This window comes from Dasypus novemcinctus, chromosome 26, assembly GCF_030445035.2.
Source record: "Dasypus novemcinctus isolate mDasNov1 chromosome 26, mDasNov1.1.hap2, whole genome shotgun sequence".
NCBI classification, from domain to species: domain Eukaryota; kingdom Metazoa; phylum Chordata; class Mammalia; order Cingulata; family Dasypodidae; genus Dasypus; species Dasypus novemcinctus.
In genome coordinates this window covers 6,112,832-6,627,862 of record NC_080698.1, presented here as the reverse complement: position 1 = coordinate 6,627,862, position 515,031 = coordinate 6,112,832, and the positions used below count along the sequence as shown (strand labels likewise).

Genomic DNA, 515,031 nt, shown 5'->3' with positions numbered 1-515,031 from the left:
CGGGGGAGATAAACGTCCTCCTGCCCCGTCAGGTTCTGTGCTCGCAGCCCGGGGGTCGCAGCCCCGTGGCAGGGTTTGTGATTTGACTTCTACTCTTCTCAGAGGTGGGATGTGGCAATAAACAAGACAGTGACACCAGGCAGGGGCGAGCCACACGCAGAGGATCCGAGCAGCGCGTGCCGGGAGCTCCCCGCGCCGGGGGTCAGGGCAGGGCTCGCCGCAGGGGGGGACCCTCGAGACACGCCTGAGGACACGTTCCCGGAGACGTGAAGCCCGGGCTGGACGTTCCCAGCAGAGGGACGCGTGGGCAGGAATGAACTTTATGGGTCCAGGATGAGGGGGAGCCACGTGCGGGGCCGGAAGGCGTGGGGGCGGCCGGGGAAGGCGGGGAAGGCGAAGAGGCCAACTGAGTCAACGGCCGGTGGCCCGGGCAGGCTGCAAAGCCGCTGAAGGGCGAAGGCCCCCGCTTGCCCTCCGCACAGGTCACGGGGGGCTGTGCAGAGAATCACCTCTCCCTCAAGCGAGCAGCAGGGGGGAGCTGAGGTGGCTTCTCGTGGACAGCAGCCGTGGGCAGCACAGGCCGGGCGCAGGGCGGGCACTCCCGGGCGGCCGAGCGCATGGGGCTGGTCCAGCTCCCGGGGGCAGCGGGGTGCAGACTGAGGTCGCCAGGGCACGCCCCGGAGACCCCCGCCCGCCGCCGTGGGTGCGCAGAGGTGTTGGCAGGGGCCGTGGGCGCCTCGCCGAGCCGGGAGCTTTGGAAAGGAGATCGTGCCGGGAACATTCCTTCCTTGGGAAGCCATCGCCGTGGACGTCCCCACACCGCCCACCTGCGGCTGCCGGCCCGGGGCTCTGCCTCTGCACCGGCTCGTGACCCGGCCACGGTGCCCCCGGCCAGCGACGGCACAACCTTCTGTTTCCCAGAAGCCACTGCAGGGGTCTGGAAAGGGACATTCAAGCTCGGACAGGCCGCCACTGGGCGGCTTCATACCTGCTCCGGAGGGGCACAAGGGGTCCCCGTCAATGGCAGCGCCTGTCCCTGCTGCTGTCCCTCCAGAGGGGCCAGTCTGCAAGCCACGGTCCCCGGGAAGCCTGAGACTAGCTCAAGGCCCTTTCAGATCCATCAGGGTGCGCGGAGCAATCTACAGACCGAATATTTGTTTCTAAAGTATAGACTCCCACATATTTTCAAAAGTGTGTAGCAGTCACTATGTTTTAAAATTGCTACCAAAGTTGCAAACACGCTTTGTCATTGTGCATCACCTCCATCAGTGAGTAATACCCCTGCCGGGGGATCTCAGGATGTTCTGCGATTAGCCACAGTCCTCTCTTTCTAAACCCTCCCACTCGCTCTCTTGAATCGACCCCGCACTCCCAGTGTCTCAGGCACACGCAGCCTGCCTCGGAATCTCTTGGGGAGTTTGGTGATGGAATCTCTTGGGGAGTTCGGTGAACGGCACACACCCAGCACCACACCCAAAAGTTCTGACTCATAACAGGGCCCCTGAACCAGCATTTGGCCAAGAGCCCCGTGATTTTCTGGGGCAAATGGCTCTCTTGGAGAAACGCAGCCCTGAAACTTAGCAGAAAACAGCAAAGCCTTGCTGCTTCTCAGAGGCTCTCTCAGCCCAAGCTTCCCCGTGGCCAGAACTGAGGGTCTGGGCTGGAGCCGGGCTGCCCAGGCCCTCCTCTCCGCCCGCCGCTGCCCCCAGGCTAGACTTCGGCCTACACGGAGGCAGTGGGGAGAAGGCAGGGTGAGTACATGCTCTGGCCCGTGCCATCTCCGGCCCGGCCCAGAGCTGCACGGGGAGCAGTTTGCAGTGAGGATGATAATCGTAAGGCAGGACAGGGCGACAGGCTTTTACAACGTAGGGGCATTTTGACGATCCTAAAAATCAGACCTCTCAACTTCTGGCTCTCCTCCTCGATAAGAAACATAAATTAAAAAATGACCCCGCCCCAGAGCTCCGCCTGCCCCAGCTCTCTCCAGGCTGCTGACACTTCACCCCAGCCTGACCCCCGTGGTGCCCTGAGACTGGACCATTTCTTTCAAAAGCTGAAAGTTCAATGGTTGGTTTATTTTAAAGTTGGGAAATTTCCACAGCATCAAAACAGTTGTGACAAAATGTCCCCAGTTTCAAAAATGGCCACATCAAAGCCGCCACATTAGAACGTCACGTGGCTCGAATGAAGGCCCAGTGGAGAGGCTGTTTGGTGGGGGGCAGTTGGCGTGACGCTGTCCCCGTTAGCGCTCACTTTCCACGGCTCATGGGCACCTGCAGAGCTCCTCCTTGCCGGGCACCTGGCTGGAAGCTCGCCTTAAGACCCGTCGCAGGCTTCAGATGGCTCCCGGGCTCCTGTCTTAGGAATAATACCCTGATTTTCACTATTAACCCCATTTGGGGAAAACGTGCTAACCCAACAACCTCTAGCTCCCTTCTGCAACCGAGTTCTGCAGCCCCAGATGTGCTGACAGGTATTTCGCCAAGGGCGAGATGTCTCTATCAAATATGCGAGGCAGCATTTTGAAAGTTCCGAGAAGTTACGGGAAAGAAGCCTGTTGAATGTTTTTCAAACTTGCGGTTAATTTTTCAGTAGAGTCGAGGATGAGGAGCTAGGAATGAACCCCGTCCTTTTCCCTCCGATGCGACAGCAGGGACAGAGCAAGAGGAGAGCTGAAATTACCCAGCCCGCCGGAACAGTGCTAAAACTCCCCCGTAAGTTCCTCTCCAGCAGCCCGCCGGGGCCAGGCCTGGACCCTGGAACAGCCTGCAGTTGCTGGAAGGTCATCTCCGAAGAGAGAAATGGCGATGGCCCTGGTTCCACCTCGGCTGCCCCGTGTCCAGGGCGCTTTGGCGCGAGGCAGGGCAGGGCGGCCCCAGCACGTCTCCCTCCACTCCTGCCGCTGCCCACCGGGGCCAATCCATCTGCCTTCCTGTTGGCCTCGAAGATTTAGCCCATTTTGCTCCCCGGTGTAAGACTTCTAAGACCTACCCAGATTTTCCTTAACTTTCCTCCAACCCAAACCCACCCCGCAGGAATGCACAAGGAAGAGAGAGTCCAGGCTCTGGATTTGGCAGAATATTGCAGGGACCTCGGCTTTGGGCCAATAGACCTGCCACCTCCTCATGTGGCTCTGGACAGGCGACTTGCCTTATCTGTAGCGCGTTGGTGATAATACCACCCTCACCCACGGCTGCGCGCTTAAAACGCTCTGTGCGAGGCCAGGCCCGGCCGCCCTAAATTCTCGGGGAGGCGTACTTTCTGTTAGCGCGGCGGTCGTGGTGGCAGGATCACATCCGGCATCCGTCCAGCTCTCCACTGACAGGTTAGCCTTCATCTCAGAGCCTCAGCGTCCTCTTTCGTAAAACACACACTGTGTTCGACGTCCTTGGGGTGCTGTCTGAGAGTCTGGCATTCCACGGGGGCCAAGCAACAATGCTGGTGCTTGTTTCGTGAAAAAGATGACATTTCCAAACACTGTAGGGAAATTCCATAAAGGACCAAGGCAGGAACGTCGTTCAGATTCAACCAAATTAACAGGTGGGCCTCACCAACTCACCCAGTTCCTGTTTCTGAAGGCCCTTCTTCTTCTTCATTTAAAAAAAAATTTTTTTATTAGAGCAGTTGTAAGTTTAGGGAAAAATCGCGCAGGAAGTAGAGTTCCCATTTACTCCTGCCCTCTACCCCACAGTGTTCTTTATTATTAACATTTTCCATTAGTGTGGTACATTTGTTACAACTGATGAAACAATACTACTTCATTATGAACTATAGTCCATAGTTTACATTAGGGTTCATTTTTTTTGTGTTGCACAGTTCTATGGGATTTTTATAAAATATTTTTATTCTGGTTACATATATACAGCATAAAACGTCCCATTTTGACTATTTTAAAGTATGCAGTTCAGTGGTGGTAATTACATTTAAAATGTTATGCCATTGCCACCATCCATTACCAAACGCCACACCACTTGAGCATTAACTCCCATTTCCCTACCCCCACCTCTGTCCCCAGTAACCCATATTCTAATTCCTGACTTCTATGAATTTGCATACTCTGTTTCATATACGTGAGATCATACAATAATTGTCCTTTATTGTGTGGCTTATTTCATTCAACATGATGTCTTCAAGGTTCATCCATGTTGTTGCATGTGTCAGAACTTCACTCCTGATTACAGCTGATTAATTTACCATGATAAGATGGATTGGTTTGGAACTGTGTGTGCCCCAGAAAAACATGTTTTTAAACTTAATCCATTCCTGTGGGTGTGAACCTTTAGAAGAGGTTGCTTCAGTTAAGGTGTGGCCCATTTCAATAGGACAGGTCCTAATTCTATTACTGAAGTCCTTTTTTTGTTGTTGTTGTTGTTGTTAAAGTCTTTTTTTTAAAATTTTTTATTGATTTTGTAAAAATATTACATTAAAAAAAATTATGAGGTCCCATTCAACCCCACCACCCCCACCCCACCACTCCCCCCCCCCCCCCCCCCCGCCAGCAACACTCACTCCCTTCATCATGACACATCCATTGCACTTGGTAAGTACATCTCTGGGCATCTCTGCACCTCATGGTCAATGGTCCACATCATGGCCCATACTCTCCCACATTCCATCCAGTGGTAAGCAGAATAAAATTCAGAGAGAGAGACCGCTATGGGAAGCAAGAAACCAAAGGTCAATGGAACCCGGAAAAGAAGGGAGAAGCCAGGAGGTGCGGCCATGTGCAGTGCCATGTGACAGAGGAGCCCAGGGCCAAGGGTTATGGGCAGCCAGTCCCAGGACGCCAGTCTTCTGGAAGAGAGCATCGCCTTAATGATGCCATGATTTGGACTTTTTCCTAACCTCAAAACTGTGAGCCAATAAATTCCCATTGTTTAAGAGAACCCATTGCATGGTGCTCGCTTGAGCTGCCAAGAAAACTTAAAACATGTGTCTATGCCACATTTTGCCTATCCATTCATCTGTTGATGGACACTAGGGTTGCTTCTGCCTTTTGGCAATTGTGAATGATGCTGCTGTGAACACTGGTGTGCAACTATCTGTTGAGTCCTTGCTTTCTATATGCCTGGAAATGGGATTGTTTCCACAGTGGCTGTACCATTTTACATTCCCAGCAAGAGAGTACAATGGTTTCCATTTCTCCACGTCTTCACCAACAGTGATTTTCCCTTTTTCAAATAGTAGCCATTCTAGTGACTGTGAAGCGGTATCTCATTGTGGTCTTGTTTATTTTATTTTTTGTTGGTTCGTGTTTTATTTATTTTCATTGTGGTTTTGATTTGCACTTCCCTAATAGCTAATGGTGTTGAGCATCTTTTCAAGTGTTTGTCATTTGTTTATCTTCTTCAGAGAAATGTCTATTCAAGTCTTTTGCTCATCGTAGTGTTTGTAACTAGCAGAGCTATTACATGGGTAGAACAGTGAGTAAAAGGGAAAGTCTAAGTTCATGTATATTACTAGAAGGAAAGCTGAAAAATATAACATGTAACATAGTGAAAGCTTCATGTGAGATGGGAATATGGAGAATATTCCATGTATAAGACCGTTTTTACAAAATGTAAATACAAATAAGCCAGAGAGATGGAAACAATAGTTTTGGTTCTTCCATTGAGGTCTTTGGTCCACTCTGAGTTCATCTTTGCATATGGCGGGAGGTAGCAACCCACTTTGGCTCTTTGGCATGTGGATACCCAGTTTGCCCAGCACCTTTTAAGGCCTTTCCTCTTAAGGGGTTTCTCAGGGGTCTCTCTGTGCTCCTGGGGCAAGGAACCTCAGGTTTCCTCCTAATTGTTGTCCATTCCCTTCTCCAGTGAAGGGGAAAATAAATGAAGGTCTTGAGCACTTAGCTTGTGCCAGGGGTTTACAAACATTATTTCATTTAGATCCCGTATAAACTCTAAAAGATAGAGTATGTCCGTTTTAAAGACTGGAAAATGAAGTCTTTGAGGGACGAGTTGAATTTCCTTAGATCACACAGTAAATGGCAGCTGCGACTCAAATCCAAGGGTGACTAATTTCAAAGGCCATAATTGTTTCTCTTCCTCTTCTTGCCTATAATTTACATCCTCCAAGGAGACACTTTGCTCCACAAATTCAGCCATTTTACTTTAGGGTGTTTCTTTACCCAGACAGCTGAAAAGTGGGAGAAAAAAGAAGCCCTCTTCTCCAGAGCACACTAAAAGCAACAAACAGCCCTGGTAAAAGAGCTTACAATTTCAAACTAATTTTCCCGTGTGTTTAATCTTCACAACCACGTGAGGTAGATATTGTATTTTTTTATGGATGATGAAATTGAAGCTCTGAAAATTCAAGGGATTTGTCCAAGGTAACTAAGCTCCTAACTGGTGAAGAAAGTGACTCCAGGCCTACTTAAAGACTCTGCTTTTCTTCTATTATATCAGTTGTCAGATTCCTCTGCCCCCACCCCCACCCCCAATATGTAGCAACACATTAAGCCTTCGCAAATGATGGGTCCATCCATTCATTCATTTACTAAAAACTGGTTTAATACCTACTATAGCCAGACACTCTTCCAGGTGGTGAGAATACAGCCAGTAAAACAGGCAAGAGGCATACCTTGATAGAGCTCACGTTCATGTGGGGAGAAAAAGGCAATAAAAAGAAAACAGAGGAGCAGATGTGGCTCAAGCAGTTGAGCGCCTGCTTCCCACATAGGAGGTCCCAGTTTCAGTTCCTGGTGCCTCCTAAAAAAACCAAAAAACAAAAGAAAACAACAACAAGCAAATCAAACCCTCAATGATATATCATTTCTCACCCACTAGAATGGCTACTATTTTAAAAATGGAAAAGTACAAGTGTTAGGGAGGATGTGGAGAAATAGGAACACTCATTCATTGCTGGTGGGAGTGTAAAATGGTGCAGCCACTGTGGAAGGCAGTTGGGCGGCTCCTCAGAAAGTTCAGTATAGAATTATCATATGACCCAGCGACCCCACTTCTAGATATATACCCAAAACAAGGGAAAGCAGGGATTCACGCAGTTGTCTGCACACCAATGCAGTATTATTCCCAATTGCCAATAGATGGAAGCAGCCCAAACGTCCATTAGCCTAGAACCAAGAATTAAAATGTGGTATATGCATACAATGGAATGTTATTCAGCAGTGAGAAGGAATGCAGTTCTGATACATGAGACAACACGGATGGACCTTGAAGACATCGTGTTGAGTGAAATAAGCCAGACACAAAAGGACAAATACTGTATGATTTCACTGATATGAAACAATTAGAACAAGCAAACTCCTGGACTCAGAAACTAAAATATGGGTTCCCAGGCGCTGGTAATAGGAATAGGAAATGGGGGATAGGAAATGGGGCTTAATGCTTAAATTGCACAGTTTCTATTTGGGTTGATGGGGAAATTCTGGCAACGGATGGTGGTGATGGTAGCATAATATTGTGAAAGTAATTAAGAGCACTGAATTACGGCTGTGAATGTGATTAAAAGGGGAAATTTTAGGTTGTATGTTACCAGAATAAAAAATTTTTTTAAAAACATAGGACTATACATTACAGTCGACCCTATTGTAAATTATGGAGTGTATAGTTACTGGTGCAATTATAAAAATGCTATTTCATGAGTTATAACAAATGTACCTCACTACTGCAAGGTGTTAATAATAGGGTGGTATACGGGAACTCTGTATTTTACGCATGGTTTTCTGTAAACCTCTAACTTCTCTAATAAAAAAAATGTGCTGAGAACAAAAGGGAAGTTGAATATTGAAGGCATTAATGTCATTTAAGCCCAAATAAAAGTATTAAAATGCTCACAGAAAAATGAAAGGGGTTGTTCTTATTTTAACTTAGGGAAGGATTAAAGGGAGTGGGGACAGGAAGTTTCCAGAGAAGAGGGAATTCATGGAATATCCGTTACAGTGAGCTTTCGGGGGGGAAATAGGGGGTGGGGGGTGTTTATGAGCAAGATGCTGTTAGAAAAAAGAAGACAGAAACTCCAGGAGAAACAAAAAGCTGTCTAAGAAATGCTAGGTAGTAAGAGCTCACTCTGTGGCTCTGCAGTGAACAACTCTTACATGATCATAATAATGTAACATTGCTTATTAATATTAATAAAATACTAAAGATGACGTATTGGGAGGATGGAAAGGTGAGGCAGGCGTAGGAATAAAATTGTTCATATTAGAATGAGGGTCTAAAACTGATGACCATAACACAAGCTGAAAGAATGATTTAAAACCCTGTGACACAAAGGACAGGTACAGACCAACATCGCCTCACCTGGGAGCTGGTTCCAAAGGCAGAATCCCAGGTCCTGCTCAGGCCTCTGGCCTAAGAATCTGCATTTAGCAGGATCCCCAGATGAGTCCTGTGCACAGCGAGGCTTGCGAGGCACTGAGAAGCCAGCCTTGGGACGAGGACTGAGTGGGGAAAGCGAAATGAGGAACAGGTTTTCTTGTCTTGAGCCCTTGGGCTTAAGTATTATTTGCTCTTTTTGGCCCATGTGCACGTTACTTATTACTTTGATTTTTCACGTTTTTTATTGCTTGGAAAATAAACCCCTGGAGAGAACGTGGTCTCTCGCGCGTGCTCTCTCTCTCTGGTGCGCAGATTCTTATCATCACTGGGCTCACCCTAATCCTTGCCCTGCCCCTCCACTTTGACGAGAGGGGTCCATCAGCATTGCAGCCCCACAGCTGCGGGCTCCCGTCACCCCTGCCATCTGTGAACCCTGCCCTAGCAGCATTTCTCAGTGTTTTCTCTGACTCCTTGCAGTCCCCTCCCCAAAGCAACCTCGGCCTAGAGCAGCCACAAACCGTCTACAAAACCTCCCCGCTTCTCTCTTCTCCCCAGCTCAAGGCTCCTCTGCAGCTTATCTCCACGCCAGTGGTTCTAAAGTGCGCGCCCCGGGCCGGCCGCGTCAGCACCACCCAGCCGCCCTGCTGGGGGTTGGGTGCCCCCTCCACGCGCCTCTGTGCTCCCTGTCCTTTGGCTGGTGTCCTCGCTACAGCTCAGCTGGCCCGCCTCGGGGACAGCTGCGGCCCCCCGGCCACTCTCACAGATGATGGAAGCACAACCTACCCCAAAGCTGTTTCCTAAAAGGGGCTGGAGCTCCTCCCTAGCAAATGTTTTTAAACGATTTTGAGGGGGCTGCTGGTGTTTATTTAAAAGGAGCTCCTCCGGTAAATACAAAAGCAAATCAGGAACAGAAAGTACAAAAGCGTTGGAATGGGCAAGTTGGAAGCGCAGGAACCCTTTAGCCGAAAGGACTCGCAGAGTTAACGCCTCTAGCGGAGCCTACCAGAACACAGAACCCCCTAGGCTTTCCCCCACTTTTTAAAATCTGCCTCCATCCCTGTGTTAGTCGGAAGTGGCGGTCCCAACGGGACCGAAGGACCACAGATGTTTTATTTTCATGCATAAAACACAGGCTACTGCACCCCACATATCCACACCACGTGCCATGCGTGGAGTTTCTCCTTCCACACACACGGCTCAGAACCCACTCCAGAGAGGCTGGATCTCCTGCACTCTTCCTCCTCGGCCCTCCGCACCCCGAAAGTGCCGCATTCCCTCAAGCACCCAGACCTCAGCGTTTACCGTGGAAGATACCCTGTGCTGATAAGCTGTGTGCGGTTGAGGGTGAGTCAGTGAGCCTGGCCCCCCGCTCCTTGCCACTCTCGGTTGCTCTTCTGTGCCTGTCAGTACCAGGGAGATGAGCCCCCAGATAACCCAGACGAGGGCACAGACTTACATTGTCACTTTCTTAGATGGACAGCTGATAAGCACCGTCCAAATCCCAGCCCAGCCAGAGAACGTGTTTCCATGGGACAAAGGAGGCCCAGGAATTGCAAGCAAAGCCTTTCTCCAGGATAAGGAAGCCAGACTTCAGCCGGGACCTGAAAATTTCCCTTCTTGTAATTAAGCATCTGGAACAACTGCCTCGTTTGTATTTGTCTTTCATCTTTGCCGTTAGACTCGTTTGGGGGGCTTCGCTCTGTTTGCTAAAGATGTGTGGGTGTTAAAGTCACGCTATGGAAAACCATGCACATGCGCACGCCACATGCGTTTTTTCTCCATTGCGGTGCAAGCAGATGTTCTTGTGACTTTCTGAAATGAAGAAAAATGTCATGTACATTACTTCTTGATTTTTGCAATTCTTGTAGAAAAGAAGTTCTGTTCCTACAAACCAGAAAGAAAAAAAGATGAATAATCCAACTTTTAAAAGCTCCCCTTTTCAGATGAGGGAGGACAAACATCTGAAAAGATGCTCAAATTAGTAATCAGAGAAATGCACATTAAACAATGACATATCTTTGCCCTTCAAATAGGCAAATCTTTATGCTGAGGTGTTTGTGTGCATTGGTTCAGCCACATTGGGAGAGGATTATGGCACATCTGGTAAAATATGAAATCTTTTGTATCCCAGCAATTCCATTCTGGCATCCCTGTTAGAGAAATATTCACACATGCTCTAACGTAGGCATGGCAGTACCCATCACGGTGGCTTGGCTTCTGTTGGTGACAATGGAAAACAACCAAAATGTCACCAATATGACGATTACATAAAATATGATAAGTCCATCCTATGGCATACTATACAGCCGTTAAAAAGAATGAGGTTGGTCTGTGTGCACTAACATGGAAAGATCTCCAAGATCTGTTTGTGAATGAACAAAGAAAACCACAGGTATGTTCATCACAAAGGCATTTCTGATAAAAACAAACAAAACACCAAAACATTATCTATTTGTCTAGGGACTTATACATGTTTGTAGTTGCAGAGAAAAGTTTTGGAAGGATTTTTACCCAAATGGCCAGAGTGTTTACATCTGGGAAGAAGTCTGCAGTTGGTGGGAGGTGGCCAGGGAGGAGTCAAACTTTGCCTGTGATCACTGAATATGTTACTGTGATGATGTATTCAGGCATAAACCGCATACTTGTATATTTAACATGAAATATTTTGAGATTCTCAGTGTTTCCATTTGTTAAATTACAAAAAATCTGTAATATGCCTTGAATAATAAGTAGTTTGTTTACACAAATAAATGATGACTTCTTTTTAGAAAGTTTTAAAGAAATGATCCAATTTGTTGTTTCTCTGATAGTTAAGAACAAAGAGAACAAAGATAGGTTCTGTGTTCAACCACACACACACCACACACACACACCCCGACTCATCCCGGGCATAGCAGTTTCCACCCCATGCCACACTGCACTAACTTTCAGGATGTCTAAACCACATGCAAGTGGGCCTTTCTGATGAGCCGATAACTTCGTTTCCAGGCTTCCGTGCCATGTGATTGTCAACTCTTAATTTCACAGCTGCCAAAATGAGGAGATGTCTGACTCGGTGGTGGTGCCTGGGTCTGTGGGTGTAGCCTGACAGCTGGGCACCTGGTTTCCTGACCCCCAACCACACAGCTTCCGGCGTGGCCGCCTGAGCATCCGTGTGAGGTACTGCCCTGTCCCTCCCTCCACCAGGGCTGAGCTCAGAGCAGCCCTGGGAGATGGGGGGCGGGGACGGTGGATACTCTGGCAGAATCTTCTCAAGGAACTTACTCATTGCAGCTTCCTCATTTCTTCCTTATTTTATAGGGCAACGTTGTATCATGAAAAGACATGGAGCTTGGGAGGCAAACACAAAACCAAACGGCATGGGGACCCTAGCATTTTTGCTGGCAGGAGCATGGTCTTTTTCCTTGGGAAGACCCAATGGAGACACCAAATTACACTCAGAAATCTTCTCAAGGAAACAGTTTTAGACAAGAGACAGTGGCCACGGGAGTTGCCGAGGGCAGGGAGAGGGAAAAAGAGGTGTGATGTGGGGGCGTTTTTGGGACTTGGAGTTGTCCTAGATGATATTGCAGGGACAGATGCTGGACATTATATATCCTGCCCTAACCCACTGGGTGGGCTGGGGGAGAGTGTAAACCACAACGTAAACTATAATCCATGTGGTGCAGCAGGGCTCCAAAATGTATTCACCAAATGCAATGAATGTGCCACAGTGATGAAAGAGGGTGTGGATGTGGGAGGCGTTGGGGGGGTATATGGGAACTTCTTATATTTTTTAATGTAACATTTTTTGTGATCTATGTATCTTTTTTTAAAAGAAGACAATTTAAACAATTTTGCTAAAAAAAAAAAAGATGATGTAAATGTCATCTTGCATTCTCCCAGACTTTAAGGTAATTTCACCTCTCTGGAAGAGGCAGTGCCAGAATTCCTTGTTATTCCAATGAGATTGGGGTTTTTAGGGCACCAAAAAGGCAGAGAACAGGGCTTTCTCAGAACCTTAATTTCATAGCAACGCAGTGCCGAGGCAGCTCCAGACTTGACCCACTGCTTCCAGGCTCCTTCCAGATAAAAGGGGTTCACCAACGATAGGAGCAGTTGTAGGCTCAGAGTCGGCCGTACGCCCTTGAAAACTGGAGGTGCACCTTCTGATGTCTGTGCCCCGTCCCAGGCAGCGCCCAGGTGACATCTGGCCACTTACTTGATTTGCGACATTGACCGTGTTCTCCAAGAGAAACACATGAAAGAGCCAGCAAGCTTATTTGTCAACAGACAAGAGCTTTAGGGGGAACCGTGGCAGGCACGGCATTTCTAGGGAGGTCCGGGTTACCATCTTCTCCCCTCAAACATCAGAACCCAGACCACCCCCCCCCCCCGCCCCCGGGCCATGCTGGGCGGTGCCGCCAGTGCTAGCTGCTGGGACGCTCCTTCCTCCATTCCTCCCTGCCCAGCCCCTGTTCCACACGCGTCCTTCAGCTCTTGTCTGCTCACACTGGCTCTTCGCAGGAGCTCTGCGTACCTCTGCGTGGCCATTGCGTGTGAGCTGGGCTGCTGGCTTGCGCTCAGGCAGTGCTCCTCAAATTTAAATGTGCACACCAATCACCTGGAGAGCTTGTTAAAATGCAGGGGGCTGGTCTGGGTGGAGCCTGAGAGTCTGCATTTCCACCAGGCTTGCAGATAGTGCCAGTGTCCCTGGCCGGGACCGTACTTGGAGTAGCAAGATGGTAGAGGACAGTCTTACTCTGCCTCGTGCTAGCCCCCCAGCAAGGGGCCAGAGCAGGCCACGTACCTGAAGGCCTGGACAACTGGCCGGCAGGGAAAATAGTGGCTGCTATTAAAACTGTAATTATGTGAATTTTATACTTTGGAATCAGAGAGAAGTGGGTTTATCCCTCTCACCGCTTGTTAACTGGGGATTAGAACAAGACACTTAATCGCCTTAAGCCTCAGTTTCCTTAGCAATAAAATGGGAGGCGATCCTTTAAATGAAGATATCTTTACAGATATTGTTAGCCAATACACATGTACGTATTCAACTTCTCTTTGTTAATCTAAATGAACCAAAGTTTTAACTGGGTGTTTGAGTGTTTAGCTTGCTAAACATTCCTGCAAAGAATTTGAAACCAGAACTTGGCTAAAAGTCCATTCCAAAATCATGAAATTAAACAGCTCTGGCAAGAGTCATCTGGTTTTCTAAGGTTTACAAAACTTCTTAGGAAACCCAGAATGATTTATGGTTAGCTACCACAACTCTGCGAAGCTAGTGGTTTCAACCAAGTTTCACTTACTCAACCCTGAAATAATGCAGCACAGAACTGGTGGAAAATTCACTTGAAAGAAAATGAACCCTGAACCCCAGCACCCAGAGTCCATCCTTTGCCACCTTCATCATCGGCTGAATATTCTTACAAGGCTCGGAACACTAATGACCGTAGAAGTCCATGAGAAACTACCCTTCTAACAGATGCTGCAAGCCAGGCTGATTCCCTGGCAGATCCCAAGAAAAAACTGTGACCTGAGAGTTTAGAGGGAGCCACGGACAATTGTAACATGAGACTGGCCTGGAAATACCCATTATTACAAGTTTACTTTCTGCCTAGCCTTACCACATGTGCTGCTTCGGCACGCGCTCCTCAGCACTTACAACCACCGGGACAGATAGATGCTGCTATCGCTCCCATTTTACAAACAAAAAAAGGAGACTGAATTAACCAATGAATTTTAAAGATGGAAAATTTAACTACCTTATTTTTATCTGCAATGTAAAACTAAGTTCTTTCCCTATTTGATTGCTTTGGAATTGTCACCATCTTCTGTGAGAGATGTAAAGATTTATGCCCAAGCTGGTTATCACAGCTCTTTTGAATATATTGAAAGACTGTTATTAGCACAAGTCTAAAATTAATTATTACTGTGCATCCAGACAATGTGATGGTGTGCAACCATTAATATCACGTTTTTGAGGCATTTTTACCAACATAGAAAAATTATGCTATAATATAAAATGAAAAGGGTAGGTTATGTACACATCCATTTATTTATGCAAAAATAGTTATTCACACACACCTGCTTTTCCAGGAATAGAGCTGGAAAATCAGGCAGCAGGGGTCCCCAGCCTGTAGAGCTTATTGTCTGGTGCACATGAAAATTTTTTGAAGAAAAAGCCTCGAAGTGTTGCCTTGTAAAGGGAGTAAGGGTGATTTTTTTCCTCCTCTTCATTCTTAGGTTATTTCCAAATGTACTGTATTAATCGCGTAGTGCTTTCTTCCGCTTTATCGAGGTATGATTGGCACTCAGTGAACTGCACATGATTAAAGCACATGCTTCCATAAACTCTGCTTTGGGGTACACCAGGGAAGCCATCGCCACCCTCGAGGTAACGTCCTCGTGCCCGCTGGTGATCCCTCTACCCACCCTTCCCACCCCCAGCCCACCCCAGCACAGACCTGCTGTGTCACTAGACCTCGGTTTGCATTTTATATACTTCCATAGAAATGGGAAGGGTTACAGTCTATGCTGTTTGGTTTTTTCATTTTGTTTTGTTGGGGTTCTTTTGTTTTCTATTTTGGTCTGGTTTCTTTTACTCAGCATCACTAGTCTGAGATTCACCCAAGCTGCTGGGTGCATCAGGGTGCTCCTGTCATCGTTGACCAAGCCTTCCGTGAGCTGGCCATCCCTCCTCCTGTTACCCCCCCACCCCCCCATGGGCGTTGGGGGTGTTTCCACCTTTTGACTATAACCCACTTGCTGCTGTGAACATCTGTGCACGTCCACGTACGTCCTTGGTGTGGGAATACCCTGGGGTGGGAGGGCTGGGCCACATGGAGACTCGATGGTTACCTGTTCACGGGAGGCTGCGCTGTCTTAGTTTCTACCAGGAGTGTGCGGGAATCCATCTTTCCTTATTCTGCAGCTGACAGGAGAACTAGACGAGTACCTGCTTGTCGGGAAAAGAAAAGCCAACGCTTCGGAAACACAGAGAGCGACAAGTTAAAGCCTCCTTTTCTTCCACCCCTTTCCTGGCCCCTCAGACATATTTGCTGTTAAAAGCCCGGGGTGTATTCGTTCCCCCAAGCCAAGCGTGTGCATGTGTGTGTACACGTGCGTGTGTGCGTGCACGCGTGTGCAGAAGCCCGTGGGCCGTGGCACTAGCTCCAGCTGCCCGGCAGAGCCAGGACACAGCACCGCTTCCTCGGCCGTGGCGCTCTGCCTCCGTCTTCAGCAGCGGGGCGCCGGCGCAGGGCGTGGGGACGTGGCCCGGCCTTCACTGACCCGGCCCGGGGGGCGGGCAGCTCCCGGGTCCCTCGGCTTCGGTCCAGGCCGCCCCAGCGCCCGGCCGCTGGCCCACTCGTGTCCTGGCAGGGGTGGCCGCTCCGGGCCCCTGGCGACGCCCGCCCAGCCACGGGGACACTGTCGCACCCCAGTCATTCCGAGAAGGGCAAAAGGGCTTCAACTCTTCAACTTTCAGCTTTGGGGATGAGTAAACTGAGTAGTTTCAGAAAAGTTCAGAAAAGTTACCACATCTGCCCGCAGTGGCGAGAGACCCGCTTTAAAACCGGCGCTGAAAGAGTCCCTATTTGGCCAGCTCTACAGTTTGCTACCGTCCCCAACGTGGGTTTTCTCTCTTTAACAGTCACGGTGCTGGCAGGGCCACATGCAGTGTCACGTCTGCATCCCTGTCCCCGAGCTCATCTGGGGACAAAATCATTGACACTTGTATCTTAGATGAAGCTTTTTTTCAATTAAAAAAAAAAATACAGATTCATTGTTGCAAACCTGGAAAATAGATAGGTATAAAGAAGAGCGAAATCAGCTAGAAGACCACGGACCAAACACAAGAATTATGAATGTGGTTACATTTGGACTGTGGAACTATAGATGGTTTTTATGCAACATATAATTGAATAAAGGTTACTTTTAAAAATCGTCATTTGTGATCAGTGGAATTAGGTTCTGGTGATAATACTAAAATTAAGATAGCAGATCCTGAAGATTTGTGCTTCTCTTCCTATGACAACACTCTTCTACATTATTCTGAAGTAAATACAGTATGCTACTCTTTTTCATGCTTCACTCTCAGACTTCAATCTTCAGGAAATGTCACATAGAACTGTTACTCATTATTGGATAGCTATTTACAATCACACGTTAATTGCTAGTCTCACAGAAGTGTGGGTGTCTGAAAACTCCTCTTATGTTCAGCCGTTCCACAAGGGGGCCAGAAGGTCACTTCCAGGTGGGTGTCATCTGTGAAGATTCCAGTTTGGGAAATGTTCTCCCCTCCACACTTGGAATAAAAGAGGCAGCCAATTTAAATTTGGCAAACCGCACAGTTGCCCCTGGAAATTAATCATGCCTCTTGACAAGGCTTTATATCTCTGTGAGAATCAGCAACTGTTTTCTACAAGAGAAATAGGCTAACCTGTCAAAATCTGTAAGGGGAAAAAAAAAAACTGCTAGATTTATAGAATACAAAAAAATAGCAGAGAATAGTATGTCTTAAAGGTTTGAAGGCACTTTATTTTTTATGAGAAATATTTTTATTAAGGTGAGCATCACATGACATACAATTAACCATTTTAGAGTGTACAGTCCAAAGGGATTTAGTGTATTTGCAATGTTGGGCAACCACCACCTCTCCAGTTTCAAAACTTCTTTGTCACCCCATAAAAACAATGTAATCACTCTTCATTTTCCCCTTTCCCCATCCCATGGGAACTTCGAATCTGCTTTCTGACCCTATGGATCTGCCCATTTTGGAAACTTCATATAAAATGAATCATACTATATATGACTGGTCTTTTGCACTTAGCATGTTTTCAAAGTTTATCCAAGTTGTAGCATGTATTAGTTCTTCATTCCTTTTTATGGCTGAGTAATACTCCACTGAATGTATATACCACAATTTATTTATCCATTCATCCACTGATGGATATTCGGGTTGTTTCCACCTTTCGGCTATTATGAATAATGCTGCTATAAACAGTCAATTTCAAGTTTCTGTGTAGACATGTTTTCACTTCTCAGATATATACATAGCAATGAAATTGCTGGGTTACAGGTTATTCTATGCTTAACTTTTTTTTTTTTTTTTTTTTTTTTTTTTTTTTTTAATTTTTTTATTTTTTATTGACTTTGTAATAATATTACATTAAAAATATATATGTGAGGTCCCATTCAACCCCACCCCCCCGCCCCCCCTCTCCCCCCCCCCAACAACACTCGTTCCCATCATCATGACACATCCATTGGATTTGGTAAGTACATCTTTGGGCACCTCTGCACCTCATATACATTGGTTCACATCATGGCCCATACTCTCCTCTATTCCATCATGTAGGCCCTGTGAGGATTTACAATGTCTGGTGATTACCTCTGAAGCACCATCCAGGGCTATGCTTAACTTTTTGAGGAACTGTTTTTCATAGTGACTACACCATTTTACATTCCCATCAGCAATGTATCAGATTTCCTATTTCTCTATATCCCTGCCAATACTTACTTTTTTTTTTTTTTAATTAAAGCAATTCTAGTGGGTGTGAAGTATCTCACTGTGGTTTTGATACATGTTTCTTTGATGACCCACTGATGTTAGGCATCTTTCTATGTCCATAATGGGGATTTCTAAATTTTCTTTGGAGAAATGTCTAGTCAAGCCCTTTGCCAAGTTTTTAATTGAGTTGTTTGTCTTTTTGTTGTTGAGTTGTATAGCTCTTTATATTTTCTGGATATTAAACCCTTATCAGATATATGATTTGCAAATACTGTCTCCCATTCAGTAGGCTGTCTTTTCACATTCTTAATAATGTCCTTTGTACAACAGTTTTTAGTTTTGTTTTAAATTTGACAATGTTCAATTTATTTTTTTCTTTTGTTGTTTGTGCTTTGGGTGTCAAATCTAAGAATCCATTGCCAAATCCAAGGTCATGAAGATTTACCTATATGTTTTCTTCTAATAATCATTTTATAATTTTAGCTATTATATTTAGGTCACTGGTCCATTTTGAGTTAATTTTTGCATAAGGATTGAGGCAGGGGTCCAACTTCATTCTTTTGCATGTGGTTATCCAGTTGTCTCAGCACGATTTGTTGAAGAGATCATGAGGTATTTTTAAATTATTTAGTTAAATAAACTAGAGATATTATGACATAACCCCCCAAATACTTCAAAATACATTTCTGCAAAAATAAGAACACTTTCCTACATAGCAAAAAAATTAACACTATTACAACTAAAATTAATAAGCATTCTTTAACACAATCTAATGGCCACTATATATTCAAATGTCCTTAAAATGTCTTTATAGCTGCTTTTTCCAAGGCAAGAACCAATTCCAGACCATGCATTGTACCTGGTTGTTATGTCCCATTGGCGTCTTTTTAAAAACATTTTAATTTTTATTTATTTATTTTTTCATGAGCAGCTTCTTTTAATCTAGGTTTGTTTTCTTTTTCCTGGGTCTCTTCTTATTGCAGGGACTGGGCCAGTTTCCTTTAGAGACCCTAACTTGCTTTTGTTTTTCTTGCCCCTCTACTTCCTGAAAGTTATTCTATAGACTTGATTAGACTCCAGCTAAGCAGCTTTGGCTAGCCTGCATCAGAGGTGATTCTGTACATCAGGATGCATGCCACCAGGAGATGTGTGCTATCCAGTTGTCCCACCACTGAGTTTGCTAAGATAGATTGTTAGATTAGGGTTGTGGAGTCTGAGCCATCTACTGGACAATTACGGTTTTCTCCTGATGACCAGGACTGCACCACGGCCCTGGGACTTTGGCACCACCTGGATATCCAGATTCTCATCAACCATCCCCCTGGCATCTTTGGCACCATTTGATAGCCCTTGCTTGGATCTGCATTCTCATTAGGAGTTGCCAGCATATGGTTTTCTAATTCTAGCATCCTGCTACATGTAGTTGACATTCTTCCATAAAGCAGAGCTTGATCTTGTCAGCTGAAGCTATTTGGTTCCTCCTGCAAAGAAGTTAAATGTAAGGAGTTGGTATTAGCTGCCTCACATGAGTTTCTTCTATTTCCTCTTTTCTGAGAATCATTATGGATTCTCGCATTTTCATCTATTTAATGGGTATGGTTTGACTAAATGAATCTTAGGTCCCATGCTAACACAGTTCTCATCGGAACCCAAAAGAGTCAAAACCGAGTTTAATTTAAAACGGGTTCTGAATACAACCTCCAGGTCTTCTGGAAAGAGGAAGCTCTAACTTTCAAAGAGAACACTGACAAGATAATCTAACCAAGTATTAATATCATTATTATTCGTAATTCAAGTTATGGAAGAATTCAAAATATGCGTCTAAAGGGAGGCTGCAAGCCTGTGCTGCTTCTCCCCACTGATTGTCAGGCGTGTAGTGTTACCACGGCGGCACTCGCAAGCTCAGAGTCCATGTCGAAAGCCAGGCGACCGACGTGTTATATTAGGGTGCTTCCAAGGAACAAAAGCTACGTAAATTTTTTTTTTAATTTTTACTTGCAGCAAGAACCCAGTCCAGCTTTTCCGCCCCACATAGTGTATTTCAGAGACCAGAGAATCAGAGCCCATCCTCAGATGGTCCCTCAGTGAATCATTGCTTCCCCACCGTGGTTTTGCAGCAGAAGCTCTGAGGAGACCGAGCTTTGCTATGGTGGCGGTTGTTGCTAAAACACCTACTGAGGAAAGCGTCTGTGTGGGATGCTCTCTCCTCCACGCCCTCTGTGGTCCCGCAGGTCTGTGTTTTCACTGTGCCCCGTGGAGCTCCAGGAAGCCACCCCATCCCAGCACCTCATCTTTTGTGTGACCAAGATTTGGGCCCCCTGGGCCAGGGCCGAGGCTGGTCTACAATCCCCAGCTCTTCCAAATGAAGGGTGCAGAGGTGAAAAGCGATTTCTAAGTTTCTTCAGTTAAAGTCTAAAATTGTTTTCTGAGCAGAGCACGGAGAGCTGATCCACACAGCTTTGAGACTCACTTTACCTCATGAGAGCAGAGACGTCTATTTTCCTCACACGGTGACCCCAGAGTCTAAGATGGTGCCACCACATATCCGGTGCTCACTATACGTTGGATGAACGAATTATGAACTTGACCACCAAAAGTCCATAGCTGGCCAGACGTAATTTCCATTTTCTCAGGGAAAATGAGCTCCATAATGCTAATCATCATAACACCCGAGACAAGGAATAAAATGCTTTGACACTGGCTGGCCGCGGTAGGCCAGCCACTTGGCTTTTTTCAACCGGAGTTTCCCCCAGGACAGGTTTGTAATAAATGATATGAAGGTCCCTCAGAGCTTTCAGTTTCCATAAATAAACACCTTTTTTAGCTGAGGGAGTGAGTAAATTCTTCCAGTTAGTTACACTGAGAAATGTAATTAGCGATGCCTAAAAGAGTGGTTAACCCTCAAATTCGTTACATACTTGAACTTGAAGGAAAATGCCGACAGGGCTGGGCTATGGCATCACCCACGTCTGGGATTTTGCCCCTTGTATCTGCAAACAGGCAGGTGCACACACACGCACACGCACACACACCCCTTTGCAAACACAGTTCACTCACAGAGTCAGCCTACTCAGGGGACTTTTTAAAAATGTGCCACCTCCCTTACCCCTCAAAGTGTACCTGCACTAAATGTAAATGGCTTTTATCTTAGGGCAGCAGCCAGTTAGAAAACTCATTTAGGAAAAAGGCAGATGTGTTTGGTTGGCCTCCAGCTCAGAAAAACAAACAAACAGTGCTTCTGACTTCCTGAACTTTTGCACTTTAATCAGTGTTCTCGATTTTACTCACTCTCAATCTTCTCTTTTAACATTAAAAATAAATCTCCCCCTTGAACTTTTGCCCTACTTTTGATCCTTGAGGGGTTTTTTTCCTTTCTTTCTTTCTGCTCCTTTGTATTCTTTCAAAATAACTACATGGCCACAAGGGGTAACTGCACTGAGATTGGGCAGGTTAGGAAGAAATGCTACCCTGGGGCTGCATCTGATTTCCCAGAAACAATCCCTGCCTCTCCACCAAAGCACGGTTGTACACGGCCAGTGTAGTTGGAGCCTATGCTAAATATAGAGTGGCATTTTTTATCTTATCTCTAAAAATATTTTAAAAAGAGATGCAAGAAAAATAGGACCAGATGAGAGTTCAACAGAAAAATGGACCAGAAATCAGTGGGAAGACTTAAATGGAAAAACTATCCTATCTGCAGGGAAAAAAAAAATGTGATTTTAAAAATTAAGGTAGGCAAAAGCGGAAAGCGATTCCTACATTAGAACTAAGTCCACTACTCCATATTTATTTCCTGAACCCCTCGAGCTGTGCCAGCTGCTTCTAAGACCAGGTGCAAGTGGGACCTTTTCCCCCACTCCAGAGGGACACGTGGCCTTGCCCATTTTCGGACGACCTTGCATCTCCCACGTGCTTTGAAAGGAGGGCAGGGGCCTTTCACTGAAACACATCAGCCTGGCCTAATTATTTTGACAAAATCTAAAATAATAAACCCTATTATGAGAACTGTGGACTATTCATGTTTGCCGGCATTATTCTTTTCATCATCTACAAAAACCATTTATTAGGAAAGACTCAGACTAAATGCCCACCCCCTGCCGCCGAATTGCCTCAGGATGCCCAAGTCCTTTCCTGTCCACTTCTACTCCTTCCACTAACACACACACATACACACACACCCCTACACACACACATACATATACTGACACATACACAGGCCTACACATACCTATAGTCACACCTACACACCTATGTACATATGCATGCACACAATTACACACACTCATGCACACTCATGTATGGACCTGCCCGTGCCCACTCACACATATACCCATAAACACGGTCACTCATGCTCACACAATACACACATATACACGCATAGATGCACATGCAAATATATACACACACTTTTTTCATCCTCTTGGCATAATTTCTTGATTAAATTATTACTTGCAGGTGCAAATCTTAAAATCAACATCACACATTTTTTCTCAGACTAACAGTGGCTAGTCACCATACTGTGATCATTAGACAATATTAGAGCCACGGTCTATGACGAATATATAATTAATGTTATTCCAACTCAAGTTCCTTAAATTCTTATTTTTTAAAAATGAAGTGCATTTTATTTCATGTCTGTACCCTATTTAATAATTATTCTATTAATTGTTCTCTGAGAAAAACCTGTATTATTCATTTACTGATTTTTGCCATTTGAAAATGAGAAGCCTAGTCCATTGCTGGGGTTTTGCGGGTGAAGATAAAAGCATCAAGGTAAATTAGAGGCCGGGGAGGATTAGATAGGCTTCTGATAGGTGTTATTGGAGTAGAATATTTAAGCCAGTTTTAGGTTATTTATAGGATACAAAAATTATCTCTGCATAGCACATTTTAAAAAATACAGGAATAGATCATTTCCCGTTTCAGATCCACATCTTTTATCATCAACCACCACTGTCCAGGAGAGTAGAGATTCTGCATTTTGGTCTTAGGTTAAATTGTCAAAGCTATATTTTTTACCTGTAAAATAATTTTCCCAAGGAGCAATCCCTCCAACTGTATTTCTCTGAGAACTTCCTAGAGGCTAAAAAGTTCTGCCGCAGCCTAATCACAGAGTTGGTGTTGAACAGCCTCTGAAAACTCCGTTTACATCTTTAAGTGAGGAAATGCTGATTTCTACGGTAAACATCCCATAACAAACATTAGCAACCTCAAGTGCCAAATAAACAATTCTTAGAATTTTCTTTTTTTAATTATGGCATTACAGGAAAACTCTTTGCTCTTTTTAGAAAAACAGATTCAGCTTTTTGGTGACAAGATACAGGGCCTGTTTAAAGAACATCTTTGGTCACTGGGGTGTCAGGGCTCATTAGTTTTTTCGTTTGCATTTAAATGGAGGCACTTGCAAAGGAGTCGTGTCTAGAGCTTCTCATTCTCTCAAAATCTTTATTTTTTTTTAAATAATTGAGGTTACTTATTTTTATTTTGTTTTTTATACTACATAAGTAGAGTTTACAAAATATGATACAAGGTTTTAACTTTAATGAATGCTGAGAAAAAGATGTTAGGGGTATTAATCAATTATTTCTATTTCATTAAGCAGACATAAAAGCAAATGTGTTATTTAGTTCAATAGCTGGCACTTTGAATGCTTCTCTGTCACCGTGGCACACCCCTGGTGTACTCTGTATTAGAGACCCTCAAATCGCCTTGGAGACGACATTGAAGGTGTAATTCCCATTTTGGCTGCAGTACTTGTAAACCTCATGGGATCTTTCAGATTAAAGAGAAGTAACACAAAATAATTTTGTTCTGAGACATTAAATATTTTCTCTTGACAGTAGTTGAAAAGAGCCAAGTATTATTTTTAATCTACTATTCACGTACCTGTTTACAGTTCTTAAAACTGGGTATATTCCAGCCAGTGTTTCCTTCCTGAAAACTGAGTATGTAAAAGTATGAGATCTCTGGAAAGATTTTTTTTGTAAAAGAAAAACAAAAAACAAAAAAACTATGTTCCATTGATTTAATATAGTTCAAAAGAAAAACGCAAGCTTAGCAGGTACTTCCTTTCTGACTTGATCATTACGGTAATGAAAAATCATAAAACACTTTTTATTTTTACACATCAATATAAAAACTAAAAGCAAATGGTCTTTCAGTCTATTTGCCCAATAACTTCTCTAGCAAGTTTATTTTCGGCTCTTTTCTTTAAATAATTAAAACAAGTTTAGCCCATTAGGCGATTGTGTCACTGTGATTAACTTCCAGATCAGTATAATTTATATACCTCTCAGTCCACAAAATTGGGGTGCAAGAACCATCACGTTGATATTTCAAGATGCAACTTAATTTTTATTTTGAACTCTCATTTCATGGGGAAGGTAGAAAATATCCAATATTTCTACCATCCACTCACCTTCCATGAAGTTGGTCTAAATTCCTGTAGAAGAAAACTCTTTAAATTGATGAGTGGTTTAAACATATCAGAATTACATTGTGGTTGTTATTAATCCAGTTAAGAGGAATGGGATCAGGGGAATAGCTATCAGAAGGAAGAAGAGGGGGGTGATTTAGAGTTATTTCAGGAAGTGTAATCCCAAGTTGTGCTGGAAGCAGCAGGAGAGAAAGGAAGACCAAAAGAGAACTCAGCCTTCTCATGGGTGGATGGTGAAAGAAGCATTGGTGGTGGAATGGGAACAAGAAAGAACGCCGGGTTGTGAGTCTCTTTGGATGTGTTGAGTGTAAGAAGCTTTGGGGATATCCAGTTGGAGAAGACCTATAAACCACTGGAAATAGAAATTGGGAACACAAGTGAGAGGCACGGATCAATGGTGCAGATTTAATTCTCATGTATGACAGTTGAAACCCTGGGAATGGATGAAATTACAAGGACAAGGTGGGTACCGGGGAAAAGAAAGCAGCTGAGGAGCGACTTCTAGGGAAGACCAATTTTCAGGGGCAGGCAGAAGAGGGCCACCGTGGAGAGCCCAAAGCGACAGAAAGGAGAGAGCAGGGTGTTCGGAGGCAGGGAGTGAGAAAGTGAAAGGAGGTGCTGGTTCAGTGTGATGCGCTGCAGGACTGACTGAGACAAGGCGCTAGATTTGGCACCTAGAAGGTCGGCCAGGGGATTTTTGCAAAATCCGTTTCGATAGGGAGGAGGAGAAAGGAGCCCGACTGTGGAGGCTACTTTCTCAAGGAGTTTGGCAATAAAAAGGAGGAATGAGTTGGGACAGCAGAACATAAGAAAGGTTTAGACAAAGGAAGAGTTGGTTGGGTTTTTGTTTGTCATCGTTTTGTTTCATTTTTAATGTGGAAGAGACTTTAGTGTGACTTTAAGCTGAGGAGGTATCAAAGAAAGAGGAAGAGAATGAAGGCACAGATGCTAAAAAAACCCAAATAACGTAAGGGATAGTTGATGGAGAGTCCCAGTACCAGTAGAAAGGATTAGTTGGAGTCGTGAGAACTGTATCAGAGTTAGTCTTGGGCCAGAGTTCCTCCTGAGCATCAGTAGGGCAGGAAGAACAGTCAGAACATGGGTATTCCTTCTAGACGGAAACTTAGATTCTCTTTGCTTGGTGTTTCCTAATAACTTTTTACCTCTGTGTTTGGAAAAGCCTGGCAATAATAAACTGTGGTTGACAATCATTGTTCTCGAGTAATTCACACCCAAACTGATGTGCACCTATCCCAAACAAGCTATTCCCACAGTGCACCTCAGAAAGTGAGCCCAGTGCCTGCATGTCCCTGTATGATATGTCTTTATGTCCAAAAATATATACCAGCTTCCTGTTTCGTTTTGCTATTAAATATCTAAGGGGGACCTGCCCACTGAAGCTGATTCAAGTAAGACAAAACAATTTTGACAGGACCTCACAAAAGCCAAGCACTTCTGCCCAAAGAGAGGTCTTGAAAGGGATTGTGAAACACCCGACCAGCACGGGTAAAGGCCCCTGGCCTGCTCCACGCACCCAGCCCCAGCGGGGAGGGCCTGGGTCTGCTCAGCCAGTTGGAGAAAAAAGGAAGGAGAAAGCAAACAACAGCAGGCTGTGACCAAAGTGGGAAAAAAAAATCCCAATGCTGGCAGGAGTACTGCGAGTGAAGAATAAAGGGGGAAGGGTTGGTCCTCTGGGTGCGCTCTAGGCCTCGGGGTGCCCTGAAATTTCGGCCTCATTTCTCATTTGAAGGGAAGAGAAACCAGGCCTGGTCCTTAGGAGGAGGGGCCCTGCGAGTGGGGAGCCCCAAAACGCGGTGGCCAATGGAACAAAGGGTGTTTTTTGATCTGCTTTTGTTTTATTTTCTCTTTATCTTGTTAAAGTATAAAAGGGATGGCTGCCTCATCACTAAATTCAAACAACTGCAGAAGTAGAAAGCAGTGCTCCACCCCGCACCCCCGCGCCTCCCCCATTGCGGCTCCTTCTCCCCTCCCCAGCTGTGGGAATGGGGGGTTAATGTTTTGCCTTTGTGAATTTGTATGTGTGTTTCAGAAAAAATAGGACCTAGCTAGGACTGCTCTTTTCCAGCTTGATCTTTTCACTTTATCATTACATACATTCGGGGGCTCTTTCCCGGTCAGTACATATGGATTCTTCCTTCTTCGTTTTGACCGTTGCAGAAAATTCCCCTTGGTCGTACCACCATTTATTTAGTCATTCCCTCAGAAGAGGAATATTTAAACTGTCTTGAGATTTTTCACCACATCAAACAAAGCTGCAGGAAACATCTCTGTACACATATCTTTGCACTGTTGTTTTCTTAAATTCTTAGAAGTGAAGGTAAATTTGTTGGGTCAAAGGGCGTGTGCATTTTCTGTTTTGATAACTATTTCCAAATGGCCGTCCAAAAAAAGTCCTCCTGCTTCATCCTCCTGCCAACCGTTTTCAAGAGGGCCATCCCCCCCACCCCCCTTACCCGACACCGAGCACTGGTGATCTTCAAGCACTCGCTCATCATGGATGAAGAGGCTCGCTGTGAGCAGAGCTGCAGGGGCTCTGAGGGCGCTTGCCCTTCCAGACAAGGAGGAGGGGCCTCACCTGATGGGAATGCAGGGCGCGGTGGGCGCTTGAGGACTGGGATGCTTCACGAGCCAGGCCCTCCCAGGGAGCCGAACAGGAGCTGGTCCTGTGTAATTGTGCAGTTTGGAAGCCCAGAGGAAATTGTAAAACTCCTCAAGTTTTTACAAAGCTAATACAGGTAGTTGTGTGACTTTTCTAGTTTGGGAGAAGGAGCAAAACTTGAGAAGGCTGGATGGATCTAAGGTTCAGGCCAATCAAGCTGGTGTCGTAATAGAGGGGAGAGGCAGACACTTGCCATGGCAAGAGGACCCGCCTGGAGACCAAGCAAGGCAGGGAGACCGGAAGAAAATCGACGGTTCAAAGGTTCGCCATCAAGTAAGAGGCAGGGCTTAAGGGGAGGAAGGGAGCTGGAGCCGTGTTCCCAGCCTCGGCACGGGTCTGAGTTTAAGGTTTCAGCACCGCCACGGAGCAGCTCCTGGCTGTGATGGGGAGTGGGGAGCAGAGCAGGTGCCGACGCAAAGGGGACCTAAAGGTTGCTTGTCTCCTACCTTGACAAGGGGTATTAGATGAGTTGCCTGATGGGAGGCAAGGCAGGGTGGAGCCAGGGGGCTGGTCACAGAGCCTCAGCAGGTGTGCTGATTGAGGGAATGATCCGGATGTTGGCTGAAGGTGGTTGAGGGAGGTCAGGCAGCTGCAGGGTAACTATTAATAGAAACCAGAGCTTTGTTGGGGAGGGCTGGCGGAGGGGAGCTTTGCACGAGGGTCAGTGAGTGACTGTGAAAGAGGCACAGACGACCAGCCCCACCGCGGGGTGTGCGTTGAGGAGGGGTGATGGGAAGAAGCTTTCTGGGAGGAGTGTTCAAGGACAACTGCGGAGGCTCTCAGGGTACTAGAATGTGAATTGCACAACAGAAAGCAAAGGCCGGCGGGGGACGTGCTGATTAGGATCGCTCACAAGCCACACTGGGACACTGTAATGATAGAGCGTGGCCCCAGGGCCCTGAGAACCTGACATCAGGGATGGGTGGCAGGCTGGAGTGGTCCATGTGGTGCTTCCAGGAGAAGGTGGGCTGGTATCTCACCTTAGCTATGCCGCCAGGTGGGGGTGAGTTGGGTGATTGAGCTCATCCAGGCTGCAGGGGCTGGGAGAGGGTGCATTTGGCTGCTGGCTTCCGCATCCTCATCATGCCCAGCCCTCCATCAACCAGCCACGCGACCTTGGAGAAGTTGCTAGACACACTAGGCTTTCATAGAGTGATCATAGTACTTCTCTCAGGAGGTTGTTTGAAGAATTCAATTAAATATTGCATGTTAAACACGAACATAATTCCTGGAATAGTAGGTCTGCAGCAAATGATGGTTATGATCGTTCACATTGCAGGGATTTTAAAAAATATATGTCCATTTTGAAGGAGGAAGTCTGTACAATATTGCTAATTATGAGTAAAGAAATATGTCTCTCAAGACACAGAGCCTTCTTAAATTGATACAAACGAAACAAAATTGGCTCTATGATTTTAATGATATTACTCACACAAAACCAAGTACAGAAATTCATACCTTACTTTAAATCTCTTAAAATGCAGTATCATTTCTGTCCTATATATGCAGATAGTAAGCTTGTGTTGTCTTCTGTTTTATAACCAGGTCTCATTATTTTTAAAAAAGACTAATTTCTATCAGATAAGAGCAATTGAGAGCCATTTATCTTCAATTCTAAACACTAACAGTATTGATTCTATTTATGGTAGTTGTTCAGATTTATTCTCCAGGCTTGTTTGTAGATGATTTAGTAAAGATATCCCTGCCATGTTTCTGCCCCTCCTACACTTGCCCATGCTTTGCAGGCAGACCAAGGGAAGGTCAGTGGTGGTCCGTCCACTCCTGGAAAGTCATCCTACCCTTGGGGTAACCGCAGGGCTTTCAGTGCATGTCTGAGCCTGGATGGTGGCAGCCAAGCACGTGTATCTTTATAACACCTTGGTTTTTACTGTGTAGGGTAATTTTTTTACCCCGTAAAGGTAGTTTGTTTTCTTTATTCCCAGATACAGTTAGGAAAGCAATGACTTTTTTTAAAAGATTTATTTATTTCTCCCCCCTCCCTCCATTGTCTGTGTTCATCCACTCTGTGTTCTTCTGTGTCTGCTTGTATTCTCATTAGGCAGCTCCAGGAACTGATCTTGGGACCTTCCAGAGTGGGAAGAGGTAATCATTCTCTTGTGCCACCTCAGCTCCTCGGTCTGTTGCATATCTTATTGTCTCTCCTCTGTGTCTCTTTTTGTTGTGTCATCTTACTGTGTCAGCTCTTCGCGTGGGCCAGCACTCCTGCGAGGGGCAGCATTCCTTGTGCGGGGCAGCACTCTGTGTGGGCCAGCTCGCCACATGGGCCAGCTTGCTGTCACCAGGAGGCCCTGGGTATTGAACCCTGGACCTCCTCTATGGTAGATGGGAGCCCAATTACTTGAGCCACATCCACTTCCCGACATGACCTTTTAATGGGTCCTTCTCCCACAAGACATTTAGAAGCCTCAAGAGCTTGGACCTCAGGGAGCGGGTGTAGCTCAAGTGGTTGAGTGCCTGCTTCCCATGTACAATGTACTGGCTTCAATCCCCAGTACCTCCTGAAAAGAAAAAAAGAGCAGGGACCTTGTTTCAGTCTTTTTGTTCTCCCAACCCACAAATAGGCCCTTTAGACACAGAGCCTAAGGCCTATAAAAATTGTTGAGATCTGAAATGTAAATGTATATTTATATGAAATATGACTTAAAGTCACAAAATATAAATTAGTAATTGTTTACTTCAAAATACAACATGAAGGTAACTGATCCACTGAAACACATTCATAGTTTTACAAAAACATGAAGTTTAAATCACAAGAACTAAATAATTCATTCTCAAAAACTCATAAATGTTATATAGACACTCCCAGGAAGATGGAGGATAAGAGAGGCAGAAGGATCACTGGTCTCTCAGAAAAAAATAGCTAGAGGACAGGGGAGTCTGTCTGGAGGGCTGCTCTGGGGCTCAGGACACTGGGGGAAGGCAAGACACCAAGCAGGAGAGAGCAGGCGAAGGAAAGGACCTCAGCTGGGTAGACAATTCTTGTGAGTAGAGCTGCAGCAGCAGCAGCTGGCGCCTATCCCCACACCCTCAGAGCAAGCAGCAGATTGCAGACTACAGTGGCTGGGGACTGCAGTGCCTGAGGACTGAGGGGTTGCAGGAGTCCTCTTCCCCAAGAAAGGGGAAAGGGAAAGACACATCCTACAGCAAATTCGGATTTTGGCCAGCGAACTTGGTCTAGTGCATTGGAGGGGCCACAAACTTTCAGGCAGGTTGGGCTGCAACTTTGTTTGCACTGTGAGCTGGCAAGGAGCTAAAGACAATTTGCCTCCTCAAACACCCTTCCTACTACCCTGGGCTGGTTGCTGAAGAGGCAGAGGGAGGGAGGGTGCAGCCAGCCAAGGCAGGGGAGCAGCTTCTGAGAAAGTCTGTTTATAAGGCCAGTTCTAGGGACATTGCTTCTGCATCCACTGCCAGCCAAGGAGTTACACTGAATGCATTCCCCCCCAGAACCTGGGGTCTGAGCTGAGAGGTCTAATGCATCCCCCCGGCACCTGGGGTCTGAGATGAGAAGTCTTCCAAAGAGTGCCACCTGCTGGCAGATCAGAAAAAGTGCACAAAAAGGGAAAAATAAAGAAAAGAGGCAATCAGGTGACTTCACTGCTCCCTTTCCAAGGACCTTGGCAACTGGCCTGTGCCCCATAACTGGGTCCTTAGCCCTGGTTTGAGCAGTTAAACAGAGGTAATCCTAAATATCTAGAACAGGTTGGATCAACAAAGAACAGTGGTAGCACACAGCAAGTTAACCGAACTTCCCAGGCAAGAGAAGGAAAATGAACAGAGTAAACTCAGCATCATAATCAGATGCCTAGACATCAGCAAAAATTACAAACTATACTAAGAAAAAGGAAGACATGACTCAGGCAAAGGAACAAACCAAGGCTCCTGATGAGACACAGGACTTGAGACAACTAATTAATGATGTTCATACAAATGTCCTAAATTAAATCATGGAATTGAAGGACAACATGGCTAAAGAAATAAAAGACATTAAGAAGACACTGAAGGGAGTGGGTATAGCTCAGTGTTTGAGTGCCTGCCTCCCATATACAAAGTTCCAGCTTCAATCCCTAGTACCTCCTTAAAAAAAAAAAGACACTGGGTGAGCACAAAGAAAATAGAAACCTTAAATAGAAATATAATAGACCTTATGGGAATGAAAGACACAATAAATGAGATTAAAAATACAATAGAGGCACATAATATCAGTTCTGAAATCACGGAAGAAAGAGTCAGTGATGCAGAGGACAGGATAGCTGGGATTGAAAAGAGAAGAACAGAGAGAGAAAAGAATGGAAAAAATTGAGCAGGAGCTCAGGGAGTTGAGTGAAACATGCAGCACACCAACATACATGTTATGGGAGCTCCAGAAGGCGAAGAGAAAGGAAAAGGTGCAGAAAGAGTATTCGAAGAAATAATGACCAAATTTTTTTCAACTCTCATAAAAGACATGAATATACATGACCAGGAAGCATGGTGAACTTCAATTAGAATAAATCCAAATAGACCTACCCCAAGACACATACAGAATGCCAAATGACAAAGATTAAGAGAAAATTTTGAAAGCAGCAAGGGAGAAGTGAAATATCACATACAAAGGATATCCAATAAGATTTAGTGCAGATTTCTCATCAGAAACCATGAATGCAAGAAGGCAGTGGTATGATATAATGAAGGTACTAAAAGTGAAAAATTGCCAACCAAGAATTCTTTATTGGCAAAACTGTCCTTCAAATATGATAGTGAGTTTTAAATATTCACAGATAATCAGAAACTAGGAGATTTCATAAAGACAAATCCAGCTCGGCGGCGGACTTGGCCCAGTGGTTAGGGCGTCCATCTACCACATGGGAGGTCCGCGGTTCAAACCCCGGACCTCCTCAACCTGTGTGGAGCTGGCCCATGCGCAGTGCTGATGCATGCAAGGAGTGCCGCACCATGCAGGGGTGTCCCCCGTGTAGGGGAGCCCCACGCGCAAGGAGTGCGCCCGTGAGGAGAGCTGCCCAGCGCGAAAGAGAGTGCAGCCTGCCCAGGAATGGCGCCGCCCACACTTCCCGTGCCGCTGATGACAACAGAAGTGGACAAAGAAACAAGATGCAGCAAAAATAGACACAGAGAACAGACAACCGGGGGAAGAGGGGGAATTAAATAAATAAATAAATCTTAAAAAAAAAAAAAAAAGAGACAAATCCAGCTCTATGGGAAACACTAAAGGGAGTTCTATAGCCAGAAAAGAAAAGATGAAAGAGAGACTTGGAGAAGAGTGTTGAAGTAAAGATTATCAGAAAGGGTAGTCAAAAGCCATAAAAAGATGGACAAAAATAAGATATAATATATGAAAGCCAAAAGATAACATGGTTGAAGTAATGCCTTTATAGTAATAACATTGAATGTTAATGGATTAAATTCCTCAATCAAAAGACATAGGCTGGGAAGTGGCTGTGGCTCAATCAGTTGGGCTCCCGTCTAGCATATGGGAGGCTCTGGGTTCGTATCCTGGGGCCTCCTTGTGAAGGCAGGCTTGCCCACATGCCACAGAGAGCCACTGGCCTGCAAGTGCCACAGAGTGCCGCCCAGCCCACAAGCACTGCAGAGAGCCGACTCAGCTAGGTATGCAAGAAAAAAAAGGGAGACAAGTAAAAACACAGAAGTGTGCACAGCGAATGGACACAGAGAACAGGTAACAAGCAAGCTGCAAGGGGGGGAATAAATAAAAAATAAATACAGACAAACAGAAGAATGCACAGCAAATGGACACAGAGAGCAAACAGCAAGCAAGCCACAAGGGGTGGGAGAATAAAATAAAATAAAGACATAAGTTAACAGAATGGATAAGAAAACATAAGCCATCCATATGCTATCTGCAGGAGACTCACCTTGGACCCAAGGATGCAAATAAACTGAAAGTGAAAGGTTAGAAAAAGATGTTTCACACAAATAGTAACCAAAAGAGAGAAGGGGAAGCTAAATTGGTGTCAAGAAAAACAGACTTTAAATGCAAAAAAGTGAGGAGATACAGGAAAGAGTTAACAGTCATAAATATCTCTGTATAACCATTGTGCCTCAAAATACATGAGGCAAACTCTGGCAAAGCTTAAAGGAGAAATAGACATCTCTACAATAATAGCTGGAAATTTCAACATGTCACTCAAATCAAGACATAGAACAACTAGGCAAAAGATCAACAAGGGATCAGAGAATTTGAACAGTATGATAAATGAGCTGGACCTAACATACATATACAGAATTTTGCACCCCAAATCAGTAGGTTATATATTCTTCTCAAGTGTTCATGGATCTTTCTCCAGGATAGACCATATGTTGGGCCATGTATTAGTTTGCCAAAGGATGCTGATGCAAAGTACCAGAAATCTGTTGGCTTTTATAAAGGGTATTTATTTGGGGTAAAAGCTTACAGTTCCAAGGCCATGGAAAGTCCAACTTGAGGTAAAATAAGAGGTGCTTTCTCACCAATGGCAGCTGCCATATGTTGAAGCAAGATGGCAAGCCATCTCTGCCTGGTCTCTCAGGGCTTCCTATATCAGTCTGTAGCATAGGACTCATTTCTTTCTTGGCCTTCTCAGCTACTCAGCTGCTCTGTTCTCTCCAGCTCCAAATTTATATCTCCCAGGGCCCCAGGATCAAACATGACAAAGCTCTGTCTTCTCCTGCCTTCTTGAGTGAATGCCCATTTATATCAGCCCACCAAGGGGGCAGGGACTCAAACTGACCACACTCTACTGACATGGTTGAATGAAAAGGCCTAAATTGATTTTATCAAGTAAACTTAAAACCTTTTATTTTAATACAATCAGAGTATCACACCCAGAGGAAGAGATTAGTTTACAAACATAATCTTTCTCTTTTTGAGATTCATAAATAATCTCAACCTGCCATAGGCCACAACACAGCTCTTGATAAATTTAAGAAGATTGAAATTATACAAAGCACCTTCTCTGATCATAATGGAATGAAGCTGGAAATCAATAATAGGCAGGAAAGGAGAAATTTTGCAAATACATGGAGGCTAAATAACACACTCCTAAACAGTCAGTGGGTCAAAGAAGAAATTTCAAGAGAAATTAGTAGATATCTTGAGACAAATGAAAATGAAAATACAACTTATCAAAACTTGGGATACAGGAAAGGCAGTGCTGAGAGGGAAATTTTTAGCCCTAAATGCCTATATTAAAAAAGAAGAAAGCTAAAATCAAAGACCTAACTGAATGTATTACTCTGCCAAAGGAGTGCCAATGCAAAGTACCAGAAATTTGTTGGCTTTTATAAAAGGTATTTATTTGGAGTAAAAGCTTACAGTTTTAAGGCAATGGATATTCCAATTCAAGGCACTCTAAGAGATGCTTCTCACCAAAGTCAACTACCACGTGTTGAAGCAAGATGGTCGGTAATCTCTGCCTGGTCTCTCCTTCCCTACAGGCTTCCTCTTGCTCTTGAGCTCAGTGGGCCCAAACTCTAGAGGCTTCCTGCTTAAGTGATCCTGTCATCCTCTCTCTCCTGGCATAGGGCTTGTTTCTTTCTGGACATTCTATATCAGTCTCAGCTGTTCTGCTGTCTTCCCAAAGTCAGTTGTTAACCATAAGGCAAATGGCTCATCTCTCCCTGGGGCCTCAGCTATTTGAGCCTTCTCCTTTCTGTCATATGGCAGGATCAAAAATGACAGAGCTCTCTCTTCCATGCATCACTCCGTGGGAGTCCATTTATATCAAACCCAGGAAGGGGGTAGGGACTCACCTTGAGTCACGCCGAATTGATATAGTTGAATCAAAATCCCTAATCTTAACAGGTAATCTAATCAAAGGCCCCTCAACAGAATTAAATGCAATCAAATTCACCCAGATGAATAGTTTAGAAACATAATCTTTCTCTTTTGGAATTCATGAAATAATCTCAAACTGCCACACTGAACAACTGGAGAACTAGAAAAAGAACAGCAAACCAATCCCAAAGCCAGCAGAAAGAAAGAAAAGCAAAAATTAGAGCAGAAATAAATGAAATTGAGAACAAAAAATATACAATAGAGAAAATCAACAAAGCCGAAAGCTGGTTCTTTGAGAAGATCAATAAAATTAACAAACCCTTAGCAAGACTAACAAAGAAAAAACAAGAGAAGATGCAAATAAATAAAATCAGGAGTGAAAGTGGGGCATTACAAAGACCTCACAGAAATAAAAAGGATCATAAGAGAATATTATGAGAAACTGTATGCCAACAGATTAGACGACCTAGATGAAATGGACAAATTCCTAAAAATTGACAAACAACCTACACTGACTCTGCAAGAAATACAAGAAACTCAACAAACCAATCACAAGTAAGAGATTGAATCAATCATCAAAAATCTCCCATCAAAGAAAAGTCCAGGATCAGATGTCTTCACAGGTGAATTCTACCAAACATTCTGAGAGGAATCAATACCAATCCTGTTAAGCTCTTCCAAAAAATTGAAAAGGAAGAAAAATTACCCATTTTATGCAGCCAATATCATCCTAATACCAAAACCAGATAAAGATATTACAAGAAGAAAAAATTACAGACTAGTCTCTCTAATGAACATAGATACAAAAATTCTCAACAAAATACCCGCAAATAGAATCCAACAGCATATTAAAAGAATTATATACCATGATCAAGTGGGTTTCTTGGTATGAATGGATGCTTCAATAAGACGACTAGTTAACATAAACCACATTAACAAATCTAAAGGAAAAAAAAAACCTGATCATCTCAATTGATGTAGAAAAGGCATTTGACAAAATCCAACATCCTTTCTTGATATAAACACTTCAAAGTATAGGTATAAAATGTATGCTATAGACCATATTTAGTGGTAATAGTCTGATATTATCTCATAATCTGTAACATATATTCCACCATGGCGTGGTGTGTTGGTGGAGGTGTGTTGAATGGGAATTCCACATGTACATGATGATTTTGTAACTTCACAACTTCTCTAATAAATATATATATAATATATTTTAAAAAACAGGTATAAAAAATCACATTATTCTCTCAATCAATGTAGAAAAGACACTCCACACTATCAGCATCCTTTCTTAATGAAAACACTTTGAAAGATAGGAATAGAAGGAAAATTCCTCACAGGGCATATAGGAAAATCCCACAGCCAACAACATACTCAACGGGGAGAGGTTGAAAGCTTTTCCTATAAGATCAGGAGCAAGACAAGGATGTCCACTGTCACCACTGTTCTTAACATTGTGTTAGAAGTTCTAGCTAGAACAATTGGGGGGGGAAAAAAGTAAAAGACATCCAAATTGGAAAAGAGGAAGTAAAACTCTCACTACACATAGATGACACAGTCCTATATTTAGAAAATCCCAAAATATCTACAACAAAGCTATTAGAGCTAATAAATGAGTTCCTCAAAGAGGCAGGATACAAGATCAACATACAAAAATCAGTAGCATTTCTATACACTAGCAATGAGCAAGCTGAGGAGGAAATCAAGGAAAAAATTCCATTTACAATAGCAACAAAATGACTCAAATATCTAGGAATTAATTTAACCAGGAATGTAAAGGATCTGTACTCAGAAAACAACAAAACACTGCTAAAAGAAATCAAAGAAGACATAAACAAATGGAAGGTATTCCATGTTCATGGACTGGAAGACTAAACATTGCAAATTTGTCAATTCTACCCTAATTGATTTAGATTTAATGTAATACCAATCAAAATTCCAACAGCCTATTTTACAGAAATAGAAAATTACCAAATTTATTTGGAAGGGAAAGGTTTCCCAAATAGCAAAAACATCCTTAAAAAGAAGAGCAAAGTCAGAAGACTCATGCTTCCTGGCCTTGAAGTGTATCATAATGCTACAGCAGGCAAAACAGCATGGTATTGGCATAAAGACAGATGCACGCATCAATGGAATCAAATTGAGTATTCAGAAATAGACCCTCACTGATTCTTTTTTTTTGTCTTTATTTTTTAAATGTTACATTAAAAAAATATGAGGTCCCCATATACCCCCCACCCTCCTCACCCCACTCCTTCCCCCATAACAACAACCTCCTCCATCATCATGAGAAATTCATTGCATTTGGTGAATACAAGTCTGAGCACCGCTGCACCTCATGGTCAATGGTCCACACCATAGCCCACACTCTCCCATAGTCCACCCAGTGGGCCATGGGAGGACATACAATGTCTGGAAAATGTCCCTGCAGCACCACCCAGGACAATTCCAACCCCCCAAAATGCCCCCAGATAACATCTCTTCCTCCCACTCCCTACCCCCAACAGCCACCATGGCCACTTTCTCCACACCAATGCCACATTTTTTTTGATTACTAATCACAATAGTTCATAAATAGTATATCAGTAAGTCCACTCTAATCCATACTCTATTCCTCCATCCTTAGAATGGTTATGTCCACTCTACATCTATATCAAGAGGGGGCTTAGATTCCACATGGATGCTGGATGCAATTCTCCTGCTTCCAGGTGTAGGCACTCTTGGCTCCCTAGTGTGGTGGTTGACCTTCTTCACCTCCATGTTAGCTGAGTGGGGTAAGTCCAATAAACCAGAGTGTAGGGGTTGCAAGTCTGTTGAGGCTCAGAGCCTGGCTATCACATGGTCAGTCCAGAGATTAAGGTCCCCTGGGTATACATTAAACCCCAGCACCAACTACAGTTCCGGTAAAAGTAACAGGAGAGGCTTGTGGGCAAAGATCACATCTGAGTCCAGCTCCATCACACAGAAACACAAACTCCAAAGTGGGGCCAACTGACATGGCACTGAACTCCATCTGCCATGACCTGTGGGTCTCTGTATCCCTCAGAAGAACCAATACCTGGGGTTGTATATACTTGATCTGTCTTTAGCACTCTGCTCAGGTGTACATAAGGGCAACCCCTCTGATAATCTCCCGGCTTTTTGGAGACTCATAGCCATATAAACTCATTTGTCCTTTCCATTTCCTCCTTCTATTCAGGTCAAAAAGCATTTTTAACTCCTAGTATTATATGTAGACTGAGATATTCTGCTGGTCTGAGTTGACCCTTTTATTCAAGGTCATTTTCTAGTTACATCATCAGCTGTACTTGGTAGTAATCCCTCGGCGCCAGGGAGGCTCATCCCTGGGAGTCATGTCCCATGCTGGAGGCCTCACTGATTCTTGATAAACCTACCAGTCCACTTTTCTGGGACAGAATAGTCTTTTCAATAAATGGTGCTGCGAGAACTGGATATCTATAACCAAGAGAATGAGAGAGGAATCCTGTTTCATTCCCTATACAAGAATCAACTCAAAATGGATCAAAGACCTAAACATAAGAGCCAGGACCCTAAAACTCCTAGAAGACAATGTAGGGAAATGGCTATAAGACATTATAGGAGGTGGGGATCCTTTAAACCTTACACTCAAAGCACGAGCTACACAAGACAACTCAAGGGACTTTGGACTTTGTGAAGAGGGTAAAAAGGCAGCCTACTCAATGTGAGAAAATACGTGGAAACCATACATCCAACAAGGGTCTAATATCCATGATATATTAAAAAATCCTACAGCTCAACAATAAAAAGAGAAATGACCCAAATGAAAAAATAGGAAAAATACCTGAATAGATATTTTTCTAAAGAAGAAATACAAATAACAAAGAAACACATGAAAATTGTTCAACCTCACTGGCTATTAGGGAAATGAGATCAAATCAAATCAAAACTATAATGAGATATCATTTCATACCTACTAGAATGGCCACTATTAAGAAAACAGAAAACTACAAGTGTTGAAGAGGATATGGAGAGAAAGGTCCGCTTATTCACTGTCGGAGGGCATGCAGAATGGTACAGCCACTATGGAGGACTATTTGGCAGTTTCTGAAGAAGTTAAATATAGATCTACCATGTGACCCAGCAATACCACTGCTAGGTATATAGCCAGAAGAACTGACGGCAGTGACATGAACAGACATCTGCACACCGATGTTCATAATGACATTATTCACAATTACCAAAAGATAAAAACAACCCAGGTACCCACCAACAAATGCATAAACAAACTATGGTGTAGACACACGATGGAATATTATTCAGCTGCAAGAAAAAATGAAGTCATGAAACATGACAATATTGATGATCCTAGAGGACATTATGTTGAGTGAAATAGGCCAGGCACCAAAGGACAAATATTTTATGATTTCACTATTATGAACTACATATAATGAGTAAAATCATAGAGTTCATAGCTAGAATATAGGTCACCAGAGAATAAAATGTGATTAGAGAATGGAGAGCTGAAGTGTAATCTATGAAGAACTGGTAAAAAGGTTGTTTGGAAGTGTTTGGAAATGAATAGAAATGGTGAAAGCACATTATAGGATTGTAATTAGTAGCACTGACATATGGGTATGATAATGGTTTGGTTTTTGTTTCTGTTTTTTCTTCCCTTTTTTTGGAGTAATGAAAATGCTATAATATTGATTGAAGTGATGAACGCACAACTCTGTGATTATACCAAATGCCACTGATTGTATACTTTAGGTAAATTATGTGGTTTATGAACAAAAAAAATAATACAGTGGTTTGGGGGAAAATACACCAAATGTAAGATACGAATATTAGTAGTAATACTTGGAAAATGCTCTTTCACAATTTGTTACAAATGTTTCACAACAACGCAAGGTATTGGTGGTGGGGCCATGTTTGGTATTTTGCATGTTTGTTCTGCAAGTTTACAAGTTTTACCATATACTTATTGTTTATGTATGTTCCAGTATAAATGATAAACTTCAATAAAGTTTTTAAAGAAAAAATATAAATGGACAGAAGAGCACAAAAATAAATGAATATATTTGTTGTTGTTTTTTAAGTTACATAAACCATCTCAAAATTATATTGAGCATGGGACATAGGGACAGCTGAATATGGGTGATGTGATGGGAGATGGGCTTCCAGAGAAAGGATGGCCAGGGCCAAAAGCAACCCACAGACACAGTGTCTCCCCAGCAGGAACACTTGTGTTTGTCAGGATGGTCCTGATTATCTCAACACGTTTCTGGAAGCATCACCTAGCGCTTACCACGGTCTAGTCCTTGCTGGGGTCTCGGATTGATTAGATCATGAAGATTCGTTCCTTCAAGGAACCTGAAATGCTGTAGCAGCTATAACATCACCACTGGTGAAGAATGATGTTTCCTTTCACCTCCATTTTCTGGGTATTCGTACATCCCATTTAGAAAAATTCCATTCATGAACTCTGTTTGCACTGGGTCGTTCCTACCTTTCAAAGGCACTACACAGGCACAACTTTGTAGGTAAAACATTCCCAGCAAATTTGTCTGTTTTTTTACTTCCTGAAGTAGGATGCAATTAGTGCACACATTTACATTGCCAGTAATGCAGGTAAATATTTAGGGGAGATCACAGCCCTAAGAAGGCCACGTACCTGAATAAGGCAGCCTTCTTACGTACAGGCCATGAGTAAATCTCTTATTGCAATATGACTTTTGGAATAATAATAAATCTCAAGGTACATTCCTGGATCCTTCTACAGCACCTGATGAAAATTCTGGTTCTTTGTTCAAGATAACCCTTTTTCCTCCATTATAATCACACCCACCCACAACACTTCCACCCCCCTTCGAAAGCCTAGCCCCACTTCTACTGCCTTCTGGAAGACTTTTCTGAACCTTTTGTCTCCATCCTCAACAGAGGGTCCTTTCCCTTCTCTGAACCTCCCTTCCAGCTTACTGTCTGCCTTGAGAATTTTTTGCAAGCTTGCACTTGCCCTTGACTTGATTATGAGGCCATTTTTGAAAGGGGCCAATCCTGTCTAGCTCACCCGACCTCCCCAGTGTCTTCAAGTCTAGGGGCTGAACTCCTAAGCAGGGGCTGAACTCCTAAGCTCATGGGTCCAACTCAAATGAATGCGTGTAGATGGGGCTGTGCAAGAGGGCATCAACGCACGTTATCAACACCTCCACAGTCACTTTTTCCTGAACCCCACAAGAAAGTATTCCCCACAACCAATTCCTAACATTTTTTTGAGGGAGATTTAACTTTTGGGCGGTTTTCATGTTTGTTTCTTTTGGGGCGCTGTTAGGGTATGGAGATTTATCAGTGAAACTGATCTATTATCTGGGCTAAGTAACTGCCGTTATCCACACAATCTTGAAGAGAGTTGTAATAGTTTATGGTGAACCACTTCCTTGCCTGACCTCTTTAAATGTATGTGATGGTGATTCTGCTAATCAAATTTGTCAGCACTCCCCCAGTGCGCTGCCGGTCACTAGAACGTTTTGAAAACAGAGGAAGAAAACAACAGAAGAATCTAAAACAGCCCCATGCCCACTAGAGACCTACTCACAGACCCCAGCTAATCCTCGGCTCGGCCCTTCTTTAAAGCCTTGGCTACTTTTTCAGTTGTAACTGGACAGAGCGGGGAAGCTGCAGGGGACCCTCATCGAATGCCACGGCAGAAGCAGTTCTCTCTCCAAAGACTGCCTTCTTCAAGGGAATCCCCCCAAATGATCTTCCCCGAATCACTCCCCACCTACTTACCAGCTCAGTGTCTCTCAAACTTTGCTCTTCCCGTCTTGCCTTTTCTGTGTATTACCTGGACTTCTTTTAAATGAATCACATTCTTTATTACTTACTTTTTAACTTAAGCCTCACCTTAGCTCCCCTCTTACACTTCACCCTGCAACTCCTGCTCAGCCCGAAGGCCAACAGCGTATGGGCAGCTGGAGTCTCCTGAGGCCCTCCAGCTCTTCTTCTGTTAGAGACTCAACTTTGTGGCCACAAAGTTGTAATGATACAAAAGTTGTCATAAAATAAAAAGACACTGTTTATTTTGGTTTTGTGTTGAACTATGGTAAAAGGTACATTATAATGGCCTTGTTTGTATGCCTCCCATTCCTCCAAATTTACACACACACACTTTGAAAATCGTCACAGCCATTTAAAAAGTACAGTAAGTCTAAGAGGCTCGTGTTGCGCCTAGGAAAGAGCCCTTTGCCCTCACAGTTTGAATTGTTTGCGTTGGTGGTCAACCCAGCTAGTAAACAACCTGAAGTACAAGTTCAGCCTTTTCATGAGCCAAATTTGTCCACTTAAGACAGAAAATACATGTTCTTAATTGCTGACACTATTTTGGCAGCTTATGTAACAATGTTCAATTCTGTTGGGTAAATTGGCTCACAGTGATATTACAATCTCCTTGGTACAGGAGATTTTAGATTAAAATAGAATTTTAAATTAAAATTATTAGCTGATACAGCTCTGCAGAACAACTTAAAAAATCCCCAAACCACAAACATCCTCACAAATACAATATTTGCATTATCCACCCACTCCTTCAGTTGTCCTGCATGAACAACTCCCAGCAAGCATAGGAGTTCGCCTGTGAGAAAACACACTTAACTTGCCTCAGAAATGCAAACTGATGAATAATCTTGTTTACTTAAATGTCATAAAAGCGTTTATGAAATTCCTCCTTTGCCTTATATCCACAATATCTAATAAAGACATACGCACACTCTGCGAACTCAATGAATAATCTACTGAAGAAAAAAAAGAACCAAAGGTTGTGAGGAGCAACTACTGGAATGGAAGTGTCTGCCGGCAGCAGACACTAAATAAATGGCAACTATTATTATTAATTTCTACAAACACTCATTCAACAGAAGAGTGAGAAGCAGCATGGTAGAGGGGAGATTTAACTGAATTGGAAGGGCTTGTTCTGGGGCTGGGAGAACCTGTCCACGTAGAGCTTGGTGGGAGACAGCAATTCCTTCAGATGCTCTGGGGGGCCAAAGGCAGGGAGCCACGCCAAAGGCCAGGTCGGGCACAGCCAAGTCAGTCCCTCCAGAAAGTCTTCCTCTGCCCAAGAGGGCTCCAGGTTACCCGAGAGGCATTCTTCTTATGCTCCAAGCTTGAGAGCCTTCCATAGGCAATTTTCTGCACATTAGCCCTGACCATTCAAGCAAAGAACTTCTAACCGTGCCCCCAAGACTTTACCAAGCCCCCTCCAAATTGGCAAACTGTTCCTATCCCCACCACTGCTTTTCAACAATCCTGGGACACTTGTAAACTCCCCTAAACGGGGGCGAGGGGGGGCCTTACTTCCAGAGGGGTAGTATTAAGTTGTGGAAGGAGAGCCCTGTCACCTATACTTGGATGGGACCTAATGGTCAAGAAACTTGCCAGTAATCATGAGATCTGGATTCCAGACCTGGCTCGGCTGCCTCCTTTCTCAGCAAGATGCTTTACTTTTCTGCACTGCCTCTCCTCATCCAAAAATACTGTTTCCTTCCAGCACATACCTTGTCTGAATTGAAAATTATCTGTTTTAATTCTTTCTGTTTTACTGTAGTAACCATTTAACTAACAAACGTGTTTCCATCACTGCATCTCTTCTAAAGAAATCATCCCTTCATAAGTTAGCTTTGTTCTAAAAATCTTGTCTGGCACTACTTTGTTCTGGCAAGGAAAGTCTCAAGCTTACTTTTAAAAGAGTGTTGGGCTCAGTTCTTGGGAGAACTTCTAACCTTTGTACTTAACTTGGTGTGTCATTTATGTTGGGGAAAAAACGAATGTGGCAAGATATGAAAAGAAAAATGAAATTCTTGAAACCAGAAGCTGATTTAACACCACCCACTGACCCAGAATAGTTCACACCTGCCTTCTGGTTTTGCTCTTGAAAACATATTTGTATTAGTTTCATCACAGACTCAAGCCTCAGATGCCCCATTCAGCCTTGGACATGTAACCTGGGCTCCCTGTCTCTTCATCTTAAGTTAAGCAGATGGAACCAAGGTGGTCTCTAAAATCCTTTCTCAATCTAAAAATCATACTATTGCGATCAATTTTAAATTACACTTTGTAGTGGCCCAAATCAACATAAACCCATAAAGCATGATCTTATCTTTTCATGATTCAGTGCTAATGTCAAATTTCCTTTCCTCTATTTTAAAGTTCCTAGATTCTCTCAGAAAACTATTAGCTTCCCGCACTGCGCTCCTTATTTCAGTGACTACAGCAGTGAGCCCAACTTTTTAGCTTATTCATGCCTTCCCCAAGGACTGAGTCTGGTTCCTGTTTCTGCCTAAGCCTGCTGAAATGCCCACTCAATAGCCTTCATCTATCCAGCCTCAAGCCCCTGATATTTGCAATAATCTATCTCATCCTTACACCTTTGCCTCTTCTAGTGTTGCTTCTTAAAGAAGGGCCCGTGACCACTCCGGGAGGGTCCGTAAAAAATTGCAGGTTCCAAGGACACCACGTTAGACTTCATGAGTCGGAAATTCTTAGGAGGCCAGGAAAGCTATTTGTTCAAAGAGCTTCCCTGGCGATTCTGGGCCTAAGTGTGAAAACCACTGTTTTTTTTTAGAAAAATTAACTCCATTTGCATTTTTACGGGAAAGGTGCTAATTTACAGATCTTGCTAACAGGAATATAAAAGAAAAAATGCTGGGCGCGGACAGGTTGGGACGTGAAGGGAGGGTCGTTCAAGGCTCAGGCTTCTGTCCAGAAATCGGCAGCGCTACGGACATCGGCCAGACTCGGCAACCAGGGAGGGCGTCGGGGGCGCGCCCTGCGTCTCCTGAGGTGAAAAGGTCTGAAATCAGCCCTCGAGGCCACGGCCCTGGCGGAAGCCAGGCTGCGAACAGCTTGGGAACAGGCCCTTAGGGGGAGCTCAGGCCAGGCCCCCGGCCACACCTCCCCTCCCGTTACCCGTGACAACGGCGGCCCGCTCTCCAAGCTAGCGTGGCGCGAAAAGGCGGGACTTCCCGGCTCTGGCAGAGAATGCGCATGCGGCTGTCTGCCTGTCACGTTGCACTTCCTGTCCGTGATCTCGAAGACCAATGAGAACGCAGAACACCAAGACCACGTGCCTCCGTTCCCCCTAGCAACGCGAGGCTTACAAACAGGCGGCCCTCCCCGCGCGTCTTCCGCGGCGCGGCCACTCTCGGCGGTCCCGGGCTCGCCGACCTCTCCCACTCTTCTCGCCCGCCGCCCGCCGCCATGGTGAGTAGCCGGCTCGCCGGGGCTCCGCCGCGCGGAGGAGAGGACTGCGGCCGCCACGGAAGCGCCGCACGGGTGGGCCCGCGGCGATGGCGTGGCCTGCGGCGGGGCCGCGAGGCGCGCTCCTGGGCCTGCCTGAGGAGGGGAGGCCGCGCTGGGCCCCCGGGTCAGTGAACCTCGGCCGAACCCCTTAGGGATAATCCCGGCGGAAGCCCTCTCCCAGCAGCCTTGCTTCGGCCTGCCCCTAGGTTCGCCGCTCCTGCCTGGGGGTGTCCGTGCTGGGTTGCACTTCGCAGGGAGCGAGCGGGTGACGAGAATCCGGGGGAACTGCTGTCACCAGAAGGCGCTGGGCGGGTTCACATTCTATTCCAGGATCCTCTAATTTTCCGCGCGCGCACACCCCTTTGGCGACTTAAACCCCATGTTTATGAGCGGAGGAGGGAGAACGTGAGTGAAGTTAATATTCAGATTTGGGAGCGACTTTGACTCCAAGTCCCTCCTTTTATAGCTGAGGAAACATCGTTTACGTTTCCTTTGCCTTAACCCGTTCAAAAAAGACCAAGTTTTCCTCTATGCTAAAGCATTCCCCACTAATGCCTCCAGGGGATGTAGCAGGCCAACTTAAATAGTAACCATAGAAGTATTCAGAAAAAGAGATGAATACCAAGCTTTGGAGCACCGCTTAGATGAGCTACCAGAATCTCTCGTAAGCAACCAGAGTACCTACTGCGCCCACACTATGTTCCAAGCACTCTCAGAGCTCAGGGTACAGCTGGGAGCAAAACAGACCATTCCCTGCCCTTCTTGCCTGTCTGACTCATGCTCTTGATTCTCCTAAAATATCACAAGAACAAGTTGAAAAAATAATGGTGCTGTCACAAAAAAAATGTACATCTGCTCCTGTCATTCCTTTCTATCCATTTGGTTAACAACCGTGGCTTTCCAGCTGTTCAATAGTAAACCTCAGATAATTATACTAAGGTTGTTAACATGAGAAATGAGATAATGCATATAAAACAAATAGCATACTACACGTTAAAATATTAAGCACTTCACTGAAGTATACAGTTAAAATGGCAAATTTTATTTATAAATATATATAGTCACAAATATATTAGGCACTAAGTATATATGATAGAATTTAGTATGTTATGTTCACTTTTATTATTATAGTTTCATCTCTGTCCTTCTCTTAGTTAAATTGTATGTGGATTGGTGGGCATGGTCAGGAACAGGAATCACTTCTAGGCATGATTTCAAGACCCTTGCTTGGAAATGTTCTGGTAGGTTTTCTTTATGTTTTCAGCTCTTTTATTACTTTATTATTTTAATAGAGTATTTTTGCAATGAATTCTTTTTTAAAAATCTGATATCCCCCTTAGACACCTCCCATTGTTTCTAAACTTTTAGAGCTGGTCATATGTACCTCTCTCATTTAACATATGTAAACTGGTCGGTGAGGTTAACACTGACTCAGTAACAATCACACAGATAGTTGTGGAGCTAGACTTAAAACTAGCTTTTAATTCAGTGCCTTGTCTATTTATACCACACATCAGCCTATTCCTTTTCCTCTTTAATGATTTGACCCATGTACGTAGAGTGTGCATTTGTGCATATGTGGGAAAGCAGAGGTTTGTGAATCGCCATTTCCTGGTCTGATGTTATTTTTCCTACTGAACGCACCTGTCCATTTCTGCTCCCTTCCCTTGCTTCCATTCAGGTTGGAGTAACTTTTCTGTCCGTTGACCTAGAGTTGATCCTTCTCAGTTTGATTTATCTTTTCTTCTTGGTCCTATAACAGTCTTAATTCTCTTTGGCAGAAAAAATAATTAACAGATATGCATTGTCTACCTACTCTGCTGTATTAGTCAGCCAAAGAGGTACTGATGCAAAGTACCAGAAATCTGTTGGTTTTTATAAAGGGTATTTATTTGGGGTAGAAGTTTACATCTCCCAGACCATAAAGCACAAGTTACTTCCCTCACCAAAGTCTCTTGCCTTGTGCTGGAGCAAGATGGCTGCCAACATTCAGCCTTCTTCCTCTTAAGGCATCCTCTTCCCAGCTTCTTCCAATATCAGCTGTAGGTCATCAGGCTCTCTAGGCTTTGTCTCTCTCCTCACAAGCTCAGGCTTGCTACTCTCCACAAGGTCAGCTGTAGACTATCAGTCAAATGGCTCTGTCTCTTTTCCCAGGGCCTTCTCTCCTTCGTCACATATCTGCCTCTCCTGCGTGTTTACTTCCTGGGCCCCAGGATCAAAACTCACTTGTGTCCTCCTTCATGTCTGTACTTCCCCAGCTCCACATCAAAAGCTTACACTTGCAAGGCCCTAAAGAGTCCAACTCAAGGTACTATAAGAGGTACTTGCTCGTCCACAGTCTTTGCCACGTGCTGAAGCAAGATGGTGGGTGATGTCTATGAGGGTTCAGCCTGTCTTCTTCTTCTTAAGGGTCTGGGGTCCCAGCTTCCATCTCAGCTGTAGGCTGGCATAAGGCTTCTCTCTCTCCCTGGGGCTTGTTTCTTTCCAGGCTCAGCTGCTCTACTCTCTCCACAGGGTCACCTGTAGACTATCGGGCTCATCTCTCTTTCCCAGGCCTCTGCCATCTCTAGCAGAGCCTTCTCTCTTTCCTCACATATCTCCTTCTCTGTGTACCTACTTCCATGTGTTCTTGATTGAGCTTCCATTTATATAACCTACCAAGGAGGGGAGGGACTTAACCCTGCATGCCCAAATGATGTGGTTGAATCGAAGCCCTAATCTTAACAGTGTAATCAAAGGCATCTCAGCTGAATATAATACAATGAAGGGGTATCACACCCAGAGGAACAGACCAGTTTACAAACATAATCAGTATCTCCTTTTTGGAATTCATAAGTAATATCAAACTGTCACACTGTCCAAAAGGTATTATTTTCATTTTTAAAATTAAAGTATAGCCTTGCTTTTGGGTGTGAAGTGGTGCCTCATTGTGTTTTTTGTTTGCATTTCCCTAATAGCTAATGATGTTGAACAGGGTTTCGTGTGCTTATTGGTCATTTGTATATATTCTTTAGAGAAATGTCTAGTCAACTTGTTGGCCCATTTTTAAATTGGGGTGTTTTTTGGTCATTGTATTGTAAATGTTCTTTATATTTTCTGGATATTAAACGCTTATCAGATATATGCTGAGGTAGTTTGAAGCTGTATGTACCCCAGAAGAACAAGTTCTCAAACTTAATCCATTCCTGTGGGTGTGAACCCATTATAATAGGCTCTTTTGAAGGGGTCACTTCAGATTAGGTGTGTAATAGTTAGGGTTCTCTATGAAAACAGAACCAACAGGAGAGATCTGTAAATAGTATGAGATTTATAAAATTCTCTCATGAGACCATTGGTATGCACAAGTCCAGATTCCACAAGCAGGCTGCAAACCAGGGGCTCCAATGAAGGTATATTGATGAGCTCCCAGGAGATGTTGGTTGTCCAAAGATGAGCTGAGAAGTTCTCTCTGAATGCTGTAATCACTTAAATGTCCGTCATTGCTGACATTGCAATCTCCCTGGTTGACTGTAGATGTAATCAGCCATCTATGCAGTAAACTCACTGGTGACTAAAGTCCATAAATGTTCTTGTATTACAGTTAGCCCAGTGCTTGCTTGACCAAACAACTGGGCACAATTACCTGGCTAAGATGACACATTAGCCTAACCATCACACCTTCCCTCCCTCCAATCCCCTTCAAGAACCAGTTGTTAAATATTTACCAGCACACCACTGGGTAGGATTCAGATTCTTGAATAGGAATGGAAAGACATTTTTAGACAAGAATCAGAGTAACATGAGTGAAAGTAGTGAGGCAAGAAATTTTAAGTCATGTTTCAGGACTGATAAACTAGTCTAGCTAAAGTTAAGTATTCATATAGCAGAATCCTGTGGAACAGAGTTAGAGAAAGTTTTGGGGTTTTTGAGGGTGTACACTTAAAGATGTAGACAGTAAGGAATGATTGAGAATTTGTAGTTTATTTTTCTCAAGTTCTAACATTGTTTTGAACTATTTCCAAATTGTGGCTAGCCATGCTGATGATAAGAAATAACCATGTCTCATATATAGTAGATTTCAGTTTGTTTGTTTTTTAAATGCCTAGTGGAAATCTTATTGTTATTTATGACTCAGCTGCTTATATAACTATGCCATGTACATGTTCTTTTATTTATTTATTTACATTCTGCCATAACCCAAAAAGTATTGAGAAACAGCAAGGTAGAATGTGGGCTCTAGAGTTCGATTGCCTCATTCAAATCTAGTGCTCAACCACTTAACCATTTCAATAGTTTGGGACAAGTTTCTTCATCTATAAAGTGGCACTAATATTATATTTTTTCAATCTTCATTATTTCTCTCCTTTGGCTTGGTTTGGGATTAGTTTGCTGTTCTTTTTCTAGTTCCTTCAGGTGTACAGTTAGGTCTTCAATTTTAGCTCTTCCTTCTTTTTAAATGTAAGCATTGAGAGCTATAAATTTCTCTCTTAGCACTGCCTTTGCAGTATCCTATAGGTTTTGGTATATTGTATTCTTGGTTTCTTTCATCCCAAGGTATTTACTAAATTCTCTTGCAATTTCTTCTTTGACCCACTGAATATTTAAGAGTATGTTGTTTAATCTCCATATATTTATGAATTTTCCCTTTTTCCTGTCCATTATTGATTTCCAACTCCATTCTGTTAAGATCAGAGAAAGTGTTTTGTATAATTTCAGTCTTTTTAAATTTATTGAGACCTGTCTTGTGCCCCAACATGTGGTCTGTCCCGGAGAAGGATCCATGAGCACTTGAAAAGAATGTGTATCCTATTGTTTGGGGGTGTAATGCTCTATAAATGCCTGTTAGGTATAGTTCATTTATCATATTATTCAAGTTCTTTGTTTCTTTATTTATCCTCTGTCGGAGTCACGGACCCGAAGGGTATCGGGAATGAAAGACAGAGAGATTGGTATCAGGGGATCTGAGAGCATTGAAGCCTCAAGCTCATCAGACAAGTTTATTAATCTCAGGGGTTTCTTTATATACTCCAAGCAATCGTGAGAACCAGCAACTATCCTAGCTAACTATTCCCATTACCTCAACCTGTGTAACACAATGGATCAAAATCTGCGATTATAATTCAAAGTGTAAAATTTCAATGTTCTATTATATTGTTGAGAAAGCATACCCATAAATCTTGTTGCCCAGGTTGCCCCGTTCTACCTAGTCCTCGTTCCACCTGAATGTACACATCTCCTTGCTAGATTTATGACCTGCACATATAGCTATGGAGACAGCATGACTCGGTGGTCAAGGAAGTAACTTGCTTCCATGGAAACAACATGCCTTTGTTTCCCACAGTCCTCTATTCAGATGTTCTATCCATCTGAGAGTGGTGTGTTAACTTCTCCAACTATTATTGTAGAGACATCTGTTTCTCCCATCAGTTTTGCCAGTGTGTGCCTCATGTATCTTGGGGTACCCCAGTTAGGTGCATAAATATTTATTGCAGTTATTTTTTCTTGATGAATTGCCTTTTTTATTAATATTTAATGACTTTCTTCATCCCTTATAATAGTTTTGCATATAAAATCTATTTTGTCTGATATCAGTATCACTACTCCAGATCCTTTTTGGTTACTATTTGTGTGGAATATTTTATTCTAACCTTTCTCTTTCAACCTAGTTGTGTCCTTATGTCTAAGGTGAGTCTTGTGTAGACACCATACAGATGGCTCATATTTTTTAACCTATTCTGACAGTCTCTGTCCTGATTAAGGAGATCAAACCATTAATATTAAATGTTATTACTATAAAGGCATTACTTATTTCATCCATTTTATCCTTTGGCTTTTTGTTATCATATCTCCCTATTGTCAGTCTTTTTACCCTTTAATTTATCCTTCCTGATAATCTTCATTGCTACACACTTCTCCAAGTCTCTTGCCCTTGTCTTTTCCTTTCAGGCTGCAGCACTCACTTTAGTATCTCTTGTAAATCTGGTCTTTTGGTAACGTACTCCACAAGTTTTTGTTTGTGAAGACTCAAAATGCACCCTCACTTTTGAAGGACAGTTTTGCCAGACACAGAATTCATGGTTGGCAGTTTTTCTATTTCAGTACCTTAAATACATCATACCACAGGCTTCTCACTTCTATGGTTTCTGATAAGAGGTTGGCACTTAATTTTATTGAGCTTCCCTTTTATATGATACTTTGCTTCTCTCTTGCTTTCACAATCCTCTCTTTATCACTGATATTTGTCATCCTGAATAGTAGGTGTTTTGGAGTGGGTTTATTCACATTTATTCTGTTTGGGGTATGTTGTCCTTCTTGGATATTGATATTTATATTTTTCATAAGGCTTAGGAAGTTTTTGGTCATTATTTCCTCAGATATTCTTTCTGCCCCTTTTCCATTCATTTCTCCTCTGGGACACTGATAACTTGTATGTTTGTGCATTTCACATTGTCATTCAATTCCCTGGCTCCCCGTTCCATTAATTTCAATTCTTTTGTCTTTCTGTTCTCCTGCCTTTTCAAATTAAGATGTTCTGTCCTTGGTATCACTAATTCCATCCTCCATCAATTCAAATCAGCTGTTGTGTGCCTCCAATGTATTTTTTATCTCATCCTCTGTGTCTTTTATTCCCGTAAGCACTTAGTTTTCTTTGTAGACTTTCAAATTGTTCTTTATACTCACCCACTGTCTTCTTAATATCCTTTAGTCATATTTTCTTTCAGTTCTTTCAATTGAGTAAGGAGATATGTGTGATTATCATTGATTAGTTGTCTTAAATCTTATATCTCATCAGAATATTTGGTTTGTTCCTTTGGCCGGACCATCTCTTCCTGTTTCCTAGTATGGTTTGTAATTTTTGACTGAATGTCTAGAATATCTAGGCATCTGAATATGCCAGTGACTTTACTCTGATGATCAATTTCTCCTTTTTGCCTAGTGGTGTTTTTTTTTTTCATGGCTCATCTTTGATTCAGCTTATTCTGAGTCTTTAAAATGGCCCAGCTTAAGTTGTCAAAGTCAGGACAGGGACTCTCTGATGGGGCAGAGATTTTCTCCCAGGAGCTCAGGCTAAGAGAAACCTAAAAGCAGTTTTTTTCCTTGCACTTTCCCAGTAACCCAGTAGATGGCACTCACTGGCAAACCTTTCCACAGAGGTGTTTTTTGTCTGAACGGAGCCAAGATTCAAAGTGGGCTTTGCTGGCCAAATTCTCTGAAGAGAAAACTCTGTGCCACACCCTCCAACTTGCCAGAGAGGAAGACGTCTGTTTCCCTCTTAGTCAGCTGCAGTGGGCTGGGAGTTTTATCCAGGCTAAATGCCGGTGGGGATGGGTGCCCTTCCCAGCAGCTGCAAGGATTTAGTAGTACATGGTTGTTGTTTTGGGTTCTTTTGTCTCTCTGTCCCTAACCCTCCTGGGGCTTGTGCAGCACTGATCTGGTCTCCTGACCCCCAAACCACATCCCTTGGACAGCTTTTGGCCCTTTCTTCATTGTTTTTGTGAGAGACTTGAGCCCTGCGTGTCTTTTCTGACGCCATCTTCCCGGAACTCCTTCCTTTACTCCATAGGATTGTGATGAGGGTTAAATGAGATATGCCTGGCACATTGTAGGCTCTGAATGAATTTTAGCCCTTATCATCATTGTTATTATCATTCCTACTATTATTTTCAATGTTCAACTTTAGTTCAAGGAGTTGTTTAATAACCAGTTATAAACCAAAACCTAAGAAAATTCTTCCTTCTTCCCACTCATATATTCTAGTCCTAAAACAAAATCCTAATTACCAGATTAATCAAGTAAGATAGAGTTATATACCACAAGTGTGTTGCTTTATATTGGGAAAAATACCTTAGATAGTTGTGGAACATAAGCCTAAGGGAATGAGTAAACGTTAGAGAGCATCATGATGTCTTGGGTTATTCTTAAATTATTAAACTTCAACATCTTGAATTGCAGAGTCCAGGATAAGACAGGGGCCCAGTAAAACAGGGAAAGCTTTGCACAGTGTGTTCACCGTGGGCCAACCTTCCTGATAGAGGGCAGAAGCTCAAGAAAATCTGTCTTATCACCAGCTGGTGACAAAGCCAGGAAACAGACATACCAGGGAGTAAATCCCAGAGTTAACATTTTAAATATTAAAATGTACAATGTGCAACAAAAGAGCACAAGACAAAGAAACAGGAAACGATGACCCATCCAAAAGAACAGGATAAAAATACAGAAAACACCAATGAGATGAGAAATATAGACATACTGAACAAAGCCTTTAAAAAAATAATCTTTAAAATGCTTAAGAAAAAAAAAAGGGCTTCAGGAGATGAAGGAAAGTACAGAGAAAGGAACTACATTACATGATATCAGGAAAATAATGAATGATCAATATGGGAGTCTAAATAAAGAGATAGAAAATTTTAAAAGGAACCAAACAGAATTACTGGAGTTGAAGACCACAATAATAAATGAAAAGTGCCAAGGAGGTTTTCAAGGGCAGATTGGACCTGGCAAAAGAAAAAAAAATCCGTGAACTTTAAGATGAGACACTTGAAATGGGTGTCTCCTTTTTCTGAGGAGCAGAAAGAAAAAAGAAATATTGAAAGTGAAAATAGCCTAAGACACCATCAAGCACACAAATATACTCATTGTGGGAGTCCCAGAAGGAGAAGAAAGAGAGAAAAGGGCAGAAAGAATAGTCAAAGAAATAATGGCAAAGAACTTTCCAAACTTAAGAAAAGATATGAATATGCACATCCAGGATGCTCAGAAAACACAAACAGGATAAACAAGAAGAAAAACATACCCTGTCATAATGATTACGCTATCAGCTGCAAAGGACAAGGAGAGAGTTCTGAAAGCTGTGAGAGAATAGTGACATATTGTATACAAGGGAGTCCAATAAGATAGAGCACCTATTTTTTATCAGAAACTATAGAGGCAAGAAGGCAGTGGGTTGAAATACTTGAAGTGCTGAAGGAAAACAATTGCCAGCCAAGAATTTTATATTCAGTAAGACACTTTGAAAATGAGAGCGAGAGTAAGGCATATCCAGATAAACAAAGGCTGAAGGAGTACATCACCATTAGGCCTACCCTACAGGCAATGCTAAAGGGAGTTCTTCAGACTGAAACAAAAGGACACTAGACAGTGATTCAAAGCAGCAAAAAGAAATAAAGACCTGTGCTAAAGGTAACCATTTGGGTAATTATAAATTCCAGGATTATTGTATTGTCTTCAGTATTTAACTCCACCTCTTCCTGTAGGTGCTAAAATGCAAATGCATAAAAAGTAATGATAGGGAAGTAGATGTGGCTCAAGTGATAAGGCCTCTGCCTACCATGTGGGAGGACCCAGGTTCAACCCCTAGGGCCTCCTGGTGAAGGAGAAGAGGAGAAAGCATGTCTGCACAGTAAGCCAGTACCCATGCGGTGAGCCAAGTGCCCACGCGAATGCCTACGTGGTGAGCCAAGTGCCCATGTAAGTGTCCGCATGGTGGCCAGTGCCCGTGCTGTGAGCCAGTGCCCACACAGGTGGGTCATGCAGCAAGATGATGATGCAACAGAAGAGAGACGAAGGGGAGAGTCAAGGTGAGGTCCAGCAGAGACCAGGAACTGAGGTGACGCAGTTGACAAGGAAACTCTCTCCACATCGGAGTTCCCCAGGATCGAACCCCTGTGGGTCCTAGAGGAGAAAGATGAGGAGAGAAGACAAAAAAAGAGAAATAGATACAGAAGATCACACAGAGAACAAACAGACAGCAAGGACAGCAGGGCAGGGGCGAGGGAGGGAAAAAAATAAAAATCTTTAAAAAAAAGTAATGATAAATCTAGGTTTTTAGATCTGTACAAAGATATAAGTGGTTAACAAATATGAAAAAATAGGTATATAAAAAGTATATGCTCATGCTATTGAAGTTAATTTGATATCAAACCACATGTAATTGTTACATATTTAGGTTATTAAATTTTAACCCTATGGTAACCACAAGTAAAACAGATGAAAAATATATCCAGGTAAAAAGGAGAAGGCACTCAATATGGTACAACACAAGAAAGGAAATAAATCTAAAAGCAGGCTTTAACAAGAGTGAATAACAAAAGAGGCATGAGAGTTAAAAAAGGCAAAGTGGCAGGAAAAAAAGACCTGTGTTATCAGTAGTGACTTTAAATATAAATAGATTAAATTCTCCAGTCAAAAGCAGAGATGACAGAATGTATAAAAAGCATGACCCAACTATATGTTGTCTGCAAGAGACTCACCTTAAGGTCAAAGATACAAGTAGGTTGAGGGTAAAAGGATAGGAAAAATGTACTATGCAAGTAGTAAACAAAAGAGCTGGGCTGGCTTTATTAATATCAGATAAAATAGACTTTAAGTCAAAAACAGTTACAAGGGACAAAGATGGCCATTACATACTGATTAAGTGGATAATTCAACAGGAAGATATAACAATTATAAATATATATACACCTAACAGCAGAGCCCCAAAAATATATGAAGCAAATACTGACAGATTTGAAGGAATAACTTGATGATTCTAGTTAATAGTAGGAGACTTTAACACTTGACTCTCAATAATGGATTGAGCATCTAGTCAGAAGATCAGTAAGGAAGTAGAGGACTTGAATGATACACTAAACCAACTAGACCTAACAGACATATAGAGAGAACACTGTACCAACGAAAACAGAATACAGATTTTTATCAAATGCACATGGATCATTCTCCAGGATAGACAGTATGTTGGGCCACAAAATAAATCTCAATAAATTCAAAAATACTGAAATCATACTAAGTGTTTCTCCAGCAACAATGGAATGAAGCTAGGAATCATTAACAGAGGGAGAGGGAAAATTCACAAATATGTAGAAATTAAAGAACATATTCTTAAACAACCAGTGTTTATTTAACCAAATACATTAAAAAAGAAATCAGAAGTAAAATTAGCAAGTATCTTGAGGTGAATGAAAATGAAAATACAACATACCAAAACTTATGGAATGCAGGGAAGACAGTACTGAGAAGGAAATTCATAGCTTTAAATGCTTGTGTTAAAAAAGAAGAGCATTCTGGAAGGATGGCATCAGAGTAGGCAGGCAGGGCGAAGGATGGACATTCTATATATTTTCATTGTTGCTGCTTTTATCACATCATCAAGACTAACAGTTAAATTACTTCTCTCTTTTTCAGGCAGAGTTGGGCCTAAATGACCATCATCAAAATGAAGTTATTAATTATATGCGTTTTGCTCGCTCAAAAAGAGGCTTGAGACTCAAAACTGTAGATTCCTGTTTCCAGGACCTCAAGGAGAGCAGGTATCAGAGAACTCAAGGAGACCCAGTAGGAACACCGGTCCTTCCATTAGCCAGCCCGGGGGATACTGTGGCGGAGGCCACAACAAACCGTTTTGGGAAGATCCCAATTAAGTATTCACTGAGAGCTGTACCACCAAGCCTCATAGTCTGTGAAACGCAAGAAACTGGATTGTGGGTGGGACAATGAATCTATTATTAGATGATGATGTGAATGATAATTATGGGATTGCAAAGTTCTGGAAGTTACAAAGTATTTGTGGATTAACAGATCCAGAATTTTACTTCCGTTATTAACAGAAAGATTAGAGCCATAAGACATGACAATTAGCAAAAAAAAAAATACATATACAGTTCATATTGAAGAATTAGGAGAGGAAAAAACAGCAGGAAACCATGAAAGGCTTGCTGGCTAGTAATGAAATTGTTACTTCATGTGTAGTAAGAGATGATAATTAGTCTGACTTGACCAATAATTAAAGATAATTAAAATCAAATATAATTTTTAAAAATTTATATTTGATTTGGAGGATAAATAGGTGAACCAAAAAAAAGGGCTGAATAGTAATAAAAAAAAGAGACTGATTACTTGGGATCAGACTTTGGCAAGTAAGACATAAGTGAGAAGGCCTCATGTCATAAATCTATGACCTTTGCTCTGTAGGGGAGGCCATTGGCCTTAGATTGTTATCTAGTCAGCTCTTTAATCTGATCTGGTAATCTGGTTTCCTGACCCCCGGCAGATGAAAGTACTTTGTTAGTCACTTTATGTATCAGAGAACCTTAATTGCTATTTATAATAATGACCTTTAGTCATTAAAAAAAAAGGTTTAAGCAGGTTTGGTATGTTCTGTTCAATAACACGGGAAGATTCTTAATCTATTTAATAAATATTTTCATCAAAGGAAGCATAGAATTTGGGTTTATTTAGAGTGGTTAAATTCTGTCTCGGTGAAACATTGAAGGACCGTAACTCAAACAGTGAATCACTTGCGTGTGTGCTGCTCTCATATCTGCTTTGATAAGACTTTGGTGTGACTGAATGTGCTGTCATGGTGCCTTTTGACCGTGGTTCTTCATCAGCTGGGGGTCTGAGGATGAGGAGGGCTCCAGCCTTGGAAGGGTGGGTGCCAGAGAGGAGGGGACTGGCTGCGTTGCTGACAGTCGGGCCATGCACAGTGCTTCCCCGAACACTTGGCGGCTCAGCATGTTGCTGAGGTTGCGGGAGACAACTGTGGGCTGGGGTCACCCACAGCGGTGCCTCGGGCAAATCACCTCCGTCCTCTGAGCCCGCGTTCCTGTCCGTAAGTGAGGCTGGAGGAACACGGCTGTGAAGTTCCCTCCATCCCACACACACTCTGCGTGAGAGTGGAGTTTTTGATGATACTCATTTTTGGAGAGTGGTCAGTGGAGCTTGAACTAAGATAAGTTAGTTGTCTTTTTCTTTTCTGGAAGAATCCTAAGAGAAGCAATTTATAATTGCCATTGATTTTCTTTCATACTATAGACAGTTACAATTATGAAACACTAGAGAAACAATAAAAAGAAAAGAAGAAACTGTGCCAATTATTAAATGTGATGAGATTAATGTTAGTGGAGATTGAAGTGAAAAAAAACCCGAACATTGAGAACTAAAAACTGTTAAATAAAAGTAGGTGATGGTTTGGGGAATGTTTCTGAGAGTGCATTGTATTAAAGGGTGTGCACATGGAAGAACTAGCCACAATCTAATCGTTTGAGTAGACATCAAAAATTAATTGACCTTAAGTTATTTTCAGTCTTATTGATAAAGAAGGAAGTCCCCAGAGATTTTGCGTGTTACGCCTTTCCTCCCCGGGCTGATGCGAGTGTGGCTTTCTGCGTTTCCTTGTGCTCGGCTCCTGGCGTTTGCCGCGTGCAGGCTGGTGGAGGAGACCTTCACTGTGGACGAGGTCTGGGAGGTCCTGAGCGGGCTGCAGGCCGTGGTCCGCGGCGAGGTGGAGTCGGAGCTCATCAACACCGCCCACACCAACGTGCTGCTGCTGCGGCAGCTGTTTTCACAGGCCGAGAAGTGGTACCTCAAGCTGCAGACAGACATTTCTGAACTGGAAAACAGGTATCACATTTGTACCTTCATTTTCGGCAGCAGAAGCGCAAGCACAATCCGTAAACTTCCTGGGTGAGAAAAGTTGGGTAGGGTGGCAGAAAAATGCATCCAGCCACGGCGTAACCTCTTAGGGCCCTCCTGGTTCTCTTTAAAATTCTGTTTCCATTACTCCTCCTTTCCTGCAAGGGCCTTTGAGGCTGATGAAATTGCTTTTCAGGCTAACTTTACATGGTCTTTACAGCACCTTTGTTAGCTTGTTCAGCAGTACCACCATTCGCTAGAGCTAGGTCAACTAAGAAAAACAGCTTAGGAAACAGCTGAGAAATGAATTCAAAATTAAGTGACATCAATTCAACCATTAGTTTCAGTAGTTTATTTCTAAATACTTGCACTTAAATTTTTTTTTAATATTATTTTATTTTATTTTTTTGTTTTTTTTTTCTTCATTTTTTAAAAAATATTACATTAAAAAAATATGAAGTCCCATTCAACCCCACCGCCCCCACCCCCCACTTCCCCCACAGCAACACTCTCTCCCATCATCATGACACATCCATTGCACCTGGTAAGTACATCTCTGGGCATCGCTGCACCCCATAGTCAATAGTCCACATCATAGCCCACACTCTCCCACGTTCCATCCAGTGGGCCCTGGGGGGATCTACAGTGTCCCGTAGTTGTCCCTGAAGCACCACCCAGGACAACTCCAAGTCCCGAAAACACCTCCCCATCTCATCTCTTCCTCCCATTCCCCGCACCCAGCAGCCACCATGGCCACCCTTCCCACACCAGTGCCACATTTTCTCTGTGGACATTGGATTGGTTGCTTACACTTAAATTTACACGTATCATTACCTTTACATAGAAACTTGTGTTTTTGAATCTGAACAATATTAAGTTAAAGCAAACATGGTAAAATCGGTGAAGTTGAAACTCCTCCTAAGAAAAGGCATCCCAGAAATCAGGAGAGCCAAGCCCTGGAACTCGTGCCCTGGCCTCTAAGCACAGGCAGGGTCTGTGCGCTGGGCAGGAAAGCCCCCGGACTTGAGGGTCTCAGGCCTAACTGGAGAGAGCCTTTGAAACGTTGACCTGTGTCAAAACAAAACCAAAACCAAAAAAGCCCAGACAGAACTGGAAATAAGGATTGAGAAGAGTGATTACTGCCATTCACTCTGTAGGTGTTTGTACAGATAGCTCTCTTTTACCTTTGCAAGTAAAAGGAAATAATCTGTCTTGGGACTATTTCAGTAAATATTATGGCTTAATCCCATTTTTCTGAGGCTACTGTATAAAAATCACTTTGTATTTCTTAATCATTTACTAGCCAACAATGGGTACTATGCAATAGAGCAATCTAGAGTACCTTAAAAATAGAATTGGGGGAAACGGACTTGGCCCAGTGGTTAGGGCGTCCGTCTACCACATGGGAGGTCCGCGGTTCAAACCCCGGGCCTCCTTGACCCGTGTGGAGCTGGCCCATGCGCAGTGCTGATGCGCGCAAGGAGTGCCCTGCCACGCAGGGGTGTCCCCCGCGTAGGGGAGCCCCACGCTCAAGGAGTGCGCCCCTAAGGAGAGCCGCCCAGCGCGAAAGAAAGTGCAGCCTGCCCAGGCATGGCGCCGCCCACACTTCCCGTGCCGCTGACGACAACAGAAGCGGACAAAGAAACAAGACGCAGCAAATAGACACAGAAAACAGACAACCGGGGGAGGGGGGGATTAAATAAATAAATAAATCTTAAAAAAAAAAAAAGAATTGGTTAACTATAGCAATATATATATTGTACACCCAGTTGGTACAAAATACTAGGTGCTGTGGAGGATTCAAATTTGAGTATGTGGTTTGGATTCTCAATCATTTTTAACGGTCATTTTTGATGTCAAATTGTATCGTCTTGGGCTGTTCTCTCTGCCAAGGAATAGGTTGCTACCCATGATTTTATTCTTTTTGTATGTGATATAAATATTTTTAAATGAATATTTTTCATATTTGCTTTTATCTTCAAGAGAATTATTAGAACAAGTTGCAGAATTTGAAAAAGCAGAATTTACATCTTCAAATAAAAAGGTAAGTTTTGGTCATTTAAGTCCATATAGTAACGTCCAATGTGGAAAAGCCTTAAGCCACTCAGAGCTTTCAGAAGTCAAAGTGAAAACGCTCAAAGAAAAGCCTCTGACTTGAGAGAAGAATTCAAAAACTGCCCCTCAGATTTTCAGGCAAAAGAAAAAAAGTTTTGGAAGTAACCGAAAGCCTATTTTTGTCTCTCGTGACACCCACCTCCCCACTCTTCTCTGCACCCCCAATCCCTGCAGCCCCTTTGGACTCCCAGCCACAGAAAACTCCCCTCGATGATTCAGCGCAGAAGCATTGGCCAAACCCGGGCCCATCATGACTCCGCCACGCCACTCCCTGGCTGTGTGACCTTGAGCAGCGGGGGAGGCAGCTGCGGCTCCTTGGCCTGGTCTGCCGAGCAGCCACAATCCTAGTAGTTACCTGCTTCCTCTCTCTCTAATCGTTCTCCTCAGTTGCAGTTGGCACTCAACATTCCATTATATGGCTGCACCGTAATTATTCCCTGTTGGTCCAAGTAGGAACAGTGCCGAGATGAATCCATGTACATCCACACGCACGGCAACTTTCCAGTCATTCTTTTGGGGCATATGGCTAATTCTAGGTCACAGGCATAGAGTCTTTTGCTTTCCATCTGTATTGCTAAACTGCCAGAATATTTGTGCCAAGATATACTTTACCTGTGTAGTTTTCTAAACTCTCACCAATCTTACAGAGTTTCATGTACGTTTTTTCATGGAGTCTGAGATTCAGGCAGAAATCTGTTTGCATTCCCCAGGTTCAAATCTCTGTCCCTGCCTCTCTATTCAGGTTGGCTCTGAGCTCCTTCCCTCCCTCCTTCCTTCCTTCTCCCCTCCCTGGCCGTGCACGAATATTCTAAAGTGTGTGTGGAAAGGATTGGTCTCATATTTATCTCTAACTTGTGTGGCCAGGGGCTGCCCTCGGCCCCGGGACCTGAACCCACGAACGTGCCTCTGCTCGCAGAGCTGACATCCCAGTGTATATATTTATACGGTGTCTTCCACTCGGAAAGTGCCCTTAGAAAGTGCAGGTGTCTGATGATATTAATGCTCTACTCTGTGGTGGCTTCAGTTTGGTTTCTTGTGTTGTTTTAGCCTGTCATAGATATCATAAAGCCAAAACTCGCTCCACTTAACGAAGGCGGAACAGCAGAACTTCTAAACCAGGTAACGCCCTTGTCACGTGGAAACACGGCAAGCCCTCGCCCTCTCTCCTCTCGTTGCTTGCACACCTCTAGGGTAGAAAAACAGACATGGAAGGAGGTTGGTTCAGTCTTTAGTCCAACTGAGGGCAACTAGTCCATTGCACTAGTTTTACACAGTGGCACACATTGTGCCCAAAGGGGACCTTCCAGAGAGGCTGAAGCAGCTCTTGGGTGCATCTTACCATGGTAAAGTAAAGAGCATGGGATTTTGGGCAGTGTTTGTTGGTGAGCATTTGAAGTTTATGATCTGTGATAACAAGGTTTTTTTATTAAGAGGTTTGTAAAAATTATCAATATACAAATAAGTATTTTAGTACCTCTTGTATTCTCCACATTATTCTAGGTATTATTAGAAATAAGATGCAGTGTAATACCTAGTCCCTTGCCCTCAAAAACTTACAGTTTCATTGGGAAAGTAGAACTAATATTCCTGAAACAAAGATGCCCCGTGTCACAGGGCAGCACAGAAGACATGGCTCTGTGCGGACAAGAGTAGTAAGGACAGGCTCTTGGGTAGGTGGGGCCTGAGATGGACCTTGAAGTATGAAGGCAGATTAAATCGTCAGAGGGGAGAGAAGGGGCACGCCAGGCAGAAGAACAGAAAGGGCAGGGATCAGAGGCTGAAAGAAGGCTGGGAGCAGTCCGTGCTTTCTGACGGGATTGTGTGAATGTTGGGCACAGAGAGAGAGAAGACGGCCCTGGCAGGTGACGGTCATGACTGAGCTGCCTGAGGGCCGGGCATTTGGCCCAGGCTCGGTCAGAACCATCTGGGGGCTGGGGCTGGCTGCTGCGATGGTGAAGGTTGTGTCTGGGAGAAGCCAGCAGTGCACAGTGCAGGCCGAGGATGGACTCAAGTCCTGGGGTCAGCTGGGGGGAGACGGGGCACAGGAGCTGAAGAAAAGCTGAGAACAGAGAAGGAACTGGGAGTCTTAGTACCAAAGGCAACTCACAGGCGTTGAGGCTGGTGGGCTCGGGGAAGCTGGGATATTACCAATAACCAGGGCATGTGGGTTTTTGAGCTTTTATGTAATTTATAAAAGCAATCAAGTAATGGTTTCAAGCATTAAAAATGTTTTGGTTAAAATAACAAAACAATTTACTCACTAAGGAAATTTTAAGACTTCAGGAAGAGAATGAGAAGTTGAAGTCAAGGCTAAAGACTGTAGAAATACAGGTAACTGAGAAATTTTAATAAAATTATTGAAAGAGTTACCCACCGATTAAGTACTGAATGTGTTTTGTTTAAATTTGTTGATAGGCTACAAATGCATTGGATGAGAAAGCAAACCTAGAAAGAGCACTGCGAGATTTACAGCTTGATCAAGGAGATCAGAAGGTAAAAAAGTTTAAGTATTTTTTCACATTTTCTAAATAGAATAAATTTCTCAACTGAAGTTGTCTTAGTTGCTGTTCATTAGGTGCCACCCCTGCCACGCACCAGACAGATGTCACTGTTGTCCTGCCCTGGGACATCCGTGCCCAGGAAAGGCCAGGCAAGAGCTGATGCCCTTCTCTCCCCGCCCCCCAAGGCCTGTCCGCCCCGCAGGGACGGGGCAGAGGCACAGCTGGCGTGCCTCACGGGTCCTGGGACAGCACTGGCGCTGACTGGCATTAAGGTGGTCTTAAATATTTCACCTTGACATTCCAATTGCAATGGGATTAAAAGGAATAGAAGAAAGGAGAAGTTTCAGTTATTTGGATTTGTATTTGAGTTTTACTGTATTGAGTAATGACTATAACATACTATTTTAGTTTGCCACAGGGCTGCCAAGGCAAAGTACCAGAAATGGGTTGGCTTTTATAAAGGGGATTTATGTGGGGTAAAAGCTCACGTTTCCAAGGCCATGAAATGTCCAAATTAAGGCACCATAAGAGGTGCTTTCTCACCAGTCAGCCGCTACGTGGTGAAGCAAGATGGCCGCCAAGCAAGAGGGCGGCCCGGCCCGGCGCAGGGCTTGTCTCGTCCCAGGCCGCCTCTGTCTCGGCTGCTGCCCGTTCTTCCGCGTTCAGCTGCAAGCTCTCAGGCATGTCACTTGTCTCTCCCTTGGCCTCAGCTCTTTGAGCCTCTGGGGGCTTCTCTCCTTGCAGCTCAGCCGTGGGCAAAACTGGAGTTGAGTTTTTCTCTCACATGGCAGGATCAGTGTGGCACCTTCCTTTCCTGTGTCTGTCGCTGTGTCTCCCAGCAAGAGGGCAGAGGCTCACCCTGAGTCATGCCTCACGGACGTCGCCCGGCTGAAAGGGACTCACATCCACAGGAATGGATTAGCACACAAACAATCTTCACTCATTTTGGGATTCAGAAAATAATTTCCAACTGACAAACTTTAAGTTTTTAATGTAAATTGTATTGATTTTATTAATTTTTCCATCTGCTTTCATTCAGAATTCTTCTGGAGTTGTAGCTCAAGTGGTTGAGCATCTGCTTCTCATACACGAGGTCCCAGGTTCGATCCCTGGTACCTCCTAAAAACAAAAACAAAAAAAACTCTTTAAAAAAAAAAAGTAAAATTCTTCACCCGGATTTTTTTCAATTTGATTTTATAAAATGAAACCTATTTTCCATGCCAACTCTAGAACACACATTTAGGATCTCATTTCACTCCCTCTGCTCTTTGACTGGAATTTCAGCAGTTCATAAATCATTGTATATATTTGGAATTCAGTTACCCATTGGGTGTCTGCTGGGTGCAAGACCCCATGCGCTGAGATGGACAGGGTGAGGTAATCACCCCAGAGGAGTCAGTGCTTGCCTGGCCTGGCGGGGGCCCAGTACACATGCCCAGCACATGGCCCAATTTGTTTTCATCTCCTGTGTGCCAAATCAGTATTCTAACACATGTTGACATGAAGCGATGCGTTTTTTAAAAACCTGAGTCATCCTTTTTTTAAAAAAAAAAATTTATTTCTGCCCCCCCTCTCGTTGTTTACACTTGATGTCTGTTGGTTGTGTGCTCTCTGTCTGCTCATCTTTTTTTCTTTTTTAGGAGGCACCAGGGCCCGCCTCATGGGAGGGAGGTGCCCTATCACTTGAGCCATATCCACTCCCTGCTTGTTGGGTTTCCTCATTCTGTCATCTCTTGGCATCATCTTGTTGTGTCATTTTGTTGCATCATCTTGCTGCGCCAGGCCATTGCGTCAGCTCACTGTCTTGCTCATCTTCTTTGGGAGGCACTGGTAACCCAGGACCTCCCATGTGGTATGTGGGCACCCAACCGCTTGAGCCACATCTGCTTCCCAGTGCATCTTTATTTTTCATAGGATTTTATAAAGGCCGAAGACTTAAGTGACTTGGAAAATACAGTTGCTGCTTTGAAGAGTGAGTTTCAGAAGACACTAAATGACAAGACAGAAAACCAGAAGTCCCTGGAGGAGAATCTAGCAACGGCCAAGCATGACCTCCTCAGGGTGCAGGAGCAGCTGAGCCTGGCTGAAAAGGTCAGGAGATTGTGTTCTTGTCCAGTTATCTGATAAATGCGGTTTTGAGGGACAAGTATAACTGAGGGAAACAAACATTAGACTATTGCAGATTCAGGTTATTTTTTCTCAAGGTATTAGCCAATATATGTTCTAAAGATTTCTCATCTCTGGGCACTGTGATTCTTCTGTCCTTGGCGTGGAAATATCTGTGATACGAGCAGTCTCTTCTCCCTTCTGGGGTACCGTGCAATGCTCGCCCACAGCAGCTCCACCCCCCACCCTGCACTCCTGGTTTCCTTCCTGCTGCTGCTTCGTGGGGCCGGGCAGAAGTTGGGTTTTCAGGAACGTCTCCCTTTGTCATAATTTATATGTTATGTAGAAGAGAGCCAGGTTCTTCTCTTGAGGGATTAGACTCCTCTTGCCTTTTAAGAATATGGGCGCTGGAATTTCACTAAATTCAAATCCCTGCTCCTAAACTACCAGCACTAGCTTGGGATTGGAAAATAGATCATGTTTATTTTACCTAAAAACTAGTTTACTATTTGAAATATTCAAATATTTCAGATTCATTTAATACTTCCAATCCCTAAGGTATAGCATGTTTATTTGTTAATATTGTATTTAGAAAAAATGTTATTTTTTTCTTACTATTTGAAAGAATGTATTTTTAAAGATTAGATGGTCTGAATTTTTAAAAATGATTATAAATCTAGTGCAATTAGAGCAAGAAATAAGCATTTTCATTAGATTTGTTATTATTTCTTACCTTAACCATCCTTGGTAATGGACTGACATTTTTCACTAAGCAGGAATTAGAGAAGAAATTCCAGCAAACCGCAGCTTACCGTAACATGAAAGAGATTCTTACCAAGAAGAATGACCAAATCAAAGACCTAAGGAAACGACTGGCAAAGTACGTCTCCCAGCTCTCGGATGCACCTCTCCACTGGTTGATTTTGTTCTCCATTAAACTAAGCTTGTGTCCATAGAAGCCAGGTCAGTGGAGGGAGGGCCTGTCACTGAGTCCAAAAGCTCGTTTGAGGAACGCGCAGGAGCTTTGGCGTGCCCCGGCCTGTAGTACCCTGTGGCTTCTCTGTGGGTTCAGCCTCCAGGAGGCTGCTCCCTCGGCACGACGGAGGACGGGAGGCACAGCAAGCTGGCAGGGCGGCACTGGGTGTTTCTTTTCTGGGGTGTCCTCTCAGCAGTCCAAGAAATAGGCTATCTTTGAAAAATACTTTATGTTTTTATTTCTATATATATATATATTACTAGAGAAGTTGTAGGTTTACAGAAAAATCATTCAGAAAGTACACAAGCCTCCCCCCCCCGCCCCCATTATTAACACCTTGCATTACTGTGGTACATTTGTTACAGGTTGTTGTTTTTTTTAAGATTTTTATTTATTTTTATTAATTTTTAAAAAATTTATTTCTCTCCTCCCGCCCCCCACCCCCTCCCCCAGTTGTCTGCTCTCGGTGTCCATTCACTGTGTGTTCTTCTGTGGAAATCTGTGCTCATTTTTTGTTGCGTCATCTTGCTGCGTCAGCTCTCTGTGTATGCAGCACCACTCCTGGGCAGGCTGCGCTTTTTTTCATTCAAGGCGGCTCTCCTTGCAGGTTGCACTCCTTGAGCGTGGGGCTCCCTATGCGGGGACACCCCTGCGTGGCACAGCACTCCTTGCGTGCATCAGCACTGCACGTGGGCCAGCTCCACACGGGTCAAGGAGGCCCGGGGTTTGAACCGCGGACCTCCCATGTGGTAGGCGGACGTTTTCTCAGTTGAGCCCAATCTGCTTCCCTGTTACAGGTTTTTAAAGCATATTATTATAATTGTACTGTTAACTATAATCAGTAGTTTACATTAGGTTTCACTGTTTATGTTGTCTAGGACTATAGGTTTTTTGGTTTTTGTGTTTTAGATTTATTTATTTCTCTCCCCTTCTCTGCACCCCCTCCCCCCATCTGCTCTCTGTGTCCATTCACTGTGTATTCTTCTGTGTCTGCTTGTATTCTTGGCGGCACCAGGAATCTGAATCTCTTTTGTTGTGTCATCTTACTGCCCAGCTCTCCGTGTATGCGATGACACTCCTGGGTGGGCTGTGCCTCTTTTGCGTGGGGCGGCTCTCCTTGCAGGGCGCGCTCTGTGCGTGGGCCTCCCCTACATGGGTACCCCTGTGTGGCATGGCACTCCTTATGTGTGGCAGCACTGCACGTGGGCCAGCTCACCGCACAGGCCCGGAGGCCCTGGGTTTGAACCCTGGACCTCCTATATGGTAGGCGGATGTTCTATCAGTTGAGCCACATCCACTTTCCCCTATTCTAGTAACATGTATACCACTTAAATGTCCCCTTTTAACCACATCCAAATGAGCTCCTCATGTTGTGCTTCAAGGGACAGCTCCAGTGTGGGAAGATGAGCTCAGGCAGGCGAGCGCCTCAGCCAGCCTGGTTTGGAAGTCCATGCCCCACCTAGGCCTCATGTCTCGTGCAGCGGCCACAGCCCAGTTAGGACACGTGCAGTTACAGGTCTCACTGCACCGAGGGAAGGCCCGAGCCGCTGTGCTGTCTCATTCAGTGTTGTACGAGCCGGCTGTCTTCTACCAGTCAGGGTCATTTTGCCCTCCGTGATGCTGCCTGGTAACTCAGATGTTTTCCACTGCTCAGTGTCCCAGGGTATGTTAGATTCCTGTGGCTGCCGTAGCAAATGACCACAGACTTGGTGGCTTAGAACAGTGGACTGTCTTCCCTTACAGTCCTGGAGCCTGATGTCCGGAGCCCAGGTGCCGGGAGGGCTCCGAGGACCCCTCATGCCTCCCAGCTCCTGCTGCCTCAGCGTCGTGGTTGTGGCTGGGTCATTCAGACCCTGTCCCTTCTCACACTGCCTTCTCCTCTGCCTCTAAGAGACACCTGCCATTGGATTCAGGGCATGACTTTTGGGGGGCCACCAGTCAGCCCACCCACAGGGGAAAAGAACTGAAAGTGAATCCAACATCAGATTCATCCTTAGAGAAGGAGGTTGGCTAATGCTTTACTCACATGGCCATATCAGTTGTTTGTGTCCATCTGACAATTTAAATAGTTCCTGAGTTTCAACTCTCCTAAGCTGTGGTGGGTTTCCTTTAGAGACTTAGAACCTGAAGGTATCGTCACAGTCTCCAGCCCATCCTTCCAGCCCATGCAGGAGTCCCCTCTGAGTCACTGTAATGCCTCGAGTGTATCTGACTTCTACCAATAGCAGATTGGGAGACAACTGGAAAATACAGCTTCACTAGCTTGTCACTGGAGATGATTCAAGTAAACTCATTGGGCACCAAGAATAAAAAAATAAAAAGTATCATGACATCTTAATTTCTCTCTCTTTCCAGATATGAACCTGATGATTAAAAACTGAGAAAGTTTCTTCTGGAAACTGCCACAACATGAAATTTTAAGCAGTTATCACCTCAGGCATGTATTTTGAAGCATTTTGTTATATTCCTTCCCTTTATTTTTCTAATATTTAGACTTTGCTGTTACTTCACCCCCACCAAAGAACTCCTATTTTCCTTTCCTAATGGTGAAGAGAGAAACCCCACTGGTTCTGGCTGGTCATCCCGAAACGCCTCTCTGCTGAGTGCTCCAGAGTCTTACTTTGAATTGTGAGACTTCTTTACAGGAAAGGAGATTTTTGGAGTGGGAAGAAGAGTCATATCCTCTTGCACTCCTAGAAAGGATATATACCTTTTTAATAAATGTTAAAGAAGCTAACAGTGTTTATGCTTGTACATTCCCCAGGGTTAAAATAGTGTTATTAAAGACAATTTCTACAAATAAACCTTGTTTTTATTTCTAAAAATAAAATCTAATTCATTTTCTCTATTTGATCATCAAAAAATGTATGAATTCTTTGAAAATGTAAATACCATCTATTATAGGCACCATTTTTACCAGTTAAAATGAAAATTAACAACAGTGAAGAGAGGATTCAGTTAACTTCTTTGATTTCTTTACCTAAATGCTGCGTTTATCAGAGGAGGTTGGGCCATTTTTTGCAGCACAACTCACCGTGAGTCTGCATTACTGATGGAAAATCAGGCCCCATAGATGGTTTGGAAAGCATCTGGACTCAGAATAAATGTAATCTTTCTGTTTCTCCAGAATATTCTTTTAAGTTACATGCTAAATAAGAATACTTTTAAAAAGGCATATTACATATAAAAATCATCAATCCTCAGAACTGAATCTTTGGTTGAAATTTATTTACTAATATGTACTTACAGTAACTACATTTTCAAGAGGTTTTAATTGTATTTCCATTTCTTCTTCTTCTTGGGTAATTTTGGATCAATCATTGAAAATTGGGCATCGTACTGGCACTTGGCAATGCAACAGTTTATTATAATATGTATAAACATAAATAAAAGTCCATAAATCACTAATGCCTCAAAAAGGCATTAAGTCCACTCTGTCTCCTGTTTCTGATTCCTCAAGGTTGTGGCTGGTCACAATTCCTTTTAAGAGTGAATAAAAAAAAGAAAAGTCAGCAGGGCAAGCTGCAGCCCTCACTCTAGCAGCTGATCCTGAAGCCGTAATGAACCTTCGTCTCCCTCCTCTGCTCCCTGTTCTGCGTGGGAATCACCTTCCCTTCTGCTCTCAGCCTTGCTTCCCAGGGGGGTGGCCCAGGCCTTCCTCCTCGAGGGCTCTGGGCCCATGATGGTTTTTCAATCCTTGTCATTGCTGTAGCGGCTGAAATGTCCCATTTATTGTTATCACCAGGCAGAGAGTGACACAGACCATGGCACTGTGACTCCTGAGCCGCAGACATGCTCCTTGCTGCCCCAGCATGTCGCAACAGCCCCAGCTCCTCACGAGTCAGGCTCAGTCACCCTCCCTAGGATAGTAGCTTTCTCTGCCTACTGCTTTCCTGGCCTGAAGTGCCCCAAAATGACCAGGCAGCGTCCACAACTAGACTGAGCAGAGGCGTCTAAACCTCTGCGCGTGACCTGGGCTGTGACTTTGGGAGGCATCAGCGGGTGGACAGCTTTAAACAAAACCCATAGGAGACAGCACCCAGGAGGTGAGCGCCCGTGAGAAACCCTGGGGTGTGCCGACATTACAAGATGGGCAGAAGTCTTCTGCGAAGGAGCCGTTTCCAGGAGGCAGCGCCGTTCCAGAAGCTGGCTGGGACCAGCACAGTAAGAGGAATGATGACTGGGTCAGATCTGCTGAGAGGCGGAGGCCGAGGACGTGTGGAGCTGACTGTGAGGTGTGGCCAGGTGGGGGGCATCATGACCTGGAGCCGCAGCTTTGGAGGGATGGTGGAGGTAGTGGCAGGAGAGGCAATAAGGATAAACACTCCTTGGTGAGCTGGGCTATAAAACAGAAAAGCCAGGGCAGGATCTGCTGGGGGAAGTGGGAGCCAGAGGAGCTGCCGTCTTCAGGTGGGAGAAGCCACAGCTCGCACCTGCCTCTCCCTCTAGGACTGCTGCTCCACGAGGGCTGGGACCTGGGGTGGTCTCGGCCCTCCTGCACCCCCAGTGGCTAGACAGTGCCCAGCGTGTAGGGGCACTCAGTAATCCTCTCTTTACTAGGTAAATGGATTGGACACGATAATAGGAAAGACATGATGTGCTGAATAAGAGTAAGTGTCCAGGAGAGAGACAGAAGCAGGAAGGAGGATATAACGCGTGGGTGGAGACGGTGGCGTTCTAGAGAGGGCTCCCGGTAAGGCCTCTGGGAGCAAAGGTCTGTAGGAAATGAGGAAGCCAGCCACGGAGGGGCCTGGGGAAGGGGCGGGAGTGCAGAGGCAGGCGCAGGCCCAGGCTGGAGGACTGGAGGAGCGGCAGGCAGGGTGTTGATGCAGGGCAAGGGCCGGGGCTGGGGGAGTTTGATCAAGGGAAAGCAGCAGGAGCCCAGGCCCCAGGCCCCGTAGGGGAGGAGAAGCCATGGGGTGGCTTTGCATAGAGTGACCTGATACTAACCGAATTCACTCTCCACTCTTAATGGCTGTTCATTGGAATTCACTCTCCACCTTAAGGGCTGTTCATTGTCGTGTGCTTACCCTTTGATCTCAGCATCACAGTAAGGTCACCTGCCACCCGCACTTCTAGTCAACCTTGTTCTGGAGGTGAGGAGGAAAGAAATACCGCAAAGGAAGAAACAAAATTGTCATATTCTCAGAGGGTATGAGTTTATACACAGGAGAATATACAAAAATATGCAAAATATTCAAAGATAATTTTTTAAAGATTTATTTATGGCCCCCCCTTGTTGTTTGCACTTGCTGTCTGCTCTCTGTGTCTGTTCATTGGGTGCTTGTCTTCTTTTTAGGAGGCACTAGGAACCAAACCCGGGACCTCCCATGTGGGAGGGAGGGAAGTGACCACTGGACTGAGCCACATCTGCTCCTGCTTGTTGTGTCTCTCATTGTGTCTCCTGATTATGTCTCTTCATCACATCATCTCATGTCATCTTGTAAAGTCAGCTCACCGCACTAGCCCGTTGCATCAGCTTGTCTTTTGTTGTCTTTAGGAGGCATGGAAACCGAACCCAGGACTTCTTGAGGCACATCTGCTTCCAAAAAGAGAGAGAATTTAGCACTGCTAGAGATAAACAGGTCACTACATCCTATAAAAGTTATAATCCTCCAGGACAATGTAACAATTTAAAGCTGATCGGCCTTTCTTTAATAGCTTTAAATTCCATAAAGAGACACAATTAAAGGAGAGCTAGGCAGAGCCACATCATAGTGGGAGATTTGACCACTTTTCCTCTCAGGTTGATAATACAAGCAGAACAAAAAAGAATGTCAGATATAGAAGACAGGGATAATAAAAGAGCAAATTTGGCCTATTAGATAAATAAGCCCCGCCCCCAAAGTGCAGAACCCTCCACCTCTTTAAGAAGCACCTGCAGTTTATGAAAATTGGCCAACACTCTACCCCAAGGCAAGTCTCAACAAAGTTCAGTAGACCAAATCACAAAAGGTGTGTCCAACTGAAGATGCCTCTGTGTTTGTAAGCAAAAAAAAAACCCACAAATTACAGCTGCACACAAGGATGTGTCATGCAAACAGGACATTAACCAAAAGACGTAAAACGTGAAAAAGATAGTATGATTACATAAAGTTCAAAGCCAGATAGAACTAAGCTACATTTTTTTCAGGGTACCTGGATCAGTAGTAAAATGATAAAAGTGAAGAAATATTTACCACAACTGTTAGGCTAGTGGCCACACCCGGGGGGGCGGCGGGAGAGGCTGCGGAGCTGGAGGGGGCGGGGGCCGGTGTGTCCAGAGCTGGCACTGGTTTGATTTCTTCACTAGCTTTATAATCATGCTACACTAAACCCGTATCTGCCCTTTTCTATATGTATGCCATATGTCGTTGTAAAAAAAAGTACTAAATAAATGAACACAAAACATGGCAGAGGATGATGAGTAATTAGGGGTTGGTTACATGTTACAGAATGGAAACAAAGTCAGAGGAAGCTTTGGAAGCCAAGTGTTAGAGGGAATCTACTCAGCAGGTGCTCCCGAAGGGTTCTTGAGCTATTTTCAGGCCAAGAGGCACCCTGGCAAGCAGAGATGGGATTTTGGAGTCCTGAAGCTTATGAAAAGAATTCTTACAAGTATATAAGCCCAAATTCCCTTTAAGACCTTTTTCTGTTGATTCTGAACGTATTTTAGAGAAAGAACTTTAAAGGTAGAAAAAAAGAGCAGGCATCGGGAAGGGGGCAATGGAAAGTGGAAAAGGGAGGTGGGATTCCATGTGCGGAGAAGACCTGGAAATGGCCATAAAGTGAGCGGCAGAGCTTGGGTGCTGAGACCCCCCCCTCACCTTTGCGCCAGCCGGCATAGCAACTACTCAAAGCCACACGTTCAAGAGGCTCCCTGGCCAAGGACGTTTTTTTCTCAAGGACTCAGTATTCTGATAGGCAGCCACGTTTAAAAACCGGGTAGGGAGGGGGTGGATGCAGCTCAAACGGTTGAGAGCCTGCTTCCCATGTACAAGGTCCTGGGTTCAATTCCTGGTACCTCCTAAAAAGAAAACAAACCATGTCAATAAAAACTGAGTAGGTGCTCCTGTGGCTCTGACGTGCCTATAGAATCCCCAGGCGTCTTGTCAGCGCACACCAGCCCCCGAGGGTCTGCATCTCTCACAAGCTCTCCTCGCCATGGTCCACAGACCATATTTTTAATAGCAAGGCGTGTGAGAAATCCAGTATAACTCAAACTCCTGAGCCTGTAAGATGAAGCCCATGTGTTTTCTGGCAGAGACGGGTCACGCCGCTTCTCCTGCTTTGAAATGAAGGCACAAGCACAAAGCAGCCCAGCAGGACACACAGTCCTCGGGGGGTCACTCACCGGGACTGCGTACCCCAGGAACACTCTGACCCTCGAAAATATTTTCACAGGACGCCGTCTGTTTTCCTCCACCAGACTGTGCCTTCTACTGGGTCTTGATTGCTTGTTCCCAGCAAAAGTATCTGAGGTGAAGAAGCGAAGTCAGCCAAAACCAACCCCAGCGCAGAAGGGTTCCGCACGCTCGCGGCCCCGTGTTTTGACAGCACGTGGCTGGGTCTTGGCATGGGGGGTCAGCTGCATGGACGTGGTGAGAAGCCTCAGGGGGCCAAACGAGCTCCTCTCTGCATCTGTTCTCTCCGACCCACAAGCAACCTGTTTGGCCATCCGGGCCTCTCCAATGCCCACTTACTGTTATTCACTCCGATGCGTCGTTGCGGATATCCGATGCATCTGTTTACGGGAAATCCACTCCGGTCACTCTACTGAAAGAGTGGGCATGTGGACAAAAGGACACGGTATATTCAAGTCATTTTATTTTAGCCTTCCTCTGAGTTTCAGGAACCCCTGAGTACCTACCTGAGAATTCATCAAGCATTTGTTTTAGCATGTCCCTATTTTGTTTTCTATACAGCCTTCCTTGCTTTAAAGCCTTAGACTTCTTTCCATTTTCTTTCCTCTTGTTTTTAAAGCTGTGAGTAAAGTCGTTTGTGTCCCGTTGGTTTTTTTCAAATCTTACACACACAGAAGCAGGCCTGGGAACAGAGCTGTGAGCGCAGCTGCGGCCCCAGACCCCAGATCGGTGTGGCCAACTGCCTGACAACCAATTCCTCACAGTCCTGGGGCTACTGTTTCCTGTTAGAGCTTCCAGGTAGTCTAAAATACTGGGAAGTGTTCGGGAAAGAAAGTGCCCCCTCCCCATTTTGCACATGAAAAATGTAAACTTAGAAAGGTTATATACTCATCTTTTCTAAAGTCCATAAATAAGAACTACAGTCAATTGCCTAAGTGCATACACAATGCTATTTTTTAAAAAAGTATATATAATATAAAGACTAAATTTAATACATTCTCCTCAAGTTACAGGGAAAAGAGTTGGTATTTAATGACACCAAAGGGAACAATCAAACAAACCCTGAATGTAGGACATTTTGCAGTTCAACCCATTAGCCTGGTCTCTCCAGAAAGTCAATGTCATTAAAATAAAAAGATGGAAAAACTGTTCTAAATTAAAGCAATTCTGTTCATAACAATCAAATGTAATGTATGAATTCTGTTTAGGTCCTAGGTAGCTATTAATACAAAAGGCATTTTGGGACAATCCCTTGAAATTTTCACTTGGCAAACTTCACAAAGTATAACGTTATTCACCTCCTTGGAACATTTTTACTCATGTCACTCTCCTAACTCACATGCTGTTCCACCTGCCCAAGATTTAAGCTCTGCCTTCTCCCAAACTGAACATTTCTCTGCCTCACTATGATGTTCTGGGGAATGAATATGGTGATCTTGATGTGTGTTTCTTTCTTTCTAATCCTTCATAAGATTCATGGGGCTTCATGAATCTATGGGTAGAAAATGCTTAGCTTTCTGTCCTTTAAATATTACCTCTCTCTTCTTCTTTCTTCTATAATTCTAGGTAAACATATATTAGGTTTTACTGCCCTTCAAATCCTATTTATCTTAACTCTTTTTCATATTTTTCACCTCATTATCTCTCTGTGCCATGTTCTGGATAATTTCTTCTGACATATCTTTCAGTTCATCGAATCTCTCCTCAGCTGTGTTTAAGCACTTTTAAACATATTCAATTTTTAATTTTGATTATTGTATTTTTCATTTCCAGGAGTTCCATTTGGTTCTTGTTCTAATAGTCTCAATTATTGTTTTGAAATTTCCTGGCCTTTTTATTTCCTGCTTTGTTTATCAATAATAGAGAGGAGTGCAGAAATCTCCATCATGGCAGTAGATGTATCACTATCTCCTTGTAGTTCCATCAATTTTGGCTTTTTGTTTGTTTGAGCTATTAAGCATTCAAGTTTGAAAATGTTACATATATTTCTGATAATATATGTTCTATCACTAATAATACTTGTTGCTTTAAAGTCTGGTTTGTCTGATATAATCCAGCTATCCCTAGTTTTCTTTTGATTAGCATTTGCTGGTATATCCTTTCCAACATTTTACTGTAATTTTTCTGTAATTTTATGTTTTGATATGTCTCTTATATATGGTTTATACCTATGTAGGTGAGTTTTTTATCCCAGAATGACAGTTTCTATCTTTCATTTGATCCATTTAATCCATTTACATTTATTGCAACTACTGATATACTTGGAATTATTCATTCTATCTTACTTTGTGCTTTCTGTTGGTCCTGATTTTTAAAACTGACTCTTTTTTTTTTCCTTTTTTGCCTTCATCAGCCATGCAAGAATATAAGCAGCTAAAACTCTCATGCTGCCATGGAAGTAATAATACAGCCATATGAATTGATGCAACCACTTTGGGAATCATCTGCCAAAGTGGAAGATACATATACACACTGTTCCGGCAAGTCTACCCATAGAAAAGCTTGAACATGTGTACCAGGACACATGTACAAGAATATTCATAATAGCTCAACTGGAAATAATAGTAAAATGGATAAATACATTGTGATTATAATCATGAGGAATGCAACAGAATGTCAAAAAAGAAAGAATCAACAATAACTACACATACCAACTTGGATGAAACTTAAAAAAATATAATGTGAGACTAAAGAAGTCAGACACCAAAGAACAGCCATTCTCTTATTCCATAGTATAAAGTTCCAACACATATAAAACTGAAGTAGAGTGCTTAGGTATACATGCTTAGGTGATAAAATCTAAAAGTAAGAAAAGCAAGGAAGGGGCTGTCAGCATAGTAGCTAATTTTTCAGGGATCTGAAGGGCATGAGGCAGGATAGGTGGGGGGGATTTCTGGGTGCTGGAAATGTTATTTCCTTGACTTGAGTAAGATGATAATCTGTTGAGCTATACATTTGTATGCATGCAATTTTCTTATGTATCTATTTCATTATGAAAATTTAAAAAAATTAAATGGAATATAGTTCATATGTGTCTTTTTCTACTTGTTAGCATCATTTCCAAATTTCCCCATTCACTAACAATACTCATATCCTTAGTGTATTAGCCAACCAAAGGGCTGCTGATGCAAAATACCAGAAACCAGTTGGTTTTTATAAAGATATTTATTTGGGGCAGGAGCTTACAGATATCAGATCAGAAAGCATAGGTTACCTCCCTCACCAAAGTCTATTTCCACGTGTTGGAGCAAGATGGCTGCCAACGCCCGCCAGGGTGCAGGCTTCCTGGGCTCCTCTCTTCCCAGGTCTTTCTGCTCTTTGGGTCCAGGCTTCCTCTCTTTCAGAATCTTGCTTCTTTCCAGGCTCAGGGTTCCTTCCTTCCTGGGGCGTGCTTCTCTTTCCTCTGTGAGCTTACTTCCCAGGGCTCCAGCTTTAGACTTCAGCATCAAACTCCAACATCCAAACTCCAACATCAAAAACCTTCCAACTCTGTCTTTTGCCATGTCTTTTATCCTACTACTGTGGCCCAGTCAAAGCCCTAATCATAATTTAATCATGCCCAGGTACAGACCAGATTACAAACGTAATCCAATATCTAACTATACCGAATTGCTACACTTAGGTTAACACATTTAGTCTTTAGTTAAAAGATTACTGTATACTATTATCAGCCTGGGTACTTGAGGGCACAGAGGAAGCTGAAGGCATACCTAGTGCTGGCCCTGGAGGAGGCTTAGCTAGGAGGAGGGGCCCTCCTCTATCCCCTCCACTGTAAAAACACAAGAATCATGATGTGTTTCTAGTTACATTTGACAGGTGGATTCATTATAATTTAGATCTAGGGGCCACATGACTCCCTTACAAGAGGTAAGGGAGTAAATGGTATGATGAGAAAGAATCAAGGCAAGGAAAGTAACACATTTGGATACAGACCGGTGGTAAACAAATCTAGAAGGTTTTGAAAGATGCGCTTACAGAAACCTGAGAATGTTTTTAGGCAAGTGAAAAGGGGTATATAAAGGAAAAGCTATCAGTGATATATAGAGAGCAGGGATAATTGGTGGGGAGAGATGCCAAAGCCCCAGAAGGAAGTAGAAGCCACAGTCAGGGAGACTGGCAGGGAGAGAGAATTTCAGAGAGAGGCCCAGCCTGGAGGGAGTCTCCTCTGGTTGTCCATGTGGTTCTCACCAGTTCTGTTAAGGCATCCGTAGGATGAAGGGGACGGGAAGAAAGGTCTGAGGTTCAGGAAGGAGGTCTGGAGCCCTGCCCCAGGGCCCACAGGCAGGACCTTAGCCCAGGGGTATTTCAAAGGAACGGGCATCGGCAAGGTCCTGCTGAGGTCTCAGGCAGCAGGTCCAGTCCCAGCTTTGTGGGATTTTTCCAGAAGCCTCTCACAGTAGTCTGGAGAGCCCAGGAATGCCCAAGTTGGGTGGCACAGGGCTGAGAAACAGAGAAAGGACCAAGGGGTGAAGGATGGTGGAAGAGAAACCCATGAAAATGCCCACGAGATCCAGGCCAGAGAAGGAAGCACTGGGAAAATTATCAATTTATCTTAAAATGCATTAGAAAAACACCAGCTTGACATTTAGGTTAGGGGTATAAAGTTTCATTTTTAAACGTATTTAAGTGGAAAAAGTGAATGAATTTAATGGAAAATGTAAATACGGCAAACATGACGAGTCTGGGAGGTACGATAGGTCTGATTTGGGGACGGAGGGCCTTGGACCAGCAGCATCGGATCCCCTGGAGCTGTTAGAAATGGAGAATCACAGGCACCGTCTCTGTCCTGGTTATATCAGACCCAGCAAGAGGGCAGAGAGTCAACCTGAGTCACTCTTCACCGACGAGGTTTAATCAAAAGGGTCTCACACCCACAGGAATGGATTAGTTCAAAACCACAATCGTTTTCTTTTGGGGATTCATAAAAGAACTTCAAACTCCCACACGCCACCCTCTGAATTCCAAAAAGGCACGTTCTTCCCATATGCAAAATACCTTCACTACATCTCAACATTTCAAAAAGCCTGAAATCATTTCAGCAACAATGCTAAGTATAAAACTTAATAAAGATCCGTTATTGTCATGCAGTTTGTCTTGGAATAATGTTCCCCTCTGGCTGTAGACCTGTGAAACTTAAAAAAAAAAAGTTATCTGCTTCCAATGTACAAAGAAGGGACAGTCACAGGACAAACATTTACATTCCCGTAGGGAGGACCTGGGAGGAAAACAGGTGTCATGGGTGCCAAACAGCTCTGAAAACCTGCAGGCGTTAGATTTCAAAGTCTGCTTCTGCTCGGGGCCTCACGTGGGCCCCTCCTCCCATGGTCCTCCTGGCAGCCATCTTCTTGGTTCCACCCTCATCAAGTACCTGGGTGGCCGCCAAGCTCTAGACCTCACCCTCCAAGAACAATGCGGCGACAGCCACACTTCGTTAGTCTCTGGGGTAGAGTCACAACCCTTAGGACAGTGGGGTGGTGCCAACATTCTCCCTAATCTCTGGCACACAGGCCCAACCCCCTCAGAGCAGCCTAACTCTCTCTAATCTTCTAATGCTCCACTCTCTCTCTAGCCTGCAGAGGCCAAACTCTTCCTGAAAAATGGGCTGGAAGATCCACCCTCTTCAGATGCCAGGGCAAACTTGCCCTATCCACACACATGGGTGGGGTCCCTCTCCTGGCCAGAGAAGATGTCCCAAGTCCACACCTCAGTTTCCATGACTTTCCTCTTGAAGCTGTTTTCCCTTCCATATATCCCCTCCTTGTCCCTTTGAGTCCAGGCTGACAGTGGTTTCCTTCATACAGATCTTGAAAAAAAACCCAACTTGTTAGTTTAGCATTCAGGAAACAGGGGTCCAAGCCATCAGACAATAAGACTTTCCACAAGTCCTTCCTGGATAGCTGCATTTCCAGTCCTGACCCGCAAGGAAATGGCTGCTTATTTCCACGTGCAGTTAAGTCCTCACATGGGGGTGCTTACTTTCTGGAATCTCAGAGTTTCCCAAACCATCCATTTCTGGTTTCTTTATGCCCAGGAGTTCAGTTCTCAGTTTATCCCTTTCCTCTTGCATTTTGCTAGAAGCTGCAAGTACAAGCCAGGCCATATTTTCCAGATATAATTTGGAAATCTCCTCAGCTAAATGTCCATGCTCATCATCATTGCATGCAGAGACATGGGAACAGTCCCTTCCAAGCAATCTAGGCCTTTCTATCAAGCATCTCACAAGTCCTCCAAAAAATACCCCTTACCCATTTGTAAAGCCATTCCAGCATTTTTGGTAATTGCAAGCAGCACGACCACACTCTTCTGGTACCAATTTCTGTCTTTGTTTGCTGCAGGGCTGCCAAGGCAAAGTACCAGAAATGGGTTCGCTTTTCTAAAGGGGATTTATTTGGGGTAAAAGCTTACAATTCCAAGGCCATGAAATGTCCACTTCAAGGCACCGTGAGAGACGCTTGCTCACCAAAGTCAGCCTCTGTTGATCCTGGTGTCCTGCCACGTGATGCCCAGGCACGTGGCAGGCTCATCTCTTCCACCTTGAGCTGCTCCTCAGGTCCAGCACCTTGAGGGTTGCTTCCGGGCCTCTGTGCTCAGCCAGTTCCAGGCTCTGGGACCCCCCTCCACCTCTGGGACTTGTCTGTTTCCCTGCAGTCCTCTCTCTCACCCGGCAGGATCAATACAGTGGCTGCCTTTCTCTGGGTCTCTCTTCTGTATCTCTGTTTATACAGGCCACAGCCAGAGGGCCAGGACTCCACCTGAGTCACCCTCCCTGACGAGGTCTCGTCAAAAGGGTCTCATTCCCACAGGAACGGATTAGTTCAAAAACATATTTTTCTTTTGGGGATTCATAAAAGAGCTTCAAACTGCCAGAGTCCTCCATCAACTGAATTCGAATCTGCACTTTAACAGGATCCCAGGGGATTTGTGGGCACACTGATATTGGGGTGCTGCTCGAAGGGCCTTTTCAGCTCTGAGGTTCCAGGGTCCTGAGGCCAGAAGCGCCACGTGCAGCCAAGAGAGCCCCAGGTTTCAGAGGAAAGGGATGGGAGGCTCCCTAAGCGCACGGGAGCCCCAGCGCAGGGGCTCACCTGGGCTCCTGGGAGGAGCCTGCCCCCTCCACACCTGAGCTGGCCAGTCCCCACCCCGGCAGTCCTGGCTTTTCCTCTGCAGAGCCGCCTCCCGTAGCCCCATTTCTACACCCCTGCTTGCATGCTGTGCGTCTTGTGCTCCCTTTGGGAGAGCAAGCAGGTGCCTTGGGCATCAGGGAGGTGAGAGGAGAGCCATGTCCCGAAATTTCACCTTGAGTTCCAGAACCTCACAGACTCTGGGCACACAGTAGGCATGCAATAGAATCTGACAGTGTTAAGAAATGTTCTGAAATGCAGACCTCTCCGTGCTGCTGATGGCATGACCAGGATGTTTGTACTTGAGCGCTTAGCTCCTGCAGTAGCTTTTTTTTTGCTCAGCTAATTTTTATGGGGACTCACCATGTACCTGCTTTTAGGGAAAAAAGAACGAGTAAGGGGCGAGGCCTGCCCGAGCGCAGTGGGGGCTTTCTGTGACAACATGGCACTGTGACCTTAGAAACTAAACCCATGCCAGAGCTTGGGGGCAGAGAAGAGGGTCAAGAAGAATAGGCAGGATTTTCCTGGGTGGAGAATGGAGAGGATGTTCCTGACCAAAGGAACCACCGAGAGCTATAAAAACAAACGCACAGCATTTTCCGGAAGGGGCAGTCTGCCTTCTCCTGGCACCTAGGTGAGCAAGGGTCAAACTCCTCGGGGCCTTACAAGTCAGGCGAGGGAGTTTGGACTTTATCTTGTCGGGAACAGGGAGCCACTGACGGCCACCAAGGAGCAATGGACCCACTCGGGCAAGCGAACCACGGAGAGCCGCGTGGCCGTGGTCACCGGTGAGCTAAGCACCTAGAATCCTGCCTGTGCCCACGCACGCAGCTGAGTCAGGGCAGCCCCTCTTCCTCCGCCTTCAGACATCAGATAACTCAGGTACAACGACCTTCTGTTCCTCGGGAAATTATGTCCTGACAACAATATATTGTCTGGCCCAGCGAGACGGGACAGGCCAGTCCATGGGAAGGCTTCTTCCTTTGGGTGGCAGCGGAGGCACTGCGCAGCACTCGGGGTGGGGCTCAGGTGGGCTGAAAACCTGGGGCACGAGGGACCCCCTGACCACTGCCCGGCTCCCCTTGCCTCGGCCGCATGGAAGCGCCTTCCCCAGCCCCCAGCCCCTGGTGGGGTGCTTGAGTCAGCGCCCCCAGGCTCCTGAGAGCCAACTGCTGCAGAGTCACGAAGTCTGCGAGCCCGTTACTGAACACAGCCGTTATTGAAAATTAAGTTACATAAACTTACAATCAAATAAACGGGAGAAAGTGGAGGTGGTAAATACTCAAAGCTTGTCACTTCCTAACTGCACCGTCCACGCTCTTGGGGCCGTTTCTGCGAGCCGTGACGGGGGGAATACTTCCCGGCGGCGGGCCACTGCGCAACTCTCCCCAGCTCTGCAGCCGGGACGCCCCCTCTGTCACGGAAGGTGGCCGCGGTGGGAGCGGGCACACCTGGAAACTGGCAAGCACTGCAAATCGGAGCTGCCCCTGCTCGAGCTGGTTGTTAAACCCCCAGCTCTGCCTGCGCCCCATGGAGCCCTCTGCCTCCTCCAGGCCTGTCCTCTCCACCAGCAGCCCCAGGGGTCCCGTCAGACGACAGCCACTGAGGGGCTTCAGGACGGCGCAGTGAGGGGACCAGGAGCCCTGAGTGTCTGCCCACCTGCCCTGACTTAGTCCTACTGTGCGGCTTTGCAGGAGCTGAGCCCGCAGAGCCTCACGCCCTGGAGGGCTGGCGGTGGGGGGGCGGGGAGCAGGGGGGGGGCCTCATCCTTGGGGTGTGGAATCCAAGAGCGGCCCCTACCCACGTCAAACCAGCAAACTCCCAGCAGCCTCGAGCGGGCCCTGGAGCAAAGGGGATGCGCAGCTGCCCATCAGCACGTGGAGAGGAGCACGGCCACTGCAGTCGTTGGGCCAATAAAACTAACAGCCACGGCGACCCGTCCCTGCACACCCACAAGACCGGGTAAAACGTGGAAAACAGAATGACAAGTGCTGGTGAGGCAGGGCCACCGAAACCCAGGGCGTGGAAACTGGTGCCACTGCCCGGGCAAACAGTGTGGCAACCGGCAGGGAGGCCAGACACACACCTACCCTGTGCCCCGGCGACTCCCAGCCGAGTGCGCGCTTCCGCCGAGGAGCGCTGCCCAGGACGTTCCTTCCCCCCTTTTCCACGGTGGTCGCCGACCCGGGACACCGCCAGCCCCCATCCTTGGCAGGCCTGGAGTGGCGGCGAGAGAGAACCATCTGCAGCCGCACAGTAGAGCACGGATGGGTCTCAGATGTGTACAAACGAGGCCAGGTGCAAACGAGCACAGGAAAGCGGTCAGGACTAACCTGCAGTGTACAAGAGCGGGGGTTCCTCCGGGGAGAAGGGAAGCAGGTAAGAAAAACTGGATCTGAAGTCTGAAGTTTCAGTCTCCCCTGTGCGGCAGGCTTCCTCCTGCCTGGCCTTTGGGAAGGAGAAAGCGGGAGATCCGGGAAGGCGTTGGCAGGGGCACACACCTTCTCCTCTGCAGCGGCCTCTAAGATGCCACGAGCTTCTCTGCTCGTTATTCCTTCCAGAGGTTTGCTGGATGTAACAAGCACTTTCTTAGCTCTTACCGTGTGCCAGACCTTGTTAAAAGAGTGCCGTTAATACTAACTTATTTAATGAGTTACCCATTCGTCCAGCCCACTGGGGACTTGGAATCATCGCGGCCCCTTTCTTGAACTCTCGCTGTGTGCCAGCTACTGGGCTAATTCTCAGCTCTCCAAACGCCCTTCAAGGGAGGTTTGCTCATTCCTATTACAGATGAGGAAACAGAGGTTCAGAAGGCTCCAGTGACCTGCTCAAGATCACCCAGCCAAGCCCGGGCAGAGGGAGCAGCCAAAGCCAGGCCCCGCCCCGCTCCAGAGCCGCAGGCTGGCTCTAGCCCAGACGCACCTTCACCAAGTCTCCGCGTGGAACCAGGGGGACGCGCAGGCGCCCTCCGGGCCTAAGGTCTGAGGGTCTCTGGCCCCCACCTGGCCTGAGCGTGAGAATCCCGCCCAGCGACTGTGAATGTCCCCCCTCGCCCAGGGCCACCCACTGTGCCCAGTGCCGGGCTGTGCAGTGGATGAGGGAAATGCCGGCCAGGGCTGCGGGGATGGAGGGGCTTCCACCTGGCAGGAGGACTCTGGCCGGCGCCCCCTCCTCGGAGAAGTCCTCTCCTACCAGGCCAAGCTGGGTCTGCCTTAGTTGTCTTCTTTGAACCCTGCGAAGTAGCCCTTTTTTCATCAGGTCCAACCTAAGCGTCCCTGCACCAGGATGCCAGCCCAGGAGGCCGGGGTGTCCACGGCGGCGGTGGCAGGGGCCCCACATGAAGCCTGGCGCGCAGGCGGCGCTGCCGGGGACGTGACGGCTCCCGGGCCCGGCAATCTCGGCGCCTCCCGGGCCGCGGTGGCCCGGCGGGTGGGGCTGGCAGCGGGCCATCCGCCCGCCTCGCCCCTCCGCTGAGCGTTAATGAGATTAGCAATTAAAAGGCCGGCGAGCGGCCGGGCCAGCCCAGGCGGAGCCCGGGCGGAACGCGCGCCTAGTCCGCGCCCCGCGGCCGCCGCGCACCGAGGCCACCGCGCACCGACCCGCCGCGCACCCGGGCCACCGCGCCGGGCGCGAGCCGCGGGCCATGGAGAAGGCGCGGCCGCTCTGGGCCAGCCCGCTGCAGTTCGTGTTCGCCTGCGTCTCCTACGCCGTGGGCCTGGGCAACGTGTGGCGCTTCCCCTACCTGTGCCAGCTGTACGGCGGCGGTGAGTGCCGCCCGCGCGGGGCTGCGGGGCTGCGGGGCGCGCTCGGGGCGGGACTGCGCTCGCTCGGGCCTGGCGCGCTCCGGCCCATTTTGCAGGCAAGTAAACTGAGGCTCGGGGAGCAAGGGATCTGCCCAAAGTTACGGAGCGGCGTTTCAGATCCAGGTCACCTCACCCCAGAGCCTGAGCTCTTACGCGGAGGCGCCCCCCGGAGCCCCCTGAAGTCCCCCGAAGCGCCCCCCGGAGCCCCCTGCAGTCCCCCGAAGCCCCTTGCAGCTCCCGTCCCATCCCGGGCAGCCAAGCCCCCGCCCACACTCTTGTCCGCCCGGCTGCCTTCTGTAAGTGTGGGGCGGGGCCAGCGCCGCGGACACTGTTACCCCGGAAAGGAGAAGGGGTGGCAGTGGCCGACTCGGGCCAGCAAACCTGGCACTTAGGTGTAAGAAAGTGAGGGGACACTCCTGACCAGCTTCGGCTCTGCAGCTCAGGCCCCGCAGCCCTGCTGGAAGGCAGGTAAATGGATCTTGAGCCAATTCTTTAAACTTTTTCATCAACGTTTGGTTTGGCTTCAGAATCAGAGAAGGCAGGACAGGCAAGTGCACTCGGTTTCTGCTTTTTACACATCATCCCGCTGACACGTCCCTGCCCCGGCAGGCGCTGGACACCCGCTCGCTTACACACAGCGGGGGGGTGCCTGCCGCGCGGTGCTGCCCCGCTGGAGCCCAGGGGACTTCCTGGAAGGCAGCCAGGCCAAAGATTCAAGTCCCAGCATTAAGGGCTTTTTTGTTTTTGGTTTCCTTGTTCTGGAATTCTATCTCAAGGAAATAATGATTCAGATTCAGAGAGATGCCGCAAAATAGGACGGTGGCTCTGACCGCCAACCAGAGCACAGCCCTGGGAGCAAACCTAAACCCTTAGCCTCTGGGACCTGGCACAGTAGCTGACGGGACACCCGTGCCACGGGACATTTCTTAACCAGGAAAATGGTGCTTTCGAAAGAATGCATGAGTATTTTCACGTATCGTTACAGATGAAGTGGGAGGGGAAGCTGGATTCAAAGCTGTATAAAACAATGAGCTCGGTTATGTTTAAAAGGTGCAGAGAACAGACAAGGCAAGAACGTACACCAGTGCTGCAGCACAAGTTACCGCTGGGTAACTTTATCTGCTACCTTTTACTCTGTGCGTTGTCTTCTGTAAAACCAACACAACTGACTTTTTTCAGATGACAAAAGATGTTAGACCAAAGTCTCGACAAAATTTAACTCATTTAAGCAGACCAAAACCTAAGACACTGCTCCCTCCCACCAGCTCAGAGACAACTCAACATAAGGTTAACCCAGTTTCAAAAGATAGGCATTTTAATTCTCTCCTTATAACTTGGAGTCATAAATACATCGTGATTGTGTGAAGGGCACCTGTTCCATGTGCTCTTACCAGCTTCACGACCGACTTTAGAAAGACCTCTCGGTCAGGCTGAGGTGTCCTTTTCCTTCCGGGCTCAGCACAACCAGCCACAATTCCTTTTCCCTGCATTCGTGTTTCCCAAACCTAGGGCCAGGTGAGACTCCTGTCCCGTCATTATTTAATTCCTTTTTTATAACAACACATTGCCCGAGCAGTGTGCAGAAGGACACAGGTGGGGCTGTGTACTTCTGAAGTGGGGCACCATCGAGGAGTTGCTGGCGAAACCCCAACCTTCAGGGCCCAGGAAAAAGAAGGAGAGTGCTTGGGCCTGGGTTCGAGCATGCTTGGCGGGTTGGGTAGATACAATGAGTATGGGGAGAGGTGGAGCTGGAGAGATGAGAGCTGGACGCGTCGAGCAGGCAGAGTGCGGTGGAAGGTGCTGACCACGGGCCGCGGGTGACTTGGCAGGTGGGGGGATGGAGGGGGGAGGACCACACCTTCTCAGGCTCAGTGTCTGCAGAGTCCAGACGCTCGTCCTGGCACGCAGGCCCCAACTGCCCAGCACCTGCTCACAATTCCCTCATCTCCTGCCCCTCGTCTTCGGCGTGCCCCGACGCCCACTCCTGCCCACGGACGCCTGCTTCCCTGCCTCCGCACCTGAGCTCCGGGGCTGCGCACCCGGCAGTGGTGCTGAGCCTGGAGCACCTGCTCCTCCCTCCAGGCCAGTACCTTCTCCAGGTTGCCCCTCCCTGCCAAGCCAGATGAGCAGGTGGTGGGAAGGCCTGCCCGTCGCTCCAGGTGCCTCTGGCTCCCCACCTGCCGGATTTCTGGGAAGTGGCAGGTGAGGGGAGGCACCCCATAAATACTTGTTGAATAGATGAGCCAGGTCTGTTGCGAAAAGCCACAGAGGTGAGGCTGCGGGTGGCTTTCCCAGGCTGTTAATAAGGGTTGCCCTGCTCGTTCCGTGATTTACGTGGCCCAATACTCGCGCAGCTCAAACCCATTCTTTACCTAAGGCTGAGAGGCCCCACCAACTCGGTCAGGCACGGCTCCAGCGGAGTGGCTGCCACTTCCTGCTCAGCAGGGCTGTCACCCGCCACCCCCGGCACACAAAGAATTCACTTATGATCTGCAGGGCCGGGGCAAACTGAAAGCCCGCCAGAGTAAGACGGCTTAGGCTGTGCTCCTTGCCGTGCCCGGGGGGCCGGTCTCCTTCCCCGCTCCAGAGGGGCCCAGCCCGAGGAATGTTAATCTGAGGATTCCGTGCCAGGTTCCAAACGCCGCAGCGCAGCGCCCGCCGCCTGCCCTGGGAGGGAGTCAGAGGCGCCTGCGGCCAGCGCGCCGGGTCTTTTTGACCAAGGCAGCAGGCCTTGGGCAGCCCATGTCAAAGTCTAAGGCTCTGGTGGCTCAGGATGCAGGCAGGATGCAAATGTGCTCTGCACTGGTGTGCACAAAAAGTTGCTTTTATGTGTCAGGCCTCTGTAAGTTTTATATAAATTTATTTTTAGGTCAGCATGCTGAAATAGTGGAAGAGAGTAGAGAAATGACAACATTGTGTGGCTGGTGGGAGGATGCACCTCCCTTCCTTCATTTTTGGATGTTGAAGGGGGAGCAGTCAGAGCACCCCGATGGTGACCCTCTCCACCTGCCTGCTCCCCTCCCCCCCCAGAGCCCCCTCGCTGTGCTCGGGGACAGGAAGCCAGAGCTAGAGCATCTCACGCCCAGGCTCCCTGAGGGTCTGCGTGAACTGCAGATTGATGGATCCCACCCCGGAGACACTGGGGACAGGGCGAGGGTCCGCACTGCCGACAAGCCCCGCGGCCGTCCTGGCACTCCGGGAATTGGCTCGGGAGATGCTGGCACCTCCGTGCCCTGGACATCCGTGTCCAGACCCACCTGGAGACCCGCCGGCTCCGAGGGAGGGTCAGAGCTGCCCCTGCGCCGCCCGGGCCGCCAGCTGCTGGCTCTCGGGGAGGGGGCGACCTCGCTGGTAGCCTTGGCCAGTTACGGGGGTGCAGACACCCCCCGCTGTGGCCCATTTCAGGCTCCCGGGTGTGGCTGAAGGTGGGGTTGGGAAGAGATGTGCACGCTCGCCTCCTCTGAGCCGGCCCCGCACGCTGCTGGAGCCGGGGGCTGCGGTGCGCACAGCAGGCCTGTCCATGGGTGGAGGGCAGACCGCCCGAGCGCCTCTCACTAGTCGGGAGTGCGCGTGAGTGTGCGTGAGCGTGCGGTGTCGGGTCGGTCCCTGGCTCCGGTGTTTCTCCGGCACTGCTGGGCGGGAGCCGAGCTTCAGAGGCTGGAAAGTATCGAGCGCACATCCTTCCCCGAGCCAGCTCCGGGTCCCTGGAGGAGCCACGTCTTGCTCGTCCAGACTGGGTTAGTCCTGGAAACAGCCGCCAGCTTAGTCTTCCCGACGCTCCCGGGGTGAGTCCTGCCACCCCTGTCTCCAGGTGGGAAATTCAAGTGCAGAGAAGGAAGGAGGGTCACCCCGCATGAGCCATTCTGGGCGCAGAGCCCTCTGCGGCTTCTGTGTTGAACCTGACGCAGGCAGGACAGCAGGGGCGGGCCCAGGTGTGCAGGCCCAGGTGTGCAGGCCCAGGTGTGCAGGCCCAGTTGTGTAGATTCAGGTGTGCAGGCCCAGGTGTGTAGATTCAGGTGTGCAGGCACAGGTGTGCAGGCTCAGGTGTGCAGACTCAGGTGTGCAGGCCCAGGTGTGTAGACTCAGGTGTGCAGGCCCAGGTGTGTAGACTCAGGTGTGCAGGCACAGGTGTGCAGGCCCAGGTGTGCAGGCCTTCTCCTAGGCCCACGGTGAGGAGCAGCTCCCCTTGAGCTTCACCTTGACGTTGAAGGGGGCCTGTGTGCCTGGGAGGTCCAGCTGTGGGTGTCCCTGTCCCTGCTGGTCCAGCCTCTGCTGCGCCTCTGGCCCCCCCTGGGTACACCCCATGCTGCCTGGTGTCCTGCCTCTGCTGAGTATACCCCGAGCTCCTCACCTGTCCAGGAACAAAGGTAATCTCTTCCATGCAGCCCTCCTTGGATCCCTAGGCTAAAGCTGTCCCTCCACTCAGCACCCCCATCACATTCGCTGAGAATCTCCTACATGCCAGGGACTGCGTGGGGGGGGGGGGCGGCCTTCATGGGGGGGCGGGGGCAGGGCAGGAAGAGCTTCAACAGAGGGCTGTTCAGAAAAGCCCCTGAAACATCTCCAGCGGGACCAACTGCCCGAGCGAATCCAGGGGCTTCCCGCAGCGGGAACTCTGAAGGCGGGTCTCGAGGCGGGGCGAAGCTCATGGGTGGAGCTGGGGTGAAGCAGTGCAGGCCGAGGACATTGTGTGTGCCAAGGCAGGGAAGGTGTGCTCTGGGGACCGGCCCGGACTCGATGTGGCCGTGCCACCTGGGCTGGCGTGAGGCTGGAGGGCCCCGTGTGAGGCTCAGAGGACAGACTGGCTCCGAGAGCAGCGCCAGGCTCCGGGCAGGGGAAGGGCGAGCGCAGCAGGGGTCCCAGTTGCGGAGGTGGAGGCCAGGAGGTGGGTGGGGCTGGGGAGGCGAAGACAGACGCTCCCTGCAGGGACGGGGTGGAGCGGAGGGAGCAGACCCGAGAGGATTCCAGGAGTTTTAGACCAGTTAAGTCTAGGCATCCGGGAGTGAGGATGACCTCCGTTTTTCTCCCTGTCTCTGTTTCCCACATGTTGGCTGTCTGTGGCTCCAAAGAGCAAGGCCTTTGAGAAGCCAGCCTGGAAGGCTGTGGACGAGGCCAGCACGGCGCCAGGGTGGGCTGTCACACGGGGCAGGCGGCGGTGCGTGGAGCGGGCTGAAATTAAACACACACGCCCCAAAAAGACCTCGGAAATCCGTGCCGTGGTCTTTGTAGAGGACAAAGGTGTCTCATTGGAAGGAGAGGGAGAGTGTGGAAGCCAGAGTAAACGCCCCCTGAAGGCAGCAGATTCCAGATTTCAGACAGAAAGCCGTTTCTCTTCCAGGGAGGTTTGCAGACAGGTAAGGTTCTGGCTAAGGTAATTAGAAGAACACCATGCTCTCGAGCAGCATATTGTGTGTGTTTTTGGGTTGTAAATTTATTTGAAGTTCATGGTAGGAAATTTGAAAAATACAGAAATGTTCAAAGGATAAAGTATGAAATTATCCTAAATGCGACCACGGAGAGATAATAACTGTTAACATTTTTTTTGCTTAAGAACAATTAGAGCTATATTTTATATGTAATTTGGTGACTAGCTTTTTAAAATATTTAGCCTATTATAAGCATTTCCAAAGTAATTTAATATTCTCTGGAAATACAAACTTAAGTAGCTCCATAATCAAGCTCTGGAGACAACACAACTTATTTAACCATTCTCTAATAGTGAAACTGTTGTTTACAGTTTTATACTGTTATAACCCAAAGCATCATTACCTGTTAGTAGAGGAGTTTGATTCATTTATAGTATCAGGTTGTATGTGCTAGTATTTTTCATTGTCTTGTCCCTTCTTGCTGTTTCCTTTTTTTGTTGTTGTTGGCTCTTGATCTTTTACAATGCAAAGTATATTTTCTTTGCTTTTTCTTGAGTGATTTAGAAGACATAAATTCTATTTTTATTCTACTAGTAGTTAATTTAAAGTTTTGAATAAAAATGGAAGGTATTTTCTTTAATTATCACTGTCAAGGTATCTATTGATATCCCTCTATGAAAGCTGAAAAATGTAGCAACTTTTGCTTCTTGCTCCCTTCCTTTTTCCCATTCTACCTGTCAATTTTTGTTAATATAATTTGAGATTTCAGACATTTGATGCTGATTGTTTTACAATTAATATTAAGTTCTGTCACGTTCAGTAATTGCATTATTCATTTGTGTAGTTTTATAATAGACTGACAATATTCTTAGATTTAGTTCTGTTTAGTTAGATTATCATTAGTTTTTCAGAAGCACCACCCCATATTTTAATTCTTTTTTTTTTTAATCTAACACTGAGCTGGTTGGGGTCCATCAGCATTAATTTTTACTTTTTAGAAGTAGTAAATAGGTGGTTCCTTTTTAAACATGTCTTAAAATATCTTTTTTTTTTCTTTTTTTACCCTTACTTGAATGGATTACAATTTTTCTTACTCAAAACTCTGTAGATGCTTTTTCTATTGTTTACAGACTTTAAATTTTGTGGTGGAGAATCTAGAAAGATTTCTTTTTAAATTGTCCTTGTGGTATCACAGACACTTAAGATACTTATGTGAATTTATATGATATGTGAATTTTTATCCCAAAGGTTCACAGGTTATATGTCTAGATAGCAAATCCTTTGAATGTACACACCCAGGAAAATGCCTTGTAGATTTATTGTTGTATGTTCCAGCTGCTGTGCCTGCAGTGTTTTCTCCTCCTGTAGTTCTTACTACAGATTGAGTAAATGTCAGCGTTGTGGTGCACATCCCACCCTGCCATCCTTTTCTCTAGGCTGCAGGATAATTTCTTAAGATTGAGCTTTTTACTTCATTTATTGCTTCCATTGGGCGTTAGATTTAACTATCATATTTTTTCGTCTTCGTAAAATCTTTTTTCTTCTTAGATTATCCCCTCTTCATCATAATTACAGTGTCCCCTTGGCTCTTAGAGGCCAAGAACTAGAGCTTTTCTGAAACTGTTCCCCACAGGAAATCCACCTCGGAGGAACCCCCTTGCTCTGAGGCTGTGGAGTGGCCCTCCTCTGTTATCTGCAGTATCATTATCATAGAGGCAAAGATTTCTTTCTGATTGTTCATCCTTTCTGAGGGAGGTACAGGCCAACATAGATCAGCCCCAATTCATCTTGCCTAATAGAGGCATAAAGTCAAGGTTTAAATTAGTTTTATAAGAAAATGTTAAGGGAAACAGACATGGCTCAACTTATAGAGCATCCGCCTACCACATGGAGGGTCCATGGTTTGGTACCCAGGGACTCCTGACCCATGTGGTGATCTGGCCCACGCACAGTGCTGCCGCACACAAGGAGTGCCACGCCACGCAGGGGTGCCCCTGCGTAGGGGAGCCCTACACGCATAGGAGTGCGCCCCGCAAGGAGAGCCGCCCGCGTGAACAAAGTACAGCCTGCCCTGGAGTGGCGCTGCACACACGGAGAGCTGATGGAGCAAGATGATGCAACAAAAAAAGCAACACAGTTTCCCAGTGCCACATGACAAGAATGGAAGTGGACACACACTGAATGGACATAGAGAACAGACAACGGGGGGCGAGGGGGAGCCGGGGGAGAGAGAAATAAATAAAATAAATCTTAAAAAAAAAAAAAGAAAATGTTAAAATACATACTCTTTTTAGCAACATGATGAACTTTTCCAGGCCTCTGCATCATCTCTCCCTGCTAAGAGCCTCATGACCTGCCCACCCAACAGGTAGAACCAGTTACCACCAGGAAGTCATTCAGCACTGAGCACCTACTGTTTGCCAGGACTTGTGTTAGGAACTGGCTATTCACCCGTGAGCCAGGCAGACCCCATCCCTGCCCTAAAGGAGCTTCTGATTTTGGGGTGGGAGGCAGAGCGAGAGACCCTCAGTGTGGCGGCAAGCACCTTCACAACAAGGGCTGTGAGGCTGGAGGGGGGCCCAGCTTAGTTCTGGGTGATCTGGGTGGGTGTCCTGGATAAAGTGATGTGTTTGGAAGGTACAGTGAGACTCAAGGAGACTCCTTCCTTCATCCCTTCAACAAATATCCACTGTCTTCTGCTGTCTGCCCAGCACTGTTCTCAGCAAAGCAGAGAATGAGAGCTGACGTGCTAGTTGGGAAAAAGCAGTAAAGTAAAATGAAATGATAGCAGAGTTTCTCATGGGTAATTAATTGCTCTAAAGGAAAATCAAGCAGGTGAGAAGTGAGAGGGGGATCTGGGGCAGGGGCTGTTTCAGCCGGGGGGAACTGAGAGGGCCCTTGTGAGAGGCCCAGCTCGGGCAGGGAACTGCACGAAGGGAGAAAGGACTCTGGCGGACGTAGCAGCGGGTGCACGTTCCTGGGGCTGGAAGAGCAGGCAGGGCAGCGCCTGCGATGGAGTGAGCCAGCAGCTGGGAAAGGAAGCCCAGAGCCCCGTGCTGGAGAGCCCCCGAGGCCGAGCAGGGAGGGAGTGTGGCTTGACTGGAGGTGTAAGGGGAAGCTGGAAGAGGGTTTTGACCACCGGGAAGGGGAGTGTGGTAGAGCTGTGAAGGCAGATGCTGGAGAGATGGTGAGGAGCAAGACTTAACAGAGCGACAGACTGGCTTTACACCTTCCGAATCCTTCTGTGACCGTCAACATCTGCTTCACACAGGGCTGGATGTGGGCATCGGTTATCCATTTCCACCTGTCAGCCCACACCAAGGCTTAGAGACCAGGAGGGAGGGAATTAGAAAGCCACCATTTGGCAACCACCCCAATAATCATGGTTTCCAGCCAGAATCATCAATGGCGCTCGAACTAGTGAGCAAAGTATGATGAGAAATAGACTAGTTAGCTGGTCTCAAGAGAGTTCCCTAAAAGGTACTGAATAATTTCGAAGGGGGAAATAGTAACTTACAGCAGAGAAAACTGGCAGACACGACCTTTACCAAGTGAGCAAAATTAACATCACCCAGAATGGAACAAATTGAGGGACTTCTGGGAAGATGGCGTTAGAGTAGGCAGACAGGGCTCGACTCTCTCTCAAAAAGAATGGGGAAGGAGAAGCGGATTTGGCTTAATGGATAGAGCATCCGCCTACCACATGGGAGGTCCAGGGTTCAAACCCAGGGCCTCCTGACCCATGGGATGAGCTGGCCCACGCACAGTGCTGATGCACGCAAAGAGTGCTGGGCCATGCAGGGGTGTCCCCCGCGTAGGGAGCCCCATGCGCAAGGAGTGCACCCCATGGGCAAGGAGAGCTGCCCAGCGCAAAAAAAGTGCAGCCTGCCCAGGAGTGGTGCTGCACACATGGAGAGCTGACGCAGCAAGATGATGCAACAAAAAGAGACACAGATTCCTGGTGCCGCTGACAAGAATACAAGCAGACAGAAAAACACACAGTGAATGAACACAGAGAGCAGACAACTGGGAGGTGGGACAGGGAAGGGAAGAGAAATAATCTTTTAAAAAAAGTGGGGGAAGGTCAAAAAGCTGTCTGAGGTTGCTGCTCTGGGGACCAGGAGAGGGCTGCGCATCCTCCAGGAGGGAATGGGACAGAGAGACAAAGAAGCCAAGGTGAAAACTGAGGTAATGGGAACAGCACCCATCCCCCACCCTCAAGGCACACAGCCTGGATAAAACCGGCGCTTACTGCAGCCAACTGAGAGGGGAACAGACATCGTCCTTGGTGGAGAGCGGTTTCTCTTCAGTTAGTTTGGCCAGCAGAGCCCACTTTGAATCTCAGCTCTGGGCAGACCAGAATCATGGGCAAGTGGAGGATGAAAGAGATGCCTCCATGGAAAGGTTCGCCAACGAGCGCCATCTCCTGGCTGGCTGGGAAACTGCAAGGAAAAAAATCATTTTTAGGAGTCTCTCTTCCCAGACCCCTTGGAATGGATCTGTGACCCATTAGTGAGTTCCTGGCCCTAGTTTTATAACTTAACTTAGGCAATTTTAAAGACATAGAATAAGTTGAACAAAAAAATGAAAGAAGAGTAGCGTAAGAAAATCATTAGGCAAGAGAGATAAATTGGCCATCCGAGTAAATTCACCAACATAATCAGACGCCTAGGATCAGCAAAAAAATGACAAGCCATACTAGGAAACAGAAAGAGATGGCCCAGCAAAAAGAACAAACCAAAACTCCTGATGAGACACAGGATATAAGACAACTAATCAATGATAGTAATCATACGAATCTCCTAAATCAATTCAAGGAGTTAAAGGAAAATACGACTAAACAGATAAAGGATATTAAGAAGACACTGGGTGGGCAGAAACAACAATTTGAAAGCCTGTGAAGTAACAGAGCTTATGGGAATGAAAGACGCAATGGATGAGTTTAAAAATGCCTTATAGGGGGGAAACAGATGTGGCTCAAGCAATTGGGCTCCCATCTACCATATGGGAGGCCCCGGGTTCTATTTCCAGTGCCTCCTGGTGAAGGCAAGCTGGCTGGCACCACAGAGAGCTGACAGCCCACACCACGGAGAACTGACGGTCCATGCTGTGAAAAGATTGCACAGCAAGATGATGCAACAAAAGGGAGATGCAGAGGAGAGACAGTGAGAGAAGCAGCAGACCTGGGAGATGAGGGGGCACTGAGTGCCTCCCTCCCTCACCAGAGGTCCCGGGATTGGTTCCTGGTGCCTCCTAAAATAACAGACGAGAAGAAAAGGCAAGCAGACATGGAAAGAACACGTAGTGAATGGACACAGAAAGCAGACAGTGAGTGCCAACAACAAAAGGGGGGAATGTAAAAAAAATACATTAGAGGGGAGTAGATGTGGCTCAAGCAATTGAGCGCCTGCCTCCCACATGGGAGATCCTGAGTTTGGTTCCCAGTGCCTCCTAAAGAAGATGAGTCGCAATGAGCTGCAACAAGCCACAACGAGCTGCAACAAATTGCAAGTGGAAGTGGCTCAAGCAGCTGGACACTTGCCTCCCACATGGGAGGTCCCAGGTTCAGTTCCCGGTGCCTCCTGATGAAGACAAGCAGACAACAAACAGACAGACAAGGAAGCCATCTTGGGGGTGGATAAAAATGTTTTTCAAAACATTAGAATCATATAAGAGCAGATTTGAACTGATGGAAGACAGAATTAGTGACTTAGTGGACCAAGCATCTGAACTTGAAAAGACAGAACAGAAAAGAAAAGAAAGGAAAAATAGAACAGGGTCTCAGGGAATTGAATGACAACATGAAACTCACAAACATATGCATTCTTGGTATCCCAGAAGAAGAGAACAGGAAAAGGAGCAGAAAGAATATTTGAAGAAATAATGACTGAAAACTTCATAGCCCTTATGAAAGACATGAATATCAAATATCCAAGAAGAACAGTGCACCCCGAACAGAATAAATTTGAATAGACCTTCGAGGTACTATTCAGAAAGACAAATACCAGAGATAAAGAAAGGATAAGTGCTGATCTCTCATCAGAAACCTTGGAGGTGAGAAGAAAGTGGTATGATGTATTTAAGGTACTGAAAAGGAAAATCTGCCAGTTAAGAATTCTTTATCTGGCAAAACCATCCTTCAAAAATGAGGGCGAGTTTAAAATCTTCACAAACAAAAATTCAGAGAATATGTTACCAAAGACCAGATTTACAAGAGGTAATAAAAGGAGTGCTACAACCTAAAAGGAAAAAACAAAGGTGAGAGACTTGGAGAAGAATGTAGAAAGAATGGAGCAAATCAACATCACATGCCTCCTGAAAGGGACACAGGATCACTTCAGTGGTACTCTTGCTAAAACCGCAAATGAGGAGCATTCTAAAAAAGAATTGGCTTATACCTGCCAGAGTTTCAGGTTCAGGAAAGATAGAAAGACTGAGGAGCTGTCCCAGATTAAAGCAAGGCAAGTTAGTATAGGGAAAGGGAAGAGTTGGGTCACAGCTGAGGCCCAGCAAACAACATGGCTGGTGGACCACATGGCTGACGGACAAAATGGCTGACACAACATGGCTGACAGACCACATGGCCATGAGACCTCTCCTGGAAACCTCCTGAGAGCTCCTGCAAAACCACAACCATGAGAATCCCATTTAGAATGAGAATCCTGTAAGGAGTCAAGGGGAAGCCCTGGATACCTTCAAAAGACCCTACCTTTGGCCCCCGAGAAGTGACAGGCAGGGCAACCAATCAGAACAGCAAATAGCTGGGGCTCCTCCCCCAAAATTATGGAGGGGGGAGGGAGGAAAGACTTGAAAAGGGCCTAACCTGGGGCCCCATGCATGTGTCTCCCTCTGCAGCCCACAGCCTTGCCTCAGACTGTGCACTTTTCTCATTTTCTTGTTTCTTAATAAACCCTTTACTCCCTTGCCTGCCCTATGACATGTCCTTAAATTCTTATATGCAATGTGAGCCAAGAACCTAGAAACCCAGAATACAGAGTCTCCCTGAACATTATTTGGTGCACCAAGCCTGGAGACAGAAGCAAGTAATGCAAATAACACTCCCTGACCCCACCAAGGACTGGTGAGTCTAAGCTTTTCATTAAAGCCTGTCTGTGCCCTCTTTTGTTTTATTAGCAGGGCAGGCCCTGGGTCTCTTACCCTGGGCCGTTTTGGGGGGTTTGTTCCTTTCTCAGCTCCCAGGAGGACCTGAAGTTCCTCTTAATCCATTCCTCCCAGGGCCCCTGAGGCTGTTTGCCTGTAAGGTGCGGAGCAGTCTGCATTTTAACATGCCTCTTTTTTTTTTTTTTTTTTTGAGATTCTATTTTATTTTTTAGTTTCTTTTTAAACAGGTTTTATTTTTTTTTGCCTTTATTTATTTTTAAAATGTTACATTAAAAAAAATGAGGTCCCTATATACCCCCCACCCCCCTCACCCCACTCCTCCTCCATAACAACCTCCTCCATCATCATGAGACATTCATTGCATTTGGTGAATATATCTCTGAGCACCGCTGCACCTCATGGTCAATGGTCCACACCATAGCCCACACTCTCCCACAGTCCACCCAGTGGGCTATGGGAGGACATACAATGTCCAGTAACTGTCCCTGCAGCACCACCCAGGACAGCTCCAAGTCCCGAAAATGCCCCCACATCACATCTCTTCCTCCCACTCCCTACCCCCAACAGCCACCATGGCCACTTTCTCCACACCAATGCCACATTTTCTTCAATTACTAATCACAATAGTTCATGAATAGAATATCAGTAAGTCCACTCTAATCCATACTCTATTCCTCCATCCTGTGGACCTTAGAATGGTTGTGTCCACTCCACATCTATATCAAGAGGGGGCTTAGATTCTACATGGATGCTGGATGCAATTCTCCTGCTTGCAGTTATAGGCACTCTTGGCTCCCTGGTGTGGTGGTTGACTTTCTTCACCTCCATGTTAGCTGAGTGGGGTAAGTCCAATAAACCAGAGTGTAGGGGTTGCAAGTCTGTTGAGGCTCAGGGCCTGGCTATCACATAGTCAGTCCAGAGATTCAGGTCCCCTGGGTATACATTAAACTCCAGCACCAACTACAGTTCCAGTAAAAGTAACAGGAGAGACTTGTGGGCAAAGATCACATCTGAGTCCAGCTCCATCACACAGAAACACAAACTCCAAAGTAGGGCCAACTGACATGGCACTGAACTCATCTGCCATGATCATAGAACCTGTGGGTCTCTGTAGCCCTCAGGAGAACCAATAACTGGGGTTGTATCTACTTTATCTGTCTCTGGGACTGTGCTGAGGTGTGCATAAGGGCGACCCCTCTGATAACTTCCTGGCTCCTTTTTGGAGACTCATAGCCATATATACTCATTTGTCCTTTCCATTTCCCCCTTTAATTCAGGTCAAAAAGCATTTTTAAATCCTGGTATTATATGTAGATTGAGATATTCTGCTGGTCCGAGTTGACCCTTTTATTCAGGGTCATTTTCTAGTTACATCATCAGCTGGTACTTGGTAGTAATGCCTCGGTGCCAGGGACGCTCATTCCCAGGTGTCATGTCTCACGCTGGGGGGAAGGCAACACATTTACATGCTGAGTTTGGCTTTGAGACTGGCCACATCTGAGCAACCCAGAGGCTCTCAGGAGGTAACTCTTAAGCACCCTGCAGCTCTAGGCCTTGTTCTTATTTCAGGTGCACAGGCTCACAAGCATAGTCATTAGTATCAAGGGCTCATTGTTGGATCTTCCTTCTTTTTTGGTCTTTGCCCTTGCACTTAGGGGATTGTTGCTGTTCCTTTAGGGACTGTGATAGATAACGTCAAGTTTCACCATGGAACTTGGTCCCTGGGAGTGGCCATGAGATGAGCTCGCTCATGGCTATCACCTTAGACCTCTGCAAAGTAGGCAAAAGAAAGGTCTCTAGGCAGGCCCTTTCCTAGGGTCTGGGAGCTGGACCCAGAACTATCCCCAAGACCTCTAAGTCTCTGGGGATGTCCAGAGAATAGAGACTCCCAATTCCCAGAAAAGCAGGGTCGGTGAGTAGGGCTCCCAGTCTCCAGGATGCTGGCTTGGCAAATAATCCATTGAACCAGGAGGAGCACTGAGAGGCCCCCACCCACGACTGATGGGCGTGTTTATCCCTCCTTAGCGCAATGTGCGGCTTCTCATTGGGACCACCTGCCTGCTGATGGTCTAAAAAGGAAGAGGCTCATCTTTTCCTGCCAAGTGGCTGCAGTACAGCCAATAATGGGCTCTCTATGGGACCCTGAATTCCAGTGAAACCTGTGTAAGAGAGAAGGAGAGGACAGGCAGAGCTGAGGACCAGAGACCACGTGGTGGCATCTCCTTAAAGGGATGAGGAAATGCTCTACTAAACCAGTTGTTTAGAAGCTCAGGGAAATTTACTCAGAGACAGAACTTAAAAACCCAGCCTTAGGTTCATGGAAAACTGGTGGAGGCAATAAGAACCCTCCTGGAGAGCCTAACTCTAGACAAGAGAGACTGCTAGGAACTCCCGTCTGCCCCGGATAGCTGTAGAAGGCTGCAGGAACTTTGCCTGGCCCCAAACGTCCATGAACTCCCTTTTAGAAACGGCCTTGGCAGTTTTCAGCAATCAAGACCAAGCCCCTGGGAAACGGGCTTGGCCCAGTGGTTAGGGCGTCCGTCTACCACATGGGAGGTCCACGTTTCAAACCCCGGGCCTCCTTGACCCGTGTGGAGCTGGCCCATGCTCAGTGCTGATGTGCGCAAGGAGTGCCCTGCCACGCAGGGGTGTCCCCCGCGTAGGGGAGCCCCACACGCAAGGAGTGCAGCCGTAAGGAGAGCCGCCCAGTGCGAAAGAAAGTGCAGCCTGCCCAGGAATGGCACCGCCCACACTTCCCGTGCCGCTGACGACAACAGAAGTGGACAAAGAAACAAGACACAGCAAATAGACACAGAGAACAGACCACACGGGTCAAGGAGGCCCGGGGTTTGAACCATGGACCTCCCATGTGGTGGGTGGATGCTCTGTCCGTTGAGCCAAGTCCGCTTCCCTCCATCGGTGTTAATAACCGTGCTCTCTCTCATGGTTATCCACATGTGGATTAGATTGCTGCCTGGTGGAATTCTCAGCCCTCAAGGTTGGATGTCCACTCTTCCAGTCCAGCAGCCACCGGAGTCCTGTTGTCGCTGAGGACTGGGGAGTGGGGGCCTCCCACCTCCAGTGTTGATGTTCCTAAAAGCAGCAAGTCATGAGAGAAACCAGGTGTCCCTGCAACTTCAGTGACCTCAGGGAGTATATGCTGGAATTAGTGTTGCTCCTCCAAGGTCTGCCAAAGTCAGAATGGGAAATAAGAAAGCTCTGCAGTAAAGGGAAATGTTGTAGACTGTATTTTAAAGCATTGGGGACAATTTGGTTATAAACCAATAATTAAAAGGAACAAAATTCTTATGCAAAACAGCATGGTCACAGTGCAGATTAATTAGAAATAGTCTTCAAAGAGATCTTTTAAGTGTTATTTTACAGTTAAATTTATTTTGTAAGAGAATGAAAATTATAAGAAACATTAGTGAGTTGTGTATGTGTGTCTAACTGTCTGTCTGTTTGTTCAGTATATCTTCATACATTGGGATGATAATATCAAAATAACAAATGAAAATTCTTAAAGAAACCTTATTCAAATTGTTAAAAATTAAGCAAGCAGGGAGCAGATGTGGTTCAAGCAGTTGAGTGCCTGCTTCCCACACAGGAGGTCCTGGTTCAGTTCCGGGTGCCTCCTGAAAAAAAAACTAACCACAAGCAAATCAAAGGAAAAACCAACTTGGAAGCCCCTGTGGCTCAGTGGTTGAGCACCAGCTTCCCACATACAAGGTCCCAGGGTCAATCTCCTGCCCCCAGTACCTTAAAAAAAAGTACAGTTACATATGTGAATGAATATTCCTGGAACCCAAATTATGCTAAGCATGATGGAAAAGTGATATAGAAATCTGAATATAGAAACTATTGGGAAAAGGAAAAGGTTTTCCTTAGCTCTTTGACCTGCCCAACCCCCAGGACCTCCTCTTTGCAAGAGCTATGAGGGAGGGGCTAGGTGTGGCAGATTAAAACTGTGTTTTTGAAAAAGAATGTATTGCAACAACAACAACAACAAAAAGAATAAATTACACTTCTCATATCCCTATGGCCATTGCCGAGGAAAATAAAGGTGTTAATCTTGAAATATTATGCATATGTGAAAAATTCTGAAGTTATTCTTAATACTTAAGAATATAAAAAATATTAAGAATGTAAGGTCTATGAGATTTGGCATTTTTGTGTTTGTTTACTGCTGTATTCCCAGTACCCAGAAGAGTTTCAGGCAATACATGGACCTTAGAACACTTCAATCACCCCTTATGGCTTACATACTGTTGTTATACATTATTTTAGTTATTAATAACAAATTTGACATCATCATCCATACGATAAATTTTGTTTATACTTACATTAAACAAACAAAAAAAAAAAAACCTCTATCTTCTAGGTCAGGGAATTAGGAATCAGTTTGCCCTGCATTACACATTGCATTGGAAGTGCTTAGAAAGTGAATAAAAATTTAAGAGATTTTCAATATTGTCAAAGTCTCTTGTCCATTCATACCTGGCCCAAATACTCTGCATGGTGCCTCTCCATTTGCGTTATCTTCTAGGGTGGTCACTACAACCTCTAAAAACAATAAAAGTATCTGCTACATCTCCAAACATGTTCCTGAAGTAGATGGAGAGTACGTTGCAGTTTCAGACTCCTGCAGCGGCCAGCAATGGCTTGATGTGGCCAGATGTACCATGGACGTGGCCTCCAGACTGGCTCTGTTTCATAGTGCTGAAGGGCGCTTTGCACCAGGCCGGAGAAACCCAGGAGCCTGTTCTCCAAGTTTCTCTCTAAAATCAATGAACCAGGGCTGCTCTGGGGCCAGAATAGTGAGAAATGATTATTGCTGTTTGAAGCCACTGCCTTTTTTTTTTTTAACTTCTCAATACTTCATCACGTATTTCATAAAGGACATTCTCTTACATAATTCCAGTACAACTAGCAAAATCAGGAAATTAATATCACTCTATGACTATTTTATATACCATATTAAAATTTTACCAGTTGTCCCACTAATGTCCTTTTTTCCGGATCTAGGCTCACAATCGCACGTTGCATCCAGCGATCTAGTTGATTCCGTGGTGTGGCTGGACAGGTCCTCCGCTGGTCCCCCCAGTAGGCTCGTGGGGCTGCCTTCGCTGCAGAGTCCCAGGAGGCCCCACCGCCGCCTGGCAGCTGGTGCTGGCAGCTGGCCAGGCCTGGCTTCTCCCGCACATGGCTCTCAGCCCCCGCAGCCTGTGCCGGCCTCCTTACGCAGAGGCCCCCGGCATGCGAAGGCGGGAGCGGCAAGGCCGCTGGAGGTCCGAGCTCTGCCACCCACACGGCATCGGCATCCTTTCACCGCATGCTGTTGGTCGGAGCACACCACAGGCCAGCCCAGCTCCCGGGGCTGCGGAAGTAGCCCCCAGCTCTGGGTGGATGGAGTGGCAAAGAATGCGTGTCCGTAGTTAATCTGCCACAATATGCCCGTCAGGATACGTGGGTACAAATGCATCCCTTTTCAGGTCCCATTGTTAGCTGGAAAATGTGCCTATTTTAAAATTGTATTTTCTTAAGCAGCTCCGAAAAATTCAAATACCTTCCCCAGATCTACTTGACCTGGTTTTCTTTTCTCTTTTTTTTAAGATTTATTTATTTATTTTCCTCCCTTCTCCTCCTCCTAACCTGCGGTTTTTGCTGTCGGTGTCCATTCGCTGTGTGATCTTCTGTATCTAGTTCTCTTTTTGTCTTCTCTTCTCATCTTTCTCCTCTAGGATTCACCAGGATTCATTCCTAGGGACCTCTGATGGGGAGAGAGTTTCTGTCAATTGAGCCACCTCAGTTCCTGGTTTCTGTTGCACTTCACCTTGACTCTCCCCTTCGTCTCTCTTTTGTTGCGTCATCATCTTGCTGCGTGACTCACTTGTGCAGGCACCAGCTCGCCATGCGGGCACTTGCACTCACCACACAGGCACTCACACGGGCACTGGCTTGCCGCGCAGGCACGCTTTCTCTTCTTCTTTTTCACCAGGAGGCCCCAGGGTTCAAACCCGGGTCCTCCCATATGGTAGGTAGAAGCCCAGTCACTTGAGCCACATCCGCTTCCCTGAACTGGTTTTCTATGAACCTAATCTTAGTAGTTTACTCTTGGTTCTTAGTTCCTAGAAAGACAATAATCAGAACTTCCCAGCTCTGCTCCCAGAAAAGTCAGAAATAAGATAACTTCTCATTTGGAGCTCCTTAGAGTCCAGGAAATCTGCAACTTCCCTGAGAGAAGAGGGGTGAACCAGACATCAGACAGGAGTTTTGCATTCAGGCGATAACACAGGGTTAATAAATTTGCTACATCCAGTCAGGAGACCCTGTAAAAAAATTTTGAGTCACCTCCACCTGGCAGGTCCACCTCGGTCCTCCCTTGATGCTCAGCCCCTGTTCCCCCTATAAAAACCCGAGCCCCTTCTCACTTTGAACTGGTTTTGGGGGAGATTCCCCCAGTTCCTTGCTTGTGCGCTTGCAATAAACCACCTTCTCACGGAGAGACGTGTTTCTCCTTTGCAGCGCCGGATCGGGCAGGCCCTTCTCCTGGAAATAACAGAGCTTATGGGAAACATGCAGTAAAACTCATTCGTTTTGGTGTTTGGTTCTGAGTTTTAACAAATGCATATAATTGTGTTCCAACCACCACAATCAAAATCCCTCATGCTCTTTTGTAGCCAGGCTCACCCCACTTCCCAGCAACCAGAGGTCTGTTTCCTGTCCCTAGAATTTTGCCTTTTCCAGAATGTCATCTAAGTGACACCTTTCACTTGGCACAATGCCTTTGAGCTGCAGCCACGTTGTTGCAAGGATCAGTAACTTGTTCTTTTTCTTGAATGAGTAGCATTCCATTGTGGGTGTGCAGCTTTGTTCCTCTCCTCACCCACTGAAGGGCAACTGGGTTGTTTCCAGTTGTAGGCAGCTACGAACTGCTATAAACATTCATGCAGAGGTTTTTGTGTGAACCTGTTTTCATTTCTCTGAAGTAAATACCTAGGAGTACAGTTGCTTAGTCACATGGTAAGTGCAGGGTTTTTTGGTGGTTTTTTTGAGTTGTTTTTTTTTTAAGATATTTATTTTCCCCCTTCCCCTCCTCCCACCCTGCTGGGTTTTTTTGCTGTCAGTGCTGTCTTCTCTTCTCATTTTCTCTCCTCTAGGAGTCACTGGGATTCGATCCTGGGGGCCCTCTGATGTGGAGAGAGGTTCCCTGTCAATTGCGTCACCTCAGCTCCTGGTTTCTGCTGTGCTTCACCTTGACTCTCCCCTTGTCTCTCTATTGATGCATCATCATTTTGCTGCATGACTCACTTGTGTGGGGCACTGGCTTACCATGTGGGCACTGGTTAGCCATGCAGGCACGCTTTCTGTTTTTCTTTTTTACCACGAGGTCCCAGGGATCAAACCCAGGTCCTCCCATATGGTAGGCGGAAGCTCTATCACCTGAGCCACATCCGCTTCCCACGTGTAGGTTTAACTTTCTAAGAAATTGCCAGGCTGTTTTCCCAAGTGGCTGTGCCATTTTACATTCCACCAGAGGGACCCAGCCCTCAGTGTGATCGGTCTGTTTTTATTTTAGCCATTCTAACAGGAACTAGTGGCATCTCACTGTGGTTTGAATTTGCATTTCCCTAATGACCACTGACGTCAAGCATCTTTCCACGTGCTTGTTTGCCATTTTTATATCTTCTTTGGTATAACCTCAGTTCAAACCTTTTGTAAATCTTTAAGGGGTTCTTTGTTTTCTTTCTATTGAATTCTGAGGGCCTTTTCTATATCCTCGACCTGAAGTCTTTGTCAGATGTGTGTTTTTGCAAATATCTTCTCCGAGTCTATAGCTTATCTTTTTATTCTTTTAACAGTGTCTTTTGCAGAGCGGAAGTTTTTAATGAAGGCCAACTTATCAATAGTCTCTCTTATGGATAGTGCTTTTGATGACGTATCTAAGAAATCTTTGCTTAACCCGAGGTCGTAAAGATTTTCCCGTTTTCTTCTAAAAGTTTTATTGTTTTATAGTTTTAGGTCTGTGGTCCATTTAGAGTTTGTTTGTTTTTTGTGTCAAATGTGTGTAAGAGTCAAGGTTCATTTCTTTGCCCGTGGATGGCCGATGGGCCCAGCCCCATGTGTCGAAAAGACGGCTGCAGAGCACAGCGCCTGGGTCGTGTGGCTTTGCATGAGTGGGGAGCGGCGTGGTGGAACTTCCCGAGGACGGGGCAGAGGTCCCCTGTGCCACCTGGGCCCCAGCCGCTGGGCTTCCCACCCTCCACGGGCAGCGGGGTCAGGAGCCGCAGGCCCTGCCGGAGGGACGGCCCTTCCCCAGGCCTGGCGGTTCCCGGTGACCGCCGAGGTGAGTCCGCGATGGCCCGCGGCACCGAGGGCTGGAGGCAGGAGCCTGCTCTTCCACGGTGGGAGCCACGAGGCCCCTCGGACTCCTGCGACGCCCGAGGGGGTCTGGCAAGTGGCCGACACGAGCCCCCGCCCCAGGGGAGCCCAGCCCGGCAGGGTCCTCCACGCGGAGGCCGGGAGCAAGGGCGCAGGACTTTGTTCTAGGCCCGTACGTGAGCCTGGGAGGACAGAGCGCTCCTCACCAGAGCCCGCAGGTGCCCAGTCAGCCGCGTCAAGACGCCGGGGCGGGGGCGGCTCCTCCACACTGCCCGTGCTAGGGGGTCACCCGTGCCAGGGGTCACGAGAGAGGATGGCCGGGGGCCGGCACCCTCCTCTCACGGCGTGCTTGCTCCGGGCTCGGCCTTTGTCCCAGCAGTCCTGCCTCCGGGATCTCTGTCCCAAGGAAGTAACCAAGCAGGTGAACCAGACTTTGTCCCCCAGTTTTGTGATGGCAGAGCCCTGGAATTACTGCCTCAGTGCCCAAGGAGCAAGGAAATTAATTCTGGGTCCGTCTCCGTAACGCAGCCCCTTGAGGGTGATGCATTGCGTGATGGCAGGGAGGGGTGTTTGTGCAAAGGTGTGTGGCAAGAGAAGTGGGCTAGAGGATGACCTGCCTGTACAAAGGAGGCATTCTGGGACTATTAGGTATTTCTGTAAGTACATCTACTGTTTACCTGAACTCCTCTATAGCCAGCTCTTAACCCCTGCCACTGTAGGGCCAGGGTTTCATTTTCATTGGAAGTCCTGTCCTCCTCTGTCACCAGATCTTCTTTCATGTCCACTGCCAAGGGGCTGGGGACTGGGGGAGCGGTGGCTGAGGGGCTGCCAGGAGGAGGGGCAGGGCCAGCGGGGGAGCAGCGGGTCAGAGGTGGGCGGGTGGCCCTGCCACAGGGCCTGCCACTGCCCTCTTGCCTGGCACTGGTGGGGGTTCCCGTAGCTCCGCTCACGCTCCCTGGCTGGTCCCCGGCTCTCCACCACCACCGAGGGCACTTGCCCGCAGATGGCGTGGAAGTCCTATTAGTCATAGTACCCTCTATTAAATGAAATTCAGGCTGAAGGCCCCCGGGTCGAGCAGATAGAAACTGAAGTGCTCCAACAGCGGAGGCGGGCCTGCATCCCCGTCCACTGGAGACTCGTGGCCTCCCCCACACGCACACCCAGTCCCTGACTCGTGTCTGAAGACACCAGGCCTGACAATTACCAGGCAGCTGAAATTCCTCGGCCCACACGGCCCATCGAGGCAGGAGGCAGGGCTGCTACTGTCCCCCCCCACACCCAGCTCGGGGCCTGGACCAGAGGACATGCTCGGCAAAACGGCTGTTGAGGACCCCAGCTCCTTGTGGGGCATCGTCGGGGCTGAGGACCAAGTCCAGTGGCAGTGTGTGGAGTGGACAGCCGGGAGGAGGGATGCAGGGCTGATACTCGACATATTTACCAGCTCAGGGGCCCTGACTCTGACCAACCATTCATTGCTGAAATACAGGATGAAATGGGAGTTCCTGGTGGAGGGGCTGGGGCAACTGAGGCATCAAGGAAAGCCAACCCCAGGGGCTTGAAAGAGAGGCAGTTTAGGGAAGCAGACCTGGCCCAGTGGTTAGGGCATCCGTCTACCACATGGGAGGTCCGCGCTTCAAACCCTGGACCTCCTTGACCCGTGTGGAACTGGCCCATGTGCAGTGCTGATGTGCATAAGGAGTGCCCTGCCACACAGGGGTGTCCCCTGTGTAGGGGAGCCCCACGCACAAGGAGTGCACCCCATAAGGAGAGCTGCCCAGCGCGAAAGAAAGTGCAGCCTGCCCAGGAATGGCGCCGCACACACGGAGAGCTGATGCAGCAAGATGATGCAACAAAAAGAAACACAGATTCCCGTGCTGCTGACAACAGAAGTGGACAAAGAAGAACATGCAGCAAATAGACACAGAGAACAGATGACTGGGGGGGGGGCGGGGGAAGGGGAGAGAAATTAAAAAAAAAAAAAAGAGAGAGAGAGGCAGTTTACCACCAGGAGGGAAGTATTTAACTATTATAACAGTTGGCATGATTGCATATAATCCATGGATGGATGGATAGACAAACGGATGGATGTGTGGAAAGTTAAAAGGATAAGATGGATGGATGGATGGATGGATGGATAGATGGATGAGAAAAACAGAAGGCTTGAAAATGGATGATGAGTGAATGGAATACTGGATAGATGCATGAGAGGAAGGACAGAAGAGTGACTAAGGAAGGTGGAAGGATGGAGGGTGAGTAAAAGAAAGGAGAATGGATATAAAAAGAGAAAAAGAAAAGGATGGATGGAAGGCAGGATGCTGGAAAGATGGATGGATGATGGATGGATGAACAGAGAGTTGGATGAATGAATGAGTGGGAAGATAAATGGAGGGATGAATGGTAGATGGATGAGAGGAAAGAAGGTTGGATGAATGAGAAGGGGAAGAGTGAGGAGAAGGGTTGAGAATGAGTAGAAGGAAAGGAGGGTGGATGGATGGGAAGGTGGAAGGATGGATGGGGAAGTAGAAGATGGCGGGGGAGGCGGAAGGAAGGAAGGGGAGGCAGAAGGATGACAGGGAAGGTGGAAGGATGGATGGGGAGGCAGAGGATAGATGGGGAGGCGGAAGGGTGGAAGGGGAGGCGGAAGGATGGATGGGGAGGCGGAAAGCCTGAAGGGTGGAGGGGCGCTGGGCGGAAGGACGTCTGCCCAGGGGTTGTGTGGGGGCAGAGTCAAGCTCATGGTGTGTCCCGGCTCCCGCCCCGGCCGCCCGCAGGTAGCTTCCTGGTCCCCTACCTCGTCATGCTCGTGGTGGAGGGAATGCCGCTGCTGTACCTGGAGCTGGTGGTGGGACAGCGCATGCGGCAGGGCAGCATCGGCGCCTGGAGGACCATCAGCCCCTACCTCGGTGGTGTCGGTACGTGAGGCCCTCTAGGGCCCCCTCACCCGGGGACCCCCACTCTCTGTCCTGGCAGCGCAGGCCCGGGGTGGGCAGGGGCTCCATGGGCGGGGGCACTGAAGGTGGCCGCGAGGGCCTGGCAGGGCCTGGCGTCCCCTCCCGAGGCAGGGCAGAGGGAGGCTGCGTGCCGCCCGGAACAGAGGCTCTGGGCCTCAGTTTCCTCACCTGTGGAGGGGGAAGGGCTGAACTCAGAAACCCGGCCAGCAGCCTCCCCGGGAGCCCAGGCCTGTTCCCCACTTCCCCGCAGAACCAGCCCCTCTCAGAGCACCGCCTGCGGGCCGGGTCCTAGCCCACGGGGTAAGGGCGCAGATGTCACGGAGGCCGAATGGTACTGCCAAGAGGCTGCGCGCAGAGCGACACGGCGTCACCTCATACCCGGCCTCCCCCGAGGGCCCCCAGCCAGTGTCCAGGGCGCCTCGGGAGACGGTTCACCCGCCCCAGAGCCCTGCCACCCAGGGCTGCCCGTGCAAGCAGGAGGGACTTTGACCCGCACTGTCCAGGGGAGAAGGCTGGCAGGAGGGCAGAGGGCGGTCCCAGAGCGAGAAGGTGCAAACCGGCACGCGACCTGGTCTCGGACACGGGAGAAACGTGACCTGTGGCCTGGCAGACCATCGCAGACCCAAATTGCCTCTCACCCTGAGGCTAGAAATGTTATCACGGAGGTGTGCGGTCTTACAGTCTGCCAGGGAAGCAGTCACAGAGGGCTTCTCGGAGGCAGCGCTCATGCCCGCCCTCAGGGAGCTGAGTGTTGCACGACCAGCTTCTCTGGGCACAGTGAGGCTGGGGAAGGAACCCTGGCTTGTGCCATGTACCGATAGCCATGGCACTGCGGCTTCCACCACGGCTGACTCCAGACTGTGCCAAGCAGACGCAGCGCATGGCGCTGGGCGGAGGTGTGCTGGTCCATCTCTCTGCCCCGGCCCTGCCCCGGGTTCCACACTGGCCTGACCAGGGGGACAGCCCTGGTCCCCTCCTGTCCGGTCATACCTCCTCACACCCATAACCCAGCCACTGTGGGGCAGGGTTGGCCCAAAGGCCCAACGTCAGGTGGGCCAAGGGGGCAGCTGTGTTGCCTGGCATCAGGGGCACTTGGCAGCAAGCTGCTCGCTAGGCTTGAGTCTCGAGGCTCGGCTGGTGCCTCGGTTTTCTGCTCTGTGAAATGGGGGTAATAGTACCTGCCTCGCGATATTGTTATGAGGTCCAAAGGCACAGGAAGGGCTTGGCACGGCGCCTGGCCCTGGGCGTGCAGCGTCACCAGCCTCCTGCCCGGGAGGCCAGCCTCCGGCCACCCCCACGGCGGGCGCGCAGGTGCCTGCCGCGTGGCGGGCGCATGGAAGCCTGGTGAAGTTTCCTCGACAGACTCGGCGGAGGGGAGGGCCGGGGCGGCCGCGGCAGGTGCATCTGGGCGCGCCCGGCTGTGGCCGAGGGCGGGGCGGGTCCTGAGCGCCCTCTGCCCGCAGGCGTGGCCAGCGTGGTGGTCTCCTTCTTCCTCTCCACGTACTACAACGTCATCAACGCCTGGGCCTTCTGGTACCTCTTCCACTCCTTCCAGGTGAGCGGGGCCCGCGCCGGGCGGGGATGGGGTGCTGGGGGGACAGGAAGTGGCGAGAAGGGCTGGGGGAGCTGGGCACCCCAGACCGAGCGGAGGCCTCCTGAACCTGGGATCCACAGACCCCCCGAAGTGGCACGCGGGCTGCGCACCGGGGGGCGTGCGTGGCGCCCCTGGGGGGCAGGCCCAGGGCTTTCCCGGGGCTCTCCGAAAAATACGACCCCAAAGTATGGATCCTGTAGCGGGCCCCGGGGAAGCCCGTGCAGCGGCCGCGGGGGAAGCCCGCCTCCCGGCAGGCCGCGCCGTCCTCCTCCCCCGCCTGTCCCTGTCCCCCTGCCGCTGTCCCCCGTCTTTCCAGGCCTCTGACCCTGTCTCCAGGCTAAGCCCCTCCTGTCCCTGCAGACCCCAAGGTTCTCCTGAGGGCCTCTGCCACCCTCTGACCCAGCAGGGGCTTCTCCTAAAGACAAACGTTTTAAACAATGTGTTGTAAGGATAAGCAAAGGTGAAGCTCGCGGCAGAAAACGGGGACCAGGCTGAAATTGCAAGACAGGGCGCCCTCCTTCCACCCCGGGGGAGAGGCGTGCGCCCCTCTGCGCCCACACCCGGCTCCCCTTGCCGCTCTCAGGGGCTCCCCACAACCTCCTGCAGCCACCACCCGCCCCCCCCATCCCGGGTGGGAAGACAGGGCAGGAGACAGGCACTAAGCGGGCCCCCCGCCTGGGACCCCCGGCGGGGCCCTCGAGCCGTGAGTCGGGAACCTCGGGTGAATAAGGCCGGTTGTCCTGACTCGACATTGACGCTTGGAAGCTAAGGCATCCACGCCCCAACCGGGCCCCCCGGCTAACCCCACCCGGTCATGCCAAGTGGAAAACTGCCACGCCGCCCCCCTACTCTCCCCGGCTCCCCCCAGCTCTCCCCAGCCTCTGGGTGCAGACAGGAAACCCCCTTGTCCCCCCGCCGGTGCCCGGGGCCCTCCCTCTGCAGCGCTGCCACCCACGGCCGGGCAGGGCAAGCCCCAGCCCGGGGTCCCCATGCCCGCTCGTGGGTGGTGGGGCTCTGCACACGAAGGCCGACGTCCACAGGTGGGAGTCACGAGTCGGGTCGGACATCAGCTACTCCGGCCATCTCCCAAAGGCGAAAGCCAGGGGTCTCCCAGCGGGGGCCACCTGTCCCCGTCCCCACAGGCACGGGAGCCCGGGCTCCCCGAGCCTCCCCTGGCCCCCACCCTGGCCCCTGACAGAGCAGTGGCGGCACGGCAGGCACGCTCGCCTCCACTCACCCTCGCACTGCGCAGGCCTCGGCCGGGCACCTTAGAAGGATTCGCTTATTTCATCCCCCAGCAGCCCTCGGGGCTGAGAGGAAGCGAAGCCGCGGTGGGAGGTGGCCGCAGCCCCTGTCCGTCCCTGCGTCCTGACCAGGCCTCGCGGCCACGCGTCAGGGGCCATCCCAGCAGGGGCCTGGCTGCCCCACACGGCCAGCAGAGCTGCAGGCCTGCTCCCCCCTGCTGGACCCGGGCAGGAAGTGGGCTGGGAGGGTTCACCCCCACAAGCCCTTCCACGCCTCAAGCCTCCGGGCCGGGTGCTCGTTGGAATCGGTTAGGGGGGCTCTAAAAACTCCCAATGCCAGGCCCCACCCCAGACCCCTGAAATCACGACGATGGGGGTGTGGCCTGGGCATCGCGCCAAGTGATTTGACCTGGGCCCGGCGAATGGACGGCACAGGCCAGGCGGCCCGGGCTCCGGTTAGGCTGGGGGACGTGGTGCCGTCGGCGCCCGTCCCCATGGCAGCAGCGCTCGCCCGAGGGTCAGCCGCGAGGGGGGCTTGGGGGGGCTGGGAGGCTCGCCGAGCAGAGGTTCCAGCACAGCCACGCCTGGTGGCTCCATCGAGTGGGGTCTGGACGGGTCACCCCACCAGGCGCCGGAGCCCTGCTACCCAGGATGCCAGGGAGCAATGGGAGAAGGCATTATTGAGCACCAGCTGTATGCCAGGCACTGAGCTGGGCGTGTCTATGTACCCGAGTCACCCTCCAAGCCCACGAAAGAGAGATGATGTCCTCATTTTGCACACGAGGACGCCGGCTCGGGGAGTCCAGGACGCGTCAAGCGAGCGCAGTCTGAGCGGCAGGGCTGGGATTTGCACCCAGGCCGGTCCGGCTCCCAGGCCCGTTCTCATTCCAAAGGCAGCGGGGGCCCCCAGCGTCCCCTCCTGCCAGCTTCTCGCCCTCCGGCTGATTAGTGGACGACGCTGGGCCCGCGTGTTGAGAAGGATTCCGAGGAGGCTGCGATTGCGATCAAGATGCCAGGTGCAGTAAATGACCTGCCACAGGCTCGGGGGTCCTCTCTGCCGTGCCCACTGGGGTGTGCTGGCCCACGCGATGCGTTCCCGCGGTGGGCAAGCGTTGAGGACAGCCTTGCCCCGTGCGGCTTCCAGAACCCACCAGCCCGAGGCATCGGCTGGAAGACGGCCCGCCACATGGGCAGAGAGCTGGAAATCCAGGGCGTCGGCGCCCTGCTCTGACGTAGCACGGCCTCCAGCCGGGCTCAGAGGGGCCACTCTGGCTGCGCCCGTCCAGTGGGCCAGATGGAGCTGGTCTCTGCCCCTCCAGGGGTGGCTGGAGGGGGCTTGGTGCTGGCTGCCGCCGTGGCACCTTGGTTCTCCACGTGGCCTCTCATCCTCGTGGACTCTCAGGGGCCAGGAGTCTAACGGGAATGTCTTGACACAGCCCAGGTTTCCAGCCCAGGGCAGGAAGGGCAGCTACAGGCCCTCGAGGCCTGGCAGGCCACCCAGCGCACTCCTGCCATGCTGTGCTGGCCACAGCAAGCCCCAGGCCAGCCCGGGGGCGAGGGGAGGCAGGCCACCTCTGGACGGGGCCGTGGGTGGTGGCATCTCCCTGACCAGCCTGTCTTCCCCAGACCTCCAGGTCGTAGCTGGAAACCCCCACATTCCAGGGGGCAGGCATGGCTCGAGGGCCGGGGGCCCCAGCAGCGCAGGCCCTGAGCCCTGCCTCGGCGCACAGGCGCGGGCTCCGGGCGGGGGTGGCGCTGCTGGGCTCAGTTAGGCTTTCTGTGTGTGACACACTGCGATGGAAGCCAGGAGCAGGGTGGTCAGGCTTCCTTCTTTTTTATTTCCTCTTCCTTTTATTATTTTGTATTTTCCAAATAGTCTGTAAACACATGGTTTTCTTTAGATCCAGAAAACAATTGTTATAAAGATAAAAGGAAAAGAAATAAAAACTACTTGGGGGTCCTGGGAGACAGGCCTCGGAGAGACCACATCAAGGCGACTGTCGCCCTTTAATTGTATTTCCCTGATGATGTGGCCTTTTTACTAGGAAAATACTGCACACACAGAACCGTCTTCTGCTTGGTGACTATTTGCATCCAGGGCTCTGCCGTAGAAAGACGAGCCATTCAGAGCTTTAATACCTGTAAGAGCAAGTGGAGCATCACATTTTTATTATTGCAGTAGATTTCATCCTGGCACTTAAAAGTTTGCCTGTAGGATGTTCCAACAGTCTCTGGGACTGAAGGATTAATGATGATTTACAGTTGGGAAGTCCATTACAGCTTCTCTTGTGATTAATTTATCTTCTTCATCTGAATTTCTCTTAAAATTTACTATTTTATTAATTTCTTTGGTACTAGTTGAGGGAAACGTACTGTCTCGTATGCTTAGTTGTACTATGCTGTTTGTATCTGAACTGCTACCATTTTCCATGCCGAATGAACACACTGCTCAGAGAGCTTCCAAAAAACTTTTTCCTCATTGACTATATGTCCCCTGTGCAGAAAATTCAACAGAAAAATTGCACCTGTGTTTTGGCATTTTGGGGTTCAAACAGGCACAAAAAAAATAGATAATAGCAACAACCGCAAGAGTTGAGTAATTGAATTTGATAATCTCACAGCCACGTCAGTGTGTCTGTTACCTGCAAGGCCAAATTCATAATTGATCGTGAGTCATTTGTAAGGATCGCAGACTTGTGGGCTAACGATAAATCGTACTCAGGATCTGATCAAAAAAAAGAAAAAAAGGTGAACTTACCATTTGCCCATAAGGGAGAGCTGTGCAGGTGCACGTCAGGTGCAGGCGCAGGTGCAGGTACAGGTCAGGTGCAGGCACAGGTAAGGTGCAGTCTTCCAGAACAAAGCCACATCAGGTCTCACGTGAGGTCTGGGCAGGAGAGTGTTAGGGATTGGCTGACATTCAGTAGCAAGGGCGTCTAGGGATCGAGGGATGTAAGCTGCGTCCCCATCTTTTTTCTCTTAGTGCCATGCTTTTTGTCAAACGAAACCTGAGTTTACAGAACCCAGATCCCACAAAACTCATCGCCGGGGGCTGGTCCTGGCCTAGCACTTGCCCACCAGCCAGAATGAATTTCCACTCCCAGCCCACGCCTCTATTGAGCACTTGGTTCTTGCACCTGCACCATTTTAGGCTCGTTGTTCATACATAACAGAGATTCCATTCCAAACGGGGTTAAGTGTGAAGAATTGCATCGGGGGTAGCTGGACTCACACTCAGAAGGAGCCGCTAGTACCAGGTTCAGTCTCTCTCCAATGGGCAAAATTCCTCGTGGTGACGAGACAGCTGCCGTGGAGCCAGCCTCCTCTCCCTCTAGTTTCCAAGCCCAGTGTCCGTCGTGGGACACGTCCGTCTCCTCCACCGGCTCGTGCGGGCAGGAGCCTGGCCAGGAGCCAGCCTTCCAGCTCCAGGACTTGCTGGGATGTGTGGCAACATGGGCCCCCCGAGTGAGAGGCCATCTCCTCAGAGCTTGCGGGGGAGTCGGCCCCTCACTTGATTTGGGACGGAATTAGAGGCAGGGGGAGGCGTGGGAGAGCTTCAGAGGGAAGAGGGGCCCCAGGGGCGCCCTCGTCAGAGGCGGTGGGCCTGGGGGGCTGGAGGCGGGCTAGCTGGAGGCGGGCATTTTCTCGGCTTGGTGTGGGGGGACACGTGGCTTTCTCTGGCTGGGGGCGTTGGAAGCCGAGGTGACCACATCTGGACTGCTCTGGGCTGGTGGCTGCAGAGCTTTGAGTTCCCTTGTCGTAGGTGGCCTGGCCAGAGTCAGTCCAGACAGTCAGTGTCTCCCAGTTGAGCTCAACAAACACACCCGTGGAACTGTAGTGTGCAGCCCCCTCCCGCCGCTGTCCCCTTCCCAAGTCCCCTCTGTCCCGCTGACCAATCCCCATCTGCCTTCAGGAGCTCCAGCCCCCCTACCCTGAGGACCAGAGCCCTTTCCTTCCAGAAGGTTCCTCCCAGGGCCACCTCCCTTTGGCCTCAGCCCCCACCTCTCTGTGTAACGCTTGTCTTGGCCCCCAAGGACCCCCTGCCCTGGTCGGTGTGCCCCGTGAACGGGAACCGCAGCGGCTACGAGGAGGAATGCGAGAAGGCCTCCTCGACGCAGTACTTCTGGTACCGAAAGACCCTCAACATCTCGCCGTCCATCGAGGAGAGCGGGCGCCTGCAGTGGGAGCCGGCGCTCTGCCTGCTCCTGGCCTGGCTCGTGGTCTACCTGTGCATCCTGAGGGGCACCGAGTCAACCGGCAAGGTGGGACGGCGAAGCAGCGGGGGCCGGGGCGCCTGGGGGCGGGCAGGGGTGGCGGGCACGGAGGGCAGGGCTGGCGCGAGTGACCCTCGAGCTGACCAGAGGGCGGCCGGCGTGGTTGACGTCGCACCTCGGCCTGAGAAGACGAGCACGTCTGTCCCAGGCCAGTCCCCAAATCCCTGTGGCCCAGGGGGCACCAAGGAACTAGTTTTCCCTTCTTTAAAACCTTTGAAGGGAGCTGTCCCAACCCCTGGCTCTCAAACCTAGCCGGGCCTCAGCATCGCCTGAGGAACCTTAAAATGTACTGAGCCTCATCAGCCTGGGGTGCAACCTGAGCATGGAGGTATCTAGAAGCTCCCCAGGTAATTCTAAGGTGAGGCCAGTTTCAAGAACCTTTGCTGCAAGCTGCCTCAGTGACCCTGCGGAGCTGCCAGGGCTGAGCTCCATCCACCTGCTGCCCTCGGCGCAGCCCCAGGTTTACGCTGCTTGAACTGCATCGGTCCTTTAACTCGAATCTGCCCCAGGTGGAAGGTTTGCTTTGAGTGTTTCCATCATCTGCTGCCTTTCTCAAGCCACTATGACTGCCCCCGGACCCCCAGTGTGGCCCGTCTCAAACCCAGGGTCCCCTCAGGCGGAGCCACCCTGGCTGGGTGGTCTCCATCTCGTAGCAGCCCTTCCCGCTTTTCAGGGACATCTCCTGAGGCCAGAGAGGTAAAGTCACCTGCCCAGGTGAGGCACCAGCGAGTGAGGGTAGGACCAGGGACTGAAGCCACCTCCGCCCCGGACACCTCCCCTGGCCCTGGAGGGGTGCGTCGCCCGCTGTTTGCTTCTCCTTGCCTTTTGTGACCTCCTTAGTGGCAACTTTTCCTGCTGAGAAGCTGGGGGGCTCTCGCCCTCTTGACCACCTGAGCCACTTCCTCCAATCCCTCGCGATTCCTGGCGGCATCTAGACCAGAACCCCCATGGCGCTCCAGGGGCCCTGTGCCACCCCGCTCTCGTGGCCGGGGCCCTGTGCCACCCCGCTCTCGTGGCTGGCTGGCCGTTTTCTTCGGGCTTCCAGGGCTCTGTGCTGGCCCCCGTTTAGCGCCCCGGCACACTGTCCATGGCCCAGCTTAGGGGCTAGCGAGACAGGTCCTCCCCCCGGGACAGTGCGGAGCCTGTGGCAACTCCCTCCGTCCCACCATGAAGCTCGGTGATGCTTTTATGCTCATAAAAATATTTTGTAATTTATCTTTGCCGGGTATTATGAACATGATCCAAAAGATCTTAGGCTACATCTGAAAACTGGAGATTTCACGAGGTGATTTATAAATGTGTCAAATGAGGCCACAAATACATGCTTATTCCACTGTCTATTTCCTGTGCTTAAAGCCCCACTCCTCTCCATGACAGAACTGCCCCCCAACATCTCCATTTAGAGAGGATTCATTTTGCCAAAGGCTTTGTGCCATCCCCCAGCCCCCTCCTTTGGAGTCCCCTCTTTTCCCCCCAGGGATTTTGCTAGGCTGGTCAGCATGGGTTCTCCCACAGTTCGGCTTGAGCCGGCGCCTGGCCCTCCGGCTGGCTGCCCTGATGGGGAGAAGTGGGCTGCTGGTGGTGCTTGCAGAGCTTCCGAGAAACTTGCTCATCCGAGGCTTGGCAGGCCAGGACCTGGCCCCAAGCGTCCTCTTGGCGTTCCCCAGCCGTGTGCGCGGGGCACCCCTTACCCGGTCGGCCCTCGCGGCCCTCGGCTCACTGCCCAGGTGCCCCGCCCCTCCTGCTCACTCATTCCATCTCGCACCTGGTTTATTTTCTTGTGATCTCGGGGGGATTTGCTCTTCCCAAGTTACAGTGACACCAACTAAAAAACAATTACAAAAGAAGCACCCCAAGTCTCCCTGCTGTTCCCAAGGTGAGTGGGCACCGAGCGTCACTACGGGTGCCTAGGAAATTCATGGGAAGGTGGCACCTGCCTCGCAGGCACGGAGAGCCAGGGGCAGCCTCAGCCCATCGGCGGGGTCCCACCCACAAGGCAATCCTGCAAAACCATTCTTTGCTTTACGGAAGGGGCTCCGGTGTGCATGGAGGTCTCTACAGAAAAGACTCCAGCGCTAGATGAGTGATTGAGGACGTGCACGTTATGGCCTCTGTTGTGGGGTTTTGTTAAAGTCAGAATTACTCAGAGTATGAGAGAGCCTGCCAGAGCTACCACAAACGCCTAAGATGACACCACGGAACTCGCGATGCTTGTTAGTGGGAAAGAGAACTTGACTGACAAAAAAGTCTATTTATGTGCGATTTAAAAACCCATTGAAGTGAAGCCTTCAATGAGGTTTGCCATTAAAAAAACCACAGATCATTGAACTTATTGTATGTATTCTAGCAACATTGTACCCTACACTACAGCTCACAGCTTGTCCTTCAGGCACGCTCACAGCCAAGCTTCTCTAGCTCCCTGTCCTTGGGTAAGCTCTCCTTCCTCCAAGCCCTGAACACTTTTTTAGGGACACTATAAATCCTGCTAGTGGTTGTGCTTCCTACTTTGCGTAGGCCACTGGGAAGCTCAGAGCTGACTTTGGCTCACCTCTGCAGGCTGGGTAGAGCCCCACAGAGTCTATGGGCTATCCTTTTCTTTGGGCTTATCTTACTGAACTGCCCACATTTTCCTTTTGCTCCGATTCCTTTATCTAGCAATTTAGAAATGTTGGGGTGATGGGTGTATTTTTGTGGGAAGCGTGGAGGGTAGAGGCACCGACGCCTCTTTCTCTCTTCTCTAAGAGATTTCCTGGCGGTTACAGCTGTGGGCAGCCACATCCCACCACCCGCAGCCCCCGCCCAAGCCCGGGACCCAGGCCTGGGAACCTCCATGCCCTGTAGAGACACCGAGCTCTTCTGTGGGCACCGAGGGGCTGTGGTGGGCCCCGGGCCCTGTGGTCGCCTGTCTCCAGGAGGCTGACGCTGCCCTCTGCTGGCCACAGGTGGTGTACTTCACGGCGTTGCTGCCCTACTGCGTGCTCACCATCTACCTGGTCAGGGGCCTCACGCTGCACGGGGCCACCAACGGCCTCCTCTACATGTTCACTCCCAAGGTACGGGCGGGGGCCCGAGCACGGGGGGAGGGGCAGGAGGGGGAAGCTGTGGGCCCCCGGGAGGCTGGGCTGAGCCCGCCGGGTGTGGGGAGCCTGCGGGTCGCCTGGGGGCTCGGGCCCACTCCCCCCAGGGGCCCCCAAGCCCTGGAATTCGGAGCCTTAAGCCCAGCCCCCCTTCCGTTCCTCCCCCAGTCGTGCTGCTCGCCTCCTGCCTGGCCACCCTGCCCCAAGGCTTACCCCGACCCCCCAGACCACAACTGCCCTCCCGTCATCTCAGCCCCTGGGGCGGGATTTTCTGTGGTCCCTCCCCAACCCCCCACTCTGCAGGAGCCCCGGTCAGTGTCCCTCAGTGGAGGGGGTGGTGGGCCACGGGGCAGGGGGGTTCTGCCTTTAGCCAGTCTGGCCCCGGAAACAGAAAGACCGTAGCATCCCCCCAAAATGCACCCCACCCCATTTCCAAATGCCCGACCTAGCCCTCCACTACTGGGCCACAGCACCCAGCTCTGCAGGGTCCCTCCACCCAGCTCTGTGGGGTCCCTCCACCCAGCTCTGTGGGGCCCCTCCACCCCAGCTCTGCCAGGCTACAGCACCCCAGCTCTGTGGGGCTCCTGCACCCAGCTCTGTGGGACTCCTGTACCTCAGCTCTGCTGGGTCCCTCCACCCCAGCCCTGTGGGGCCCCTCCACTCAGCTCTGCCGGGCTACAGCACCCCAGCTCTGTGGGGCCCCTGCACCCAGCTCTGGATACCCAGGGCCTCACAGCTCCCTGGCACAGATAGGGACTCACTGGGTTTGGGGTGATTTTAACCTACACTTTTCAAACAAGCGTCTCCTCTGGGGAGGTGACACGAGGAAGGCCCGTGTGTGTCCCCTGCTGGGGGTGGCCGTGCCCAGGCTGGCCTCTGGCCGCCGCTGACGCCCCAGGCCTGTGCGCTCCTGGGCTCCCAGGCCGCTGCTGGAGCGTCGAGGCCTGGCCAGCGCCGCCCGCGCCTGCCGCCCTCCAGGTCGAGCAGCTGGTCAACCCCAAGGCCTGGATCAACGCGGCCACCCAGATCTTCTTCTCGCTCGGCCTGGGCTTCGGCAGCCTCATCGCCTTCGCCAGCTACAACGAGCCCTCCACCGACTGCCAGAAGCACGCCGTCATCGTGTCCCTGCTCAACAGCTGTACCTCCGTGTTTGCCAGCGTCGTCACCTTCTCCATCTACGGCTTCAAGGCCACCTTCAACTACGAAAGCTGCGTAAACAAGTAAGCCTGGGCGGCCCGCCGGGCCCCGCCCTAGGCGGAGGGGCGAGCCCCGCACCGGGGGCCAGAGGCGCGGCGGCCAGAGGCCGATGCCGCCAAGTTGCGGCATGTGGGACAGAGACTCGGCATCCGGCAAGTCCAAGCATGCCGTGAGGGACGAGGGTGGGGTTAGCAAGTCCAAGGCCCTCAGCAGAAGGCATTTGACAAACTTTAGCTCCTTCTGCCCCATCACCCCCATCTCAAATGTCACCACGAGCTCTTTTTATTACTTTTTAAAAATTTTTTATGTCTTTATTTATTTTTTAATGTTACATTAAAAAAATATGGGTCCCCATATACCCCCCACCCCTCTCACCCCACTCCTCCCCCCATAACAACAACCTCCTCCATCATCATGAGACATTCATTGCATTTGGTGAATACATCTCTGAGCACCGCTGCACCTCATGGTCTATGGTCCACACCATAGCCCACACTCTCCCACAGTCCACCCAATGGACCATGGGAGGACATACAATGTCCGGTAACTGTCCCTGCAGTACCACCCAGGACAACTCCAAGTCCCGAAAATGCCCCCACATCACATCTCTTCCTCCCACTCCCTACCCCCAGCAGCCACCATGGCCACTTTCTCCACACCAATGCCACATTTTCTTCTATTACTAATCACAATAGTTCATGAATAGAATATCAGTAAGTCCACTCTAATCCATACTCTATTCCTCCATCCTGTGGACCTTAGGATGGTTGTGTCCACTCCACATCTGTATCAAGAGGGGGCTTAGATTCCACATGGATGCTGGATGCAATTCTCCTGCTTGCAGTTGTAGGCACTCTTGGCTCCCTGGTGTGGTGGCTGACCTTCTTCACCTCCATGTTAGCTGAGTGGGGTAAGTCCAATAAACCAGAGTGTAGGGGTTGCAAGGCTGAGGCTCAGGGCCTGGCTATCACATGTTCAATCCAGAGATTCAGGCCCCCTGGGTGTACATTAAACCCCAGCCCCAACTACAGTTCTGATAAAAGTAACAGGAGAGGCTTGTGGGCAAAGATCACATCTGAGTCCAGCTCCATCACACAGAAACACAAACTACAATGTAGGGCCAACTGACATGGCACTGAACTCCATCTGCCATGACCATAGAACCTGTGGATCTCTGTAGCCCTCAGAAGAACCAATACCTGGGGTTGTATCTACTTTATCTGTCTCCAGGACTCTGCTCAGGTGTGCATAAGGGCAACCCCTCTGATAACCTCCCAGCTCTTTTTGGAGACTCATAGCCATATATACGCATTTGTCCTTCCCATTTTCCCCTTTTATTCAGGTCAAAAAGCATTTTTAACTCCTGGTATTATATGTAGATTGAGATATTCTGCTGGTCCGAGTTGACCCTTTTATTCAAGGTCATTTTCTAGTTACATCATCAGCTGGTACTTGGTAGTATTCCCTCGGCGCCAGAGAGGCTCATTCCCGGGAGTCATGTCCCATGCTGGGGGAAAGGCCACACATTTACATGCTGAGTTTGGCTTCAAGACTGGCCACATTTGAGCAACACGGAGGCTCTCAGGAGGTAACTCTTAGGCACCCTGCAGCTCTAGGCCTTGTTCTTCTTTCAGGTGCACAGGCTCACAAGCAGAGTCATTAGTATCAAGAACTCATTGTTGGACCTTCCTTCTTTTTTGGTCTTTGCCCTTGCACTTGGGGCATTGTTGCTGTTCCTTTAGGGACTGTGATAGAACTCCCCTGGCTAGGAACTCAGCACTCCCTCAGTTGTTGTTTTTAATTGTAACCACTATGAAAATATCCAAACATTTTTATGTACCCTGGATATATGCCCTGTAGGACTCCCTGCCAACCATGTGTCCCCTGTCAATAACATCCCACACCAGTATTCCTCCCCTGCCATTGTTGAACCTCTCTGTGATCCAAAACTTCTTCAAAAGTGAAACCCAATATATTGCCAGGTTCCATTAATAGTAAAATGGAATATAGTGATGAGTTTAAAGGTTAGATATAGAATACATGTTAATTTAGAAAAATTAAGGTAAAAATAAATTGGGGTATCAAAAAATTTAAAAATGCAAAAGCTTTGTTTTTGATATTTTGCCTTCCATCACTGCAATAAGTGTTGCCCTGTATGCAAATTGGCAAAGCAACTACTTCCGTCTTTTCCTCAGTGTCTATGTCCTATTTTTTTCCCTAATTATTAAGCTTATCGTCACAAAAGTTTTAGATCACAGTAATTCATATATACAGTACTCCCATATATCCAGCATAAAACCCTTTTCCTTTTCACAGCAATAATCTTTTTACATATTCATACTATATTTACTGAAACTGATATTGAGACAATAGCTTTCAAACAAGGTAACATTTGGGTTTACATTGTGGTTTATATTTTAGACTATACAATTTTCTAAATTTTTAGTTATCTTATGTTTTACATTATGATGTACATTTTAGCCTATCAGCCCCTATATATTTTTGGTGTAATTTAACATGTCTTATATCCATCCTTGTGCAAACTTGTGGAACACTTCTATTGCCCACACAGTTACATTGGTTCCATCTATTCAATACCTCTTTCCCCCTCCCCTTAGGGCCCACAGTGACAGTCAGTCTTCACTGCTTGAAGGACTATGTTCAGAGATACTTGCAACAGTGTTGAGGACTTGACATGCTCAACTGCCCTAATGCACTGGGAGCCACCATTTCTCTTGAGAGATACAATTCCCTCTATTTGAGAACATTATTATTATTTTTTAAAGTTATTTCTCTCCCCTCCCCACCCCCCCATTGTCTGCTCTCCGTGTCCACTTGCTGTGTGTTCTTCTGTGTCTGCTTGGATTCTTAGCAGCAGCACCGGGAATCTGTGTCTCTTTTTGTTACGTCATCTTGCTGCATCAGCTCTCCATGTGTGCGGCGCCATTCCTGGGCAGGCTACTCTTTTCTTGCGTGCTGGGCGGCTCTCCTTATGGGACGCACTCCTTGTGTGTGGGGCTCCCCTACACGGGGGATACCCCTGCATGGCACAGCACTCTGTGCACATCAGCACTGCGCATGGGCCAGCTCACCACATGGGTCAGGAGGCCCTGGGTTTGAACCCTGGACCTCCCATGTGGTAGACGGACGCTCTCTCTGTCTGGCCAAATCTGCTTCCCTAACCATGAGCTCTTTAGCTGAGCCACTCTAAATTATAGATGACAGAATTTACTTTCTGTGGCCCATTATCTAAATACGCAAGAAACATTCCACTACAGAGCCAGGAAAAAAAGAGCCCCATGTTTTCTGTAACCAAGAGTGAATGGGGGATACAGGAAGTTCCTGAGCACATGGGGGCGGGGGGAGATTATTTTTGCAACTCAGAAATAACTTTGCAAACAGTAAAGATCCTGTTTTAAAACGAATTTACACATATATACATATACCCATCTATAATACACAAGAATCATCCACATTTTATGCCATCCCCTATGGTAGCCACAAGAGGCTACTCATAAGCTTAATTTAAATGAGACAAAATAAAAAGCTCAGTGCCTCGGTCACACCAGCTACATTCGAGCGCATGGGGCATGCAGCCATCCTGCTGGATGGCACAGAGGACGTGTCCACCACTGCAGGGCTAGAAGCCGCGAAGGCTGAGCTGCGCAGCTTTGTTTCCTCTTGTTAGCGCTGGCCAAATCATGCGGGACCACCTGCCCTTGGAAAGGGCCTCACCTGCCTGGGCCAGAGGGCAGAGGTGTCAAAGGTGGCCTCACCTAAGAGAAAGGGAGAGGCTCCGGGCCGGGCAGCCTGGGCACCTGCCCTCATTAAGAGCAGTGAAGAGCGCTGGTGTCCGCCCCACCCCAGGGTGATCCTGCTGCTGACCAATGCCTTTGACCTTGAAGATGGCTTTCTGACCGCCGACAACCTGGAGCAGGTGAAGGCCTACCTGTCGTCCGCCCACCCGGGGAAGTACGGCGAGGTGCTCCCCCAGATGAGAAACTGCAGCTTGAAGTCGGAGCTGGACACGGTAAGGGGCCCTGGAGCAGCCCGTGAGCAGGCGCGCCTGGGGCCTGTCTGTCCCCCGAACGGTGCTCCCTGTTGGTGCGGCCGTGCAGCTCGGGGTCCGCCATGCCCTTTCTTCTGCCTGTCTTTCCTCTTTCTAAGTTTAAAAGTTACAGCAAAATCTAGAAAATAATATAACAGACACCTAGTGTCCACCACCCAGAATGAGCCATTATAACATTTATCATCTGGGGTTTGTATTTTTTTATACAAAAGTAAAGATTCCAGGCACAAAGTTGAAGTTCCCTTGGTTACCAGCCCCAAACCATTTCTCAAGACCCTTCCTTTTTCCTTTCCATTATCCAGAGGGAGCCTTACATCCTAGTGTTTTTAAATGTAAATAAGAGGTCCCGGGAGTTCCTTCCTCATGTTAACATATTTCTTTCTGAGACCTGACCGTAACGATACAGACGGCATCTCATTCGAGTGCTGCCTTTTATTCCATCACAGAAATGTGTCAATTTATTTCTTCATTCCCTTTAATAGACATTGGGATTGTCTCCAGATTTTGCTACCAAAACCACCCTTATATATTCTTTATTTTATTTTTTATTTTTTTAAAGATTTATTATTTATTTATTTCTCTCCCCTTCCCCCCCATTGTCTGGACTCTGTGTCCATTCGCTGTGTGTTCTTCTGCGTCCGCTTGTATTATCAGATGGCACTAGGAAACTGCATCTCTTTTTTTGTTGCGTCATCTTGCTGCATCAGCTCTCTGTGTGTGTGGCGCCACTCCTGGGGGGGCTGCGCTTTTTTTTTTCGCACGGGGTGGCTCTCCTTGTGGGGGGCACTCCTCGCACGTGGGGCTCCTCTACGCGGGGGACACCCCTACATGGCAGGGCACTCCTTGCGCGCATCAGCACTGCGCATGGGCCAGCTCCACATGGGTCAAGGAGGCCCGGGGTTTGAACCTTGGACCTCCCATATGGTAGACGGACGCCCTATCCATTGGGCCAAATCCGTTTCCCTACATGTATTTTAAAGAATTATCTTTGCCATGTTAGGACCTTTATTTTTTTCCCATAAATTTTAGATTGCTTTGACAAGTTTCATTGGGAAAAAAATCCCTTTAGGAATTTTTATTAGAATTAGAATTTTACCACCAATACTGCTTAGAGTTGCTGGCTCGTGAGTGCAGGCAGATGGGCTTTCGTAGGTTTCATTACTGTGATACATCTCTATTGTCCAGCTGGGCAGTGTCCCCCGCCCCCGGCGTGCCCTTGCCTGACAGCCCAGCGCCTGCTGCCTCGGGAGGGGCTCTCTAAAGGGGGGGTGCCTTGGATCTGTGAACTCTTCCCCAGAGCGGCCTTCTGTCTTGTGGGTTTGTAAATCTCGTGAGCTCACTGACTTTAATCTCTGGGAGTCCCGCAGGCCTAAATTAGGGACACTGTTCCCTGGAGTGGGTCTGCCTCTGCTGGAAGCCAGAAGGTCTCCCCAAACCCTGCTCCCTCCTGCCCCCTTAAGGGGTTCTTCTTTAGGCACGAGCTCCAGGCTCAGTTTCCCCGCCTCACAGTTCCCCGGTCCGAGATCCCACGACAGCAGTACCTGGGGAACACAGCCACGGAGCACCCCTGCCCGCTGGTGGCCCGGCCAGCCCCCAATCCCCCCCTCTGCCCCCGGCCATCGGGGTTCCAAACCGCTACGCAGTCCTGACCCTGCAAGCCGAGCTTAGCCCAACACCGCTGTAATTCCACCCAGAATTTATGTGCGTTGGGGAGGCAGAGGGCAACTTGGTGTCCGAAGCCAATGGACACCCCGGCCGGCCGCCTGAGCCTGGAGGGCCGGAGGGCAAGCCTCGGAGCGCGGTTCTCGGGGGCGCGGAAGTGGGAAGCCGGGTCCGAGGCCGGGTTGGTTGGCGGTGTGTGGCGTGGGGAGCCCGCGCGCCCCCGCGCGTGCAGTGACCCTTCCTGCCGTGGCCTGGGGAGCCTGTGCACGTGCAATGACCCTTCCTGCCGCAGCCGGGGAGCCGCGTGCCCCCGCGCATACAGTGACCCTTCCCGCCGTGGCCCGGGGAGCCCCGCGCCCCCCGCGCGTGCAGTGACCCTCCCCACCGAGGCCCGCGGAGCCCCGCGCCCCTGCATGTAGAGTGACCCTTCCCGCCGCGGCCCCGCACATGCAGTGACCCTTCCCGCCGTGGCCCGGGGAGCCCTGCGCCCCCGCGCGTGCAGTGACCCTCCCCACCGAGGCCCGCGGAGCCCCGCGCCCCTGCATGTAGAGTGACCCTTCCCGCCGCGGCCCCGCACATGCAGTGACCCTTCCCGCCGTGGCCCGGGGAGCCCTGCGCCCCCGCGCGTGCAGTGACCCTCCCCACCGAGGCCCGCGGAGCCCCGCGCCCCTGCATGTACAGTGACCCTTCCCGCCGCGGCCCCGCACATGCAGTGACCCTTCCCGCCGTGGCCCGGGGAGCCCGTGCACCCCCGCGCGTGCGGTGACCCTCCCCGCCAAGGCCCGCGGAGCCCCGTGCCCCTGCGCCTGCAGTGACCCTCCCCACCGAGGCCCACGGAGCCCCACGCCCCCGCATGTACAGTGACCCTTCCCGCCGCGGCCCCGCATGTGCAGTGACCCTTCCCGCCGCGGCAGGCGGTGCAGGGCACGGGCCTGGCCTTCATCGTCTACACCGAGGCCATCAAGAACATGGAGGTGTCGCAGCTGTGGTCGCTGCTCTACTTCTGCATGCTGCTGCTGCTCGGCGTCGGGAGCATGCTGGGCAACACGGCCGCCATCCTCACGCCGCTGACCGACAGCGCGGCCGTGTCCAGGCGCCTGCCCAAGGAGGCCATCGCAGGTCAGCGGGCGGCGGGGCGGGCCGGCGGGCGCTCCGGGTCGCGGGGGGAGAGGCCGGCGGGGCTCGCAGCGCTCACCGCCCGGCACGGCGCCTGCCTCTGAGCTGGCTCTTTTTTTTTTTTTAGATTTCTTTCTAGATAGTTATGTTATTTCACTTTATCGTTTTGTTTGTTTTTGAAGATACATAGATCACAAAAAATGTTACATTAAAAAATATAAGAGGGTCCCATATACCCCCCCCCCCACTCCTCCCACATCAACAACTTCCTTGGAGACCCACAGGCTCTACGGTGGAGGCAGATGGCTCTGGAGTTCAGGGCCGTGTCAGTGGGCCTTGCTTTGGGGTCTGTGCTCCTGAGTGTGATGGAGTGATCTCAGATGTGACCTCTCTACACAGGCCTCTCCTGTCACTTTTACTGGGCCTGTGGTTGGCGCTGGGGTTGGTGTACACTCAGGAGGCTTGAATCTCTGGACTGTCCATGTGCCAGCTGGGCCCCGAGCCTCAGCAGAGTTGCAGCTCCTACTCTCGGGTTCATTGAGTTGGTTTCAATCGATGTACGATTGTAAAGTGCATCTTGCCCGAGGCACGGCCCGAGGAATTTGACATCTGAACCACCCAGACAGCCACCCAAGAGGTCCAGACACAGAGCATTTCCTGCACCCCAGAATGCTCCTCCATGCCCCTTCCCGGTCCGCACGCACCCCCTCCCAGGACCTCTTGGACGAGCTCTCCCTGCTCTCGGCTGCACACATGTGACTATGGGAACGTCCTCTTCCCGTCGTCCTTCTCTCGAAACCTGAGGTGGCGGCGGCAGCACCCGCTGTGCGGAAGCAGTGGGCCCCTTCCCACCGTGAGGCCACACCCCACAGGTCACTCCTCCATTCCGGTGATGGACACCCGGGTTCTCAGGGCAAGGGCTGCTCTTCAGCCACACCTCGCACGTGGCGCACCACCGTCTGCTCCGTTCCAACCGGGCAGGGTCCGCGGGCCCTGTGGTCACCCCTCGGCTGTTGATGACCGATCCCTCCATGTCCAGGCTGCCCCCTGCCCCGCCTCCAGTCCTGCGCTCATCCCCTCCCCCTGAGGTCCTTGCCACACGGCAGGGCTCCCCGCTTTTCCTTGGAGCCCCCCCAGCACCCAGCCACCTCCCTGGACTGGCCTCAGCCGCCAGCTGCGTGCTGAAGGCCCCCGGCCGCATGGCCGTTTCGCCGGGCGTGTGCCCCCCCGTCCCGCCCTTCCCAAGGCTGGTGGCATGTGGGTGGCCGTGGAGAGGGCAGGTGGGAGCTTCAGAGTCAGACACTCCCAAGAGCCCAAAGGCTTCCGCCCAGGACGGGGACGGGACCCCAGCTGTGGGGGCGCATGGCCTGTGTCTGAATCCCACCCTGCCTGCTGCAGGATCTTGGGTGGGTCACTTTGCACTGCTGGGTCTCGGCTCCCACCGTAAAAGGAGGTGCCTGGTGCCACCCCAGAGGAGTAGGGAGCCCGTGCGTGCCGAGAGCCTGGGGCGCCGTGGAGCGGCTTCCCCTGCCTGCCCTGCCCTTCCCTTGCAAACGGGTCCTCCCTAGGAAGTCCTGGGGGGTGCCCCGTGGCTCAGGCCTCCTCTCCCCCTTCCCCTGCCACGAGGTGCCAGGCTAAGCACCAGCCCCAGGCCCTGCAGCCCGGATGCGATTCTGCAGCTGGGGCTCCCCTGTTGAGTCTGACGGCCCCGTGCAGGGCAGTGCTGTAAATGACTGGCCATCCCTCTGGCTGACCCTCCTTGGCGCACCTTTGCCCTGTCCCCTGCCTCATATATACCTTCAGAGAAGCAAAACCACAGCAGCCCTTCCCACCCACACAGATGAGCCCAGAGGCCAACTCCGTGCCCCTGGGAGTCTCTGGCCCCTGCTGGAAATGCACAGCATGGGCGGGTGGGGGCTTCCTGGGCCCCCAGGTCAGCAGGGCATGAGCAGGGGGTGAGCCGGTGTGAGCCGGGTGTGAGCAAGGGTGAGCAGGGGGTGAGCAGGGTGTGAGCAGGGTGTGAGCTGGGTGTGAGCAGGGGTGAGCAGGGCACGAGCAGGAGTGAGCAGGGTGTGAGCCGGGTGTGAGCCGGGGGTGAGCAGGCATGAGCAGGGGTGAGCCGGGTGTGAGCAGGAGTGAGCAGATGTGAGCTGGGTGTGAGCAGGGGTGAGCAGGCATGAGCAGGGGTGAGCCGGGTGTGAGCAGGCGTGAGCAGGGGTGAGCAGGCGTGAGCAGGAGTGAGCCGGGGGTGAGCAGGCATGAGCAGGGGTGAGCAGGTGTGAGCCGGGTGTGAGCAGGGGTGAGCCAGGCATGAGCAGGGGGTGAGCAGGGGTGAGCAGATGTGAGCTGGGTGTGAGCAGGCGTGAGCAGGGGTGAGCAGGGCGTGAGCAGGCGTGAGCAGGTGTGAGCCGGGTGTGAGCAAGGGGTGAGCTGGGTGTGAGCAGGGGTGAGCAGGAGTGAGCAGGAGTGAGCTGGGTGTAAGCAGGGGTGAGCAGGAGTGAGCAGGGCGTGAGCCGAGTGTGAGCAGGGCGTGAGCAGGGGTGAGCAGGGCGTGAGCCGAGTGTGAGCAGGGGTGAGCCAGGCATGAGCAGGGCGTGAGCAGGCGTGAGCAGGGGTGAGCAGGGCATGAGCCGAGTGTGAGCAGGGGTGAGCCAGGCATGAGCAGGGTGTGAGCAGGGCATGAGCAGGAGTGAGCTGGGTGTAAGCAGGCGTGAGCAGGTGTGAGCCGAGTGTGAGCAGGGGTGAGCAGGGGTGAGCCAGGCATGAGCAGGCGTGAGCAGGGGTGAGCAGGGGTGAGCTGGGTGTAAGCAGGCGTGAGCAGGGGTGAGCAGGGCGTGAGCTGGGCGTGAGCAGGGGTGAGCAGGGGTGAGCCGGGGGTGAGCAGGCGTGAGCAGGCGTGAGCAGGGGTGAGCAGGGCGTGAGCCGGGCGTGAGCAGGGGTGAGCAGGGGTGAGCCGGGGGTGAGCAGGCGTGAGCAGGGGTGAGCAGGGCGTGAGCTGGGCGTGAGCAGGGGTGAGCAGGGGTGAGCCGGGGGTGAGCAGGCGTGAGCAGGGGTGAGCAGGGCGTGAGCTGGGCATGAGCAGGGCGTGAGCAGGGGTGAGCAGGGGTGAGCAGGAGTGAGCTGGGTGTAAGCAGGCGTGAGCAGGGGTGAGCAGGGGTGAGCTGGGTGTAAGCAGGCGTGAGCAGGGGTGAGCAGGGCGTGAGCTGGGCGTGAGCAGGGGTGAGCAGGGGTGAGCAGGAGTGAGCTGGGTGTAAGCAGGCGTGAGCAGGAGTGAGCAGGGCGTGAGCCGGGCGTGAGCAGGGGTGAGCAGGGGTGAGCCGGGGGTGAGCAGGCGTGAGCAGGCGGTCTCCGGCCCGCAGGTCTCGTGTGCCTGGTGCACTGCGCCGTCGGCCTGCTGTTCACCATGGAGGCCGGCAACTACTGGTTCGACATCTTCAACGACTACGCGGCCACGCTGCCGCTGCTGCTCATCGTGCTGGTGGAGACGCTGGCCGTGTGCTACGTGTACGGGCTGCGCAGGTGAGGCCCGCGGGCTGCGCGGATTCTTTCTCGCCAGGCCGCCGCCCCTCCCCGCCCCAGCCCGGCTGGCCTCCAGCCCCTGCGCGCTCCGCCGCCTCCGCCTTCCCTCGGCTGCAGGTTCGCTGCGGCCCCGGCGGCCAGCTCTGGTGTTTCTCAGGAGCCCTGGCCAAAAAGTCCGGGCGACAACCGACGCCCCGGCAGCGCTGGCGGATCCGGGGTGCAGCCCGGCTGTCAGCCCGGGAGGGCGCTCGGCTCCCAGGGTGGGCAGCGCAGGGCTGGGCCCCGGCCGGCGCGCTCAGGCTTGAGGCCCTGACCCGGCAGGCCTGGGCGCTCGAGGTCCCCGAGAGCCCCCACACCTGGGGAGCCAAGGAGACCCCTGCCACCCCCAGGCCAGCACCCCAGGGACCTCGGCAGAAAGGCAGGCTCCGGCCCGCCCAGGGCCTCGGACCCGGCCTGCCCTTGAGGAGCCCAGCCGGGGCCTGCACCCTGCCCTCGGGTGCTGCCCACACAGGACCCCCGGAGGGGAAGACTGGGCCCTGGCTTCCCGTCCCGCTCCCCAGTCTCTTATGCCCCCTGACCCTGGTGGGGAGAGGCGCAGCCTTCTGGGGAGAGTCTCAAGGGGCGGCCCATTGCCCAGGTTCTCGCTGTGCCTCAGGCTGTAAGAGAAAGCCAGTCACCTTCTTTCCTGCAGGACTTCTCAGGGCTTTGAAGAGTCCTGTGGCTCTCAGAGGAGGCTGCAGTCTGCAGCATTTCCAACACTTAGGCTTTTTAAATCCCCCCACGCCACGCCCCGCAACGAAGGCCTTGGGGACGTGGGTATTAGGTGACTGTCTCCATTGCTGGGACCGAGGGGTGGGATTTTCACTGCAAAAACCGGGAAGGTTCCAGCAATGCCAGTCTAGCGGGCGAGAGATCGGTCACCCGAGGAGGTGGGAGTTCCTGGGTAGAGAGGAAGTCGGGACAGAGAGGACACGGCCCAGGGCCTGTTGAACGCCACTGGAGAAGGGACACGAATCCTTCCCAGGGGCTGGGGGTGAGCGACGGGGTGAGGGGAGGGGGAGGGCAGCCCTGCAGGTCTGAGCTGCCGCGGGCATGTCCTGCAGGCGTGGGGGCGCGGCGCCATCTGGCGGCCGCCTGGCGACAGTGCCCGCCACCTTCTCTACTTCGTCCTCCGCAGGCGGTGGGGGCCGGGCAGGGCGTGAGGGGCCTGGAGCCCCTGACCCCTCCTGGCCCGCGCAGCCTGGCCACCCCAGGTGGTCACGTTGTGAACGCCCCAGCCGAGGTCGGCGGCAGCAGGGACAGGTCCCCAAGCCGGGTCATGCGTGGGCACTGGACGAGGAGCAAGGGCAGTGCCGCAGGTGGCCACAGCCCCTCCCGGGGGTGCGGCCTGAGGGCCCCACACCGGGGGCAGGAGTCCAGCCCAGGCCCGGCCAGCCAGGTGCCCTCGAGGTCACATCACAAGTCCCCGCCGAGATTGGCCCCGGGCCGGCGTTCCCAAAGCGCCAGAGCTACTACTCAGGCCGTGTGCATCCGAACACTGCTTCCTCGCCTGTCCCACCCACGATAAGGCTGAGTCTAGTTACAAGTCAGCTTAAAGAGAAAAAGACCAGGGAAGCGGACTTGGCCCAGTGGTTAGGGCATCCGTCTACCACATGGGAGGTCTGCAGTTCAAACCCCGGGCCTCCTTGACCCGTGTGGAGCTGGCCCATGCGCAGTGCTGATGCGCGCAAGGAGTGCCTTGCCACGCAAGGGTGTCCCCTGCGTAGGGGAGCCCCACGCGCAAGGAGTGTGCCCGTAAGGAGAGCCGCCCAGCACAAAAAAAAAGTGCAGCCTGCCCAGGAATGGTGCCACACACACGGAGAGCTGACACAAGGTGATGCAACAAAAAGAAACAGATTCCCATGCCGCTGACAACAGAAGCAGACAAAGGAGACGCAGCAAATAGACACACAGAACAGATAACTGGGGGGTGGGGAGAGAAATAAATAAATCTTTAAAAAAAAAGAGAGAGGAAAAAAAGACTAGCCAAGACCGTCTGCGGACAGGACAGACCAGGCCAGTGGCTGACGGGTGACTCATCCGGGAAGCGCGGCTCCCGCTCGCCTCGGACCTGCTCCGAGAGGCCGTGCTCCTTTCAGGCCAAGGTTTGCCGGCCCATCTGCCCAGAAGGCCTGCTCTGGTTTCAAGGGGGACACTTCCAACGGGCAGTGGAGACGCTGACAGGCCGAGGCAGCAGGGACGGGGGGTGGGCGAAGCTGCCCGTGGCCGTCCCTCCTCGAGGACTCCGGGAGCTGCCCCCGGCTGCGCCAAGCAGCCTTCCCCAACACCAGAAGGTGCCCTCTGATGTCCCTTTACCTGCGGTGGCCTCGGCCCTTTACCCCTCCTCTTCCCGGGTGCCACCGAGGGCCAGGGGCTCCTGGGCCAACGGGGATGTGCAAGCTGGACCCCTCCCCTCTGACAGCGGGGTGACCCAGCCTGTCCCTCCCCATCTCCAAATAGGTTTGAGAGCGACTTCAAGGCCATGAGCGGCCGCGGCCTGAGCTGGTACTGGAAGGTGATGTGGGCGGGCGTGAGCCCCCTGCTCATCGTCGGCCTCTTTGTCTTCTACCTGAGCGACTACATCCTCACGGGGACGCTGCAGTACCAGGCCTGGGACGCCACCCAGGTACGTCCAGGACGGGGCCTGGCCGAGGGCGCTCGGGCGCGCAGGCCTCTGGTTTTCCGGGGCCCGGGAAGGCGCACCTTTCAGGCGTGTGTAGTGGGTCCCACCCCAGAAGCACCCGAGGGCTGGAAGAGGCCACCCCGGACAGCGGGGCTGAGCGGTGGAGGGTAAGGGCCGTGTGGCCTCAGGGCTCCTCCCGGCGCCGAGGCCTCCCCTGTGAGGTGGCCTGCGCCCCGGAGAGGCCAAGCAAGCAGGGGGCAGGCCTCGACCCCGGGGCCCTGCTGGGCTCAGCAGACACAGAGGGGCTGGGGCCCGGGGGCCTGGGCGCCCTGGCCTGCCCGGGACAGAGTGAGCTCCCTCGGGCCCCAGCCTGAAGGGCGGCTGCCAGGGCCCGTCACCTGCGAATGAGCCCAGCCCGTCCTCACGGGGCGTTTCCACGGAGAACTGTTGGAGGAAAGTCCTATTCCCGGCCGGCTCGGATTCCTTTTCCTGTGGGTGGAAGAGAGTGTGCAGAGACGGGCTGCGGGCTGCGCGCCCCGGCTCCGGGGCTCCAGCGCCCCGGGGGGCTGCAGAGTGTGGGGCTTGCCCCGAGCAGCGGTGAAGAGCGAGGCCGCCCCAGCAGGCCGCTCCTTCCTCAGGACGCGTGCAGTAAGTTACGTGAGGAGACTGCAAAGAGACACGAAAATGCAAGCGCCATTGTCTTTATTAGCCGCAGCAGAGAGCGGGGACTGTCACCTGCTCAGTACGTTCTGCAGGCTGACGCTCGACCTCTGTGCTTAGCACAGACCAGAGTGTCAGCCGAGGAACAGGAAGTCTGAGGCCCGGCCCCACCCCACGCTGTGGACGGCGTTTTGGTTTAGAGCAGACACCTCCCCTCAACGTCGCTGTTCTGGGGTCCTTCAAGAAAAGGGGATTTGGCGAGGTCAGCTTTTATTGGCTTTTTGGCCTCGCTGAGGTTTCTCCTCAGTCTTACAGCATTTGCCTCCAGGGAAACACCATTCCGCCAAGCAAGGCCCAGCATCCATCAGGGCTGGGGACCAGCGCTGGGCCGTGCAGCCCAGCAGCCCCGAGCCAGCGTGCCTTAAATTTAATTAGCATTACCTGAGCCTCAAACTTCAGTTCTTGAGTCACACTGGCCACACCCAAGCGCTCAGTAGCCTGGTGACCACTGGGCTCTGAATGGACGGTGCGGGCTGGAATGGTCCATCACCGCGGGACGTTCCATGGGACAGCGCCAGGCTAAGGGACGTCCCCGCACTCAGGGGGTGCCCAGGCACCACTGTGGGCAGCTCTGAGCACCCTAGTTGAAAGGCCTACTATTATTCCTAGTTTGTGGGAGAGAGAAGAGGGTGCTGACGGCTGACACAACGCGCTTGCTGGTGGGCTGCAGGGCCCCTGGCCCCCTGCCGCCCGTGACGCTGCACGTCTCCTTCCAGGGCCAGCTGGTGACCAAGGATTACCCCGCGCACGCCCTGGCCGTCATCGGGCTGCTCGTGGGCTCCTCCACCCTGTGCATCCCCCTCGTGGCCCTGGGCACCTTTGTCGTGCGCCGCGTGCGCCGCCTCCGCAGGGGAGACCCCGCCCCGGTGGCCTGAAGGGCGGGCTCCCAGAGATGCGCTGGTGCGCGCGTGCCCGCCGCTCTGCAGGTGCGGCCTCCTGGGCTGCTTTTGAAGATGCTGAGCCGCCAGGACTCGCCACCTGCTTCCCGAGCTCGAGAGCGGCCACGGCCCCGAGGCGGCTCCCTCGAGAGGCCCCTCGTGCCCGCCAAGGCCGGGCCGTGCTGCCCCTTGGCCATCTGGGGAGGCGGCGTTTCCAAGACCAGGCTTGAAGATAATTGTGAAAGTTCCAGATCTAAGGCCCACTGTGAGCTGAAATTCGACTACAATTTTTATGGAATCAAATTTCAGTCTTTTTTTTTTTTTTGCCAAAGAGACCCCAAAATATTAGAGGGCACTCATTTCTAGAACAATCTGAGGCATTTTTAAGTGCCTGAGATGACATGTATGAATGTCATTGGTGCAAAATGAGTTTTTTGGGGTCACAGTGAATGTGCAATCTCAGTGCTCTTCTCCCACGCTTCTGATGCTAACAGGATTGGCCAGCCCTAAAGACAGACTTGGGGCCCCCAAAGGGGTCACCTTTTTCTAATCTGGATCCAGCTAGCCCTTTCTACAAAAATTGCCCCAATATAGTTTGCAACCCCAATCCACCTCTGGCGTGGTTACGGGAGGTCATGCAAGGTTAGCCAGGCCCTGCCCAAGCGCGTCTCAGAGCTTTTCAAAAGGTGCCCGAAGCCACGAGGAGGGGAGAGAATCTGACTTTCCCTTTAGGTTTAAACCTAATGACCAAGTCTTTGTAGGAAGGACCACAAATATCGCCACACTCAATTTTCATTTACCTGTACATAGTTCTCTAAAATGTATGTAATTCACACAAAGCATCTTGTAACCGAACACACGCCGTATTTATGACACAGAATTAGCCCCCATGCGAACCTGTCTGCTATTTTTATGGCGGTAAGACAGGTTGCCCGAGTCATCTAGGGTCCCTCCCCACCAGGACAGTCTGTTCTTCCGGGCACTCATGGAACGCAGAGGTTTTCTTTGGATACATTTGTTCAGGTGTCTTTGAGAAAACACACACTCGGGATGGTGATGTCCATTTTGTTTTTGTTTGAATTTTTTCATGTTATAAATTTCCATGTAACAAAAGGGGAAATTCTAAGGAAAGGTCTACTGCTGTCTTGAGCTGCTCTCTTATCAACACTTCCAGGTTCAGCTGATGTCCCGTAATAAAACCATCAGCTAGCCTGAACTAGCATTTATTTATCCCAAATATTCAGTCCTCTGATTTCTCACCAGATAGTTCTTGAGTGTCAAGAAACCTCAGATGTCCAGCTTGCGTTGCAGACTGAGCACGCTCAGCCATAACCGCATGGCAGAGGCTGCTCTCGAATGGCCAGGCTGCCCGTCCTCTCAACAGCCCCCGAGGTCAGCTTCCCAACAGGCCCCGCGACTGGGGAGGGCACTTAGGCCCTGAGTGCCTGGCGGCCTACGAGCGGCCCTCAGTCGTCACTCCTTGGCTGCTCGAGGCAGTGCTTCTCCACGCGGGCTGCCCTACAGAGGGCCCCAGAGCCATCCACCAGCTCCTCCACGAGGGAGACCAGGCCTCAGTATATACATATATATATATTTTAACTCCCCAGGTAATTCCAATGTCCAACCAAATTTGAGAATCAGTGCCCAATGTGAGAAATAAGGAAAATGTGTGGTACACGTAGGAATATTTACATTAAACATGACTTTTAAAAGTTTTTTTTCCTTTTAGCATTTCCAATTGTATGGAAAAGTCACTTCTATGGAATAATCTTTGCTGACTAAAGTCAGATAAATGAAATGCCACCATTACAGAATAATGGGCCCCAAATGGAAATATCTCAAGTTTCAGTTCAGTTCTACTCTGGTTTCTGTGACTATCTTGAAAACCAGAACACTTATGGATAGTTGTGTTGAGCTAGTAACATGTCCTGTCCCCAAAATTCTTTGTTGACTATCTTCTGGGTATGGTACCAAAGTGGTCATTTTGACAGCTGCCCTCCCAAAAAACTGGAGAGAAAAACGGGCATTTCATCCCCATAAATGTAAATATCACATTATGGCCAGAGTGGGACTCTAGACAGCTTTCTATTTATACTGGACACTTAGGATCCATGACTTAGGTCCAAGAAATCAAGTAGGGAAATACTTTTTTTTTTTTTTTAACAATTGTCACCACAAATAAAATCCTAAGCAAGTATATCTATATTTTCTGTCAAATTTATTGGTTGCAGTTTTAAGACCACTCTCAACACAAGTTTGCCTCTCATGATGTAAGCACACAAGCTAATTTCGAAAAACATGGAAAATAATAAAGAGAAAAATCCAACTCTTTTCTCGATCACCTTTTTCCATGTTTACAGTGAAACCACATCAATGCAGTGTGTGGAAACTACCACACAAGAAGATCCCGTAAGGGATAGATTCACAAGGGTTAGTTTCCCTAAGAAAATTAGGAAAAATCCATTTGATGAGTTTAAGACAGAACGCATGCCCACGACCTGCTGCAGAACTAGGCAACCCTTCCGAGGGTCTTGAGCAGTGGGCAGGGAAATGCACCCTAAGGCAGCAGGAGACGACATCTTATACCTACTCTACTGGCTTAGACGAAATTAGGTCTGGTAACAAGCGACAGTGTGGAGCTGGTAGGAAAGCAAATCCATGTTACCACTGTCATTTCAGGCTCATAAGTCTCCCTCTGGATGTAGGCCAGAGAAACAGTTGTGCTGAGCGCCAGCAGGCCGCAAGACGCCCCACCGACGCACTGAGGGTGAGGACTGAGGTGGTGTCAGGAACGCAGACAGGTGTCAGCAAGCAGGGCAGGGGGGGGCGAGACCACCACACCCAGGGAACACGAGTATGTACCTGAGGACGCTGAACAAAGGAGAAAAGGGGCCTGGTCTGTACTCAGACAAGAAGAGCCCCTGCAGTCACCGGCCAGGCCAGAACCAACTCCTCCCCGGGCTTTACCAAGGGACCCATGCCTGCGAAGTCAAGTGGGGACACCCCACTGCTGGCTGCCCCCTTCCTCAGCAAGCCCCTGGAGGAAAGTGTGGCAGGGAGAGCTGATGGCTCCCCCAGCACAATCCGCTGACAACGTTCCAGCTTCCCTGGAGGAGGCGGGACCCGTGAGGCGGACGCATCCGTCTCTAAGGTGGCCGCCGCGTGCAGGAGAGCCGCACCAGAGGCGCGCCAGGCAGTACAAGGCCGTTCTACGTGGGTGACGAGGACGCAGTCAGTCCCCACATCCCTTCCGAGGAATTCCGTCTCCCCACGTGCCCGAGCCCTCTCAGCAGCCCGATGCTCCCGTCACCACCTCCTTCACGCTCCCTGAGGCCTTCCTGGAGCCTTGCCAGGGGCTGAACTGTGTCCCCCCAAAAGTTCTTAAGACCCAATCCCCAGTACCGCAAATGGGACCTTACATGGAGGAGGGTGGGCCTTGATCCAACAGGCCTGGTGCCTTTGTAAGGGCACACAGAAACGGGGAAGGTCAGGTGACAGTGGACAGTGGCGGGGACGCGGGAGCCGAGGGCTGCTGGCAAACCAGCAGCAGCGGAAAAGGCCAGCAGGGACTTCACCTACAGCCTTCAGCTTCGAGCCGCCAGAGCTGGAGACGAGCCACTTCTCCTCTCGTACAGCAGCCCGGGGACCTCAGACAGCCTGAGAGAACACCTTCTAATGAGCAATATTTCCCCCACCTAGTAGTCGAGCCCATATTGTTTTGAGAACAAATTAAAATTTAGAGGTGGGGTAACTTTTTATAACTCAGTAAATATTTCTATAATACTTACATAGTATTTTACTAATTTTTTGCCTGGGTTATAACCAAAACATAATTACAAGGATATATATGATTTTTAAATTACGATCATAATTAGGAATTAGATTTCAGAAGTTTTTTATTTTCTTGCTTATACTAGTTTTTCTATAATGATCATGCGTTACTTGATATCTCAACTTTTATAATTCTACAGTAAAAAAGATCACCACCTCTCAAGATAAAGCACAGGAATAACACCAGCAGTAGTTAGAAAAGAATATGACATTTTATTTTCACTTATGGATGTAGAGTACATGAAATGAGAAATAAAATCATTGCAGGGTTCTGAAGTATTGATACCGTAAGATCTAACACACCAGTATGAGTCCATTCACTGCAAAGCAGGCACGTTAGCAGTTCTGATTTGGTCTTCGTTGTAGCTGCTGAAGTAAATTCTTAATGTGAAATGCCCAGTACCATTTGTATAATATATTACAATAGACATGAACTAAGTTTCAATATTCCAGGTATCTTTGGAACAAATTATACTTATTTACATATAAAGAATAGGTAGTTCTATTTTCTTACCTATTGTAAGTTTTAATGAGTGGTTTTAAGCTATAGAGGATTTTCCAGCTATTATTTCCTTTAGAGTTTCTAAAAGCAACAACCCTTATAAAAAAGATAATGTTGAAAAGAAAATAATGTTGAAATAAAGGTGCTTTTAGAAATATTTAAGGACAACGTAAGGTTTTACTTCTGGAAAAAAACTGTACATATTTTCAAGCACAACAATAAAATATAGCAGTGTTTAATTGAACGGTTTTAAAATGGTGGCAATTCTACTACCTTACATACTCTTCTAATATTTAAATCTCATAATTACAATTTGAATATACATTCCCACTTATCATTAGAACTATGCACAGCTTCTAAAGCATATTTTTCACATATAAAGTTGAAGTTGGTCCTTGATTAGGAGAACTACAGCTATCTGGAAGCACTAAATTTGAGACACACTTATTGATCATGCGTGAAAAGCTGCTGCTGCTCCCAAATGTAATGTCAAAACAAATACAAGACCCTTTCATGGGTCTGCACGTCTCAACAGGTGTTCCCCAAAGAAACCAAAACGTGCAGGAGAAGTAGCTGCTGGCCAAGGGTGTTTTCCACACTGGGGCAATCCTTAAAACAGAGGCGGCTTTGGACATTTAGCATTAGGGACAGACTTTACATTCTTTGATTCCGTTTACACCTTTTAAAAAAGAGACAATATATCTGAACTTCTTCATCCCATGTAAACTGCTGGTTCAACTGCAGCAATTCAAGCTGACAACGCAGAAGGCAGCTCCTCCAGAACGTCCAGAGAGTAGCAGACCCCATCTTCCCTTCTCTACCAGGAAGGCGCAGGCTATTTCATCACACCACTTAGTGCATGAGAAAGACTATTTTATAAGCATAGCAGAGTCAGCTTAATATTAAACCTTTAAGAAAAGCCCAAAGAAGTGTGGAAAAGCTTGCTGGCTAGCAAGCAACTGCTTTTATAATGACAATAATGAAACTCAGCTAAAAAAATAATAATTTTACTGTTTTAAATAATGAAAGAAGCTAGATTTTTAATATAGTTCTTATTCTGCAACAGGTGATTTAAATCAACAATGAGTAGATTCCCTCCATTTTTCTAAGCTGAATTGAGGTTACATTTTAATTATAGAATAACTTCAAATTACACATGTAACCATCCCAATAATAAAGAGATCATCAAGGCAGTAATATCAGATCAATAACAAATCGTCCCACCGTGAAAAGCACTGATGTGCTTTCTGATAAAGGCTTTAAAAAGACCTCAGGCTGACGTGGAAAGCAGGTCAGTAAAGACTCCAGTTCTGCATAATGGAATCTTCCAAGCCAAGCCGCTTTCCACAGACACAAATTCAGTCTATCTTTTCTTTCTGGACCAATCTGGGAGCATCAACAAAATCTTTGCCATTGTAAATGATAATAAGAAATGTTCCAATACTTGCAACTCCCCAGAAGAGCACATAGGCCAGTGTTTCTGTCCACGTGTCACCTGTTGATATTTAAAAAACAAAGAGTTGACAAAAATCTCATTACCAGATCCAACTTTCCACTGTTTAGCACATCTTGATGGCATGAAAGTTTATTATGTCATCCACAGGAAAAATATAAGAACCTCTTAAATAAGGCTTAAGCAAGTGGCTGTCGATCTTTGGCTGCATCAGAATCCCCTGGAAAGCCTGGTAGACACGGACTGCTGGGTGCCAGCCCACAGTTTCTGATTCAGCAGGTCTGGGGTGGGACCCATGAATCTGCATTGCAAATAAGTTCCCAGATGATGCTGATGCCAGTGACAAGATAAACAAGTACACAAATTATTACAGCACAGAAAAATACACTCTGGGTATTTCTGGGACAGCAAAGAAGTTTACAACCTCTGAAAAATAAATGTGCAGGTGTTTATGAGGTTAAAAGAGGAACACCCTCTAAGAGAGGCAGAAAGTGCTGTGGAAATCCAGAAATGGGGAGATGACTTCTGCATGGGAGAACAAAGCAACACCAGTGAGAGAAGAGCACCCAGTGTCCTGAAGGACGGATGGGGTGGGATTCAGACAAGCACAGAAAGAGGAGCCCAAGGAATTCGGGCCAGAGGACAAAGACGGAAGGTGCCTCTTTTACCTGAGGACCTACGGTTGAATATGTAATTTACAATACAACCAAGTCACAGATCCAAACCCCCAAAGCACTGGATATTACTTAATGGAGAACGCACTCTTTTCACTTTAATCATAAATGCTTATGAAATTAGTAATACAGGAAAATAGTGAGGAAAAAAACCCAAAACAATAAAGACCTTGTTGGCTCAGGTTCTTAGACAATTTTATAATCAATCTATTAAAATTTATTGATAAGCTGCTTGGTCAAACTATACATCCAGAACTGGAATACTCTGCAGTCATTAAAAATGAGTTAGAATATGTAATTACATGGGAAAACGTTTATATTGCTCAGTGAAAAGGGAAGATTACCAAAAAAAAGTATGCATATTATGATCTCACTTTTGGAAAAAAAAATCACAGACATTCATAAAGATGAAAACATCAAAATGTTAAGAATGGCTAGCTGGGAGATGTGGCTCAAGTAGTTGAGCACCTACTTCCCACATACGAGGCCCCAGGTTTGACCCCTAATACCTCCTAAAAACAAAACAAACAACAAACAAATGAAAAAGCCAACTCAGGGGGGAGCCCACGTAGCTCAGTGGTTGAACACTGGCTTCCCACATAGGAATATGAGGTCCCGGGTTCAATCCTCAGTCACAGTACTTCAAAAAACAAAAGAACAAAACAAAAAGAAGAGTTAGCTTATCCCCAGAAGGCAGGGTGATGAACAACTTTTTCTTTTTTTTGCCTAACTGTATTTTCCATAATTATAATGTATTATACCTTGGTAATAAGAAAAAAAATGTTCTGAAATTTTTAAGTAAAAAAAAAATACCACTTATCAAACTATTGGGTATATATTTTTCTTCTCGTCACATCTAAGGACCAATCTAATACAAAACATCAAGTGTTAAATGGACTCAAACAATGTACAAGAAAGTTCAACATTTTAATTAAGATATGAATGCGACAATGTGAAATAAGAAGCAACTTACCCGCCATAAGCAAACAGATAATGCACATTGAAAACGCAACAACCATGATAATAGGCAACTGGAAAAGAAAATGGAGAAAGAGAAACCATCATGTAAAAATGCTGTCATCAATGGCCAAAAAATCAGTTGTGTTTGCTTTACATGAAAAAGAATAAAACTCCCCTGCAATCTAATAGACAGTATCACTTTTTGACAAAACACCATTATTTAGGGGTTCAATAAAGTTGTAAGATCTGCTCCAAACCAAGGAGTGCTAAGTGGAAGGAGGATGCCCGGGTGGAAAACTGGGACACTAGGGCTTCTTTCCACTCCAGGGCACTTTCCACTGGAATGAGACCCAAGTGAGAGCATGCAAAGTCCAGTGACCTGAGAACGAGTCAAGAAGCAGAGAAGAGCCAAAAGCTCTTATCCAGAAATTTTAAGTTGTATATAAGTTACTATACTCATACACACACACAAACCCACAGAACTCCACATTACAGAGCGTGAACCCTAAGGTGAACAGTGGGTTAAAGTTAAACAACATCGTTTTAATAGTTTCACGAATTGTAACAAAGGTACAACTAATGCAAAATATTAATAGGGAAAACTGTGTGTATAAGCAGGGTATATGGGAACTCTGTATTTTCTCCATGTTTCTGCAAACTTATAACTACTCTAAGAAAAAAACACATAAAAGCATATTTTGCCTTACATGTTACAAGCTTGCCTCTGCAATCCCTGAACATACAAGGACTAGATATTTTCTAAAGAGAGAAATCTTTCACATTTTCTTTGGTTATGTGTACTCAATAAAAAGGATGTAAGAAAGAGAATGAGGAAAAGAAAACAAATGCTCTAAAGTTATTTTTCTCCTCTCCCTGCCCTTCTCTTTGGGGAAGTATTTATATTCCACACAGAACAATGTATGTTTTAAGTCAAGGGGAGTTGTGGCACACTCTGTATCTTCAGACACAATGCTTTTAAAAATTTGAAAAATATGGTTTCTTACCGCCAGGAATTTCCAATCCCTTGGAACACTTAAAGGACTGTGAGATTCTAATTCATCCACTGAATAATTGCCAAGAAATAAGTCTATGGAATCCTGGAACAGAAAGAAGGAAATTAGTAACTGCTCACACCAATGTGCTTACATTATATAACCGAGGACAACACAAAAGTACAAGCACCTAATGGCCAAGAAAGCACCCAATTTAAACTTACCTGTCGAAAGCCATCGGAAAAGTTGTTCTTGTAGTAACGTTTAAGTGAGTTCCAGCCATCCATTATAAGTCCCAACCGAGTTCTCTTCCCAGTTCTGGGTAAAACAGGATAAGTTCTAAAGTTACTGATTTATATATTGAATTTTTTTTTTTGAGGTACTGGGGCCAGGGATTGAACCTGGGACCTCATATGTGGGAAGCCAGTGCTCAACCACCTGAGCCACACAGGTTCCCCTTAATTGGTTTTTTCATTTGTTTGCTTGTTTTTTTTTTGTTCTTTAGGAGGCACCAGGAACCAAACCTGGGACCTCCCATGTGGGAAGCAGGTGCTCAACTGCTTGAGCCACATCTGCTCCCCTATACTGAATTCTAACAGTTTTATGGCCAGAAAGTATGTGTTATGAAATAACTGAATTACAAAGATTTTAAAAACCATCCCTATAAAGCTACTTTACAAAAGAAACCTCTAGCAAATTCAAGAAATAGGAATTCTCTTTCTAAAATACTACCAAAGGAAGACATAAAGAGGAAAAACACTCAGTTCCAATCGCAGAAACAAGAAACAGGAAGAGAAACATACATTCTGGATTACTATGAAACAGCAAACAGACTACAAACGCTATTTTGCTCCCAGGAAAATCTCGTAGCAGATAAAGACCCAACTGCATTTGTAACAAATTCAAAACACCCTAACTCCTCACTGCTCAGACTGTGGCCTGAGAGCAGCGGCAGCCCCCAGGATGCTTTCCAACAAGCGGCAGCTTGGGCGCGCCCCGGCAGGCTGAGCCAGGGCTGCGTTTTCAGGGAGCCCCGGTGAGCCCTGTGCACAGGCAGGTCTGAGCAGCACTGAGGAGCGGCAGTGCTCAAGTTCACTGTGCAGGCCCGCAGGGAGGCTGAGCACCCCAGCAGGCGCCATGAGCCCGGTCCCAGGGAGGCCCAGGCGCCGGGCTCTGCCGCTGCTGCCTGAGAGCTGCCGGGGGATGCCATCGGGCACCGGGACCGCAGTGCTATTTTAAAACAGGGCTTGCCTGGTGAAATCGGTCTTCAAGGCACCAGTTCCCGCGTACTGTTTGGCACAAGCATTAGCATTGTCAGCCCAGGCTGTGAAAAAAAAATTTAAAAAGGACAGCTGATGATTAAAATGATACCAGAGTCCTAAATCCAAATGTTACTTTCTTCAAAATTTGCCTCCATTAAAGAAACCACTTACCATTTTTATAAATCTTCTCAAATTCATACTGTTCTTCGAGCTTTTGTCCCACATGCAAAACTCCTAGTCTCTGGAATAAGAGCCACAGCCGTACTTATGAGCAATGGATTTCAGCAAGTGCAATTCAGGAAGGGTCAGCAGGCAGGCCCCACCTCGCGGTGCACGGTTCCCAGCGGCTGGGGACAGGTCTGTGTTCTCGACACAGGGCCCGGGCTCACTGCAGCCCTCTCCCACCCAGAGCAGAGAGCGAAACCTCCCCCGAGGGCTCCTCTCCCCAGCAGCCCTCACTCCCCCTCAAGTCCCAGCACAGCCTGTACTCAGGAAGAGGCAGAAGGGAAAGGAAAAGAAGAAAGTGAGGGCTGCTGCGGGGTCCTTCCCTCCATCTCTCGCCCTTCCGCTCACAATTCACCACTCCTCAGCCCTGGGACAGTCCCCGTCTTATGCCATCCCAGGGAAGCCCCTGAGAACCCAGTGCACTCTAGCTGTCCACCTGCTCACCCACTGCACATACTCACAGCCTCTGCACGTAATCTCAGGGGGCTCCTGGGCTCCCTGGAGCCCCATTATGGACTCCCCTTTGGGGTTTGCCACCCACAGATTAGGAATCCCAACCTTGGCCTTTATCTTAGACCCTCAACTCTCAGAACAACCATCTCATTTCTCACTACACGACACCTCAGTAACTCCACCTCAGAAACTGTCCCCATTTTCACCCCATTTCCATTTCAGACAGTGCAGGAGTCATCACTTCAATGAGGTTTAGCTGGGGAAAACTCTGCCCTCACTGAGGGGGGAGGCACACACTGCAGAGCCCCCGCATCAGCCGGCAATGCTGCTAGAGGAGCTCCTGCCCAAAGCCGCTGAAGCTTCATCAGGCTTGATTTTCTATTTTACATGTAAAATGGTTAAATATGGATTATTCAACTTAAATTAAAAAGGGTTTTGTTAATCTGTTTGGAACCAAATCATTCCTAACAATGTTTCTACTGAAAAAAATACACTAAAGTCCATCCAACAGATTGAAAAGGATGGATGGATATGTGTGTTTATGACAAGTCCCAAACTGGAGACAACCCAAACAGGGGAATCACTCCTGTGGCATACAGCATGTTTTTCACTTTAGAGTTCAAGAACAATTCATTCTAAAGTTGGCATCTTACCTCCATAACTTCCTTCTCAGTGTCATAAAACTGTCCATAAAGTTGAATGCTTACTAATTATCACAGCAGGAAATCTTTGGGATGCATTTTGTTTGTCACTCTCAACAAATGCCAGTGTAATGTGGAAGTTTGAACTCCACATATTTTAAATTCCAAATATAAACAGAAGAATTTATACCTATTTTTCTCAACAGCAATCTTAGTGGTAAAGCTAAGCTGTGTCAAAAAACTTTTTACCTGGGATGAATATCTCTTGCCAGTATTAGAGATATAAAAGAAAACAGCTTTGAAGTAGTACTTTATATGACTAAAATAAAAAACAAGTTTTAAAAAATCTAATACTGGCTAGAGTTCAGTGAAGCAGATTTACTTATTTATTGTTTGTGTCAACTAGTAGGACCCACAAGAAGAGTACTTTCTTTATTCTCTTTGGCCAGTAATTCCACTTCTAGGAATTAACCCTAAGGAAGTAATTCAACTTAATAATAATATATATATATACAGTTATGTTCTCTACAGTGTTATTTATTAGTCAAAAATATAGCACCTTAAATGGCATAGAATGAAACTATTCAAAACTATGATGACATATAATGCTAAAAGAAAATGGGAAAGTTAGAGAGAGAGAAAGAGGGAAGGAGGGAGGGAGAGAGGGAGAATGAACATACTGAGACCACAGTATGGGAAAATGTGCAAACACACAGATGGCAAGACACAAAGGCAAAAAAGAATTGCTTTAGGGTACAGCGACGCGAATGTTTCTTATTAATTGGTTTTTAAAGATGAAGTTCCTTTCGTTTTATTGCTATACTGTCTTTTTAATAAAAGAAAAAGAAAATTGCACCTGAAGCTGGGCCTGAAGTGAACGACGAGCTAACAAACTCTGGACCACGTTGGTTCTATCGAGACAATCCATGCAGTTGCTGCGGAACACACCTTCCTGGTTTGTCACCACCTTGCCAGCAGAGTCCACTAAAAAATAACTACAACATATTTGTATAAACACTCTCATACCAAAGACAGTCAAGTCTACAAAACACGGGATTTTGTATCAGTGATATTATTAGAACCTGAAAAATTAAAAAGACAGGAATGATGTATGTATATTTGATTACCCTAGACTAAAAAGAGTTTGAATGGCTGAGACAAGACAGCCCTTTATCCAAAAAACGATGACAGCATTAGAGGTCATCTCACCTAAGAGACGTGAAAAAGCAGAGGTGGAACATTATAAAGTTTGCTATGAACATCAAACATATTTTCCCAAGGTCCGAGGAGGGTTTCAGGTAAAACAATCATTCCAATTTTATCCCTGTGTATCAGGGTTTCTCTAAGATTCGTCCCCATACTATCCCTATCAGAATACCCTTGGTTGAAAATCAAGGTTCTTGGTCTTGAGAGCAACTGAATCAGAATCTCTGAAGCAAAGGTTGGATACTATGCACGAAAAACATTTTAACCCTTTTTAAAAATGGGTAATACATGCAAACAGTAAAGAATTTATAAAGTACAATAGAATATTATATGAAAAATCAGCTTCCCTTCCTGCCCTTAACCACCCACATGTCTGCATTGGAGCCAACCATGGTTACCAGTTTCTGTATATTCTTCCTTTTTCAAAAGCTCCTCAGATAATTCTATGAACTTGAACATCTGACGCACAGAGTGTGACAGTAAAGGGCAAGCATAGTCTTGGACAGCAAACAAGCAGTCTCAGCTCCCTGAGCAACTTTCTAGCTATATAACGCTAAACAATTAACTGAATCTCTTAGAGCCTAAGGTTTTTTCATCCATAATATGCAGGTGACTGCCTCCCTTAAGCTGCTTTAAAGTCTGAATGAGATAATGCACAATGCACGTAAAGGGCTTAGCAGAGTGCACAGGACACAGCATATTACGAATAACCAATTATATTAATTTTATTGAAATTATTTTCCAAAATCCAAAAGGATTGGGGAAATACAATAGAATGACCAAGGGCTATAAGAATGAGTAGAGAGAACTAATAACAATCATGACCTTGAGAATAAGGGCTTAGCAGGTGCACAGATTAAAAATCTAGTGTGACTCATTCAGGACTGCTAAGGTTCACTTGGAGGTGCTACGTGGACAGGCGTGTACTTGAGCACGTGTGTGTGTGGTGGCAGCCTACCAGTCCATGTAAGGTAAGTACTACACAGTGTCCCTGGGTCACACGACTAATAAGAGGTAAACTGATTTCACACCAAGATGTGTCAGACTCCAAACCCAAATTCTTTCTGCTGCCCCAAAAACGCTTGCGTAAAATATGTGCAAAGGGGTCAACTCAAAGTCATTGGTGAAAACTCTGCTGTCCCTGTGAAGCACAGGGAGTGGCACTCGACACAAATTTTGGTGTCAATCCTGCCTTCTTTCTTACCCCCATGTGTGGCAGCGATTAATGGGTGAAGTCGAGGAAATGCTGCTCTATGTGCCAGGCCCAGTCAATGTTTGCTCTAGGAGTCCAATAATGATACAGCCAATCTCCCTTCACCAGCTGTGCTCACGACAAGATCTCACAGAAAATACAGATTAAGTAACTGCAGCTGAAAACTTCATAGGTATAAAAATACTTATATTTAAAAACTGAGCAAATGTCTACTAGAAAGGTTTTACTATCTTACCTATATAACTAAAGTAACCAAGGTGTATTTGGGTTGCCACAGAGCGGCAAGGTAAAATGACAAAATAGAGTCCTTCTTCGACTTTAAAATAGGTAAAGACAACATTCAACCACCACACCAAGGAACTGAGAGAATCTACAACTGCAAGCAGGAGAATCCCATCCTTCAGTCATGTGGGGTCTAAGTCCCCTCTCAATTTAGAGGTGGAATGGGTATCACCATCCCAGGGTCCTCAGGGTAGAGGAATAAAATATGGTTTAGGGTTGGGTGGGAGCAGGAAGACAACATACAGCATAGAGGATAGTAAACCTGTGAGGCAAAACCATTTTAGAAAACAATACAATAAATACAAAGAGAAAGTACCATAAGGATATTCAAACCCTCTGATCCACTGATCCTACTCTCAAGAATTTAAGAAAAAAAATTTTAACCTAAGTAAAATCATATCTATTTATTTAACAATGAGTGATTTTCACTATAGCATTATCTTTCTTGGTAGGAAAAGAAAAGGAAAGAAACTAGATGTTCAGTGTGAAGGAGAGTATTTAATTCAAACTGTTAGGGCACAATGAAATATTAAAAAGCCATTATCATTGCTGTTACTATGTTGGTGAATGAAAAAAATGCCTGTGATAGACTATTTAGTGAAAACAACAAAATGTTTCCTATTTCAACTATGAAAAAAGTATATAAATGTGTGGAAGATAATTGATAACAATATGAAAATATCTGGGCTTGAGTCATTTTTAAGAATTTTAAAATATTCTTTAAGTTTCCAAGACTATCCTTCCAACAAAAAATAAATAAAAAATAAAATACTATGGACAAGCCCTGTCATCAGTAAACTGTAAGTCTGCTCAATAAGGTATAAAAAATGACCGATGTATATATATATACACATGTATATACACACACTCTTCTTGCCCTCCACCTCCACATGAAGTAACACAGCTTACCTTAATTCATCTTGCATATCTGCTACTTGATCCAATAAAATACTTAGTCGATCCCATCTCATTTTTCCACATTCCTTATGGAAGTCAAAGGCAATATATCTACCAAAACCAAAAAGATACTCAGAAACTGACCAAAGATTAGTCACTTCCCTTCTACTAATAGCACCTTCCTAAGCTGATTCTCCTCTCTATGCCAGACTATACATATTTTTTGGTAACAGTGAAGCCCCCTCTTCTCTCGGTTTCTGACCACCTATACATATACACACACACTTACCCTACCTTCTCACTATTGTATATATGGGAGAAGGGAGGAAAATACATATATACAAATATCTATAAACACACACACGTCATCTACATACATATACAAACAAAAACCTACTTCTATCTTCATATGTTCTTCTAGGGGGCCTCAAGTGGGAGTAGAGAAGTACAGCTAGATGTTAGAGAAGTGGGCTCAGGCACAGCAATCAGGCAAATACTGTAAAGAAGCCTTGCCTGATTGAACACCTGTATATATTTTTTTCTCAATTCCCTAAGGAGATAATAGGGTTCCCCTGCTTTTTTCCCCTTCCAAATTGATTAAAACATTCCAAATGGTCCCACTCCATCGGGCCAGGGAGGGTCAGACAGCATATCTGCCGTGCACCAGGGTTGTGAGAAGCACAGAGGGAGGGTAGTTCCCACTCATTGGTTACTGTCCATCCTAACAAAACAGCACTTTCCTTTTTTTGGTATCTATACATGGCACATACAAGTGGTAGAGATCATCTTGACTGCCAATCTGTAATGAGCTGTTCTCTATATTTAAGAGGCACTATTCTAAACGTTACAAGACACCTGACAGTGCAGATGTCCTACCACATGCTGAAGAAGTTGTCTCTTGGAAAGGGAAAAACTTCTGAACATCAAGGGAGGAGGGACGAGTGCAGAGAACTCAAGCCCCGTAGATTCGTGACTTGTTCACGGATCAAGACTAATCGTAAAAGAGGGGACTGCAAGGACATTTCGCTCTCATCTGCAGAGCGAAGGCTCAGCTTCGGCACCTGCTCTCACACGACTGCCTCGGCTGCACCAGCTGGAGGGGCATCGGCCAGTGTGGGCTTCTGAGCAGTGCAGAGAGGGATTCCCACAGCCTCAGCGGTTATGGCAGGTGAGAATGGTATCCTTGGAAATCAGTACAAAACAGAGGTTGCCTGACAACCTGGGGTCGTCTGGGGCTGGGAGGAAGGTATCTTCAAAAACAACTCCAATAAAAGTACGGTGCGAGTTAATTTTAGAGTGCTCTGACCAGAAAATAGCTCTAGCTGTGTTTAAATAATTTAAGTAGCTCACTAGCACCTAGGTGCACTTGGATTCTTAAGCTAATATCCTTTTATTAAAATTATATTTGTATCATGTAAGAAAGTCAAAATTTTTTATAATAAATGATTTTAAGTATATTATTTTGTTTCTGAATTCTATACTCAAGCAATTCTACTTCCTTTCACAGTTCTACAAAGAAAGCCCTGGAGACATACCACCTGGCAAATCGCACTTTTCCACTCAACTTTCTATTGCTAATGTGTCCCATAACTTCACAGAAGTACAGAAAAATGACTTTCTTCTTTCTGGTCATTCACCAATACATCAACTTAATTCACCTAATTTACTCACAGTAACAACTGGTTAAAAAACCAAAGAATGAATCAGCCCAAAAGTCACCTCACAGACAACAACAGATCTACCATTTGATTTCAGCCTTCTACCAACAGACTGGTATTTTCCCCTTCCAGAATACATACTAACTAAAAAACACTCAAAATGCTCTCTTTCTCCTATGCTCCTCTGTCTGCTGGTCCTTAGAACTCAGAGAAAGGAAATAATAATAGCTCCGATGTGTTTGCTCTTTGGCAGCAGGAGTCCTTCAGGTCCCTGGGACACCAGGGCTTCCCTTGGGATGCTATGATTGATGTTAAGTTCCCAAAGTTAGCTGCTACTACAAACTCTAAATTCCTTAAGAACACTCTGTCTTAGCCAGGGCTGTTAGACAGGAGCCAGTGGATGAGCTTCCTCCAGTATGTACATGCCACCCTCCAGCTCCAGAGTTCTCTTTTACAAGCTGAGCTATATTCTGAGCAAGCACCTCTGAGGATTCCGAGGCACGCTCCATGAGGAATCCCTTCTCTGAGCTGTTCAAAGTGTGTCTGCGAAGGTTCTATGTGAAAAGGTGTAAGAGTGGCTGGAGTGAGGGACCAGGGAAATGGCTAAAAGTCTGCACTGGACACAAAAAGACTTTTTTCCCAAAGGTTCATTCTATTTTTCCATTTTTTGTGTATGTTTGAAATTCCCCATAGGTTAAAATAATTTCTCCCCAAAGAATCCAATTTCTTTGAAAAGTTTTCCCCCAACTGCCAGTGCCTACCTCCTATCACACTATGCACCCCACCTTCCAACGGGAGAAAGCTCCAAAAAGGATTACTTGCTATCTTGCACAGGGCAGCTGGGATGCTTTAGGGCTCCCACTTTTGGACAAGGCTACCCAGAGTTCATGCCTGCTGACTGCTGGCTGGAGACAGCTTACGGGACAGACAAACAAGGCAGCCACATAGGCGGTGAACTGTGCAGGCTCGTGTGTGGTCAGGACCACCGAAGCCACACCTAGCCACCACAAGAAGCTGAAATTTGTGACCCTGATGGCCACAGCAACATAAAGCCTTGATGAGGGGATTTTGATTAGGGATTCAACTTTTAGTAAACTCATATTCAAACTCAACTTTTAAGAAGTTATTTTGCAACATAAAAAAATATGCCAGGGAAAATTTCAAGACAACAAAATCATGCCTGGATCTATTATGAAAAAACTGCAAGATGAAATATGTCTAAAAAGACCCGAGTGTACAACTTTGTGTGCACAGAAAGCAATCCAAAAGACCCACAACTGATTTCTAGTTGAGGTACCTGATCATTCCATTTCCTAAGGAAGACACCATTGTTGCAAACGTCTGTTCAAGTGGTTTTTCCGAGCCCTTCTGGTTAACCTATAAAAAATTAAAAACACCAATAGCTTTCCTGCAAGTTTATTTAAAAGAAGATGTTAAGGGGTTTTGTTTTAAGAAACATGTAAGAAACATACCAGATTGAGTATGATTTGTTTTCCATAAGTAATTACTTGAGAATCAAAATGCCTTTGGAAACCATCCATCTGCAGGGAGAAAACAGAAGTTATATACTTTTGACAAGATTACATTTCAGGAATATGTATAAGATTTTTACAAGGACCTTCTTAAATGTCCTGTATTCAAGGGAATGTGGTTACTATGGCTTCTAGATATTCTAAATACCATATAGTAAAGAGTCACTGTAAGCCACTTTATTCTGAGCTGCAGTATTATTTTAATTCTGATTACAATGTCAAATAGAAGTCATGAAGTTCTCTACACAGCATAAAATTGCAAATCTTACTGAGATCTCTAAACTCTAAATTTGCCTAACCTTTTAGCCAGAGTTTGCTTCCCCCCATTTGTGACATGCCATTTACACAGACTTCTGATTTAGAGGTTCACTGTATGCCAAAACCAAGAAGGTCTAAAAAATGTTGAATTCTGACATATGGGGGACACATATACCTTCCATATGCAAACTATAATGCCACTGAGCTTTTATTCTTAGCCAAGGAAAAAAGCCTGGAAGATACACACGTGATTTGCTACTTTGTTGATTTGTGGCCGTGGTTTGTACTTGAGGTTTGGTCTTTGGGACCAAAAAACTGGTATTGATCCCCGAGTCTAAAAGGAAGGAGAGAAATGTGAAAACACACCCACATACACATACCCACACTTATTTTGCTTTGCTTTTTGCCAGGGGTGCATATATAGATGTCTTTGCAAAGCAAAAACTCATACAACCTAGCAACCATGAAAGAAGTTCACACATACTTGCTCTTAAAGTTCCTATTTTGTGGGAATACATTTGGAAAAGGCTTTTTCTCCTTCTGACTTTACATATATGGTGCTTGTATAGTAAGACAGCTCTGGGTCTCCCCTAAATTCTAAAATAAATCAATTTCTCCATGGGTAAAAATTAACAAGTTATATCTGCTATATAATTTGGTATTATGAAAAACTTAGAAAATTACTTCATTCCTTCTCAAATGAGTATGTTCTTGAATATGTTTAGCGACTCCAGCTCTAGAGTGGTAAGTAAGCCACAAAACCTTAAGGAGGAAACAAAGTGGTATGTCTCACAACAAGGGGCAAGGCAGGAAAGGTCCATCGTGAACCAGCAGTTTGTCCCCCCATCACCGTCCTGAACGAGTCTACAGGGTTAGGCAGAAAGGGGGCTCCATGTCCCTAACCCTTGCACCCCCTTTTCTCTCCTTCAGGAACTTAATTTTAAGGGCAGGAAATGTCAGCAGGTAACTGCCATTTTAATGGAATAACCTTGTTTTGGGTGAACTTTGGTTCACAGTGTAGACAAGGATATTACTAAAAAAAAAAGAAGAAAGGAAAAGGAAAAGAGAAGGGAAGTGAAGCAATACCGTGGTATTTCAACAACATGACAGAGAATTATGATCCAAGCAGTAAGGCCAATGGCTGCCTGCCTGACTTTGCCTAACAGACACATTAACTTGCCTGGACAAAGGAAGCCCTGCTCCCATTGTAGTGCACAATTTGTTCTGTTTCTACAAAGTTAGCTGCATGGCCTTCAGAATCAATTCCTAGATTGAAAAACATTGAAAGTTAGCAGTATTTATTACATAAGAAACACATCAACCTCACTAGTTCAGGTTAACTTGGAGAGAAGTAAGTCTAGACTGTTCAAATTAGTGAGAAATTACATATAAAAATAAGTTTCAAGGGGAAGAGGTATAGTATAGTGGTTGAGTGCCTGCCTCTTACATATGAGATCCTGGGTTCAATCCCTCATACCGCCAAACAAATAAATGTCTCAAATAAATGCATAGCACATGATCACAAAGTTAAGAGATGCTCACTTATTTAAACAGGCTTAAAGAGGAGCATCAAGGACCCATATGAAGTTGGTTGCTGTTTAATATATAAATTGTTATACATACACAATTCCTCTAAAAGTTTCTCAAATCTGAGGCATCTTTTAAATTAAAAAAAATTTAAAAATTCTCAAGGAACAACAAAAGTAGGTCCATAGACCCCGGTTTGAAAATGACAATTTTAAAATGAAAACCATCAAATCTGGTGATATTTAATAATGACAGTATTAAATGTAAGGGCCATATTATTAACAGTAATGTTCTAATGAGGCAAATGGTTCAGCAGATGCTTACATTAATTTTAATTTTCAAAATGAAAACAGAAAAATTCTATCTAATGACAGAACTTCTAAAACCCATGTATACATTATATAAAACCCGGTTTGGAAAGCACTGCTTTTAAGTGCAGTCTTGATACTGTTTGCACTTTAAACATTTGAGGCTTTCCTTTACAATCTAGTTCACATGAGTCATTCTACTAAGAAAGAGCTTGCTAAGCAATGGCAACTTTCAAACTAACACCTGGGCCAAATTACTTAATCACCAGAAAGAAATCAATATAGTTTTAACTGTCCCAAATAATTCTTAACATTCTTTCTACCTCGCATCTCTCTCAAACATAGTATTTTGAGGTGTTTGTGAGATACCAGCATTTTTGTTAATACACCATGGCAAGAAAGTATCGGAAGAGAACAAAATTATTAATTCAAATCAGAAATGAAATAATTTCTCAATACGCTCTAAAATATACCTGTCAGAAGCATGGGCCATGCTTGTTTCCTTCCATAACTGCCATTAAGAATTAACATGCAGTAATTTTTAAAAGAAAGTGAGAGAGATCTTTATGAAGATTTCTAAGATACATCAACTTAAAAAAAAGAAAAAGAAAAATCAAGATGGAGAAAAGCATTCATATTACAGAATCACTGTGCACAAAAGAAGAGTGAAAACAACACATAACAGTTGACTAGCTGGTGGTGGGGAGAACTGAGCAGATGGGATCAGGAATAGGCAAGTTTTTCTCACTCCATGTTTTTGTAAACTTTTTGATATTTGAACTACGTAAATGTGGTACCTACACAAAAGACTAAATTAAAAGATAGGTTTCCTGCAAGAAAATCTAGTTATAAGAATGCTCCGGAGGGGCGGGGGGCAGGGGCAGGGAAGAAAAAAATAAAGAACACTGCTAATTCTAACTCTGCTTCTGTGATCTCAGCCAGGTCACTCAATGTCTTTCTTCCTCTGCTCTATCACTTACAATGAGGAAGATTAACCAAATAACCTCTACAATCTCCTGGCTATTTAATGGCCCACTGGATTTTATTCTGATATAATCCAATAAAAAGTAAAAACAGAAAGGGCTGGAGAAACTCCTTTTCATAATGAAAATAACTTTTAACACTTAAAAGGTTAATCTGAGAAAATTAGCATGTAGCCAGTAAAACCTAAAGAGTATATGCACAAATGTAAATGTTTACAAAAATTGCAGGCATATAGTCAAATATTGAGCTTTATGCATGCAAAAAAACAAGAAAACATATCTAAGAAAACCTTTGGATATCAATTTTAAGTTACTAAAAGCTACAACTAAATTCAACTGTGCTTTCAGATCTCCAGCAAACAATGTAACGGGTTCCTCTTTAAGCAGAAAGCAGCAGCCTACAATGTCACATTACCATTTGCAATGTACTTAAAGAATTAAAGTAACTGTAGAAGAGAATGCTAAGAAGATCTATCGAATTATTATATATGAAACATGAGATATAATATTTAGTGAGGCTATCAAATGATGAAAACAAATAAAATACAAAAGTTTACATGTCACCATAAGACAAAAGGTTAGTGATAGATACAACCCAATATTGAATTGTGCTGGAAAAATTAATCTCACCTCTTACATAATACCGCACGCCAGCTCTGAAACAACTCCTCCTTGAGATGAGAATCCAATCAAAGTATTTTCCATTAATAGAACATGAGTGCATAGTAATAACTTAACTACATTAAGAAAAAATTTAACATACAAAGAAATCATATGTATTATTTTCATATTCAATGTGAACTTATTAACCCTAGTATGAATGAGTTTGTTTTTAAGAGGAAAAAAGGGTAGAGAATAAGCAAATCTCTTTGCTTCTTCATGAATATTCACTCTCTTTTGTATTACAATATTCAATTGTGAAGTTTTGTCAAGTCAGTTAACTCTATAATGTATACACAGCATGTTTAAGTGGATTACTATAGTGTTTCCATTTACATATGAGTTCCATTCCGATATCTACAACCACTTTATAAAAATAATTAAATACTAATAAGCACATCATCTAAAAACCTACTCTGAATGAAAAACATGCAAATTTAAAATAGATTAACTTTCAAATAAGAAACGAAAAAGGGGGGAGAGGGGAAAAACTAGGCTACTACAGTTAAAAAACAGGCACACACAAACCAACACCTTGACAGACGCCTAATTATAAACGTAACTTAGCTATACCTGGTAGACATATGAAGATTTACAGCTCAAACTGTGAATGACAGCACGCGGCCTGTCCTTCCAGCTTGCTGGCTTTGGGCCCCTCACTTCAAATGTCCTTGGTCCTCACAGGGGCCTCCAGTCTACAGTTCTAACATACTCCACAATCCAGAACCCCAGGCCATCTTTTCTCTTTCTCCAGACCTTTTCTCTTCTCTATATACACTCCTTCCCTTTAGGATCTCATCCAGGTTCATGACTTTAAGTGTGAGTTAGACTTGGATAACTCTAAAACTTATGAATTCAACACAGACTTCCCCCCTAAATATGAGACCCACTGACATCTTTGTCGATATCTCTCCCTAAGTATCTACAGAAATCTCAAACTCAACAGTCCAAAATGGAACTTCAGCTACCCCTCTGCCTCCTTCCCACCTCCAGACACTTCCTCGCCTCTGTGGATAGCATCTTTGCACTTACTCCGGCCTAGATTCTTAGGGGCCGTACTAAATTCCTGTCCTTACCTCCACATACAGTTTGTCAGCAAATCCAGGCAGCACTACCTTCTACTAGACCCTGATCATTTCTCACCACCATCACTGCTACCAGCCTGGTCCTAGCCACTGTCACCTCTCACCTACCGCCTCTGCCCTAGGCTCTATATCCCTGCCAGAGCCAGGCTGACTTACCAGGCCAACCCTCTACTCACATCCCCAGCAGCTTCTCAGACAGTAAAGTAAAAGCCGAGGCCTGTACTGTGGCTTGTGCGGCCTGCGTCCTCTGCCCAGCTGCTTCTGGGCACCCAGGGACCACTCCTCCCACTCTGGGTCTCTCCACCTGTCAGGCTCCTGCTCTGGGCCTCTACTTGCTGTGCCCTCTGCATGGACGTCAAACATAAGGCTACACGTGTAGTCAAGAAACCATATTAAACACAATTTAAGGCTAACAGGGTACACTGTTTCTAAAGGCACTTAGGAAAATAAGTTCCATAATATCACTTGATGTTATCTATTTACAATCTCATTTTGAAATAAATCCAATTTGGCCAAATCCCTTAAAGTACCACCTAAAAACTTTCTTCTTGTTTTATCCTTAGGAGAACTTGGAAAACTCCAGGGAGAAAATGGAGGGAAAAAAAGAAAAAAAACAGGATGAATGAGTTTTCATCCTGAGATTTTCTGGTTTTTATTCCCCACAACTGTGGAAAATGTTTCCTCCATTACTTTACTGTTTTCCTTTAAGTGTAATAAGTTTAACAACTTGAGGAAATCATGTTAACATAATGAACAAATATTTCAAATTCATTATATCTAATGGATAAATTTTAGAATTCTGCATCATATGTAATAATACGAAAATACACTGGGGGAGAATTGTGGAAAGGTGGTGGAAAAGGAAGCTCTAAGAGTCAGTCCCCCTACCAAAATAACGACTGCCCTCATACGAACTGTCTGAATTGACTGTTCTGGAACTCTGGAGTCTAGTGAAACACTGGGCAGCATCCAGGAAAGAGCTGGAAGCAGAGGCTGGTAAAGTGCAATAAATGCTGGTGGATTTCACCGTCCCTGCAGCAGCTACCACCCCACGTCCCAACCACGCGGCAGGCTACGAAGGACACTACTCCTGGGTCCTAGTGCAGCTTGCTGGGCCAGGGTGTGAGGCAAAGCCCTGGCCCTCCACAGTCTGGGGTGTGTGCTACTTCAGGAGGCGATGGGGCTGGCTCTGAGGGAGGCCACTTGTGCAACTACCTTCAGGGGAAAATGGCAGAAGATTCCTCAAGAGGCACCTTCTTTAAACAAACAAACAAACAAAATCCTCCTCTTGACACTTTCACTCTATGTTTGGGAGGAAAATGAGTTTGGAAAACTCACAAATCACAATCTCCAGCCCTAAACAACCACAACCACCACCAGCAAAACAAAAGACAAAACAAAAAAAGACCTTGCAATATCTGATCTCAGAGGAGTGGGTGAACTAGGTTTCCAGAATTACAAGAGAATGTCCCGTCTTAACAAAAAATTACAAAACACACAAAGAAGTGCGAGATCATGGCCCAGTCGCAGGAAAAATAATTTTCTAGGAACCATCCCTGAGGAAGCTCAAACATTGGAATTATTAGTCAAAGACTTTAAATCATTCATCATAAATATCTTCGATAAGCTTAAGGAATCCATTTTCAAAGAATGAAATTAGAAAAGCGTTATCTGAACAAAAAAGGTACAAATTATAAAAAGGAATCAAACAAATTTTGAGCATAGTAAATGAAATGAAAAACTCATTAGACCGTTTCAACAGTGGGTTTTAATAGGCAGAAGAAATAGCAAACTTTAAGGACGGGAAGTGAATTTGGGCCAACGGATAGGGCGTCCGCCTCTCACATGGGAGGCCCAAAGTTCAAACCCAGGGCCTCCTGACCCGTGTGGTGAGCTGGCTCACGTGCAGTGGTGATGTGCGAAAGGAGTGCCGAGCCACACAGGGGTGTCCCCCGCGTAGGGGAGTCCCCCGCGCAAGGAGTGCACCCTGGAAGGAGAGCCGCCCCACACGAAAAAAAGTGCAGCCTGCCCAGGAGTGGGGCCGCACACCCAGAAAGCTGATGCAGCAAGATGACGCAACAGAAAAAGACACAGATTCTGGGTGCTGCTGACAAGAATACAAGCAGACACAGAAGAATACACAGCGAATGGACACAGAGAGCAGACAACTGTGGGGCGGGGGGGGCGGGGCGGGGAAGGGGCGAGAAATAAATAAAAAATAAATCTTTAAAAAACAAACAAAAAACTTCAAGGTAAGATAATAAAAATTATCCAGTGTGAAAAGAAGAGAGAAAAAATAATAAAAATGAACAGAGCCTGAGCGACATGTGGAATACCATCAAGCATACCAACATATGCTGCACTGAGTCCCAGAAGGGCAAAAAAGAGAAAAGAATAAAGAAGTATTTGAAGAAGTAATGGCCACAAATTTCCCTTATCTGATGAAAGACATGAATATACACACCCAGGAAACTCAATAACTCCAAGCAGGACAGACTCTAAGAGATCTACACCAGGACACAACAAAGAGACACCGTCAAAATCCAGGGGAGCAGATCTTGCTCAAGCAGTTGAAGACCTGCTTTTACCAGAAGGTCTTGGGTTTGATTCCCAGTGACTCCTAAAACCAGTAAGACAAACAACAAACAAACAAATGAAAAAGCCAACACAGGGGAGTCAATATGGCTCTGTAGCTGATCACCAGCTTCCTGCCTGTGAGGCCCTGGATTCAATCCCCTGCCTTGGTACCTTGAGGAAAAAAAAGCCCAAAGACAAGAGGATGTGAAAGCAGAATGCAGTGACCTGTCACATATGAAAGATCCCCAGTAAGATTAACAGCAGGTTTCCCATCAGAAACCATGGAGGTAAGAAGACAGTGGGATAGGATATTCAAAGTCCATAATAAAAAACGTCTGTCAGCCAAGCAGTCTGTATCCAGCAAAATTATCTTTCAAAAATGAAGGAGAAATGAAGATATCTGCAGATAAACAAAGCTGAAAGGGCTCATTACCAGAAGATCTGCCCTGTAAGAAAGGTTAAAGGGAGTTCTTCACTGTGCAATAAAAGGACACTGGATGGTAACTCGAAGCCAGGAAAGAAATAATGTTGATAAAGGTAGCTACATAAACAAACAGAAAATTTTGTATTATTGTGCTTATGGTTTGTAACTGCTTTCTCCTCCCAAATGACTTGGGCGAATGTAAAAAATATTATAAATCTACGTTGATGAGCAGACTAGCAAAAAGATATAATCTGAGACAATAGTAATATAATGGGAGAGGAACAGAGATACATAGGAGAGTTTGTATCTACCAAAACTAGATTGATACTACAACCAGGTTATTAATTTACGATGTTCACTGTATTGACAAAGATAACCACTGAGAAAAATAACTAAAAAATATAGAAAAAAGGAAAGAAGGGAGCCGATATGGCTCAAGCAGCGGAGCACCAGCTTCCCACACACAAGGTCCCAGGATTGATCCTCTGCCCTGGTACATTAAAAAAAAAAAAAAAGAATAGAACTAAAATGGTACACACAAAAAAAACAACTAAATATCAAAAGAAAGGCAGTATTATTCACAATAGCCAAAAGGTGAAAGCAACCCAAGTGTCCATCAACAGATGAATGGATAAACAAATGAGATATAGCCATACAATGGAGTAGTATTTAGCCATAAAAAGGAGTACTGGAACAGATGTAACATAGATGAACACTGAACACCTCATGAGCCAGATACAAAAGGACAAATTTTGTATGATTTCTCTTTTATGAGAGACTTGGAGTAAGTAAAGTTAGAGAGACAGAAAACAGAATAATGGTTACTAGGTGGCAGTGGTGGGAGATACACAGTATTGTGAATGTACTTAATGTCAAAGAATTGCCTACCTAAAATGGATTAAATGAAAAAACAAAGGAAAAAAAAAAAAGATACACTGGTGAATTAAGCACAATACGGAAACCTGGGATTACGTCAATGCTTATAACTAAGCAGTCCTCTCTCTCTTTACTGGGTAAGATTTACCTTCCCAGGCATTGCCATCTCTAAATATATCCTCAAAATGTTCTCAAATTCCCTCTAAAAACAAATCAGACCATCGTGTTTGTAAGTTTCTTGGGGGCGCGCAGTTCTGTGGGGGCAGAGCCCTGTGCTATCACCAGCACACCTTGTGTCGTTCTCCACAATCATTTCTTTTTATCATTTCTATGATAAAGACTTTTTAAAATGAACTTATAATTAATCACTACTCATCTTGCATTTATACTATATTACCCCTAGGCATTATTCTTTGCACTCCATCTATTTTCATTTTTCCATGGCTATTTCAAATGACAAATGTCATTTTTAATTGCAATTCTCCTCTCTAAAGTAGATCACCCTAGCTTGAGTCTAACTTTTTTATTTACTGAGGAAAGTGTTCATTTCAACAGATTCAAATTACTTTTACTTAAGATAACATAAAAAATCTAATAAAGGCCAAATACAGTATATTAAATTATTTCTCTTTATACCATCAGCCCCATTACTCTTGAGTAGAGAGAAAATAATTTTACCTTAAGCATTCGCTCTTTAAAAAAGAATGGGCTCTCCTGCAAAGAAGCGGCCGAGTGGGGTTGGAGTCTCACTGGAGTGGGCTGTTTTGGGGGCTTGCAAGGCAGGAGGTGTATGGACGTCGATTTGGAGAGACAGTTACAGAAGCAGTGCTTGCTAAAGGTGCAATTGCGGGTTACAAGGACAGAGGTTGGAAGCTGAGGGCAGGCAGGGCCCATCCCCTAGGGCTGGAGGCCGCAGTGTTCCCTGAAAACTGTCGGTTGTGTGGCAGCATTTGTGGACCCCGTGATCCCCAGATGCGTGGTCCCCAGGTCCGTGTCCCCTAAGCCCCCGTAGCCCGCATTCCACAAACCTACATACCCTGAGTCTACAGTGCCCCAGACTTCCCTTTCCCGAGTCTAGCGCTCCCGGAGGTCCAGGATTGCCCTAGCCCTCTGGTTGTGGACTGACTCTGTGAGTGGAAGGGATTCGGTGGGAGGTGCAGTAGAGGGGTCAGGCGAGTACGGGTTCAATTTTCTGGTCCCCCACCCACCCTTTTTTGTGCTTGGAGGAGCATACCAGCTGGCTTAGGGAGAGCCTGGGAAGAAAGGAGTGGTGAATTTGCTAAGCCCAATTCACCTAAATACCCTGGGATAGGAAACTTGGTCTGGAAGAAGGTGGAGTCAGAAAATCAACTAGCCCTCTGGTAGCACACCTAAAGGAGAGGGACTGTAGGAGGTGCTTATCAAGGTTCCAATAGCATACTTGGGGTTCCTGGCGCGGTGTGGGTGCTCTCTCTGGAAATTAAGAGGCATTGTTTGCTGTGCGGAGCCGGTTCAACAAGGACGCACTTGAATCTCCAACCAGACCTCTCAGGCAGCTTTCCTGCTGCCCTGGGTGCTGCATTCAGCTCACAATAGGTTGGCTCGAAGGGAAGGCAACGCAGAAATAAAGGTAGAGGCACAAGAGGGGAGACAAACCTGGGACCAGGGGACTCACAGCTTCTGGAACTGAGAGCCTCAACCCTAGTTTGCCCATTGCATTTATTGGGAAACTACCAAGAAGCTGTTTGCTATCTGAACTGCGACATCATTTACAATAACAGGGAACAACTGCAACATTTAACAGGTGTAACATTTACAATAACAAACAGGTAAGCCAGATTCCCACAACATTTCCTCCTTTTAGCTTTACAAAGTCTATGCAAATAACGTTTTACTGATTAATAAAGCTTTGACAACAAACAATAAGACTTCCAACTAGCAGAATAGACTTTCATTTTTCATGGGCTTAAAATTTCCAACCGTCATGGCTATATAAGCCAGTACTCTGATATTAATGCTGGCCATATCTAATTTACAGGCTAAATTAATAGAAACTCATACCCAGCACAGCATTTAATAATTTGATAGAGTAGCAGGGACCTTACAGTTTGTCCCAATTGTTTGCCTATTCGATGGCCTTAAGATACCACTGTCTCTGATGTTTCTTAGTAGGGTCACTGCCACAGGTTTCTTCTATTCAGCCAGATTCATTGCCATCAGGCCAGGGCAGAAAGCCTTGAGGAACCGCAAAAGTCCTTTGTTGACCTTTTCACACAGTTTTTGCACATTTTGTATCTATTCAGGCTTGTTTTGCTTTTACAAAATATATGAACTCACTGAATGCTACTGCAATACTTGCACAGCTGGTATGTGCATACTAGTTCTGTCCTGCATACCTCCATATTAACCATCCTATTTTAGGACAAAATACACCTTATTAAATTTCAGTTAGCATTCCCCCAAACTTTTTACCTTTTTCAATATTTACTTAACTTTTACATCTTTCCTTTTATCCTATGAAGCAATTTAAGCAAGAATTCTATTAATTAAGAAACTTAAATAATATAAGTGCTTACTTAATTTTTTGGCCAATTGAATAGCGCTTTCAGATCACATTATATCAAAATATAACAAAACCCATTACTACACACATTGAAAAATTACAACACTCACTGACATTGACTTTCCCATATATACTAGCACACACACTAACATTGCACAAACACCCTTTTGGGCCTCTTGGAACCCTGGGCTCTCACCCTGTTGGGGCACCTGCCCTTTTTTTCACTCACACTAACACTGCACAACCATACAAACACAAAAGCAGTTTCTAACCTAATCTAAAATTTATCAAAATATAACAAAAACCATTACTACACACACTGAAAAATTACAACACACACTGACACTGAACAAACACCTTTCTGGGCACCCACCCTCTTGGGGCACCTGCCCTTTTTTTTTTCTTTCCCCACACACACTAACATTACTAACATTGCACAACCATACAAATACAAAAGCAGTTTCTAATCTACTAATCTAGAATTGCTTCAACATTTCTTTTCCAGTTCTCCTACTCTCAATTCCTTTCTTACTCTCTTTCTGTCCCCAAGTCATACTTGCTTTATGACGCGATGCTTGAACAAGTTCTGCAGTTAACATACTTTGATGTCTTCGGAATGAGACCCAGCCGGTCAGTTTCCAGCGTCCGTCTCTTCATCGGCATGACGGGAGGTTCTGGGTCCCACAGGAACTACTGTCTTCTCTTGGCGTTCATGGTATGGTTTTATCCAACAAGCTGGTACCTACACAGGATGTTCTTTCATTTCTCAAAACAGCTCGGGAAGTCCTTGTCATAGCGTCCCTGCGCAGGAATGCTCCCGAGCTGCGGCATGCACGCCTGGTGGCCCCGCAGCCTGCACGCAGCCACTGGTCTGGAAAGATTGTTCCCACAGTCCCGCAGCCGCTGCCACCGGCCCGGAAGGTATAGATTCCGCTCTCTGTCTCTTGGGGAAATACAAGAAACCCTCGAGGACTTCGAAGGCTTTCCAAACCACTCAGGGCTCTGGGCTTTTACACCAACTTTAGTTTTGCTCGAGGCAATCCTTCTTCTCTTTGTGTCCCTGGTCAACACCAGTTGCTGGGAGCCTCATGCCCCACGCTGGGTGCCACTTGCTGCACTCAGCTCACAATAAGTTGGCTCGAAGGGAAGGCAACGCAGAAATAAAGGTAGAGGCACAAGAGGGGAGACAAACCTGGGACCAGGGGACTCACAGCTTCTGGAACTGAGAGCCTCAACCCTAGTTTTCCCATTGCATTTACTGGGAAACTACCAAGCAGCTGTTTGCTATCTGAACTGCAACATCATTTACATAATAGGGAACAACTGCAACATTTAACAAGTGTAACATTTACAATAACAAACAGGTAAGCCAGTTTCCCACAACACTGGAAAAGAGGGAAGTGAGGAAGGGAGAAAGGGGGAACATCAGATCCCTAGGCATTTTATTTAACTGCAAAGAGGATTCCATGCTTGAAACTTTGGTATTTTGTTGGTTTGTCTTCTTGTTTTTCCTTCCTCTTTATTCCCTCCAAGGCCCCCTTTTCTTTTTCTTGCTTGCTTCCCCCATCCCTTTTGTACCCCCCTTTTTTTCCTTTCTTTCTCTTCTTTTTTATTCTTTTTATATTAGGTGCTACAGGAAGCGCTTCACATTTGCTGTAGTTCCTCATCCTCCATTTCCACTTTTCTGTGTGTATTGATTTTGGCCACCAACACTATCCCCTTTCCTCTACATCTTTCTAATCTTTCTATCCTCCATCATTGATTGTTTCTCTTACATTAGTTGCCCCCCTATTTTTCTGATTTTTATTTCCAATACCTTTGGTTCTGTTTCCTGTATTATATTCACTCTTTATATTATTGTCCTTTCTTTTCTCTTTCCCTCTCTCCTAAACACACTGGCCTTTTAATTCACCCTATATTCCTCCCCATATTCAGTTTACTGTCTCGTTATATGGACTCTACTTTTCTTACTGTTATAATACTACATACGTTACATGAGTCTAATATCCATTCTCCTAGATCTCACATGGTTCCCCTGTTAATATTTACTATCAATACTATTCTATTCATTTTCTTTTCTTACTCCTTTTGTTTTCTCTGGCCCTAATATTTTCCTTCAAGTGAACTTAGCCAACAACAAGGAAATAGAAAAAGAAGAACAAAGTGACAAATGGAAGACTTAACAAGCACACAAAACAACAACTATATTAAACTCCAAACTAGACAAAGAAGCTAAGCAACTGATTAAACCCATCAAGATAAAATGATGACCAGACAGCAACAAAAAACTACAAACCAAACCAATAAGCGAACTAAAAACCAGGAAGAGGAGCAGAACATTGAAAAATAATTAAAGCTCTGAAAACATGTATTACGGACCAATTTGGTCAAGTTAAGGAAAAGATTAAGAATAATGAAGAAAACACTTGGAGAGAATACAGAAGAAATTGCAATCATACAAAAAAGATAATGGATATGATGGTGATGAACAGCACAATTCAAAAAATTAAAAATATACTCTCAGCAAGTAACAGCAGACTCAAAGAGGCAGAGGAAAGAATTAGTGATGTGGTAGACAGTACATCTGAAATCAAACATAGTAGAACTGATCAATAAAAAGATAGAAAAAATCCAGCAGGGACTTAGGGACCTGAATGACAATGCGAAACACACAAACATACACATTATAGGCATCCCAGAAGGAGAGGAGAAGGGAAAGGGGACAGAAGGGGTGTTGAAGGAAATAATGCTGAAAACTTCCCAAACCTATTGAGGGAGATGCATGTACATGTCCAGGAAGCACAACACACCCCCAGCAGCATAAATCCCAACAGACCTACCCCAAGACATATACTTGTCAAATTATCCAATGCCCAACATAAAGAGAAAATACTAAAAGCAGCAAGAGAAAAGAGAACCATCACATACAAAGGAGGCTCCATAAGATTAAGTGCTGATTTCTCATCTGACACCACAGCGGCAAGAAGGCAGTAGTATGGCATAGTCAAGGTACTAAAAGAAAAAAATTTCCAACCAAGAATACTCTATCCAGCAAAGTTAGCATTCAAAACTGATGGAGAGTTCAAAATATTCACAGATAAACAGAAACTAAGAGAGTATGCCAACAAGAATGCTGCCCTTCAAGAAACACTAAAGGGAGTTCTGCAGGAAGAAAGAAAAAAACAAGAGACAGAGTTGGAGGAGAGTGTAAGAGCAACTAAAAAGACAAAAACAGAAAAAGAAAATCAAACAAAATATGACAAACACAAATCCAAAGAAAATATGGCTAATACAAGTAATTCCTTGAAAGTAATAACACTGAACGTCAATGGATTAAACTCACCTGTCAAGAGACTCAGACTGGAAGACCGGATAAGGAAATACGACCCATCTATATGCTGCCTACAAGAAATACATCTTAGACCCAGGGATTCAAGGAGGTTGAAAGTGAATGGCTGGAAAACAATCTTACAAGCAAATGATAACCAAAAAGGGGCAGGAGTAGCTATATTATCAGACAAAATAGACTTTAAGTGCAAAACAATTGTGAGAGACAAAGATGGACACTACATATTAGTGAAAGGGATAATCTTTCAAGAAGAAAGAACAATAATAAACATTTATGCTCCTAACAAGGGTGGCTCCAAATACATGAGGCAAACACTGGAAAAACTAAGTGAAGGAATAGATGCCTCTACAATTATACTGGGGGACTTTAATACACCACTATCAACTTTGGACAGAACATCGCAAAAGAGAATCAATAAAGAAACAAAGACTTTGAACAATATATTAGAGAAGCTGGACCTAACAGACATATACAGAACATTACAACCAAATACAGCAGGATATACATTCTTCTCAAGAGTACATGGATCATTCTCCAAGATAGACCACATGCTAGGCCACAGAAAAAGTCTCAATGAATTCAGAAAGATCGAAATCATACACAATAATTTCTCTGACCACAGTGGAATGCAGCTGGAAATTTACAAGGGCCAGAGACCCAGATTTGCATCAAGATTTGGAAGTTAAACAACACACTCTTAGAAAAACAGTGGGTCAAGGAGGTAATCTCAAAACCTTGAAACTAACGAAAATGATAACACAACATATCCAAACTTATGGGATGCAGCAAAAGCAGTACTGAGAGGGAAATTTATAGTCATAAATTCATACATCAAAAAAGAAGAGCTAATATTGAATAACTAACTGCACATTTGGAGGAATTAACAAAAAAAACAAAAACAAAAAAACAACAAACTAACCCCAAAGGAAGAAGAAAGAAAGAAATAACAAAGATCAGAGCAGAACTAAATGAAATAGAAAATAAGAAAGCACTTGAAAAAATAAACAAAACAAAGAGCTGGTTCTTTGAGAAGATCAATAAAATTGATGAACCCTTAGCTAGACTAACAAAGAAAAAAAGAGAGAAGATGCAAATACACAAAATACGAAATGAGAAAGGAGATCTCACCACCGACCCCACAGAAATAAAGACTATCATAAGAGGATACTTTGAAAAACTATATTCCAACAAGGACAATTTAGAGGAAATGGACAAATTCCTAGAAACACATAAGCAGCCTACATTGATGAAAGAAGAAACTGACGATCTGAACAAACCAATCACAAGTAAAGAAATAGAATCAGTCATTAAAAACCTCCCAACTAAGAAGAGCCCTGGGCTAGATGGCTTTACAGGTGAATGCTACCAAATATTCTGGAAAGAACTAACACCAATCTTGCTTAAACTCTTCCAAAAAATCAAAACAGAAGGAACTATGCCTAACTCATTCTATGATGCCAACATTACTCTAGTACCAAAGCCAAACAAAGACACCACAAGAAAGGAAAATTACAGACCAATCTCTCTAATGAACAAAGACGTGAAAATCCTCAACAAAATACTTGCTAATCGTATTCAACAACACATTAAACAAATTATATATCATGACCAAATGGGATTGATTCCTGGTATGCAAGTATGGTTCAACATAAGAAAATCAATTAATGTAATACACCATATAAACAGACTGAAGGAAAAAAAATCACATGATCATATCCACAGATGTAGAAAAAGCAACTGACAAAATACAGCACCCTTTCTTGATAAAAACACTGCAAAAGATCGGAATAGAAGGAAACTTTCTGAACATGATAAAGAGTATATACGAAAAACCCACAGCTAACATCGTTTACAATGGTGAAATCCTAAAATCTTTCCCTCTAAGATCAGGAACAAGACAAGGATGCCCACTATCACCCCTTCTATTTAATACAGTCTTGGAAGTACTTGCTCGAGCACTGAGGCAATAACCAGACATAAATGGCATCCAAATTGGAAAGGAAGAAGTCAAACTTTCACAATTTGCAGATGATGTGATCCTATATATAGAAAACCCTGAGAAGTCTACAAGAAAGCTTCTAGAACTTATAAATGAGCTCAGTAAAGTCACAGGTTACAAGATCAATGCATTTCTGTACACCAATAATGTGCAATCTGAGGAGGAAATCAGGAATCAAATACCATTTACAATAGTAAATAAAAAAATCAAATACCTAGGAATAAATTTAAAGATGTAAAAGACTTATACACAGAAAACCACACAACACTGTTCAAGGAAATCAAAGAAGACCTAAATAAATGGAAGAATATTCCCTGTTCATAGGTAGAAAACTAATTATTATTAAGATGTCTATCCTACCAAAAATGATCTACAGATTCAATGCAATCCCAGTAAAAATCAACACAGCATTCTTTAATGAACTAGAGAAAACTAACTATGAAATTTATTTGGAAAGGAAAGAGGCCCCAGATAGACAAAGACATATAGAAAAAGAAAAATGAAATTGGAGGAATCATACTACCTGACTTTAAAACATACGACAAAGCTACACACTGACGAATGGAACCAAATTGAGAGTTCTGATATAGATCCTCTTATATACAGCCATATGGTATTTGACAAGGCCACCAAACCCTCTCGACTGGGAGAGAATGGCCTCTTTAACAAATGGTGCCTGGAGAACTGGATATACATATGGAAAAGAATGAAAGAGGATTACCAACTCACACCTTATACAAAAATCAACTCAAGATGGATCAAAAACCTAAATATAAGAGCCAAGACCACAAAGACCTTCGAAAGCAATGCAGGGAAGCATCTACAGGATCTTGTAATAGGAAACAGCTTCATGAACTTCACACCAAAAGCACGAGCAGCAAAAGAACAAATAGATAAATGGGACTTCCTCAAAATTAAAGCCTTCTGCACCTCAAAGGAGTTTGTCAAGAAAGTGAAAAGAGAGCCTACACAATGGGAGAAAATATCTGGTAACAATATATCTGATAAGAGACTTATATCTTGCATATATAAAGAACTCCTATATCTCGAAAATAAAAAGACAAACAGCCCACTTAAAAAATAGGAAAAAGATTTGAACAGACACTTCTCTGAAGAAGATATACAATGGCCAAAAAAATACATTAAAAAAATGCTCAAAATCACTAGCTCTTAGGGAAATGCAAATCAAAACAAAAATGAAATACCATTTTACTCCTATAAGACTGGCACCTATCAAAAAATCAGAAGACTACAAATGCCGGAGAGGATGTGGAGGAATGGGAACATTCATCCACTGCTGGTGGGAATGCAGAAGAATCCAGCCATTCTGGAGGACAGTTTGGTGGTTTCTCAAAAAACTAGCTATAGATTTGCCATATGACCCAGCAATTCCACTGCTGGGTATATACCCAGTAGAACTGAAAACAAACTGATATATGCACACCAATGTTCAAAGCAGCATTATTCACTATTGCCAAAAGTTGGAATCAACCCAAATGCCCATCAAAAGATGAATGGATAAATAAAATGTGGTATATACATACAATGGAATACTACTCAGCTGTCAGAACAAATACAGTACAAACACATGTGATGACTGGTGTGGGGTGTTACTGATAGGGGCACATGGTTGGGAGGGAGTTCTCCAGGGCATGTATACAGGGTATATAAAAAGGTTTGGATATTTTCATAGTGGTTTCAGTTAAAAATGACAACTGAGAGTGCGCTGAGTTCCTAACCAGGGGTGCTCTATCACATTCCCCAATGGAACAGCAACAATACCCCAAGTGCAATGGCAAAGACCAATAAAAATGGATGGTCCAACAATGAGCCCTTGATACTGATGGCTCCAATTATGAGTCTGTGTGCCTGAAATATGAACTAGGCCTAGAGCTGCAGGGTGCCTAAGAGTTACCTCCTGAGAGCCTCCATGTTGCTCAAATGTGGCCGGTCTCTAAGCCGAACTCAGCATGTAAATGCATTTCCTTCCCCCTAGCGTGGGACATGACTTGCAGGGATAAGCCTCCCTGGCACCAAGGGATTACTACTAAGAACCAGCTGATGATGTAACTAGAAAAACACCTTGAATAAAAGGGTCAACTCAGACCAGCAGAATATCTCAACCTACATGTAATATCAGGTGTTAAAACTGCTTTTTGACTTCGGATAAAAGGAGGAAATGAAAAGGACAAATGAGTTTATATGGCTATGAGTCTCCAAAAAAGAGTTAGGAGGTCATCAGAAGGGTAATGCTTATGCACACCTCAGCAGGGTACCAGAGACAGCCAAAGGAGACAGTACCTGGGTTTCTGTCTACTCAGGAGAACCTGAGGGCTACAGAGACCCACAGGTTCTATGGTCATGGCAGATGGCTCTGGAGTTCAGGGCCATGTCAGTTGGCCCTACTTTGGAGTTTGTGTTCCTGAGTGTGATGGAGTTGGGACTCAGATATGACCTTTCTACACATGCCTCTTCTGTTACTTTTAACAGATCTGTGGTTGGTGTTTGGGTTGGTGTATACTCAGGAGACCTGAATCTCTGGACTGTCCATGTGACAGCCAGGCTCTAAGCCTCAGCAGACTTGCAACTCCTACCCTCTGGTTTATTGGACTTACCCTGGCTAGCTAACAGGAGGTGAAGAAGGTCAACCACCACACCAGGGAGCCAAGAGTGCCTACAACTGCAAGTAGGAGAATTGTATCCATCATCCATGTGGAATCTAAGCCCCCTCTTGATGTAGAGGGGGACTGGACATAACTATCCCAGGGTCCACCGGATGGAGGAGTAGAGTATGGATTAGAGTAGACTTACTGGTGTTCTGCTGGGGAACTATCATGATTAGTAAGGGAAGAAACTGTAGCATTGATGTGGAGAAAGTGGCCAAGGTAGCTGCTGATGGTAGGGAGAGGGAAGAAGAGATATGATGTGGGGGCATTTTCAGGATTTGGAGCTGTCCTGGGTGGTGCTGCAGGGACAGATACTGGACATTGTGTGTCCTTTCATGGCCCCTGGGTGGACTAGGGGGGTGGAGAGCATAGACTATAATGTAGACCACTGTCCATGTGGTGCAGCAGTGCTCCAAAATGTATTCACCAGGTGCAGTGAATGTGTCATGATGATTAAAGAGGTTGTTGATGTGGGAGGAGTGGGGTGGGGGGGTGGGAGGTATATGTGAACCTCATATTTTTAAATGTAACATTTAAAAGAAAATAAAGAAGAAAAAAATTAAAAAACAAAAAACAATGGCACCTTACAATTAGTATCCTATGATTTACATTAATGAGTTTGATTTTCTAATCATTGGCAATTTCTACTAATTCTGAAATGTTTTCCTTATGCAAAATCTGAGAATGTTTCTAGGTCAGCCTAATAAAACTTAAATCAAGACTGCTAGAAAACTAAAGAGCAACATTATGTAAGGATACAGCCATGCAGCACTGGAAGAGCAAACCGATGGACCTGAAATGAAGATACATAGTACAACATTGAGGAATACTTAAAAACTAAATAACAAGCACTACATAAAAATTATTTACACATGGGGAGGTAATATCCAAATATTATACAGTAGTAGACTTACGAATAACTTTTAATTTTAAAATAAATTCTCTAACACAAAATTCGCTTTTTAATTTTATAAAACTTAAATATATATTACAAGTGTTTGGGCTTGAAAGTTCAGACTTTGGAACACCAATAAAACCAGATGAAGTTGCAGGAGGTTTCCCACCCTCCTTTTCAGTCTTTCCCTGCAACAACTCCTCCTCCTCCATGGAAAAGATACACCTGAGCTTTGCTATTTCCAGCTCAAAACACTTTTCCAAAATAAACAAAGCAAACGACAAGAAATAAAGCATTAGGCAAACCTAGTTACCTAGGTTCACTATCTTATATTTCCCCAACTGTGCCTCCTTGCTTGCACCTCGTGCATGTAAGCAAAGGACAGAGGAAGCTGGTGCAACAAGGCACTCCAGGCGGCTGAAGGGAGAGTGCCTACGGAGACAAGTGCAGAGCTCCCAGCTTGGCCTGGGGACTGGGCTCTGGCCCCTCTTTTCTCCATTATTCATCCACTCAGAGCCACTCTCTCTCTTACAGAATTTATGCATTTTTACTTAAATTTTCTTTAGGAAATCAGATTAAAATAATCTGACTTATTCGACTTACAACAATGTGAAGGGAGACCTGATCAAAGTTTATATGTCATAATCATACATATATGAATAATATGTATTCAACTAAAACTTAATTGCAATAAGTAAGCGGATTTTATTGAGTGTATATTATATTACCTCTGGCTGAGCAGAAAGTTCTCTTAGAAGATGACCATTCCATACAAACCGCTGGTCTGCCTAAGACAGAAAATTTAAAATTAATAATATCTCTCCTGCTAAGTTAATTTTCTACAGAAAGGAAAATATAACAATCAACAATAACGTCACCTCTTGGCTAAAGGCAGATCTCTTTGACCTGCTCCAAACAGAACTCATCTTCTGGAATCTGTCCCTTCTCTGGGTAGTCCTGTCTTACTACCTGAGGCCAGGACTGCTGCCCAAATCGAAACCTGGGATTTCTCCCAAGGCTTTCTTTCCTCTTTCCCTCGTGTTTAGTCACCGTCAAGTCCTAATCTCCTTCAAAATCTATTCTCTTTTCTACAGTCCTACCCCCACCACCCTTGGCCAACGCTGAACTCCAGCCTAATAATTAAAACAGCTTTCCTTGCCCAGGGCTTGGCCCTCCCACCGCCCCTTCACTAGTGCCTGGAGGCGTTCTCTAACAGGTCCTTGTCTCCTACCTGCTCTAAATCCTTCAGTGGTTCTCAGTCACCTACAGAACGAAATCTTTACCTGTCCTAAGCAATTCTGGGATTTGGCAGCCCTGACTTAACTCTCTGATCTCATCTCTAGTCACCTTGACTTCCAAAGTATAAATACAGAAGAAGTTTCCTCAATTAGCTTCTTTTTAACAGACTCAGTAGATTAACCAGTTCCCTCCATTTCCTCTGTAAAAATTACCTTCCTTTGTAAACTATCCCTGACTCCCCCAAGAAGAGTGAAGCCCACCTTCCTCCAACCTCCCCCCACACTTTTGGTATATGCCTCTGTTATAGATATGTTTGGGGATTGCTTGGACTTCTGCTTCTCCAGCAGACAGTCGGCTCCCACAAGGCAGGGCCTGTGTTTTTTCATTCTGTGGCCCCAGTGGCTAGTAACGTGCCTGGTATATAGCAGGCATTTGAGAGACATTTCATTAACCAAAGGAGAATTCAGCAAATCCTTTTAAAAGCAACAGTTTCTTAGTAGTTAAAAGTCAAATTTCTTAATTCCTTAGCCAAATTTACATCTAAGCCTATGTAGAATTTTACTAGATTAGAGTATAATATCTTACCCAAAAGAGCCAATCAACTAAAATATTGACTTAGGTTAAACCAAATCAAATTATTGGTTTTATTGGTTGATATGGTCAATTCCTGACAATTTTACATGGTCTAACCTAATAAGATAACTGAGAGCAACTTTTTAAATTCCATATGCTGCTAAAACACACATAAGGTTTGTCAACTTAAAAAAATCAAGGCAGCAACCACCCAGGGTCCTGACCAGCAGACATTTTAAGGTGCTATCATGTGAGGCCAGATACCCTCACCTTAAAAAAAAACAAAACAAAAAAGCATACAAGGATATTTTTCAAGTTCGGTAATCAAAGAATTGTTACTTTTCTAATTACAAAAATTATAAATAACATCACTGCAGAAAGAGCACCACTCTCTGTAACATTAACTTTATAAGCCTAATTTACTGATAATGGACTGTTACACTACACAACACTGAGAGTTAACAAAGTACAATGAATGCAATGCTGTTTTGACCAATTTGATACATGCGCGCTACTGCTTGACTGCCCAGTAATATTTATGTAAAAATAGTATACAAATTCAAAAAGTTCTTCCTCCAATTAGCAATATACATCTTTAGACTAGATTTCTGAATACAAACACCAGACGTTCTCAATCCTGATTGTGTAATTTAAATTTGGGATTGTGAAGCATATTTAAAACATGGTATGTTTTAGAGCTCCACAAATAATCCTGATATAGCCACAGTTGAGAATAATAGATATAACTTTTTATAGCTGAAACAAAGACATGCCCCCCTTTAAAAAAGCAAAAAACAAAACTAAACTAAAAATAAAATTAACTGAAAAGCAACCTTACTCTTTCCAAGAGACTCATTTCTTGAAATTCTGGACTAGTGTTGGACAGTCGCTGCAAAGTATGGGTCAGATCATACGTAGGTGAAAAGTAAAATCCATCCACACTTAAGACATGGTTTAACATCGCTAGGAAAGTTTTATTATCTTGTAACTGTAAACAAAGGGAAAGAAAAATCAGGTATGACAAACCTGAAAAGGAATTTTTCAGAGTAAGAAAAGAATGAAAATAAAAACCCATCAGTTCAGCAGCAGTAAATACTACTGGCATAAGGACAGGGCTCAGGGAGGGTCACAGGACATCTGCCTTCATTTCCCAGGACTGAGAACAGAGCTTGATACACAAAAGATGCTCAATAAACATCTAGGGCACTATTATATTAATTGATTAGATAGAACTTCTTTCCTTTGGAATCTAAACCTTTGCAATTTTCACTCTAAAAGGCACAATAGTTGTTTTAATAAAACATCATCAATGGGAAGTGCATGTGGCTCAATCAGTTGGGTGCCCGCCTACCACAAGGGATGTACCAGGTTCAGGTCCTAGGGCCTACTAAAAGAAGAGCAAACAGTGAGCTGACACTGCCCCAGCTGCAAGGAGCAGATGCTGCAAGCCAACAGTCACTGCAGCTCATGGGGAGTGGATAGGCTCAGGTGGTTGGGCACTCGCCCCCCATGTGGGAGGTCCTGGGGTTGGTTCCCGGTGCCTCCTGGAGAAGGCGAGCAATGAGCAGACATACAAGACAACTGTCTTGGGGTAGGGTGGAGGGAGGTGATAAACAAAGAAAAATAAATCTTAAAAAAAAAATCATCCTAGGTTATGACCTACTATGTGCCAGACATTTTAAGTAGATTCTTCAATCTACATAACAACCCTACACAACAAATGAAAAGCATATATTTGTGAGGGACCCAGCAACAAATTGGGTAAATAAAAAGAATATCATCCTCATTCTTAAGAAACTTTACTGGTTTAGGTTGGATGGAAGTAAAACGGAATTCTTTTTATTCAAAACAAAGATTAAAAGGAAAAGTAGAGTAAAAGCAATATTTATCTTTGAAACATTTTCTCATAATCATTTTAACTGGTTTTCCCAACAAATATCAAGATTGATTACGTTTTTATCCTTGTTTTAAAAATTAATTGTTAATGTTTGGTAAGGTTTAATATAATTAACACGTACTCCAAAATTTTAAATTTGGGTTTGGACATTTTCTTCAAAAAAAAAAAAAAGGCATAAGCAAACAATATTTTAGTAAACAATGCTAGTCTACTACATGATATAAAAACAGTACAGAAATCAAAAAGAAATTGTTCAAGTAAATATTACTGGGCTTAAATGAACACAGTCATTTTATCTCTTTAAAATACAGTTTTTCATAGAGAATATAAATTCCTAATTTTTCATGGATATAAATAGTAAGAAATAAACTTTAAGTTTAAACTAAAATATAAAAATTATATCCTATAATCTTACTTAGTCAATAAGCAGTGCTAAGGATTTTTTTTATTGTTTATCATAGGTAACTTATACATACTTTAAGTACAATAATTTTTCTTTTAGAAACATTTTCATTATCTTGGGAGTAAAAATATTACTTAAAATTTTAAAAAAGCAAGCTTTTTAACTAAAAATGCATTTAGAAAACAAACTTGTCAAAAGATGTAAATCTCTCAACAGTGTCGATTTTTTTAAAGTTTCATGAAAGCTTTACCTAACATCTCAAGCAAGGAGAGATGCTGCTTGAATGTGGATACAGGCAATCTTCACTTCTCATGGGGACTGTATGAATGACTGTGAGAGCTTTGGTAAGAATCAAAGGGAAAAGAAATGATTGTTCCATGACCTTAAAAATTTTTGTCTAAACTTGAATCATAAATATATAGGGAAATGAAAAAATAGTAAAACCAATTTTTTAATTAGTACACTATAATTTAAAACATTGGAAACAGCGGGGTTTTTGTCAAAAACTTATCAAGAGTAGTCTGAATACATACATACAAACATACATATGAAAGGGAGAGAGAGAGAGGGAGGGAGGGAAGGAAAGGGGGGAGAGAGATTCAAATCCAATAAAAGAGGGTAGCTGTATGAAATCCATTTGAAGATATAAAAGGGCCCTGTTGGTGGAATTATACGACCTTGTCCACACCTTACAATTTTACTAGGGTTATGCAGTTAACAGTTGGAGCAGGATTCATCCACTTATAATGCTTCTCATTTAAAATGTCACCATCAGTGACTTTTATTATTATTATTATTTTAGAATAAAACTTTATTTTCATTCATATTCCATTTAACATAATTTCAAGTTAGGTCTTTGCTTGAAGAGGAGCATAACAGATATCCTAAATCTCATAAGACACTGTTTTCACCGTTCAACTGAGTGGCGCATGGGGTTTCAGGGCCCCCAACTTTGACATATCATCTCACCCCTTGAGATTTTACCTCTAGATACAGAAAAAACATCAATATACAAGAATCAAATTGCATGACAGTATAATATCAATTAGCTCTTGTGTTACATACTTGCCAACTTATTAGGGTTGTCATGATGATGATTTGTCTTCCTCCCACAAAGTTCCATGTCAGTTTTTGGTTTGATTTATAGTAAAATGTCAGAACATATAAATATGCTACACTTATTTAATTCAATACATTAAAAATACTGGGAGTTTGGTTGGGGATTTTTAATTCTTCCTTACGAGTCCAAGCTGAGGTATGACTATTACTGATGGGGTCCATGGAGCACACTAATTCCAAGTTTGGCAACCATCAGCAAACTGACTCCTGCGATTAAGCCTGCAGGCATAAATTCATCAGTGACTTTTAAAGTTGAAATAAAGGACTCAGAACTATGGTGGGTTTATTTATGTAGGGTCTTAGCTATAGGTCATTTTAGGGACTGATGTTATAAGGAAGTAATTCTAGAATCACTGGAGGACATTCAGCTCTGAACTACTATTTTTTTTCAGTTTGGAAGCCAATTCTTGGCTAATTATCAGGGGCACGAAAAAGCTTCCGTATCCTTGTCTATAGGTTTTAAAATCATAAAGTGCTAACCAGGCATAATTTTTTGTGCTGCCTTTTTGGCATAAAAGTCAATAAATGTATTTTCTTTATGCTCCACAGTGTCTCTTTATAAGTGAGCTTTTAATCTGATAATAGCTACCTCCCTCAGATATTTTTTTGCCTTAGATGTTGTAGCAGTTTGACATGATTATGAATTCCAAAAATAGATATTGGATATTTGTAATCTGATCTGTAACCTGGGCATGACTGAGCTTTGATTAGGGCGCTGAGTTTCCACCCCTTGGTGGGTGGGGACTCACAGATAAAAGGTATGGTAAAGAACAGAGTTGTGGTTTCTGGTGTTGGAATTTGATGCTGAAGACTTAAACTGCAGCCCCGGGAAGTAAGTCAGCACGCAGAAGAAAGAGAAGCCAGCCCCAGGAAGGAAGGAACCTTGAACCCAGAGAAAAGCAAGTCCCAGGAACGTAGGAACCCAGGAAGCCCGAACCCTCGCAGACATCGGCAGCCATCTTGCTTCAAATAGACTTTGGTGAGGGAAGCACCTTATGCTTTATGGCCTGATACCTGTAAGCTCCCACCCCAAATTAATACCCTTAAAAAAAAAAAAAAAAGGAGTACTTTGAACAACCTGCCTTCCTCTTAAAGTTAAAATTACCCTTAAGTAGCATAATATAGCTGTTTTTAAAAAATGAGCCTTATCTGACTGCTTGCCAGACAATAGCGACGTATTCTGTACCTTACTCTATGGGTTGCTAAAATAATTAGGTTTAAAAGAAATCCATCAAACATTCTTTGTATTTTCTATTCCCTTGCTATACTCTCTTTGGGTTTTGCAATTAGTAACTGCCTCCAGATCTTACCTGAATATCAGTTAAGTGCAACATTGTCTTCTTATAAGAAAGGACATCAAAATCTGTTGCTTTCCAGATTACATGATTGAAAAATTCACCTATTTTTGTTCTTTTGGTAATGACAATAAGGTAATTACCTGCAAAAAAACAAAGCCAAATACACATAAATATAAAAGAGTCAAGTCTAAAGCTAAAAATAGCCATCCTTATTGTTTAAACTTTAAAGGCTGGCAGAATGACACTGTATGGGGCTACAAAGATACAGGGCTCATGCTTTTTCTTTTTAAATATTTTATTTCTTATTAGAAAGACAAACATACTTAGAAAAATCCCTATTGCAAGATGAAAGTTTTTCTCAAAAAGAACAAAGCTGTTGCTAACCAAACCAGCCATCTTAACAGATGGGAAGTAGAGATAAAGTCACTTCTTTCTCTCCCACCAAGGCAAATGGGCATCTGCTACCCAGCCTGTAGCTCAAGGCACCACAGGTCACAAAACCCTGGCAGGAGAGGGCAATACTCTACCTGAATCAGTCCTCCGTCCCTCACGCCTGGCAAGTAGATGGTAGAGAACTGTGCGAGGGCAGTAGTACAACTACTGCTCATTGCACCATGTACAATACATATATCAACCTGACCCTGGCAACCTCCTCTCCACCACAGCCAAATGGAACAGGTTCACTCCTTCCCACCAGACATTTTTCTTAAGTCTGTTCAAGGCTCTAGAGGAGCATCCTCCCTGGAAGCATTCCTATGCATGTCACTCTCCTAGAACTTGTTACCACCTACAAACCTCACTAGCTGCTCTCACAAGATCATGAACTACAAGACAAAGGGGACTCTTGTCTTCGATAATGCAGCATCTAGTACAGTGCCTGATACTTAAGAGGAACTTTTAAAAGTTCAATGAAATGAAATTTAGATAAACAAAATCACTTCACTAGTAACTCAGAGCCAAATTTAATTTTTGTAAAAATTTAATTTTAAAAAATTTATCATTTTTTTTAAAGTAGAGCCTTAGGCTGATCATTTAACTATTTGGGAAGTATTCCTTTTAGAAGTTAATGAAAATACCTAAGATATTTTGTCTAAAGCATGATAAGAAGTATGCCTTCATCTTACATTGCTAACTTAATTATCTTTTTTGCCCTCCTTAGCTTATTTTTTCTTACCTGCCACAAGATGGATTGTGCCCAATATACCAAATACTGGTCTTGTGACAGCTGAAGGAGGAACATCTTTCTTGACTTGAAAAGAAAAAGAAAAATCACAGAAAAAAAGCTCACCAACAGAAACTGAAATTTAGTTTGATTTGATTAGTTACTTCAATTAAATCAATCTGCAAGATTCATTCTATTTGTTCTAGGAAAGCAGTATTTCTTCTTCATTAGTGCTAGACTCTCAATTTGGCAGAACATAAAATAAAGACATCAATGTTAAGGAAAAAGACCTTTGCTTGTCTAGAATATGGTGCCCAAAGTAATATGGTTCATTATTCTCATATGGTAAATTGTGGGCTTTTCTAATGTCAATTTTCAACCAAATTTAATTGAGCCTCTGGCCAGAAACTCAGTATCTATCCCTTTAGGAGAAACAGCAAGCGGACGTGGGGTTTGGGACAAGACAAGATTTTAATCTCAACAGGCAACTAAAACATACAAAAAAGAAAACAACAACAACAAAAGTCTGTGCAACCAAGTCTAAGCATGTGGGAATGGAGGTAAAGCTCGAAGGGAGGAGGAGGGAAAAGCCTCCTCCTCCCGTATGACAGCAATTTATACCGCCAGCAGAGAGGGGCACCAGTAACCCTGGCTACCAATCATGTTCCTATTAATAAATGAGTATCGCAGAGTGTAGGGTGCATCTCACAGTCCTTAACTATAAGCCAGTGTGTTTGCAAAGCATTATTTTATAGAACTCTATGTTTGGAAAAAAATACCCCCCAAAAGAGAGTACAGTGCACCTTGGGAGAATAAAGGCTTTGACAAGGCCTAGAGCCCATCATCATCAGGCTGGAGCCCGTATTAGAAAAACTGCTAAATCCAAGCTCCCGGTCTTAAAGGCAGTCATTACAGCAGGTGGTCTAAAGTTCATTCTGTTTCTCTCAATTCAATTTATCAACTATGCTATGCTACAATTAACTAAAATGAGAATTAAGTGTGCCAGTGCAGTGAAAATGCTAGAAAATATCCTCACTATTTTAAGATTGTAGCAGTTTGAGATTATTTTATGAATCCCAGAAGGGGAAATGTTATATTTGTAAACTAACCCATTCCCCTGGGTGTGATACCCTTTGGCTGCATCAATTCAGCTGCAGGGCCTTTAATTAGCTTACTTGATAAGATCGCCTTAGGGCTTAGAGAGGGGGGGAGGAGGGGAAGAGAAAAAAATTTACACACGTTTAATGTTGAAACAACTTTCTCACACTCAAATACCTAAAAAGCCTAAAAGTTAGAAAAAGAGCTTAGATACCAACAGAACAAATAAAGCCAGTCTGAGTGCAGATAAGGGCACAAATACAGAAATGATGATGCTTGTAAATGATCGGAGTAGCAAAATGCTACTTAGGTTTTTCAAAATCTAAACTAAAAAGGAGGGAAGCAGATGTGGCTCAGGCAGTTGGGTTGCCTGCCTACCATACGGGAGGTCCTCAGTTTGGTTCCCAGGACCTTCTAAAAGAAGAAGAACTGACACAATGGGCTGGCACAACAACTGACGCAACAAGATGACACAATGAGGAAACACAATGAGAGACACAACAATCAGAGAGCAGAGGTGGCTGATCCCTCCAACATGGGAGGTCCCAGGTTCAGTTCCCACTGCCTCCTGAAAAAAAAAGAAGACAAGCAACACACAGAGCATACAACAACAATGAGCACAGAGCGAGCACAAACAACAAGGGGGGGGAGAGAAAAATAAATAAATCTTGGTCAGCGGATTTGGCCCAGTGGTTGGGGCGTCCGTCTACCACATGGGAGGTCCGCGGTTCAAACCCTGGGCCTCCTTGACCCGTGTGGAGCTGGCCCATGCGCAGTGCTGATGCGTGCAAGGAGTGCCGTGCCACACAGGGGTGTCTCCCGCGTAGGGGGAGCCCCACACGCAAGGAGTGTGCCCTGTAAGGAGGGCCGCTCAGCGTGAAAGAAAGTGCAGCCTGCCCAGGAATGGCGCCGCGCACACGAAAAGCTGACACAACAAGGCGACGCAACAAAAAGAAACACAGATTCCTGTGCCGCTGACAACAACAGAAGTGGACAAAGAAGACACAGCAAATAGACACAGAGAACAGACAACCGGGGTGGGGGGCAGGAAGGGGAGAGAAATAAATAAATCTTAAAAAAAAAAAAAGAACTCTTTAAAAAAATAAGAAATAAACTAAAGAGGAAACAGCATAATTAATGCACAAAAATTACATGAGAGAGCAAGAATTAAATTTTTATGCAGGCCCTCAGAGAACCACAAACTGACACGCCTCTGAGTTATGCATTGGAATTATTGCAAATTGTGTAAAGTCTTTCTCAGACATTCTATCAAAATACCTGACAGGGTAACCTCTGTGGACACGCGGTCAATGGTAAGCACATCATCTGTTCCATCATCACAAGCTTCTACATAAAACTTTTCAGGTGTGATATGCCTAAGAAGAAATTAAAAATAAACAATTAAACCAAATGAAACAGATTTCTAAAACACTACTTATTATAAGTGTTTGATTTTGACATCATTTTCCCAGCTTTCTGCTGTCCCTGTGTGTTTGCCAACTCTTTACACTTACGTATTTAATGCTGACAAGGTTTTTTTTTAAATAAAATTTTATTGAAATTTACCATTCATACATGAACATACTTACACAGTAAATGTATGGTGAAAGTTGTGAGTTTACAAAACAAACATGCTTATCATCATACAGGGGCCCCATACATCTCCCTGCCACCACCACCTTGCATTGCTATGAAACATCGTTACAAACTGAAAGAACATCATAAAAACACTACTACTATCTACAGCAATAGATCTTACATTTGCTGTATTATTCCCCCAAACCACCTGATTATGAACACCATATATTTGTATTACGTATTTTAGTTCATGACAGAACCTTCTCATACATGTCCTGTTAACCACAGTCCATCATCCACCACTGAATTCCCTGTGTTATAAGGTCCCATGATTTGTACAGTCCATTCAAAGTGTACACTCAGTGGCTCTCATTTTCATCAGTGTTGTACTGTCATCACCTCAGGTAATTTTAGAATGTTTTCATTACTCCAAAAGGAAAAATCCAGACCCTCTTATACCTGCCTATCGTTGTCTTAGAAGTGATATAATATCTTCTTTGCCATTTGCTGCAAAAATAATACAATATTACTGTTATCATCCATAAATTACATTAGTTGTAATTTTCCTGTGTATCACCATATTCTTAGCATTTTGTAAGAAGAGTGTTCTTGTATTTATACTATTAATCACACTCTTCATCTACCACTGAAATAACGATGTTATACATTTCCTAAATTATTCTCTAGTTTCCTTTCAATTGACATTTACAGCTGACAAAGTTTTAATTTGCTGAAAAGCCATTAATTTGACTTTCACAAGAAAATCATAATCAACTCCAATAACAATACATTCCATCAGGGGTGGAAGGCAATGTAGCACAACAGTTAGAAGAATAAGCGATAGAACTAGACTTTCTGTGCTGCGTGGTCATGAGCAATTTAATCATCTCTGTTTCTCTGTTTCCTTATTGGTCAAATAAAGATAGTGCTAGACTCACCACATCAGATTAAATGACCTAATCTTTGATAAGTACTCAGAACAACCCCTGACACACAGTAAGCAAGATGTAGATATTAGCTAAAAATATGCAGAAACACACTTTTAATAAAACATTCCCAGTAAATGTTTAAAATAAATTACATTAACATTGAGGTTTATTTGTTAGAAGGCCACATACATGTTCCTGAATAAACTTTTCATTCTACAAAATATAAAATTAATTTAAACGGGGTAAAAATAGGGATGGAACAGACCACAATTTTATGCAACTTAGTAAATGGAGTCTAACAAAAAGTAACAGCTGGTTCTCAAGAGACAAGGTGGAGAGTTCCAAGCAGCTCAGTGTCGTTTAAAGACTGCCTCAGGGGAGGCACATGTGGCTCAGGTGATCCCGCTCCCATCTACCACAGGGGAGGCCCTGGGTTCGATTCCAGGGGCCTCCTGGTGAAGGCAGGCTGGCCCGCGCTGCCGTGGAGAGCGGACAGCAGAGAGCACAAATAACAAGGGGGGGGCAATAAATAAAATGAAGTCAAATAAAGAAGTCTTTAAAAAGACTGCCTCAGGAAGTGTTAAAAATGATCAGAAACGAGTGGAAATGCAGCTGAAGGAGAACCATAAGCTATTGATTGAGGCAGCTGTTAAGGTGGACACACGAGAAAACACAAGCGTCCAGGACCTGGGCAAGGCTACAGAGGAAGCACTGGGTTCAGGAGTCAGAAAATTTTTTTTCAGGAACTAATTATGAATATTCTTAAACTAGACTTGAAAGAATTTCTGTCTATGCAACAATCTGAGGACTTGTTCCTTTTCTATTTAATGCTAGCCCCACTATTCTATTCTGGTTCCCCTTGCTTATGAAAAGTCTTCTACTAACCCACTCCAACCACCATTAACATTGTTTCCTACTTACCAATAATGTATAAGCTATTTGGTGTTCTAGAAACATGTCCTGTAGCAGAACAGACTATATTTGCCATTTTTGACTGGAAGTTCTCTGAATAATCATCAGTTCTTAATTATCCATATATAACTTAACTCCTTTTGTGGTTCAACTGTGACTAACTTCTTAACATTAGGATAGTTTCCTCCAGGGGGCCAGAGTGGGGTGGTTATGCTCAGGGAATGAAAATAAATTTTAGTAATTTTAGTATAAATCTGCTTCAAATATGGCTTCTTCTGTTCAAAGTAAATATAGGGGAGTAGATGTGGCTCAAGTGGTTAAGCACCTACTTCCCACATGGGAAGTCCTGCGTTCAGTTCCTGGTGCCTCCTTTAAACAACCCCCCTCCCCAAAAATAAACAAGCAGCAAACAAATGGAAAAACCCATGCAAGGGAGAGGATGTGGCTCAGTAGTTGAATGCCAGCTTCCCACAAACAAGATCCTGGGTTCAATCCCCAGCCTGGGTGAGACAGGTTAGATTAGGAATCAGTAGATGAATCTGGAACCGGCAGAAAAACTGCCGCTATTAAACACGTGGCCATCAGTATCCCCAAGATGGGTGCTGGAAGAATTTGCGAGAACTCCACCTGGAACGAGATTTCATCCGGAAGCCAGGAGAAGCCCCAGATATTCTCCAGGGGCCTTACCAATGGGGAAACAGCAAACAGCTGGGACTCCTCCCCTGTCATTAGCAAAGGGGCGGAATAATTAATGGTTCAAAAAGCAAGCGCACAGAAGCGGAGTTGGCCCAATGGATAGGGAACTGCCTACCACATGGGAAGTCCAGGGTTCAAACCCAGGGTCTCCTGACCCATCTGGAGCTGGCCCACGTGTAGTGCTGATGCACCAAGGAATGCTGTGCCATGCAGGGGTGTCCCCCGCGAAGGGAAGCCCAGTGTGCAAGGAGTGAGCCCCATAAGGAGAGCCGCCCAGCACGAAAGAAAGTGCAGCCTGCCCAAGAGTGGTGCCGCACACACGGAGAGCTGAAGCAGCAAGATGATGCAACAAAAAGAGACAAAGATTCCAGGTGCTGCTGACAAGAATACAAGCGAACACAGAAGAACACACAGGGAAGGGACACAGAGAGCAGACAACTGGGGTGGGAAGGGCGGGAAGGGGAGAGAAATAAATAAAAAATCTTAAGGAAAAAAAAACCAAGTGCAAAGGCCAAATGGCCGCCCTGTTCTTGCCTTCTTCCCCCCGCCCCCCCACCACCACCACCCGGATCAGCATGCACATAAACCTGGGGATTTGTAACCTATAATGGGGAATCGTAGACTGAAAATCAGCCCTCTATCACTTTCCAGCCCCTTCCTCTCTACCTGGGACCCTTAATCTGATATTTTCTCCCATTTCTCCTCTCCATTTCTTAATAAATTACTGGCCTAACTAACCTGGCTTGCTCTTTAAATTTATTTCTTGTAGTTAAGCCAAGAACCTAGAGAAAACCCGGCAACACCAGTATCTCAAAAAAGAAAAAAAGTTCTTTCCTTTTTATTGCTTAGTAATATTTCATTGTCGGGCTATATCACAATTTGATTATCTGGTTTACTTGTTTATAGACATCTTGCTTGTTTCCAGTTTGGGTCCACTGTGAATAAAGATTCTAGAACATTCTCACAGTCGTACGGTGGATATATGGGGCAGTTTCATATTATTTATGAATTCCAAAAGAAATATAGATTATGTTTATAAACTGGTCTGTTCCTCCGGTGTGATAACCCTTTGACTATTAGATTCTGAGATGTCTGATTAAATTATGTTGCAATTAGGGCTTTGATCCAACCAAGTCATTAGAGTACGACTCAGAGTCAAGTGCCAGTCCCCTTGGTCTCTCGCAGGAGGGATACAGAGAAGCATATCAGCAGGACGAGAGTGCTCCACAGACACAGCCCTGGGAAGACAGATGAGCCTGAGAGTCTACAGCTGACCTTGTGGAGAGAATAGAGCAGCTGAGCCCAGAAAAAAATGAGGCCCAGAGAGAGAGACGAACCTTAAACCAGGCTATAGCTCAGAAAGGGAGAAGCTGGGTCCACGGAGCCCTAAGAGGAAGAAAGGAAGGCTAAACCCTCGCAGACATCACTCGCCATCTTGCTTCAACACGTGGCAACAGACTTTGTTGAGGAAGTACCTCTTATGGTACTTCCATGAGTTGTAGTCTTTAAGGCCTGGTAACTATAAGCTTCTACCCCAAATAAATACCCTTTATAAAAACCAACAGATTTTCAGTAGTTTGCATGAGCACCCCTTTGGCTGACTAAAACAACTCCTATCCAAAATATTAAAGCTACATAATAGAGCTGATTTACCAAAAACAAATGTTCCAGAATAACAAAAAATTTTATTAAAAATTATGAATACCTTTTTTTGATTTATGAAAGATATGAATCTATAAAAAGAAAAAAGTCTTTAGTACAGAAGACTCACTAGCATAGATCAGCTCAGAAAAGACACGCACACCAAACAAAACAGCAGGCAACGTGGGCTCTATATGTTTACTCTGCAGAGAGAAAAGTCTGAACAATTAAACTGCAGGCAATATGCAGGAAACTTAAGAGTTTCATTGTCAAAATGATTTCAGTATGCAGAATTACAGATGTTCTCCCCCAAGAGTCCCACCTTGAGTGTTTAATCTAGGTACTGCCCCACAGGTGGGGCTAAGGCTCTTCATCTGCTGGCCTTAGAACAGTGATATTATCCTGGTTTACAGGGGAGTAGGTCCAATATAACCACAGGAGCCCTCAACAGAGCAGTACATAAAGGAGGCAGAGAGATACAGCAAAGAGGCAGATAGAGTCCAAGCCTGAGGATTTGACAACCTGCTGACTCCTAAAATGGAGCGGCTGCCTGCAATGACTGGCAGTATCTAGGAAGGCTCTAGACAAGAACCACAAGCACAGTGATTCAACCTGAATGCACTAGCAAGCAGATTCTTCTGCAAAGCCTCCAGTAAGGAGCACTCCCGACACCCTGACTTAGCCCAGTGAGACACGTGTTAGACCTGCGACCCACAGACACTGTAAGCTAATAAATGTGTATTGTCTTAAGCCTCTGAATTTAGGGTAATCTGTTACAGCAGCAGCAGAAATGAATGCAGCGGTCACATCTGCAGAACCTGTGCCCACAGCAAGAAACAGCATCTGCATTAATCCCTGGCCACAGCGCACCACATACTGGCACACTTCCTCTTCCTGCAGCAGGAAACGAGAGCCTCCCCACAACTGAATTTTTAAATATCTGGTATTTGGCTTTGAGTGATAAAACGTTTTTAAAAACTGTTTTTAATGGAAAGCCTTTGCTTTAAATTTTATTATGCCAAGGTTTATCTTTATTTCTTATGTTAAGTATAAGAAAAAACATTTTAATGAAGGATTTATTTTGAGCATCAATTTCTATACCATCCTCTCAAAAGATGTCTTCAAAATCTAGTAATAAAATATGGTGTAATAAAAATTTACAGATTTTAGACTCTTAAAACCTGGTTTGAATCTCAACTTGATTCCTTACCATCAGTGAGTCCCTGGACAAACAACTGAATTTCTGGGCTTAGACTTTTTTTTTAATGTTTAGATACATTAAACTTTCAAAAAAAATTTTTTAATTAGAGAAATTGTAGGTTTACAGAATCATACATAAAATAGAGGATTTCCATATACCACCCCATTAATACCTTGCATTGTTGTGATACATTTGTAACAACTGATGAAAGCCCATTTTTATACTGTAAACTACAGATCATGGTTTGACTTAGGGCTCACTGTGTTGTGTAGTTCCATGATTTAAAAAATTTTTTTTATCCCAGTAATAGATATTCAACCTAAAATTTCCCCTTTTCACCATATTCAAATATACATTTCAGTGTTGTCAATTACTTCCAAAACCATTGGTTGTGGATTACCACCATCCCTTAGCAAAACTTTCCATCTTCCCCAAGAGAAACTACATTTTAAGCCTTAGGTCCCAACTCCTTATCTTTCTCTCCAGTTATGAAGAGATAAAAGACAGATAAGGAGATAAAGATGAACTAGACAACACACATGACATGTGACAATACACATGACAAGCCCAGAAATAAGGAAGAGACTCCATGACATGGTGGCATTATTATGATGTAAAAAATGGCCTCTGATAACTGGGTTTTAATGTTCTGCTTTGTTTTGTTTTACTCTTCCACTGTCTTTGGACCAAGCCTTCCACTGTCTTTAGTCTCTGAATCAAGCCTTCACCATTGCTTTAGTTTTACATCTAGTACACAGTTAACAGGCTTCAGATACAGTCTGAGGAGAGCTACACAGTTTTAACCACAGAATAAAGTCCATGGGTTTTGTTTATTACAACATTTTCCTCATGTAGCTCAGAAATCTGTGTTCTTTCAAGTTGACAGCTATGTTCTGGGGTACAGTTACCATAATTTACTTCTCTAGATAAACAGTGTGTTACTTCTTTTATATTAATATTATTCTTCATATAAAAAGATAATTACTCAACACACAATCTCGAAAACGAAATTCCTCTACTTTTTTATATAAAGCACAGAAACACAAAGTTTGTATCTAAATGAACAGCCAGTAAAGAAATGCATATTGCTTCCCTTCAATAGTTCACCCTTCTTACACCTTGACAATGTGTATCTATTTAAATGCTTCTTATCTGCAAGACTTCTACAATGGAAGTAAATGATCTGAATGAAATCCATGAGTTGAAGAGTCACACTTGTTTCCACCTACAAATTTTGGTGTGTAACCTAATAGATAGCTTTCAGTCAGTAATTAAGAATTTATTGTCAGGGAAGCAGACTTGGCTCAACAGACAGAGCATCCGCCTACCACATGGGAGGTCCAGGGTTCAAACCCAGGGTCTCCTGACCCGTGTGGTAAAGTGGCCCATGCACAGTGCCGATGTGCGCAAGGAGTGCCGTGCCACGCAGGGATGTCCCCCATGTAGGGGAGCCCCATGCAAAAGAAGCGCACCTCGTAAGGAGAGCCGCCCCGCGCGAAAGAAAGTCCAGCCTGCCCAAGATTGGCACTGCACACACAGAGAGCAAGATGCAGCAAGATGATGCAACAAAAAAGACACAGATTCCAGGTGCTGCTGACAAGAATACAAGTGGACACAGAAGAACACACAGCGAATGGACACAGAGCAGACAACGGGGGCGGTGGGGGGTGGGGGGGTGGGGAGAAGGGAGAGAAATAAATTAAAAAAATAATTTGTCAAATCATATGTGTTTATATAAGCAGAAAAGTCTCCTAATAAAATATATATACATATATATATTTTTAGAATCCCCAAACTATCCCCATTACAAGCAATTAAAAAGTTTTTTCCCCAATTTGGTATATAAATTTAAAACTGATCTGGGTGGATGTGGGAACACTGATAAAATACATCTTGGATTAAATGTTTAAATCATGTACAAAAATATACAGCTATAGAAGTAAGCCTTTATTAATTGTTAAATTCCTAACAAAGTTAAACTAATAACTTCACTAAGGCTCAGAGTCTTTAAAATTACAAAGTTAGAAATTGAACTTCCTTTTTAAAAGAAGACAAAACTTACACTAAATAAAACATCTCCAGTCTGGGTAGACACATTTAAAATGGGAAGATCAACAAATAAAAGTTTCGATTAAAGCTGAACAAAAACAATTTTCATGAGTGAAAACCCTTCACAGAAAAAGCCTCGATCTTCTTTCAGGTGGGAGCACCAAAAGGTGGGCACAGACTGGGGCAGATACAAGCCTTTCAAATGCAGGTTTGGAGAGGGATAACACTAATTGCTGAGAGGTGAGAACCAACAAAGTAAGCAAATGCCAGCACAGAACACTGAAAAGCCTCCAGAACCACTGGAAGAAGGTACTAATTCTGAAGAAGATTTAATGTTTACAGAGACTCAAGGAGAGAAACGACTCTAGATGCCAGGCAGGGCCGAGGGCCAGGGAAAGAGGGACACTGAAGCCAGAGGTACAGGAGGGTGTGCTTAGTGACTGGTCAAGTCACCCAGCCCTCCTCCTCTGCTGGGCACCCCTAACCCCCAAAGGAGCTGGGAAGACTGTCTCTAAAAGAACTAGCCCAAGAGAAAAGAACCTCAAATGCTGACATTTAGGGGTCCCCAATGAAAGAGTTACGTCCCTCCACAATCATTCTACAGTGAGGGCCACCAGTTGACAAGTCTTGCTCTACAAACAGAGCCTCCAATCAGCTTTTGAATGCCTCGTTCTGAAACATGAATTGACAACAAAGGATCACCAGATATTTGAGAAAAGCCTCCATGAGAGAAGACACAGACCAAAACAAACAGAAAAATAACTGGGTAAACAGACCATGATGACAGTCGAATAAAATTTCAAAAATTATTTAAAATTGATAGCTTCAGAAAGAAGATAATATATCAATGGCATGAGAACTGGATGCTAAAAAAGAGAAACACTGAGAGAGCAAGTACATGTTCGTGGACTGCTGCCTAAATAACTTTAAAATTCAACAAAGAGGAGCGGATGTGGCTCAAGGAATTGAGCACCTGCTTCCCACATGGGAGGTCCTGGATTCGGTTCCCAGTGCCTCCTAAAGAAAAAACAGACAATGCGCACACAACAAGCAAACACAACAAGCATAAAACACGAGGGAGCCATGGGTGAAGGGAGGGAATTCATTAGAAGGTTTGGAAGAATTGAGGAACTCTCCCCGAGAATAGAATAAAATGAGGAAAGAAGGAAGGGAGGGATGGAGGGATGGAGGGAGGGAGGGAGGGAGGGAGGGAGAGAAGGAAGAATGAGAAACTCAACCCAAAATACTCAATGTCCACTTAACAGGAGTTCCAAAAGAACACGAGAAAAAAGGAAAGAAATTATCAAAGAAACAATTGGCGGGGAAATCCTCAGGCTGAATGATGAGTTTCCAGACTGAAAATGCCTACCAAATAAATATATGGAAAACATGCACGCAGGCATATACAGCATACAATTTCAGAGCACCATATACAGACAATCCTAAAGTTTCCCAGAAGAAAAAAAATCAAGAAAAAGAAGCACTGAAGATACCAATGGCCATAGGACTGGACTATGCAACAGCAAGGTCTTAAAAATTTTAAAGACCAATAATTTCTAATTTGAGAATTCTATTGCTAGCCACACTATCAAACAAGTGTGAGAGCAGAATGAAACATTTTTAGGTATCACTGTGCTTCAAAAAGATACCTCTTTGCACTCTTTCTTAGAACAAAAGGTGTGTTCTACCAACATGAGGGAATAAACCAACAAAGAATTACACTTGGAATCGAAAACAGGAGAAAGGTGAAAGGAATTCTCATGGTCCCAGGACAAGAGCTGTGCAACAGGTCTAGAGAATAACCAAGATTAAAAGCTGAGAGATAGAGGGCTCCCAGAGGAAATGTCAGAAAAGAAAATGAATAGTTTCCTGATAGGTGCCAGAGGAGTTTTATTGCTGTCAGAGAAATGGAAGATTAATTAGTGACAGGAACTTTTTTTTTTTTTTAATCAAGCAAATAAAGAGAACCAAGACACTTTTTAACTCTGGGGGAAAAAATTTTTCTGAGGAATTGTGATTATAATATACTGCATGGCTTCCCTTGAACCGTATTTACAGAACCAAAACAATGTAAATCTGAAAATTTTCTGTGATTTGAGAGGAGAGGAAGGGAAAGAATTAGAAAAACTAAATCCTTATCTTCCAAAAGGAGTAAGTCATCAGATGACGTAAACCTTAAAAAACAAGAGGAAACAGCAGTATAAATGGTGAATTATTCAGTAGTATGGAGTAAACACCAGAAGATCTGCTTAAAAATTTGAAAGTAAATGGCTCTAGGGCAGTGGCAACTGGGAGTGCAGAAAGGAACTCTCTTTCATTGTACGGTTCATTGTACGGTTTTCTTTTTTTTAAATCCCCTCCTCCCCCACCCCCCTGCGGCTTTTTTTTTTTTGCTTGCTGTCTGCTCTCTGTGCCCATTCTCTGTGCGTTCTTCTCTGTCTGTATTTATTTTTATTTATTCCCCCCTCCCCTTGCGGCTTGCTTGCTGTCTGTTCTCTGTGTCCATTCGCTGCCGCTCTCCGGCATTTTTGCTTGTCTCACTTTTCTGTTGCATCACCTAGCTGAGTCGGCTCTCCTCGGAGTGTCCAGGGAAGCAGCACTCTGCCGCACCCAGGCCGGTGGCGCTCCACAGCACGTGGGAGAGCCTGCCTTCACCAGGAGGCCCCGGCACGCAAACCCAGGGCCCCCCATATGGCAGATGGGAGCCCAACTGATTGAGCCACGGCTGCTTCCCCACTGTTTACTTTTAAACCACACATATATATTACATTAAAATAAAAGGCTAAGTTTTAAAAATGTATTAAAATAACACATTACAAAAATAAGAGTGATTATGGATCAAGGGGGAGAATTCTAGCCCAAGGACTCTGGGCCTTTGCTTGACCTTACCCCTTGGAGAGGTGCTGCCTCCAGGTGAATTCATGGACCATCCCTGCAAACGGTTCCTCCAGGCTTGAAGACGTGAACTGGGGCAGCACTCATCAACTGTTCCCAGGGCAGTAACTGTAAGCACCGCACTCAGGACCTCACTCAGAACAAGCTGCAGTGTGTCTCCCCAACGCACAGGCACTCACTAGCCCTTCAGTGTCCTCTTCTCCCTTCCCTCCTTCCACTTACCACCTCTTTTTAAGTGGCCTTGATACTGACCTGAAGTATATTTGGTTTGTATTATATTTTATTCTATTAGTTTTATGCTCTCCAAGCCTCACTTCAAGAGCAGGGATAATTACCTTCAACTCTCTAACATTTAGAAACACTCAGGGGACACTGGAGTAAATACCCAGTGGTGTAATTTTAGCTGTGTGTTGCTGTTTTTGTTTTTAAATCTCGAGCAGACAGACAACAAAGTTTCCACATAAAAGGACTCTGCACTTAATCCATTCTTTTTGGCATTTCCCACAACAGAAGATAGCAAAAGCTCAACCAATTTTGTTAGGGACTATGTTTAAGCAAACACAGTAACTTGTTTGTGTATGGTTCTTAACTAATGTTTTCTTTGGCTCACTAAAACAGTATTCAGAATTTTAAAAATTGTTTTCCTCTCTCCTAGCCAAGGAAAGACCTTGACAAGTCAAGTTTTAAACTGGATTTATGTTTATGCTGTAACTAATAAAAGAGTTTAGAGGAAACAGTATGTTCTTTGATTCGAAAGTCCACAAAGTTTTACCCAAGTCAGGTACTGCCTGGAGATTTTAAAAATTAACCAGTCCATATGGCTATCTTGAGTTCTCAATGTAATAAATGCATGGAAACCGATGAACTTCATGGAAACCAAGACAGAAGACTAAATGATAATCAAAAAGAACAATTTTCTATCTAGGGAAAAAATCCTCTATTGTAAAAAGAATGGCTCTCAAACCCTGTGATGTCCCCCATTTCCATAAAAACCCTACCACATTACTTATTTTGTAAAACAGATTTTAGAAATTAAGGAGATTCCATCCAAGATTATTTGGTCATTAACTATGCTATTGATAGCAGAAATCCATGGTTCAAAGTAATACTGTACTATGTAATAAAAGGGACTTCTGATCCTACATAAACTATTTGCTGAAGTGATCAGAATCCAAAAGGCATCAACTGTTAACTAAACGAACAAGAAACTACTAAGCTTCTTCAAAGACCAAGAGATTCAAAAATCAATCCAGAATTCTGGTTTCTATTAAGATGACACTTAATTTGGGGAATATACAAAATAGCATAATACTTAACAATTCCTTCCTATACTGTCTACCTTAAGTTGACCATTTTGCTTTTTAAAAGGGATTACTGCTGCCAAAGTCTGGGTTATGAAAGAAAAAAAAATCATAGGTAAGAATAAAAATTAAATTCAACAAAGGCAATTCTGGGCATTATACTTAATTAAAGGCATTTAAACTTTTAATCACCTGGTATAACTCCTTAGCATGCTTTTAAAATAAACTGCCCATGTTAAATACCAAAAAAAGCAAAGTAATACAACATAATATAAATATCTGACACTGCTTTTATCTTCATTCACTATCAACAGTATGATTTTCTAATTTTCTAGTAGCTAAAAATGTGGGGTTTTTTGCTCATGGAACATTCACAACATTTTTTTTCTTTACTTCTTTAAATTAAAGGTAATAGATCACAACGAACATTACATTAAAAAACATGAGGTTCCCATATAACCCACTCTTGACTCTCCCACACCCATCATGTTTGCAAATTGTATTTTTTGAAGATATATACACCACAAAAAATGTTAGATTAAAGCACATAAGAGGTTCCCGCGCCCCCCACCACCCCACCTCACTCCTGCCACACAAACAACCTCCCCCATCATTGTGGTACACTCACCACACTCGGTGAACACATTTTGGGGCACTGCTGCACCGGATAATAATTTACCCTGTAGTTCACACTCTCCCCCAGTACATTCAGTAGGTTAAGGTAGGATATATAAAGTCCAACATCTGATCCTGCAATATCATTTAGGACAACTCAAAGTCCCAAAAATGCCCCCACATCACATCTCTTCTTCCCTCTGTCTGCCCTCAGCAACTACTGTGGTCACTTTCTCCACCTCAATGCTACAATTTCTTCTATTACTAGTCATAATAGTTTTATAGTAGAATATCAGTAAGTCCACTCTAATCCATATTTTATTCCTCCACCCTGTGGACCCCGGGATGGTGGTGTCCTCTCCACCTCTAGATCAAGAGGGGGCTTAGATTCCACATGGATGATGGATGCAATTCCTCTGCTTGCAGTTGTAGGCACTCTTGATTCCCTGGTGTGGTGGATGACCATCTTCACCTCCCTGTTAGCTGACCTGGGTAAGTCCAACGAGCCAGAGAGGAGTTACAACTCTGCTGAGGCTCGGGGCCCAGCTGGCACATGGGCAGTCCAGAGATTCAAGTCTCCTGAGTATGCACCAACCCTAGCGCCAACCACAGGTTCAGTAAAAGTGACAGAAGAAGCTTGTGTAGAAAGGTGACATCTGAGTCCAGCTCCACCACACTCAGGAGTACAAATTTCAAAGAAGGGCCCTCTACACGGCACAGAACTCCAAATCCATCTGCCATGACCGTATACCCTGTGGGTCTCCATAGCCTTCGGTGAACCAGTACCTAGGGTTGTATCTACTTTGGTTTTTTCTGGGGTCCTGGTGAGGCGTGCGTAAGCGCGACCTCTGATGACTTCCCAACTCTTTTTTGAAGACTCTTAGCCATATAAACTCATTTGTCTTTGCCATTTCCCCCTTTTATTCAAGGTCAAAAAGCAGTTTTTAACACATGATCCTACATGTAGGCTGAGATATTCTGCTGGTCTGAGTTGAACCTTTTACTCAAGGTCTCTTTCTAGTTGCATCACCCATTAGTAATGCTGGTAGTAATTGGGAGTAATCCCTTGGGACCAGGGAGGCTCATCCCTGGGAGTCATGTCCCACACTGGGGGGAAGGTAATGCATTTATATGCTGAGTTTGGCTTAGAGAGTGGCCACATTTGAGCAACATGGAGGCTCTCAGGACGTAACTCTTAGGCACTCTGCAGCTCTAAGCCGAGTGCATATTGTAGGCACATAGGCTCATAGATAGTTATCAGTATCAAGGGCTCATTATTGGACCATCCTTCCTTGTTGGTCTTTGCCATTGCACTTGGGGGATTATTGCTGTTCCATTGGGGAATGTGACAGAGCTTCCCTGGGTAGGAACTCAGCACTCCGTCAGTTGACATTTGTAACTCACAACATATTTTAACCCATCTCAAAAAGATGGGTAAGCACTGTGACAGTCAAATCAGAAAGTTATAATAAGAATATATTTCCTCAAAAATCTTACATAAAAAGTTAAATGAAGGTCTTAATGATAAAAATTAATATATATCTCTGGCTGAAAACATCCAAGCATACAATTTTACTAGGTTTTACAAGAAAAAAGAAAAAACTCAAGGGTCCTGGGAGGCTTGACACTGTTCCCAGGGCCACTCTTACCCTGCCTCCCGTAGCCTCTCACTCCGAGGGTCTTCCAGGGGCCTCCCCTCCAGCCCTCAGGTTCAGCAGAAACACCCAGGCCCACCCCAACAACATCAGCTGGTATATATGGTTTGTATTAAATTTTAGTATTTTTGGTATAATTGGTGTTTCTAGAAAGCCAATGGACTTCTATTCACTTCCTCAAAACCCCAAGGTCCCACCCACTTCTCCCTCCCTGTATACCCTAAGACCCATTCTCCCCAATAACACCAGGTCCAAATTTTACCTCATCTGACACTAACTTACAGCACAATGTTCAATATTTCCCCCCTCCCCCCAAAGAATGCTCTGGTCCTCACTCAGTTGCTCCCACCCCTAAAACACCCTACAGGGTGCAAAGACTTCCACTGGAAGGTGGGACTCTGGAACCTGCATTTAAAAGGAACACACCAATCATGTGCAGATTTCTGATGCAGCTCAGCACTGCACCCAGCCCTCACCCAGCCTCCAGCACACCTTAATGCTCTCCATATAAATCCCAAATTCATGAGGATAACCTTAGGTTCCCGACACCCTTTGCTCCACATGTACTGGAGAGACTACACATGCCTTAACAGAGCCTGGCTTACACCTCTTCTGTGGATTACATCACATCTGCCCTCACTGACCTCAAAGCTATGACAATCTTTTCAAGAAAGACAAGTTCCAAAGGAGGTATATCTTCAGAGGCACACTGTAGCCTGATGCAATATCTAAAGGATTCCCTGCTTCACACCTGGTTTCAGCTAATCTTCTGAAGGAAAGGAAAAAAAAACTGCTTTAAATTTTCACAAAATAGGTGTTTCTGTTCCAATTATTTTGTGATTTCAAATTTATCATCGTCTGACATTATCCATGCTTACACGAATGATTTAAAAAGCAAAAAGGGGTCTCAAAATAGGATATTTACAAGTGGCTATTATAATTAAAATCCACAGTTCACATGGATATGTCAACTGTTTTCAGTTATAAGTCATTCACTTATACACCTGACAAGTCTAAGGACTCGGGTGAACGCAACATGATAAGAGAAAAGAAGGTAAGTGGAATAATGCGGTGTAATGGAAAGATGGCCAGCCTCCAGGTCAGTTGTGTTCCAAGGCCAGCTCTGCCATGACTTGTTGTGGCCAAGGGCAATTATTTGCCCATCTTCAACAATGATGGAAAATATATATTGACCCACAACCTCACAGAGGTATCAGGAAAACAATAATACCCATGAAATGGCTTAAGCTGCCACTGCTTCAAAATAATACATTCTAAATTACCCCAGGCTGTTCTCTTAGAAGTGTTTGGGCAGGTGTCCTATACTGGAAAGTTCTTTTCATTTACTCAAGTGATTCACTGAGGAGCTACTTTGCACAAGGCTTTATGGTAGGTACTGAGGCAGACTAGAGAAGACATAAATATTAAGGTGTTTCTAATGTGTTCCAGAAATTTGTAATCTAGTTGGAGAAATAAAGTATACACAATGATGTCATCATTTCTCAGTAGCAAAATGAGTGGTTAAAAAAGTGCTACAGACGGATCATTCTAGTTTTCAGTCCTCTTATCCAGGAGACAGTAAATACACTGTAAATCAGTCCTAAGAGATAGAACGTATAAATCATGTTGACATTTGGTGTAGAAGTCTCTGTGGCAATATTTTTCACTTTGAATTAAACTCTGGCTTTCAAAAAGACTAGGGGCGGGGCTCAGGAAAGGGAGAGATGTGGGAAGAAAAAAAAGGCTTCTCAAAAGGCGGGCCTCTGTGAAGGTACACTCTCCCTTCAACCCTTACAAAAATCCTGAGATTATGAACATTCCCACTTTACAGGTGAAAAAGACACTGAAAGGTTAAGGAACATGCCCAAGGTTAGAAAGCAAGGACCAAGGTCAGGGTTTGAATACAAGTCTGTCCTAACTAAAAAACCTGAGCTATCACAGCTCCACCATAAATGTAGATGCTGAATACTGAGGGGAGAAAAGAAGGCATTCAGGGTAAAAGCATCTTAAAATAAGCCCGAACTCGAAGATGGAAGAGGGAGAGCCAAATCTGATGAAGAGAGAAACAAAAAAAAAAATTAGACAGTCTTCGCAAATAATCTTAGGGGCTGGATTATGAAAAGGTTAGAACACAGATGCCTAAGAAATGTGGGCTTGATCCTATAGGTCAACATGATGGAACTGGAGACCAAGCAGGGAAGGAAGAGGATAAACCAGGGCATTATAAAGGTGAAATTCGGAGGAGGGCAGAGATGGACTGGCAGAAAAGTATGGCAAAAAGGGGAACAATTTATTATTTAAAATCCCAAGCACTTCATTTAAATAAACCCAGCAGCAATACTTTTGTAAATAATCGAACTATCTCCTTTGTGTGGATATTTCTTAAAACATATCTCTAGGCATGTATTTAAAAATGGTTATGCCTTTTGTCTAATTCTTATATAAAGGTCAGAATACACTTCCACCTCCAAAGGCAACCAAAAAAGAACACTCTGTGGTTCGGAGTCCCTATCTAAAACCTTGAACCACATGCCTCAGAATAGAAAGCGCTGAAGAACAAATTAATGGGCAAACCCCTTGGTAAAGAAAAACAAAGTTGCAAAAAAGTTGTATCTTCACATTTACAGAAGCACTCAAAAAAGTTGAGGTAAAGAAAGTTAAGGACTGAAAATTAAGGAATGGCTTTCATGTAACCCTAGTTTTTGTTTGCTTTTCACCAACACAGATTCACAGTTTCCACTTCTCATAAAAATCAATACAAAAGTATCATCACTTAAGAGAGAAATTTCCTTTTCCTCTTTTACGGATACAAAACATTTTTTTTCTTCCTTTCTTCCTATTTTTTTATTTTTTTTTTCTTTTGGAGGTTTGGAATGATATTTCATGCCCTGGCAGCTTGAAAACAATAAGCATTACTCTCAAGTTCTCCATCCCATTCAGTCTTTGCCACAAGAAAATTCAGCTGTTTTCTGTAACCTAACACTGAGCTGCCTGAAGCCAAGGCTCCATATTCCTTAAACACATTTGAGACGTGGTGTAGGATCACATTAACTCCCCTTCTGTGACTATCACATCTACAACAATATCCCAGTTACCCAGCAGAGCACACATGACATTGTCCTGGCCAGTACTCTCCTCAAAGAATGAGCTTCAACTCATTCACCACCAAGGTTATTACTTTGCAAAGGGGAACTGAGAGAGAAAAAGCAAACAAGGGGAGGAAAATGTGCAGGAACTGTGCCACTGGGATTCTCAAAGAGCATGACAGTGAACAGAAGTGAGAGAGGGAGGGGGCTGAAGAAAAAGTAATCATCTACAAAAGAGTCCATGTCAAGTAGGTGACCTCACTTCCAATTTTACACCCCTAACTTTACAAGGAAACTTCCAGAAAGTTACTAGTGAGTTGTCTGGGGAGCATAAGAAAGTGCCCAAGCCACATTTTGATGGCCTCATTTCTTTGCAAAGAAAACGTGATATTTTCATACCAAGAGATATTTTGGACACGTTTCTCAAAAATTGTGTTCGTTTCTGCTGCCAGAGACATTCCCAGGCTATGGCCAATGGATTTTCCAGCAGCCTAGAGGTAAAACATTAAACACGAAAGAAGTAAATAAAACAGCTATTCCAAGGATATGCTTAAAGCAGAGGCATGAAAAGTGCGAGGGCTGGTGGTAACGGTACGGGAAATATATGTTTTTGTTTATCCAGGGCAAGCCAAAAGCCTTACAAATGCCTATTTCTCAACTCTTAACAACCAGAGACTATTTCTCAAAGCCTCAAGAACTTGGCTTCACCGAAAAATAAACCTACAGTGCCAAGATCCTCAAGATCGGCCTCGGGCTGTCCACTCGGATTCCAGAACCTGCTTTGTGCCGCAGCTGGACAAAACTTAAGGCAAAGTAAATACCCTGAGGGCCTCGGGATGCCCGCGCTCTCGATGCAGACCTCCGCGCGCACAGCCTGCGACCTGGAAAAGGCGTGTCCCTCCTCACTCCACGCACTGCTACGCGTCCATTTAAAACAAGAGGAAACTCTCTTCCGGGTGCGTCTACTAGCAAAAGAAACTCTGTTTCCCAGGTGAGCCCTAGAGGAGAGCCGCCCAGGCAGGAAGGAAAGCGGGGCGGCGCGCCCCGCACGGCCGCGGCGGAAGGCGGCCCCGCGCGCTGCGGAGGCTGCGCCCTGGCCCGCGCCCTCGCCCGCCGCGGGAGCCCAGGCCCGAGGCGCGGGGGAGGCCCGGCGAGCCCCTCCCGCCCGCACCCCGGGTGCCCCGGGCCCGCCTCGGGGCGCCCGCGCCGGGCACGCGAGCCGGGCGCGGGGCTCCCGCCGCGCCCCCCGCCCAGGCCGCGCGCCCTCCCCGGCGCCGGCGGCGCGCCCCCGTCGCTCCTCGGGCCCCGCCAACAGCCTCGGGCCCGCGGCACTCACAGCTTCAGCTGCTCGTAGGCCGTGGCCGCCGCCATCCCGCGCCGCCGCCGCCGCCGCCGCCGCCGCCGCCGCCGCCTTCCTCCTCGCCCGCCGGCCCCGCCCCGCCGCCACCTCGCCGGCCGCACTCCCGGTCACCCTGGCCCGGCGGCCGCAGCGCCGGCCTCGCCCCGCCCCTCGCCCCGCCCCTCCGGGCTGCGGACGACGGCAGGCGGCCGCGGACAAACTTGGTGCGCGCCCGGCGACCGCGAGGGGACGCTGTTGGACGCCGGGGTGGGAGACGCCGCGGCGCGCCGTGCGGCCGCCGGTGCGGACTCGGGAGTGTGTGTGTTGGAGAAGGCGGACGGGGAGCGTGCAGGGAGGCCGGGCGGGAAGCCGGGCGCGGAACGAGGCTCTCGGCGCCAGGGCAGGAGCGGAGCGGGCGCCGGCGGGGATCGAGCCTGCCGGGGACGTGATGGGCCGGCGCTGGGAGGTCACGAACAGTGCGGGGGCCAGTGGCGCAATGGATAACGCGTCTGACTACGGATCAGAAGATTCTAGGTTCGACTCCTGGCTGGCTCGAGCGGCGCACTTTTTGCCACAGCTCCTGTTGCAGGAGCGGCCGGAAGATTAAATCCCTTCAAGTAGAATGCTCGAGTGCCCGAAGGGCCGTCCAGCGTGCTGGTGGGAACTCGGAGTTGTCTGAGGCGCTGTGGGCACCCCACTCTTAACGACGCACGCAGGCGTCGCTGTAAACGGGGTGCGTTTGGGAAAGCACATCTGCGAAGGTGGACGTTTGGAGTTGGGGAGTGGTGTGGCCGGAGATTAGCTCCCCGGTGACACAAAAACGCAGGTAGCATTGCCCCCCCCCCTTTTTTTTTCCTTTGTGGTGCAAAGGTTCCTCCACTTCCAACTGATGAAAAAGGCCGCTGCCTCAGTTTACCAAAATGAGACGGTTCCGGCTCTGATCCGCGGCAGGGCAGGAAACGCTGCGGGGCGCTCCCGCGCTTTCCCGCGCTTTCCGCGACGTGCTGGGAATCCGCAGGCCTGGCCCGTGGCGCGCTCTGGCCACCAGATTCCTTAGGGAAACCTTTAAAATGGGGGGGTCGGGGTGTTACAGTAAGGAGGCCCCAGGTAACCGAATGTTACCCCTCATCTTACAGGGGCGGCTCCGAGGCCAGAGGGCCCAGAGGGCCCAAAGCGCCTGCGGCCTCGAACCAGGGGAGTGGCTTGTGTCCCCCACCACTGTCCACTAAACACTGAATTGATAAAACTAAGTTCTCTAATACAAAGTGCTTTCCTCCTAATTAGTTACAATTTGGAAAATACAGAATTTTATTGGCAACTTTTAAAACCTGAATATCCATTGCGAGATAATTACTATTAACATGGTTTATTTCCTTCCAGACTTTTTTTTTCCTTCCCCACTTATTAATGTGGATATACCTAACTACACATGTATTTTTCCAAATTTAAGGGTGTACTGGAAATGACTTGGTGTTCTAACTTTGCCCCCTTAGCTTTTTGTCAAGATCATTATATATTCTTGGAAGATATCCCATCAGAGAACTAGATGACTGATATTTTAAGCATTTCCTTTGTGTTGGGAATTTGGCTTGTTGCCAATTTAACACTAAATGGTGTGTTGAATTATTTATGGTGTATCTTATAGGTTTCTGGATATGGAATGATCAGGTATAAAGGCATGGACATTTTTAAGATTTACTACTTATTTTCAGATTGTCTGCTTCCACTAACTGCATCTGTTTCTTTGCAGGCTAACCAACACTGGTTATTATAATTTAAGAATAATTTCCTTGCTATTTTCATAACTGTAAAATAGACCTTTTACTTATAATTATTACTGGTGAATGATAGCAGTTTCTTCTTGATGTATTCCTTTTTTTCTTAGAGATTTGTTGGCTTGTTAATACATTAAGGATAGTAGTGACTCTCTGACTCTCAGTTGCAGTCACATTGTAATGGGGAGATCAGCCCAGATTATCCAAGGGGCGAAGTGTAATCACCAGGGTCCTTATAAGAGGGAGACAAGAGGTGTGACAATAGCAGCAGAGGTCAGAGTGCGGCAGCCTCTAGGAGCTGAAGGCAAAAAGTAGAATCTGCCCTAGAGCTGCCAGAAGGAATGCGGCTCTACTGACACCTGTGATCCAGCCCTATAAGACCCGTGTCACACTTCCATCTCCACAGCTATGAGGTGGTGAGTTTGTGGTCATTCGTTACAGCGGCGATACAAAACTAGTGCACATTCTGACAGAGAGCAGCGACGAGCTCCTCACAGCCTCATGATACTAGGCTATGTAGCTACTGAAACTGGCCATGGTGAGTGTTTACCTCATAGAAACTGGCCAACACTGCAAAGGAGGGCTTTTTATTTTTTCCCCAGAAAACTAGTTTACCAGCACCCCACGGCTCCAGACCATTTCCCTGATTAAACTTTCATTGCTTGAAGCACCAGGGTTCTAGACAAAGAGCAGCCCGTGTGTGTAAAATCAGAATAGGCGTTCCTTCAGCGATTGAAAAGCTATACTTTCAGCTTCAGGCACCACGATCATCGGCACCTTTACTCTCTGCTTTTCCTTGTCCTTGGCAAACCTGGCTGGCAGCCACAGAACTCAATCGAAGTCCAAAACAAGGCTCAGGAGCCGGAAATGGCAAGTAGCTGCGCCCTCTCCACCAACCACACACTCAGCCCCATCGTATCTCTGCAAGTCCTGCCTTCCTGCATGTGGCTGCCTCAAAGCTGGAGGGACACTCGCTTCTGAGAAATTCATTTTTAGGTAATAGCCTCAGAAGAAAAAAACAGTAGCACAGACAAAAAGGGAAGGAAATAAAATGGCCACGACTTCGGCACAGCTCTGAAAGACGCTGCTGAAGAACCTGCTGCCTGCTCCAATGATGCTCCCAGCTGCCCTTGTGTTCCTCCACATCCTGCGTCACAGGTGCTGACTGCCTGAGTGCCAGACTCTCTACTCAAGGATGTCCGTGTATCGAGGGGTCTTGAAGGATAGAAATTGTGTCTCTCTGGAACAAAGGCAGGCTTACTGCCCGTTATAAAAGGTTGGGGTTTCCTAAGTTTGGGGCTCCTCTTATCACGCAGCCCACTACATGCTGGCATCACTGGCCCTCTTCGAGGGGTCCCTGTAGGAACTGGGGCCAGGAGCACCCACACAGATGGTGAGACTCTGGCTACTGCTGTTGTAAGCAATAAACTGTCCTTTGTCTCTGACCAAGCAGCTCATAACTTGCCAAGATCCATGAAACCACAGCAGGCCAACCTGACATGTCCTGACCGGTAAGGTAAGATCTCAGCCTGCAACAGTTCTCCATACCCATATGTTCCTTTTGAAGAATCTAGAGCTCTAAAAGACGACCAAATCCAGTTAGCAAAAAGCACCATCTGCTTACTAGGCACACACAAAAGAAGACCCAGTAAACATCATTATGTTAGAGAGCACTTTAATAGTCTACCAACTTTGCAGCTTTATTGTCAAGATATTTTTAAAATTTTATAGTAACAGTAAAATTTTCAATAATCTCATGATAATGCTATTTTGAATAATTTTATAGTAAAACTAGAAATACAGAAGAAAATGGTTTCCCTGCACAGTGAAATTCTCATACACTATTTGGAAATTCCCCACCTCTGTCCAGTTCTGGCTCAGAACAATAGGTAGCTAATATTTCTTATTCATTTTTTTTCTATTACTTTAAAAAGTTACTTCAGATAGTAGTAGTATTCAGATAGTAATTAGAACTTAATCCTGGCAGAGAATTTGGTTTCTCGGCTGAGCTGTAAGAAGAACACTAAGTAGGGCCGACCTAGGCTGGCAGCTCTCCCACTCGCACTCACGTGGGACATGGCGCACAAAGGGCGCTTCCCAGGGCTGCAAGGGACGCTGGATCCCCAGCAGTTCTCTCACGTCCTAACGTTTCTGCTTTTCATTTTGGAAGTGTGCTGTGTCCATGGACACAAGGTGACAATGGCTCTTGAAGGTCACCACACCCCTTGGTTATCCTATCGGGCACCCAGGACTCTCCCGAGTCACCTCAGTGGACTTTGCAGCACCCACACCAGAGGAACAGATGACCTAAATAGGACCAAGTGCCTTTGTGTGGTAACAGATGAAAAAAAGCACTATTTACCCAACAACAGATGGGGAAGTAACACCAGCTTGTCGGAGAGAATGGTACAGCAGGCCAAATGGATGGCTGGCTTTTCTCAGACCACCCAAGCAGGTTTGGAATGTCTCAAAGCGAGGGTGGGTGGGGACGGGAAAAAAGCCAACTGGCCAAATGAGGCAAAGGAGAAGCTGGCTTTAAAGTCTGGAATCACGCTGCAGTTGACCTCCTCTTCTCCAAAGGCCAGCAGTTGGCTTGGGAACTCAAGGAGGCCTATGTGCTCCAACTTTAAAAGCAAGCATTAACTCTGATTGACCAGGTCCTCATGTTTGTTTTCTTTCTAGGTACGCATAAATACAACCCATTGTAGTTCCAATGGGCTAATATTTTGTAGAATGTTTAAAATATGAGGTGGACGTCTCTTCATGGTTTTGACACAAGGTCTGAGAAGGAGTGGCGTGCTTATGCAAGAAACAAAACTGGTGCCAGAATCCTCCCCATGCGCCCTCTCCAGGGAAGCTGGCAAGGAGAGAAAGCTGCTTCTAGGATTTCTAGGACACTTGGAAGTTCTTATTGTTCCTCCTCACTGCTATACAGTGGCATGTTTGCCAAGATACCTGAAGCACTTCAGTCAAGGCCACTTTAAAAAATTCATTTCCTAAATGAAAAGCAAATTTTTTTACTGATTACCCAATTTGCAAACAAATCTCTATTACTCCTATGGCTCCAAGACAATCTGCTTGACTTGAAAGCAGAACAAAGGTCTGCCAACAAGCCAGAGACATTCCTAGGTTGGGGGAAACAAGATAAGATACAGCTGCTGGCTTCCTGTCGCCGCCAGCCCGGTGGGAAGACAGGCGCATGGCAGGGCCCACCTGCGCTTCCTGGTTTCCTGGTTTCACAAGCCTGAGCCTGGGAAGAGGAACCGAGGAAAGCCCAGAGCCGGGGCCAAAGTGACATCCATCCAAAGAATTCCAACAGAATGCATGCAGTAAAGTGTAATGAAGTGGAAAAACAATCCATGGGCCAGGAGTGGGCCTCCTAAGGGCAGCTGCTACCAAATGAGTCAAGTGTGGCCTAGAAGTGGAACCAAGCCCAGGAAAGTCTGAGTCCACATGTGCCCGTGTGCAGCGCGGCCCCAGCTGCCCAGGCCTCGTGCTCATGCCAGGTGAGGTGGCCCCGGGCACCTGGCCTGGCCGACAATGGCAAATAGGTCCCCAGCCTTCTGCCACCTGCTCACGGGCCCCTCTGCAAAGCAGGCAAACAGCAGTCAGCTTTTTTTTTAATGCTACTTCTAATTGAAATGCCAAGGGACACTGACTTCTGGCCGCAGGAGTGCACCTTGCAGGGCAAACTTTGCCTCCTCTGTGCAGAGGCGGCCTTGAAACCTGGCCAGTGTGTGGCGCTCCCTTCAGCCCTTGCCACCCTGGGGAGCGAAGACGATGAAATGCACAGGGCAGCAGCTCCCGGCTGACCTCTCGGGAAGTGCCCAAGGTCCCGACACACAGGAGTGTCTCCTGAGCGAAGCCGGCATTTCCCAACACTCCTGAGAAGGCACCCAAGCCCGAACTGACTGCCGGGTCCCTCCTCAGCCTGCGATGGGTGAAGCTCTAAGGTGAGGTATCTGTGTGTGTGAAGACCGAAGGTGGAGGGAAACACAGACAGACAGAAGCAGTGTACCTTTTACCGGTCTCTTAAACGTGACGCCTGTGCCGAGAACTGGGCGAGAGAGAAGCGGGTGGAATGAGCAAGATCATCGATCCCGAGACCCCTCCTCCCCTGCTGGCTTGGAGATCTCACACACACACACTCTCCTCAGTGAGGGGGGGCTCTGGCGCTTCCAAAGAGGCCTTCCAGAAGGCCCATTATTAAATAAGTTACAGGAGCCGCGCGTGTTCCCCACGTGGGCCGCAGGGACACGCCAACGCTGCAGGCTTAAGAGCTCCGGGGTGGAGAAAAGCACACACCGGTGGGCAGGGGGGCCTGGCGCCCGCACCAGGTCCTCCCACAGCAAGCCTGCTCACAACAGGGCCCCCACCGCCCTCGAGGAAGTGAAGAGCTGCGGGGACACGCACGAGAGGAGGACACCCTGCCTGGCTTCTTTCAAGCTTGGCTCCGTCCAGTTCACCAAGTAAATTCCTCCCAGGAGACAAGTCCCGGGCAAGAGCCGCCCTCTTGCCATAATGCAACTCCAACAGCGCAGCCGTGCTACAGGAGAACGGCCGCTCTGGGGCCGAAGGGGTCCTCAGTCACGCCCTGGGCGTGGATGTGTGACGGCATGGGGGTGACGGTAGGGACGGGGGGTGTTTGAGTACAAGTGTTTTCCAAAACGGGGAATGGAAGGGTTGCATCCACTGGCAGCAGAATTCTCTCTTCAGGGGATATTGCAAAATACACCCCACTTCTCCCTTCGAAGCACAGCTATTCCCAAAGGGGACCGGGAGGTGCATGCGGTCTCCTGCTGCCTGCTCGCTGTCACGTGCTGTGGGCTTGCCCAGCGTCTTCCTGAGTAATCTGATGACGGTGTGGCAGCGGAGAAGGCAGGAGGAAGACACGCGTCCCAGCCAGGGAGGGGTTCGCCTCCCTGCTTAAAGGAGCGGCACCCGACTCACCCACCCACCCCCTCCCCCTTCCACGTCCACCCCAGGGCAACCAGACACGCGCTGGCAGATTTCTCACGGCGAAGCCCCCGCTTCCTGCCTGCCGACAGGTCCGTGAGAGGCTCTGGCTAGAAGCGGTGCTGGTGAGGGGCCACTGACAAGGGGCCTTTCTCCAGCCTCTTGACATGGCAGGAGTGACAGAACAGGTGGTCCTCCAGCGGGTAGCAGCGGTGGCCGTCCTCGTCATTGAGCTCCAGGCCGCAGTCCTGGGGGGGGGGGGGGCAGAAACGTCCAGAGAAAACAAAACCAAACAGGCTGCAGGATGGAGGCCGGGGCCACGGGCCCCCAAACAGCCCCGTCCCGAGCCTGCGCCCCGCATCCAGCAAGCCCTGGAGACGTGGCTCATAGCAGCTGAGCTGTGCTCTCCGTGTAACACGCCGGACTTAGAAGACAGGCCAAAACAGGATGTAAAATGCCCCAACATCTTTTTTTTTATCTGATTACTTGTTGGTCATATTTTGGCTATATTGTGTTCAATAAAATATTATCTTAAGAATTAATCCCACCTGTTCCTTTTTACTTTTTTAAGTGGCGACTAGGAAACTTAAAATTACCCCTGTGGTCAGGAATGTGTGGCTAGAACTGTTGAGCAAACAGCTTCACCTTTTCCCCCAGGCACCTGGTGCCACTGACAACGACCCCGCCTAATTCCTCAGTGCTGGCAGGGGGTCACGCTGTGTCCCCCACACCCCGTCCTGCCCACCCACAGGGTCACGAAATGAGGCTAATTCCCCTTCCACGGGTGAATCCACTTAATTCCGGCTGACACTCCACAGGGCTCGTGGGGCGGCCCCCGGCGCTCAGCCCGGGACGTGACAGGACGGGCAGGCGGGCCCGGCCACCTTCCCACCACTCCGCCACATGCTTTTTCTGGGGGTGGGGGAGCTCTTCACGGTTCCTGGGGCTCCTGGCAGAGGGGACAGCCTGCAAGCCGGAGGGGAGGGCGTCTTCCCGAACCATGTCGCCTGCCCGGCAAGCTGACCCCCAAACAGGCCCTGCAACCCATGGCTCCGCGGACCCTCGGAGCGCTGCAGCTGCAGGGAAGAGCTACTGTGACAGTGTCGGGGCTTGACAACGGCTCCACGGACCCTCGGAGCGCTGCAGCTGCAGGGAAGAGCTGCTGTGACAATGTCGGGGCTTGACAATTCCAAACAGGAGAACGTAATAAAGACCTTTATACCCGGAACACCAGCATCCTCTCCTGCCCCAGCCCCCTCTGGGCCACCCCCGTTTTCTACGTAGCTCTGGAGGGCCTTGACCATCTCATGCCCTGTCAACCAGGGAGCCCTCCCCTGGGCCGGCAGGGACCTACCTCGCAGTGGTAACACTCCACGTGGAAGTCTCTGTCCATGGAGACGACGCGGACCGTCTCATCAGAGCCCTGGGGCCAGAGGAAAGCAACAGCACAGAGGGCCGGTCAGGGGCTCCACGGGCGAGGGGTGGGGGCGGGATGGTCAGGGAGCAGGGATGGAGCCTTAGAAGAGGGTAACTCAGCAGGGGACCCCAACCCTTGTCGGAGAAAGAGCCAATTTAGCTGATGGAACAGGAAGGGGAAGTGACACTAGTTCTAACTTTTGGAATGTCAGAGAACAGGGAAAACCCAGAAGCCTATGAGGGCATTTATTTTTAAAACAACCAAAGCACCAAATGTAAGATAAGGAATATAGTTGGCAGTAACATTGTGACGATGCTTGCACAGTTTGTAACAAATGTTTCACACCAATGCAAAGAGTTGGTGGAGGGGTGACGTATGAGACCCTGTATGTTTATTTTGTAAGTTCACAATCTTTACTATACTTATTGTTTATGTGTATACATGTATGAATAATATACTTCAATAAAAATTAAAATAAAGTAAAAAAACAAAAACAAAACACAAGCTCTCCAGCTCATCTTCTCACCTAGCAACTCAAGAGGAGAGTTTGACCACAGGGACAAAGAGGGTACAAGGTGGGCACTGGTCCGGGGCAGTCAGCCAAGAGAAAGGACCTGCTTGGTGAGGATTTATCTCAGGGGTAAGATTCTGGAAGGATCTTTAAAAGGTGTAAGGAAGGACAACGAGCTTATCAATGACCCCAGGGAGATCCTCGAGTCTTAGAGGATGCCAGGAGCAGGTGTGGGAAAGCAACTTACCTCCGGGGGAAGGATGGGGAGCCCACAGGCTGCACACTTGGGGGCCAAGACCCTGGAGGGAGGAAGCAGAGAAGCAGGGACCTGCCTGTGGGGGTGTCTCTGGGAGGCAGCCCCCGGCCCCGGCCTCCGCCCACGCTCCCCCCGCATTCCTCCAGCCCTCCCCTCACCACTGGGCCTGGCTCCCTCTCTGCGCCGGCCTTCAGAATTGCTCTGGATTTGTTCCCGGTTACAGCGTCTGGCTCCCCCCAACTCTGCTGAAGGCAGAGACCGGCCTGTGTTGGCTCCTCCAGGCAAGGTCCAATCAGAGCCCGCAGGAGGCGGGGAAGCCGGGCCTGGGGCTTGGTTTCTGTTTTGCCTCTAAATGGGGTTCTAGAGCCAGGCCCTGTGTGCACTGTCACTGCTCAACCTCCCGAGGCCCCTGCTGCACCCTCCAAACGATGGGGCCCTCGCCCGCCTGTGGCCGGCGGCGCGGGCAGCTTGTGCCTGCTGCGCTCAAGGGGCGCTGCCCGCGGGGCTGCCTTACTTGTGGTAATCCCGCACGCAGTAGATCTTGTTCTCCGAGTCCACGGTGAAGGGCACGCCGTCCAAGCACTCGTTACAGATGACGCAGCGGAAGCAGCCAGGGTGGTAGGACTTCCCCAGGGCCTGCAAGATCTGGAGGCAAAAAGTCGAGAGGCCGGGGCTCAGCAGGGATCCCCGGGTGCGAAGGCACGTGGCAGGGCCCGGGCCACGTGAGCAGCCACGCGCACGGGATCCTCGCCTCACGGGGTGGCAAAGACCCATCCATCTGGATGCGTAAACAGGAAGAGCAAATAGGGACCCTTCTCCCCCACGTGAGAAACCTCTCACAGGGTCCCGAGGGCGGGAGGGAATCTAGAGGGCTCCCTGCCAATCCCTCTTTCAGGGCAGGAAGTTCTGCTTTGGTTCCTTCCTTTAAAAAAGCTGAGCTATGGTGGGCTGGGGTCACTCCCAGAGCCCAAACCCATTAAGAAGAGGCAGCAAATAACGCAAAGCAGGACCACAATGGATCACTACCAGATTTGGGAAGAAGCAGCAAGGACATGGAAAAATGAGATGAAATTCCTCGTGGAAATGGCAGAGCTGGTGGGGGGAGAGGCACACAACTCTAAACACCTGCCTCCTGGGTGCCTCCTGCCCAGCCTCGACTCGGTAGCATTATCACCTAGAAGGCACAACCCAGCCCCTGTGTAATTTCAAATCCAAGTGATGCAAAGCCTCTGTGTGATTGTTTTCCTACACAATGAAGAGAAAGGCCCACAAACCTCCCTCCTCTCAGCGTCGCTGATCTGGATGTGACCCCCGGAACTGCTGCAGCCATCCCGAAACTGGAGTAGAGCCGAGACACGGAGGGTGGCAGAGCGGAGGGACAGAAAGAACGCCCTTGGTGATCTCAGTCGGCAGCTGAGTTCACGCACCGTGGAACCGGCTACCTCCAAACTCTGGTAAAGCCAGAGAAAATATTTCCCTCCTGAAGCAGCTGGTTCTCAAACCGCAGCCCCCACCTGCAGCCTGGGAGCGTGACGGAAATGCACGTGCTCAGGCTCCCCGGCCTGTGGACTCGGCGTTTAACCAGCCCCCGGGTGATCCAGATGCGCACGAGGGTGGAGAACGAGAGGTTCCCAGGACGACAAGCAGGGTTTCTATGACCTGCAGGTGAAAGCATCTGCACTGGCTCAAGAGGAGAGCCACCCGAGCCACAACCTGTGCCAGGCACCTCGGTGCAGACAACGGCGCCACAGCCAGCACGACAAGGACGTGCCCAAACGCCCGTCTACGAAGAGGAGGCAGGGGCATCGGCGCCCGCACGGGGCCACAAGGAGTCCCTCCAACAAGGAGGACACTCGCCAGATGCTGGGAGAGCCGTGGGGCAGTTCCCTGCTGCTGGCACCTCTGCTGGCCGGGTGTTGCCGGGGGGCTGATCGCACCCTGCACCCCCCCGAGGAGGCGGGAGGAGGACTCTGCTCTCCTAGCTCCCCGAAAACGGCAGTGACCTGGCTCGGCTGTCAAGCGTCCTTGTTCCCTGGGGGTTGCGGCAGCCTTCGAGGCCCCTCCTCTTTGCAGTAAGCTGCCAACACGGGGAGACGCGGCCGGCCTTCCCGAGCGCATCTGCTCACCTGCACCTCGGAATGCAGGCGCCCTTCCCCCGCCGATGCCCTTCTTGCCAGAAAGAGGCCCTGAACGTTCACTGACCCTCCACTGTGCCTACGGCAAGGGGAACCAAGAGGCCACTTTGCTGCATTCTGACTAGTAGCTGTAGTCAGTTTTTTAATATGGGAAAATGTCCAGTTCCAACCTAGAGCTGGAAAACTCCAGCTCTAATAGCTGCTCCATTAGCAAAGTGAACACACAAGGACAATTTAGAGAGAGCTGGTCAGTCGGGGCTTCTGCAGAGCCAAGTGCGGTATCTGACGGTATCTTTCTCTGCATTATTAAAATTCCTGTCTTTAAAACAGGATGTCACTTCCAGACAGACATTTTCTAAAAGTTTTCAAGTCTTAGAGAAGAGCTGTGAAACACGGGCTCCCAGCAAGTCCTGCCCTCCCTGCACACACACACTGATCTGCACAGAGGTCCCCTTCCCTTGAAACTGAGTTGGCCTTGTGGCCTTCTATGTCAGTGGAACGAGGAGGAAATGATGTGAGACTTCTGAGAGCAGGACTCAAGAAGACTGGTAGTTTCCATGACCTCTCTCTTGGTGAAGGAAGTCCAGGCTAGACCCCTGAATGACTGGAGGCCATGGGGAGAGGGGCCCGACAGTGAGAGGACCTCTGGGACATTCCAGTTCAAGTGTGCCACCAGCTGAGCGCAGCCGAGTAGGCCACCCCTGCCAAGGCCACGGGGAGCAGGACAACTGCCCCGCTGAGCCCTGGCCTAATTCCTGACCCACGTAATCGTGATAAATGATAAATCACTGTTGTTTTAAACCACTAAGTTCTGGGGTGGTTTGTCAGGCAGGAACAGATAAATGAAACACACAGAAGCCCAAAGAAGTCTTAGGACATCCGGAACAAAGAATAGAGTATAATCATGCTCATCAAGTTTGGGACCTCACGTGCAGTGGTCTGTGAGAAGGACTCTCAAAACAAGAACAAATTCTGCTAAAGAAACGGAGCTCCAGGGAGTCTGGCAGGTGCTCAGCCAAGGTGGTGGTGAGTGGCATGGCTCCTGCCCGCTTCCTGCTGTGCGAGTGGAGGACAGCCACGCTCCAGGGGAGGCCACGGCTACTAACGAGGACACAGCTCTGCTCATGAGCCAAGCTTTGCTGTGAGCTGGCCAAGACTAGACAGCAACAAGTCCTCTTCACGAAGAAGCAGGGCCATGGGTCACTGTTGTTTTATAAATGTTAGAAAATAACCAACAGAAATGAGTGTTTCTGTCCACCAAAGAAATGCACAAGAACGTTCACAGCAACTTATTCATACCAGCCCTCAACTGGAAACCAACCAAATCCCCATCAGCACTGGATAAGTAAACTGTGGTATAGCCACACAATGGGATTTTGCTTAGCTATGACAAGAAATGTACTCCTGATAAGATTACAACATGGATGAATTCTCAAAAACTTAACTCAGAGAAAAGACACCAAAGAGCCCACACTGCTCCAGAGTATGATGATGGAGCTCCAACGCCAGCCAACGCATCTGTGGCGAGAGAGGTCAGGCAAGAAGGAACTCTCCAGGGTGTGGGAAATGTTCTACCCCTTGATCTGAGTGGTGGTTACATGGTTATGTGCATAGGTAAAAAATCCACCCAGTCATTTCTCGATAAAAAGGTAAAAGGAAAAAATTTGCAAGGATTTAAATAGCATCTAATGGGGAGAAGGGAAGAAACTGGTCAGCTTAGAAAGGGAATTAATTCATTAAAAAAAAAAAGAATGTCATATAATAATTTTGTTGACCAGTATATTGAAGGCATTCTTAAAAGCCAGTCTCTGATGTAACCATGTGATTCCTAAATCAGGATACAACTCTATATTCATTAACTTCACAAACACATAAGGAGGCCAGGAAGGAAAACGCTCTCTATTGAAGACATAAAGATACTGGGGCCCGAGATGACCTCAGAGAGCAAGTGGCTAAGTGAGAATGGAATGTATAAAACCAGCTCCTTGTTCCTCTGTTTCAGAACTAAATGACAGGCCCTAGAGCAAGGGTTCTTAGTCAGGGGTCTGTGAGCGTGAATTGAAATTCAAAAATACATTATTCTTCTGGGGATGTGTTGGTGCGGGTGTGATATACTTATTAAATAATACACAGCATAGTGTGAACTTAGTAAAGAGTCCATGGTTTTTACCTGACTGGCAAAGGGGTCCGTGAAACAAAAAGGTCAAGAGTCCCTCCCCTAGAGACTCATCTGAGGACTGGCTTGAGCCAGGCAACACAGCGGGAGGGGAGGGCAGGGGCAGAACAACTGTGCTCTGAGTCTGGCCCCTGACTCCAGGGTAGCTGAGATTTCTGCAGTAAAAACTGGCTCCATTTGGCATCTCACTTGGAACCCTACCAGGATCACAGAGAAATCAGAGAGGAGGTCGCATGATCCAAACAGACCAAAGGAGGCGGCGCATTATCAGAAACACGACATCAGGCAGTCTGGAGAGGCAAGATGCCAACGTGATAAAGGCCAACAACGTGGGCTCCGCTAAGGGCCAACGAGCGGCACGCACAGGGGTCTCCTTTCAATAAAACCAAATGAAGATAAGAAACACTGTTCTCCGTCCTTAATTTCTTCACTGGAATGCATCCCTCTCCTGTTATGCTTTTGTCTTGTTCGGCTGGCTCTACTCACCATATCCATTATCAGATGGCCACACAGAAAACACCTGTCAGCAGACTGCTGGAAGCCAGAGTACTGCGGAGGAAAGAGAGAAGACAATTAAACCCAGCAAGGAGGTGATCCAGCCACTTCCCCGCCACTCAGGAGGCTAACAAGGAACTTCTCAGGAAGGGATATTCCGTGCAGGAATATGTCGTCTCCCCAAGGACAACGCTGCTGTGTGATGAGCCACGGAGTAGCTCCTGTCCTCACAAGAGCCATGCAGATGCTAACATCACTCACCGTCACAACTGTGCCTGGCCACCCACCAGGACACAGCGCTTTCATCTCTACCCCAGGGGCTCTCAAAGAGGGGTTCCCCGGCATCATCTGGGAACTTGTAAGAAATGCAAATTCTGGGACCCACCCCTGCCAGGAACTCCAGGGGTGGGGGTCCTGAGTTGGTTAAGTTCATGTGTCCCCTTGGCCAGGTCTGGTGTCCAGCTGTTTGGTCAAGCAAGCCCTGGCCTGATAGTTATTGTGGGTGTTTCGTAGACTTAAGTGATCAGTCAATTGATTGCATCTATGGCTGACTCCACCTACAATCAACTGAGGAGTTTGCTTCAACAAAGAGAATTCTCCCATAAGATGAAGGCCTTAAAAGGAGAAGTGACGATTTTAGCATTCAGAAGGGAGAATTTCCATCTCTACTTCACCCAGCCAGCTTCTCCTGAGGAATTCACTGAAAACCTTCATTGGTCTCGCCTATGAAATTTGGGTTTTCCTATCTCCAAAGTCACATGAAACTATTCCTATTTTTAAAACTCATAAAAATGTACATCAATATGTATAAAGATACAGTTCTGTATCATCAGTTCTGTTTCCATAGCAAACCCTGACTAATACAGGCCCATAATCTCTATTTTCACAAGCCCTCTAGGTGATTCTGTGGTACCTCAAGTTTAAAAGCCAGTTTTGCGAGATATATATTACTATCTCCTTTCCTCAAATGGCAGCAAAGAAAAGCTGTCACACAGCTGAAAAGGGGGTAGCCCAGGATTCAAATTCAAATTCACTTCTGGTCCCAACCTCAATGACTTTTTTTTAAAGCTTTATTAATTTTATTTTTATTTCTCTCCCCTTCCCTGCCCCTGCCCCCCAGTTGTCTGCTTTCTGTGTCCATTCGCTGTGTGTTCTGTGTCCACCTATATTCTTGTCAGCAGCACTGGGAATCTGTGTCTCTTTCTGTTGCGTCATCTTGCTGTGTCAGCTCTCCTTGCATGTGGTGCCACTCCTAGGCAGGCTGTACTTTCTTTGCGCTGGGCAGCTCTCCTTACGGGGCGCACTCCTTGTGCGTGGGGTTCCCCTATGCGGGGGACACCCCTGGGCGGCACGGCACTCCTTGTGCACATCAGCACTGAGCATGGGCTAGCTCACCACACGGGTCAGGAGGCCTGGGGTTTGAACCCTGGACCTCCCATGTGGTAGGCGGTTCAGTTCAGCCAAATCCACTTCCCTCAATGACTTTTATAGTTGCTTCAAAGAAACTTGAGAAATACTATCTATCTACCTTACCACAACACACACACAAAATACGTATAGCTGGAGTTTTGAAAAAACAAAAATGGTTAACTCTCTTCAGAGAATATTCAACACTACCCGATGGAAGATACCAGAAGCTAAAGAGTTGCAAACCTAACAGGGACAACATAATGGAAAGGGAGGTGGGGGAAAAAGAAAAGGGACCCTTGTGCAACTCTGCACTGTTTTGTAGGATTCTACTGCCCCGCATCTACCCCCCATTCTGGGGAAACAGATCTTTCCATTTGGGATCCAGCCACCACACCCTCTACCTCGGGATTCCCATGGTTCCGATGGGGCTGACTCCATGCCAGTTTCTAGGGGGGTCATGTGACTCACACAGGCCAATCAGAGCACCCCATTCCTCCAGCAGCAATGATCTGTCCAGGGACAGACACATGATCCAATAAGAGCCAATGAGATTTCAGACTTTTGCTGAGGCTTCAGAAAGTGAGACAGGTACTCTTGCCCATTGGCTTTGAAACTGAGTGTAGCAGTTTGATACGGTTATGAATTCCAGAAATAGCTATTGGATTATGTTTGTAATCCAGTCTATATCTGGGCATGATTAAGTTATGATTAGGGCTTTGAAAGGGCCATGTCATTAGGGCATTGAGTCCCCACCCCTTGGTCGGTGAGGACTCACAGATAAAAGACATGGCAAAGGACAGAGTTGGAGGGTTTTTGATGTTGGAGTTTGATGCTGAAGTCTTAAGCTGGAGCCCAGGGAAGTAAGCTCACAGAGGAAAGAGAAGGAAGCCCCAGGAAGAGAGGAACCCTGAGCCCAGAGAGAAGCAAGACCCTGGAAGGGAGGAACCCAGGAAGCCTAAACTCTTGCAGACGTCAGCAGACATCTCACTCCAACACGTGAAATTAGACTTTGGTGAGGGAAGTAACTTATGCTTTATGGCCTGGTATTTGTAAGCTCCTACCCCAAATAAACACCCTTTATAAAAACCAACCAACTTCTGGTATTTTGCATCAGCACCCCTTTGGATGACTAATACAGAATTTGGTACCAAGGACTGGGGGAGTGTTTTTGTAATTTCTGAAATGCTGCAACAGTTTTAAAAATGGGTAAGGGGTATTTTTTGGAGCAATTGTGAAATGCTTGATGGAAAAGGCCTAAATTGCTTTGCAGAGACTGTTGGTAGCAATAAAGAGCCTAAAGTTATTTTTGATAAGGACTTAGAAGGAAATAATTGTGAGATGGATGCTAAAGAGACTTTTTATGATGCTTTAGAAGTTAGTGATGAAAATATTATTGGAAACTGGAGGAAAGGCAATCCGTGTTTTAAAGTTGCAGAGAACTTAGCAAGATTAACTCGTGGCATTGTATGGAAGGCAGAATTTGAAAATGGCAAGCCTGGGCATTTAGCTGAAGAAATTTCCAAAGTAAACCCTGAGAATGTGGCTTGGCTTCTGCTTGTAGCTTATAGCAAAATGCTAGATGAGAGAGATATGCTGAGGACTGAACTGTCAGGCACAAAGAAAACAGAAACTGATTCTGGAAATTCCAAACCTCTGGAAATCAAGATCCCAGATGAAAGTGCCCTATGGGAGGACTTAACTAAACTTGGAACTTGTAAATCAGGATTGAAGATGCAGTTATGTCGGAAAGACTTGTGGAAAGTCTTAATGTCTGATGGCATGGACCCCTGCTTCCTGCATGCTAAATCAACAGACTTTTTGAGAGAGCTGTATAAACAAAACCACTGTCAGCTTTAACTAAAAGGGACATGGAAAGGAGAGATTGAAGGAGAAACAGCTTTAAGAGGAAAACCATGGAAGCTGAGATCCATGGAATTAAGACATCACTTTGGGCCAAGAGAGGAACCCCACCCATGTATACAGAGAGGGTGAGTTTGCCCCAGCAATTGAAGAGGGTGGATGTTCCTGCCCAATGTTCTGGGAGCATTTTGCTGCCCCAGGGTACAGGGAGGTTGGAGCACATTCCCCGAGGATTAGGGCAGTTAAGGAAAATACCCCACAGATCTGAGAGGGGTGGATCTGTCCCCCAAAGATCAGGGAAGGCCACATGGTCAGCTTGTTGCTCTGAGAGGGTTGAGTCTGTATCCCAAAGGTTAGGGGGAATGTTGTCTTCACAACACTGTACTAGGGGGGTTAAGACTCTAACCTAAAGATTGGGTGAGGTGTGGCAATCACCCCCAACACTCTTGGAAGGAGAGGTGTGGAGTTTGGGCAAGCTTGTGGAAAGGGTGGGTTTCCATAAGGCACCAAGGAGAAGAAACCATCATTTTAAGAATACCTTTGGGTGGGGCTTTGTGGGCTTGAGGGGGGCTAGGGATGGGAGGATGGGTAATATTGCCCAAGAAATTGGGGGGAGGGTGGGGCAGCATACGAACATAGGAGATTGTCAGGTATTTGGTTGAGAGTATAATGCTAAGAAAACTTTTTCAAAAATAAAATAAGGAAGGTTACCTGTTTAAGATGCTTAAAGGGGATAATCTGACGCAGGACAGGCTCCTAGGGAGTATGTGAGTGCTCATTTTGCCATAGTAGGTTACATCATTGGATAGAGACTGATATAATGAGAGTGAAGGTATACCCACATCCTGGGGAGGACTGATGTTCTCAAATAGAGGGAATTGTATCTCTTGAGAGAAATGGCAGCTCCCAGTGCATTAGGGCAGTTGACCATGTCAAGCCCTCAACACTGTGTTGCAAGTATCTCTGAACATGGCCCTTCAAGCAATGAAGATTGACTGTCACTGTGGGCCCTAAGGGGACAGGGAAAGAGGGAAAGAGGTATTGAATAGATGGAACCAATGTAACTGTGTGGGCAACAGAAGTGTTCTACAAGAGCACGCAAGGATGGATATAAGACATGTTAAATTACACCAAAAATATATAGAGGCTGATAGGCTAAAATGTAAATCATAATGTAGAACATAAGATAACTAAAAATTTAGAAAATTGTATAGTCTAAAATATAAACCACAATGTCAACCCGAATGCTACCTTGTTTGAAAGCTATTGTCTTCTCAATATCTGTACCTCAGTTTCAGTAAATATAGTATATGTAAAAAGATTATTGCTGTGGAAAGGAAAAGGGTTTTATGTTGGATATGTGGGAGTACTGTATATTGTATATATGAATTACTGTAATCTAAAACTTTTGTGAAGACAAGCTTAATAATTAGGAACAAAGAAAAAAGAAAAAGATAGGACGTAGACACTGAGGAAAAGACGGAAATAGTTGCCTTGCCAATTTGCATACAGGGCAACACTTATTGCAGTGATGGAAGGCAAAATATCAAAAACAAAGCTTTTTCATTTTTAAATTTTTTGATACCCCAATTTATTTTTACCTTAATTTTTCTAAATTAATATGTATTCTATATCTAACCTTTAAACTCATCACTATATTCCATTTTACTATTAATGGAACCTGGTACTATATTGGGCTTCACTTTTGAAGAAGTTTTGGATTACAGAGAGGTTCAACAATGGCAGGGGAAGAATACTGGTGTGGGATATTATTGACAGGGGACACATGGTTGGCAAGGAGTTCTACAGGGCATATATCCAGGGTACATAAAAATGTTTGGATATTTTCATAGTAGTTACAATTAAAAACAACAACTGAGGGAGTGCTGAGTTCCTAGCCATGGGAGCGCTATCACAGTCCCTAAAGGAACAGCAACAATCCCCCAAGTGCAAGGGCAAAGACCAAAAAAGAAGGAAGGTCCAACAATGAGCCCTTGATACTAATGACTATGCTTGTGAACCTGTGCACCTGAAATAAGAACAAGGCCTAGAGCTGCAGGGTGCCTAAGAGTTACCTCCTGAGAGCCTCCATGTTGCTCAAATGTGGCCAGTCTCAAAGTCAAACTCAGCATGTAAATGTGTTGCCTCTCCCCCAACGTGGGACATGACTCCCGGGGATGAGCCTCCCTGGCGCCAAGGGATTACTACCAAGTACCAGCTGATGATGTAACTAGAAAATGACCTTGGGGAAACGGACTTGGCCCAGTGGTTAGGGCGTCTGTCTACCACATGGGAGATCCGCGGTTCAAACCCCGGGCCTCCTTGACCCGTGTAGAGCTGGCCCATGCGCAGTGCCGATGCGCACACGGAGTGCCCTGCCACGTAGGGGTGTCCCCCAGGTAGGGGAGCCCCACGCGCAAGGAGTGCGCCCCGTAAGGAGAGCCGCCCAGCATGAAACAAGTGCAGCCTGCCCAGGAATGGCGCCGCCCACACTTCCCATGCCGCTGACGACAACAGAAGTGGACAAAGAAACAAGACGCAGCAAAACAGACACAGAGAACAGACAACCGGGGGGGGGGGGCAGGATTAAATAAATAAATCTTAAAAATATATATATATATATATATATATATATATATATATACACAACATCTCTAGTATGAGATAATAAGCATTAAAAAAAAAAAAAAAAGAAGAAAATGACCTTGAATAAAAGGGTCAACTTGGACCAGCAGAATATCTCAATCTACATATAATACCAGGAGTTAAAAATGCTTTTTGACCTGAATAAAAGGGGGAAATGGAAAGGACAGATGAGTTTACATGGCTATGAGTCTCCAAAAAGAGCCAGGAGGTTATCAGAGGGGTTGCCCTTATGCACACCCCAGCAGAGTTCCAGAGACAAATAAAGTAGATACAACCCCAGGTACTGGTTCTTTTGAGGCCTACAGAGACCCACAGGTTCTATGGTCATGGCAGATGGAGTTCAGTGCCATGTCAGTTGGCCCTACTTTGGAGTTTGTGTTTCTGTATGATGGAGCTGGACTCAGATGTGATCTTTGTCCACAAGTCTCTCCTGTTACTTTTACCGGAACTGTAGTTGGTGCTGGGGTTTAATGTATACCCAGGGGACCTGAATCTCTGGACTGACCATGTGACAGCCAGGCCCCGACCCTCAACAGACTTTCAACTCCTACACTCTGGTTTATTGGACTTACCCCACTCAGCTAACATGGAGGTGAAGAAAGTCAACCACCACACCAGGAAGCCAAGAGTGCCTACAAACGCAAGCAGGAGAATTGCATCCAGCATCCATGTGGAATCTAAGCCCCCTCTTGATAAAGATGTGGAGTGGACACAACCATTCTAAGGTCCACAGGATGGAGGAATAGAGTATGGATTACAGTGGACTTACTGATATTCTATTCATGAACTATCGTGATTAGTAATTGAAGAAAATGTGGCATTGGTGTGGAGAAAGTGGCCGTGGTGGCTGTTGGGGGTAGGGAGTGGGAGGAAGAGATGTGATGTGGGGGCATTTTCGGGACTTGGAGCTGTCCTGGGTGGTGCTGCAGGGACAGGTACCGGACATTGTACGTCCTCCCATGGCCCACTGGGTGGCACGGGGATAGTGTGGGCTATGATGTGGACCATTGACCATGAGGTGCAGCGGTGCTCAGAGATGTATTCACCAAATGCAATGAATGTCTCATGATGATGGAGGAGGTTGTTGTTATGGGGGGAGGAGTGGGATGAGGGGGGTGGTGGGTGTATGTAACATTAAAAAAATAAATTAAAAAAACTTTTTTAAAAAAATGACTCTCAGACTTGAAATCGAATGGAGGATGCCTTGCAGGTCTACTGAAGTGTAAAGGACACGTGACTCATGTTTCCCTCCCAATTTCTCCTTACTGTAATGAAAATGTTTATCCTTTGTCTGTCCATTTGTATATTGGAAACAGACAAATTGTTTTGTGAGTTTCAGAGGTCTAGAGCAGGCAGGACTGTGCCCCAAAACAAACTGTATTTCCTTAAATTTATTGTGATACAATTTAATATTTGCACTGTTACTGATTTAAGGTATTTTTGAATATTGTAATGTCTTTTTGGAATTCAGAGGATAGAGTGTCGCAGTTTGATATGGTTATCAATTCCAAAAATAGATAATGGATTATGTTTGTAATCTGATCTGTACTTGGGTGTGATTAACTTATGATTAGAGCTTTGACTAGGCCACATCTTTAGGGAGATAAAAGGCATGACAAAGGACAGAATTGAGGGTTTTTGATGTTGGAGTTTTGATGCTGGAGTTTGATGCTGAAGCCTTAAGCTGGAGCCCCAGAAAGTCAGCACACACTGGAAAGAGAAGCCAGCCCCAGGAAGAGAGAAACCCTGAGCCCAGGAAGAAGCAAGCCCTGGGAGGAAAGGAACCCTGAACCCAGAGAGAAGCAAGACCCCGGAAGGGAGGAACCCAGGAAGCCTGAACCCTCGCAGATGCTGGCAGTCATCTTGCTCCAATATATGAAAATAGACTTTGGTGAGGGAAGTAACTTAAGTTTTATGGCCTGGTATCTGTAAGCTCCTACCCCAAACAAATACCTTTTATAAAAACCAACCAATTTCTGGTATTTTGCATCAGCACCCCTTTGGCTGACTAATACACTGAGAATATAAACCTGGAGTGCTGCCCCATCTGGCCATCATTTGGTGCTGAGGCTGGTGCCACCACCATGGGAAGAAGCATGAGAGCTGAAGAGATGGAGTCCCGATGGCACTGCTGCAATGAGCTTCCTTTTTGTGTAAGTGAGTTTGGGTTTGGAGTTATAACGCATCAGTCCTTAGCTGGAAAACCAGAGAGACCTTTCCTCCCAGGGAGCGCGGGGAGGAGAGGGCGGGGAAGGCACACCACGACGCTGGCCCTCCCCTGGGCCGCGCGCCCCTCCTCCATGAGCAGGTCGGCACGGCGCTCACGGGGCGGCTAACTACCGCCCACGGAGTGCCCACCCCTGCCTGGCATCCTACGAGGATGTGACGACGCAGGAGTGAAGAAGCATGTTCTTCCCACTTAGGAGCTTGGACTCGAGTGGGGGAGAGAGACTCGTAAGCGGAGTGGCAGCAGCACGCCCACCGCTCTGCCAGGGCGAGCCCTGGCACGGTGGCCGCGCAGAGGAGAGGCACTGCACCGTGCAGGCAGGAGGGACGGGAGGCAGGAGGGAGTTATCCGGGCAGACAATGGGGTGAAGACGTTCCAAGCAGGGGTGACAGCACAGGGAAAGCCACGAAGGCCAAGGGGCCATGTGGGGGGCGCAGAGCATGGCGCACCGCAGAGAGGGCGTCAGGGTCAGACCGCAGCGTGCCCCCGAGCAGGCCAGAGCCGCCATGCGAAGGGTCTCCTGGCGCAGGCAGTGTGGACCAGGCCGCCATGCCCGCCAGGCTGAGCCGCGGAGAAGTGGAGATGGGCAGACACACAGAGGACCCGGCGGCACGGGTGGGCCGGCACTCAGGGAGAGGCGCAGGAGGGGGGTTGCGGGAAACCCAGGTTTCTGGCAAGGGGGGACCCTAGGAGCGGAGGTCCATCTCCAAGCGAAGGACACAGGCAGGAAGAGGTGGTGTTTCCTGCTTCAGACAAGTGGAGCGTGAGGCTGGGGCACGGCCCAGGGACACGTCTGGGCAGCGAGATGTCCGCAGCTGGCTCTCGGAGGTGCCGGCAGGGGGCGGTGCTCAGATCTGGGAGTCACTGGCACGTGGGAGGACTTCCGGTTCATGAGCGAGGCCGGATTCCAGGGAGAGCAGGCAGGACGAGAGGAGAGGGCAGGGGGGGGGGGAGGGACGAGGGACGCCAGAGGCCAGGAGATGGGCGGGGGCGGTGGAACTGGGGAAAGCGGCGAGGGGACAGGCTCAGTGGCCCTCGTCCCTTCAGACGGCGGAGCTCTGCAGCCCGCCATTCGCCTCAGGCGCTGCCCACCCCACGCGTCCACGGAGGGAAAGCCATGGACCCCTCGGGCAGCGCGACCCCCGAAGGCCGCTGGCACGTGCGGAGGCCACTCCCCTCTGCTGGGACCTGTTCTCTCCTCATCCCCCTTCCTTTTTTTTTAAAGATTTATTTTTTTAAATTTATTTCTTGCCCCCGCCGTTGTCTGCTCTCTGTGTCCATTCACTGTGTGTTCTTCTGTGTCTGCTTGGATTCTTGTCAGTGGCACCAGGAATCCGTGTCTCTTTTTGTTGCGTCATCTTGCTGCATCAGCTCTCTGTGTGGGCGGCACCACTCCTGGGCAGGCTGTGTTTTTTTCATGCTGGGCGGCTCTCCTTACAGGTGCACTCCTTGCACGTAGGGATCCCCTATGCGGGGGCCACCCCTGCGCGGCAGGGCACTCCTTGCGCGCATCAGCACTGCGCATGGGCCGGCTGCACATGGGTAAGGAGGCCCGGGGTTTGAACCCTGCACCTCCCATGTGGTAGACGGACGCCCTATCCGTTGAGCCACATCTGCTTCCCATCCGCTTCCTTTTGACTCTGGTCAGGACTGGGGGCAAGGGAGGCACGGCTGGCATACTCACCAGGAAGTCTTCCTCACAAAACACTTTGCCGTTGACAAAATAAAAGGCTTTCCCCCTCAACTTCCGGCCTGAGGAAAAAACACAAAGGCAAGATAAAAAGAAAATGTTAGCATGCAGGGAAAAAACACCTAGAAGAAGGGTGTTGGGGAGTGACTGAGGGCCCCCACCAAGGCACGTTCAGGCCCACGCCCCATCCTGAGGAGTGGACCCTGTGTAAAGAGGACTCTGAAGACGCCACTGGTGAGGGTGTGTCAAGGTGAAGGAGGGCGGGCCCTAAGCCATGTGGCGCAAGTCCTCATGAGCAAAGGAGAGCGGACACAGAGAGAAGCCCCGGGAGTCAGCGGAACCCAGGAAAGGAAGGAGGCGACCTTGTCATGCGACGGAGAAGCCAAGAAACCCCAGGATGGCTGGACGGCTGGAAAGCTTTGAGTCAATACTTTCCTTTTGTTAAGCCAACCCATTGTATGGTATTTGTTTTAGCAGCTAGGAAACTGATACAAAAGGGCAAATATTTTTAAGTACTAACAGGCAAATAAATACCAGCTCCAATAATAGCTTCTGTGGCCCTCAGTGATAGGCTGAGGCCAGAGGAAGGGTTCCCTGGCAGGTGCTATTTAGCAGAAGACCAGAGACTTGGAAATCATCCTATGCCTACCTGCTAGTACCTTCTCTTTGCTTAGAAAGAAGGATTTGGCGACTGGACCGCAGAGCCACACACGAGAGGGGGTGCCCGGCAAACAGACTCTTGCGACGCTGCTGGTTTCCACAGGTATTTGGGAGAGCCACCTCTGACATGTCCTCCAGAGGACAATTGTTGCAGTCCACCAGGGAAGTCCTACACATTGGGTAACTCTGATTTTCCCTAATTTCATTTTTTTTTTTTAATCTATAGAAAATATAGATCATTAGAAGGTTAGTGATTTTTCTTGTTTTCTCTTGATCTAAATTGGGGAGGCAGGATTGGGAAAACTCAAAGCACTGACTCCTTAGATGTAACTTCAGGTCCCATAAAGCACAGACACTGACAAAAACAACATACTTGATCAATTCCCTTAAACTCCTATGAAAAACCCAACGGGGGCCAAGGGGTTCAAGGTGACCCCACTCAAGGTCAGCAGGAGCATCGTTAGGGAGCCCCTGGACCGACTCGGTGGCATTCACAGATCTCAGCACCCTCCCACTGCCAGGTGCCAAACTCCAGGGGAGTTTCACCAAGAGTGGATTCTAAGTGGGCGGTACCACCAGAGCGGATTCTAAACATGGGTGGTACCACCAGAACGGATTCTAAATGCTGGTGGAACCACCATAATGGATTCTAAACCTGGCGGTACCACCATAATGAACTCTAAACGCGGGTGGTGGCACCAATACACCATCAGTACTCGAGATGCAGAGAAATCCACTAGGCAAATACCGACTGCCCCTCCTCACGCTGCCCCAAATCAGGGAAAGCAGCACAGGGCAGATGGAAGGAGGGACAGTCATGAAATTCATCTGATCTCAGAGTAGACGTTGACGGCCTTTACTGTAGGGGAAGAAGCCATTAAAAAAAAAAAAAGAGGTAATATGAAAACTTCCAGATGGATGAAAGACCCAAGTGTGAAAAACAATAGAAAACTATCTTTGACTTTGGAAAAGTATTTCTTAGGGAAGACGTAAAAAGTACATCTTATAAGGATAAAGCTTGAGTGATGTGACATCAAACATTTAAACTTTCGTACAACAAAAGACACTGTAAAGGGAAGTGGATGTGGCTCAAGCATTTGGGTGCCCGCCTACCACATGAGAGGTCCCAAGTTTGGTTCCCGGTGCCTTCTAGAGAAGACGGGCAAGGCAACAGGTTAACCTGGAGGGCTGACCCGAGAAGCTGGTGTCACAAGCTGACACAACTGGGAGGCACAAGGAGGAATACAATGAGAGACACAAAGAATGGGGAGTGGAGGTGGCTCAGGTGATTGAGCGCCTCTCTTCCATGTGGGAGGTCCCAGGTTCGGTTCCCAGTGCCTCCTAAAGAGAAAACAAGCAGACACTGAGAGAACACGGCAAATGGACATGGAGCGCGGACAGTGGGCACAGACAATGAGGGAGAGGGAGAAAGAAAATATATTTTTAAAAAATATTATTTTTGAAAAAATAAAGTTTAAAAGAAAAACCGGTTTAAAAGTCCAAAACTGTCCCTCAGAAAGGTAACGGTCCACTCTGCAGTAGGATGATGGGGTCCGAGGCCAGTGTGGAAAGAGCACAGAGCACTGCAGATGGGGGGCAGGAGCAGCCCTGAACTGGCCAGGGCTGCGCAGACAGGAGCTGGAGAGGCAAGACGGGGGCCGCACCCCACTCTCCTCCTTAGGTAACGAGGGCAGCCCCCGCTCTCCTCTGTAACAAGGGGCAGCCCCCGCTCTCCTCCTCTAGGTAACAAGGGGCAGCCCCCGCTCTCCTCCTCTAGGTAACGAGGGCAGCCCCCCGCTCTCCTCCTCTAGGTAAGAAGGAGTAGCCCCCCACTCTCCTCTTCTAGGTAACGAGGGCAGCCCCCGCTCTCCTCCTCTAGGTAACGAGGGGCAGCCCCCGCTCTCCTCCCCTAGATAATGAGGGCAGCCCCCCGCTCTCCTCCTCTAGGTAAGAAGGAGTAGCCCCCCACTCTCCTCTTCTAGATAACGAGGGCAGCCCCCGCTCTCCTCTTCTAGATAACGAGGGCAGCCCCCGCTCTCCGCCTGTCTCTGGGCCTCTGGCCCGTCCTGGCCCTGCGGGCTCACGTCCCCACCTCCCCGCTGGTTAAGCTCCTCTGCTGCGGTGCCTGCTCCCACCTGATCCGCTGCTGTCTTGATACTTCCCCGACCCTCCTACAGGTTCTCGCAGAATGTTCTAATCCTCTGAGTGTAGGCTCCTCTTCTTGAGACACAAACGCAATTTCAACTCAGCTTCCTGAGACAAGGATTCGGCCACGGTGTGCAATAAATGTGGAGCTGAGGGGGAAGGAAAGGGGAGGCACCCGCAGGTCAGCAGATGCCGACGAGACCGGAACGAGGTGCTAGTGTCTAACACAGATGGAGCGCCGACAAATCGTGTGGAAAAGGCAAGGAGCCCAATGGAAAAGCCGAGCAAAGGCCAGGAAGGGGAGGTGCACGGAGGAGACAACCTGCCAGCGGCTGCACGATGGCCATCTCAGCACGCCCCACCCCACCAGCCATCGGGGCCGTGGAAGCTAAGAGCACGGAGGGGCTGTCTCCTTCCCACGGGTGGGCAAACATTACCCAGCCTGACGAGCGTATCTTGATAAGGTGTGGGGCAAGAGGAGCCCTTTCGCCCTGCTGCTGGGGTGTAAACTGGCATGAAGGCGGAGAAGAATTTGGCAGGAGTGGAGAGGGCTGAGAAGGGGCAGATGCCAGAAGGTGACACTTCTTTAGCTCTCCAAGCCTTCTTCCCCGTTCTCCTCTAGAAAGTTCCCTTCTGGAATCCTTGCACATGTTTCCAGACTCTTCTCAGCTGGGGTAACAAGAAGGCTGGTTGACAGCAAAATGATTTTAGGGTTCACCAACAGAACCCCCAAGACGCTCATTTTATTTTATTTACTTCTAACTTTTTGGAAAGGAGAATGAGAATTAACAGCTTTCCACCTCTGGCCCCCACCGGGCACCTGCATGAGCTGATCTGCTGCCCCGGTCCTTCCTCAAGAGCCAGGAAGACAAGGACACCAACCGCCCGCTCCCAGCAGAGCTGCACGACCAGGAAAGAAGACACAACAAGGTCCACTCCAGCCCCCTGTGCGGAGCTCCCTGTGTCCTTCTTGGGATTGCCACAGGACAAACCGTTGTCCTGGAGGAAAACGAAGCTGCAGCTGCAGCTGTGGCCTCTAGGGGGAGCGAGGAGGCCGCGTGGAAAACACTGGAGCCCACTGGACCCTGGTTCCAGGAGCGGGGCCAGAGCTGCTCTAAGAATGGGACCTGGATCCGTTTTTTTGTTTTAATAAATTACCTCTGTCCCCAAAATCATAGAGAAGGATCATTAAACATGCAAAGACATTTTAACCCTCTAGTAGCCTAAGAAACCTGCGTTACAGCAAGAGCTTTTTCACGGATGACAATAAAGATTTTTTTAGATGTTTGTGACTCACTGTCACTGCAGATTTCTGAAAGCTACAGACAGGAGTGTAAAATGATAAACTCTTGCCCGAGGGGGAACTTTAAAAGGTTTATTCTCTGACCCAGTCGTGCTGTCTGGAACTTTGTTTAGGGAAAGAATCAGAAATGTGGATTAAATATTTACTTAGATCCCAAATGGCAGCGTTCGAGGAATGGCTGCACTCAACAGGCTCATCTAGACGACGGACTATTATGTGGCCGTTTAAAATACCATCCCAGTAAGTGTTTTAATGATATTGGAAAATGCTTATACAGTAGAAGGATACCCAAAACTTATCAGCAATTGGGAAAAAAACACGCTGGACAACAGTATGTATAGTATACTCCATTTCAGTAATTTACATACACATACATCACTGATAAGCAAAAGGGAAAAAACAAAGATTGTACGCTAAAACTAATAGTGGTTAGCACTGCTAGACAGTATTACAGAGAAATTTCACTTTCTATTGTATATATTTCTTTGTAAAATTTGTCTAGTACTGTATTATATAGCACTGGTAGGTTATATTAGAGAGAAATTTCACAGTCCACTTTATATACTTCAATCTTTAAAATTTTTTTCAAATATTAGGTACACTGGTAGACAGTATAAAAATGAAATTTCACTTTTTACTTCATATATTTCTATATTAAACTGTCCTAGAAATATGTGTACTGTGATCTGGAAAGAGTTAAAATGTCTATATTTCTTAAAGGAACCCCTTTTCAGAAAGTGAAAAGTTAAAAAAAAAAGGCAAGATATATGAATTGTATGTGCAGTATGATCTCATTATGTAAAGAAGAAACTCAAAATTTAAAGAGAGTAGAAAGGAAATCATCTGCCCCAAAGTTCAGCACCGAGTGGACACAGTGCTATTCGCATAATGGGGGTTGGTGGGAGGTGGTCTGCTTGCTAGATGTTTCTTTCTTTACACTTTCTTACCTTTCCCCAACCTTTTAACATTGAGCAGGTACTCCTCTGATCACCATTTTAAAACTGCCCAGCGGGCAAACCCCTCTCGCCTCCCACCCTCCGAGCTGTGGTCCCATATGTCCCCAGCAGTGGCCAGGGGCTCAACGGCTGCAGCGGCTTCTCTCTTACTCCAAAAATAAAAAATCGAGAACTTCCCCCCAGACCCCAGAGGACGAGACCTCAGCCTGCCCTGAAGGACTCAACTCCAGGGTTCACTTCAGTTTAAACACACCCAAATTTATTAGCCTGTATTTAGTCAAGAGTGAGAGGCAAAAAATTACACCTATTGATTGCTTCTGTTTTGGACACTGTATTTAGAGTGTTCATAAAAAAACTTTTTTTTTTAATTTAAAGCATTGCTACATGCTACCAGCACTATTTAAATGCTTGCTGAACACACAGCTTAATGCTTGAGTGGAACCCAGTTTTTCTCCCTCCTTGTCATTTTCAAGTAATGAGTACTTAAATTATTATTATTTTTTTAAAGATTTATTTTTTATTTACTGCTCTCCCTTCCCCCCTGTTGTCTGCTCTGTGTCCATTTGCTGTGTGTTTTTCTGCGTCCACTTGCATTGTCAGGCAGCACTGGGAAACTGCATCTCTTTTTTGTTGCATCACCTTGCTGTGTCAGCTCTCCGTGTGTGCAGCGCCACTCCTGCGCAGGCTGCACTTTTTTCATGCAGGGCAGCTCTCCTTACGGGACTCACTCCTTGCATGTGGGGCTCCCCTACGCGGGGACACCCCTGCGTGCCACAGCACTCCTTGTGTGCATCAGCACTGTGCGTGGGCCAGCTCACCACACAGGCCAGGAGGCCCTGGGTTTGAACCCTGGACCTCCCTGGTGGTAGGCGGACATGCTATCCATTGAGCCAAACCCGCTTCCCCTATGGGTACTTAAATTAAATCCCACTTAATCGTCATGATAATTCTACAAAAATCCTTTGTGATGACACGAATTTGGATACACCTTGATTGGCAATTGGCTCTCATCTTCCAATGAGAGGTAGGCCAAGATCTGTGCCTCTGTTAATGTTGGGCAGAGGGTGAGGCCAGGCAGGTGACCAGCAAACAGCCAGGAGGAGTCACTTCAGAGCTGGCCGGTGACAGGCACCAGCTAGTCTGGAACTTCCTGGAGTCACTGCGGCTGGCATCAGAGTTCCCATCGCAACAGGAGCCAGAATCGTCCTCAATTTAGGCTGGAACAGCCAACCCCCCAGCAGGTGGCACCAAACCACAACAGGTCTGGGACAGATGGGGCACAACAACCCAAAGCCCGAGTGAAGGAGAGGGTGGCTCAGGACAGATAGGAACTCGACAACCAGAGCTCGGTGACAGCCGAGGGTGGCTCAGGGCAGATGGGGACACGACAACCCAGAGCTTGGGTGACGGAGAGGGTGGCTCAGGACAGATGGGGACATGACAACCCAGAGCTCAGTGATGGCCGAGGGTGGCTCAGGACAGATGGGGACACAACAACCCAGAGCTTGGTTGACAGGTGAGGGTGGCACAGGACAGAATGGGACACGACAACCCAGAGCTCAGCTGACATCGAGTGTGGCTTGGGTCAGTCCATTAGTCTTGTAATAACGTGAATCTGCACTTGAGGTAGTTGAATATCATTTAGCGCATGATGCAGGAGTTTTGCTGCATCTTTATTTTACAGATGGGGAAACAAAAGCAGAGCAAGCCACGAACTTGCCCATGGAGCTAAGAGAAGAAGAGCTGAGATGAAAACCCAGCTCGCAGGTCCCAAGTCAGCACCGCTCCCTGCACCACACGGTCCTCCTCTCTGAATCGCTTCCTGAAGGCAGAGCTCTCAGACCAGGGGCCTGGGGGGATTCCTGGGCCCTCCCCACTCTACTGCCCGAGTCGGATCAACCTCATCACCCTACTTGGGAGACGCGGCAGCCAGGAGCCAGCTGCGCCCCGGCAGAGCGAACATGAAGAGAAGACGGTATGGGGTGGTTGAGCGGAGAACTCCTAAAAATTAGGCTCCTGCAGCAGGACCACAGACAGATTTGTTAAGACCCAGACTGCTGGGCGGCCATCCCCTCCCGGAGGTCCTGAGTTAGGGGGTCTGGGAAGGGGCCTGATGGTTTCACTTCCGATAAATTCTCAGATGCTGCTGCTGCAGCTGGTCCAGGGACCCCACTTTGAGAACCACGGAGTTGGGCTACACCTTGGGCTTGTCTCGGGACCACATTTCCACCAGATACCGGTCATCGTGGTCAAGCAGAAGTGCCCAGACCGACACCCTCCCTGGACGGTAGGCTTCAGGCCGCACAGAGTTGGCAGGGGAGGGCGAGTGTCGGTGAGAGGGAAAATTCTAGTTCTGGAATCATCCTGCTTCTGGCAGAAGAGTCACCTCCACCAGGAAATAGCTGGTGATGTGTACATTACACACACCAGAGAAATCGTTTTTCCAGGGCGGACATTTGTCTCACCAAGTTTTAAAACACAGGAGTCAAAGTCACTCTTTATTTGCCTCCTACAACAATAGTTTATAAAATATTGACTAATAAATGCACATATTGACTCAGCAAAAAGCCACACCAAAGACACACTTTCCCCAGATGCAGTGAATGAATATTTTACGTTTGCCTTCAGGGGCACCTTCAGTTGAAGAGAGAAAAATGAATTTGCTAAGCCAGAGTAGCTGGATGAAGAAACAGCAGCTGCCGGTGTCTCAGAGAGAGATTGGCCATTTAATGTGACAAATCTAAGTATCCAATACTCACCAACACCTCTTCTCACCAGAAATAGAAATGACTTATAATCTATTTTGGAAAAGTAAATGGCCCTTAGCTGTTAAGACTTGATCACGAATGACAGTTCCAAAATATCTCCCTGTAAAGTAAAAACTGCCATGTTTCCCTGACAATGAGCATAGTTCCAGGGAAAAGAAAGGGGGGAAATGGCAATCATTTAAGTTGTGTTTTTATTGTGCTTCCCAATTAGTAACTCCATTCCACCTATGCCATTTAAATACGTGAATTTAAATTACTTAAACAACTTAAAGATTCGGTTCCTCAGTCACAGTTGCTGCATTTCTGTACCTGTGGGCCCCCTGTGGTGGGTGAACCACCTACAGGTGCTGGACGTGCAGGAGCAGAATTTCCACAGCATCGCAAGAAAGCTCTGCCCCGTCTACTCCTTCACACAGCTTTTCCAGAGGAGGTCATCTTTAAGAGTATTATCAGGAAGCGGAAATGGCTCAACTGATAGAGCACCCGCCCACCACATGGAGAGTCCAGGGACCGCTACCCAGGGCCCCCTGGCCCATGTGGTGAGCTGGCCCATGCGCAGAGCTGCCACACGCAAGGAGGGCCGTGCCACGCAGGGGTGTCCCCCACGCCGGGGAGCCCCACGCACAAGGGGTGCTCCCCGCAAGGAGAGCTGCCCAGCATGAAAAAAGCACAGCCTGCCCAGGAGTGGCACCGCACGCATGGAGAGCTGATGCAGCAAGATGACGCAACAAAGAAGAGATGCAGTTTCCCAGTGCCGCCTGACAATGCAGGCGGATGCAGAAGAACACACAGCGAATGGACACAGAGGGTAGACAAGGGCGGGGGAAGGAGAAATAAATAAAATAAAGTATTACCAAGAACAAAACAACAAAGTATTACCAAGAACAAAACAACCACTCGAATTGTCTCAGCTCCAATGTAAAGGCGTCCAGGCACCGTCAGCCTCGGTGAGTCCCTGGGCCACGCCACCCGGGAGCCCACGGCAGGAAGCAGAAGTGCGCGTGGCCTGCGGCCCAACCTTGGCTTTGGCCCCCTAACCCCTGGGGGGTAGCTATGGAGAGAGAGAGTCATGCAGAGGACACAGTCAGGGCTGGCAGTGAGGAGCCCAGCAGAGTGCCAGCTGATACTGGGTATTTGGCATGAGGTACCTCACCAGGATCCCCTCAACGATCACCAGGGTCTTCAAGTGAAACCTCCCCGAGCTGCAGATCACATCCGCTGCTACCCCCACATCCAGCACCACCTCTCAAACCTTTCAGGCCACTACTGCCTTTTCAGGAGTAAAGTGCCAGGTTTGGGGGGGTTTGTTTTTCATTTCCACCTGCCAAAGAGTTCTGTTTTTATAAAAGAATAAAATATTATTAGAAAAAGGAAACACATAAAGCCCAAGCCCCAGCGGTAGCTGTGAACCAGGTCAGCTGACCCCGGGTTGGTCTGCCGGGCTGTGACGGAAGGTCCAGAGCATCTTCATCTCTGTCCTTGCCTCAGGGGACCCGGCACGAAGCAGAGTCCCAGCACACCTTGGGGAGCAAGGTCCCACACTCCCACTCTCTTCCCACTGGCCACTCCCAAGACTTCTTTTCTTGCAGCTTTAAAAATTCATTCCCCTTTTGCTGTCCATATCTGCTACTCGAGGCCATTATCGTCCGGATGAGAAGGGAATGCCACACAGAGAAAACCTGGGAGACCTCGGGGACACCAACCAAGGCAGGGGGAATCATCCGGAAAGATTCCGGAGAACGTGCCTGGTGCTCACACGGGCCTGGAGACGGTGCACATTCCCACCGCTGTTCTGGGGAAACGCACGATCTACAAGGTACTGAGTAGAGGACTCAAGAAGATTTGCCCTGGCAGTGAGGAATAATTAGTCCTAGGCTGAGCTCTGCTCTGAACTTGCTTAACGAAGCCTAAAAGCAAGACTGGAAAGGATCACCGTTTCCAAATAACCATATCCCAGAACAAAGCTCAAAAAGAGTTACAGGAATACAAAAATATCCAGGCTCCAATCGATAAAATTCACGAGGCCCGCCAAGAGGCTGGCAAGCATGGCCCATAACGAAGGAAATAACCAACCTAGGGAAATCCACCCGGTCCTGACACAGACGTCGGCATTAGCAGAGAAGTACATTACAAATTACTGTTTCTGTATTCCACATGTCCAAAACAGTTAAGTAGTGACATGGAAGGTATAAAAAGACCCATACTGAACTTCTAGAAATGAAAAGTAAAAGGTCTGAGATGAAAAGTACACTGGATGGGATCAGCAGCAGATTACACACCACAGGGGGAAAAGTGAATTTAAAGGCAAAGCAGTAGAAACCATCCAAAATGAAACAAAGAAAGAAAAAGAGGTTTTAAAAAACAATAAACAGAAAATAAGTGAGCTGAGGAGCTGCTTCAAGGTGCCTGCCATCAGGAGTCCCTGAAGGAGAAAAGAAAGTGTGGCAGAAAATATTTGCGAGAAATAATGGCCAAAAGCCTCCCACACTTGATCGAAACCAAAAACGCAAAGACCCAAGAAGCTCAGCAAATGTCAAGCACAAGAAACATGAAAACTACACAAAGGGGCATCCGAACCAAACTGGTCAACATCAGCGATAAAGAGAAAACCTGAAGAGCAGCCGGAGGGGGCCACCTAAAAAGACAGGCCCATCCAGAGAAGCAAAACAAAGGCGACACCAGGTTTCTCATGGAAAACAAATGCAGGTGAGAAAACAGTGGGAAACCACCTTGCAAATCCTGGAGATGGCGCTCTGGATTAGTGGGGGCCATGGACGGGGCAGTGGTGATGGTGGGAAGGCTTCAAGTCAGTAACGTGCCAGGAGCTGGCACAGCAGATGGTTATTAAGACTAGGGCACACTCAGGGAAAGGGGTGCGACATCACCGCGAGTGGGGACGCAGGGCATAGGCGTGCACTGCCCTCAGCACGACCTGGCAACGATGTCCACACCAGCAGAGAACACATTGTTTTGTGTTGATATTGGTTACAGGTAATTTCGTCCTCTCCTTTTTTTTTTTTTGGCAATGTGACTATATTGTCTTTGTCATATGCACAGTACTGAAAATGGTAAATGTTGCTCATAGTGTGCTGTTGTTGAGGTACCAGGAGGCAGGGATTGAACCCGGGACCTCGTGTGTGGGCAGGTGGTGCTCGACCACCGAGCCACATTGGCTCCCCTGAGCTGGTTTTCTGGTTTGTTTTGCTTGTTCTTTGTTTTCGTTTTTTTTTTTTAGGAGGAACTGGGAACTGAACCCGGAACCTCCCATGTGGGAAGTGGGAGCTCAACTGCTTGAGCCACATCTGCTCCCCTCATAGTTTCTTTTTTTTTAAAGATTTATTTAGGGAAGCAGACTTGGCCCAATGGATAGGGCGTCTGTCTGCCATATGGGAGGTCCGCGGTTCAAACCCCGGGCCTCCTTGACCCGTGTGGAGCTGGCCATGCGCAGTGCTGATGCGCGCAAGGAGTGCCGTGCCAGGCAGGGGTGTCCCCCGCGTAGGGGAGCCCCACGCGCAAGGAGTGCGCCCCATAGGGAGAGCCGCCCAGCGCAAAAGAAGGTGCAGCCTGCCCAGGAATGGTGTCACACATATGGAGAGCTGACACAACAAGATGACGCAACAAAAAGAAACTCAGATTCTCGGTGCCGCTGATAAGGATAGAAGCGGTCGCAGATGAATGCGCAGCAAATGGACGCAGAGAACAGACAACTGGTGGGGGGGGGAGAGAAATAAATACATGAATAAATCTTAAAAAAAAAAAAGATATATTTATTTCTCCCCCTACCATCTGCTCTCTGTGTCCATTTGCTGTGTGTTCTTCTGTCTGCTTCTATTCTCACTAGGCAACTCTGGGAACCGATCCTGGGATTTTCTGGAGTGGGAGAGAGGTGATCAATCTCTTGTACCACCTCAGCTCCCTCATAGTTTCTTATTAATAAGTGAACTCTGGCTAGAAAATGCTTGGGAAAGGGAAGCTTTACCTGCACTGTCCGATACAGTGGCCCCTAACCACACGTGGCTATTTAAGTACCAATTAGCCACAATTAAATAAACTTAATAACTCAGTTCCTAAGTCACAGTAATCACATTTCAAGTGCTCAACAGTGACCACGTGGCCAGCAGCCGTCCTGGACCACGCAGGCCTGCGTTTCAGGAAAGCGGCCGGAGAGCTGGACGTCCACACGCAGGTAGAGAGGGGCGGGTGGCGGGCCGAACACCCAGCCAAGGGCCTGGCTGGCTGCCTCGGACCCCGGGGATGCCCACCAAGCAGGTGCATCCCAGGGCCTCGTCCCTACCATGCGACAGGCCAGGAGCTCTGCAGGTGGAGCCGGGAATCTGCATTCTAACAGGCTGCTAACGACGAGACTGTGATGGAAGGTGAGGGCCGCCGACGGGGGCACACACAGGCTACGGGGACACCCGGGCCTGAGGGTGACATCCACTGCCCCCCTCGCCAGCTGCTCCACCTGCTCTTGTGTAAAAGGAAGGTGGCAGGAGGAGTGGATGAGGGGCATGAGCAGAGCGCCTGGTATGCAGCAGGTGCTCTATAAGTGGAACATCTCCTATCACGATGGGTGTGAGGGGCACAGAATTGCCACTGAAAACCGGAGAAGCAAATGAAATCGTCAGTGAAAGGAGAAAAGAGTACAAAGAGGGAAGGGAACGTAAAAGACAAGGGAGACGGAGGAGGTCAGAGCTGGGGACAGAATGTAAGAGAACAATTGAGAGAGAAGAGATACTCAGAGTGAGGTCAGAGAGCAGAGGAGGCCCAAGCGGTGCCGTGACACCGGAACAGAGTTCGGATCTCTGTAAAAGGACAACCCCTGACTCTGGCTCTGACTCTGTGCCGAGGCGCCCCAGCACGACGTCCGCGAGCCGGTTAGGGTGTCGTGCCGCGGGCCCTTCAGGCAGAAGTTCACCCTCTGAGTTGACACCAGTGGCCTATCAGGCACGACCAGGCACCCCCCTTGGTCTGCGATGACTGATGGAAAAGGTGCAAATGTCCCGAAATCCCTTTCGGTAGGGATCTTGCGTGCAGGATGTGGACACGGCTGTAGCGCCCAGTTACCCTCCACGATGCCGCCTGCAAAGCCCGACCCTATTCACGTCACTGGCACGGAGAACCTGAAGGTCTCCCCCGACTGGGGACGACGCAGCCTCTGACCAGGTCAGCAGGTCCAGGCTGGGACACCAGGGCTGGTCCCAACTCACGCACACCCAGCTGGAGACGGGTGCCCGGTGACGCCAGGCCGGTCGCCCCAGCCCTCGTCTGGCCCTCGCCCGGATGCAGCCTTGTCAGTTCCGGCCTGCAGACTCCCTGTGCTGTCTGCCCACTCCTGCTTTCCCACACCCTGGGCTCCTCCGCGTCCAGCTGACTCCCTCTGCTCATACGTAATGCCGACTCTGATGAGAAATACCACGGTGACTCAGAGGCTCAGAAACCCAGGATCGAAGGCCTGGAAAGCAAAAAGCCCTGAGTCCATTTCTGTCCTACGGGTGCATCTCCTGTTGAAATTCTCCCTCCCAGACCCCTCTTCTGCACCCACGGGAGTGTAGCCAAGCTCCCAAGACCCCCTCAAGCCTCTGCTGTCAGGCAACCAGCAGAGCAGCGGCTGGACGCGAGAAGTCAAGGCGAGCTCCCGCATACAGACGGGGGAAGAGCCCGCGCCCCTCCTTAGCCACACAGTCCTCCCGAGCAGAGGCCACAGACACGTGGCCTGGGCAGGGCTGTGCAGCCCCCACGGTCCTTGGCTCAAGTGCCACCTCCACTACGACCAAAGAAAACAAAACACTTCAAGCCTGTTTATCTGTAAGTCGAGGTGCTGCTGGCCTCACTGGACTGCACCGAGAATTCCATGAGCTCCTGTGGGTGGAGAACTTAGCAGGGTGGAGGGCCCACGGAAAGTTCCAGAGAGCTTCCCTATAAAATCACCCTGATGACTGTTTTAATGAAGCAACCCTGGGAAGCGGGTTTGGTTCAACTGATAGCGCGTCCGTCTACCACAGGGGGATCCAGGGTTCAAACACAGGGCCTCCTGACCCATGTGGAGTTGGCCCACATGCAGTGCTGATGCGTGCAAGGAATGGGAACCACGCATATGTCCCACGTGCAAGGAGTGCACCCCGTAAGGAGAGCCGCCCCGCGTGAGAAAAGTGCAGCCTGCCCAGGAATGGCACCGCACACATGGAGAGCTGACACAACAAGATGACGCAACGAAAAGAAACACAGATTACGGGTGCCTCTGACAAGAATAGAAGCAGACACAGAAGAACACACAGCGAATGGACAGAGAGAGCAGACAACGGGGTGGGGGGAAGGGGGGAGGGAAAAAAAAAAGCAGCGGCCCTGCTGCGAATTAAAGAAAGACCTCCCTCATCCAGGCTCGACTGACCCCGACCCTGTGGGCGTTCTCAAAGGCGGGGCTGAAGGGGCGCCCACAGAGTCCACAGCACAAGCACATGGGATTAGGGCTGGTCATGTCTGGACCTTGCAGGAAGAGCAGAAGAGCTGACACGAATCCGCCCACGCATCCGACGTGAACTCCCTGAGAGCTGACCCTCCATCCCGTGTGTATTCATCTCTCACCTGTTCCCTAACTCTGGTTTTAGTTCTACTGGTTTTATTTACCTGGAAGTGATGAAACGGCATTTTTCTCGTGTTCCTGGTGCAGCCTCATCACTAACTTGGGCGAACTTTCCCCCGACTGGGCCCAAACGACTAGAGATGCCACTATACATCCACTCGCGGCCTTACCAGGCGGGACGTCTGGCTTTGGAAAGGGGAGATGGGCAAAGGCGTTTTTCTTCACTGTTACTGATTTTTTTTTCACTCTCCCTAAGGTCTGATTAGCAGATCTCAGTGCACCGCCTACATCGGGAACGTAACCACCAGGCGAAAATCCTGAACGAGCCGTGGTGGCTGCGGCGTGCTCATCCCGGCACGGAACCCTGAAAGCGCAGACCAAAGCCTCGGCGCCGTCCCCTGAGCGCAGGCCGGCGCCTGCCCAGAATTCCCCTCGGCCTCCCCGACTACCACCCCAGCACACGGGACCCTCCCGTCCTCACAGCCGGAAACTAACAGACCCAGGAACAGCAACAGCAAGCAGGCCCCAGCTGGCAACGCTCTGCCATGATGGACTTTGCTTAGTCTTTCAAAAAGGAACAAAATCTTCCTTTTCAGGCCCAAAACTGCCCGGCGTGAGCACACAGCGGCCTTGCCTTCTCTTTCCATCACAGTCTGTCCTGGAAGGTGCCAAGGAGGGCCCCGCTTGACCCCGTAAGTCTAGCACACGTTTTCTTCCTCTCCATCCCGCCGCCCACTCCAGCCACAGCCGGCGCCAGGCTCTCCCCACACAGACCACTTGACACTCGGTGTCCCGACGCAGAGTGCGCGTGGCCGCCGGCCAAGGCCGCGCCTGCCCACTCCGCTGACCCTCCTTCCCGTCCAGGGTGTGCCAACAGCTTCCTGAGTGCACCCAGGCGGCGGCCCGGGCGCCTCCGGCGGGGGCACGGGGGGAAGGGGGCCCACGGTGCACATCTCCGTGACAACCACGTGCCGCCGCTGCCGGCACACGTCAGGAAAGAAGGGGACTTGAGCAAGCCACAAAAGCGCCCACACACTGGGCGCCGAACGCGTATTCTGGGAAGGAACGCCAAGGAAACCATTCAGCAGAAGAGAGAGAGAATGTGCACAGACCTCAGCCAGGGCCGGGGGTAATGGCCAGCAGGCCAGAACGAGCCAAATGCCGTAAACTGTGGTCCAGCTCGGCCACAACCCGAGACTGTGACAGCTACAAAGAAAACATGAACCGACTGTCAATATAACGTCCAGTCAAAAAGGATACAGCACAAAGGGAGGAGAGTGTAAACTATAATGTGGACCATTGACCATGAGGTGCAGCAGTGCTCACAGATGTATTCACCAAGTGCAATGAAGGTCGCATGATGATGGAGGAGGTTGTTGTTATGGGGGGAGTGGGGTGAGGGGGGTGGGGGGTATATGGGGACCTCATTTTTTTTAATGTAACATTAAAAAAATAAAGACCAAAAAAAAGGATACAGCACAGGGAAGCGGATGTGGCTCAAGCAATTGGGCTCCCGCCTACCACATGGGAGGTCACTGGTTCAGTTCCCGGTGCCTCCTAAAGAAGACAGTGAGTTGGCGTGATACGCATGCACAGCAAGTTGATGCGACAAGAGACACAAGAGGAAAAACATGAGAAACACAACAAAGCAGGGAACAGAGGTTCCCAGTGCCTCCTAAAGAAGACGAGTAAGACAGCAAGCTGATGCGACGGGCAGATGGCAAGCTGGCACAACAAGATGAGGCAACAGGAGACACAAGGAGAAAACCATAAGGACAGAACAATGAAGCAGGGAATGGAGGTGGCTCAAGCAATCAGGCACCTCCCTCCCACATCAGAGGTCCTGGGTTGGGTTCCCAATGCCTCCTAAGGAAATAGGAAAGACAAGCAGACACAGCAAGTGCAAACAACAAGGGAGTGAGGAGAAATAAACAAATAAAACAAATCTTTAAAATAAAAAAAAAAAAGGATATGGCATAGTTTATACCCTGTGACCCCAACCCTTAAAAATGTGTGTAAATGTGGACAAGAACTGGGAGGGAAAATACGCAAGTGAAAATAACTGTGGTGGGATGATAAAATAACAGATCTCTGCCCTTAGACGTTTCTTCATGGTTGTCATTAGTTTTCACAATTAGAAATGAGCTTATTAACACTGCTTCCCGTGTCCGCAGGGCGAGGGGAAGCAGCTTGCGTGCAGGGGGTCCCGCCAGGGACAGCAGTGCGTGGCTCTGCATGTGTCCACGGCAGCGAGGGCTCCGGCTCTCAGCGGAAGGCCCTGCGATCCTCCCGAAACCCGAGAGGAAGCGGGGCCTGTGGGGAGCGGCTGGGCCGCCAGCGCCCGCTCGCCCCCCGCTGCCGCCCGCACCTCACCTCCGCCCAGGATCCGAGGAGGCAGGGGGCGTTCCGCGCCCCCTCAGAACAGAGCTGCGGAGGAGAAACCGCTGCTGCAGCCAGAACTGGTCCTCAGCGGAGTGGAACCCCACAGGTGAGTTCGGTCGCCCTGCCCCTGCGGCTTCGGGGCCATCCCCCCCGGTGTGTGGGAACAGGCCCCAGGGAGCTGGCACCGCTGGCGTAGCCTTCTAACTGTCAGCGTAAGAAACGGGACCTCACGGCGGCTCGTGGTGCTTCACCACCTGAATCGGCCAGCCTGGCTCGCCGGGTCTTCTGCGTGTGAGCCTGGCGGGACCTGAACCCTACGCACTAGGGCAGTTATCGATAAAACCCAAGAAAGGCAGGCGTGTGTGTGAATAGACATGGTTTTCTAAGCTGCATTATTTTCATAAATGACACAGGAAAACAAAGGACACAACTATATACTCACAAACACACACACTAACCAGGCTCTCTCTCTCCACAACCGAACCATGATTGAGAGCCGTGTGATCTCTTATGTAACACGGAAATCAAACCCTTGGCGGATATGTGGTTTCCAAAGATTTTCTCCCATTGAGTAGGCTGCCTTTTCATCTTCTTAACAAAATCATTTGAAACACAAGATGTTTAATTTTGAGGAAGTCCCGTTTATCTGTTTTTCCTTTCATTGCTCGTGCTTTGGGTGGAAGGGCCAAGAAACCACCAACTACAACAAGATCTTGAAGATATTTCCCTCCCTTTTCTTCCAGGACTTTTATGGTTCTAGTTTTTATATTTAGGTCCTTGATCCATTTTATGTTAATTTTTGTATACGACGTGAAATAAGGGTCCCCTTCCTTTCTTTCAGCTAAGGAGATCAAGTTCTCCCAGGGCCATCTGTTGAACAGACTGCTCTGACCCAGCTGGGTGGGTTTGACAGTCTTGCCAAAAAAATTCCCTTGGCCACAGATGTGAGGGTCTACTTCTGAGTTTTTAATTCAGTCCCTTGGTCAACCTACCTCGATGCCAGCACTGGGCTGTTTTTGCCGCTGTGTATAAACAGTATGCTTTAAATTAGGGAAGTGGGAGTCCTCCAACTTCCATGTTACATAAAGAGATCACAAAACTTAATGACAAAACAACAAGCGACCCAATTAAACTTCAAGTGCTGGGAGCGGCTACTGAGGAGCCGGAACATTCCCTCACCGTGGTGGGACTGTAAAATGGCCTCTGTGGAAGAGTCTGGCAGTTCCTCAGAAAGCTAAATATAGAACTGCCCTATGATCCGGCAATCACACCACCAGGAATATATTCAGAGCAACTGAAGGCAAGGACGAGAGCAGATATTTGCGCACTTGTGCACAGCAGCTTTATTCACAATCACTAAGCAATGGAATCAACCCAAGGGCCAATCAACTGATGAACGGCTCAACAAAACGTGGAGGATACATACCTGGAATCTTACACTGCTGTAGGAAGCACATGACAACACGGATGCATCCTGAGACATCACGTGGAGTGAAAAAAGCCAGGCACAAAAAGACGAATATTGTATGGTCTCATCGATATGAATTAAATATGATGAGTAGACGCATGGAGTTAAGCTACAGAGTACAGGTTAGTAGGAAACAGAAAGTGGGTTGAGAAGGGGGGAGTGGATGCTGAATGTATGTGAAATGTTTAATAAAGTCGATTGTAAATATGTGGTAATGAGATGAGATATGGGGGCATTTTCAGGACTTGGAGCTGTCCTGGGTGGTGCTGGAGGGACAGTTACCGGACATTATATGTCCTCCCATGGCCCACTGGGTAGACTGTGGGAGAGTGTGGGCTATGGTGTGGACCATTGACCATGAGGTGCAGCGGTGCTCAGAGATGTACTCACCAAATGCAATGAATGTCTCATGATGATGGAGGAGATTGTTGCTATGGGGCGAGGAGTGGGGTGAGGGGGGTGGGGGATATGGGGACCTCATATTTTTTTAAGGTAACATTAAAAAAATAAAGACAAAAAAAATATGTGGTAATGGATGGAGTTGATGATATAATGAGTATAACAAACACTGCTGATTTATAAACGTGACTGTGGCTGACAGGGGTGGTCTAGGGGGGTTAATGTTAATTGAAAGACAGTAGAGGGTAATCTAGGGACTGTATAACAGTGATTTTGATGGTAGATGAGAATTGTGGTTAATAATATAAACATAAGAGTGTTCTACTACAAGGCATTAAGAATATGGTGATATATGGGAAAAATACAACTAATGTAACATATAGTTAACAATAATATTGTAATATTTTTGTAGCAAAGGCAAGAAAGTTACCATATCAACGCTAAAGGTCAAAAAAAAAGAATATGGGAAACGGACTTTGGCCCAGTGGTGAGGGCGTCCGTCTACCACATGGGAGGTCCGCGGTTCAAACCCCGGGCCTCCTTGACCCGTGTGGAGCTGGCCCATGTGCAGTGCTGATGCGCGCAAGGAGTGCCACGCCCCGCAGGGGTGTCCCCCACGTAGGGGAGCCCCACGCGCAAGGAGTGCACCCATAAGGAGAGCCGCCCAGCGCGAAGGAGGAAGCAGCCTGCCGAGGAATGGCGCTGCCCACACTTCCCGTGCCGCTGACAGCAACAGAAGCGGACAAAGAAACAAGACGCAGCAAAAAGACACAGAAAACAGACAACTGGGGGAGGGGAGGGGAATTAAATAAAAATAAATAAATCTTTAAAAAAAATAAAAATAAAAAAAGAATATGGGCAGCAGACTTGACCCAGTGGTTAGGGCGTCCGTCTACCACATGGGAGGTCCGCAGTTCAAACCCCGCGCCTCCTTGACCCGTGTGCAGCTGGCCCATGCGCAGTGCTGATGCGCGCAAGGAGTGCCCTGCCCCGCAGGGGTGTTCCCCACGTAGGGGAGACCCACGCGCAAGGAGTGCGCCCCCTAAGGAAAGCCGCCCAGTGCGAAAGAAAGTGCAGCCTGCCCAGGAATAATGCCGCACACAAGGAGAGCTGACACAAGATGACACAACCAAAAGAAACACAGATTCCCATGCCGCTGACAACAGAAGCGGACAAAGAAGATGCAGCAAATAGACACAGAGAACAGACAACCGGGGTGGGGAGAGGGAAGGGGAGAGAAATAAATAAATAAATAAATCTAAAAAAAAAAAAAAGAATATGGATTTAGTATTATGAGATATGAATATGATTTAGCATTTTTTTCTTCTTTTTCTTCATTTAACAAGGAGACTTTGGTCATGTCATTTAACTAATCTGTCCTCATTTATTCATCTTTCTGAACAAACAGTGGAGAAACAACAGAGTTTGTTTTTAGCATTAAATGAGGTAGATGTGCCTGGAAAGAATTTATTTTAGAGTAATGATTCTCCATTTGTTAAGCTGCCTTTTGACTATTATTTTATCTACTGAAATTGAAATAAAGTTTACTTAAAAAGAAAATGATGGAGGGAGTGGAGGTGGCTCAAGCCATGGGGCACCTCCCTCCCACATGGGAGGTTCCGGGTTTGATTCCCGGTGCCTCCTAAAAAATGATGCGCAAAAAGATGCCCACACAATGAACAGACACAGAGAACAGACAGTGAGCGCAAATGACGAGTGGGGGAGAAATAAATAGATAAAACAAATTTAAAAAACGAAAGGATGATGAACAAAGCAAACACCTCTCTAGCTCAGCAAGGGGGAAGTAAATCAGAGAGAACCGGAAAACTGGGAAATTTCCAGCATAGTCTAGACTCCGGAGGCCTGGATTCCGGTGCCAGCTCCACTGCTAGGCCTCTGCTCTCTCCTATAAAGGGGTGGCCTGGAGGAGCCCCCAACCCAGGGACACAGCAGAGCCAAGACAGACCCCAGGGCCTTCTCCTGCCAAAAGCCACGTCAAAGGGGCAGCAAGCGGTCAACGGAACAAAGGCGAACGACCTGGAGCATTCGAGAAAAGCCACTCAGCCACTGGCCAGGGTCTCCCACCACCCCAACTGCCTCCTGCGCCTGCAGAGGCTGCGGCGTGCTCGTGAGACCCGGCACGCGCTCGCGCTCACGCTGGCGGAGTCCCGGGCCTGAGCGACACCGCGCCAGCGCCTGGTTGGCTGGCTCCAGACACCCGGCGTGGGGTGCACCTGAGATCAACCGGAAGGAAGGGCGCGCCCAGTTCAGGAGCAGGGGTTCCTTCCAGCAGGGAGCAGGGCAGGCTTCCTGTAGGAGGCCCTGAGCGGGGCCTTCAGGGATGGACAGAGGGAGGGACGTGGCCGGGCCAGGAGAGAACCCGGAGGACTGTGGCCAGGCAGGAAGGGAGCAGCAGGGGCCAGCCCACCTGCTCGGCCGGGCACCACCCCATGAGCTCAGGCTTCCTGCAGTGGCTGTGCTTGTCAGCAGGGCAGCAGGGTTAACCCAACACCTGGGGGCAGGTGAGTGCTCCCACAGCTGCAGACGGAGCACCTGGTTCACTGACAGGTTTGCTTCTTACCCCCACAGCTTTCCTAGCTCAAGTGGCAATTCTTGATATGGAAAAAGACTCTACCACTTATTTCCTTTTTCCTGGGAAACAGAGCCAACACTGAGAAACAGCTGAAGGAGTCAAAGGTGTTAACAGATGATTTTAAAAAGAGGGTAGAATCACAAATCTCCTACAGATGCAGCACAAACATGTCAAAGATTTTATTTAACTCCTTAATTAAGGAGGAAACCAGTAAGAGGGTGCCCTGGGAGAACTCAAAGGGCCACACGTAGGCCATCAGGAACGCTGAAATAATTTTTCTTAACAGATGCAAAGTCAGTATGCACTGGGCAATAATCAGCTGCGTTTCCAGGCACTGCTTACAGGGCTACGGACACAAATCATCTCACTGCCATCAGCAACCACCAAAGAGGATGAAAGGCCCGGAGACCCCACAGATTCAGAGCCCACGACTCCTAGTTTTCCACTGAGGACACACGGTACACTTTTGATCCACCTCAAAGTCTTTCATCATACTTCCCACCTTTTCACGAAGGTGAATGCTGAGCAGTGTGTACAGTCAACTCAGGCACGAGTGTCAAGGGCGACTGCAGCACCGACAAAAGGGCACGGTTAAGGGCGCATACGCCCAGGCTGTGAGGCTTGGCGGGCGGGGGGCAGGTCCAGGCCCGCCCTGGGAATAAGGAGGCTGTGCCCGTGCCAGCTGGGGGCTGGTCCCTCTCTTCTCAGGAAATCTTCTAAAATGAGGAGCCTGCATGAAATCAGGTGCTTGGCCCCAGCTACACACCCAAGTAACCTGGAGGGCTCTGAAAAAGTCCACACGGCCCACTCTAGAAACCCCCCTCCCCGGGAGGTCCTGAGGCCACAGGGCAGGGTGGGGCCAGGGCATCCCTGGTTTTCAAAATCTCCCCAGAGCCTCCGAGGAGCAGCAGGCTTGAGAGCCGCTGGGCCAGGGGGGCCAGTAAGGGCTCTTTCACCCCGACACTCTGTGGCTCTGTTAGGCTTTCTTTTCTTTCAGGGAGAGCACGAACGCAGACACCCACTACCTCGAAGGAAGCAGCCGACTTTCCCACACCTGGGGAACTCGCAGGGCTCAGCACGTCGGAGTGCAGCCGACGAGCCTCGCCCTGGGAAGGGCCCCTTCCTGGTCCTGCTACCTCCCCGGCCAGGTTAGTACTGTTACGCTTTTTAAACATTGACATCTGCTTGTCTTCATAGAGCATTTGGGAACATCGACAGGATATTTTCCAAAAAGGCTGCCCAAAGTTAAGCTGTGGTCGAGGCCAGAGAATGAAGCGCAGTCCTCGGCTGGGCCAGCCTTGGCCATGCGCCTTGCCCTGCGGGCAGCGGCCATCGGCCATCGGCCCACGAGCACTTTGCCGCGCTGCGCCCAGGCCCATCTCCCAACGTGCTGTGAAGCCCTAACGCTCGTCCCGAGCAGATGCCCAGGCGTGGCCACGGGCAGGGACGCGCGTGCAGCACCTCTCACGGGCACCCCCAACTCGCGCTGGGCTGTGCTGGGCGAACCGTCCCCGGGGGGCCGGGCCCTAGGGTGGGACAGACGCCGGGGACCCCGGCGTGCTCCCTGCCACCCGGCCGGAGCCTCTGGGGTGCCACGTAAGCCCGATGTCATCAGGGACAGCTCCAAACCCCGCTCCAACCTATCCCCAAACGGTCCCGGCAGACTTTGTTACTCAGAGAGGAGTCGCCTGGCCCTGGCGGGCCTCACGCCCGGGGCAGGAACTGCTCCGGAACCCCGTCCTGCCTTCCGTGGGGCTGGGGAGGCTGTGGCCAGGGGTCCGTGCGGGAAGGATGAGGCCAGCCCCCCGCGCCCCCCGCCCCAGCCCCGCACTTACTGCAGGCTGCGCAGGTGAAGCACGCGTCGTGGTAGAGGTTCCCCATGGCCTGGCAGGCCTGGCCGGTCCCGAAGACCCCCTTGCTGCATTTCACACAGGCTCCTGCGAGGGCGAGAACACAGCACTGCGTCAGGCGGGCGAGACAGGAAAAGGGGTGCAGACAGGTGCCCGCAGCGCCCCGGGCGGCCCCTCCCCGCGTCCCACCGCATTACTCCTTGGAAACGTCTTCCTCTCACTCCCCCTCTCCCCCACCCTCTCAACCATCAGTCCTTCCCGCTGCAGAGCACGCCCCGGGCTGGACCTCAGCCTCGGGACCCCAGGCTCTCCTCCGCCTCGTGCCGCCCACCCCCGGGATGGCTGCGCTCATCAGCTCCCCTCCTGCCCGGGGCGCTCGGGCTCCCACTGTCCACAGGACACAGCCCAAAAGCCTGCAGAGTGACCGTCGTGAGCCGAGCCATCTCGGCCACACCGTCCCAGTTAGGCCTCAGTGGACGCACCTCTTCACACGGAAGGCCACGGGCGCCAACCTCCAGCCCCGCTGCCGTCCAGCCGGGCCCTTCCTCCACGCCCTGGGCTCCCCGGGGCCACCAGGCTGCGCCCCCGTCCCTCCCCACACCAGCCCACACGAGCGCGGGTCCCAGAGCTCTTGGCCTCCGGTGCTGGGGCCTCTACAGGATCGAACATGCTATGTCTGGGGTCCCTACAATTCCCAGGCGACAAATGGCATCGCCTTTCAAGGAAAGCACATCCCCCCTGGGCGCCCCCCGCCAGCCGGGCGAGGAGCAGGTGAGGCGACCGGCACTTGGCACCTGAGCAGCTGGCGCCCGGGGCAGTTCTGGGGAGCACAAGCATCGGTTCCCGGCAGTTCTTCGGCGTCAACACTTTATTACGAAAAACGTCAAACGTGCAGAAAAGCTGAAGGAGTGATCCAGTGAGCAAGCGTAAACCCACCGCCTCAATTCTGCAACTGAAGGTTAGGAACCAGTAAATAATTACGATTACTGAAATATTACACAGATGCTTTTTAAGTGCGCCAAAAGGGTTAAGATCTGAAATTACTGAAGCTGGCGGGGCTGACTTCACCCTTCGTATGTGGCCATTTCCAACTGCTCGGGCCACTAAGGAGGGATCCAGCGCTGACCCTGGTGTACGGGCATTTCTGTTGGAAAGGTGACCACTCCAGCTTCCCGTTTGACATCCACATGAAAAACTTTCCAGCGGACCTCCTCTCGGCGTAAGGTATCCTCTCTCCCAGATGCCTGGATCTCCACAATTGTTGTAACTTTGTAACTCACCCCCCCATACCCACCCCCATCCTGGCTCAGCCCCTTAATGATTATTAAGGAAAGAACCTGTGCAAACTTCAGCCTAATTACTAATTAGCATCCTGACGTTATAAAACACTAGAATTTCTGCAGATCCGAGAGGCCGTTTCTGGCCATGAGACCACTGTGCTCCACTGCTTGCACAACCAAAAAAACTCTTTCTCTCTTTGAAACCCTCGGGTCTCAGGAATTGGCTTTAAAGATGCATGGGGAGAGAAGAAGCTGCTTTTGCTCAGATCAAGTCTCCAGCTGTTAGCACTGCCATCCATCCCTCTCACAGTCCAACCATCCATCTTAATTTTGAAGCTTTTCAAAGTAAGTGGTGGACCTCAGTCCACTTCACGCCAAACAATTCCGGTGGATCTCATTAAGATTTGTTTACTGTTCAAGATTTGTTTACTGTTCTTTTTTTAATGTACAATTTACAAACAGTGAAACGCATAAATCCTAAGTCTACCACTCAATGACTTTTAACAAAGGACCTATGTAACACAAACTCAAATCAAAATATAAAATATTCCCAACACCCCAGGACGTCCTCCCATGCCCCTCCTCTCCCTTCTTTTTAATGGCTATGAAACTCTGTGTGTGTGGGTGTGTGCGTGTAGGATGAACAAAAGAACAGCTGGTGCTTCTGGACCTAGCAAGCAGCAAAAGTAACAGAGGGCACCATTGCTATGAAATTGAAACTACCCCGGCAGTCAGAGGCATCAGAACTCCTTTTTGTTTAATTATTTCATGTACAATTCTAGGTTGCTCTCAAGCCAAGAAACACATCAGTTCTGGGCAAACTGCATTCCTTTCCTGGCAGGCTCAGCACTGTTGGCGCCCATTAGGAGAGACGCATGAAGGTGGCAGGGTTCTGCAATCACTACTTGTCTCTAAGGCTCATGTAAGAAACCAGCCAGTGGTGCTGCTCCTGGGAGCCAGGCGACAGCAGCCACGGAACTGGGCAGGGCCAGGCGGGGCGTCTTGCCCCTGGAAGCATGTGGGTGTGGAAGTGACGGCATTGGTGTGTTCGCCCCCGGGCATGAATGTGCCATGCTATGGCAGCACTGGTCATCTGGGCTTTGGTTGCCTCTGCTGGTGACACGAAGTGCCTTCAGAGTAGCGGCCATAGCCTAGCCTTGGCCTGTCGAGCTGAATCGCATTCCTACGTAGCCCCTGCACAGTGCTTCCCTGCTTCTCTCCTAGGTGGCACTCACTCCTTTACGCCCTGGGCACGCAAGTCCATCTTTCCCGGAAGCTCCTTTTACAAAAGTTCAGAGACTTATTCAGATCTGGACATCGTCAGCCACTGACAAAGTGGATTCCGTGCGCCCTCAACACACATATACCAAAAAAGAGAACTGAATGCCACGGAGGGCTGTTGAGCCCTGGGCTAAGGCACAACCCAAATGTGATGACGGGCAAGAATGCATACTGAAAGACGCTGAGTCAAGCAATGGCAAGGAGTTAGCTGCACTATTTGTTGATGCCAAGACTTCTAGGCCACCCCTTCCTTAGTCCCCTGGTTGGCCTGACTCTAAACCAGGCTTACCACCTTAGCAACAAAGGCTACTTTGCTGAAGGAGTGACCAAAAAGTGCACTCAGGCCAGACGGGATGTCATGTCCAAGCAGTGTGCTCATACACGCAATTCTGCTCTAAGAACATGCAACCAAATCACCCCCAAATTCAACATCATCTTGCGGCAGGTTAGTATAGGAAGCGGGGGTGGGGGCACAGCCACGAGACCTTGCCCGGAACCCGCCAAGGGAAGGCAGCTGAGAACAAAGCCACAGCCCTTAGGTGGACAATCTCGCCAGGACCCAGGTGACAAGGTCCCACTTGGGCTCAAAAGAAGCCCCAGATAACTCCACACAGAAAGGCGCCCCACTGGCTCCTTGAAAGCTGACAGGTGAAGGCAGAAGGCAGGCAATCAGGGCAGCAGGCCGTTGAGAGCCCGCCTTCATATGGGGGGAAGAGGAAGGGCCTTAAAAAGATCTACCTCGGGGCCCCACACAAGTGGCTCACCCTATAGCACAGCCTGCACCCATGTCTCAGGTGTGTACTTTTTTCTTTTTCTTGTTTTTTTTTTTTGGTTGTAGTTTTTTTAAAGATTTATTTTATTTACCCCCCCACTCCCATTGTTTGTGCTCACTGTCTGCTCTCTGTGTCTGTTCATTGTGTGCTCATCTTCTTTTCAGGAGGCATCGAGAACCAAACCTGGGACCTTCCATGTGGGAGGGAGGTGCCCAAGGGCTTGAGCCACCTCTGGTGCCACTTGTTGTATCTCTCATTGTGTTTCCTTGTTGTGTCTCTTTGCTGCATCACCTTGTTGCGTCAGCTCACCACGCCAGCCCTGTCATGTCAGTTCGCTGTCTTGCTCGTCTTCTTTAGGAGGCACCAGGAACCAAACCCAGGACCTCCCATGTGGTAGGCGGGTGCCCAACTGCTTAAGCCACATTTGCTTCCCTTTTCGCATTTTCTAATAAACTCTTTTTATTGGCCTCTAAACGGGCACATCTCTGAATTCATTCTGGCAATAAAGCCAAGAACCTAGAAACCTAGAACCCGGAGCGTTTTGCTAACATATTTGGCGAGCCAGCCAGGAGGCACCAAGGCCAGTGACACTCCCCGACATCTGACGAAGACTGGGGAGTCTAGGCTTTGAATCCGAGCCTGTCTGTGTCCTCTTTTGTCTTATTAGCGAGGCACCCCCCAGACTCCCACCCTTGGATGCCCAGATGTTTGTTCCTTCCTCAATTCTCAGGAGGCCCTGAGATACTTGTTAATCCGTTACCATTACCTTCGGGGTCCCCAAGGCTGTCTCCTTGCAGCCACAGAACCATCAGTCTCTAGCCTCTTAATGTGCTTGTTAATGTCTCGTTTAGCTGTAAACCTCAGCCCAGCAGTAGCCATCAGATGAGCTGTCTCTCACAGCCACTTCCTAAGACCTCTGCAAAAGTCAGCTGAAAGAAGGCACTCTACCCAGTCCCTCTCCCATCGAGGAAGTCCAGCTTGGAGGCTTAGGTCTGGGAACAGTACCCCAACATCTCCCAAGACCTCAAAGGCCGTGGGGACACCCAGTGAGCAGCTCCCGATCCCCAGAACATTGGAACAGTAAATGGGGCCCCTGAACCCCAGGATGCTAGGCGGTGAGCAGGGCCTGAACCCCAGGACGCTGGGGCAGTGGGTGGGGCCTGAACCCCAGGACGCTGGGCGGAGAGCAGGCCCTGAATCCCAGGACGCTGGGTGGTGAGCGGGGCCTGAACCCCAGGACGCTGGGCGGTGAGCGGGGCCTGAACCCCAGGATGCTGGGTGGTGAGTGGGGCCTGAACCCCAGGACGCTGGGTGGTGAGCAGGGCCTGAACCCCAGGACGCTGGGTGGTGAGCGGGGCCTGAACCCCAGGACGCTGGGCGGAGAGCAAGGCCTGAACACCAGGACGCTGGGCGGTGAGCGGGACCCTGAACCCCAGGATGCTGGGCGGAGAGCGGGGCCTGAACCCCAGGACGCTGGGCGGTGAGCGGGGCCTGAACCCCAGGACGCTGGGCGGAGAGCGGGGCCTGAACCCCAGGACGCTGGGTGGTGAGCGGGGCCTGAACCCCAGGACGCTGGGCGGTGAGCGGTGCCTGAACCCCAGGACGCTGGGCGGTGAGCAATTTCCTCTCAGCCAGGTCCAGGAGTGGGACACCCCCAAGACTGATGGACGCGTCCATCCTCCCCCAGGATAACGGGTGCTTCCCCAGCATTCCTGCACACTCCCTGCTGGGCTGTCCCCTCAGGAAGTGGGACAACCGACCTACTGATGGTCTAAAAAGGAAGAGGCGACACCTTTACCTGCCGCACCAAGTAGCCACAGTACAAACCAGGAGACGGCCAAGAGTGGCCTCTGAATGGGACCCTGAATTCCAGTTAAACCTCCTGTGTAAGAGGGAAGGAGGGGACAGGCAGCTCCGAGGGCCAGAGGCCACGTGGTCACTCCTCAAAGGAAGTGCTCTACCAACCGGCCAGTCAGAACAAGCTCAGGGAGATCACCAAGAGGCAGGACCTAAACCCAACCCTCATTCCGAGGAAGGCCGGTAGGGGACATACAAAAACACCCTCTGATAGCGCCTGCTCCAGGGAAGGAGTGCTCCTCCACGGGACTTGCTCTCTTAGCCAGTCTGCCTCGGACATCCGCAGGAAGCTGCAGGAACTTTGCCTGGCCCCCAACTTCCATTAACTCCCTTTAGAAACAGCCTTGGCAGTTTTCAACACTCAAGACCGAGCCACTGAGGGAAGCAGATGTGGCTCAGTGGACAGAGCATCCGCCTACCACATGGGAGGTCCGTGGTTCGACCCAGGGCTTCCTGACACATGTGGTGGGCTGGCCCACGCGCTCTGCTGATGGGTGCAAGGAGTGCCCTGCCACGCAGGGGTGTCCATTGCATAGGGGAGCCCCACGCGCAAGGAGTGCACCCCACAAGGAGAGCCACCCCACGTGAAAAGTGCAGCCTGCCCAGGAGTGGCACCGCACACACAGAGAGCTGATGCAGCAAGATGATGCAACAAAAAGAAACACAGATTCCCAGTGCTGCTGACAAGTATAGAAGCGGACACAGAAAAACACACAGAGAATGGACAGAGAGAGCAGACAACAGGGGTGGGGGGGGGAAGGGGAGAGAAATAAGAAATTTTTAAAAAGTATATATTATTTTAAAAAAAGACAGAGGCACTGAGGAGCAGGTGAGGAGGGGCAGGCGCAGGGCCCGCCAGCAGGCTCACCTGTTCACTGCGCTGTTAAAGGACCCTTGTTACCTGTGGGCCTCCTGACTTCATGCTCCGGCATCAGCAGGAACCTGCAAGCACGGAGAGGCAGGCCCTGGGCCCCGAGCTGCCCCACCACACAGGTGCGCTGACCCCCGGCCCCAGGCATGGCCCAAGGGGCCTGAAGCCAGGTGTGAACCATCAGCCAGGAGGCGCCTTGGTGACCCTTGACACGCAGTGGAGCCACTTATTCAGTACTGACCTGCCACTCGGGACCTCTAGCCTTGTGTCTAAAGGGGAGTGGATGGGGAACCAAGAGCTGGGCTTTTATTAAACCTCTCCCCAGTAGAACAGGCCATCTGAAGCAGTACCCCCTCAAGGAGGAAGCTGTTAAAAGCCTCTGGCCCGTCATAAAAAAGTTCCTGGAGAAAGGCCTCCCAGTTCCTTGCCAATCCCCTTGCAACTCGCCAATCCTTCCAGAGAAAAGCCCACAGGACTTTACCCCTTGCGCAAGGTAACTGGTGGGGATGCAGCCCCAGAGCAGCCCCGACTCGTGTCCCGCCGGCGCGGGGCTTCCCCGGACCCTCAGGTCCCAGCCTAGCAGCTGCCTGGGGATTCTCCTGGAGGAATGGAGCTGGAGGGTTCCAGGCGAGGGTTCTGCTGCGAGTGGACACTTTGTATGAAGGTGATTCTAAAGTTGGGTCTTTCCCTATACTAAGCAAGCATGTAAAGATTCTTCCTTCTGTTCTAACCTGAACTTGCTTTATTCCCTTTTTTTTAATACCTTTTTTTTAAAGATTTATTTAATTCTCCCCCCCCCCCCCCCAGTTGTCTGTTCTCTGTGTCTATTTGCTGCGTCTTATTTCTTTGTCCGCTTCTGTTGTCGTCAGCGGCACAGGAAGTGTGGGCGGCGCCATTCCTGGGCAGGCTGCTCTTTCTTTCGCACTGGGCGGCTCTCCCTACGAGGCGCACTCCTTGCACGTGGGGCTCCCCTACGTGGGGGACACCCCTGCATGGCAGGGCACTCCTTGCGCGCATCAGCACTGCGCATGGGCCAGCTCCACACGGGTCAAGGAGGCCTGGGGTTTGAACCGCTGACCTCCCATGTGGTAGACAGACGCCCTAACCACTGGGCCAAGTCCGTTTCCCTTTTTAAATATTTATTTCTCTCTCCTCCCCCCTCCCATCTGCTCTGTGTCCATTCACTGTGTGTTCTTCTGTGTTCGCTTGTATTCTCGACAGCACCGGGAATCTGTCTCTCTTTGTTGCGTCATCTTGCTGCATCAGCTCTCTGTGTGTGCAGCGCCACTCCTGGGTGGGCTGCACTTTTTTCACACAGGGCGGCTCTCCTTGCGGGGCACAATCCTTGCATATGGAGCACCCCTACGCAGGGGCGCCCCTGCATGGCACGGCACTCCTTGCGCACATCAGCACTGCATGTGGGCCAGCTCACCACACAGGACAGGAGGCCCTGGGTTTGAACCTTGAACCTCCCATGTAATAGGCGGACACTCTATCAGTTTAGCCACATCCGCTTCCCTGAACTTGCATTAATTTTGTCAGTATCCTGGTGCCTAACAGCTTGTAAATCAAATTTGCCGTTCGCCTGTTACAAACTGGGTAACAAGAGAAGGTAACCTAAAGATGAGTCTTCAAATCTCAATACTATCTTGCAACCTGATTTGATGTATGAAAGAAATCCCAAATGGAATTAGCTCAACTGCTGGAAAAGTGGAAAAACTTAGCAAAATTAATATTACTAACAAAACCGTTTTTGTTCTTAGTTAATAAACAGAAGTGATGTAGCAGTTTGGTATTGTTTATGAATTCCAAAAATAGATACTAGACTGTGTTTGTAAACCGGTCTGTTCCTCTGGGTATATTAGATCATATATATATATATATATTTTTTTTTAATTCCCTCCCCCCTTCCCAGTTGTCTGTTCTCTGTGTCTATTTGCTGCGTCTTGTTTCTTTGTCCGCTTCTGTTGTCAGCTGCACGGGAAGTGTGGGCGGCGCCATTCCTGGGCAGGCTGCACTTTCTTTCACGCTGGGCGGCTCTCCTTACGGGGCGCACTCCTTGCGCGTGGGGCTCCCCTACGCGGGGGACACCCCTGCGTGGCAGGGCACTCCTTGCACACATCAGCACTGCGCGTGGGCCAGCTCCACACGGGTCAAGGAGGCCCGGGGTTTGAACCGCGGACCTCCCATATGGTAGACGGATGCCCTAACCACTGGGCCAAGTCCGCTTCCCTATTAGATCATATTAAATTCAGAGGTTTCACTTTTACTTGATTAAATTATGATGAGGGTGTTGATTTGGCCATGTCAGTAGGATGTTGAGTCCCCATCCACTTGGTGGGTGGGGACTCAAAGAGAAAACAGAGGCGAGAGTTTGAGTTTTGATGCTGGAGTCCCGAGAAATAAATACACAGAGAAGCAGATAAGTGAGGAAAGAGAGAAGGTTCCACTAGACATAGCAGAGGCTCTGGGAAGAAGGATGAGCTGTTCACAGCTGGCCTTGTGGAGAGAGCAGAGCAGCTGAGCCTGGAGAGAAATGAGCCCTGGGGAGAGAGACGAGCTTTATGCCAGCCCACAGCTAGAGACTGGAGAAAGCTGGTACCACGGAGCCTTGGGAGGAAGGAGGGAGGCTGAACCCTTGCAGGCCTTGCCCGCCAATTTGCTTCGACATGTGGCAACAGACTTTGGGTGAGACAGTACCTCTTATGGTACCTTAAGTTGGACTCTTTAGGGCCTGGTAAGCTTCTACCCCAAATAAATACCCTTTATAAAAACCAACAGAGTGCTGGTACTTTGCATCAAAAGTACCAAACGTAGTCAGTACTGGCTAATATAGTGCCCAGTTTGTTTTGAGGTAATAACTTATTAGAAACTGTAACATTTAAGACAAGATCATTATATAGATACCTTTATATTATAAAACAGCAAAAGGATAATATCTAAAATTGCTGAAACTGACTGAATTTAGCCTATACTTACTGTGATGGTAATCCTAAACTGAACTCACCTTTGCATATGGTTATTTTGAGACTAGCTTCTCCCCTAGACCTACTATTGTAATGGCAATTCTAGACTAAGTCACCTTTGTTTATGGTTATTTCAAGTCAAGCCTTATCCTCCTCAGTGCTTGCTACTGTGATGGTAATTCCAACCTGAGTTTGCCTTTGCTTTTCGGTTGTTTCAGGACTGGCCTTAGGATTGTAATGGTAGCTACTCTACCATTTGAATCCATGGAAACTTCTGTTCTCCGTGGCTCAGGGGAAGGCAAATTTGAGACACCCCTGTCTCTGGTCCTTCCACTGGCCTTAATAAAGCTACTTTCTCTCATGGCTACCTGGGTGGGACCCCATGACCCGGGTGGGACCCCATGACCTTTGAGAGAATCACCACCTGGAGGAATCCTTGGCCCTTGGAGTTGGATGTCCACTCGACCAGTCCAGTGGCTGCTGGAGTCCTGTTACCTCCAAGGGCTGGAAAGTGGGGAACCTCCCATACTGAGCACCAAGGATCCTGAAAACAGCAGGTCGTGAGAGAATCCAGTTTTCCCTGAGACTTGGATGACCTCAGTGAGTATATACTGGAGTCAGTGTTGCTCATCCAAGGTCTGTCAAAGTCAGAATGAGAAATAAGAAAGCTCTGAAGTAAAGGGAAATGATGCAGACTGTATTTTAAAGCATTGGGAACATTGTGGTTATAAGCCGATGACTAAAAAGAACAAAATTCTTGTGCAAAACTGCATGGTCACAGTGCCGATTAGAATAATCAGAAATGGACTTCAAGGAGATCTTTTGCATATGTTATTTTACGGGTAAACTTATTTTGTAAGAGAATCAAAATTATAAGTAACATCAGTGGTTATGTGTTTTTGTCTTACTCTCCATTTGTGTCTGCCTATTTGCTCGGTACATATTTTCATACCTTGGGATGGTAATATCAAATTAACAAATGAAAATTCTTAGAGCAGTTCTGATCAAATAGTTAAGTTAAATGAGCACTTAGGAATATTCCTGGATCCCTAAATTAGAGAAGCTAAGCAGGATGAAAAGGTCATTTAGAAATTTGGTTCCCTAAATTAGAGAAGCTAAGCAGGATGAAAAGGTCATTTAGAAATTTGAATATAGAAACTATTGGGGGGAAGCAGACTTGGCCCAATGGATAGGGCATCCACCTACCACATGGGAGGTCCAAGGTTCAAACCCCAGACCTCCTTGACCCACGTGGAGCTGGCCCATGCGCAGTGCTGATGCGCACAAGGAGTGCCGTGCCACGCAGGGGTGTCCCCCGTGTAGGTGAGACGCAGGGGTGTCCCCACGCGTAAGGAGTACGCCCCGTAAGGAGAGCCGCCCAGTGCGAAAGAAATTGCAGCCTGCCCAGGAATGGCGCCGCACACAAGGAGAGCTGACACAGCAAGATGACGCAACAAAAAGAGAGACAGATTCCCAGTGCGGCTGATAAGGATAGAAGCGGTCACAGAAGAACACACAGCGAATGGACACAGAGAGCAGACAACTGGGGGGGAGGGGCAAGGGGCGAGAAATAAATAAATAAATAAATCTTTAAAAAAAAAAAAAAAAGAAAGAAACTATTGGCAGAGGTAAGAAGTTTTTCCTAATTTCCTTGATGTACCTAGCCCTCCAGGGCCTCCTTCTCTTTGTAAGAGCTATGGGGGAAGGGCTTGGTGTGACAAGATAGGGAAATACAAGCTCTACTTAAAATTCTATATACTAGGCCAGGGAATTAAGAAACATAGTTTGTCCTGTAATTCCCCAATTGAAACCTTTTAACAGCCTTAAAATGAGGGTAATTAATACTCTAACAAATTGCGGTAAGTGAAGAAAAAGTCCTTGAAAGCTATGGAAAGATTTTTCTAAATAACGATTAAAATAAATTAAACAATTATAATATATTCCAGAACCTGACAGTCAGTATAGTTTTAAGGTTATTCACAATTTTAGACTTTTATGAAAGAAAAAAAGAGGTTTTAGCCTCCTATGGAGGAAAAGAAAGGACATTTCTTGCATAAACTATAATTGTTCCAATTTTATTTAGCTTGGATGTAATTTTCCTAGCTTATAGGATACTAATAATATAAATTAAGATTATATGTATTAAATCTTTCAATTAAGATTATATGTATTAAATCTTTCAGATGATTAAAATTATAAATCCAAGTTTAATGAGATTAACTTAAAGAAGAAAATATAGCTCTGTCCTAAAGCAAAATGACTAGTATTCACAAAACAGAATGAGGAATGTAAGACAAAACTTAAATGGATAAAGTAAATTTCATTGATTGCTACTGTAATTTAAAAAGCTTATTTAAAGGTAAAAGTAGTCTATGTGGTTATGGTAGGTTGTAGGAAGTTTGCAAAAGCATTTTCTAAAATGAAATATTTAAATGGCTAATTCCAGGAAGCCATTATAAATTAGATACCAAAAGTGATATTAATAACAAAAAGTAACTTCATAAAAGAGAAACCTGTCAGAGGCCACCTCAATCTGTATATTAAAGTGGTGCTAGCAGAAAGATAATCTTGATTCCATTGGGAATCTCAGGTTTTCATAAAATGAAGAAAGTAGTTTTTTTCCTGTACTGCAAAATTAAAATAACTTTTAATTAATGTACTCATGGTAAAGGTATAAAAGTAAAAAGGAAAGTACTAAAAATAGTTAAGTTCATTCAATATGTTATAAACTGAATTGGAAGTATTTAGAAAGTGTATAAAAATCAAAAGGGATAGATTTCAGAGTTGTCAAACTCTCTCGTGCATTCAAACCAGCCCCAGTTCCTGCATGGTGCCTCTCCATTTCAGTTACTGGCTACGCTGGTCACCATGATCCCTAAAACAATAGAAGTATCTACCACATCTCTGGACATGCTCCTGAAGTGGATGGAAAGTACACTGCTGTTTCGGTCTCCTGCAGCAGATGATGGTTCACTACGGCCAGATTCACAAAGGACTTTACCTCCAGACTGGCTCTGGTGCTGCAGCATGCTGGCTGTGTGAAGGATACACCAAATGGAGCAATACCAGAGTAAAGTGAGTAGAACCTGAACAGACACAATTGGCATTATGGCCTGCTCCCATAGAGAGACAACCTGTATGGTACTGCAAATCTGGAGCTTAGATCTATTACCTGCAGCTCAAAGAGAAACTTGTGCATTGATTAGTGCATTGATTAGTACTAAGCGCTGTTATCTATATATCTGATGAACACTGTCATATCTCTTCTATTCTAGATCATATGCAGAGCGATATTGAACATGTTAAAAAGTCCTGGTTTTTAAGAGAGTCTTGGGTCTTTTAAGCATGGCTTTTATTTTGCCTGCCACATCCTCATCTCACTGTTGCCTATACTGTCTTGTGAGTTTATGTCTAGTGCCTCTCCTCTTAGCTCTCCTAGCTGTCCTACGCTTAACTTCCACTGTGGGAAGTGGGGTTGGTAGTTTATACCAAACTACCACGATCTCTCCCTAGAATTAACCAACAGCATAGAAGAAACTAGCTGCACTTCAGAAGCTCTTCGACAGTGCTGCAAAGTCGCAGAGCCCCAAATACGCTAAAGTGGCACAGGGAGGAACCTGCCTGTTGCTCAAGGAAGAATTGCTCTGGGACAGCCCTAGACATTATTCAAAACTACAAGATGAGGGGAATTCTGGGAAGATGGCAGACCAGGAAGACACGGGACTCTCTTCTCCTCCAAAAATGGCTAGAGGACAGGCTGAAATAGCCTAGATAAAGATCTAGGGTTTAGGACACCAGGCGAGGGCTGGACACCTCCCAGAGGAGAGAGGGACAGAGGGAGGAATCACGACTACAGAACTGAGAGCTGAAGCCAGCGGCTGCTGCTGCCGGCTCCCTCCCACACACTGAAGACACTTCAGAGTTCTCGGGCCTCTGGGCCTGCGGCTACAGACAAAGGGGCTCCAGGGATACAGCACCCCAGGAAAGAGGAGAGAGAGGAACACAGCCTAAGGCGGACTCAGCTTCTGACTCACAAATCTGCTCTGCTGTGTCCCAGGAGCCCCTGCAGGCCGGGTGGGGCTGCACCACTGTTTGTCTTGGGAAGCCTGCAAGGGGCTAAAGATACAGGACCCTCCCACTCTCCTTCTCTGCCAACTAGGACTGAATGTTGAGGACTCAGAGGGGACTGGAAATAGTACCTAGCCAGGAAAAGGGAGGGGGCTGACCAAGAAGGCTGGAGAACTATCTCAGATAAAGTTCGAATTACAAGGCTCCCAGCCTCCAGGCAGGAAGCTCTATCACATCGACCCAGTCTGTGTTGCAACAAATACACTCCGACCAGGCATTGAACTGAGAGCTGACAAAGAGCGCTGTCTGCTGGCAGACCGAGGAAGTGCATGCAAGAAAATTTAAAATACCTAGGACAGGCTCTTTCTGGCCTCTATAGCCTCTCTCTTCAAGGCCCCAGGAAGCAAGTCTACAATCAATTACTGGGACCAGTGCCCAATTTGAGCAACTGGCAGGACAATCTTAATAATCCAGGTTGAGTCAAGAATCAAAAAGCAGTGGTAACACACAGCCTCCTGCCACTAAATCCTTAAAAAAGAGAAAAAACTGAGCACCTGAGTAAACTACATCCTAATCAGATGCCTAGATATCAGCAAAAAATTATGAGCCATACTAAAAAAAATGGAAACATGGCCCAAGAAAAGGAATATATCAAAACCCCAGAAGAGGCACAGGATTTGAGAGAACTAATCAGCGAGGTGCACACCAATTTCCAAAATCAAATCAATGAGTTGAAAGATGATACGGTTAAAGAGGTAAGTGACATCAAGAAGACACTGACTGAGTGCAAAGAAGAATTGAATTCCTTAAGAGAAAAGTGACAGAGCTCATGAGAATGAAAGACACAATAGGTGAGATATAAAAACACATTAGAGGTATACAACAGTAGACTCAAAATGATAGAAGAAAGAATAAGTGATACAGAAGATAAAACAGCTGAAGTTGAGATAAAAGAATGGGAAAAACTGAACTGCTGAGATCAGCTCAGTAATAGGTTGGCTCAAAGGGAAGGCAACGCAGACCTTTATGAAATAAAGGACAGAGAGAGAGACACAAGAGTGGAGATAAAGATGGGACCAGGGGACTCAGCTTCTGGAACTGAGAGCCTCGACCCTAGTTTCTACATAGTATTTATTGGGAACTACTGTGGAGCTGTTTGCTATCAGAACTGCAACATCATCTATGATATAAAGAACAATTGCAACATCTACAGTAAGGAACAACTGCAACATCTACAATAGAACAAGTGTAACATTTACAATAAGGAGCAGTTAATTATTTTCCCACAACAAGAAAAGAATGGAAAATATTGAACAGGGGCTCAGAGAGTTGAATGACAACATGAAACACAACAACATATAGCTCATGGGAGTTCCAGAAGGAGCAGAGAAGGGAAAGGGGGCAGAAAGAGTTATTTGAGGAAATAATACCTGAAAATTTCCCAACTTTCATGAAAGAAATGAGTTTACATGTCCAAGAAGCACACCGTACCCCAATTGGAATAAACCCGAGTAGACCTACTCCAAGATACATGCTACTGAGAATGTCAAATGTCAAAGATAAAAAAAGAAAATTCTCAGAGCTGGAAGGGAGAAGCAAACCATCACATACAAGGGACACCCAGTAAGACTAAGCATGGATTTCTCTCCAGAAATCATGGAGGCAAGAAGATAGTGGTATGAGACAATTAGGATACTGAAAGAGAAAACTTGCCAAGAATTCTTACTCCAGCAAAATTGTCCTTCAAATATGAAGGTAAGTATAAAATATTCACAAGCAGAAACTAAGAGAGCTTGAAAAAAAGAACGTACCTTTGCAGGAAATACTAAAAGAAACCTTAGAACCTGAACTAAAAAGACAGGACAGAGAGGTTTGGAGGAGAGTACAGAAGAAAGAATAGCAGAAAGGATAACTAAAAGAATAAAAATACAGGCAAAAATATGATACATCATTTGAAAACCAAAGAATAAAATGGCAGAAGTAAATAGTGCATTTACAGTAAGATCACTGAATGTGAATGGATTAAACTCCCCAGTCAAAAGATACAGGCTGACAGAATGGATGAAAAAAACATGAGTCATCCATATGCTGCTTACAAGAAACTTACCTTGGACCCAGGGATACAAACTGGCTGAAAGGGAAAGGTTGGAAAAAGATACCCTTGCAAATAGTAACCAAAAAAGAGCAGGAATAGCTATACTAATATCAGATAAAACAGACTTTAAATGCTAAAAAGTTATAAAAGATACAGAAGGTCAATATATATTAATAAAAAGGACAATCCACCAGGAAGACAGAACAGTCATAAATATCTATGCACCTAATCAGGGTGAACCAAATACACAAGACAAACTCTGGCAAAATGGAAGGGAGAAATAGACATCTGTACAATAATTGTTGGAGACTTCAACACCCCACTTGCATAATTAGATAGAACAACTAGACAGGAGATCAACAAGGAAGCAGAGAACTTGAACAATATGATAAATGAATTAGACCTAACAGACATATACAGAACACAGTGTCCAAACTCAGCAGGTCATACATTCTTCTCAAGTGCCTATGGATCTTTCTCAAGGATAGACCACATGTTAGGGCACAATGTAGCTCTCCGTAAATATAAAAAGATTGAAATTATACAAAGCACCTCCTCCGATCATAATGGAATGAAACTGGAAATCAATAATAGATAGGAAAAAAGTAAATTCACAAATGTGTGGAGCCTGAACAACACACTCCTAAATAATCAGTGGGTCAAAGAAGAAATTGTAAGTGAAATCAGTAAATATACTGAGACAAATGAAAACGAGAACAGAACTTATCAAAACATATGGGATACAGTGAAGGCAGTCCTGAGAGGGGAATTTATAGCTCTAAATGCCTATATTAAAAGAGAAGAGCTAAACTCAAAGATTTAAATGGACAACTACAGAAACTAGAAAAAGAACAGCAAACCAATCCCAAAGCAAGCAGAAGGAAAGGAATAATAAAAATTAGAGCAGAAATAAGTGAAATTGAGAACAACAGCAACAACAAAAAATAGAGAAAATCAACAAAACCAAAAGTTGGTTCTTTGAGAAGATCAATAAAATTGACAAACCCTTAGCTAGACTAACAAAGGAAAAACGAGACAAAGCAAATAAATACAAACAGAAATGAAAGTGGGGAAGTTACAACTGACCCCACAGAAATAAAAAGAATCATAAGAGTATATTATGAGAAACTGTATGCAAACAAACTAGACAACCTAGATGAAATGGACAAATTCCTAGAAATGCACAAACCATCCACATAGATAAGAAATACAAGAACTTAACAAACCAATCACATTGAAAGAGATTGCATCTGTCATCAAAAATCTCCCAGCAGGGAAGCGGCTGTGGGTCTATCAGTTGGGCTCCCATCCACCATACGGGAGGCCCTGGGTTCACGTCCCGGGGCCTCCTTGTGAAGGCAGGCTCGCCCACACCCACAGAGAGCTGACGGCCTGCACCCATGGAGAGCTGGTGCACCAAGATGATGCAACAGAGGGAGACAAGCAGGCACAGGAGAACACACAGTGAATGAACACAGAGAGCAGACAGCAAGCATTACACAAATAAATAAAATAAATCTTAAAAAAAAAAAAAATCTCCCAGCAAAGAAAAGTCCAGGACCAGGTGGCTTCACAGGTAAATTCTACCAAGCATTTAGAAAAGAATTAACACCAATCCTGCTTAAACGCTTCCACAAAATTGAAGAGGAGGGAAAATAACGCAACACATTTTATGAAGCCAACATCACCCCAAAACCAAAGCCAGATAAAGATACTACAAAAAAGGAAAATTGTAGACCAATCTCTCTAATGAACGCAGATGCAAAAATCCTCAACAAAATACCTGCAAATAGAATCTAACAGCATATTAAAAGACTTACACATCACAGCCAAGTGGGATTTATTTCTGGTAGGCAAGGCTGGTTCAATGTAAGAAAATCAATCAACATAATACACCACATTAAGAAACTGAAGGGAAAAAACCAAAACCTACAAAATGAAGCTCTTCAACCTCGGGAGGACGCAGCCCGAGGCCCCTGCCTGTCTCGCTCCCGCGGGCGAGCATGCCACGGCTGGCCCCCTTTTCAGGCCACTTACCACCACCTTCTTTAACCTTTTAGTAGGACCTCGTATCTTTGAAATTCTAACTACGTTTATTTCTTCCAGGATCAACGCCTTCCAGAACCAGGCACTGGTCACGTGGGGATTTCATCCAGTTCCAACCACAGTGCCAGGCACAGTCCCTCAACCTCAGAAGAGCCAGAGAGTTCCACACCCATCAGGCGTGGACCGCCGCCCCTGGCCAGCAGGGAGCAGCTGCGGAAGAACGGCCACCGCCCTCCAGCTCCCCCTCAGTAAGGTGTGAACAAGCTGAGGGGCAGTCGAGGCTGGTTAGGAGACAGGGAAGGCGGCTGGCAGAGCAAGGCCGAAACGGCTGGGACCCCGCGGGGCTGAACGTGGCCACGAGACCCCGCCTGGAGACCTGGGAGGGAAGGCCGCTGCTTGAGAACACGGCTCCAACCGCTACAGCCCGGAAACCTGCCAGACCCGGTCACCAGGTCCCGTTTGAAGCTCCCAGGCTCAAAAGCAGCCCCGGACAACTCCAAACAGAAAGGCCTCCCCACTGGTTCCCTGCAATTAGAAACACAAGGTAGAAATGGAAGGTAGAAAGGCAGCCAATCAGGGCAGCAGACGCTGGGAGCCCACCTTAATAAGGGGGAAGGGAGGTGAGGAAAGGCCCACCCCGGGACCCCCACATGCATCTCATCCTGTTCCACCCATGTCTCGGATGTGTACTTTTCCTCTTCTTTGTTTTTATTTTTGGTGTTTTTTTTTAAAGATTATTTATTTATTTCTCTCCCCTTCCCCCGCCCCCAGTTGTCTGTTCTCTGTGTCCATTTGCTGCGTGTTCTTTAGTCTGATTCTGTTGTTGTCAGCAGCACGGGAATCTGTGTTTCTTTTTGTTGTGTCATCTTGCTGTGTCAGCTCTCCATGTGTGTGTCACCACTCCTGGGCAGGCTGCACTCTCTTTCACACTGGGCGGCTCTCCTTTCAGGGCACACTCCTTGCATGTGGGGCTCCCCTATGCGGGCGACACCCCTGTGTGGCGCGGCCCTCCTTGCGCACATCAGCACTGTGCATGGGCCAGCTCCACACAGGTCAAGGAGGCCCGGGGTTTAAACCTTGGATCTCCCATGTGGTAGACGGACGCCCTAACCACTGGGCCGAGTGCGCTTCCCTTCCTTGTTTTTTAATAAACTCTTTTTAGTGACCTCTAAACTGAATCCGTTCTGGCACTGAAGCCCAGAACCTAAGAGCCCAGAACCCAGAGCGTTGTGCTAACAATTCCTCTAAGCCTTGCGGCCTCTTAACAACCCGCTGTGGAGATGCTGGCTGCGCAGCGCAGACGAGGGCGAGGCCCGACAGGTCAGCACGGTGTGGTCGCGCTCCCCACCCACCCACAGGACGGACTCGAGGAGAGGGCCGGCCCTCAGCACGGCTCGTGGGAAAGGAGCGGCCGAATAACCTCCACGAGTCGACGGGACGCTACCGCTCAGAACGAAGACACCAGCTCATCCTGTTCAGATTCAGGGAATAAAACCCGACAGCCTCCCCTGACTCCTGCTCATAAAGCAAACGGAAAGACGGCTAGCATCTTCAGGTGGACGCACCGGCCTCCACCAGCAGCCCGGGCCTCTGGGCTTCCTGCGGCTTTATCTGTCGGCACAGGCTTTCCTGCCCGCTCTCCGTGCCCAGGACGGCGGCACGCTCTCCCGGTGTCCCTCCTCCTGAGGGCCGTGACCCACAGACCTCGGCCTCCCCCCACTCTCCTCATCCTGGCGGCTCGCCTCCTCGGGCCGCTGGCACCCTGTCCCCCCACGCCGACCCACTAGCACAGACACAAAGTGAGGAAGGAAGCTCCTTATGTCCTCACGGAGCGAGCACCATCCCGTGCAAAGCCAAGGAAGGAGGGAAATATTTCGTCCTTGGGGTTTGTGGTAAATGGACTGAAAGGTCTTTCATGGGCAGGAAATAGATCCATTCTTCCTTGGGTAGAAGAAAAAAAGTAAATTTCATATTCTAGGAAATTGTACGCTTGTCCTCCTGTGCTAGGAGTTTTCAGTCAGTCCAGGGGCTGCTGCCGCCCCTTTCCTAAAACCCAAGGTGGAGAAAGGTCCTGTAACCTGCCGGCGGTCAAACGGCTGGTAGGTTGAGAGAAGGGGCCTACGCCAGGCTGTGACTCACAGGTCAGGCTACCTGTTTGCTGGCTCTGGTGGCATCCCTCCTGCACACATGGGGGCCCCAAAAGAGAGAGAAGACCCCTCCTCGCCCCCAACATACCGCCTCCTCAGGGATCCAGACCTAAGACCAGCTCTGCCCCAGATCTGCGACGGCCCACCCGGCCCGCTCTGACCGACCCCGCGCCCACAAGGCCGTCGCCTTGCCCGTGACCTTGACCACAGGCTCCTCTGCCCCCCCCACCACAGCGAAGGCGACCCCTCGCTCCACCTGCCCTTCGCCCAGGAAGACGGCCGCTGAGCGCCTGCCGGCTGACCGCCGAGGGGTCGGGAGGCGATGCCCTCGGCCCACAGCCTCGCCTCGGTCACCCGCTCGAGGCCAGGGTCCTCCCTGACGCGGCGGCCGGGCGGTGGGCGGGCGGCCTTCCATCACTGACGCGCCTCAGGAGCCACCAGGCGGGAGCTGCCACGCGGGCAGCCGAGGCGAGCAGCCTCACCCGGGGCCTGCTCCATGGCTGCACAGAGAGGCCGGGGCCGAGGAGGGCTCAGGCTCGCCCGGGCGACAACGAGGACAGGGCCGTTAGCCGCCCCCTGCCCGCACGCAGCCCCCTGGGCTCCAGGAGTCTGAAGAAGGAGGAAAGCAAGCAAATGGAGTCGCCTGTCAATAAAAGGCCCCAAGCTCAAAAGCCAGGAGGAGAGCGAGAGGAGGGAGGAATTAAACGTGAAGGAGAAGAGAGCAAGCATTCCCCCTCCAGGCGACTCAGGGCTGTAGCTCATGCTCCAAACTGGAGCCGCAGCCATCCTTTCTTCAACTGACTTTGTGGCAGTATGTGACATAAGCAAGCACACACAGTTAAAGAGGGCGATGAGTAAGCCTGACGTCTGCGTACGCCGTGAGACCACCGCCTCGCCAGCGTCCCAAGAGGGCGAGCACCCCTTCGCCCAGGAGCTGTCTCACACTGAGGTGGGCCACGGGTGGGGGAGCTGTTCGTCTCTTCATGGATAACCTGAGCTGCGCGCGCCCTGAGCTGCGCGCGCCCTGAGCTGCGCGCGCCCTGAGCTGCGCCGCGCCCTGAGCTGCGCGCGCCCTGAGCTGCGCCGTGCCGAGCTGCGCCATGCCCTGAGCTGCGCGCGCCCTGAGCTGCGCCGTGCCCTGAGCTGCGCGCGCCCTGAGCTGCGCCGTGCCCTGAGCTGCGCGCGCCCTGAGCTGCGCCGTGCCCTGAGCTGCGCGCGCCCTGAGCTGTGCAGTGGGACAGTGAGAACTGCAGCCCTGCCCTTGGTAACCATGACGACAACGCCAGTCCTGGAGAAACAGTGTAGCAATGCCAACTCTATAAACTTTTAAGTATTCAGGGAAAATGCAAACCGAATGTGCTAAAGCTTTCCTAGAATGTATGAAGTCCATGCTAAAAGCTTACCTAGGATGTGGAAAATATATGTTAATTCAAACTTACTGAGCACTGAAACAAAAAACCATTTGGCCCTTCCTCTGTATAAAAAGAACTCAAAAATCTTGTTCGGGGCTCAGATCTTGAATAAAAAGCTCCAAGCCTGGCCGGTTGTAAATAAATCCTTTTTCCTTCCCAAAATGATTCCGGAGTCCCGGCCTTTCTATACGCAAATAATTAAACCTCTCTCAACTTCTCCAACAACGCACTCGGACCTTTTGTCTTCTGTCCCCCTTCGCCCCCTCCCAGGTAACTGTGTCTCTTTCTCTTCACAGATTGGCCTGCATTTTCTTGAGTATTATATAAACAGAATCGAGAGCACTCTTTTTCACCTGGCTTCCTTCACTCAGAGTAATTTTTCGGGATTCACAGATGCTGCAGGTAGAGTGTTAGCCCTTTCATTGCCAAGGAGTCTTGCACTGCGCGGAGGGGCCGTCCCCTGGTAGCGGGCACCGGGACGATGCCAGCTCTTGGCTGTTATGACCCAAGCTGCTGTCAGCAGCAGCGACACGGGCCCGGGCAGAGCAGCTGCTCGGCTCCACTCTCCGCTCGCTCCCTGGGCTCCACCTGGCTTCCCTCTTCCTGCAGCAGGGCCTGGAAACGCTGAGCTTGAACAATCTGGGCAACCGTGGGCTCCTCCCATATGCTTCCTGCCCCTTAAGGATTGCTGGTCTTCATTGCCCGATGGCCACTGTCTTCAAAAATCATTCTTTTATTTTTTCAGGTTGTTTTTTTTGGTCGCTGTTTCGGGTGAGGGAGTAAATCCGGTCTGTGACTCCATCTTCACGATGGGCCTTTATTTTTTTAAAGATTCATTTATTTATTTATTGTCCCCCTTCCCGTCCTCCCACACTGCTGTTTGCTGTCTGTGTTGTCTTCTCTCCTAGGATTCACTGCAATTCAATCCTGGGGACCCCCTGATGTGGAGAGAGGTTCCCTGTCAATTGTACCACCTCAGTTCCTGGTCTCTGCTGCATTCACTTTGACTCTCCCCTTGTCTCTCTTCTGATGCGTCATCATCTTGCTGCGTGACTCACTTGTGCGGGCACTGGCTCACTATGTGGGCACTCACGAGGGCATTGGCTCACCATGCGGGCACTTGTATGGGCACTGGTTTGCTACATGGGCAAGCTTTCTCTTCTTTTTCACCAGGAGGTCCCAGGAATCGAACCCAGGTCCTCCGATGTGGTAGGCAGAAGCTCTATCACTTGAGCCACATCTGCTTCCCAGAATGGGCATTTATTAAGCATCATTATGTGCCAAGCACTATTGTAGACAATTTAGTGTGTTTCTTCATTTAAAAACCATCCTACAGGGGAGCGGCTGTGGCTCAATCAGTTGGGCTCCCATCTACCATCTGGGAGGCCCTGTCCGTGTGAAGGCAAGCTGGCCCGCGCCCGCGGAGAGCTGCTGGCCCGCGCCCGCGGAGAGCTGATGGCCTGCGCCCACGGAGAGCTGGCACAACAAGATGATGCAACAAAGGGAGACAAGCAAGCACAGGAGAATACACAGCAAATGGACCCAGAGAGCAGACAGCAAGCAAGTGGCGGGGGGCGGGGGATAAATAAATAAATGAATCTTAAAAAAAAAAATCCTACAAAACAGGTATTATCAACATTTTACAGCTGCAGAAACTGAGGTTCAAATTTCCGTAGAACACCCACGGTCTGGCTGAGTCTACGCCAGCGCCCTTTCCAGCCCCCCCACTGCATCTGTAAGAGGAAGCAGAGGAGCAGGCGTCGCTCCGTGGTCGAGCACCGCTTCCCACGGATGAGGTCCTGGGCTTGAACCCCAGTACCTCCCAGAAAACAAACAAAAAACAAAGAAACCAACTCTCATCGGGGAGTGGATGCAGTTCAGAGGTTGAGCACCTGCTTCCCACGCATGGCTGGATTCAATCCCTGGTGCCTCCTCAAAAAAAAAAAGAAGGTCTACGGGCTCTGCTCATGCCCCCCACAGGGTCCCCATGTTTTCTGGCACCAGCAGTTCCACGGACACCACCTCGCCAGCAGGAGCAGACCCCCAAGAGGGCGGCCCCCCACACACTGCTCCCTGGGGGTGGAGGGGCCCTGCAGAGAGCGAGTGCGCACCCAGGGCCTCCGCCTCCCACGATGGGAGGGATGACAAGGTGCCTGGGGGGCTGCGGTGGGTTTTTGAAACCGCATCAACTGTCAACAGACTGGGGTGAGGAGCCTTTTAAAAGTCCCAGCGTTCTCAAGGGACAGGGCACCGACCAGGGCGGCTTCAAACGGGGGACGAGAGGCCACCGGGGCCCTCGAGGCCCACACCCGCCTCTCCTTTGGGGTGACGGCCCCCTGCCCGGCAGGGCCGGCGGGCACGTCTCCTCTTCTGAGCCTGAGCTGCGGAGGGCGGCCGGGCCGCACTTTCGCGGGAAGACGGCCGCGGCGGCAGCGAGCCAGCGGCATGGCAGGGACGAGGGACTGGACGCAAGGGAGCTGGGGAGGGGCCACGGGGACACTGGAGGGGATGGGAAGCGGCCCTGAGAGCCTCGGCCTGAGTGGGGGGCTTGGGGAAGAGGGCACGGGGCCGCTGGACGGGAGGCAGGGCTGGGAGGGGAGGGCTGCGGTTTGCACGCGGCCCTGCGCAGCTCCCAGCGGAACCTCCTGGAAGGTGGGCCCCTCCACTCCATCTACCCCTCCCAGAACCCTGGAGCGATGCGGAACTCTGAGATCAGTCTCCATTGACGTGTTCTCATCCGGGAGGCTGCAGCTGAGTGGACCGAGGCCTCGGGCACTGTCTGGAACTTTCTGTACAGCTTTCCCAGTGATAGAGAAGAAAAACAGGGCAATAACTGCAAGCGCCGCTGACCTGTAAGAGGCCAAAGTGACATCGAAGGCCGTACCGAGGGTGTGCCGGTCCACGGGAGGTAAACTCAAAGCTTCACCACTAAGGGGTTTGCATTTTAACGTCCTTGTTATTTCCACCCCAAATTAAAGGTGTGGGCGAAATATAAATCAGGGCAGTCCGACTCTTTGTGCACAACAGGTTTTCAAACTGTCTAAAGGGGCAGGAACTTCCCTCAAATCCCAATATATGTAAGAGACAAGAGGGGAGCAGGGGTGGCTAGAGCAACTGGGTGCCTCCCTCCCACTTGGGAGGTCCCAGGTTCAGTTCCTGGTGCCCCCTAAAAAGAAGACGAGCACACAACGAACAGATGCAGAAAGCAAGCACAAACAAGGAATGGGTAGAAATTAAACACTGGGAAGCGAATGTGGCTCAAGCAGTTGAGCTCCCGCCTACCACGGGGGGGGGGGGGGGCCCTGCAGTTCAGTTTCTGGTGCCTCCTTGAAAAAAAAAAAAAAAAGAACGTGCACACAAGGAGCACAAACACGATGGAGGCAGGGGAATAAATAAATACATCTTTAAAAAAGATGTAAGAGGCGGCCAGTCTGGTTTTGGGTGGGGCAGAGCCCACTCTGTTCCTAGTCCCCACCCTGGCGTCAGCGCCAGGGAAATTATTAGAAAACCAATAACACAGCGCAACTGATCAAATGCAGACACCATCCGGTCTGGCCTGGGCGGCGTTCCATGTGAAATAAATTATCCCAATTTGGAGGTAAATTATCTCCCGCATACCCAAAGCCAAAAAGCAAATTTGGTGTCGGCCACGGCACCGTGCCCCGCTCTCATGAAGCGGAGTTTACAAGCCGGGGGCAGCCAAGCCGCCTCCGCGGGAGGTTTGGCTGGCGCAGAATTCCTGCCCCTGCCCGCGGGCCGCGGCGGGGGCCCCGGGGGCCCCGGTAACTGAACCCGCACGGCCCGGCGACGCCCCAGCCAGCTTCTCCTGCTGTCAGGAAAAGGCCCCGGGGGCCCGCCAGCGGGCTGTGGACCCTCGGCCCAGCTCACGCCGCAGCTTGGCCCGGAGGCGGCTGCCCCTCTCTGGAGGCGAAAGGGGGGGTCTCGGGGGCTGCCCCCTCCCCCCGGACACTGCAGAGCATCCCCTTCGGCGCTGCGTGTTTGCAGCACGTCATGTGGGGCCACGCAGCCACGGGCACCACGATGCGCGGGGACCGAGCGAGCACGGCTCGCGGGGAGGCTGGGAGGGGGCAGGTTTGCATGGAGCGTCCACACGCGTGAGTCCACGCGAGGCTCTTCTCAGCCCGAGGGGGCACCCCGCGGCCACACAGCTCTGGGCGCCCACGGGCCCTGGAGTCCAGAGGAGCCAAGCGCTGGGGGCACAGCTGGGCAGTGGACCCCAGGAACAACCCTCGCAGCCACGGCCGAAGCTCTCCGCCTCCCCGGGGTGGCCGGCGCCGGCTCCCTGCTGGTGTGCAGCTCCTACTTCTCCACCTGGCCGGAAGGAACCCAGGTGAGGCAGCAAGCACGACCTGTGGTGCCAGCCCCGGGCTGGGCCACAGCCCCCCACTGTCCCGTTTCCCAGGCTGCTCAAGCAAATCCCAAGCAGTGGTTCAGCGTCAGCAACGGGCATTTATTCATTCCCGGCCCAAGGCCGCGAAAACGTCCAGACCCAGGCGTGGTCAAGGCGATGCCTTCTTCCCGCAGACCAGCTGCCGGGGACCCTGGGCTCCTCGTCACACGGCAAGGCGCGTGGCGGTGCCCGCCGGGCTCTCCCTTCTCTCCCGGGTTCTGCTCCTGCTTCTTTTTCTGGAGCCTTCTCTCTCTCTGTCTGAATTTCCTTCTCTTAGAAAGGGCTCCGGGAACAGGTTAAGCCGCAGCCCGACGGGCCCCACTTAATGAAGGAACCTCATCTCAAGTCCCGCACACCTACCGGAGCAGACCAAGTTTACAAACTTGTTTTTCCGGGGTACGTACAGCTTGAGACCACGCCACGGACCCCGCTGTGCAGCCCAGGTCAAGAACCCCAGCTGGGGTGAATCAGAGACGGCGCCTTCCCTGGCTGCGGGCTTCCCGGCCTCTGCGCTCCCCTACACGCTGCAGGTCCTGGGTCGACGGGTGCAACTCCACCGAAGCCAAAAGGAAGGGCTTGCGGCCACCCTGCCCCGCGGGGTAAGGGCCCCAGCCTCCTTTCTTCACTCTGAAGCTGCCTCCAACCCCGCAAGGCCTTACTCTAGTGGAAAAGGAAGTTTCTAACCCGGTAGCCCAATCACGGAGCGCGTGCGGCTCGGTGGCTGAGCACCTGCTTCGCACGCACAAGGTCCTGGGTTCTTTCCCAAGTACCTCCTTTAAAAAAAAAAAATTCCCAATTCCCACCCGCTGTAAGAAGCCGGAGCTTCCCTGTGACTCCCTGCAGGTTCACCGCGGCCCCAGGGTGCTACCCTTCCCTGGCCTGAAAAGCCATTCCCTGCCCCCTGCTCCCCAGAGGGCGAGGAGCCCTGCAGCCCACCCCCTCCTCGCCACCAGGGCGCCCGCCCCGCAGCTGCTGGGCACCCTGTCCTCCGCCCCGCAGCTGCTGGGCACCCCGTCCTCCGGGCCCCCGCCCCGCTCTCCTCAGGAGCTCGCCACTTCCCTCCTCACAGGTGCCCCTGGCCTTCTCAACCCTCCCTGAAACAGGAAAGTCCGGCGGGCACACGAAAGGACGGTCCAGGGTACAAAGTGCTGCCACTCATCACCAACCCAAAGGCAAAGATGGGAAATAACAGGAAGAGAAAATAAAGATGATAATAACTGAGGAGGAGAGAAAGGAGCTCTCGTACACTCTTAGGGGAAGGATAAACACAGTGACTTTCTAGAGGGCAGGTTGGCAAAATGTTTCAAAAGCCTTTAAAAACCTACACATCCTTTGATCCATTTAATGGAATTTTTTTAGGGGAAACATCAGAGGTGTCCCCAAAACCCACGTCCACAGAGACCAAAAGTCACGCAGCGGCTGCCTTGGGCTGGGGAAGGGGCCGAAGGGGGCCCTGCCAGGGGGCACAGGGCTTCCTCTGGGGGGGTGAAGATGTCCTGGGCTTAGTGGTGATGCTTACGTGACTCTGTGACTATAGCAAACACCCTTGAATTGCACACCTTAAGGGCAAATTTCATGATACGTGAATTATATCTCCATAAGCTGACCTTTTAAAAAAAGAATATGCACAAATACTCATCAAAATACTATTAAGACACTTAAATAGGGAAAATTGGAAACTATTAATGTCCCCCTACAAGGGTAAAGTTAAATAAACCATGGTCTGCCACACAATGAAACACCATACAACTTAAAAAGTCATACTCTGGAGCAGTGTTGTCCATACAGCCCGTTCTATGATGACGAAAGCGTCCTCCCCCGCGCCGCCCAACGTGGCAGCCGCCAGCCATGCGCCCTGGAGATGACGCTGGCACTAGTGAGGAAGAGAATGTTTTTATTTCACTTTAATTTAAATTAAATTTTAAACAGCCGCATGTGTCGGACAGCAAAGTTCTAGATTACTTGACGACCTGAAGAATGTTCCTAATACAATGTTCAATGAAGAAAACAGGGGACCACCCAGCGTAGGTACCACGCTGCTCTCTCTTTGCTCTGTTTTGTTTGCAAGCACAGTTATACCTCAAGAAATGCACACCAAGGACGGACACTAATCATTCTCCACAGTTACTGCTGAGAAGTAGGGCTATGGATGGATTTGCCTCTATTCCTTAAACTCTTCTGCATTTTTCAAATATTCTACAATAAAGAGGAATGACTCTGTAATCAGAAACAAGTTTATGTGTTTTAAGATTTAAAGAATGTTTTAAATGCAGTGCAAACCGGCCACACTGCACTCCTCAGAAATCCTCACCTCCTCTCCAGTGCCTACAGGAACAGTTCACACGCCTTAGGGTGTGTCCTCAGGCCTCGCGACCAGCCCCCCAGCAATGGGCAGCGGGCTGCAGCTGCACCCCCAGCCCACCGTAGCTCCTTCACCTTTCAGGGTCTTTCCAGGTAATTTCACCCTCACAATAAATGCGTCAACATAGTACACAGAGTTCCTGTATGCCCCATCCAGATTTCCCCAGTGCTGACGTCTTGCATGACCACAGCACAATTATAAAAAATCAGGAAGTTAACATTGACATACTATTAACTAATAATCTACGGACCCGATTTCAAAGTTCAGTAATGTCCTTTTATCCAAGCCAGGATCCAATCCAGGAACTAAACGCTCTGCAGTTAGCTGTCACATCCCCTTGGTGGACACTTTTGAAGAGTACTGGCCGCTTATCTTGCAGACGGTCCCTCATGGGGGGCGTGCCTGCTGTCTCATGATTAGACCGAGGCTGTGCATCTTGGGCAGGAAGTCCCCGGAAGGGACACGGTGCCCTCTCTCTGCAGTGCATCGTAACAGGGGACGTGATGTCGACACTCTCCTTACATATCTGGGGCACTGCGTGTACCCCAGAAAAGCATGTCCTTAAAGCTAGTCTACTCCTGTGGGTGTGAGCAGGCCCTTTGGATGGGGCGACTTCAGTTAAGGAGGGGGCTTAATCCTCTCACTGGAGTCCTTTATAAATGGAAAGAAGAGAGAGAGAGAAAGCCATGGAAGCAAGAAGGTGAAAGCAACGAAACCCAGAAGAGAAGGGAGAGGCCAGCGGGTGCCGCCACGTGCCCTGCCACACGGCAGAGGGGTCAAGGAAGAAGGCGGCCGGCAGCTGGCCTTCGGGACACAAGGGTGGTCTGGACGATGCCATAGTCTGGACATTTTTCTCAGCCTCAAAACTGTAAGCTAAAAACTTCCCTTTGTTAAGTCAACCCATTTCATGGTCTCTGCTTTCAGCAGCCCAGCAAACAAAAATGGATTTTGGTACCAGAAGAGTGGGGTGCTGCTTTTACAAATACCAAAAATGTGGCAATGGCTTTGGAATTGAGCAGTGGGCAGTGGCTGGAAGAACTGAGGTGCTTGGGTTGCTTGAAGAGACCGTTGTTTCTGTCACTTTTACTGAACCTGAGGTTGGCGCTGGGGTTGGTGTATGCTTGGCAGACTTGAACCTCTGGACTGCCCATGTGCCAGCTGGGCCCTGAGCCTCAGCAGGGTTGCAGCACCTATTCTGGTTCAATGGACTCATCCAGGCCAGCTAACAGGGAGGTGAAAATGGTCAACCACCACACCAGGGAACCGAGAGTGCCTACAACTGCAAGCAGGAGAATTGCATCCATCAGCCATGTGAGATCTAAGCCCCCTCTTGATATAGAGGTGGAGTGGACATCACCATCCCAGGGTCCACAGGATGGAGGAATAAAATATGGATTAGAGTGGACTTAACTGGTATTCTACTATAGAACTATTGTGACTAGTAATGGAAGAAATTGTAGCATTGAGGTGGACAAAGTGGCCACAGTAGTTGCTGAGGGCAGGGAAAGGGAAGAAGAGATGTGATGTGGGGGCATTTTTGGGACTTGGAGTTGTCCTAAATGATACTGCAGGGACAGATGCTGGACATTATATATCCTGCCATAACCCACTGAAGGTACTGGGGGAGAGTGTAAGCTACAACGTAAACTATAATCCATGTGGTGCAGCAGTGCTCCAAAATGCAATGAATGTGCCACAATGATGAAAGAGGTTGCTGATGTGGGAGGAGTGGGGGTGGGGTGGGGGGTGGGGTATGTGGGAACCTCTTATATTTTTTAATGTAACATTTTTTTGTGATCTATGTATCTTCAAAAAAATGTAATTAAAAAAAATGACGGGTAGGGTGGTGGGGAGTGGGGTACATGGGACCCTCATGTTTTTTAATGTAACGTTTTGTGTGATCTATTAACTTTTTAAAAAAGATAATTAAAAAATAAAGTAAAATAACTTAAAAAATTAAAAATTTTAAGAATTTTAAAAAATAAAAAAAGAAATATGGATGCCAAAGGTAATTCTGATGAGGCCTTAGACAGAAGGGATAACTACGGTGTCAGGTCACCTGGTTAAGATGGTATCTGCCAGGTCTCTTTTTAAATTACTCTTTTTCTCTTTGTTATGAAAGAGGAGGAGATGCTTTGAGAATAAATACTCATACTTCTGCCTGCGAAGTTCGAGAATAAATTCCTCATACTTCTGCCTGCGAAGTGTAGCATCCATTGAGGATTCTTGCCTAACAGTTATTACAGTGGTCTTTCCAAATAGTAACTTTTCCCCATCATGCTTTCTACATGTTATTATTGGAATTCTCTATATGAAAGAGTTTTCCCTTCTCCCCACTTATTTATTTATATCAGCAAGGACTCATGGGTATTAATTTTATTCTATGGGTTCTAATCCATTTTGATTTTTATTTTCTTACACAAATTGCTCCAAATTTTAAAGCCAGTTTCTCAAGTTAGCTCACTTCTAACATTTCTTTTCCTTGCGTGAGGCTCAAAATTGTTCTTGTTTCTCAGGATCTTTGCATTAACATAAACTGGAATGAAGGTCAAAACCAACCAAATGAGCCTTGAACCCATTTTGCAAGCTGAGTGATCTAACATTTATGTCTGTCAGATTATTCCACCTAATTCCCTCTTTTCTTGTTGAGGATTGAACCTGGAACCTGTATTTGGGAAGCCAGCATCGAACCACTGAGCCACATCGGCGTCCCTGAGTTGTTTTTTTCGTTTGTTTTGCTTGTTGTTTGTTTTCAGGAAGCACCAGGAACCAAACTCAGGACTTCCCATGTGGGAGGTAGGTGCTCAACTGCTTGAGCCACACCCACCCCCACCCCCAATCCCCTCTTGACCTTGGTCCCACGTCCTTCCAGCACTTCACAAGACCCCAGACCAACGTCCTGCCCCCAACTTGCTTCTCTCCTGGATTATTTTATTCCATCTGGTCTCAGCATTCTCTGATATCTCAATTAAGGCCCCGCTGCACTTCTCACTTCTTACAGCTCTCAGTTGCCATATAAAATACATGACACCCGGCTAAATTTGAATTTCAGATAAACAACAAGTAACTTTTAAGTGTAAGTATGTCCCAATGACTTCATGAGACACACTTAAACTAAAAATGATCCACTGTTTATCTGAAGTTCAAATTTAACTTGGCATCCCGTGTTTTTATTTGTTGACTCTGGCAGCCCTAGCTCAAACCTAAAAGAAGAGCTGGCATTCACTGTCACCCAACTGGTGACCACGTTATGTGAGGAGATAATTTTACAATTTCTAAAAACATTACCCCAGCATCCTTCTGAGGCATTTTGTTTTTTTAAAAACATTTTTACTGGAGTATAAGATACTAAGGCCAAAAATCCTAAGTGTACAGCTCACTGATTACTCAGTGCCATGAAAGCAACAAAGAGAACAAGAACTAGAGCGTCACACCCCGAAATGCAGCTGAGCACAGCCCAGCAGCCTTGGGTTCCATGTGGGAAGACCCTCACCCCACCTACATCCTCCCTCCTGAGAGGAACTGCAGGGGGCTGGGCCTGCTCAGTTCAAATCCCACCTCAGGCATTACCCTAGTTTCCTCCCCCACGTGCAGTCACTGCAGATTAAATGAGACCATGTACTGCCACACTAAACAGTGCCGCAGGCAGGGGGCTCCTGAGGGCTCTGGGGACACCTGGACACTAGAGGCAGGGAGGTCAACCCCAGGAATTCCGCTCCTGCCAGTAGACCTCCCTTGGAATATATAACTTATCCCCCCAATGTATTGGAGTTGGACTCACAATTTTCCTACACATGGCTCTTCTGTCCCTTTTATTTGAGCCTATAATCAGCACTACACCCAGATGGGTCCCAGAGACTTACACCCAGATGGGTCCCAGAGACTTAACTCCTCCAGCTGTCGATGTGCCAGCGGGGCCCTGAATCTCAGCAGAGTGGCAGCACCTCCTCTCCAGTTCATCGGACTCGCCCAGGACAATGAGCAAAAGGATGATGATGGATAACGCCCATCCCAAAAAACAGAGAGTATCCACAACAGCAAGTGAGAAGACGCCATCCACCTGTGCCACGGACCCAAGTCCCCTCTCAATGGGAAGCAGACGGGCATCCCCACCCCAAAATCCTCAAGACTGAGAAGTGAACAATAGAAGGCGGTAATGCAGCTATAGGTCGAAGTAAACTGACTATTATTCTAGCAATGGAAGAACGTGTATCATTGATACAAGGCAGCAGTCACCGGAGGTTCTAAGGGGGGGGAGAGAATTAGTGCAACACGGGGCATTTTGGGGACACTGGAATTGTCCTGCAGGAATCTGCACTCAATCACAGATACAGGTCATTATACATTTTGTCAAAACCTATAAAAAGGTGTGGTGCAAAGTGTGACCCATAATGTAAATTATGGTTAGCAGCAATGCTTCAGCATGTGTTCACCGCCCGGAACAAATATACCAGGCTGATGAAAGCTGTTCATGGGCAAAGTGTGGGAGGGCGAGGGGGTGGGGTATATGGGAACCCCCATATTTTTGATGTAACGTTTACATCATCTAAAGCTCATTTAAAAAATAGTAATAATTTAAAAAATGACATCCCATAACATGCCCCAAATTGTGCCTGGCACACAAGAGATCCGCAATACAAGTCCACTCCGTGTCACTTCTACCAATCAGGTCTCAGAACTGTGAATTATGGAAAGATAAACTGTCTCCTGAGGGACCCCCACACGCCCCACCCCACAAGCCGGCCCTGGGGCGCCTTCTCTCGGGGTTCCATGCCAGTGCTCCCCCTCCAGGCTCCACACCTCCCCTCCACCCTTGGGATACCCCCCCACCCCGTGCCTGTCTCCCCGCAGGCGGTGAGCGCCCTGGGGACCTGCTCCCCTGCGAGCGCCCTGGGGACCTGCACAGCACGTGGCTGGGGAGCAGCTCAGCACCCCCGTGTCCCCCTCCAGCACTTTCTCCACCGCCCGCTCGCCCTCCCCTCGGCCCCGCGCCATCACAGAAAGCACCCGTCCTCGGGCAGGCGCCACACCCCGTCCACCTGCGACGGCGACGACCTGTGGGTGGGACGAGGACCTGTGGGTGGGACGAGGACCTGTGCGCAGGACGGCTCTGGTGTAAGTGACCCGGGTCAGTGCGACGCCCCGCCTCAGCCTCTGCGCAGGCCATGGCTGGCCATAACCAGAAAGGACCCAGGATGACAACCCATTTTCCCAGGAAAAGAAGCAAAATCCAGGATTTCCCTCAGAAGTAACCCAAGGCTGATTTGAGAGGAGCCACCGAGGAGGAAGACAGGGTGGAAAGCTGCTGGGAGAACCTCACGGCCGAGGAGGACGTCTGCGCCCTCTCCAATCTCCAAGCAGGCGGCCCGCTCTGCCCTCCTCCCACCCCAAGGGGTCAGAAGCGGGACCCAGCGGCCACCCGGTTCCCTGCAGCCTGGGGAGGCCCAGCCCAGAAGGGCCCCACCCACAGCCTTGCCCTTAGGACAAACAGCACTTCCCGCCAACAGCCGTGTCCAGTTCTGCTGCTGCCCCATGGGGCAGCCTTGGACAAGCAACTTGCTGCTCCTTGCCTTAGTTTCCCCACCCACCAAACGGGGGACCTAATCATCGGTCCTCGGCAGGACTGGGAGATGATGGAGCACGGAGCGCGCCTGGCTCATAGTGCCTGCTGGGTGGCCTTGAGCTTGCCCGGGGAGGCGGGGCTGGGCAGGGCTCAGGGCCCAGCACAGAAGCTTCCAGCCCAGCTCTGTGCGGCACGGGGCACACCGCTCACCCGCTGTCCGCGAAAGGGCAAGGACACTGCTCTTCCAGACTCTCATCCAGAAGCGGCTCCAGATGCGCTCTCTGCAACGTGCACACACACGCGACTTCCCTGGGATCTCAAAGAGCCAGGACATCCTTCAGGGAGGGGCCTGGACAACTGACCAACTGTCCAGGGGAGAGAAAAGAGAAGGATCCAGAACCGAGCATGCAAGCTGTCGTGCATGTGCGAGGGGGCGGAGGGGGCAAGTCCAGCCAGGTCTCCAAACAGGGCCCTGGCTGCTGTTCCAGCACGCGAGGAATGAGGAGGGGGAGGGCACAGAGGGAGGCCCGCCCAGGAGGGACTGCGCCCGGTTTTGTTGCAACAGGGTCAACCTGCTGCTCGGGTCGGAGTCTTAGCAAGACTCTTGGTTGGACAGAGGAAAAACTTTCCAGCAATCAGAACTGGCCGAGAAGAATGCGCTCCCCGTGACCGCCTGTGCTCAAAAAGGAGCAGCAGTCTGTCAGGAAGATGCTGGAGAAGAGATTCCTGTTGCAGGAGGCAGGGAATAGAACAGCCCGAAGAGTTATTGATATTCTACTATGGAACTATTGTGACTAGTAACGGAAGAAACTGTAGCATTGATGTGGAGACAGTGGCCACGGTGGCTGCTAAGGGTAGGGAGAGGGAAGAAGAGATAGGATGTGGGGTATTTTCAGGACCTGGAGTTGTCCTAAGTGATATCGCAGGACAGATACTGGACATTGTGTGTCCTGCCATGGCGCACTGGGTGGACTGGGGGAGAGTGTAGACTACAGTGTAAACCACTGCCCATGCAGTGCAGCAGGGCTCCAGGATGTAGTCACCAAATGCAACAAACGTGCCATGATGATGAAAGAGGGTGTGGATGTGGGAGGAGTGGGGGAGGAGGATGGGGGGTTATGGGGACCTCGTATTTTTTTAATGTAACATTAAAAAAAAAATAAAGAGGGAAAAACAATTAAAAAATTAAATCTGTACATCCCTGCAGAAACTGGGTGACAGGAAGTCTCCCAGGAAGTTCCAGAAACCAAATGCAAGTGGCATTTTCAGCAAGTGACTACAAGGGAAAATGCTTTATTCACTGGCTTCTCAACTCCAGGGTTTTGCCATCGTTTTCACTTACATCTCCAATTCTTTAACTCAAATTCTTAAAAATTAAATGTCTAAGTGCTTAAAAAGCCTAACAGTGCTTGTCCCCAGGGTAGGGCAGGGGGTGACACTACTCCTTTGGCTTGTCTCTGCTTCTGACTCTCCTACGGTTAACTGCGAAAAAGTTAGACAAACAGCAGGAGAAAGCACACAAGTCTTCTGTAGGACAGAACGCTGGTACAAAAAATTAAACCCTTTAGCGAACACAGGAGCGACATGTTGGAAACTTTCTGACAGTTGCTTAGAAGGTAAACACACGCCCACGCGATGATGCAGCAGTTCTCCTCCTAGGTATTTACCCAGGAGAAACGAAAGCCTCTGCGCACACACACACCCTCACAGCAGGCTCCGTCACCCTGTCCACAGCCGAAAGACTCAAACGCTGCGCCCAGAGGCACGGCAAGCCCAGCTGTGGCCGATTCCTGGGATGGGACACCACCGGCAGTGAAGGACGACCGACGGGTGCCACAGGGAAGAGCGTCTGCCGGGCAGGGGGTGAGCGCAGACCGGCGGCACAAGGGGACTGACTGTCCCGTATCTTGACAGGGGCTACGTGATGTGTGCATTTGTTCAAACTCCTCCGACTCTTTCACCGGATGCCAACGTACGCTTGAAAACCATGGCCACGAGTTCTCTGACAGTCCTCCCATCAACAGGTGGGGGTCTAAGACCCTTCCCCTTGGAGGTACAAGGACCACGACTGCATCCACCAACAGATTATGGTGGGGGGGACCCAAGTAACTTCCCAGACTCGGCCAGAAAAGGCATCGGGCCTGCCCCCACTATCTCATGCAGATTTAAAACCCTGCAAGCAAAACCCTGTACAGAGAAGCAGATGTGGCTCAATGGATAGAGCGTCTGCCTACCACATGGGAGGTCCAGGGTTCAAACCCCGGGCCTCCTGACCCGTGTGGAGCTGGCCCACAGGCAGTGCTGATGCGCGCAAGGAGTGCCGTGCCACACAGGGGTGTCCCCTGCATAGGGGAGCCCCACACGCAAGGAGTGCACCCCATAAGGAGAGTCACCCCACGCAAAAAAAAGTGCAGCCTGCCCAGGAACGGCGCCGCACACATGGAGAGCTGACACAGCAAGATGACACAACAACAAAAAAAAAGAGACACAGATTCCTGGTGCCGTTGGGAACACAGCGGACACAGAAGCAAACACAGCAAAGGGACACAGAGAGCAGACAGCGGGGGAGGGGGAGGGGAAGAGAAATAGATAAAAATAAATCTTTTAAAAATAAAACAAAACCGCTGTACAGCTGGGCAGAGGCCCGCTGGTTTTCGCCGCCCTGCCCCTCTTCCTCCAGCCCCCCTCCTCACTTCCTCTCTCTCTGGGCAGAACCGCCCCCTCCCACGCCCACACAGCCTCGCGTCCACTGCCAGGCGTGGGTCTCCCAGGGAGGGGGCAGCCGCGGGCCACGGGCAGAGCAGGGGCTGCAGCTCAGCTCCAGGCCTCCCTAAAACCGGCCTTGGGTGCAGCCAGGTTTAAGCGCCCCCACCCACCTGAGCCGGGGCCCACGGTGACATCCGGCCCAGCTCCAGACAATCAGGCCGCTGGAGCAGCCTGGGGGGCCACCTTCCAGCCTGCCCCCTCTCGGGGGGCCCCCCTGCAAGGGCCTCAGGCGGCCAGCGGGTCCCCGATGAGGCAAACAGAAAGAACCTTCCTTCCGCTTCCCTCGGCAGGAAGCACTGATTTTCACTTCTGCTCGAGCTCCGGCCAGGCTGGTGGGCAGCCTCTTCGCACGCTCTGCCCACCCCTAAACGGGAGGGCGTTTCTGAGGTCCCGGAAAGCGGGCCCGGCTACAAGCGCGGCAGCCCCACAGGGCGGCCACCGAGGACCTTCTCCTGCTGGTCCCAGGCGGGTCCTGCCCTGCCCTGGGCCTTGGGGGCTCGCCTGGGGCCCACAATCCCGTGACCAGACTCCTCGGGCAGATCACCACCTCCTGGTTCAAGCGTTTGCGGGTCTGAACAAATCAGCGGGCTTTTTCCAGTGGGACAGGGAAGGCGTCCTTTAGACACAGTAAGAGCAAGCCCTGCTCTAAGCGCTTCAGCTACAGCCACCCCAACAGCACACGCCACGCGCGCTGGTGGACATTACCTGGGATAGCAGTCGTGCTGGAAAAGCAAAAGGAACAGGCACAAATAATTTTAATGATATATTTTACTTGGCCCAGTATACCCAAAATATTATCGCTTCAACATACACGCAACATAAAAAGCATTCAGCTATTTGGCATTCTTTTCCCCACACTGAGTACTGAAAATCCAGGGTGTATGGGCCACGTAAGGGCCAGCTCAATGGAGAGCAGCCACGTCTCAGGTGCCTGACCCTTGAATGTGACCCCTGGGACACAAGTGGACAGCACAGATAGATACAAAGTGACCACAACAACCTGGTCGGAAAACGGTGCCCAGCGTCTCACTCCTCGTGGCAGATCCAGAGCCCACGGCGCACGCGGCTTTTCACGCCCCCAAGCAGCTCCAATCCCGATTCCGGCGCAACCTCAAACGTCTTCTCGGGCAGGAACGCGCGTGCCTGCAGGCCGTTCCCTGCCTCCCCTGGACTTCGGTGAGCTGGCCCCTGGAGCTCCGTAAGCACTTCCACCCAGAGTTGGCACCCCAAGCCCTTCTGCCCCTCGAGCCTTCCGCTACCCACGACAGCCCCCACGGCGTGGGCGAGCTCAGCGGAGCGACCCCGGGCAGGCTGCGCGGTGTGGACGGCGAGCCTGGCAGGGGGGCGCGGGCAGGAGGGCCCTGGCGCGTGTGCACGTCTCCAGGCAGAGCGCAGGCATTCAGGGGGCATCGGGGAGGAGCTTCCTCTACTCCGCCCGGGCGTTGACCTGTCTGTCCCCAAGCATTGACTGAGCATTTGCCGTGAGCTAGGCCCCGCCCTGGGCCCTGAGGCTTCGACAGTGCAAAAAACGAAGCCCCGCTGGAGGGGGCGCAGGCGCCAGCAGGGCGCTGGGCAGGAGGTCTGCACAAGAGAAGCCTGCTAAGCCCCGCGCAGCCTCTTGTCGGCGGCGGGCCCTCGGTAACGCCGTGGAGGGGCTACGTCACTGCAGATGAAACATTCATTTCTGGATGGGATGACGAACAGAGTTGAGTAAAGGGCCCCAAACAGGACTGGGGAAGGGGCAGGCAAAGTCATGGAACTCATCAGAAGCCAGTGACCCCCGCGGGGCTCACGCCCAGGCCCCCCTGCTTCAGGACTCCACCTGCCAAGCAAAGCAGGGAACCATCTGGAGACCCCCTGGTTACGTGCCATCTGCCGGAAACCCCTTCACCTCGTCTCTTAAGCTGACCCCAGGAAGAGGTCAGCTCAGGCTCAGTCCTCGCCCAAAAGCTCATCCGTCAACCCCGACGTAGAGGCACGGCCTGACAGACCACGGCACAGGGTGCTGCGGCCACCACGGCTCCAAGACGGAGAAACTGTGTCTCTATTTTCTCAGCTTGATTGCTGAGCAAACAGGGGCACTGAACCAAAGCATTGTGCTTTTTTATTCAGGTTGCATGACTAGTATCCAATCAACAGGATTCATTCATTCAACAGATGAATGTACAGAACAAGCCACTTCCATACACCAGGTTCTGTGCTTTGTATTTTGAATCTTATCACTAATTCAGTGTTTGGTTTTTGTGGGCTTTTTAAATTTCTTTCAATTTTTAAAAGAGCAGTTGTATGCAGTAAGTACAGAGTTTCCATATACCCCCTCGCAGTATTCTCTCTTTTTAACATTCTGCATTTGGGTGGTATATTTGTTACAAATGGTGAAAGAATATCATTATAATTATACTATTTATTATAGTCCATAGTTTGTTAGAGTTCACTCTGTGTCATGCCGTTCAATGGGGGCTTTTCAATTTTCATTCTTGCAATGTAAATACAACCTAAAACTTCCCATTTTATCCACGTCCAGAGGTACAACCCTGTGGTGTCATTTACACGCACGACGTTGCGTCTCCCTGCCTGGCTTCACCGCCTCACTTTATCATGCAGCTGAATTTATTTCCCCAAAAGAATGCAGTTCCCCGTGCACGAGGGAGGCCCGTGAGGGCCGAGCGACGACGGCGGCAGAGGTGCGCTTAGGTCATCTTGCCGGGACACGAAGAGCCGAGGGGGCCTGTAGCCACACTCAAGGAGGGCCGGCTGCCAGCGTGCGTCCGTTCAGCACGTGGGAACTGCGGAGCGCAGAGGGCACCCGCGCCCCAGGGCCGGCGCGCAGTGGGCTGGGCTCAGTCTAAATGAAGTCCACCTTCGCTGGACAACAGGCGGCTTGGGGGGCGCTGGGGAGCGCTCGGGAGGGGGGCCACCCATGACCCACCCACCGGTCCAGGCCCTCCTGCCCGGAAGCTCACCGGCCACAGCCAGGCCCCCTTCGGGCTCTGGCTTCTACTGCAAATCCAGATCTGCCCGGCAGGGGTGCACGAGAAACCGAGGCCCACTCGGCCCAGAGGCTCAGAGACACTAACTACCCGTGGGGCACAGTGAAGGGACTTCAAGTCCTTAAAAATCCTCAGCAGCAGCGCCGAGCAGCCAGCCCACCCCGAGTGGCCAGGTCGGCGCTCGCCCCTGCACCCTGCACAGCAGCTACAGCCTTGCTCAGAGCCACAGGAGAAGGCACCTGCAGACAGGAGGAGGTAGGGGTTCCTGGGCCTGGGCAACTCGGGGTGCAGCTTACATGCAAGAGCTCTCACGGGGGAAGTGGATGTGGCTGAACAGTTGGGCTCCCGTCTATCATATGGGAGGTCCAGGGTTCAATTCCTGGGGCCCCCTGGTGAAGGAGAGCTGGCCCACGCAGAGAGCTGGTCTAAGCGGAGAGCTGGTGCAGCAAGATGACACAACAAAGAGAGACACAGAGGAGAGACAATAAGAGGTGCCATCAGACCAGGAGCTGAGGTGGCACAAGAGACTGAGTACCTCTCTCCACTCCAGAATGTCCCAGGAGCAGTTCCCAGTGCTGCCTAAAGAGAAGACAAGCAGACACAGAAGAACACACAGCGAATGGACACAGAGAGCCGACAGCAAGTACAAAACAACAAGGGGTGGGGGGGAGAAAGAAATAAATAGAATAACTCCTAAAAAAAAAAAATAAGGAAATGCGCCTGGAGCTAACCTAGGCGAGGGCAGTGCAGGCCTCATGTGCTTCCAAAGCACGCTTCGCTATGTCACACGCACTTCCACGCCGCCCCCCCCACCCCACCCCAGGTTCTCTGTGCGAACAAGGGAAAGCTTCCAGGTTTGAGGGACACACATGGGCCACAAGGCGTCTGACAGCAGGTCTGGCGTCACCCTTAGAGCCAAACGTCTCCTCCTGGCCTGCAGCCCGGAATCCCAAGCTGGCTCTGCAGGCCCGTGGCACGGGAGAGGAGAGAGCTATAATAAGCAGGGGACAGCCAGGCCCGGAAGAGGAGGAGCCCGCAGACCAGGGGGAGCTGCGCCCCAGCGCACAGCACCGCGGAGGGGCTCATCAGGCCGCATGCCCGCGCCTCTGCCAGTGCGTTCCGCGTGCCCACACCTGTCGGCTGACCCCCGGGGCCCTGGCACAGCCGTCAGCTGGGCTGCCCCAGAGCGTCTCTTCTAAACCCACTGCTTCACTGCGTGAACAGGGAGCAGCGCGAGCTGAGGCCGGGGAGGAGGAGGGACTCGGCAGACGGGAAGCCTGCCCGACCTGTGGGCAAAGAGCTCGACTCGGTCCCACCCCGACGCGAGGAGGGCCCCGAGCCCGGCTGGCGGCCAGGCGCAGCGCAGGGAAGCTGCCGCGCTGGGCCCGGGGCGGCAGGCAGCGGGGGCCTCACCGACGCCGAGACGGCCACGGCGGCGCCCGCCGCAAGGCCGCGCTGTGAGACGGGAGCCTCTTCCGCTGGGCCCTCTCCACACCCCGGTCACTACGAGTCCCCAAGCGGGCACAGGGCAGACCCACGCGAAACTCAAGTCCCCTCGTCCAAGGACAGGGTCACGGCAGGCTTCCGGAACTTTCTATAGGTACAAACGCGTGCTTGGAGAGAGCGAGGCGGAGGCCCCTGATGTGCTCCAAGCCAACTCTCAGCGGCTGAGAGAAACCTGTCCTCCCTCTGCTGGGACAGAGAGACGAGGTACAACCCAAGAAAGGGGAGGACGGCGCTCGGCCACCACGAAACACCCAGCGCGTGAGACTTAAAAACACCCCGCCTGTGGGTCCTGAAGGGCTCCCATCGGCAGCCCCCGCCTTCCAGCACCACCCTGAGAGCCGACCCCGGGCAGGTCTCCCCGCAAGGGGAAAATGAGCAAGCACGAGCAGGAGTAAACACTCGCCGCAGGCGCGCCCCGCCGCTGGCGGCCCTGGAAAGCCCGGCAGCCTGTTTTGTTTTAGGATAAGTTCTGCCCGTTTTCCCCGGTGGACCCAGGGCACAGTTCACCCAACGTTTGGTTCCAGGCACCTCCGCACACAGCCTGGGGCTGACAGGCCGCTCGGTCCAGGGCTCGCCCCGGCCTTGCCCACAGCACTTGGGGGTGTCCCACCCCCAATCCACACCCTTCCGAGGAACATAAGAGGTCGAAGGTGGAGGGGTGGGGCAGCCAGGGCCACCAGCGGCCTGTGTGCCTCCGCCTCGAGGTCGTCCCTGCCCTGCGAGGGACGGGTCCGGCGCGGGCCTCGGGGCCTCGGGGCAGCCGGGTGGGCGCCCGCTCGGGCACCCCCGGGCCCTGCCTTCCCCGCTGCTCCCGGCTCGGCCCTGGCTCCGCCAGAGGAGGAGGGGCCCCGTGCCCTGGCCGGACCCTGTGAAGGTCCCCGTCTGCCACCACGTGTCCAAGAGCGGAGCGGGAGCACAGCAAGCGGGCAAGACCTTCCGGGGCTCGGTCCAGCAAGGCGGCTTGGCAGATGGACAGGCCGGGTCACGCGGCCTCGGGGTACCTGACTCCCCGTCCGCAAACAGGGCTGCCGGGAGACGCCTGGAAAAGCACCCGGCCCGGAAACGTCAGCGACGCTATCCCAGAGCCACCATCCCGGCTCTTCTAAAAATCCACTCTCCTTCCCCAGGACCCTGCCTGGAGGCACCACCCCTTCAACAGCCCCCCCAGGGAGCCCTACTAAGGGGGCACTGGGCAGAGGAGAGGCCGGCCTGGCAGTGCCGTGCGGTGCCAGGCCCGAGACCAGCCTGGCAGGGGGCTCCTAGGGGCCCTCGGAGGACACCCAGGGCCGCCGATGGGCGCGTGCAGTCGTACCCCCGCCCTGCATTCAGGACGCTACTGTCAACCCTAACGAATCCCGTAAGGATTAACCGCCGCTATCCTATCGGCGCTTTGTCATGTTTGGTTCTTTCTGAAAAGTCTCTTCTAATCTCACTTTAATTTAGACACTCTTCAGAGCAAACTGGCCCCGAGCTCAGTAAATGATTCTTCCTTTGGCCAAAGACCCAAGAGGCACGGTGTGGGACGCGCCCCGCGCTGCCATCTGCTCCGGCCACCACCGGGCATCTGGAGGCCTGCAGAAAGTCTCAACACGGATGATCCCAAGGGTGGCAGGGGTCAGAGTGATGTGTGCTGCATGTTTGCATTATATTTTCCAGAATGTGTGACATAAAAATGACTACCATTTGCAGGTGAAAAATGTTAACTGTCACTTTAAAAATTGGGATTTGACTCTGTAGAGGGCTTGGAGGTCTGCAGGGGGACGGGACAGGGTGTCCCCAGCCCCCCGTACGTGGTTAGGTAAGTCCAGGGCACCCGGCTGTACCCAACGCCGGCGTCTGGGAGCCGTGGCGGAGGAGCCACGGGGGGCCATCTCGGCTCAGCACAGGACGGGGCATCTGCCCAGCGCCCACCTCGAGCTCCTGGTGGGCTGGGCCCAGAGCCCCTGGCTTCCCGGCTCCGGCTCCTGGGTGGAAGCCGTAAATCAAGAGACGTAGGGAAGCGTACCTGGGGTCTGTAAAACCTCTGGCAGGCACCGCCGCGTCAAAAGACGGCAGCCCCACGCTCTGGATGACCGATGGAGCGAGCAGGACTGGATGGAGGAAGCAACAAGAAATTCTTTCCAGGGAAGGAGACTTAGCTCAACGGATAGAGCGTTCACCTACCACATGGGAGGTCCAAGGTTCAAACCCCAGGCCTCCTTGACCCATGTGGAGCTGGCCCATGCGCAGTGCTGATGCGCGCAAGGAGTGCCCTGCCATGCAGGGGTGTTCCCCGCATAGGGGAGCCCCATGCACAAGGAGTGCGCCCTGTAAGGAGAGCCGCCCAGTGTGAAAGAAAGTGCAGCCTGCCCAGGAATGGTGCCGCACACACGGAGGGCTGACGCGGCAAGATGACACAACAAAAAGAGACACGGATTCCCGGTGCCACTGACGAGAATGCAAGCAGAGACAGAAGAACACACAAAGAATGGACACAGAGAGCAGACAACTGGGGGGGGCGGGGAAGGGGAGAGAAATAAATTAAAATAAATAAATAAAATAAAACTCATACCATTTTAAAAAAAAAATTCCTTCCAGATCACCAAGGGAAGAGAGCAGAAACATAACCATCCCAAGAGCAGGGGGGGCCCAGAGGGAAAGCACAAGACCAGGTGGGGGCCGTGGGGAGCCTGTCAGTGGGCCGGGGGTCACCAGAGGGGAGCGGGGCCCTCAGCGATGGGCCAGGGAGGCCCTGAAGGCGGCGCGAGGGGAGCCCGGGCAGATCGAAGGCAGAGCGGGCACCTGAGTGACACGCCATGGTCACCTGCTGGCCCCTCGTCTCCGCGTGAAAACTTCGGAAATCTCTGCAGAGAAAGGCCGGTAGAGAGAGCTGCCGGGGCAGTAGGGCTGACCCAGCGGGGACAGCCGGGGGTGGCGACGCAGCTGCCATGCGCCGACACCCACTTCCGCCACGCCCAGCCTGGCACACCGGCTCTGGTCACCCCAGCAATCGCCGTTCACCTCAAAACGTACCGGGATGTTTTTTAAAAGCTCCTATTGTGGTGTTAAAAGTTACTTCGAGTTGCATTCTCCCTCAAAACTCATTGCTGTCAGAAGGCAGGGGCGCAGGTGGGGGGCGCGTGGGGAGACCGCTGGTACTGCTTCGTGGGAATCCGTCCAGCTGCAGGCCAGCAAGGTGATGCCACCAACAGAAACGAAAACTAAAACCGCACACAGCCTGTCCCACATGTCGAGGGCCCCCTAGCCCCACGCCTGCCCCTGTGGGCTCGAGAGGCAAAGTCTAGTCCTAAAAGGCCACCCAGGGACCAGAGACAGGCCGACGGCAACGGACTCGCAGGCTCGCTGGGCTGACAGCAGTGCCGCGGCCCCGCAAGGAGCGGGGTGGGCATTCGCCGGCAGGCTGGCCACAGGTCCCTCAACCGGGCCAGGCGGCTGGCCATCTCCTCCGCCCCCTTCTTCCCGAGAGCCCTGTATTGGGGGTAGCCGGGGACCCTGGGGTGGCATGGACAGCCCCTGGTCCTGGAATTCTGCGCTGGCACAGGATCAGCCCATGTTGCTTCATTTTACTTGAAAAATACTCTGAAGTCACTCCAGTTTTCATTCAAGGCTGGGGCGAGGCCTCACGTTGCAAGCAGCTGTTGCTAATAAAGACAGATAAGCAGCGCTTAAAGGGTCATTAAGGCAGTGTGCAACGTTCAAGAGGCCGTCCGCTGGGAAGGCGCCAGGAGCAGACGGCTGTATGCAGGAGACACGAGCAGCTCCCTGCGCGGGCTGCTGATCCAGCCGCGCACGCTGCCGGTCACACAGGGCCGGGCCGGGCCCTCCCAGGAGGAGCACACCTGCTCTCAGGTGCCCGGCCAGGGCACTCCTGCCACCGCTGCCTTCTAAATTCAAAACCACAGCAAGAGCACCCATGAAAGACAAGGAAACCGAAAAACTGAAGGAAAAACCGCCTCTTCTCCTTCAGGGGTGTGTGTGTGGGTGGGTGGGTGTGTGTGTGTGTGTGTTGGGGGGGCTGCAGTCCACTTCCTGGGAACTGTGTGTGTGTGTGTATGTGTGTATATGTGTTGGGGGGGCTGAGGTCCACTTCCGTCCATCTGTGTGTGCGTGTGTGTCTGTGTTTGTGTTGGGGGGCCGTGGTCCACTTCCTGAGAACTGTGTGTGTGTGTGTGTTGGGGGGGCTGCAGTCCACTTCCTGGGAACAGGAGACTGTGTGTGTGTCGGGTGTTGGGTGTGTGTGTACGTGTTGGGGGGGCTGAGGTCCACTTGCGTCCGTCTGTGCGTACATGTGTGTGTCTATGTATTGGGGGGCCATGGTCCACTTCCTGGGAACAGGAGACCCTGAAACCAGCTCACTCTTGGGCTTCTGCCCTCTGGGCCGAGCCTCCTCTCCTCTAGGGCAGAGGGGTGTGGCGCGATCCTGGGGTGGCACCTCAGCCAACCCGCTTTCTGCACACTCAAGAGCGGCTCCTGAGACAGGAGTCCAGGGGCTGCCTCAAGGACCAGGGCCAGGAAGACAAGCAGATGCTGTGACGGGGACGAGGTGGGGGCAAGGTGAACGAAGGCGCAGTGCCCTCCCCCAGGTAAACGGGGGGCATCCTGCGAGAGCCGGGACCAGGGCTGGACACCCAAACGCACCAGGTGTCCCGGACGCTTCCTCACGGACAGAGACTCACAGCGGAGATCCCAGAAGAATGCTAGGGAAGGGAAGGCGTGCCTGGCCAGAGAGGTGGCCAGCGGCCTCGGCAGGACCACGCGCAACGGCCCCCCAAGACGCCGTAGGGCACCCCGCAAGCACGGTGAGGGGGTACCCGACCATCTGGCCCCGGCACGCGCAGCCCCCGGGGTCTCAGAGGACGTGAGCACCTCCCACACGTCAAGGAGCCAGGTGGACCCTTCCGTTTGCAGGAGGCGACCACGCTGTTATGGTTGAATTGTGTCCCCAAAAGGTCTGCTGGCGTCCCAGCCCGCAGTACCTCAGAACCAGACCTTGCTTGGAAACGGGGTCCCTGCAGCTGGAACTGGTAAAATCAGGATGAGTCACAGTGGAGAGGGGGTCTAATCCAGGGGTCCTAAGACAGGCAGAGAGGAAGACATACGGGGGCGGGGGCCACGTGAAGATGGGGGCAGCGGCCGGAGGGGCCAGCAGAAAGCCAGCGGCCCTGAGGGCTGCCACCAGGCAGAATGGCTCAGACTTCCAATCCAGGACCGGGGACGCGCTGCCGCTGTGCTGAGCCCGCACGTGAGGGGCTGTCACGGCTGCTTAGGAAAGGAGCACGCAAGCAGATACGCTCTCCTTGTGACTAGAACGACGGCAACCCCGATGGCGACAGACCCTGGCTCTGACGGGAAAGCTCCCCGCACTTCTCAATATTTTTCCATTTGTCAGACGACTGACGTGCAAGTACTGACATATTTTTGAGATATTAATGGACTGGTGTCTCCAAACACATGAACCAGACGCATTCAGAGGTGGTGTATTATAATGGTATTACTGTACTAACACCAGCACGTGTCGATAACCGAGGCTGGGATTCTAAACGTCGGTCACGGAATTCGACAAACTCAGTGTGCTGCGGTGACGCGTTCCTCCAAACGCTGCCAGCTTTGGGGACGGGCATCGTGCCGGAGCCGGTCCATATGAGGGACACGGGTCCAGATGAGGGACGCGGGCCCTGGAGGGCGCAGGGCTGGTCCGAGGTCCCGCGGCAGGGCGAGGCCGAGAGGGCTGCTCCTCGGCCACACAACCGCTGCCACAGCCCACGCGGGCGCACGTGCCCGGCCCAGCTCCGCAGAGAGCAGGTGGGTGACGGCGCCACGGCGCGACGCCCCCAGCCCCACACCGCCTCCTGGGGGTTCACCCTCAGCTGCACGGCTCCCCACGGAGGGGACCACGTCAAGGCGGTCAACGAGGGCTGCTTCCCCGTACGAGGCTCCCACGCACCCCAGGAGACGTCGAGGCGACCCTACGTGCCGACGGGGACCGCGTGCCAAGACACACCGTGACGCGCAAAAGGCACGGCAGTGGCCAGCACGGAGCCTGACGCCTGGGGCATTCGTGCCCTCGTACATGGAGAAGGACGCTCGGCAGCTAACAGCAGCCAGGAGACAGGCTTTTCACCAGCCGTGCCTCTGCGTCTTTGGAATTTTCCACGTGTGAACACGGTGCTCGGTGAAAACTTGAGCAGGTGCTCGGCTCTGTGCGGGGAGGCAGCCGGGCCTTGCTGGTGGGCACAGGGGCTGAGCCGTCGGGCGCGGCACCCCGCTCCTCCTGCCACGACGCACGGGGCCTGGGAAAAGTCACCCAGCTCCCCGGGCTTCAACTTCCCGGTGGGGAAAATGGGTGCGGCGGGCCCCTTCCCAGGACTGCAGCAACCAGTACCCAGGGACGGCTCCAACACGCCCCCTTCTCGCCCCTGCCCGGCAGGCTCCTTGGCCCTGTCCCCTCGCCCCCGTCACGCCCCGCAAAGGTGGGCCCTTCCCTCACGGCCTCCCCGGCCCGGCCTGCCCGGCCCCAGGATGCCCTCCCCTTCTCCCACCCTCCCTCACGCCCGAGGACCCGCTTCCTTCCTGTCTCCAGGACGGCAGGCTTGCGGTCTGTCCTCTTCGTTGCTCTGTGCCCAGGACACGTGGCCGATACCTGGCGCGGTGACCTCTGCGTCCTTGGCACATCTCCCGACAGGGCGTTTATGGGGGGCCAGGGACCACGCCCAGCAGTTCACAGACGAAGGAGATGGCAGGGTGTGGCCAGCCACCCCTGGAGTCCCAGGTGACACCAAGGTCCAACCAGGTGATTAGCAGGGCTCTGAGCGACCCACCTCCCGACTCCGGAAGGGGCTTAACCTCGTGGGCGCCGAGCCCACAACAAAACGTCCACAACAGAACCCCGTGTAAATTCAGGACGTGGAAGCCCCTGAGAGCTCCCACCCCCGAGAAGGTTCCCTGCTGTGCCCGGCTCCACCTGGAGAGGACGCCGAGGCCTGCCCTTAAACCCCACCCAGATCTTGCCTCCTGCATCTCTTTTTTGGGGGGGCTGCTTAGTTGTACCCTTTTGCTATAAAAAAAACGATCACGGTAAGAAGAGAGCATTCAGTGAGTTCTGGGCGTCGTTCCAGGGAATTACCAAGCCCAAGGAGGTGGCGTGAACCCCCAAATCTCTAGCCAGTCAGAAGTGTGGGTGGCCTGCCTCCCCCCAACCTGCAGCTGGTGCCTGACGGGTAATCTGACCCTGTGGGAGTCGGAATTGAATTGAGTTACCGCAGTATACGCAGCTGGACTCAGAAGTGGCTGAAGCTATTTTAGCTGCTGCACTTAAACTCCTCAATAAATAAACGCTGGGGAATCACTGCTAGCAACACGACTGCTCTGATCTGGAACGGAAACTTATACCGTTAATACACACAACCGCGGTTCTGTTCTTTAATAGGCCTGAAATTAAAAATCAAATAAAAGTTTAACTGAAAAGATCCATACCCTTTCCACCTAACTATTACCCCCAAACGGTGGAACCTGCAAGGAAAAAAGGCGGTTCCAAGGAAGACGATGCCACGTGCCTTGAAGGATAAAAACAAACTGCACCCCTGACCTCTGCGGAGCTGGTGTGAAACGGTCTCCCGCGAGGAACGAGAACCCAGCGCTGCCCGGTCTCCACCTCGGACTCCCGCCCCTCCAGGTACCCGGGGACACGACCATTCCCTCACGGAGAATCTGCGGAGCTGGTGTGAAACGGTCTCCCGCGAGGAACGAGAACCCAGCGCTGCCCGGTCTCCACCTCGGACTCCCGCCCCTCCAGGTACCCGGGGACACGACCATTCCCTCACGGAGAAGAGCAGACTGAGAGCAGCAAGCCAGCTATCTTCCCGTTCCAGAACCTTCCCTGCCCTGCCCTCCTCCATTTGGCAGATCCGCTACCCCCACGGGGCCCGACCTTCCCTGCACTCGAAGGCTCACGTGGGGAAAAAAAAATCCTCAGGCTCTTCTAAAAATAGGCTGCCTCTCTGGTCAGGTCCTAACCGGCCACAGCATTCTACGACAGGGACGAGAGCCACCTCTCACCACTTCCAAACCCAAGCCAGAGCTCCCAGGACTTTGTGCTTTTTAAGGGAATACAACAAACGCTGGGCTTGTACGTAAAACCTCAGGGAGCCTCTTCCACCCTGCCGAGGGCCCGCTCAGGTCCCTGGGGGTGTAAGTGCTGGCTGGGACAGGGGTGCCACCTATTCCGGGGGTTCTCAAACCCCCAGAACACCAGGACCACCTGGCCAGCTCCGGAAAACGCTGATTGCCGGGTCCCACCCCAGAAATGCTTAGTCGGTTTGGGGTGGGGCCCAAGAATTTGAATTTCTAACCAGTTCCAGGCCAAAATGAGAACCGCGTTCTAAAAGCCTTCCGTGTTAGCGCCTCGCCGCCTCGGCCACGCGCGAGGAACCGTGACACGCACACACCGCCGTCCAGAGCCCCGCAGACGGCCAGACCTGACGGGCGTCTCAGGGGCATCTGAGCCTGAGAAAGCGGCTCCCTGTCCAGTCCCACGGGAGCCCTGGCTGTGAGGGGCTCTCAAATCACACCCGAAAGCCGTCAGGTTCAAAGCTCAGCACTTCCCCTTTCAGGAGGGGTCGTGAGCGGTCCCACCCCGCATCACCATTCACGCGTGGGTGAGCCCCGGCGTGAGATCCGCTTTCTGCCCGGAGATGCTTTCAAGTTTCTGAATCAGAAACTGCGGATAGAGGAAGGGCAAAAATCAAAACAAAACAAAAAGTCCCTGCAGGAGAGCCGCAGCATCCCCGGCTGGGGGTAGGGGACCACTTCCCCCAATCGCAGGCATCCCATTACCCACCCGAGGGCAGCCCCCCAACCTCTCACTCACCAAAGTAATCGGCCTTCGGGTGTGCATCCATCTCGCGCTCCAGGCGCTGGGTGAGGGCCTCTAACTTCAGCTCGGCCACCGACGGGCCGACTTCGGGGCCCGGGGCCAGCGTCTGGCAGGGCAGCCGCAGCCTGGGGGGGCTCCCGGGGGGCCAGCCCGGGGGGCCCTCGTGACAAGCCAGCTCGGGCAGGGTGGACATGGCCGGAGGGCCAGGGCTGGTGGGGCTGAGCTTGGGGCCAGTTCCAGGGTCAGTGCAGCCAGGCTTGGGACCCAGTCCAGAGGCCACGCCCGGCGGTGGGCTGTCCACGGCGGCGAGCGAGGGTGACGGGGCAGAACGACAAAGGTAAGCCTTGGGCCCATCCTGGAACCAGGGCTGAGGGTCCACGGTGGGCGTGGACATCGCACCCAAAACGTCACTCTCCACTCCCGAGCTAGTTCTCGGAAGGACTCCTTGGCTGGGGCGACTGAGAGCCAGGGAGGCCGAGAGAGACGGGGGCCGGGGCTGCGGGGGCTCCAGGAGGGGCCCATTCTCCGGGCATGGGGAAGGCAGGCCAGGGCTGCCCCGCTGGCTGGAGGCAGCGGACCAAGGGCCCGCTGGCTTCTCGGCGCCGCGGCCACCGACGCCACCGTCCTGGCCACCGAGGTCACTTTCAAGTGACCCTCTGGAGACTGGGGACAGCTGCCGCTGATAGAAGCGATGGTCCCCGGAGGGTTTGGGAAGCGGCAGGTCGCTCGCTGGGGACCCAAGCCACGCACTGCCTACACCGGGCGTCACTCCCAGCTCGTGGCCCCACTCTGGGCTCGCCAGGGCGAGGTTGTCGTAATAATCTCCGTGGGTGAGGCAGGAAGAATCCTCGCAGGGCCCCGGCTGGCGCAGGGCAGATGTCTCAGAACACGCCAGACCCTCCCCGGAGCCACAGTCCTGGCTGCCACGTCCCGCGCCACGGGCCCTCTGCTCCTGGGAAGGGGCCAAAGGCTGCCCGGCGGCAACGGGGGCGGCCGTGCCGGGTGTCCCCGTGGGGATGGCGCGCGGGGGCTTGGCGGCCCCCGTCCAAGACCAGCTTGCCGCTCACGCCAGCTGCCCGGGGGGCCTGCGGGCCCGGGCGGCCACTTCCATTGACGGGGAAACAGCCCGCCCTGGGCAGGGTCTCCTCCTGCAGGAGCTGCTGCTGCTGCTGGCGGTGGATCCTGGCCATCTTGGTGGCAAACACCCTGCGCGTCTCCTCAAACTCTGGGTTGTTGCCTGCGCCCTTGTCCACTCGGAAAAGCCCATCCTTGGAGGCCTCGTACAAGTTCAGGTCCTCGATGAATTTACTGGCCTCCAGGCCCAGGTCCTCGTACTTGTCCATGTCGCGGCCAGGTGCTCCCGACCAGGTGCTCCCGTCCAGGTCCTCCCGTCCAGCCCAGGTGACCAAGATGAGGGGCCTGGGGAGGGAAGGGGGCCGGTGGCAAAGGACAGGGGCTCAAGTCCAGCCCAAGGCAGGTGAAGCCTTCCACCTGCCCAGCGTCAGGGTCATGGCCCCAGGCCTCAGAGTCCAGCTGAAGTTAAGGCCCAGAGGCCAGATGGATCACGCCTGCCTGCGGCTCCCTCTCCGAGACTCGTCCACGTGGAGGCAGCTGGTGGCGCTTCTCTGTCCGCCGCTTGCTGAGCGGAGTTCTTTTTTTCTTTTTCAAATCATTCAAGAAAAAAAAATAATAAGCACCCAGAAAAAAAAAATCACATCCTCCTTGAGCAACCAAACCCGGCGACCCACAGCAAGGCGGCGGGCGTGCGGGCGGCGCCGGCCCGGGAGCGCGGGGAGGCCGCGGGCGGCCCGGCGGGAGCAGAGGCGCGGCGCGGGGCGCAGCACGTCCCCGGCAGCCCGGGGCCGCGGTCCTGGCCGGAGGGGGAGCGCGCAGCGCGGAGCGGGCGGCCCGCGGGGCGCACGCCGGCGTCCCGGCGGCAAGTTCACGGCAGCCGGCGCGCGCGGCCCATTGTGCGAGGGCCGCGGGGGCTGGAGGCGCGCGGGCCCGAGGCGCGGCGGGTCGCGGAAGTGGCGCGCGGGGCCCAATGCCGGCCGCTCGCCCGCCCCGCACGGCCGGGGCCCGAGAGGAGGCGGAGGCGCGGGCGAGGGGCGGGGGCGCCGGCGAGGGGCGGGCCGGCGGGCGGGCGCCCGGGGCAGGCCGGGCGGGGAAGCGGGGCCTGGGAGCGGGCCTGCGCCTCCCGCCGGGCCGGGCCTGCCACTCAGGCGCGGCCCCGCCTCGTCCGCCCCGCGCTCCCGCCCGGGGATAGCGCGGGAGCTCCCCGCTGGGACCCCCCCCCCCCCCCCCCCCGATGCCGACCCCCAACAGCCCCGGGCCCTCCCGCGCCCTTCCGGGCCGCGCCCCGCCCCTGGCGGCTCCGGTCGGAGACGGCCCTGCAGGGCGGCCTGGGCGGCCTGCGGAGCCCAGGCCAGGCCGCTGGGCTTTGGCAGGTGTCTGCGGGGTGCGAGCTCCTCGCCCTGCCTGCCTCAGTTTCCCCGGTGCGAAGCCAACCCCGCGTGCCGCCCGAGGTGGCCTCCACCCGGGTCTTGCCCGCCGCCCGCTTGCCCGAGGTGCACGGCCGAGGGTGGGGGCTCAGCCGTGGGCCCGCCCGAGGTCTTGGCAGCATGGTGGGGAGACTGAGGCCCAGGGCGGCGGCGGCGGCAAGATGCCCACGTGACCAGCAAAGCATGGATGAGAGCCAGGGTCTCCGAAGAGGGGGAAAGGGCAAAAGTCCTCGGGCCCAGGACCCTCGGTGCACAGTGAAGACTCCTGTCCTGGGGGGCTCTTTATTCTTACGGAGACCCTGACCCCCGTATCCACGCGGAGTCCCTGGCGCCCCCGCAGGGCGCGGCGCTCCCTGCACCAGCTCGGGAAGCTTCATTTCCCCGCACAGCAGCCCAGTGGCCCTAAGACCAGAGCCGCACCCCGCCTCACACTCAGTGCCTCCCCGGCCTCCTACCGTACCTTCCAGCCCGCCCACCTCCCCCACTGGCCCAGGGGCCCTGCCCGGCCGGAGCGTCCTGCCACCGGCCCAGAGCCTGGCCCTGGGCTAAGGGCTCAGGGCGCCCATCTCCACTGAAAGCAGCCCCTCCAGGGGTCTTCCAGGCGCCCCGCTCCTCCTCGGCGCCCTCCTGTGTCCTGCTCTCCCACCACCCTATGTATTGGTGTCTTTGGCTGGCGTTTTTGCGTGGCTGGTTGCAGGCCCTGGTACGTAGCCGTATATAATGGCTGACTAAGCGAATTAGCCAATCCGCCTGGACTGTGAGGAAGACAGGAAAACACACGTGAAAGTATTCTGCATTCTGTAAACCAGGGGCCTCAACCTTTTTGTCCCACAAGACCCCTTGCCAGTCAGGTGAAAACCACGGACCACTTACTAAGTGCACACTACGCTGTATTTCATTGAATGAATACATCACACCCGCACCAACACGTCCCCACAAGGAATAATGACTTTTTTGAATTTCAGCTCAAGCTCCTGGGTGAAAAACCCCTGCTGTGAACCCAGAGTGGAGTTTGTGTGAGATGCAGAATCTCAGAGCCCACCCCCGACCTACTGAAGCTGAATCTGCATGTTGGCAAGATTCCCGGGTGCTTTGAGAAGCCTTGTTGTAAAGCGCTATACAAAAGACCTGAGGAGTTTTGATTTTTTAAGAAAAAATCTTAAATGTTTTTCATGTACAAAAGTAATATGTTTAGGAACAATACAGATATACATAAAGTGTAAAAAAAAAGAAAAGACACTCCTTACTAATTGAACAGCCCGCACATGTCCAGTAGGACTTGTTAATTAATTTCTGGGTTTACTCATAAGCTTTTGCTTATGTAGTCCTCAAAGTGTGGTCCCTAACTAGCCTCATCAGCATCACCTGGAACTAGTCTAGACCAGTTGTTCCCAAACTTGAGCATGCGTCAGAACCTCTTGGGGGGCTTATGAAGACCTTGATTGCCAGGACCCAGCCTCAGGGTTTCCGATTCAGCAGTTCTCGGGGTGGGGCCTAAGAGCCCGCCTCTAACAGTTCCCGGAAGGTGCTCGTGCGGCTGGTTGAGAGACCTCACTTTTAGAACCCCTCGTCCTGAGCCCCGTGCCCTCCCGGGCCCTGTGGCGGTGCCCACTCTGCTCCCCACACACACCCCAGTGTGCGGCGGGCAGCTGAGGCAGTTCTGGGGGCCAGCGGCTGTCCCTGTGCATCTAGCAAGCCCAGAGCCCGGCCTCCTGGGGGGCAGGTCTGACGTGAGCCTTCATTCCTCCTGCCTCCCCACGGCCTGGCTCGCCCGGGTGCTCGGCCTTCCAGGAGCTCCAGACTTCATGCCCCTCGCCCCTGCAGTTCTAGAAACTACGGCACCATCTCCACCAACTAAGTGCACCCGCCTGAACCCCAAATCCACGCGCCTCCTGTCCAGACTGGCCTGTCCACTCCCAGACCGCAGCCCACCTTGCACCTTTACAAAGCAGCTTCGGAAGACGGTGTCCCCGTGAGCACCAGACCACAGTGACCACTGTGAAAGGGTGCTCAGAACCGCTAGACGTGGCCGGGGCCCGCTGAGTGGGTTCCTGCTGCTATTTGTATATGTAGGAAGCAGAGAGGCTTTCACATTCTGTGCCCTATATTTAGAACCCCCGCTTTGGTACTAGTGTATGCCTGTTTCATGTCCCTGGAAACACTTGTTGGTAAATGATCTCAAAAACTGTATGATGGGAAGCAGAGTGGCTCAAGTGATAAGGCTTCCGCCCACCATATGGGAGGTCCCAGGTCAATCTCTGGGGCCTCCTGGTAAAGGGGTGCCCGTGCGGTGAGCCAACTGTCCGCACAACGAGCTGGTGCCCTTATAGTGAGCCAGTGCCCCAACACGTGAGTCACGCAGCAAGATGATGACGCAACAAAAGAGAGATGAAGGGGAGAGTCAAGGTGAAGTGCAGCAGAGACCAGGAACTGAGGTGGCAGAGTTGACAGGGAAACTTTCTCTACATCAGAGGTCCCCAGGATCAAATCCCGGTGAATCCTAAAAGAGAAGGACAAGAAGAAAAGACAAAAAGAGAAATAGATGCAGAAGATCACACAGTGAATGGGCACAGACAGCAAAAACAGCAGGGCGGGGGGAAGGGGAGGGAAAAGAGGGAGAGGAGGGGGAGGGGGAGGGGGAACTATATGTTAATAATGTGCACCAGTTGTTTTATCACTAAATGGGCAAAGCGTGGCTTTAAGTGTTTACCAGTAGTGTTTTGTTTTGTTCTGTGTTTTGAGTGAGAAATACTCAATGCTCTATTTGACCAATAAAACATCAGTCATTCCCTGCAGCCTGTATAGCAGGCACCACTCAACACTCAGCTTTCCCTTTTTTTTTTTCAAAGATTTATTTTTACTTAATTCTCCCCCCCACCCCCACCCGCAGTTGTCTGCTTTCTGTGTCTATTTGCTCTATGTTCTTCTTTGTCTGCTTGTATTCTTGTCAGCAGCACTGGGAATCTGTGTCTCTTTTTGTTGTGTCATATTGCTGCATCAACTCTCCGTGTGTGCAGCCACTCCTGGGCAGGCTGCACATTTTTTTGCACAGGGCGGCTCTCCTTACGGGGTGCACTCCTTGCACGTGGGGCTCCCCTACGCGGGACTCCTTGCACACATCAGCACCACGTATGGGCCAGCTCACCACACGGGTCAGGAGGCCCTGGTTCTGAACCCTGGACCTCCCATGTGGTAGGTGGACGCTCTATCAGTTGAGCCACAGCCGCTTCCCACTCAGCTTTCCTTTAGTCCTGAAGCATATTTTCATAAGCACGTGGGTGTACGAATTGCCTGCCATGGAAGCACGTTCATGGGCTGAGGACTTTTCTACATGGCCCACCCAGCATCTCAGTAGGATCAGTAAGACCATGTCCCTCCCCCTTCCCTAACCACACTTCCAATAAGCGCCTTCGCTTGGCCCGTTCGGGCCTCTTGCCCCCCCAGGACCTGCTTCCTCCACTCCAGCCCCGCTGGCCTCCTCGCTGGCCCTGGCCTTCCTGCGCATTCACCCACTCCCTGCACAAGCTGTTCTGAGCACCTGCGCTGCGCCAGCCCTTTCCAGGTGCTGGGGGCATGGCAGCGGACAGCACAGACAAAATCCCAGGCCTGGGTGGACTTACTCTTCAGTGGGGGGAGGGGCCGTGGTGGACAATCCACAAAGCAGCTGTGTGCGTTAGAGCGCATGAGGAAGCGACAGCGGCGAGGGCGAAAACGCAGCAGAGGAGAGGGCGTAAGGCGGGCTGCGACTTTAGGAACAATGTTAGAAGATCTCCCTGGCGAGGGACACCCGAGCAAAGCCCTGAAGACAAATGAGCGGAAGGAGAGACCGTGGAGACAACCACGTGGAAGAGTTTTGTTGGCAGATCAGGGAAAACGGGCGTCAGGAGCGGGGTTCTGTGTTAGTTTTGTAACGGGTGGTAGATGGAACGGTGTGCTTCTCTGCTCATGGAATGGTCCAGGGGCGGTTGGGGAGTGGGGCTTGCCAACGTAGCAGAAAGAGGACAGCGTCCTTGAGAGCAGAGAGGGCCCGGGGCCCAGCGCCCGGTTCAGCCGCGGTGACGGGGAATGGAGTAAGGCAAGAACGGGGGAGTGGGTGACGAGGCGCCGGGGATCTGGAGGCAGCTCTTCGGATCGCTTTAATTTCCCCAGCGAGAGAGGACGTGGGGAGGGCGTCGGGGGTTGGCTTGTGCCTCCCCCAGGAGGAGCTGTTGACGTCCGAACCGCAGGCTCAGGCTGCAGCCTTCCTTGGAATCGGGGTGGCTGCGGATGGAGTCAGGTAAGGTGCAGTCATGCTGGGGAAGGGCGGTCCCTCTAGCCCAGGAGACTGGTGTCCTCGCAAGAAGAGGGGACACACAGACTTGGGGGGGGGGAGACGCCGCGTGACGACGGAGAGGCGCGGAGGGGCTGGAGCTATGCCGCCGCGCACCAGGGGCCGGGAGAGGCGAGGCCGGCTTCCCCCCGGGGCCTTCGGGGAGCAGGCCCTTGAGGCCGGACCTCTGGCCTCGGGCCGTGCTCGTTACAGCAAGGAGACCAGGATGGGACTAGCTGAGGGCCAGGCCGGAGGGGTGCTGCTGGGTGGTGGCTGCCCAGGGGACAGGGGACGGGAGAGGCCCCGTGGCTGCTCCCGCGAGGCCAGCCGGCACCTGCCTTTCTCCCACCAAGGGTCAGCTGCGCAGGTGCAGGGGTGGCAGGGGTGGTGCACAGGTGCAGGGGTGGCGGGGGCGGCGCGCTGGGGCCAGCCAGGGCCGGCTTTGGCCACGCGGGTGCAGTGTAGCTCAAGCAGGCAAGATGTGGCCAGGCGTTCAGCCTAGAACCAGCTCCCCTGTACCCACGGGACCCCTCCCTTACAGCCTCACGTCTCCCATCCACTGCCACTTCCTCGACACCCGTCCTTCCTTCGCTGTCACTACCTGAAGCCACAGGGGACGTTGGTCTCCTTGGATTGCTGAGAGTGCAAAACTCACAGGGGCCGTGGATGCGACCACTGTCTCAACTGCCACATCCCACGAACCCAGAACAGAGCCTGGGACATGGTAGTGGCCCCCCAAAAAAGTGTATTAACTGAAGGAATAAATCACATCCAAGAAAGGGGCTCAGAATTTGCCCTCTATAGGTGGAAAAAAATCATTTGTCTTAACTGCAACCCAGCTTTGGAGAAACAGCGAGGCCGGATTATCCCTTTTGTAACCTCACGTGTCACTGCAAACCTTGTAGATCTTGCTTATTACCTTGTACCCGATGTTTTTCCTACATCACGTATGATGGGTATTAATGTTTCCCTTGGTTGAGAGTGTGAATGTATCTGCATACATGTACGAGTGTTTGGATGTAGAAAGGATACTTGCCTTAAGCATCTGTTTGCATACAGACTTCTAAATACAGGGGTGCATGAAGAACCATTGGCTCGAGGGCCCTGGAAAACCCCTGGCCAGTGCTCAGCCAACCCAGATGTGCCAGGGCCGGGGGGCGAAGGGCCCCTTTCTCTGGACACAGCCCTGCTGATTTGGCCGTGAAATGAAAGGGCCTCTCTGTGGCTTTTGCTTGGCTGCAGGGGCCGCCCTGCACACAATGCCGCTGTGTCCAGCAGCGGAGGCCCTCCCGGGAGGGCCCTGGCAGGGCTCTTTCTCCTTCAGCCGAGCAGCTGGGTGAAGAATCGAGAATTAAGGCCCCTCCGGGCAGTGTCCACCCCGCGGAGGCCCCGAGGACGCTGCCAAGCCCTGGCCCCCCCAGACCTGTTTCCTGAATCTCGGGCTGCCCCGGCGCCAGGTTTCACTGCGGCATGGCCCCGTGCACGGGAGGGGCCGCTGCCCCCAAGGGCCTTTCCTGACGTGTAACCTCGTGACGCCCGGCCTGGAAAGCTGCCGGGCCATGACCTTGCACTGTCCGTGCATAGGGCCCAGCCAGCTCTCCTGACCGTCCTGCACCTGGGCCCTGGGGCAGCTAAGAGCCTGACACGGAGCCCCTGGGGGGCTGCTCACCGGCTCTAATGAAGCCCCCCCATGGCCATCTGCACAGGCAGCAGCAAAAGATGCTTGCCAGCAAGCTGTGAACTAGAGTCCTGGTTTATGGCTTACTCCTTATAATAATAATAATTATTACTATTATAATTATAATAATACATATATATTGGGAAGCAGACTCGGCCCAGCGGGTAAGGTGTCTGCCTACCACATGGGAGGTCTGCAGTTCAAACCCTGGGCTTCCTTGACCCATGTGGAGCTGGCCCATGCGCAGTGCTGATGCACACAGGGAGTGCTGTGACACGCAGGGGTGTCCCCCGCGTAGGGGAGCCCCACGTGCAAGAAGTGCGCCCCTTAAGGGGAGCCACCCAGCGCGAAAGAAAGTGCAGCCTGCCCAAGGATGGCGCCACACACACAGAGAGCTGACACAACAAGATGTCACAACAAAGAGACACAGATTCCTGGTGCTGCTGACAACAACAGAAGTGGACATAGAGAAGAGCATGCAGCAAAATGGACACAGAGAACAGACAACTGGGGCAGGGGAGGGGAGAAGAGGAGAGAAATTAAAAAAAACAACAACATATATGTGACTTCGGTTTCGAAAGGGGCGAATGAAACACAGTGAAAAGCTCTCCCGCCCACCCTGGCCTTCACCCAACCAGAGCCGCCTCTGGGAGCAGATCCACCAAACTACGTGAGCGCAGATGCACCCCCTTTTATCCCTTTTACACTGAAATGAAACGTGTACTGCCCCTTGCTCTTTGCACTTCATCATCTCGGGAACCCCTTCCCGTGATTTCACGTGCAGCCGCCTCATTCGTCTGGAGGGCTCCTAAGTCCCTCTCTGGGTTATTCAGCCAGGTATTTAACCGTGGGTTATTTAGCCAGTTCCCTCCTCAAGGACACCCAGGCCGCTTCTGCACTTTTGCTGTCGCAGATTCCGTAGCAAAGAGTGACAGCGACCGTTTCACACGTGTGCGAGCACGCCTGTGGGATAGACTTACATTCTTGAGAATTCCAGAACGTCTCCGAAATAACTTGACTGCCTGGATTTCCTCACTGACCCCCAGAGGCCCGCCTCGCCCCTCCCTGGTTCCTGGCTCAGCTGGACTGGACTCGCAACAACGATGACCCCTAGCACGTCCCAGCCCCTACGCCGTGGCCAGCACACGTACATTCTGCGCATGTGTATTACGTTGTTTTACCTTCCCAACAACCCAGGAGGTAGGGTCTGTTGTCCACTCCTTTCTACAGACAAGGAAATCGAGGCCCAGAGCAGGTAAGGAACTTGCCTAAAGCTCCACGGCTAGGAAGCTGTGGCTCTGCGATTAGAACCCAGCCAGCCTGGCTCTAAACTCCACCACCCCCATCACATAACAATCTGAAGCCCCTTAAAGCTTCTTGCACTGTGATATAGTTTATGTTTGTAAGAGGATGCTTTTCAGCAGTGCCCGAATAGGGACGATGTCTTCTGTTTCCAACTCCACTGTGTGCAGAGGGAGGTTGGACGAGACTGCCAGCTCTTTGAGGGCAGAAGCCAGCTCTGCTTTGCCCGCCAGCTTCTTCCTAGTACCTCTCACGGTGCCTAGTTGCAGGTCAGGGCACAATGCCTGTTGAGTAAATGGACACTGGACTACATAATGGCAATGCAAGAAGAGCTGACATTGGCCGACCGCTGGCTAAGAGTTTGCCACACATTATCTCGTTTAATCTTTGTGATGGTTAGGTTCATGGGTCCACTTGACCAAGTGGTGGTGCCCAGTTGTTTGGTCAAGCAAGCACTGGCCTAATTGTTACTATGAGGACATTTTGTAGACGTGAATCATAGGGAAGTTTATTGTTTCTGTGGCTGAGTACATCTGTAGTCAACAAAGGAGATTGCCCTTACCAAGGAGAAATGTCTCATCAGTCAGTTGAAGGCCTTAAAAGAAGTGATTATTTCAGCAGCCAGAAGAGAGAATTTCCATCTCTATTTGGCCAGCCAGCCTTCCCTGGGGAATTCACGGAGGACCTTCACTGGAGCTCCTGGATTGCCGCCTTCCCTACAGAAGTGGATTTGTGCGTCCCCACAGTCATGTGAGACAATTTTCTAAAATCTCATAATATTTACAGATATCTCCTGTCAGTTGTTTCCCTAGAGAACCTGGAGTAATACAAAACTCCGAGATAAATGCCATTATCACTTCCATCTTACAGATGGAGAATGGGAGGCTCTAAGAGGTTAAGCAATTGCCCGAGGGCGCCCAGCCAGCTGGTAAGCAGGGGCGTGCGGGTGCCTGCTCGCCGCCCTGCGTGACGTCTTGGTGATGTCTGGACTGAATGTACGCTGGTGAGTCTGTGAATTCCCCACCCAGGCCTTGGCCTCCATTGGGTGCAGGAGGCTGAAGGTAATAGGTGCACATCCTTCTTTTAATTTTTGATCGAAGTATAACATACGGAGTGATAGATTTTCACAAACTGAACATGCCTGTGTAACTTACACCCAGCTTGAAAAATAGAGAATGGCCAGCACTGGAAAGTCCCACCCAGTCACCACCTCCCCAAGGGCACCACTGCCCCGACTTCCAAAAGCCTCGATTCGTTCTGCCTGTTTCTGTTCTTTATAGAAATGGAACTACGCAGCTCTTGTGCTGTTTGAGGTCTGGCTGCCTTCTGATCACCGTCATGTATGTGAGAGTCTTCTCCGTTGTTGGGTGTCATTCTAGGTTGTCCATTCTAACTGCTGCACACTATTCCGTTGTGCAAGTACACCAGGCTTTATTGCATCCATTCCCCTGTGATAGCACGTGGGTAGCCTTCAGCTGGAGCTATTCCACACCGTGCTGCTATGGGCATCCCAGCGCGGGCCCCGTGGTGAACTGGTGCAGGCGTTCCCACTGGTGTGTCCACAGGACAGTCGCTGGGGCATAGGGGGTGGAAGGTTCAAGAGCAGTAGGTGCTGCCGGCCAGAGCCTGAGGAAGTGGTGGTACGTGTTCACCCCCTCCTCACCCCCGGCCCCCCACCCCCAGCAGTGAAGAGCTCTGGTTGCTTCACCTCCTCCCCAACCCTCAGTCCGTCCATCTTTGCCTTTTAACCATCCTGGAAGGTGGGAAGAGACCTGATTTCTCTGATGAATAAAGGTAAGTAGTCCAAGTCGCTTTTTTGTAGAAGTTCAGGAAACAGAGCCATGGCAGACCTACTGGATTTCTTTCTTTCTGAAAACTTGGCAGAAAAGAACACTCCCTTCTCTTGGGGGGCTCAGGTGGTGAGACCTGCCTCTCCCTCGAGCTCCACAGCGACAGCCCCAAGCCCGGCTGGACTCGGGGCCATTCTCAGTCCCTTTCACGGCTCTCTCCTCCCCATCCTTGAACCAGGGCCCCCAGAGAGCAAGCCTTGTGTTCCTCCCGCCTTTGTCCAGCATTTCCAGCAAGGCCGTGTCCATGCACACCCAGCCCAGCGGAGCCTTTTTCAACGCAGACTCGTCGCTTGCACTTAGATGTGCCACCATGTCGCCCCAAGCAGGCCCAGCCACGTGGGTCTCCCCTCTGACGACAAAACTCTAGGGACTTTGCCATAAAAAAGTCTTTCCACCCAACAGATCTTTTCTTTAAGTGACCAGTTTTCACCCATCACAAACAAAACAGAAGAAATAAAGCCTCAGAACTTTTGAGGCAGACGTCACTCACATGTGCCAAGGTGGACAAGTACTATCAGTGGAGGTGGCAGAAATAAGGAGGTTCTAGAACCTGGAGATGAAATGACTGGGAGAGGCATACAAGGGAGTAGAACACAACAGGAATGCCCAGCGCACCGCTTGGCACTTCACAGGCAGATCCTCCGTCAGTCCCGAGGGGCGCTCCCCATTTCACAGAAATGGAAGCTCAAAGAAGTCAGGCTGTTTGTCTAAAGCAGTGGCCACCAGGCCTGGCCTGGAGAAAGAATCTGGAAAGCTGGAACAGGCTGATAGTGGCCACCAGGCCTGGCCTGGAGAAAGAATCTGGAAAGCTGGAACAGGCTGATGGAAGCACGGGGGGCCCCGGGGGGCAGAGTGGGTTTGTCCAGTGCATCCAGGGCTGAGTCTGCGCCTGGCTCTCCAGTGAGTTTTATTGCCGCTGCCCTTAAGAATCATCCCTGGGAAGTGGATGTGGCTCAACTGATAGAGTGTCCGCCTACCACGTGGGAGGTCCAGGGTTCAAACCCCGGGCCTCCTGACCCGTGTGGTGAGCTGGCCCATGCGCAGTGCTGATGCGCGCAAGGAGTGCTGTGCCATGCAGGGGTGTCTCCCGCATAGGGGAGCCCCACATGCAAATAGTGCAACCCATAAGGAGAGCCGCCCAGCGCAAAAAAAGTGCAGCCTGCCCAGGAGTGGTGCTGCACACATGGAGAGCTGACGCAGCAAGATGATGCAACAAAATAAGACACAGATTCTGGGTGCCGCTGACAAGAATAGAAGCGGACACAGAAGAACACACAGCAAATGGACACAGAGAGCAGACAACTGGGGCGAGTGGGGAAGGGGAGAGAAATAAAATAAATAAATAAATCTTTAAAAAACAGAATCATCCCTGGCTACTTTCTGAGACACGGGCAGTCAGCTGTTGTAGGTAAATAAGACCCCCAACTTTTGTTGAGCAAATGCATTTCGTGACCAATGAGGCTTTGAATTTGCAGAGCCTATTTAAATATGAAGTTATATACACACACACACGTCGTTACTGCCAGTAAAACATGTTTTCTGATGCCAAATATAATTTTCGTTGACACAGATTGGAAAAGCATGGCAAAGTACACAGAAGAAAGTAAAGACCGAAAGCCAAGATGGAGTTGAAATGCAAGTGTTTAGCTCAGGGTAACACTGTGAAAATAAAGGGGGCGGTTGCAGGAGGAGGCAGGCGCCTCCAGGCTGTGGTGCCCGCCCGCCCGGTCTGCCCGCCTGGTGGAGTGCAGGGGAGAAGGGAGGGGCAGCGGGTGGGCAGGGCCTCAGACCGCAGGGCAGCTGGGAGCTCGTTCCGGCCACGCCAGCGTGGAGCTCAGCCCAGAGCTGGCCTAGCCTGCCCTCGCCCTGAGCGCGCGCGGCCCTGGCTGAACCCCGTGGCTCCAAGCGTGCGGCTGCGGGCGCTCACTCCCGCACGTTCTCTCCCAGAGATTCGAGGGGCCCATCTTCGTAGCCACTGTGTGCACGTGTGTGTAAACTTTTTGTTTCACAGAGTTGCGATCATATTGTGAAACTGCTCTGCGGTCTGTTTTTTCCCCTAATTATTAACGTATTTCACGGAGTACCCCGACACGTACTGTTAAAGAATTATTTCAAAACTGGGGTCCACGGTGGGACTGCAAGGCATCCGTGGGTTTCCTGAAGTGGTACTGAGGCAGGAAGCACAGGGCAAGAGGGAAGACGTCCTGTCCCAGCTGGGACCTGGCAGAGGACGCCGCCGAGAGACCCCCCAGAACCCCCCAGAGGGAGGGCGGCTGCTGAAAACAAAGCCGGCAAGACCCCCGAGGCCCTGGCCACGGGGTCCCACTTGGAACCCTTTCTGGGGTGAAGAGGAAGCGCTGGGTAACCCCAAACAGGCCTCGTCACTGGTCCCCTGAGAGCTAACGGGGAGGACCGAAAGGCAACCGATCAGAACGGCAGACAACCCCCAACGCTGGGAAGGGGAGGAGGGGAGAACGGCTTTCATGAAAGCAGCCCCCCAACTCAGGCGCTCCCGTTGCCTGGAGGCGCCCGCACACGTATCTGGGTGTGTACTTCTTTTCTCTCATTTCTCAGTAAACTTTTTCATCAGCCTAACTGAACTGGCGTGCTCTTAAATTATTTTATGCGACGTAGCCAAGAACCTAGAGGAATCCAGGCCTTCTGACTTCAATACGCTAAACTTTCTGAAAAAGTGCATATGCGCATTTTCCCAGGAGAGCCTTGGTAGTTTTCCTGCCGTCCTCTAAGGGGTGGAGAAGGGTTAAGGAGTCATCGGAAGCATGGGTCCACGTCGGTGCATGTCACACTTAGGAAAGGGGGCCCTTCTTGTGGGTAGTTTCCAGTTCTTAGGCTCAGTGAACACTGACAGGCCTAAATCTCAGCCAACATGGCTGCTTCCTTGGGATGCGCTTCCCCAGGAGCGACGCTGTGTCGAAGCAGCGTGCCTCGCCTGTAAGGCTTTTGATACTATTGCTAAATAAACCCAATGCTGGGAATAGGGAGCTTGGGCAGAGGAAAGGACAATTCTGGTCATCGGAACAGTCTAGCCCCATCCCATTTTTAGCCCTTTTCTTCTTCCCCAGAACTCTGGTCACCATCATTCTCCCGATGAGGACACTGGATCTCAGAGAGGTTAAGTGGTTTTCCCAGGGTCACGTTGGACTTGAGGCAATCGGAGATTCAAACTCAGATCTCTCTAGCTCCAAAAGCCCTGGCAAGGAGGCTGGATTGGGCGGGTGGGTGGGGAAGTGGCCCCCATGATTTAATCGTCAATAGTCTGAATCTTCACACATTTGCCTTCTGCATCATTTAGATTCTCTCGATGGCAAGCAGCAGAGGTCCAGCCCAGCCTAGCTAAGGAAAAAGGAATGTGAGGGCAGGACACGGTGTGTGTCACCAAGGCAGGGCCAGGAGCGCAGCCGTGTGGGGGCGTGCGGGCGGGCGGGGCGCCGGCCCTCGCCCCGTCACTCTTCTCTCCCTGGGACACCCCGAGGCTGCCTGGTGACCCTCGCCAGTCCCCAGGCCTCCCTCCGCCCACCCCCCCCACCCCCCCCCCACCCCCGCCCCGGTGAGAGGCCACGCCCTCCTTTTCCCTTCCAAATCCACGTTCCCGGGAAGGAGACTCGACTGGCCCAGCCGAGCCGGGAGGTTCCACCGAGACCAATCCCCGCTGCCCTGGCGGGGCCAGGAACCCCACACCCGAAGGCGAGGGGACGTGCGTGACCCTAACGCTGGCCCCGGGGGAGAAGAGGGTTTCCCTGCCCACCTTCAGCCCCCAGGAGCTTCTGGGGAGAGACCTTGGGCTCCTGCACCCAGAGCTCGGCGGGAGGTCAGGGAAGCCACAGGGGGATTAGCTCTCAGCGGTGCTGCGCCCTGAGGACCCTGAGCAGATGGCACTTTGACCCCTGAAAATAATCTTTTGGTTATAAACAGCCCTTCTGCCCCTGCTAATACATGCATGTTCTCAGAGTCGAGAACGAGGGGGTTAATTAAAAGGGGAGCTGAAATACAGTTGCAGGAATTTTCAGGGAGCCTGTTAGGGACGGACATCTGGGGTCCGGGAGAGCACCTGCGGGGGCCGGCGGGGCCCGGCCCTGGAGCAGAGGCCAGGGGGCTGCGGACCACAGGCACCGGGGGAGGGCCGGGAGCCACAGGGGCTGGCCGGGTGTGGGGCGCTGCACCGGCTGCTTACAGGGTTTGTACCAAGCAAAGGGGAGCCGAGGCGGAGGCCAAAAGGGAGAGTGGCATGATCTGAACTAATTTCTAAAAAGAAATTTCCCATGGTTTTCCCACGGTTGCCCTGTTGAGAATGGACGGAGGGTGGAAACGACGCCGGCGTCCACGGACAGGTGAACGGTTACGCTGCGGTCCAGCCATGCAGTGGGACCATCCAGCCATGCAGTGGGACGCCATCAGCCGGAAAAAGGGTGGAGTCCCGATGCCGGCTGCAACAAGGGTGAACCTCAAAACATCACGCTGACTGAGAAGCCAGAGACAAAAAGGACAAATATCGCGTAAGTCCACTAATAGGAATTATCTAGAACAAGCCAATTCATAGAGGAAGGAAGTAGATTACAGGCTACCGGGGTGGGGAGAGGAAAGAAAGAGGAGTTAGTCCTTAATGGGTGCAGGGCTTCTCTTGGGGGTCATGGAAAAGCTTTGGTATTGGGTGGTGGTGATGGTGGCACAGCATCGGAAAGGCAATGAGCGGCACCAAGTTGTACACTTCAAAATGGTTAAAATGAAACGTTTTATGGTGTGTATATGTCACCACAATTTAAAACAAGGAAAAAGAGTGGACCTGGGGGTTAGCTGCCCAGGGTGGGAGCCGGGGATGGCGGGAGAGTGAGAAGGCAGGGTCGTGCTGGCCGGGGTGGTGGGGCTGCCATGAGCGAGGGGCGCCGAGGCCAGAGCGGTGGGGGGACCTGAGCTGTGCTGGCAGGTGAGTGGCCAGCGACTGTGCGTGGAGCCGTGGGGTGAGGGAAAGGGGAATTCCCAAGCTTCCCATCTGAGCCACTGGGAGGGCTGAGTGACAGATGATGGGCCATCTGCGGAAATGGGGCAGGCCTGGGGAGAAAATCCGGAGGAGATGAGACTTGGAGTCATGGGGCCTGATGAGCTCACCTGGGGAGAGGGATAGTTAGAGATTAGAGGGCCCAGGACCAAGCCCTGAAGAATTTAAAGGTGGGGGGGCGGGGAGAGAGGTGCAGAAAACAAGGCAAGGCAGCCTGGGCAGGGAAGCAGGACAGAGAAGAGTGTCTGTGAATTCAGGTGAGGATGGAAAGGGTCCTTTGACTTTGACAACAGGGAGATCATGGGTGACATTGAGAGAGAGAGTTTCAGTGGGGAGGAGGCATGAATTCCCCCATTTCATGGGTTTGGGGCTGGTTCTCTTTAATCTGGGCAATAAAGAAATGGGTGAGTCCAGGAAGCCAGAGAACTTGGCAACATTTGCACTCCATTTGTAAAGCAACATCAAGAAGTACAAAGTGCCTGTGGCATTTTCATCCACCAGCATGGCTGGGCCATGAGTTCTGAAAGAGGCTCCTCACATCTGGAGAGCAGGTGTAGGAAAACCGCCGAGCTGCTGCAGGAGCAGCTGGACGAACAGCTGGAGGAGCAGCTGGGGGAGCAGCTGGGGGAGTTGATGGGGGAGCTGCTGGGGATGCTGCTGGGGGAGCAGCTGGGGGAGCAGCTGGAGGAGCAGCTGGGGAAGCTGCTGGAGGAGCAGCTGGAGGAGCAGCTGGAGGAGCTGCTGGAGGAGCTGCTGGAGGAGCAGCTGGGGGAGTTGCTGGGGGAGCAGCTGGGGGAGCAGCTGGGGGAGTTGCTGGGGGAGCTGCTGGGGATGCTGCTGGGGGAGCAGCTGGGGGAGCAGCTGGAGGAGCAGCTGGGGAAGCTGCTGGAGGAGCAGCTGGAGGAGCCGCTGGGGGAGCTGCTGGAGGAGCAGCTGGGGGAGCTGCTAACTGAGGCTGTGGGAGGGACCCCATCTGCCTCAGCTGTTTAGTAAATAACAATCTAGGCCCAAGGCCAGAGCTGAGTGGCACCCTCAGTGGAACTGGCACAGGTGATCTCTGGAGAACTCAAGAAAGGGCAGTTGCAGATGGAGCACCAAACAAAACCAAGAGCCTCCAATCTTTGCAGGTTTTTGGGGTCTCAGAGAAGCAAGTACCCGGGGCTGCAAAGTGAACGTAGGACTTAACATTTTCAGTCCTGCCTCCCTGAGAGAAAGCTCTTAAACCTAGATTCTTTCGTCTCGGGGAAGCAACCAAGGGCCAGGAGGCTGGGACAGTCTCACAGCCTTCCTCCAAAGGCGCGACCACGGGCTGGTGGCTGGCACGAGACTGTTCTCTTTCAAAACGCTCATGATTCACCCAGCCTGTAAAAAGTACCCAAACCACGGGAAGCCGTGCTCCACGCCCGCCAAGAGCGCCCACCGCATCTGAGGGCCAGCCGGAGCGTCTGTTTTTTCCCTTGTCAAAATAAACGGGCCTTTTGTGTTGGAAAGGATTTCACGGCCCGACTTCCTCTGGGGCCTGGGCCCCCCGTGAGGTCCGAGCGCCGCGCCCACCGCGCCCAGCCTCCCTCGGCCGTGGCCGGATGTCCTGGGTGACCTCCACTGGGGCGGCCCAGGAAGCCTGGCTGGGGACGGCTGCCCCCTCCACGGTGCTCCCAGGGCCCACTGGCAGGACCCTGCAACTGCCTGGCAGCCCCCGCTGTGCTCGGACCCCCAGCACGTGGCACCAAGGCCAAGCTCCCACGGGCTGCTCCAGCCGCAGCGAACGAGGCAGGATGCCAGGCAGGCCCGTTCCTGCGAGACAAGGGGCTTCTCAGCAGGCGCGTTGACCCGAGGACCCCCTCAACAGCACGCTGCCGCCTTCCTGCTCTCCCCACTTCCTTCTCTCCTTCCAGGGCTCACATCCGCCCTGTGGCCTGGTGGTCTCCGACCTCCTCCCCTCTCCCTATTTTCCTGCACCGGCATTTTCTCGTATAATTCTCCGGCATTCTAATCCCATCTTGGTTTCTGCTTCTCAGAGAACCTGAGCTTCCAGAAATGTGTGGGTGAGCAGCCAACGGCCCTCGTGTCCGTCCCCTGGAGGGCAAGGTCTGTCTGTCTTATGCACGGCCTCGTGCTAATGCATGTCCGTAATCGGGGTGGGACTAGTGTCCCCTTCTGCAGAGGCTCCGGTTCCCTCGTGAAAGCTGCCCGGCGTGTCCCCTTGCCTGGGGTCTGTGCAGGAGGGGCTGGCCCTGGCCCAGCCTGGGCTTGGAGCGGTCTTACTCCATCCGGCTCCCGCAGCCCTCACGGATGCCCCAGGGAGCAGACGTCCTTGCTCAGGTGTGAGCCGAGGCGGGACCTCGCCCTAAAGGGCTCGAAGGGCAGGGGAGCCGCCAGCAGCTCCTCTCACTTGGTGGGTGGGGCGACGTTTTTGCCCTTCACTGGGGTTTGGGTCCCATGAGATTCGAGAACAGGGAAGAGGAAGAGGGACAGGAGGGAGCGGGGGAAGGGGAGGGTAGCCACGCATTCCACCCTTCCCAGGAAAGGTGGCTTTGTTTCCTGCACGGGCTGCAAAAGCCCTGCTGGGCTCCTCCTCAGCCAGGGCCCTTCTCCAGGGGGGGTTTGAAGAGCGAAGCATCGGCCAAAAGTGGAGGAATCGGATGGAAAAGAGCAGTGGGGGACCCTTCAGAGGGGCGAGAATGCCCCGCAGGGGTCCTGGGCTGGCCTTGGACCAGCGAATCCAGGAATATTCTGAACCTCCCGGTGAGGGAGATCCGGAGAAAGTATCATAGTAACATTTCATCCATCCATTCATTCATTCATTCATTCATTCATTCAACACGCATTATTCAGCGCCTGCTGGGTGCTGTGCTGAATGCTGGGTGCCCCACGGAGCCTCTTGCGGAAGAGGAGTCAGATGTCAACCTAACACACCCCAAGTGGACGGACTCACAGGCGGGGAGTGCCGGGGAGGAAGAAGCGCAGTCCTGGGAGGGGACGCGCAGGCCGGGGCCGGCCGGGTGGCCAGGGCGGGCTCTGAGGACGGGGCATCTCAAGTGGGAGAGTCACGCGGTGACGCCCCGGGGCTGGCGGCTCACGGGGCCGGCGAGGTCAGGCTGGACGTGCCCGCGGCGGGGGAGCTGCAGGGCCCTGCTGGAGCCGGGGGCGGGGACCTTTCCTGACCTCAGCGAGAAACCCCGCGCTTACGTGTCCACCCGGGAGGTCATCCTCACCGGCGGGTCTCCCAAGGGCGACGAGGAGGAAGGACCTTGAGGCGGCCAGCCGCGGGGAGCCCTGCGTCACCCTCCACCGCCCCGCAGGCACGCCCAGCCCCGCACGGGGCCACCTGTAACACCAGCGCACATCTGGATTCCAAACGGAGCAAGTGGGTGACCAGGGGGCCATTGTCCCTCCAAGCCCTGGAGCGGGAGTCCAGACCGCGGGGGCCTTGGGGGGACCCCTGGGGGCCTCTCTCTCCCCAGGCGGCTCCACGGCTGTGTCTGTCTGTGGGTGTCTCTTTCCTGCTCAGACAGGGGAGCCGGGGTGCTGGGCAGAAGCTGCTTTCCTAGGGACGGCCAGGTGGTGGCCGCGGGGCCCGGGCCGCCCCGCCGGGCAGCTCCTCTTCTCCCACAGGCCAGGCCCTGGGCACAGGGAAGCTTCCCAGCTGCCTGAAGCAGCCCCGTCCCCAGAGGGCAGCCCGGGAGAAAGTCTCAGGATCTCTGCCCTCGCTGAAGTCTCCCTGGCCCTTCTTCAACAGATGGAACCATGGGGCTCCCTTGTCAAGTGAGTGCCCCTCGCCTCTTCACTTGAGAGCTTTCGCTCCTTCGCTCACCTGCTCAGGTATATTCTTGAATCTGCAGGCCACTGACTTCGAGGAAATACAGGATCCTTGGCTTGGCTGAACGGGCTCCCGCCGCCGCTTCGTGGTCCCTGTGCTCGCGCACTAGGCTTTGGTCACACTTGCCTTTCGTTTCATCGAAGATGCTAAGTGCTCTCCTGCTGGCGAGCGTCTGCACACGCCGTCCCCCCGCCAGGACCACCTACCCTCTTCTCTTCACCTAACTAACTCCTGCCCACCTCTGAAGGCCGTCCCCCCCAGTCCTCCCCCAGCTCCCCCAAGCAAGGCTGGCATCTTACGTGTCCACTCGGGCATCACCTCGCTGCAGCCGCCCACCTCACCGGCCAGGAGAAGTCGTAACCACTGTCTGAGGCCCATCACGTGGCCTCAGGTACCATCTTTTTCCTGCAGAATGGGTGCCCCCTCCCCCATTTTTCTTGGGCCCGGCTAACGACTCCTGCACACAGACCCACTCCACGTGCCACCAGCCTCTCCTCTGCTCACCCCACCCTTCTCCAGCCCTCCAGGGCTGGAAGACGCCACGTGTGCTTTCTTTCCCCGTCCTGCGGAAGGCTGCCACTCCCCAGCCCCTCTAGAAATGCAGACGAGTTCCACATACGCCCCCCGAGCACGGCCGGTTTTTGTTTCCACGCCTTTTGACCCCTTGCTGTCCCTTTCCATAACCGCTTGTAGCAGTTTGAGATTGGTTATGAATTCCAAAAATAGGTATTAGGTTATGTTTGTAAACTGGTTTGTTCTTCTGGGCATATTAGATTATATTGGATTCAAAAGTTTCACTTCTATGTGATTAGAGAATGACTGAGGCTTCGATTGGGCCCCGTCAGTAGATGTTGAGCCACTGCCCCCTTGGTGGGTGGGAACTTACAGAGAAACCGCACCGAAGAGGAGGGAGGTAGAAGTTTTGATCCTGGGGCCTGGGAAGCAAACACAGAGAAGCAGACCCATGAGGAAGGGCAGTCTCCATGAAACGCAGGCAGAGGCCTCGGGAAGAGAGACGAGCTGTCCACCTGACAGTCTTCTTGTGGAGAGAGCAGAGCAGCTGAGCCTGGAGAGAAGCAAGCCCCAGGAAGGGAGGAACCAGGAAGCCTGAACCCTGGCAGGCACCGGCAGCCATCTTGCCCCATCCCAGCAGCCATCTTGCCTATCCCGGCAGCCATCTTGCCTATCCCGGCAGCCATCTTGCCCCGACACGTGGTAACAGACTTTGGTGAGGGAAGTAACTTTTGCTTTATGGCCTTGTGACCATAAGTTTCTCCCTCAAATAAATGCCCCTTTTTAAAAGTCAACAGATTCCTGGTACTTGGCCCCAGCAGCCCTGCGCTGACTGCTACACTGCTCGACAGAGCCGCACCCGCAGAAGGGCCAGCTGTCCTGGTCAAGGCTCTCTCTGCTCCATGCTCCACTGCAGACCCAACTGAGAACGCTGTTCTAAATGCCTCACAGTCCCTCCCCTCCTCTGCTAACTGCTCCTCTTCCAGAAGTTTATGCATTCATCATATTTACTGTTACTCAACTCACAACAATTATTCACCACCACGTATCAAGGGGGACGGAGGAGAATTAGACACACCTCTTGCTCTCGAAGCACACCCGAGTTTCAGCTTTGGTCAGTGTTGTTACTCCGTTTCAAGTCTTCATTGTGGTGCCAGGCCCCTGCGCAAGCGAAGAGCGCCCCTGATCAGACCAAAGAGAGGCAGCAACACTGGGTGCTGTCCCCCGAGAGTCTGCTGGATTTCTAAAGGACACTCTCTTTAACAAGCCAAACCACTGTTCCTCCACGGTGCTTCCCTTAGAAGTTGCCAAAGGAAAGAAGGCTTGACACATGATGCAATTCAAGAAGAATTAAAACTTTTTTTTTTTAAGTACCAGCACCAGGAATTGAACTCAGGACCTCATATGTGGGAAGCTGGCGCTCGACCACTGAGCTACATTGGCTTTCCTGAGCTGGTGTTTTTGTTTGTTTGTTTGTTAAGAAGTACCAGGGATTGAACCTGGGACTTTGTATGTGGGAAGCAGGTGCTCAACCACTGAGCTACATCTGCTCCCAAAACTAATTTTCATCAGGAGCAATGGAAGCCAGAAGTCGATGGAATGGCCTCTAAAATATTGCAAGAGAAAGTGTTAACCAAGAACTTGGTAAAGGAAAGGAAACAATACATTTTTAGACACACACACACGAAGCTGAAGGAACGCTCTGCCCGCAGAACGACACTATAAGACGTGCTAAAGACAGTTCTTTGCGCTAATGGGAAATCATCCTTACCAAAGGCCAGACCTACAGAAGAATGAAGAATACTAGAGGTGGTGAATGCCTAAGTATAAAGAAGACTTTTTTTCTATTTCTTTAAAGACTTTTGGCTGTTTAAAGCAGATAATAAACAACTTAGGCATGAGTTATAACATACGTAGAAATAAATATTTGACGATACTAACACAAAGGCAGGAAGGGAAACTGTTGTAAGAATAGTTCAATTTGTACATTGTTTTTGAAGTTGCTATAGTATTAATTCAAGGTAGATTGTGATCAGTTATGGTTACATGTTGTAATATCTAGAAAAGCCACTAAAATGATAGAAAGATGTATAATATATATTGCCCATTCAATCCTCACAACGACTGGTTAAATGGGCACTCCCAAATGATTTCACAGAAGGGAAACTGAGACTTGTGGAGGCTAACGTTTTGTCTGAGGATACCAGACAGGAAAGAGGCACAGCAGAACTTGCGGTGTTTGGACCCCCAGCCCTGGGCCCTTCCATCATTCCAGGGGTTGACGGACTTGCTCTGTAAAGGGACAATCTGTTTTAGGCTTTGTGGGCCGTTCAGTCTCTGCTGTAACTGCTCAACTCTACTAAAGCAGCCACGGACGATCCCTTAACAAACGAGTGTGGCAGGATTCCGGTAAGACTTTATTTACAATAACAGGCGGCAGGCTGGATTTACGCCACGTGCCACGGTTTGCCAGTCTCTGCCGTATTCCACTGTCCAGCGGTTTTCATTTCTGGCCCACAGATGGGGACTCTGATCCCCGGCCAGGGCTGGCACCCCTGGCACAGCCCGCAGGCGCTGTGTGGGCTCAACGTGCGGCTGCCCCCACCCCGTCCTGGCTCTCTTGGACCCTGGCCCCAGCGTTCCGGGGAACAGAGAAGCTCTGTTACTTTTCACTCTGGCCTCTGGGGACGTTTCCAAGTCCAGGCCAGGATGCGGCCTCATCCCGCTTCCTGGGGCTTCCCCCTCTCCAGCCCCCAAACAGACCCGCAGCGCTCCTCGCAGCCCCCACGGCCCCCTCACGCCGTCTCCACAGGGCATTTAGCTTACAGCCCTCCCCGGTGGGCGGCCAGCCCTGGGGCCAGCCAGCTCTCGGACATTGGGACTTTAAAACGCACAAAAACCATAGCTGTGATGGACTGCTGGGCTCCAAGGACGCCCCATTGACAGTCCTCGACCCTCCCGTAGGCCGCGGTGGCCGGGCCAGAGGTGCCACCGAAGCGTAACTGAGGGCCAAGCCAGAAGCCACCTGGAGCTGGCGCCCGTGCCCCACGGGCAGTGTTCAGTCGACAAAACTTTCAGCCGTTTTCCTCGCAGGCTTTGCACCGCACCCGCCTACCAACGGGCATCCCTGGGGTCCTTCTCCAAGTCGGGAGATCAGTCTCAGCTACGTTTAAGAGCCCATGGAGGATCTGGGTCAGAACCGACGCGTGTCCTGCACACCAAACGTCACCCAAAAGCCACAACCCCTTCTCGGCCCTTGGAATCACTGCAAGGTCCTTGGATCAGTGCAGGTGCGCCCTCGTAGACCATCCGACCTGCCTTCTAGGCCTCCTAGGGTGAGAGGACTACACGGGAGATTTTGCTTAGGAGCCGAAGAGCAAGGATACTGATCGCCCTTACAGAACGTTTGTACAAAGGAGAAAAGCTGCCTCTCTGGGCAGCCACGAACCCACAGGCACGTGGCTTGGCCAGCAGGCCCCCACTAGCCACCCCTTCCCCCTTCTTTTACAATGTAATCATTATCTTTAATCCAATGATTTTTTTTCTTTTAGCTTTCTCCTATCAGTCATTATCACTAGCCCCCTTGACTGAGCACCTTTGTGCAGTGTACAACCTATACGACCACACCTGATGGCCCTGCTGAGGCAGACTAGGAATTTCAATCCTTCTCCCCAAAAGCACAGGCACCTTTGTGGCTAGTGTGTAGGATCAGGCCACAACCCAAACTCACTGCTTGTCAGGATAATATGAGCTGCTTCTACTGTGTACTGTGCTAGGGTCTGGAGACTCAGAGTTCACCAAGACACTTCCTCAATCCAGTGCAGCCAGTGCTGTCTTAAGAGGTGAACTCAAGGTACTATGTAGACTTAGATGGGACAATTACCTATATTTCTCAAATCTAAGACAGTATCATTTCTAAGATGCACCTATGCTGTTTATGTCATTAAAAAGGAAAAGGAATGCTGCCATTAAACTATGGCATTTTGTTTCATCACAAAAATTTTCAGTAGTATACTTACTGAAATATATCTTGCAGACTTAGACAATATTTATCATATCTCACTCTGACACATAAGTAAAAGGAAAATATAAATAAAATAGGTTGGCTAAGACATTGCTAAAACTTGTTGACCTCAATGCAACTCTCCCAAATCAGTTTTTCTGAGTACCGCTGCCAGTGTCTCCTAACGCTGTCGTCCTCCCGTCCTCCATACATTGGGAGCACCGGGGATGTGGCATTTTCTAACATTTCCTCCGTTATTGTCTCTGGGTTATGATTCCAAGTTGCTGGTGTCCACTGTGCAAGAGTTGCCATGACAACAAAATCACAGCCGCAGTCTCTAAGAATGCATCTTTTTTAAAAAAGGATTTATTCATGCCCCCCCCCCACTCCGTTCTCCTCATTGTCTGCTCTCTGTGTCCATTCGCAGTGTGTCCTTCTGTATCTGCTTGTATTCTCATTAGGCACCTCCAGGAACTGATCCTGGGAACTTCCCGAGTGGGAGAGAGGTGATTACTCCCTTGTGCCTCCTCATCTCCCTGTTCTGCTGCATCTTCTTATTGTCTCTCATCTGTGTCTCTTGTTGCATCATCTCGCTGCACTAACTCTCCACATCGGCCGGCACTCCTGCACAGGGCAGCATTCCCACACAGGGCGGCACTCCTGCGCGGGGCAGCATTCCAGCATGGCCGGGCACTCCGGCTCACCCTCACCAGGAGGCCCTGGGCATCGAACCCTGGACCTCCTATATGGGAGCCCAATTGGGGCCACATCCGTTCCCCTAAGAATGCATCTTGACTTGAGGGATGCTAAGCCGGGGAGAACTGTCCCCCTTAGGATGGTGAAGTACAGCTAGCCAGCACGGGGGCGGGCAGGTGGAGAACTGTCCCCCTTGACTGGTGAAGTACGGTAGCCAGCACTGGGTGGGGTGGGCAGGTGGAGAACTGTCCCCCTTAGGATGGTGAAGTACGGTAGCCAGCACTGGGCAGGGTGGGCAGGTTGGCTGTGCAGGCTCCATGGCAGCAAAATGTGCTCCCTCGGCTGGGCCGCGAGCTGTACGGCCTTCAACCTCGCCCTGCGTGGTAGCTACGGCAACAGGATGCTGTGGAACTTTATCCAACCCTCTCCAAAAGAGGTGCCTGGTTTCTCTTGAGGTGAGAGGTTCTCCAAGGTGGGTGAGGTCTGGGGAGGCAACTGAACTGGGCGTCCCTGGGCTGGAAGGCCCCCAAGGGCCCCTGAGCCTGAGTTCCACGATCCTTGCAAAGGATGCGGCGAGGAGGAGCCGAGCTGTGAGCCCCCCCTCCCGCCTCCCAGATGCCTCCCGTGCCCTAAGCCCCGGGGAAGCCAACGGGCACTTGCCCCTGTCCACGCTGGCCTGCCCACTGCTGCAGTCGTACCCCCAGGGTGGCCGTGGGGCCATGCCCCGGGGGAGTGGACATGCTCAGGGTCTACTACCCACCATCTGGGGCGTCCTCTCCTGCAGGCAGGTCCAGGTGGGGTGACTCGAGGGCACCCCGCGACCTCCCCCCCAGCCTGTGGGCTCTGAGCTCCTTGAACCAGCCTGGCCTCCTGGCTCTGCGTCCCCTGCCTAGTGACAGCCGGCGAAGCCTCCTCCTCCACTCCTCCCCTCCACCATCGGCCCTGCCACTGCCGCCTGCCCACTGGGAATGTTCCGGGCCGGCCCTTCCCCTCTCCCTCCACGGCGCTGCCCCGGCCCCCAGCTCCATCACTCACGCGCCTGCTCGTGGGCTGGGTTGGCTGAGCCCCTCTCCAGCGCCTGCTGGGCCGTGGCCAAAGCCGCCAAGTCTGCCCCCAGGACCCCCATCCCCCCGGGCACACGCTGCCAGCAAGTTCTTCCTACACGTGTGGCTCCGACCACGCCCCGCGCTAAGCCCCTTCACTGATGGCCCCAGGCGTGGGGGCGGCCAGCAAGGCAGACGGAGTGTCCCGGGCGGACAGATGAGCCCCCGGACGGCCGGGAGAGCCGGCGCGGCGAGGCTTGGGTACCCCCAACTCGCCTCTGGCCCAGGGCGGGCGGGGTCAGGTTGGAGGTGGGCAGAGGCCACGTGGTCCATGGGGGCTTGATGGACGCTGCAGGGCAGGTGCAGGGGAGCCACTTCCGCAATGACTTAGCAAGCTCTTCTCAAACGCTCAGGTGCACCAATCACCTGGGGATCCCGTTAAAATGCAGATTCTGACTCAGCGTGTCTGGAGCAGGGCCCAGGAATGTGCATTTCCAACGTGCTCCCACGTGAGGCCGATGCCGCTCGTGCGGAATGACGCTGAGGGGTGGGGGGCTGGAGGGAGTTGTCCCTCCTCCGTAATAGGCAGGTGTCATTCATTCATGTATTTATTGGGCAGCTACTATGTGCCAAGCAGAGTTTTAGCCCTGGGGATAAAAAAATCAAGCGGCTTAAATAAAATAAAGCTGCAAAAGTCCCTGCTCTCAGGAGGCTGACATTCCAGGGGTGGGAGTGGAGGGAGACAAGTGATAAGATGAGAAATAAAGAAACGTGGGGTCATTCACCGGGGCGGTTCACGGAGGGGGCCAGGGGAGGCCTTACCGACCAGGGCGCGGTCGAGGGTGGACGGGGGAGAGCGCCCCTGTGGACGCTTCCTCTGCCAGGACAGCCAGTGCCGGGGCTTTGAGCAGCATGTGCGAGGCATGTCACGAGGGGCCGGTGTCCGTGGAGTGGAGCGAGGGGTGGGGGGGTTGGGCCGGGTGCATCTCCGGGGCGCGGAGCAGAGCCCCCCGGCGTGGGTGTGCAGGGCCTTGGGGGGCTGCAGCAGCTGTGCAGGGAGCTCCCCGGGGGGGGGGGGCCGGCGCTCTTTCTCCTCCCTGGAACCTGTCCTTGAGCCACGCGCAGTCCTGGGAGGAAGGACACAGGCACCCAGAGGGACACACATGCACCATGCACACACGCTCACACACGCATATGCTCACACAGGCTCACGTACGTGCACACACTTGCATGCACACACAGGCTCACATGTGCACACACGCAAGCATGCACACACAGGCTCACATTGCACACACACAGGCTCATGTGTGCACACTCACACAGGCTCACACATGCCCACACTCACATGCACACACAGGTTTGCACTGCACTCACACAGTCTCACATGTGTACACATATGCACACACAGGCTTACACTGGACACTCACATGCACACAGGCTCACACATATGCACACACTCACACAGCCTCATACCGGCACACACTCACACGCACACACAGGCTCACATGTGCACACACACAGGCTCACACGAGCGCACACTCTCACGCACACTCCCGCTGCGCCCGCCCGGCCCTGGCTCTTGCGCGGCTCCCCCCGGCCTCGGGGAATCTGGGCCCCTAGGGAAAAACGGGCTGGGACCTGGGGAGAGGGGCCCCTCCCTGCCCCTGGCGGGCTTGGGTCTACCCCTCAGGCTCGTGCTTCGTCCTGCGCAGGCAGGGCCCAGCCCAGGCCCCAGCTGGCCTGGCCCCAGGACGGTCCCTCGGCGGCACCTGCCCCGTGGCCGCCTGGAGGCACGTGGCCGGGGCACGGGCCTTTGCCTGGGCAGCCCCCTCGCCCCATCCCCCGGCTCTGCAGGGCCCCGGCCTCCACCACCCTGGGAGAAGGGAAGGGAGCGAGCACGTGTAGCGCCTACTGTGTGCCAGAGCCCGACGCCGCCCCCCGCCTCGGTGGTCTCCCTGTGAAGGGGTCAGGGTCCGGTTTTAAACCAGGGGCGGGGCCTGGGGGGCAGGCTGCTCCTGGCCTGGCTTTGCATGTGGTGTCCAGGCTTCTTAAAAGGCATTTTAAGGAGACCTGAGCCCAGAAGGCCGCCCTTCCTTAAGTGCCCCAGTCACCTGAGAGCGGGCGGGCGGCACCCAGGCAGGACCCCGAGGCTCGAGTGCCCACAGCACCCGGCTGGCTGGGTGGGCGCCCTGCAGGCTGCGGAGGGCTCCCTGCCGACCTCCTGGCTGGCCCGGGAGCTAGACCGTGGGGCTCCCATGTGAGCCGTCACGGGGCTCACCTGAGACCCCTGAGCCCGTTCGAGCTGAGGCCTCCCGACACGCGGAGGGCGGCACCGCCACCCCCGGGGCCGCCGAGGAGAGCCGGGGTGCAGGAAGTAGCCCCGGGTCTCCTGGTGAGGCTGGGAGCGAGCCCCCGGGCCCCCGTGGGGTCACTTGCCCGCGCAGCCCCTGGCCCAGAGTTAGCTGGTGAGGAGCTCGGGCTGCTCTTGTGACACTACTGAGCAGATGCAGAGGGCTCCCCAGGCCAGCACCCGCCACCCCGTGCCCGGCAGGGGCACCCACCCGAGCAGGCCTTCCGGGTCACCTTCCCCGGGTGGGGCCCTGGGTTCCCTGCCAGAACCCACCTGCCCTCCCTGCACCTGCCGCAGTGGCTGAGGCAAGAATCAACCACCTGCACCGCCCCGAGGCAGGGCCTGGCTGTCGGGGTGTGTGAGTGTGTGAGTGTGAGTGTGAGTGTGTGGACGTCAACTCTCCAGGACAGGGCCCAGCCGAGCCTTCGAGGAAGGGCCACATTGTGGCCCGATGCTCAGCCGAGCCCCTTCAGAAGCGGGCCCGGAGGAGGTCCCAGCTTTCCTGCAGGGCATGCCGGGAGCCTGCCCTTCCCTGCCTTTCCAAATGGCCCGACGGCCACATCAGCGAGACACTCTGCGCCACCTCCACGAGAGACGGGTGACTGTGTATCTCTGGAAGGAAAGCTGAAAAATGAAACTCAGGACTGTAAGCATAGGGAAACCTCGAGGACATGAGTATGGCTAACAGTGCACATGTAAGAATATTTTTCTCTAAAGCAGAACAAATTTTTGCTAATATTATAAGATCTAAATATCAAGGTGACATTTGGGCAAAAATATGACCAAAGAAGACAATGAATAGTAGTGTAAAGTAATACACTAATAACCTTCCATCAATGGTTAAAAAAGGAAGTATGCTAGATGAAAGAAATTAGACAAAAAGCACTGCCTATTGTACATAAAAAATGTAAACACAAAGCAGTTACAGAGACGGAAATAGGTTAGCCGTTACCTACGGCAGGGGAAGTATATAGAGAGGTGGGAGCGACTATAAAGGGGTTTTTTGTTGGCTTGCTTTTGTTTTTTTTTTCTTTTCTTTTATGGGAGTAATGAAATGCTCTAATATTGATTGACGAACCTACAACTCTGTGATTATACCAAATGCCACTGACGGTGCTTTCGATGGAGCATGTGGTTTGTGACTACGTATCAGTAAATCGATGAATAAAAACAAGCAGCCGGCGGGCCCGTCCTCGGCCCTCAGCCCCCCGCAGCTTGCTGGCAGCCGGCCCCTCCTGAGCCCCCACAGCCCTCCTCCTCATCGTCCGTCCCCAGCTCAGGGTCTTGCCTCTTCCCCCGACAGATGACGTGCCAGGCCTGGCGAGCGGCATCTCCCGCGGAGGGGCCCTGCCTCGATGGGCCTGGGCTGGCCCCGCGTGTCCTTCATGCCCTGCTCCACCGTCCCGCCCGCCGAGGCCGCGTAGAGGAGGGCGCAGCCCCTGCCCTCGGGCCTGGTCCTCTGCACAGTTCCTGGTTCTTGGGGCAGGAAGCGAGGGCGCAGCGGGAGCAGGGGTGGCGGACGTGGCCTCCGGGGACGGGGCCAGGGCGTGAGTCACCCTCACTCCACCCCAGATGAGGCTCTTCTGTGCCGGGAAAGGACGACGGGGAAGGCGCAGGCCGTGCGAGGCCACGGGGCTGTCCCCGCGGCTGCCCGCCCCCCCCCCCTTCCACGGGGCTCCACGGCACGGCGACCGGCCTGGGGGCACCCCCAGCTTCCAGGTCTTCGCGATGGCGCCCGAAAGAGGCCCCATCTGTCTGCCAGAGGCAACGGCTCCTGGACTCAGCGAGACCTCCGCCCGGCCGTGCTCACGGGTGCCCTGGGGCACCGCGAGGCGCCCGCCCAGCAAGCCACGGGCCAGGAGACGTGGCCTTGGAAGGTTCTAGGGCACCCTGGAGACAACGGGAGAGCCAGCTGGCAAGCAGAACTTCCTGGTTTGCACAACGACTCTGGGAAGCAATGAGGTGGGGCAGGGTTCGAATCACGGCCCTGCCATAACCTCGCGTGGCCTTGGGCACACAACCGGCCCCCAATAAACGTTGGAGAATATTACTGCTGCTGACGTGAGGGCACCCAGACGGTGGCTGCTGCGCGGACCAGGGAGCAAGAGGAGGATGCAAGGCCCTGCAGTCAGGGCCGGGGGCCCCGGCTCCGAGATGAGTCCTGGAGTCTGGGTTCCAGGCCCTTGCAGCATCTGCCGCAAGCGCCTCCCTGGTGTAGCAGGCCTGGGGGTGGTGCCGGAGGCAGGAGGGAGGCCCACCCTCCCAGCCACCCTGCTCCGCTGGCCCCTCTGCCAACGGCCGCCCACCTGCCCTGCGGGACTCCCCGCTTGCTCATCCTTGGTCACCCCGGATTCCATTCTCCAAACTCATCTGCTGGAGGAGGCCTCCGCCGCCCACCCTGCGAGCCCCCGCCCGGGCCCGGCCCTGGAACTGCGTCCTCTGCACGCTCTTCACAGGCGGCGAGAGGTCCCTTCTCGCTTCACCCGCCCGGGCCTTCCTTCCTGCAGGAAAGGCCCCCTGGGGGACATCCTGCCGGGCGGTGGACGCTGGGCGGCTCCTCCCAAGTAGGTGGGCAGTGCCCGGTGGGATGAGCTCAGACGGGTCACGGGACTTCCTCCCTTACTGTCCGGGTCTCAAGCAGACCGCCACCTCTCTGAGCCACAGTTCTGTCATCTGCGAAGGGGGTGAGGGTGCCTCCCTGCCTGGCCCACCCGGGCCCTGAATTCAGCAGGGCTGTCTGCGCGCCCCCAGCCCCCGGGGCAGGAGGGCTGGCGGGCGGCGCTCCCCCCCGGTGACGTGGCTCCCGTGGGCAGCCTGTGCTCGCCCGTGGACTCGCCGCCTGGCAGGTCCGGCCTCGGGGTTCCCCTGCCGGCAGCGTCTGGGGGCAGGTGCTAGCCCAGGCCCTCTGGTCGGCTGCTGTGCGCGCTCAGCTGCTGCCGGCGCTGCTCTGGAGGTCTCCCGGAGCTGCTGGGGGACCCTCACCCACAGGTGCCCGGGGAGTTACACTGCCCCCCTGGAGGTGGCCCAAGGCTAACGGCTGACGGATGCGGGCTACGAAAGCCCGAGCCTTCTCCACGGAGGGCAGCTCGCCGTTCCCTGCACACGGGCCTGCGCTCTGCTTAGAACCCCCAGGACGGAAAGAGCACGAACGAGCTTCCTCTCCTCCCAAGACCCCCTTCTCCCCCCCAGGAAGGGAGCATGGCACCGTGAGAAAGCAGGGGCTGTGGGCAGGGGCAGGCGGGGCTGGATCCTGGCGCGAGCAGCCACCAGCCTGCGGCTTAGCAAACCTGGGTTTCTAGGTGTCCGTTTCCTTTACCGTAGGATGCAGGTCCTTCTTTTTTTTAAGACTTATTTTTTATGTATTTCTCTATCTGCCCCCCCCCCCGTTGTCTGCTCTCTGTGTCCATTCACTGTGTGTTCTTCTGTATCCACTTGTATTCTTGTCAGTGGCACGGGAATTTGTCTCTTTTTGTTGCGTCATCTTGCTGTGCCAGCTCTGTGTGTATGTGGCGCCATTCCTGGGCAGGCTGCACTTTCTTTCGTGCTGGGCGGCTCTCCTTGTGCAAGGGGCTCCCCTGCGCAGGGACACCCCTGCGTGGCAGGGCACTCATTGCACGCATCAGCACTGCACATGGGCCAGCTCCACACGGGTCAGGAGGCCCTGGGTTTGAACCCTGGACCTCCCACGTGGTAGGCGGACGCTCTATCCATTGGGCTCAATCCGCCTCCCAGTCACTGGGTTCTGCAGTAAGGATTCCAGGACAGTGGCAAAGCCGCCTGCATGATGCCTATGCCCGGTGTGTCCCCTGAGCCTCGGGTCTCCTTCCCAGGAGAAAGGCTGTGTGGCGTGTGGGGGCCGGTCGGGGCAGGGACCGTGCCCTCTGGCCCGTGGTCTGCCCAGCCGGCCGTGTCACCAGCCCAGCTGCAGCATGTCCGTGCCGAAGAGTGGCTGATAAACACTCCTTTGGGCCCGGTTCAGGAAACACGCTGCCCTTCAACGAAAGCAAAGCCCCCCGCGGATGCTGCGCTCCTGGTTTGGCCATGAGGGGTGCACTTTCTGGAGGACTCCTCCACTTGCCCAGACCTCCTCGAGCTCACCACTGGGCCGTCCACCGCCAGCAGCCTCAGGTCCCCAAGTCAGGGAGGACACGAGCAGGGATGGTGGCCCCTCCATTCAGGCTAGAGGCCCCTCACGGCCCCAAAGCTCTTTCCCATAACTGCTCGAGGGAAACCTGCTCTGGGGCACGTGGCCAGGTGCCGGGCCAGACCCGACGGGGGGCTCGGGGCAGCTCTCAGCCAAGGTTGCCGGCTCTTGGCTTTTTGTCCCCTGCCCCAGTCCTTCCCGTGTCACAATCCCAAATGCTCTAGGGCAGTACTGGACGGCCACAGTGGGTCCCAGAGGTTTGGGATCCACCAGGATCCCTGTCAGAACTTTCACGGCCTCAGACGAGCAGTTAAGGAAAAGTCTCCAGGGGACAAACCACAGTCACAGGACGGGGCTCCCAGCCCCCACCAGGGTGCCGGCACAAGAGCGCGTCACGGCACAAGGCAAAAACGCCACAGAATGGGGGGCCTTGGCAAGAGACTGCTGCATTTTCTGGTTAAATCTTTTTCTCCACAGGCTGGACATGGTCAGGATTGCCACTTGCCCCGGTATGCTTCTTTTTCTAAACTTTCCTGCCTTTTTGATCAAAGATAAAACCCCACATTAGACCATCAACCTATGCTTACTCAGGCAAAATTAATAACAAGCAAGTCTCATTTATTGAGAGCTTATTATCTGCCATGTGCTTTATATATAATACCTCAATTTATCTGTACAACCGATGGAATTATTACTTTTATTCCTGTTTTATGGTTGAGAAAACAAAGGTTCAGAGAGCTTCCATTCTTGCCTGAGGTTTTAAGTGGCAGTCAGGATTTGAACTCACGCACTTGGCCGCCTATTGCTCGGTCCACCAGGGGAGCTCCGTTACGGGATGCTACCCCTGTTCTTCTGTTCTCAGGATGCAAGAGCCCACAGCAGAGATGAGAGGGGGCCTCCCGCACCTACCCGGAAGGAGGGGTTGTGCAGAGTGAGTCATGGGGGCTGCTTTTCACTTCTTTGGACTCCGCTTCACACACCGGAAGGAGCGTGTTTTCTTAATGAAGGCATATCTCACAGCTTGCTTGTGTGGAGGAAAAAAAGAAAAATTGGGAGGGAGGAAGGAATGTTCTTAGCTCATTTAGGTCATCACAAAATTCTATATTTTTTTATGTTTTTCCCCATTACTGAAATTTCTACATGGTCAATAAAAATTCAGAAAACGTAAAAAAGTTAAAAGCAGGAAAAGATAACTTGCAGGACTCTCATTCAGTGACTATGGGCAAATTTCCTTCTCATTTTCCTCTGGACGGGCTGGCATGTAAAAAAATTATAGCTGCGTAAGTACCGTGCTTCGCTCACGAGAGTCTTTTCCGTGTTGTTAAATCTTCCTCTTGCCGCCTTGTCTTCCGCTGACTGGTGCGCCCTCCCTTCCCAGCCACTTCCCTGAGGGTGAGCCTTAGGCCCGTGCTGCTCCCCAGCACCCGTCCTGCTTCGGGGTCCTGGAGGTGGACTCCGTTCTCCTCGGCAGTGCCGGCTCCCACTGCGGCAGCATTTGCAGTGGGGCTTCCCGGGCACCATTTCCCCCACGGAAATGACCGGCGATGCCCGTGAGCCTGGGTCTCCCACCGGCTTGGCGACCGCTTCTGCCCCCAGCCATGCGTCAACAAGGCACGCTCCTAGCCCCTCGCCCGGCACGCACCCCACAGAAGGCACCTACCACAGCCGTGCGTCCTGGATTTCACAGACTGTGGACACATGGAGGAGAGGAGCGCCCTCCACATGCTGCTCAGGACGCCAGCACTGCAGCCGACACCTCGACTCTCCTGAGGCTGTACAAGGGGGACTGGCCATTTGGGGAGGCAGCTGGCAGTCACAGCAGGGTGGAGCGAGGGGCGTGGAGACCAGAGGACGTGGCTGGGGTCCTGGCTCGTCTACTCACCACCTGTGGACCTGAGCAAATTACTGAACCGTGAGCCTCGATTTCCTCTTTTTTAAAAAGATTCATTTAATTTATTTCTCTCCCCTTTCCCCCATTGTCTGCTCTGTGTCCATTCGCTGTGTTCTTCTGTGTCCACTTGCATTCTTGTCAGCGGCACTGGGAATCTGTGTCTCTTGCTGTTGTGTCATCTTGCTGCATCAGCTCTGTGTGTTTGCAGCGCCACTCCTTGGCGGGCTGTGCTTTTTTCACACAGGGCACCTTTCCTTGCAGGGCGCACTCCTTGCGTGTGGCATGGCACTTCTTGCGTGCGACAGCTTGTGCTTGGGCCAGCTCACCACATGGGTCAGGAGGCCCTCGGGATCGAACCCTGGGCCCTCCCCATGGCAGACGGATGCTCTATCAGTTGAGTCATGTCCGCTTCCCTGGATTTCCTCTTATTTACGAGGGTACCTGCTTCCATCTAGGGTTTTTGTAGGAATTAAGTGAGGTAATAGAAGTGAACCCACCTAGGCCGGCACTAACCTAATCCAGGCAGTCAATCAAAGGCTGAGGTCATGTATTTTCGTCCAGATACCAGCTTTTCTATTCAATCTTTCCATCGTATCTACCATCGCTTACTTAGGAAGTACCTATGAGGTCTTGCTCTCAAATCTTCTTAGAGAAAAGGTCCTCAGAAGCCAAGCTGGAACCAGCGGCTGCGGCTGACGCGGAGCTCCGAGGCTTTACCGGCCCACGCTCTGGCTGCGGAATGTGCGGAGCAAGGGCTTCCTGCCGTCACCGCGGCCGGTTCAGAGACTCAGCTGACCCAGGAAAACCAGAGGACGACCAGCAGAAGCCCTGCCCCTCCTTGGACAGACTCCTCGGCCACCTGCTTTACTGAGTCCACGCGTGCTACCAGAGGGGACGGGCTTGAACGGCCGGTCAGCTCTGGGGCGTCGCAAATGATGGCTTCGCGTCCTGGTCCCAGCCTCCCCTCTGAGCCCTGACTTTCCCAGCCTCGTTTCATCACATCTTCATCCTGGACCAAACTCACCCCAGTTAACCTGAAGCCTGGGGGGAGGGAGGGCCAGAGAGAAACTGGTTTGAAGGTGTCTCTCGATCCAGCGTTCTTAGCTGCCCGCTGGCACACGGAGAGCTTCTAAGAATAAGGCCACATCCCACCACATACACCACAATCCCCCGGATGGGGCCCCGGCCTAGTGTTGAGTTTCCCAGGTGGAAGTCTGAGCCACGTTGAGAACTAAGAACTAGGGCCTTGGTTGCTGCGGCCGCCGTGCCTGAACGCGCTCTGGCCGCCAGGTCCCGGGGAAGGAGCACGTGCGTCTCGCTTTGTAACGTTCCACGGCAGTTAGGCATGCAACCGGTGTTTCTGACGATGATGGGACATTCAGATCTGTCCCTAACTCCTAGAATTAGAATAAGTGGATATTCCAAGTTCACACATATTCCAGTCATACAGGGTAAACATTTATTACCTTAAAAAAAAGTCATGTTAACTGCTGAGCTGCAGGGAACACACCTGATGCTCCTTCATAAGAGACAGCAGATTTCCAGTGTCACAAAATGGCCCGATTCTCCCTTGCCTTCCTCCATTCAATGTTCACCACAGCAAAGTATTAATCACAGCCTCTGGCCGGTTCTGGTAAGAGCGCTGAACTGCTGACCTCACAAAAAACCAGGATCACCCGAATACGGCAGCGACGGGGCCTACCCCGGCCAGCTGCCAGCACCTTGGGCAGGGAGGGGCCGTGCCCGGCAGCAGGGCACCCCGAGGCGAACGCGCCCTTCCTAACCCTGCGCTGGGGCCGCGGCAGCGGCAGCATCGCCATCTGAGGCGTGCAGGGGCAGACGCCCTGTGGGCAGCGGTGGGCCCTGGGCTGGGCCACATGTCACCCCAAGGGAAAAGGCTCATCATTCCCGGGAGGAAGTGGGGCTCCCCCGAGCCTGCGAATCAGCAGGAGCAGGCCCCGCAGCTGCAGCCGTGGGGTGGCAGCAAGAAAGGGGCCTCCGGGGCGCCGAGGAGCAGGGCAGACCTGTGCGGGGCGGGCGCTGCTTGCCTCTGGGCTCAGAGTGAGCTCTGAAGACCCCCGAGTCCTTGTCCACACCTGGGCATTTGAACAAGACCCTGAGGGCTTCTTCACCTGAAGGCATGGAGACCACTGGCCACGACTCTGAGACTCAGCTGTGGTGTCCACGGTGGCTGCCCGTGCTGCCCGAGCCACGTGGGGCTCCTTGGAGTGGCCTCGTGTTCCCGCAGAGCCCGAGGGACCCGCAAGCTCCTGGGCTGAGGCAGGTGCCTCCTGCTTCTTGTCGTCTTCCTGCTCCTGCTCAGCAGCAGCTCCGGGGGCGTCATGGGGCACCAGACAGCGCCACGCTGCAGGGGGCCTCCCCCGGCCCACGCCCTCCTTCCCTGCCCCACTTCGCCCCCTGCCCACTCCCAGGCATGGGCCCCTCAGTCCAGCCAGCATGGCCCCTCAGTCCGGGCCGGTGTGGCCCCTCAGTCTGGCCCAGCGTGGCCCCTCAGTCCGGCCAGCGTGGCCCCTCAGTCCGGCCAGCATGGCCCCTCAGTGTGGCCCGGCGTAGCCCCCTCAGTCCGGCCAGCGTGGCCCCTCAGTCCGGCCAGCGTGGCCCCTCAGTGTGGCCCGGTGTAGCCCCCTCAGTCCGGCCAGCATGGACTCTCAGTCCGGCCAGCGTGGCCCCTCAGTCCGGCCAGGGTGGCCCCTCAGTCCGGTCTGGCGTGGCGGGGGCTTCCGGCCCTCTGCCCCCTCCCTCCCCTGGGGACAGCTCCTGGCAGGCCCGGCAGGAGCCCGAGGCCGGCGGCTGCGGGGCGCTCACTCCTGCACCAGGAAGTTGATGAGGGCGGCCCTGGGGGAGAGAAAGACCTTCCGGACGCTGCGGCCCTGCAGCAGCCGGGCGCCCAGCGCGCTGCGCAGCACCAGCTCCTGCACTTTGTCCTGGTCGCGGGCAACCTGCTGGGGCACGGGGACTTTGCCGCAGGCTTTGTTGTTGATCTGAGGGGAGCAAAGGGAGAGAGACAGTGAGGAAGGCGCCCCGGGAGGCAGGCGGCCCCCTGGTTCGGCCGCCCGCGGTGGCAGCCCCGCACAGGAGGGGCAGAGCCAGGGCAAGTCGAGGCCCAGCCCCCGGGGGTGAAACGCGGCCCGCAGGCCGCGACCCGACCCGTAGGGGCTGAGCCGAGGCTGCAGGGCCCCCACGCCCGCGCTGAGGACCCTGTGTCCCCAGCTCTGCCCCCACGCGGCCACAGAAGGCGGGACAAACGGCCTCAGCGGGCGGGGTTCAGGCTGTTTCCGGGGGTGAAGGCTGACGGGGTCGCGGGACCAGCTCTCAGTCCAGATCTGGGCTAACGGGGCGTCGCCATGGATTTCACCCCGGTCCGCGGCAGAACATCCTCTGGGGAACGCAGCCAACCCCGCTTTTCTAGTGACAACTTAGTGTATCCCATGACAATTTCTCTTCCTTATAAAGGGCCCGGGGAGTGGACGTAGCTCAGGGGTTGAGTGCCTGCTTCCCACGCATGAGGTCCTGGGATCAAGACCCGGTACCTCCTAAAAAAACTTAAAAATAAATAACAAACGCGGGCCAGCACGGTTTCAGGTGCCAGCGGGTGTTCTCCAGGGTAGGCCGACGAGGACGATGCCTCCCCAGACGTGAACTGACGTGTGGCCAGTGAGGCAGGTGACCGGTGGCCAGACAGCTGCTGAGCCCTGTGCCGCTGCTCACCCCCGCTCTCACCCCTCCTCTGCCAACGCCGCTGGTTTTCACTTGGACAGTAGTCACTGTACTGAGAAGAGTCACGAGGAACACCTTCTCAAGCTTCCACAAAGCACCTTACCGGGCGGCCCCCACCCCACTCGTCCAGGCCTGGAACTGGTGGCGTGTTCCGGTGCTGCTGTCAGCAGCCAAGCTCACGAGCTGGGAGACAGATAACATGCTGAGCCCATGAGGACTCCTGACATGGTGGAAAAGAGCGAGGCTCGGCGTGGCGGGACTGGAAAGGGTCGCGGAGCCGCAGAGCGGCACGTGCAGCTGAGGGGGCTGTGGCCCCCGCCTCCCACTGCACAGCAGAAGCTGCTGCTGTCAAGGCCAAGTGCTGCCTGGACTGAGAACCCGGCCGCGCTCGCCACGCTGGTGCACAGAGGCCCCTGCCGTGCTGCTGAGCCGTGGCCCCCGCCGTGGCACCGGCCTCCCTCCCCCTTTCCTAGGAACAGCGGCGCAGGGGCGCCCATCCCTGGTGGGGGTCCGGGGAGGAGAGCCCCAGCTCTGAGCCGCACAGCCTCGTGCTCGACTCTCCACTGGGCCGCCAGGCTGCCCGGCCTCGGGTTTTCTGTCCTCTGAAGATGCTGAGTGAAGGCCGTGACGTGCTGTGCCAAGCAAGCAGTGCACAAAGCCTCGCTCCCTCTGCCTTGCCAAGAGCCCCCCAGGAGGGAAGCAGCGGCCAGGGGTGTCCTCTTAGACCCCGTGGAGCTGGGCACTGGTCCTTCCCGTGGACCGGAGGGAGCCCGTCCGGGCAGCGGGGCGTTCTTGTCCACAGCTGGGCCCGTGGTGCCCGCCCGGCTCCCTGGACTTCCCTGGTGCCTCGGGGTGGGTGAGCCCCAAGAGCCCCCTCCTGGGGATGGGCACAGCGGGGCAGCCGGAGTCTGGCTGGGACCCAACGCCAGGCTTGGCCCTCAGCCCCAAGGAGCAGAGGCGTCTCGACACGCCCTCAAGGGAGGCAGCCCTGCTCTAGAAAAGTCCCCGCTTACGGCCGGCCAGGCCACCCCCTTCACCCTCTGCCTTGGCCTAGCACAGGGGTCTTTGACCTTTTCTGTTCCTTGGACCCCCTGCCAGTCAGGGGAAGCGAATACTACGTAGTTTATTTACTGACTGCATTCCTAGGTGAAGGAAAGGCTAGGTTTCAGTTAGAGGTCAGAGAAATAAAGGTAACAAGCTGAGCTCTTCAGTTCAAGCTCATGGACCCCCGGGGTTAAGGACAGTGGTCTCGCCTCAGCCTTGCTCTCCTGACGTTTCAGCGGCTGCCTGACGGCCCCCCTGGAGCGCTGCTCCCCACTTTCCCTCCCCGACACGAGGGTGACCCTGTAATGGCTCCTCACAAGGACGGCTCCCGCTTGGAGCTGCCACTGCGCTAAGCTGCTCCCTCGGGGGGATTTGTCCTCCCCACACCCGGGGAGGCCCAGAGGGGGAAGCTGCGCCACACCAGGTGTGCACACGGGTGACAGCTGCGCTCCCCCTTCTCAGGGCCCCGCCGTCCTCTGGGAGGGGGAGCACAGCCTCCGGCCTCCTCCTAGGCTGCCCTGCCCGCGGCCACCCCGCAGCCCTCCCGGTCCGCAGTCCCCGCCCACCCCGCGCCCGATGTCCAGCAGCCTCTCCTCTACCGGGCAGTGCTGGGTGATGGCGCTGCCTTGTCCGAGCCCAGGTCTCCTGTGCCTTCCCTCCAGGGGCCTGGTCCGGTCTTCCGGCGGCGGGCATGGCAGTTAGTGCTGATGAGGAATCCTGGACCAGCGGGTGACCCTCGACAAGTGGCCGAGTCCCTCCCTGCCACCGCTTCCCCGGCACGCACCTACCCCACCTGCGAGAGGGGGCGACGGGAGCCGCATCCCAGAGCCGTTGTGTGGAGTGACCTGTTAGGGCCTGTCACGTCCTCAGAGCGGGGCCTGCCCAGGTCGGCGCCTGCCATGTGCCCTTAGTGCGTCCAGAGGCGGGGGGCACTGCGTGGCATTTCCCCATTGAACCCCCTCGACCACCAGCCAAGGCGGGTGGCGTATCTGCCTCCATTTTATAACCTAAACTCGGGATGGCTCGACACCCTCGTGCTGACTCGACTCGAGCCTCCCTCACGCCCCGTCCTCCCTGGCGGGCGCCAAGCACCGAGAAGCTGGATGGCGCTCCTGCCGCATCCCCAGCATCCGGCACGTCCAGGCACGTCCCGGGCACAGAGAACGCGCCAGCTGGACTGAGCCAGCCTGGGTGACACCAGACTGACCGGCAGCTCCCGCTTCTGGGCACGGCCAGGGCTGGGCCTCACGGAGCAGAGCACAGCCCTCTACAGGGGCCCTGCTGCCTGCACCGCCCTGGACCTGAGCCGACAACCGGGCACAGCTGCAGGGGGTCGGACACATTTCTAATTTTGGTTTTTCATTTCAGTGGTCTAAAATAAATGATTTTACCGATGATCAAAATTAAGTTCCGTTCTTGCAGTGGTCATTTAAAATGGAGATTATGTTAGAATAAGACTGCCGTTTCTCGAGCGGGTGCGTCTCAGCTGTGCTCTGAGGACAAGTTCTCAGGGGTATGTGAGATATTCTTGCCTTAAAAACATTCCTCAAGTTCAAGAAACTCCACTCAGAGCCACGAGGCTGTTTTTGGCTGAGAATGTGGGGAAGCCTGCCAGGACAGCCCCACCTCCCTGTCCCCTGGCTCTGGAAGTTTCCATGCTCACCCCCCACTCCTTGGGGCCAAGGGGGGCAGCAGAGCCCTAAGGGCCGAGGGCAGGAGGCAGCCGAGCGCAGGGTGCGGGCGGCTGGGGAAGAGCCTGTGTCCCGGGGAAACGCCGGCCTCCCCACGCTGGGGGCGCAGCTGCCGGACGGTGGGGCCTGGTGGGCTGAGCCCCTGGGAGCCACACGACTTCCTTCCGAGCCGAGGGCGCCCTTGTCGCTCTCGGGGTCTGCAGATGAACCGGGGGCTTCGAGGCCACCTGAGCGTCAGAGGTTTGCAGAGTCTTGGTAAATGGTCCCGTGCCACGGGAGGGAAACTGGCTCAGCCCCCAGACCTGGCCCAGGCGGCCCCTCCACGCCGCTTCTCGGGACGCTTCCCGTGTGGGGCCCCTCCTGTCCCTGCTGGGGAGGCACGCCCAGGCAGCCACCTCTTCTCTCTGACCAACCTGGTTTCTGGACTTCTTCCGGGAACCTCCTGCCCCCTCCTGACACCGGCCAGCTTGGGGGGCCCCTGCCGCGCTCCCCGCCCCCCACTGCTGCCGTGGGCTGCCTGCCGGCTTGCCAGGCCCTCCTGAGGGGGGCCTCCTGGGTGCCCCTTCCCTGCACGGGGCTCCTTCTCACAGCCTGAACGAGGTCTGGCTCCCGAATGACACGGGGCCTGCGATCCTGGTGTCTGGTCTCCAGGCTGTCGCTTCCTTTGCCCCACACCCCCACGTGAGCCTTTAGCGAAGGGCTCGACTCGCTGACAAAGGGGAGACGAACGGAGGGAAGGGGCAAAGGGCAGCTGTCCTGGTGACGTGACTTGCCAGCTGCGTGACCTTGCACGCGCTGACCTCCCGTGCCTCTGCTCCCTCGTCTGTACTGTGGGGACACACAGGAAAGCCGAGGGTGGTGGGAGGGCTGAGGAGGGGCCCTGAGAGCGGGGGGACCTGCTGCAAAACGCAGGGACAGCACCTCTCAGGGCATGACGGAAATTAACCGAGCTCGCCCACGTACACCCACCTTACAGGTAAGCACCAAGGTACCGCTGGCCTCCTAGACGGCTTTTTTTTTTTAAAGAAGTCTGCTTTTTTGATAAAGAAACACACAGGGTGTAAAATAAAAGGGATCTGCCACATAAATTGTGACTCACGAGGACAGGCAAGCAGGTGGCTGCCCCTAAGTCTAATTGGGGATCTGCGCAGTGCCACGGGGAGGCCACGGGCTGTAATGCCTGTCAGACCTGGGGCAAGCCCCACAGTGAAAAGGGCAGCTAGAGACAATGCAACGAAATGCAACGCACGATCCTGGACGGGATCTAACGCGGGAGGAGAGGGGCCCGGAAGGACATTCCTGGGACACAGGAAGAAACTGGCCTAGATCCTGTAAGCCTTACATCAATATCAAATTTCCTGAACTTGCTAACTAAATCAAGGTGGTTACTTGAGTGAATATCCTTGACCTTACGAGCATGGAAGTATTAAGTGTTCAAGAAACATGATGTATACAATCTAATCTCAAAGGTTTAGAAAATGAGGATAGATATATAGATGATAGGTGGATGTGATGATAGGTCAGTAGGGAGATAGATAGATGATAGATCGATGATAGACAGATGATAGATGATAACAGATGATAGATGATAGCTAGCTAGCTAGATAGTGTAAGGGCAAAATCCCCCAAAAATTTAAAATAGAAAAGTTTTAATGGTTCTTGTTGAACAAGAGACTTCCTCCTCCTCCTTTATTTACTTCAGAAAACCTGCCTTAAATTCTCTTTCCTTTTGAAAGGAAAATACTGCCCCTCTCCCCCAGTTCCCTGGGAAGAGGATACCAAAGCCTTCCGGGGGCCCCTGGCTCCAAACTGCAGCCCCCTTTCCCCCAACACCTTGGGAAGGAGGCTGGGGGTGCGTCTTCTCAGCCACACAGGGGCCAGGCCCCCTCCCGCTCCCGCAGTCCCGTCCCGGCCGCCTGGGTGCGTCACCTTTGGGTCTAAGGCTTATTATAAGGACACTGCCTTCTCTTTTCCTCCTCTGTGGACAGATTTTCCGGATTGGGAGAAGATTTTGTTTTTAATTATATTTCCCCAATAATCAATAGCTAGATGGGTAGGTGATGGGCAGATGGACAGAAAGGATGATATGGCAAATGTGGCAAAATTTAACTCGTGGGTCCGAGTATCTGGGGGGTGGATATGTTGGAGTTCTCTGAATTGGTTTTGTATTATTTTGCAGCTGCCCTGTAAGTTTGAAATTATTTTAAAATAAAAAGTTTAAAAAAAGAAAAGTGCCCAGGAGACACTTACCAGGACGGCCACGTCCACGACATCGGGCTGCTCGAGGGGCTGGGGTTCCACGACTGGCCACGCCTGCAGCAGCACGCTGGTGCCCCAGGCATAGTGGGTACACAGCTTCCTCGGCACCTGCGCCAAGCCTGCAACGCCAAGCACAGGGCGTCACCGAGGTCACTCGGCCGTGCTCCCGAGAGGAGGCTGAGAGTGTGGGACAAGAAACCTTCGCCCCAGCACTGCCTGGCTTGGAGCTGTCTGAGGAAGCTTCCGGAGGCCAGACGGCAGCTTTTCATGGCCTACTGGGTGCTCCCCGCTCACGGCAGCCTGCCTGAAGACCCCAGGTGCGCAGGCGCGGTTGATTCTCGCTGTCTGCGGTAGTTACGTTCCGCACAGAGGCCACGGCCACTGAACTAGAGAAGACTGGCCCGCTGCTCCAGGGTTCTGTGAGCCTCTGCCCACTACATTTCCATCATCCGATCAATATGTATGCTTGTTTCACGCGTGTTTAGCTTAAGACCCCTTATTTAAAATGTATTGCTGGTTCCCTAACATTGGACTCGCAGCCCATGGCACGTAGCGCACACCGGGATGGAGCTTATCTGCACACGGGGTTCTGAGTCGGCCACGTCACGGCCTTCCTGCACTCAGGACAGCACCTCGGTACAAGGCTTGGGGTCATTTCAAACGGCAAGAGCAACAAAGGCAAAATACACGGCACTAACCATAGCATGGCAAGAAACTTGCCTGTAGAACAAGAGCTGGCATGGGAGGTGGGCATCGCCTTGACTGACCCCAGCTGGTGACACCCACCAGCGGGCAGTTCTCTGCCAACGCCACAGGGACCCATTCCTGTGACATCGGCGTTTTAGAGGCAGAGAGAGCTTTCCTGCCGGGCGTGAAGCAAGGAGAACCGAGGGCCTGTGGGCCGTCAATCTGTCTCCCTAGCTGCGGCCGTTCTGAGAGTTTTATAGGATCCAAAGACAGGCAGGTTAGGAGGGGGAGCGGGCCTCAGACGGCGAAGCCAAGACCGCCTGTCCAGCGTGCGCGGGTCGGTCACACGCCCAAGCACAGGACGTATGTAGGAAAACGGCGCCTCGACACGATGACAGGTCTGGTTCCTGGTATTATATGAGGTGTAGGTCACCTGTAGGTTAAGGTGTAAGCTAGTGCGCATGCCAGGAGGGCCAATTTAGGTTAGAAGTAGCTTTGTCTAGTAGGTTGGCTGAGGAATTGGGGTGGTGAGTTCTGGCTGACTCAAGTTCCTTCATTAATACACGTAAGGGGCCGTCTACGTGATGACAAGACTGTAAGGCTGTGTTACAAGATGAGAGAGAACAAGCGGGCGGGCACGAGTCATCCCGAGGCTTTCTGGCTGCGAGGTCGAGACGATGCAGTTACACGCTGAGCATCTTTATCCAGGGTCCAGGCATCTGGGTCCCAGGCCAGGGAGTTCCAGCGGCTCCAGGATTTACTGGTGGCTATTCCACCACGTACGGGGAAGGAAAAGGCAGCTCCAGAACGCTTCCGTAACTCCACTCACTTGTTGACGCGACTCTAAGTCCCCCGGGAGTGTGTGCCTCAGCTGGCGCAGTTCTCTGCCACCCTGTGCATGCTCACAAACGACCGTGAAAGCACCGCTAGTATTGGTTTTGGGGTTACAAGTAAACTCCAGTGAAAAGTGAGTTTCCAACAAATACAGAACCTGCAAATGAGGAAGACAGTGGCTTTTGCTCCCTCCGAGCGGCACGCGGGGTTCTGAAAGCGGGCCACCTGCACCGCGGCTGCGCTGGGATCAGCCAGGCGGATGGTGGCGTCGCTCACCTCCCTGCAGCCTTGCTGGTGAGGGATGCGTGGTGCCCCTGCAGGGACAAGCCGCGCTCGCTTCCTCGCCCACGGCTCCCTATGGAGGGCCCCCACGCTGGCCTCTCACGGGGCCCAGGTGCAGAGCAGCGGGTCCCGCCACCTCCTCAGGGTCCTCACCACGGCACACTAAGCTTTCTCTCAGGAGGGAGCTCTTGGCTTCTGGCGGGACGACCACGAGGAGGAACCGCGAAGGACAAGCGCGCGAGTGCTGTTTCCCAGCTGCTCTGCACAGCAGCCCCCAGGGCAGAGTGCAGTGTCCAGGCCACCCCGCACCAGGCACTCACGCACACGTACGCCTGTGCAAGCGCACCTGCAGGTGCAGTGGTCGGGGCTTCCTAGAAGGGAAAGCCTTCATCTCGAGCTCACTGCCAATCTCAAGAGCACAGGGGCTGCCCCTGACTAGCAGGAAACGCCGCAGCAGGAAGCCGAGGAGAGAAGGAGGGCTACTGCGGAGGCCTGGGCAGGTGAGGGCCGCGTAAAAGAAGGACGCGGAAGGGGGAAGCCCGACTGCAACCCGCCACTCCCGCCAACTCGGGGAACCAGTTGGGAGCACAAGAAAACGTCTTCCCTTAGTAACTTTGTTTAGAAACCACTTATATTTACAAGCTGGGAGTGCAGTTCACCCTCCACCCAGTCTACAGTGCACAGAGGCAAATGCTGGACTGGCCAGCACACATTTTATACCCACTTTCAGACCACTGCCCGGGAGGTTCATTCTGCTGACCCCACCGCAGACGGCCAGGGACAGGAGGGCCCAGTGCCCAGCGCTGATGCCCGGCAGGTGGCTGAGTACCCAGTGCCCAGTGCTGATCCCCGGCACATGGCTGAGTGTCCAGTGCCCAGCGCTGATGCCCAGCAGGTGGCTGAGTGCCCAGTGTCCAGCACCAATGCCTGCTGGGTGCCCAGTGCCCAGAGCCTGGTGCTGATCCCTAGCAGGTGGCTGAGTGCCCAGTGCCCAGTGCCGATGCCTGGTGGGTGCCTGAGTGCCCAGTGCCCAGAGCCTGGTACTGATCCCCAGCAGGTGGCTGAGTGCCCAATGCCCAATGCCAATCCCTGGTACCCAGAGCCTGGTGCTGATGCCCAGCAGGTGGCCAAGTGCCCAATGCCCAATGCCAATCCCTGGTACCCAGAGCCTGGTGCTGATCCCCAGCAGGTGGCCAAGTGCCCAGCACCAATCCCAAGCAGGTGGCTGAGTGCCCAGTGCCTAGCACTGATCCCTGGCAGGTGGCCGAGTGCCCAGTGCTGATCCCTGGTGAGTGGCTGAGTGCCCAGTGCCCAGCACCGATCCCCGGCAGATGGCTGAGTGCCCAGCGCCGATCCCCAGTGGGTGGCCGAGTGCCCTCTGCCCAGCGCCTGGTGCTGACCCCCAGGTGCCTGGCCTTCCCTAGCAGACACTCACAGTTATCTATGGTTTGAGTGAAGGAAAATGACCAACCGTGAGTGATAGAGTTGTATTCTCTTCTGCTTTACCAGGAGTAAAGACCAACTTTGGCCCCAAGTGGGGCTGCACCAGTCATGGTCCCAAACCAAACCAAGCCGAACCCTACCTGCACCAGGGGTCCTGGGTGCCAGCATGGCCACATCCCCCTGCCTCTGTCTCCCAGGGGTGGGCCTGGGCAGGGACAGGCGAGTGACGCAGCCTGCGGGCCACGTGGAGGCTGCGCACTCCCTTGCGCGAATGGCCGGAGCTGGCCCTTCCACAGCCCCCGCTCTACCTCCAGGACACCCGACTCTGCACTTGAGGGACGGCCCCGGCGCAGGGCGCGCGCTGAGGCGGAGTCTGCGTGAAGGGGACGAATTCCACCGAAGGCAGGCCAAGGACGCCGGGCGGGCGTGAGGGCAAGCTCCCCGCCCCCGAAGAATGACCGAACGCCCGCTCCTTGAAGAACTTTTCAAAAAGGCCAAACTCTAAACAAGAAAACCATGGTCACCTAAGTGGTATTTAAAACTTTTTGTTTTGAAAGATAGTTAACGTAGATTTGTATTTTGGTTTTTCCCCCATGTTTTAAAAAAGTATTTAATTTCATGTTAAAGGATAATACCAAGTAATAAATATAATACAGCCCTAATTTCATTAATACATTTATGTTTTGTGTGGTCTATGTATCTTTAAAAAAAAGACAATAAAAAAATAAAATATTCATATGAACAGATAAAACACTGGAAGGAAATAAATCAGAATCCTAACAGTGATGATCTCTGGGAGGTAGGATTGCGGGTGATCTTTCTTTTTTGATTAAAAAAAAATGATCTGTGAGGAACATTTATTACTTTTGTAATCTAAAAAGATATTTTAAAATAAAGTTTTTCCATGTTCTGAGTCAGTTTGAGATTTTTCTTCTGGTTTCTTTTTAAGGTTTCATTTTTTCCCCTTTTAATTTTTGACTTTTTAAAATAATGGAAAGACATTATTATAAAATATATAATATAAATATAAAATATAAAATAATGTCTTTCCATTATTTTAAAAAGTACATGGTTGGCTTTCTAAACCCAATTTGTTGAGTAAACCATCCTTTTCCTATTGGCCTGTGACTTTTCCTTGAAAATATACTATTGTGGCGAATATTTCAGGCTCTTCCTGCTGCTCAAAGGGCCCATCTGAATGGGATAAAGAACTTGGCATCAGAGTGTAAATCAACATACTGCTTCCTTCATTGAGAAAGTCTCGCTACCAAAAAATGGCCACTGGCCGCAACGGCGTGCTCAGGGCGTGCTGGCGCCCGTGCCGGCACAAGCTCCCTGTCTTGCTGGGACCGTTGCAGTTCACGGGCCAGGCGCTGGCCACAGTCCCCTCGGAAAAGCTCCTGTCTCGAGCCTGGTGCCAGCATCACAGCTGTATTTGTCGTAGCTTTGTAATTGTTTTACTCCCCAGCCCTTTTGTTATAACTCTGTGCTGCAAACAACCCGAGGGAGGCAAAGGCCGGCAGGGTCCGAGAGGGGAGAGGGATAAACGCTGTCCTCCTGGTGTCCGGGGCCCCTGTGCGCTGGGCGCCTGCGCCTACCGAGGACACGACGCCATTTGCAGGAGGGTCCTCTGGCAGATGCGGAAGCGGAAGGCACCCCCTCGAGACACACCTAAACCCAAGACGGAGGCCGCAGGGGGAGGCGGCCGCTCCTCCAGGTCAGCAGCTGGCCCGCTGGGACTTGGCTGGTGACCCAGCCACAGTGGGAAGGATTCCAAAACCGCCATATGGCAGTTGTACAGGACGCCTGGGGGATGAAAGGGCCTTGGACACAAATGTTCTGGGCAGAAGCTGTTACAAATTCCACTTGGAAAAAAAAGAGGAAGCCCAGCCTTCCTGGAGCAACCAGGATGCTTATTTATAGTGGCCTGGACCCCTGCCAGCATCTCCATAAAGATGGGAATGGGGCCATCCTGCCAGCCGCAAGGAGCAGAAACCTAGCGCCCTGCCTGATGGAAGGAAGTAGAAATACTTACCATTTACAAGGCAGATACAATGGTTCCTGTATATGACGCAACCAAGGTGACACGGGGCAGCTCCGGGGCGGCCCCTGGGAAGCACGTGGAGAAAGTCTGAACGCAGGCTGGGAGTGGCAAGGCCCCGGCACGTGAGGCCACCGCACAGCCTGCCCCTTCGTCCCTCCGCTGGGAGAGCTGCTGTCCCTGAGCTTCCTGAGAAACAACCCAACAAGCCTCCTGTCCCGCCCTGAGAGGGGCTGCGGTCGCTACAGTCCCCAGGAGAGCCCAGTGCCCCCTGCTTCCATGGAGGCCGGCCCCCTCCAGGGGATCATCCTCCCACCCACCTCCACCCCCGATCCTAGCCCCTGCCCTCGCACACCCCAAAAGAGAGGATGTGGGGCCTCCAATCCCATCATGCCTCGTCTGGCCTCGGCGACTGCAGGAAATGAACAGGAAGCAAGGCCACTTCGTGCTGCCCAGAGAGACGGCGCCACTGACACTGTTCTGAAACAACATCCAAGCGGTTCACACATTCGTGTTCAAAACACTGCGGGATGTTACTCAGCTTTAAAAAGAAATGAAGTTCTGAAACACGCTCCAAAGGATGAACGTCAACGGCCTCGAGGCCGTCTTGATGAAATAACCAGGCATGGAAAGACAAATGCAGCCTCTCACTGAAATGAAATACATCGAGTCGGAAACGAGAACACTGCTTACCGGGGCTGGGGCGGGGTAAGGGGTAGGGAGCTACTTCTTAAATTGGAACTGAATTTGTTTGGGAAAAGTTTCGGTAATGGGTGGTGGTGATGGTGGCACAACCTTGCGAATATATTTAACAGCGCTGACTTGTGTGTTTGAATGTGGTTAAAAGGGGATTTTTTAGGTTATATACTACTAGAGTAAAAATTTTAAAAAACACACAAAAACTATAGGACTGTACAAAACAAATAGTGAACTCTAATGTAAACTATGGACTATAGTTAAAATCTAACTTAAACTATAGCTAGAGTCTAATGATATTGTCCCATCAGTTGAAAAATTTTCTACACACACAGTGTTAGAAAGAGGGAAAACGGTGTGTGTAAGGGTGGGGTATATGGGAACTCTGTATTTTTGGTATGATTTTCTATAAACTTACAACTTCTCTAATAAAAAAATAAAAATAAAAAAGGGAAAAAATACCATCAGGGTATCTACAGACACCTTTTTCTCTCTTGTAATTATCAGACACCACTTCTACATGATTTATATGTTTATAATTTTGTTGAAATTAGTGAATACAGCATCAGTGTACTGCAAAACACAAAAGCTGCAATAACTCACAGCCATTTTTCACAAAAAAACTATGAAGAAAGTCTTCCCAAATTATTTTATGAAGAAATCTGGATTTGGGAAATAGGGTGCTACTTTAAGAGTTACTTCGGAGTGCCTAAGGGAGCTAGGAATCTCCTCAACGTGGGTCTCAAAATTAAAGTCCCGACAGACCACCTGGAGATCACCTGAGTCAGAAGCTTGGGGCGGAAATCAGGAGAGAAAAGTCACTGTCTGACTGTAGAAGGGCCAGAAAAACAGACGTTTCTCTTGGATGAAGAGCCACACATTTGAATGATTTAGATTTTGGACACAAGACTAGTCTCAAAGCAGCAGGAAAAAACAGCAAAAGACAGGAAACCATCCGAGTGCCATGGCTGGGAAGTGCTGAATCAGCCGTGGCCCATTCACGAGTGGCACGCTGTGGACTGTTAAGGGAGAGTGGTAGGTCTCTAAGCGGTGGCACGGAACTACCCTAAGGCAGGTGAGGAGAGAAAAGGGTGTGCACAGAGCACTACATTTGCATTCAGCAGGTACACATTTCCATGTGCACGCACCAAGTTCTTGTGGGAGATCAAATACAAAACTGGAGGCAGTGGTTGGCGGGGAGCGGGGATGAGGGCGGCGGGGGCAGTGCACAGGGGGACAGGCGCGGAGGGCAGGCCCAGCCGTGGCAGGTGAAGGCATACAGAAACCCTGTAGAAATCAGGGTTTGCTTGGCCTTAGGAAGCCGGGAGAGGCGCACTGGAGCTGCTGTGTGCAGCGCAGTTGGCTCTCAGCACTTCCTGCCGAAGCTCCAGGGGCTTCTGGCCTTCAGGGCCCACCCACAGCCCCTTGGGGGCCCTGGGAGACGTCCTGCAGGAACACTCTGGATGAGTGGCTGTGCTTGGTCACTTTTTTTAGGGTGTTTGGGTGTGTAATTCAAACCTTCTTCCACTAGAAATCCCTTCCTCTCTTCCTCTCTTAAGAAACCGGAATCTCAGCTACACTCAGGACTTGGGTTCAGAAAGGCCACTAAAAAAGAGACCAACGCTTTTTTATTTTGAAGCAAATTCAGAATCACAGGAAGATGCAGAGAAATGCACCTGCGTCACAGGAAGGCTTCCGTTTGCACCGGCTGGGGGGTGGGGTGGAGTGGGGCTCCATCCTCGCCCGAGGGCACCTGGCTACGTGCAGGGAGTTAGTGCCAGCGCGGCTCACCTTCACAGGGATGGTGCTCCACCCCCAGCTGCTCACCCAGAAAGCGCCCACGTAGAAGAGTCAGGAGACAAAGGCTCCCGTGGTTTCTTGGAATTAAAGGAAAAAAACAGCTGCGAGGGGTTTGTCAAGGCTGAGCTAAGACCATCTCAACTGAAACTACAATGCTGTCTGCTCAGACTGCCTCCAGGCTTTCCCACAAATGTTTGAAGGGAGCCTGGCCATGGGTGCTCAGTAAACGTAGGCTGAATGACGAAGGAAACACTTAGCCAACGAGACATTCAGTCCAGGGAAGTGGATGTGGCTCAACTGATAGAGCGTCTGCCTACCATACAGGAGGTCCAGGGTTCAAACCCTGGGCCTCCTTGATCCGTGTGGAGCTGACCCACGCGCAGTGCTGATGCATGCAAAGAGTACCCTGCCACGCAGGGGTGTCCCCCCACGTAGGGGAGCCCCACGCACAAGGAGCACACCCCTCAAGGAGAGCTGCCCTGTGCAAAAAGTGTAGCCTACCCAGGAGTGGAACTGCACACATGGAGAGCTGATGCAGCAAGATGACACAACTAAAGAGACACAGATTCCTGAGCTGCCTGATGAGTGTGCAAGAGGACATAGAAGAATATACAGCCAATGGACACAAGAGAGCAGACAACGGGGGAGTGGGGTAAGGGGAGAGAAATAAAAATAAACAAATAAATAAATCTTAAAAAAAAAAAGACATATCCAGTCCAGACGATCTCTTCGTTATGAGACGGCTCACCCAAGCCCCAGCAGCGTGGAGTGTGGGAAGAGCCATGGGGCAAATGGGCTGGTTTCTGTGACATTGCTTTAGAACACGTCCTGCAGGAGACCTCGTGGCACAAAGGAGCAAGAGGTGTGCCTTCGCAGGGCCCGGAGAGAGGGGCCCTCTCTGCCTGTCCTCCAGCTGCTGACCTTGCGAGGGCCACGAAGGAGTTCCTGGAAGTCCCACTTCTATCAGCCCTTCCTGGGAGGACTGAAATGAAGGAGGCAGACAGTGAGGCACAAAGACGACGAGAGGGAGGGACGTGTCCACTCCAGGATGAGAATGAGCGAGTCAGTTACAGATTCGATCAGGGCTGTGCCACAGCGCAGGACGGCTAGACAGACTGACCAGTGCTCTGTGCAGCAGACTCACTGTGGTTGCCAACGCCAAGGGAAAGAGCCACCACGTCCTGCCTCGGGGGACACCCAGCTACCTGACACAACATAAAGTAGCCCTAGCCCGGCAGGGCTAAAACTACCTCCTTCAGGGTGCCGTGGATGATCAGCAAGGAAGGGGTGGAAACCTGCCCTTCAGTCTGTCCTAAGGCACAACAAAGACAGAAGTCAGCAAATACTGAGAAAGCGCTAGTCCCACTGCGGAAAGTAACCGAAATGCTAAAGAAACCACTAGCCAATGGAACTTTCTATTTTCAAATAAAATATCTTAGAAGTCTACCATACAAAGGAATTTATCCCAGGATGCCTTAGTATTAGGCAAGCAATTAATAGGGCATAAATCATGCAAAAAGGGCAAAGGGAAAAATGAGAAGATGACACATCCCCTCAACAACTGAGCAATGGACATTGAGTAAAGTGTAGCTCGCGTTCCGAACGTGCGTTCTGGCAAATGAGGACAGGAGGGCACTTCCTTAGCACGACAGGGAACCTCTCTCCGAAGCCAGCAGCCTGTCCAGCCCCCAGGGAAGCGCTAACTTCCTTTAAGTCCTTGTCTGTCGCCACAACAAAGAAAACAGACAACAGGGCACAGAAAGGAGAAACACAATGATCATGGGCTATTCAGACTCCTAGAAAATCCCAGAGGACCTAACTCATTAAAAAAAATTAGGAGAGATGGATAGAGAACTTGGGGAGAGATTAAGCACACAAACGCTGACACTGTGTAAAATTACATGCCAGCCATAACCCATCAGAAAACACAACTGGAAAAGCTTCCAGTCACAAGAACAAAAAGTAAAGTAAAATAAAATAAAGTGCTTGAGAATAATCTAAGAAATGTTACATGACCTACAGGAGGAAAGCTACAGAGCGTGACTGAACACACAATGGAAGTCTTGAATAAATGGAGGAGACAGGCAAGTTCTTGGGTGAAAGCCCAGATGTGGTAAAGATGTGAAACTTTCTCAAATTAATTCTAGGTTTAACTTAATTTCTATCAAAATCTCAAGGATATTTTGGGAGAACCTAACAAAATTATACCACAGTCCCATTGAGAAGAATAAACAGGTGAGAAAAGCTAAAGTAATTATGAAAAAGAAATGAACAGGGGGCTTGCCCGAACAGGTGTTAAAATTGTTGGCAAAAACTCAATAATTAAATCAGCAAAACAGAACAAACAGTTCAAAAACAGTCACCAGAGTGGAAACTGGGATAACTTTTTGGGAAAGTAATCTGGTACTATTTATCGAGAGTCTTAAATATATTCATATCTTTGTCACTTCAGGGAAATCATTTCAAGAGGAAATAAAGATTTCTGGACAGAAATAGCCATGGCAGGAGTGTTTATGAAAGTGAAATGTCAGCTGTGGTAGTGGAATTGCCACAAAGCCACAGCGCACGTGGCCAATTAAGGCAGCTCTTAAACATGTTGATAGCCTATTTTTAAACTGGAAATAAGAGTTGCATTTATGCTAACCCTGGGATACCACCCTAAGCCCTCTGTGAAGCAACAAGGGTCAAACTATTGCTCAGCCCAAAGAACTGAAAGCAGGGACGCCAGCAGATACCTGCCCGCCAGCGTTCAGCGCCGCCATGTTCACAGCTGCCCAAGCCTCCAGCGACAGGGGACGGGGTAAATAGAGGAGGCACAGCCACACAAGGGAAAACCACCCACCACCCCGCTGGAGAGGAGTGATGCTGACCTCGAAGGCATCACGCAGAGGGAAACAGGCAGACCCTCGAGGACAGGCATCGCGGGATCTCACTGACATCAAATAACTGGACTATGCAGAGTCGCAGTGACGCAGAGCAGAGCCAGGGTCGTGGGGCAGGGGTGAGGGTGGGCAGGGGGAGTGGATGCTTCACAGGCACAGAGTTTCCGTTTGAGGTATGGAAACGTGGGCGTGGAGGGTGGTGATGGCAGCTCCACACACGAATGTGGTTGCTGCTGCCAGGCTCTGTGCTTGGACACGGCTAACGGGGAGTGTTCTGTTGTAAAAGTGTAAAAAAATCAGACAACAAAACCGCCGCTGCAGGCAGACCTGAGGGCCTAAACCTGCCCTCATGGGAGACAGTGGGCCTCCGGCACTGACCCAGGGCCCCCGGACTTCTGTACCTGCCCTGGGCCCAGAGCGTGCGTGCCCCCAGGCCTCCGTCCTCAGCACTTCAAAGGGACCGGAAGGACCCAGGTGAGGTTATCACAAAAAGATCAAACGCTCGCAGGCCTGCAGCCACCACACGTGCTCCTGCTTCTGAATTTAAGGCCTGCAGCCACCACATGTGCTCCTGCTTCTGAATTTAAGGCTCTTCACGAAGTCCCAGGGAATTCCTGGAACTTGATTTGGGGCTGTGCATCACAATCCTTCCTATTTTGTATCTCTTCTTTTTTTTTAATATATTAAAAAAAAATTTTTTTAAAGAGAAACAGATTACATAAATGTTACACAAAAAATATAGGTTGTATCTCTTCTGACCAAGCAATCACACTCAGATGTTTTTCTATTTTTTTTTAAGATTTATTTATTTATTTACTTCTCTTCCCTTTCCCCAACCCTGGTTGTCTGTTCTCTGTGTCTCTTTGCTCTGTCTTCTTTGTCTGCTTCTGTTGTTGTCAGCAGCACGGGAATCTGTATTTCTTTTTGTTGCGTCATCTTGTTGTGTCAACTCTCCGTGTGTGCGGTGCCACTCCTGGGCAGGCTGCACTTTCTTTTGCGCTGGGCGGCTCTCCTTGCAGGGCGCACTCCATGCGCATGGGGCTCCCCTGTGCGGGGGACATCCTGTGTGGCAGGGCACTCCTTGCGAGCATCAGCACTGCGCATGGGCCAGCTCCACACGGGTCAAGGAGGCCCGGGGTTTGAACTGCAGACCTCCCATGTGGTAGACGGACGTCCTAACCACTGGGCCAAGTCCGCCGCCCACTCAGGTGTTTTAAGGATGTAATTTTGGGGAAGTGGACGTGGGTCAACTGATAGAGCATCCGTCTACCATATGGAGGGTCCAGGGTTTGATCCCCAGGGCCTCCTTGGCCGGTGTGGAGCTGGCCCATGTGCAGTGCTGATGCGCGCAAGGAGTGCCGTGCCATGCAGGTATGTTCTCCTGCATAGCGGTGCCCCATATGCAAAGAGTGCACCCCACAAGGAGAGCCGCCCTGTGTGAAAAAAGTGTAGCCCACCCAGAAGTGGCACTGTACACACAGAGAACTGATGCAGCAAGATGATACAACAAAAAAAAGACATAGTTTCCCAGTGCTGCTGGATAATGCAAGCAGACCCAGAAGAACACACAGCGAATGGACACAGAGAACAGACAATGGGGGGGAGGGGAGAGAAATAAATAAATCTTTTAAAAAAAATAGGATGTAAATTTGAATGTGAACAAAATATTATCATTAGCTTTTAAAAAAATAATGTATAATTGTAAACAGTGGGGGAATTGGGTAAATCCAAACAACGGAATACTATTACCATTTACAATGGTGTCATCAAAGAATACTTAATGACCCAGAAATTAATATGTTCAAGGAATATTTAAGTGAGGAAATCAGATTATAAAATGGCCTCCAGATTAATAATAAAAGCAACCAGATGAGCAGGAAAAAAGAAACAAGGTACTGGGACACACAACAAAGGGAAGAATGTCAAAAATATTCTGCTACATCTTATCAGTCAGACAGAAAAGACTCTGAATGATATAATTCCATTTATATGAAATTTTAGGAAAAGGTAATATAGAGGCAGAAAGCAGATCAATGCGCCAGGGGATGAGAGAAGACAGGGCTGAACGCAAGCGGCCGGGGGGACGTTTTGGGGAAATGGACACGTTCTAAGGCTGGATTATGGGGATGGCTGCACAACTCTATAAATTTACTTAATTACTTAAAATCCACTTAAAATGGGAGAACCTGATGGCATGTGAATTTTACCTTAATAAAGGGATTGACAACTCAACCCGACTAAAGGAGGCCTCAGGAGGCAGGTGGGCCGGCCGACCCAGCAGGCTGCTGCTGCCCTCTGAGAACCAGCCCGAGGACGCCGGCTGGGCCCGGGCGTGGGCGAAACCCGCGCTTGGCCCGCAGCCGGGCAGTGTGGTCTCCAGTGGAGAATACGCTCTCACAGGTCATCGTCACACGAGGCCCAGACCGGACCACGGTACGAGCAGGACTAGACGAGCCCACTTCAGAATTCTGTTTAAGCCCAGAGACAAGGTCACAGTGTAACCCCAAAATACCAGACACCTTCCTCTCTTGGCAAGCAAGAGTGACGGTCACTTCTCTCCCAATCAGAGCTTTATCCGGCTCTGGTGTGCCCTCCCTCTGGGTGAGGTCTCTTGAGATGCCCACCGTGGAAGTGCCCCCACATCCTGACTGCAGCCCATCGACATCAAACCCCCACTTCCTTCGACTCTCCCCAAACTGCCCACGAACACCCAAGTCCTGTTACGGCCTTTCCGACACCCTCTTGGCTCCACGCATCCAGCAGTAAACCAGGCTGTCAGCCCCAGGTGTGCTCCAGGTGGAGGCCGGAGGGCACTGACCCAACCGGAGGTGCCCAGGGGTCAGCGGGGCCCTCGCTGTGTCGGATGGGGCCTCACTCAGGAGCAGTGTGCACACCTGAGACCCCTGGGTCTCTACCTGCCCTGACCAGGAACCCAGGTCGCCCTGAACTGAACTCCTGTATTAGGTGGAGCCCCTCGGGCTGCATTTATCTGCGTTTTTCTAAGAATAAGGTGCCTTTGGGAGTTTTGGCTTCTGCTCACATTTTTACTGTCCGTTGGTGAAATTGCTTCTGAGTATCTAAAACGTGTCTGCTAACGTCTTCTCTTTCTGGGCCAGAGTCTGGAACACTGTGTGTCTGTAAGAGGAAAAGCTCAGGAGAGGACGGGCGGTGGCCCCAGCGTTCCGCGCTCACGCCAGCCCCGGGAGCAGAGGCCCCAGGCTTCTTCTCGGACCACAGTCCTTGGGACAACGTGGCCCTGAGTCACCGATTCGAGCCTCCTCGGGACTTCTCAGCCCTGTTTGTGTCCCCGAGGCCTGCTGTGAGGTGAGGCTCCTCTGCCCGCCCAGCCTCTTGGTGGTGGTGACGCACTCTCATCAGGTTCTGGAGACACCAACTCACACAAGCACTGACCCCGGGACCCCGTGCCCACGGGGCTCTCGACTAAAGCCGGGCCTCTTCCCGGCAGGGCCTCCTTCCTTTGAGCCTCCCCTACTACCTCCTAACTCCTGTGCACGTCTTCCTGACTGACACAGTTTCACCAAACAGCATTTGGAGCTGCAGTGGCCACTTTCGGGAACTCTGGAAGGGCACAAACTGTTCATGTGAGGGCTGCCTTAGAACTAAAAGGAGACAAAATTCCGACAGTTGCTTTAATGGGTATGAGGAAGCTTCCAAACACAATTTGGATCCAAAAATCATTTCCCTTAAAGATTCTTCAGCTAAATTAATGCAGAAATGTAAGAAATTTTAAAAACAGTCTCTCTTGTAGAGCCACCAAAAACCCCATGGCACAAAATTGACTGGATTGAACCCTTTGAAGAGGCTTAAGATACCGAAAAGGATACAAATGCAAGCTCATGGCTCTACAATTAATGTAATTAAATAGGTTCTCTTAAAAGTGTGTGTGGGGGGGATGTGGCACTGGAAAAAGGACTGTTCCGCTTAGTTCCAAAGAAGAAAGAACCAATGCTTTCTCCTCCCTCCCGAGGAGCTGTGGAGGAACGCCGAGGGGGAAGGCAGCGCCCCTTTTCCAATGATTCCCTTAAATCCACAAGGAAACTATCTTTAATAACTGAACGACATGCACGACAGAGTCAGGCGCTACTCTGTCAACCAAATCCTACCACATTTTCTACCCATGTTCCTTGCGGGCATCAAACGACTTGGGCGGTGGGAATTTCCACCAGCCTCGGCATCTCATCACCCGACCTTGCACTGCCACCGCTGGCCCTCACTAGTCGGCCTGCAGTTCTTCTGGTGACACCTCGTCAGGACAGTTAACTAGGAGAGATCTTTTACGTAAATGAAGTTGCCAAAGCAAACTCTCTTCAGATGGACTGTTTCTAATGCAGCCTTTCGTTTGGATTGCTGCTGGGCCCTGTAAAAGGGTCTGAAGAGGCCACCCTCGGAGAGCAAAAGGCTGGCGTTCTCCACCGCTCGGGGCAGCCCTGCCCTCGGCCTCGGCCAGCCCGGCTCCCCGAGGTGGAGCTTCCCGCGCCGCCTGCAGCCCAGGACCACAGGCAGCTGCTTAGACCCGGCGCCTCCCCCTCCCCGGCCCCGGAATCAGGAGCGCTCCACGGGCCCTCGGCGGCCTGCCCTGCTCCCGTGTGTAGTTCTGGATCAGCGGGTGTGGACGGCCTGAACGCTGCTCTCAGCCAGCACAGTGTGGAGCTGCCGTCTGACTCCAGGGGCCTCTCCAGCCCTAAAGCCTGAGTTTCCATCCTAAAGGTTTAGGGGCCACGGCATGGGAGGGAGGGAGGCCGGGCTGGGAGAAGGAGCGCTCTGTAATGGTATCGAGGCACAGTGCTCCAGAGGCCGGCGTCTGTCCCTCCAGCGGGGCGGCCGTGCCGGGGCTGTGTCACCATTCAGTGTAAAGACAGAGGTCCCTGGTGCAGGTGCCGAGCCAGGGCTCAAGCACGCCCGAGGACCCAACAGCGCCCAGAGAGGCCGGGTCACACCCCGTTCCCAGGAGGCAGCCCGACGAGGACGCCCACGTACCTGCCCAGAGCTCTGAGGCGATGTGCGGGGCCATCGGGGCAGCCATCACCACCAGGGCGCACAGGGCGTCTTCAAACTCGGGGCTGTGCAGGACGACCCGCTGAGAAGCTTGCTGAGGGGAGAGAGCACAGCGTGAGGGCGGAGGGCTCAGAACCACGCACGGCGGGAGGAAGAGACCTTCCCCACGGCTTCGGGAGAGCCAGGCGGCGGCAAGGCACACGGGGCTCCTGAGGGAGCGCTGTCGGCCCGTTTGTGGGATGAAGACTCTCCAGGGCAGAGGGGAGGGGAACTGGCCCCTGGGCAGGCGGCTGCCAAGCGAGGAGCCAGGTCAGTCTTCAGAATCAAGGCCTGGCCACTCCGCTGGGCTTCCCTGTGCCGCTGGCCGGCGAGAGATGCACAGGGGCTGCCCTGGGGCCGGGGGTCGCTTCTCCGAGGAAGCTCCGTCAGGGTCTTCTCGAGGGGGGCTCACCCTTTGACCCAGGCCCCCACCCGGCTGACCGAGGACCTGTACTTGCCAGCCTCCACCTTCAAGGAGAAAGGGGACAAATGAAGCCAGGACGTCGTGGGTTCCATGGGTGGAGGGGAGGTGGGCAGCACAGGTGGGGTGAGCTGGAGTGGGAGGGGGACGGGCCCGAGGCGCACGGCTCACGCTCCCAGGGCACCAAGAGCGTCAGGAGGAAAGCCCCGTTGCCACACCTGGGGCAGGCGTATAATATGTTGTGACAGAAACAATCTTGGTTTGATTTTATACATTTGTTAAAACTAAAGTAGGAGCCCCAATGGTGTATTTTGTTGGGTACAAAAGGAGAGGCCAAAAATATTACAAAGGTTTTTTAAAAATGACTGTATATATGATGTTTGAAAAGTGGCCCCAGAGATTTGAATATAACTTCATGAAACGGTGCAGACAGCATCTGCCAGAGGGCTGTGGACAGGACGAGCAGCCTGATTGGGGCCACGGAGAGGAAATTTCCTTGTTTCTCTATAAAACTTGCCTTTTCATCTGGATTAAATGTGTGTATACACTCACACACCACAACTTAAACTCAGGGTTGAGACTCTACCACAGGGACACTTCCGCATGGTGTTTCCTTACCTAACACTGCATCGGGGACACTTTCTGGCATTAGGTGCCCTCGAAGGCGGGATGTTTGTGGCAGCACACTTGTTACTGACAGTGTAAATCGCTTCCCACGCCTCCCCCGGAGGAGACTCTCCCACCCAAGTCTCTGGGATTATAAATAACCTGCAGTGCACACCCCGGGCTATGCGCTCCCTGGAGGGCTCCACCAAGCAGCCCCGTGCCTGCGAGCCGGAGCCTGGCGCGCTGCCTCTGCACCAGCACGGAGGTGGGCTGCGTTACAAGCCTCTGCGGCTGCGCTTAATGTGCAGTTCAGGATCTTTAGCGAGGCTGATTTTTTTTCCCTCCACAAATTCACTGGTCATTTCTATTTCGTCTTCCGTGGATTATTATATTTTCACATCCCGTCATCATTTTTTGGTTATTTTCATATGAACACACAAGAGCTCTTTATATATTAAGGATATGCACCTTTTGCCTAGCTTGTTTGTTATAAGACTTCCCCTAGGTTTTTTTTTTTTAGGTACCAGGGCTGGAGATTGAACCTGGGACCCCATATGTGGGAAGCTGGTGATCAACCACCGAGCTACAACGGCTTCCCTGAGCTGGCCTTTTCATTTGCTTGCTTGTTGTTTTTTTGTTTTGTTTTTTCTTTTTTAGGAGGCACTGGGAACTGAACCTGGGACTTCCCATGTAGGAAGCAGGCACTCATCTTTGAGCCATATCTATTCCCCTCCCCCAGTTTTTTAATTTTTAAAATTTTCATTTATCCCCCTCCACTCCCCCCCGTTGTCTGCTCTGTGTCCATTCACTGTGTGTTCTTCTGGGTCTGCTTGTCTCTCATTCGGCGGCTCCGGGAACCAATCCTGGACCTTCTGGAGGGGGAGAGAGGCGATTACTCTCTTGCACCACCTCAGCTCCCTGTTCTGCTACGCCTTCTTATTTTCTCTTGTGTCTCTTGTTGTGTCATCTTGCTACACCAGCTCTCTGCATCAGCTGGCACTCCTGCATGGGGTGGCTTTCCTGCACTGGGCGGCATTCCCACACAGGGTGGCACTCCTACGTGGGGTGGCATTCCAGCGTGGGCCGGCACTCCACGAGGGCCAGCTCGCCCTCACCAGGAGGCCCTGGGCATTGAACCCTGGACCTCCTATATGGTAGACGGGAGCCCAGTTGGTTGAGCCCCATCCGATCCCCCCTAGTTTTTAATCGATCTTTCAATACCGAATGTCTTACTATGCTGAAAATGTCATTTCACATAGTCAATTCTGTATGCCTCTTTGTAAATGTCTTCCATTCTTCTTAAAAGCTTGGAGAAATCTTCATTTTAAACAGCATCTGTTAATAGTTTTAATGTGTGTTTTGTGTTTTTTGCTGTCCAAACAATTAAATACTTGTCCGAGGCACCATTTGTTGAAATTCCTTCCCTTGGCAAGAAAAATGACAGTTAAATTTAGCAAGATGGTTCTGTACCGAGAAGGTCGGCTTTTGTTTTCAGTGAGAATAAGCCTGATCCATCTAGTTTAAACATAAATCAAATGCTAATGATGCCAGGGAGGTATCATGACTCATTGAGCAAAGCAGGCGGTGGGGATATGAGGAGAAGACCTGGCCGGTGAAGAGGGGCTCAGGTCTGCCCCTGGATTTGCTGCCAACCAACTGGACGTGGCATTTAACTTCCCTGGGCCCAATGACAAAATAAGGGGAATCAGTGTTCGGACCAGATAACAGTCAAGAATCTTCCAGCAGTAAAACCAGGTGCAGCCCGTGCTGCTGCTCTCCGTGCCCGACCCCGGGCTGGGCTGCCCACCTCATCACCTGGCTGGAGGCTGCAGGAGCACGAGGGTGGACAGGCCACCTACCGAGAGGGCGCCGGTGAGCCCCATCAGCTGGGAAATCGCCGCGTTCAGGGAGAGGTCCTCTGTGAAATGGGTGGTCACCTATTGGTAAAAAGTGAAAGAAAGGACTCACTTGATCAAGAGTTCTTTAAACTTTATACAAAACCAGTGGGTCATCAAAAAAAACCACACATGAAATTAAATGAAGTCAAAGATATTTTGAACTGTACTCACTATCTCAAATAATCACTCGACTGGTTCATCAGCACAAAGCTTTTAAAATCCAGGGTCAGTGCCGTTTCCACTAGTCAAGTTTTCATTCTACCCCCAGAACTGGGCAGGGCTGGTTCCTGGAGTCGCACTTAAGAGAACAACGCTAACTAGCTGAAGAGGAGGCAGGACCAAGGTCGAAACGAGAGCACACGGGAGACGGGGGAAAGGAGGTCCCTCCCCGCCAGTTCAGATGCCGGCTGTTAATACGTGGGATGAAGCTAGTTTTACATTAGAAATGTGGGGTCCAAATAAGAACATGACTACACAATGTCAGATTTTTCCTGTTTGTGTACTTTTCAGCTTTGATCATGGGCAAGAATAAAGAAAATAACACGTCTTTAAGAGGTCAAGAGTTTCCAATTCGTTGAAATAGCCCAAGTCTATTATCTGACAGAAGAGGAGAATTTGCCAAATCCAGGGAGAAAATATGTGGTATGAAAACAATGGCTCAGGCCCACTCCGATCGCTGAGCTCGGAGCCACGGCGCTGACACACGGAGGACTGACAGCCGGTGAAGGAGGCCACCGCGGGAACCACGCCGACCCTGGGCCACTCCGAGGTACGCCATCGAGTCAGGAAGAAAGCGGCCCCTGAGGGTCACGAGCTCCGCGAGTCCACACGGGTGGCCGTGGCTGACTTGACGCTCGAGTCGGCACATCTTAAAAAAAATCACCCTAAGGAGAATTTGGGATATCGGGTACCCATGAACAAACAACGTCAGATTTTCTATGCACCTTCTTTCAAAGACAAGGCTTGTCACAAAGCTCTTAAAAAGGGGAACGTCATTGTAATATAACAGATGTTCAAATAAAAAATTTAGATGAACCCTTTATTAACAAAGAATCTTTTAAGATGATTTAGACAAAACTTATTATTCTGTAAGGAGCTAATAGGAATATATTATTTGCTAAAAGTAACCTGCAATAACTTAAAAAGTGACAGAGCGAGCAAGTCCCTGCTAAGCTGGGCACCCGGGCACGTGGATGCTCGTCTCTGCTGTCCCTGGCCAGCTGTGTGACTCTGAATGTGGCACTTAACCTCTCTGGACCTCTTCCCTGTCCCCACCTGCAAAGCGAGGAGGATGAAGAAGATGGTTTCTAAGGTCCCTTTCGGTTCTGAGGTCCTGTTTCGGTTACTGTAACACGGCAGCATGTGGCTGGCTCAGCGTGCCCGCGGTTAAGTGGGAGCATCCTGGGGCCCACGAGGGACAGTGAGGCATCGGCAGAGGCGGCCCCTTCCCTGTTTTTTCAGGAGGTACCAGGATTGAACCCAGGCCCTCGAATCGGGAAGCAGGCGCTCAACCACGAGCCGCCCCCTCCCCGTGGCACCATTTATGAGAGCCTCTCTCGCCAGAACACTGTGTGCTGCTGCTCTGCCCTGGGGGGACATCCGAAACGCTGGGCTCCAATGACCCAGGGCACGTGGACCCCCAGAGGCACGAGGAAGGAGCAAGGCCCGCCGCGCCGGGGCCACGCAGACCCCAGAGGGCGGGGGCTGAGGGTGCGCGGGGGGCCGGAGGGCGCGCGGGGGCTGGGCGTGCGCGGGGCCCGCGGCTCTGACCTGCGCGACGACGGCGTTCCTGTACTCCCCGAGCTTCCGCGCCTTGGCTTTCTCCTCGCTGCTCAGCAGCTGTGGCCTGGGAGCCTTCCCGGAAGTCCTGGCCTCCAGGAAGCGGGTGGTCAGGGCCCACAGCCGCTGCTGCCATCTCAGCACCCCCGGGAGAGCGTCGGCTGGTTCGGGGTCAGGGAAGGAGGGAGAGAAGGAGAAGCCGTGAGAAGGGGGACCAGGCTCGCCGCGAGGAGCACCCGCGAGTGCATGGGGCACCTGGCCTTGTCCCACGGGCAGGCTGAGGGTCCTCCCCGGACCAAGGCCTCGGAGCCCGGCGCTCGGGGCCCGGGCGGCGGGCACGCTGGGGGCTGCCCCGCTGTCACCGGCAGGCAATGCGCTCTGCAGCCCGGGCAGGGTGCGTGTCGGCGCCCTGCCTCCTCCGTTAAGCAAGCTTCCTGCAGCAGGAACGCCCGCGGCTGAGCACGGGGCACGGCTCAGCTGCGTGCGGCGCAGGCCTCTTCTCGCGCACGGGTACCGCGCAGCCGAGGGGTCTGCCGTGTGGCTGAGGTACTCAGACACAGTGCCCGTCCTGTTGTTCCTGGTGCATCACGTTTCACACCCGTCAGTCCAGGAGGCGACCTGACCTCCTGTGGGGGGCAACTGCTTCCCCGGCCGTGGCCTGGGCCTCCTCTGGGCCCCCTTGCTTCGGGCCACTGGACCAGGAGCTCCCAAGCCTGGCCATGCAGCGGGACCCTCTGGGAGGCTTGTTAGACTCCTGGAGCCGCCCTGGTTTGGGGGGGCCCAGAAACTGTGCCTGTGCTTTGACAAGCCCCCGCCAGCCCGAGGACGCAGCGTGTTCTAAAACCAGCGTCCACGAACCCAGGAAACCCCGTGCCAGACCAGGCTTCCCCCAGGGGACAGACGCCGACGCCCCACTAGCGAACACACTTCCCTCGAATCCCAACGTCCCGGGCTTCTGCTTTTCTTCCCATAACAACACTCGGGGAGGCGACACAGAGGACAAGCGAGTGGCTGCTTCTCGGTTCATTCTAGGATAACCAGATTCCCAAGATAATTTCACCACATGTCATTTTAGGTCTAAGCAGCTCTGGAGAGACAGCTCTCCTCTGAGAGGCTCGGGCGGCTGCTGTGGGGGTGACCGAGAGGCCCCAGGCACCATCGGGGCAGAGCACCCCTGGGGCTTCCTGCCCTGGGGAGGGAGGACGGGCCTGCTCCAGAAACAGCCTTTCCGGCAGCTGGCCTAGGGGTAGCACGGGAGCCGGGACCTCTCCAAGGAAACAGTTTCCAGAGGTGGTCCTTGCACAACTTGCCTCAGCATCACCAGGGAGCTTGTTAAAAGGCGGGTCCTGGGGCTGCTGCTGGGGGTTGTGTTGGCAGGTCCGGGCTGGGGACTCGGAATCTGCATTTGCCGCAAGTTCCCCAGGTGATGCTGGCGCTCAGTGACACAGGGGAACACAGGTCTAAGACGGCAAAGGATGTTGGACAAACGGCTACTCGCTTCTTGGAACCCATTCCTAGAATTCCCTGTGACCGTCGTTGGCAAAGACGTTTCCTTCCCACATTCCTCTGAGCCCGGGGCAAAGCACAAAGGAAGCAGCCAGCGGGCAGGAAGGTGACTTACTCTTCACATCCCACAAGATATCCTTCTCAGGAGGGGCAGCGAAGAGGATGTAGAGCCGAACCGTGTCGATGCCGTACTGCTCCACGACCTCCTCGGGGTCCGCCCCATTGTGTTTGGACTTACTCATCTTCTCCCACGTCACTTCTAACTTCTCTTTTGTCTTTGCATGTGTGGGAACAGGACCTAGACACAAAAATAACACACAGGTATGGTATGCGTGATCCTGGAGTCGGTTCTACAAAAATACATTCAAGAAAATAATGGGTGAGCAATTAAGAACATCCACTTGAAGAATCTCGATACTTGACTCAGTGTGCCCCCTTTTCTCCCTCTATATCAGATTTTAAAACATGTTTAGTTTTTAAATAAAGGAAGCCCACCTCCTCCCACAAGCCTTCCTTTCACAAATAAATAGTGGAGTTATAATGGCCTGTGCCAACTCTCTCTCAACCACAAAACAAAACAAACTCCCCTTTTTATAAGAGAATTGTTCCTATCCAGAAGGGGAAGTTAAAAATGAGTAAGAAAGCCTGCACACACTGCCTTTCAGAGGTGCCAGGGCACCCTGAGAAGTTGGCAGCTGGCCAGCCCAGCATCTCAAGAGCTCGCTTCTCCAGACCACGAGCTGGTGCTACCAGGGCTCGTGGAGCAGCTGACTGGGCTCACGTGGAACGTGGCGCCGCTCCCCTCTGGGGGCCACGCCCCCACTCTCTGGAGTGTGATGGGGCTGATGGAGGAGGCCCTAAAAATGGCCATGTTTAAAAGGGGTGACCTTGCCAAGCCACACAGGGGGCGCCCAGTCAGGGCACCTGGCAAGGCCACGCTTCTTCCTCAGGCATTGACAGTAAGTGATGCAGAAATTCCGTCTGATGTTGTTGGACGCCAGAACCTGGGGAGACGTGGCCGCCCAAGGCCAGCTTGCGAACTGAAATTAGGGGAGAGCAGAACCCCAGCCTGGCAGAGGAAGAAGAAGAGAGCAGAGAGGAGCAGGCCAAGGCTAATTAGAGGCTTGAGAAAGAGGGAGGGGAACGGAGGCCTGGGAACGCCCTGCCCGCTGAGAGGCCTGGCACTTCCTGCAACGGGGTTTGGGTGATAAACCTGACTCGGGGTGCATTTCCGTTCCTTCCAGCCAAATGATTCAACTCTAACAGCACCTAACTCCCAACAGATGGATGTATGTACCCAAAAGCCAATTCCATACTCAAGAGAAGCACCTTCCTCACAGCTGGAGCTGCCCGTGCCGACTGCGGCACTCTCACCAGGGTGCCCGAGGCTGCTGGCGCCACGGCACCGGAGCGGAAGGCCTGGAGGGTGTTTTCTCCAGGTCTAGGTGAGTCTCGGCGCACCGCTGTCTCCCTCTTCCCCATCCCCTACCCCAGACTGCAGCTAGTCCTTAAAGCCCTCGTGCAAATTAGGAAAAGGGCATCTTTCTGGGTAGAGGAGTCAGAAAAAGGAGCCCTTTCTTGGCCGATGGGGCCCTGAGGTGTGGGGTGTGGCAAGTGGCTGGATATCAGGCCCTGCGTGCAGTGCACCCTTGGCTGGGTGCCTTTGTGCAGTGCACAAACCACACGGCCAGGCATGGCAGCCCTGCCCCTAACACAGAAAGCACCTCACTAACGGCTGACATTCGTGTGTCCCTGGACTTAGCTCCTCTCCTCTCTGGTCTGTTTCTCCCATGGGCCACACAGACCGCTTCAGACCCTGCCGTAGCACTGGTTTGATCAGGTAAGGCCACGGGCTGCGTCCACCCAAATGCTCTCTAGTGTTCGGCTCAGAGGCCCCCTACCATCCCAGAGGCTGCTGGAGTCACCCAATCACACCCACTATGCGCTGGATTTCCTAAATGTGATAGACGGGGTGCTGGGGCTGGCCGAGGCCACCTCTCTCCAGCTCCTACTTTCAGGCATGTCTGGTTTCATTTGTGTGCCGTGGGCACATGACACGCCCCGCCGGTGCCACCTAAAGCTCTGGCAGGACGAGATACCTGAGGTAGGGCGAAAGCCCCAGGAGAAGCGGAGAGGCACGGGGCAGCTGGAGCAGAGGGGAGTCCAGGGGAATGAGGGTGGGGGAGCATGCTACCGTGGGGGGACAATCGCGGAGTGCCCCAGGCTGGGGACAGTTCTCTTGGGTCTGGACTCTGTCCCCGAGATGGGCTGGCAAAGACGGGTGGGGACAGGAAATGATGCCCTGAGGTGATACAACGAAAGCACTGCACTGACAACTGGCCAGGTGGGTCGGGCTGAGGGGCGGACAGCGTCCTAGCATGTCAGAGGGCACAGAAGGACCCGAGGCCAGCCGGCCCACTGCTCGTGGCATCAGCCTGCGTCACGCCCTCTCGGGACTGGCCTTGGTGCTGAGGACCTGCCTGGGACCCGGGGCCCACCCCCAACTGGCCCCCTCACCTGTGAGGTCCACGTCCTCTCTCTGCAGGTACTGCCCAGATGGAAGGCGGAACGTCTGCCCCTTGATAAGGCCTTGTGCCAGCAGCTTACGGAAAGGCTCTCTGCGATAAAACCACAGGAGAATAAACGCGTGGGCTGGGGACTAGAGGCATCCAAACAGCAACACAAGTACCACCTGTTGATGGGCACAAGTAACAGCCCTTTATGGAAACAGGTCGGCTGACCAACGCCGTTTGTAAACCCAGACTGTAAACAAATGGCCCTTTATAAACAAGCAATCAAAAAACGAAGTCAAATCAGCAGGTGTTAACCAGAGACTGGCTTTCAATATAGAGGGGAGAGAGCACTGGGCCTCATATTGGGAAGGCCTGGATTCGAATCGCAGTTCTGCTTCTTCATGAATTCTGTGAGCCAAGGTAAGAAACTTACTTGCTTTGAGCCTCAGACTGCTCATCTATAAAATAGATGTAATCAGTACCGGGCTCAAGGCCTTTTCTATTTAGCTCTTCTTTTCACCCAGTGGTCAGAATGCTGTCCTGATTTTTTGAAATTTAGTGCATGCCTCCTCCAAAAGGGTCCCCTAGCACATGGTCTGAAAGCGGAACAGGATTCTACAGAAGTCCACGTCACAGATGAAACATTTAGGCAGGTCTATAACGTTAGCCAGAGGCGTGTGTGCACTTTGAGGACACACACAAACATGCATGCACACATGCAAAGAAAAGAGAAAAAAAATCTGCCTCAAAGGGTTTGGGAAGATGAAATGACTGAATGAAAACACTTGTAAATTATGAAAAACTACACAGATGGCGGGTGTATGCCGAGCCCGGCACGAAGAGGAGCTCGACAGGACGGAGGGGCTGACACTGGGTTTATTCCAGATTACTTTTCCCTTTAACTTTATAGATGGTGCCTGCTTACGTACTTTGTAAAAATTTAGAAGCATACAATTTATACATGAATATATCTTTTTCACTCAAATTTCACACACATACACCCTGCCCATCCCAGCTTATTCTCCTCTGAAGAGGCACTTATTAAGTTTGGGGCATATTCCTGGAAAAGTCTAGAGACATTTTTCTATGCCTTTATATATGTAAAAGTGTATAGTCAGGTATACAGTCTTATAGATACTTTGGATTTACATAATTAGGATCACACTATATGTATTCTGGTATGTATTTGTGGTATTTCACTTACATGAATGGGTTTTTCCCATTAAGGTCCATATAAGCCTATTTTTTTTTTCAAGGAGATACCGCGAACTGAACCCAAGACCTCGAAGGTGGGAGGCAGGCACTCAACCACTGAGCTACATCTGCTATTTCATTTTTCACAGCCACAGCCAGGCTGGGACTTTGATGCCCAAGGGCCCAGGCCTGCATTTTAAGGCCCCTCTTGGGAAGTAGGCAAGCTAATTAAACTGCCTCAGGAAGCTCAGAGAATCTTCCCCTCAGAGGGACCCAGTGCCCTCCACCCTCCAGCCCCTCAGGGGAGACTGTGCCCCCCCATCCAGCCCCTCAGGGGGTCTTGTGCCCCCACCCTCAGCCCCTCAGGGGAGGCTACGCCCCCCAACCCTGGCCCCTCAGTGGAACAGCATGTGCCCCCCACCCTCCAGCCCCTCAGGGGAGCCCGTGCCCCCCACCCTCAGCCCCTCAGGGGAGCCCGTGCCCAGGGGAGCCGTGCCCCCACCCCCAGCCCCTCAGGGGAGCCCGTGCCCCCACCCTCAGCCCCTCAGGGGAGCTGTGCCCCCACCCCCAGCACCTCAGGGGAGCCGTGCCCCCACCCACAGCACCTCAGGGGAGCTGTGCCCCCACCCCCAGTCCCTCAGGGGAGCTGTGCCCCCCACCCTCAGCCCCTCAGGGGAGCTGTGCTCCCACCCCCAGCCCCTCAGGGGAGCCCATGCCCCCACCCCCAGCCCCTCAGGGGAGCCGTGCCCCCACCCCCAGTCCCTCAGGGGAGCTGTGCCCCCCACCCCCAGCCCCTCAGGCGAGTTGTGCTCCCACCCCCAGTCCCTCAGGGGAGCCTATGCCCCCACCCCTAGCCCCTCAGGGGAGCTGTGCTCCCACCCCCAGTCCCTCAGGGGAGCCTATGCCCCCACCCCCAGCCCCTCAGGGGAGCTGTGCTCCCACCCCCAGTCCCTCAGGGGAGCCTATGCCCCCACCCCCAGCCCCTCAGGGGAGCCTACGCCCCCACCCCCAGCCCCTCAGGGGAGCCGTGCCCCCACCCCCAGCCCCTAGCTCCCTCCCTGGCCTGTCGGCCTCTTCCATGTGCTGCTCCTCACGGAGGACCCGGTCTTAGGCAGAAAAGGCCACCGCTGCTTGGGCTGCTGGGAAACAGGGTCCTTCCCCTGGGCTCTGCCCTCAGCCCCGACCCCGGCTGGGCCAGAAGGACAACAGAAAGCCGCCCTGCCCCGCTGCATGCACAGCATGCTGGGACCGCGCCCTCCTTCACTGTCCCCAGGGCTCCAGAGACGTCATGAGCAGGTGGACAAACGCAGGGGGACGGGGCCCGTGCGGTGGACGGAGGGAGGACGTGGGCGCCCGCCCGCCGCCCGCTGCCCGCCTTGTGGCCTGCTTGACGTGCACATAAGGACGACTCCAACCCCTGACAGAAGCAGCTCAGCAGCCGGGCCGCGCAGGTGGGGGGAGAGGCTGGCACGGAAGCACTGAAGAGCCCCAGCCAGCGAGCCGGCCTGCCCGGGAAGGGCGCCAGTCCAGCGCAGGAGCTCCCTGGGCGCAGGCGGCCCAGGGCACGCACCCAGGACGGGCAGTTCTGGGCATGAGCTCATCTCTCAGATTGAAATCTTCCTCAGATAACAGCCCGTGCTGCTCCCGACACAAAACAAGCCGAGCCACGCCCGGGCGCAGGGAGGCCGGAGCTGCTCCTGCGGGCTTAGGCGCCGGGACCCCTGCTCCAGCTTTTGAAGTCCTCCCTCTCCTCGCTGCACGTGGGCGGCTTTGGGCACTCATAAGAGAAAGAAGGGCAGCAGACTTGGCCCAGGGGTTGAGGTGTCCGTCTACCACACGGGAGGTCCAAGGTTCAAACCCCGGGCCTCCTTGACCCATGTGGAGCTGGCCCATGCGCAGTGCTGATGCGCGCAAGGAGTGCCGTGCCACACAGGGGTGTCCCCGGCGCAAGGAGTGCACCCCGCAAGAAGAGCCGCCCAGCACGAAAGAAAGTGCAGCCTGCCCAGGAATGGCACCGCCCACACGGAGAGCTGACGCAGCAAGATGACGCAACAAAAAGAAACACAGATTCCCCTGCCGCTGACAACAACAGCAGCGGACAAAGGAGACAGCAAATAGACACAGAGAACAGACAACCGGGGTGGGGAGGGGAGAGAAATAAATAAATCTTTAAAAAAAAAAGAGAGAAAGAAGAAAGAGCTATCTCTGGGACAGAAAGAGGGTGAGAATAATCTGAATTCCAAAGATAAGGAAAAGTAGGCTGAGGACAAGATGTGGCTCAAGCAGTTGAGTGCCTGCCTACTGCATGGGAAGTCCTGGGTTTAGTTCCCGTGCCTCCTAAGAAAACAAAAACAACCAACCAGCAAACAAATGAAAGAACCAACTCAGGGGAGCAGTGGTGGCTCAGTGGTTGAGCGCCGGCTTCCCACATATGAGCACCCGGGTTCAATCCCTGGCCCTTGTACCTCAAAAAAAAAAGCAAAGAAAAAAAGTAGGATGATCCAAATCAGCAGCTTTCAAAGGGATTTTAAAGAAAAACAAAAAACAGGGAACACCCCAGCGGCTCCGAGGCCCAGGAAGGGGCTGGGAAGGGGCTCCGCCCTGCAGGGCAGGAAGCGGTGGAGCGGCGCCACCTCCCGGCAGCGGGCGGAATCGCAGCCCGCCCGGTCGGCCCGGTGACCCGAGGCGGCCTCCCCAGCCTCGCCCTCCACCGCTGGGTTTTAAAGCAAGCTTCGCACGGCGGCGGGCACAGTAAGTGTGCCTGGGCCTCGAGGCCTGCCGCGGTGAACGCGCACAAGGCACCCGGGAGCAGCGGCCCGTCCGCCGCGCCCGCGGGCCTGACTCCCAGCACCATCCCGCAGTCATGCCCGTTCCAAAGCCGCCTCTAGCCCCCTCCGAGGGCGGCGGCGGGGGCTTCCCAGGCCGGGCGGGGACCCCGCCGGGCGGCCGCGCTTGCCCACAGGCGCCCGAACGAGGCCTGCCGGGGCGGCCTGGCCCTGGTTCCGGGGAGCGGCACAGCGCGGCCCGCCGCCCCGTCTTGCCCAGGAGCCTCCTCGGGGCTGTGGCCTGGAGCACGACGGCAGGCCCCGCGCCCCACCGCCCGCAGCGCCTCCTGGTCCACGGGGCGGAGCCGGGCGCTCTTCCAGCCGCGCTATCAGAAGGCCCAGCGCCCGTGACGCGCCCTCGCTCAGTCCACGGACGCCCACCACGTGGCCGGCGCCAGGCTGGCCTCGGGGACAGAAGGGACGCGGAGCAGCGCCTGCCCTCCCGGAGCCGCCTGGCCGCGGCGGGAGCTGCGAGGGGAGGGTGTCGCCCCGTCTGGGGGTCGGCTCTGTCCCACCCAAGCCACGGATGCGGCCCGGCGGCCAGGACGCCTCTGCTCCTTCCAGGCCTGCCGTCCGCGTCCACCTCCCCGCCCACACTCTTCTCCCGGCCGAGGCCCCACTGCCCACCCGTCAAACCCTGCTGTTCCTCCAGGCCCGCCCCAGGGCCCCTCCGCCGGGAAGGCCCCTGGGCTGTCCCTTCCCTGTCCGTGAGCCGGGCGTGGCGCCAGCCCTGTGACGGGCGGGGCTGCCGCAGCACGAGACCTGGGGGAGCTGCTTCCTGCCCGACTCCCTCGTGAGAGTCCTGGGGTCAGGGCAGTAAAAGGCTCCATGAATGCTAATGCTCTGCTTAAATGTTTCAGTGAATGAAGAGATGAACCCCAATCGGCAGAGCGGGGGCCAATGTGGAGGCAGGAGGGGAGGAAGGAAGGCGTGAGTGGGGGACAGCACTGGATGCTTCGGCTACACGTTGGGGCCACGACCTTTTTTTTGGGGGGTTCCCGTTGGCTTCAAACTCTGCCACTTCCAGCTCAGAGGAGGGTCAGCAGGAGCGAGGGAAGGAGAGCGTGCCCCGAAAGAGCGCGCCCCGACGCGGTCCTGCGAACCTCACAGCGGGGCTCGGGGCCTCGCAGCTCCTGGACCCCGCCCATCCCCAGGGATTCCCTCCCCGCCCCTCCAGGGCCCCACAGGGTTTTGGGGAGCTGGCTCCCAATTCCTTGGCTGACGCTGGTCACGACACGCTCTGAAGGGGGGGATCCTGCTTGTTTATTCACTAAACACACACTGGAACAGCTAGGTGCCAGTGCCGGGCAGCTCCTCAGCAAGTGCACAGGAAGAGGGCAGCCCACAGCCCACGCAGAGGCCCCGGGCGCAGGTGGGGGCAGCAAGCGCACAGGAGGAGGGCGGCCCACAGCCCACGCAGAGGCCCCGGGCGCAGGTGGGGGCAGCAAGCGCACAGGAGGAGGGTGGCCCCGACGTCAACGGCCCACAGTGCCAAGCAGAGGCCCCAGGCGCAAGTGGGGGCAGCAAGCGCACAGGAGGCAGGCGGCCCACAGCCCACGCAGAGGCCCCGGGCGCAGGTGGGGGCAGCAAGTGCACAGGAGGAGGGTGGCCCCGACGTCAATGGCCCACAGCCCACGCAGAGGCCCCGGGCGCAGGTGGGGGCAGCAAGCGCACAGGAGGAGGGTGGCCCCGATGTCAACAGCCCACAGTGCCAAGCAGAGGCCCTGGGCGCAGGTGGGGGCAGCAAGCGCACAGGAGGAGGGTGGCCCCGATGTCAACAGCCCACAGTGCCAAGCAGAGGCCCTGGGCGCAGGTGTGGGCAGCAAGCGCACAGGAGGAGGGTGGCCCCGACGTCAACAGCCCACAGTGCCAAGCAGAGGCCCTGGGCGCAGGTGCGGGCAGCAAGCGCACAGGAGGAGGGTGGCCCTGACGTCAACGGCCCACAGTGCCAAGCAGAGGCCCCAGGCGCAGGTGGGGGCAGCAAGTGCACAGGAGGAGGGTGGCCCCGACGTCAATGGCCCACAGCCCACGCAGAGGCCCCGGGCGCAGGTGGGGGCAGCAAGCGCACAGGAGGAGGGTGGCCCCACCGTCAACGGCCCACAGCCCATGCAGAGTCCCTGGGTGCAGGTGGGGGCAGGGGGGCAGCGCGGGGCCCTGCTGGCCTTGGAACCTGGCCCTGCTGGCACAGGGCGCACACCCGGCTGCCAAGCTCGTTCGGCACAGACTTGTGACAGCTGTGAGGTTTTTCCACTTGTTCATTCATTCCACCACTCAGCACGGGGTGCTTGGGACCAACCTGGGAAAGCCACTGAATGGCTCGTTAAGTCTCTCAACTGTGCACAGCAGGGACTTAATAAGGGAGAAAACGTGGGCAATTCACCACCACCCACAAACTCCTCCGGCCTGGGGACTGCAGAGGCGGGCGCGGGGCCTTGGCCTTGAGGAGGGCCCTGGCTGGTTTCATTCATGACACAAACTGGTGGTGGCCTTTGCCCTTGAGGGTGGCACTTCTGCTCTGAAGACAGCGCGGCCCTGCGGCATGACGAGGGGTGCGGGAACCTGCAGGTGTCCTCCTTGGCGAGGTCTCCACTAATTCAGAAATTACAACCGAGGCCGGCGGGGCATTGACCGGCCACCTTTGTCCCAGGAAAAAGAAAAGAACAGAAGGGTGGGAGAGAGGGAAAAGAAAAAGAGAAAGAAAGGAAGCAAGAAAGAGCCACTGAGGGGGCGGGAGGGGGCGGTTTGCGGATCCTGAGGAGGAACGAGAACTTCCAAGCATGGATCTCAGCTAGCCCAGGCGCCCTTGGAAAGTCAGCGGGGAGTTCACACACGCAGGGCGCGTGCTGACCGATGCGGGCTACGGGACCTAAAGACCCCGAAGATTCTGAAGGGAAGACAAGGCCACGGATCTCTGCAAACGTTCTCCAACTTGGAATTCTTATTAATTCGGATTCCGTTTCCCCTTCCCTTTTCCTTGCCCCGGGCCTTACAATTGCCCAATGTCTAAGCTGGACGCTCCTCCTGCAAACGTCACCACTTCCGTGGATTTCCTCACGGCCAGAGGCCAGTGGCCCAGGAGGAGGTCTCACAGAGCTTTCCTTCCCCTTCCCCTCCTCTTCCCCACAGTCCCGTTTCTGGAGTGATGGGAGGAAAGCGCTCCGGGGCCGGGGCCTGCTGGGCCCTCACGGGTCAGCAGTGGCTGGGAAGGCAGGGCAGCCACCATCCTGTGGACGCCAGCTGCGGGGAGAATAGCAGCTCAGGGACCTGGCGTCTCTCTGAGTTGAATTAAAGAGCAACACCAAAACCCGACACGACTCACACGTCTGCTGCTGTCTCTCACAAAGGGAGAAGCAAGGCCTCCCGAGCCCAGCTCCGTGGAGAGGGGCTGCGCTTTTTGCCACCGCCACGGCCCCCCTGCATCCTCTGTCCTCACAGCCAGGAGCGAGGACGGCCGAAAGCTGATGCCTTACACCTGCAAGCCCCAGGGGCTCAGCATGTTTCCCTTCACCTGAATACACATTGGAAGTGATTTTGTTTTTCTTTTATAAAGCTACACCATCATGGCAAAAGAAAACCTGGAAAAATCAGACGTGCATGAAGAATCACCACTAAGCTCAGCGCAGAGGTAACGAGTGTTAACATGCTGGTGTGAGACCGTCTGGCACGGCTCGCTTGGCGTGTGTGTATGTACGTGCACATTATACAGAGACAGAGATAACCAAAAGGCACCTACCACTGTGTATCTTGCTTTTTCATTTCCCATTATTCAAGTGCATTTCTCCATGTTATCAAATATTGTTTGTAATCTAATTTAGAAGAGGTACACAAGACTTGTCCTTACAGACGTGCCATATTTTACCCATTCTCAGAATTTGGGGGCATTTAGGTTGTACACAAATACTTGAAATGTCATTTACACGAGCATTCTGTATTTCTGCATCTTTGGTTACTCCATTAGGATAGAATTCTAGAAGTGCGATGTGTGTGTCCAAAAGGATGAACATTTTTAAGTCGCTCAGTATGAATTTCAGAAAGGTCGTCTCAAACTCTCTCCTTCCTGACGTAGAGCGCAGTGCTCCCCATCCCTGCCTCTTGCTTACTTGCCAGGGGGGAAACGGGACCTCAGTGCTGTTTAATTTGTATTCCTCTGCGAGCCGGTGGGGGGAACACTTTCTAGTATGCCGGCTGGTCCTTCATGTATCTTCTTTGTAAACCTCCCGCTGACATTAATTCTGGATTAACTAACCCAGCTAAGGCCCCGCTGTCCCCTGCGGTGGCACTCGGCCTGGAGGCCAGCCTCTTAAAACTGGCCAGGAGGCTCCTGCAGTGGAAACCACACACCTCCACGTGCCAGCGATGACACACACACCCGGGACTCATTTAGGAAACGGCAAGGCTATCAGAGCCGCGCAAACCCTCGCTGGCCATGGCTGAGGAAGTTTAAAGAGAATCACAGGGAAACGGACTTTGGCCCAGTGGTTAGGGCGTCCGTCTACCATATGGGAGGTCCGCGGTTCAAACCCCGGGCCTCCTTGACCCGTGTGGAGCTGGCCATGCGCAGTGCTGATGCGCGCAAGGAGTGCCTTGCCACGCAAGGGTGTCCCCTGCGTGGGGGAGCCCCACGCGCAAGGAGTGCGCCCCATAAGGAGAGCCGCCCAGCGTGAAAAGAAAGTGCAACCTGCCCAGGAATGGCGCCGCCCACACTTCCCGTGCTGTTGACGACAACAGAAGCGGACAAAGAAACAAGACGCAGCAAATAGACACAGAGAACAGACAACCAGGGGAGGGGGGGAAATTAAATAAATAAATCTTTAAAAAAAAAAAAAAAAGAGAATCACAGCTCTGATTCCATCAAGATGGTGCTCGGAGACGAGCAAGCCCCGAGCTGGGAAGCCAAATGGGGAGGGCCCTTGTCCAAAGCCACATGGCTCGTCCAGGGCCCAGTCTTGACTCCCAGCTCAGGCGTCTGCGGACACAGCGGCCCAGAGCCGCGGGAGGTAAGGCTCAAGCACAAAAGCTGTGACTCTTAGAGCCGCCCTTGAGTGACAACACTAACCCAGAGGAAGACAGAAACTGGCTGCGAAAATTCTGGTCTTCATGCATTTCAGAGACATAGCTGCTAAGCTACATAATAAAGAGAAACATGCGTAAGATGGACAGGTTTCAATTTTTCCTCCCAGGCCTCTTGACAAATTGGAGAATTCTGAAGTGCTGTCAGAGCAGCTGGGTGGTTTTCACTTTTTATCTGTGGCTGGCTGGTTGACTGAGACACATCTGGTAAAGAGGTCAAGGGGGAGAGCTGCCCTGATAAGGAGCAACAGGGGTGATCAGACCTCAGAGCTCAGACAGGGAAGAGGACCTTCCCACTTTCTTCAAAAAGGGCAGCCTTTTGGGTACATCAAAGAAAATTAAAAAAAATTTTTTTTTTTTGCATGGAATGGAATCTTACCATCTGGAAAAGAACTAAAAACAAAACAAAAGGATTGCAGAGGTGTATCTCAACTTATACCTTAGAGCTAGCTGTCCCTTAAAAGCTGGCAGTAAATTCATAGACCTGGAAGTACAGCAAATATGGATTAGAGTGGACTTACTGACATTCTACTACAGAACTCTTGTGACTAGTAATGGAAGAAATTGTAGCACTGACATGGAGAAAGTGGCCAAAGTAGTTGCTGAAGGCAGGGAGAGGGAAGAAGAGATGTGATGTGGGGGCATTTTCAGGACTTGGAGTTATCCTAAATGATATTGCAGGGACAGATGTAGGACATTATATATCCTGCCAGAACCCACTGAATGGGCTAGGGGAGTCTGTGAACTACAATGTAAACTATTATCCATGTGGTGCAGCAGTGCTCCAAAATGTATTCACCAAACGTAATGGATGTGCCACAACGATGAAGGAGGTTGTTGATGTGGGAGGAGTGGGGCCATAGGGGGTGGGTATGTGGGAACCTCATATTTTTTAACGTAACATTTTTTGTGATCTATGTATCCTCAAAAAAATACAATAAAAAATGAAAAAAAAAGTCTATCAAATTAAAAAAAAAAAAAAAAAGAAATGCACGTGGGCAGAGACATCATCATACCCCAAACTAAATTATACAATTATACCTGAACGCTACAGTCTTTTTTCTTCCTTGAATACAGTTTAAACCATTATAAAGAAGTCATAAAAGTAGCCGGCCACTGTCCTACTCCTTAGGAAAGTTAATCATTGAATTAGTAAATTGCTGGCCACTGACTGAGTTACTATTTCTACAAATATTTAAAAACTGTTAAGAAGTCAGGAAACATTTACATGTAGTCTGGTTTCTGGACCTATATCTAGATGGGAAGGAAATATTTCTCATGTTATATTTAATTTTTAAATGTAACTTCTAACCAATTCTTGCTATCTCAAAGACATTTCTTTGAGGAACATAAACTCTTATCTGTATATAACAAGGGGTTAAACTCAATTTACTTAAACAAATATTCACTGAGAATGAACAATGTGAAAGTAACAGGATAAATTCCCATCTTCAAGAGCAATCTTTATCCACTGAGCTAAAGAAGTTTCTACAACTAAGAAATGCAAAGCAGGAATGTTAATCTCTATCATCCAAGATGCAAACATTTTAATCTATTTAATTGAGGATTAATGCTGTTATGTGTTTAGTGTTCCTCTGATGCAGCTCAGTTTATTTTCACCTATGACAGTCTCGGGGGCTAGAGAGAAGAAACTTATTTTAAGCACTTAATTATACCCTAAATTCGTTTTCTATAGAGTAGACTTCTTTTAGTCCATGTGCGCATGTGACAAGTCAGGGAGCAAGACTGACCAGGGGACATAGGGATAGAGGTTTCGATATAATCATCTTGGTGGAGAAAGAAAAAAACATGATGAAATTCCACATCTATTGACAATAAAAACCACACAAACTGGGAAGAAGGAAATTCAAATTTAACCTTAGAAGAAATCTACAAAAAATCTGTAGTATATATACTGCTCAAAAGAGAAATGCCTAAGATCAGGAACGAGACCACGATAATAACCATGGCCATATTTATTCAACACTGTGCTGGCAGGAAGGCAAGAGAAAGAAACAGGGAAGCGGACTTGGCCCAGTGGTTAGGGCGTCCGTCTACCACATGGGAGGCCCGCGGCTCAAGCCCCGGGCCTCCTCGACCCGTGTGGAGCTGGCCATGCGCAGTGCTGATGCGCGCAAGGAGTGCCGTGCCACGCAGGGGTGTCCCCCGCGTAGGGGAGCCCCACGCGCAAGGAGTGTGCCCATAAGGAGAGCCGCCCAGCGCGAAGGAGGGAGCAGCCTGCCGAGGAATGGCGCCGCCCACACTTCCCGTGCAGCTGACGACAACAGAAGCGGACAAAGAAACAAGACGCAGCAAAGAGACACAGAGAACAGACAACCGGGGGAGGGGAGGGGAATTAAATAAATAAAAATAAATCTTTAAAAAAAAAAAAAAGAAAAAGAAATAAAATAAATAAGAATTAAAAAGGAAGAAACAAAACTCATTATTTACAGATGGTATGATTATTTGTGTATCAAAATCAAAAGAATCTAGTGATAAACTTTTAGAATTAATATGAGAACTTAGCAAGTTTTCTACATAAACCAATAGAAAAAATCAATTGCATTTCTAAACAACAGCAAGAGAAATTTAAAAAGTAAATAAAATAGAGAAACCATTTGTAATAGTACCCAAAGTATAAAGTGACAAAAATGTGCTAGCTTGCTGTGGAGAAAATGGAACTTTATTGAAGGATATTAAAGAAAACCTAGTTAACTAGAGAGATATATGGTGTTTACAGACAGGCCACCTCAATACTGTAAAAATTTCATGTCTTTGCCTAAACTGACTATAAATTCAATGCAATTCCAGTTAAATTCCAGTAGATTATTTGGTGGAGTTTGACAAGCTGCTTCTGAAATTTATCCCTAAGAACAAGGGTTCAGTCACATCCAAAATTCTCCTGAAGGAAAAGAACAAAGTAGGAGGACTTCCCTTATTGGATAGCAAGACCTCCAAGGATAAAATAAGAAAAGCAGTAAAGAACTAGCCAACGCAAAAAAAAACATAAATAAACTAATGGACAGAATGAAGATCTGATAAATAAGCCCTTGCATGTATGAAAACTTAATTTACGATATAGATGGCACTACAGATTGGTGGGGAAAAGGACAGACTGTTCCATAACGACACTGGGACACCGAAAGCAATAATTACAAAGGAAAGATGATTAAACTTTACTACATTAAATTAAGAACTTCTGCTTGGCAAAAAAACACTGTAAACACAAGCCCAAACTGGAAAAAAATATCTGCAATACATATAGCTGGAAAAGGATTAGTATCCAGAATATTTAAAGAATCCCCACACATCAATAACAGACAGACAACCCAGAAGATGTAAGGGCAAACGGGGATTTAATAGAAGAGGAAACAGAGGCCCACAAATATATTAAAAACATGCTAAACTTCAATAAGAAATTGGAGTCTTCAAACTGAAGTTTAACTCACAAAGTGATCCATTCTATACTTAGTGGATTGACAAAATTTAAAAAGCTGGATAATGCTGTGCATCGAAGAAGACATATAGCAATGAGAACCGTCACTGGTTGGAATACAGGTTTATCACTTTGGGTAACAGTTTGGCTTTACCCAGTAAGGCTGAACACATGCATACCCGATCATTTAGCAGTGCCACCTTCAGGTTTACACCGTAGAGAAAGGCTTATACATGTGTATCAGGAAGTGTGCCAGAATGCTTGTAGCAGCTTTGTTCATGATTGTATAAGACAGTCCAATAACCATCAACAGAGGTATGGATAAATAAACTGAATTCTCAATTAGAAATTCCACTCCATATAATGGAATGCCATACAGCAATGAAAGCGGAATGGATGTCAAGAAAACTTGAGGGAAGTAGAGCAAGACTGAACACATGAAATATGATTCCACTTAAGTAAAGGTCGAAGATGGGAAATGATACGTATTTTTAAGGGTATATACAGAGGTGGTAAATTTATAAAGAACAGCAAACTAACGAATAACACCAAGCTCACTTGAGGGGAAGGCTGAGGGGAGGGGCGATGGCTGCAGGAAGGGGGCGTATGATCGGAGAGAGGCACTCTGGGTCTAAGGTGCTGGGTTAGGGTCTATTTTGTAAATTGAGAAGGGGGTAGTGGATTTTTATTTTATTCTTTCAACTTTACACATTAAACATTTTTATATATTTGATCTATTTCATGGAGGAAAAAAAACCTACATGTACATTTTTTTAAACATAATAAGGAACAGATTATAGCCAACGAAAAGAATTTACAATGGATTTACAAAGGGATTCTATAGCTTTCAGCCATTATATACTTCTCTTTTTTTCTCTTTTAGGTACCCGGGGCCAGGGATTGAACCTGGGACCTCCCATGTGGGAGGCAGGTGCTCAACAGCTCAAGCCACACCTGCTTCCCCTATTTACTTTTATTAGAGTGAAACTATTGAGGCAGGATTCAGCCACGCTTAGAGCTAACACAGAGAGGCAGAGATGATCAACGTGACCTCAAGTGAGAAGCTGTAAAAAGCTGTACAACATTATGAACCATTTCTCTTCCTCACAAGTAAAAGTCTCAATTACTTAACTCAGGTGAGCAAACAGAGAAGAGCTGGAAGTGAGCGTCTACGTACAGAGACAATGCCACACGTTGGAACTGATTAAACAATACAAACGTACCTCATGCGTTAAGCCTGCCAATGACCTCTGGAGTATATTTAGAAAATAGGATTCTTTTGCTACATATATTTACCTTGCTTCAGGAGAACTGACACCTGCTACAAGATACCATTCATGAGACTGAAATCTTTTGCAAAGTAATATAAATGCTCACCTGTGCTTGACCATCTTTTGATCGTGGCAAAAATGGCTAAAGAATCTCGCGTAGAACAAGTGCATGACAGCATGCTCTTTCCCTCCGATGTACAAATCCACAGGCATCCAGTGATCTGCCAAAGCTGTGTCAAAAGGACTGGACAAAAAGAGAAATGGTCATTTTTAAAAAGCTGCTTTGTCACAACTGTGTAAGTGTAAATTGGACAGATCTATTGTTTTTTTGCTTATGCCCTGAAATAAATTATGTCAGGGAAAGACAGTGATTTTCTGTTCAAAATGTAATAAAGGAAAGGCTTATATAACAAAGGAGAAAAAAAGCCAGTTCAGAATTACTCTATGAATTTTATAATTGTTAGCAATATTACTGATATATTTTAACAAAGGCAATTTTCATAACATAAAGACAAGGAAACATAGCAAAAAAAGGTATCTTGGCACAATGCGTATTTGAAAATCTAGATTTGTTTTAATTTTTCTTATAATTAGATTACGGGAGATTTTGTGTGTTCTTACCAATAGAGGGCAATGTGGCATTTACAGTGGAGATTAACATGCAGAAACTAAATGTTCATTTTAAAACAGAAATTCAAACTTATCTTTAAAAGCAGCCTAAAAATAAAGATAGCAGGCGCTTACTGAACACAGTGAAGCATAGTCAGGATAAATTGTCACAAAACAGCCCAACAACTCCCTCACCTAACAGATACTTTTTAGCCACCATGGTCCTAAAGAAAGGCTTCCCCACACCCCACAGTTCTAGTGGACATCAGGGAGAAGAGGACACTCCCTCCCTCCGTCTTCTGGCTGGGGTCCCAGAGGGTCTGGGGGCCTGAGTGTATACTGTGTGTGTGTGTGCGTGTGTGTGTGCACTTCTGGGAGCTGGCACCAGAGGAGACCCCTCGTTCTCGAGGTCATGCCCGTACTCTGTGCCATGCCCTGGTGTGGGCCTCTGCCCCTCTGTCCCTCAGTTTCCGATGGCTGTGACTTCTCACCCTCCCCCCTGCATCTTCCCCCCTCGGACACAGCTGGCTCCAGCTCCGAGGCCGGAAGCACAGGCCCAGGCCTGGCCAACACGCTGGCATCCTAACGCAGCGCCATTTCCTCTCTCTTTTGCCCTAAGGCAGAATTCTGGTGAAATAAATTTTTTTTTCCTTTGTGGAAAATGGTTTCCCAAAGAAATCCAACTGCTAAACGCAGGTGGTAGAAAAAAAGGGAAGTCTGGGCTGCTACTCAGCAGAGGAGTTGGGAATAAATGAAGGAGTGAAATGTTAAATGTCGCCAGAGCTCACACCTCTGATCTACCCAGGACCCCGACCTGGTGAGAAGGCCAGGCAGGGCTGAGAGCAGCCCCCCGAGGGGACACCGCTCTACCAAGGGGGCAACGAGCTGCCTGGCGCTCTCCCACGCTGCCCCCCTTGCCAGAACCGAGCCCCCGCCGTGAGTAGGAAGGCTGACCCTCCTGCGTGCGAGCCAGCCGCTGCGGGACGGAGCCCTGGCCCCCGCGGGAGCCCCGGCGCAGGCCGGCAGGCACTGGGTGGCTCTGAAGAGCAAGGGGGCACTGTGCGTGAACCGCAGGCTTCGGGACACCTCTCCACCACGGACGGGCAGACTGGCAGGGTCCTTTTAAAGATGCTGTTTTTTTATTTTCCTGTGTTCTGGAATAATCCCCTTTCACTCTCATTCTCACCTTCCCTACATCCTACTGCTCTCTTTCCCTTTTTTTTTTGGTCAAAGAAAAACAGGCATTTGGCTGAAAAATCAAAAGGGCTTGTAATGAAAGATGGAGGATGCTCCATCCTCCAAAGCTTGGAAACGCCCACTTTTAATTATTTTTGCTTTTTTTCCTGATAATTATTGTATAATCTGTACACTCCCTTAATCTCTCGATTTTCAGCCCTGATCTACCGGTTGCGTGGGGTGAGAGCTCTCCCACCCCGGCTCCTGCCCTCCCTGCACAGCTGCCTCATTCTTTTCAGTTAAACAATCAATTGTGCCTTCATGACGTGGAATCAGGGCTCACCACAGGCCCATGCGGGAGTGTTCTGACCGCGCTTCCTTCCCTTCTCTGTTTTTTGTTTTTCTTGAGTCTGGGGTTTGCTTGGCTGTGAATAATCTACTGGGCTCCCTCCGAGAGCGGGTCCAGCGGCGTCCACGTGGGGCCAGCCTCTCCAGGCTGCACGGACACTTGGGGAGCGTGGGGCCCGGGGTGGGGCGGGCAGCGCAGGGTCATTTCTGCGGGACGTGTGACTCCAAGGCCACTCCCTGCTCGGGACCCCTCACCGGCCCGGCTGGGCCTTCCCAGAGCCGCGGGCGGGGGCTCTCCCTGCCTTCTCCCACGCCTTCTTCCCCTTCTCCTCCCTGCACATCTCGTTCTACTGTGGAGTCCTTCCTGGAGGCCCCAAACCATGGGTGCGCCGAGAGCCGGGGGCTCACCTGTGGGCGTTCCGAGGGTCGGTGAAGCGCAAGTAGTACCACGCGGAATCCACGAAGGTGTCCATGGTGTCCGTCTCCCTCGTGGCCGCACCCCCGCACCTGGACAGGAGAGAAACGCGTCAGTCGTTTCCTTTATAAATTCCCACGCGGCTTTTCAGCAGCTTCTGGGAAAGCTAGGAAACGAGTATGGATTTTAAATGTCATCAGGAAGAGACATCTCAGAGAAAGCTCTCTTTCTGTGTTGCATAGTACATGATGTGTGCTCAAAAAATTTACAAGATAAAAAGTTTAATCTTGACAGCTGAAGGATTTAGTCTCCACTTCCCTGAATTTAACCTGATAGAAAAGCTAACAACCTGAGAGGACAAGGAACTCTTGCAGATTAACCTTCATTTCAAGTGGGTCGAAGTTGTCTGCAGCCAGTGCCTACTTGGCTGATGCTCCTAAAGCAAATCAATTTAGAAGAGAAGCTGGAAATCAAATGTAGCGAGACGAGCTACAAAATGAACTTGGGTTCTCTCGACCCCTGTGCGGGCAGGGTGTGGGGAGCCAGCTGGGTGACCTCAGGACGTTCAATCACGGGGAGGCCCTGGCGCCGGGGTGTGCTGGAGCCAGCTCACACCAGCTCTTGAGAACCAACTGCTCGCACCCACTTCCCAGCCCCAGGAAAGGGGAGGTCAAGGTCGTCAAATCAGGCCTGGAAGGAGCACTTGTGCTACAGCAACTGGCAAATGCAACAAGTCAGAGCCTCCCTGCTCCCAGAGAGCTGCCTGTTAAACAATCGCCAACAGGAGCTTCCAAGAAAGGAAATGAATTCCATCCTTGGCATGTGAAGGGCTGAAAAGAAAAGGCAAGCCACGGCCAAGGGCTGGAACTGCTCGGGGAGGAACAAGGCTGTGGTGGCCTGGCCGAAGGCTGCAGCCCTCAGACGGCAGGAGAGTGTGGAGGCCCAGCCCTCAGCCCATGCGGGCCCCTGAAGACTCCCAAGGCCTGGTTCTGGCAGGTAGAGAGCTATGAACAGGGACTCGGGCAGGAGTGGGCGTGGAAGGGGGCCAACTTCCCCCGACACACGTCACTTTTGGCAGTGTAGGTCCTTGGGTTCTGGGGAATTTGGGGGTGGGGGTGGAGCAGGACTAAGAGCCTCAAGAGACACAGATGGACTTTGCGCTAGTTTAGCAATGCAAGGCCTTGAGTCGGTTTTGAAGGGTGGCACTGATATCCTGTGTGGGAGAGGCAGCTCATCCCGGGTTTATAAATACTTACTGAAGGAAACCGCTGCCCCCAGCCCACCTGCCAATCTAGAGGCAGGATTCCCGTGAGGCTCTCTGACAAGCTCCTATCCTTGGGAACGCTGTTTCTTACCCCCTGGGTGGCTTTTTTGGATGACCAATCTCAATAGTACATCTCTCAAGTAAAGCCAGGCCTGTTTACTTGGAAAGCAATCAACCAGAACAGATACTATTTTGGGAGATAATTAGAAGATAAAGGTCACCACCTCCTGTCACCATTAGTGCACTGGTACAAGTAAGGAAGAAAATGCAGGCTCACTTTTTAAAAGGAGCCTCATCTGGCTAAAACTTGCTATGCTGATTTTCTTTTCAATGGTCACGTTGGATTTGAAGGCAACCAACACATTTTATTGCTAACACTAAGAGCTGCATAGTGTGGAGGCCAGCACTTGGTGAGCAGGGGGGTGGACAGTGGTGGTGATGCTGTCATCACTATTAGCGCCTGCAACGACGACACTAATAGCACTGGGCGCAGGCCCGAGCACAGGCGTCACAGGCAGCACCCCTTTCACCCCAGCCTCTAGCGATTAGGAGGTAGTACAACTCGTGTCCCCACTTCGCACATGAGTAACTGGGCCCCAGGAACCCACACAAGAGGAAGGACTCCACATGTGCTGGCCTCGGGGGGCTGCTCCTCGGCCACAGCAGCTCACATGGCTCGCCGCCCTGGACCTTCACCGGAATCGTTCTGGGGAGCCTGACCACATGCCGAGGCCTGGCCCTGCCCTCCAGGACTCTGCAGCCAGGGTACAGCCTCATCCCCTCCAGCCAGGCCCCGGCGTCCAGTGGAGAAGCCTTGACACCACTCATCCAGAGAGGCCATCCCTAAAGGGGCCCAGGCTCTCCAGGTTCCGGCCCACAAGCTCTGTCTCAAACCGCAAAACGGCCTGGGTGAGGACCTGCTGGGAGGACTTGGCAAGGACCCGGCAGGGGGCAGGATGTGCCCCTTTACTGAAACCTGCTGGGTGCCAGGCATTGCATTGGATCACATGGGTAGATTCTAATCTTAGCCCTTCAAGGAGGGTATTTTCACTCCCCATAGGGAACCAAAGCTCAGAGAGGTTATGTGACTATCCCAAGGCCACACAGCTAGTAAGAGGCAGACAGCTGGGACTTGAATTCATTACTGTGTCACGTGGCTTCAATTCCACCTGCACTAGGTGTCACCTACCTTCCAATCTAGTGCCTCAGTCCTGTCCCAGCAGAGAAATGTGGCTTCCCTATGGAAGGGGAAGGAAAACCCCTGAGCTGGCGATCTGTTTTGTGTGTTTAATCAGCTGGCGCGTTGTCACAAAAATCACATTTGAAGACATGCCAGTCAATTGAGGGAGAATCATGATCTTACTTCCAAAACGAGGGGGAAGGAAATGTGGTGTGTTCCAGTGTATTAATGAAACCCGAGCCCACCCACCCTCTTAGCCACCACTCTGCCACTTCCGTTATCACAGTTGCTGTACTGAAAAGCTGTCAGGCGGAGAAGATTCTGTCCCATCATCGGGAAGCTCTTTGGAATATGAAATGGAAGAATGTGGTCTTTCACAAAGCTGTGATGAAAATTCGTAGCTTTGGCCTCACCTTTGGGCCCCACCTTTGGTGGGGTTACTGATAACAGCGGGGGCCCCTCCCCTCATTATTAGCAAAGGGGAGGAATAATTAACAGTTTACAAGGGGGAAGCGGATTTGGCTCAATTGATAGAGCATCCACCTACCACATGGGAGGTCCAGGGTTCAAACCCAGGACCTCCTGACCCGTGTGATGAGCTGGCCATGCGCAGTGCTCATGTGCGCAAGGAGTGCCGTGCCACGCAGGGGTGTCCCCGGCGTAGGGGAGCCCCATGCGCAAGGAGTGTGCCCCGTAAGGAGAGCCACCCCACACAAAAATGTGCAGCCTGCCCAGTAGTGGCACTGCACACAAGAAGAGCTGACACAACAAAGACAGACACAGATTCCAGGTGCTGCTGACAAGAATGCAAGTGGACACAGAAGAACACACATGGAATGGAAACACAGAACTGACAATGGGGGGAGGGGGAGAAGGGGAGAGAAATGGAAAAAAAAAAAAAAAAGAACAAAAAGCAGTTTACAAGGTAACCAACGCAGCAGAGCTCATTCTCTCTGCCTAGAGGAGCCTGCACCAAATTTCGGTGTCTATTTCCATCTTTCTCTCCCATTTCTCTGCAAACTCTGTTCTTTTTCCCATTTCCCAAATAAATTCTTTACTGGAAAAAAAAAAGAATGAAAATTTGTAGCTTTTACATCAGTCAAATCCGATGTTTTTGGGAAATATCCTAATTGACACTGCTGCTTACACCAGCTAAGGGGCAGGGAGGGCAGGGTGCCCGTCACTGCTGGGCCACGGGGCGTTCTTTCCAGCCTGGCGGAAGTCAAGGCAGAAGGGAGCAGGGTTAGCTCCAGGGGGGGAGGCCGGCGGAGACCCTGCGGGGTGCTGGGGCCCAGGCGCGCCCAGGGCAGGGGGACTGAGAGCAGTGGGACGCGGCTCCTCACCTGGGGCAGGCGCAGTTCACCCAGTCCGATGCCGCGGCCAGCGGAGAGCCGCCCTTGCCGGTGAATGCTGGGATGCTGGGCAGGGTCACGGGCAGGTGGTCCAGAGGCACAGGCACGGGGCCGCAGGCCGCGCAGTGGACGATGGGGATCGGCGTGCCCCAGTACCGCTGGCGCGAGACCAGCCAGTCCTTCAGCTTGGGGCTGGTCACGTGGCCGCCCACTCCCTTCCTGCGGGCTTCCTGGGTCAGGGCCTGGAAAGCGTCCTGCCGTGCCAGGCCTGTGAACTGAGCGGAAAGGGGCGCGCGCTCCTCTTCTGAGCACGGCACCGCCCCTGCCCTCTGCCCCCACTGCTGATTTTAGGGGTGCGTCCCCCGGGCTCAGAATGGTCAGGACTGCGCGGTGACCTCTGGGCCCGTGGCACTTTTGCCTTCGTGGGACACTTCGTCCATAAAATAGTATCAAAGATTATATTTCATGGCTGGGTTGGCAGATGAACATAATTTTTGACCCTAGTTCAGTTTTTGAATCCTGGTGGGCCCCTCAGTCCTGCGGGCGGGACCTGGGCTCCTGGGCTGCCGGCAGGTGGGCGGGGGTCCTGGGTCCTCGTTTGCGCCGCGCCTGCGGCTCCCAGGGAAGAGCTGCGCGGCGCGGGGCGCACTTCAATGACTGCTCCCTTGCTGGGGAAGAACATCCAGGAGACAAGCTCCACTCAGCCTCAAGCAGAGGGATTCAGACCAGTGGGGGGTGACCTGGGCTCAGCCCGGAGGAGCAGGGCCTCTGCGCCGTGGACTTAGATGCCCCGTTTAGAGAGACCAGGGCAGGGCTCCACTGGTACAAAAGAGAAACCTCTCCTGACCCTCTTCAGAGGAGCAGCCCAACGCTGAGGCCGAGCCAGCGCGGCTCGGGGGGGATGTGCTAGCCTGGGCTCGTGCTGGGCACGGGGGCACCTCGACCAGCGCAGCCACAGGCGCCAGGAGCAAGTGCAGGCCTTTCCCGAGCGGCCTGAAGGGACGTGGCGCCCAGGGCCTGGCCCCGGCCGGGGACCACCTATAGTCGGAGAGGATGTTTCCTAGCCCATCATTGTACAGTCAGGAAGCAGATGGTAACAAGCTCCCTGAGGTCTCACTTCTCCACGGTCCCTGGCTCTGTGTTCCTGAAGCTCACGAAGGGAAGGAAGGCTTTGCCCTGCGCTCCCCTTCTCTCACTGAAGGACACCTCTGTTCTGGGTATTCCAAAGAGAATGAAGAGACTAGAGAACGCTACCTGAAAGACCGGCGAGCAGTCAGGGCTCAGAGCCCTCTACTGGGGCGCGGGCACTTGCCTGGGCACTTCCTAAGCCGTATTTCAGCCACGGCTGCCCCGTCTGGCTGTGAACAGGCTTGTCCGGGACTCTCCCAAGCACTGGGCTTGCCCTGCCCCACCCCTGGAGCCTGCCTGAACAGGGTCTCAGCAGACTTCAGGGTCCGAGGTTCACAGCATGACCCGTGACGGGGACAGGATGTACCAAGCGCCACCACAAACACTGTGGCTTCCTAGAGAGGACACAACCTGCCCCTTCCCTTGTCCTGACAAAACAACAAAACCTGGCAAGCCTGGCTTTCTGGGTCTCACTGAGTCAGGACCACTGGGGTGGGCCCCTAGCTCCCCTCAACTCTGCAGCACAGGGGAACCCCCAGGGAGCTGTGGACAGTCCTTCTGGCCCCGCTTTCTCCCCTCCCCCAGGATACATTAAATCAAGCCTCTGGGGTGGGACCCAGGCATCAGAAGACTTAAAAACTTTCCAGGTGTTTCCAGTGTGCGGGCAGTTTTAAGAAAGGGCTCTGAACCAGCACTGTCCAGACTTCACCGAGTGTACAAATCGCCTGGGGGTCTTATTGGACTGGCGGGGTCTGAGTCTGCACGGCCAGCAGTTCTCAGTGATGCCAACACCGCTGGCCCAGGGCCCAATTCGGAGCAGCCAGGCTCGAAGCCAGTGGGCTCTCCTCATGTGGACTTAGACAGCAGCAGCAGTATCTGGAATCTGCATGTTAGAAATGCAGATTCTTGGGTCCCACCCAGGACCTACTGAATCCGAATCTCTAGGGTGGGGACCAGGCAATCTGGGCTTGAACAGGGCCACCTGGTCGTCCCAACGTGCCCTCAAGTTTGAGAATCACGGCTGTAATTTCCCAAACCAGCCCAGGCTCTTTCATCACGCTTTCCAGCCTAGTTCAGACTCACTGCCTTCAAGGGTCGCTGTGCCAGGCTAACAAGAAACAACCTTGACCAAATAGATGTGACTCACAACTTCTCCGTTCACTTCCATAAATGAGTTGTACTTCAGGTGGAAATAAGTTAATAATCTGGGGAGAAAAGAGACTTTCCCTAAGAACAGCCAATTCTAGTCAGAGGTAGTTTTTCTCTAGGAGAAGATGCCCAAAATAAAATTTGGTTACTTCACTACCATGGTATTCCAGGACTGGGTTCGACTTTGAGTTGACAAGCTTCTAGATCTTCGAGAGGATAGCCCAGGAAACAAGGCTGAGCCTGCCAGGGGTGGGGACGAGTGAAGCACGGCTGTGACTGGCATTCGAGGACGACGCCCCTGCCAACTCCCAGCAAGGCCATGGTTTAGAGGCAGGCCCCGAGGCCCGTTTCATGGGACACCAACCTCAGCAGAGTTGACCAGTCTCTCTGTGCCGTCTGGCAACGTTTCAATAACTTCAGAATAGGGCAGGCCCAGAGTCTGGGCTAAGATGGTATCCTCTGAGCTGGTGCTAGGAATTCCTGTTCAGAGGGGAAGAAACAGAACACCTTCACAAAATGCTCAAATCTCAAAATGATGACAGCACTGACATTCAGCTTGGCTTCTTTAAGGAGATTCTCTTATCTTTTATTATTATAGAAGTTATGAAACCACATCGCACTAATAGGGAAAATGGAGAAGTCTTGGAGAGCCCCACTATCCTAACACAAACAGTTTAACCATATGGGTTGTTTCCTTCAAGTCTTTTTCTTTTTGCTTAATTTTTCAAAAAGTTTTAATTCTTTAAAAATTTCTTTTCTTCTTTATTAGAGAAGTTGTGGGTTTACAGATCATGCACAAAATATGGATCCCCATATACTGTCCCATCACCAGCATCTTGTGTGAAACACTCGTTATAATTGATGATAGCAGGTATTTATAATTGCACTATTAACTAAAGCCCATGGTTTAACTGGGACTCAAGGGTTCACTGTTTGTATAGTGTAGTTCCATGGATTAAAAAAATTTGTTTTTATTCTGTTACCGTACATAAATCTAATATTTCCCCTTTTAGCCATATTCAGATATATTCTTCAGTGCTGTTACCTGCATTCATAACGTTGTGCTACCATCACCACCATCCACTACCTGAACATTTCCATCACCCCAATAGGAACCCGTACATTTGAAGCCTAACCTTCCCAAACCCTATCCCCACGCCAACCTCTAATAACCTATATTTTAGTTTCTGATTCTATGAGTTTGTTTATTCTAATTATTTCAAATCAGTGAGATCATATAAAATCTGTCCTTTTGTGTCTGGCTTATTTCACTCAAGTTAACGGCTTCAAGGCTGATCCACATTGTCACACGTATCAGGGCTTCCTTCCCTTTCATGGCTGAATAATATTCCATTGTATGGATACACAGCGTTTCACGTACCCATTCGGGCTGGTGGGCCCGTGGGTTGCTGCCACCTTGCAGCAATTGTGAATGCTGCTGCTGTGAACATCGGTGTGCGGGTACCTGTTTCAGTCCCTGTTTTCAACGCTTTGGGGTATATATCTCGAAGTGGGATTGCTGGGTCAAATGAGAATTCTGGACTTGGCTTCCCAGGGACTGCCTGCCAGACTGTCTTCTACAGTGGTTGCACCACTTTACATTGCCACCAGCAATGAATGAGTGTTCCTATTTCTCCGCATCCCCTCCAACATTTGATATTTTCCATTTTTTAAATAGCAGACATTCTATCGGGTGTGACATGGTATCTCATTGTGGTTTTGATTTACATGTCCTGATGGCTAATGATGTCAAGCATTTTTTTATGTGCTGACCATTTGTACACCTTCTTTGGAGAGATGTCTGATCAAGTCTTTTGTCCATTTATTAATTGGGTTGTTTGTCTTTTGTTGTTACGTTGAAGGATTTCTTTACATATTCTGGATATTAATCCCTTATTGGATATATAGTTTCCAATTATTTTCTCCCATTGTGTAGGTTGTCCTTTTACTTTCCTGATATAAAGTCCTTTGAGGAAGGAAAGTGTTTTATTTTGATGAGGTCCCATTTATTTATTTTTTCTTTTGTTGCTTGTGCTTTGGGTACAGAGTCTAAGAAACCATTGCTCTACACAAGGTCCTAAAGATGCTTCCCCCACACTTTCTTTCAGGAGCTTGATAATTCCAGCTCTTATATTAAGGTCTTTGATCCATTTTAAGTTGATTTTTGTATATGGTGTGAAGTAGAGGTCCTTCTTCTGTTCTTGTTTTTCTAAAGATTTATTTACACTCCTCCCCCCCCCATTGTTTTGTACTCATTGTCTGCTCTCTGTGTGTTCTTCTGTGTCGGCTTGTATTCTCTCTTTAGGTGGCACCGGGAACTCATCCGAGTGGCGAGGTGCTCATTCTCTTGCACCACCTCAGCTCCCTGGTCTGCTGCATCTCTCATTGTCTCTCCTCTGTGTCTCTTTTCGTTGTGTCATCTTGCTGCACCAGCTCTCCACATGGGCCACTACTCCATGCAGGCCAGCACTGCTACGTGGGCCAGGACTCCATGTGGGCCTGGGCTCTGCATGGGTCAGGTCACCATGTGGGCCAGCTCACTGTGTGGGTCAGCTTGCTTTTTACCAGGAGGCCCCAAGAATTGAACCCTGGACCTCCCAATATGGTAGACAGGGGCCCAATTGCTTGAGCCACATCCGCTTCCCCCTTCAGTTTTTTTAATGCAAATGGCGTTTTCTCAGCACCATTTGCTGATGACACTCTTCCCCAATTGAGTGGTCTTTGCCATCTTGCCAAAAATCTGTTGGCTGTAAATGTGAGGGTTGATTTCTGAGCTCTCAATTCTATTTCATTGCTCTATATTCTGTCCTTGTACCAGTACCTTGTGTTTTTATTACTGTGTTTTTTTAATAATACTTAGGATTGGGAAGTGTGGTTCCTCCAACTTCATTCTTCTTTTCATAAGAGGGCTTTAGCTATTCAGGGCCCTTACCCTTGTACATAAATTTGATAATTGGTTTTTCCATGTCTGCAAAGAAGGTTGTTGGAATCTTGACTAGGACTGCAATGAATTTATAAATTGATTTGGGTAGTATTGACATCTTAACGAAAGTCTTCCAATCCAGGAACATGGAATATCCTTCTGTTTATTTAAGTCTTCTTTTAACAATGTTCTGTAGTCTTCTGTGTATAATACCTTTGCATTTTTGGTTAGATTTATTCCTAGATATTTGATTCTTTTAGTTGCTACTGTAAACGGAATTTTTTTCTTGATTTCTTCTACTGATTGCTCATTGCCTGTGTATAGAAACACTACTGATTTCTGGGTATTGTATCCTACCACTTTGCTGATTCATTTATTAGCTTCATGAGCTCTGTTGTGGATTTTTCAGGATTTTCTGCTTATGATATCATATCATCTACAAATAATAGGGAACGTTTTACTTCTTCCTTTCCAATCTGGCTGCCTTTTATTTCTTTTTTTGTTCTTGCCTAATTGCTCTGGCAAGGACTTTTCAGTATAATGTTGAATAACAGTGGTGACAGTGAGGATTCTTGTCTTGCTTCTGATCTTAGAGGGAAAGCTTTCAGTCTTTCACTGCTAAGCAGGATGTTAGCTGTGGGATTTTCATATATGCCCTTTATCATGTTCAGTAAGTTTTGTTCTATTCCCAGTGTTCTAAGTGCTTTTATCAAGAAAGGGCAATGTATTTTGTCAAATGCCTTTTTTGCATTGATTAAGATGATCATGTGTTTTTTCCCCCTTCATTCTGTTAATGTGGTGTATGACATTAACTGATTTTCTTATGTTGAACCAAGCTTGAATACCAGGGATAAATCCCACTTGGTCATGGTGCATAATTCTTTTCATACGCTGTTAGATTTGGTTTGCTAGCATTCTGTTGAGGGATTTTTGTATCTATAACATGGTAGAATTCATCTGTGAAGCCATCTGGTCCTGGGCTTTTCTCTGTGGGAGGTTTTTGATGATTGATTCCATCTCTTTACTAGTAATTGGCCTGTTGGGTCTTCTGTTTCTTCTTGAGTCAATGGGAGTTGTTTTCTTTAGGAACTTTAAGTATTTCAACTGACTGCCCTCCTGCCTCCATGGTTTCTGATGAGAAATCAGCACTCAGTCTAACTAGGACCCCTTGCATGTAACGTACTTTTCTCTTACAGCTTTCAGAGTTCTGTCCTTGTCCACTGCATTTGATAGTGTAATCAATACATGACATTTTTCTTCATGTTTATTCCATCTGGTATTCACTGAACTTCTTGGATGTGCATATTCACATCTTTTGCTAAGTCTGGGAAGTTTTCTGTCATTATTTATTTGACTATTCCTTCTGCTCCTTTCTCTCTTTCTTCTCCTTCAGGGACTCCCATAATGAGTACATTGGCGCGCCTGATAGTGTCCCATAGTTTTCTTAGGCTATTTTTGCTTTTCATATTTCCTTTGTCTTTTTGTTGCTCAGTCCGACTCATTTCAAGTGTCTTGTCTTCAAGTTCACTGATTCTTTCTTCTGCCAGCTCCAATCTGCTCTTGAAACCCTCCTGGGCATTTTTCATTTCAGATATTGTGGTGTGGAACTTCAAGAGTTCTGTTTAGTTTCTTTTTAAAATTTCTATCTCTTTACTTAGACTCTCATATAGTTCATTCACTGTTTCCGGATAACCTTTAGTTTTTCCTCTGTATTTCCTTCATCTCCTTATTTTTAAGATCATTTTTTAAGGCTTTATTCAGTATGTCCACATTCTTGTCTTCTTTGTTGGTGTTTTCTGTATTTTTACCTTCTTCCTTTGGATGGGCCATTTCTTGTTTGTCTTATACTCTTTTGTTGTACATTGTTCATTTTAATATTTTAAAATGTTAACTCTGGGAGTTACTCTCTGGGATATCAGTTTCCTGGTTTTATAACCAGTTGCTGATAAGAAAGAGACTTCCTTGTGCTTTAACCCTCCTGTCAGGAAGGTCTGCCCAGGCTGAATGCAGCGTGCAAGGCTTTCCCTGTCTTTCTGGGCCTCTGTCTTTTCCTGGGCTTTTGCTTGTTACTTGTTTTCGAGTTCCCCTATTTACAGAGGTTTGGTTGTCCCCTCTGTTTTCCAGGAGACAGACCTCCCTCTCCCAGGTATGTGAAGTCAGCAGGCCTTTGTCCCAGACTGTCTGCCTCTATAATTTTTTACACTCCTTTTGTTGTCTCATGGTGCTTTTTTTCTGGAGGGCAAATTCTGGGAGGAAGTTCACCCTGGAGAGGACTTTCCCAGGTCAGTCTTTACCAGCCAAAACAGGGCCAGGGACCCATGAGGCAGAGCAGACTGGATCCGAAGCGCCCTGGGGAGGGTATCGGGATGGGCATCAAAACCTTCTCCAACAGCTCCCCAAAACTGAGTTTTCCTGGCCTGCCCAGCAAATGCAGCCCTTCAGCTAAGATCCCCCCACAGTCCTGCCCTGAGGAAGCCCTGCATCGTTAAATCCCACCGTCTCTGAGCCTGTCCAGGGAGGAGGAAACAATGGCTGCTGACATCTTTGTCCAGGGCAGGTTGAAATTATAGCTGCCCTCAGAGCCAGGACTCAGCAATCTGAATCTGCTTATCAAAAGCTGTGATCGGTGATTGGCCATGCCCACCCTTGTTCTTGGGAAGAGGATTTTTATGTTCCTTTCTCTTACCAGCGAGGTAGCCAGGGACTGGACCCCAAGTCTGCCTGCCATTAGAGTCGGGGATGGGTGCCAGAAGCTACTGTGTGGAGAGAGCAATTTGCTATTCTTTACTGTAATTCATCAGCCTCTTCCTCCCGCTCTTCCCTGGGTGCTGTACTGTGTTCTTCTGGTCTCTGGAGTTTCAAAATAGTTGTTTTGGACAGTCCTGGCTGTTTAATAGTCATTGTGGTAGGAGGACTGAGTCCTGGAGCTCCCTACTCCATTTTCCTTTAAAGTTTCTTCTGTGATTCTAAAACATACAATTTTGAATGCTTTTTGTCATTGGAACAGTAAATCACAAGAGTTTGGGGAAGTCTCTGAATTCTCTCAGTGACAGAGGACAGTGGCTTTCTCCTGAGATGCAAGGCTGACTCCTCCAGCATTTAGCTCCCTAGGAAAATCCGGTCAGGAAGTCAAAAGCCAGCAACAGAGTTCTTCACACTGTGCTTCGCTCCTGAAGGTTACAACCTCAGCAGACATTTACTCTTCAACCCACACGTGTCCTTGAGAAGACAAGAGCTGGGCATAAGTGTACCAGTCATCCAGAGAGGCTAAGGCTGGATGTTTTGGCTTTAGCTATTTATAAAAGGTTTTTTTCAGTTTTTCAGTTGCTGTTCTGCTGGGCAGGGTTTCTCAACACTGGCACTACTGACATTTGGACCAGGTACTTCTCCGTTGGGGGCTGTCCTGTGCATTGAAGGATGTTGGGCAGCACCCTGGGCTCCATTAGGAGTACTCCCTTAGCTGTGACAACCAAAAAATGTCCCTAGAAATTGCCCAGTATCTTTTGGTGGCAAAATCACTGTTGAGTGAGAACAACTGCTGAACAGGCATCATCTGTCATGACTGCTGATATTCTTGTGGTCACAACACAGCACGTGGTAATTGAGAGGCAGAAGAATGCTTGTGTCTGACCTCTGTGGACAACCTCGGTGAAATATTACCCTGAAAGAAAGGCTTAGTGTTTGGGAGACATATTCTAAAGGTTTATGGTATGGTGACGTTTTGTGGTGCAATGGAAATCTCTGTGATGTTTAAGCTGTGACTATTGAAAGAAGCATCTAATAAGCAAATAAATGTTCAGAGTAGTCTTGCAGGATGCTGAAGGGTGAGACAAATAGCAAACAAAAAATATTACCACAAAGGGTTTATGGTCAAGAAGGAAAAAGAGTCATATATTACATTCCAAAAGCCTATGGTTTAGAGTAAGTAGGAGTAATGTTTGAAAGGAAACATTGTAACAAAATTTATTTGGGGGGGGGCGGGGAGTGGATATAGCTTAGTGATTTGAGTGCCTGCTTCACATACACAAGGTCCCAGGTTCAATCCCAGTACCTCCTAAAAATATATGTATATGTAACTCATATACACAATAAATTTTTAAAAAAATTATCTGGCCACATAAAGAATGCTCCGGATAAAACTATCATCTGACCTAGCAATCCCACCTTTTTGTATATACCCCAAAAAATGAAAGCAGGGATTTGGACAGGTATCTGTACACCAATGTTCAAAGCAACATTATGCACAATTGTCAAAAGGTAGAGGGAATCCAAGTGTCCATGAATGAATGTATGAATGGATAAAGAAATCATGGTGTATATATATATACAATGAAATATTATGTAGTCATCGAAAGGAATGAAGTTCTGATATATACGACAACATGGATGAATCTTGAAGACATCATGTTGTGTAAAATAAGCCAGGCACAAAAGGACAGATATTGTATTATCTCACTTAAATGAAATAACTAGAATATGCAAATTTAGAGAGACAAAAAGAAGAATTCAGGGCCCCAGGGGCAGGGGGAGTTAGTGTTAAGGAGAGCAGAGTTCCTGTCTGGGAGGATGAGCGGCTTTGGTAATGGATGGTGGTGATGGCAGCACAGCGCTGTGAACGTAACTGACCCCACTGAACTGTACACGGGAAAGTGACTGATGAGGGAAACGTTAGAATTTATATCTGTTACCACGATAAAGCAAACAAGGACGCTCAGGGTCACAGTGTTGGGCCAGGCAGCCGAGTGGCACCTGAACTGGTTTTGACAACTACTGTTTTGTCTCAGTTTATTTCTGCTTCTGTTCTTAGGGGGCAAAAAGTAGCAATTTAGAGGCTGTTAATTACATAAGGATGGGAAGTTAAGATGACAAGAAAAACTATTCTCCATGCACATGTAAAAAAATCTGTTTTTTTTTTTCTTTCAGAGCTCTCAATTCTGTATCAATGATTTGACTCAAAATACCAAAACCAAAACCAAATGAAAAACGAAAAAGCTACAGCAACAAGACCTTCCTTTTTTCTTTATCCTGGCTGATTGTTTCATTAACTTTTACTCATTACAAAATACCTAACAGTAATGGGAAGAATTATTTGCTTTAAACCACGCCTTTTCTAGGTTTAAATGGTCAGAAGAGAATAATTTGAATGGCTGAACAGCTGTTTTCTGTGTAGATGTTTCTTCAAATTCCTTCACCAAAAACTGACCTGAGCATTCTAAGGGAAAAACAGGATTTTGATAAGAAATGCTCCTTCTTCCGTGTGCTATGAAGCAGTGTGGCGCAGCTCCCCTCTGCAGGGTGCTGGCACTTTGGGGACTGGTAGGACTCTACAGCACACGTTACCAGTCCCTTCTAAAGGCAGGACACCTGGGACAGGGATTATTAAGTGTCCCCTCCCTGTGTTGACCCTCAGACTTCCTGGTACATGACAACAGATTAGAACACTCACGAGCGAGCAGGCTGCCAGGGACACCCAGTTTACAGTTCTAAACGTGCCTTCTATTTTACTACTGCTTCCCACTCCTTCTCAGGACTGGCTGTGCCTCGCCCACAAGGCTTCACCAAAACCCAGCACACTGACCACCCATGCTCTAAACCGCTGTCTCAGCAGCCGCTGTGGGTTCTGCAGGTTGGCGCTGGATTTTCAGCTGACTTGTCTTGTTCCCCACAGGGTATAAGCCTCAGCCGCTCTACAGGCAAAGGTCTGTGGGCCGGGCATTTATTCTTATCCTTAACAGCAACCAGCAAGGTGAGATATTCTGAGGGTGTTTTCAAAATGTAGTTCTTAAACAAGGGATGATTAAATGAAGGAGGGTTCATTTTCCATGAAAAGCCAAAACAGATCACGTCTCTCCCAGTCGATGGCGACAGGTTAGTATTTTGATCTTAAGACTGAAAAACTTGTTATCCCAATGACATGGGAAGAGCTGCTTACCTATTTTCGAATCCAGGGAGCCCTCAAAGTCTGCTTTCGCCGTGATGACCACAGGGACCTCCTGCTGGGTGAGCATGTTCACAGCCTCCACAGGCGTGAGGCAATCTGAAAATGAAATGCAGAGAAGCACGGATGCTCATCAGCAGGGACACTGCACTGTCTGAACCTCAGAGGAAACGAGCGGGGAAGGAAGCGTTCCAAATTCGATGTTTTGTTCTAATTGTTAAAGAACTTGTTCTTTGACGGGTATTAATAATTTATACAAGAGGAATATCAAAACACTAAATAAGCACATCATGCTCAAAGTTAAAGAAGTGAAAACAGCATATTTGCTTTCCAGATGGAAAGAGATTTCCAGACACAGGAAGTCAAATCCATCCTTCCCAAGTATCCTGACTTACGAGATACTGGAAGATGTGTTCCAGCAAAACGAAGGGGTAAATCAAGAAAGAAGCAGATACAGGATCCAGGAAACAGGGGATCCGACAAGGAAAGAGGGTCCGAACATTAGCAGACAGGACAAAGAGGGAAGCTTTGGACGACAGCCGTGCAGCAGAGGGCTGGAGAGTGACCAGGTCAGGGAGGAGCTGGACAGTGGACCCTGGGAGGCAAGTTCAGGTAACCAAGGGAAATGATGATCTGGCAGGATGGACTATGTCCAAAACTGAATCGAGAGGAGTTCTAAAGAGCTGCTGGAGGGAAGGGAAGACCTCGCCAGACATTCAAAGAACACAAAGCAAACTGAAAAAAAAAAAAAAAGGAAATTACGAACTTAAGGGAAAAAAGGTTATATAAAAAGGAATGATATTTATACAGTCATAATAAAACATTTGGATTTATCCAAAAATTTTGTCATTTTTAATGAAGCTTGCCACAACTACTGCAGCAGGGAGACAAACCATACAGACACAGATTCTCACTGAATATATGAAGGGTTGGAAGCATAAAGACCCAAATAAAGTCCCAAGGGAAGAAGAGATGTGACTGATAAACACTGAGCTCACTTCAGGTTACGTACCACATAAGCAATTACCAATAGTTTTAATTTATTAACTCCTGCTATTTATAATATATGCCATGTTTTAAGACTTCATGTAATTATTTAAATCCTGTTTTAATAAAGAGTTAAAATAAGCCCACGAATGAGGATTTCTCTTCCAAAGCGGTAAAGACAGGCTCTGCAGGCATCTAAGCAAGCACCTTTCACTTGGTGTTAGGAGGGGAGCAGAGTGAAAGCCTGTCCTATCGGGCCTCAAAGGCGGAGGCTTGGGCAGCACCTGCAGTACAGATGTGTCAGCTGGGAAGCACCTGCTGCCCGAGCCCCCCGAGCTGACTAACGTCTCAAAGCGGAAAGTCGTATTTCTATTACATATTTTCCCTTCTTAAAAAAGATATATATATTTGCATTTTGCAATTATGAAATATTAATAATAGTATTAGGAGGATGGGAGGATGGGAGGTGGGTGGGAGCATAAGAGAGTGAAAAATCCTCATAATAGGAGCCACCCAGGAATGTCTGGAACTGGTGAATTGGGAGAAAGTAGTGTAGGTGTATCATACAGATACCTGGAGGCCCATTCCAGAGAAACAACTGGCAGCACACACACTGCCAGGTGACGCCAATATCCACCTGCCCTTCTGCTTCAGCACTGGGATGTTTCCTTGGCCACGTGGATGCAGAGCTAAGGCAGCTGCCGAGCCTCCCTCGCAGCTCAGTGTGGTCATGGGTATTTGCAGAAGCAATTTCTAGGTCATGTCTTCAAAGGGAAGGAGTGTGCCTTCTTTCCCCAAGTCTATGGAGCACCTTGGACCACGCAGACAAGGGCATGATCCCAGGAAGGGCAGAGCACGAGGCATAGAGAGCCTTGATCCTGACAGCCTCACAAGTAGGGTGTCGTAGCTGCTCAAGAGTTCCCTGCTGGCAGGAAATCAACTTCTGTCTTCTTAAGCCACTGTTTGCTGGGGCTCTGCCAGGGCCACCAAACATGCCCTACAGAAAGCATGCCTAAAATAACTAGAAGTTGGTGGCTATTGTTGCTAAAACCTTTTAGCATGCTTGGACTTTGCATGCAATGTACATATTTCACTTGGATTTAAACAATACAAATTTTTAGGAAGATGAAAGTTAACCTTTAAGTATTATCATTTTATACCTGGTAAATTAGCAAAAAACAAACAAAACATTTAGGAGAGTAACACCCACGTGTGTGAGACCCCAGTGAAATGCAAGTGTCATTGATGTGGCCCTGGAAAGCCCTTTAGGAAGCAATAAAGCAACATGCAGGAAGAACTGGAAAAATGTTCAGTCTTTGACCAAAAAAACCTCACTCTTGGGCATGCCTCCTAAGGAAGCAATTCTGTAGATGTAAAGAACCACGTGGGCACAATGTTTACAGCAGCTATTTCATGAGGATCCCAAATATGGAAAAGGTCCAATGTTCAACATGATAGGGGAGATTACAGATTTTATGATCTATCAGCTTGATAGAATATTACATATGGATTAAAAAATTATTATTGTGAAGCTTGACTAAAAAGAGAGAAACATTCTCTGATACCATAATGAGAAGATAAAGATATTAAGCAGCAGAAGGAATCTGATTTTTAAGATGCGTGTGCATGAGAACATAAATTACAAAGTCATATGGCCATAGGCAAAAGAACAAAGTTGGACTCCTACCTCACATAATATAGAAAAAATCACTCAAAATAGATTAAAGACCTAAAGGCAAGAGCTAAAGCTATAAAATGCTCAGAGGAAAATAGGAAAATCATGACTTTGGCTTTGGCAATGGACTCTTAGATATGCTATCAAAACCACAAGCAACAAAAGAAAAAAGAAGTAAATTGGACCTCATCAAAACAAAAAACTTGTGCATTAAAGGACATTATCAAGAAAATGAAAAGGCATCCTACAGAAAAGGAGAAAAATTTTGTAAGTCATATATCTGACATGGGACTTGTGTCTAGAATATATAAAGAACTATTCAAACTCAATAATAAAAAGACAGATAATCCAATTAAAAATGGGCAAAGGTTCTGAATGGCCTTTTCGGATCCTTCTTTGGAAGCCACTCTTCTTCCACAGAAGACACACACTTGGGCAGTAAGACATGAGAAGCCTGCAGCATTATCAGCCCTCAGGTAATGCAAATCAACACCACAATGAGCTATCACTTCACATGCACTGGGACGGCTATAATAACAAAGACAGACAACAGCAAGTGTTGGTGGAGAAGCTGGAACCCTCATACACTGTTGGTGGGAATGTAAAATGGTATGGCTGCTTTGGGAAACAGTCTGGCAGTTCCTCAACCAGTTAAATAGTGAGTTTACCATGATATAGCAATTTCACTCCTAGGAATATACTCAAGACAATGAAAACATATGTCCACATGAAAACTTGTACACACAAAAAATAAACAAATAAATGCATTAAAAACCTTGTACATGAATGTTCATAGTAGCATTATTCATAACAACCAGAAAGTAGAAACAACCCAAATGTCCATCAACTGAGGAATGAATAAACAAATGTGCTCTATCCATACAATGGAATATGATTCTGCAATAAAAATAAAGTACTGATGCATGATACAACATGGATAAACCTTGAAGACATTATTGTATGATTCCATTTATATAGAATGTCCAGAATAGGCAAATCTATGGAGACAGGAAGTGGATGGGTGGTTGTCTATAACTGGGGGTATTGGGGGATATGGGGGAGCAACTCCTAGAGGGTTCAGGATTTCTTGGATGAGAAAATGTTCTAAAATTAACTGTGGCAATGGTGGCACATATCTGTGAGTAGACTAACAACCACTGAATTGCAAACGTTAAATGATGAATTATATGGTATGTGAATTACGTATCTCACTAAAGCTGCTACCAAAAAAGTAATACTAAAAGATGTAGAGTATTGCACTAAAAGGTGGGACTTTCCATTTTTCCACATGAAAGCTCTATTATATCAGTTTCTCAATTTAAAACATTTGCTCTTTGAACTTAAATACGAGCAGGTTTGTAATGAATGCACAGTGGCACCTGCATGCTGCACTAGATCAATTATCTATTTCTTACAAAGAACAAAACTAAAATCTGAAGTTGCTGACCAAGCCCAGTGTTCTTCATACTCTCATACTTCATGCTGGCCAAGGGGTGCAGGAACCCACAGCAGTCACGGGGAAAGTGGAATTAAGGAAGCCTTGCACACAGCGGCTAGGTAACAGCTGAAGCACTTGAGTACTGGCAAAGTGAAGACCCCGGGTCCAAGGTGCTCGCGGCAAGGGTGGCAGCCTCTTACGCCCACCAACTCCTTCAGTGCTCACCCATGGTGCTCTGCACAACGGGGCCCAGCGATGCTCTAGGGTCAAGTGCAGAAGTGCCCCAAATGACCTCTTCTCTTAGACCCTCAATATGCTTGTTGGCACAGCAGAGGTTCTGAGATGCCCAGAGCAGAGCAATCCATTTAGTTTTCTTTACTCCAGATTATTTGCACGCAGAAGCTTTTCTCCTCCACGTAACCCTTTTAGCATGTGCTGAAAGAACATTCGGAAGTTTGGTCCCATGCCCAGGCTGACACCGTGGAGACGCGCAAAACCAGGGTGAGCAGCGAGTCGTTGACTGCTCTGGGGCTCCCAGGGAGACGAGGCACTTGCTGTGTGGTGTGGCAGGAACAGGGTTCTAACTTCCTGTTAGGGACCTCGTTCACCGGTTTGGCAGGACAGGCATTGTGTTTCCGGTGGCTCTGAGCTGAAACATGGGCTCCAAAGCTCTAGGCTTCGGCTATTTTAATATTGGGAACGCAAGCGAAGGCTGCAGGAGAAGGCGGCAGAGTTTCTAGAGCTCTGCATTCCCCTACTGAGGCTTCTCAAGGTTCCCTGCTCCCAGCGCAGCAGCGCTTGCCGGACACCATCCGAGCCAGGCAGGCAGCGAGAAAGGCGGTGACAGCGTGACTGTGGAAATAAACGAAAGCTCAAGAGCCCTCGAGAAGCAGCTTACTTTCGCTCTCTTAAAGAAACCTGCACCACATTACAAGATGCTAAGTGAAAACGAGCAGCTCGGTCAGTCACGCCAGTAGCCCAGCCGGCCGCCGGGGCCTTGTCCCCGGCCTTCCGCCCCTGCCGCCTCTGCCGCTCTGGCGCCCGCTGATCTGCGCGCTTCGCCACCTATGCTGGTCCCGACCCCACTCTGCCCCTCAAGCACCACGCCCCCGAGCCCCTCCACACTCCTCTCCCACCCGCACACCCCCCACGGCCACCTGCCCGATGGCCTCGTCGCTGGCTCTGTTGAGAACACTAAACTGGCAGAGTTTACGTGACCTTCCTTAGGTCACCGCTGGGCCTGGGACAGAGCCTTGGTCACCTCCTGCCAATCAGGAGAACTGTAGAAATCGACGTATAACCGAAGGAACTCAGGGTTGAGAATTTAAACCCCTGACAGCGCTAAGTTCAGTCACAATGTGTGCTGCGGGACCCTCGGCGGCCACTGCTTTAATGCTGCCACCCTCAAAACCTGATGTCACGAGGGAAACGACCACTCGCCTGACACGAGCCCGGTGGCAGTGGTAAACGACAGCAGTGGTACAGCATCCGGGTTAAAGATGAACTCCAAAGGCCCGACGAAAAACAGATTCACGCTGCTACCGTAATGGTGACTCACCTCCTGGGAAAACCGCATGTTTGCAGCGCGTCACCCTGGCCTGGCTCTAACCTAGAGGCACAGGTCAAATCCAGGGACCCGTGTGCAAATTAATATAGAGACTCTGAATAAACTGATGCTTGCAAAAAAGAGGGTTTCCACTCTGAAAATGAGGACTGGAAAACAGAGCCAAGTATGACGTGCCATTTGGAATTATTTCAGAGATTTTTAGTAAGAGGAGAAAGAAGCCAAGGAATCTCTTGGCACCAAAGTGAAATGACCAGGCCGAGCCAGGGGCGTCGGCACCAAAGCAGTCAGAAAAGCGTTCTTTACATGTGCTAAAATAATCTCTCAGCTTTTTACATTTGAAAACACTTTGAACTTAAGTAGTATCTTTTGTCTCAGGAACTCTCTTCTATAATTTATTAGTTCACTAATCCCATACTAATAATACCTCATTTTAATTTGAATCCCCAAATAACCACAGGAAAAATTTAAGGACCAGATGCTTATATCTTTTAGTTTTCCAATTTGGGGTATTATTCAACCATCATGGCCCTCATGGACTCTCAAATTGCTCATGAGAGAAAAATGATGAGTTTTCCCCTGTAAACTATACTGCTTGTGAAAATCCAGTTTTCCTTTTGAGTAAGAGGTAGCTATATTGGACTTTGTAAGCACACACTGAAATTTCAACGCAAAAGAGGTGGGGGAAGCAGATGTGGCTCAAGCAACTGAGCTCCTGCCTACCACACGGGAGGTCCCAGGTTTGATTCCTGGTGCCTCCTGGAGAAGATAAGCAAGACAGCAAGCTGGTGCAACAGGCAGGTGCAACGAGCTGACGCAACAAGATGATGCAACGAAGAGACACAAAGGAAAGACAATGAGAGACACAACGAAGCAGAGATTGAGGTGGCTCAAGAGACTGAGTGTCTCTCTCCCACAGGGAAGGTTCCAGGGTCAGTTCCCAGTGCCTCCTAAAGAGAAGACAAGCAGACACAGAGCACACAACAGATAGACACAGAGAGCAGACAGTGAACACACACAAGGAGGGGATGGGGGTGGAATAAGTAAGTAAAATAAATCTTAAAAGAATAAAAATTAAAAAGAGGAGGCGGAACCAAGCAGCCTCTGGTTGTGCAGTGAACTGTTCATGCGCCTGGCCCTCGCCTGTCGGGCCCTGGGGGCAGGCCCTCATCTGCGCGTCCCCAGCAGAGCTGAGCAGGCAGCAGCTCTTGGGAAGGCCTCGCTGATTCAAATGCCAGTTCCAGGGCTGAAAGTTTAGGCCAGGGTGACACTGTTGATCTCCCCAGCCTGCTACGAGGAAATGTGTCATTTTGATTACATCAAGAATGGCATTTTCCTCTTACCTTGATATCACCATCCAAAACATTTTTGTTAGTAAAAAATCATACTTATTCCTGCAGACCCCAATAATACAGATTGTGTATACTGGGTTAAAGTTTATACTCTATGGAAAGGGAATATGGATGAGATTTTTGTAGAGAGAGTTGAATTTCCCCAGAGAATACCTTCCAACCAGTCCTGAACTCCCTTTCACCTGCCTAGGATGTGGCTCCCTTCCTCTGGGAGGGGCCCCTGAGATTATTTTGGAAGCTCCCCTCCCCTCAGTTGGCACAGGACTGGGGGCTCGGCCTTCCCTTGGCCAAGAAAGAGGCCGGGGGCATGGGTCGTGCCAGTCGGGGCCTCTTGGAGCAAGTGCCCCAGCGCTCTGCAGTGCCACCTGCCAGCAGGACTGCCCCGCCCGGGCCTCTCCAGAGCCACTCCCCAGCCTCTCCCCCGAGGCCCCGAGCTTCCCCGCAGCCTTCCAGCACCTTCTCCCTTCCCTCTGGGTTAGCAGGGAGGGTTCGGGGGCCTGGACTCCCCAGATCGTCACTGACCAGTGACAACTCGACGCGCTCACCCCAGGTCGGCTGGCTCCACTGACCAGGCACCTGCACCGAACAGGGCCTCCTGCCCACATGACCACGTGAGTTCTTTAAAGTGAACTACGTGGCTGCAAAAGTTCCTCTTATTCTCACTGGCTTCCCTCTAGTCCCGATCGGTTTAGTTTATTTAATGACTGAAGTATAGATTAAGCAGAATATTTCATTCCCATCAGAAAAGAGCTTTAAATCTAGGTTACATCTAAAGGGAAAGAGCTGAGCCTCAGTCAGAGGCTCAAGAGGCGGCCAAATCAGCAAACCGGCGTGAAGCCCAGGGCAAGCGTCTGAACGTTTTCAGGAGCGCTTTTTTATCTTCATCTTTCAAAAGAAGTCGTAAAAAAAGTAAAATTACGGTGAAGAACAAATCACTGAAGATGATAGGTGGGAAAGGACGGGGGGCCTGGGAAGCACGGGCTAGTGGAAGATGGTGATCCTCCCGTCAGCCCCAGATGCTGGCTTACCTCGGCCGGGGACGAAGGCCCCCCGAAAGGCTTCCTTCAGGGCGCCGGGCCCGCGCAGGAGTCCGTGGCTGGGAGCGATGGCCACATGGGACGTGCCGTAAATGGCCTCGGGGGTGGCCGTGTAGGCGGTCAGCTTCTGCCCCGTGTCTTGCCCGCCAACCTGGCAGGAGGAAAGCAGTCACCTCCTCTCTCCAGCCTCCCTCTGGCTGCAGCACTCCTGCCGCCATGCCCCCATCCCCAAACACGGGGGTGACCTGTGACCACAGGCCTGGGGTGCGGGGTCTGGCAGGGAGCAGGGGCCCAGAGGCGGGGAGAGGAACAGGACCGCAGCTTCTTTCTTGGAAGCCCTCCCCGGTGTCCCCTCGCGTGTGCTCTGTAGCCCCAAAGTGAAGGCGACCAGAGCGTGCCCGGAGACATGCCGCCCGTTCTCTTTGGCCCTTTGCTCATAGATAAGTAACAGTCAAGGGGAGTGGGTGTAGCTTGGTGGCTGAGCGCCTGCTTCCCACGTACGAGGCCCTGGGTTCAATCCCTGGCACCTCCTAGAAACAAGACAAGTCAATGTTACGTCGTTTCTGTCCTGAGAAAGGAGCTATACTCTCTTCAAGGAGTTAAGAGTATAGCAAAAAGCAAAGTCATTTACTTTTCTAATCAGAAACAGAGTCACTGAGATCATGACCATTTTCAAGAAAGAAAGAAAGGCTGCCTGGGCTGAGGCTCCTCGGGCTGGCAGAGGCGCCCTTCGAGGTGCTGCACATGTCGGGCCTCGCGGGGTGCGGGTTCCGTGCCACACGTGCAGGGCAGAGGAGGGCGCTCCTCGCTGCCCGCGTTCGCTCCGCCATGTTTGTGCAGGGCCAACGACGGGCAGGCGCTCAGGGCTGAGAACGACAGCGCGGCTGCACTAGGGCCTGGGCGCCGATGGGGGGCCGCCAGCGGCCAGGCTCGGGGCCCAGAGGCCTGGCACGAGGCCCTGCTGCAGGACGGGCAGCATTCCTTCCCGAGACACCGTGCCGTCACGCATCAGTTCCAGGTGGGTCTAGGAATGGGGAGGAAAGGGTGTCCGTGATGAAACGATGGGCGGGGAGGCGCAGAAGCTCCTCCATGCACAGCGGCTGATGGCTTAGAGACCCGCACCTCTCCTGGTGGAGGAGCACAGGGGCGAGGCCCGTTAGAACGCACAAGCCCCCGGAAGGAGAGGCGACCCTGCCGAGTGCCGTCGCACCGGACCCTCAGAAGAGGAAACGCTCCGTCTGGGCTTTTTTTCTCAAAGGACACGCTCCCTGGCGGGGCCCCCACCCCTGCAGCTGGAGGCAGGCGCATCCCTTCCGGGAGCAGATGACACAGGGAGTATGAGCTTGGGGGCAAGCAGAGGTGCTCCCTAGATGCCAGTACTCCAAAGAGCACCCCAGGTGCTGGCAGGAAAGAACCCAGAAACCTGCGCTGACCTTCCCGCTCTGCGCTGCTGCTGCCTCCTCAAGGGGCCAACTGGACCGAGACAAGCGAACGTGCTGGAAGCTCAGTGAATAGGGCACAAACGCCACGGTGAGAGGAGAGATCAGCAGGTGGGAAAGAATGACGAAAACTCCTCTAGGCAGCAGAAAGGAGGAGCGGAGTTCAGGGGAGTTCAGGGCGCCTGCCAGAGCGGCTGGGCCTGAGCCCTGGCCGGGCCGCAGGTTCCCCAGAGGACGCCCCTCTGGCCTGGGGCAGCCACACGGCCATGGAGAGCCCTGAGCCCAGCTGGTCTGGCCTCTGCTGCTTTGGCTTCTGACCTGTTTTGTATCTCGGATTCCTCTGAGGATACCAAAGCAGTGGACCTGCTCCTCAGGAAAAGTCCCACACAAACATTTCAAACCTAATTTCAGGGAGTTCTCGGGCCCCTGCAAGGCCGTGGACCCTCTACCTCTGCACTGTCCATCATGGCGGTCAGCAATGCGTGGCTACGGAGCACTAGCAACGTGTGAGGGACGTGCTGCAAGTGTACAACACAAACCTTGTACTAACCCAGAACGTAAATGATCGCCTCATTGGTTTTTAAATTAAGCACATCTTGAAATGATAATCATTTGGATAGATTGGGTTAAATTAAGTATTATTAAAATTACCTTCACCTGTTCCTTTGCATATTTTAAAAGTGCGGTAACAGAGAGTTTTAAACTATGTACATGGCCGGCACCAGCGTTCTGCTGGCCAGTGCTGCTGCAGCCTTCCAAGCGGCTGGTCTATTCCAGGAGCTCAGGAAAGGCAGAAGGGGACTGTGGAGTGTTACTGCCTGGAGAGGCTCTGCTCGGTCACCTTTAACGAGAAGTCCAGATGGCAGCCCACACAGTCCCCGATCCAGTGGGCCTGCATCCCTTTTATTCCGTACCATTCCGGAAGGTCTGCCAAGGCGTCCTGCATGGCCTGTGGGAAAGAAAGGAGAAAAGAGAGGTAGAAGCACAAAGCTTTGTTTAAGAGACAGTTGGGTTTGTTTTTAGGATTAAATAAGATAACGTGCCTGGACAGGATTTTTTTTTTCAGGAACTGGGGGCTGGATATTGGACATGGGACCTGGTATGTGGGAAGCTGGTACTCAACCACTGGCTTCCCTGAGTTGGTTTTATCATTTGTTTTACCTGTTGTTTGTTTGTTTTCAGGAGGCACCGGGAACTGAACCCGGGACCTCCTATGTGCAGAGCAGGTGCTCGACTGCTCGAGCCACAGCTGCTCCCCGGACAGGATTTTTTTTTAAGGAATGCTTCCATCATTTGTTAAGCTGCCTTTTGTCTATTGTTTTATTTTTTGAAGTTGAAATACAGTTTAAAGGAGAGCCATTAAAGCGAATGATTTAGGGCTAACTAAGGTGGGAGAAGGGGGGCTTCATGCAAGGAGGCTCAGGGTTTTGTCCTGCCCTCGTTCACTTGCTAAGTCGGAGGAGCCCAGTGAAGGTCAGCAACGACGCGCCCATCACGGCTCAATTAGGTGAGACGGGACGACCCAAATCTGTTCTGAACAAGCCAAGGTTTCAAGGAAAGAAGAAAATCAGCAAGGACAGATCATAATTAACATCTTTCTCGAATGTGTTTAGCACAATCTTTCCAACCATCTGGGAACTAAACAAAGTTCAAGTTTACGAATTCTGAAATGGGTCTTTTGGAAGACAAGCCATTTATAGAACATTATAAATTATATCTTTGCATTAAAAAAATAAAAATTAGGGTAAGGGAAACCATCATATTAATTTGCTATTAGAAACACACATTTATTTTCATCCTCACCTGTCCACTTTTAATCCTAAATTCCTAAGAAGAGGCCTCTCTATAAGTTATTCTCTGTCTTCAGGCATATCAGCCTTTATCGTCCAATGATGAGACCCACTCCTTCAACAGATGGATTTAAAAATAAATCATATGTTTGCGATGTGAAGATTCCACCTGTAAACTTCTAACTGCATTATGACTGATACAGGCAGCGCAATGACGCTGTGCGATTCCTGAAGTGTCTCCGCACATCTTCTAGGCCCTGGAGGGGCCGCTCACTTCCAGGTTGGTGAACGGACGCTGAGGAAGCGGCCGTGCCCGTCGCAGGGATGTGCTGGGACTAGAACCAACCTCCCGAGGGCGATCCTTCTGGCACCGCACAGGTTCTCACCCTGCTGCGGGCTGCGAAGCCGGGATGACGAGAACCATTTCCCATACCTGCCATCTACCTGTCCATCCATCTCTTCAGGACACTTCTGGATGCAGAAATTTTGTCAGAGGCGGAAGTTGTGGGCGATGGAACCACCACTCTGACTACCAATCCGTGCATTCGTTTCTTCCACCAGCTTGTGTTCCTCTCCACCCCACGCCCCCCACGAGGGACCGGGGGCCCAGGGTACACAGAGCAGGACAGCCCACAGGCCCTGACACGAAGTTTCACTAACGCGCAAATGAAGCCTGTTGCTCTTAGTTGGGTCATGATTAAAATTCAGTGTCCATGGGACTTAATGACACAGTGGACCCTGCGGTGGACTGTGGTCAGCAGCACGAGTAGGAGTGTGTTCCCTCATACCCACAAATGCACGAAAATACACGGTGCTCACAACAGGGAGCATATGGGGAAAACATACCAAATGTAAGCTCTGGACCAAAGTTAGTGAAAATGGCTGATGATGTTCTTTCATAATCTGCAACAAAAATCCCACAACCATGTAGGGTGTTGGTGGAGGGGTGATGTAGAGGAATTCTGCACGTCGTGCGTGGGGTTTTGTAAGCTTATAACTTCTCTAATTTAAAAAAAAATTCAATGCCCAATGCCATTAGTGTCAAAGGAGATGCAATATGGGTTGAGGATATAAAACCCGTGAGAAGGTGGGGAAGGGAAGGGGCCGAGTGGAAGCAGGGAGAGACACAAAAGAGCTGGGAGTGTGGCCACAGGGAAGGAGTGGAAAAGTCATGAGGGGTGGGTGGTGGGATAGTGAAGAAATCTCCAGAAAGGAAGGAAAGGGAAGGGGAATTTGAAAGCAGATTAACTAATTTTAGTACAATTCAGAAGGTAATGGGAGTTCTGGGATTCAGTATTTGTAACACGGTCCTAAAGATGCATAAGAAATAAAAACAAATTAGTGGGCAATAATTGCAATGTATAGTTCATCTAAAATAAGGCTATCCTAGAGGTAAGTGCTTCCAAAGGAAGCAGCTGCTTGGAAAATGAGAAAATGGCATGTGATACATCAACTGTAAGTCAATCCCATTCTGAAGTGTCCATGTACCAGTCAACTTTGGTCACAAAATGGCCACTGAGCTCCATACGGAAGACACTGTGTTTGGTGTAATAAAAGGTGCCAGGAAATCCAAAGGACACAGGAAACCATTGATTGGCACCACTGGTGGTCAATCAGAAAAACCTGGAAAAAACTGCAGGCCAAACACAGCTCAGGTTCTCCAACAGATAAATTACAAGAAAAAGAAAGGGATGCAGGGAAACCCATAGGATAGGACACTCAACAGTCATGGTCCACTGAAAGAAGGGGGGACAAGACTAAACTAAACTATGGAGATTGGGGAAACACATCTAGGGGAGAAAACTACAGAGAAGTTTGATTATTCTAAAGGTCAGGATAGGGGTTACTTTCAGAGAGTGAGGTGGCTGTGATTGGGATGGGGCACATGGAGGACATCTGGGGTGCCGGCAAAGTTTCTTAACCTGCGAGGATGGTTCCTCTATATTAACTCAATAAGCGATATATGTAAGTTTTATATGGCTATTTGTATTTCATTTTACAATAAAAACATTAAAAAACAAAACAAACAAAACGCCTCACTGCTCAATTTGGTATTGCGTAGGTCACACTTTTAATCCCACTCTGTTTCTAATCCGAATTCAGAGTACGGTGTAGGGAAATGGTGACCTATCTTCTTTGTAACTTGACTGTAAACTCTTTGATTTTTTTAATAGCCTACACAGGCCTGGCTCAAAGCCTAGAATTGTACATGTACTAGACACATGCTCATTAAATTCCATTTAATCCCCTATACTCAAGGGGGAGAATCAAAGAGCAGTACTATAGAATCAGACCCCCAGGCACCTACAAAGGAAGTAATAACCTTTGTGGATCATCTTCAATGTGTCAGGCACTTTTACGTATGTTGCCGCATTTAATTGTCACAGTAACAGTACAAGTCAGGCAGTATTATCTCTAACTCCCAGATGAGGAAATGAGTCTCAGAAACGTACCCCAAGTTACCCCACAAGAATGGGATGGAACCTTGGAAGTAGCATTTGAAGTAGGGTATAGCTGACTCCAAAGTCCATTCCTACATCTTACTCTGAAATTATTACTTTTCAAGAGTAGTACTTATATTCAGTTTTCCCACAATTGCAGTTTAGATAGTTTCAGCTTATCACTTATTGGAGACCTGCTCCTATAGTCTTAGTTGTATTTTAATATTATTCCTAGAAGTAAGACTTTGCTTAAAGAGCCATATGGTTGAGGTGGTCACCGACATCCCCCCTTTTTGCCACAGAGATTTAGCAATCTGCCCAACATCACTCAGCTAACTAGAGCCAGATTGAAAACGCATGTGTCCTGGCTCCTTACTCAGCCTTCATTCAGCTGCAACACAGCGTCCCCCGTCATGACACAGGACACGTCCACTGTTCTGGCTGCCCAGCACCTACACATCCTGACGCATGTGTATTAGCTGATATGGTACTGACTTGGTATTATTGTAGCAAAAGTATAAAATCTTGATTATACTAATAAATATTAATATAATTATTATAATAACCCTGATAATGTATCAATTAAATACTCATCTACCTTCTGTGAAATTATGCTTCTTAGGGGGCTTTTAAGTTTTGGGAGCAGTTTAGGGGGGTCTTAAATGCCAACAAGCCCTAAACTAGTCCTACTGCATCTTAAACTCTGAAAATCACCCAAGCATTTTCTCTCCAATGACCAATGGGATTCCATGCAACGTCCAAGCAAACCCACACACGTTGTTCTAAAATAAAGCCCTCATTGTGTGATTTGAAAATCAGCTCCATCTCCCACTCTGTCCTTCCATGCCACAGAACATTCAGGTTGACTGGGTCCAATTCTGACAGCACCTTAACCTGCCCCAGCACCCCAAGTCACGGGCGTTCAAGCACGCTCACTGTGTGCTTCTTCCAGATTGAGCTGCTAAGCTTTCATACTTCTTACAGAAACGCTTTGCTTAAAATAGTCAGACGTCATGAGGACAAAAGGTTCAAGTAGAGCGAAATGTGAAGGTTTTGCTATGCTAATTCTGGGAAAAAATGCCTGCTTAAAACCTAACCAAATCTATGAATATTGTTTAAAAACCAAAAAGAAATAAAAAATAAACCCAGTGAAACCCACATCTTGGGAGCGGCTGGCAAGCTCTCCGCGGTCCCGCACAGCTCACACTGGCTTCTGAAGAGTGGGCTCTAGGAGGCTCCTTGGCCACGGCTCCCACCTCTCCCTGCTCCCTCGGTGGCCGCCACCAAATCCCCCCACCACCAGAGCCTACATTTGCTCAACCTGAAGAACTTCTTCTATTTGCTTATTGGCTTGGGGTTTTTTTGAGACTACATCCTTCCTGCACGTTTTTGTGTTGAACTTATGATAATAATGGCTGGTATTCATTTCATTTCATGTCCTTGCATGTGGCAAAGAGCTGGCAGTGCCCCCTTCCCCTCCCTGGACAACTCCAACTACTAGAAATCTTACTTGTTCACAGAATCCAAAACCTGGGGGAAATAGCAGGCTTTCAAAGAGTTTTTAAAAGAGCTACGAAATCCGTTTTCAAATAAAATTTGAGCCTGAAACGTAGGAGCTGGGAGCTGACCTACTCGAGGAGAGAGCCTGCCCTCTCCTTCAGCTCCTGCTCATGCTCTCCCGAGGGTCAGGCACTACTTGAAAGCCACTGATCTATTCAATTCCTCTCATCTAGTAACGATAAAATGGGGTTCTGAGAGGTCAATGGTTTTCTTAAACTCCTCGGCCCTCCAGCGGCAGACCCGAGCTAGATGAGCAAGGTAGGTACCTGTTCCTTCTGGGGCCACCTCGCTCTGTTTCCAGGTGTCTTTTAGCAAGTAAAACAAAAAAAAACTTTTTGCAGAGATGCAAAAACCAGGAATTAATAATATGAATGGACCCTCACCCAGTTTTTATGTCCCGTGTCTTATGCTATATAGACTTCATACATTACGAAGACAAAAAATAATTATATTTAATACTCACCTCAGGTCAAATTGTATAGTTTGCCTGTGGTTATTATTTGGCACATAGAGGTTTGCAAAGGGGCCTTAGAATCATTTTCGCGGGGCCAGCTCTGAACCACCGGCCCCCGCGGCTCCAAAGGCGCGCCACCCGAACGACGACACTGCCGGGAGAGGCTGACACGGACCCGCACGCTCAGGGGTCTGAAGCCGGGCCTGTGCTAAGCACATGCTGCAGTGAGAGACGGGCTGGGGCAAATAGCTCTTCTAAAGGCCACTCACACAGGCCTTAGCAAGGTCAAATATAATCAAGAGTAAGAAAGAGAAAGATTAAAACTAAAAAGCTGGGGATAAAAAGAGGATTACATATAACACGGCTAATCTGATTCTCTCTTCAAAGAAGCAGAGCTAATGCCAGGAATAAATCCACGCTTCCCGAGAGGACGGCGCGTGAGCCAGCATTAAGAATGAAGCGCAGCGCCGCCTGAGGTGAGGATTCTGGAAGACGGGGTTTGGAAAACACGGCACGTCTTAGAAGACCCGGGGTGAGGAAGAAGTTTCAGCAAACTGGAAGGTACAGATCTTATAAAACAAGTGGATTTATAAGCTACTAAGGAGAGAGGTGAGAAATGAACCTTGAGAGCTGGACACAGATTTGAGGCAGAATGCAACAGACAAGATTTGATTAAAAAGGACACTTTTTGGTAAAGGTTAATACTTAGCCTACTTCTGAATCAGTGAGATTTGGTTAGCAATTGCCTCTGAATTGTAATTTGTGCATACTTCTCTAAAGCTTTTTCTTGCTACCAAGATTTCTTTATTCTTTTCTATGAATCATTTCAATGTAATCACTTCAAACACACAGTGCATGAGTTCTAACACAGGAAAAGCAATTCTGAAGCATTAAGATGTTTAAAAATCCAGTGGTTCTCTCTAGAATATTCTAGAGTAATAAATTTTCTCTTCACACTATGGTTCCATTCCCCTGCTCTGACTTTTTTTTTTTTAAGATTTTATTTATTTATTCCCCCCCCTCATTGTTTTGTGCTTGCTGTCTGCTCCTGTGTCCATTCTCTGTGTGCTGTCTGCTCATCTTCTCTTTAGGAGGCACTGGGAACCGAACCTGGGACCTCCCATGTGGGAGGGAGGCGCTCAATTGCTTGAGCCACCTCTACTCCCTGCATTATTGTCTCTCTCACTGTGTTTCCTCTGTGTCTCCTTGTTGTATCAGCTCACCATGCCAGTCTGTCACGCCAGCTTGCTATTTTGCTTATCTTTTCAAAGAGGCACCAGGAACTGAACCGGGGACCTCCTGTGTAGTAGGCGGGAGCTCAATTGCTAGAGCCACATCCACGTCCCTGACTTTTTTGTTTTGGGAGGTACTGGGTATTGAACCCAGGACCTCTTACATGGGAAGCAGGTGCTCAGCCAGCAAACTACATCCACTGCCAATGAGAGTTGGTTTTTTATTCATTTGCTTTGTTTTTAGGAGGTACCAGGAAACAAAGGACCTTGTCCATGGGAAGCAGGCACTCAGCCACCTGAGCTACATCTGTTCCCCTGAATTCTGGCATCAAGTTATGAAGATTTATACATTTAAGAAAAACTCGTTTGGCATGGCATTTACCTTGCCTGAATTTAGAGAAGACATGATAAGTAAGTAGACATAATAAAGCCCCCCTGCGACAGCCATACTTTAATCCCCCCTCTCTGAATTGCGATACGTGTTTCCAGCAGGATCCATTTGTTGTAGCATCTCAATGCAAAATACTTATTTACAAATACCATTCTGCTACCCCCGAGTTTCAATTCCAGCGAAGGTGCTTTATTTTGGTTTATTTTTGGTTAGCTTCTATGTTTTCCAAATCAAGGCAGCGATTAAATAGCACGGGGGCCCTGAGCCGGTCTCTCAAATTCCTTCCAGCTTTGAGATCCAGGTGACTCCGCACGCTGAAGGGCTTCTCCAGGGATGTCACCAGCCCTTCCTGGCACACCGGTCTCTCCACGCAGGTGGAGTCCAGGCTCACACCTGAGAGGGCAGGCGGCCCAGCAGGTCGCTCAGGGCAGGCTACTCGGGGGGTAAGAGCGAGACATAAGGTTTGTTCTGGGTTTATTTTTTTCCTGGTCAAATTCACATTTATTTACAATTTGTCTCACTGTCAACAGGGCGTCAGATTGACGTCCCTTGCTTTCCCTCTGCCGCCATCCCTTCCTCCCCGCGTGCAGCGCGCACATGCCACTCTGCAGCTCTGCGCCTCCTCCCTGGTCCTGCCGTCCTCGGACGCTTCGAGTCCCTGACGGGGCGGGACGTGGGACGTGCGCCAGCGCGCGGGGGTGCGGGACCACGGTGTCACGGAGAACTAAAGGAACAGACCACGCCGGGTGGGGGGCACCAGAGGGGGCCCTGTGGTGGCGGGAACGGAAGGCCCTGCACCCAGAAGGGGACACCAGCGCCCACCCTGCCGTGGAGAGCGTCCACTCCGTTAGTTCCTGAATCCCGGAGTCGGGGCCCAGCGGGCACCAGCCCTGGGGCCTTGTCCAGGCACAAAGTCCCCCGGGCCACCCCGTCTCAACGTGACGGCCCCCGAGGTGGTGTCAACCTGGGACGAGGGGCGGGGGCTGCCAGCCTCAGGCCACCCACCTCCCTGGCCCTGTGCCCTGCCTGCCTGCCCCCACCTGGTCCCTGCGCCGTGGCCGAGTCTGCCCTGACGGGCGCTGAGAGGGCAGGACGGGAGGGGCAGAGCACTCAGCCCTCCACGGTTCAGGAGAGAGCGAGCCTGGAGGGGCGGGAAAACAGGGGACAGCCACCACACCAGGACGAGAAGGAGCGCACTTAACACCTCTGTCAGGCAGGGGACCGCCAGCGGCTCCCAGCCATGCCAAGGGCACAGAGCCCGGCCGCGGGCCCTCGGGGGTCGGCGCTGGGTGGGCGCCCACGGGGGAGGGCTTCCGGCTCGCCCGCTCCTCCCACTCAGGAATACTTTTTTAAGGGAGAGGGATAATGCCACCCTCAGCCCTGCTGACCAGAAGGACACAGCAGGGAGGAACGGGAGGCGAGCGCTAAAAGCCGAGGCTTTTAAGAGAAAAGCCTGCAGTCGGGGAACCTGCGCCTTCGCGTCATTAAATCCCAGCCCCGGTGGCGGCTCCACGGACTTTCGTCCCACAGAGGTGGCCCCCAGCTGTACCCCAGAGATGGCCCCCAGCTGCACCTCAGAGGTGGCCTCAGAGCTGCAGACCAGCTGCAGCACCAGGCTCTAAAGGTAACTGGCAGGCGCAGCTCACTGCCAGCACCCCTTCCCTGTGTCCACTTCGTCTACAGAAACCAAAAAGCCCAAGCCTGCTTTCCTAGTCTTCCTTGAGGCCAGTGCTGCCCACATGACACAAATGGGGCTAACAGGACATCAGTAGAATTGTGCTCAGGGTTTCTGGGAAAGTTCTTGCTTTCCAGATGAAAGGAAGTCATTGGCACTGTCTCTTCTGCCTCTTTCTGTCCTGAATGGAGATGTGATGTCTGGAGCTGCAGCAGCCATCTTGCAACCGTGAAGTGATGTGTAGGAAGGAAAGGTCAAGAGAAACATGGAGATGACAACACAGAGCCCCGTCACTGTTCAGTCCCAGCAACTGGGTCTTGTTAAGTGGGGAAAGTAACCTCCCATTTGTTTAAGCCCCCATCACTTGAGTTTTCAGTTACGTGCAGCTGAAAGCATTACTAACTGATTCAACAGCTGATTCTCATCTATATAGCAGGACGTTTTCTCTAATTCAGGAATATTTCTATCATACTGGTTTTAAGGCAGAAGTCCTAGCTCACTGGATTTTCTTTGACATTTTGATCCATGTATCTAAGCACATCTCTAACTCAGTGTCTTGGCCACCTCAAATCCAGAAGTGTCACGACCGTGTTCCTTCCAGGGCTCTCTGCCAGTAAGCGACCTATCCTACCAGTGCCTGCCCAAGCCAGGATGTCCCCGATGCCTCATCGCGCACATGGCTCACCCAGCAGCTCGCCAGCCTCCCCGACGCTGCCAGCTGAGCAGCTTTTCTCACACTCGCTTCTCTCCACCACGACCACCTGAGTGTGAGCGCCTCGGCCGCGCGGCAGTCTCCACATGGTCTCCCTGCATCGCCCTTTGCCCTTTCCACGGTGACCTTATAAAAACACAAATCTGACCATGCCATTCCCTCCTGTGAACCCGTAAACGGCTTCCCACAGTCTCCATGGTAAAGCCAGCTCCTTAAGCCCGAAAGACCTTGCCCGAGCTGGCCCTTAGCCACCCGCCACCTTCTCTAGCCCTGCCTGGAGTCTCCCTCTTGGCTCTCCCAGGTCCAGGGAAGGGGTCACTCTTTCAGCATCTCAACCCCATCATACACATCTGTTTTAGGGCCAGCACACAGGCTGTTCCCTCGGTGGGGTAGGCTTTCTTCCCTCCAGCTTTGTGGCCTACCTCACTCTTACATCCCTGTATGTAGAGCGCACAGAGAATTTTTCGTTTCAGATATTGTACTTTTCTGTTCTAGATTTCCAGTTCGTTCTTTTTTTATAGTTTCTATTTTTTTCCCCTGAAATTCTCCATCTGTTCATTCATTATGACCATCTTTTCCTTAAGTCCCAGAACCTTTCTATAATAGATGCTTTAAAGGTCTTATCTGCTAATTCTAACATCTATGGCATCTCAGGATATATTGGGCTGCCCTTTTACTTGATTGTGGGTCACATTCTCCTGCTTTTTAATAGTCTAGTAATATTGCAGATGGAAGTCTGTAGGGAGCCTGGATTATGTTTTCTCTTTTTAAAGGTGTGGAGTTTTGTTCTGGCAGCACCTTTGAACCTGCTGGGCTTGGCTTTATTTTTCATTTCAGTGGGCTCTTTTGATTCTGAGGACCTGGGGCCATCCTTACTCCTAATGTGCGGTCTCTTGGGGGACTCGAATGAACACTGGGCCTACCTCCAAGGGCTCCCAGGACTGCACACACCCCTGGCTCTCTGCTCGGCTCCTCCCCACACCGATCCCCCTGGACCAGGCTCCAAGGGGTCTTACTCCGTGCCGCAGCAGGGCTGCCCACACAGTGCCTCCCACACATCTCTGCCAAGACTAATTCGTGTTCTTCAGATGCTCCCACCACAAGTTTTCCTTTTCACAGAGGGGCTGAAATCACTTTTAACACTGCACAAAGCAAATAATCCTGGGAAGACGAGGTCGGGGGTAAGGGAGAAAAATCAAATAAATCACAGAACAGCCTTAACCAAGCACTGCTCTGTTTCAGGGTTCCCTGTCATCTTCCCATCAGGCAGCTGCCTTTAAAATCTGGAAATTCAGAGAGAGAAAGGAGGGCTCCTCCACAAACACATGCTCCCAAACAGACCACCCTCGACCAATGGCCTCCAGCGAACAAAGATCTCTGCCCCCCTCTAACGCTCCCTCTTCTGATTTTCAGGGAAAACCAAGTGCTGACCACCAAAGAGAGCTTTTTCAATAAATCTGTACAGGAGTTCAGCAGGAAGCAAGCGAATCACCATGGTAACTAACCATTTCTGCTGAGCAGTTGAAAATGCACAGCTGACAATTGAAAGAATAATGCCCCTCGGTTGGGTTATTACATTTCCAACCAGAGGCAGAGGTCAAAACAAAAGAGCTAATTAGGTGGCCTTTCCAACGGCCCCAATTAGAGAGTCAGCTGATGGGTCCTTGAGGTGGCCTGGCATCCGTCCCAGTAATACAGTGGCCCCAACTGTGGGCAGATAGGGGCAGTTTCCTCAGTGCTGTTTTTCTCGTTCTGTCTCCTAATACTACTGACTGTGTACAGGGAGCAAGGCACGGTTAACGAGCTCTGATGGGTCCGTCTCCAAATCCATGCTATTCTCTGCTGCACCCGAATAAATTACAATGGGAAAACAGCTTCATTTAAGACTTGCCTTCTGAGTGAGAAAATTGGAGGTCGGCTCTCCATACTGCATTGGGATTGTGAGTTGGCACAGTGCTCTTAAAACGGAAGTTCTCCTTCTGTACATTTCGTCGGGATCAAAGGTTATTTAAGACCTGGTGCTTTCTTTGAATATAAGAGCCCGAAGTCCATTTCAGTCAAGAAGCCTGTCTCCGACGAAGCTGCGAGTAGGCTGCTATGGAGGGGCACAATGACCCTTCCTGGGGGACCACTGTCAGGGAAGAGCGAAAGGACATCCCTGAGCAGCCCCGAGGACACCGTCACCTTTTCACACCTGTTTGTGTCAGTCTTAGGCTAACGAGGCACAGGGAGCATCAGGCAGCCACATGCCGTGTTCCTAACCTAATCACTGGTCTCTGGATCCTCAATTCCAGGATCCTGAACCTTGGTAAGCTTAAAAGAATACCTTGTATGGAAGGTTCCAGCATAAACGGATCTGGCTGTTTTGCCCGGGCTAGTCATTGTTTAATACGTAAGTCCCCTCTTTCAACCATCGACTTTGCAGTGAATTCCTGAACATGAGAAGAGTCTGAAGACCACCTGGTCAAACCCCCTCCTTTTATGAGGCCCAGGGCTCACACCAGTTTGTGCTGTTAACACAGCAGGAGCTAAAATCCAGAGCTTTGGTGCCTGGCTTGGTTCATTTCCCTCCGGCCTTCCCTGACGGAGGCTGGCCACCTCTTCACTTTTTAGATGGTCTTCACTGGATGCTGAGAAGTTTTGTTCTATCCTTCTTGAGGTCTTATCAGAATTTAAAAAAATAAAGTACTTCTTTCTTTTCTAGCTTTACTGCTGATACAGTTATGGATAAAGGCAAACGTTCCTGGGCCTTCGTGGCACAGGATGACTGTGAGGTGAAAGGTCGGCGAACAGCAGCCCGCGGTGGCCTCCAGGTGCCGTTCTGGACTCTGAGCTGAGACTCCAGCCGTCACCTGAGTGGCCCCCAGGCTCATCCGCTTCCCGTCTGCACCCCTCCGCTCAGAGGGCCCCGTCAGAGCTCACGGCCCCCAGAAGGCCCTCGGGGCTGCCTGCCAGCGCCGGCGTGCACTCACCTTTGCGTAGGCGGTCGTCTTAATGAACCACTGTCGGAGGAACTTCTGCTCCACCCTGGCCCCCGAGCGCCACGAACGACCCTGTTCGTCCACCTGCTCATTGGCGAGCACCGTCTGGTCCACCGGGTCCCAGTTCACCACGGCCTGCGCAATTCATGAAAGCAAACGAGGCAATCCGGTGAGTGCCCTCCAGAGGGTCACGGCAGGTTCACCACGGAGAGGACCTGCCAAGGCACCAGCTCTGCTCTGAGGCTGGAGGGCATCTCCTTGGAGGACTGCTCAGCAGAGGCACCTCCAGGAAGCTCTACAGAGAACACGGAGGGGAGCAGATGTGGCTCAGTGGTTGAGCGCCTGCTTCCCACGCACAAGGTCTGGGGTTCAGCCCCCGGTACCTCCTAAAAAAAAAGTGTAAAAGGTTCCTATTTGGAATGATGGAAATGTTTGGGAAAAAAAAAAAAAGAAGAACATGGGAACGGCTTCCATACTTTTGTTTATTCGGAAGGAAGCCTGTGTACATATGTCTAACTCAAGTTTGATAACTTTTTGTATGAAAGCATAAACCCACAGGATTGGAAATTTTAGTAAACAGAGAAAAAGAAGAAAAAATGGTACTATGACTTAGCAGAATTGGGTTATTTCAGGAGAAACAAGTGTATTTATTTTACTCTAAAGCACTAACATTTACTGAGTGACTACTATGTGCTAGATGCTGGGCTGAGGCTGGCTCGTAACGACCTTTTGAGGCAAGTATGTTCTTATCCCCACGTGGCAGATGAGGGCCTGGAAGGACAGAGAGCAAATCACTTACCTGAGGACACACAGCCACAAATGGCAGAGATATTGGCACACAGGTCTCTAGAAACTGCAGCATGTTTCTAATTTGCTAAAACTCCTGTTTAAATGAAAGTATAGCAGGTATAGAGTAACATGGACGAGTCCGGTGTGCACCTTGGTGAATTTTCACATAGGGCTACACTCACAGAACCTCTGAGACCAAGACACAGAGCGCACCCAGCACCCCAGAGGACGCCCTTGCGCCTTCCCTCAGCCAACATCCCCCAAGAGGCCACGGCTACGCTGTGTCCTCATCTGCATAAACCAATATGGCCTTAGAAAGCCTGTAGTCTTCACCATTTTGAAATGCTCCCTTGAGTTCTAATTCATTTCTACCTTCATTCAAAAGAAATACCTCTGCCCTGTACATTCACTGCCTCTGACATTGAGGTACCACTTGGTACAAAGAAGGCAATGAGTACAGAGAGATGTGTTTGGATACTAAAATATTCTGATCATCTGATACTTAGTGTTCTTTAAAATTTTAAGGAGCAATTATGATAAGATATCATGCTGCATGGTGTCCGCTGCCCTCCAAGCCTTCTCTCCGTCCCTTCCCACCCGCCCAGGGCCCCGGGAGCTGACCTCTGCGGACTGCACTGGCTTGGACCACTGCCTGGCTGGCTTGGGCCAGGACAGGGCCACGGGCTGGCAGTGCTGCACGCCCCCAGTGCAGGCCACAGTCCTGTCGGGCTGTCCTCTCCTACTGCTACGGCCACGACCCTCCCAGCTTGCAGTAACTGCTCCCCAACACGGTCCCTTCGGCCCAGGTGTGTAAAGGCTTCCTTCTTTGCAGTACCAGGTGTCTCCCCAATCCCTGTGGGTCTCCCTAAACTCTGCACAAACAGTGCCTTACTTACATTTTCTTTAATGACTCCTTTTGGGTGTGTCATCTATTTCCTGCTGTGACCCTGACTGCTCCAGATATACATGAAAGTGATATAAAAAGAAGGATGGGGGAGAGGCTAACCCATCTGTGAGCTGTAATTTTACAACTGAAAAGCTGTATATCCTTTGAAATACTAAGCCTGTGACACCTAGAGTTAGGGTGGGGGAAAGACAAGCGTGATTTTTTTTTCCTCCCCAAAGCCTTGACTCTCTAAATACACAGGGAGACAAGACATAGCACAAAAGTATCTTAGACCTAAAAACTTTAAGCTAATAAACCAAGCCATTTGCTTATCTATTATCACTGCCTGTATGGGGGGTGGGGGGGTACCATTCCAACTAAGAAGTGAGAAGAAATGGTCAAGAATTAAGTAACTTAACTAGTTCACTCAAGAGGCAACTTACCCTTGCCAACAAAAACTAAAGCTGTATAAAACAGAAAAAGGGGGGGAGCCCGAAAGACCTCTACCTCAGTCCCTGCAAACTTCAAAGTACACAGAGGAAGCAAACATTTGGCACCACAGACTGCAAAAACCAGTAAGACTTCACTTTCTTACCAGCATCTCCCCCGTGGCCTGGTATCTCTCAGGCTCTAGGTTACAAAATGCAACGAGGCAGATGCGCGCCTAGGAGGTTTACACGTTATAATAAAACCCAGGTGTTGAGGGAAAGACAGACAAAAGTGAAACACGAAAGCTATTTTTCTCTGACTTGGGGGAAAAGGAGAAGCACCAAAGGACGCAGCCTCCAGTCAGAGGCGCGCGAGCGGCAGGTCTCCCCGCAGCGCCGTCCACCTGGAGCACAGGGCTGCGGTGGGGGCCGGGCTGTCCACAGGTGCACACAGGCGCTAGGCCCGGGGGCCTGGGGCGCAGCGCGGGCGGCCTCCTGACGTCCTGCGGCGTTCCCCAAAGCCCTTCTCTCGAGGCTCCTGCTGTTCCACCGTGGCTACCGCAGAGCAGCCCTGGAAGCCAGGCCTTCCCTGAGCTGCCATTCCCCGATTTCCACATTATACCCGGAGGGAGGCTCTGATTTGCAAGCAAGGACGGTCGGCTGCAAAGGGTGTTATTTCTGGGCAACTCACAACGTCTGTTTCCCTGGGTGACAGTCATGCCCCCATTCACCTACTGACGCCAACATCATGTTCCTTTGCAGTGAACTAGACATATTTATACCACGGTGCTTATATTTTGAAATCAACATTAAGTCCATATTGGGATCATTAGAATACCTACAAACACAACAAGCAGAGTAGATTTTATCCACTGGGTCCCTCACAACAGTTATCTGGCAACATCGTAGAAGAAGCCATTCCAGATAAAAGAATTCCCGCCGGTGACCAGGGTCGACTACTCGGGCACCAGGTGTGACACCCCTTGCTTGAGTGATCTGTGGAAAGCTTTCGAGAACGCACACAGAGCACAATCACCAACACAAGACGCCATGGGCTCAGAAGTGAAAGTCACGCAGTGTCGGTGGATAATCTCTCTGGCCCCCCCTCCATCTGTGGAGGTGCAGGCAACTATGGGCCACGTTGAGGTTATCTGGGTGACACTGTCTTGACTCTGCTTTTACCAGCTCTCCTCCTGCGGCGACTCAGCAGCTGTGGGGCCTGCTCCCCTGCTGGTGTGCCCAGGTCACCTGTTCCAAACCCAACTCCCTCCTCTTCCTCGGGCTCCTCCTGCCCCTTGCCTCCCAGGGCCTCGCCCCTTCACACAGGGTGCCAGTCCTTTCCAGATCACATCCTCCACTAGCATGCTTTGTCTTCTGGCCAGTGCATTCCTCCTCAGGCCCTTGGCTACACTTCGTTAGCCTCAGGGTCTCCTATTTTTAACTGCCAAAGACCTTTTCTGAGCCTTCCAGGTTCCTGAAGGCTGGTAAGCATGTTCATCTCGAGATCTCTTAGCTTTTTCTTGAGAAAAGCAGGCTTAATTAAGGGACACCACCTTGATCTCATTAAAGGATCCAACTCTCAAAATCAGTTTGGCTCCGTTCCACCCAGTGAGCCCATGAGGGGATGCCAAGGCCCCATGGTGGTGGGGGGGCGCCGGCTGTGTGCAGGGTTTCTGGTGGGGGGCCGCTACACCTGAGGGGAGGCCACGCTGCAGACCTGGCTCAGGTGTGTGAACCAGCACCGCCACCAGCTGCCCCTGAACCTGTGGAGACAGCGGAAGACAAGCTCCTAGTTCAGGGGACTCTCCCCCGTGCCCCAGAATGTCCAAGCGTAACACTCGGTCATTTTTCTCCCTAATAACTACTGTAACGACAGATGAAATTAGCACTCTCCAAGCAGAGGTCTTTACCTAGATATTCATGCCTGAGAATATTTTTGTTTTGTAAGAGCAAGTGTGGATTCCATTTTGGTACACAGTGCTTGTTAAGAACAAAACATTTAAATGCCTGTTCAAATACTTTCCCTAAATGTTCATTTACTCAGATTATGGCAGAACTGAGTATATAGCTTAAGGCTAATTTTATTAAAAAACAAAAAATCTGTATTAGAGCAAAAGTCGTGATGCCTGAATTTCAGTGGCTAAATATGCTTTATGAAGTATATTACTCTGTGACACAAAGTCTTTCTAAAGCCAATGCCATGGTTCTTAATTTTAATATTTATATGTTAAAATAAACCATGGAAATAGAATGCTAATTAGCATCAAGATATTTTAAAATCAATTTGAAAATAGCTATCCAATAAAAAGAGATATACCCTGAAAAAATACTTCAGATTAAGGTCAACTTTGATCTTCTAACAATATATCAAATGTGCATTTCTGCCTTCTAGTTATGATTGTTTTTAAGATCATGACATTTTACTGGTGACTTTTTAAAGAAATCAGCAAAATTATATAACAAAAAACACAGAGGGCGGTGGTTGGGCACCTGCTTTGCATGTAAGAGGTCCTGGTTCAATCCCTGGTACCTTCCAAAAAAAAAAAAAAGGCACAGAGTTCAACCACTAGCAACAGAAACACAATCTTTTAAATTTAAAAGTTACAAAATAATCTATAATTTAAATTGTTAATCCCTAACACCTGTCTGCAGACAGGTTTTCCTTAGAATTAGCCAGAAAACGTTAGGTTTTGTTTACTTTCTGTTTTTCCAATAGTTACTCCAGGACCTCTGCAGGTGCATCTGGACTGGCATTTACGGAGCGCCCACTCTGTGCCAGGCCCGCTCCAGTTCTTCACAAGCGTCTGCCTGGTTAATCCTCATAACATCCCGTGAGATGGGGAGACGGGCTGGTGGCGGGCAGAAGAGCCACCCCGAGGATGCCCCCTCCTAACCCCTGCACCTCCGCAGGTGTGATCAAGTGCCGGATTCGAGATGCGAGGTGAGCCTGGGGACCTGGGTGGGTCCTCAGAAGAAAGAGGACAGCAGGCGTCAGAGGCCGGGAAGAAGGTGTTGTGGGAGCAGAGCGCGCTGCGGTGCAAGCTGTTGGCGTCAGAGAGGGGAGGGGGCAGGGGCCACGGGGCAAGGCAGCCTCCAGGAGGCTGGCATGTGCCAAGGTTCACAGACTTAAGCTAGTGCTCATTTCACCGTTCCCATGCAAACAGGGTTTCTCAGTTTCTTATTTAACAGCTCTAAGAAGATGGAGAGTAAAAATTTTGACCCCATTTAGGAAGTGCAGCTCACTTTAACCTACCTCCTTTTGATAGGCCAGTCCAGCATCGTAGAGCTTAATAAAGAAGTACTGAGTCCACTTGTAGTAATCTGGCAAACACGTAGTGATCTCCTGCCAAAGAGAGAGAAAAAAGCACGTATAGGTCTTGTATACATTTCCCTCGATGCATGCATCAGCCTTGCAATTCAACTTGAGAGGCAATCAAACTGCAAGAGTATCTGGCCAAACTATTTTCACCAATTTGTAAAGGGAAGGAAGAAACAATTTATTTTGGGAAGAGACATGCTATTTATGTTACCCCCACCTTTCCCAGGGGGGGTCCAATGATGAAACTCAACTTCAAGTAGTCTGCACAACCCCCTTCTCTCCCAGCATGCAATTAACAAGAGACCTACACTGTAAGAAAAAAAATCAGGTATTACCATTTGGAGTCCATGAAGCTAAATCCTGAATGCAGCTCACTTTGAAAGCAATCCCAGCATTCAAGAGCAATATCTGTCCATTCAGCAGAATGTGGAACCATTCTTGGGTTTCCACAGACCTTGGGTTTCCACATGTAGCTAGGGCCTGACAGCTCTCTTAGATTCATTAGTCCATAAATTCCATTGTGAATCGGGAAGACCCGTTAAGAACATTATCAAATACTAAACTCAGTGCAAAGCCATCTACTGTGTGTTTCTAAGCCCAAATCAAATGCCCCCCTAATTTACTTTATGTCCTGAAAGAACAATTGCTATATAATTTTCACACATCTGCTATTGATGAACCAGCCTACAGCCTTGCAGTTGCTAAAGTCAGGCAAGCATAAAACCCCCACTGTCATTTTGCTTCCTTTCTAGTGCTCTTCCTTAACTTCTAAAGCACAATTGCTTACACAGCAACGGAGGAAAGGCAGGGGCTACTCCCAATGGCTCCATCTGAAGTGGACTTTTAATGGCTTACTTCTATCAAAAGTTCAAACAACTTCATTTTCCTTAAGATGAATAAATGATAAAAGAGGGAAATGGTTGTAGCTCAAGCAGTTGGGCTCCTGTTTACAATACAGGTGGTCCAGGGTTCAATACCCAGGGCCTCCCGGTGAAGGCAAGGTAGCCTGTGTGGCAAGCTGGCCCACGCGGAGTGCTGGCCCATGCAGTGTGCCGACCCATGTAGGAGAGCTGCCCCGCACAGGAGTGCTGGCCCATGCGATGTGCCGACCCACGTAGGAGAGCTGCCCCGCACAGGAGTGCTGGCCCATGCGATGTGCCGACCCACGTAGGAGAGCTGCCCCGCACAGGAGTGCTGGCCCATGCGATGTGCCGACCCACATAGGAGAGCTGCCCCGCACAGGAGTGCTGGCCCATGCGATGTGCCGACCCACGTAGGAGAGCTGCCCGGCACAGGAGTGCTGGCCCCTGCGATGTGCCGACCCACGTAGGAGAGCTGCCCCGCACAGGAGTGCTGGCCCCTGCGATGTGCCGACCCACGTAGGAGAGCTGCCCGGCACAGGAGTGCTGGCCCATGCGATGTGCCGACCCATGTAGGAGAGCTGCCCCGCACAGGAGTGCTGGCCCCTGTGATGTGCCGACCCACGTAGGAGAGCTGCCCGGCACAGGAGTGCTGGCCCATGCGATGTGCCGACCCATGTAGGAGTGCTGCCCCGCACAGGAGTGCTGGCCCATGCGATGTGCCGACCCACGTAGGAGAGCTGCCCCGCACAGGAGTGCTGGCCCATGCAGAGCGCTGGCGCAGCAAGATGATGAACAAAAAGAGACACAGAGGAGAGACAATAAGAGACGCAGCAGACAAGGGAGCTGAGGCGGCGCAAGAGATTGAGCACCTCTCTCCCACTCTGGAAGGTCCCAGGATCAGTTCCTGGAGCTGCCTAATGAGAATACAAGCAGACAAGGAGGAACACATAGCAAATGGACAGAGAGAGCAGACAATGGAGGGAGGAGGGAGAAATAAATAAATCTTTAAAAAAATAAAATGAAACAAAATAAATGATGCGAGAGCTTAAAGCCCAGAAGGCAGAGAACATGTGTGGTAGGAACTGAGGGACAGAGGAAGGCGTGGGGTAAACTTCCTGGGCCCCCAAGGGGCTATTTTTCCTATGTTAGACTCCTGAGTCCTTTTATTTGCAGTTTGTAAAATTAGCAGGATAATAACCATTATAAAATAATTTTGAAAGTGCAAGTTAACTCAACTCTGATCACTAGGTTCACCTTGCCCCTGCAAAAAAGGAGGTAGTAAATAACCTGCCAGTCAAAAACAGCCTTGCCCAAAAGTACTGGAATAGACACCTCTCCAAAGAGAGACAAATGACCAATACGCACGTGAAAAGAGGCTGAATACCATGAGCCATGAGGGAAATGCAAATCAAACCACAAAGAGATACAACCTCATTCCCACCAGAATGGCCATTATTAAAAAAGGGAAAGTAACAAGTACTGATGTGAATGTGGAAAAATAGGGACCACAGTGCATTGCTGGTGGGAACATAAAATGGTACAGCTGCTGTGGAAACCAGTTCGGCAGGTCCTTAAAAAGTTAAACATAGAACTATTATATGACTGAACAATCCCACTTCCATGCGTATATCCAAAATAAGTGAAAGCAAGGACGTGAACACCAACATCCACTGCAACTTTATTCACAATAGCCGAAAGGTAGAAGCAACCCAAAAGTCCATCGGCAGATAAATGGAGAAACAAAATGTCGTATATTCATACAATGAATTATTGTTCAGCCATTAAAAGGAATGACATTCTGACACACACTAGTCCATGGATGAACCCTGAAGAATCATGCTGAATGAAGTAAGTCAGACACAATGGAACAGATACTGCATGATTCCTTATATGAACAGCTGGAACAGGCTGGGGTGGGGAGAACAGGGAGGTAATGCATACGAGGGCAGCGCTTCCATTTGGGGAGACAGGAAAGTTCTGGAAATGGATGGAGGTGAGGGCAGAACAACATTGTGAATGTGGTTAATCCCAGTTAATTTTATACTTGGGAGGAGTTTGAACGGGAAAGTTTACGTTGTATATAAGTTTCCACAATTAGGAAAAAAAAAAAAAAGGCAACTAAAGAGACAATAACAACTAGATGCCATTAATGACCTTGGACTTGATCAATAATGGAGGAGAAAATGCCCAAAAGGACATTATTGGGACATATGACTAAATTGGAATCTATTTCTAATTTATTGGAGTAAGTTTTCTGAATTTGGTAACTGTACTTAAGGTAGTTACAGAAGTGGATATCCTTGCTCTTAGGAAAAGACATGAAGTATTAAGTGTCAAGGAGCATGAGATGTAACAACCTTCTTCCAAATGTCAAGAATATAGATAGAGATAGATGGATAGAGATAAGATGGATGGATGGATGGATGGACAATGTGGCAAACTGTTAAAAGCTGGCTCTGGGGATCCAGGTGGGGGACATGCCCTAGTTCCCTGTATGGGTTTTATACTGCTTTTGTAACTGTCCTATAAGTTTGAAATTATTTCAAAATTAAAAGTTTATTTAAAAAAAATAATACAGCCTGAAGACACGCCTTCAGCACCACTATTCCAACCACTGACAACCTTATATTAACGCATTTTAACAGCACTGAACTGCTCCACTCACCGGCCCAGGGGAGGCTGGGCCACCCTGGGGACAGGGACTGTTCTCCTGCCTATTTTGTTCCCAGCTGCTGTGCACAGGGCTGACCACAAACCCTCCGTAATGTCCACTCAGTGACAGAGCATCAGCGCAGAAGCGGACAAGGCACACCAGTGGTCCAGCTGCACGAGCACGCTAACCACGGTTAGGGACAGACTCTGCTCAGAAACGCACTTCCCGAAAAAGTCACGGGCCCCTTCAGGAACGTCTCTAGATTTGCTGATTTACCAAACACACAAACAAACAAAACCAAACAGCTGCTTCTAGTTTTCTAATGCCACATCTCAAAGTCATTAAAGACATCTTTTTGGAATTAAACTGCTTAAAAGCTTTTACTTTAGTCGACTGGCGAGAAATTGAGATGCCCTTTCCCCGCTTTCACTGGGCACCTGGACCTCTCACCCAAAACCCAGACCCAGGGTTAGCACACACCTCTCCCCACTTCTGGCTGTCCCAACTGGGAGGCGGGCTGCTGGGCCTGTGGGTGGAGGCCGGCTTGCAGCGCACAGGCCAGCCTCCATGACAAGGACGCGCCGGGCGGAAGGGCCCGCTCTAGGCCGAGCCTGTAACCACAGGTGGGCTAGAAGGCAGCGGGCACACGCTGGCAGCACCATCCCCGGGACATGGAGTGCAACACCAGCATGGACTCTCGGCTGGCACCGAGTCCAACCAGAGCAGAGCCGCGTCATCTGGGCCGCCGGCAGCTGAAATTCTGGAACCCTGTAAAGCATGCATACTGCTGTACACTGGGAATGGGTGATTCATTTTACTATCTAAATTTTAAATGATTTCATATGCCTCCAAGAAGTTGTCTGACTTGGAAAATCTCATGGATTAAAATTCATGTCATAATTTCCTATTTGGAAGTAGAGAGGCATGCAGTTTTTCTTGATACAACATCAGTTTATCCCGTCCCGTGAAAGAGCGGTTGCACACATAAATGCCTGGAGGCTGTGGCTGGAATCAGCCCCAGCCCCCCTGCAGCCAGTGGGGGCTTCTGCGCACGGGGCTTCCCTCTGCCCACCACTGTGGGCCACCAGAGACACTAGATGGAAGCTGTCACTGGGTTCCAACTCCCCTTCATGCCCGTGCTTTCCTCTGCCCTGTTTTCCGAATGCTCCAAGGCTAGGTTAGCGCCCGCTGGTTTGTTTTTTTTTTTTTAATTATTTATTTATTTTTTTTTAATTACATTATGAAAAATATGAGGTCCCATTCAACCCCACCGCCCCCGCCCCCCACTCCCCCCACAGCAACACTCTCTCCCATCATCATGACACATCCATTGCACCTGGTAAGTTCATCTCTGAGCATCACTGCACCCCATAGTCAATGGTCCACATCATAGCCCAGACTCTCTCACGTTCCATCCAGTGGGCCCTGGGGGGATCTATAATGTCCCGTAATTGTCCGTGAAGCACTATCCAGGACAACTCCACGTCCCGAAAACGCCTCCACATCTCATCTCTTCCTCCCGTTCCCCACACCCAGCAGCCACCATGGCTACCTTTCCCACACCCATTCCACATTTTCTCTGTGGACATTGGATTGGTTGTGTCCATTGCACATCTATGTCAAGTGAGGGCTTAGATTCCACATGGGTACTAGATGCACTCCTCCCGCTTCCAGTTGTAGACACTCTAGGCTCCATGTTGTGGTGGTTGACCTTCTTCAACTCCATGTTAGCTGAGTGGAGTAAGTCCAATAAATCAAAGTGTAGGAGCTGAAGTCTGTTGAGGCTCTGGGCCTGGGTGTCATATTATCAGTCCAGAGATTCAAATCCCCTACATATATCTTAAACCCAGCACCAACTACAATTCCAATAAAGTAGCATGCAAGTCTTGTGAAAAGAGATCCCCTCTGAGTCCAATTCCATCACGCAGAAACACCAGCTCCAAAGAAGGGCTATCTGTCATGGCAGTGAACCCCTTCTGCCATGACCATAGAACCCGTGGGTCTCTTTATCCCTCAAAAGAACCAATACCTGGGGTTGTATCTACCTTATCTGTCTCTTAGACTCTGTTCAGTTGTACATAGGGATATTCCTTCTGACAACCTCCAGACTCTTTTTTAGAGACTCACAGCCTTATAATCTCATTTCTCCTTTCCATTTCCCCCTTACATTAGGTCAAACAGCTTCCCGAAGTCATGTTATTATATATAGACAGGTATATTCTGCTGTTCTGCATTGAATCTTTAATTCAAGGTCATTTTCTAGTTGCTTCTTCAGCTGGTATGTGGTAGTGATCCCTCGGTGCCAGGGAGGCTCATCCCCGGGTGTCGTGTCCCACGCTGGGGGGAATGCATTGCATCTACACGCTGAGTTTGGCTGTGAGAGTGGCCACATTTGAGTAACATGAAGGCTGTCAGGAGGAAACCCCCAGGCACAATGCTACTCTAGGCCTTGTTCTTATTGCAGGTGTATAGGCTCAAAAGTGTAACCATTAGTATCACGAGCCCACTGTTGGGCCCTCCTTCCTTCCTGGTTCTTGCCGTTGCACCTGGAGGATTGCCGCTGCTCTCCCAGGGCCCACAACAGTGACCCCCCGGCCAGGAGCCCAGTACCCCCCCAGCTGTTGTTTTTGTTTCCACTACGAGTATATATAGACATTACCATATACCCTGGGCATATGCCCTGTATAACTCCCTGTCAACCATATATATCCTGTCAATAACATCCCATATCAGTATTCCTCCGCTGCCATTGTTGAACCACTCTGTGATCCAAAACTTCCCGTAAAGTGAATCCCAACATAATGTCAGCTTCAGAAGAGTCTTAGATCACCGAAATTCATATATACAATATACAGTATTTCCCCAGATCCACCATAAAACCTTTTCCCTTGCACAGCAATAATCTTTTAGCTTATTCATATCATATTTCCTGAAACTGATGTACAGATTCCAAAACTATAGTTTTCAAACAAGGTGACATTTGTGCTTACTATGTGGTCCATATTTTAGGCTGTACAGTTTTCTAAATTTTTTAGTTATCCTATGTTTTGTCTTATGGTTTTCATTATTAGTCTGTCGTCCCCTATATGTTTTTGGTGTAATATTAGCTGTTTTATATTCATCCTCGTGTACTCTCACATAACTCCTCTTTTGCCCCCTTATTTACCTTTGTTCCATCCATTCCACATCCATTTTCCCCTCCCCTTAGGGCCCACAACACCTGCCAATCTAATACCCTGGGAGCCGTCCTTTCTCACGAGAGATACAGTTCTCTCTATTCGACGGCATTAGTCTTCCCCAGGATATGGGTCCACCCCACCCAATGGTAGAACCCACCTTGGCAAAATGAGCCTTCAGCTATTCCCTCCGGAGTCCGTCACGCATCAGACCATATCCCCTGAGCGTCCTAACCAGGTAACCCTCCTACTTATACTTTAATACATTTTACTCAACATTTAGTTCTCAACGAACTTCTGACACTCTCCCATATTCGTATGTTGCCCCTCCCTCCCACCTATTTCTTGGACAATATTACCCCTCTTCCCATCCCCAGCCCCCCTCAAACCCAGAAAACCCCACCCAAAGGTAACCCCTTGCCCCCATTTTGTCCCTTCTTTGTGCTCATACTTACCGCCAGCTCATCACAGATTCCAACCCTGCAGACATTAACTCACATCCTTCCTCCACCCCCCGATTTCCTGTAAGCCACTTTTCCAGACTCTGGCTCTCTGAGGCAGTTAACTTATTTCATATCATTGAGGTCATATAGTATTTGTCCTTCAATGCCTAGGTTGCTTCACTCAACATAAGATTCTCAAGGCTCATCCATGTTATCACGTGCGATTGTAGTGTATTGGTTCTTACAGCTGAGTAGTATTCCATTGTGTGTATATACCACATTTTATTGATCCACTCATCTGTTGATGGACATTTGGATTGATTCCAACTTTTGGCGATAGTGAACAATGCTGCTATGAACATTGGTGTACATATATCGGTTTGTGTCCTTGTTTTCAGATCTGATGGGTATATACCCAGCAGTGGTATTGCTGGGTCATATGGCAAATCTATGGATAATTTTTTGAGAAACCGCCAAACTGTCTTCCAGAATGGTTGGATCCTTCTGCATTCCCACCAGCAATGGATGAGTGTTCCCCTTTCTTCACATCCTCTCCAGCACTTGTATTCTACTGTTTTTTTCATGGCTGCCAATCTTATGGGAGTAAGATGGTATCTCATTGTAGTTTTGATTTGCATTTCCCTGATAGCTAGAGATTTGGAGCATTTTTTCATGTGCTTTTTAGCCATTTGTATTTCTTCTTTGGAGAAGTGTCTGTTTAAGTCTTTTTCCCATTTTTTAAATGGGTTGTTTATCTTTTTGTTTTCAAGATATATGAGTTCTTTATATATGCAAGTTATAAGTCTCTTATCAGATATATGGTTGCCAAATATTTTCTCCCATTGTGTGGGTTCCCTTTTTACTTTCTTGACAAACTCCTTTGAGGTGCAGAAGGCTTTAATTTTGAGGTAGTCCCGTTTATCTATTTGTTCTTTTGCTGCTCGTGCTTTTGGTGTGATATTCATGAAGCCATTTCCTATTACAAGGTCCTGTAGATGTTTCCCTACACTGCTTTCTAAGGTCTTTATGGTCTTGGCTCTTATATTTAGGTCTTTGATCCATCTTGAGTTGATCTTTGTATAAGGTGTGAGATGGTAATCCTCTTTCATTCTTCTACATATGGCTATCCAGTTCTCCAGGCACCATTTGTTGAATAGGCCAATCTCTCCCAGTTGAGAGGGTTTGGTGGCTTTATCGAATATTATATGGCTATATACATGAGGTTCTATATCTGAACTTTCAATTCGATTCCATTGGTCTGTGTGTCTCTCCTTATGCCAGTACCATGCTGTTTTCACTACTGTAGCTTTGTAGTATGTTTTGAAGTCAGGAAGTGTGATTCCTCCTATTTCGTTTTTCTTTTTCAATATGTCTTTGGCTATTCGGGGCCTCTTTCTATTCCAAATAAATTTCATAGTTAGTTTTTCTAGTTCCTTAAAGAAGGCTGTGTTGATTTTTATTGGGATTGCATTGAAAGTGTAGATCAGTTTTGGTAGGATAGACATCTTAATAATATTCAGTCTTCCTATCCATGAACAGGGAATATTCTTCCATTTATTTAGGTCTTCTTTGATTTCCTTGAACAATCTTGTATAGTTCTCGATGTATAAGTTTTTTACCTCTTTAGTTAAATTTATTCCTAAGTATTTGATTTTTTTATTTACTATTGTGAATGGTATTTGTTTCTTGATTTCCTCCTGATCTTGCTCATTATTGGTGTACAGAAATGCTACTGATTTTTGCGCATTGATCTTATAACCTGCGACTTTGCTAAACTCATTTATGAGTTCTAGGAGCTTTGTTGTAGATCTCTCAGGGTTTTCTATATATAGGATCATGTCATCTGCAAATAATGAAATTTTGACTTCTTCCCTTCCAATTTGAATGCCTTTTATATCTGGTTCTTGTCTCAGTGCTCGAGCAAGTACTTCCAAGACAATGTTAAATAGGAGCGGAGACAATGGGCATCCTTGTCTTGTTCCTGAGTTTAGAGGGAAGGATTTCAGGATTTCGCCATTGTAAACAATGTTGGCTTTTGGTTTTTCATATATACTCTTTATCATGTTCAAAAAGTTTCCTTGTATTCCGATCTTTTGGAGTGTTTTTATCAGGAAGGGGTGCTGTATTTTGTCAAATGCCTTTTCTGCATCTATAGATATAATCATGTGGTTTTTTTCTCTCAGTCTGTTTATATGGTTTATTACATTGATTGATTTTCTTATGTTGAACCATCCTTGCATACCTGGAATAAATCCCACTTGGTCATGGTGTATAATTTGTTTAATGTGTTGTTGAATACGATTAGCAAGTATTTTGTTAAGTATTTTTGCGTCTAGGTTCATTAGAGAAATTGGTCTGTAATTTTCCTTTCTTGTGGTGTCTTTGTTTGGCTTTGGTACTAGGGTAATGTTGGCATCATAGAAGGAATTAGGCAGTGTTCCTTCTGTTTCGATTTTTTGGAATAGTTTCAACAGGATTGGTGTTAGTTCTTTCCGGAATGTTTTGTAGAATTCACCTGTGAAGCCGTCTGGCCCTGGGCTCTTCTTAGTTGGGAGATTTTTAATGACTGATTCTATCTCTTTGCTTATGATTGGTTTGTTAAGATCATCAATTTCTTCTTTCGTCAGTATGGGCTACTTATGAGTTTCTAGGAATTTGTCCATTTCCTCTAAATTGTCATTTTTGTTGGAATATAGTTTTTCAAAGTATCCTCTTATGATAGTCTTTATTTCTGTGGGGTCAGTGGTGATATCACCTTTCTCATTTCTTATTTTGTGTATTTGCATCTTTTCTCTTTTTTTCTTTGTTAGTCTCGCTAAAGGTTTGTCAATTTTGTTGATCTTCTCAAAAAACCAGCTCTTGGTCTTGTTTATTTTTTCAAGTGCTTTCTTATTTTCTATTTCATTTAGTTCTGCTCTTATCTTTGTTATTTCCTTCCTTCTTCTTCCTGTTGGGTTACTTTGTTGTTGTTTTTCTAATTCCGTCAAAAGTGCAGTTAGTTCTCCAATTTTTGCTCTTTCTTCTTTTTTGATATATGAATTTATGGCTATAAATTTCCCTCTCAGTACCGCTTTTGCTGCATCCCATAAATTTTGGTATGTTGTGTTATCATTATCATTTGTTTCAAGGTAGTCATTGATTTCTTTTGAGATTTCCTCTTTGACCCACTGTTTTTCTAAGAGTGTGTTGTTTAATTTCCAAATTGTCGTGTGGAGTCTGGGTCTCTGTCCCTTGCAAATTTCCAGCTTCACTCCACTATGGTCAGAGATATTGTTTTGTATGATTTCGATCTTTCTGAGTTCATTAAGCCTTTCTTTGTGGCCTAGCATATGGTCAATCTTGGAGAATGTTCCATGTGCGCTTGAGAAAAATGTATATCCTGCTGCGTTTGGGTGTAATGATCTATATATGTCTATTAGATCCAGCTCTTCTAATATACTGTTCAAATGTTTTGTTTCTTTAGTGATTCTCTTTTGAGATGTTCTGTCCAGAGTTGATAGTGGTGTATTAAAATCCCCCACTATAATTGTAGATGCATCTATTCTTTCACTTAGTTTTTCCAGCATTTGCCTCACATATTTAGAGGCGCCCTTGTTAGGAGCATAAATATTTATGATTGTTCGATCTTCTTGACAGATTTTCCCTTTCACTAAAATATAGTATCCTTCTTTGTCTCTCACAATTGTTTCGCATTTAAAGTCTATTTTGTCTGATGTTAATATAGCTACTCCTGCCTTTTTTTGGTTGTTGTTTGCTTGTATGATTGTTTTCCAGCCATTCACTTTCAACCTCCATGAGTCTCTGGGTCTAAGATGTGTCTCTTGTAGGCAGCATATAGATGGGTCGTATTTCCTTATCCAGTGTCCCAGTCTGAATCTTTTGATAGGTGAGTTTAATCCGTTGACATTCAGTGTTATTACGTTTAGAGAGTTATTTATGGTAGCCATATTTTGGTTGGATTTGTGTTTGTTATATTTTGTTTGTATTATTTTATTTTCCCCTTCTATTTTTGTCTTTCTTGTTGCTTTTACACTCTCCTCCATCTCTGACTGTCCTGTTTTTTCCTTTCTTCCTGCAGAACTCCCTTAAGAATTTCTTGAAGGGGAGGTTTCTTGTTGATATACTCTTTCAGTTTCTGTTTATCTGTGAATATTTTGAACTCTCCATCATTTTTGAATGCTAGTTTAGCTGGATAGAGTATTCTTGGTTGGAAATTTTTTTCCTTTAGTACCTTGACTATATCATACCACTGCCTTCTTGCCTCCATCGTTTCAGATGAGAAATCAGCACTTAATCTTATGGAGTTTCCCTTGTATGTGATGGTTTTCTTTTCTCTTGCTGCTTTTAGAATTTTTTCTTTGTCTTGAGCATTGGATAATTTGACAAGTATATGTCTTGGGGTGGGCCTGTTGGGGTTTATGACCAGTGGAGTGCGCTGTGCTTCTTGGATATGTACATCTGTCTCTTTCAGTAGATTTGGGAAGCGCCGATGGTTTTAAATCCAGAAAGCCGGGGAATTCAAAGCTTAGGGCCCCAAAGGCAAGCACAACTGGGCCCACTCCGCACAGATCCGTCCGGAGGTGCCAACCTCTACATCCCCCTGAGCTCTAGAAGGCACAGTCCAGCGCGCGAGAGCCCAAGCGGCCGCTTCTGGCCCCTCACTCCTCCACTCTGCAGTCTCACGTTCCAGGACAAAGTCCAAGGGGGCCTGGCTACAGCGGCCTCCTTGGGTCCCGGTGTAAACCAGCCCGATCTGGGGGGAAGCACCCCAACCAGACACCTTCCTGCAGAGAGCAGTCCTCGCTCCAGGGCGCGCGTCAGAGGCCACCCGGCCACCCGGAGGCTGCCGGGGCCCACAACAGTCCTCTGTCATTGCTAGCTTTGTTTCTACTTAGAAAACAAAATTCCAGAGAGTTCTGGAGAACAATTTTCCCCACTGTGGAAATAAAGGGAGAAAGCCCATATCAATGCTCTTTATGCAGTGCTTGCCACAGCAGGAGGGAAGCTCTGGAGGGGGAGAAGGGGGACCTCGGTGTCCTGACGGGAGGCCGTGGCCGGGGACACATTTGGCCCTCTTCGGCTGAAGACTGAGGAAGCTGATTTAGGGAGCGGTCAGGGATTGATCCAGTCCTGGTGCAGGGACTGGAGTGTGGCCCCAGGGACGCCCGCTGTGGTCACGCCAGCTTCCTGGGACTGTAGCAGGCGGTGAGCCAGACTTCCCTGGTCCGGTCGCTGCTGAGAGGGGGCGGTCAAGTCTCCTGGTCGACGTCCCTTCGTACTTCAGCCCCTCACGCCCTAGAAAGGGTAGTGAACCCACCCTTGGGTTTGCTGTTGGGAGGGTGAAATACATAAAGCACGTCAGGCACCACCCGGGGCGCCCGGGCGGGGGCTGGGCTTGTCCTTCCCTGCCTTGGCTGGAGGGGCAGGCCCGGCCCAAGGAGGCCTGAGGCCCGGTCAGATGCCCAGGACAAGGCAAACCAGTCGGAAACTAGCCTACTACTACTATTTCTTACCAAATGCTGGCTTTCTGACTAAAAAGAGATAGTGTTTACGAGTGAAAGACAAAGACAAGGGGGAAGCGGACTTGGCCCAGTGGTTAGGGCGTCCGTCTACCACATGGGAGGTCCGCGGTTCACACCCCGGGCCTCCTTGTCCCGTGTGGAGCTGGCCCACGCGCAGTGCTGATGCGCGCAAGGAGTGCCGTGCCACACAGGGGTGTCCCCCCACGTGCAAGGAGTGCGCCCCTAAGGAGAGCCGCCCAGCGCGAAAGAAAGTGCAACCTGCCCAGGAATGGCGCCGCCCACACTTCCCGTGCCGCTGACGACAACAGAAGCGGACAAAGAAACAAGACGCAGCAAAAAGACACAGAACAGACAACCGACAACCGGGGAGGGGGGGAATTAAATAAATAAATAAATCTTAAAAAAAAAAAAAAAGAAAGACAAAGACAAGGGACCCAGATGGGGAAACTCCCACGAGACGGGTCCCGGGCACCTCTGTGGGCAACTGACCCCGGCCACCAGGCCGCCCCCTGCCCGCCCCCCTGCCCTGGCAGGGTCTGGCTGGGCCTTGGTGTCGTGGTCCAGGGATGTCTGACAGTGAGTGCCCGGGTCACAGAACAGCTCAGACCAGTCACCGTGGGTTTAATGGACAGCGCACCATTACAGCTCAGTTTACACCAAGAATTTAAAAACAAAGCCAAACAAACAAAAACCCCGAGCGGACATGTTTATCATTCCGGAGCCCTGAACACTGGCAAATAAACCCAGGAAGAGGTGAGCCACGGCCAGCCTCACATCCGGGGACGGCGTGCACCCCTCTCCCACTCACCCTGGGCCGCCTCCTCCCAAACACAGGATCCTGGAGACCGCACCCCGCTTTTTTAAGGTGCATTTTCTCTTTGTTGCAACAGATCCAAAGGATACTTTCGACGATGACCTTGCCTTTATCCTTGACCTTGCCTGTATTCCCTGGCAGGCTCTCTGCCCTGCAGGGGAGGGATTCTGTAGGCGCAGCACAGGCCCAGATGCCCTGGGCTCAGGGTCATGCTGTGATTCTCTTTATGTGTGAGGCTTTCTTTTAACCCCAACACATCCAGTCTGCCCCGAGGTTCCCTGCTGGTGACAGGTCAAGTTCCAGGCCACAGATCGCTGCTCAAGAGGAAATCTGCCCGGCTTAGGACGCTTAGAGCCACGCACGAGTCCTCTAAACCTGGAGCTGGAGCTCAAGCTCGGCCGCCTTGGGGATCGAGCTTTAAAAGTCCAATTTAAGGGATGCCTGGGTCCCACCTCCAGGAGCTGAAGGAGCAAGCGGGGCTGCGAAGAAGCCATATCCTCCCTCCCCAGCACTGCAGGAGACAGGCCTCCTGCCCTACATCTCCACAAAACCTAAAGCAGCTTCTACAGGAGTGACACGATTTAACCCGCGACACTTTTCATGAGGTGCTGAGAAATAAAAAGCAAAACCTTGCAGAAAATTATCTAACGAGTCACTGCTGCCCCCCACTTCTGGAAATTAGCCCGCGAGAGCATAACCTTGCACCTGTATTCTGCTTCTGTAATCCCGCTTGCAAAATTAGCCAAAGAGTGAGGGCCATGCTAGTCCGCATAAAATCCCATATAAACCTATAAAAACTGAAAAACGGGGTTCAGAATCTGGAGATTAATTTTCCTCTGTGCCTGTGTGTAGTAAATCTGTTCCCCCGCCTCTCCGAATGCCGTCTGGATTTTTCTGCCGCTCAGAACCCCTGGCTTTGCTGCAACAGAGGCACCCGGCACACCACACTAAGAGGGTCTCTCGGTGATCGTGCACGATTCACACCCTCCCTGCACGGCCAGCTCAGCCCCCGCCCAACCTTCTCTTGCCTCTTAGATTTGATCGTCACTCTCTTGGTTTCCACAAAATAAACTCAACAAGAAAACAGTAAGAAATAACCCTTCTAAGGGCACCTTCATGGCAACAGACACAAAAAAACTGATTTGGCAAACTCTCGGTGCCAAATGACCAGTTGCTCAAAACCACCAGCTTCCTGACAGCTCACTTCTCTTGGCAGGGCGACTGCAGGATGCCCCCCAGGGGCACGTGCCCCCCGGGCCTCGGAGGAGGAGGCCGTGGGAGGATGACGAGCTCCCCCCTGGTGCTCTAGTCGACCCTCGGGGAGGAGGGACTGAGAACGAAGGCCCAGTGGGCACTGCATCTGGCTGGTCCTCCCCGCCTTGAACAAACCCTCGAGTGGCTCACAAGGCCCAGCGACGCCTGGACACGGCCGACACTGCCCTGCGGCGCTTCCCTGCAGCTCTCCTCTCACTCCCACGCTGGCTCACAGAGCAGGCACTGGGGGTGCCGCGTTCAGATCAGCAGACTGCCCCTCGGGACGTGAGCGGCTCAGCAGAGCTGCCCAGCTCCGGGGGGTGGAAGGAGCCAGCGCCCAGGGGCAGCGGGGGGTGAACCAGTGCCTGGGAAGGGCAGCTGGCAGCCACGCTGGCTCCGGCCCCCGGCTCCAAGGGGGTCAGGGCAGGTGAGCTGGGTGGAGGCTGGCCTTCTCGGTAAGGGAACGCCCAGTAAGTACCCTTAGGAAGGTAAGTCGCAGTCGTAACTCTAGCTAAAAGTGAAGGGGCTTGCCCAGGACTGGGCCTTGTGTGTGTAGTTCTCACTACAACCCAGGAGGCAGTTACCGTGGTTACCAAAGTGGGTTTGCTGGCCCCGCTGAAAACTGCAGTTCAGCGCAGCCCACCTGCGCTGCTCTTACTCTGCTCTGCTTTCCAGAGCACTTAGGGCCTTCTAACATACCACACTATTTACTTACGTATTATGTATATTGTCTGCCTTTGTCCCTCTGTAAAGGACAGGACTTGTCTTTTTTTCCCCTCACTGCTGTATTCCAAGTGCCTAGAACAGTAATTGGTACAGTGGCTGCTTAATCCTTGTTGGATGAATGGAATATCACTTCCCAAATCTGAGAATTGAGACTCAAAGTAACTTGTTTAAGGTCACATGGCTGTTAAGAGGCAAAACGAGGACCCAGATTGCAAGACGTGACCAAATTACATAGAGCCAGCCCTGGGACCCCTCAGAGCCCCAAACCCCAGGCCCTACTTCTCTCTGAATGCCTTCTTGAGTTTCTTCTTGATGTCTTTTGAAATCTGAAATCCCCACCACGATGGTGGACCCAGATAGCCAATCGAGCCCCTGGCTCACCACATTGACCTGATACGAAATGAAGCCCCCCTGCCCTAATCCCACCCCTGCAGGAGACAAACCCCCATTCAATCAGTAGGAGTCAAGCTAACTTCCTTTTCATGTCTGTAAGAATTACATGCTATGCATAGGAGCTTGAAGCTGCTTCAGTTTTTGCAAGTGGTCCAGCTTCTTTGCTGCAGCAAAACTTTTGGTGTTCCAAATAAAATGGTATAACCTGCAAATCTGACACCAATTTGTCTTTCGACACACGGCAAATGATTTCTTCCTCTCAATGTCACCCCCCAACTTATGTTTTCTAAGATTTTCATGCCGGGTTTACTCAAGCAAAGAGAACCGAATGAATCAAATACTCACCACAAAGAGTGAAAGACATGTAAACCTGAATTACGTAGTTGTCTTTCCATCTGAAAATCTATACAATTGGCACTAAAGTTAGAACAAATGAAACAGTTTAAATATATCTTTGACTTGCACAAATACTATTTATAATTTTTAATGACATGGGAACACAATATTTGATATAAAATTGTAAATATTTTATGGTTCCAATAAAAAAAAAGAGTATCACACAAAATGCCAATATAGAAACGGGATTGTCTTGGGGTGCCTCTGACCACAAGTAATTTTTTTAAAGTATTTAAACCTTTTTTTCAGCACTCCACTGATTTTGTACAGTAACCTTGTGTTACTTTGGGAATTAGAAAGACAGCTTGGTTTTATAGTTCTTGGAAATGGTTTGAAGCCAAAAGAAGAACCAGAGTTGAGGCGACAGCAGCAGGGACTAGTACACCTGGCAGGCTTTTGGGAGCCATGTCGAGAGGCACCCAGTGGAGCTCAAGGGACCCAGAGACAGTGCCGCAAACAAGTGCCCCAGGGTCACCACGAGGGGCAACCAGCACAGCCACCAACAGGGCTCTGGGCGACCTCAGCGGGTCTCGGCAGAACCAGCTCTACAACCCAGATCCTGAAAGGAAGGCCCTGGCAGAGCCACGGGGCCTTCTGGGTAGGTCACAGTCAGGACCATCGGCTGTGAGGCCAGGCGGGATACCCTTACTGAGAGCAAAAGGGCGTGGGGGCTGCTTTGCCTGTGGGTAAAGAACAGAGTGGGGGTCCCGGAGTCAGGCTGCCAGGGCTCAGGTCCCCCTAGGAGCTGGCCAATCTAGCCCGTGTTCCTTGTTAGCGACGGCTGCTTGTGGGCAGCCCTAAGCCGGCCCCAAACCCGCCCGCCTCGTGGTGCTCACGGGCTGATGCACTCCTCTCCCGAGGGTGGGATGGACCGAGACTTGCTTCTCATAAACAGAATGCAGCAGAAGTGGTGGGATGTCACTTTGGGCATGTGGTTCCCATCATGGGCATTCTCTGGCTCTCCCTTTCATCCTGCAGAGCTGGCTGCTATGCTGTGAGCTGCCCAGCTGAGAGGTCCATGTGGCAGGGAACGGAGGGAGGTTGCCGTAAACAGCCAGCAAGGGACTGGCCTTCAGTCAGTGGCCAAAACCCACGGTCTGGAGACAGGTTCTATCCCATGGAGCCTTCAGATGAGAACTCAGCCCTGGCCTTGACTGCAGCCCGACAAGAGACCCTGAGCAAGAGGACCAGCTAAGGCCACCTCCAGCCCCAGCCCTCAAACAGCGAGGCAGCACTCGCCATCATCCCAAGCTACCAAGTTTCGGGGCAATTTGTTATACAGCAATAGAAAACTAAAACATTAGTAAAAGGGCTCCAAATCCTAGAATGGATGCAAGGACTAAACGAGACAATGCAGGGAACGTGCTTGGCCAATGCCTAGCGCAGGCTGAGATAAGCAGGGTGACCCCTGGAGCACCAGGGCCTCCGGGAACCACCAGGCTCCCTTCCCCACCTGGTGAGGGCAGAATCCATCTGCCACCCAGGCCACCAGGGAGTGACAGGGGAAACTAGACCTCCCTGCTCCTCCTGCCCTACTGAGTCTCAAATACTAAGGAAGTCTTGGCTTCCTGGCTGATACAACAGGAATTTTTTGGCTCGCGGTTTCAGAGACTAGAGGCTTGCCTCCTCCCACAGTCAGTATCTTCCAGCTGGCTGGCAATCTTGGGGTACCCTGGCTTTACCATTACATGGCAATGCACACTGTGGCACCTTCTCCTTTCTCTTCCGGGTTCTGGCTGCTCCTAGTGGCTTCTCCCTCCACGTCCACAGTCCTTTACTTACAGCGACTGCAGCCACACTGGGCTGAGGCCCACTCCCCCTCAGGCGTCTTCAAGGTCCCACTTACAAACGGGCTCCCACCATAGGACCAGGGTTGTGAAGAGGCCTTGGTGGGGGACAGGATTCGAGCCCCAGCCCCCCCTTCCTCATTTAGGGCCCAACACAGGCCACTTGGCCCTGTACGTAGTAAAGAATTTGGCTCACAAAAAAAGATCTGGCGGTTGTCCTGCTTTGGAACTTTCCCTGATAGAGTGTCTTTTGCTACTCATGGTGGGCACCAGTCCACACCTGAGAGTTTATGCTACCAGGAGGCAACAAGGTAGGGTCAGCCTCACTGGTAGAGGTGGGGGGCGTGGGCGTCACACCAGAATGACCAATTACGTGATTCGGGGGCTGGGGCTCTCAGCCAGGTCATATCAGCCTGGCCTCCTGGCCTCCAGGGAGGGAAGGGAGGCTGGAATTGGAGCTCAAACATGTGGGCACTGACTTAATCAGTGGTGCCTGCACAACGGGCCTCCTGCAGAAATTCTGGACATTCAAAGCTCGGAGGGCTTCCGTGATTGATAATATTCGCTGATGTGCCAGAGGGCAAAGTGTCAAAGCTTCTGAGAGAGAACACGGACGTTTGCATTTCCCACCTTCTCAGACCTCACCCTGGCATCTCTTCTTTTGGCTTCTTCTGATTTGGATCCCTTTTTGCTATAACAAAACTGTAATTGTAAATACCGTGCTTTCTGGAGTTCTGTGAGTCGTTCCAGCAAAATATCGAACCTGAAGGTATGGTGGGCACCCCTGAATTTGTGGCCTGGATGTCAGAAAGGAGGGTGGCTTTGGGGACTCCTGAGTTTGCAGCTGTCTGAAAGAGAATTTTGTGAAGGATGGTCCTTAACCTGTGGAGTCTGGAGAGTTACAGTCGGAGGATATTGTAGTTAGTGTTGGAAGTTACTGGAGTAATTTACAGCTTCTTCTTGAAGTCCTCAAGTTTTGTTCATCTTCCCAAATTGGCTGTCGGGAGCAGAGGGTCAGCAGGCCCAAGCTCTGCCATGACTGGCTGCAGAGCCTGGACTCATCTCTCTGGCCTCACCTTCCTCACCTGGCAACTGGCCTCGGTAACTGCTGTGAGACTGCAGGAATCTGAAGAGAGCTGGCCCGCCCTCTCCAGCACTGCCAGCCCAGTGCAGCTGCACAGGAGGTGCTCAGTAACTCTCATTAAAGCAACAAATATAGCAAGTTGCATGATTGCTATATTGCTAAGAAGCAAATGAAAGGCTTGGGACAAAGGTCTTGCTAGTGTATTTAATGATAAGAAGCCCTCTAAAAAAGCAGAGTGCCTTTGTTCTTGGAACCGGTCTGGCTTATTGGCATTAAATATTGTCATATATGTGTTCAGATGAGAAATGTCGACCCATTACCTGACAATGCACCAAATGCTCTAAGAAACCTGAGTGCAAGATCTCCCAGCCTCCAAGGGCAAGTGGAGAAGAGCCACACGCATCTCTACCAACAGTTTCAACAACAGCAGAAACAGACCCAGTTTTTCAGAAGGAGACACACTCGAGATCACTCTCTCCTGCCCAGTAAAATGCTCCCACTACCCAGTCCTTATCCTCAGGGATCCACCAATTGGCCAGTGGGAAGGAGAAATGGTGGTGCTGGGAAGAGAAAAGGAATTTTCCACCCACCTCCAGCCTCTGCTCATTCACTCATTCACTCACTAAGTCATTTGACAGACATTCCTCAAGTATCATCCCTGAGTCAGCACCGGGCGAGGCAGCACAAAGACCATCTTTCCATCCGTTACCAAAATCGAGGCTATCCTACAGCGGGCCTTGCAACAGCTGGTCCTCTCTTAAGGAAAATTTCTCTGAATTGTCATTCCCAACCCACATCCCATTCCTTCCCATTTGTCTCTGAGGAGAAGACAGGCAATGTCGCCCTCACGCCACCCCCACCCACAGTCCCCGGCCCTGGATGCCCAGGCCCTGCTTTATTCCATCTCACTTGCATCTCCCTGGGAAACCCCGTCAGCTATGAGCCTAGCCAGGGGCCCCCATTCCAGCCCAGAATGGCCCTCTTCCCCGCAGGCCACCTCCCTTCCTGAACTGCTCTCCCCCAGGACTCCCACGCCCAGGCTTCCCCAGCTCAAGGCCGCTTCCCCTCTGCCTCCCCCCCTTCCTCCAGCCATCTGTTAAATCCCATCTGCGCCACGGTTCTGCTCTGGCCCTCTCTACCTTCCCTGATCGCATCCCCTCAGCGACACTGAGGGAACAGGTGCTAACACAGGGCAATTGATTAATCTTGAACCTAAAATTTGTCTAAGCAGTCATTTTTATGCAGTTATATTCCTTCATCTCAAGACTAACTTCAGGCTGAAAATGAGCATTTAATGAAAACTGCAAATGACAAATATCAGACACTGCTTCTACAGAGCATGCCTTTTTTTCTTAAAGGTCTTGCTTTCAAATCTATGGCCACAGCTAAATTCTCAAGTAAGTTTAAAGACACATGGTCTCATACTCCTGAAACCAATTTAGAGAATGCATATTAATGAAGGGAAATCAAGGGCTCTGCAGTTTAAAGGCACCGCAAGCTGTCTTTCTGAACTGAGAACAGCGTGATCACTGAGCTCCTCTCTTTGTTTTTTCTTTTCTTTTCTTTTTTTTTTTAAGATTTATTTATTTATTTAATTCCCCCACCCTCCCCCCGTTGTCTGTTCTCTGTTCTGTTTGCTGGGTCTTGTTTCTTTGTCAGTTTCTGTTGTCGTTAGAGGCATGGGAAGTGTGGGTGGCGCCATTCCTGGGCAGGCTGCACTTTCTTTCGTGCTGGGCGGCTCTCTTTACGGGACGCACTCCTTGCACGTGGGGCTCCCCTACGCAGGGGACACCCCTGTGTGGCAGGGCACTCCTTGTGCACATCAGCACTGCGCATGGGCCAGCTCCACACGGGTCAAGGAGGCCCGGGGTTTGAACCACGGACCTCCCATGTGGTAGACGGACGCCCTAACCACTGGGCCAAGTCCGTTTCCCTCTTTGTTTTTTCTTGACCAGTTCTTTTTGAGCATTGTCATTTTTATGGTAACTTGAAAGTATTTCCTGCTATAAACTATACAAAATTTGGGGAACTAGCCATAATCAAACAACAAGCAACCAATTGCTGAATGTTTTGGTAATTGTTCTTTGCCAGTTGACAAGAATTTCATCAAGGCAGTCTAACAACACAGACAGCTTTTCTAAGTTGTTTGGGTACAGAAAGCCTCCATTAAACGACAGATGAGATGAGTGTGTGTGAGCTGCAATTTGTTATCGGTCTAGCTGGGCAGATGCCAGTATTTCAGCTGCCCGAGCCTAACCTACTCTCTATAATTATTCCATTTTTCTAGAAGGAAAGGAATTCAATTTTATCTGCAACATACTTGAAAATTTCAGGGCCATGAGGACAGTCATCAGAAAGATGTTTTTTACAATGCCAGTTCTCTAGGCTTCCTGAAGAACATGAGGGCACTTTGCTGGACGTGGGCATGGACGCAGAGGAGGAGGAAGTAGCCGTTCATGGATTCCCTGGATGCCAACAGTGACAGCAGCGCCCAAAGGGAGCCGTTCTGCTGCCGACAGACTCTGCAAGCAACGAGTAGCAGGAAACGGCCAGCCATAAGGTTAAAATAGAGAGAGAGAAAATTACCTTGAAGATCTGTGAGTCCAGTGGTTTTGAAGGGAAGCGTTGGGGTGGGGGGAGCACAGAACAGATCCTCATAGGAGATGGGGTTTTAATCACTACACTCGCTGTCTTCTGCTTCTGGAAAGATGGAAGAGACGCACTTTTCCGTATTCTCCCACTAAGTACAACTAAAAACTCCAGATACTATTTTTAGAACAAATACTAGAAGACTGAAAATGGAGAGAGGAACGCAGACCTCTGGTGAGGTCGTGGTGAGTTCTCGGGGGTTCGTTTTGCCTTCTGTATCCCAGATTGGGAGCTGACCAAGCAGGCAACTCAGAAACGCCAAGGCTGGGCTAGAGAAACAGTCCCCCATAAGGAGAGCCAACTGATTTTGACCAAAGTGCAAAACTAGTCACTGGAGGAAGGACAGTCCAACAGTGACCGAAATTTGTTACACCTGTCCAATATTCACAGGCAGAGCAAAACCTCAACCTACAAACCTTAGCAAAAATGAACTCAAACTGGACCACAGATTTAAATGTAAAATGTAAAACTATGAAACTTTGGAAGATAACATAGGAAAAATTCTTCAGGACCTAGGGCTTGGTGAAGAGTTCTTGGACATGACACTAAAAGGATGATTTTTTTTTTTTTTTTTGTAATATAAAAATACTGATGTTGGACTTCATCAAAATAAAAAAACTTTTGCTCCATGAAAAACCCTGTTGAGAGAATGGAAAGACAAACTACACCTGGGGGAAAATAGTTATAAACTACATATCTGACATAGGACTAATACCTAGAATATACAAAGAACTTTCAAAATGCAAACATTATAAAAACAAACAATGAAAAGATGTTCAACATCACTAGCCATCAGGGAAATGCAAATTAAGACCATGATGAGATATCATGATACACCAATCAAAAAAGCTAAAATTTTTAAAAAGTCACATGGTTCGCCTGCCGCTTTGATTTGAACCTGTAATTACCCATTGAATATCTGTCCCAGAGGCTTAACTCTTCCAGCTGTTCATGTGCCGGCTGAGCCCTGAACCTCAGCAGAGCTGCAGACAACACCTCCTCTCCAGGTCATCAGACTCACCCAGGACAACGAACAAAAGAACGATGATGGACAACACTCATCCCAAAAAATCAAAGACTCTACGACTGCAATCAAGGCTGTTCCATTCATCTGCCCATAGGCTCTAAGCCCCCTCTCAACCAGAAGCAGAGTGGGCATCACTATCCCCAAATCCAGAAGATTGAGGAATGAACAGACAGAAGGGGGATGCAACTATGGACTAAACTTATTACTATTCTAGCAATGGAAGAACTTGTGACATTGCTATAAAGGCGGTGGTCACCAGAAGTCTTGAGGGGAGGGAGAGGGAAGAACAGGAGTAACATGGGACATTTTTGGGACACTGGAATTGTCCTCATGATATTGCAATGACGGATACAGGCCATTATACGTTTTGTCAAAACCTATAAAATTGTGTGGAGCAAAATGGAAGTCATAATGTAAAACTATAGACCATGGTTAGTAGCAACGCTTCAATATGTGCTCATCAATTGTAACAAATACACCACACTAATGAAAGACATTGCTAATGGGGAAAAGTGTGGGAGGCTAGATGGGAATCCCCTATATTTTTTATGTAACATTTATATACTCTAAAGTTTCTTTAAAAATAAAGAAAAAATAAAATAACAAGTAAAAAAAATAGTAATGATACACTAAATGCTAGTGAGGATGCGCAGAAACTGGATCTTTCATACATTGCTGGTGGAAGTATAAAATAGTACAGCCACTCTGTAAAAATGTTTGTTTTTTTCTCAAAAAACTAAACATACACTTACCGAATGACCCAGCAATTACACTCCTAGGTATTCAATAAAAAATGAAAAGTTATATCCACCAAAAAAATCTGTACACAATTATTCATAGCTTTTTCCTAAAAATCCAAAACTGTAAACAACCAAAATGTCCTTACTGTTTCATCACTGGAATACTACTCAGCAGCCCATATCACAGAGCACTACTCACCAATAAAAAGAGCAAACTGGGAGCGGATGTGGCTCAAGTAATAGGGCTTCCACCTACCATATGGGAGGACACTAGTTCGATCTCTGGGGTCTCCTGGTTAAAAAAGAAATAAAAAATAAAGAAAGAAAGCACGCCTACGTGGTGAGCCAGTGCCTGCATGGCAAGCCGAGTGTCTGTGAGGCAAGCCAAGTGTCCATGTGAGTGCCCACGCAGTGAGCCACGTGCCCATGTGGTGAGCCAGTGCCCGCGCAAGGGAGCCACGCAGCAAGATGATGACGCAACAACAGAGAGATGAAGGGGAGAGTCAAGGTGAAGCACAGCAGAGACCAGGAACTGAGGAATTGACAGGGAACCTCTCTCCACATCAAAGGTACCCAGGATCAAATCCCAGTGAATCTTAGAGAAGAAAAATGAAAAGAGAAGATAAAAAGAGGAACAGATACAGAAGATCATACAGCAAATGGACACAGACAGCAAAAACTGCAGAGCAGGAGGAGCGGGAGGGGGAGGGAGGAAAAAAGGAGCAACCTGTTGATGCCTGCAACAAGTTGGATGTATCCCTAGGGAATTATGCTAAAAGAAAAAAAAAAGAGCCAATCTTCAAAGGTCACATACTGTTCAGTTCCATTTATACGGCATTCTCAAAGTGACAAAATTATAGAGACGGGAAACAGACTATTGGTTGACAGGGGCTAGGGAAGGTGCCAGGGGTGGGGGTAGATGACGGAGCGCACGGGTGAATATAAAGGGGCAGCACAAGGTGACCGAATAGTTCTGTACTTGGACTGTGCCGGCGGTTGTGAGTCTGCACGTGATGAACACACACAGCACCAGTGTCGAAGCCCTGGTGTTGATACTGCAGGACCTACGGATGCTCAACCACTGCTGGAAACCGAGGGAAGGGTACACAGGACCCCCTATCTTTCAAACTTGCTGTGAATCTATAATTACTTCAAAACGAAAACTATAAAAAGCTCCCCATGCTCGCGCCCCAGCACTCTCGCTGCCCGGAGGCTCAGCGCCTCGGTGAGCCGCCCTTCTGCCGGGAGGGCACGCTGTGCGTCGCTGTGCTTCAGCGTCTCGGGCGGAGGAACACTCGAGTACCAGCGACTTGGTCCCTCCACCTCCTTTTACAGATGAGGAAATTGAGGCTCGGGGAAGCACTGCGGCCTGCTCACCCTGGCACAGCTAAGCGAGGGGCAGAGCTGGGCCAGAGCTCAGGTCTTCTGGGCAGGTGACTGCTGGAAGGGAAACACAAGGAACCGAAGGAAAAGCCTTCGCACAGCTGCCCTACAGCCCCGTCAGCTAGTCAAGTCGAACACACAGATGACAACTTCTACAGAAGGAGAGAGGGAGTAAAAACCAGTCAGCACACACCCACAGCCAGGGAAGACTGGGGGTGGGGGTGGGGGCGGGAATGTAAGGGAGGAAGAGAAGGGAAGGCCTCACTGGAGCGCCTTAAACCGCAGCGTCCAGTTGGCTGGGGCAACGCTGAGTTGCTGCTGCGCTTGGAAAACCTATCGTGCCTTGGGACAGATTTCAAAAGCAGGCCTTTCCTCTCTGCGCCAGGTTCGGCTTTCGCACCCTGGGCCTGTTTTCAGGTCCCTTCACCTGCTGTTCCCAGCGCATACCCCGAATCCCTCCTCGTGGAAACTCCCTCGCCGCTTTCGGAGGCACCTACGGGTGCAATGCCCGCCCCACCCTCGAGGCCTTCTCTCAGCTACCTCCACCTCTGACCCCCGCCAGGACCTGCTAGCCCTCCGCTCTCCTCGGCTAGCCCTCCGCTCTCCTCCCTCCCCTGGCAAATTCGCTCCTTCTTCACGATAGTCTCCAAAGATAGCCACCAAGACCTCCCCCACCTGCGCCCGCTGCGCCTCCCATCAGGAGGGGGTCTGAGTCTCCTTCCGCCCTGCAGCTTCTCCCGGGCTCCGGGGGTGTCCCCCTCAGGACCCTGCCACACACAGGGACAAGCCCGGGTCCCGTGGAGGCCGAGAGCTGAGGGCCCGGCTGGCCCGCGCTGACCCGCCCCAGGCGCTGTGGAGGGTGGCATCTGTCCAGCCAGGAGCGCCTCCAGACGCCCAGGCGCTGCCCGGGCGAATGACAAGCCGCAGCCAGGGGAGCCCTGTCGGCCAAGCCCACGCCGCGGGAGCCCAGGACAAGCCGCTGCTGGAGTCTGGGTGTGGCTGACTGCACGCAGGACCCGGGGACCAGCACCCAGCGCTCCCACCCCGGCACTCTCCTCTCTCACCGGGGCTCCAGGCGCAGCCTTCGGGCCCTTCACGGGACGCTCTGGAACTGCCCACGGTCACCTCAACTCCAGTAAGCCCCAAAGCCAAACGTTCAAGTCCACGTCCACGAGCGGCAGCTCCCTCCGGCAGGCAGCCGGCTTCCACCGCTCCACCGGCTCCCCTCCGCTTCACGCTCACCGTGCCCTCACTTCCTTAGAGCAGGCCCTCGGCCTGGCTCTGGGACCGCAGCCTCTCGTCTCCTGCCTGCTCCCAGCTAACGCCCCCGCTCCAGTTCACCTCCCAGACACTGCCAGGCGGTTCTTCCATTTTTTTTCAGATTTATTTTTTTTATTTATTTCTCCCCCGCCCCATTGTCTGCTCTGTGTCCATTTGCTGTGTGTTCTTCTGTGCCCACTTCTATCCTTATCAGCGGCACCGGGAATCTGTTTCTTTTCGCTGCGTCACCTTGTTGTGTCAGCTCTCCGTGTGTGCAGCGTCACTCCTGGGCAGGCTGCACTTTCTTTTGCGCTGGGCGGCTCTCCTTACGGGACGCACTCCTCACGCGTGGGGCTCCCCTACGCGGGGGACACCCTGCGTGGCACGGCACTCCTTGCACGCATCAGCCCTGTGCATGGGCCAGCTCCACACGGGTCAAGGAGGCCCGGGGCTTGAACCGCGGACCTCCCATGTGGTAGACGGACGCCCTAACCACTGGGCCAAGTCCACTTCCCAACAGGCAGTTCTTTCCGACTACCTGGCTGCAAAGAACACTGAGGGAGGCTCGCTGCTCTCCCTAAGGGACACCACCCAGGCCCCGTGCTCTGGCTGTAGACTCCCCCACTTTACCCCCACCTTCTTGCCCACTGTTGCAGGGGATGGTCTGAGGGCCGCCTGCAGCCTCTCCTGGGACCCGCAAACACATCGGGGCTCAGAAGCAGGCGCGTGGGCCTGCGAGGTCTCCCCAGTCCCCAGGTGGAAGGGAGATAGTCCTGCCCACTGTCCCGAGCACCCGCAGCCTGGAGCCAGTCCGCTTGAAGGGGACATGTGCACGTCCCTGGCTCGCCCCCCTTCCCCACCCCCGCCCCTACCCCCTGGCAGATCCGGCCCTGGGGAGGAGGAAGCTGGGTCCCTCCATTACGGCACACACACTCACACACACGCACGAGGGGTGTGCAGCGAGCAGAACAGTTCCGAGAGCTGGTCAGTGGACTGAGACCCACTGGGCACAGGGGCTGCCCACTAGTGATGCTGCCCGCACCCTGCCCCTTCTCTGTGGGCGTCGATGTCTCCCCAGAGCCTGTGGGGACCGGGAGCGGGCTGACGACCAGGCACCTCGGAGGCGCCACTCCGTCGGGCCCTCAGTTTGGTGGAAGGGTGGCCCAGCTCCTGTGGCTCCCAGCTTTGCTCTCCCGTTTCCTGGGGCCGCCTCGCTCGCTTCTCCCCGGAGACGGCTCAGCCCGCCTGTCTCCTGCCTCTGCTGACCCCGGCTTCTTCACCCCTCTCTGTCCCTGGCTCAGAAACTGCCCCATCCCTCAAACCCCACCCCACGGCCACCTCCTCAGGGAAGGAGGGCTCTGCTGGCCCAGGCCTGCCGGCTGGCCTGCCCTCCGCCTCCTCACCCACCGCCCACTTCCATCTTCCCACACAGCACCCTTCCGTGACACTCTTCACCTCCCCTCGTCGGTCAGAGGCCAGCGAACATCTTTTTTTCCTCCCCCTTCAGTGCCTGGCTCAGTGTTCCATGTATCGGCTACAGTGTTGCTTAGTAATGAAATAAATCTTGAAGTTTACATAGATATGAAGGAAACTTGCTTTGGTAACTTATTTTCAAATTGAATAAATGACAGGCCTGTGCCCAGAGGTCACCTAAAGTCCCCAGGATGCTTTATCCTTGTCTTTAACAGATCAGCCTGCTTCACCATTTCTGAAAGCTGCAATCTGAAGTATTTTGCTGGTATTCTGAGTTTTTAATTCCCCAAATTAAATTCCCTTGTCATCTCCTTGGGGTTTGTGGTGGTTTGAAGCTGTACGTCACCCCAGAAAAACATGTTAAAGCTAATCCATCCCTGCGGGTGTGAACCCACTCTAAGTAGGACCTTTTGATGAGGCTTCTTTAGTTGAGGTGTGGCCCCGCTCAATCAGGCTGGGTCTTGATCCTCTTACTGGAGTCCTTTATAAACAGAAGGAATCAGAGAGAGAAGACAGAGAGCAAGCCAGCCACAGAAGCAAGAAGCTGAAAGCAGTGAAATGCAGAAGGGAGGGAGAGACCAGCGGACGCTGGCATGTGCCCTGCCATGTGGCAGAGGGGCCGAGGATCGCTGGCAGATCGTCCTCGGAAGAAAGCTTCGCCTTGACAATGCCTTGATTTGGATATTTTCACAGCCGCAAACAGTAACCGATAAATTCCCACTGTTTAAACCAACACATTTTGTGGTCTCTGCTTTCAACAGCCTAGGAAACTAAAACAGGGCTCATGGAAACACTTTTCAGAAACAAATAGGTTTATCAAACAAATTGGTTGTTGCTTTAAGTTTCTAAATTGACAAACATCCTGTGGTGGCATTAGTAAATCATACAGCAGGGAGGAGGAGCAGGCAAAAGGGTGACAGTCACACCACACAAGGACAACGAGCACTTTTAATGAGGTGTTTTCTCTATCAGAGGGAAAGTTTTGGGGATGGAATTCCCTCTGGAGTTTCACAATTGGGTTCTGCAGTTCTTTTTTATACAGGAAACTCATTTAAGGGGTGCCTGATAGCTAATCACTCTGAAGAATGAGCCATTCCAGGATCAGCATTATACACGGCATCTAACAGCTCTGAATTGCCTTTTGAAAAAACCTTTTTAAGTTAACCTTAAGTGTTTTATCTTTTATTTGAGGATTTTTACCAGAAACAGATTTCAAGTGAACCTAGAAAAGCATAAAACTTTTCTTCTGCTAAGTCCTTGGAAAATGCAAGGGAAATGGGCAAATGGACCAAGGACTATGCCAGTTAAATAAGTTTGCAGAAAAAAAGAAATAAAAGGTATAAGGATTGAGGGGGGGAAAGATGTTATTCTCACATAATATGATTTTAGACTTATAACATTTTCAAGAATCTACAAAAATATTAGAATGAATAACTGTTAAGCAGGATTGCCAGATATGAAATCACTATAAAACATCTTATATTGCTATATAATATAATAGGAAGTAATGGATAAAAATTCAAATCTTAGAAGTATGCTATACTAGAAATATATCTAATAAAAGATGTACAAGACCTGTATGGGGAAAATTACAAAATTTAGATGACAATAAAATTTAAGATTCCTGAATAACTGAAGAGCTATTCTATGTTCATAGACTGAACTATTTAATATCATAAATATGAGAATTCTTGCCCAAACTTCCTAAACGGCCTATACATTCAGAGTGATATCAATTAAAATTACAAGAATTTTTTTAAAGAAATTACTCTTGGGGAAAAAAAAACAAAATTGCTCTTCATGGATATCACTAATTAAGATGGAATAGTATTGGTGCAAATATACCAATGAAATAGAATATGAGCCTTTGATTTATAACAAAGGTGGCAATGAAAAGTACTGGGAGGAAAGCGGACTTGGCCCAGTGGTTAGGGCGTCCGCCTACCACATGGGAGGTCCGCAGTTCAAACCCCGGGCCTCCTTGACCCGTGTGGAGCTGGCCCATGTGCAGTGCTGATGTGCTCAAGGATTGCCGTGCCCCACACGCAAGGAGTGAACCCCGTAAGGAGAGCTGCCCAGGGCAAAAGAAAGTGCAGCCTGCCCAGGAATGGTGCTGCCCACACAGAGAGCTGACAGAACAAGATGACGCAACAAAAAGAAACACAGACTCTCGTGCTGCTGACAACAACAGAAGCGGACAAGGAAGACGCAGCAAACAGACACAGAGAACAGACAACTGGGGTGGGGGGGAGAAGGGGAGAGAAACAAACAAATAAACAAATAAATAAATCTTTTTTAAAATTAAAAAAAGAAAAAGAAAAGTACTGGGAAAAGGTTGATCTTTTCAAGAAAATGGTGATAGGACAATTTGGTATCCATGTGGAAAACCTGGAATTGGATCTCTACCTCATATAATTCACATACACAAAAACATTTCTCAGTGAATTGTAGACCCAAATGAGAAAGGCAAAACAATGAAGTTTTAGAAAATAATGCAGGAGAATTTATGGCCTTAGGATAGGGAAATATTTTATAAACAGAACACAAGGAATAATACCCAAAGAGGAAATGATTAATAAATTTGATTACACTGAAAGAAACATATCTGTTCATCAAAAATTACCTAAAATATTAAAAAGACAAGGCATGGACTGGAAATAGATATTTGTATTTGACATTTACACCTGACAAAGGGATCCTATCCATAATATATAAAGAACTCTTGCAAATGAATAAGAAAAGGACAACCCAGTGGAGGAAAAAAGCACTTCCCCAAGAGAATATCCAAATAGCCAGTAAACATATAAAAAGGTACTCAATTCCATTAGTATTGAAGAAAATCAAAGTAAAATCATAAGTGAGACACCTACCAGATTGGCTAAACTTCAAAAGTTTGATAATACCAACTGTTAGGAAGATATAGGTCATAGGGAAGGCTGATAAACTCCTGGGTGGGAATGTAAATTGGTACAACCACTTTGGAAACCAGCAATATCTACAGAGACTGAGCCTGCATCTACCCTGGGCCCCAGCAATTCACCCTTTAGGTATTTACCGGCAGAAATAAGTGCTTATTGACACAAGGACCCGCAGATAAGAATATGCATAGCAGCACTGTGATAAGGGCAAAAAACTGGAAATAACCCAAATACCCATCAACAGTGCAATGGATAAATAAGTCATTATTTGTACAAGAGGCTACAGCACAGCATTGGAAGTGAATGAATTACAGCTGCACACAATAATGTGGCTGGATACTAAAACATAATGCTGAAGGCTCCCACTGGCCAAATTTGGATATCTTGAGCATCAAGAAGAAAATGTCTGTAACTGTTTACAACCTACTGATTAAATAAAAATCAATGTATCTATAGAGATATGAGAGAAGTAGAAATCCTTCATTACATAAGAATGCCAGCTAATAAATGTAGAAGGAATGGTAGAAGTAAACAATCACCCATTTTGCAATCTCCTATATAATTATAATCAGCAAGGACCTAAATCCCTGCTGAAAGTTTATTGGGGAACAAAACATCCATACAGCGTCAAAGTATCACTAACAAAGTTATAACTAACAAATTGTAAAAGGAAAAGTGTACCTTTACAAGAGAGAGACAGCAATTGTCATTCAAATGATCAAATTTAGCACTACTCATAGTTTTTGTTTTTGTTTTTATTTCCCCCTCCCTCACCCCCAGTCATCTGCTCTCTGTGTCCATTCACTGTGTGTTCTTCTGTGTCTGCTTCTATCCTCATCAGCGGCACCAGGAATCTGTGTTTCTTTTTGTTGCGTCATCTTGTTGTGTCAGTTCTCCGTGTGGGCGGTGCCATTCTTGGGCAGGCTGCACTTTCTTTTTTGCTGGGCAGCTCTCCTTACGGGGCGCACTCCTTGCGCGTGGGACACCCCTGCGTGGCAGAGCACTCCTTGTATGGGTCAGCAGAGCATCACTCATAGTGAGACAACTTATTATTGCCTCTAATAAAGCCCTATAGGTAACTTCTCATTTATAGTAATACAGGGAGAGGACAGCGGAACAACTTAAAGATATTGCAACAGGTTATATTTTCCAAAGATGGCTGTGACAATATGTATCCCATCCCACATGCTTTTGTTAAAATGTGCCACTGGCCCTCCTCCCTCCATGATGTCCCCAATCTGGCATGTGACAGGCCTGTGACTATGGTGGAACTGACTGAAAAATCTCCAAGGCTGGGACATAAAAGATGGTTCAGCGGTGGCCATGCTCTCGGGACACAAGCGTTGGAGCCTTCAGCCATCAGGTAAGATGTGAAGCAAAGTGGCCAGGCTGGAGAGGCCACACAGAGACGGAGCCACGAGTCTAAGGGCCCCGGCTGGTCAGCGTCCAGCTACAAGGCCTGTGAGCCAGCAAGCCCTTCAGAAGATTCCCACCAGCCTTCCAGCTGCCCTGACTCCGGCTGCACCAGCTATCCCTGCCAAACACTACCCAGATTGCAGAACAATGAGCAAAATCAATGTTGGTGTTGTTTTAAGCCACTAAGTTTGGGTGTGCTTTGTTGGGCAGCACAGGGATTGGGCAGCACAGTGATCAATCAGACAAATCCAAACTGTGAGACATTCTGTAAAACCACTACCCCAGGCTCTTCAAAAAAGAACAAAAAAAAAAAAACAAGAAAAGGTTTGGGGTCTATAAAACAGAATGGATCCCAGAGATTCCACACCCGAATGCCAGGAACCTGTGAATGTTATTTTATGCAGCAAAAAAAGGACTTTGCAGAGGTCATTAAGGTTACAGACCTTGGAATAGGGAGATTATCCTGGATTATCCAGGTGAGCCCAATGTAAGCACATGAGCCCTTAAAAACAGAGAATTTTTCTGACTGGAGTCAAGAAAATGTGATGGGGAAAAAAAAAGGGAGAGAATCAAAACCTAAAGAGGCCTTGTCTCACCGTTGCTGGAGGGAGCCAAGTGGGAAAACCTGAGAAGGAGTGGGGAAAGCTCCTAGGTGCAAAAACTGGCAAAAAGCCAAAAGGGCCCCAGTCCTACATCTGCAGAGAACCCAACTCGGCCAAGAGCCTGAGTGAGCTTGGAAGGGGATTCTTCCTCAAGCACCAGAAGGAACTCAGCGCGGCCGACACCCTGATTTTGAACTTGGAAGACCCTGAGCAGAGGATCCTGTCAAGCCGCCCCAAGTTCTGACCTAGGGAAACTGTGGTCATCTGTTATGGCAGCAAGAGAAAACGAGACCAGGACTTGTCTAGATTAAAAGCAGCCATAAGAGACAAATGGGGGAATTCATATATGGACTGAATAGTAACATCGATACTGTGGAATTGCTGTTAAATTTCCTCAGATGTCAAAACGGTATTGTGGTTAGGTAAGAGAATGTCCTAATTCTTCAGACAGGAATGCTGAAATATTTAGGGGTGAAGGGCCACAATGCCTGCAAGTTACTCTCAACTAATTCAGGGGGCACACATATTATATACATAAAGAGAGTGATAAAGCAAATATGATTTGAATGTAATATATTTTTTTAATTGAATTAAATTTTAAAAAAAGAAAAATAACAAAAAAAAAAAGCAAATATGACAAAACATCAACAGTTGTGGAGTCTAGTTGGAAAGTATATGAATGTTCATTTTACTATTCTTTCAAACTTTTCTGAAGGTTTGAAATTTTTTATAATAAAAAGCTGGAGGAAAAAACGTTGAGTTAAAGAAGCTAGATACAAAAGAACACATACTATGTGATTCTATTTTCTGTGACATTAAAAAGTGTCAGGGTGTCAGATGGGGGAATGCAAGGGAGGAGGTTCACCTGGGGCATACCTATAAGGCATATGAATGTGTTCAAGTGTTCATGAGGCATTTTCACAGAGTGTGGAGAGTTACACAATAACCAAAGGAATACTGAATTCCCATCCTGGGGAGCTCTGCCACATTTTCTAATGGGACAACAAGAATACCCTGAGTACAGGGACAGTGATTAGTGAAGGAGATGGATCACTAACAGACCCTTGATAGTGAAGACTGTAGTTATGAACCTTTACTTTTGAAATTGAAACTTAGCCTAGTATTATAAGGTGCCTAAGTGTTACCTCCTGAGAGCCTCCTTGTTGCTCAAATGTGGCCTCTTTCCAAGCCAAACTCAGCATATAAATGCATTACCTTTCCCCCAGCTTGTGACATAACTCCTGGGAATGAGCCTCCCTGGCACCAAGGGATTACTTCCAAGCACCAACTAGCAATACAAGTGGAAAAAGACCTTCACCAAAAGAGGGAAAGGGTAAAGACAAATGAGTTTATATATTTAAGAGACTTCAAAGTGAGTCAGGAGGTCATTCCAGAGGTTATACTTATGTACATCTCAGCAGGAACTCATTGACTGCCAAAGTAAATATTCCCTCAAAAAGCAGGGTTCCTAAGAGCTCGAGACATCCAGACACTACAGGCAGGGCACACAGCTCAGGAGTCTGGCATCCTGCCAGTGGGCCCTACTTTGGAATTTATGATCCCCAGTGTTTTCCCTACACATGGCTCTTCTGCCCCTTCTATCTGAACCTATAGTTAGTACTAGAATTGATAGGCATATGTCTAAGAGACTTAAATCTTTGGGGTGCTCATGTACCAGTTGAAGCCTGAATCTCAACAGATTTGCAACACCTACTCTCCAGTTCATTGGATTCACCCAGGACAAATGACAAGAAGCTGATGATTGACAAAGAACAGAGAGAGTCTGCAAATGCAAGCAAGACAGTCCCATCCATCTTCCCCATGGGATCTAAGCCCCTCTCAATTACAGGTAAAGTAGGCATCACCACCTCAGAATCCTCAGGACTGGGAAATGAATGATGGACTAGAATAGACGTACTGTTATTCTACTATAGACTTATTGTGATCCTAGCAATGGAAGAACTTTTATCATCAATGTGGAGGCAGTGGCCACTGGAGGTTCTGAGGAGAGGGAGATGGAAAAATAGGTGTAATTTGGGGATATTTTTGGGACTTGGGAATTGTCCTGAATGACATTGCAATGAGAGATACAGGCCATTGTATATCTTATAACAACTTACAAAAATGTGCAGGACAGAGTGTAAACTACAATGTAAACTATAATCCACACTTAGTGGCAATGCTCCAGGATGTGTCCACCAATTGTGGCAAATGTACCACACTAATGAAGGATGTTGTTGATGTGGGAAAATGTGGGAGCGCTAGGGAGCAGGGCATATGGGAATCCCCTATATTTTTTATGTAACATTTATGTAATCTAAGTTTCTTTAAAAAAAAAAAAGTATATAAAAAAAAAACACATGTGAGTAGTAAACTACACTGAGAAGCAAGGCAGTAATTAACATATGTGACAGTTTGAGTCTTTTGTGGACCCCAGAAAATTGTTCTTATACAGGTCCATTCCTGTGGATACAAAACTTACTATGAACCTTTGATTAGATTCACGTAAGAACGGTTTGATTACATTACTCCAATAAGGCATAGCCGAGTGTGGGTCTTAATCCTCTTACTGGAGTCCTTTATAAGTGGAACCACATTGCGGTGGTTAGGAGCGAGGCACCCCCACAACCTGGAAAATCCACATAAAATTTTTTGGCCCCCGTCCCCCATGCCCCGTACCAGAGAAGAAGTCTGATTTTTTTTTTCTTTTATGGGGCATTTGCAGTACTGGATTATAAAACTTGGGTTTGGTATTGGGTCATAGATAATATTATACAATATTACACACATATTTTACACATTTCTGAGTTTTCAACCTTTTTCTGTTTCATCTGTTAGCCTTCACGTGTTATCTGTGGCTTCCACAAACCGCCCCCTTCCCAAAAAAATTGCCATTTAATTTATTATGTCAACGCACAATATATCCTAACCGTGATAGGGAAAGTCGCTGTGGGGAAGGAATAACTGTATACAGAAAAAAGGCCACCTACACAGAGAAAAACGCCTCGAAGCTGAGAGAGAAAGCCACAGACTGAGCAGCCAGAAGCTGAAAGCAACTGCACTTAAAGGAGAAGGCGGGGAGCAGCAGGTGCTGCCACCATGCCTTCCATGCGCCTGGCTGCCCACAGCAGCAGCTCGGGGAGAAAGCATCTCCCGACAATGCCGTGATTTGGGTATTTTTCTTGGGCTCGAAACTTTAAGCTTTTAAGTCAATAAATCCCCTTTGTAAAAGCCAACCCAATCCTGGTTTCCTTCCTTGGCAGCCTTTAGCAAGCTAAAATACCATAAATGTCAGAAGAGTGGTTACTTGGGAGAAGACAGAATTGTGATTGGAAAAGGGCACACAGAGAGTGTAGGTGCCATTTCTTAACCCAGGTGGCGATTACACGAGTGTTCACTTACAATGATGTGTTATGCTATACGTATGTTTTATGCTCTAGTGTGCATATGTCTACTAGTTTACAATGAAGTTATAAACTTAATTCTTATATTTGCAAAATTATTGGCCATTTTTTAAAACTTTGTTTTTATTAATCTTTTATGCTCTATCTTACGTTAGAAAGAGTTGAAGGCAGGCCTCTATTTTGATCCTTCTTAAGATCTGGGAGCATGATCATTCCTAAAATCCTTTTTCTCCTAATCAAAAAAGAAAATTAGAGATCTAACAAGTCAAAACCCTCTGGGGTAAGGCCCAGCAATCCGTGCTTTAACAAGTCCTCTTAGGGATTTTGATGTTCACCAAAGCTTGAGAAGCACTGCTGTAAGTATATCCACAAATACCCCTTGCTATTTCCATGAAGTACCAACTTCCTCTCTGAGACCTTAGGTACTGCTTCCAAATTACTCTCAAAGCCCAGTATTCTTACAACTTGGGCATCCACGATATCAAAGGCCGTGGACCAGACTGGACTGGCGGATGGACAAAACCGATCCAGAGACTGATTCAGCCGACAGAGAAAGAGCAACACAATTTATTTATGATTAATTTTAAATGCAAAGAATGGCCCTATCCAAGACAATATTGGATGAAACAATACTGGACACCTAAATGATAACATAATAAACCAGTATGTACATGACCCAGTACTCAAACCAACAGACCCCCTGCCATCCCCCACCCGCACCCCCCAACTCAGTCGTAATTTGTCTAAGGGTCAAAAGGAGCCATGATTCAAACTCAGGTCTGTGTGTCTCACAAATTATATCCCCAGGAAGGCTCTCAGATATCAAGCTGAATAACACTCATTTTTTTTTTTCGAATTTTTTTTAAGGAGGTAGGGGAGGTTGAACCCAGGACCTCATACGTGGGAAGCAGGTGCTCAACCATTGAGCCACATCCACTCCCCAATGAAAGCCAACCCTCGTTTGTTTTTAGGAGGCACCAGAGATCAAACCCAGGACCTCGTATGTGGAAAGCAGGTGCTCAACCACTGCTCCCCAAGCTCACTCTTAATTTCTAAGGTATATAAAGAGTGAGCGCATCCCTCCCAATCACGACGAGCAGTATTCCCTTGGGGAGAAGCTGGGGCTCACCATGTGTTAGTTACAAGACCCAGGTCCTGAGATGAGTGTCCAAGCCCTGTCTCCTGAAAGCATTTAACAAGCATTAAGTTGGAAAATTCTATTCCCATTAACCAGAGTCTGCGCGTCTCTGGGAGGGAGGATCTGTACTGGGCTCACCGCCCCCTGCTGGGCTCCCTGAATAGTCCCATTTACGGATGGGCCCCAGGAGACCTTCCATTAGGGACGACAATTCCAGCAGAGTCCAGTGCTCGCAAGGCAATGAAAACCTTACCTCCCGTTCCAGGCTGGCCCAGCCCTAGCTGAGATCCCTGCCTGTTCCAGGCTGGCCCAGCCCTAGCTGAGATCCCTGCCTGTTCCAGGCTGGCCCAGCCCTAGCTGAGATCCCTGCCTGTTCCAGGCTGGCCCAGCCCTAGCTGAGATCCCTGCCTGTTCCAGGCTGGCCCAGCCCTAGCTGAGATCCCTGCCTGTTCCAGGCTGGCCCAGCCCTAGCTGAGATCCCTGCCTGTTCCAGGCTGGCCCAGCCCTAGCTGAGATCCCTGCCTGCTCCAGGCTGGCCCAGCCCTAGCTGAGATCCCTGCCTGCGCGCTGTACTTCAGTTAATGACCTCGGGATGACGAGGATTCCACGCGCTAACCCCTGTAAGTGGGCCAGCGCTAACAGACAGCTGCCAACCAGTTCAGCTACACAGAGGTACCTCCTCTCCCCTCCCCTCTGCCAGCCCAGCCCAAGGAGAAGCCTCCAGGAAAGGTTAATTATCTCTCTGAGGGAGAACAAGCAATCCAGAGCCAGAGATCTGCCAGACAGGCTCAGCCTCACCTCCATGAGGACTTGAAAGGGGACTCGGAATCAAACACATCCAGGGCCTGCTCCATGTTGTCAAGGCAACCACTGCTTGCAGGCCTCACAGCAGGCGCCTTCCCAGTCCTGATTCAGGCACGGCGACGATTACTCAGACACTCACTTGGCCCCAAGTTTCTTTGTTTTAAGCCATTCTTTAGGTTCTTTTTAACTAAAGAATTTTTAAGATATATCTTCCTATTATACTGGAACCCTCATTATTTCTTGCATTTGAATCTGCCCTATCAAACTTCTAGTCTTCTATGTACATATACAGCCAAGGTATTAAAAGCCTTGAAGCAGTAATAGTTTTCATTTCGTAATCATATGAATCATGTCTGTCTTTGATGAAAATAAATTCACGCAAGTGTGGTTCAAAGAGGCCGCGTGTTTTAGATGGAAAGAGGGTGCAGTGTTGCCAAATCACAATAACACCATGGGAGTAGGGGGAAAAAGGCTAAAACAAAGACATGCAAAAATGCAAACCAACCAACCTACGGTATAAAAAAATACTTAGGAGACAACCAGGGAAATGTGCAAACTGATATTCAATCCTATTTGGAAGGGGAGGCTACAGAGGAAACAAGGCTGGCCATGGAGTAGCAGGGGTTGACGCTGGGTGATGGGTCACTTTTTTAGTGTGAGTTTGAAGTTCTCCATAATAACAATAATAATTTTTAAAACTACAAAAAAGAAAGAAGTCAAGAAGAAAGAGGAAAAAGAAGGCAGATGAGTGGGAGAAAGAGATGAGAGAGAACTGGGGCCTGGAAAGAGGAGGATAAAGGGGAAAGAAGGTGGAGAAGCACGGAGTGAACAAAAGCAAAGGTGTCCGTGGGGATGCTGCGCGCCCCTCGTGGCCGCCTCACGCCCCGGCGGGACACAAGGTGGGAAAGAGCTCGGCAGCACGGAGCTGTCCTGGTAAGAAGGCCGGCAGAGCGCGGCTCCCATGGGGACTGCGGCCACACGTGCCCTCCCCCGCTGCCCTGCGCAGAACCGCAGCCTGCAGGGAGGAGTGTGAAGACACAGGCCGCCGTGGCTCGGAGGCCCACTCCCGAGGGCTGCCCTGGGCAGAGGCAACCACCTCATTCTAGGCACCGACTCATCCAGAAGGCCGAACACAGGAACACAGGGTGGAAACCAGTGCGGATAAGAGCCCCGCAGTTCTCCACAGTCAAGAAACTGAGAACACGTCAAACTTTGATTACACCACTAAGGGAGTCAACCCAAGCCTCGCTGATGCCAGGCCTGGAATATGCTTCCCTTCTGTTTTGTTTTGTTTCACTTTTTCATTGGAATATGGGTGTTTGGGGAGTTCCCAGCAAACAGCACCAACAAATAACAAAGCCCTCCTCTGGCAGTTTACACAGGCTTCACTTTGAACCCCACGTGGTTTGACTTTCTTCCTCTTACACTCACCTGATTTTGAAGGGAACTCCAGGGGACCGCCCCACCCATCCCTGATGACTCCTGATAAAAAAAAAAAATGAGGCCCCAGAAGTCCATTTCCATCAAGACTCAAGCCCAGGCTTGGTCCAGAAGCAGCCCAGGCTCCAGATCAGGAGTGAAACGGTAACGGCCGACGTCAGAGGCATGCCTGCCTCAGCGGGCCACCCGGACCATTCAGAAACTCTGTCACCTGCCCCACGGGGCTCACGGGCCACCCCCTAGGACCAGATCATGACACCAGGGCCATAATCTGGACCCGGTCCACATCCTCTCCTTAGAAAAGCTGACAGTTATTCCATCACTTCTCTCGCTTGCTCACTCACTGTGCAGTTTGGAATTTTCAATTCCCCTCCACTCTTCCCTCAAGAGATGCTTGCTCTACAAATTCAGCTTTCAGTTTCTGACTTTCCTTCATCTCAAGATGACACAAGCTGTTTTGAGAACACATATGAAAAAGCAAAACATGGTGCTGGGCTTGCTGTGCTAGAAGACGTCATCTGATTACCATTCTGGCTGTCCCGAAATCTGTACATTTTTTAATGAAGAGAATTAAGCCCTTTATGTAAGAGATGAGAATGCAGCTCAAGAGTGGACAGTTAGCATCCTACAGGCCTTCCCAGGTAGGGCGGGGCAAGAAGAATGAGGCTATCATCCAGGTTTTTAAATTGGCTTTCTTTATCTGGGGGAGGAAAGAACATTTCTGAGCCAACTTATTTTTAAAATATTCTGGTCATTGCCAGCTAGCCATATGCCGAATTATCTGGTTTTAAAGAGATCTTAGAAATAGTATTTGTAAAGGGCACAGATTTGCCTAGACCATAAAACAAACTTATCCTCTACCTCTTCACGTTGCTGCTTTGTATTTACTGAACAGATTATAAAGGTTTAATCAAAAAGCACTTGTGGATTCCTGGGCAATATGGCATTATGAAAACATGCAGCTAAATTTGTTTTCATTATTCCATGAAATGACTGACCGATTAGCAAGATGATCAAGGTGGGAGGCCAAGCGGACTGCACCAGCAGGTAGATAAATGGCAAGGAAAGAGAAAGAATCCCACAAGGATTAAAATGGAGGTTAAAAAAAAAAGAGTACTTTGTGTAGCTCCTCCATCAAAAGACAACAGAGGGAAGCCGATGTGGCTCAGTGGTTGAGCGCCAGCTTCCCACACACAAGGCCCCAGGTTCAATCCCTAGCCCTGGTACATCAAAAAAAAAACCCAAAAGAACAGAAGACAATGGATCAGGGTAGCAGGCGTGGTTCAAGTGGCTGAGCACCTGCTTCTTACATGGGCAATAGGGTTTGGGACCTGATGCCTCCTGAAAACAAAAACACACAACAAGCAAAAGAAATGAAAAAACCAATTCAGGGGAGCCAGCGTGGCTCTGTGGTTGAGCACTGGCTTCCCACCTACAAGGTCCTGGGTTCAATCCCCAGGCCCGGGTATCTAAACAAACAAACAAACAAAAACACAATGGATCAGGTACTGGTGGTTATATAAATCAGTATATGTGATTAAACTACACAGAACTCCACACACACGACTGCATATAAAAGTTGGTGAGTTCTGAATAAGATGGGTAGTCTAGTTAATAGTATTGTATCTAAGTTAGCTCCCTGGTTTTGCTATTGGGCCATAGTTTTGTAAGCTGTTACCACTGGGGAAAACTGGGTGAAGGGTACAAGCAACCTCTCTGTACTATCTTGGCAACTTCCTGAGTCCAGGATTTTTTTTTTTTTTTAAGAAAATAGATCAAGGTCAACTACAGAGATATGAGAGAAAAAGATAATCAGCAAAAAATTCCATACCCCAATAAGTTGCTAGTCACAGGTTAAAGCAACAGAACATTCACAGTTATAAAAACAAGGCATGATGCCAGAGAATCTAAAGCAAGAGTTAAAATAAAATCTTAAAAGTTTTCACAAATCAAAAATTTAAAAATGGGCAGTCGGCTGATGAGCACTGAAACATTCAAACTAAAAATAATTAAAGAGCATCAAATTGAAATAATTGTTATGAATATGATTACAAAACTGAAAACAAAGATCAAATATAATCATTGAGAAATGGTTCATGATTGGGAAAATTATATTATAGCAATAAATTAGGCCTTTCAGAATATATTAAAAAAGAACCTCTGGAAAGTAGTTTTAGATAAATGGAAAGAACAACTGCCTTCTAATTTCTTTATCTTACATGAAGAGCAAGAAAGAGATACTAATTTATTTTTATGTTGATACTGAATCTGTGGTTTAAAAAAAAATCTTAAAGGTAACTTCTAGAAGAATTAAAAAATAAAATTGATACTTTTCAAATCTATAGGATAAAAAAGATAAAATCCAAAATGCAAGATACCATTTTAAAAAAGAGAATACATAAAACTACATCTAAGGGGAAGCTGATGTGGCTCAAGTGATAGGGCTTCCACCTACCATATGGGAGGACCCACATTCGATTCCTGGGGCCTCCTGGTGAAAAAGAAGAGAAAGGATGCCTGCATGGCGAGCCAGTGCCCATGCAAAAGAGCCATGCAGCAAGATAATGATGCAACAAAAGAAAGACGAAGGGGAGAGTCAAGGTGAAACACAGCAGAAACTAGGAACTGAGGTGGCACAGGTGACGGTGAACTTCTCTCCACATCAGAGGTTCCCAGGATTGAATCCTGGTAAATCCTAGAGGAGAAAAAATGAGAAGACCAAAAAGAGAAACAGATACAGAAGATGGCATAGCGAATGGACACAGACAGCAAAAACAGCAGGGGAGGGGAGGTGGAGTGGAGGGGAAAATGAATAAAAAAGTCTTAAAAAAACCCACTACATCTAAGAAAGTCTAATTAGAAAATAAATACCAGTTTTTAAAAGAAATACAAATAGCTTCCACTTGCCTATTAAAAACAAAGACTAATGATTGGTCAAATGAAGGCTCCCCCCATGTCTTTGCCCATCTTTTAAACTTTTAACTGCATCTATAAGTGATACATCGAAGGAAAAAAAAAAACAACAAAGATTTAAAAAACACAAAAAGGGCAAAACATATCTGGGAAACAGGAATAGAAGAAAGCAGGGATGGCATTGCTAACATCAGACAATGAGAAGAAAGTTCCATTACCAGGTATTAAAGCAAATACATAAAATTATAATAAGAAATGGATAAGTGAACAGAAACAAAACATATATATATAACAATAATACAAAGAACCCAGCCTATAAAAATGTGGCGTTTTAAATCAATGAGAAAGAAAGGACTGTTTAAAAAAAATAAAGAACACAAAAATCTGTTTTCGATGTAATATTTATATACTCTAAAGCGTCTTTAAATATTAAAAAAAACACACAAAAAATGGTTATTTAGGAAAAGTAGTAATTCCTTGTCTTATGTCATATACTAAAATAATTCCAGGTGATTTCAATGCAAAAATTAAACTATAAACAATTGAGAAGAAAATATCAAAAATTTATCTTATCTCTGAGAAGGCCTTTCCAAATACATATCTGTGTGCTAAAAATAATCCCTATAAACAAAAGATAAAGCAAATTACAAACTAAGGAAAAACATTTACAACAAAATTTAAAAATCATTAAGAAAAGCACAAACTTTCCGTCTACATTGGTAAAAACATGACCAGATCTTTCACACATGCATACCAAATTTAAACTCTCAGTAAACACATGAAAAAAAGTCACATAACTAATAAGGAAAGAAATTCGACTGAGAACAACCGTGTAATAAATAACTTGTCCAGGTGAAGACGGCCCACGTTACTGGTGAGAGCGTCCACTGGTACAGCGTTTGTGGAGGGTAATTTGGAAATAGGTATCACAAGCCTTGAACTCGTTCCTGGCTTTTTTAAGGATTTATATGAAGGAAAATGATGAAATGTGTGCACTGGAGTTCTGCGCCGGGTGTGGAGGTAGGCAGAGCAGCTCTAAGCTGGCCGCTGGGTGACCGGCAATGAGAGGAGGTCAGCGGAGAAGGTGCCTGGAGGGCTTTCTGGAGATCCACAGGGATCATCACACGCAGCAGGCCCCTGGTCCCTGGTAAGAGCCCAAGAACGACGAGGGGGTGGAAGCAGGGGTGGGCACTCGTCTACACCACTGAGCCGCAGGTTCACGACCTCTTATCGCTGACACCTGCAGCCCAATGTGCTCAGAATCAAGAGCTTTTTGGAGATCATGGCAGGTTGAATTAGGAATCCTAGGAAAAACACGTTTCTGATCTCAGTGCCATTCCTGTGGGTGTGAACCAATTGCAAATAGGACCCTTTTTAGACGTTATTCTTAGTTAAGGTGTGGCCAATGGAGCCAGGTTGAGCTGATGACAGAGGAAGCCACGGGGAAGAGGAGGGAGCTGGCAGTCGAAGGAACCCAGAAGGGAAAGGCGAGGACACGACCACATGACAGGAAAGCCAAGCAACCCAGGATCCCGGCCGTCCCGGGAGGACGCTAGCATTCACCCACAGGCAGCGTTGAGTCCCGCTGTTGAAGGCACCCCACTGCACGGTATCTGCCCCGGCAGCCAGGAAACGAGGGCAGATACGAATGGCACTTACAATGCAGCTTCCAGGTTGACTAGAGGGACAGCCCCTGGTAGCCACTCATCTTACTATTCCTACAGTAAAACACATGACCATTCACGCCAAGTGACACCAACAGGTTCGATTTTGCAGTCAAATGAGTTATGAAATAACCCTCCATTTTCAGAGCTTTCCAGACCTCAGATTTGCACAGCAGGACTTTAGAGTCTGTATGTGTAAGATGGAAGCATTAGAAATGATCTAAATGTATAATAATAAGGGCATAGGTTAAATAAATGACGTATTCATAAGATGGAAAACTAAACAACTGTAAAAAGTTACTTTTTCAAATAATATTTAAAGAAATGGGAAAACATTCATGAAAACCAGGTTAAAAAAAGACAAAATATATGCATTATGAATTTAATTTTGAAAATTTAATGATATAGATGTTTAGAATCCTGGAATGAAAGCCACACTGACTTTCGTTCTTCCTCATACTTTTCTGGTTTTCTAATCTTCTATTACAACCAGGAAAATAAACCAATAATTTTTTTAAAAACTCATTTCTGGCCAGTGCTCCTGTGCAGGACTAAGCTAGTTTCCACCCTAGAGGGTCAATGAGGTCATCTCTGCCCCCTCGAGGGATGTATAATCCCACCCCTGAAGGGCCCTGGGCATTAGTCAATTCTCTCCACTTTAGACTGTACTTCCTTCTAGACCAGCTGTTCCTACTACAGGGCAGCTTGACCCAGGCACTTGGACTTTTTTACACCTCTGCCAAATGAACTCCAGTGACCTTGCAAGTCAGTGGTGACTTGGCATTGGTGACACATTTAAAACTTGATTCAGCCCAGAAGCTACCAGAGGGAGAGGGAGGAGGGGGAGAGAAAATTGAGGCCTGTTAAAATGAGTCTGCCCTTCTTTTTCACGGCACTCATCAAATCTCAAGCATTTAAGAAACTAGTTTATTCCAGGTACTGCTCATGAGGAAAGGGATGTGAACTTGACAGGCCCAGTAATACACCCTCCCCCCACCTCCCATCTTTGTGTGCGAGTCTACCAGGGAGCACGATGCTGGAAAGGGCCCTTCATGGAGGGGACAAGCAGGAGTCCAACTAATCTAACAGGTCACTCATCAGCATCTGCAGGGAGGGACATTGGCCACAGCTTTGAAGGGCTCAGTTTGCATTTAGCAAGAGTGTTCCAAACAGTGGTCCCCAGTGGCCTTCTGTGTCTGGAATTGTCCCATTTTAGCACAGTGTGAAAGCATTTTACACCAAAGGTCACATACAAAAGAGTCATTATAGGCTGAGATGAGCCTCACTTCTGAACTTGGAACAAAAGGGAAAGTGGTCAATCAGCTTAACACTGAATCCCCTGAAAGGACCAGAGTCACTGAATTTCATCATTTTTACATAGATTCCAGCAGTCTTTTTAAACTGCACGGCTGAGAAGAGAAGCTTTTGCCACACATATATCATAGCAATAAGATGTTAAATCTCTTGGCTTAATTGCACAAAAAATTACGTGTTTGAGGGCAAATCATCCACTTAGGATACTTTCTTCCTTGTAGAGCAAGATTCCTCCCCTCCTGCTTCCTGTCTCCCTCCCTTCCCTCCTCCTGACCCAGAGAGGAGGAGCCTGGAGCCCAAGCGCAGCGTCCCCAGGCAACAGGCCCTTCTTGAACAGAAAGGCCAACTTACCCTGTCCCAGCTGAAGAGCAGGCCCAGTCGGTCAAGCTGTTTCCTCATGTGCTTAATATTACTGTCAAACAAAGGGGGAGAGTGTGGCTTTCAGAGGGGGAGGAGCAGGTGACAGGAAGCCGGGATGTCTAGACTGCCCAAAAGGGGGTTGTGTTGTTTTGTCCTGACAATAAAATTAAATGAATCACGAAGAATCTGTGAAAATACCAACACACAGAAAACACCTATTATTTGAACACATACAGAACCCACTAGAAACCACCCTGGTCTCTGGCCCTTGAAGACTGCCCTTTCTCCTAACCATTCAGACATCGATATGTCCTCTCCAGGCTTATCAATAAGTTTGTGTTACAGGAAACATTTAGCCAAGTATTTGCAATTTTAAAAGCGATTGAAATAAAAAATGTAAGAGTTCAAATTGTGGGAATCCAAAAGAAACCACACAGTACTGATGTCAATCAAAAAATCTAAAACCATCTAACGACTGGGAAAGATGGCTAGAGGTGAATTAATCAACTTAAAATATGGAATAAAGAAACATACCATTCTTTTTCTCTCTCTTTTTTTTTTCAGGAAAAAGGACTAATTCATTTCTATTGCATCCTCTTTCAGGTCAAGCAGATTGAGAATAGTGAAAACCATGAAAATGTTCTCAAGGTCATCTCTGATTGGCCAACAGCTCATTTTGAGATTTCAAGTCCTGTGCTAAGTGCAATGTAGTTTAGCCCCAGTCACGTAAGACAGGAACTCCAACTACCCTTCTTTTACAGATAAAGAAGCAGAGGCTCCGAGAGGTCAAGCACTTTGCTCTAGGTAACCAGCTAGCAGGAGGGGAAGGCAAGATTTGTACTTCGGAAACAGCCTGACCGAGGGGCCCTTCTCTCCCAACCGCTAAGCTCCAGTGAGGGGTCAGCAAACTTTTCTGATGAGGGCCAGGCGGTACATGTTTTCAGCTTGGTGGGGCCGTACAGTCTCTGACAACTACTGGGCTTTGCTCCTGTGTGGCAAAAGCAGCCACAGGCAGAAAGCGAAGGACTGGGTGTGTCCAGGTGCCCAGGAGACTTTATTTACAAAGCAGGTACTGGGCCCCACCTGACTCAGGGCCCTGGTTTCAACCTCTCGTCCAAATTGCATTAAACTACTTTTTGCCACGTTTGATGGCTTTGTTTGAATCACTTCCTCCTTTTTTTCCCCATCCTGCTCACTAATCTAGAACTAACCATGCTGGAAAAGTGAAAAGCAGGGGCTCAGGAAGGAAAAAGCCCAAGTCAGTACAGGGTAGCCTTGGGCAGCCTAAAGCAAAGGGAGGCAAAGGACGCGGGACGGGTGGGCGAGGAAGGGACCTTGGAGAAAGCCGCACCCAGAATAAAGCTTCCATATAGTTCCACCGTGAGTATCTAAGTTTGTCTTGCTTGTGGATGGTAAAGGCAAAAATTTAACAGAATCAGAGAAAATTATCATGTAGAATTTGTAGGTAGGTCACACTACAGTGAAAGAGAGAAGCAGAGGCATCACAGAGATTTAATAAACACAGCACTCTCCTTCTTTTTCCTTCCGGATGTAAATACTCAAAGAAAGGGAAATAACTTCGTAAATAACAAAGCATCAAAATGAACACACGAATGAATACCCAGAATCTCTTTGGTATTTCTTAGATGAGAATACAGTCTTCTAAAAGACAAACACCAACGTGGAGAATCCTCTTTAGGTTTTGCAGCCTGCAATGTTTTGTTTGCTTTGCTTTCTATTTTTCATCAGGGTTAAAAAAAAATTTTTTTTAAGGCTTCTTTCTGTACACAAGTGTTTGAATATGACCATAAACACATACCTCTGTGTCCAGCTCTCTGGATGTAGATTCCTCTCGATGGCAGCATTCTCGGCAGGCAATCCAAAGGCGTCCCATCCCATGGGGTTGATGACCTGGCACCAAGAAGAGAAACATCAGCCAAGGCAAGTCCCTAGCCCCGACCCAGGCTTCTCTTGTGGACAATAAGCAGCAGTCCCTCCTGCCAGCACGTTTCTGGACCACTGCAGACTGAGCTTCAGAAAGCCAGTTGGCTACTATTGATGGAAGCACAGAAGAGAATTTACAAAGAGGTACACCAAGGTGCCAAGAGCAGTTATCTCTGAGTAGGCGTTTTTGTGGGTGCTTTCTACTTCTCTCATCTACATTTTCTGTAATGAACCTCAAATGTTTTTTAAAATATTTTTCTCAAAAGCCTTCTTCCAATTGCAAATAGACATGCATGTATGTGTGTGCGCGTGTGTGGGTGTATAATTTATAGGCCATCGAAATGCTCAACTTACATCAGTCTTTTCCAATTAAGGAGCCGTGCTGGCCATTCTGGCAGCCTCTTGTCACATGCAGCTATTTAAGCTTAAAATTGGATTAATCAAAATTAAATACAATAAAAAAGTCAGGACTGTGGACACACTAGCTACCTTTCGAATGGGCAGTGGCCACAGGGGGCTGGCGGCCGGCAGAGCGGACAGAACAGCTGTGGTCATTTCCATCCCTGAAGACAGCTCCGGCGTGCACTGGCATGCTGAGGGAGGGCCTCCCCGAGGCCCCACGCTGACCTAAAGAAGGCCGGCTCCCACTCCCCAGCGCTCGGGCCCGCTCGTCTTCTCAAGAGCTGCCCGAGCCCAGCACACTTGCCCTTTTTGCACATGCCTCAGAACCCTCTCGAGCCCACCCCGAAACCACAGCAGCTCTGCTTCTCGCCTCCCTCCTCCACCGCTCTGCCCCACCTGGCGTCACATGCTCTTCCGGAAGGCCCCCTGTCCACTTCTTCCTCCACGCCTACCAGGGAGAAGGGACCCTCCTCGCCCCCACTCAGAGCCAGGCACCTGGAAACAGAGCTTAGACACAGACACCAGACTACAGCAGGAAAGAGGCTGGCAAAGATATTCTGTAGAATAACTTGGGAGGCTTGCTCTAACGAGATGTTTTGAGCAAGTCCTATACATTTAGAGTAATTTTTGAAATTCAGTGCTAACGGCTAGCTATCCTTTTGGTACCTGAAATGCTCCACATGTAGCTTCATCTCCCCTTAGTTTCCTCATCTGTAAAATGGGTAAAATAACAGTATCTACCTCGGCGGATTGCTGTGAGGACTAAATGAGTTAATGTAAGGAAAGTGCTTACAGCAGGGCCTGCAGTGTTATATAGACAGTCCTTGCATGAGAGATTGTTGCTTGGCACTCACTCCCTATAAGATGGTTCCAGCCTTGGAAGAGCAAGGAATCAGGAGATCTTAGTGATCAGAGAGGTCGTTGCGCTCGACCCTGCCATCGCCCCTGGCCCCCTTATGTGACAGTTTAAGAGCCTGGGGCCCAGCGCGTGACGTCACACTAGGAGCACTGGCTTCAGCAGGGCTGAGGACTCCGCGGGCGGCTGGGGAGCGAGCTCTCGGGCCGACCTCAGGCCGTGAAGGAACGCCAGTGGGAGCAGGCCCTAGCCCGGGGCGCCTCAGGAGCCGCTTCTGCCTGTCAGGAGAGGCGCCCGCGCTGGCCCTCCGGGCCAAGTCCTCAGGCCCGGCTTCCCCCCAGCCCCAGAGGAGCTGTCGGCCCATCAGCCCCAGCATTCCTAGAAGAGTCTGCCCCAGGCCCCAGCATTCTGAGAGAACAGCCCACCTCTGACCCCTGTCCTGCTCCCGGCCTGCCCCCGCCACAAGCTGGTTTTTCTTGGTCACCAGAGCACCCGAGCTTGTGCTCATGTCCACTTCCTCGTGGTGGCAAATGACACCCAGAGCATGTTCTGTACCACCCACCACTGAGCACAGCAGGACAGGACTGAGTCACCTGAAGAATGGTCCTGTTTGCTTTTATAAATAACTTGACACAAACATATTCAGAAGAAAGTAAAACTCACCTGCAATTCTACCAGGCAGCCATATATAAGCCGTTAAATTTGGTAAATCCCCATGCAATTTTTCTCAAAATTGGATCCCATTATTGAGAAATGTGTTTTCATCTGTTCTTTCCTGTGTACATTCTATCAATGGACCCTCTTAGTATGGCACCTGCTATGTTTAACTGTTTTCCTACAAGTTGTTTCCCCTTTTCACTATTATAAAAAAGGCTAAAACCTTCTTGGGCAGCAATCTTTGTGCAGATACCTGACATTTCCTTTGCATGAGTGTAATTACAGGATAAAAGGGTATGAAACATTTAAAGATTTTTGACGTAAACAACAAATTGGCACCCAAAACCCGCTTCCCCCGGGCACGTGTGAGCCCAGAGCTTCCTTCCATCCTTACGCCCCGTCCATGGACTCTCCTGAGTGACGCTGGTGTCACCTGCTGACCACTGGCCACCCCGTGTCAAGTACAAGCATCCCAGGCCCCAGGTCTGTCCTCACCCTAGTCCTGTCATAACCCGCAACATTAAAAAAAAAGTCAGGCTCCTCTCAGCGCCTGTAGCCACTCACCTTCAAGTCACACTTTAATTCTGCACATCTTCGTAGCACATCATTATATTTTAATTGGGTTTTGCTAGTCTGAGGATTGCTCCTCTCCCCTCCAGGGATAAGCCCACCGAGAGAATGAAGCCCATCCCTCTGAAGTCAGAGCCACTCTCCCCTCTGGCCTGTGAGAGGGAAGCAGTAACACCCTTGCTCCCCGGGAGGCTGTGTGGTTTGTAAACCTGCCGCTTACTAGCAGGAGGCATTAGCCACATGCCTCCTCTTAGCCTCAGCTTTCAACAGTGGCTGGGAGCAGCTGCCTCGAGCTGCCGAGGACTCTACACCTGCATGCGCAGTGCAGCATGGGACCTGCCACGAGGCCGATGGCCTCTGCTGGCCTGCCCTTCAGCACCGGAAGCACCTCACGTCCCATGTCATGGGGTCCCCTGCCACCATGCCAGCCCATGTCTCCTGAGCTGAGGGGTGGGGGCCCCCTTTCCTCCCTGAGCAGGGCCCTAAAGAGATGAGACCAGGGCTCCAAGCAGCCCTGCCTCCCACCTCGTGGGGATGTCCAAGGCCTGGATGGTAGCCGGCCGAGACGGGGCTACACAGCTCTAGGGGGACAGGCACTGGGAAATGGCAGGGGTTGCTGCCGAGAGGGCCAGGGTGGTCAGAGGGGACTGCAGCGTTACCTGTGCCATGCAAGTATTTATTTAAGGGGAAATACATCTGAATTTTACCTTAAGCACAATTTTAGAGTATTTTTTAAGAAGAAGGAAATAAAGAAGGGACAGCTTCTTGTCTGGCACAGGAAGTAAGACCAAGTAGAGTTCAGAAGAGTTTGGGGGGAGTCGGTGTAGCTCAAGTGGTTGAGCACCGGCATACCACATACAAGGTCCTGGGTTCAGTCCCTGGCCCTGGTACCTAAAAAAAAGTCTGGAAGCAGAAGGGAAGCCTTCCCAGTAGAGAGAAAATAGCACAGTTCTTACTATGAAAGAGCCAGCCTACCCCCTAGAAAGGACCAGCTTTCTCTCCCTTTCATCAGAAAAACAAACTTTACATTTGGAATCAATTTCAGCTTCTAACTGAGAGCAACCATGGCTACTGCTTCTCAAAAAAACTGCTCTTTTCAGAAAGGGTCATGGTTTCTTTGGAGTATGCTCAAAACTTTTTATTTCCAAGAAGAGGAACACAACATTCGATTTTATTTAACAAGTTTACTAACCCAGCATTATTATAAATTAGGGATCAAAATCAAGGTATACCGAGAGTACAAAATCCAGATGACTGTACCTGGCTCCAAAGCAGAAGACCCTCTGGGAACGTGGAAGACAGAGAAGGCAGGTAAACCAGCTGATTTCCAATCAGGGCACTGACCCAGCAATTCATTCACCCCTTCGAATTTCATCTCAGAGGACAAGCCTTAGGAATCCACTCTCTGCTTTCAGATGCTTCAGAGATTTGAAAACTTGACAACTGAATGCCGTGCTATGCACTCCCTGGGCACGTGGATGGCCTGGCACACTGCTCATGTGCAAAGGACTCCCTTGCCTCTGGATATTTATGGGCAATCGCCTGGTAACTATGCAACCTCCAGACACACGGCCTAACTCTCCGTCCCCGCCACATGAACGGCAAAAAGGCCCGAGCAGAAAACTACTCGGGCTGTGGCCGGTGGCTTTTTGCCCAAGACAAATGAGTCTAACAGCAGCTCTGTGAGGTGGACTTGGCCTCTTGAAGCTTTAGTCACTCCACTTTTGGACCAGAAGGTGCTGGGGAGGCCAGCTGAGGTGGGAGGCGGGCAATTCTCTTTCTCAGCCATCTGTGCATACAACATGAAAACACAACGGAACCCACGCATGGTGGTAAGCTTTAAACCTGTCATCATTCTGTGAGGTGAGGAAGGCGACTGGCAGTGCGGCCTTTCTGGGGCTGGAACAGAATAATTTATCTCTGGCTTCAGCTGGCTCCTGCTTCAACACCCAAACCTTAGGACTACATACGTATTGTTCCTATTAATTGTGCTATGCTTGAAAACTCCATTACGGTTTTAAAAGGATTTCCTCACTGACTACCTCACGTGGAGCTTGGAACAAACATGCGCGGTGGGAAGGGCGGGCATCGTCGTTGCCGTCGCCTGAGGTCCCCAACCCCCTGCCTCTGCACCTACAGTGTCCACCACAGCAAACCAACTATGTGTCCGTGGCCAGAGCAGCTGCCTGTGACCTTGAGCTTTTCTTCTCACTCCAATGGGATCTGTTTCTGAACCCGGAAAACCACATCCATTTGGCTCTGGGAAGTTCTGCATCACATTCATGACTATTTTTCTAAGTGCCAAACCTGTGCCACTGGCATCAGAATTACCTGCACTGCTTACTTCCAGCGCGGATTCCGAAGCCCACCCTAGGTGGATCACAGCCTTCCCTTTTGGTGGGCTCTCCAGGAACCAAGTCGCAGCCTCCTGTTTGAGAACCCCAGCCATCCACAGAAAGGCTGGCCGCGCCCGAGGGGCTGGCCGCCAAGCCCGACGGAGCGACAACTCTGTGCTCTGAGCAGCGTCTTTCACCCTACACAGGCTCCCATTCCGGGGTCTGCTGGTTTTCTCTGGCAGTTTCTCAGTGTTTCACTTCACATTGATAATGGACTTAAAAAAGGAAACTCCAGGTAAGAATGCCCCTTGTGTGGCAGTCATCGGAACGCCTCTCAAACGTGCTGACTCTCCTCTCTACCCTGGTACACAGTAGCAGGTCCTTCTTCACCTTCTTTGGGTTTATTTGTGGCCATGTCAGTGGAAGTGACATCTGTCTAGGTGGGTTTAGGAGCCGCTGTGGAGCCACCCACCCTTCTCCCAGCCACAGAGCCCGGAGAGGTACCCCTTGGAATAAGAACTCCCGTCAGCCTGAGGCAACGACCTTGAGACTCCGAGTCTTCCTGCTGACGTATGCTAGACACAGCACAAGCAAAAACAGCTGTTTGAAGCCACTGATTTGAGGGCTGTTTATTACACAGGATAACCTAGCTTCTCCTGATTGATACATCTTATCAAGAACTGCCATGTGAATTGGGATGGTGTTTATAATCATGGCAATACCAAGTGATCGCCTAAAGTGACAAGGCTTAACTTTTAATTCAATATTTGCCAAACAGGCCCATGATTTTGTCGTTGGGATTTATGAATTCCCAAGTTTGATAAATACTCCTTTCGGGCTATTACCATGTAGAATGAGTACTTAGTCCAGATCTAAACAAAGAAGTCAGATGTTTTTTAAAACCTCTGTTGAATCAGTCAATTCAGAAATAGTTAAGACTTACCAGACTGTAAACTCCTAGAGAATATTGGTTACATTTGATCATGAAACACATGACATGCTGCTAACATGCAAGAAGTTAGAAAGAACTTGCCTGCCCTTAGGAAGCTTGTAATGTATCAGTGCAGAGATAAAAACAAGTGGAGGACACAGGGACTTACCTAAAATTAGTTTGTTGTTCTAACTAAGTGCTAAATTATTTCTTGATAAATGTAGGCAAGAGACTCAAGGATGGGTCTAAGGTAGAAGCAAGAATTTAAATGGGCCTTAAAGATGACAAGACTGAGCTGTTCCCAGAGGGTGATGAGAGGCACCCAAGAGGAGCTCCGTGGGTAAAACCACAGGGGCAGGAATAAGGCTGCTGCCAATGGAGTGGCTTTAGGGGGAAGCAGATGTGGCTTATCTGATAGAGCATCCACCTACCATATGGAGCATCCAGGGTTTGGTACCCAGGGCCTCCTGAACCATGTGGTGAGCTGGCCCACATGCAGTGCTGCCATGTGCAAGGAGTGCCATGCCATGCGGGGGCACCCCCCCATGAGGGAGCCCCACGCACAAGGAGTGTGCCCCGCAAGGAGAGCTGCCCCACATGAAAAAAAGCACAGCCCACACAGGCATGGCACCACACACATGGAGAGCTGACACAGTAAGGTGACACAACAAAAAAGACATACAGTTTCCTGGTGCTGCAGGGAATGCAAGCAGATGCAGAAGAACACACAGCAAATGGACACAGAGCAGACAACGGGGGATAGAGGGGGAATAAAATAAATCTTAAAAAACAACAACAAAAGAATCCAATTATAGAGGGGTACAATTGAATCTTTAACATTTTATTAAAAAACAAATAGAACTGAAGCATGTATGATTAAATGCTAATACCTGGTTCGTCAGGATGGTAGGTCTGAGGTTTGTGATATTGTCCCATGTACTTCTGTGTTGAAAATGGTTGTAATTTTTAAAAGGCCCATATTGAAACTAATGGGAATGGAGAAGATCACTAGGGAAGGTGGATAGAGAAAAGAGAGAAGGCAGCTGAGAAGAGAACCCAGGGGAGGACAGAAAAGTTCTTGAACAAAAGAATTTACTAAAATGGACACAAAAAGAAATAGAAGATCTGAATAGTCCTATACTCATTAAAGAAAGAGAATCTGTAATTTAAAAATTTCCCACAAAGAAAAATTAAGCCCAGACTTCCCTAGTGAATGCTATCAAACACTTAAGGGAGAAAGATTAACAATATTACATAACACTTTCAGAAAACAAGAAGGTAAGACTACTTTCTAGCTGGTTTCATGAGGCCAGCATTAACCTAATATCAAAACCTGACAAGGGTATTACAAGAAAAGAAAACTGCAGGTCAATATCCCACACATACAAAGGGATATTAGGAAACTGAATACAGCAATATAAAAAAAGAAAAATATATCATGGCCAAGTGGAATTTGTCTGAGGAATGTAAGGTTTGGTTTACTTTGAAAAAATCCCTCAAGGTAACTCACATTAGCAGATTCAAGGAGAAAACCCACATCTCACCTTAATAGATACAGAAACGGCATCTGACAAAAACCATAGCCATTAGTGATAAAAACGCTAGCAAGCTAGGAGTAAAGAGGAAAGTCCTCGAGCTGGGAAAGAGCGTGCCTCGATGGAGTGACACAGGAAAAGGCTGGAATACCCTGGAAGGAAGAGGCCACAGGGCAGGGGCATGAGGTCTCACACCAAGACGGAGAAAGTGGCCACTGTGACATGCTGCTGAGGGCTGGGAAAGGGGACGACAGACACTCCGAGGCGGTCACCGGTGGCCTTGGGGAGAACAGACTCAGAGCTCGGCCTGTCTTCTCCGACTTCCCTTAATGCTGAGCTCGGGTGCCTGAGCAGTATTCCCCATAGCACGGTGAACAAAGCACGCATGCCAACATTAACAAGCTATAGAAAAAGGCAGAGCTTACTGAAGTATTAGACCCACGCCTGATTTTCAACCGGAGACTCCAACATTTCTATTTAACAGAGTAGAAAGCCCAGTGCTCAGAACCAAGCTGGTATTCAACGACTCTTTCTTGGCTGAATTAATTAATACATATCAGACTGCTGGACAAGTCTGAGAGTAGATATTCCTTTCCTCCTTAGAGTGAGGATCGTTGAACTTGGCCTGAGTCCAATCTTGCTCTACCTCTGGGACCAGTTCTGACCTGGGAAGGGAGGATTTAAAAACAAGAGAGGGAGTGAATGAGGCTCAAGCAGGACATGGGAGGCCCCAGGTTCAATTCCGGTGCCTCCTGGAGAAACAAACAAGCAAGCAAACAAACAACAAGCAAAATAAACAAAAAAACCAATTCAGGGAAGCCAATGTGGCTCAGTGTTTGAGCCCTGGCTTCCCACATATGAGGTCCCAGATTCAATCCCCAGCCCCTGGTAACCTCAAAAAAACACAACAAAACGGAGAGTTCAACAGGCTTCCAAATTGTTGGCAATTAAACCGAGGTGTCTATTTCTCTTATGCCACACAACCTAAAAATTGTAGGACACGGTTTTGCCAAATTTGGTGTTTGCATTTGGGCTGTTCTGATTTAGATATGGGCTCTGAAAATTAACAAGAAACTAATTTCAGGGAATATGGAGGACACGTGAAAAGAGACGGCTTATCATCTTAAACGGCAAATGAAACTAGGCCCAAGGAGAACACGAGTCACCTGGTGTTTGGTCCCATACACCAAATAGCAAGCAAGGGTTCAAGCACGGGGGGAGAGTTACCAGGAGCCGAGGCCAGGATCTGCAGTCAAGCTGCCTCTCAGAGGGCAACTCTATGTGGCAAATGCCAGGCAGAGGAGAGCAGGGACTGACTTACTAAATGGTGGTGAATGCCTCTCCCAAGCAGCTCAGAGTAAATCAGACCAGAATAAATAATACTTACAGCTACCACGTCTTAAGGGACTATTATGTGCCAGACGCATGCACTGTCTGGTTTAACCCCAGCAACTTTTGTGGAGGAATTTTCATTATCCCCATCTTACAGATGAGGAAAGTGCAATTCAGAGATGGTCAACACCTTGCGCAGGGCCACTCAGCTAGAAAGCAGTAGAACGGGGTTTACACTCACGTTGTCCAGTTCCTGGACCCAGCCCTGCCCCGGGTCTCAGCTCGGGCAGGAGAGCCCAGTTTGCCAGATGGGCCTGAGTTGGGGCTCTGCCTTGAGCTTTCCCTGTAGCACCCCAACCCACCCGAGGGAATTAGAACCCCCACACACACCCCTAACCATCGGCCTGCTAACAGGCTTCCCCACGCCCTTTCATAAGGGTACAGTTTTGTTGTAAAATCTTAATCTTCAGCAATTTGCTTGCACTTGCTACTTGTCCAAAATAAGGTGGCATAAGTGAAAAAAACAGACAACTCTAGCTGGAGAATCACAGTTAAATAAAGAATGGTACTTCGGACAAAGAGCCGATTCGTCTGCACCTTTTTCTAACGAACAGAGTAGAAAAGCAACGTGGGGAAAACTAACATCCGACATAAACCAGGGAGACAAACACCCTCGGCCACCGGAAAGTGGACCTCAAATCTCTGAATTTGGTAGTATTAAGTTAGTAACTCTTCACGTGCCAAAGAACGTTACTACTTCCCCTTCTTTTCAGGAATACTTCTTGTTGCCAGTGTAAGCTCAGCATAAATTTTCATACCAATTATGACAACTGATGGACTTGCTTTTCTAAGGGAAAATCTTCACAAAGAACTGGGGGGCGGTGGGCATCTTTGCACAGGCCCTGGCAGGGGTCCCCACAGGTGCTGGGCGGGTCTGGGCGTACAGCAGCTGCTGACTTCCACACTGTAAGCACCACCACCTCCACCGATTTCAAGCTCCCGAGGTGACTGAGGAGCGGGAAGTCAGGCAGGGATGGCGCACCTGGCGCTCAGGAGCCCTGCTGCCAACCACTAGACTTACCGGCTACATACTTGGTGCCAGGCACCTACTAAGTACTTGTGGTCCAGGAACTATTTAATGCCCATTTCACAGGTGAGAGGAAACGAAGGTCTCAGGTGGGTTAATTAATGAGTCACAGGCCACACAGCTAGTCAGTGGCCAGAGCTGGCCTACAAATCCTGGCAGTGCAGTCAGCAGTCCACGCTCCCAGCATCTCTTCCCTCGCCTCTCTCCAAGGGCAGTTAGAGCCCTCCCCCCCCATCCACAGCAGACATGCTGCTAAGGGGTAAAGCGTGGGCTCCAGGGTGATGGGTCGTGGGCGGTGGGAGACGGACCCACACCAGCCAGGGAAGCGTTTTCCTCTTCCCCTCCTCTGGGAAACTGCACCTCATCCAGATGTTCCCTTCCGAGTAGAGCCTTTGCCAACTCCCCTAGAGTTAAGTTACTCCCCAAATATTTTTTCCTTGTAACTTTTATTTTTATCCATTATACAACAAACACGTTCATTAGCAAATATGAAAAATAATGAATAGAAAAGAAGAAATCTCTCATGGCCCCACCTCCCACCCGCGGCATTTGCGCCATGGCTGTATTACTGCGTTCATGCCCCTATTCTGTGACCACCCACCCCTCTGCCTTTCACCTCCACCAGCCCCTGAGCACCTCCCAGGCAGACACCGTGCGTCACCCTCAATCGTATGCACCTTTCACCTCACTCCACTCCCACCCCAGCTCCATACCCAGCACAATGCCCAGCAATGGCAACCCGCCAGATAATTGGGATGCTGTAGCAGTTTGATATTGTTTATGAATTCCAAAAATAGATATTGGATTATGTTTGTGAACTGGTCTGTCCCTCCGGGCATATTAGATTGGATTAGATTCAGAGGTTCCACTTTTACTTGATTAAATAATGGATAAGGCTTTGATTGGACCACGTCAGCACGACAGTGAGTCCCCACCCTTTTGGCAGGTGGGGACTCACAGAGAAAATGACAAGGCAGAAGAGTTAGCTGGAGTTTTGACACTGGAGCCTGGGGAATTAAACACAGAGAAGCAGACACATGAGGAAAGAGAGGAGGCTCCATTAGACACAGCAGAGGCCCCGGGAAGAGAAGAGCTGTTCCCCTGATAGTCTGCAGGCTACCTTGTGGAAAGAGCAGAGCAGCTGAGCCCAGAGGGAAACAAGTCCCAGAAGAGAGACGAGACTTATTCCACCCTACAGCTGAGACTGGAAGAAGCTGGGGCCATGGACCTTTACGAGGAAGAGGGAGCCTGAACCTCGCAGACGTCGGCAGCCATCTCGCTCCAACACGTGGCGACAGGCTTTGGTGAGGGAAGTAACTTACGCTGTATGGCCTGGTATCTGTAAGCTTCTACCCCAACAGATTTCCGGTATTTTGCATCAGCACCCCTTTGGCTGACTAATAAAGATGTTATTATGATGCGTCCCGATTCATGAGAAGAAACACTGAGCATCCCACACTTATCTTCAGAACTGTCCTAATCTTGTCACTTGGACACACTGGAGCCGAGTAAGGTGAGCGGGCCCTCCCGGCAGGCATCTGTCCTTACCTGCATCCCTCTCATCTTCTGGAACCGTGCGATGGTGTCGCTGATGGTGTAGACCCGCACGTGGCCCATGTGCAGCCTGCCCGAAGGATAGGGGAACATGGAGAGCACGTAGAACTTGGGCTTGGATTTCTAGGAAAGAGTGACAAGCAACGGGCATTGACTAAGCACTTCCGGGATCCCTGGCTGCACATAATATTTTTGGCACTGTATTAAGGTAATAACTTAACATTTTAAAAGCTTGCTTTAAAAAAAACTGTTCCCATAATACACGGACAAAAATGTCAAAAATCATAATCCAAAGTCCTGGTTAAAGCTAGAGAGTTATCCAAAATAATGCTCAACACTTCAAAGTGCTAATTACCATATATATTTTTAATTTCTCTCTCTCTATATATACTTTTTCTTTTAATAAAGTAGTTCTGAAGATGGTTTCTATTTAGGTTTTAAAGAACTATATGTTTTTCCAAATAAGCTCCAACACTTAAATCTATATATTCAAGCAAGCGCAAGTTGACTCACACAGATATGACATCTCTAAAAATGGAGCCTTCCTAAATTCCAGTCTTGGATTCAGCAGTAAGGGCAGGATGCGAAGGCTCCAGTTTGGCTCCTGCACTATATTATGAGCTTGTTTTTTCCACAGAAAAAGTAGGCAGTGAAAAACCTGAGCCTGTTTTCCTCCCCAGGGGCGACAGGCCTCCTCAGACCAGGGCTGCATCACTCTCCAGCTCCCCATGCAGCAGCGTCCTCGAGGAAGCCAAGGAGTCCCAAGAACTGCAACGTCTCTGGGCAGAACCAAGTCCCGACGGGGTCACAGTCTTCCAGCAGCAAAATGGGCAGAGTGGCCATCAGTCTGGGCACTCGGGGGGAGACTGCAAAGGACAGGTGGCTGCATCTCTTCGGGTCCTCATTGGGGGACCCGCTGCTCCAGGGCACGGAGTGGGTCTTACTTATCTCTTCCTCCCGGCAGTAAGAGCTGAGTAACTGTAGGGTAAGTGCCTTTTGGCCTTTGTGCTCCCAGAGATGGATTACCAGTCCACAGGGCGAGCACTCCACATTGAAGGGCACTGTTCCCAGCAGCCTCCACGAACCCTGGGCAGGTGCTGGGAGCGTCCCCCTACCCCGCCTCGACTCCTTCCACCAGGGAACCGCTCCAGTAGGGTGCCCGGGGGGTCGGCCTTCGGTGAGCGTGCTGTTTACTGTCTCTATTCCCGCCCTCCTGTTCTTCCTTCCTGTCCACAGTCCACTCCCTTCTTAGCTTGACTGAGTTCTTAAGGCTTTGCTTCCCCCAAGTAACGAAAACAAATTCAAAGCAGAGTTTTCATGACCCTCTTTATGCCTGTGTGGGAGGGGGTTATATTTTTGCTAAGTGTTGGCATGACTGACACACACAGAGCCCACTGGAATCGGGGGAGCAGAAGGAACCAGCAACCAGATTCTCTCCAAATCTCCTGAGTCACCGATGTCAACTTCCTTCAGCAAGGACCCTAAATGAACGATTTACAGAGCCACTGACAAGGAGCCCAATAAACTAGAGTGGAGCTTGTTTCTGTACTGCCCATCTCTAGAAATGACCAAGGAGTGGTAAGCAAAGCTGCCTGAGGGCAGGAAAGGGAGAAAGAGAATGAATAGGGAATCTGGGTAACATGCAATCTAGAAAATCATCTTGAAATGCTGAAGTGACAACTGAGCCATTTCTATCAAAGGGACGGAAAGCTGTGCTTTGGCCGTGTGTCTTCATTGGAATCTGTAGATCCGTAACTCTCAGGGAACCCCCACAAGTGCGAGAGAGGACCTCAAGTCTGCACCTGTAAGAAGAGACTAGAGCCAGGAGGTGGGGGGTGGAGGCTGACTTGATAACTGTATTCAAGTGAGTGAGTGACAGACAATCCATTCAGCATGGAAACAAATCCCACCAAGGCGTAAGGCCTCATGCTGTTACCGAGCACAGAAACACAAGCAGGAAAACTGTCCACTCTGGTCTACCCTTATTCTTTCTTGCTATCAATCAGGCCTATTGCCTTTTCTTTGGGAATTTGCAGAGAATTGGGTAAAGAGCTGTTACAAGGTTCTCTGGGAGCTGAAAAACCTGTAAGAATCCTTGAAATAGGCTATTTCTAATTTTTCATTTTAAAGTTTTCGCATGAAAACCATTTTTAACAAAATCACCTTGTTTTTATGTTGCTATTTTTATATTTTTTACATTATGCTTATTTAATAATCACCCTTGCCGCAGACATTTTTCCACAACTAGCTTCTTTACCAGTCAAACTCTAAAACTGAGTTTATAAAGACATTTAGAAAAGTATTGCTGGAATGAATTTTCAATATTCATAAATATTTCTGTTTACTGCAGAAAAAAGTATTGAGCTCACTGCCTGCCCTTCCTTGCCTTTTGTCTTTTCGGTGTGGAATAAGTCATTTTTCCAGTGACAATGGAATGAGTTCTGTATCCTGGAGGTGGAAGGGAGAGAAGGAATTATGGGAATTTATGTTAAAATTGAGCAGGAATATGAAGGAAAGGGAAATTTTCATAATTACATAAAAGCGTAAGGACTTTCAAGAAATCAAGACCATACGTGACGGGTAAGAGGTGGCTCTCAAAAGCGGGCCCTCGTGCTCCCGCCAGCCCGGGCGTCAAGGGGAGGATGACCTGAGCCTCAAGGGCAGGAGGCCGGGGCCCTGGTTCCCGCCCAGCTCCGCCGCCAGCCTTGGCGTCTGTGGGCTCTGCTACACCTGCAGATCAGAGGTGAGGCCAGAGAAGGTTCTGGGGAAGAGAAAGAGCTCGGGAGCCAAACCTGTCTGAATCTGAATCTGAATCTCGGCACATTACGAGGTCCCCTTCTGAGCCTCAGTTTTCTTACCTGAAAAAAACGAGGCTGTTGATACCTACTCCTCAGGGGTTTAAAGGATTAAATGAGATAATACACGGAAAGATGGTGCCCGACACATTGTAAATGGAAATTCTTCTGATGATGTGATTATAGTGGTGATGGCAAGACATTCAACTTGTAAAAAGTCAATGGGTGGATTTCAAGTCTCTCCGATATCTGAGTGAGGTCAATTTTATATAAATGCTTCGAAATCCACTGGCTTTCACTCATATTCCCAGTTTCTGATGGACACATCACACAGCATTTATTAATACTACACTTCGGTTTCTAAAATGTCTTCGGCCACATTTTCCATCTGATTTGCAGAACAAGTCTGTGAGGCCCACCAAGCAGGGCCTTCCTTTATGATGAGGAGTCTGAGAACTAAGGAGCTTAAAGGACGTGGCGCGGCCACACTACCTTCCCGTGCTGCAGGCAAGCCTCGGACTCCTCCCCGAGAGCTCTTTCTGCTGACCTTTCTCCAAGTCAGACCCTGGGAGAGCGCTACCAGGGACCGCGCACAGTGCCCCTCGGCCAGTTCCCCAATTACCACACACAGTTGACTCTGATTCATTTTAATTAAAACAAAATCAAAAGAAAACCTATTATTGAGAAGAATGACTTGTCACAACATCAATATGCTACAACTTCAAGATGTTTGGCAGTCACTAAATTATGATCTAAACCAAAGACAAGAAAAAAGAAAAAACAAACAAGACTAATTTTACTTCCTCATCCAGAATTAAACTCCTCCCTAGAGCTGGGTTTCCAAAATACATTTAGTTCAATTAGGCTGGTCATGTTGACATGAAAACTTTCCACTTCCTAATGAGATGGAAGCCAAAGCTTTCATCTTACAATTATAAATTATATTCAAACCCTTCTTTAAAAAATTATTTCATTTTACTTGCTCTATACTACATCTCTCATAATAACAGATTTTCTTTCCAACCAAGTCCAAAATTCATCCTTCAGTTGAACAAAAATAACTGCCCCACATTTTTCATAAGGGCCAATCTCAGAGAAAAATGAGTCTAATGACGGTGAGAATTAGGAGATGGGGAACAGCAATTCCGGTAACATGGGGGCTTAGGCAGTTAGACAACCGCTTGCCTGTGGCATAATCTCTTTAATTAAACAGAGAGGGTTCATTCTGAAGACTATTATTTGACTGTTAACTACTCAAAGGGAAAATCAGAATTTAAGAATGAAATTCTATCATGAAGTGTTTTGCTCTGATCAGATTCAAACATTTCATGGACAAAAATCGCATCTCTCGTTTGTCATGCTAACCAACATGGAGAGGTGAGGGTTAACATGCCCAAGAGAGCCCCAGCAGGCTGGCCTCCGCAGAGCTCCTGGAAACTGGCGGCATCCAAGGCCTTAGCCGATTAGACTAGACATGGTAGAGAGCCGAGCTGGCAGTGGGAGCAGAAGCCACGGGGCTCTAACTCACAGCTGCCTCTGCAGGGTGGGACTCCAGCCCTTGATGCTCCCCAAATGTGATGCTAAGATGGCAGAACAGGGTTGGAGGCCAAGGTCGTGGAGGAAGGTACTTCTCAGAACATGCAGCTTCCAAGTTCCACAGCTGAGGGGCCCAGAAGCCTCCCTGCAGTCCCACATCTGGCTGCCCCATCACACCACAGCCACCAAGGACCCAGCGCCTTGATGAGCTGCCCCGGAAAGGACCCAGTGCCTGCGCTCACTCCTACCTCAATGAGCTGCCCCGGAACACCGTGTGGCTGCTGCCTGCTGCGCCCCTAGCAGGCATGCTACCACCACTTACCACGCGCCTCGCTGCCAGCGCGTCTCAGCGCTGCCCTGCGCTCTCCCTCTCTCCTCCTTAGTGTCCTAGGAGGCAGGGGGCACTGGTATTATCACCCTCCTTGGGAGGTAAGGAAACTGAAGCACAGGAAGAGTCAGGGATTCGGGTCAGAGTCGCATCCTTAAATGGCCTGAACCCCGCTGGTCTGACCCTTCTCCACCTGCCTGGAATCTCCCAGAATACTCACATCAGCTTCTGAACTGTCAGAGGGCTGTTCCTTTAAGCGCGGATGCCACCATTTCTCCACGTCCTTTCTCGTCTGCACCGTGTAGTCCTTTGTCCACTCCCCGGTGGCACTGTAAATGGCTCGGGTCCACCCTGGGGCAGTTCTCCTCTCCCACTGGGTGACATCTGGTCTGCTGCTCGGCTGCCTTTGCAGAAGAGAGGCGTAAAAACCCAGCCTCCGCCAAGCAGCAGCCATTCTTCAGAAGGGGCGAAGGCCTGAAAAAGAGGGCGAAACCGCACTGCTGAGCTGCCCAGAGGCTCTCCCAAGCTCGCCTCCCCACTCGGCACAGCCCCCACGGTCCCTGCCAGCCACGTGCTGCCCTCTCACTCTTTTGACGATTTCCTTCCCTGAAAAGAATACCTTCGAAGTTCAGTTGAGAAAAATACCACCTTTTCAAAGGAACGGTGGTCAGTGACCCTGAAACACCAAGGACACATTTATCCCCCAGGATAAATGGAGCCGCCACTGGGCCAGGCCCCACCTCAACCTCCCAGGTGGCAGTGGAGCCCCTGGCCCGCCTCCCCTTTTGGGCAGCCAGCACCTGTCCACTGCTCACCCCACCAGGCCTCAGCAGAGCTCTGGGCCCACTTGGGCTTGGCCCGCGGCTCAAATGTGAGAAGAGAGCTATACACAGGCCTCCAGGCAGGACCCGAAAGGCCAAGCGTCCCTCAGGATTTCCCGTATATAGAGTTAAATACACCTCTGTTGGCTGAGCCAGGAAATAGCCATTATTTAGAAGACTTTATTCACTAAGTCCTGCATTCATTTACCAAGTATTTGCCATGTGCCTCTAGGTCCACACACTGTCCTAGTGCTAGGGCCACAGCAGAGGACAAAAGCAAAGACCCTTCTCTCTTGGCACTTACATACTGGAAGGAAAAATCAGGCAATAAACAAGCAAATAAACGTCATGAAGAAAATTGGACGGGGCCTCTAGTGGGATTCAGGGAAGGTCTTTCTGTTGACTCTTCCCAGAAACTGACCACATTTCAAGTAATTTTTTGGAACACCACCTATCGGTTGAGGCCACCAGGATATCCACTGCGATCCAAATGGTTAGCTCATTTTCTCCACTAGTGAATTCCAGACATGACTTCACTGAAGAAGTTTCACGTTCTATCACTGTTTTGAAGCAGGGGTTCTTAACCAGGGGTCTACAGACCTCTTGATTTCAGGGGTCCATGAGCTCAAATGGAAAAAATCAACTGATACTCTTTATTCTCTCTGACTGTGGATGCTGAGTGTCGTGAAACTCTCTGCCGTCGCTACGTTCTGAGAAGGCGTCTGTGGTTTTCACCTGACTGGCAAAGGAGTCTGTGGACCAAAAAAGTTTAAGATCCCCTGGCTTAAAGGGTCGAGATTTCATCAAATACTTATTAAGCGTTACGCCTAAATAGCCTTAACCTTCTGTCTTCTTGCACAGTAGCATTTAAGACATGCTAAAGTAAAGAAAAGAAGAAGAATGGGCCTTTAGAAATCCAAAGAAAATAAAGGAAGAACATGGCCCCCCAAATGCTGTTAATTCTGACTCTCTCAATATTCTTTCCACAACTACTAGGATTTCATGTGCTTTACAGAAGTGCTGCATCACAAACTGCTGCAGGAGGGCTCGTCGTGGGCTTAGAGATGCGGGCTTCGCGCTCACAAAACGGCACCGCCGCACTGGCATTTTACAGGTTGGTCTGCCAAAGCTCCGACCCGCCCGCTCTCCCTGCCTCTGCCACCCCTGCTGTTGTGGGTGTGGAGTCGGAGGCCACTTGAACAGCCTCCCCATCAGCTGGGCTCGACTGTTTTAAAATGCACGGAAGTGAATGTCGAGAGGTATTAAAAGAACTTCGTGACATGGGCCGAATGCCCAATTCCATAGACGGATCTGATACACACACACGCTTCATCGTCAAGGCCACGCCTTTTATCCCTAAGAACAGGGTTTCTGTATGGTGCCACCTAGTCACAGGGTCGGAGAGGTCTTGCTGAGTCAGCATTTCCATCCCACCGGTGCAAGCACAAACGTCACCCAGCCCGAGGGCGCCTGGATCCACGGCTGCCCTCCCAGGCAGCTTCCCCGAGAACACAAAGGAATGTTCTCAGCCATCACCTCGAGGGAAAACAGTGGGAAACAACAGTTAGAAACCACAAACAGGCCCGAAGGACCTGCAGGTTGACAAGCTTCTGGCTTCAGTGCTAATTAGACCCCGGGACTAGGGACTACGGACACCCCGGGGAGCAGGACCGAGCTCCCCCTGAGCACCCACGCCCAGCCCTCCCCTCCTGGCTCCTGCCTCACTTAGACTCTACACCCTGCTACCAGCAACCCTTCACGAGGACCAGCTTTCTAAAGGTACTTACAGAAGACCCGGCTCCCTAACCACCTCTCTTTTGCATAAACCAATGGAATAGACTAGAGAATCCTGACCCAGACCTGGGTATTTAAAAGAATTTAAAAGTGGTAAAGAAAGAAGTACAGAGAGATTAGAAAGTAATAGATTAGTCAATGAATGGGGAGGGAGCGTTCAAATTAGAGCCTCACCTCAAGCCAGAAAGTAAAGTAAATCCCAGGTAGAGTAAGGAATTTTTTACATGCCATAAAACAAAAAAAATACAGGTGAGTATTTATTAAATCTTTAGAAGGTGCAGGATCGTGCATGCTGAGCATAAAAGCAACAGAAGGACTCACAGAGGAAAATATTAGTGAATCTGATTATATAAAAGTGTAAAATTTCTGAACATCAAAACATCATGCAAAAAAATTAAAAAGCAAACAAGCTGAGAGAAAATGATTGCCAAAACTGGCAATGACAAAAAATTATCCTACTCTACAAAGAGGTCACCTAGGAAAAAAGAAACACTCAAAATTTAATTTTAAAATGGGCAAAAGATAGAGTAGCATTGTGCCTGGGGGTTTCCTCCGGACAGCCTTCATGTTACTCAAATGTGGCCACTCTCACAGTCAAACTCAGCGTGTAGATGTGATGCATTCCCCCCAGCGTGGGACACAACACCCGGGGATGAGCCTCCCTGGCACCGAGGGATCACTACCACATACCAGCTGAAGAAGCAACTAGAAAATGACCTTGAATTAAAGATTCAATGCGGAACAGCAGAATATACCTGTCTACATATAATGACATGACTTCGGGAAGCGGTTTGACCTAATGTAAGGGGGAAATGGAAAGGAGAAATGAGATTATAAGGCTGTAAGTCTCTAAAAAAGAGTCTGGAGGTTGTCACAAGGAATACCCCTATGTACAACTGAACAGAGCCTAAGAGACAGATAAGGTAGATACAACCCCAGGTATTGGTTCTTTTGAGTCTGCGTGATGGAATTGGACTCAGAGGGGATCTCTTTTCACAAGACTTGCATGCTACTTTATTGGAATTGTAGTTGGTGCTGGGTTTGAGATATATGTAGGGGATTTGAATCTCTGGACTGATAATATGACACCCAGGCCCAGAGCCTCAACAGATTTCAGCTCCTACACTTTGATTTATTGGACTTACTCCACTCAACTAACATGGAGTTGAAGAAGGTCAACCACCACAACATGGAGCCTAGAGTGTCTACAACTAGAAGCGGGAGGAGTGCATCCAGTACCCATGTGGAATCTAAGCCCTCACTTGACATAGGTGTGCAATGGACACAACCAATCCAATGTCCACAGAGAAAATGTGGAATGGGTGTGGGAACGGTAGCCATGGGGGCTGCTGGGTGTGGGGAACGGGAGGAAGAGATGAGATGTGGAGGCGTTTTCGGGACGTGGAGTTGTCCTGGATAGTGCTTCACGGACAATTACGGGACACTGTAGATCCCCCCAGGGCCCACTGGATGGAACGTGAGAGAGTCTGGGCTATGATGTGGACCATTGACTATGGGGTGCAGTGATGCTCAGAGATGAACTTTACCAGGTGCAATGGATGTGTCATGATGATGGGAGAGAGTGTTGCTGTGGGGGGAGTGGGGGGCGGGGGCGGTGGGGTTGAATGGGACCTCATATTTTTTTTAATGTAAATTAAAAAATAAATAAATAAATAATTTTAAAAAAATAAAATAAAAATAAAATGGGCAAAAGAAAATAAGAAAGAGGGAACACAAATGGCTAAGAAATATATTAAAAAGATCAACTTTATAACTAATTAAGGAAATGTAAATTAAAACTCCTTACGTCAGGGGTCCCCAAAATCTCTCCCAGGTTCAGTGATGCACTAGGGGGGCTCGCAGACTCCACGTAGAGTTGTACTCCTGGCTTTGATTTATATAGTGAAGCGATGCAGAAGGAAAAGGTGCCTGGGATGGAGGCCAGAGGAAACCAGGTGCAAGCATGCCAGGCTCTTCTCCAGTGGAGTCACACCCGCGGCACTTAATCAAGTCCTCCAGCAACGACTTGTGACAACACCCAGGAAACGTGGTCTGCGGGGAAGCCCAAAGACAACCAGTGCCCAGGGTTTTCGCTGGGAGCTCATCACACAGGCACCCTCACGCCCACCTCTCGGGAGGAAAGCAGGCGTTCCGCACGAACCACCTCATTTGTACCATCACTTTATTTACAGGGAGACACCCTTTATCAGTTGGGATGGTGGGGACCTCCCGAAATCCAATTCCAGATGCAAACTTGCCTTCACCAGAGCCCCCCCCAGCTCTGCAGGGCTTGCTTTTGTTCTTTTTCTTTGGTAGGGGTGGGGGATGGGGGCAGTGTGTGATGGCAGTGGTGGGAGGTTTGTTTTTAATTTACTAGATTGGTGATAGATGTATGTGGTACAAAATGTAAGTCTCCTCCTCTCCCACAGCCACTCATTTCCCTCCCTGGAGACATCAGATGTGCCCAGGGTTTTCTGTGCCCTTCCAGAAGCATGCTATGCCTGTACAAGCACAGACATATGCATTTAAGTACAGACAGGCCAGCTTCCCGGACTCACACGCACGTTCTGCTCGCTGTGACCCCTGCGTGCCCCGTTCTTAAATGCAAAAGGGCAGTCGTGGGTCCCAGAAAGTTAAGCAAGGTCTGAACTCGAGAAAGACTAATTGAAACAAATAAAGATGACAGCCCTGCAGGGAACAGAGAGAGCACAAAGATCAGAAGAAAACTTTTAAAAATGAGGCACTAATTCTCATCCTCCGAGAGAATCAGCAAAGAACCAGAGACCTAAGACAGAGCACCCACTACCAGTGAAGGCAGAGGCAATTAAAGGGATCCGGGAATTAAAGGCTTCCCCAGGAAGGACTGGCTTCCCCACCTTCTGCCCCCTCCTCTGCCCGTGGCTCCCCCACACTCGCCCAGACCCGCTCCAAGGTCTCATGGCAGGGCGCCTTCCCTGCCACCCTCTGCAGTAGCACCTGCTGACCCCGCAACAGCCCCCTTTCCTCCACAGCACACGTCGCTCCTGAAAAGCCTTTTCCGTAGTTCATTGTGGGCTTGTGTCCAGTCCATCTTCCCTTCTAGAAGGACCTGCTTGTGGAGGGCAGGGCCTTGTTCATCCCGTTCACCAAAGGGAAACGAGGCAGGCTCGCCCAGCGACACTCAGGCCCGAGAGCTGGAGCCTCCCTGCACAGTGCAGACCAGAAGCAGAAGGGAGGGGGGTGGCTGAGCAGAGGCAGGAGAGGACAATCCCAGTCCAGCGCCTTACAGGACCGGAACTCTCGCTGATTCGCTCAAACCCTAACCTAACTGGCTTCAGGAAGAACCTGCTGACTCTTCCAGCCTGCCAGAAGCCAAAGAACATCCCGTGAAGAAAGTTTATGTTACCCTGGGTCTCCACAGTTCTTCATATACATGCCCAGCATTCAGGTAAAAACTCATCAGGTACCTACGAGACAGGACTAAAAGAAAAAAAACAGACATGGGAAAGAGACTCACAGTGGATCCTGATATTAGAGTTACCAGACACAGGCTTTCAAAGGACTAAAATGTTCAAGAAAATTGAGAACAGAATGGGGAATTTTACCAGAGAACTGAAACCAACTTTAAAAAGAGAATCAGGCAGCAGACTTGGCCCAGTGGTTAGGGTGTCCGCCTACCACATGGGAGGTCCGCGGTTCAAACCCCGGGCCTCCTTGACCCGTGTGGAGCTGGCCCATGCGCAGTGCTGATGCACGCAAGGAGTGCCCTGCCACGCAGGGGTGTCCGCAGGGGTGTCCCCCGCGTAGGGGAGCCCCACGCGCAAGGAGTGCGCCCGTAAGGAGAGCCGCCCAGCGCGAAAGAAAGTGCAGCCTGCCCAGGAATGGTGCTGCACACACGGAGAGCTGACACAACAAGATGACACAACAAAAAGAAACACAGATTCCCATGCCGCTGACAACAGAAGCGGACAAAGGAGAAGACTCAGCAAATAGAGAGAGCAGACAACTAGGGGGAATAAATAAATAAATAAATCTGTAAAAAAATAAAATAAAATGAAAAGAGAATCAAATGGAAACTCCAGTAATAAAAGAATGCAGTAACAAATTAAGAGGCAGCAGATAAGGGACAAGTAGAAATCTGATTACTGTTTGATAAAATTAAATGATTTTTGTTAAATTTTTTAGGTTTGATAATGGTATCATGGTCATATATTTTCTAGAGAAATCTTATCTTTCAGAGATACATTTTAAAATATTTTTGGATAAAACAATACATGATATAATATCTCAATTTACTTTAGGATAATATGGGGGTAGAAGAAGTGGGTGGATATGAACTAAGTAAAATTAGCCATGAGTTGACAACTGCTGAAGCTGATGATAGGTACACAGGGCACATATTTTGTACAAAGTTAAGAATTTCAAATAAAAAGGTTTTTAAAAGAAAAAGCAATAAATGGGCTTAACAGCTTAGACACAGCTGAAGAGTATTTTAGAGCTCTGGATGCTAAATCAGAAAAAAAAAATTCAGATTGAGGCACAGAGAGAAAAAAGCATAGAAAATACAGAAAAGAACATAAGAGCCAGATGGGTGTAGGAAAGATATATCTAACACATGTGTCACCAGAGTCCCAAAAGGGATGGAGGAAAAGATTACAGTGAAAGTAAAGATAATGGCTAAGAATTTCCAGAACTGATGAAAAACTTCAAGCTGTAGATTCAAGAAGCAATATTAACTGCAAGCACGATATACCCAAAGAAAAGAACTTAACAGGGTCATTAAATCAAAACTCCTTACAATCAAAACCGAAGAGAAAATCTTAAAAGCAGACAGAGAAAAGTATTACTTTCCAATACTTCTGGAAAAAGTAAATCAGCAGAAAGTAGGAATTATAACCATAGCACATTATGTGGCTCTCCAGTAAACAATATTAATAATTATTATCATGTAAATGGCATTCAGTGATTTAACTAAAAAGTGTTGATCTATACGAGGAGATTTGGGGAAGGGTCCTTTATAGGTAATAAATAATGTCAAAATTGAGAATGCAAGAAATCTAATAAGGATATTACTTAGAGCTATATAGGTAACTACTAACTGAAAGTTAATTACAAGTGGTTTCTTCTAGGGACCAGAATTAAGAGTTACAGAGGGTGAACAGGGGACTATTGTTTTTCATCACTATTGTACTTTCAATATTATTTGCATTTTTAACCACATATATTCATTACTTTGATCTAAAAAATAAAAATAAAGCATCCTAAAACAGCATCAATAAGAAGAAATAAAAATAATCTTATTGTAATGGCTCAAATATTTAAATAGTGTGCTTCAAATGTACGAGGTCCTGGGTTCAATCCCCAGTACCTCCTAAAAAAAGAAAGAAAAAGAAAAGGGTAAAAAGAAGAAAGAGTCTTTTGCAAATCAGGAGATACTTTGCACTGGTGCATCTCCAAAGAAAGGCGCTCCAGGGTAGAGCACCTGCTTCACATGTACAAGGTTCCAGGTTCACTCCCCAGCACCTCCTTTTAAAAAAAATGTAAATAGTCTTACATCTATATACAAATTAATTATTTCTTATTCTTATCCTTGATGAAGCCTAAATGAAAACATGTGATGCTGGCTCCAATATAATTCATGTAATAATAAAACCAACTCTATGCCTGTTTACTTAATAAAGTAGTTAACACAACTTAATGCTGTGGGGCGGGAAGAACACCCGTAAGATTCCATAAGGCAGTACAGTCTCTTAGAAAACTTTTTCATCTTTTCTCATAATCACTATTTGCTGTGTGGCCACTCTTTGTGAATGGTGAAACATGTGCTAACTATAATTCTTATATCTAACAGGAACCAGCAAAAATATTTCCTATACCATAAAAAATAATAAAAAATAAAAATTTGGACCTGTCTAATCCTGTACCTGGACCATACCAGGGGTTAGCCAGAGACAAGGCTCCACAAAGATGTATTTTGGCTATAAATATTTTTAGAAAATTTTAATCATTTTGCTATTGAAATTATCTGGCTTTGAGTCACTCAGCTGGCCTATGATTAGCCACAATTTTTCAGCCATCACCTTGATTATTCAAAAATTCTTGCATAGTGAGAAAAACCTAAAATGAAATTTTTATGTCTACTAAATTTAACAGGCAAATTGGCATCATGTTATATTTTGTAAACATTTACTCAAACTGATTAATTTAAATTTTCATATTTCACAGAAATTTTTAAAGAGGCCTTCAAACTGCTCAAAATGTGTAACCGCCCTTAGCAGATAAAATGGCTTTGCCAGTCCTCTCCCTGCAAAAGAATAAACCAACATGGCACACCGCCTCTGACAGGGAACCTCTAGGGCAAGCTTTGCACTGGTGCATCTCCAAGTACAGGTCCCGCTGTTCTCTGGGGATGGTACTCCGGGTCCTTGGGAGACTTCCCAAACTCTTCCCAGCCCATTTCAGTCTACTTTCTTGCATCCTCTACACCAAAATGGCAAAGGTATTTTCAACTGTTCTTCATTTTGACATGCTCTCAGACAACTGAGCCACACTTAATGCTAAACAGCAAGGAATCAATTTTTTGGCCAAGGTAAGATTAGAAGGCAACTATGGAGCAAAAACATGAATCACTTCTTCAGAAAGAAGTAGAAAGCCACCTAACACAACCTACCTATATACCAAACTTGCCTCCTCTCTTCCCCTCAATCTAGTTAGGACAAAAAGTCAGTAGAATAGACTGAATTAAATGCCAATTCCAACACTGAAGAAGTTAAAAGCTTTTGAATCCAGCACACACTGTGTGTCAATCTTGCAAGTATTAAAAAGAATGACCCCGCTGCTACTATATCAGGTCTTGATGGACTATTAAGAGTTTTAATACATAAGAATATAGAGCAGAAGTCATCAAACTGTAACTTACAAGCCACATCCAAAATCTCATTCAATACTGTTCCCTAACCGAATCACAAAGCACGAATCATATGTATATGACACTGTTTCTAGCGGTTATATCTAAGGAGTGGACAGCAGGACATTTCCACTTCAACTGAATAAAAAAATAGCAGTGGATGCATATTAATTAAAAGACTTATTTTTAAAGAATAAACCATAGACTTGTAGAATTGAGGGAGACCTTAAAAATCAGGCCAAGTGTATATTCTGACTCTAACTTGTGTACAAATGGGAGACTGGAATGGGTCAAACCAGGTAAATGAACTTCCCAGGGCTCAGTACTGTTTCTTCCTCTACTTCTCAGGCCCTGTTCTAGGACTTCCCAAGTACCCCTCCACCAATGTGCAGATGGGCACTGACTCTTTCTAACATCAAGGAGTAACCCATCTATTAGAGGACTGCACATCAAAAGTATATAATGGATTTGAAAAGTGCCCTGTTCTGCATTTATGATCATCTTGGCCCTTTTCTTCCTCAGTTCTGGCTCATCTAGTTCCTTCCACAGATGCTTCGAATCTTGTCTTTTCTTCCACCTCCTGCCAAAGCATAACTCCCCACCACCCCGCCCTTCTTTAGAGTCAGCCCTGACCCCAACCTCAACTGGGGCTTACATTTGAGGTTTCGGAGCCTGGTAAGGATAGAGGCACGTGGCTTAAGAACTGGATCCAGGAGATGATTACATATGGATAGAGAAAATTAGGGGAAGAGTAGAACTGGGAAGAACTAGAACACGTGGGAGAAGCACAGGAAGGCATCTCTATATGCACCCAAGGATGGTGAGCAAAAATGGGGCTGAGAGAATTCATCTCAAAGATGCCAAGTCTTGGAACAAAATACGTATTTTTGCTTTTGCAACTACTAATTCCCTGTGTGATGCCAAGCAAGTTATTTCCCATGTGGAACCGCTGTTCTCTTCTCTGTGAAGTTGCGGGGTAGACCCAGATGAGCTCTGAGGGCCTTTGAGCGCTAACCTGCTGTGACAGTGATCTCTGGGCCACAGAGATACACTGGATGACCTTTAACCGGGCCCAAGCCCTCATTCTAGGGGACAAGGATGGAAAGATGAACTAGGGGAGAGAGGTGGGGAGGAGAACCTGTGAACAAAACCATGTGTACATGTGCGTTCTTCTGGGAAAGCGGTCCAGAGCTATCAGCCAGGTCCGCGGCTCGAAGAGCCTGAAGACCTTGATTTAGGAGTCTCTTCCATTTCGGAAACTGCACGGCTCCGAGACCACCTAACCCAGCCCACACCTCCCCTCCCTGCTCCTACCAAGTCGGAACCTCCCGATCAGAAGAGGAGGGCGGACCTCGTCTCTCCCCCCGCGGAGCCCCGGCCGGGTTACCTGCTCACAGGCTCCGGCCTGCGGCCCCTCCACGCCTCGGAATCCGCCTTTAGGCGAACTCGGCCTGGCCCGTAGTCATGGGCGCCGCCATCTTGGCAGAACAACAACTTTATTGATAGCGGTCGCCGCAGACACAGACAAGAGGGGCGGAGCCAGAGGAGACCTGCGCGCGGAGCTGGCGGAGACTGGCTCGCGGTCCAGTCCCCGGCTCCCGGCAGGCCACGGGACCCCGGGCTTCTGCGCGGCGGCCCCGGGCCCCGCCCCTCGGCCTGGGCCCCGCCCCTCGACCCGGGCACCGCCCCCGGGCACCGCCCCTCGTGAGCGCAGTTAGCTTAGTGGCCGCGGGAGGAACTAGGCAGCAGGTGGTGGAAAGAGCTCGGGAGAGCCCAGAGGACAGGGTTCAGGTTCCAGCTGCTGCTGTCTCCCCGGCGTGGGCAGATCTTGTTCCCGCTGGCTGTGCAGTGGCCTGCCTGATGATTATGGCATCTTAATGATGACCCCGGAGCCCTGGGAGCGGAACTGCCTGGTCCAGACTGGAGTGGAAGTGACGTGTACTTTTCTCTCCTGGTAAGAGTCAGGAAAACGTGGTGCCTGACCTGTCACTTCCGTCGAGGCGTCGTGCATCCCAGTGTTCCCCACCCGGCCAGGGTTTCTTCTCTACCCCCGCTCTTTCCTGGCCGCTGTAAAGCTCTAATGAAAAGTGTAATTTTCATAAAGGTCAAACCTGTCCAGAGGAGAACTTGAAGAACTGCGGACACGTGGGCAATCAGACAGGCTGAAATGAATTGGCTGCTTGTGCAAACGGGCTGACACGCCACAGCGCCATAAAAAGCACTGGGCGGGAGCCATCTGTTTCGACTGCGCTGAAAGCATCCCCTTACCATCCATATTCTGCATCTTAACAACTCCTCTTACAGAGCTGTGAAAGAGCTAGTCAAAAGAGAAACAATCAAAGGTGCAAATCCCTGCAGAATAGGATAATCCCGGCACTCCACCAGAGGCACACAGATTAAACTCTTGCTCCTTTTCAAGTCTAACAAAATTTCCCAGCAGTGCACGACCCAAAAGCCGTGATATTCAACGTGTGGTCTCCAAACCAGCACCTGGGAATTTTTAGAAATATAGAGTCTCAGCCCCCGCTCTGGGCTTGGTGGATCAAGCTCTGCAGTTTAACGAAATCCTCAGGGGATTCTTCGGCTCACTGAAGTTTGAGAAACACGATCCTGGAAGGCTGGAGCTAGAAAGGATCTTGAAGAACATGCTAGGCCCACCTGCTCATTTTACAGATGAACAAACTGAGGCCCAAAGGAGCAGACTGTCTTGCTCAAGATTATACAGCAAATAGTAAAATATTTGGTATTCAAAACTGGGTCTCCAGCCTGCCAGAAGAGCATGCTTCCCAAACTGCTTAATGAAAGGTCACAGTGGAGTTTGTCAACATCTAGTCCAATCCCCATACGCTCACAGTGAGGCCCAGAGAGAGGACACAGCTTGCCCAAGGTCTCAGAGCTGGATGACAGACGAGCCAGAGCCCAGCCCAGGTCTCCCATCTCCCCACCCTAAGAGCTGATGCCGAATCGAAACTGCTACCAGGAAAGTAGCGACTCCCACTAACCTGCCTCGCTTAAAGTAATTTAACTTGCAGGTACATTGTGCTGCATCAAAACTGCATTGTAAACCATTATCCATGCGGTGCAGCAGTGCTCCAAAATGTATTCACCAAATGCAATGAATGTGCCACAATGATGAAAGAGGTTGTTGATGTGGGAGGAGTGGGGTGAGGGGGGTGGGGGCTATATGGGGGCCTCTTATTTTTTGAATGTAACATTAAAAAAGAAAAAGAGGAAAAATAAAAAAAATAAAAATAACTAAAAAATATAGAATTAGAGTGTCCCTTTCTCTAATTAACCCCCAATACCAAGAACTAAATAGCCTCTACCCTTGCTTCAGTTCAAAATCTCTTCTTTCCTCTTATGAATTAAAGTTAAAATTGACGTTTCTAGGGGATTGTTTCAAATAGAATTTTTTTCTAAAAGTCACATGCTTTCCTGGAAAGTCGCTATTTTTACATCAAGGAAGACTGTAGCAGGAAAGAAAATAAATCCCTTTTCACTCTTAAAGAGCTTGCTGCAAAGATATACTATTAAATGAAAAAGACAAGTCGCTGGGCTATTACCCCCTTTTTTATATTTTTTGAAAATGAAAGAAAATAAAAGAAATAGGCTTGCTGGTATATGCAAGGAAAGAAATCTAGAAAAATAGGTGCCAAACTGTTTCCTGTGATGCTGTCTTGGGATGGCGGAATTACATGGGCCTTTCTCTTTAGACCATGTTTCTGTCTTCCTTTTACTTTTTCTACGAGCACGTGTGGTAGGCTCAATAATAGCCTGCAAAGGGATCCAGATCCTAACCCCTGAACCTGTGAAAATTATCTTATTTGGCAAAAGAGGCTTTGCAGATGTGGTTAAATTAAGGATCTTGAGGAGGGGCGAGTACCCTGTATTACCAGGTGGGCCCTAAATGCAGCCACAAGTGTCCTTATAAGGGGGAAGCAGAGGGAGATTTCAGACAGAAGAGGAGAAGGCCATGCGACCACTGCAGCAAGATGCTACCCTGCTGGCCGTGCAGGTGGAGAAAGGGGCTGGGTGCCAAGGGGTGCAAGGAAAGAACCTCTAGAAACTTGAAAAGATAAGGAAACAGATCCTTGCCCAGAGCCCTTGGAGGGAGTACGGCCCCGCAGGCACTTGACTTCTGCCCAGTGAAACTGATGTCCTAGTCATCTATTTGGCGCCATGGCTGGCACATAGTAGGTACTTGGTATATTTATATAAAATATAGTTATATTTTTTTAAAGATTTATTTACTTACTCCTTCTCCCCTCCTTTTTGCATTTGCTGTCTGCTTTCTGTGTCCATTCACTGTGTGCTCTGTGTCTGCTTGTCTTCTCTTTAGGTGGCATCAGGAACTGATCCTGGGGCGTTCCAGAGTGGGAGAGAGGTGCTCAATCTCTTGTACCACCTCAGGTCCCTGGTCTGCTGCATCTCTTATTGTCTCCCTCTGTGTCTATTTTTATTTATTTATTTTATTTTTTATTTTTCTGTTTCTCTTATTGTTGCATCATCTTGCTATGCCTGCTCTCCATGTGGGCCAGCATGCTGTGCAGATCAGCACTCCACATGGGCCAGCACTCTGCTTGGGCCAGCTCTCCGCGTGGGCCAGCTCACCGTGCAAGCCTGCTTGCCTTCACCAGGAGGCCCCAGCATTCGAAGCCCGGACCTCCTATACGGTAGACGGGAGCCCAATTGCTAGAGCCACATCTGCTTCCCCATTTACATTTTCAATGCAATTGTTGTAAATGGGGAAAGCATGTCTAAAGCAAATAGGGTAACTCAGTCTCTGACATGGTGAGCATGTGCTCTGGACAGAGACAGCCTGGCTTTGAGGCAGCCAGGTGCACCACTGCTCAGCTGTGCAATCTTGGTCACCCTGAATCTCGAGTGCTCTGTCTGTAAAAAGTGGATTATTGTGCCCATGACATTGGGTTGCGGGAAGGATCAAATGAGGTCATTATATACAGACTCGGCCCAATTTCAGATATTGGATACACTCAATAAATGGGAGCTATTGCTTTTGTTACTTTTTTTGAATTTAGAGAATCAGTCTACACACATTGCCAATGGGTTGGGAAGGGCCAAACCGGTGAAAGAAAGAACCATTTATTTCTTGCCCCATCCGGTGGAGGAGGAAGCGGTATGGCATGTACATCTATGATATCCACGCCAGACTGCAAGCACCTTGAGGACAGACAGTGAATCCCGGGTGCACCTGAGGCACACCATGTGACTGAATAAGCTCCAGAGGAGGATAGATCTGGGGTAGAATCAAGACTCTGCTGCTTGATGGCTGGGTGAACTTGGGCAAATCTCCTCACCTTGCTTTCCTCACCTATAAATGGGGCAGTGACGACAAAGTCCCCCTTGCAGGAATGGTGTCGGCAGTAAACACAAGAACCCGGGAAAGCCCGGCACGTGGGGATTTCAGCAAATGTTGGATTTGCCATCCTGCAGGGGCCAGCGCACCTCCTTGATGGCAGGACAGGCATAATTTGTTCTCTTGCCCTCTGTCTTATTGACCTTCACAGATAGCTCATTGTTTACAGATGTCAGCAAGTCTGTCAGCACCATTTTAGTATAGTGGTGAGCATTTTTTAGCAATAAAATATTTCTAAATTAAGGAATGTACACTTTCACACACAATGCTGTTGTATGCTTAAGAGACTACAGAAGACTATACACATAGCTTTTATATGCACTGGGAAACCAAAAATTTCACATGACTCACTTTATGCGGCGATCAGGAACCAAAACCACAGCGTTTCTGGGGTATCCCTGTACCTGCTCAAGAAACATCTGCCAGCTTTGCTGTGCCCTGAATTGATGGGGCCCCAGGGGTCATGCAGGAGCCCACCTTCAGGGGAGGGGTCCCCATTCCTCTTTTTTTACTCTGCTGCAAATGGAACATAGATACCAGATAGGGGGGGAAATATAATCTCCAAAAATTGACATCCATTTTCGTGTCTGTGTGTTCATCAGCATGTCCCTCTGGTTTTATCTTTGTATATGCCCCAGCACCTAGAAATTCTGGCAACTAATATTTGTGGAGTACTTAATATGTTTCAGGCACTGTGCAAAATGCCCAATGACCTAACCCATTTAAGCTTCCACAAACCCTCTCAGATAGGTAATGTGGTGGTTATTTAGCAGCTGAGGAAACCGGGACACAGGGAGATGAAGATTGCTCCAGGTGTGCTAAGCTGCAGAGCTGCGGTATGCACCCAGGCAGCCCGGCTCCCAGTGCCGCGCCCCAAACCACGGGAGCCAGGCTGCCTGCCTGAAGGCTTGCTGCATGTACCTGCTTGACAGGGGAGCTCGGTGCAACCAGCCTGTCAGCTAGCCAGCGTCACGTTTACCAGCCTGCCCCACCCACCAAGGTGAAGCCCAAACGAGCACCTTGTTCCTTGGTCCGAAGGTCACATATTCTGGTCTTCCTCAAACTGAGCCTCAGCTTCTAGAGGGTCACTTCTTCTGGGTGTTGTCCCAACAGTCCTGGTGTCAAGTGTTGAATCTTGTGAACCCCAAGAAAGTGTTCAATTACTCTCTTTTAAGCACCAGCAATAAATCAGCCTCCCATTAGCAATGACCTTCGCTGCTGGGGAAAGGGGCTGAGGGATTGCATGGACCACTCTTTCATCTTGATTCTTGCTCACTTGCAGGTTCACCCTGGCATTGGTGGGCCAGAAGACGCGTCTTTACAGAGCCAGCACCTGGGAAGTCAGGAACTGAGGAAATGTGAGTGGATGCCCTTCTGAAAGCTGACGTGGAGACTTCATGGCCTCACGTGGCCTGGAGTAAGTTCAGTGTTTTCTTAGAAGCCTGGTACTAAACAGCACCCACTTTGGGCATCCTTCCCAGGGTCACAGAGTTTGATGAAAGGGACCTCTTTAGTGGACATTCAAAACTTTGGTTTTTTCTCTAAATACTGTACAGTTCTTGAGGAACCCCACTCAGAGCAACTCTCACCACAGTTATCCTTGGACACTAAGACAGACCTCAGGATAAGCTTTTAATCTGTTTATTACAGAGGAGAAAAAACATCCTTTCCATTGCCACAAAACTGTTTATACCTTGTGATTGCTTCTAGAAAAAGATAATCCTATTTGAAGAAATACTGAATTTGTAGGAGTATTCAGGTGCATTTGGCCTGATGAGATTCAGAATTTGTTATTATTGAAGAGTGGGCTGTAGGTGACAAACATTTACTTGCAAATATGTAAAATATATCTTCCCCATCTTTCGGTGACATCTGTAATTCTCATAAATGAACGTTAATGAGATTCTTTAGCTCCTCTCTCTCTGCCATTAATTTGGCATTTAGTCACATCACCTTTCGGCATCTCTTATATTCTAGTAGAGTTAATTAGCCCTTGAATTTGTGTACACAAGTCTTGCCTTCCCAAGCAGACTATAAATTAATTAAATCAATGAACTTGCCCCTCCAATCATTGAGCAGTGGTTTATGTTACTCTCGAAGATCTAGTTTTGCATTTTACAGACCAAATTATACAGCAGACAGGTCAGGAGAGTATGGCCCTCAGGGTCCCACTCTGCCCAGTCTGTGAGTTGTAGAGACGCTATGTGTGACGAACTTGCAAGTGGCAGGCACATGGAGGGAGCTTGGGAATTGGTGGGCTGACGGTCACCATAACAACCACATGACAGCACCACGATGCCGGCGGCCAGCAGGGCCTTCGCTTCCAGTGGCTTCCAGTGGCTTCCAGTGGCTGATGACAAACACACCCCAAGTCCAGAGGATGGGGCCAGGCACATCTGGACTCTTTTTGGCTAATCGCCTCTCAGACCACTCAGTGTGTGCATCTGAAGAGCATCCTGGGGTCCCTTCTCCAGGGAAATCCAATCCAGGGTCCAGAAAGGGCTGAAAACAGCAGATGAACCCGACATGTAGTTTATCAGCAACCCGGAGGGCGCCGCAGTGACCTCAGCCTGGAGGAAGACGAGGAGGGGGCTACCAGCCCCCATTGGAGAGTCCCCCTTACAGAGCAGGTGCTGTGCCCAGCGGGGTGGAGTGGGCAAGGAGCTGCACTCTAAGGCCTGGGCTCCTCATCCATAATAGGCATAAGGGAGCTGCCTGCCTCTTAGATCTGTTGTGAGGGCTTGATTAGAGGAGCGTGTAAAGCAGTCCACTGACTGGTGCAGTGGACGCTCTCAGGAGGCCCGCCCTTAGGATCTGGAGGGCTGCTCCTCCCAGGGGCTGCAAGTGGCAGACGAGGAAGCCTGTGTCGAGGTAGGTCAGTGAAGGTGTAGGCTGCCTGGCGCTAGGACTTTGCACCAGGGTTAGGTGTTCAGTACCCTTTTCCTGATTCAGCCCCTACGTCACCTCCAAGGCATGGGACGGCTGGGTAGGGCACAGCTTCTCCAGCGCATACCTGCCCCCCAAGCACTGGGCTCAGGAGGTCTGGGGTGGGGCTGAGAGTCTGCATTTCCAACAAACCCCGAGGTGCTGCCTGTGCTGCCCGCCCAGGGACCACGTGAGTCGCCAGTGGCTAAACGATGCGTCTAGCGTGACAGAGGCCGCCCCAGCAGGACAACGAGCAGGAAAGCCAAGGCGCTGGCCAGCCGGCCACCTCCCAGGGCTTGCTCATTCTGCTAATTTGGGGGCAAAGGCCTGTCTGAAGGGGTGGGAAGCCTGAGCAATGAAACTTAGAAAGAAAGAGAAAGAAAATGAAAGAGAGAAAAGAAAGGAGGGAAGGAAGGGAGGGGGGGAGGAAAATGAAATGAAATTGAATTACTTACAAGAAAGGGAATACCGTAAAAGACAACGAAAGTTCATCGCATTTTGCCAAGTCGAGGTTGGTCCTATTTGAATATGTCCTTTTAAATCCTTTTAAATAGCCAAGTGGAGGCTGCCCAAGTGCTTGGAAAAGAGATTTTTTTAAAGAGTGGGTGTGCTACCATCTGTCCACCTGAGTCTTGTTTATACATTAAATTCGCTTGGTAGATCCAAAAGGCGAAAATAAATCCCAATCAAGATAACTGACCACATATGGCCAGTCACTTCAATTCATCAAAGCATCTGAACATCCTGTACGTGCGAAGTGCCGCCTTCTGTCCGGAGGCTAAAGAGGAGAAAGACATCGAAAGCACGTGCTCAGGAGCTCAGGGTCCAGGGATGGAGACGGGGAGAAGGCAAGTGCAGCCCCGCAAGTGAGGGAGGGGGCTGATGCAGAGCGCGGGGAGGGGCACGCCTCAGCCTGAGGAGGGAAGGGGGGTCTAGGGGAGGGGGTGTGATGGTCAGGCTATCGCGTCAACTCGGCCAGGAAACTGTGCCCAGTTGTTTGGTCCAGCAAGCACTGGGCTAACTGTAATCCATGGGCATTTATGGACTTCAGTCACCACTGACTTACTGCAGTGGTAAATCATAGATAGTTGATTATGATTACATCGATCAGAGAGATTGCCATCAGCAATGAGTGACGCTTAACCCAATCAGGTGACTGCCTTAAAAGGGGAAGTGATTCCAGCATCGAGAGAGGATTTCCCAGCTCGTCTTTGGACAACCAACGTCTCCCAGAACTCGTCAAGAACCTTCACTGGACTTTCACCGCAGCCCCTGGTTGCACCTGCCTGCGGAACCTGGAATCATGCATCCCCACGGCTGCGTGAGAGACCCTGATAGAATCCCACACTATTGACAGATATCTCCTGTTGAGTCTGTTTCCCTGGAGAACCCTGACTATACAGGGGTGCTGAGAAAAGGCGCCAGGAAACAGGTGGCCTCAGTGCAGCCTCGCTCCTGCGACTGCACGTGCTTTGCCTTCCGGCTGCTCATTCTTCCAGGCCCCCAAGTGGCCTCAGACTTGGGCCGCCTGTGTCAGAAGAGCAGTCTCTGGAGTCCCTTGGCCCCCTGCCTCCCCTGACCAGTGGGGGGGGGGGTGCAGAGGCAGCAAAAAGGAGCATCCGGGAACGGCACTGAAATTAAATCCGAATTAGCGTCTCCTTAGCACCCTTTGCCAGCAGAGAGCTTGTGAACAACTCCCTGGTTCTGCTCTAGAATAGTTAACCAGTGGTCCACCCTCCCTGGCAGAATGGTCTGTTCTGGAGCTGGGGGGCCGTCAGGAGCCCAGCACTCAGCCTGGAAATTCTTCCCTTTACCCAAGGAGGAGACTCCTTTCTCACCCCTCCATGAGACCCTCTAAAAGAAGGGAAATTGGTCAACGTGACCCCTTTTCAAAACAGAATAAACCTCCGCTGTCAGGAGGCTTGCCAAAGCCCAGACCAGCCTTCTCCAGAAGGTTCCTCGGAGCGCTATGGCGAGAACGGGAAGCTGTGCAGCGCAGAGACCTTGCAAGTGTTGTTTCACGCAGGTTCCTCCAACATACTTGGCCACTGAAACCATTATTTTTTTTAATAGTTGAGGACTTATTCGTGTTTTGAAAATTAGTGTTGCTTTTTTTTTTAGGAGGTATCAGAGATTGAACCCAGGGCCTCATATGTGCAAAGCGGGTGCTCAACCACGGAGCGACGTCCACTCCGAGGGTTCCATTTTTTAAAGCAATTTTATTGAGAGAAATTCACACACCATCCAGTCCATCGAAAGTGTACATCCAGTGCTTCTGGTAGGACCACGGGGCTGTGCAGTCACCGCCACAGTCAATATTAGAGCGTTTTCCTTACTCCAAAAAGAAAGCCCCTCCTTAGCAGTCACCTCTCAATCCCTCCGTCCATTGAGCTCACCTTGGGTGATGCCCCTCGGTGCCCACCGGGCAGAGTGGCAGTCCCACATGGTGTCAGCTGAGGTGCTTGGCTGGGGCTGGAGGGGCCCCGCATTAGTCAGGGGCCTGTCGGGAAGCGGAACTTGCCAGGAGATGCCTGGAAATCCTAAGAGATTTTACAAAACCGCCGTCTTGTGCAGCAGTGGGGAGGCCCCAGTCCAAATCCTGCAGGGCAGGCTGTGAGCCAGGGGCTCTGCCGAAAGTCCTCGAATTCCCCAGGAGACGCTGGCTGTCTGGAGCAGAGCTGGGAATTCTCTCCCTCAATGCTGACTTCCCTTTTTAAGGCCTTCAGCTGATGGGATGAGACGTCACTCATTGCTGACGGCCATCTCCTTGGCTGATTGTAGATGTAACCAGCTAGCTATGCGATCCACTCGTGATGATTAAAGTCCATGAATGGGGAAGCGGATGTGGCTCAAGCCATTGAGCTCCCGCCTCCCACACGGGTTCGGTTCCCGGTGCTTCCTAAAAAAGACGAGGAGGACAGCGAACTGATGCAATGGGCTGGCAACAAGATGCCACAACAAGAGACACACAGAAGAAAACATGAGAGACACAACAAAGCAGGGAGTGGAGGTGGCTCAAGCAATTAAGTGCCTCCCTTCCCCATGGGAGGTCCCAGGTTCAGTTCCTGGTGCCTCATAAAAAAAAGAAGACCAGCACACAACAAACAGACACAGCAAATGCCCATGATGAGGGGAAAGGGAGAAATGGATAAATAAATAATACTAATTTTTAAAGTCCATGAAACGCCTTGTGTTACGCTTAGCCCAGTGCTTCTTTGACCTGACAAGTGGGCACTGTTCCCTGGCCGAGCTGACAGGTTAACATAACCATCACCAGCCCCTTCCTAGCTGGTCCACTCATGGCTGGCAGTGCTGACCGTGGGCTGGGAGCTCAGCTGGGCTGTTGGCGGGCGCTTGGCTTCTCCCTGCACAGCCCTCTCCATGGGGCTGCTTCCTCCAGCACAAAGGCTGGACTTCCAAGACACAGCACAGCTCCTTCTCTGGCCTCAAATTATTTATATTTCTCCCACTTGCAAAATGCGCTCACTCCCAAAAGTCTCAATGCTCAACCACGTCAGGCCGGAGGGCCAGGAGCTTTTCACCTCCAGCAGGCCCAGGTGTGGCTGAGGCTTGGCAGGTGCAGGTCCAAGATGGCGCGCATCCTTTTGCGCTGCCCCATCGGGCAGGGGTGTCTGAGGTCCCGCCCCTTGCTGTGCTGATGAATAGAAGCTGGCTAACGTGACCCTGCGGCCCAGGGCTGAAGAGCCTAGTGGTCTCCACTTCCTGTCTCTTGGAACTGGGCCCTGAACTGCCGCGATGTCCCACAGTCCCGAGGCCACCGTGCAGGTGAGGCGGTGTGTCTCGCCTTCCAGCCACCCCCCCCGAGGCTCCAGGTCCATGAGCGAGGCCCAGACGCCACCCACGCCGCGGCGTAACCTCCTCCGACCCCAGGAGCAGGAGGCCCTTTCCAGCTGAGGCCTGCCCAGCCTCTGACCCCAGCCCCATGCTTCGTGTTAACATGGCTGTGGTTTCAAGTGACCGCAGTAGATGACGGGGGCAAAGAAATCATTTTATTGCAGTGGTTTATAATTCCTGGTTTTCTGTTTAACAGCAGAATCCTCCTCTCCAATAGACTCTTAATACAGGGGATGCTAATACACAGAGAGCCAAGGGGAACGACTCATCTGAAGTCGGGGTGCATGCCCCAAACTTGCTCCCTCGTCCTTCTCATTCCTGCCCCTTGGCTAAGGCACCTCTGAGAAAGCATAGGGGACCTCAGAACACAATTCATTAATAATTAATGATTGATTAATAAGATGGGGAGGGAAACGGACTTTGGCCCAGTGGTTAGGGCATCCGTCTACCACATGGGAGGTCCGCAGTTCAAACCCCGGGCCTCCTTGACCTGTGTGGAGCTGGCCCATGCGCAGTGCTGATGCGCGCAAGGAGTGCCGTGCCACACAGGGGTGTCCCCCGCGTAGGGGGAGCCCCACGCTCAAGGAGTGCACCCCGTAAGGAGAGCCGCCCAGCGCGAAAGGAAGTGCAGCCTGCCCAGGAATGGCGCCGCCCACACTTCCCGTGCCGCTGACAACAGAAGCGGACAAAGAAACAAGACGCAGCAAAAAGACACAGAAAACAGACAACCGGGGGAGGGGAGGGGAATTAAATAAATAAATAATAAATCTTTAAAAAAATAAATAAGTAAATAAGATGGGGAATCTAGGGCATCCCTTGTTCTGCAGAAGCTAGACTTGAGGCCCAAGGGCCCAGTGGCGTGTTTCCTGTACGTTCTCAGAGCACCGTCAAGGGGCAGCAGCAGCAGCCGCAGCTGGGAACTTGAGTCAAATCAGAAACTGGACTGGGGGCCCAGGAATCTGCATTTTAACACGCCCGCCAGGGAGTCTGGCAAAAAGCTGAGGTTTGAGGCTCCCTTTCATTGAGCGAGGGCATGGCCAGGCAGATGCTTGGCACTGGCCAGACCCCGCCCACTGGCCACCGCTGAGCGTGGTGACCTCAGTCTCGGGGCTCTCTGGAAAGAGAAGAGGCAGCAGCCATGGTTGGCGCCCTCTTCCCTCCCTCCCTGGGGGGTCCCAACCCCTTTGGGGGATTGAAAAGGAGAGAGGCCCGAGGTAAGGACTCTGTCCCCGAGCAGCACAGCGCAGCCGCCACTTCCCGCGCCTGGGGCCCCTTGCAGGCAGCCTTGCCCAGTCCACGGGCAGGAGGGTGCCAAGGCTGCGCAGCGCGGGCCGCGCGGCATTTCCTTTTCCCTAACCGGCTTGAACTGGTCAAGAGAGAAGCCTCGGGTCTCCTGGCGTGCAGGCTCAAGTTCGCCCTTGCCAGGGGAGCCCGCTCTCCCCTCTGCCCCTCCAGGGCCCCTCCCCACCTGGACTGCTGGGGGCCCTGCCTCTAATTACTGTTGCTGTTTTTTTCCATTTGCCTCTTTTCCCTTCTTCCTCACCTTGTCAATACCAAAAGGAGGAGGTTGTCAGGGCAACCCAGACCGGGGCGGGGAGTCCAGCCGGCCCGACCTTCCCCTGTGGGCTCCCCGCCCCCCGGCTTCTTGGCCGCCCCCCGTTTCCTGGCAGCAGGCAGCCACCAACTCCACATCTTCTGTCTGTGCTCCTCTCCGTCTACTTCTCCCTCTCTCTCTCGCCAAGTCCCTACCCTGTGCCCTCTGCTGAAATGACCAGCTGAGCTCCTTCCACTTCCACTAAGACAGCCTGATGACCGTCCCCCCCGACACAAGAGGAGGGGACGCTCCCAACACCCCATTTCACCAGTTCTGCCCGCGGCCGGGGGTGGGCTTGGGTGGGGCGAGCTCAGCGCAGCCGGGCATGGCACACGCGGGCCCCTGGAGCAGCTGCCGGTGCCACCATTTCGTCCCCGTGTCTCTGTTCCTTACAAAGCTAAAGCATTGTGCTCAGGGTTGCCAGAATTGTGTTATGAACACCATTTAAAACGATCTTTTTAAAATGCCTGGAGGGAAAGATAAAATACCGACAGGGGTTGTTTCTAAGAGATGAAATGATGATGTTGATAATTTTCTGAAGTCCTTGATTTATTATTATTATTTTTTTACAATGACCATACATTGATTTTTAAAATCCTTTTTATTTTGAAATAATGATATGATCACTGGAAGTTGCAAAAATAGTACAGAGAGGTCCTGGAGACCTTATACCTAGACATATATTATGTTTATAATAAAAATGAAGACATCTAAAAATAGTCCTATATACACAGGAGCCAATTAGAAGGAGTTCCCAATGGCCAAATATAAGATCATTTGAGCAACAAGTAATGATAGTAATGGACTATAACCCACAGAGTAAAATAAACCCCCGTAAGTTCATACCAATATCAACAATTAAATGAATAAATAGGGAGAAGAACGGATAGCTCTTCTTTACCGTAGAATTCTAATTAATAAATGTAGAATGAATGGTGGAAACAGGAAATAAGCATTAGGCACACAGCCCAGCAGTCGTCACTACAGGCAAGAATGCCCAGTGAGTGCTAAAATTAGTGGGCAGAAGCACAATGAGGATATTCGCACAGGTCTCAAAAGCATCTCCCCACAAGATAATTATTAATTGAAAAGGGAAAAATAGAAACCAGCAGACACCACCATAACCAAATGATCAAGGTTAACGTCACCAGTAATAAAACAATGACATTCTATCAGTTAGAGTTCTCCATTGTAAGCAACAGAAACCAAACCTGGCTAAGCAAGAACCATGTGATTCACTGGAGAAAGCATCGGCATCAGCGTGGGGAGGGAGGTGCACAAATAAACAGCTGGCAGGAGGACCGGGCTTGGAAAGCGGGCAGAAGCCCCAGGAGCTGCAGAGGACAGAACCACAGCCGGGGTTTGGCAGCAGGAATGGTCTGATCAGGGCTTGCAGATGTGACGAGGAATATAATCTTGCATCTTGGGGCCACTTGCTTGAGATTTGAAGTCACTGGAGAGAGCAGCTGATGGCTCAACTTTGATCACAAACCGCCCACATGACTGTCCCGAGGCTGGAGGCATGCCTGGCCCCTCCTGCCCGGGAAGCAGTGTGCAGGCACGACGACTGCTCGTGCTCACTGGTGGGCCTGGGAATGACCTGGCTCCACTAGACGGGGAGCTCTTGGACCTACAAAGGGGGAAAAGGTGGCAGGCCTTCGTTCAGTGACGACACCGAGGCAGAGGGAAGTCACCCACTTGCTCAGGGTCACACACCCAAGAAGTAGCAGAGCTCAGATTTGAACCCAGGCAGACTGGGTTAAGAGGCTCAGCTCCTAAGCACAGGTTCCTTCTGATAAATTAATAAATGTTACCGAGACTTCTTATATTCTAGGCACTGGAGATGTAAGATCAAAGATTTAAGCCCTGAACTCAAGTTACTCCAACCATGTTGAGATCCCCAGTCCCGACACAGAGCCAAGCTCCTGGCAGGTGCTGAATAAACGGCAGTGGAATGAGGCACTGAGCCAATGTGCAAGACGGTCCCCAGCGGTTCCCACTGCTGTGTGCTCAGCTCCTGCACAGTCAGTCCCCTCTCTACTGCTTTCTGAGACTGGGTCCTAAAAGACGCTGTGGCTTCAACCTCCTTCTAGGCTGACTGGCTTGGGGCAGCCAGCTGCCGTGCCACAGGGACACTCAGCAGCCCCGTGGGGAGGTTCGCGTGGCGGGAAACAAACCTCCTGCTCACAGCCACCTGGGGGAGACAGCCGGGAAGGTCCTCGAGCCCAGGACAGTCTTCAGGTGGCTGTAGCACTGGTGGGCAGCTCGGCTTCAACATCACGAGAGACCCCCAACCAAAACGACCTAGCTAAGCTACTCCTAAATTCCTGACCCACCAAAACTGCGTGAGATAATAAGTGTTTATTGTTCTAGGTAATCTAACTCTTGGAATAATCTGCTATGCAGCCATAGCTAGCTGATGCCATCAGGGACTGAACGAATGCCTGACCTCCTCTTTCCCTCCCATGCCCCGTGTGTATCATCGTAGCATTGCCATGACAACATGGGACTGTTTATATGCCTGAATCCCCTGGAGGCCCTGAGGACAGAGGTGATCTCTGGGTCCCCAGTGCCTGGTGCCAAACCTGGCATATAGCAGGTGCTCAATAAATATTTATTGAGTGGATGATTTCAGAGACAGAAGTGGAATCTGGAAAGCAGACTTGGCCCAATGGATAGGGCATCTGCCTACCACATGGGAGGTCCATGGTTCAAACCCTGGGCCTCCTTGACCCGTGTGGAGCTGGCCCATGCGCAGTGCTGATGCACGCAAGGAGTGCCCTGCCACACAGGGGTGTCCCCTGCGTAGGGGAGCCCCACACGCAAGGAGTGCGCCCCATAAGGAGAGCCGCCCAGCGTGAAAGAAAAGTTCAGCCTGCCCAAGAATGGCGCCACACACACAGAGAGCTGAAGCAGCAAGATGATGCAACAAAAAAGAGGCACAGATTCCCAGTGCCGCTGAGAATGCAAATGGACACAGAAGAACACACAGCACATGGACACAGAGAACAGACAACAGGGGATGGGGGGAAAGGGGAGAAATAAAATACATCTTAAAAAAAAAAAAGGAGTGTCCTTTGGAAAAAAAGAAGAAATAAAAGCAGAATATTTAGTAAGGGGATTAATGCCCTCTCCTACCCTCCAAGCCACAAAGGTACAAAATGGCCCTCCACAGGTCACCTCAGGGGGCTGGCCTCAAAATGTGCTTCTCTCCATCTATTTGGAAAGTTTACCAACATCCATTAAAAACAACCACAACTTTTGATCGATATGGAAGCTATGTAATGTCAGTGGGAAATCGGGCGTAGAGTTACATGTGCACCATTAGGAAGACAGTACGGGACCCCTCCCCAGGGCTTCTGGGCCCCTCCGGGCTCTTAGAGCTGCTGCTGGGGGTCAGCTCTGGAGGCTCCGGCCGCTTCTCACGGGGACAGCCTGCCCTCGCCAGCCTCGTGCCTCTGCTGCCCACCTGGGGCTTCCTCGTGGACACAGCTTTCTGGGACCTCAAGGAAACCCCCTCAGCACCCGTGCACGGGCAGCTCAGAAGCAGGGGGCGTTGGCCCACCAGCAAGGCCCTTGACCGCTGGGGCTGGGGGCGATGGAAAGCGCTTCCTCCCACCCACGGGAGGTCTTAGGTGGCTCCGGGGCGACCTGCAGACCTGCACGGTGCTACGCTGGCCAAGCCTCACCTGCGCTGCGCCTCGTCCCCCTTCCCGCACCGGGGTCCCGTTCCCCAGGGAACGCCCAGCGCGTAAGTGTCTGGCTGTCTCTGCTTTCTGTGGGAACCAGACTAAGACAGACACTGACATTAGGATAAAATGTACTCGCGGGGCAGAGACTGCCAGAAGCAGCGCCAGCGTGCCCGCAGTGGTTGTGTTGTTGGGGGGGG

At 49.5% G+C, this 515,031-nt stretch overlaps 5 protein-coding genes, 1 long non-coding RNA gene and 2 other non-coding genes across 23 annotated transcripts; 3 read left to right on the top strand and 5 right to left on the bottom strand.

The window, feature by feature from the left end:
- The first annotated feature begins 44,798 nt into the window (after window positions 1-44,798).
- On the top strand, window positions 44,799-69,483 carry LZTFL1 (leucine zipper transcription factor like 1). Of its 2 annotated transcripts, XM_023587277.3 has the most exons (11): window positions 44,808-44,925; window positions 46,119-46,205; window positions 56,125-56,249; window positions 58,147-58,341; window positions 60,337-60,397; window positions 61,516-61,587; window positions 62,734-62,799; window positions 62,884-62,961; window positions 64,884-65,060; window positions 65,852-65,955; window positions 68,407-69,483. In XM_023587277.3, the coding sequence occupies exons 1-11, from the start codon at window positions 44,923-44,925 to the stop codon at window positions 68,423-68,425; spliced, it is 987 nt and encodes a 328-aa protein (XP_023443045.1). In that variant the 5' UTR covers window positions 44,808-44,922; the 3' UTR covers window positions 68,426-69,483. The 2 variants fall into 2 exon arrangements, with proteins under 2 accessions (XP_004453216.1, XP_023443045.1); XM_004453159.5 differs by lacking the exon at window positions 46,119-46,205 and having other exon boundaries at window positions 44,799-44,925.
- A 1,710-nt stretch (window positions 69,484-71,193) lies between these two features.
- Window positions 71,194-84,855, bottom strand: LOC131276173 (uncharacterized). 6 transcript variants are annotated; one of them, XR_011647515.1, is made up of 7 exons: window positions 84,258-84,459; window positions 82,849-83,296; window positions 82,606-82,732; window positions 73,734-78,518; window positions 73,385-73,506; window positions 72,858-73,057; window positions 71,194-71,590 (listed from the first exon to the last, which is right to left on the bottom strand). It is a non-coding gene; the product is annotated as an uncharacterized lncRNA (long non-coding RNA). The 6 variants fall into 6 exon arrangements; XR_011647514.1 differs by having other exon boundaries at window positions 73,385-78,518; window positions 82,849-83,083; window positions 83,173-83,296; XR_009183663.1 differs by lacking the exon at window positions 84,258-84,459 and adding an exon at window positions 84,740-84,855 and having other exon boundaries at window positions 73,385-78,518.
- SLC6A20 (solute carrier family 6 member 20) lies at window positions 84,045-138,728 on the top strand. Of its 2 annotated transcripts, none has more exons than XM_058288823.2 (11): window positions 84,045-84,279; window positions 107,960-108,100; window positions 109,603-109,694; window positions 115,012-115,239; window positions 118,194-118,304; window positions 119,307-119,548; window positions 123,393-123,555; window positions 126,171-126,375; window positions 129,732-129,891; window positions 132,391-132,556; window positions 133,990-136,350. In XM_058288823.2, the coding sequence occupies exons 1-11, from the start codon at window positions 84,159-84,161 to the stop codon at window positions 134,146-134,148; spliced, it is 1,788 nt and encodes a 595-aa protein (XP_058144806.1). In that variant the 5' UTR covers window positions 84,045-84,158; the 3' UTR covers window positions 134,149-136,350. The 2 variants fall into 2 exon arrangements, with proteins under 2 accessions (XP_058144806.1, XP_058144807.1); XM_058288824.2 differs by lacking the exon at window positions 133,990-136,350 and adding an exon at window positions 136,831-138,728 and having other exon boundaries at window positions 84,046-84,279.
- Window positions 138,173-200,904, bottom strand: SACM1L (SAC1 like phosphatidylinositide phosphatase). Of its 4 annotated transcripts, none has more exons than XM_058288821.1 (20): window positions 200,765-200,904; window positions 182,149-182,246; window positions 179,785-179,859; window positions 178,623-178,750; window positions 174,732-174,881; window positions 172,810-172,869; window positions 171,946-171,979; window positions 155,639-155,740; window positions 153,371-153,456; window positions 152,438-152,524; window positions 151,873-151,941; window positions 151,698-151,777; window positions 148,755-148,853; window positions 146,001-146,139; window positions 143,997-144,066; window positions 143,815-143,887; window positions 142,788-142,881; window positions 142,576-142,668; window positions 141,585-141,642; window positions 138,173-139,979 (listed from the first exon to the last, which is right to left on the bottom strand). In XM_058288821.1, exons 1-20 carry the CDS (start codon window positions 200,797-200,799, stop codon window positions 139,843-139,845), a joined length of 1,767 nt encoding a protein of 588 aa, XP_058144804.1. In that variant the 5' UTR covers window positions 200,800-200,904; the 3' UTR covers window positions 138,173-139,842. The 4 variants fall into 4 exon arrangements, with proteins under 4 accessions (XP_058144804.1, XP_058144805.1, XP_058144802.1 ...); XM_058288822.2 differs by lacking the exon at window positions 200,765-200,904 and adding an exon at window positions 200,250-200,478; XM_058288819.1 differs by lacking the exon at window positions 200,765-200,904 and adding an exon at window positions 199,828-199,901.
- Window positions 200,905-201,249: 345 nt separating this feature from the next.
- TRNAR-ACG (transfer RNA arginine (anticodon ACG)) lies at window positions 201,250-201,322 on the top strand. The gene has a single exon. It is a non-coding gene; the product is annotated as a tRNA-Arg (tRNA).
- Window positions 201,323-204,200: 2,878 nt separating this feature from the next.
- On the bottom strand, window positions 204,201-298,672 carry LIMD1 (LIM domain containing 1). Its single transcript, XM_058288818.2, is given in 9 exon segments — window positions 204,201-207,746; window positions 208,853-208,921; window positions 209,674-209,725; window positions 210,197-210,327; window positions 214,480-214,542; window positions 224,316-224,383; window positions 247,414-247,515; window positions 296,689-297,736; window positions 297,738-298,672. Coding segments are annotated over 9 exon segments (1,971 nt in total). The 5' UTR covers window positions 298,038-298,672; the 3' UTR covers window positions 204,201-207,608.
- LOC111762246 (U1 spliceosomal RNA) lies at window positions 246,572-246,734 on the bottom strand. Its single transcript, XR_002795410.2, has one exon. It is a non-coding gene; the product is annotated as a U1 spliceosomal RNA (small nuclear RNA).
- Window positions 298,673-333,244: 34,572 nt separating the features above from the next.
- Window positions 333,245-499,055, bottom strand: LARS2 (leucyl-tRNA synthetase 2, mitochondrial). Of its 6 annotated transcripts, XM_058288813.2 has the most exons (21): window positions 498,779-499,055; window positions 488,111-488,364; window positions 483,226-483,354; window positions 471,847-471,938; window positions 470,019-470,079; window positions 424,346-424,435; window positions 418,981-419,124; window positions 406,595-406,702; window positions 404,306-404,465; window positions 396,256-396,360; window positions 387,765-387,880; window positions 385,115-385,398; window positions 381,321-381,419; window positions 378,886-379,023; window positions 364,988-365,088; window positions 362,586-362,768; window positions 360,956-361,125; window positions 359,147-359,224; window positions 356,204-356,315; window positions 340,532-340,659; window positions 333,245-334,810 (listed from the first exon to the last, which is right to left on the bottom strand). In XM_058288813.2, exons 2-21 carry the CDS (start codon window positions 488,342-488,344, stop codon window positions 334,631-334,633), a joined length of 2,712 nt encoding a protein of 903 aa, XP_058144796.1. In that variant the 5' UTR covers window positions 488,345-488,364; window positions 498,779-499,055; the 3' UTR covers window positions 333,245-334,630. The 6 variants fall into 6 exon arrangements, with proteins under 6 accessions (XP_058144796.1, XP_058144798.1, XP_071068110.1 ...); XM_058288815.2 differs by lacking the exon at window positions 418,981-419,124 and having other exon boundaries at window positions 498,779-499,019; XM_071212009.1 differs by lacking the exon at window positions 470,019-470,079 and having other exon boundaries at window positions 498,779-499,019.
- Between the last annotated feature and the right edge of the window lie 15,976 nt (window positions 499,056-515,031).

What these genes read in the sequence shown, in the direction of transcription:
- LARS2 (XM_058288813.2), bottom strand. Translation starts at nt 488,344, where the DNA reads ATGGCTGCTGCTTGGCGGAGGCTGGGTTTTTACGCCTCTCTTCTGCAA. An exon ending in GTGAACTGCGCCTGCCCCAG is followed by an intron (nt 381,420 to 385,114) that starts GTGAGGAGCCGC and finishes TCTCCTGTCCAG; the next exon opens with GTGCGGGGGTGCGGCCACGA. An exon ending in AGAGGACGTGGACCTCACAG is followed by an intron (nt 362,769 to 364,987) that starts GTGAGGGGGCCA and finishes TTTTGTGTCTAG; the next exon opens with GTCCTGTTCCCACACATGCA.
- SLC6A20 (XM_058288823.2), top strand. Translation starts at nt 84,159, where the DNA reads ATGGAGAAGGCGCGGCCGCTCTGGGCCAGCCCGCTGCAGTTCGTGTTC. An exon ending in CCCCTACCTCGGTGGTGTCG is followed by an intron (nt 108,101 to 109,602) that starts GTACGTGAGGCC and finishes CTCTGCCCGCAG; the next exon opens with GCGTGGCCAGCGTGGTGGTC. An exon ending in TACGTGTACGGGCTGCGCAG is followed by an intron (nt 129,892 to 132,390) that starts GTGAGGCCCGCG and finishes ATCTCCAAATAG; the next exon opens with GTTTGAGAGCGACTTCAAGG.
- SACM1L (XM_058288819.1), bottom strand. Translation starts at nt 199,886, where the DNA reads ATGTCTCTGGCAGCAGAAACGAACACAATTTTTGAGAAACGTGTCCAA. An exon ending in TGAGAAGATTTATAAAAATG is followed by an intron (nt 143,888 to 143,996) that starts GTAAGTGGTTTC and finishes TTTTTTTCACAG; the next exon opens with CCTGGGCTGACAATGCTAAT. An exon ending in TTTCCGATGGCTTTCGACAG is followed by an intron (nt 142,669 to 142,787) that starts GTAAGTTTAAAT and finishes TTTCTGTTCCAG; the next exon opens with GATTCCATAGACTTATTTCT.
- LZTFL1 (XM_023587277.3), top strand. An exon ending in TAAAGACTGTAGAAATACAG is followed by an intron (nt 62,800 to 62,883) that starts GTAACTGAGAAA and finishes ATTTGTTGATAG; the next exon opens with GCTACAAATGCATTGGATGA. An exon ending in TTGATCAAGGAGATCAGAAG is followed by an intron (nt 62,962 to 64,883) that starts GTAAAAAAGTTT and finishes TATTTTTCATAG; the next exon opens with GATTTTATAAAGGCCGAAGA.